At 44.9% G+C, this 567321-nt stretch overlaps 2 protein-coding genes across 10 annotated transcripts; one reads left to right on the forward strand and one right to left on the reverse strand.

Annotated features, from left to right (window-relative positions):
- The first annotated feature begins 136987 nt into the window (after nt 1–136987).
- On the forward strand, nt 136988–400134 carry DAB2IP (DAB2 interacting protein). Of its 6 annotated transcripts, XM_084650156.1 has the most exons (17): nt 136988–137241; nt 168015–168118; nt 206093–206211; nt 316732–316885; nt 331778–331876; nt 334180–334734; nt 360999–361143; nt 363983–364127; nt 369977–370213; nt 373711–373912; nt 374639–374817; nt 376948–377821; nt 380954–381106; nt 387049–387251; nt 390698–390785; nt 394870–394940; nt 396594–400134. In XM_084650156.1, exons 1-17 carry the CDS (start codon nt 137121–137123, stop codon nt 396601–396603), a joined length of 3459 nt encoding a protein of 1152 aa, XP_084506282.1. In that variant the 5' UTR covers nt 136988–137120; the 3' UTR covers nt 396604–400134. The 6 variants fall into 6 exon arrangements, with proteins under 6 accessions (XP_084506282.1, XP_084506281.1, XP_084506283.1 ...); XM_084650155.1 differs by having other exon boundaries at nt 394870–400134; XM_084650157.1 differs by lacking the exon at nt 380954–381106 and having other exon boundaries at nt 394870–400134.
- A 39844-nt stretch (nt 400135–439978) lies between these two features.
- On the reverse strand, nt 439979–554233 carry TTLL11 (tubulin tyrosine ligase like 11). Of its 4 annotated transcripts, XM_084650250.1 has the most exons (9): nt 553717–554233; nt 534089–534185; nt 531822–531955; nt 517696–518271; nt 515550–515645; nt 514908–515026; nt 461380–461637; nt 455954–456060; nt 439979–442933 (listed from the first exon to the last, which is right to left on the reverse strand). In XM_084650250.1, the coding sequence occupies exons 1-9, from the start codon at nt 554071–554073 to the stop codon at nt 442644–442646; spliced, it is 2034 nt and encodes a 677-aa protein (XP_084506376.1). In that variant the 5' UTR covers nt 554074–554233; the 3' UTR covers nt 439979–442643. The 4 variants fall into 4 exon arrangements, with proteins under 4 accessions (XP_084506376.1, XP_084506378.1, XP_084506377.1 ...); XM_084650252.1 differs by lacking the exon at nt 461380–461637; XM_084650251.1 differs by lacking the exons at nt 531822–531955; nt 534089–534185.
- Nucleotides 554234–567321: the final 13088 nt, after the last annotated feature.

The following is a 567321-nucleotide window of genomic DNA, read 5'->3' on the forward strand; positions in this document are numbered from 1 at the left end:
GTTTCATCAAAGGAAATGTAAGAAAATACTGCAGGAAAAGTTGGGAAGGTGGTATCTGGCCAGAAGCAGGAAGTTGAGAAATCTTGGGCGGGAGGGGGAAAACCCTCTTCTTGAGATCTGAAGCCCAATTTTAGAGATCTAAAAGATTTGGATACTTGGAAAAACAGCCAGAAATGTGGGTGCTCTTATTTGTCTTTGGGGGTCACCATTCCGTGGCTTCTATTGGGGTTTCTTCAAAGCCATATTTTTACTTAGGTGCCACTTCAGGAAATGCCTAAGATTTAGCATGTGCTTTAGTGGTGTCTTGACAAGGGATTCTTTCCTGAAGCAAGTATCAGAGGAATCAAGAATCAGGGCCTTAAATCTAAGAATGATTTGCAGAACAGTAGAAATTTGGTGGAATAGAAAGATCTTTATTTCTTTCCCACTGAGGATTAGAACAAGAGGTGATTGCAGCATCTTGGCTTCCCTGGTAAGTTCTTACAATTAAATAAGAGATTCAGAGCCAGAAAGTATTTCATTAGAACTGTTGCTGACTGAGAGAGACTTTTACTGAGATCCACATCTTGTCTGGTCTCATTGCTGGTGAGAGACTGTAGCATTAAGCCCTATACTTCAGCACTAAACACAGTAAGGACATTGATTCTCAAACAGCAGCTAGTGAGCAGCAGCCTCAAGTTTTCATACTAAAAGCTTCCTGAGATGCAAGCTGAAAAGTTTCTGTGAATCAGACCACGTCAATGCTATTTTAAATTTACCAGGTAGTTTATTCCAGTGGTTGGGGGTTGTAACACACAACACCAGCCTGTTGTTGTTATTTCTGACTTTAGTCACTTTTAAATTAGCAGACATGGTTCAGTGAAAGGCAGTTCTACCATTTGCATTGTGTAAAAGGGAATGGAAACAGGCAGGGGCTAACAGCTAGGCAATGTCTCATCATAAACCAACGAATGACACTGCCTTAGCTCTACAGGTCTACAGGCAGTCCTCGATCTATGACGAATGGCACTTATGACGTTTCTGAATTGACACCCTCATTCAACATGCAACGTTGGTTTTGACTTTATGATGCTCGGTCCCGCAATGGAGTGGGCTGTGGTTCCAAGCTACGGCATTTCAACTTATGACGCAATTTTCAGGAACCAATTGTGTCGTAAGTCCGAGGACGCCTGTATTTAGCTGGCTGCAGTTATCCCAGTGATGGGCTGTAAATTCAAAAGAGAAAACAAGCCTGCAGAGTTTTATTATGTACTCTCCATGCTTGTAGTACCACCTCAGGTGCATTTTCTTATCCAGTCTCCCTATAGTCCACAAAAAGAAAGGGAGGACTTGTGGCACCTTAGAGACTAACAAATTTATTTGAGCATAGGCTTTCGTGAGCTACAGCTCACTTCATCGGATGCATACATATAGTCTAGGATACTAGTGCAGAATGCGGGACAAGCTGAAATTCTAGCCAAAGGTTTGAAAGAATCAATGACACTAATGAATTGAAAGAGTGGGTATTTTCCTTCCTTGACTTACAATCTAATTTTTAGAGACAGAGACTCGGTGGGTAATCAGGACCCTGCAATAGTTCTTGGGAAAGAGAAGAGGCCAAAGAGCTAGAGCAGGCAACATATGCATGTCTGAACCCTGATCTACCGGGGTCACAGATGGGTTATGGGAGATTTCGGTATATTTTCCTCCTTTTTTTTTTTTTTAACTTTCTCCCTGCCTTGGAAGAAACTGGACAAGCTCAAATCTTTTCAGCTGTCCAGAGATTGCAAGATAAATCCTTTCCCCTTAAAATTACCTTCTGATATGTCAGGACAAGGAGAAAAATCTCTGTCAGGCAAGGAAACTATTGCAGTTCAAAGGTAGCTTCCTTAATTCCTTCTCATAAATTGGTTAAACTCAATAGGAAGCCTCACCCCAATAATGACGACAGAACCATCTTGGCAACATGTCACACATACTGATGATGAGGAGAGAGGGGATAATGGCTGAAACAAGGAGTAACAGAGTTCCAGAGTCTCTGCAGACAAAATCCCAGGAATACTTAATTGACTAGCATGGTGCTGGGCACATTAGAAGTGCACTGAGGAACATATGTGCAGTGCTCCCATGTTCTCTTTGATAATATTGTAGTCAGATGCTTTGGCGTTCTTGGATGGTTAGGATGTGACCCCAGTCTGTAGTACGAGACACCTTTAGCTCATGCTTGGAACCACCTTTAATTCACTTGCTCTACTCTTTTGGTTGCACTGCTCTAGGAAAACTGCCAGTTGGGTTTCTCTCTGCTTCACGTGGCTCTGTTGACAGGAGATAGCCAACATCAGTTGTGTCAGATGGTGTTATCATTCACGCTAGGGCAGTGGCTGCGCAGACCTGAAGCATTTGCTGCTTTTTCCAGTGGAAAAATGTCTCATGACAGGTACGATAAAAAATTAAGAGCACATTCCTGCCCTCTCTGGCCTCTTCTTCAGAGAAGATTCAGAGCAGGCTGCACTGCAGGGACAGGAGGACGGTGAAGAAATTTGGCAGCATGTGACCTCCAGAAGAAGAAAGGGGAGTGTCCATGTACCAGCAATGCAGACACAGGTAAGTAACCGTTTTCATGTTCTCTCCACAGGTACTAATGCAGAGAGTGGACTATATGATACATCTGAGGGAAGGGAACAGAAGGAGACTCTGCCGATTGGAAGGCATAAGATGCACTGTCCTAGGGTTGGGGGTTCCATGACCACTGCTCCCAAGAGAAGGAGGCGGGTGGTGGTGGTCGGGGACTCTCTCCTCAGGGCGACTGAATCATCTATCTGCCGCCCTGACCGGGAAAACCGAGAAGTCTGCTGCTTAACCAGGAACTAGGATTCACAATGTGACGGAGAGACTGCCGAGACTCAACAAGCCCTCAGATCGCTACCCCTTCCTGCTTCTCCACGTGGGCACCAATGATACTGCCAAGAATGACCTTGAGCAGATCACTGCAGACTACATGGCTCTGGGAAGAAGGATAAAGGAGTTTGAGGTGCAAGTGGTGTTCTTGTCCATCCTCCCCATGGAAGGAAAAGGCCTGGGTAGAGACCGTTGAATTGTGGAAGTCAACGAATGGCTACGCAGGTGGTATCGGAGAGAAGGCTTTGGATTCTTTGACCATGGGATGGTGTTCCAAGAAGGAGGAGTGCTAGGCAGAGACGGGCTCTACCTAACGAAGAGAGGGAAGAGCATCTTCGCAAGCAGGCTGGCTAACCTAGTGAGGAGGCTTTAAACTAGGTTCACCGGAGGAAGGAGACCAAAGCTCTGAGGTAAGTGGGGAAGTGGGATACCGGGAGGAAGCATGAGAGGGGAGGGCTTCTGCCTCATACTAAGAAAGCAAGACAAACAGCAAGTTATCTCAAGTGCCTATACACAAATGCAAGAAGCCTGGGAAACAAGCAGGGAGAACTGGAAGTTCTGGCACAGTCAAGGAATTATGATGTGATTGGAATAACAGAGACTTGGTGGGATAATTCACATGACTGGAGTACTGCCATGGATGGATATAAACTGTTCAGGAAGAACAGGCAGGGCAGAAAAGGTGGGGGAGTTGCATTGTATTTAAGGGAGCAGTATGACTGCTCAGAGCTCCGGTATGAAACTGCAGAAAAACCTGAGTCTCTGGATTAAGTTTAGAAGCGTGAGCAACAAGGATGATGTCGTGGTGGGAGTCTGCTATAGACCACCGGCCCACGGAGATGAGGTGTACAAGGCTTTCTTCCAGCAACCCATGGAAGTTACTAGATCGCAGGCCCTGGTTCTCATGGGAGACTTCAATCACCCTGATATCGGCTGGGAGAGCAATACAGCAGTGCACACACAATCCAGAAAGTTTTTGGAAAGTGTAGGAGACAATTTCCTGGTGCAAATGCTGGAGGAACCAACTAGGGGCAGAGCTCTTCTTGACCTGCTGCTCACAAACCGGGAAGAATTAGTAGGGGAAGCAAAAGTGGATGGGTACCTGGGAGGCAGTGACCATGAGATGGTCGAGTTCAGGATCTTGACACAGGGAAGAAAGGAGAGCTGCAGAATACGGACCCTGGACTTCAGAAAAGCAGACTTTGACTCCCTCAGGGAACTGATGGGAAGGATCCCCTGGGAGAATAACATGAGGGGGAAAGGAGTCCAGGAGAGCTAGCTGTATTTTAAAGAATCCTTATTGAGGTTACAGGGACAAACCATCCCGATGTGTAGAAAGAATAGTAAATATGGCAGGCGGCCGGCTTGGCTTAACAGTGAAATCCTTGCTGATCTTAACCACAAAAAAGAAGCTTACAAGAAGTGGAAGATTGGACAAATGACCAGGGAAGAGTATAAAAATATTGCTTGGGCATGCAGGCATGAAATCAGGAAAGCCAAATCACATCTGGAGTTGCAGCTAGCAAGAGATGTTAAGAGTAACAAGAGAGGTTTCTTCAGGTATGTTGGCAACAAGAAGAAAGTCAAGGAAAGTGTGGGCCCATTACTGAATGAGGGAGGCAAATTAGTGACAGAGGATGTGGAAAAAGCTAATGTACTCAATGATTTTTTTGCCTCTGTCTTCACAAACAAGGTCAGCTCCCAGACTACTGCACTGGGCAGCACAGCATGGGGAGGAGGTGACCAGCCTTCTGTGGAGAAAGAAGTGGTTCGGGACTATTTAGAAAAGCTGGACTAGCACAAGTCCATGGGGCCGGATGCGTTGCATCCAAGAGTGCTAAAGGAGTTGGCGGATGTGATTGCAGAGCCATTGGCCATTATCTTTGAAAACTCATGGCAATCGGGGGAAGTCCCGGAGGACTGGAAAAAGGCTAATATAGTGCCCATCTTTAAAAAAGGGAAGAAGGAGGATCCTGGGAACTACAGGCCAGTCAGCCTCACCTCAGTCCATGGAAAAATCATAGAGCAGGTCCTCAAGGAATCAATTCTGAAGCACTTAGAGAAGAGGAAAGTGATCAGGAACAGTCAGCATGGATTCACCAAAGACAAGTCATGCCTGACTAATCTAACTGCCTTCTATGATGAGATAACTGGTTCTGTGGATGAGGGGAAAGCAGTGGACGTGTTGTTCCTTGACTTTAGCAAAGCTTTTGACACGGTCTCCCACAGTATTCTTGCCAGCAAGTTAAAGAAGTATGGGCTGGATGAATGGACTAAAGATGGATAGAAAGTTGGCTAGATTGTCCGGCTCAACGGGTAGTGATCAATGGCTCCATGTCTAGTTGGCAGCCGGTATCAAGTGGAGTGCCCCAAGGGTCGGTCCTGGGGCCGGTTTTGTTCAATATCTTCATAAATGATCTGGAGGATGGTGTGGATTGCACCCTCAGCAAGTTTGCAGATGACACTAAACTGGGAGGAGAGGTAGATACGCTGGAGGGTAGGGATAGGATACAGAGGGACCTAGACAAATTAGAGGATTGGGCCAAAAGAAATCTGATGAGGTTCAACAAGGACAAGTGCAGAGTCCTGCACTTAGGACAGAAGAATCACATGCACCGCAACAGACTAGGGGCCGAATGGCTCGGCAGCAGTTCTGCAGAAAAGGACCTAGGGGTTACAGTGGACAAGAAGCTGGATATGCGTCAACAGTGTGCCCTTGTTGCCAAGAAGGCCAATGGCATTTTGGGATGTAAAAGTAGGGGCATTGCCAGCAGATTGAGGGACGTGATCATCCCCTCTATTCGACATTGGTGAGGCCTCATCTGGAGTACTGTGTCCAGTTTTGGGCCCCACACTACAAGAAGGAAAAATTGGAAAACATCCAGTGGAGGGCAACAAAAATGATTAGGGGACTAGAACACATGACTTAGGAGGAGAGGCTGAGGGAACTGGGATTGTTTAGTCTGCAGAAGAGAAGAATGAGGGGGGATTTGATAGCTGCTTTCAACTACCTGAGAGGTGGTTCCAGAGAGGATGGTTCTAGACTATTCTCAGTGGTGGAAGAGGACAGGACAAGGAGTAATGGTCTCAAGTTGCAGTGAGGGAGGTTTAGGCTGGATATTAGGAAAAACTTTTTCACTAGGAGGGTGGTGAAACACTGGAATGCGTTACCTAGGGAGGTGGTGGAATCTCCTTCCTTAGAAGTTTTTAAGGTCAAGCTTGACAAAGCCCTAGCTGGGGTGATTTAGTTGAAGATTGGTCCTGCTTTGAGCAGGGGGTTGGACTAGATGACCTCCTGAGGTCCCTTCCAATCCTGATATTCTATGATTCTTGAGGAGTTGCATAGGATGTCAAAATGTCAGGATTCATTTTTTAAATCTCTGGCCTGTCGTGTGTTGCTGTCTCTGACTAGCCTATATCTGAAGTCTAAAGAAATCTAAATTCCTCCATTTGGGTGAGGATGTACTTCCAATATTCCCATAGCTACTGGATGCTTATATTTGTCTTTCTCTCCCTCTCTTGGTGGCAGCATTGTGATATATCAGCTTTCTGTGTCTCTGCACTGGGTCTGTCTGCAGTAGCAGCTGTCTTCTGTGTGTGGCTTCTTGTGGTGGTTCGACACTGGCTTTACCAGTTAGAGGAGTCCCCCATCCAGTAGTTGGACTCTCTCTGCATCCTGCATGTGTTGCAACTGAGACGCAGACAGATTCCCATGGTATGTAGACAGCAGCAGGATGAGATGAGCAAAAATGGAAACTCCTGTTGTATTTAGGAGGTAGCAATGCTAGGCCCTTCTTTCTTATGCAGTATTTGTGTCCTGACAACCTAATAGTCTCACAACCTTGTATAAACCTAACAGAACATTGCTTATTGATATTTATTGTTTCACCTCCTTCTGGGGCAGCTGGTACTGCTTTGTGTCTGAGTGAAACACATATGTCTATGACCTGCTCCAAAGAGAGGGCAAAGGAGTGTAGACTACTACCAGTTAAAGAAGTTGTCCTATAGCTCATGGTAGCTGAAGGACCAGGGATTTAGGCCCAGCTCCCCAGAGGTGTCTTTGTGATCTCTAGACTAATTGTGACCCTTCTCTGTAATACAGTTCGAACAGCATTAACCTCATCTCTTCTGCGACCAGAGCTTGCTTATCTAGCATTCCCCACCGTTGTTCCTTATTCCTGCATTTGGACTTTCAGACTTCAACTGCAAAGTCAAGATCTTCATGGCATGGTTCTTCCAAGTTGCCATTTTGTCAGGCTTTGTCAGGGCTTTATCCAGGCTTCCATGAAAATTCTAATGCTTTAAAAACTTGAACCTCAAAATTCTGCAACCCGTTCTTGCAGCAAATCTAAACTTTAGCAGAAAGAAGCCCCTCTTGGGGTTAGTTACCTTTGACCTGGCACCTCTGCAATAGGAACGGGAAGCTGGTTGAGGATGCAGTGGGGAGCTTACTGTAGGCAGCTGCAGAGTTACAGGTCTCGCCAACACTGAAGGTTAGAGTTAGCTCAAACTGCAGTTCCATTATAGTTGTCACTGCTGAAGTTACTGTTGTTCCAGCCTTAGGGTGATTGAAAAGAGATCAACTGTTTTATTATGTAGTGGTCATTTTACAGCATGGGCTACAATTAGGATGGGGAGCAGAGCTTGCCTGTTAAGAGCATTTCCAGCTCCCCACACCCTTTGCATTCTACAGACAGTGCCATAACAAATGGTGGAGAGGATTATAGCCACCATCTACAGCCCCTTCCAGTCTCTTGGGCTTCACTTTATTACACTCTTGTACAACATGCCATTGGATCTGAGGATCTCCCAGCACCATACAAACAGTAATGAATACAGCCTCCCACCTCCCCTGTGACACAGGCTTTATTATACCCGCTCTACAGATGGATAAACAAAACTTGAAGTGATGTACCCAAGTGCAAAGCAAATCAATGCCAAGGCTTTGATTAGAATCCAGTCCCTTGCTCTCACCACTAGCCCACACACTCTTAATGGCCAACATAGTTCCCTAGCCACTAAAACTTTCCCGATAAGTTCTAAAACCTCTCTATCAACTGCAATGAGGTTGAGAAGCTATCACACACACAAACCATATATATATATATTTAACTAGGAGTTGTGGTGATCTGCTTCAATTTTTCAGTTAGAATCTAGACACTACACACCAAATATATAGTGTGTAATGTTGTACTGTGTGTTAAACCAGAACTCAGCAGAACCAAATAAAGTGATATGTTTCTTTATGCTCAGCAATTGTATTATTTGGAGGGCAAATAGAAATGATTATTTCACCAAATGCGGTTGTCTCTGACAACTTGTTTGGTGAACAAAGTAACATTGGCTTGATAACTGGGTAAATTTGGCACAAATTATGATGAAATAACTACATTTCTTGTAAAGGGAACCCTCTTCAAGGGGGATATTGATGTACACTGTAAATCTCACTAATGCAGCACTGCTTCCAAGAGCTTTTAATTGAGTTTTCTTTAAAACTGTCAAGATGGCTCTTTAGTCCATGACGTACATTGCACAAAGGCAAGCAATAAACATTGTGCTTGTATTATCATATAATCAGCTACTTGGCATCCAGTATGCTGCATGAAACAAACGTTGCATCTTATTTCTGTTGCTTCAGCGAGACAATTTAATATCCAGGGCATCTGTTCTCATTATTCCTAGCTGAAGTAACATGAAGACCCCACAAGAAACTGCACCATAAGGGGATTATATCTTGAAGTTCCTTGACAGGTAAATTGCTTTATGGTTTCCCTATAGGGCTAATTTTTTGCCATATTTTCAAACTTGTTGAGCAGGAAGCCTTTATTTTAGGGTTACTACAGCCAAGTGTTTTACTTAAAACAATTAGAGATTCTTTCCTGCTTTACAGTTTTACATAATGACGAGGGGAGTTTGCCAAATGCATAAAATTGAATAATCTGACTGGGGTGCTGTGCTGTTCTCTCTTAGTTGTTTTTTAATCAGTGTATGTCAATCAGGAACTGTTGTTTTATCTATAATGTGCTATCCACGTGACATGTCCCTGAAAGTTGGCTCTTTTTTACCCTCTGATACCCTACCTTGTACTGTAGTCCCATCAGATTTCATACAGTAAGCAGACTTGGGCTGTGTCAGTGTTCGACGGGAGGCCTCCAAGAAACACCCATGGTACTGGGGAAATTCAGTATATGAGAGTTTTCGCTCAGAGTCAATAGTAAACCAATGCCTGATATTATAGGGAATCTGCTGGAGCTGCTGTCTCTTGCAGAAATGTGAAGCGGAGCTCCTGACCTCTCATGCTGCACTTAAAGATCCCATGGCGTTTTCTTGGGACACATTTCCTGTGTCCTGTCTGAATTCCAGTTTGGGTAATTGTGCCAGACTTCTCTAGATTCCTCTGGCGGTATCACTTGAATTCAGTGTCCTCACTCGTCTCCTGCCCTAAAGAGCCGAGATGCTCCTCTGTGCCGTTAAGCAATTGCTACACTTCACCCCAGGTTGGCGAAGTGATTCCTGTATAGCTTGTACTGAATTAAATCTGTAAAGCATTATGGGATCTCCTGGAATGACAGGCACTCTGTCAACGTACTGTACCGTGCTATATTTTCACTTTAGTACCTGTAGCCTGACTGGAGCAGAGGTGTAAATAGCAGTGTGGAATATGGCCAGCCCACTGTCTCCTTCCCTCCCAGGGCAGATCTGCCATTACCCACAATAGACTCCTTTACCTCCAGCAAAACTCCCATGGAGCCAGTGAGTATTTTGGCTGGGCAAGGAGTGTAAGATCCTACCCAAATTGATTACAACCCAGCAGGGCGGCTGGAGAGAGTTGCTGGTGTGTTTCATAAAGGGCTTGATGAGGAACAAATTGTGGAGAAGTGTACCCTCCCTAACATGGAGCCCGGACCTAGGATGAGGGCAGAGGCTGTGTCCCTGCCACACAGACATTCCTCTTGTTGTGTATTGTTTTGTTTGTTAAGCACCCACATTATACAGTGCTGAATTCATTATTCATAGAGCACCTTTTTGCACAGAAATTCATCTTGATCAGCTTTCCCAAGCCATGTATTATCACCTCACAGCCAATCTCCTGCTTTAAATACCTTTCGGTCTCTTCTATTCCTCTGAAAAAACAGTCTGGCACGTTGGAAGATTTCAGGATATTTTCATTGTTCAAAATAGACTGTGTGTGAAATGTATAAAAGATTCCAGCTTAGTAAAAGGAATTTGCTTCTGTTTAATGAAGCTGAATTTTCCACAGCTGGTTTGAATTTAGTAATGAGACCGATTCTGTGCAGATGAATCTAGAAAGTGATGATTGGCTCAGCCACTTTGGGATAACAGAAGTTCCTCAACAGGTTTCAGAGTAACAGCTGTGTTAGTCTGTATTCGCAAAAAGTTCCTCAACTACTGCCTCCTGTTAAGCTGAAGGAACAGCTATTTTAAGTGGATGCTGCCCTTTTGGTGGCCAGCAGAGGGCACTCTTGTCAAGGACCAGCTGGCCAGCAGCATGATCCTGCATTTTTCCCCCAGACTCAATTCCTGTTGTCTTAACTGGGAGTTTTGCATTGTGTAGAGATTTCAAGATCAAGCCCCTGGGCTGTGACATGCCCAGGATTCGTTTCATTCTGTACACTTTTTGTCAGAAAAGGGCTAAATTTTCTGAGTCCGAACAGAAAATTCTCCATCCACCTGCCTTACCAGATGAACAGATTTGCTTGATGCACAAAAAAGTGGCCAAAAACAGAATAGCTGCCAAACAGGTAGAGACAGAAAAAGTTTGGGTGGGTTATTGCTGGGTGAATTAACACACTGACTCCTTCTCTACCATGTTTCAAGTCTCTATCTGCATGCCACTGATAGCCATCTTCAAATACCATTGCTTCCCTGGTCATGATTACTTCTTTGCATAGCACTTAACAGATGAGACGGTATCCCTGTCCCAAAGACTTCCTGACCTAGGTGAACACCGTGATTGCAATGGAGGAGAGCTAACAGTTACTGAGGGATAAGGAAAAATTATGCTGAGGCAGCAATGAGAACTTGAGATTTTTTTGGCTAGTAACACCTGCAGCCTGTGGAGGTTCCAAAGCAGCGTTGGGTTTGCTGCTGTGTTTTGGTGTGGAGGTGGGATGGGGTTTACAGACCCAGCACTAAAGTAAAAAGAGTGGTGGAGAAGTGTTGGGCCGAGAAGCATGCTGGGCCTGCGCCCTCTGGAGGGCCTGCTTAAAAGGGAGTTCTGGCTGGAGGAGCATGGAGGAGAGACGCTGCCACCGCTGAGGCTGAGGCAGGGGAAGGACCAGGACTGAGCAGGATTCAGCTGGGATCCCCCTAACTAAACGGGGGAACTGAACTCTGAGGGACAGCTGAGAAGCATCCCACCCCCCAGCTGGAGCCCCCTGAACTACCAAGACTGTGTAAGCAGAAGGCTGGGGCCAGACTCCAAACTGAGGGGAAAATAGGAAATGGTCCAGGGGAGTGATCTGGAGTGGCAGCCAGAAGGCACTGGGACCTGGTTAACAGGGAAGGCCCAGGTCCCCCTCTCCTTGCCCTGGCCTCCTGAGAGAGCCTGGACAACTCTGGGGTGTGTGATGGTGGGGGTGACCAACTGTGGCTTGCCCGCCAGGCCCCTGTACTACCGGGAAGAGCTACCTCCAAGGTTTGGGGAGAGAGTTCATCTGTGGCCTGACCACTAGGCCTGCTGGCCTCCAAACAAAGCCATGACAGACGAATTAGGATGTTAATGCCCATTCTCTTACAGCAGATGGCGCTACGTTTCCTCCTCCCCTTCCCCGCCATGCCTAAAACCTATTTTCTCTAATCCACTGGCTCCGTGAAGAACAGTAACCTGCAAAAGTAGTTTGCTTTAGCGGTTTGATCTTGTTCCTCATGAAGTCATCAGTACAACTCCTACTGACTTTAATGTGAGCAGGACTGAGCCAGGATCATACCTGAGATGAAATAGCTCTGCTGTCCTTCCCATATTTCTCTCTTTGAGACTAAATCCTAATGGAAAGGCTTTTTGAACTTTCCTCTGCTAGAGTCCTCATGCATTTGGAAAGAATCCTCTTTTCCATTGCTCAGCATATAGGATCCTTCTTTGGCTCTTTCCTTCAGTAGTTTAAAAATAGCCCCAAAGAGGCCGAACAGACTGAGAGGCCCCAGTGCTGAAGCAGTTAGTATCGTGCCAACACTTCCATTATAAACTGCCTTTCTTGGGGTTTTATTACTCAGCTGCAAGTAGTTTGTTGTTGTAAACAAGGTGTCCACTCAGGAGTAAATTGCTTTGAAACTTGTTTTAAGGACTCCATTTGCCCATTTTTGAGCTATTATAAGGCAGGGGGAGGAAAAGGCCTGAATAGTTTGGCTGAGTTTTAGCCCTCATGTACTGCAGAGAAGCATATTATTTTTCTCTGAAATTATGCTGCTGCCAATATCTAAAGGATCCCGGTACATTTGGCTCCTGTGCTTAATATTTCTTTCTGTTGCAGTTGCACACTAATAAAAAACTAGAAAAACTGCATGCCCCATCTGAATCCAAGCGCCCTTCCTAGTGGTATGTACTAAGATGGACTTTTAAACACCCCTGGACATTGAGCTCCCTGGTGTACTCACCAACCAGTGTGAGGATACATGGATATTCAAGCTAATATCTGGCAAGTGAGAATTTTAATGCAGGAAATACAGCTTAGGGTGCTCCTTGCTGACAGTGTATCAATATTCCAGGCATGTGCAGTGGAATCTTCAAATGGCTTCCTTTGTGCACTCTGCAGAGGGCTTAGGTGACAGAGATGGGGTGAAATTTACCCCTTCCTGAGGGCCAGTACATGGCCTATGAATTACGATATTGCTCTAATTAGGGCATATGAGAGGCATTAGTGGTACACAGGCTTTGTGCTGGCCCTCTGAACAGGAGCAATGCGAGAGTTACTTATTTGGCTACTGACAACTGTGCTCAAACTATTGTTGTGGGTTTCCCTGGGGCGTTATTCTCTTTCTCATACCATTGGCTGCAGGAGGAAACAGCAGCACAGATGTACCTAGTTTTTGCTGAAGCCCCATGTAAATCCTGCGTTAGTCTCTCCTAGCAGTCTAGTTCCTTTCCCTGTGTATATATCCCTGTACTCAGCTTTTACTATAGAGCCCATTGTAGGTGGATGGATGAACTATTCAGTATCTATTCTATCTTGGTTTATTTAGCCAAGGTGCATGGTACCAACTGAGCAGAAATTAGCTTACGAGGCTCTGGTAAATCCTATTGCGTGACATTGACAATCACGCCTATGTTACATTTGCACCTACAGATTTCAACTTCTTGCTATAGCCATTTACATTTAATGTAAAATATTAGCTACATGATACCATCTGCTGTTCACCACTCCACACTTGAACAGTTTACAGGCTTTCATTATTTACACGTTGTCAGATAGGGTTTGCACTAAGAACACCAGTAATCTGCTATTCCCCTGGACTGTATGGTATAATTTCATATTAATTTCCCACATTTCTACTCTACATTAACAGCTTCCCAAGGAGTAACATTGACATTGGCTGGAGCAACATCAAGTGGATACCCCTTTTGGCTGAACTTCTTATGCAGCAAGCAGGAAACTGAAGTAAAAATGTAAGTGCAAAACATGAACAAGAGAAGGAATCCGTTCTTGGAGGAAACTCAGTGGTCTGAACTTTCATGTTGTGGGGAGAGGGGAAAGAGCTCAGAAGACTTTTCGTACTTCTGTTTGTTATAATACTCTCTACATGATCATCTCATCCATTGGAAGGTCTTCATTCTCCTTGTATGTGTCACTTCCTATGTAGCCAGTGACTTCAGGAGGGGAAAGTCAGGAATGATGATCAGTTAGAGCTGGTTGGAAAATAGAAAAACAATTTTTGAACATTTTAAAAGTTGCTTCCCTTGCACATGGATTGCAGCAATTTAATTTTTTGCTATTTTTTGACTGACTCTTCAGAATTTTGAATCTTCATTTTCTCCCACTTCTTCCCCCTTTTTCCCTTAGGATAATAGTGTATAATGTCCAGGGTTTGTTCATTTTTTCACTTTTTCCACTTTGGAAAAGCTACAAAGGGGCAAAGTGATAGCACAAAATCCTGGCCCCATTGAAGTCAATGGGCGTTTTGCCATTGACTTTAATAGGGCCAGGTTTCTACTCTCAGGATTTTATTTTTCATTTTGCTATTCTTTACTTCTTCCAAAGTTGAGAAAGTTTTGAAAAACTGGAGTGGAAAAGGGAAAAAAAGTAGCAAGAAACCTCCCGACCCCAGGGATCATTCTTTTGTGTTCAGTGGCAAAAAAAGGGAGGAGAAAAGAGGAAGGAAAATATCCAAAAACAGATAAAATTTTATAACTGAAATACAAATTTGTATTTCAAATGAAACTTCTCATTTTAAAATTTCTTGTAGAAAAAATTTGAAATAATTTTCAACAAAATGCCAGTTTTCAGCAGGAAAGTTTTTTCAGTTGAAAAACTTCGACTAGCTCCGTTATCGACAATGACATCCTGTTAACAGGATCTCAGGGATCTCAACTTGTGAGTACAAGATCCTTGTAAAATACAATCTAATGCTACTTTCACTCATGTTTAGCCTTAAAAGGTCTTCAGCATAACACATCAAAAGCTATAAACTGAACTAATTGTTTCTGCTTTTTTATTTTATTCTATGCAGAATACTGCACCCACCACCTGGATCTTAATGCCTGTTTATTACACATCTGTCCTTCCTTTGTTTCTCTGCCACTCAGTGGTTGCTTCCTCAATCCCTGACCACTCCTACTGTGAAAATAAAAATGAGCTTTAGGGTAAGATTTTCAAAAGTACTCAGTATTGGCCTACCTCTGCACCCTCCAAAGCCCTTGTTATTGAGTAAAATGCTTTGTGTTCGAAAAGCCAGAAATCATTTTTTCTACCACCCTGTAAAGCAGAATTGCTGTGCTAACTCTGTTTTACTGTATTGCCCAGTGCTACCCAGAACAGACTTAAGCTGCCTAGCTTGTTTTTGTAAACATTCAATTTCCTCTCTCTTAAACAATGGGAGAATCTGGGTTTAATTAGCTAGGGAAGAAGGTCTATCTCATACACTGAATAGATGCCTACCTATAAGAGTAACCAGGGTACTCTGAATGTTACTGAGTTAAATACATTTACCACATTAAAACAACATAAGCGCAGGAGGCATGATTTTCTGATGCTCGCTGAAGGGCTTATTACTGTAAGCAATGGCTTGTAAGTACAAAGAGGAATAATCAAATGAAATGGCCCCCATGTACAGTTCAGTACCTATCATAGGAACAACTGACAATGTTAAAAGGACTTTAATAGTATTCTTGTCAGCAGCAACAACCTACATACATTTGTGGCTATGATCAGATCTCACATATCCCGGATCCTAATAGGAAGTGAAAATTTCTCTCTCAACACTTCACATGCACCATTATTCAAAATGTAGGCAGGAATTGTTCCTGTAAGTAGAACAGCATAAACACCAGGTGTGCAGCTAGCCTCAGGAAGTAGTGGGCATTCCCCTAACATCATGCCCCAGGACAGGTGGAGGACACCTGGCAACACCTCCTGGTAGACCATCAACATCTGCATGAGTGTTGTGCTGACAGCAACAGTGTGAAGTCCACATTGGTCTTTCAGGACCTAGGGAGGAGCCCTAGAGTTCTCACCAGTGGTGAGATTCTGTGCAGCACCCAACACACAGTCCAGGGGGAGGAAGTGCTACAATGGCTTTAAGCCACCTTTTTGCCTTTCTGATTCTGGGCTGCTCTGACGGCTGGAGTGTGACCCCTGGCTTAGCTACAGCAATGTCCCCGGCTACCCTGTGTCTGGTTTACTGCCATGTGCAATAGATTGCCTTAGTAACAAGTTAAAATTCATCTTTGTGGCATGCCTAGTAGAGGGTCAGGGTCACTACCTATCTTCTATGTGGGGGAAAAGAGCAGAAAAGGGGATGTAACAGGAGGTGCAGGACACGGAAAGAGTGAAGAATGTGACTTCAATTAAGTATCAATTTGCCAGTGAATAAGCATAGTATTTTGAAAGGCAACCATATATTTAAAATCAATTGTCATATGAGAAGCAATTATCCCATTAAATCTAAGTGTTTTAAACGCAATATTTTCTTGGTTTTCTAGTAATCAGGTACTTATCACAAAGCTTTAGCAATTAGGTGACAGATGAATATAGTAGCAACACGGAATGCTTTTCCAAGTGCATTTATACTGTCTCCTTTGTACTGTCTCCTTACCCAAGTGTTCTCCTCTCACTTCAGGATATATATTTTGACAGGCGTTTAACCTGTTCTTAAAACTTTCCAGTGATGAAGTTGGGGGGGGGGGGAGCTTCCTACAACCTCCCTAGGTAACTTGTCACCCACAATTATCCTTAGACTTAGAAAGTTTTTCCTAATATGTAACTTAAATCTCCCTTGCTGCAAACTAAGCCAAACACTTTAAAACAATGTCTATTGTCAATGGCTTGTCAGGGCCAAGTGTGTGTACAGAGCTTACAGCTGTGTAACTGAGTGCCGCAGTCACCATTCCCAGATGTTTGTTAGATTAACCCCTTTGGTTGTGTCTAGTGTTTTTTTTAATTAGTTCATTGGGCAGCTTTCATCCTGAAGTGGCAATTGTAAAGCAATATGTAAGGAGGGGCTAGCTGCTCTCCAGACTCCACACACACATCAGCCTAAGAGAGCCAGTGACACATCTGGCCATCTTTTCCCTTCCCTGCTCTTCTTCTCTTAGCCTTTAGAGGGAGTCAGTTGTCCTACTGCTGGACACCCCTGGTGCTCCCCAGCTTAACAGTTCTTCTCATTACTCACTTCTGCAGCTCTGTCAGCCAGATGTCTGAAGCACGTGGAGAAAAATGATGATAAATCTTGGGTGACTGGTATTTCCAGAGGAATCCAAGTGATTCCTTGGCATTTGTACACACACACACACACACACACACACACACTCAGTTACGTGGCTCTTTTAAACTCCTTAGCAGGATGATAGAGAGTCTATGTTCTTGTCAGTGTCTTCTCACAAACACTGAAATGGGCACACCTCACTCTCAGTTTCATCATGTTTCAGGAAGAAAATGTAGGAAGTTCATTTAAAGTTTTTACTCTTTCCAGTGTAAATAAGCTCAACTTTGAACAAAAGGTGGCTTTGAAATGAGAGGTTTGACATTTTGAATTTTTGCATGTTCTCATTGCCACAAGAGCCATGATGTCAAATGTCAGCAAACACTGATATTCAAGGGACACAAAATGAAACAGCAAAAACATTTATGCAAAAATTAGTGGATTTTCATCCTCTGCTCCGAAAAATCTTCCTACTCGTTCGCTTTAAACTCATGGAGGAAAAAATATACCATAGAGGAAAGGGACAAAGTGCATGGGCAGTCTGACTGCGTCCTTACATGCACATTCTGTCTGTCAGGGTGAGCATATGTCTCAGTGTCCAGTGATCAAAAAAGAAGCATTTCCTTATGCCACTAAGTACATGAGCAGGTGCTTCCTAAATGATGGCATGAAGCCACCTTGCATGTCCTGAAATTGCTTTGTGATTCAGAGCACAATACAACGTGGGCTTCACCGGGGCGAGGCACTGGCAAGCTTGAATTTGGCCCCCAGCTGGGCCTGGCCAAAAGTAATTTTGAGTCAGGAACAACAGTGTTCACAGCTTGTGCGACAGGAGGTAAGGAGAAAGGACTTAAAAAGAAAAAATAATTTCAGTGGGTGAGTTGTCACAAGCTATAATAATCCGAACAACAAGCACAGCCCAGTTAAACTGATTTGGACAAATTTTCCCAGCAGGTTTATTCCTGCTTTAATGGCCATCATTCACTGTCAGCAAACTCCATCTCCTTAAAACAGATATAATTATTGAGGTGTAATGTCAAATCTGACAAGCAGCATTTCACATCAAGCACCATCTCTAACTCCCATACGCTCCCTTCACCGACTGTCCTTCAACAGCAGGTCCCTAGCAAGCCTTTTCTATTACATGCCTGAGCCCATTTACTCTGTTGCAATTCCATCAACTTCAGTGAAGAGGCTCTGGTGCACCAGGGGCAGAGTTTGGACCACCCATACTGTACTTCCATTACTGGATTTCATGTATGTAATGCCTCCCTAATGGGAACTGCTCCCTCTGGGAAAGTACCACTTCCTGGGCAGCAGTGCTCAGTGTGAAGCAGGAGCACCATGTGGGAGCTCTTCAGAAGAAGTCTGGTTCCAAAATGAAGAATGAGTGACGTGGGGGATCTCTAGGGACAAGCTAATGGTTACAGTCTGTATTGGGGCTAGAGGATTAGGTACATAACTTGGAGATTCAGAAAAGCAGGATTTACGTATATATGGCTGGAATCAGTTTAACCCCAGGATCAGATGTCCATCGCCTCCTTGCCACCATGTTCATCAGCTATATTTTGGAGAGTTTATATCCTAATTTATTGTAAATCGAATACGACATGTTAACTTAAATAACATTCACTTCGTAATTGAGAATTGCTTGACGTACTTAATGTCATAAAGATCCAAGTTAGTGCAGCTTAGCTCTTTTTAATACAGTTTTTAAGAGCTCATTGATTTTTACATAAGTACAAATTCTCCTTCGGCAAGTCACATCGTACTTCATGCAGATTCAGCCCAGCATCAAGTTGTAACTTGGAGAGGTAACTAATCATCAATTAGTCCCATGCTTGCAGTTTTAAAAAATGTTTCCAGAACTAGGCCCTGACTGGGTAAAGCACTTAAGCATATGCTAAAGTCTCATTGTCCTCAGTGTGATAACAGCATGTGCTTAGCTGAACTGGGGTCCTGATGAGAGGGGAGTGAGAGGCGGATCCTCACTGGTGTAAATTAGCATTGGTCTGCTGGCTTAGGCAGTGACCTTCAGTGTCCCCTTCAGTGATCCCCAGCAAACAGAACCATGGAGTGCTGAACAAGAGCAATGGGAGCAGGATCAAACCATGAATGAATCCTCACCAGCCCACTGTGGGGTTGGGAATTAAATATTGATGTACCCATTTTACGGTTAGGCACAGAGAGGGGAAGGGACACACCCAAGGCTGCGTAGCATGTGACTGTGGAGGCAGAACCCAGGAGTCCTGAATCCCAGCCCTGCCCCCAATCCCTTCTAAATGCTGAAGACATGTAATGAACCCAAATAATGCGTACACAGAATAACATTCTTGCTGCACACAAACAAAGCAAAGAAGGGTGATCTTCTGTTAAAGCCATTAAGCCAACCCTCCTTTTTTTTTTAATGTGTCTCTTTGGGGCTAGGAATTGCCAAACAGGGGTGGTTCTATGCTTCCTAAAAAATATCCTGAGCCCTTAAGGAGAGAGTTAAGCTGGAATTCTCATGCCTTCTGCTCGGTTTAACCACTCTGCTGCAGGATTGTGCTGTGTTAATTATCCAGGTGAAACTTTCAAATCATAGAGCTGAATGAATTGCTTTTGGATGTACTTACTCTTCACAGGGCCCAGTACACCTAGAGCTGGAGGATCTAAGACAGGAAGGTTGTTCCTAGCTGCTAATGGCATGTTTCCACCAGTCAGAACTCATTAGCCGCCTGTTCTGCGTTTGACAGTGTATTTGGGTGCATTAATAGTTTTCAAAATCAGCCTTAATGCTGGGTAATCATTGGAGCTGAAAAGAAAATGCACCATCTCACTGGTTTCAGAGTAACAGCCGTGTTAGTCTGTATTTGCAAAAAGAAAAGGAGGACTTGTGGCACCCTAGCGACTAACCAATTTATTTGAGCATAAGCTTTCGTGAGCTACAGCTCACCTCATCGGCTGCACACTGTGGAAAATACAGAAGATTTTTTTATACGCACAGACCATGAAAAAATGGGTGTAGGAAGAATCTGCCGCTCTCATCTGAGCAGGCCTACATTTTTTCATACTTCCAACACTTGCAACAAGGAAGCTGTACAGTATGTCCTTCCCACTAGGACACAGGCTGTACGAGGATAGTGGGATGTTGTGGGAGCTGCTTTGAAGCAGGGATAAAATGTTGCCTCCGTTGTACCAATGCCTGGCCCCAAAATATTACAGCAAAAGGCATTTTGTTATAGGTGTGTGTAGTCAGCTTCCCTGATGGAGAATTGCAAATAACTGCATCTGTGCTGGGTTTCCTCATCACTGCAACCTAAGCAGCAAGGGATGCCCTCAGTATCGTCTGCATCACACAACTTCTGTTCCAGCTCAGGGATGGGATCCACAGGTAGTTCCCCTCTGAGATTCTCTCTTGAGTCACAAGGGAAAGGGAGCTCGGGTGTCTTCCACCGAGGTTCTTTGCAACCTCACTACACAGTTCAGCCCAATGGTGCTTCTCTGCTTTGTGAGGTGCCCAACATTACACTGGAACAAAGCCAGTGTCATTCAGTCCTTTGTTCAAATGACCACTAAATGCACTTACCAAAGAAATTGGGGGTAGGAGTAGGGGGAGAGAGTGTAGGACTCCTGTTATACTGGCAGGCAACATGGAGATCTGCTTGTATCTGGAGAGCATTTTAATGGCTATAACCTTGATCAGCTGAGCCAAACAAAGACTCTGATCCCTGTAGTGCTATGAAACGTCATTATCAGAAAGAACTTGAGATAAAAAGGGCATTAAATGTTTATTTTTATGGATGGTCTTTGGAGCTAGATGTTTTCTGAGCTGTACACTCTGCCTTTGCCTCCTTGTCAGGTCTTCTGTGGCCATCCCCTGCCATCTCGCTGTGTTGGGTAAACCAAGTCAATCAGGATGTACCGTTGTTAGCTTCTTGGCATTGTCTTAATGAGGAGGCAGCGTGCTCCAGTGCATTGAATGCTGGACTGACAGTCAAGACCTGGCTTTTATTCCACTGACTTGCTAGATGTCACAACCTTAAACAAGTAATTTTAACATCTCTGCCTCCAATGTGTATCCCCCTTTGTACAATGCTTTGAGAGCTGTCGGCAGAAAGCACTATGCCAACCGACTGCAATTATTTTATTTCTATATAGTACTGTGCCCACATATCTATTCAGGGGACACCATCACAGGGCCTAATAACATCAGTCACACTATCAGAGGCTCGTTCACCTGCACATCCACCAATGTGATATATGCCATCATGTGCCAGCAATGCCCCTCTGCCATGTACATTGGTCAAACTGGACAGTCTCTACGTAAAAGAATAAATGGACACAAATCAGATGTCAAAGAATTATAACATTCATAAACCAGTCGGAGAACACTTCAATCTCTCTGGTCACGCAATCACCGACATGAAGGTCACTATCTTACAACAAAAAAACTTCAAATCCAGACTCCAGCGAGAAACTGCTGAATTGGAATTCATTTGCAAATTGGATACTATTAATTTAGGCTTAAATAGAGACTGGGAGTGGCTAAGTCATTATGCAAGGTAGCCTATTTCCCCTTGCTTTTTCCTACCCCTCCCCCCAGACATTCTGGTTAAACTTGGATTTAAACTTGGAGAGTGGTCAGTTTGGATGAGCTATTGCCAGCAGGAGAGTGAGTTTGTGTGTGTGTGTTTCGGGGGCAGGGGGGGGAGAAAGCCTGGATCTGTGCTGGAAATGACCCACCTTGATTACCATGCACATTGTAGGGAGAGTGGTCACTTTGGATGAGCTATTACCAGCAGGAGAGTGAGTTTGTGTGTGTATGGGGATGGGGGGGGGGGTGAGAAAACCTGGATTTGTGCTCGAAATAGCCCACCTTGATTATCATGCACGTTGTAGGGAGAGTGGTCACTTTGGATAAGCTATTACCAGCAGGAGAGTGAGTTTGTGTGTGTGGTTTTTGGAGGGGGGTGAGAGAACCTGGATTTGTGCAGGAAATGGCCCACCTTGATTATCATACACATTGTGAAGAGAGTGGTCACTTTTGATGGGCTATTACCAGCAGGAGAGTGAGTTTGTGGGGGGGCGGAGGGTGAGAAAACCTGGATTTGTGCTGGAAATGGCCCAACTTGATGATCACTTTAGATAAGCTATTATCAGCAGGACAGTGGGGTGGGAGGGGGTATTGTTTCATGGTCTCTATGTGTATATAATGTCTACTGCAGTTTCCACGGTATGCATCCGATGAAGTGAGCTGTAGCTCACGAAAGCTCATGCTCAAATAAATTGGTTAGTCTCTAAGGTGCCACAAGTACTCCCTTTCTTTTTGCAAAGACAGACTAACACGGCTGTTACTCTGAAACCTGTCAGTACTGTAATAAAGATCAGTGGGCAGTGTCACTTGGTTGCACCAAGCTGTTGTGTGGTTCAGTATGGCTGCAATAAACCACAAGTCCTCTTTGTCACTATGTAGGTGCAGATGAGTTTCTACAGTGAATGAATGTGTAGGGGCGTGTTGGATAATAGTTCTTCAGGTGGTGCTGTCAGTGTGATTCAAAATTGACTTCTAGAGACTGCAAAGTGGTTAGTTCTATCTCTATGGTCCATTTCATCCTTAGTCTTTCCTCATGTGATGTGCGGTTGAGTTAGAAATTGGTCTCTTACTATAAACGCTTACCCAAACATTCCATAGCAATGTCCCCAAACGAGTTGAAGCATACAGTGAGGTCACCTGTGTTTAGAGCCATTGCTGTAGAGTAGTGTAGGGTTCCTGAAATGTTGAGCGTGCACTCTCTTCTGCTCTACTTCTGTTTCCTTCCCACATCCCAGTCAGCCCTCACCTAATCCGCAGTCTGTAAGGTACCCATCAGAAGTACCCGTGCTTCGTCTTTCTATTAAAGGCGTGGGAGTGATGCAAAACTCTGGACAGATTTGGAAACGACTTCCTCTGTTATGAAGAGAGGATTTTCTTCAGATCCCCACAAGAGGGAGTTTAAGCCTTTTCCAGGAAGAAGATAAAGGGATAACATTAATTTAAAGTGTTCCATGTAATGGAGCAGTAATTAATGTCTGCAATACTCTGTTAAAGGGCCAAATGACTGGGTTGTCCATTATCACAAGTCCTAAGCTGACAGTGTCATTAGATGCTCACACAGATGCTGTACATTAGCATGGGGCTCTTTCTGAAATGCTGCCATCCTGGTTTTGCTCACTTTTGGGGGGGCTCCATAATCCCCTCATTGTGCTTGCAGGGCCCCATGAACATTTATAGGGGGCAGTGCACTGTGGGGAGATGTGACCTTCTGGTGTGCACACAGGAGCCTCTTAGGGTGACCAGATAGAAATTATGAAAAATCAGGACAGAGGGTGGGGAATAATAGGTGCCTATATAAGAAAAAGGCCCAAATATCGGAACTGTCCCTATAAAATTGGGACATCTGGTCACCCTAGAGCCTGTTGGAATGTTCTTCCATTGTGCTATAGCTCTGGGAGTGCTGTGGACTGTAGTTTGTGTGGGAAGGACCAAATCACTACTCAGACATCTGCTCATTCACCACTTACTTCATCATGTAGCCGGTAGAGGGAGCCCGGACCTCCTCCTCCTCTTCTCTGAAATAACCACACATTAATTCCTTCACTGTTGGTCCACCACTGCATCGGCTGTGCTGCTGTTCTGTTCCCAGTCCACTGAAGTCAATTGACTTGCCACTTTCCCTTGCAGAGAGCCAAATGAATCATGTCGTAAATGATCTAAAATGGTTCCTGGACGAGACTGGATGGCTGAGGGAATTGTCAGTGGAATAGGATTCCTTTAGATTCTGGGCGGGTAGGGTTAAACCCCACCAAGATTAACAGGGACTGAAATTTTTCACTTGCTAGCTGTTTGGTAGCCTCTGTGTGCAATGAGTTTGGTGGATCTCAGTCCAGAGAAGATGTGTCAATATCATGAAATACGTCATCACACTTGATGCTAATTGGCTTCCTTTGTGGCACGGCGTCAGAGAGGGCAAGGACTGAATGGGCTTGGGGGACTAAACTCCTGTCTCAGGGTAACCAGTCTGCATCAGCAATGAGACATGTCAGCAGGTCAGTGTAAGGGAAGCTTGCCACACAACTTCCTCTGCTGTACCTGTTTTGTGATGAACAGGGGACTTTCATCTCCAGGCCCGTTCATTTGGTAGCTTTTATAAGACTTGCAGCCATTTGTCCACACCGTCAGACAATTTAAAACGCACTCATCTGTTAGGCCAAAATGGGGCTATTGGTTTTGGTCCTGTGTATCAATTTACCCTCGGTAGCATGTTGCCTAGTGGGCCTTGTAAGCACCCTTCCTACAACACGGAGGCTCCTCAGCAGCTAAAATGAGGGAGTAGAGGCATTCCTGGGCTAATGTGAAATCTAACTTTTCTTGATCCTGGCTTTCATCTAACGATGCCTGGCTGGAGTGGAATGCCCAACCAATTCTCCTTGCAAATTACTCTAGCAATCTACTTTCTACCAGCTCTGGCGAAGTGCATTACACAGACTGAGTACATATGTGATATCAGCATCTAGTTCGAAAATAATAATCATGTACCTGAAATGACACCTGGCACCCCAGGCCTGCTGTCATGTGCCAAATCTTTGGTTTTGCACCCACCTGTAGTGTGTGATGCTTAGGGAAATGATCTGGCCTTGTGTGTGAGGAACGGGCAAATATCTAACATAATAGAATATGGGCCCCTCCTCAGGTGCTCCTGGCCGAAATGGTTGGCAAAGCTCCATGGTACTGGAGTTGAAATGGCAGTTCTGAACTTGGCAGTGCTGAAGAGTCATTGCTTCTGGCTATGCCGATTTAGCCTTTTGCATGACCTTTGGACAAGCAATGGGAGGTGGAGAGCAAAGGAGCATGCAACCAAGGCCCCCCCCATTCCCCACTACTGTAGTAGCAAGTGAGAAATCTGACGCTAGACCAGCTAAATGGTGACCCTTGATAGGTCTGACTCTGAGTAGCTCTGCAGGTGACCCACCAGGAAATACAAGCCTGAGAGGAAAGTGCTCAAACTTGTAATGCTATAGGCGGGGCCTCTCTAAAGTTCTCCTGGTGATAGTCTTGAGCTTCCAAATGCTAAGAAACCTCGCCTAACACCAGCAACTCCTGAACTTGTGCACTGCAGGCAGTTTGCTTATGCCACATGTTGGGCAGGTGTGTGTCTTTCATCTGCAGGCAAGAGGGAATTGTTCCAGCGGCTTGGCTCAGTGAGAGGGAAAACAAGTATGAATATCAGTGACCTTGTGGCCTTGCACTGACAAACCAAGTAAATGATGTTGATTGAGGCTGAAAGGCTCTGCTGTGTAGGAGCCAGCCATGGGCTTACTTTTCACCCTTTACCTGTGGCTGCTCCCTTCTCCTGGGGTTCCCTGTGACTCTTGAAATGCTTGGGAGGGTGAATGGGGCAAGGGCAGGCTCTGAAATTGACTGTGAAAACAGAAGTTACCCCCTCAATTAAAATGTAATTTTTGGAGTCTACAAATAGCGTGGCAGAGTGGGGCATCACGCCAGCTTCTCCATGTTTGAGCTGCAAGTTGCTGAAGTGAAAATAGAAAAATTAAAGAACTGTGACTCTTATTGAAACTGTGAGAGATTTCTCCTGGAGATGAAAGTAAGGAATACAGAGAGAGGCCTGTCTCTATCAAACTTCTCTGAAGCTGTCGATTCAAAAAGGGGGTTGCATTAATAGAAGCTAGCGGCTTTTAATCTATTCTAAGACTGCACTTTTATGAAAAACCTTGTGGCTGAATTATACATTCACTTACCCTTAACCAGAAAATCCATTAGAGGCATATGGGCCATGGAACAGATCTTAATTTAAGATCAGATAAAAGAGAGTCCAAGGCAAAGGCACCCAGAGCATGTGGCAAAAGCTTAGAAAACTAAGTTGGAGGGATCCAATTAAGGGCTTTCAAAAAGATGTGAAATATTGAAGTTAACGATTTAAGGGCTGAAGGAAAGCTGTGATAAAATGATCGTGTTGCTGGTGCCAAGAAGGGGGTAGTTGGGCGGGCTGGGGAAGCTGCCACCTCCAAGAGACCTGCAGCGAAGAGTGGAAATCATCAAATGGACCCTCTGCTGGAACCACATGTGAGTCTGGAAGCAGAGCCCTGTGTTTAGTTATACCCTGAACAGGCATTCCTGCTGCCAAGGGATAATGCTGACTTCTGGGAGCAACGCAGTGATGGGGGCCCTTCTCTTTCCACCTTCAACTCCGGGGTCATGGACAAGGGTTTCTATCCCAAGTAACTGTGCACTGTTTTGGTATACGTGACGGCCTGCAACCTCAGGCTCTGTCACATGGAGACAAATGCTACCACTTGAAACAAAGTGTCCTCACTGTTTAACCCCCTGTTTATTGTCAAGTTAGGCGAATGGCTATTGCATGTCAGCTATGTCCCCAGTAAGGAGCTAAACCATATTGCTTCAAGCCTAAGGATTACGAAAGAGGCTTGCTGCTGTTATATATTGGTAAATCATGCCCTCATAACATCTGCTGCACTGGAGAAGAGGGGGACCAGATACAGGGAACTCAAGCAAAAGGGTCTGCACACAACACATCTGCACTCCTTGGGACTTTCAGCCTTGCAGGGTAGAATGGTCTTACAGGGAGATCTGCAAGTACGCAGCTCCACAGCGAAGTTGGGGGGTCGGGGGCAGAGCTGCTGCAGAGAGGCCGTGGGGAGGTTCATCAGTTTGAGTTCGTGTCCTCGCTCTGTCTCATTGCTATACTGTTGTGGGGTGTCCGTCTGCTTCATAGCAGCGAGAGGGAAAGATTTCCGCACAGCACACTCGCTCTCCTTGTTGGAATCTCCACAGAGGTTCAAGATCAAATGGGCTGTGGAGACTCTGCTCAGAAGTGGGCTCTTCAGGTAACTACAGACACATGGTAGCAGGGTGACGAAAGGGAGGCTCACCTAGCTTCTGCCCATATTCCCCTCTCTGGGGGTGTCCGTCCAGCCCCTTTCACTAGCAGGAAAACTCACCATCATGAAGTTAAATGAATAGCTGAATTATCCCTATTGTAACTGGTTTCCACTCATTCCTTAGAGGGCTCTGCAAATATCTCCATTTCTTTCTATGCTGGCTGCAAAGCTTGATGCTTTTATTCAACTTCTTATAACTCTAAACCCCAGCGTGGGTGGCATTGTCCATCTCCTCAGCACCTGGAGTTGCACAGAAACCACCCTTTTATCAGGAGGGGGAGTCGAGAATGTATTTTTTTCCCTGTTAACCGTCCAAATAAAAGTGGGGTTTTAAAGGCTCTAAGGGATTGGAATCTAACTCAGTGGGAAGCTACTGTAAGCAGCAGAAAAGAGTCATCTCTGCTTTGAGAACCGATTGTACGACTACAATGGGCAATGCTTAAATGACCACTTCGGAACATTTAGAGAAAGGGAGAAAGGAAATGCCATGGAACTGAAGTTATTAATTAAAAATGTGGAGCGGTGATTTCTTGCTGACTGCTCTCAATTGCCCTTCGCTGGCATTGCAGTAGCTGGACGGCAGTTAAAATGCATTTTAAAATTAAAGGAACTCATTGAATAATTCTTTCCCCTTTGTCTGCATGCCAAAATTGGAGACTGCAAAGGAAGTGTGTCTGACAGAAAGAGAGAGAATACATGGTGGTGTGGCACGGTCTGAAAGTTTTTCCCATCTGAGTTTGGAATGGTAGCATTACCATGAGTGAGTGATTCAGGGCATGCTGAACAAGTACCGGTACAGCCTTTATAGCACACAACATGGTAAATCACCTGTTCTGTACGAGAGCCATTTTACAGAGGAACCAGGCTGTCTTGAGCCCAACTGGAAATGCTTTGGTTGAAGAGGAAAATTATAGCCAATATATATATTAGAAAACTCAAAGGTGACCTAAAATAGGGTTTCTAAATATAATGTTGCTGTGGTAAAACCCGACACCTGGGGACCTAGCAGGGTTAGAAGTTAGTGCTGTGTATCCGATTAGCAAGCTAGGAGCCTGCCCATACCTCGAGTATAAAGTTCCAACTTCTAGCCTTGCTGGCTCACAAGGTACCTGATCTTAGACCTGGCGCTGGTGCAAGACTCAATGGGTACATTTATGCTGCAAAAACCCCCAACAAACCTGCAGCAGCTAGTTTTAGAGCCCAGGTCAGTTGACTCGGGCTCATGGAGCTCTTGCTATGGGGCTAAAACTAGCAGTGTAGACATTTCCACGCAGGTTGGAGCCGAGACTCCAAGACCCATCCCTCACACAAGGTTTCAGACCCCGGGCTTCAGCCCAAGGTGGAACACTGCTATTTTTAGCCCTGTAGTGCAAGCCCTGCAAGCCCAAGTCAGTTGACCCGGGCTCTGAGACTTGTTGCCATGGGGGGTTTTGCAGTGCAGACATACCCAGTGTTTCCAGGCCAGTCAAACATAAGTTATTGGGCTTAGTACAGGAGTAACTGGATGACATTCTCTGGTCTGTGTTATACAAGGGTGTAACATCCCCCAGGGTACAATCTGGACTGTTGAATCGCTGTGTCCCTTTAACTCTCCGGTCCAAGGTGCCTTTTTCACTGCTTTGCTAGTGAAAAGTAGATCTGTCCAGGCTCTGATCACTCCCAGCCATTAGCATGTAAAGTCACGCCCAGCTAAGTTACATGAATGCTCTCCCAGTCATTCATGAATTACATCTAGGGCAACACCCACAAATTCTTAGTCCCAGCCTTGCACCTGAGAAATGTACATCTTGCACTGTCAAATGCTCTACTGAACAATGTAAGCTTATTAATAGTCCATCCTTTCGTCAGAGGAAATGAATATGCACCACACTTTGTTAACCTGGGCAGAGATTCCCCAAACAGTTCAATCAAACATACTGGTTCTGGTAAAAAAGCAAAACAAGTTTATTAACTAGAGAAAGATAGGTTTTAAATGATGGCAAGTGTTAAGGCATAAATGTCAGCATTGGTTACAAAGGAAATAAAATGATAAAACTGCAATCTAATTCCTAACCTTTACCAAGCTAAATACGATTTGAAAGCAAAAAGATTTATCTCACCCAAAAACTTACAGCAGTCTGTGCTAGCTGGGAAGCATTCCAGACAGGACCCTTCCCCATCGTTTAATGATGCTCCTCTTGTCTTTCAAGTGATCTTGCTGCTGTGAATAGAATAAGGGGAGGGAGAGGTGGCCTTTCCCCCCTTTCTTATATTCTGATGCTTTGTACTGGAAAATCTTTCCTAGGTCATGCGGTCAACAGTTCCATTGCATAAATGCTCTGCCACCAGTCCTTCAGGTGAATTGTAAATACTTTGTTTATAACTCCCCTCCTGGTGAATCTCCAATTAAATGGATAATGGCCTTTAAGCACCTAGCTGGTGTGGCCTTTGTCTTTGAAAAAATGTTCTCCCCAGAACTACAGTATCTTTCAGAAAAAATCATAAGTAAAATCTCCTAGCTCCACATACAATGTGGATACACACATTTTAACAGGACAATGATGTTCAGTAGATTATGAGTGTTTAAATGATACCTCACAAGGCATACTTTGTACAAAATATATCATAACAATATAAAAGAGGTGGACATGGGGTACAGGATGTCACATGGGGTACAGCGTGTCACAAGGGGGTCAGACTAGATAACAAATGGTCCCTTCAGGCCTAAAATCCATTAATGAATCTAGGCCGGGATCTTGAGCTAGGGTAATTGTGGCTAAACAGGGAGTTTAACTTTTCAGTGTGCGCCAAATTGTAAAGCTCAGCTGTGGAGCTGAACTGTCAGTGTTCAGGACATTTTAGAATCCATCCAGGCTTTTGAGTTTGGGCCATCTATAATAGTCTGGTGCTGCCAATCTGGTACCTTACAACAGCATTACGCTTTCTTTCTATAAACAAATCCCAGTTCCCCATGCCTGTTGCTGGCTCTGGTGCCAAGCAGGAGAATGTTCTGAAAGAGCCTTTTAGTCAGCTCTATGAATACAAATATTGAAATCTGAAGCAGTGTGTTCCTTGGGCTTAGAGAACAGCCAGTACATATTTTGTAGTAAGAGTTTCTGAGATTTGTCCAAAGAGTCTGTACCCTAGCAGTCAGTGTAACTCACCATCTTTTCTCATTGTTCAAGAGCAAGCTCCAACCCATGAGTTAATTGAAGCTGAATGAACTCTGATGTATTCATGCCAAATACTATAAAAGGGAATATTGAATGGTTCCATGGAGAGGCCCCTGGGCTCAGTGTTCTTTACGGAGATGCAGATGCACTCCTGCGTGTATCTGCAGCATGGTAACTTCTATCTGAGCTTTGTTCAGCAGGGGGAGAAGTGAGAATGGGGGTAAGGGGATTCCTGAAATTAGTGATCACTATTTGAAAGGTGTGATTGTATTAAATGATGGTATTTATAATGTGCTGTGTGTGTAAGCCTGCTTAGATACCCGCTGACAAAGGTTGGTGTCCTGTGTATGTATTCAGCCTGGTTTATGCTTCATTGTGCTAATCCATTGTGCAACACAGGAGGTGGTGGAGAAAGAAAATGGTATTGCTATGCATGACTCAGACCATAACATGGATGGGGGCAGCCTAGAAGGGTTGAAGCAGCCAGTGCATGTGCTGATTCCTCTCTTGGCATCATAAATGAAGGCTGTTCCCACATTTCATTGGCAAAAACCCCAGGCGAGAGTACGGTAATGCGGCCTGCCTTCCTTTGGAGTGACTCCCCTTTCCAATTCAGGGGACGTGTCTGGTATAAGAGCTGTAATCATCACTATTGGCAGTGGCCCATCATGTGTCATTTCAGACTGTGGAAAGTCCTTGTCTGGGGAATGTTGGAGCTAGATGTTTGGAGATGGATTCAGGGGATGGGGGAAAGTGGCTTGCCCTTTAACCCTCTCATAAATCAGTCCGATGACAGGATTTGCTTCATTACTGTGCTGAAAACCTGCCCTGTTTTGTTTTTTCTGAAGATCTTACTCTGAAACCGTAGAGCCTTGAGAGACCACAGCCCTTATAAAATCAAAATGCCAGAGGATCCCATGGTGATAGCAGGACCCCAGCAGAGTTTAGAACAATTCCCACAGTACAACTTCATTGTAATTAGCTTTAAAAAGGCATTGCCTAGTCTGGAGAACAGACTGCACCTATTCAATGAAAAACGTATTACAGACTGTACCATGTAAGGCTCCCAAAGGTAAGATGCCTACCCAGAGCCATTTAAACATAGAGAAAAACATATTATTCACTGTAGACCAGAGTTTTCCATGGTAACCACTCCAACTTACTGTTTTCTAAAGATTCATGTAACTTAAGCAGTAATGAGCATTACAGTCCCCTCAATACACTAATATCATTCACATTGGTATTCAATATGTATGAAGAATAAGTAATTATTCATTCACATATACACAGACAGACATATATATCAATGTTATGGGGAGCTGGTAGCAATCCCTATATTTAGATTGCTTAACACTTTTTCCAATCAAAAAGATTTTTGCCCCCTTTTCATGAGAAGTTCTAACACTTCCATTGCGTGCAGCAGGCCTTTGTAATTCAGCAAGGAAAAGGCCCTGGGGCCGGAAAAGTGCCTTTTTTTGGTCCCATGAAATTCTGTTCAGACTTTGCTGAATTGCAGACTGCTGAAAAATGGCTACTTCCCTTTTCTCGCTTGTGTTGCAGTGTGCCCAAATAACCGAAAATAATCCTTCTACTCAAAGGCTGGACCAACACAACTGCCAAAGCAGCAGGAGGTGTAGTAGCACATGCTGCTCTAGGAATCCCATGAGGAGACAGCCCAGCTGCTGCCTGAGCAGCTGTAGCAGGAAGAGGTGGGCCCCGGGCTTTTCCCCAGCAATTCCCCTGAACCCCAGTGGTCCATCCATCTCTCTGGGGGCATCACATGGGGGAAAATACCTCCCATTTCCTGGAGTGGGTCAGAGCAAGACTAGGTTGGGCTTCATCCACCCACCCATCCACAGACCCAGCACATGGCTACATCTCCCCTCTGACATAACAGCCTGCTCTGGCTGCTGGCTAATGTAGCAAGTCCTGAAACTCAAGTAGTAGAAGACTGCTGAAGCTTCAGGGTTCAAGCCATAATTATGAGGTGGTGGGGAGTTGGGGAGGCTTACAGTTGCATATAGCTGAATTAGTTTTTACCATTTTCCTTTCCTCAGAAAGACAAGGGACACTGTTCTGTGGGTGTCCGGCTTGTGAAGTTAGAGAATGCAAGGAGAGATGAGCACCAACTAGTCTATGGTCTGAGCTTGCTGGTGTTTCTGTGCCACTGGTCACCAGTGATATTTCACTGTGGAGCGATTTCTAATGAGGATGGGGTCAGATTCTTTCACAGCACAGCCATTGTTTGAAATCCAGGTCCAATGATAGCTGAGGCACCTGAACCAGGAGCCCATGTAGAAGAAGAATGTAAATTGCCGAAAGGCACTTTCCAGGCCATTGCAAAACATAAACATGAGATCTACATCAACTCCCTGGTTGACAAAGCAGAGGATGGCCTAAGGCACAACAATCTGTGTCCTGCCTACAGAGCTATCAAATGTCTGGCTGGCAGCCATAAACAGCCTTCTAACATCCCCATCATGAAACCAGACGACTCCCTGCTCGTCAACAGACAAGGTCCCAATTAGATGGAAAACACATTATGAAAGCATGCTGAACCATGCACCTGTTGACAACTCTCCAGGGTTATATGACCTGGCAGACCACCTGGCTGCAGACCCGGGGATGAATATTGATCCTTCATCACTTGAGGAAGTACAAAAGGCCATCCAAAAGTTACAGAACGGATGTGCTGCTGGACCTGATGGTATTCTACCAAAGCTATTCAAAGGTGCCTTGGAATCAGTGAGCATTGGCCTGCATCAATTGTTCTTAAAAGTGAGGGTATCAGGCAGAATAGCAGCAGAATGGAAAGACGGCATCATAGTGTCCCTGTACAAGGGCAATGGTTCTCAAACTGAGTGTGGCAACTACAGCCAATCTCATTGCTATCAGTCCCTGGAAAAGTCTTCACTCATGTCCTGCTTGGTAGGATGCAGCCACTCCTTAATAGACATCATCTCCACTGCAATCAGGTTCCCTGCTGGGCAGCTGACTACAGACGTTGTCCTTACCCTCCTGACTGGCTGAGCTGCACTGAAATTTAATCTCCAACTTCATGTATTATATACTGACAACAAAGTGGCTTCTGATTCGGTTGACAAGTCAGCATTGTGACTTGAACTGAAAGAAGTTGGTGTCCCAGATGTTCTGTCGAATCTACTGTGTGATCTTCACTCTAGAACCAGTGGAAGAGTGCACATTGGTTCATGGCTTTTGACATGTTTCTACAACATCGTGTGTACAGCTGGGATACATTCTCATTGGGCACTATTCTGTTGAGCTTATTGACTGGATATTAGATCTTGCCACTTCATGTGCTGGAGTCATGTTTGGTCGAGAAGTATTCACTGACCAAGTCTACACCAACAATACCGCCTTGAGAGGGGAGAAGTCAGAGAATTACAGCTCCATCTTCCACGGTCTTGAAGAATCCACCCATCCTATGGGATTGAACCCCTCATGGCAGAATCCCAGGTTCCAGAACCTTGGAAGTAGGCCACCAGACCCCTGGTGCAGGTGGGGTTGAGTACTGTGGAGAGTGTTGATGAGTTCCTCTATGTAAGCTGTAAGCAGAGTTCAGACGGCTGCGGCAAACCAGATGTCCCTCAACGAACCGGTCTTGCTGCCTCCTGCACGAAGTCAGTGTCTCATTTATGGATACAAAAGGGTCTTTGCGCTGAGGCAAAGTTCAGAAGCTATCGAACCTGTTTACTGCCTGTAGTGCTATACAGGTCAGAAACCCACACTCTTTGGCAGGCAGACTCGGAGCAGCTAGCGTCATTCTGTATGCTCTGTCAGCACCTAATCCTGAGCATAAAGTGGTTCGACTTTGTGAAGAATGCCATAATCTCGCAGAGATCTGAGCTTTCTTCCATAGCTCATCATATTGAAAAGCAGCATTGCATACTCTTCAGCCAGGTTGCTGGGATGGACAAAACACTCCAACACACTGTGTTCTCAAATTCTCCATTGCTGTGCAAAGGGGTTCCTGATAATGCCTGGGATTACCTGATAATGCCCACAGGGCTGCCCCAGAGATTCCTGTATTCGCAGGATTCAGCCAGATCTAGGAACTGCACTCTACAGTGCCATCAACTGTGGTCATTCTGGCTGGCTCAACTGTCCTCAGTAGGCTATGCGTGTTTGATTCTGCTGCGATTTTCCTTTTATTAAAAAGATCCCTAGGAAACTAAATACAAAAATCTGCATTAAGAGTATTAACTGAGGTTACAAAAAGAAAAGGAGTACTTGTGGCACCTTAGAGACTAACCAATTTATTTGAGCATAAGCTTTCGTGAGCTACAGCTCACTTCATCGGATGCATACTGTGGAAAGTGTAGAAGATCTTATTATATACACACAAAGAATGAAAAAAGAGTTTGTGTGTGGGGTGGGGTGAGAAAAACTGGATTTGTGCTGGAAATGGCCCAACTTGATTATCATACACATTGTAAGGAGAGTGATCACTTTAGATAAGCTATTACCAGCAGGAGAGTGGGGTGGGAGGAGGTATTGTTTCATGGTCTCTGTGTGTATATAATAAGATCTTCTACACTTTCCACAGTATGCATCCGATTAAGTGAGCTGTAGCTCATGAAAGCTTATGCTCAAACAAATTGGTTAATCTCTAAGGTGCCACAAGTACTCCTTTTCTTTTTGTGAATACAGACTAACACAGCTGTTACTCTGAAACCTGAGATTACAAAGTCAATCATTCAAAAGTTAGGAAATACCCGATTTACGGTTGCCTATGTAACCTTAATTTGGCCTCCCACGTGTATATGTATTTGAAATTACATGATCACTTTTTTTTTTCCATGGGACCGCCATCTCATTCACTGCACCACATGGGACCTGCTCTGGGGACAGAGCAGAGTTGTGTACTAAGGAGTCAGTTGTTTATATGACCCCTGTCTCACTTGTTTCAGAAATACGAAGGTGTGTAGTGAATGAGGCAGGATTGCAGAAGGAGAAAGGATGGTCCGTTTTGCACAGGTGCTAAGCACTCACAGCTGCAAATGAAGTCAATAGGGGCTGTGCTTTGAACATAAAGTACTATCAATTGTGAAGTACGCTTAAATTGGGCAGCCGAAATTGCTTGACTTTATTCTCTCTGTGCCTCAGTTCCCCATCTGTAAAATGGGGGTGATTTTCCCCCCACCTCACTTCATGGAGAAGTTGTGAAGATAAATTATTTAATGTTTGCAAAACACTCAGTACTATAATGAGGTGTGCCATATAACAGCCCATGAGGAAATTAAGAATTCTCTATTCAGATCTGGGTTTGAACAGTGTGCAGTAAATGAAACCTGTGTCCTGTGATGGGGTGTGTACCCCACACCTGCAATGATAGGGCTCAGGCGGGCCTGAGAGGCCAATTATGCTACCTGGCTGCACCTGAAGAGTGGACCAGGCTTAATTTAAAGATGAAACCAGTGATGCCTGTAGAGAAAGGAAGCATAGGTTAAAGGAGCTTGCAGGGAGAGAAGGAAATTTCTCTCTGGGTAGTAGAGAGCAGAGGAACTTCAGGAGGGAGTTTAGACCCTGGTTCTGATAGGAGAGGGTAGCAGGGGTGAAAAAGACTCCTGAAGTGGGCTTGAGAGAAGGCCAACCCCCATGCAGATGGCCTAGGGGGTAGATGGGAATTGAGGATCCAGACTAGGGGCAAGATTCCAGGGAGGTAACTCCTGGGAATCAGTGCTCTGCAGAGGACAGAGCTGGGGAGCACCCAGGATGGGCTCAAGTTCAAGCCCAGGGAAGGGGCAGAAGTTGCTTTTGATGTTTAATTTTGCTTTTGAGTTTGGTTGAGAGCCTCCAGGGAGAAGCCCTGAGGCCACTGCTCTGACAGAAAAGCGGAACAGAAGAGGAGCCCTGGAGGATGGATGGATGACGAGTGTTTGTGTGAAACATGTGCTTGGAAGTTTGATACTATGGAAGGGGAGAGCCTTCAAAGTGGCCTGGTTGGAGTGTTGAGTCAAAGGAAGAGGCAGACCCCCACATAGGCCAGCGTTGGCTGTTCCTAGGAGGTGTTAGAGAAGGTGCCTGTCGTGCTGCACTCAGCCATGCGCGGCTGTGCCGGCAGCGAGTCCATCTTTCTACAATCCATACACTGAACAAGGAGGAGAAAATAAAATATTAAATAGCTGCTCATTAAGTGATCACTGTCCATTCTGTGCACCATATGAAGCATGGTACTGGGGGGGGGAATAGTATGTTGTCATGTAATTAAAGACCTTGTCATCATGAATATGCACAAGGGGACCCAATTAAGGTTGTGTAGGCAACCTTAATAATTTTGGTATTTTTTTTACTTTGGGTTTGCAACCTCACTAAGGTTCTTTTAATGCAGGTTTTTGTGAGTGTGTATAATATAGATATATAAAAAACATGGAGCAAATCTATGGCTGCTTAATGCTCCTCAGTGCCTCAGTTGTTCCTATGCTGTTCAAACTTCACCCCAACAGAGCTAGAAATCTGATCTTCCTCCAAAGGAAGAAGCCCTAACAACTAAGTTAAAGGAGATTCTCCTTTATTGGACAGCAGTGTAGAGACTATGGCACAGAGATGGGCAGATTTAATTCCATGTAAGAGTGCACTAGGGTACATACAGAGTTGCTAGTACATTATAGCATTTTATATCACTGTTGTAAGTTACTTTTATAACAAGAAGTATGTCATTTGTTCAAATGTTTTATCAACCTTGTGTGAAATGTGTGCTCCACATATCTCAGATGGTGAGAGGTAGTTTGATATTATAGTTAGAATTGGAAAACATTCTTACCATTAGAGTAGTATCCTTTTTTCCCCCTGTAGCCCTCTTCTCCCTCTTCATCCTGCTTGGAAATTATACGGTACCTCTATATAACTGAGATAACATTTCCGAGCATTTCAATGGGCAATGATGTTATCAAGGGCTGCAGTGCTGCTTCCTACATTACATTGCTAAGCAACATACAGTCTAGCAGCATGTTATCCACCTGCAGTTGGGAAGACGGCAAGCTCTTTTATCTAATCAAATCTCTTTCTAGTGGTGGGCTTCCTTTCCTGTCACATAAGAATCAGTTTGTTTCACAATAGAAGTCAGGATTTGCAGTAACAGTAAAAAAAAAAATCCCAAATAGGTGGTGGGGATTTCATATTTCCTTTTTATTCTTCCGAATGACTTGGTAAATGAAATTCAAATGGCTTTAGATACATTAATAATCCTTCCCCTCAACCCCCATGAAGCTGGTAAGTAGTATTTTCACTTACAGATGGGGCAACTTCCACTGACTTTGATGGGAGCTGTACTTGTTGAAGGCACCAATTCAGCAAAATCCGTAAGCATCTGCATAACTTTAAGCTGATGAGTAGACTCATTAGCTTTAGGTGATCTACTCACATGTTTAAACTTATGCACATGCCTAAGTACCTTGCGGAATTGGTGCCAAACGGAGGGCAGAGATGGGCCCTTGGACTGTATATCCGGAGCAACGTACGTGGTTGTCTACTGTATCTATGTCTATACACACTATTGTATCTGATGAGGTGAATCCTTAATTATCTAATTTATTTCAAATTGCTCAATTTCAAACCATGATAATTGTGAATCTGAAAATATCTGATCTCTGATAGTTTGTGAATCAACATATCATGTTGGATAGCAGAGAGCCTTCTCCCCAGCCTCCCTTATCTCTAAAGGAACATAGATGGCCATTTCAGTGCAATTCCTGTGACCGTCTCTTTGTTCCAATGTTAATTATTTTTCATGCTTCTTTTTAATCTCTGCATTCTAAGAGACACTGTCTGTCCAAACTACTTAAGATGCTTCACTGGATCACAAGAGAGAAATGGTTGTTATCTTTGCAGATCTAATAAGACCTTTCCTATCAGAGGTTTGGCATTGCCTTTTAAACACCATTAATAGCAGCTGTGATTACCATGCCTAGGTACATAAAACCTTCGAATTGCTGCTATCAAGGGCTGTTAAACATTTTTTTTATTACCATTAGCCTCTCCAATGGACATCAAAAGGGGCTTCAAATAATTAATCTCCTATTTTAAGGACCTGGAGAGCAAGGTCGTCATCAGTGTTATTTAGGGTAATAACATCATATGTGTAAACAACAAGGAGGGAGAGGAACTAGTTCGGGTGTTTCAAAGGTTTACAGCTAAGAACAGCTGTGCTGACCCTAAGCAAAGGAAATATTGGGGCTAACTTGAGATCTGTTTCTCATCAGGGACATCTCTTCAATTGAGGAACAGTCTCTATGGCTAGTTGTGGACACCATGATTGGAGCCATTGTGAATTCTGCTCCTTCAATAGCCAGAGGGATCATGACTGAGTGATGCAGGAGCTCCCTTTCTCTCTGGATGCCACAGTGCTTAATGCCTGGTGGCTAACCAAGGAGTGAGAAGCAAGGTCCAAACCCAGACCTCTGTCCCTTTCCTTTCTCCATTCCCATGTTCTATCTCATTAAAGGAAGAGAGAGGTTTTCTGGAGTTCTAAGCATCTGTAAGAGTTTGAGGATGACTGGCTCTCTAGGAGGCATGAGGCGGAAAACATAGACTTTGTGGATAAATAATAGTGCACATGGGGGTGAAAGAGAGTAGCTCAGTGTGTGATAAATTGGTTTCATTTGAACAGGGAAGGAGATTGGCTGATCATGCTAAATACGAGGCAATTTCCTTTGAAATTAGCAGATGGAGTGGGAAAGGGATACAAAAAGGGAGAAAAGACCGAGAGGCTAATGATGAATGCTGCAGACTGGAAACAAAATGTTGCTAAAACATCATGAGGAAATGAAGACTCAGTGCAGAAGTGGAAATGTGATCGTTGGTCCATGAAGGCAGGGCGAGGCTGCGAAGCTTTGAGCCCATGTGCTGTGTTCCAAGGGTGGACATAATGTACAAGGGTGAGTGAGGGTCACAGACTGGGCAGCAAGTGAGGGAGGATGGGGACTAATCACTGACACAGAAGCATCTCCAAGTGAGGAGCAAAGACGAGCTAGTTTAATATACCTCTGAAATGATGTCAAATGATGGAGCTGAGCTTCGGAAGCCGCTAGGCAGGATAAGAAGGGGAATCCGGGCATTTTTAAAGCAGATAAGAGCTTTCTGCCAAAAAGAAAGGGGGAAAGAAGAATTTAGAATGGGGACTTCAGGTTATGTTGTCAAAGCTAGACAAGGAATTCGTGTGTGTGTGTGTGTGCACGGGGGGGCAGTATTGCACTGGGCAGATAATCCAGGACTCTTGCCTTGGAACAGCCAACAGGATTAGGTAGTTGGAGCTAACATCTAGCAATGAGCTGGACTTGATCATTCCAATTCGATACACCACAATTATATCAGATTTGCGGTATTCACAGGAACATGTTTGCATGGACGTGGCATAGAATAGTCAATGACAGAGGTCTATTTGCAAAAATGTAATTTGCTTGTAAGGTGTGTAGTGTGTACCTTTCTAATGGTAAGACTACTGAGGATAACAGCCTACTGCTGCTGGTTAATGGAGGCACTCCTTTAGCTCAAGTAGTAGAAGTCTATGCTTTAGTACAAGAAGTCCCTGGTTCAGAGCCGCCCCCGTGACTTATGGTAAAAAGTGTTTTGTAAGTGTCATGAGGTGAGTATATATGGCACAACCATACAGATACCCTATGTAGGTGTGAGCACACACACACAGAGAATAGTGGCCTGCAGAGCAGACATTGTAACATATATATGCACCATGCATGCTGATCTCTGCATGAAAGTTAGCTATCTGTTTACTACAAGCCTTTGGTACAGTGGAGGTCTAACAAAGAGGATGTGGAAGAATGAATGGGGAGAAGTTGACAAGAATCAACTCAAAAAGAAAATCAGTTTTTGGAAAATGAGGAGGTGTTGCATATAAAACCCTAGATGGGGACAATGCACTCTATTATCATTGAAACAAAATAAAATTATCAAAACAACAAAAGCAGAAGGCACTGTGGTTCACCAGGGACCATAAGGGACAGAAATAAAGAACATACAAATGAGAGCATTATTAAATAAAAGTGAAGGCAGCTTAAAAATAATTAGAAAAGCCAAAATGCAAAATGAGCATCAAGCAGAGCAAGAATTTCCAGCTAAGGTATATTAGAAAGGGTCCGTAAGCGCAGCTCCTGGGCAGCTAGTGAGCAAGATTTGTCATCGCTGTTGAAGAAAGGTATGGGGGAGGCTGGAAATGAAGGCTCAAGAATGACTGGAGGTATTAATTATTTTTTGCATCAGTCTTGCAGTGGAGAGGGAGAGCATTTGCCAGCATCAGGAAGCAGATTTTGGTGAGAATTGAAAGCAATACTGTGCAGATCCCACAGATATTATTTATGCGCTCAGGAGCTTTGAAAACAGATAAGGAAACAGAACTTGAAACCGATAAGGCCAAATTCTGGTCCCACTGACCTCAGTAGCAAAATTCCCATTGGTTTCATCAGGACCAGGCTTTGGCCCCATATCTCAGTGCTGAGTGAAAGGAAGGAGAAACTGGAGAAGTTTCAGTAGCTATTTACTTACCTGTTCACTGAGAAGCCTATTTTTATTGAGCTGTGTAAAGGGCCAGCCCAGCCTAAACCTTACTGTGATTCAACAGGGGCACAGGCCTTTGCTGGCCTTCTGCAGCACATGGATGAATTTCACTCCTAGTTATAGGGCAGACGCAATCCCCACAACCAGATCCAGACTAGGCAGCTGGCCCTCACTCCAAAACGGGCCAAACCAGATCCAGCTAGCCTCACTCTCTGGAGAAGTTTGTACTTAGGGTGGAAATGTGCAGTTGCAGCCCATCTGTCATGGGGTGAGCTGCACCTGGAAGGGGTTAGAGCCCCAAGCTCTGGCTGGTGCCTGAGTCAGGTGACCCAGGGTCACGTGATGACAATTTGAAGATGGTCCCGCCTATAAAATGGGCGGCCCGGTCCCACAGAAAGGGAGAGTTGCAGGCAGTAGAAAAGCTCTCCTGCAGCAGAACCAGGAGGGTGACTGGCTGTGGAAGCTTGCTATGATTTAGGCTGATCCTTGGGGGAGAGAGCTGTGAAGAGGCCTGCAGGGTGTTCTAGGAGGCTATCCATGGTGAGGGTGGCCCAGGGAAAACAGTCTAGGAGAGTCAGGAAGCTTTCAGCTGGAGCCCTGATCCAAGAGCCAAAAGGTTTTGGGGCGAGAAGCCCTGCTGTGAGGGCTAAGGAACTGTCTGAGCCCGGCAAAGGGCTAAGGGATTGTTTGGTTCAGAGAAGAGCCAGCCGGTAGCAGGAAAGGGAGGGAACCTGCAGCCTTGTTCTGCTAAGCCTCATGCTGCAAATCACACAAGCCACCTGTTAAGAGGAACTTGCATAGAATGACATGTGCCTGTAAGGGCCAAAGGAAGCGATTAGATCATGGAACCAAAATGGCTTTAAAAAACAGCCCCCACGAGGGAGAATGTTACTGAAAATGCTGGGTGTGTACAAACCGATTCACTGAAGGAGGAACTGCGGTGCAGATGCCTGTCCTAGCAGATTATGCTGAGCTGACTCTAGACATGGAGGAGGTTACCACAGCGTGTTCGGGCGTGGGAGGATTCAGTGTGCTTTCTGGAGGTGAAATGCCTCCCAGGGCTTCAACTAGGCAGCTTGATTCTGTCCCACTCTCAAAGCAGAGCTGTGGTTAAAAACATAAGAACGGCCTAAGATGATATCCGCCTTTCATCTTAAGCAACCCATTCATAAGAATGGCCCTACTGCATCAGACCAAAGGTCCATCTAGCCCAGTATCCTGTCTTCCGACAGTGGCCAATGCCAGGTGCCCCAGAGGGAATGTACAGAACAGGGAATCATCAAGTCATCCTTCCCCTGTCACCCATTCCCAGCTTCTGGCAAACAGAGGTTAGGGACACCATTCCTGTCCATCCTGGCTAATAGGCATTGATGGACCTATCCTCCATGAACTTATCTAGTTCTTTTTCAACCCTGTTATGGTCTTGGCCTTCACAACATCCTCTGGCAAGGAGTTCCACAGGTTGACTGTGCATTGTGTGAAGAAATACTTCCTTTTGTTTTTTTTAAACCTGCTACCTATTAATTTCATTTGACAACCCCTAGATCTTGTGTTATGAGGAGGAATAAATAACACTTCCTTATTTACTTTCTCCACACCTGTCATGATTTTATAGACCTCTATCATATCCCCCTTAGTCATCTCTTTTCCAGGTTGAAAAGTCCCAGTCTTATTAATTTCTCCTCATATGGCAGCCATTCCATACCCCTAATAATTTTTGTTGCCCTTTTCTGAACCTTTTCCAATTTCAATATATCTTTTTTGAGATGGGGTGACCACATCTCCACACAGTATTCAAGATGTGGGTGTACCAGGGATTTATATAGAGGCAATATGATATTTTCTGTCTTATTATCTATCCCTTTCTTAATGATTCCTAACATTCTCTTTGCATTTTTGACTGCCACTGCTCCATGAGTGGATGTTTAGAGAGAACTATCCACAATGACTCCAAGATCTCTTTCTTGAGTGGTAACAGTTAATTTGGACCCCATCATTTTATATGTATAGTTGGGATTATTTTTTCCAATGTGCATTACTTTGCATTTATAAACATTGAATTTCATCTGCCATTTTGTTACCTAGTCACCTAGTTTTGAGAGGTCCTTTTGTAACTCTTCGCAGAGTCTGCCTGGGACTTAACTATCTTGAGCAATTTTGTATCATCTGCAAATTTTGCCCCCTCACTGTTTATCCCTTTTTCCAGATCATTTATGAATATGCTGAATAGGACTGTACAGTACAGACCCCTGGGGGACACCACTATTTACCTCTCTTCATTCTGATCTATCTTTTAACCAGTTACCAATCCATGAGAGGACCTTCCCTCTGATCCCATGACAGCTTACTTTGCTTAAGAGCCTTGGTGAGGGACCTTGTCAAAGGCTTTCTGAAAATCTAAGTACACTATATTCATTGGATCCCCCTTGTCCAGATGCATGTTGACTACCCTCAAAGAATTTTAGTAGATTGGTGAGGCATGATTTCCCTTTACAAAAACCATGTTGACTTCCCCAACAAATTATGTTCATTGATGTGTCTGACAATTTTGTTCTTTACTATAGTTTCAACCAGTTTCCTGGTACTGAAGTCAGGCTTACTGGTCTGTAATTGCCAAGATCACCTAAAAATTGGGGTCACATTAGCTATCCTCCAGTCATTTGGTACAGAAACTGATTAAAACAATAGGTTACAGACTACAGTTAGTAGTTCTGGAATTTCACATTTGAGTTAAAAGCTGTAAGAGAGCCCACAGTCTGCGTTGGAGTCTGGAGAAATATCCAGGCTTCGGGGTGACTCTCTGCACCTTTTCTCCTTCGCTAGGTCTGGAGGACAGTCAGCACACAGCATACAAATGGCCAACACCCCCTCTGTGACATGTTCATTGCCTGGCTCTTACACACTAGCAGCTGGTAAAGGAATGCTGCACTTCAGTGGGGTAGGTTAAAGCCCCCACATAATTGTTTTAAAGATTTTCTCTGTGATTCCTTGCCCCCCTTTTCCCCCTACTGGGTTTAATAGTCGTGATGATTAAGCAATTGTGTGAACTTTTGCAAAATGGCTATGAGGGCATTGTAGAAAGTAATTGCAAAACAGCTGAAAGGCAGGGTCGAGGAAGAGGGCATGCACAACCAGTCAGGGTCATCTCCTGTAAGAGTCCATTCTCAGATGAAGAGAGCTGACAGTCTCAGTCGAAATAAACCCTTCACCCTTGCAAAGGGAAACATCCCATAGGGGGCGCAGGGAGAGTAAAAAATCAGGAATCTGGGTGGGAAAGGGGCAAAACTCCTCCAAGGAATATTTTCTCTCATTGTCCTGCTTTTTGTGCCATCCAAGTTAACTTTCTCTTGATGAGCTGTTCCTGTGTCTCTTTGGCAGCCACGCTCACAGTGAGGTTTTTAAAATCAGAACCACTGGGGTGGGGTGGTGGGGGGGAAGGGAACTAAGTGAGAAATCAAACTTGATTAGGTGCAAAATTCTTGGTATGTAAAGAGACCTGCTTTAATAGAGAAAGGAACCCGAGACACTCTCTGGGATTCACTGTAGGTGACACGCAGACAAAGAGGCCATGGAGAGCTGTTGCAGGCACAAGGAGCAGGAGATGAGAGAGAACTGAATTAATTCTGAGAGGTACAATCAGTGGAGGATTGGTGAGCCCCCAGGCGCTGACAGGGGAAAGAAGGAAGGAAGGAGGAAGAACTGAAGAGCACAAAAGTGCAACTTCCTTGGAAATGGCATGTGCCCCCATGTGCTAGGGTGCTGTGCTGCTCCAGAGGTCGTCTTTTGGATGAACCATAAAACAAAAATCCTGACCGCTTCTGGTCATTAAAGTTCCCAGGACGTTTCTTGTTAGGATTCAAGTGTTAGATACACTCCAGTGTGACTAGTTATATTTTTGCCTTCCTAAATTTCCCCTCTTCTTCAGTTGAGTGTGGGGGTAGTCTTCATTTCCCGGGCTAGGTTGTAGTGTGCTTTTGTGCAAGGAAACAAGCATCTGAAAAGTCCTTTGGAATCCAAAAAGGTGTTATCCATGTCAGACGGTTGGCCAAACCCCGTAGTCCTTACTGAGTCAGTACTCCTACTGGCCTATAGAACTGGATCCAATAGTCTGATTATTCTACTATTCCTAAACTAGAAAGAGCATAGGAAAAGTGACTGTGAAATCAAATGTAACAGACAACAAAGGGAGAGAACGACAGAGGTACATCTGAAAAAAAGGCATTGTAGAACTATTTTGTGTGAAATGATCTGGAAACGTGAGATTTCATCTCTCTCTCCCGCGTGCATTTCTTTCCTTTAGTGCCCAAGCAATAACGAAGCAACAAACAGAAAAGCTATTTTGAGATCTTCGCTTCTTGGTCTGGGGATGTCACATAAAGCGAGACAAATATGGAACCACGTAGCCCAAAAAGGCTACTGAAGTGAAGAGCATCGTTGATCCGGAAGGACAACTGGCCGAATTCCTAAATAAAGAGAGAGGGATCCACAGGAAATGGCAAATGGAGCAGAGAACAGCTCAGTGCAAGCAACAGCAGCCTATGAGGTTTCAGAACACATCTAATTCTAGGTGAGGTGGCATGTCCATAAATATTGTGTTGGATTTTTCCTCCATAAACAATGTGTGTTTGTATATGTGTCTATTGAACTTGCATATGTAAAGCTATATTTCCTTTCATTAGCAAATTCTCTAGCTGTGTGCCCTATCTTGCAGGGACCCAAGACTCCAGATGGGAAGAAATCTAGATGCAAGTTTTCTCTTCCAGTCCCACATCTGAATTGCCAACTCAGCCCCCACTCAAAATGCAAGACCCCAAGTAAGATACTTGCATTGCTTGTATCAAAGGCCCATTTTGGGTGATGTAAGTAATCAGTCGCAAACAAATCAGAAAACCTCTTATGAAGGATATTAGAACAAATCTACACAAATGAATTGTCTGCCCAGAGACCTGGGCACCCTGATGCCAATTGGAGAAACAAAAACAATAATTAGCACTTGCCCCATAACAGGAAACAAACAACATACAGTTACAATGACAAGCCTATGTCTGGAGGAGGGAAGAGAAGATGAAATGGAAGGGGATTTATATAATATACCCTCCCACAGGGCTATTTCTCCTACATTTGTTGCTCTTATGATGTATGAATTGGCTTGGCTGGACAGTTATTCTAGCCTGAACCTTCACCCAAAACTCAGACTGAACCTCTGCCTAACTTCAAAGAAACTTCAGTTAACTTTCTGTTTCCACTGTTGGATGGAAGCACCAAATCCCAGGCACAGCTGTTCTCATGGCTATTCCAGCCCAATGCAGGCACAAAGTAACCAGCGCTCTTCATCACAGAGCATGCTCTGATGATACCTCTAACCCCAGTTCTGGGAGCCCCTTGTGGTTCTGGTAAGTATCCAAATACATGGATGGGTGCCTCTGTGGACTGTGAACCTTCCCTTGCTATTTATTGTTCATGCTTTCATTACCATTATCCCATTACCTCAATGGCTGCTGTGTTTATCTAGTCATCCTGTTGTCAAACAGCAACCCATCCATTAGGGCTGTCTATCCCTCAAGCAAACATGAATTTGTTGCTGATGGATTCTGAGTGTGGGGAAAGCTGCTGCAGATTTTTTTAAATGTCTTCCTGTTCCAAGGAGATAAATGCAGAAAAATAGTTAGGAATCTGTAAAGTCAAGTAAGGTGAAATCTCAACAGACAGCTTACTAAATTGTGCACAGCTCTCTGCATGTTGCAAATCTTTTGTTATCTTTGCCCAGGAGTCCGTTTGGTTTTATTTTCCTCCCTAAAATTGCCACTAGGACTCCGCCAAAGGCATTCAAAGATATTTACGTCAGTATTGATGTGTACAGTATCAAGAGATAACATTTCCCTCCAGCTGTCCTGGCTTTAACTCTGCCCCCACAGCATTATTCATTTCCCCATCTTAGAGATGGAACTTGTTTCTCCTCAGCTACATCCAACTGTTTTGTGGCATCCTGCACAGCATATATTTAATGTCCAGTCCTCCCAAAGCTGTAACGGCATTTCTCACTCATGCTTTCCATGAGCCTGTATCTCTGAGGGATGAGGCTGCCATGAGAATTAGTACTTTGGCACATTAGTACTTGCTCAAAGCTTCTGATGAGAAAATCTGAGTCCCTGACAGAGCCTGGTACTTGATCTCTCGTTGTTTACTCTGTCTCTTGGTCTACCTGAAGTGCACTTCTGAGGTTGAATCATTTCAGGGCCTTCTTTCTCTCCGGACTCGGAAGATGAAAGATGGCGCAGGGAGGTACGTGCCAGTTTGTGGGTGTGATAGATACCAAACCTCTCTGCTCCAAAGGGAATATTTATAAACTACATCTTGCACTGACTAGCAGAAGAAACCTCATAGAACATATAAAGAGTAAGACATGCTAGAGCCTGACTTCTTTCACACAGATGCAGCCATGCTGTCTCTCCACTGCAGGGCTTTCTTCTTTTCACCCACCCAATCAAACAAATGCCTCTATGATGCCATCTTTCCAGGAGAAGATGGACTTGGCTGTGTTCTGGGTGGAGAAATGTCACCTCAGCTCCAGAAGGGGTTCTACCATGGTGTCATCACCCAGCTCAGAGAAATCTAAGTCATGTTACCTTCATCCTCATTTTTGTGCCTCTCACAGCTGTTGATTTAACAGCACCATGCCTTCCATCTCTCTAGCTGAAGGATCCATGCAGGGCAGCTGCTCCTTTGACTATGCAATGCACATTCCCATCAGGGGACCCAGCTGCACAGGATTTCATGGTGGGCTCAGGCACTGCATTGAACAGCCCAGCAGCCACAACGGAGGACCCTTGAGAGCCCTTGACGAGTAACTGTTCCTTCGACACATATGGTCACATTCATACACCTAATACTAAGAGTGAGCACTGCCGGGCTCAGACATTTTGCTGTATGGAGAGACTCAGCAAGCCCTTGCCTCTAAGACTAGGGCTTTCCAAAATTCCTAGGTGTACCTGATCCCAGACACGTGCCTAAGCTGCCATCAGTGCCCACTGGGGCAGCAGGACTCTTCCTCCAGCTAAAGTAACCACAGGCACTTTGTGTCCCAATTTGTCCCCGAGTCATGATCCAAACACTTATAACAGACAGTGATCAGGCAGGAGTCAGCCAAAGTGGGGCTTTGGTGTAAGGATTGCGGGGGGGTGGGGGTGGGGGGTGGGTTGAGATCACCCCTATTCCTCTCACCCAGGGGAAGAGCAGTAGCAGCTTACTGGGAGGAGGCCCTTGCTGTCACCTCTGGCTTTGAGAAGTTGCCAGGTGATGTCAATGCTTTTGCCCACTCAGTTCGGGGAACCCTATAGCTGCTTTCTCTGTGGATTGTTATGCAGCCCTTACAAAAGAGAAGGCTATGATGACACCCCGGTAACCTTGGCAAAGTGTTTTGTTAAGTAGTTCTGTGCTTCGCTGGGTTTTCAGCTCATATGCATTCATCACTCCCTCCTACGTATGAATTTACATTTCTAAGCAAGACTGTGCGGTGGCGGGCAGTGGTAGCATCATGCTGATCTTTTACACTGGCTAATGATTGAATCAAACACCAGGCAAAGAACTGTACTGCGCTCTCACTACAGAAGAGGAGAACCAAATCAGAGCTTTTTCCTCACTCCTTTCTCCTGATCACAGAATCATAGAATCACAGAATATCAGGGTTGGAAGGGACCTCAGGAGCTCATCTAGTCCAACCCCCTGCTCAAAGCAGGACCAATCCCCAATTAAATCATCCCGGCCAGGGCTTTATCAAGCCTGACCTTAAAAACTTCTAAGGAAGGAGATTCCACCACCTCCCTAGGTAACGCATTCCAGTGTTTCACCACCCTCCTAGTGAAAAAGTTTTTCCTAATATCCAACCTAAATCTCCCCCACTGCAACTGAGACCATTACTCCTTGTCCTGTCATCCGCTACCACTGAGAACAGTCTAGATCCATCCCCTTTGGAACCACCTTTCAGGTAGTTGAAAGCAGCTATCAAATCTCCCCTCATTCTTCTCTTCCGCAGACTAAACAATCCCAGTTCCCTCAGCCTCTCCTCGTAAGTCATGTGTTCCAGTCCCCTAATCATTTTTGTTGCCCTCCGCTGGACTCTCTCCAATTTTTCCACATCCTTCTTGTAGTGTGGGGCCCAAAATTGGACACAGTACTCTAGATGAGGCCTCACCAATGTCAAATAGAGGGGAACGATCACGTCCCTCGATCTGCTCGCTATGCCCCTACTTATACAGCCCAAAATGCCATTGGCCTTCTTGGCAACAAGGGCACACTGTTGACTCATATCCAGCTTCTCGTCCACTGTCACCCCTAGGTCCTTTTCTGCAGAACTGCTGCCGAGCCATTCGGTCCCTAGTCTGTAGTGGCGCATGGGATTCTTCCGTCCTAAGTGCAGGACTCTGCACTTGTCCTTGTTGAACCTGATGCAGCCTGATGTTTTCTCCTTGTTTTCAGTAATAGCGAGCTCTCCATTCCTGCCCTTTTCCTCACACATGCTGCAGCTGGGCATGGGGTGGCACGCTGAGAATAGACTGGCAGCACTCGGTGTCCGTGCATGTACTAACACCGCAAGTGCAATTGCAGCCCAGTACCCAGCACATCAGTTCTCCATGTGGGATTCTTACTGCAGCGGGTCTCAAGGACGAGCACTTAGTTATAGGCTACCTGCTTCAGCAGAAGCACCTGGCTGACATCAGTGTTACCATGGGCAAAACTCACGCGTGGGTAATGGGTCTTAATTCATTACTGCTGGCAAGTGCCTTGGAATCCTTACCTGGCTGGTGCAATAGCTGTGGAAAATAACATTACACTTCACTCTGTTAATGCCTTTCTACCTGGAGTGCTGTCTCTGTAATAGTGCATCTTGTGGTACAGGAATACCTGTTCTAGTCACATAATTGAGCTGAAACAGCAGAACCGCAGCCCCAATTACTCTTCTGTTATAAATATAGATTGAGAGATTCCAGTGCCAAGAAACAATATTTACATAATGCATCTTTTAATCTATCATCTGGGGACCACTATAAAAGACCCTCTCTCATTATACACCGTAGACCATTACACTTATACTGTACCCAGTGTATACTGCACTTAGGAGTGTCTAGCGATTAAAGCACAGGGACTGGGAGTAAGGATTCCTGGATCTGAAATTAAGGTCATGTGTGTGACCTTGGACAACTCACTTCACTTTTGTGCCTCAGTTCCCCAACTGAAATGGGGATATTTACCCAGCGTGCAGGGGATTTGCGAGGCTTAATTAATGCTTGTAACACATTGTGGGGTCCTTGGATTATTAATTAGACATGTGTACCTCATAATAGTAGAATGATCAGTTACCAGGTGAAATATAAAACTACCACCACCTACCTTGAGGTGTCTGTTCATGTCTGGAGGAGGAGAGGCTGTCACCAGAGCCCTGGTGCCTCTGTGCATTTGTACATACACATGTTCCCTGGTAACCTTTTCCTATAGCTCTTGTAAGAGGCAGGCAGTAAAGAAAAGGCAATTCTCATAGAACTTACCATCTTTTATGTCACAGATCTACCTACTAAATGTGACCTTTAGGGACTCTACATAATATATCGAGCACTGGACCAAATTAATCCCTGCTCTAAATCCACTGAGCGCAAAGGAATTCCACTGGGGTCAGTTTGGTCTCCTATTAGTAATATGCTACTTTACACTTACAGTACATAGTGCTTCTCAACTGTAGAGCTCAAAGTGCCATACCAAGAGGGGCAAGCGCTGTTATCCCATGTGACTGGTGAGGAAACCGAGCCACAGAGGTGAAGTGACCGGCAAGTCAGTGGCAGCTCTGCAAAGGAAACCCATCTCTCTTGATTCCTCGTGCCAGGGCCTTGGTGTGAAATGATGACTAGGAGGAGCAGTGACTTATCCGTTAATGAAGATGTCTGGCTTTGTTATGGAGAGAAATGTGAGTTAACCAGTAAGTGACTACACATTCCTTCTTATTAATCAGTTACAGGGGACTGTCTCATGCTCATATGTGACTGGACTACAATACAAAAAAGGGTGAAAAACCGCATGCAGACATTAGGTGATTATACCTAATTTCCTTCATTCAGGTACTCTGTCTCAAACTGGCCTTCTAGGGAAGGGAACAGATATTCTGATTAGGCCTAGCTGGAATACATTTAATTTCTATTTCTTTCCAACCATTTCAAAACTCTTTCCCTGCCCAGTCAGCTAGCCAAACACCAGGCTGGGTGTTGTACAGAAGCTCCTAGGTATTCCGGAGAATACACTAACTAGGCCTCTGTTCTCGCACTCATTATTACGTGTGTGTGGCTCCTTTCCTAGCATTCAGTCCAGAAAAGCCTCTGACCATGTAGGCTATTTGACTGTGTGAAAATCACTTCCCTTCTTCATTTTTGCAGTTTCTCCATCCACTGCCTGAGTAATTAATCTCCCTGGTGATCAAAGTTCCAGACTTCCAACTGGCACCTTATCTTCAAAATCATGGCATGAGCTCGTTTTCCTAACTGCCCTAGGTCTTTAGCTGTGCTTTAAATTAAGAGCACCTGACAACTGCTCCAAACTGTGTCTGCTGAATTGGCCAAAATATTGACATCATTCCTCTTGGCAGATAGAGGATTAACCCTTGCTAGGACCACTGCTAGGGATGTGTAAAATGAGAATCAACTCAGTTCTCAAATAGAATTTTGCTGGTGTCTAGCTAACCATTACTTTTCACTGTCCCCTTCTCTGCATTGCCATGCTCTGGATCGCAGTGAAAGCAACGACACATGGTGACCGAGGCTCTATTCGAGATACGTCAGGCCTTGCCAGAAGTGGGAAATACTATTGTTAACATCAGTTTTCTGCTTCCAGCCCTCATTTGCTGACTGGTGGGGATCAGCTAAGCAGCCCAACTTTTAGGGTATGTCTCTACAAACAGCTCGACTGCAGCCAGCTGGTATGTGCATGTACCCTGCTCTAGCCTGCTGCACTCTGACTGTCCCTGTGGGCTCCGCTGCTGCACACTAACAGTTCGTTAATGTGCTTTGAGCTAGTTCCATTTCTTATTTGAATCAAACCTGAATTTAGAACTTCTTCATTTTACTTCATATGCACCAATTACTGATGAATTTTGCTTTCCCCTTGCCATAAACCCTGGTATTTTTCTATTCCATGCCCTCCTCCAGGCCTCTGCAATGGCTTTGACGAATGATATGTTCATCCTTGAAAACACACAAGTTCAGTTCAGCAACTAGAAAGCTTCTTTATAATTTTAAGAGAAGAAATTGACTTTTCTCCCAGTCTTCCTTTGCTTTATAGTCACATAACCACCTGCAATGATAACCAATGACTAAATTCCTTAGAAATCTAGGCCAGGACTGGCCAAACCCAGCCCACACCTGTTGGCCAGTGTGGTGTGGGGTGGTGTATCTGCTATACTTTTCTCTTCCCAGCATTAGTGCCTGAAGAGTACTTGGGAACTGTGTGTGAGAAAGCAGGACACGGGGTAATGGCTTTCCCAGCATTCACACTCTCTCCCTGTGGCTTGAGTGCAATGAAAACACATAGGGCACAACAGGACAGAGGGAGAGATTAGATTTTACAGAAGAGGGCACTCCAGTGAAACATAGCGTACGTGACCATTTTTCACACACCAGGTTTGGAGCAGGGCTGAGCCTGTTTGTTCTGCTTTAAACAAAGGGATGGGAACAGTTTCTTGGTCTTGGCCAATCTCATGCTCACAGCTTTCATTGATTCAGGCTGTGCAGCAGCACCCAGATTGGCTGCCATGCTTTTTGATGTCTAATAGCCTCTGGCTACACGTACATGGGCTGCCTTTGGCATTCAAGCTGCAGTGAAAGCACAGAGCAGTCAGGTCCTTAGTCAACAGCCAAGGGGTCTTTTTCCTAGAGAAGTTTGGTCAGTAAGGGTCAGGGCCAAGACTACTCCAGAAATTGATCTTCAGAAGTCATGGTGTCTATTCCCATGGTACCTGCTCAGCTGCCAAAGAAACTCAGGAATCCATATCACTCTATCCTCAGACAAGTTCACAGGCTCCCCATTCATTCCAGGATCCAGTTCAAAATCCCCCTCCTTGTCTTTGCTTTTCCTTTCTATGCTCCACGAACTAACCTAGAACTAGCTTCCTCTCTGTCCATTCCCACGCAACTTTGTCACGGTTGGTGCAATCCCATGCAACTTTGTCACGGTGTGTGCAAGAGTCTTCTCTCCATCTGCTGCCATTTGGTAGCCTCCCTGTATCCCTCTGCCTCATGATCTTTCCATTTGCTTTCATACATCAGCTAAAATCATCTCCCTTGACTTTACCATGTAAGTTCTTGCTACCTCTCTCCTATAAGTTATTGTTTAGTTCTGCCAAACCTGTTGGGGTGAGGTGAATGCAAAACACTCTGCCAAGTAAAGCTGCATTGTATGTGGGGCATTTTACTGGCTGAGCACACCCACTGTGACTACATGGGCAATGGAGAGTGCGACTCCAGGTTCTGCTGCCAGCTCCTGGGCTCTGAGCTCCATGGGGGAGAAGAGACAGGGCATTGCAAGGCTGAATAACTTTTGGATCCTGATGTAGGCGGCAGAGCTGGGAAAGCCCCATAGAAACTTCACAGCCAAAACTCCATAAATCATGCTTTGCTGTAGAGTGGGGCCCTAGATAATTAAAAGCTTTGTTGGGAAATTTCCTCCATGCAGTTAAAGCATCAGTAGATTTTTTTGAAGTCACATCCTTGTCAGAATATCTTGTACCTGTCCTGTTCAAAGCAGGAGTTCGGTGGGTGCTCCAAGGTTGCATTTTGGGGGGTCACCATTGTCTCAGGTACAGTACATTGCTGCTCATGCAATTTAGGGGAGCGGGGTAGCATGTTGCAGCTGCATTCCTAGAACCTGGGCTGGGTGTAAGGAGAGCATTTGGGTCTGCTCCATTGTGATGTTTTCTCAATTACAGTGTGGAGTGGACATTACCCCGGCTTCAGGTAGTTATAGAGGAGAGATGAATCCAAGCTGTGAAGTCCTGATCTTCCCTTATCCAGATTCGGGAGAAAAGGGGGGATGGATCCAGGGGTTTGATTCAGTCTCAGTTCCGTAATACATCAAAGAAACTCATCATTAACTAATGGCTCCGGTTCTGCCTTCTTTGCCTTGGCACCGGTCAGCCCTTTGGGTCTTCTTAAATCTCAGTCTGTGGGCTTGGGGCTGGTTTATTCCTGTGTCACTGCAGTGAGAGCAGGGTCTGGGCATGTCCCTTCAAAAAGGGAACAAAATATCTCTGTGTCTCCAAAAAGCAGTTGGGTGCACTGTACATCAGTGCTGCTGCACCATGGACGATCTTGGAGTGGGAGTCGTTCCTCCCTCTGAGCTACGGGCCTGCTCGAGCGCTGCTGAGGGACCCTATGAGCTCCAGGACAGTGCTGGTCACGATGGTCTGAAGAAGAGAGGATTTCACACTGTGACTGTTGTGGGGCTGGACAGAATGTGCTGGTGATTGATGTAGGGACTGTGGAGGGGTCTGTCTGCAGACGCTGGTTAGGGAGAGATGGGGACTCCATGGATCCCCAAGCCTCTCCCAACCCCTTCCCCAACCAGCCTCAGGATTTGTCAGGGCAGTGTGGAGAGGGCCAACAGACATGTCAGTCGAATTAATACCCCTGTTCTGTCATGGATATGCAGGCCAGGATTTGGTCCTGACGACACACAGCAGGTAGAGGAGAGTTAAGAGGCAGAGTGGCATGTTCCCATAGGTGCAGGGATACTTTCCAGAGGAGGTGGACTGGGGGAAGGTGGAGAGAGGGAGGTTGCGTGGTCTACGTCAGTGAGTGGGAGAAGTAGAAAAGAGTAGTAAGGAGGGAAGCTGTGAGGAACGTAGGAAATGTGGGAGGTTGGAGCGAGACTATGGGGTTTGCAGTAACATTATTTAGACCAAGGCAGAGATCATTAGCTAATAGGGACCATATGCTGTGTGAAGCTTATCAACAATAAGTGGGAATGTGAGGGGAGTTTTTGCTAATATGGCATAAGCCATGAGAACAGCAATGAAATGCTTCTCTGCAGGGTACAATTACAGTACAGTCATACCAACCTAGTACATACAGAGCCATGTGTTTTTCTCCCTTCAGCTAGCCATTCATTTGTACGCCTACAGCATCCAACAGGACTCGATAGCTTGGAAGCACTGGTTATATGATTGTACAGCACGTGCTACTGAGGATTGCACCCCACAGAAGCATTCAAACCTAGGGAGCACACAGTATTTATCCAGTTTCAGAGTGCCACAGCTGCAGCCTTACCAATTCCCGAGGGCACTAAATCAACTATAGACATGTAGAGACATCCTTGCCCTAGATGTAGGCAGAAGCCTTAAAACAAGAGGAGGTGGGGTTTGCTTCATGTCTCAGTGGGAATTTGAATTCTAGGATCCAAATAAAATGGACCCTGAAACTCTGGGATTACAGAATTGCTCCAGGTCGAATCGCTGCAGGATCCGTTGGCTGAAATTGCAGTGTGGTTTGGGCAGCATGAAATTAGCTCTCTGCCAAGCAGCTTGGTACACACACGTTAGTTTTTTTATGTTAATATCGTTTTTCAGAGGAGGTCTTCAGGGCCAGTGAACCACATGTAACTCCCAAACAGACAGCAGGGTCCACGTAGCCCTTGTACCAAAATAAAAATACTTTGCATTTTCCCTGGCATCATTCATCCAAAGAGCTTGAAGCACTTTACCAACATTACTGTTGAAACTTCCCAGTGTCACTGTGAGATAGGTATTATAGTACCCATATTACTGATTGCCTCTCTGTGCCTCAGTTTTCCAATGTGAAATGTCTGAGGTCTCACAGTGGCTCATTGGTACAGCCAGTATCAGAGAGTTCTGACTTACAGTCCTGTGATCTAACCACTAGACAGCACTGCCTCAGTTGAGACAGGCTGCAGTTGCACTGGACTAGCTTGCTGCATGATTTGAGCATAGCCTCTGCTCACTTCCAATCCTCTTTGCAGAGCCAATTTAGGAGCAGCTGCTGGCTTGCCAGGGGAGGTGAATATAGGTCACTGTAGAAGGTCCCTGCTGCAGCTTGTAGCAACTGCCCAGTGCTGTCGTTTAGTTCCCTCCCTTCTCGACAGTGGCTGCTCTATTCATCCTGCAAACAGCCTCCTTCCTTTCCAAGGCAGCACATGGACACGGGGGAATGGCAGAGTTCATTATAAACGGAGTCAGGGAGCAGGCTATCGCTGGATGAGATCCAGTATTCCAAAAGATTGGAGCGGGGCACTCAATTTGTGTTTGAGTGGCAGGGGCTGGGCGCTGGCATTCCTCAAACCCTGCAGACCTTTCCAGTGGGTTTTGGTGTGATTCTCTGCCGCGCACACAGTCCTGTAGCAAACCCCACTGACTTTTTATTGTATCAGTCGTTTTCTTTATGCAGCAACATGAATTGGAAAACGCTCGCAGGTCCTGGTCTGAACGTGCTCCACTCTCTGCCAGCTCAGCCTAGTGATGCTGCTTTAACTTAGTCCGAGGTGGGGAGGGAGGAAGGGAGGGAGCGAGGGGGGAGAAAAAGGTTACTGCTACTTTAAATATAATGCATTAAGAGAATGCTGGAAAAGGGCCTGCATGCTGTAATACCCAGCCATCTAGTTGGAAAAGCAGCCAGATGTAATACAAAAGAAGAAACACAGCCTCTTATGGATGCAGCACTAATTCATAAATCAGGTGAATCAGCTTAGGCAACTGCTGTGTTTTTATGCCTCTGCTGCATGGAGAACTGCATGTTGGATGCTTTTATTTGAAGTAATGGAGCCAGATAATCCCTTGGACCAAGACAACTCCCGTGGTAAGGAGTAGAAAACATACAAAAGAACAGGGAGGAAGAGTGTCTGAGATACACATCCTACTTCAGGCAGAGGGTTAAGCATGTGTTTTTTACTATCGTCTGCATGGATCAGGTGGAGAGGATGGGGTAATGTACTTCACTTTATCTTAGAAATCACTGTTTATGGGGAGGAAATGTTGGAGATAAACACACAGTCTGCTGAAAAGTGCAGGATACTGTAAGAAGCAATAGATCAAGCATAATCCGTGCTTTTTCTTATCAGCCTGTGTCCTAGACACTTTGCAGATAGAAGAGGAACTTACACACTACATTATGCAGTTTGGAGGAATTTTTGCCAATAAGAAAAGAATGCAACTTTGTACCTTCTGTTCTGTCAAACGGAGCATTCACAAACTCTATCTGCAGGAAGCTTTGCTAAAGGCAGTGCAGTGGGTAATTTAGTTAGGAAGATAAATTTAGATGGAGACCAGAGGAATTTACCCAGGAATTAAAGTCTATGGTTAAAACTGCAACCATTCCCTGGATTTATAGGATCCCACAGGCTGCATGTTATTGTGACTGGTACCTTGGAAGGAAGATGATCTGCGTAACATTGGGGTGAAGTTGTTTGCCACTGCAAACCCTTTTTCTCCTTTTAATAGAATGGATGGGTTGCTTTGAGCACTATGATTTATTTGCCATTTTTTTTAAGTTGTGTTTTTAAGATAGTGATTTTAGAATAAACTCATTGCAGGTTTTTAAATGTGCATTTGGTACCTTTCTGGATACACTTTGAACCCTTCACTCTCTGCTCTTTGCAAAAATATGGTTCAAAGGCTAACTGCAGATTTTTCTGGGTGTGCTCCCTGGGGAAAACTGAGTCCTCGAGAGATACCCAGCTGCAGTATTAATACCACAGTGGCCCTTCAATGCTGTGGAAGGAATGTAGTTAAGGGAATGAGGTAACATTTAAACTATGCAAGCAGTCGGCTGGCCAGATTTGGGTGGGCAGTGGTGCTTTATTTGGGGCTCCGTGCCACACTGAAGTTGGCTGGTCTAAAATAGTCAGGGACTGACTACAGGGATATTTCAAGTGATGATGATTGCACTTAAAAATTAAAAGAGAGAATCATGCTTTTCCCTTTTGATATTCTGGACTCTTTCCTTTCACTTGACTGAGACTCTCTGGTTGCAGGGGTACAACACCTTAATAAACTTAACCTTCCGTCCCATTGGGACATAGAACTGAATCCAAGTTTCCTTCCTTATAGTGGGGAGTTTGAAGATTATAGAAATAATACTGCAGATTTTGGTCTGTTACTGAAAGTACCACAAGTCTTCTTGCTTTCCCAATGTTGGAATCTGGGCTTCAAGAACCACAAAGAGAATGTCCCTAATTCTACAGGAAATATGACTTTAGCTCTGCTTTTTCAGATAATGTCAAATATGAATTTCTTACATAATAGCTCCCTAAATATAGAATGAATATAGTGAGATGAACAATATTCTCATTCTTCTTTCTGGAGACATGTAAAGTGTTTTTGTCAAGTTCCAAAGAAACTTGTTTTGCGACTGAATATTTGAACAAGGAAGCAGGCACAGGGAAGTGTTCACAAATTGAGGAATTAGGGACTGTTAAGCATTCATGGCACCATACAAGAATGCCTCCAGAGAGAATCCTAGACTGACAAAAAAAATTAACCACTTCTTTTGCTTAAATTATTTCCAGTTACTGTGACTTAAACTGTCCTGGCTGTAGGATAAAGCCAATGGGGTAAGCCATGGTCTCGGTTATGAGATCAGGGACAGGAGATTGTTGGTTTCCCCAGCTGTGGGAGTGACACACAAACTATTTACCAGGACTTATGGGGTAGTTAGTTATTGTGACATACCATGCATTACTCTGCATGAACTCCATCAATAGCGACTCCTCAAAGGCCTGCTAGCAGAGTGCTTGGGAAGAAAGATTTCTCTCCTTTGAGCAGTTTTTCTTGTAGCCATGGTTTCTTGGAAAGGCTCCTTTATCCCTTTCATTCTCAAAAACCAACTGAGCTGCTATAAATTTACTCAGACTCTGAAAACAAATGTGTTCCCCTTGCTCATGTGACACTTAGTGCCCCAGGAAGCGTCATAATTTGGACCCCTGTCTGCCTCTATCCAGTAAAGAAAAGGAGTACTTGTGGCACCTTAGAGACTAACCAATTTATTTGAGCATTCAGCTTATGCTCAAATAAATTGGTTAGTCTCTAAGGTGCCACAAGTACTCCTTTTCTTTTTGCGAATACAGACTAACACGGCTGTTACTCTGAAACCTATCCAGTAAAGACGTCTCCTTTGGCACCAAAAACGTTAATAGAAAACCCTTTCATCCCTGGAAAAAGGGAAGCTATTTTACTGTTTTTGAACCACCCAGTAGTCTTTATCAGATGAGTGTTAACTGTCTGGAGCACTTTAGAATTCCAGGTGAAGCCAAAGTCACTTCATGATTTAGTCATTTGTTTCCTTCCCAATAAATGGATCATTAATGGCAGGAAAAGCCAATTTGAAGAATACATGGGAAAAATATCTTCTTGAATTGATCTTTCTTTCCTGCAGCCTTGTCGTTCCCTGGCAGTGCTAGGGTGAGTTAATTTAGTAGGGCCTGGTTGGGATTGTTCAGCACTGAGGAGTCTGCTCTCTCTTTCCTCTCCCACAAATCAAAGCTGCTTTTGAACAAATTAGGCTACTGGCTTCTCAATGAAGAGTAATTACAGGTATATCGTTCCTTGTAATTGAAACTTCTGAGAAGGGATTGTCCATTGTGATAATGCCCTCAGAAAGGAGCATGTTAAGCTGCTCCAGCATAAGAGAGTGAGTGGAATAAAATAGAAACTAGTGAGTAACCCAAGTTACTTATGTCTGAATTTCCTCTACTCTTCTCCATTCAGCTGTAGGACTTGCTGTACTTTGAACATATGGTTGATACCATCTCTGTGGTTTGTGTAGATGGTCATAGAGTGCTGTAACCTGTTTCTTACATTAGCGTCCAAAATCCTACCCGTGTGGCTAGGTGACCTGAAAGTGCAGGTCTCTGAAAAACACACACACACATGCCACACAGACCTGCCTTTTCTCTCTGGAACTTGGGAACCTCAAGGAGGATTTCGTTGTTGTCATTTGCTTTTGGTTGCTAGTTCTAGCTTTTAAACATGCTGAAATGGTTTTCTGCTTCTTATGCAAAGAACTCTGCTTGGAACACACATTGCCCTAGGAATGTGCTGATTCTGAAACCATAACCCTAAATTGTCTGTTTGCCAGAGATGCCAGGTCAGTGTTGCAGCTCCCTCTCTTGGGGAGATTGGCTGCCTGCAGCTACACGCACTAGTTGCTGAAGCTTTCCGTATGTTATAGCGATGCCATTGTTTGCAAAGTATCTGAACCTTGTACATTCATTGCAGCTTCTGATTCTGTGAGTAACAGTTTATGAGGCTACACTGGATAGTGGTACACTGGTTTCATCTCTCTGAATTTGGTGTCTTGTGAGTCTTGGCAGTATTTCTTTGTGTGTTACTAATTGTGTTTTTAAATATGTTACAATTACATATTTTTACAAGTACATTTTAAACAGACTTGTGGGCAAAATTCAGCCATTGGATTCAGTGGAATGAGACCCACTTACACCCTGGATGAATGTGGCCCATAGACTTAAATATAAGCCCACAAAGCCTGGAAAGTCAGACTACCACAATCACTGTTCCTAGGTATTGAAGCACACACTATCTATTGCTTTTCTTAGCCCCCTGAAATACACACGCACCTGGGCGTACTACCTGACTAACAGGCTTGACTGAACTTTTCTGCTATTCTTAATTTAACTTAGACTCTTCAAGCCTTTCATGTATTCCTGTCCCAGGTGACACTCTGTGATGCATCAGTAGAGCTGGAGGTGTGCTCAAAGACTGGAAAAGCAGAGGTTGTTGCTGGTCAGGACCAACATGGAAACCTGTGAAGGACTGGAATAGCAGGGAATCTGGGATACTGTTGGTGAAGACTGAGATGTGTTTGGCAGAGCTGAGTGGGGGATTGAGACTGAAACAGAAGGAGGTGTTGAGTTTTAAGGCTGACGTGTATTTGGCAGAGCATTGGATTTGGGGGAAGTTTGCCCAGTGTCCCCCTACCCAGTGCCAGATGTAAGCCAGCACTCCTGGCCCTTCAACTTTGTGGACGCTGAACTCACTTGCACGTTTTAGAAAAGGTAAATGTGTTATTGACTCTGATGTGATCCGCTGGAGGTGATTGATTTGGAGAGCTGGGGTGAGCTGCCAATGAAGCGAGCACATGTGAGAGCGAAAGGAGGATGGATTGTTCTGATCTAAAGCAGCCCTTTTAAAGTGTGTGTGGGAGGATGGCAGAGCAGCAGGTGGGCCCAGGCATCTCCTTCTCAGGGGGAACTTTCTGCTGATGGGCTTCCAAGGACAGAGCAGAGAGGAAGTGAGCAGAACTGGAGATTTCCCCCCAGAATCGCACTGTCAAGCATCTGAGAGTGAGGGAGAAAGAAAGAGGGACCAACACACTCATCCCCAGAACAATACGTTTAAGCCCACACTGGTTTTTGTTCTGTGTGGTGTGGGGGGGGAAGTGATAAAGGTTGGCAGCGTAAACTCCTCCTCATCTACCAGCAACTGAGAATTTGCAAGCCCCAAAATAACTTGTTTAATTTGTATCATTGTGATGAACTAAACTCACTCTGGAGCAACCCTTCCTCAGCTCTGAATTTCCTGGCTCTGGGGAAATTGCATGCAGCCTCTAAATATTATGTTTTTTGTGTTCTATATGCACTTGTCTAGATGTGCTTGTTGTGCTGTTTCCTGTAGGGGCTGCCATCCTGGGATGTTGCATAGGGAAGCAACATTATTGTTGTTATAGAACATTTGTTTATAGCACCCTGAATATGGATGATGGTTTTCAGAGAGAACAAAGACATGCCCCCTGCTCTGAGGAGTAGGTTAGATTTAGATAACGACACAGCGAGAAAGGCCATTAGATGGAGGGGAGGGGAAAGACTACACAGAATAAGGTTGTGAGTTTGTTTTTACACAGCGCACCTTCGTGTTTGGTCCTTTGTTGGCTTTTTTTCTTTCTTCTAAATAATGAGTTAGGAGCCTGGCATTGTCAGAGAATGTGGGCGGAAAGGTGGAGTTAGAAGTTGGATTTGAGGGAGATTATTATATATGCACATGCACGTTCCATGGGATCTATTAACAACGGTGCTATAATTGTCTCTGTGTGGCACAGTATTCAACTTTGTTCTGCATGAAAGCTGGTTTGTTGTTATAGGGTTGCTTATGGGCACTGGACTGTGTATGCTGGTTTGATATGGAGGCTTGTTCACAAATGTGAGGCTGCTGGCTAAGATTTTTTTAAAGGGGATAAAAGCACTGAAATATTGTTCATGGGCAAAACCCCATGTCCAGGACTGTATGCTCTTTTCAAAATGCTATAAGAAAACATAGTTATGTGAAATTTGGGGCTTCTGATCTTTGACCGTGTCCTTTGAACATGCCCTATATAATGAAAGCTTAGGGCTCAGCTTTTGTGTAGAATGGACATTGGAAAGGAACATTCTTAGGAGCTAAATCCCTTTCTTAGATATTTTTAGAAGTTCAGTTCTGAGTATTACCTACAGGGCTGAGAGAAAAATGGGAAAAAGAAATGAGGGATGGCAGCTGAAAGAATAAGCATGTTACACTAATATTGAGTGATTAAATAGTGCTGTAATGTGGCACTCGACACAGATCATTAACAATTGATCCCCCCTTCCATTTATAATCTCTGCTTCTGTTTGTTTGCAGTGGACTCTTTTTTGCACAAAACATTAAATATTGCAGGAGAGATTTACTGAAGGTATTTCTGGGAAAATTTGTTATCAAAGTGCATGGTTTGCTGATGTTACATTATCAAAAGCATTACAAGATTTAGCTATGTTTTTCTGAAGAGCCATCTTTAAACTATTAAAACATTATAACATCGACGGGTTCACATTTTCAAGGCTGAGGCAAGCAGAGAACAATGAAGAGTTGCGACAGTTATGCACGGTTTCCTTCTGTTCAGGTTCTAATACCACGTACATCATCTGTTGCCTCTGAGTACTAGGAGAGGTAAAGAATCATATGCATGAGGGTAGGAGAACTGGAGCAGAGGAAGTGAAGACACAGTTTAATACTGGGAAGTCAAATGAGCAGAGATGCCTGGATGGAGGTAGATTAGTGTTATGTGCACAAGGGGAACTGGTATACAACCATTGTTTAGAGAGAGTGAGAGCTGTAATCATCATTACTTCACCTGGCCACAGCCCCAAATTGGTCCATCTGTAGTGTCCCAGTATACTGGTTCCTTCTTAATGTAAGGCCCAATCTTACAAAGTCTTAGTGTCCCCAACTTCCATCCAAGAGAATGGGAGACAAAGGTCCTCAGTGCCCACAGGATCAGGCTCCTCCAGGCACTAAAACACAGCAGTAGCCAAAGTAACTGTTTTATTGAGCAACTCTGCATGGCTGTGAGATTTTTACATGAAAGCAATATCAATTGATTATCATCAGCAGCATGGTGTGTATGGAGAGGAAATACATGTGAAAAAGGCTGGCTTATAGAAATGTCAGGTTTGCACTCAGGGGCAAGATTGAAAGGGTTAAAATAAATCCCACGGAAAAGTATTCTAAATCCTGAAAAGAGGCCAGTACAAGAGAGATGCTGGGTGTTTGCCGACAGAAAAGACTGGTGATAAATTTAAATGCCATCACCATGTCCTGGCTGGGGGAATGTTTGTGATTGTCTGAAATAGCTGCAGCCTGGCCACTAACAGGTGTGTGTTTCTGGACTAATACTAGCCTGCTGTCCTACATTGCTTGCTGAGCAGCCAACAAGTTAACAGGCCAGTTTGGACTTACTCCAAAGAAACAAACCAGGTATGTGGCAAATAATAGAGGCCAGTGAATATTTTGGGAGAGCAATCATAAGTAATTGGTCTGAAATGTCTGTGAGAGTATGAAAAGTAGAACAAAATCCAAGGCATTCAAAAAGACAGGAGGATGTAATTGGAATCCTTTATTGTCCCCAAATTCCAGTTGGCAACAAAGAGAGGGATTTTAAAAAGATATGAGCAATACCTGCTAATTTCAGTATAATTTACAGTATGTGGTAAAACTGAAAGATCCATAGTAGTTTTATCAAAGAAGCAGAGAACTCCTGGGAAGCGTAAGAGACCAGGAGTTAGGGAGATTACATAAATAAAACATAGTGTATGTGTGTGTGTATGTATATCTATATATAGCTGTATAGCTCTATATATCTATATCTAATCTATATCTATATTTATATATATAATGCCTCCAACGCCTTTACAGAATTATAAACAGCAATTAAACAGAGGGATTACTTCCCTTCACACACCACTGAAATGTAGCTACCTAGGAGTGGGATGCAGTAACCATTATAACAGCACCCTTGGCAGATTATGAACAAGAAACAAAGGAACACTACATATGTTAAAGCAATGAGGGAAGATGGGTGGATAGAATATAATCACCCAACTGGGACTGGCTAGCAGCCTTGCTCTTCCTGGAAAAACGCCAATGGATCTTTAGTAACTAGGACTGGTCCAGGCCTCAGTTTTATATGGCATCCAGAAGACAGCCACTCCAGCAGCCTGGGCATTGCTTCAATTCTGACGCAGAGGGAAGAGCACCACTACTGAGGCCCCCACAACAGTTACTACAGCACATGTTTCCTACCCCCGCAGCAGGTGGTGGCCCTGGATTCAAAATCCCAGCATGGAAGAGGAGAGCATCCCCTACTGGCTGTTATGTGGATTATTGATTACTAGAGCCACACTTATGTGAACAAAACCAACAAAATAAATTCCAGTAATCAAAAGGAAAAACCAATCAGTTGGTCTCCACCATCCAAATCAGCTACTAATGTTAGCTAAGTGTGTGTGTTGTAGGTGGACGTTGAATGGAAAGGCTCCTCCAGAACAATGGTGCAGAGAGTGAGTGAGTGAAGGCCTGAGATGTCAAACGTTCTTGTTCATGTGTCTTTGCTAAATGAGAGAAGATGGGGATTTTCTGGGAACCAAAGATGCAGAGGAAATAAAAAGCCCACAGCTGACACTCCTAGGTCTTATTTATAGATCAGAAGCTTTTCAACTGATAAGGCACCAGGTGCAGACAACACTGACAGAAACTGGAGAAGCTGCAGTAGAAATTTTTACGAGTCCTCGGTCAGGAGAGAGCCCTGAAGCCTGGCAAAAGGCCAGAAAAGTGTTATTTTTAAGGAAGGGCATGGATATATGAGATGATTAAAGACCTTCAGACCTTTTAATCGAGGGTTATCATCATGTACTGCACATAGCGAAAATATTGGACAACAGCCCCCTTCTCCACAGATGGCCTGAACGGCTGAATGCGGCTGATGGTTTTACTTCCATCTCTGGCAAATGTGTTGTACACCGGGGATATCAAGCAAATAAATACTGCTTAGCTCCAGACAGTGCACCATGAGATTCTTTATCATGTTTGATTAGGGTGTTTGCCAAGGAGGTTTCTGAGCACAGGAGCTGGGTTATCATGTGGGTTGGAATGTTACAGTAACAATGTTTTCCACTTAGCCTTGCTCCCATCCAAGCATCTGCAAGGGCATTAATGGCTTTAGCTGCAAAACACCCCTGGTGAGGAGGAGATTAGCCATATCAGCTTCATGTTACAGATGGGGATCGGAGGCTACTCAAGGGGCTTGCTGAAGGCTGCTCAATGAATCAGTGACAGAAGCAGCAGTCCGTTCTCCTGACTCCCTGTCCTGTATCCTCTCCATGCACCATGCGGCATCTATAGCTAGGCAGCTTTGCAGATAGGGAATCAGACAGAGCAGGTGTTTGCTGGAGCTCCACACAGGTTTAAGGGGCAGGAGGGTGAAATCACAAAGGGGTTTGTTGGAAAATGTGACTAATGGGCAATGAAGACTGGCAGGAATCAGGTGGGATTTGAGGCACAAGTCAACAGCTCTGCATCATACAAGAGATAAAAGGTAAGGCAGGACTAGGCCACAAAGGGCCTTAAAAGTGAAGACAAGTAGCTTGTGTTGGGAGGAGGTGGGAGAGAGACACAAAGTGGGGGTGACATGGAGCAACTAGCCAGGAAGATGTTTGCAGCAGTGTTTTGAATGGATTTAAGTGGGAGAAGGTTTGCTTTTGTTGTGGCTGTGAAAGAAGAGATTGAAATTGTTGACACATCAGAGGGCATGGATGAGCAGTTGCTTTCAGTTGGCTAGAGAAGGGAAGGAAAGTAGACATGAATAAATATGGAGTATATGGGAACTCTCACAGCAAGCAGTGGTCGGAATGGTAGAGCACCAACCGTGAATGGTGAAAAGTTACTGACCAAGGTCTGCAAGGCCCTCTTGCAGTGAATAACTGTACTGCCCAGTAATGTGTGATGACTTACAGAGCAGCTGTGTCCCCAAAGGCTCTGCAGAGTTAGATTGGACTGTTAAGAGTTATATCATCCATAGGTTTCAGAGTAACAGCCATGTTAGTCTGTATTCGCAAAAAGAAAAGGAGTACTTGTGGCACCTTAGAGACTAACCAATTTATGTGAGCATAAGCTTTCGTGAGCTACAGCTCACTTCATTGGATGCACTCATCCATAAGAGTAGATACATGGAGATGAGGTTCAGTGAGTTTTCAGCGGGGAATTGAAATCAGGTGGAGAGTTGATAGGGTAGGGAGATACAAGAGAGCTGTTCATGTGGCAGGGCTGATCACTGGGAAGCTCTCCCACCAGCAGTGGGAAGACTGGAGGGGACAGAGCTGAGGGTTGTGCTAGACAAACGGAGGGGCTAAGGTGGGGGTGGAAGGAGAGCATGGGATGGTCTGGGAGGCAGATGGGAGCAAGCTCAAAAAACAGACCTGGTAGGAGAGGGTGGGTTTTTTTAGCAGAAAACTTTAAGGTTTTGCCAAAAAAATCAAAAAATGAAAATTTTTGGTGGAAAAATTCAGTGTTTGGGTTTTATATTGACAAAAAGTCAAAGACTTCTGCAGGAAGCAGAAACTCCCCATGAAGAATTGCTTCTTGTCAAAATGCAAAACATCTTAGATGGGAAATTTTTGACCAGCCTTATGAAAGATAACAATATCCAACTGGGTCTCGGAAGGAATGGGGAGCCCGCAAGAGGTGCCCCAGGATGGAAGGTGAGGTGGTCTCTTGTCAAGCTGTGTGTGAAGCTTGGCGTTGTCATCCTGGAGTTGAGACACTTCATTTATATCTCCCAGTTGGCCATCATTGCGTAATGTGATCAAGTGTCTCCCTTTGAGCCAATGGCCGAGCATGCAGTCTAACCCAAGCCTTGACCTAGAAAAGTGCCCTGCCTGACTATCTGTTACTTACATCATGGTAATAAATGCCTTGTTTTCAAATGTACAAATGATGCTAGAACAGTGATACTCAGACCTCAGTGGTTCAGGATCCAAATTAGCAATCAACATTACCCAAAAGCACCACAGTCGTGTGAATTCATTGTTTCATTGACTGTAGTACTATAGATTCATATTTAAACAGTATGACGGGGAAACATTTAGTTATATATATTTGCACAGCCAAAATGACTGATTGGTTAACAACTTGGATTGCTTGATAATTAAATCACACCATGTTTTAATATCATGTGCTGCAAAGAGTCACAGAAGACAAATTATAGAGCCACTTGCAGCTAAAGAGCCTCAGTCCGAGTATCACTGTGCTAGAACATTAAATAATGAGGAACGGTGCAATCAAAGATGAATTTAAATCCTTTAAGTACCTGGGATAAAAGTACCTGGGCCCCAGGTGTGTGGCGGGGATGCATTCTCATCACAGCACTTTTCTGCTGAGCTATCAATTGGATTGTAGGACTTGCCACTACATATGTTGGAATCAGGGTTGGTGAAGAAATGCTTACCAACCAAAACTACACCGACAATGCCGCTTTGCTTGTGGAGAAGTTAGAGAATTTCAGCCCTGTCCTCCAGGGTCTCTAAGATGTTGTTCGCAAATGGAGTTGAATGCTTCATTGGAGAAGACCAGGGTCCAGAACCTAGGAGCTGGGCCACCAGAACCCCTGAGGTCAAATACCATGGAGGGTGTTGATGAGTTCATCCACCTGGGCTGTAAACCGAGTTCTTTGACTAATACGTCTCATGGCCTCCTGCATGAAGTTCTTGTCTTGCTTATGGATGCAAAAATGTCTTTGTGTTGAAACAAAGTTCAGGATCTATCAAACCTGCGTACCACCTGTATTGCTACATGGGTTAGAAACCTGGACTGTCTTATTGGCAGTGGCCACGGGCATTCCATGTGTGCTGTCGGTACCAAATCCTGGGCTTAAAGTGGTTTGACGAAATGTCACAGTCTTGCAGAGATTTAGCGTCCCTTTAATACTCAGTGTATTCAACAGTGGCATGGCCTGGGTAGGGGTGGGAGTGGAGACAAAATCACTCCAGCACACCGTGCTCTCAAGCTCTCCATTGAAGCGTGAAAGAGTGCACACTCTGACCCTACCTGATGTACCTTTGGGGTTGCCCCAGAGATTTGTGGATTTGCAGAATTGAGCCAGATCAGGGAGCTTCACTACATGACGCCTAGTGCTACGCCATCAATTGTGGTCACTCTGTGGTGGAATGGCCCTCAGCAGACTATGTGCGTTTGGTGTTAATAGATGGCAGAAGTAGTATATTGTAGATAAATGGAGGGGTGAGAACCTTGGAGCAAAAGAGGAGAGACTCTGATGAAGGGAGAGGGACCACGCTAACGATTCTGCCCGGGAAGGAGACTACATGCTCGTGGTTTTATATGATGTGGCCAGGAAGCAGCTGACAAGGGGAGAGGCAGGATGTTAGGCTGAATTAATCATGACTTATATTATAAAACAAAAGAGATTGTTGCAGGGCACTGGCTGTTCCTAACCTGGAGTTCTAAATGCTACCATCCTTACTCAGGCAAATGCACCCTGAATTGATCATGTTTGCTAGCTGAGATAATGCAAATGATGAAAGATGGATGGAGAAATCTTTGCTAGAGAGCATAAAATCGGCAAAGGGCAAATTCCCAAAGATGTGAATCTTGCAATGCAGTTCTTTTCTAAACACCTGTTTAGTGAGCCAGGGAATGAATTTCAGGTGACTGTCATTAATAACAGAGACCTTTTTGTCTGGGACAGACGCTGTTGGGGCAGATTTTCAGTGGATCTGCGGAACTGCCCTTGTAAAAAGTCCCCATCGGATTCAATCGTTAGCATTACTTGTCAGCTCCTAATGCCCATGAGACTCCCCATTGAAGTCAGTGGTGAAAGTCAGATTTAATAGGCCACAGACAGACCTGGCATCAGCAAGTTAATCTCCCATGGAAGGCTCTCGTCCAAGTTCAGTGGGGAATTGAATCAAACACTGGTATTAGTCACGCTCCAAGTAGCCATGGTATGCCACTTAATGACACCTGTGATGGCCTATCTGGCTACTTTTTACAGCGACATACGGGACGTATTTACTTTGAAGGAAGTGCAGGAGAAAGGGCATCAGAGGGTTGGAAGGGATCAGAATCTGACCCCATACATCAAATTAACTCCTCCACATCAGGGAGGCATCTCTCTAGAGCCCACAAACCTGCCTTGTCTCAGATCCAGAGTGTGGGACCTTACAATTTTTTTCAGCTAATTTTTGTTACAAGCACATTGTTAACTGCAGCTGAAAACTCTGCTGCTGCAGGCCTTGTGCAGAAGCACATTACACAGCTGAATGGAGGTTGCTAAATGTGTACAAAATACAAGGTCGTGTGTTTTATAGATGAAACAGTCTACAGCCGAGCGCAGTGATTTGTTTGAATTGGTAGCAAAGTGAGTGTGTGTGCTCAGTTAAATCAGGTGGCAGGGTTTGGAGCCTTTTCTTGGTAACTCTTAGTGTCTGTTATTAATCCTTAACCTTTCGCATTATATCACAATTGAAAACATTCTTGATCTAGGTTAGAGATGCTTGTGGATATGCCAGAGCCATTCGTGAGACACAGAGGTCTCGGTGTTAAACTCAGAAAACGAAGATCATCCATTCATTCGAAAATGAAAGATTGGGTGTGTTTGAGGAGTGAGGATGGAAGTGGTTGGTCTGGGGCACTGGGAATGGAAAGCAAGGTCTTTCACCTTACTTGTGAAATCCAGCCTAGACCAGCAGTGATTATCATTTGTCTGACAGTGTGAAATAAGGTGGTACGGTAGGTCAGTCGGTCCCGTTCTCATTGGCCAGGTATGCACAGCAGAAGGAATCCCCACAAAAGACACCTCTCTAGCTAGAATCAACAGGGCCTCAAGCACTGGATGGATGGCCCTCAATACTGTAATCCTTCTGTCCTCTGGCAGTGAGGTCACTGAGTCCTTGTTGATGTACATAGGTGAGATGGTGCATTTAGGAGGCAACCTGTGCTGTACCTGTTTGGTGGACTTCAGACATGCTGGCTGCAAATCCAGGCCCCTTCGCCTGCACTAAATGCACTTTAAAAATATGTAACAATGTAAAGTAGACACAGAAAGTGGACAGCATCCTCCTGCTTTGCTGTGTCAGACAGACTTTACAAGCCATATCTCAAAATCCTTCACAGTGTTAAAATACAAATTACAGCAGAGAGGGTGAGACATGCTGAATCGCAGACATGGGAGATGTTTTCAGCTGAGATTTGCAAACAGCTGTGGAGTCAGTGAAATGCAGAGTGGCAGGGCCCCTGTTCTAGATGCTACAGAGGAGGTGGATCTTACACCATTAGTAGGGAACCTGCATGAAGAGCCTGGGGCAGGAGGAGGGGAGGAGTGAAGAGAGCCAAGGTCTGTGAGGTTGCAAATCCTTGGAGATCTTCGCAAATCCTTGCAAATCTCCTCTGTGTCAGTCTACTGTTTTCTCCATTAATATAGGACACATTCAGCTTGGATTGTTGGGCCAATGCAGCACAGCCATCAGTGAGATGAATTCGCATTTCCTCCAAGTCAGATATCAAGTTGCAATTTTTCTCCTCTTTTAAATTGTGCAGCATTTTACCTTAACAGGCAATACAAGTCCTGGCCAAAGAATGTGTCCATAAAGTATTCACTGCTCAACAGAAACCAGCTGAGCTCTCTGGATGTAATGTGGGTGGACACAAATGACAGTAATCATCCTTAGTGCCTTGATTAGTTTACAGCTTCTGCCTGTTGGATGCACATGTGCCTTTTGTCTGTGGGGCTCTCCAGGCAGAGCGGAGGATGCTGCCTTGGGGGTGGGGGCGGTGGCTTTCAGCCGCAGATATTTTCCCTGCAGTTTTTATTGGAGTAGGTCCGATAACTGAAAAATTGATATTCTGGTTCGGCAAAAATTGTTTTTGAAATCTTTAGTTGTAAAGATGCAGCCTACCAATACATGATGGGACAGGAGTATCAAAATTTGTCTGTTCTTCTTCGAGTGCAGGTCCCACATGGTTTAAACCCTTGGCCCCGAGCAATGCCCCAGAGCCGAGGGAAGGAAAGGGATAGGGTAGATCCATGGTCCCTAACCAAAATTGTAACTCTAAACTATGCTGAACTAAGAACTGAAACCTAAACTAAACCTAACAAAAAAGCTCAGGGAAGCACTTGTGAGGCAAGCAAACGCTGTTCCAACAACCGTCACGGGCGGTAAGAAGGAACTGAAGGGGGGCTGGTCGGCAGGGTCATATATTGAGCACCGTAAAGTCGCCACTTGAGGGGGCTCCACGGCCGACCTGACGGGTGCTGCAAAGGGAAAACTTTCTGACGATCATGCATGCAGTGCGCGCATACCTGATTGGAATGGACATGAACAACACATCTCAAAGAACAACAGTTACAAGAAGGTGAGTAACTGGTTTTTTTTAGGTCTGACCACATTGGTGAGCTGCCCTGGAATGCCACTACTTGCATTCTTCCTCCTAAGCATCCACTGTGGCTCCACGGCTTTTCTATTTAAACATGTTGAGCTTTCCATTTAATTTCTAGAAGAGTTTGTGTGATCTAGAAAGAACTCTGAGCTGCTCTGACTGAATCTTCTTCCCTTGAAGAAGAGAGAGGACCTCATGGCATTAAAACTAAATTATATCAAGGTACCTTTGTTATTAGCAAAATGATTTCATATGATTAGTAGCTATGGCCATGAATCCTCCCTACCAGACCAACTTCAGCTGACTTACTCGAGACAAATAGCTGTACAGGAATTGTGGGCTCATTTAATCACTTCTTTATGGAAAGTGAGTATAGTAATTGCATTAATGTTTCAACAAGAAATCACCTCTTGTGATCTTGGACTGAAGTGACCTAAACTTGGAACATGCATTGTGAACATTACCTGGTCTGAAGCACCAAAGCTTCCAAGAGCTGGTTTTGTTGTTTGGCTTTTTACCAAGGACTTGCCACATTCTTCATTTAGTGTGGTGATGAAGTGTGCAAGATAATCACAATCTCCTTACTTTCATTATAAAACTTTACTTGAATTGTCATAATGAAAGCTACAGGAAATTACAAATGCTTGAAGCACGTGGCCTTGCACAGTGATTCAGAGAGTAATTTCAAACAGCTTGATATTTTGCTACATAATAAAAAACGCTTTCATGAGGGTATGATTCTCTGTAAACTTCTCTCCCAGCTGATGGGCTTTTGCATAAAGTGTTGTCTGATTAGAGCTCTGCTCCCAGGGTTTGTGTTTCTGAAATAACTGATTCTGCAAGCTGATCCACATGAGATCCTTTTGCTTGTTAAGTTCATGGGTGCTCTGGATGAGCATGTGGGTCTGTGCGTTTTGCATCAACTTGCCAGATAGGGACCTAAGCAGTGATGACACATTTCCTCTATTCCCAGGGCCTGATTGTGCAAGCCTTCATGCACAGCTCTGTAGCTGGAACTTCCACAGTCAGTGAGTACCCATGTCATTTGTTTTAAATTAAAGTTGATATTCTCCCATAATTATCTCACTCCAGGAACTGGGGCTGTAAGAAAAACAGCAAATATCAGAGGTGGCAATGTTGTGTTAAACTTCTGCTCCACTCAAACATCTCTAGAGAAAGCACATAGGTCTGTTACTGGAGAACCCTCTCTATACGAAAGATACACCAGTCCCTGTGTATACAGATCCAGGGAAAGTGCCATGTCCCTAATGTGATCCAGGGCTGCAGCCCCAAAAGTGACAGCATCATCAGCACCAGTGTGTTGGTTATCCTCCTCACTTCCCCTGAATTCATGACGTTTTTGTGCAGAGCTAGGTGGCTGCTCTTTTAGAACTCACTAGTGGGGTGAATGTAGCAGCTGCTGTGAATAGAAATGGTCGGAAGTTCCTTCCAAAATGAAGTTTCACCAAAAAAAGGAGGAAAATGTCCAAGCGATGTCAGTTTTCCTCCAGCTACCATTCTTTTTTCTGTTGCATCTGATGAAGTGAGCTGTAGCTCACGAAAGCTCATGCTCAAATAAATTGGTTAGTCTCTAAGGTGCCACAAGTACTCCTTTTCTTTTTTCTGTGTATTCTTTTTTCTGCATACTGCCCCTTTAAATGCCTGCCCTGGGGCTGTAGGGCAGTTCAAGGCGGCAGTTGCAGAAGGAGTCATGCACACACTGTGCTGTTTCTCATGAAGGCTTGCATTTATTTGGTGTTTGTTTTTTCCTTAACCCAGAGAGAGTGCACACTGTGTGGCGGTTAGGTGGTAAAAGGCTCCTTTGCATGGTTAAAACCCAAACAGCAGCTAAATCTAGATTTGGCCATTTGCAAACATAGAAGTATTTGGGTGTTTTGGAGGAAGGAGACCATTGTTTTATTATTTCCAGAGAGGAAAAAATAGGTATGTGACCTAAAATAAACAAACAAAAAAGCTCACAATATTTTTCTCCCCATGCAAGTGGTCCTGTATTTTACAAAAGTGCTATTACAGCATTACTCATGGCAGAAAAAGAATCCCTAAAGATTTTGCGTGGTTCTTGTGTCAGAAAGGAATGCCCAGGATCAATTTACAGCTATAGCCAGAAATCTGAAAATGTCCAGGGAGATCCTGGGAGGAAGCAGGCGTCCCACCCCAAACAACTTCACTGATTTTTAGCGGATTCCACTCATCGCACTGCAAAAATAGAATTTCTGCAGGGACCTTATACACCTTTATACACCTGTTATTTCCTTGTAACCGCTTCTGCCGTAAGAATCTAGAGAATTTCAATAATGTTTTGGAAGGGTCGTGAGGGTGTTATTGTCTGCAAGGGTGAAACCTGCCTCTAGAGTGGAAGTCTGTTTCCATGAGGAACTTTTTGCTTTGTTTAGCAAGTCATCCTTTACTACTCAGCTGCAGCTGTCAGCACAAGCGAGGAATTTAGTTTCACAGCTGTATCCCAAACTGATCACTGGGTGAGGTAGGGTCTGAGTTGGTTCACAAATGAAACCCTGCAGCTGAGAATATTCTTGAGTCCATTTGTCCTGTTGTTGGGTAGTTGCACCACCAGTTGTGTTCTGCCCTCGTCTGTGTGGCACACAAGATTTTTTTTTGTAGATTGTTCCCAAAGTACTAACTAGAAACTCCTTAAGGAGCTTCAGCTGAATGTTTGTAGTGAGAGCAAGGCTTTGTTAATTCATTAGCTCATCCGTTGTATTTGTTCTTTTATTTATTAGTATTGTATTTTATAATATCTATAGTCAATCTTAAACAAGATTGAAGGAAGCATTGATCTGCCCAAGAGAGACTGTTTTGCAAATAATGCTGCTGCCTTTTCATGTATCTTGTTCTGCTTTGTAAAAATGGAGAGAGAGAGAGTTAAGCCTCAATCCTGCTAACATTTATAGTTGTGCCTCATGGTAAACACATGAGTAATCTCACTGAGTTCAAGGGAAGCACTTGTGTGTGCAGTTGAGCATGTGTTTAAGTGTTTGCAGGACTGGGACCGGTAGGAAGCCTCTCTTGCTACTTAAAGCGAGTCTGTGACTTCCCAGGCTTTTTGGAAGTAGTTCCTGAATGCGGTGGGTGGAACAAAATGCACAGGTGATGCACTTACTGTGACTTGACTAACTCAAGAGTCAGTTGAGAAACTACAGCGAAAGCCTGGGGAAATGTGCTGGCTGTTTGGGATTTACAAAAAGAAAACAGGTGCGTTTGTTATCTTGAAGTCTGCACAGAACCCACCCAGCATTGTTGAACTGGCAGCTTGTACCTCTAAACTAGGGAGAAAAGGAGGGGGGGGTGCTTTTACTTTGCATGCTTATTCACTTTCTGCAGTCATTCATCTGCTCGGTCTCTGATATGGTTTTCAATAGCTAGAGTCTGGGAAGTGCTTGGCTTTTGAGTGCTGCTCTCTGATTGGCCCAGGGAGAGCTGCTGCTGGAGTATAATGTGTGAATACCATCTGCTGTGAGAGGTTGAGAGGCTCAGTGAATTTTGCTTGGAGAGGCACCTTTAGCCAGGAATACAAACAAGGGGAACAAGCTTTTCTTTCTCCTTTCTGATCCAGTCTCTCAGCGGGGGCTGGATTTTTCTTTTCCTCTCACTGCGAAACTTTTCTGCTTCGCTGGAAGAGTGAGGAGCTTGCACCTCTTGTTCCCTGCCTGGGATTCTTGCTCGTCTACGGAGTGGGGGAACCAATACAAGGCTGCATGTCCTTAAAACTTGTTGTTTTTTTGGCTCCAGCTCTCAACATGAAATGGCTGAGTTACTATGGGATGTTAGTTCCAAACATCTGACTTGCTTTTAAAGGTAAGTGATTGGGGACCTCTGTATTTTAATACTAGCACCCCCCTCATGCATGAGATTTTTTCTGTTTGGGGGGGAAAGCCCCCCATATGTAAATGGACAGTTGCCTGTGGCAATGGCTGAGTTGATCAGATAGTGTGTGTTGTCTCAGAACTTGTGTAATCAGCTCTGTGAAATCAGCAGGACTGGAGTGATTGCTAGCTTTGTTTTGCAGTTTTGCTCTCTTGCATAGGAATTATTGTCCTGAAGGTCTTAAAAAAAACCCAAACCTTTCACTAGTGAAACAATAGTGACTGCTGATCATTATGTATGTTCAGTGTCAATGCAAAGAAAAGTGTCTCAAGACTTTGCTTTCCTTATTTTAACAAAAAAATGTTATGATATTTACAAACAAAACATACCAGTAGGCATTAAAAAGGCTGGATTTTCAATAGCCCACGTTTGAAATCAAACAGAATCAACTTTACCCTGACTTGAAGAGGGTGGAATCTGATTTATTTTTTTTAGCCTTTAAAATGCTGAATAATGATGACCTGCTAGTGTGGACTGATAATCGCAAAAGATCAAACTGCAGCCATCTCCCTTTGCCTGAAACCACAGGCTTGACCCTAACCTGGGGGTGGAGGTAATAGCAGTCCAGACAGGCCCCCGGTGTGCTAAGCATGCTGCTTCAGCTCTGCATAGTGCTGCCAGATTTATTGTTTTACACTCTAATTAGTGATCTTTCTTTATGAAGGTAGAGTTCAACCAATCACTTGTGTCAGGCACAAGGCAAGGTCAGCTAAGGGAGTGTTTGAAATATTGACCTTTCATAAAATCCCTACATTCCTCCTGTAACTAGATTATGCAGTGTTACTGTCATCGGTCTCTAGTAAAGGCTTTAAATGGCAACCTGCAAAACACTGATAGCATGTACTTCTAATACATCAGGTTTGCTGCAGGCTTTAGTGTAACTTTTTTCTTCTGACAAAATGCCATTTTCTAACTACTCTTCCTTGCCCTGTGTTTTAAGCTGACCTTGTCAGAGTAACGTTCATCCATCGCTATATATTTTAAGAGAAACTCTGAAATAAATATTAAAGCTTATGAGATGGGGGAACAAGGGGTTTATATATTTGAGACTTGCTCCAAACTACACTTTTCGGAGAGTCCCTTTTGTAACAAACAAGGAGGGGGAAATCCCTTACATCCAAGCACCCCCCTTGGACACAAGTCTTTTGAATGCCAAACGTTTTTAATGCAGTGGGTCACAGGCTGCAGTTTCAATTTTGACAGTTTTTAACTTTTACACTAAAAAAATTTTTAATTCTTTGAGTGGCTCTGCATATTCCCACTTACGGGTAATGGTCAAAGGTGCTCTGGTCAGCATATTACTCCAAGGTCAAATCTGCAGGTGAATCTCAGAACTCTGGTTACAAGTGAATGACTTTTTTTATTTTGAAACAAAATTGACCCCAGATCAGTACTGAGGATCTGGATCCTAGGACCCCACTAGGTGGGGTGGGTCCGAGCTCGACCCCTACTGTGACATGGGTCCAAGCCCTGTCATTTTGCAGTGTGGACGCAACTGAAGATCTGTGTAAGCACAGCTGTGAACCCAGGTCCAGCCACTGTAAGCCCAGGTTTACAGTGCAGTGTGAATGCTCAAGCACACATTTGGAAATAAGCTCAGGTGCCACAGAGCTGGGTCCACAATGCAGGGTAGTCACACCCTGGATGGCTTGCCCAAGATCCCACTTGGAGCATGTGCCACACAGAGGACTTGAACCTGTGTCTCCTGAGTACTAGGCTAATGCCCTAACTACTGCGCCATCATTCTGGCGTCATTGCTGTCCTCTCCTTCTAATTTTTCCCAAAGAAATCTTCCTTCTGGGAGTAAACCTGCCATTTATCTGTATGAAATGCCTGTAAAAATGGTCAATCTCAGAGGGTATTTATTTACTGGTCGATTGATTGCAGACTGACGCTCTTGCCTGGTTGGAGACAAAATTTTGTCAATTTCACCACAGGAAGCCATGTTGTCTGGTTAAAATGACAAGCTTGCCCATGCTCACCAAAATGCACATTTGTCATAGGTGTATGTTCTCAAAGCGAAGCTCAACAATTGTCATATGTACCTACCCCTCCATCACTGTTCTGGCCTGGTTAGTTACCATATCCTCCTGGGGACCTTCTTGTCACTTAAACCACAAAGAACGTGAGTCCCGTTATGCAATGTTTGGGGCCAGGAGCCGGGATCAGTACATGGCACTGATTTGCCGCTTAGGTTTCGATATTTGTAGCCCCAAGCCTGAGTGTTCATACATTTGCCTTGACATGACTACTATCTCTATAGATCTATCACTGCTATTTATATCTGGCTTTTTCTATAATCCAGTATTTTGTTGCCAAGAAGTTAAGAATTTAATAGCTGCTATTTTTGAGGGACTCTCAAAAATGTGTTTATGCTTTTGGGACTTCCTCTGCTCAATCTATATCAGTATGTAACAGGACAGATGCAGTTCCTCATCTCGTAATGTGCATCACCTGTGCTCCTGCTCCAACAATGAAGTTAACAAAAGATGGTCATGTTGCCTCTATTGAAACTCAAAGGTGGGTGCAGAAATCCAGTGTGTTTTCAAAGCAGGAAAAACACAAAATAGGTAGGACGAGAGATGTTGAGAGACAGGGGACACTAGTGGCAAGCACAATGAACTGGGACTCAGAAGAGTCCTGGGTTCTGTTGCCATCTGACTTGGATGAATCACTTCCCCCTTCTGTATCCCTGTTTTCCCTTGCAGCCATTGTCTTATCTTATTAAATAGTATCTCTCCAAAGAGCCTAGAATGTGTAACTATGGCTTTCACAGTGACTAGCACAATGGGGCCTGAATCTTAGCTGGCCCCTCTGGACACAACCAGAAGGATTTATTTATGTTGCTTACAGCCTTCTGAAGGGGTTTCTCCAAACAATGATGGCTTGATGTTTGTTTTTAAGATAAATTATGAAAAGATACCTTTTCTAGCTCTGGGCTATAAAATAATAATAAAACAGTTTTAATTTAAAGTTGGGCTTTTTTTAGTAAGGTAGGAATAACTTTGATTAAACTTCCCAGAGTAACTTGTTTAGCCGGCTGCATTAAAATCAAACTTGATCCAAACTTGAGAGCTTTTGTCTGCTGTTTTTGGAAGGGTTTTTTGGTACTTTTCAAACCAGAACATAATGCTTTGTTCTGTAGTCTGAGAGCTAGATGGGATTGGTATTGGTTCCAAGGCACTGACCATGTTTGTACTCTGCCTTCTGTTCCTGCCTGGATGCCCTTTGTGATTGGCACTGTCAGAAATGGAAGGCATCTATCTAAGCTCTAAAGGCTGTATCTGGGTGTTGTGCCAAGAGCAACAATGGAAGATTAACCAGCAAACCGTGTTAGTGACCCTCTCGACCATGAACTGGAGACTTACACACCCTTTATGGGGTAGAATTAATTTAGGCTCCAGAGTGCTTATTTCTGGGCCTCGCTTAACCAAGACTATCAGTTGCCAGACTAGTGTGATGATGGCCAGGGATGGGAGGTGATGCATAGAAGGGTAATTCCATGAAGGCTGTGGGCTGAACCTGAAGTACAGTGCAGAATGGAAAGCCACTAAATTGCAAAGTGCTTCTCTGAGGATAGGATTTTTAAACTTGTTAAGTAAGACCAGATTGCTCAGGGAAACTGTACTGTGTGCATCAGAACCATCTTTAAGTGGAAGATGTGGAAGGTAGAGTGCAAAGCGTACAAAAATGAGGGTGTTTCAAGGGTTTCTTATTCAAACTCTTTCCAATGTGCTTAGTGCTCCGATCACCATCTGCACAGCTGCAAAACATGATGACGTTCATGAAAAGAGGCTTCCCTGTCTTTAAATTACACAAGTTATACTTTCTGTAACACAGAATTTAAGACAAAACTACCATTCCCTGCAAACAAGATGCATTATGTAACTGCAGTCTTTGTTCATGTATCTACCTGAACTAAGTTGAAATGGTTCTATGACCGTATCGTAGGAGCTAAGCTTATGGAATTAGGTCAAACAACTTGCCGCTGGGCTGCTGCAGAGAGCATGTAGAGGCGAAGTATCTAAAGAGGGCGGCCTTTGAAATACCCCCGTGTCTCAGTGGAGAGGGAGGATATGGGTGTGGGCTAGTCTTATTCTCGAATTGAAATATGCAGTGTGGCTGCTGCCTGTATCTATACCATATGGGTTTTCACAGAGTAGAATTCTCATGATAGTATTAATTGGGGAAAATAGTGGTGATTATTGGATTCAAAATGAAATGGACTGGTGGTGTTGTGCATGACCAGTGGTTTTCCTGTGGTTTAATTGTGGGGGTGGGGAGGGGAAATGCAGGGAACTGAGGAGGCAAGGAATTTGCTTTTAAAGAAAAGCCCCTCCTACGAAAGATCCTTATCTTGGGTAGTATAGTTTCCTCAATTGCGTGTATAATTTGGCACGGTGATTTTATCAAACAACCAGTTTTAGCTCTCAAAGCAAAGGATTGAGAAAAATCTTTGGCAGGTGGCAGAAGACTTAAGTAAATTTCCCTCTGAGATTGCTGAGCAAAGCCATAGTGATGGAAGTTCTAGGTAAGAGGTTGTCTAAACAGTCTGACCTGCAGAGCACTGCTGGCTCTGCAAAGAGATTCCCCCAGGCAGAGAGGGCAGGTTTGTAGCTTCATGGTCTGTCCGCCATAACAGCTTGTTAGAGCTGAGGAGCTCCATCTCAACTGCAGTGAGCAAGTCTCTCTAAAAGTCTCAAGCCTTCAAGTGGACATCGTGAGCTCACTGGGCCTGGAAGAAGAGCAGTCTGAGTTCTGCTAGCAACTACAGGAAGCAGCGGGTTCTGCAAGGGAAGGGGCATCCAATGTGAGCTCGTTATTGTCATGAGCTTATTCCCACAATTTAGGAAAAGCCCATTGGCAATATGAGAGAAGCTTCACATACAACTGTGATAACAACAAAACTGGGAAAGGGACCGAGCAGGGAATGGAGGAAGCATGTGGAGCAAGCCCACAAACAGCTTATTTAAATACTTTTAGTTTTGGTCAAGGAGGGTGATAAATCTTGATGAGCCTCAGTGCTAGTCAGTCATTATATTAAGATTAGATTTGAAGCCCCAGGCTCCCTGTTTGCAGGTGGGAATTACTCTTTTGGTTTTTGTGGCTGCAAAATGACCAAAGTTGAGTAGTTGCCTCTATCTATTGTGCAACCTGTTTTGTGCCTGCGATCAGGAAGTCAGAGGTGCAGCAGAAATGTGGATGCAAACGGTCAATGAGGGCTTCACCCCCTTAAAAATGTTCCCCTTTTGTTTTGATTTTTGGGGAGTTGGGATGGACAAAGAAGGTGCAGGGGTGTTGTGTTTCTGAGTGCTTCCTCACCAAGGACCATGAATAGTTAAGGCACATTAATAAGGCTTTTCCTCAGTGACAGACGCATCTTAACAGATGCGGATAAGCCCTCAAAAGCTGCATAGCAGCTCTGTTCTCCAGACTCTTAGAACTTGTAGAATGATGCTGCTCTCTTGAGCTGTCCTCTCTTTCTGGAGGTCCTTTGGCATTTCTGCTTCATACCTGGCTGGATCCTGGAAGAATAGAAGTGTGAGAGAATTAAACTGGAAAAAGTTGTTGGGTTTTTTTCTTCAAAATTTCAGATTTTCATCTGAACTGAACCAGCTTGAAGCTCCCTCATCTTCATTTCACCCCTGAGATTACTCACTTGCGTGGGTTTGTGGTTGCAATCACAGTCTCTGGGCTTAATTGTGATCATGCTCACTGGTTTTATGTGGACATAACTCTACTGACCTTAGTGGGGTTCTGCTCATTTTTACACTAGTGTAAATGAGAGAATCGGCGGCTTGGTGTTGTTTATCTTGGTGCTATTCCATCTGCCCAGCAACTGCTCCAAGATGCTAGCCTCAAATATAACACAAACAATAAGAAATCAAAGCATGGAACTTTAATGTTTAAAGCCACCTCTTTGGATTCCACACCTCTGCACAGACATCAATAGCTTATCTGGAGAGGTGTGCTACTTCAGCTCCTCCCTCCGATACAGCTAGGGTTACTGCCACTGGGCAACAGTCCAGCTGAAGAAGACCTCTTGTGAGAGTGTTTAAATGTTCATGCCTGTCTCAGCAGTTACTACTTTATGTTGGGTTGCCAGTCCTACAGCTGTTTTGTACCAGGCCCTACTGGGTTTGGAAAGCATTTGTGTGTGAGGTGAGTTATTAGGGGAAAGCATTTATATTCTCATTGTGTTTGAGGCTCAAAAGGCAAGGGGGGGGAGAAGTGCTGTGAGCTTAATTCAGTAGTCAGTCAGGAGCAGAACTACAAAGCATCTACCCAGATAGGAAAAAAAAACCCCAATCTATGTATCCTACTTCAGGGAAAGGAACCATAATTAAAAGCAATTACAGAATCTCAGGATTTAATTATTAAATTCCACACTATAGATGTTGCTTACTTCCCAACTACACACTCTGTATTCTGTGCAAAGCTTTACTTTCCCCTTGGATGTATTCCCAACATGTGCAACCACTCCCCTCTCTTTCCCCACCATCCCTTCCTCTGCGTGTGCACATTTGAATGTGAGACACTGAATCATTTGTAATACGAGGTTTGAAGTTTTGTCTGCATTTCATTTGTCTCCTTTTTGATAGGAGGCATTATCATTCTGAAGGGACATTATTGCCATGTTGACTGTCCCTTGCATTGTGTTGCCATAAATATGAGCGCTGTCTGGAAAAACAGAACCAGTCAGGCTCATGCAGACCTCTCCGAAATGCATATTTCGCTTGTTGAGATCTTCAGATACAATTCTAATCTTGTGACTTCTTCAAGCCCTGGGGCACTTTGTCTGTCTGCATGAAGCTTAACATTCCAGCACCTCTCTATAAAGATGGCACCACTTAAGCTAGTATCCCATTTTACAAACGGGAAGCCGTCCCCCTTTTCTTGTATTGTGCTGAGACAGGACTGTGCCTTTCTCACTAAGAAGGGGGGCACATGAAGGACTGCAGAGTTGTGCTTTCTCCTGTTTACTATGAAATAAATGTGGGATGTGTTTTTCCTTGCAGAAACTCAGTTCCTGAGCAGTCCAAAGATTTAGAATACTTTTATCTTTACTCTAGTCTCTTCCTTTTGCTGTGTTTTTAGCTGGGAAAAAGGTCTGCTTGGGTATAATTTTAAAGCCCGACCCGGCACAGCTAGCCCAAACTTGACCAAGAGCGTCGAGGCCTTTTCAGACCCAACCTGATCCGGACCCAATACTTTCCCTGGCCCCACCACCTGATGGGGACTTGGCCTGGTGGGGGCTTCCTGTGCCTTGTGTTGGCATCCATCTCCAGCTGTCTCCTGCTTTTGAGGTCAGTATATCAGCAGCTCTGTGTCCTGCTCACGCTATCTGCCCCCTGCTTCGCTGCACTGTGCATGCTGTGGAGTGAAATGTGCTGCAACTTGTCAGCAAACTTACTCTGCAGTGCATATGGTACAGTGAGGTGGCAGTGGCTGGCAGGAGTGGGGCATGCAGCTGCTGTGCCAACCCCCTGGGCAGGAGGAGGTCATCAGAGACAACCAAATCTGAGCCTGAGCCAGAGCCGGAGAGGATCAGGTTGTTTTCTGACCTGACTCAAACGCGACACTTGTAGTCGGTCCCGATCATGTTGCAAGGCTGTAAGCTGAGATGGTTTCTTACTTTAAGGTCCTCTAAGGCCTTTACACTGATAGCTCCTTTCAGCTAAAGTATAGTTGTTTGCCCAAAAGTACAGCAAGAGATTTTATTTTATGTAATTCACGCTGAAGATTTTCAGAGTACCCTAGGAGAGTTGTGGAACGTTATAAATTATGCAGATCCTTCAGACTGTCTAAGATATGTGTTGAAAATATTGAAACTTTGTCAGTAAATCATTTCTATTCAGTCCTGGTATTTCAGTATCGTGCTCCTTGAAATGAGTAGCATCAGGAAATGTCCTTAAATATTTAAAGCTCCTTACATATGTACATATTTTGGTATAGGATGGAGATGAAATATAAATCAAAAACCAACATACAAACATTCCCAGTTGGATAATAATTAGCTTCTTTCCACTGTACAGAACTTAGATCCAAGCAGAAATAACATAAGGGCCATTTGAAAATACTGTAATATTTGAGGGTTAAAAGCCCATCTCCTGATGCTGTGATGTATTCATTCTGCTTGATGTTCTGTCCTGATATAGTACTTCTCTCCATCCTGAATACTTTAATAGTTACAATGACATCCATTTTTACAGCCTGACAATAAGGGACTAACTGATAAGTGTCAACTTTTTTTTGGTTAAAAAAAAAGTTGTCATCCATTTGTCAGTTTCTAATCTCTCCCTTGTTCAAGGAGCACTGAAAAGTGTCTAACTCTTCAACCATTTCTTCTTTTATTACCTGTAAATCGCCATGGGAATACTATCGGTCTCTAAATTGTTGAATGTATTTATTCTGAGCCCTCCCTACCATCTTCCTTGCTAGGTGTATGGTTCTAATAATTCACTGCTTTAAGACTGCTCTTGGGGAGGAGGATTTAAATCCCACTTTAGTATCTAAAATTTTGTTGTGAATTTTTTTCACTTCTGTTTGGACTTTTGGTCATGGGAGAATCTCAGATTGTTCAGTAGCTTGCTTGTCTCCTTTTTCAAAGAGATTTTCAGTCTAGCTGATGATTGTTCTAGATGAAATTAAATTGTTTTAAAAAAAAAGAGAACAAATAGCAAATCTCCATACGAGCAGAATGTGTCTCGCCTCACGATCTTATGTCTTAACTCCTTTCACAACTTCAACTTCCAACTGACAGACTTCTTACATTTTAGGAGGTGGTTTGCAGGAAACAAACATGGCTCCCTGTAGTTTGGGTAAACATCCCAACTTCTCTACTCAAGATTTACAGAAGAATCTAAACAGGCACAAAAATAATCTGACACTCTCCCCCCCACCCCGAAGACAGGGAGGAATGGAACAGGGGGTATAAATAGGAGTAATAGGATGACATTAAGAATAGGGAAAATGAGACTTGAGTATCAAATAAAATCCCTGGCATGGAGCAAGTGCTCTTAGTCTAATAGTCTCCTGTGATAAGTGGTGGAGATTTCTCTCCAAGACCAGACAAAGCACTAGAGAAAATATTGCTGAGAATAATCCTGCACTGGCACAGGGTTGTACTAGGTGGCCTACTGGGGCTTTTTCATCCTTAGTTTCTGTGGTCCTACGGGTTTCAAGACACACCTGCAGTATATAGTAAGAGGGACTTAGGAAACTAAAGCAGTGTAGAAGATACCGAAAGCCCTTATCTGACGTTAAAAAGGGAATACATAGGGAATTCTGACTTAATAAAGCCTAGTTGAGCATAGACTATCCCAACAATCTGTTCAGTCATGACTGAGCAATGTTGGAAGATACCTAGGGAGAGGTAATAGACTAGAAGTGTAATAAATCATGGAGTATTGCACAAAACACATGTTGAGTATTTATGATATAAGTAGAGTGACCAGATAGCAAGGGTGAAAAATCAGGACAGGAAGTGGGCAGTAATAGGCATCTATATAAGACACAGCCCCAAATATCAGGACTGTCCTGATAAGATCTGGACATTTGGTCGCCCTAGATATAAGCATAGCCACGGAGTGTGTAAAGAGCAGGCATTGACAGAAGTGAGGGCAGCTCCAAGTGTGTTGACACCAGTGAACACTGAATGTCAATAGTTTTTAGAATACAGATATCTGCACAAGATTTAGTGCCTCTCTGCACCTTTTGATCTTGTGAACCTGGACTGAAACCTGGTCTCCTCAGGCTGTGTTTGAGCTTATCCGTACCTGGTCATGGCTGAGGTATCGCCAGCCCAACTCCCCCCCCCCCCCCCAAAGCAGAAGTCCTTTGGAAGAGGAAAACCCTAAGACTCCCTCTTTGTATTGACCCTACTGTTTGACACCAGTGGGGTGGCAGAGCAGAGGATATTAGTCTCTCCTCCCCCCCCCCCCCTTTCTCCAATTCCCATAAATTTTCCATCTGGTTTTGTCTCCAACCAGCTCAACAAACCCACCTTTCAGTAAAGTTCTTCTTCTAAAAGTGTGCCTGCTGTTTGCAGTACAGATGTTTTCAGATCCAAGATGTGCTTTAAAATCCTTAGGACTGGCTGCTAAAAATTGCTGTTCCCCTGTGGCTGAACTAAGCTTGTTTTTACATGTTAATGGAGTGATGCCATCAATGCACGTGCACACACCTCTCTCCCTCCCCACCCTTTTGAGCCCAATTTTGCAAATGAATGATTTACAGACGTTTTCATTGGCTTAATTTGAAGGGCTGGAGCTGAGTGGTGAGTCGAATTCCTAGTTAACTCCTGATAATCCAGGGTCATTCTTTTGCTCTTGCCCTTTTTTGTCCTTGTGGGGGAACTTGTAGAAACTTTAAAGAAGCAACAGTCCTTAATTAAAGCCAGTTATTTATCTTGGTTGTCAACAGTTTGAAGCCCAAATGTTGGGGACCTCAATATTAGAGCAATGTAATGAGGGCACTCTGTCAGTGTTGTTGGATCAAGATTGAGTCATTTGAGGGCTCAGTATGACTCTAGGGCTTTAATTTGTGACAGGCAGAGTAATAAAAGGGGGCGCAGGGAAATGTATATCTTCAAATAATGGATCTGAAGGCAGACTGAAGCTGAGCTACAAATAATTAAATCTTCTGGGCACAAAAGGACACCAACGGTTAGTCTGTTGGCAGTTTCTAAACAGTTCATAATTGTTGGGCTTTCAGTGTAATTGGCTTTTACCTGTTGGCGACCAGGCAGAAGCCCTGCCAAAGCCTAGTGTGAGACGTGTGCTGTGGCTCTGGAAAATGCACATGGCTTGTGAGTCTTGCAGCTGCTTTGGTTGTCCAAGAGAGAGGCTGCAGGGTGTTCTCGTGGGGAACAGTGTTTGCAATTAACATTCTGAATGAAGTCCTTAGATTAGTGGGGTAACATTGGTGTCTTATTTCCATTAAGATTGTAAGCTTTTTGGGGGCAGGCTCTGTCTCTTCCTTTGCAATTTGTACAGTGCCTAGCACAGTGGGACACCAATTCTGATGAGGGCCTTTGATTGTTACTACAATACAAAGAATGTTGGTGACTCTGATGGGTGCTGAGGTTGCTCAGCACCCTTCTGGAACAGGCCCTCACTTTTTGTTTTTTAAGCTAGTCAGAATGCAGCATGTCAGTAGCGGTGTGAAGCACATCTTGTGCTTCCTTGCTGCCAATGTGCATCAGACCCAGTGATTATATCCACCTTGATCACTGCATCTGATAGAAGTGAAGCCCCTAGGATGAGTTGTCACAGGATTAATGTCATCTGCCTCTTTATTCTCTGTTTCCCATAAATGCCTTGACACTGATCTAGCACCAGGAGACCATTATCATGCCACAAAGGGCTGTTTCGTTGGCATTGCTCATCCTGACTGTTTGAAAATGTTACAGACGTGTCAATAAAGCCAGAGCGATAGCGATGCAGCTTTAGCATTGGGACCAAGATCAAAATTAGAAAGTGGGCTGGTGGAAAGTTTAGTCATGAGAGAGAAACCGAAAACTCTGTTAGCTGAGCCTTTTAAAATTGGTGCAAAACTTGTACGCAGAAGATCATCATCAAGCCCACACTGAAACCCAGGTGTTGTAGGTTTTTTCCCTCCTCTATCTTCTCAAAGTTTATAATCAAACCAAACCAGAATGAAATTCTTTGAGCACATCCATCTTTTGCATGTTGGACTGAACACTCTTTGTTGCTGATCTGTGTTTTTCACAGACCTCCTTTAAGGTGTCTTCATGCTGCATTTGTGAAATATTACATACCTAATGTCCTACCCTCAAATACAAATACTGCATTTCTAATGCACACAAATGACTAGAAAATTACTGAAACTCAGAATGAAGATTCCTTCACGTCACTGCCTGCAGCAAGATGCTTCAATGTGAGAGTTTTTCTTGCATCTAATTGCTGGGGAAAATAAGGGTTTATACCATTACAAAAATACTGTTTTTCTTGAGACTGGAACTCTTCTGGGGTCCCCCATTTTTGATCCTTTAATTTTTTTCTAAAGCAATCTTGGTTTGGGCCAAATAGCAATTCGAGCTTCCTCTGACCTTCACTGTTCTCCACTGCCCAGCATGACACTTTAGGGATTTTGTTCATTCCATATACAGCAGAACCTCAGGGCTACAAATGCCTTGGGAATGGAGATTGTTTGTGATGCTGAAATGTTTGTAACTGAACAAAATGTTATGGTGGTTTGTTCGCACGTTTACAGCTGAACAATGACTGGCTACAGCTTTGAAACTTTACTATGCAGAAAAAAATGCTGCTTTTAACCATCTTAATTTAAATGAAACAAGCACAGAAACACGTTCCTTTCTCTGTCAAATCTTTTTTAACTTTCCCTTTATTTTTTTAGTAGTTTACATTAATATGGTACTGTACTGTATTTGTGTTTTTGTGTGTCTGCTGTTGCCTGATTGGGTACTTCCAGTCCCAAATGAGGGGTGTGGTTGACCAGTCAGTTTGTAGCTCTGGTGCTCATAACTCTGAGGTTCTGCTGTAACAATATGGGGAGGGTGAGTTGAAAGGAGAAACCAGGTGTTAGGGTGCAGGAGGCTGAATGTGTAACCAGCTGTGCGGTTCTAGGACGGTGTGTGGAGATGCAGTGCTATTCTGCTGACTCTTCCTGGTACCCAGACCAGGTCAGTCTCATTAGCTCCATTCAAGAACTGATGTGAGAGAGAGCTTGCTGGAAGGAGAGGAGGAAGCCCAGTCAACTCATTCAGAAGTTGGGGAAGAGGTAAGATATGAGAGGTACAGACCGTCCTATCTTAGGGCTTTATTAGCTCAGGCAATAAAAAAGGCAAATCCCAAGAAGAGGGGATAAGTTTGAACAATATGACTTTTGTGTGCCCTGTGACGGAAATGGGATGGGGACACCACCCCTTTACAGGTGGCATTTCAGCTACTGGGCTTGGTCTGCTTCTGGTTGATGAGTTTATTGGACTCCGCCGAGGTTCCTGATTGGTTTTCTCTCATAGCATTCAGTAGCGGTCGCAGGCTTAGTGCTCGAGAGAAGCAGTATTCCAGCGAAGATGCACTGGTTCAGCCACACTGGAGAAACCTGATTGGTACCTGGCTCTAACTAGTGCTGTCAGTCAGTGCCTCATTTTCATGATCAGTAAAATTCACACCTTCAAATTTAAATCTCCATTTGTCATTGATGCAGACTAGTACATGGCAGATTTTATTTCATTCCCCAGATTTATTCCTTTAATGGTGTCAGATAACCAATCTGCTTTAGTGTTTGAGGTGATGGTTCTTTTATTTTAATTCCTTTAGCAGGAAACTGGCTTTAAACATCCTTGCTATCAAATCCAGCCCAGTGCCCAGCAAATTTATTCCTTTCACGTAATTATTTTTATGTCAAGTGGGCTTCACCGCTTGGTGTGCAAATCAAGATTTGCTTAGAATTTATTCTGTGCTAACTGTGATCTGTGAAGTGATGACAAGAGTGTGTTTTGCAAAGCAGCCTGTCCAGCATGGGCTTGGAAACCTTAAAGTAATTGCTGTTCAGGATCATAAGCCATATGATGCATTTGAGAACAGCTATCAAGTTTTATAGCCATCACTATAATCCCCTTGTTCTTTTCAGGTATTTGCATTGCTTGTTTGTGTTCTATGCAAACGGCAGAGAAAACAAGCACCTAGTTAATGCTGGAGATCACATCAGCCCTATTGATGTAGTTCTGGGTGGTAAATGTATCTGCTGTTGTGACTAGGGCAAACAATTTTGTGAAAGCCGCAGAGAAACGGCCCATAAAGCGCAATGCCAATGTTCAGGACTGTGTCAGAACTAGCAAGGGCCAAACTTCAAAACATTCAGAGAATCAATCAAAGGTCTGGGTGCTTCGTCCAGCTACTCGCTGGCAGAAACTTGCCGCTCAGGTAGATAGTAGTGTCACCACAGCAATGTGGGCGGTGGGATGGGCTAGCTGCCTGAGCAAAATCCATCCAAGACCTTCATTACATACACAAGTGGCTGGCCCAGTGGTTCTCAAACCTTTGTATTGGTGACCCCTTTCACACCACAAGCCTCTGAGTGTGGAACCCCCCCATTATAAAAAAGTGGTTTTTTAATTTATATTTACCATTATAAATGCTGGATGCAAAGTAGGGTTTGGGGTGGAGGCTGACAGCTTGTGACCCCCCCCCCATGTAATAACCTCGTGACCCCCGAGGGGTCCTGACCCCCCCCCCAGTTTGAGAACCCCTGGGCTAGCCCATCCTGCTGCCCCTGCCGGTGTGGCTATGCGGCTGGCTTTTAGTGCTGTAGCTTGATCAGAGTTGGAATGTACGTCTGCCCAAGCTGAGAGCACATCTCCAGCTCCAGTAGAGATGTACCCACAGCATAATGATCTGAGTGCGGGCCTTGGAGTCAGGAACTCCTGAACTCTAACAATAGCTCCTTCTCTGGCTTTGGACAAGTCAGTTACCCTTTCCTGCCTCTGATTCCCCGTCTGTAAGGTGACACAAAAAGGTATCTTATTTGGGGGTTGGTTTGTAATGTATTCAGTCCTCCAGGTGCTATAGAAAAGCACAGTATCATTAGAAGTGATGTTTCTGGTTCTTCCTTGCCTACACCCCACGCAGGAACACATGGTGGGATTTTCCATAGCACTCGGCTTTGCCTAGCTCTGCTCCTGTTGAAGTCCTCTCCCTTATTTGTCTAGTACAAGTGGAGTTTTACCATTCTCTTCATCTGAGAGCAGAGTTAAGCCAGTGTGGAGCGCTCTGGAAAATCCCACCCAAAATACCTGAAGTAAAACTTAAATCTGTCATCGAAGCTTAGCCTTTACATTTTAAAAGCAAGCTGTGATTTTTTTTTTTTAAAGTTAGAATAAGTCGCACTTGTGGCTAGGGTTGCCAGGTGACTGGGCTGTTAAGTCTGGTTGACAGTGCAGGCAGGCTCCCTATCTGGCTCAGCGCAGCTCCCAGGAAGCAGCCAGCATGTCCCTCCAGCTCCTAGGCATAGGGGTGGCCATAGGGGCTCCTCATGGTGCCCTCACCCCGAGTCTCTACTCTACAGCTCTGACTGGCTGGGAACCCCTTCCACACTCTGAACCCCTCGGTCCCAGCCCAGAGCCCCCTCCTGCACCCCAAACCTCTCATCCCCAGAGCCCACACTCCCAGCTCGGATCCTCACCCTTTCCCACACCCTGAACCCCCTCATTGCTGACCCTACCCCAGAGCCCACATCCCCAGTTGGAGTCTTCACCCCTCCCCATGTACCAACCCCTTGCCCCAGTCCTGATCTCCCTCCTGCCCTCCAAACCCCTTGGTCCTAGCCTGAAGCACCCTCCTACACCCCAAATCCCTCAGCCCTAGCCAGAGCCCTCACTCTCTTCCAAACCCCAACATCCTGCCCCAGCCTGTAAAAATGAGTGAGTGAAGTTGGGGGAGAGCGGTCAATGGAGGGAGGTGGGATGGAATGAGCGAGGGCAGGGCCTTGGGGAAGTGTCGGGGCAAGGGTGTTCAGTTTTCTGCAATTAGAAAGTTGGCAGCCCTAGTTGCGGCAGTTCATTGACAAAGGTTCTAATCTGGCAAGCTGATCCGCTGCCTCTTCAAGACTGTGCGGGTGGGCGGGATCGCGGCTTAAAGTTGCGCCTATGCATCTCAGGCTATATAGTTACTGTCTGTCCCTTCGGTGCTATCCTGGACTCGCCATGGAGAGTTAGAGGCTGCCAGAATAAAAATAATATTTTAAACCATTTGTAGCTTTTGCTACTGTCACTGTAAGTTATTAAAAGAGAATTTAAAAGCATAACTTTTCATTAGTTTGACTGTCTCATTTTTTTGGGCTCTACACTGTTCAGTTTTCCTTCCTTGCTCTCATAAAACTGTTATTTATTCGTTTGTTTTGTTTTGGGTTCACACCACTATGGAAGGGTTTAAATTCTCCTTTAAAAACTGTTCATTTGTTTTCCATGTAAGGAAAATGTCAGGAGAAGATTAGCTTGTACTGGGCTTCGTAAAAATTGTGTAGCACTTCAGCATTGGGCTGAGGCTCTGAGAGTGATATTCCGTTAAGGACAAATTGGCAGCCTTAAGTCTGAATTTCCTTGCTTTTGCTAGCTCAGTTCTAGTCCAATGTAATGATGATAAAAGCCTTTGAAGGCTGTGGATATGTATCTTTGTACACATCATCTTAACCATTTAGTTAAGCATTTTCCAGACTGCATGTCAATCTTCTATAACCGAGTAAATTTGGCTGCACTTTCCTATTCTCCAGCAGTACTGGCTTTTCCCTCCTTAGAATAGTACAAATGGGTTCTGTCTCTTCAATGGCCCATACTGTCTTTGGGAAGACTATGTATTTTTCTTAGGGAATCCATTTAGAATTACTTGATAAATCCCACTTCATCCCCTGGATATCCAGCCTAATTAGTATAATTTGCATCTCGTGGTAAAAAACCGTGATTGCACTGGGTGATTATAACAGTCTGTTGGTTTTAGTTCTATGTCTCAGACTCCTAGCCGAGTTCTCAGTCCCTTCATGAGGTCCACAGCTGCCCCCTTCTATTTCTTCCACTAGTCAAGGCAGAAAAAACACCCTGCTGGGAGTGTTCTGTTTTCAGCGTGCAGCTTGCTTGGCTGCTGAATGATTCTTTTGCTTTCCCAGTTTACCTCTTCTCTGATGCTTTCTTTTTAAGTTCAATCAGTGCTGCTGAAAGGGCTGGACTGATGCCTGGAAGTTTAAATCCCTGATCCACAAACTGGTGGACAGCATTGGCATGGTGTCTGTTTTCATGCAAGAGAATATTGGTGGCTCACCTCTATTCCCTCCCATCCAGACTTCCCCACAGGGGAGGGGAATGCAGCTAGCTTCAGGTCAGGACCCAGCATCTTGCTGCTTTGTGTGTAGTTTAGGGCCGCATTGTAGAATGCATGGAATTACCCCCTTTGTCTTGATGAGACTGGTGCTTATCATGGGAAGAGGTCGGCCACGATCTAAGGTCATGTCTATGCTACAAATATAGTCTGATTTTCCAGAAGTCGATTTTTGGGAACAGATTGTATGAAGTAGAGTGCATGCGTCCACAGTTAGCACATTAATTCGGCGGTGTGCGTCCACAGGACTGGCAAATGTCAACGTTCTGAGCGGTGCACTGTGGGTAGCTATCCCACAGTCCCTGCTGCCCATTGGAATTCTGGGCTGAGCTCCCAATGCCTGATGGGGCCAAAAATTTGTTGCAGGTGGTTATGGGTAAATGTCATCAGTCAACCCTCCTTCCATGAAAGCAACAGCAGACAATCATTTCACACCCTTTTCTCTGGATTGCCTGAGCAGATGCCATAGCACAGCAAGCATGGAGCCCGTTCAGCTCACCGCAGCAGTTATGACCATTGTAAACACTTTGAGCATTATCATTCAGTTTATGCAGAACCAGCCCCTGAAAAACCAGGTGAGGAGGCGACGGAAGCTCAGTGATGAGGACATGAACACAGATTTCTCTAAAACTGCAGTCCCTAGCAATTTGGAGATCACGGTGTTACTGGGGCAGGCTCATGCCGTGGAACGCCGATTCTGGGCCCGGGAAACAAACACAGACTGGTGGGACTGCATAGTGTTGCAGATTTGGGATGATTCCCAGTGGCTCTGGAACTTTCGCATGCGTAAGGGCACGTTCATGGAATTTTGACTTGCTTTCCCCTGCTCTGAAGCGCTAGAATACCAAGATGAGAGCAGCCCTCACAGTTCACAAGCGAGTGGCAATAACCCCGTGGAAGCTTGCAACGCCAGACAGCTACCGGTCAGTCAATCAATTTGGAATGGGCAAATCTACTGCGGGGGCTGCTGTGATGCAAGTAGCCAACGCAATCATTGAGGTGCTAATATCAAGGGTAGTGACCCTGGGAAATGTGCAGGTCATAGTGGATGGCTTTGTTGGAATGGGATTCCCTAACTGTGGTGGGGCCATAGACGGAACCCATATTCCTATCTTGGGACCGGACCACCAGGGCAGCCAGTACATAAACCGCAAGGGGTACTTTTCAATGGTGCTGCAAGCACTGGTGGATCACAAAGGACGTTTCACCAACATCAACGTGGGATGGCTGGGAAAGGTTCATGACACTTGCATCTTCAGGAACTCTGGTCTGTTTAAACGGCTGCAGGAAAGGATTTACTTCCCAGACCAGAAAATAACTGTTGGGGATGTTGAAATGCCTATAGTTATCCTTGGGGACCCAGCCTTCCCCTTAATGCCCTGGCTCATGAAGCTGGACACAGGCACCCTGGACAGTAGTAAGGAGCTGTTCAACTATAGGCTGAGCAAGTGCCGAATGGTGGTAGTGTGCATTTGGACGTATAAAGGGTCGCTGGCGCAGTTTACTGACTTGCTCAGACCTCAGTGAAACCAATATTCCCATTGTTATTACTGCTTGCTGTGTGCTCCACAATCTTTGTGAAAGTAAGGGGGAGACGTTTATGGTGGGGTGGGAGGTTGAGGCAAATAGCTTGGCTGCTGAATACGTGCAGCCAGACACTAGGTTGGTTAGAAGAGCACAGCAGGAAGCGCGGCGCATCAGAGAAGCTTTAAAAACCAGCTTCATGACTGGCCAGGATACTGTGTGACACTTCTGTTTTGTTTCTTCTTGATGAAAACCCGCCCACTTGGTTGCCTTTAAATTTGCTGTAAGCCACCTGCCCTCCCCTCTTCGATCACAGCTTGATTGCAAAGGAAATAACTCACAAGATAGCCCGGGTGGGGTGGGGGAGGAGGGAAGGAAAAGGCCACTTTAAAACTTCTTGAATGACAGCCTTCTGTTGCTTGGGCTGTCCATTGGGGTGGAGTGGTTGGGTGCCCGGAGCTTCCTCCCCTTCCCCCCTCCCCCTGCATTCTCGGGCGTCTGGGTGAGGAGGCAATGGAACTTGAGGAGGAGGGAGGGCGGTTAAACAGGGGCTGCAGCAGCAGTCTGTGATCCTACTGCCGTTCATGAACCTCCACCAGACGCTGAAGGATGTCTGTTTGATCCCGCAGTAGCCCCAGCGTTGCCTCATGCCGCCTCTGATCTTCCTGCCGCCACCTCTCCTCATCGGCCACTTTCCTGTACTCTGCTATTGTGTCCCTCCACACCATTCTGCTGAGCTCTGTCAGTGCCGGACAACTTCATGAGCTCAGAGAACCTGTCGTCACGTGTGCGCTTTTTTTTTTTTTTTTGCCGCCTTATCTGAGATCGCCTTTGGGACAGAGGAGGGAGGCTTGAAACATTTGCAGCTGCTGGAGGAAAATAGGGAGTGAAGTATTTTAAGATACATTTTACAGAACAATGGCTATACTCTTTCACGGTGAACAACACTATTCACATTACATAGCACATGTGATTTTTGGTACAAGGCTGCATTTTGCATCTTATATTGAGTGCCTGCGGCTTTGGTGTTAGATCACACATGCAGTGCTGGGCAACAGAATTTGGCTTGCAGGTAATCCATAGTCTTTCGGCTTCTGCATCCTTCATAATTGCAGCACCCTCCTCTCCCCTACCAGGCAAAGCATGTTGAGTTAGCCATTTAGTGCTGTGGTTTTCCTGTTAACGTGCAGTAGCGGAAATCAAACTAACCCCAGTTCTCTGGGATGATTGCTTTACCCCTCCCCCCACCGCATGGCTGGTATCAGGGAAGATCCCTGCCAGCCAAATGCAAACAGCTCAGCGCCAATGCCCTCCAGCCCCCCCACTGCATGCCTAACTGTGGGGAGGATTTCTTTTTAGCCATAGGCAAACAGCCCAGTAGGAACGGCCACCTCTGAATGTCCCCTTAATTAAATTCCCCTATTTCAACCAGGTTACCATGAACGATATCACTCTCCTGAGGATAACACAAAGAGATAAAGAACGGATGTTGCTTGAATGCCAGCAAATGCCGGGACCATATGCTGCCAGGCTTTGTCATGCAGTGATACCAGATTACTTGCTACTAGCATGGCGTGGTAAAGTGTCCTACCATGGAGGACAGAGTAAGGCTGCTGTCCCCAGAAACCTTCTGCAAAGGTTTTTAGAGTACCTCCAGGAGAGCTTCATGGAGATGTCCCTGGAGGATTTCTGCTCCATCCCCAGACACGTTAACAGACTTTTCCAGTAGCTGTACTGGCCACAAATGCATCCCAAGTCCTCAGGGCTACTTAATCATTAAAAAACGCTTGCTTGTATAATATGTATTGTATTTTAAAAAGGTCCCTTCTCCGGCTTCGTTGGTTTGGGAGGATATTTCAGTCAAGGTGATTAAAAAGATCCTAGCTGTTGGGGAGAACAGTGTGCTGTGTGCTCTCCTCAAGCTTCTTGTTGTCATCCTCTTCCCCACCCGCAAAATCCTCAGGCATGGCAGAGAGTACCCCATCATCGGAGTCCACGGACAGGGGTGGGGTAGTGGTGGCGGCCCCCCACACTCGCAGAATTGCATGCAGCTCAGCATAGAAGCGGCATGTCTGGGGCTCTGTCCTGGAGCGTCCGTTTGATTCTTTGGTTTTCTGGTACGCTTGTCTGAGCTCCTTAAGTTTCATGAGGCACTGCGTTGTGTCCCTGCTGTAGCCTCTGTCCCTCATGGCCTCGGAGATTTTTTTGAAAAGTTTTGGCATTTCGTCTTTTGGAACGTAGTTCTGATAGCATGGATTCCTCTCCCCATACAGTGATTGGATCCAATACCTCCCGTTTGGCCCATGCTGGAGCTCTTTTTCGATTCTGGGACTGCATGGTCACCTGTGCTGATGAGCTCGCCTGGCCAAACAGGAAATGAGATTCAAAAGTTCCCAGGGCTTTTCCTGTACACCTGGCCAGTGCATCTGAGTTCAGAGCACTGTCCAGAGCGGTCACAATGGTGCACTGTGGGATAGCTCCCAGAGGCCAATACCTTCGAATTGCGTCCACCTTAACCCTAAGTGGAAACAGCGATGTCGATTTCAGCGCTAATCCCCTCTTTGGGGAGGAGTACAGAAATCGGTTTTAAGAGCCCTAAGAGCTGAAGAAATGGCTTCGTTATGTGGACGGGTGCAGGGTTAATTCAATTTAACACTAAATCCGAAATAAACTTGTAGTGTGGACCGGGCCTAAGGTTGTCTAGATTTTTGGTGTTCTCTGGTATGCAATTTGAAGGGGATCTCCCAGGGAAGTGCCTAGGACAAGACATTTCAGCACTGAATTCAGCATGGAGGTTGCGGGGCCTGCTACAGGTTATAAAAGCAAAAGGTCCTGTGAAAGAGTGAGAGTCGGGGAGGGAGGTATGGGACCTTTAATTGGTAGGGTAGGCACCTGGAGAACTTTTCCTCTTGCTGATTCCAGGCTCTCATTAGATTTGCCAGGTTCTTCCTGGCCTGACCAGCAGCAGTGAATACTAGAAACTCCTCTCAGATTACAGCTCTGCAGACTCAAGAGGTTTGGATCAATATCCAGACATTTGGGCTGCTTTGCTGAACCACCAAACTTGAGTGATTCTCCTGTCACAAATCTGGGGAAGTGACAATTCTTCAGATAGAAATATATATATTTTAGCAACAATTGTTGTTGCAGCCTACAGATCCTGGACAAACACTTCAGACCAGCAGTAGTCCCAGCATGCAGATCGGAGCTGGCACAGTTGATCTTCTCCAGGAGCACTGCTGGCCATTTCTTTGAAGTCATATTCTGGAAAAAAGAGTCTTGATAATAACAGCAGTGTGAATCAGTTGGACATGTTTTCAAGGCTTCCTGTATTTCGAGTAATTAATGCCATGTTTCATTAGTAATGAAAGCAGGGGCTGTTCCTCCTCCCCCCCACGTCCCGATGCTGGAGCAGTAAAGTGTGACTCGGCAGACCATTAAATCCTGCTGTAACATTACTTTTGCAATTTATCACCTGTCGGTATTGCTTATGCAATGTATAAAACAAGTTTATTGGTATTGAGCCAATGGCATTCTAAAGCCCTGTATTCGTTATCTATTGAAGATATGTAGCTTCAGACAAGTAACTGTTTTTTGCAAACAGCCAGCTGGAAATCTCTGCTGTCGCATCTCTCCTTCGATGCGATCTGAATACATGAAGTCCCCTTTCTGCGGGTCTGAACTGCATAAAAGTGATTTTAATGAAGAAACATGTGTGTTTCAGCCTTTCGATCCAGTAACCAAAGGCTTTTATAGCCTTCCAACAAACTTGTAATTACCCAACTATTGCACTTCTTGAATGCAGGGTTTAACCGTTGTACAGGTGGGCTGTTTATCCGTGTGACTGTTATCTCATGTCCTTAGTCAAAGAGAATGCTAACACAAGATTAAACCTGATTTGGAAGAAAATGACTTCGCTTTTGATCTTTGTGCAATTTATCTGACTGCCATTCAGATCCTAGCCTTAGAGGGTCTTTGTTAAGTTAGTTTAGGCACAAATTCAGATTTTGTTAGATGATGGTTGTTTACTTTACAATAGTGATCACTCTGTGATAGGGTCTGTTCAAAGCAGAGACTGCATCTTCCTTTATGTTTGAAGAGTTTGTAGTCTTAAGTGAGACCAAGTAGCCGTCCCATCTGAGAAGGGGCTGCAGGATCAAAGCCTTCATTGAGCCAAATCCTGGAATACTGATTCAAACAAAATTCCCACAAAAGTCAAGGAAGAATTATGTGAATTGGACTATTCTAAATAGAAGTATTTTCATTGATACAAAATAAAAAATCAGTTTTTCCATTACACAGCCCCTTCTTCTTCCCCGGGGGTTTCTCTTATTCACTTGAGTGTTGTAGTCCAGGTTGTGACATTGCACTCTACATGATTTTATAAAAATATGCTAATGAGTATAAATATAATGTAACTGGAATATGCTTCATGCAAAATTTCTCTTGTAAGGTATCATTACAAAGCTTATAATCTACTGAGTGTGGTCATCCTATTTGTATGCATGTATCACTTTTGTATCTGAAACTAGAGATCTGAAATATAACTCTGAGGGCCTATTGTAATTTATGCAAAGTGTGGGCTATTAATGGTGGTTTGGAATCTTAATGGCTCCCATTAACTAGGACAATTACCTGTAGATGGCTCTGTTTTACTTGTAAGTCTTCCTGTATACCTGAGGGCTGGCAAGTAGGTAAAGAACTCTTAGTGACATGTGATCATGTCACCTGAACTGGAATCCATCTTTAAACTGGTGCTTTTCCATTGAGAAGGAGGGGTGGGAACCCAGAGGGACAAAGGATTTCCACCTTATGCAAAAGATAAGTAAGTGGATGGAACGGAACAAAGGGGGCGGCAATCATGAGAAATCCCCTAGCTACCAGCTGAGCTGGAACAAGGGCTGTATCAGGGGAAAGGATTGTGCCCAGACTAGGAAGGCATCCAGTCTGTGAAAGAAACTTATTGAAACATCTCTGAGGTTGAGATTTTATCTGTATTCAGATTTATTACTGTACTAGACTTAAACTTGCATGTTCTATTTTATTTTGCTTGGTAATTCACTTTGTTCTGTCTGTTACTACCTGGAACCACTTAAATCCTACTTTCTGTATTTAATAAAATCACTTTTTACTTATTAATTAACCCAGAGTATGTATTAATACCTGTGGGAGGGGGCAGGCAAACAGCTGTGCCTATCTCTCTACCAGTGTTATAGAGGGCGAACAATTTGAGTTTACCCTGTATAAGCTTTATACAGGGTAAAATGGATTTATTTGGGGTTTCGACCCCATTGGGAGTTGGGCATCTGAGTGTCAAAGACAGGAACACTTCTTAAGCTGCTTTTAGTTAAGTCTGCAGCTTTGGGGCATGTGGTTCAGACCCTGGGTCTGTGTTGGAGTAGACTGCTCTGTCTGGCTCAAAAAGACAGGGTGCTGGAGTCCCAAGCTGGCAGGGAAAGCAGGGGCAAAAGTAGTCTCAGCACATCAGTTGGCAGTTTCCCAAGGGGTTTTCTGTGATCCAACACAGGTCTTATTGTGCATTTTCTTCTTTTTAAAATAGATGTTTTGACCTGTATTAATAGTGGCAAGTGACCATCTTGTGCCATATGTTGATGTTAACTGCACCTTTCATTTACTTGGCAATTCTTTCTGTTGGTTTATAGTTGAAATAGGCATTTTATCTCATTGCTCTGGACTGAGCTCTGTAATAGCAGTAGATGATATTCTGTTAGCAGATAGAATCAGTGGTTCTCAAACTTTTTTGTATTGGTGACCCCTTTGACACAGCAGGCTTCTGAGTGAGACAGTCCCTGCCCCCCTGCCCCCCCCCCCCAAAAAAAAAAGTTTAAAAAGAATTTAACACCATTATAAATTCTGGAGGAGAAGCAGGATTTGGGTGGAGGCTGACAGCTTGCGACCCCCACGTAATAACCTGATGACCTCCAGTTTGACAATCCCTGAGAAAGGAGTGACTTTTACAGTAGCTTATTGCCAATGAAAAGTTACCCTTTTTTGTTCTGTTTTCAGTTTGGTGGTAATTAGAAACCAAATGACAAGAGCCCTGTGCTAGTGCAGGAGAACCATGAAGTTTGGTAAAAATCCCCCACTTTTGAAGGAAACAAGTTTGCCCCACGGTGCCTTACATCTGAGGCCCAAACTGAATTGACTCCCTTCATTTAAAGTCAAACAGTGAGTTGGACTGCTTGTGCCCACTTTCTATTCAAGCCCTTGTTTCCTACTCAAATAGCATACAGATCCTGAATTCAGGTTTCAGAGTAACAGCCGTGTTAGTCTGTATTCGCAAAAAGAAAAGGAGGACTTGTGGCACCTTAGAGACTAACCAATTTATTTGAGCATGAGCTTTCGTGAGCTACAGCTCACTTCATCGGATCCTGAATTGAGGAACTCTTGCCATGGGGAGAGCAAGACTTTCATATCCGCCACTGGTTCCTACAGTAGTGAATGTTTTGAGCTGCATCTTGCATCTGATTAGTGTCCTCTTTATACTAATGAGGGTAGAAACAACAGTGCATAGCCAGGATTGGAGGTGGAGCATAGAATATCACCTGTGTATAGGAATGCTGAGATTGAAGCTGACACTCAGATACCAGCAGTGGTGTGATACTGAGCCTCTGTGCTCATGAAAAGGTCGCCATGATTTTTATTCTTGAGGAGACAGTAGATAAAGAGACTAGAGTACATGGATTCCATGTGCAATTATGATCTATACTTATGGCATTTATCTTCTCATTTTGGTATATCACCATAGTCCAGAATCTTACATTCCCATTGCACCTTTTATTCCAGAGCACTTCACAAACTACATCCAAATCACTCACCCGCTGCTGAAATGTTCAGTTGTTTGCATGAGCAACGACAGCACAGCTTAGGAAAGAAAGTAAAATGAACAACATATCCACCTGAAACTGCAGAGAGAATTAAGGAGGCGGAATGTAAAAGTGGAAGCTGGGTTTTGGCTGGGGTGTTGGAGTTACACGTCCAATTTGTACACAAAGTTCTATGGGATCAGGTGTACAAAAGCTTTTTCTTTTCTTTGTTTCAATTAAGAGTTAAAGATCTCAGATCATTAATGGTATCTATGCACAGGCTTAAATATGACCAGGGACAACAGGGTGAAAACCAAACCCTGTGTATATAATTTCTTCCTTAATTTACCTGCTGGGAGCTGCACTCCAGATGCCCTGTGTTCCTTGACCCAGCTTCCCAAACAGAGCATTTTCCAGCACTCTGTGGGTTGTGGTTTTCCATCTGGGTTCCAGTCAGAGTGAACCTTGAAGCTGTGCACAACTTGTCGGCTTTGATTCCCAGGGTTCTTCCAGACACTTGCATCATATTCCATTTGCATCAGTTTCTGGCTGCAGCTGGTGAAACTGCTGCTTATGTGTTTTTGCTTGAGAATGGACTTGACAAAGCTGGCTCTTTATGTCCAGAGAGTACCATTCAGTTTTGGGAACGTGCGTATTTTAAAATCAGTTATTTACTGAGCTTGTCCTTTCTGTTTTGAGTTTGCCCAAAATACCAGTGCCTGTTGAGATTCATTACAGGTGGCTGGCTGCCTGCAGACCTCGGAGATTTGCCTTCCTCCTGCACTGCCTGGTGAGGACCCTAGCCATGCACACTTGGCTGCACCAAATCACCATTCATCACCGTACTTTTTTACATGGTGGGTTTGGCTCCACAGGCCAAATGCCAAGTGGTAATGAGAAATCCCCTAACTATTAATCAGCATCTGTCTCCTGCTCTATTTCTCAAGGTGCAGATATACCCCATTAGCCTGTTGAGTGTGTGCAGCTGGCCCCCATGGGGCCAAACACAGTCCTAATTGATTATCTGAATTGCTCTGCTGTAAAGGTCCCACAGTTACAGCTCAAGTTCTGCTGAGTTATTGCACAGCTTTCGGCCTCAGGATTTTACTGATTGCAGAGAATAAATTTGCTGTGCTTTATAGAGCACGGAGGAGCATATTTTCTAAATTGTAATTTTCTTAATAAATTGTTTTAAGATTGTGCTCCGGTAAACCCCAGGAAATTAATGAGAGCAATTCCAGTATAGAGATTAGGATTGTACCTTTCTGATAACAGCACAATTTTCTAAATTGGGCTGGGGGAATGTTTTGGGTTTGCAGAGACCTTGGATGCGGCCATACAGTCATTCACCTCCACCAGTGTTTCTTGGTCACTGGTCCCAGTTGCCTGTGGGATCAGCCCCCTCCCAATGGGAATCAGCAGGGATTTTACTGTTTCTCTACACATCGTTATATGAAAATAAATCCTATGCCCCGATGATCCCCCTTTGCTTGTGTGGGACAATGGAAAGGGAGGGAGTGTTGCTTCTATAGCATCACTGGCTCTCCCTGAAACCTTGTGGATGCACCGTGGGGATCTGATTTCCAGGGTTTTTAGACAGATTCTCCATATGGCTGTCTCCTGCTTCCATGTACATGAGAGTTCCCTTCCCATAATTCTCTAAACCCCTTCTCTGTGAGAGGGTGTTTCCCAGGAGACTGTGAGATGACCCCTTCCCCTCGTGGGTGTGAATGATTCATTATATGTACCTAGAGTCACACTAGCATACATTTAGGTGGATAAGACCTATTGGGTTCAATCTAATCCAAACTCTGCTCTTTTCAGGTTAGGTTTTTTTCCCCATTTGGGGGACACTTTTTTTTTTTCTTTATTGAGTTGAACTTTTAAATGTGCTGAGCATTTTCCTCTCCTTTCCCTTCCCCTGGTAGAGGGGTACAATTGGCGAATTTCCCCCGTCCTCCACTGCAGAGGGAGTAAAATGTTTGCTTCAGTTCAGTGTCTACTTGGCAGTTGCTGCTATCTTGCCCTGTAACATTTGTTACAGCACGTCCCTCTGAAGGGAAAGCAGTGGCAAAATCTGGCCTAAATAGACCAATGGCAAGAAATAATAACTTGGCATTTCTAGATAAGTGTGTATTATATTACTGTCGAGGGATCCCAGGCATAGACCACACCACCAGGGTTCTTAGCCCTTTACAAACACACAACGTAAAAACAGTTCAGCATGCTTTGTATTCAAAACATTTAGTAAACATTCGCTAATGGACCCTCACAACCTACCTGTGCAGTAAACAAAATTATCCCTACATTACACAGAGCAAAATGGAGGCAGGGAGTTTTATCATGTACCTGAGATCAGAGCGAGAGTTGGTTTCAAAGGTGGGGATTCCTGGCTCTCTGTTCTGTGCTCAGAGTAGTAGCTCACCTGGTGGGAGGGGGAGAGAAGGCTAAGTCTGAGGATGTTGTCACATGTGTCTACTGAACCTGAAAGAGTGAGAAAAAGACTGTTACAGAATATCCAGAAATCCTGCTGTATAAGTCTGAGTGGATTTCTTTTCAACTGCTAACTTTCAAGCAAATCAGAGGTGCTTGCTGCATCCAAAAAGAGACTTTATAGTCAGCAGGTGGCTTTTAAATATTCTTTCTAGTTGCCTTCAGTCCTCCAGCTTCCAAACAATTTCAAGTAGGAAATATACTAAAGTGACCCATGCAGAATTCAGTGCTCATCCAGCTGCCAGTGGGGATCTGAGTCCAAGAGAGATGAGAGCTCTTCCCCATGTCTCTATTTTCTTTAAATAAAACTACTCATTCAAAGAAGTTCCTCTCTTGGTTGAAGTGAGGCTTTTATGCCTGATGACAAACTTTGGAATCAAATTTCACAGCGATGAGGAAATACTTACAGAGGAAATTGAATGGCTAAAATGCAGGGATTGAGTAGCGGCATTTTGCATGGAGCATAGTCGGATTATTGCCCTGGCGCAGTTAAGACTAAAATAGGAATAATAGCCACCCGATTCAGCATTTTTTCTCTTAGATGGCTTCCTTGGTGTTCTTTTCAGGGGTGCTATCACACACACGCACACCCCTTTTTGTGTGCTGATTTTTAATTCTTGCATAGTGCTGCATTATTTTTATTTGTTTGTGTGGCCCCAGCAGTGTGCTAGATGACCTGAACATTCACATCACTGTTTTAACTGAAAATAGCACATCAGTCTGCCGTCAGGTACGTTTCAGCTGAATAACTCCCTGCATTGTCTGTTTTGGTACTTAGAGTGAATCTTCCAAGGTCACTTCTGTATGATAAAACAATAAGAAAGGAGCTTGTAGGGTAAACTACACTGTGGTTCATACTGTTCCTTTCATCCATTGCCATTGAAACAGCAGCACAGAAGCAGCATGCAAGTGCTTGTAGAGTAACAGTGAGTGTGTCATTAAATGCAGAGTGAGGCAGGATAAATGGACCATCTCTGGTTAGCAACACCTTAATAAGGCATTGACCATATCAAGCATCCCATTAAATGGCAGCATCTCCGCATGTTTTAGCCTCTGTACTACGCTTGTCTCTGCAGTAACTGGAGAGAGCATGTCATCCTCGGAGAGGGAATGATACTGGTGTCTATTGGGGCTATCACTTACTGTGAAGACACTGAACAAATGAAGCTGAATGGACTGACTTGGAGGGCTGACTCAGAGATTTTCCTCTGCAACTCATCTGATCTGCTAATCCCAGATCTCATCCTGCCTCAGGTGTGACCTGATTTCTTCATTGTTCTCTAGCCCATTCCTTGTACACCTCAAACGCCGGATTGCTCCACACCCCATTGCCATCTCCTCACAGAGGGTGCTAAATATTTTTCCCACGCTACCCTGCACGATCTCCAACAGCCTTCTCCCACCTCCTGGGATTCTTGATGCTCTTCAGATTCTATCTCCAGACTCTTCTGTGGTCCGACTCCTAACTGCCAATCAGATCCTACTTCTCATGCCTCCCAGCTTCCCCATGTTCAGTCTTTCTCCAAGTTAGTGACTTTTTTTTGTACCCTCTGCCGCTGCCCTCTGGTACCGGTATTTTGCTGTCTAGACTCTAACCAGCTGTGATCATTTGTTGATGGTTTTTCTACATGAAAGACTGAATTAGGGAAGGAATCTGCAGCAACGAGACATCTTGCTGGTGGAAGCTCTGAAGGTAGAAATGGTGGGAGAAATAGAGCTGCCCCAGTTGAGACAGCTGTGTTGTTCATGGTTCCAACTGCTTCCCGAAGGAGCAGTTTGCAAGACGTCCAAGTTTATGCTGAGTTGACTTTGATGCTGTTGGGACATAGCATTGCGTGATGATGTAGGTGCTTAATGGCGTAGTGGTGAGCCTGGTGTGAAACCCTAGAGAGGGGAATGTAGTCTGGCTATTCAGCAGCGCGGTTGTTGCGTCCCATAGGATCAAAGAACGGTTACAATTAATGATTGTCACGCTTCCTGAGGCTTGTCATTTGGTTAGCATCCGAATCTTATCAGAAGGATCAAAACATCTTGAAATGAAAGACCCAGACTGCGAGTCTCACCAGACCCAGCCTTTCCTCTGGTATTTTGGCACTCGTGGTTCTGGTCCTGCCTAGAAACCTGAACAGGGAGGGGAACTATCTGAGCCTTCATTTCAGTTCATGGTCAGCGCAGAGCAGGATTGGGGAATGTTAGTTTACTTACTGGGTCCTTACTGATGAGACCCCCTCTGCTGGTCTAACCCGAAACACTGTATAGAGCGGCTCTGGTGATTGATGAGCTTTCCTAGTGGTAATTACAGATGAGGAACAGCAACCAACTAGTTTTGCCTCACACACGTATGAATTATTGCAAGGCGTCCTCTGTAGGCTGGCCAGCAGATCCCTCTAAAATGGAGAGAAGCTGAGCATGGGGCTGCTTGCCTGTTCTTGCCTTATCCCAGCCTCTGAGCAAGCCGGTCTCTGTCTAAATCAATCCTTGTGTGGGGAATTGAGGCAGTGGAGATATGAAGCCTGCCCATAGCCGCATGAAAGATGTGTCATGGTTACAATTTAGGGGGCTGTGCTCAAGCAGCTCTCCTGAATTCCTCAGTCCCACCAGCCCTTGGGGAGGGGAGTGTGGCGCCCATACTTGGCTATGTGGAACTTCTTGCTGTTAACATCCAGTTGAGCCCTGGTGGTCTGGCTCCGAGCTAAACCGACAGGCTGGGTGTTTATGCTCTCTGTGTGTTGTAAAGGGATTGAACAGTGGCGGGCTTGGCAGATATTTTTGATATGAGACCATTAAAATAATTTGGCTGCCAACCATGCTGAATGTTGCCAGATTGTATAAGAACCTGTGACTTTTCTGGGCTAGACCTACTCTGGGGATGGGAATTTGTCAGAGAGAGTAGGGAGGTCTAGTCCAAACATGGAAGTCAGGAATGCACCATTTCTAATCTGTGCTCTTAATATTTCCTCCTGTATGTGGTTTGGGGGAAAAGCCACTTAGCCTTCCTGCCTCCCTATGCTAAGAGGGGTTAATGGTATGTCACAGAGTGTTTGTGTGGTGAGAATGAAATGTGTCCAGTATTATCATCATCAAATCTCTAGTCTTAAACAAATCCTGTATTTGTTCTCTTTGCTGGGATATCAGTAGTCCTGGGTTATTTTTTTTTATGTTCTTCCACATAAGATTTCTCAGAGATATTTTAAAGGGGCTTACCAAGTTTCTGTGTCGTTGAGTGTATATCCAAAGTCCCAGCTACCAGTTCAGCATGCAATCCATTTGATTGGGCTATATTCATGGGGGCCTTTGCATTCCATTGCTTCAGTCCAACACCCTGATTAATTCCTTAACAGGACATGGTCCTGATTCTGGGATCATAAAATCAACCTGCTTTTAATGTTCTAGTTTTGTTCCAACATCCGCGTATATAACTTAATTTAATTGATGCATCTGGGACTGAATTATGGGAAAAAAATCTAAACAAATGCAGCTCTTAGCCTCCGTCATACATCTGTGTTAATCTGTGCACATGTGCTGCAAACAAGATAGCACTCTTGGACAGATTTGTTTGTTTCCATGTGAGCCAAATGCTAATTTTTTTTACTTTTTTTTTTTTTTTTTGGTTAATTATTCAGTCCTAGAAGAATTGACTTTGAAATCCCACCGGGCTGAGATAAGACTTAAATCCCTGTTATCTGCTGTTCTACAGAGCGGTCAGTTTATGGCCTGAATGTGGTGGTGAGCTTTGATATAAGCCCAGTGTTGTTTTAATAGTTGGCAGTAGTGGTCAGACTCTGGTTCTCCTTAATGATCCTTAGAAAAATCTACAGGCTTCAATTATTGGGTTCTCGTGGACTTTTCCCCATCCTTTCACTTTGTACCTCTGGAGTCTTACAGTTTCGGTTTAATTCAGCCCTAGTATAGCAAAGGCAAAACAAGTGAGTTGCTTTAAGCTCTGTGCATTGCAGAGGCTTTGTCCTCCTGCACTATGTATGGTGCTGTGTGACTCTGCTGTCTAGTGGCTGGCCAGTAAAAAGGATGCCGCTTCCTATGCGAACACCAATCCCAGCTAAGGGAGCTCGCCTGTAGCTAAAGTACTGGGTGCGGGTGGTCTTTAAAATGGAAGGACCTAGGTTCTAGCCCTTGCGCGCTGTGTGTGTGTGTGATTATAACAGAAATTGTGTGCATTTGTCTGATGTACATGCATTCGTTACACTCTCTCCAGGAAACCCAAGTGTCACTTTCTTTATGGAACCAAGAAATTTAGTTTTCGGGGGGAAATGTCCGTGTCCAGAGACCGCATAAAAGAAGAACTCCTGGGGTCCCAAGTGCCGCTCGGCTGGTTTGGTTGCTGTGCTCCAGTGGCCAACCAGCAAAATTTCTCCAGATTTTGGGTTCTGATGTGATTGTGTGGAGGCTCCTAAGAGCCAGAGTGCCATTCATGTGCAGGTGAGGTAAATGGACTTTACTCGAAGGGAATCTTCCCAGCATGCTGGTTTGGATTACTCCATTTCTGGCTGTACACAGCTCCTCGGCCACATTGCAGTGGTGTTGGCATAAACTCCTCTTGCCAGCCTGTAACAACATCACTTGCTAACAGAGACGGCAACAATTAGCATTCTTTTTTCAAAAAGCGAAACAAACAAAACCAAACCCCTGCCCACTCTTGTCTTGGACAGAAGGGAAACCAAATAAATTTAATACTGCAGAAGAAAGGCAAGAAATGTGGTTGCCATGGAAACTCCAGAGTATAAGCAGAAACTTTCCTGCAAAAAGAACTTAAAATGAGAGACTTGAGTGCAAAGCGTTGGTGGGAAGCTATCAGCCTCCCCCGCCCTCCTCCTTCTCCTGGGCCAAGATAGTGAGTCTGTTGCCCCTCTCGGTCGTCTCTGCCATGGTGTGGCTGGGAAAACCAGCTCCGTGCAGCCGGAGTTCGCAGTGAGGACGGCAGCATGGAGCACTAGGGTCTATGCCCCCACAAGCTCTGCGACAAGGCAGCAGCTGCCGAAAGGCGCGCTGTGTACGGATCAGCTTAGTTGCTCTTCTCATCGTGGGGGGGGGGGAGCTGTCTGCATCCCTGCCGGTTCGGGAGTTAGTCCAGCGGTGGGGGATGGCGAAGGACTGTCTGCCTGCTGTTCTTCCTAATAATACCGTGCCCTTCTCTAGCACAATCAATCCAAGGCTCTCAAAGTACGTTGCAAACATTTCAGCCCCAGAACGCCCTGTGAACCAGAGTACTGCTGTTGGAGATGGGGAAACTGTGGCACAAAGACTTGCCTAAGGTCCCACTGTGAATCCATATCCGGGTCAAGAGTGGAATTCGGGAGTTTTGGACTTCAAGTCCTGTAATCTCCTCCCCATATCGCACGTCATCCCCTTTTAGTTTGGCCATAGGACTTGGCTGTTTGTCAGGTTGGTGGGGCGCTTGGCGTGCATTTGGAAACACAGGGTACTTTTAACCTTTTTGACCTGTAAGCAATATTGTAGCTAAGTGGTCTGCCTGTAGTTAGTGTGTTACTGTCGGCCATGTGCTGCTAGGGCCTGTAACCTTTGGGTTAGCTATTATCGAGGCTCCAAACATACTTCAGGGAAGATATTTCATATCCCCCCTTTTATTTTGGGGCTACAGTGTGTGCCCAGGTGGTGGTGTGTGGAGGTGAGGAATTGATGTTGGTGAAAGGTTTTGAGAAGGGAAGCAAATCCTCAGTACTACAAAAACAGGTGGCCAACCATTTGTCACCTATTGGGGTACCCTCAAAGCAGAGGAACCTAGTCCTTGTCTCCTGTAGTTTTCTTCAGCAGCTGTTGGTGTCTGTTCTTAAACTATTTGCTTAGAGGGTACATCTACATAGCAAAGAAAACCCTGCGGCTAGCCTGTGTCAGGCAAGTTGGGCTAGCAGGGCTTGGGCTGAGGGGCTGTTTCATTGCTGTGTAGACTTCCGTGCTTGGACGGGAGCCCAGGCTCTGAGACCTCAGAGCCTGGGGTACAGCCTGAGCCCAGAAGTCTATAGAGCAATGAAACAGCCCCTCAGACCAAGTCCTGCTAGCCTGAGTTGGCCGGCACTGACCAGCTGTGGGTTTTTCTTTGCTGTGTAGATATACTCAGACCTGGATGAGGTGAATATATGTTCAATAATAACTTAAATATAGCCCAATCTCCCCCACTCAGCACCCTCCCCCTACCCAACAAGTCAGTCTCGTCATGTGATCCCATTCACAGATCTTGCTCAGAGTCGTCTCTCAGCTGTGCCCTCCAATAATTGCAATATTAGAATATTAGGTCTTTCTGTTTATATGATGAAGTTTTGATTTCTCTGAGGGGAAAGGAACAATGGAACAAATATATTATTAAAAAGCTGTGTGCTGTACTTTGAAAAATGAGTAAATTTATTTCATGGGCTATAAATCACTGGTCTGCAAAACAAAATATCTAAATAAGTTCTGGGCTATTACTTATTCATGTGGTTGGGGAAAAAATCAATATCAATGCCGGTTTTGAAATCTGCTGATGTGTGGATAGCCAAGATCAAATGAAGTAAAAAGGAAAAGTGGGATTAGCCCAGGGTATTGGATTTGGAGACCATTGGTGTGAAGGATGTTTTTGGGAGAGAAATAAATGCAATAAACCTTGTGTAGTCTCTCAGGGGAGCAAGCTGCCTGCCGCAACCCCAATTCAGTAACAGCAGGAACCCCCAAAAGACTCCACAATGCCCTGCTGCTGCTGAAGCTACTTACCTTTGCTGCTGTGCCCTGGAATGCACCATGCTGATAGAATCCCGAGTAAGGAGGAAAAGTTGCCATTGGTGGCAGAGGAACCTGGAAAAGGTTGGTGGTTTTTTCTGGCTCAGCGTCCCTGAATTTGCAGGTTTAGCCAAATGCCACCTCAGTCTTTTTTGGTGCAATGCATCTTATTTCCAGCACCTTCTCAAGTGACTTCTGGTTCCAGCCATGTTAAAAATGCTCTGAGAACACCTTTTTGCTAGGGCTGTTTAGTGAACCAGTGTGCGAATGTGAAAACGAAATATAGTAATAAACGGACAATAAACTTGTAAAAAGAAAAGGAGTACTTGTGGCACCTTAGAGACTAACCAATTTATTTGTATTCGTATGCATCCGATGAAGGGAGCTGTTGCTCACGAAAGCTTATGCTCAAATAAATTGGTTAGTCTCTAAGGTGCCACAAGTCCTCCTTTTCTTTTTGCAAATACAGACTAACACGGCTGTTACCCTGAAATAAATTTGTAGGGGTTCACTTAGTTTTAAGGGCATGAGGGGCCATTAGTTTATTCCATTCATGTACAAGTGAAGATGGACAACCTCTTTCGCAGTGTGGTTATAGCTGATAACACAGGCTGCTTCCAAACTCCCTCACTGGTACTACTGTATGACCCTGAAAGCTGTGGGATTGGTGTATGTGCTTCCAGCCTTTACGTTCATTCTACGTTTCTATTCGTCCGTTTACAAGTATTGTTCATCTGTTGTGCAGGTTCCCATCACCTATTTTAATGACTGCACACGGAGTCCCTGTGTCGAACTGTTTGTCCTTAAGACATTGTCGACCAGCCTGTCAGTAGGAACTGGTGTCTTGTTAAATTGGCAAAAAGCTATTGGTCCATATGCAGAATGAGAACCCTTTCCAAAGGGCTGGTTCTGAGGGGGGGTTGAGCATCTGCATCTCCCCTTGCTTCAGCACGAGAAGGGGCAACTGAGGGTCAGGCCAGAAGGGAGGTGATGGGGAAACACGCTGATTTTTCCATTACTAATAAACTTTAAACTTCCAACATTAGAAGACTAAGATTTTAAAATAGAATCTTGGGGGACTAAATGGCTCCAAGAAATGTCCCCCGGATGTAGAACTTTTACCTCTAGGTCTCTGGTTCCAGTTTGAAACTGTAGGCAGTAACCCAAATTCGTGACTGTCTGGGGACTGTTGAAAGGCCTGCTTGGAGCAAGATGGGGACGTGTGCCTTTGTGTTCGATGGATTTGGCAATGTCCGCACAGAGGCTGACGCCTGAATGGGTTATGGAACCTCGGCTTTGCCAGTGGTCCCTCTAAGTCAAGGTTGGGGCATGTTGGCCGAGTTGGGTGGGGACAGCTTATGCTGATGCTCTCGTGCTGCGATTCTGTTCATAGAGACCCTCTGTTCCAGGGCTGTGAATCCACCGTTGTTCATCAGTACGAAATTCAGAGAACCATTAAAATGTCATTTGCTCCGTTGCCGAGGGCTGTCGGAGACCAGTATGCAGCCTGATGTGCTCTACAAACCGTGCAACTGGCTAAAACAATAGCACCCCAGTATTGTGCTAATTCCCCCATTTCTGTAAACCCCAGGCTGAACAAACCTATGTCACTTACTAAATGGAAACCTCCTGCCTAGGGGCAAAGAGACCACACAGCAGCCAGGCCAAAGGAAACTATGCTTATGCAAAAGCCAGTAGCAATTGCTCCTACCTTCTGCTGCCTAAGTTTGGTTTCTGCTCTAAGAAGGAGATGGCTCTAGGAATGAAAATGGTCAGACATTAGAGGCCTGAATGGTGCAGTATCTTTCCTGCATCTGGTCTTCCTGCTTAGTTAGAACAGAAATGAAATGGGACAGACTGTGATCCAATAGCAATGGAGAGTTGAGAAAACCAGCTCCATTTGGGGTTCTGTGACAAAGGACTCGAGCCTGTGAAGCTTGTCAAGGGATGGATTAAAATCAGCATTTCAAGAGCCTCTTTCCTCCAATTTTCTGCACTTTTCAGAGCTGTCTCAGCCATATCCTGGCATATTAGAGCACATCCACTTCGCTGGATAAATACAGGGTAACGTATATTACACATTGAATCGTGTGACAAAACACTGTCAATGTACCTGCCAACCTGGCTACACCTGTACTGCATACAGTGTACCTGGCTGGCACAGCTTTGCTGACACAGCGTTCAGACCAATTATAGTTTGCTGCCATCCCTACGTTTGTGCTACAATGTGAAAATTCAGCATATTGCATTCAGAAATTTAAATGTGGTGGGGAGGGAATGGTCTTCATTTGAAAACAGGCTTGTTTTGAGGGGGAGAGCTTTACATTTTGTACTTTGGCAGGGGGAATATATATATTTAGCCTTGGACTGGATGGCTAAAATGTAAAATTTCTGTGGTTTCCTGATTTTGCTGGGAATGTTTTACACAGTCCTAGTTTATTACTTATTTGTAGTGTGTCTGAAACATGCAGTTATATGATTGGCCTGCTGCACGCATGTCTTTGGCAGATAAATGATATTCTAACCTCTTGGCAAGTTTTGCTGACATGTTACCATGCAATAAAGGCATTTATCATTTGTCTGAGACAATTGAAATGTAGCCACGTGCAGCAGCATCTGTCAAAGTTGCAAACTAGCTCGGTTAGCAGTTTCCTGCTACGTTTTGGTGTGAGCAAGTCAATGGTAAAGATGTAATCAGACGGAGGGAACAAAAAATGAATATGGTGCTGATTTAAAAGGCAAGGTATAGAATTAAATATGGAGAGCAAGTCTTACTGTGTCGGGGGAGACGTTCCCCCACTCGATGGCTGCTCCTCCATGCTCCCACTGGGCTGCATAAGGGAGGGCAAGAGAGCAGCAGTTGCTGATGTCTCAGCCCAGCCCAGGTGTGGAAGTGACCTGGATGCAGGGAGCCCTGGTGTGTGTGTTCGGGGGGGGGGAGTGCGTGTGAGACAGTTTGTGTCGTGTTGAGGGAAGTGTGTGTGCGCCTGAGTGTATGAGTATGCTGTCTCTTTAAGAAAGCCCTCAGGGTCAGGGGCCTGAAGGCTTGTGTTCAGACATAAGCCGCTGGCAGCAGCATGCCCAGATTCCCCATCACCCCAGCTCAGTGGAAATCAGGTGCGAGGGGGGAAACAACCCATCAGCGCTCTTCTCCCCCCCCCCCCCCCCGCAGTAGACAGGAGGATGCTCCCAGTGACCGTCTGGAGTGGCCAGAGGCGGCTCCGGGGGGCGGGGACAGGAACAACAGTGTCACCTGGTAAGGACAGCTGGTTGTCCAACTGCCCCCTGCGGCTCGGGTCTCTTTCTCCCCCCGCCGCCCCTCCCCATGCTGCTGCTCGCCCGCCTACCTGCCTGCCGCCTCCATCAGCCCAGCTGACTCTTGGCAGGTCAGGTGGGAATCCAAACCCTGTGCACCCACCCTCTTTGGCCGGCCTTGCTTAGAGAGCAGTGCATGAACCCTTAGGGCTACATCCTGCAAGATGCTGAGCACCATGGCCCCAGTCCAGTGTGAACTGATTAAAGTGATGCACATGGGTAAGGCCCTACCAAATTCACAGCTGTGAAAAACACATTGCAGACTCTGAAACCTGGTCTCCCCTGTGAAATCTGGCTATTGTAGGAGGGCCTTCTGTGCTGCCTTCAGAGCTGGGCGGCCAGAGAGCAGTGGCTTCTGGCCAGGGGCCCAGCCCTGAAGGCAGTGCCGCGAGAAGCGAGGGTAGCATGGTATGGGGGGCAGGGCTGGCCTTATGGGTGGGTGACAGCCCAGGGCGCTGTGGTCACAACCTAAGTTCCCTCTAAGCTGCGCAGTCGCGCAGCAGGTTATCAAGGGCCGTGCAGTCGCGCAGCAGGTTATCAAGGGCCGTGCAGTCGCGCAGCAGGGAGAGGCGCCTCTCCTGGCCCTGGGGCTGCTGTGGCGAGAGAGGGCTAGGGGGAGTCCTCTCTCCCCACCACAGCCCTGGGACCGCCTGCACCCAAGCCCCTCATCCCACGCCCACCCCAGAGCCTGCACCCCAACCCTCTGCCCCAGTTGTGAATCCCCTCTGCCCCACCCCGCCACACATCAGCTCCATGTTGGTGCACATAACAAAATTCATTACACACATGGATGTAAAAAATTAGAGGGCACATTGGTCACAACTCCCCCACCACCCTTTAGCTCCCGAGCGCTGGGCCCAGAGCCAGGGACAGGCTGGACTGGGGTGCCCCAGCTGGGAACTCCTGTTGTCCACTGGGCTCTAGCTGCTAGTCCTGGCCAGGCTGGGGAGGGATGGGACTTCCTTTTCTCCTGCGAGGGCTGCTACCAGGGCTGGGTCAGACCCACCTCCAGGAACCTCCCCTGGGTGCAGGAAGCTCCACAGCTGCTGGCTGGGAACCCAGCTCTGCTGGTAGCATCATCACCAGCAGCAGCAGGCAGAAGTGAGGGTGGCAATACTGTGACCTCCAATAGCCTTGTGACTATTTGGGGACAGCTCTGGTCTAACAGTGGATTAGATATGCATGCTTGGGACTTGGGAGCTTGCTGATGGCCTTAGGCGGCTCAGCTCCCCTCCCCTCTGTGTGTCTGAGTTTCCCCCTCAGTGAGATTGGGAGAAAGAACAAGGAGTACTTATGGCACCTTAGAGACTAACAAATTTAGTTGAGCATAAGCTTTCGTGGGCTAAAACCCACTTCATTGGATGCATGCAGTGGAAAATACAGTAGGAAGATACACACCCCCCCCACACACAACATGAAAAAATGGGTGTTGCCATACACACAAGTGATCAATTAAGGTGAGCTATTACCAGCAGGAGAAAAAAACCTTTTTTAGTGGAAATTAGGATGGCCCATTTCCAACAGTTGACAAGAAGGTGTGAGTAACGGTGGGGAAGGGGAGAGATAAGCATGGGTGAATAGTTTTACTTTGTGTAATGACCCATCCACTCCCAGTCTTTATTCAAGCCTAATTTAATGGTGTCCAGTTTGCAAATTAATTCCAATTCAGCAGTCTCTCGTTGGAGTCTGTTTTACAGGTTTGTTTTGTTGTAATATTGCGACTTTCAGTCTGTAATCGAGTGACCAGGGAGATTGAAGTGTTCTCCGACTGGTTTTTGAATGTTATAATTCTTGACATCTGATTTGTGTCCATTTATTCTTTTACGTAGAGACTGTCTGGTTTGGCCAATGTACATGGCAGAGGGGCATTGCTGGCACATGATGGCAAATATCACATTGGTGGATGTGCAGGTGAACGAGCCTCTGATAGTGTGGCTGATGTGATTTAATTTATTTAATGTATTTTAAGTCTCTGTAAAGTGCACTGAGATCAGGGCATGGAGGTGGCTATCTACAGCAGTGCAGAGTGTGACCATTTGGTGTTTGCAAAAAGAAAAGGAGTACTTGTGGCACCTTAGAGACTAACAAATTTATTTGAGCATAAGCTTTCGTGAGCATCCGATGAAGTGAGTTGTAGCTCCTTTTCTTTTTACGGATACAGACTAACAGGGCTGCCACTCTGAAACCTGTCATTCGGTGTTTGTTTCTTTAATGCCTCAGGGCATCCTTGATTCAGCTCAAATAAGGAGTGAGAGCTCCACTGCTGGTAGCATTTTCATTCCTGAATTCTGGAATTTTTTTAAGGTCCTTCTTTTAGCTCCCCAAAAGGCTCTGAGGCATTTTCTACAAAGGGGAAAAAAGCTCTCAGAAAAATAAACCACTACAAATATTTTCAAAAAGAAAAGGAGGACTTGTGGCACCTTAGAGACTAACCAATTTATTAGAGCATAAGCTTTCGTGAGCTACAGCTCACTTCCTCAGATGCATATCGTGGAAATATGCAGTTGATAGATTTCCACTCCATACGGCTAAATGCAGTGCCTTGCATAATGACAGGTTTCAGAGTAGCAGCCGTGTTAGTCTGTATTCGCAAAAAGAAAAGGAGGACTTGTGGCACCTTAGAGACTAACCAATTTATTAGAGCATAAGCTTTCGTGAGCTACAGCTCACTTCCTCAGATGCATATCGTGATATAGGTTTCAGAGTAGCAGCCGTGTTAGTTTGTATTCGCAAAAAGAAAAGGAGGACTTGTGGCACCTTAGAGACTAACCAATTTATTAGAGCATAAGCTTTCGTGAGCTACAGCTCACTTCCTCAGATGCATATCGTGGATATCATATATATCCACATATATATATATCACGATATGCATCTGAGGAAGTGAGCTGTAGCTCACGAAAGCTTATGCTCTAATAAATTGGTTAGTCTCTAAGGTGCCACAAGTCCTCCTTTTCTTTTTGCGAATACAGACTAACACGGCTGCTACTCTGAAACCTACAAATATTTTGGCTTTATTCAGGTTCTTGCAGAACCCAAATGTGAGTGTGTCTGGAAACCAGATTCTGTGTCTGAGCCAAGCTTTCTGGAAGAAATACATTGCTGCAAACCAGAACAATAGGGAACCCCAGTGTGATATTTTTTTTTTTTTTATTCGAGCGTTTCAAGGATTAAACACCTGAATATTCCTGCAGGGGGCAGCAGAGCTGCAACAAATGGCCACAGCAAGCTGCAGGGCAGGGGCAGGCAACCTATGGCACGCCTACCAAAGGCGGCACGCACACTGATTGTCAGTGGCACTCTCACTGCCCGGGTCCTGGCCACCGGTCTAGGGGGCTCTGCATTTTAACTTAATTTTAAATGAAGCTTCTTAAACATTTTTAAAACATTTTTACTTTACATACAACAATAGTTTAATTATATATTATAGACTTATAGAAAGAGACCTTCTAAAAATGTTAAAATGTGTTACTGGCACGCGAAACCTTAAATTAGAGTGAATGAATGAAGACTCGGCCCACCACTTCTGAAAGCTTGCTGACCCCTGCTGTAGGGGAAAGAAATCACTGCTGGGCTGAGAGGCAATACAGCTGTCCCCATGTCTCAGCTTGGGATGGCATTCGTCCGCAAGGGCCTGTGTGTGTTTTGTTTTCTCTCCACTGCATATGGAATTTCAAATGAGGCGGCAAACCACGTGGAGGGCTGGTTACGTGAAAGTGTGTGTGCTGCTGACACGGAGCCAGGGCCCACCAAAGAGTACGGCTCGGAAAGACTGCGCCCCTTGACCGTGAGGCCGCAGCTTAGGAACTACGGAGTCGTGCGCCTGGGGGGGTATTAAAGATGCCGTAAAGAATCAGTGGAGCATTAGCAAGAACCTTCTCTGAAGCTGCTTGAAAGCCCCTTGCATGTCCATCTGACCATTCTCTCATTATACATGAGCATCACACAATCATGCTCATAGCATTTTCACTTGGATACAGTCTTCATCACCTCTGTACTTGCCATGGGATTGGCAGTGCCTCTCCTGAGTGCTTGGGACAGGCCAGGACTGTGGGGTTTTCTCCATTGCAAAATGGTAACATAGTTTACAGTCGAGCTCAAAACATCAAGTTAGAGGACACCATGTCAGTCGCAACTTAGCAGTCAGGGTGGAACAGGGCTGATCAAGTTTTTGTACAACTTTGTTTTTAGAGGGCCGAAATCAACTTGGCTGCCATTCGTCAGTGTTTTTTAGGGTTTCCCTGGCAATATTGCAACTCTGTATTTTAAAATCCATTTTAACTTTGTAGGTGCTGTGAAATAAGTTGTCCAGCCATTCCTGGTTGGTGCAGGGTCAGGAATTCTGCAGGAAACATTGGGCACATTGCTTTGAGTTTTGGGGCAAAAGTCTGAGGCTCTTCTTGGTTTTATCTGAATCTGTTTGTCCATTCTTAGTTACAATAGCCAGGTTAATGTGTGGTCCCTGTAAGGGAACCAGCCAAAGAGGGACCCAGGCAGAAGTGGCTGCAGGTTTGAACTTCAGGTTTAACTGTCCTTCACTGCCCCATAATTGCAAAAATCTTCATCGGTTAAGTAGAGTTTTCAAAGGGTCCTTTTTTGTGGCTACCAGGCTGCTCTTTGAAGTGTAGATGCTTTGCCTGAAGTTGTCCTGCTGCTCTGGAGTGCTTAGCAATGTGGATTTTGTGTCACAGGCGGTCACTTGGGCTGGCTAGACAAATTTGGACCCAGGGGGTTGGGGTGGGCTTAGGTGACTAGCCTGAGCCACTGGCAGTGTTGCAGAGTTCACACCACTCGTTTTAGTGCACTAGCTTGAGTGGAACTAGTGTGAGTCTGCCTAGCTGAGCTCAGAGGCATACTCTCACATGGGTATGTGCCACAAAGCTTGGGACACCTGTTTCCATACAGATCCTTCCTTTGCAGGATGACAGCTCAACACCATTTACGTAACAGCTGTCAATGGCAGAGAAATGGGATGAAAGAGAAATTTCCTTGGATTTTCATTCTTTTCTCCCCAAGTGGGGCAGAGCCCCAGTTTCCTCAGAGGTAGCTTCCCTGGATGCACATTTGTCCTTGCATTGCCTACCATTTTGTCGTCTTTGTTGTTGGCATCCTTTCGTCTGCCAGAGACTGTGGGAATTGCAGCCTCTGATGTGGATGGTTTGCAATGTCTCATGTGACTGAATAGTACAGTACTGACGATGAAATCCTTCAGACTCCTCAACTTCTGTGGACAACAGGTTCACATCCACTGGAGAACAATAAATGCAGGGAATCAGTTGAGCAGCACCAAGAAGGGGTAGGTAACCCAAGCTGCAGCTGGAGGAGAGCGCGTTAGCCTCTTTGAGCCTCTTTTATCCAAAGAGCTCGCAGCGCTTTGTGTTAGCTGAGGCTGCAGAAAGCCCATAGGGGCAGGGTAAGTATTCTGTCCACTTACCCTTGGACAAACTGAGATACAGAGCATTTAAGTGACTTGCCCGAAGTCAAATGGCAAACCAGCGGCAGACGGGATTCGAACCCAGATGACTCTCATCCCTTCATCTAACCAGCAGACCATGCGCCCTCCATGTAATGTCCTCTCCTACTGTCTAAAGTTAGTGAGAGGCTCCTTCGTGGGAGTTGGGGAAACAGAAGCACTTAGAGCTGTTCCCTTTGCCTGGTGTATTGGAATGTCTGGACTCCGTTGCAGTGAGCAACCTGTTCTTTCAGATTTATCCATGTTGGCTAGACTGCTCCTCCTTTAAACTGAGTTGCTATGCCGTCTGAACTCTTGGCTGGGGAAGAGCTGTACCTCTGACCCTCCAAAGTTCTGTTTGGAGAAAAAGGTCCTTCGTACAAATAGCTGAACGGGAACTTCTTCTTGAGATGAATGGGGCTTGGAGGGGCTGGTGGTTGTTGCATTTAGCTTGGCACGGTAAGCATGGTTTCTGCTCTCTGTGGGGCTGTCTGGAGAAGGAGGAAGATTTGCTGATTATTAACACTCCTTGATTAGCCGCAAAAGATGAATGCGGTCTGTCTGATCCTCTCCTCTATGGGATACTAGGAGTGTGGCCTTCCTCGTGCTCCCTACCTCTGCTGGACACACCAGCAAGAGCTCCCTGTACTAGTGAGCCTGCATGCTCACTAGCTTCCCATGGTGTAAACCACACTAGCACCAGCTAAGGCACTGGGCTTGCCAGATCAATTTGTTCTAGTGATCTGCACCATCCGAGCCCTATGTGCAGTCTGAGTATAAATGGTTCCTGCGGCTTTCCAAACTGAGTTTCAGAAAGCAGGAGGAGTATTTTTCAGCTTGCATTTTGCACTAGATGCTCAGACTTCAATCTCTTAATCCTAGGGTCTCCCTCAATCTCCTGCATTGTCAGGGAGTTGGAACTGAAAATTTCCGAATGGAAAACGTGGTCTTGTCAGGTACTTCCTTAAACCCCTAACCCCATCATCTGGATGAGCATTATTCTGAGCACTGCTCCAGCTCAGCAGCCACGCTTGTTTAACAGTCTCTGAACAATCCAATAGCTCCAGGCAAAGGTCAAAGTATAAATACTCTCTCGCCCCATCCTCCCCGCAAACTGCTCCTGGAAGGGACCCGGGACTACATTGGGGATTCTTTGACCTTGTGTGGTCTTAGTCCAGGTTTTATCCTCTACTGGTTATGTGGAGGCCTGTGCACAACAGTTTAGTCAGTCTCTGTCCACTTTCCCGCGAGCAGATGCACACATCATAAAAGTCTCCACCAAGAGTAGCACTGTGGCCTTTTCTGCTGTCTACCTCTGGGCACCAGGTAGTGAAACTGGTTCTGAAAGTGGGCTGTGAATAGAAGATCCAGCTGCCCCATTCATACTGGAAGATTTGGCCAGTCTGGCAACTTTTGTCGTCTTGTATTGAGGCTTCCTGCATGTCCTTCCTCATTTCAGAGCAGCTGGTTAGGTCTAGTCTCCAGGCTGTGTTTCTGCACAGCCCCCCCCACCAGGGAGAATTTCAGGGGTTAGCTCAGAGCTACACGGCAGAGCATGACTCTGACATTCTACTCCCTGGATACCCATGCAACTCCTGTGGGAGAAAAAAGGTTAAAATGACCAGTGCTTTTGCAGGGCAAGCTTGCTTGCCTCAGTATTCTCCCTGCATATTCTGTTCCCTCTCTCTTGTGCATGTTCTCCCTTCCGCATGTTCTCCCTTCCATGCTGCTCATGCTTCCTGCATCAACCCCCTTCTTCCCACCATTGGGTGAGGAGACTGTTGGAGTTGAGTAGCATCAGGCATCTCAGAAATAGTTTTACCCTCCTTGTCCTTAGGCCAACAAAATAGGAAGGAAAAGGCTCTGTTTTCTGTGCAGTCTCCTCTTGGCCTGGCATATCGTTCACTTCAATAATAAAGTGTTTCCTTTCATTCTCAAACAGTCAGGCCCTTGCCAGAGTCATAATTGTTCACAGATGACTCATTTTGGCTGCAGGATCAAAACTAGGGAAAAGTGCTGTTTGCACAGTCTTTGAAATGTACGAGATGGGAAGAGATGTTCACGCTTCATATTCGTACCATATGTTGTTTCCACATTTCAGTAGAGCCTTTGCATTTCAAAAGAAATGCCAGTCCTGTCCTGGGGATGACTTAGTAGGAAAGAAATGGCCAGAGCTGTGAGCAAGCCTGCTAAGCAGAGACCAAAATTGCATATGTGCTCTCTCCTATGTGGAACGCTCCAGCATTGGCTGGCTGGGAAGCTGGACTGTAGTGGAGATGATCTAATACAGTAGAACCTCAGTGCTATGAACACCTTGGGAATGTAGGTGGTTCGTAACTGTGAACAACGCATTACGGTGGTTCTTTCAGAAGTTTATAACTGAACATTGACTTAGTACAGCTTTGAAATATTACTATGCAGAAGAAAAATGCTGCTTTTAGCCATCTTAATTTAAATGAAACAAGAACAGAAACCCTTTTTCCTTACCTTGTCAAATCTTTTTTTTAAACTTTATTTTTTTAGTAGTTGGCATTTAATACGGTACAGTACTGTATTTGCTTGTGTGTGTTTGCTGCTGCCTGATTGCGTACTTCCAATTCCAAACGAGGTGTGTGGTTGACCAGTCAGTTTGTAACTCTGTTTATAACTCTGAGGTTCTACTGTAGATTTTTTTTTCTCTCCCTCTCCTTCCCTCTGATGTGAGAGTCGGTCTCTTCCACTGTCTGAAATGCTGCAGGCCCCCAGCTGTGATTTTAATCAAAGCCAAGTTAAACTTTTCTTTCTGTATATTTGTAGAAGCTGTTTTGAAATCTTGAGTCATAGCAAGTGTTTGCACTTTCTTTTCTGTCATGGAAATAAAATGAACATGTGTAGAACCCTCATTGTGCAGCGGGCACTGGCCAAAAGTGGTTACTAGCTGGCAACTGTTTGGTCCAGGTTAGTGAGTTTCAGCCCCGTTCTTAGTGGACAGGTGCTTGTCTCACACAAATCTATTGGTGCAGTCTCAGTGGAGAGGCTGTGGAGATGGAGTTCTGCTTTCACTCTTGGAAATGGTCACTTAAGTTGAGGTAATGGCATGATGCCCGCACTGTTGCCTGTTGCGCATCTGTTCTGTAGCCAGGGTGATGGGTTGTATGAAGTTGACAGCTGTCCACATGGCAGTGTCCCCAGGCCATCAAACAAGCATCAGACCACTGGCCCCAGCCACTTACAGCTTGGTGTCAGGGAGAAGCCAGTTATCCCATAACTGTCCCCGTAGGGGCTGTGTGGCTCTTTGTGGGTAGCATCCTCTCTTGGAGACAGGATCTTGACATAGATCATTGGTCTGATCCAGTAGGGAAGTCCCTATGTTCTATAGGTACAGACCTGGCTTGGTAGAATTAGTGACCTAGCAGCGGGAGGCTTTATATCTCTCTGCCTGTCCCCTGAGACATCTGCTTCCCACAAGCAAAAAAACGGTTGGATCCTCACTAGTGTCACCCAGCCAATCTTGTGACCTGGTCGATGCTACTTGCCTATTTCCTGTTTGTTGTTCCTTCCCCTCTGCTCTAATGCTTCCCTCTGCGTGCTTCACTCCCTGTTCAAATTGCACTTGGCCATAAGCAGTGCATCAAGGTCAGGCAGTGACCCTTTGGAGCCAGCTTGTAATCATTAGAGTGTAAAGGCTTGTGAGCCTTGCTGAGTCTGCCTGTCGCACTGTTTTTAGTTCATCAAGAATAATTGCAAAAGCTCCCATTTTAAATAATTTTGAATGGACAGCACTTTGCTGAAGGAGTGACTGTACTTGCCTTGTAATAGACCAAAATATTCACCAACATTAAATTTCAGCCCTTTCAGATTAAATTTCAGCCCTTTCAGATTAGTGTATCATTTCAACTAATGAATGGTACAAACCATGCAAGGCAGATCACCAATGAGAGCGGTCACACTTAGGCACTAAGAAAAGCGAGATTGGTTGGCAAGCTGTCGTCAGGTGGCTGTTGGCAGGCGGTTGAAGGAAGGAGGTGGCCAGAGGGAGAAATAATGGGACACTACTGAGCAAAGGAAACTGCTGAATACTGGGAACCAGCGAGGCCTGCTGCACTAGGGAGTAGTCATCCCAAGGGCAGTGGTGTGGGGGAAATTGCTTTGGGTGGATGAAAATGGGGCTGGATGTAGCTCTACAGAACACAGTGGAAGAGTTGGTGGGGTAGCTCTTCTCCATCTCTAACTTTTAAGGAGCTATTGAGAAAATCAGTGCAGTGGACATGTGATAGGTGTTCCCTTGCTGCTGTAGGGGGAGGCTTGTATAGGCACCTAGATTAAAAAAAAAAAAAAAGAAAAGAAAAAAAAAAAAGCGCTGTCTGGATTTCAGCTGACCGTCTGCTACCAGCTGGGCAAAGCACTGCACTGACACCTGGCAAGAGCAACTTGATGACCTGCCAGGTTTTTTCTATTAATGACTTTTATGACTATATTGGGGGAAATGAATTCGCTCTGTCCACGTCTCCTCAGTGGTGCCCCAGTCTGTGAGAGTTTGTTCTGGTAGCCCTAGCCTTGCGATCACGTGCTGGACCAGAAGAACCCTTATTCTGGGGGAGGTGAGATGTAAATTGTTGCTGTATATTAATTTTAATTTAATATTCTAATGTTTCACCTCTTGTGTTACTGATTAACTGTTCGTTATTCTCTCCAGATTGAGGCTAGCTGTTCAATTTTTGCATTTCGCTGCACTAGGATGGTGAAACAAGATTGATTGCTTTCCCTTTCCACTTCCGCTCTGGCACTGCGCTGTTGTGTTTCCATCGTCCCCACTATCTGGGAAGGCTTTAAATCAAAACAAACAAACCAAGTTTCATTGAAATTTAAAAACTGATGAAAATGTTTCCATTTGGTTTCATAAAACTTTTTAAAATCATGCCTACATTTCAGGTCTAATCTTATTAATGGGGTGCCCCTTTACAAATGTCTGTTTTCCAAGAGACGTGGTCTCATCAGACTGCCGGAGTGTTGGTAGGGTTAAAAGATTTGAGTTTGTTTGCAAAAAAAGATTCCCAGAAGTGTAATGTGATGCCTAGAAGCAAATAAAACCTGGCCCTGAATACAACAGACTCTGTCTGCAGGGTAGCTTGTAAATTATGTGGCAGGGAAGGGGAAAAAGCCATTTATCACATGAAAAATTAAGTTTGTATTGTGTACATAAGCCAATGATTTGTTACATAAATGTGAGATCATTATCAGGCATTTACACATGAATTGGATGTGTCTAATCTATTAATTAATCAGTAAGTAAATTTTACACAGTATATGTAAACAACTTAATCTTTCATTTCACTTTGAAACTGGCATTCATGGTGATGTGTGATGTTAACATGAGATTAAACACGCAGGAGAAGCTGATTCATGTTGCTGTGTGCCCTTTCGCTGTACTTGAGAAACTCTACACAATCAGGAGATGGGTGTGAAAGTGGAGACTTGTATTCCAACACCACTAGCTTCCCTGGATTAATAGAGGTTATTTATGCAGGGAGCAAATCCTTAAACTTCCCCAGAACACCTGTGAACTTTTTTTTTTAAAACCCTTAGCATTTAAACAGAGCGGATTTCCAAGCAGACAAGGATAGCAATGCCCTGCAGCAACTTGCAGAAAGGTTGATCGTTTTTCCTGATCTTTCATCACACTGTGTGGGGAAACCACTATGGGAGCACTCAGAACTAGCTGAGAGATTTCTGCTAATAACAATGAATACATTTGTCATCTAGTGTCTGTAATGCAGAATTTTAACAAATTGCTCATTCCCTGCAGCAACCTGATAGCAAGGTTAGCACTGAGATACAAAGTAAAAAGACTATTTTTAAGGGACTGTTTTTCATTATTATTTATTACATGATTTTCCACATCAAGGTTAGTGCGGAGAAAACAGTTCTGATTATTAGATTCCTCACCTGGATGGGGCGTGACTGTTGTACTAGGAGTTTGCAGATCACAAAGTTCAGAAGGAAGAGTCGAATTCTTGTCTGAACAGCACTGGCAGGGATTGGCATGTTGACGTGTCACTGGCACGAACACTGATAACTAGCACTGTTGGCATTTAATAGTAGAAGAGGTGTGTGTTTTGTTTTTGTGGTTTTTTTTTGTTTTTGTTTTTTTTGATCTACCAGAACGGAAGTTCCTCACACATCCTCTTTCTCTCACTTCTGAATGTTTGTTATTCCTTCGAAAAAAGGGCAGTCCTGCCAGCTCAGTCTCACTGCTGTTTTGGTCTGGTTTGAGCCTAAGCACCCCTGTGCTCAGGAGTCTTGTTCCATTGCTTGTCATTGGGAGTAGCATGATGAAATAAGTGACGATGCATGGTGCAGGCATAAAGGAATCTATTCAGATACAATAGCTGACCCAACCCCGACATGAAATGTACAAACTTTTGTGCTGAACCTTGTTTGATGGTGGGCTTCTAGTGAAATCTGGAACTCAGTGCCTTTCAGCTGCTTCGGAGTTTTATTGTGCATGTTTCACAGCGCTTTGGCTCAGAGGTCTCTGGAGGGAAGCACTGGTGTGTATCCAGCTGACCAAACCTTTTGAGCTTTTTTCCTCTTGTTAACTTCAGGTTTTGTCCTGGCCATTGAGAAACTTTCACTGACTCATTTTTCCACTCGGCCACCCCTCGCGCATACTTATGCTACAGCATCACATCGTTCCACGTTAGGGCTCACTGGGCGTCTGAGCAGCACAGCAACCATGTTCCACCTGGATGTCCCCAGAACGCACCCAGGAGGAGGAGGAGACCTGTGAAGTTAGAGGGCCTGCAGAGCCAGGCCTCTGGTGGTGCCTTTGAGAGCTGCTCAGAAAAGAGTGACTATATCTTGTGAAAAATTTCAAATGCAATTATGATTTTTCATTTTGTTTGACAGTTTGAGACATTTTAAAAAAAAATGTTATAAATGAAAATTTTCAGAATTTTGAGCACTTGTTTTGGTGGGAACAAAAGCACTTTCTCCCCCGACCATCTCCCCCCTTTTCTCCCCCAGTGGAAAAGTGGTGGGTGAGAAAGCAAGAAAGTCTGGTTTATTTGATGGTTTTTTTCACTGAAATTAAAACAAAATTTTTAATTGCAAAACAAAAATGTTTGATTAAACCAAAATTGCTTTGGTGAATATTTTTGTTTTGGTTACAAAGGATTTTTCCATCAAAAGAAATTTCAGTGGAAAAATGTTGATCGATTCTAGGCCCCATATGGAGGACATCTGGGTTGATAGTCTCAAAAAGGCTGGGAAAGTTTCTTTGTTGTCCTATTTCTTCCCATAGTTGTAAATAACGTATTTCTGAGCAGCACCATTACAAGAATGAGGAAGTAAGTTGTCTCTGAATACCCCTGGCAACTTTCTTCAGTCTCCTGTTCAGAGTCTCTGGAGTATCCGTCTTTTGCATCGGTAGCAAGCAATATACTCGGTGTGTATTATGGTTTCTTTTGTGCTTAGTGAAAAGTAGGGTTGGTGTCATGTATTAGAAAGAATTCTTTATGCCTGGATCCTTCTGCTTAGAGACAGTCTGTTTTACTATGTTAGCTAGTCACCCCTGTCAATAGCAATGTTAGCTTAGCTGGGCTGCAGGAATGAGTAAGAGTTTCAGTGAATTGAGTGCACTGCAAACCTCTTGGCTCAAATTGCAGAGGTCACAATGGGTTCCTGCTTTAATTTTGTCATGGAGAAGGAAACGGCAGATACCTGGAAGCCCAGAGCTATAGGTTCCCCATTAGCCATTCAAAGGATCATTGTTTTATTTTAGTAATAACTTCTTGGTAGAGAATGATCAGACTTAAATAAAGCCCTAGAGCAGCCACTTGTGGAAACCAAAAGGGCCAGGAAATTGTGCACACAGCAAATCTGCAGACTTTCCACTTTTTGTAATATTGCAAAAAAAATTATTCAATGTTTTCTCTGCAGTAGGATATTTTCTATGGTAGTTTGCTTCAGACCGGAGGTTTATTGTTCTTTGCTTCTGGCAAGAGCTCTACATGAGAAATAAAAACTTCTTGAATGAAATTCTACAATAAGACATTGCACATGTTTCAGCTTCATGAAGGTCGATTGGACTCAAACACACAGATCTTAAGGTAGACATTTTATTCCTGTCAGTAATGGTCAGGATACAAACCACGTTATCTGAGTCCAGCTTCATATGGTGTTAGAAATGCATAGCTAAATTACTCTAGATTTCAATTTTATCATTTAATCCACATCTCTCCTGGCTGGAGTCAGAAGTTGAACAAACCTGTTTGGGACTTTAGCTCTATTGTTTTGTTGGGAAATCGTCAGGAAATATGTCCCTGTTTTGAGGTCAACCTCTGTTGCTCTCCAATTCTTTGGCAGGCACAGAGTTTATTAGGTTGCCAAGGAAATATCTCTGGTTGGGTTCTCAGACACGCTGACTCTCCTCAGTGTTACTGTAACCTGTCTGGTTACTGAGTGACGCTTCCTCTGTGGATCATTGTGGTGGTGTTTACCATGCAGTGAATAACGTTTGTCAACTCTTCTGTTTACCTGTCGCATCAACTTTAATGGAGTTGGTATGTCACATTGATTGAACTCCTTGCTTGGGAAGGAAGTCTGTGAAATACAGAAACAAAAGGTCGCGTTTACAAAATTAACTCTGTGGTGGAGGAGCAAATTGTCAGCTGGTGAGATCAGGCAGCTTGGGCGTCAGGACTCCTGGGTTCCACCTGCAGTCTTGCCACTTCCTTTTTTTGTGGAACATTGATAACTCACTTAGCCACGTCTTTCAAATGTTTGGAGTTGGGGGTGGGTAGGGGGGTTGTGGGTGATCCTGATTTCTGAAAATCAGGCCACTATTACTTAGATGGATGTAGGTGCCTAAATTTAGGCACCTGAGTTTAAAAATATTGGGGTTATAACCTGTCTGGAGAATGGGAAAGATGTTATGAAGCTTAATTAATGTTAAAAAAGCCCTTTGGGGTCGTTGGATGAAAGGCAGTCTGCAAGTGCTTGGCATCATAATGATTTTTTTTTTCCATTATGAAAGGATTGTCTGGAGAAGAAGGCTCTAGACTAGGACTCAGAAGATCTGGGATCCTGGTGTGACCTTGGTCAAGTCACTTTGTTCCTGAATATTTCACCTGTAAAATGGGGATGATAATTCCTGACTCCCACCATGGACCTGTCTGGTTTAGATAGATTGTAAGCTCTTTAGGGCAGGGACTGTCTGTCTGCATGTACACAGCATAGCGTGACCTTGATCTTGTTCAGGGCCTTTAGGTGCTACCACGCTAACAATAATAAATAATTAATGATAAAACCCGTATAATGAGTGTCAAAGTACAGAACAGCACAACAGGTGCCATGGTTGAAATCCTGCTAGCAATAGCCCCAGTGATTAAACGGTGAGCAATAAATGCTACGTCTGAATTTCAAGTAAAGGATTCAGGTTTTCATGTCCTTTTCTCAACCTTCGTGTAGTATTGCTGTGCAACTATAGACCGGCTGCCATGTTCCACCCTAGAGGTGACTGCATTTCAGTGGGTGTGTGTGTGTGTGTGGCCTGTAAAGGTTTTATTTATCTATTTTTTTTGGTTCTAGAGCTCATAAGAAAATGGTAATTATTTTCCATAAAACATTTCAAAAGAAACAAAAATGATTTTTTTCCCCTCACGGTTTGTTGTGTGGAAACTTTCCTTTTCAGTTTTTCCAACAATATAAAGTCTGAAAAACTGGATGGGGGGAGGAGGTTGGTTGAACAACAAGAACATTTTGAAAGAAAATACGTTCTTCTGCAAAAATGTTTGAGAGACGAGATTGTTTCAGTATCTAATCTATCAGCTGGAAACTTTCACCTGGATGGGGACTGAATAGAGTTGATAGAAAGGCCCTACAGTGCTGTAAGTGTAAGTTGCACCTGCTGTTTTATTATATTTGGCATCTGATGGTTCTAGCCCATCTGCGACATTGGACACATTTTGCAGAACAGCCCTAATTACTTCCTCAGCATTTGGCTTAATATTATGATTTAATTAGCGAGTGTGTTCTGAGATGGGAGAGGGCACAAGAAATTAGTCTGACAAGGCTTTTCTTCTTATGTTATTATATTCCTCTTGAAGCATGGATGTGGATGGGTGAGAGCCCACCATGTAAGCCCAGCAGGCGAACTCTTCACATGGGAATGTCCTTGGGAGATGGGGGCACAGATGCTAAAGTTCAGGGAGTGTATTAGTAAAGGAAACACTGACAGCGTCTCCCGCCAACATAGCGTGGTGTAGACACTGCGTTAAGTTGATGTAAGTTGCATCTCTCTGAAGGGGCGGGGTTCACACCCCTGAGCGATGTAACTTGCATCAACTTAAGAGATAGTGTAGACGAGTCCTAAGGGTGGAACAGAAGCTCATTTTATCACACTCTATTAAACTGGACAAATATAGTCATGGTACGAAATTACTCATTAAAGCATTACTTTTTAAAAACAGGAGTAAAAAGAATGACTTACAAATCTGAAAAAGTTCCAGCTGATGATCTTTGTCCTGGGTTTCTTGAAATAAATTCTTCTTCAACATCTGTAAGTCATCAGTTTTGTCCAGGGGTACATGTAAAATCATATACCTATTGAGCTGTGATTGTCCACACTGGGGATCAAGGCCATTGCTTAATGTGGTGTAGAGCAGTGGCTCTCACCTTTCCAGACTACTGTACACCTTCCAGGAGTCTGATCTGTCTTGCATACCCCCAAGTTACACCTCACTTAAAAACTACTTGCTTTCAAAATCAGACCTAAAAATATAAAAATGCCACAGCACGCTATTTTGAAAAATTGCGAACTTTCTCATTTTTACTGTATAATTATAAAATCAATTGGAATATAAATATTGTACATACATTTCAATGTACAGTATATAGAACAGAATAAACAAGTCATGGTCTGTATGAAATTTTAGTTTGTATGAACTTCGCTAGTGCTTTTTATGTAGCCTGTTGTAAAACTAGACAAATATCTAGATAAGTTGATGTACCCCCCGGAAAGCCCTCTGCATACCCCTAGGGGTATGTGTACCCCTGGTTGAGAACCACTGGTGTAGACCCCTGAAAGTGCTCTCGCTTACAATATTCGTTGCCGATATGACCAAATCATTTTTAGTAACTTTTACCACTTCAGGAAACAGCTGGTGTTCAGTCTGGTTGAATGAACTGAGACTTCTGAATTGACTTCAGTGATCTTTCTGTAAGCTGACAGTTGGCTTGCAACAGATGAAGCTGAATAATCATGGCTGAAATCGATACCATACACTTGAAACACATCTTGAACTTGAGTCTGTGTTATGCTTAGAGTTGTTATGGGAGTTTCAAGATTTTGAATAATGTTGTAGTCTTTCTGTTTAGATCTTTATTGAATACTGGACATTGTAAAAACCAGTGACATCAAAGGAGAGGTATTTATAATATTCCTTTGCTGAATTTGGGTAGCTGGGTTCTATTTCCCTATGTGAAATTCTTGGGAATTTCTCTCTTCCCTGGAAGCCCAGACATTCTGACTATATCCAGCATTGAATTTTTCTGGCAGATTTGCTCCCAGAGTAAATTGTAGCTTTCATCTGATGTCATTTTCATACAAAATTGGCCTTCTGTGGTTGAAATGCCTGAGCCTTGCAGAGTTTTGGATAGATTGTCTACCATGTTTAGGACTTTCAACCTAGTTCAGTACAAAAGAGCTAGTTCAACTCTTCCATTTGAGCTGTTATTCCACCAATGAGAGCTCTCATTTCAGGCTCTTTGGTTGCATCCTTTGGTGTCTCCCAAGTTGCATGTGGTGCAAGGGAGTTTCAGAAATTGAAGCCAATGCTTCTGGATAGAAAGACCATCTTGTTGGACAGAGTACATAGATGCCTGATGCTGTACTGACCACTTCATGTTTTATGTCCTGAAATATAGCCCTTTGTTTGTTTACCAAATGACAAAATTAAATCAACCAGTTTCAAGAGCATCTCTAAGGATAGCATTTTTAAGAGCAGCCTAGCACACCAAATTCAAAGCGTGCCCAAAGCAGTGAGTGTATCTAGCTCATAGTTTCGGTTGTTAGCCTGGTTGCTACACCTGAAATTAAGTCTGTCAAGTTAGTGGTGCCATCATAATATTCTCCATGACAATTGCTGATGCTCAAATTTAGACACAATGCATCTTTAATTAGTGAGTTGGTAGCCCCTGCTGAGGTACAGGCTACATTATACTATCCAATGAATATTCATGTCGTCATCAACATACAGCAGGCATAACACCATTTTCTCCTTGTTGGAGAAGTGTGTTTGTTTAATCTACCAAAATTGCAGACCACTTTCCAGAAATGTTCTCAGATATCTTTCTTGCAGCTTTAAGAACCTTTATCTCATTTTGAAAAACTGGACGTGTAAATTTGTCATGACTCATTTTCATCCACTCTGAAATCAGGATCATATTCTGCCTCCAAACAAAGCAGTTGAATAAAGTTGCAGTGAACCTCTCCACTTCAGGATGTATTTTCAGCTTGTTCAGACTCATAGACGTTAAGGTCAGAAGGGACCCTTATGATCATCTAGTCTGACCTCCTGCATAATGCAGGCCACAGAATCTCGCCCACCCACTCATGCAATAAACCTCTCACCTATGTCTGAGCTTTTGAAGTCCTCAAATCGTGGTTTAAAGACTTCAAGATGCAGAGACTCCTCCAGCAAGTGACCCGTGCCCCATGCTGCAGAGGAAGGCAAAACCCCCCCAGGGCCTCTTCCAATCTGCCCTGGAGGAAAATTCCTTCCCAAATATGGTGATAGCTAAACCCTGAGCATGTGGGCAAGACTCACCAGCCAGACACCCAGGAAGGAACTCTCTGTAGTAACTCGGATCCCACCCCATCTAACATCCCATCACAGGCCATTGGGCCTATTTACCATGAGTAGTTAAAGATCAATTAGTTGAGTTAAAGATCCCAAGTCCCTGTCTGGCAAGATAACCTATACATTACTAGAGTTTTCATTAGGAGTTGCCTGCTTTCTTCTCTCTACTGAATGTACTTAAAACTTAGACATGGTCTACATCTAAAACTCAGGTCAACCCAGCTATATTGCTCACCCTTAGTCTTAGTAGGTCACCAACGTTCTTAGTGGCCTTTTGAAGAATATCGGCTACTTCATGGTGAAATGAAGAAGCTTGGTGCCTCAAATTTGTCTCCAGCCTTTTTCTGATTAGAGAATCCAGACTGAGTGGAAACTTCATCCGGGTGCTTAGTCAAAAGTAGTTTGTGCCTAACAGTTGTGTAACAGTAGAAACCAAAAAGAAAGAGTACTAGTGGCACCTTAGAGACTAACCAATTTATTTGAGCATGAGCTTTCGTGCGCTACAGCTCACTTGCATCCGATGAAGTGAGCTGTAGCTCACAAAAGCTTATGCTCAAATAAATTGGTTAGTCTCTAAGGTGCCACTAGTACTCCTTTTTACTGGAAAACCAGTTGCTTTGACCTTTTTTTTATATGTAACCCCCTGGGTTCTTTTCTCACTCAGATCCTCTGATAAGGAAAAGACTACAAAGAGGTGACCGTTGGAGGGCCTTTGACCCCCCCCCCCTTCCCCCCCCCGAACATGATGGTTCTGCCAAAGAATCATGGGCTTCCTGATGTCTGGCCTTCCCCATCCTTTTGTGGGGGGGAAAACGCCCATGGAACTGCGGCAGTGGGAAGAGAAAAGAAAAGACCACCCTATCAGGAGGCTGTGGGAATCAGCCCTAAAGGAGTGGCAGCTAGCTGGCCCTATCTTGGTCTCTGAGAAAGGGACTCAGAAGTCTTTGTGCACAATGGTGAGGCAGAGCAGGATAAGAAGAGCCTCGCAAATGTGCGGGTATTCGCTTTGTATCCGTGTACCATTTCTGCAGATAGCAGCACGGATGTGGATACAAATGTATCCACGCAGGGCTCTGATGGTAAGAGCTGGGCGGGCAGCTGTGGAGAACTGCGGCACGGATCCTCCACCTGCCTTGGGTGGGGGGACTGGGGGGCAGGGACACTGGGTGGGGGGCTCCTCCTAATTGCTTCCCTCACCCCCAATTTTTATTTTGTCCCTGAAAACACAATGATTAATGTTACTGTGGCCATGTAATAGCACAAGAGGCTGAGGCGGAGGTAGGCAGTGTATCTATGTTTTAATGATCCTTGACCTCTAGATTATTGGTTCCACACGGATTGTAACATCACTGAAACTTATCTCGATCTCACAACTATGGACAGTAGTCCAAGAAAAAATTTGTGGGTCTCAGTTCAGTTCTTGGTGGACAGGTGTCAACATAAAAAATGAAGTTCACCACAGTTAGTACTAATTTTCTCTCTATAGGTAGTCTAAGAACTGACTGGGCATGGAATCTGAAGTACTCTCATATCCTTGCCTATAAGGATCCCGCCAACCATGGTTGAGGCACAGTGGCGAGGCACGAAGAATAAAGGTGGAGAGGGCCTTTCCATAGACAGAGAACCAGATGAGAAAGATGATGGCTCTCCCCTGAAGCCCTGTGGGAAAGGAAGAAGGCTAACTGCTGAAGCGGTCTCCAGAGAATAGATTCTGGAGAACAGTGATTATTTTCCAGGCATAAACAAGTAGGCGAATGATAAAAGAAAAACTACAGCCACTGGAGATCGGTGTCTGCCAGCTGCCATGGACATAAGTCTCTCTGAACTGGTAGAAACCTCAGGCAACTGCACGCTGCTCTTGCTCTCAAAACAAACAAACAAATCTTCGTGCTTCTCTGCTTCCATCACAGAACTGACTTTGGTGCTGACCCAACATTTCTGCAGACCCTGTAAGTTTTTTTTTGTTTTGTTTTGCAAAGCAGTGAAATAAATCCTGACTTATAAAGCTGTACAGAAAATACGACAGGTCTGATGGAAAATCTCATACACTGCTGAGGCCTAGGCAAATACGGGTGGCCAAATTCTGCTCTAAATTTCATCAGTGTAAACCTAGCTCACGGTTGTACGTGATTGATAGGATGCTACCATTTGATTACAGTTCAGTGGTCTCCATGCTATGAGTTGGATCTCAGCCCAGTGAACAGGTCTCCATATCACAAATATCCGCACCACATTTGGCCCCAGTTGACACCCCCCCCCCATTAGGAGCTTGAGCTTGTCTCTCTCGGAGGTGGTCCCTTCAGATCTGGTTGTGGCACCCTGGCAGAGATCTGGGCAGAAAGCTTGCATTCCCACTGCCTATGTTATTTTGGATATAAGTAAAAGATTTTTTTCTCCAGGGCTGTTAATCTGGCTGCTTTTGCAAGCACTAGAGTCTTTCACACAATTGAGCACTTGTGTCAGGACATGGCTTTCAAAAGGGAAAAAAGAAATAGCTCTGGAATAATTGGAAATGTCCAAACCAGTCTCTTACCTCCCAGCTGGGTCATTCATTTTGTTACCGGCTGCTCTGTAGCCATCTGTACTTAATGCCTTCAAAACCTTTATTGAAGTGAGTGAGACAGACCGAGAGGCAGGCTGGCTAAACTTTAATAAAACTCCAGGCTATTTATGTTCTTATTATAAGACTCCCTTCTCTTGTCAGGATAGTTTATAGCCCCTCATTAACTCTTCCTATTTTATGGTCACCTGCATGAACATCTTAGGTACTGGAGGGGGAAATAGGAAAAAACTAAATACAGAACAGATGCTTAAGTGCACATGAATGGATGCAGAACCATCACCACACACCACCTGATCACTTCCACCTGTTCAGAGTTTAGCAAGATCACCAAGTATCTCTCCTTCACTCCATCCCAGGTCGATCAAAGATGTGTCAGCTGGTTCTGGTTAAACAAGAACAAAGTTGCTGAACCTTACCCTTTTGGACCCTCTGAATTTGGGTAAACTTCTTAAAATAATTTCTCACTTTAAATGTTCATTTTCCATCTATGCCTTCTGATTTTGAGAGATGCCAGAGACATAAATGAGATATGGGAAAGGCTGTTGTGGCATTTTTAGCTTGACCAAAACCTAGGTCCTATTAATCCTGCTGGAGGAGGGTTTCTTCTGAAACGTCCTGCTCACCATATAGAGACCTGAACATTCAGCTGCTGCTCTGAACCAAATCTCCAAACTGAGCCTCCAAATAGTTTGAGATTTCCCCATTGCTAATTTAAATATGTGCCTCTCTCTCCTTTGAATTGAAAACACAAACCAGTCCAAGAGGAGTCGAAGTTCTTGTGGAAAATGTTTTAGTAGTTTGTTTGCCATTCAGATGGGTGAAAACAAACCGTGTCACTCCTGGGTAGCAGGAGTTGGGTAGAAGTAAAGCAACTGTGGCCTTTTTCTTTCTCCTGATCTGCTGTGTGAATTTGGTCAGTGATTGGTGCAGCTGGGTGGAAGCCAGGCAATGGAATGTTGCTCCGTTGTTGCATCTTGCAGAGGGGGGAGAGATTAGAGTCATCTGTTGTCCAGCTGTGACTTTGCCTACTTGACCTAAACTTGTCATTGCCAGGTTGATTGGTTCATTTCAGCACCATCTAAAAGTTAGTATAGAATTCCTTAGGCATGGCCTCAAAACCAGGCCTGGACTTCAGCAAAGACTAAGACGTGCTGTTTGTCATGGACTGGACTGAAGGGCCTTTCTAAACAGAGAAGTAAAATATGCCTTTGCTGCTCAGTATTTAGATAAGATGGATATAACCTATGTAAAATCCTAATGTTTCTCATGCCCAGCTTAATCAGGGAAATTTTGCAAATGTTGGAAGTAGGTGGGCAGGTGGTGGTGGCTGAGACCATCTGGGGTGGAATTAAAGATTTTTGTTTTCTTTAAGTGAATGTAGTGCTAGCGAAAGGTGGTGAATCAAGAGCCCTGCAGAGTGGCAGCCTCTGCCTATCACCAGAACAGGCATGGCACAGGTAAGACAAGCTTCCACGCTTTCCCAGAGATGGCCAAGTCATGGCCAGGGTGGCTTTGTCCCTCTACCTTTTCTCTCCCTGATCTCCTCACTGATATTGCCAATAGGTACATTTCTTGCAAGAGACTGGGAAAGTTAGCAAAGCCAGCCACAGCGCAGGCAGGCCCTCTGAAAATGTCACTAGCCAGTAACCCATCCAGCAGTCAGATTTTTCTGGCTTTTCAATTAGCTTGGAGTGCAAATTCAGGTTTCCATAGAAGAAAGGGCTAGTGTATTAATTCCTTGGCCTACAGCAATTCCATCCTTCTTAAATCCTCCCTGCCACTCTTCTCTCAGAACATTTCCATGCCTGCAGCTGCAGGGGCTTCTCTGGGTGCCTGGATGAGGGGTTCTGGATAACGCACCTCTTAGCTGAGCTTTTTAAACTGGAGACTTGGGAATCCATCCAGTTGGCCTTTTGTGACGAAGCGGGACTGTTCTTAGTGTTTCCTCTGAATATTGTGGGGGTGCCTCAGTTTCCCCTATGCAGTTCTTAAGTATCTAGGTGGTGGGATAAGGGTGTATGATCATTGCAGAGCCCTAGAGGGCAGGTGTGTGCAGGGGTCTGGACACAGAATGGCCGACACCCTGTTTCCTGGCAACTGATGGCCTGGCCCTTTGCCCCTGCAAGGTGAGAGCTAAAGGATTGGAGAACAAAGGAATCAGGTGCCCTCCTGGCCCGGGAAAGGGACAAAGCCCAGAGGAGGAGGGGCTGGAGAGAGTTTCAGTTAGGGGCTGGCTGGGGATGAGGAGTGAAGTGCAGACGTGGTTGTCTGACTCACTGCCTCCCCCAAAATGGACCCAGCTGAGGGGTCCTGTTCTCTGCACCTACAAGCTCTGTGTTAGACCATGTTCCTGTCGTCTAATAAACCTTCTGTTTTACTGGCTGGCTGAGAGTCCTGTCTGACTGCGAAGTTGGGGGGCAGGACCCTCTGGCTTCCACAAGACCCTGCTTGAGCGGATTGGCTGTGGGACGCGCACAGAGGGGCAGAGGATGCTGAATGCTCCGAGGTCAGACCCAGGAAGGTGGAAGCTGTGTGAGCTGTGTGTCCTGCAGACAGCTTGCTCCCAGAGAGGAGACTTCCCCAGAGTCCTGCCTGGCTTCGTGGGGAGCAGTTCCAGAGCATCGCCCAGGGACTCCTCGACACCTTTATTTTTTTCTCTCGCTGTGATTTAAAGTGTTAATTCTGCCCATTCAGATGTAATTTTTGAGCTCTATGAGCCAGAGACAGAATCTCATGTGCTGCCGGAATCTGAATGGTAACTGGGTCTTTTTCTTTAACTCGTGCGACATGCTATAATTTAGTTTGAATGTTGAAAGGAAAAGGGCCTCCAGGAGAGTCCAGTGCTCTGTTCGCTTGAGTTCTAATTAAAGTGATCCCCTCTCAAGTTTCACTTTGTTTTCTGGGGCTTTCACTCCATGATGATAAACATGTGTCCCATGGCAAGGAACTCATTACACCCTTTCCCGATCTCCTCTTTCACAAAGCCCTAGGAACCTCCTGTTATAGATCCTGCTGGCTGAAGCTTCACCCTCAGAAAGATGTAGTGGCCAGAGGCAGGTGCAAGCTTGATTAGCACCCTGGGTTGCGCAGCCATCCCCTAGCAGGAAGCTTTGCTTTTTCCAGTGTGGCTCAGGCAGATATTGCTGTCCAATGAAGACGATCCAGTCCAGGATTTCTTCCAGCCTTTTCTTCATATTTCAAGAGCCCAGGCCAACTCTGGCTTCCTATTCCAACTCCAACAGGCTTATCGTTTTGGGGGCTGGAATTGTTCGTACAGTGCATCTTGCCTGCTGCGAGTTCTGCCTCTGCTCAGACATGTGCTCTGTGCTGGGTTTGGGGTTTTTTTTATTTTAAATGTCAAACTTGAAGAGCTCCCTTTCTTTTTCTCCCCCCTTCTACTCTAAAGAATCGGACTCCTGTTAATTAGACGCTGGAAGTGTTGCTGCTTTGACGGGAGGGGGGAGTGAGTGAGCGTGCGTGTGTGCCTGTGTGACACATATAGATACAAAAATGTCAGTGAACAGCAGGAAAAGTTCTGGGAGACCGTCTTACTACTATCGACTGCTCCGGAGGTCGCGACTTCAGAGACAGCGAAGCAGATCCCGGAGCCGGAACAGGCCACTTAGCAGGGGTAATTGCAACCAAAATTCCATTTAATTGAAAGTGCAAGACCTAAGTCGTATTGCTTAAGAGGCAAGTCTATTACTATAGATGATAAAGACCAGTGTAAATGCTCCTTAGTGTACCTGTGTGCTGCAAAGTTTACAGTGAACTTTAGAAAGGATCTATTGATTGTTCAATGCTGTGCTCAGGTAAGTGGGGAGAAGACTGTCTAGTGGTGGTATGGATCTGGGAGTCAGGATGCCTGAGTTCTATTCCCTACTTTGATGTTAAAATGCTGTGACTTCCATCAGGCAAGTCCCTTTGACTCTGTCCTCAGTTTCCTTACCTTTAAAATGAGGACAAGAGTACTTCCCCAGCATACTAGGACATTTTGAGGCCTGATTGATGTTGTGAAGCACTTTGATATCCTTAAATGAAAGATGCTATTGAAGTCCAAAGAACTATTGTTATAATTTGCTGCTCTTCATCAGCTGGGCCCCTGGAGGGTCTAAAAAATTGTGATTGGATATAAGGGCTTGTGCTCCCAAGCCCGCTGGTGAAAGGCAGTGGGGCTTGTGTGTTCATAAGCCACTTTGGCGATCTTGAAAAATCGCACTGTAACCGAATGTATTTGTCCTGCGCAGCAGGAGCGGGGCCCGTGGAGCGATGGGTTTTTGGACGTACCCATTCGGGCCGTCCATTCGTTCCACTCCAGGCAGCTACTGACCCAGTTGCGTTTTTTTTTAAAAATAAGCTGCTCTGGCTTTTCTCTTGCGAGGTGAAACTAGTATTTGCTGCTGCTCATGCCTAAAGTTAAAGCACTCGGAGAAGTGACTGTCCTTTTTTTTTAGTGTCTTGGTCATTTTGCAGTTGTAATATCTTTCCGTAAAAGTAGGGAGGGGGTTGTGTGACACCCTTCCCAAAGCATTCCTTAAAAAGAAGGGTAATGTTGTTGTGTGAGTAAGAGGATCTGTCAGAAGCCAGCCACCTAGGGCCAGATCCTGCTCTCTAGGACACCGGTATGAATCCAGACCTATGCTGGCTTCACTGGCATTAGCCCAGATTTACACCAGCATACCTGAGAGCAGAATCTGGCTCCAAAAGCTCTAGCTAGGTTGCAGTGTTGTCTTTCTCCCTTCAGTGATAACCCACACTGTTCTGTAGGTTTCAGAGTAACAGCCGTGTTAGTCTGTATTCGCAAAAAGAAAAGGAGGACTTGTGGCACCTTAGAGACTAACCAATTTATTAGAGCATAAGCTTTCGTGAGCTACAGCTCACTTCCTCAGATGCATATCGTGGACGATATGCATCTGAGGAAGTGAGCTGTAGCTCACGAAAGCTTATGCTCTAATAAATTGGTTAGTCTCTAAGGTGCCACAAGTCCTCCTTTTCTTTTTGTTCTGTAGGGAGGCTCATTTCAGTGTTTTGAATCATCACTGGGAAATATTAAGGAAGCTAAATCAGTCCCCGAATTTCAGCTTTTCGAATAAGCAGATAGTGTATTTCTCTTTCCACAGTGTTTCTGTTTTGCCTGGCAGGGAAGAGTGTGTGTTTGCAGGCTCACAGGCATGTGGCTGTTCCTTCTTCCCCTTTATCTGTGTCTCATTCACAACCAAAATGTTTTCCTGTCACTTGAGCTGCTGTGACAAATGAGATGTGTTCGTTGCTGTAACTCGTTACAGCATGGACTTACCACCATCACAAGTGTTGGATCCAGACTGAACTATTTACTGGGGACATGTAAGCAGATTGGGTTGAAGTGGGATGATGATAGCATCGAATGGGACTGGGTTAGCTCTTTTCTATAGCACTGCTCATCTGTAGCTCTCCCAGCACATTTCAAAAGTGAGTGAGAATTCTCCTCCTCGCCACACGCAGAAACCCCGGCACAGAGAGGTGCAGTGACTAGCCCCATGTCACACACAGTAGGTCAGCACGAGAGTGGGGACTAGAACTCACAACCCGCGACTCTCCCAGCCAAGTGCCCTGTACGCTGGTCTGGGATGGGTAACAGAAGTGCTAGAATGCCACGGGACAGACGGCTTTCTTGAGACTTCTGGCCTACTTGGTGGACTTCATGATGATGAGCAGGCAACTTCATGAGGCGGGGAGTTCCAGGCTAGCTTTCCTGGACATGAACATGAGGATGAGGTGCTGAGCATTCAGATGCTCGCCATTAGCTGGTGTGAATAGATGCAGCTGCACCATAGGATTGTTCATCAGTTCCCTTTGATTTCTCATTTATAAGAATCCCGGTTGTAGTAAAATTGTGCTGGCTCTCAGCGGTCTGGTCCACCCGAGTTCCCACAAGTCTCAGAAGGAAGACAATGGGTGGGTGACTATGCGGTTTTCTAAAGCATCTGTCGTACAAACTGTGTTTGAACTTTACAGAGTTCAATAATGTATAAATGCGGCTGGGGAGAGCAAGTTTTACCTTCCCTAGTGCTGAGCTGTCATGATGCCGAGTATCTCGTGCTGCAGCGAGTCACCCCGGGGGCAAGGTTGTCATAGGTTCATTAGCACTGTCCTCCTGTTACGGGAAGGAGCTAGCTCCAGCAGCCTGCACAGTTGGCTGTTTATAGAATCATAGACTATCAGGGTTGGGACCTCAGGAGGTCATCTAGTCCAACCCACTGCTCAAAGCAGGACCAATCCCCAATTTTTGGCCCAGATCCCTAAATGGCCACCTCAAGAATTGAACTCACAACCATGGGTTTAGCAGGCCAATGCTCAAACCACTGAACTATAGCTGTTGTGTGTCTGCTGGGCAGCAGGCTTGTGCTTTACCATCTGCATCACCCACAGGCTTTTGTTGTCTCTCTAGATGCCTTAACGGCATCATGGCTGTAGCAAGTAGCTGGATCAGCAATGACACACACACCCTGAAACACTCCAGTGCATCCAGGGAGTCCTTCGGTGGAGCGGGGGTTGGTTTTGCTTTGGACAGGAAGCAGTGGGGATCAGCCAGCTGTTACATGTTCCCCAGGAAGGGGGAGTTCTCTGCGGGCACCAGTTTCCTGCCTTTCCGGCCTGAGTCACTCACCATTGTCCACTTTGCTCCGCTCCTGATGCTGGGCGGGCATAGGTGCTGCCACCTGCTACTGGTTTGGTTCTTATTTCTAAAAAGCCGTAATGGGCGCATGGGAGCAGGACCGTGTTCAGCCACGCACTTCAGAGCAACGGGGTCTCTTGAAATGAAGAAAAGTTTGTATTTGTTTCCCACTTCCCCCCACCAGCTCCCATAGGGCGTTGGCTCTAACACCAGCCCTTTATGCCTTTCCCTCTGCCTTCCTTCCTGATGAGCTGCACTGCTGGGCCCTGGGGCATGGCTGCTGCCTGCCTGCCAGCCATGTGTGTGGAGTTTAACTTCAGACGACTAGTGAGGCTGTGGGCTGGGAACAGTTGTGGTGTGGGCTGGAGGTCTTGCAGCTGAAGGGAGATGGTGGGCACTGGCTGGTGAGGCTGAGATATTAGAAGGTTGCAGAGAACTGAGCCTCTGGTAGGGGTGGAGAGAGAGAGACACCAACACCCCCCACCCAAATGCTCAGCTGCGCTTTATCTCTGAAAGACTACAGGGATGGAGTTTGCATTTTCTAAGAAAGCACTTGAGGAATATGCGGAGCCGGGGGGAAATGACTTCTTCGTGACTAGGAAGGCAGGACACGGTGCAGCATGGACTCTTGTACTGGCGAAGCAGGGCTGACAGCTGTTTGGAAAGGCAGCCAGCTTTCAGACATCCTGGCCAGATGATAACGTGTGAGAGCAGGTGATCTCTTGCAGCTTCCCACAGGGACGGGGCTGGTAGCGACTTCAGCAAAGGGTGCTGCTGCTGGCCCTGTGTAAGCAGGGCTGGCACTTCTAGATTCTGGGAAGGGTAACCCCTTGCCAAGGCTGGGACGGTCAAGGGAGGAGATGGGCTGTTTAGAGTGGTCCAGGTGGGGTATGGGGATGGCGTTAAGCGATGGACAACTCAAGCCAAACATCTGGAAACGTTTCACCATGAGTGAGAGATCTGCTAGACTGTGGAATAATCTCCCAAAGCAAGTGGTGGGAGGCCCACAGGCTGGATGGTGCACTAGGCACTGTGCTATAGGGAATAATCCTACGCTAGTCTGGCTGCCGAATGCACTAGATGTAACCCAGGAGGCTATTCCACCTGCATGGTGTCTCCCTGTGCCACCAGTATAGTCACTGTTCCTCTGCCTACCTCAGGAGGGGCTGGAAGCAACTGCCTCTAGAAGTCACTTGAGGAACTGCCCCTTCATCATGCTCCTTTCTCCTCCCCCAGGTCTGAGCAACCCCCACAGTGATGCTGGCACCTGCCTCCTCAAAGGAAATGTCCATTGCAAACAGCAGCATAGAAACGCTGAGCGTAAGGGTATCTCTACACAGTAACTGGGAGCGTGCTTTCCAGCTCGGGTGGACAGACATGTAACTCTGCTTGAGCCAGCAGGCTAAAAACAGCAGTGTAACATTGGCAGCAGCTCTGGCTAGCCTCCAGAGTACAAGCCAGCCCTGATGCCTGGGTATGTACTTACGCTGGCTGGAGCAGAGCTAGTGTCTGTCTATCTCTGTAGCTTGCAGCTGTGGTGTAGTCGTAACCTAAGCATGACCGGGTTAGAATACTCTCCTCCAGAGAACCCAGCCTGGAGTATCTGTTAACGGGGCCAGGCATGCTCTGAAGAGGGCTGCGTCTCATTAAGAATCTGACCTCTCCTTGCATGTGAGAGCATCTGTGGAGGGGCTTTGGGACCAGGTATCTTATCACTGTGAGTAGTTCCTGTATTTGGTGACTCATTAACTTTCAGCCATGGCCGCCCTGAGCTGTGTCATAGAGCCCAGCTTCTCTAAGTCAATAAAGAGAGCTCTCCGGGAATTCCCAGGCTCCCTTCTGCTAGAGCGCTGCTCTCCAGAGTTTGCGTCACTCAGCCTGGTGCCTCTGGCTGGGGACTCATCACAAGTGTAGAAGTGGGTGGTTAGAAGGATTCCAGCTGAGCATAGCCCTTCGCCCCAACAAAGCAGCATCCTTGCCACGTTGGGCTAATTTCGTCCCCATCTTCACCCCATGGACCTGACTGAGTTTGGGCTTGTGCGTATCTCGACGTGGCCCTTCTCTTCCGCGTAGACGGCTGCTCCCCGCCCAAAAGGTCTGAACTTGTGGTGCATCGTTTACCTGCCCCATGCCCCCGTCACTGCTAAAATAATGGTAAGTCCAATCAATCAGCAGCACAGAGCTGTCCAAACTGCCCCCCTTGTGTCCTTCCTGCCCTCTTTCGGTCTTGCCACCCAGTGGGATGCGGATTCATGGTGTTGGGATCCTTGGCCTCACTTTGGGCTTCAGTCGTGCACACAAGCCACTCCTCGCCCTGCGGCTTCCCCCCATAAGAACGTTGTTCCTGAAACGTGTGTTGTGTTGTCCATCTTGGCTAGTCGTCCTATAGATTGAGGGAGCCACTTTCTAGATCAGACTGAGGACCGGAAGTGGTGTTGGGTAGGGTGAGAATGTTGCTGCCTCCTGACTCCATGTCTAGCTGATGCCCACTCTCCAACCTCGTAACCTGCAGGATGCACTTCTGTTCCAGAGAAGGGCATTGTTTGCTGTGACGCCAGGCTGTGCCACAGCGGCCAAGAGCTCCGGAACTGCATCCCAGCAGTGGTGAGGTTGCGTTTCATGCTCCAGTGTGCTGCTAACTCCATTCTCTGAGTTTGAGGGTTTCCCCTAGCTCGCCCCTGTGCATATGATACACACATCAGTTTGGTACCATTGGCAATTTGTGCTTTGGAGAGGCCCAGAGCTGGAATAGCTAGGGGTGTTACGCGCATGGGGCACTATCCGAGCTGATGGCAGGGGAGCTCAGGCTGCCCTGGAATAGCAGGGGATGCAGTAGGTTGGCATGGGGGAAGCCAGTGCACTTGCGGTCTGCACTGTGCTCAAGCCAGTGCTATTTAATTGCTGCTTAAACCAAAAGGCCGCTTTCTCCCCTGTGATTTAAGCTGAGTTTGAAGGATGATGTCTGAAATCTCCAGGCTCTGTTTACCACAGGGATTCTGGACAAGCTGAACATATATTAGTTAAAAACCTCTGAAATTCTCTTTTCTTCCTTGGGCCATCTGTTCTGTGTGGCGTTGTGGGTAAATATGTGAAGAATCCATCCTGTCATTATTACACCAGGTGATCATGTACCTGTAATGGAAGGTTCTTGGGGGTCTGGGGTAAGGGAGGAAAAACTCCCTACAAAAGCAGCACCTGGTTGTAGCCTCTGGCACTTTGATCTCTAGCATTCTTCCTAGCATGTCTGCGTTTACTTAATTAGGGTCCAGAATAGAGGAACAGGTGTTGTCCAGCAAGTCTTGCAAAAGGATGCAAATTCACTGCCTTCCCATAGTAACTTCATTGTGGAAGCAATGCCTGTGGGTCCAGAGTTGAGGCTGAGCTGAGTTTTACATTTAATGCAGAGATTCAACTGCTTTGTTATGCATGAAGAATACAATGTGTCCTCCCCAAAATTACAGCAGTTATTCCTTGAGTACAGAATTTATTTATTTTGGAGAATTTACAAGCAGTTAATTATTTTGTGGTTTAAAATTCATTTGGTCCCCTAAGAAGTTTGCACCTGGATTGGGGTATTTTTTTATCCCAAATGATCTTTAATAACGGAATAACACAGGTATTTCACATTTCCCTTATTGTTAAAACTCACTGAACCCTTGTGCACAGGCTATATTTAAAGACTTTTTTAGAGTTCAGAATAATTTTCCCCATTATTTTTCATAACTGAGTTTCTTCAGCGGGGGCTGCTAAATAATGTTCCAGAATCTAGAACAAAGAGCTCCATGTGCACCTGCCCTCTTTCCTAATGACTTCCATCTCCCATTGTTCTCAGTGGTACTGAGGCCGCAGGCTGCTTAAATTCTCACTGGAAATAGTGAGAGGTAGTGGCCATTTTGAAAGTGGTCACCTTAACTGAGTGCAGGTGCATTGAGAGCAGTGGGAGGGGACAGCCACTTTGACAGGTGATTCTTGGTAGCTCTGACTTCTAGAGGACCCCCTCTCTCATTCCTGCCTCCTGATAGTGGAGGTCACAAACAGGAGGAAAGAATCTGCTCAAACTAGAAGATGGCCTTAAAGAAATGTTTTCAGATGTACCAGAATATTTTGAGATTTAAAACAGAAACAAAAATGCAGGTGCTGCTGCCTCCAGAGGTGGATGGGTGAGAGCAACCGTGGGACTGTATATGCCTCATATGAGGGCTGTGCAAAGCCTTCTCCGTGGTAAGAGATACAAGCAAATTTCCCTTTGCTTAATTTCATTCTGTTTCTCCTAGTTGATCCTTTTTGAAAACATCCCCTGACTTTATTATCCAAGGGCATCCTCTCCTCAGACTTCCTTAGGCAGTTCTGTAACCCCTGTGAGTTGTTCCCTCTGCGTCACCTCTTATGTTACTTTTCCCTGGTGAACTTAATGCGACCTGCATTCTGGATCGTCATAATTTTTGCCTTCTGGTGCCCTTCTCTTCTCTTTGCAAACTGCCCCTTGTCACTGTGGCTTCCTGCTGCAGAACTTGAAACCCTGCCTTCTAAAGTGAGAGCCTAACTTCGTGACCCAGTTGCCACGATGTGATGAAAGGCTTAAAAGTGGGCTGGCATTGGTGGGAGCTCCCAGACATCAAGTTCTTATTTCATCAGTCTCTCTTCCATCCCATCCCTGAGTGCCTTTACAATTGTAAGCTGTCTGTGGGCACTGAAGACTTGGCGGAGTTCTCTCCTCTCTCAGGATTGCAGTAGGTCCCTCACATGAGTCCACTGTGTTGTTTGTTTTCTTTCCTGCTGCTGTTTTCTGCAGATGACCAGTTAGCGCCAAAGCCCCGGGAGTTTCAGAACATTGTTAGTATAACCTTTCTTTTGAAAGGTTGGTGTTCCTGATGCTTCTGCTTGTGTCAGCTCCTTGGTCTAGATGTCTTGTCTGCTATATATATTTATCACAAATGCTTTTCAGGCTGCTTCACAAAAAGACTTTTTTCATTAAATAGGCTCTTTCCCTCCCCCCACCCCCTTCCTTTGAAGACTGCTGTGAAGAGACAACCGTCTGATCTTCAGCAAAGACCTGTACTTGGGCACACCAAACAGTGAGATCTTGGAAGCTACGGCCAGCTTCTCTGCTTTCTGTCTTAGCACAGGCTGTTCAAATAAGTATCACTGTAATGTCATGAAAAGGGCCAGAATTTAAAGCCTCAAAGTGCCCTTCCCCTGAAGGACCCACAGTTTGGAGTCTGGTAAGAAGAATCTGTAAATAGCTTCAAACAGAATCCTAAAGGGAAAAGCCTAAGCGACACAAGAGGTTAGCTGCTGTATGATCACTAGCATATCATAGAGGTTAAAGTTATCTATACTGTCTTCACCAGCCAGTACAGGATTGCTCCTTACAATTTAATTTTCTAGTGCTTTGGTTTAATATTACATGCAAGGTTGCCAACCCTCCAGGAATTAATCTTTGTCATGTGATGGAATCTCCAGGAATTCCTCCAACCGAAGTCGGCAACCCTAATTACATGTCCCAAATGGTGGAACTTCCACAATGTTTTGTAGGAAACTCTGCTGTGGCCTAGGAGATCTCACTGTTAAGAAGTTTTTGATATTTGACCCAAATTTTCCCTGTTAATTTCTTCTGATTATTCCTAGCTAAGCCCATTCGCAATGGCCTGTTAGCAACCAATCTAAGAGTCTAAGAATATTTGGAGCTCTTCATGGATATGACATGATTAGATCACCCTAACTGCAGGAGTTTGTGATCAACTTGAAAATCATCTGTTTTGTGCCATGACTCACATGCTCTAAGTTGTAGAATTTCAGAGGAGGAAGTAATGTTTAGTGGTTAGCAGAAGGGCCTTGGTGTCAGAATGTCTGGTAAGTATCTGAGCCTAGCTTTTCTGCTGGGTAAGGTCCGATCGGTACTGGCCTACCTCAGAGGGACATTCCATATATTACTTGATTATGACAAAGAGCTTTGAGATCCACGGATGGAAAGAGTTAGGTGTGTTCAGCGTATGTACCTTCCTGCATATTGCCCCCATGCTCACAACTCCCTCCTGACTCTTGTTGCCGAGCCACAGCCTATTTCTTCATTCAAATCTCTCCTGAAAGCTCCAGGCCTGCTGTGGGGCCCAGGATCAATAAATCATGTGTAGTCCTTCTCGTGCTTGGCTAAAAAATAGCTATCACAACCCTTAATGGTACACTGGTCTATAATGAGCTGCCATATGACTGTGTTACTTTAGTCCTTCCCTCTCCTTATCATTTCCCCCTCTGGAGTGTGTCACCCTTACTCTTTGGGTTGCATCCTGTATTTTAGAGCATAAGCTCCTCAGGGCAGGGACCAAGTCTCTCTGCTAAGCACAGCGCATACTGTAGGTGCTTTGGATTGCTTAAGAATACTCTATTGTCCAAATAAGTTAATTCTACGGCAATGTGTAGGAGCTGGAAATACCCAGTGTGGTCCTTGCAAACTGAAAGGTGCCCCCATGTTTAGCTAACTCGTTGAGACAGGTGAGACCTGGAAACAAAATGTTTGCCACCCTCAGTTCCTGTTTCGCCATTGTTCTCTGATGCATATCCTACTACATTTGAGAAGACAAGAAGTGATCTCTCTGTTCCAGCACATCTTCCTCTATGGATGACTCACTCTTACGAAGTGGCACAGCCCGTGCGGTGGGAGGTCAGGTCTAGAAACAGAGCGAGTGTGATGAGGTACTGCTGCTCAACACTCTGCCTGGATTATATTTACACTCCAAAGCAGCACTAAGCAGATTGTCTCCTTCCTGCAGGACTTTTGGTGGCTCCCAGTAGGAGGTAGATCAGCAAAAGCCAAACTTTGCCCAATCGCAGGCCAGGCCAGCAACCTGCCAGAATGCTGAGAGCTGGACAGACTTGCAAAGAAATTACAAATAGTAGTAAAATGAGGATGGCTGCAACCTGCTCCATCGGGACTATAAAGATGCAGCCTTCAGCAGCTGCAGGGCCCCGCATAAAATGCCCTATCTTGGTCTGAGCAGAAAACCAAGCCAGGAGGGAGTATGGTATACTGGGAGCTGAGGCCTCCATAGGCCACATCCCCATCTTAAAGTGAGGGGGTCTCCTGGCAGTGACCCACAACTCTGTGGGGTGCTGCATTTACCAGCCATCTGTTGATGATTGTGAAACCACAAATTACCATCTGGGGATACAGGGAGAGCTGCAGGGCCTGAAATTACTTTTAACTTCTCTTTTGTTGTAATTGAGTAGAATTCAAGTTGTTGGTGGCCCTTTAAATGATTTGCTCCATGGGCGAGGTAGCAGCAGAGCTGGGAGTACAGGCTGGTAATTGTGACACCCACTGACCATTTCCCCTCTCGCTTTCTTTCACTAAGAGGCCAATCCTGCATCTCAGAACCTTTGTTCAACCTTTTAAAAAAGCTATTAACGAAGCACATTTTGTGCTTGGGGCGGGGAATCTAGATTTCTGGTTTTAGGTGTTAGCGATATGTGTTTTTTTTTTTTTTCCAGAGTAGTGTCCTTAAGTATCAGGAAAAGGAGAACTTCCTCCTCAGCAGATGTTCATAATTTGTGAGAGTGATCTTTGCTTTGCTTTTCAAGTTTGCCTTGTGGCATTTTCCAGCCGAACCCTTTCTCTAGTGGTGTTTTCTTTGGACTTGTTAACAGTGTGGGTGACAGCTGCCCATGCAAAAGACCTGAAAAAGTTTTCAAGCTCTGCTGTTTGCAGAAAATGTCCTCTGGCAGCCCAGGTATTTTTAGTTGTGTTCTTGCTGAGGCTCTGCAATATTTGTTCAATACTTAACTGTCCAATAAAAAATTGGCACGAGTGAATAGATTAGGAAGCAGCATACAACAGTGGCATTTTTGCTCATGGATTGCTTTTAACATGAAAACAATGGGCACAGAAATCTCAATAGATGTCTAACGAACAAAAATTGAGAGTGAATCGAGTGTCCTTGAAGGCAAAGGCTATCTAGAACTGTGCAGAGGCAGGTATTGCTCGAGCTTCCCTTATGTAACTCTGCTGCTGTTCCTCAGCCCGACCTGCAGCCTCCTTCCCTCTCCAGTTCTAGGGTCTCGCATGCAGCTTTGAGGCACCTGTTGCTAACTTGCAGTAACCCCTTCAGAGTGATGTCAGTGATCCAGAAATGTTAAAAATCGGCCCGCGTGTTCTTCTATGTGGCAGTAGATTCCTGCTGATTTGGACTTGTGAGGCCAGCCCTTTGGCTTGGTGACTAGCGAACTCAAAAGCCGGAGTCATTGTGGATACCAAGAATGAGTCTCGAGAGAAGGTTGTGGCCTCTTTGATATATGCATGTCTCCTGTTACTAAGGAGACAACTGTAGCATAATAGGATCTTCCAATGTCCCTGCACATCTCCCTCCCATCACACTGAGCAGCGGTGTCTGTATCCCCTGGGATGGGAACTCCTGACCATCCAGGTGATGAATGGTAACCATAGAGCCACACGGCCACCTACGGTGTCCAGTACCCAAGGAAGTTAAAACATAAAGCTGTGCACAATATGAAACTTTGTGATGTCAGCAGGTTGTGAGGTGTTGGGGCTTTGGGGGCATTTTACTTGCCTTTGACAGGCTGAGTGAACTCCTCAGCTCTCTTTATTTTGCTTTTCTCCCCTTCTCTTAACTGACGAGATCTCACTGTTGTTGGGCTTCATTTATTCCTTCCTGGCTGCCCTTTGGTCCTGATGTGTTGACACGGATGTTAAATTGAAAAGAGAAAGCTGTGAAACTGGTGATTTGAGATTTCCAGGGCATGGGGCTTTGATGGAAAGATAAGAGGGGATGGGAGGGAAAAGGGAGGAAAGGAAAGACAGGAACACTACAGGGAATACTCTGCTTGTAGGAGAGGTTTATGCAGGGCCACACAGCCAGCTTCACTTAGCGTCAGCTGCTGTCTGTGATAGCATGTAAGGGCTGAGCAGGTGATTGCAGGTCAGACCTCTGAGTGCTGGAAGGAAGGAGAATTGGCAGAAGAATCTGGAAATTTGAGGAAGTGGAAAAAACTTGGCTTTTCTGGCACTCTGAGTGTGGGTTATGTGTCCATAAGAGGGTCTGTGGTGCAGCCAACAAATATTAAACCCTGACCAAAATATCTGCATGTGTAACTAAAATGCACTTAAAATAACAGTCCTTTGCTCTTCTGTAGCACCTTTCCTCTGAGGATCACAAAACACTTTACAGGCTCTAATTAATGAGGTCTGACAACAGGTAGGTAGGACTTGGCATTTTACAGTGTGAACCCAGCCAAAGACATTAAGTGACTGGCAAAAAGTCCCACAGGTGGTCAGTGGCAGAGCAAGGTGAATCCATTTAGAATCCAAACCCACCAAATATTATGGGACTTGTGGTAAAATTGCAAGAGTTGGCAACACTATTTAGGAGCATTTCAGGAAATGACTGCTCTGGGCTGCATGCTGGGAGAGTTAGCCACTATGGTGTTAGACACTCATGCCGTGCCATGCCAAAATGTTCAGGAAAGCTGATAGATAGTTACATATCTAAATACCAGGTCTCAGTGCTCTGAGTCAAGAAGCGCCCAATAATTGGGGACACACACTGAACCGCACACTTTCTAAGACTGCCTCTGATCTATTTTTGAGGGGTGTTTTGGTTTTTTTGGGTCCCTTTTGTTCATCTCTTGTAACTTCAGTCAGTTCTGCATAATAATATTGCTAAGACAGGCTGGTAACATCAGGCAGGGAATGACTGGCAGAAGCAGATCCTGTTGTCTTAAAGCCCTTGTTAATAAAGGAGGAGGATAGAGACATGCAGAGAGTCTGGGTTTTCTAAGCAGAATGGTTTCCAGAAGATTGTTACACAGTGTGGACTATGAAGCATCAGCAGCTCTTTAATGATCTTTATTAAACTAGAGTAAGTTCATCTTCTTACAGCTCTGGCAGGCAACACAGCTTACACACAGAGCTGTCTTTAAAGCAACACTGTTTTTTACATTTGTGTTGCTCTTGGAAGCTGTTCTGTGTTCCCAACACCTTAGGTTATTGCACTGAAGGCATTCTGTAATCCTCTAATTTACTCTGGACTCAGCAGAGACCCTGGAACGAGGCTGATCAGTTTTCTTTTGGTTCGTAGTTACTTATGCTTTCAGGCTCTCAGACACTGTCTTGGGGTTGTTGCTTGGCTGCCCAACCTGCAGGGGAAAGTTTTTAAAGGTAGATTTTCATTTAAATCTTACGTTTAAAAAAAGATGATATGACTGCTCATTTCATTGTGTTTTGCAATCTAAATACTGGTCCTAAATTAAGGTGTCTCATGAGCCTTTGAAGATCATCATACTCAGAATGAGGCCAGCTTTTTAAAATGGTGAGTTCACCCCAAGTGTAGCACAAACGAGGACCTGAAAGCCTCTTCTCCATAAGTTCATAGGAACAAAGCCCATGATAGGCCATCCATAGGAAAGTCAGAGCTTTCTTGCCATGTACACAGCGTGGAAGTTACAGACCTGAGTGAATGATACTGGCCAGGTATGTTTTCAAATGCCCTTAGTTTTGTATCCAAGTTTATCTAGAATGACCTACTGGAAGCTTGAACCTGGAATCCAGTTCTGACTGTTGTTTTTCCCCACTGCACGCATGTGCACATTCGTCTATTGTAGGCTTGCTCAGGAGTGCTAAGCTGCATATGCTGCTTTGTTATGGGAGGCTTGCTTGTGAGTGCTGGGCTGCTGGTGCTGGTGTTGGATAATTATTTTTGAATGACTGTGGAAGCATTTATTTTGGAAAAACGTGTCATACGCAGAAGTGTATAGACTTTGTGAGCAGCGAACAGAGTAGAAGATGACAGGTCAAAGTTTAGACTAATTAACACCAAGGATTCTTTTTCAATGTCATTTTATTTTTTTCCAAGTACTTTGTGTTTCTTTTTCTAGAAGCCAGTCTGCTCTAAGTGCTAGTTTCCTATGTACATCATGTTCTTACACATTGGTTTATGACAGTATTCTACATGAGTGCGTTTTTCTTAGCAGCCGAGGTCAAGCCTGAGCTTGTTCTGAAGTATCCAAATGTGGCAGCAGTGGGTGGATTGCTGTAAAAGTCAGTGTCTGAACTGAAATTACAAGATGCTCCCTAAACTTCCAAGTTGCTATGGTAACAAGCAACAGTCATTCTTCATGATTAAGCGGCTTCCGTCCGTGGTAACTGAACTAGCCGTTTTTAATGAAAGATTTTTTTCCTTTTGCATCTTTAACAATCAAAGGTTAGATGGGAGAGAGCTGTGGTCTGGCATTTGTGTATAAAATGAGAATGTCTATGTTTCCATTTAAATAATATTTGTGCTTCCGGAGCCATCACCTGAATGTAGGGCGAATGCCAGGGCACTATTTCAAACAGTGAGGGGTGTTAGATTGTGGATTAATCTCCTCCAGGATATTCGTCACTTCACTGAAGGCTCAAGGCGCTAGTCCTAGTTTCCTGTGTGTAATGCTTGTTTGCAACGGATGGATTTTTCCAAAAACAGGAGGCAACTGGCCATGGATGATCTGTTGCAGCAGTACCTGAAGCCACATACCACCTTCTGTATATCTTCCTATAAACCCTCCACCAAACCCCAAATTGTCATTTGTGTCTATGTAGTCAGAGTTCCATTGCTGTAGAAGTAATGATCCATGTGACAAATAGGATTCTGATTTCAGAAAGGGAAAGAAACTCTAAAAAAACAAACAAACAAAAAAAAACCCTGTGTTTTTGTTGGTGTTACACCTTTTTTTGTGCTAAGGAAGTTGTATGAGAAGAGCAAACATACAGAAACAGGGAAATAAATGGCAGTATAAATGTGCAATGAAGTGTAGAAAATTAAGGGAAGCTAGATACATCCAGGAAAAATTCATGGCATGAAGGGCTAAGGACAAATAAAAATTTTGAAAGTATATTTAAGGAGAAAAATACTAGCAATGGAATGGACCCATTACTAGACTGAGAAAATGCCTTACAGTGAGAGACTTAAATAGTTCAATTTGTTTAGCTTATCTAAAAAGATGGAGAGGTGACTTGATTACAGTGTACTGGGTAAAAAAGGACTCTTCAGCTTAGCAGAGAAAGGCCCAACAAAAACGAATGGCAGGAAGCTGAAGCCAGACAAATTGCATATAAAAATAAGGTGTTACTTTTTTTAACAGTGAGGGTGAATAACCATTGGAACAAACTTAGCAGACAAGTGTTGGGTTCCCCATCTCTTGAGGTCTTCAGATCAAAAGTTGATGCCAATCTTGCAGTTGTTTTAGCCAATTACAAATTATTAGGGCTGTCGATTAATAGCAGTTAACTTACGCGATTAACTCAAAAAAAAATGAATTGCGATTAAAAAAAATGAATCACGATTAATCACCGTTTTAATCGCACTGTTAATAGAATACCAACTGAAATTCAATATTTTGGATGTTTTTCTACATTTTTAAATATGTTGATTTCAATTGCAACACAGAATACGAAGTGTACAGTGCTCACTTTATATTATTTTTTATTACAAATATCTGCATTGTAAAAACGGCCAATGGGAGTGCGGAGCTGGTGCTCGGGTTTGCAGACTATTATTAAAGCTGCATGTACTATGTGAGCTTCAGATCTTAATGTTTGGTCTCTTGTGCAGATGGATATGAAGAGAGAGATGTAGTGTGAGTGACCTCATTTACTTCTCTAATGAAGTGCTGTCAATCGAACATCTGTTTCTTTGCTGTTGAAAATCAAATCTGATGAATCCCACTTATAAAATATGCATTTGTTTTATTTATTTAATTAATTTATTTTACATGTTGCCAGCACAGACCTGCTATAGCAGTAGGAGCACGACAGCTAAAAATGGGCCAGTAATTCAACCGTGCAAAGGTTCCTGTCCCTCTCTTGCTGTTACGTCCAGTACAAAGCAAACAATCTGTCCAAACCTCTCAGTAGTTAACCTCTCTGAGCCAGCTGTTTCAAAGGGGTTGGGGGGAGAGGAGGAGGAACGCTTATGGGAGACTGATGAGAATCATGTTCCTTGTTTGGTTTTTTTTTTTTTTTTTTTTTTTTTTTTTTGCATCTGCAATCTCATTTGGAGATTCCAATGTGGCACCCAAGCTCAGCAGAATTGCCCCAGCACGGAGGATTAGTTGTAAACAGAGACTTTATAACACTTAATGCAAACACCTTACAAACTGCCTTCTCATTAGAGCTCTGAGTGCCTAGGATCCTGGGGTGGGGCAGGGATGACAAGTGGTTTTAACAATAAATAAGAGCTAGAGAAAAGTTGAAATGAGAACCAGCCTGAACTTCCTCCTGAAACACAATCCTGGACCTATTATAAATTTGAAAAATTTTGATAATTCACATCTCCCTGTTTTTAGTTTTCCACCCGTCTCTGTGCTTGCTGGCTGCAGCTGAGACTGGACGTGAGTAGGTCAAAATACTAAAACTAATACTGAAACAATGGTTCATCCTTGAAATCTTGAGATTCAAGCTCAATTACTTAACTCCAATGGTTGTAATGAATCAGTAGACTTCAGTGTCAGCCATACAGCAGCCACGAGAGAGCAGTTTTGTCACACATGAGCTTCGTCCCCCAGCCACTGTCTCACAATGCTCGGCTAGTTTATAGGTAAAGGCTGGATAAGCATTCAAACTATATCACTGTCTGACTAGTGTATATATGCCACCACTGCCATATACACTTCCGAAGTGTATGAGACTGCAGCCCTCAGAGGATACAAGCCATGCTACTACTGCAGCTCACAGGGATTCCTCGTCAGCTCTGATGGAAGAGACTTGTTTTTGGTGCCCTGTTCCCGCTGGTGCATGCAGCAGTAAAGCTGATTACCATAATGTCTGTATGCAGCCACGGATTATAGCTACCATAAAGGCTCCTTCTTTGTCTTCTCTTGTGTTTGTGAACACGCAGCTGTGCTAGTTAAGTGCTTTGAGAACGCAGCACATTCCCAATTTTGAATCTTTACTGAGATGTTAAGAGTGATGGATGACTCTAATTTAAATCTCCCCAGAGCTGACTTCTTGTTCTCCAAACTACGTGTAGCTTGTCTTTATCATCACGTAGGAGAGGGTTGATGTTTCACTTTACTTTACTACCCCTCCCAGTTCAACCAGAATATTAGCAGCCTGCCCTGTTTGGACCCCAATCAGGCTTGAATTTCATAGTGTTTTGATGTATTTTTTAAAGCTGTGCTTCATTCACATTTCAATGTTACCCTGGGGGAAAACGGCCTTTGATGATATGCTGCTAGGAGAAGCTGAATTTGTTCTCTAGGCATTGCATCAGAGCAAGATAAATATACATATTTTACTTTGGCGACTGAGCAATAAAGAGTAAAACACCTCTAATCTCTATAGCTTAAAAACACAAGGCAGAGTAAAAGCAGAGTTCTTCTTAAGCGGTTGTGAATGTGTATTCTGCTCTGGCTCAATCGGAGTGGACAGCATTTCTGTACCCACATCTTGAAGACCAACAGTTACAGAACTGGTAAGTAACAGGTTTTTTCGTATTGATGGCTGTTGAACCAGCCCAATTTGCATATTACTTACTGAAAATTGAACCTTTATTTTTTGGTGTCTCCAACATTCTCTTTCCCTGGTGCAGAATCTGATGCTGAGGTTCGGGCTGGGGACTGTTTCTCTTGTACTCAGATCTGTTTTCCCCATTTTGTACTGCAGGGAAATCAAGTTGTAGGTTTCCTCTCTCCTCCTGCTTGGCTCTGCCTAAGGTCCCACCTCTCTCTCTTGTTTGATTTTTTTCCCCTCTCTCCTCCTCCTCCTGATTGCTCCACAGGGTATTCTTCCCTGATGCATGGGTGTCTGATCCTCTTCTTGTTAAAGTAAGTGGCAAAACTCCCATTGGCTTCAGGTGAGAGCGGAATCTGCCCACAAATGGCTATCAGGAGAGAGGCAGCGCTTCCTCTTGGGCCTTGTGATGGGACAGCGACTCACCGCTGCAGCGCCTCCTGCTGGTTGTCCAGGGAATTAGCTCTTTTCAGCCAGGAGTGCCCTCTCCTGGTCAGTGTCTCGCCTGCTGCTGCTGGCCCCGTGCCCCTCCCAGACCCAGATGCCCTTCTAGATTAGGGTTCTGCCCCCTGGCAATACCCCCTCAGTCTGGAGCTCCCCTCCCAGGGGAGCCCCCTATCCCTCCCTTGCCTCAGTGGCTACTGTCAGTCATCGTCTAGCCCCCGCTCCTTGGGGCAGACTGCAGTCTGTACCACTCATCATCGGGAAGGGGGGTTGGACCAGCTGCCTCTGTCTAGGTCTGGGCTGCTCCTCTGCAGCCTTAGTACCCTTTTGTGGGCCTTTACCTCGGCCTGCAGCCTGGGACTCTGCTAGGCTGGAGCTCCCCAGCTCCCTCTGCTCTTTCCCAGCTCTGCTCTGCCCTCTGCCTCAGCTTCCCAGGCAGCCAGGTCCTCCCTTCTCCATGTAGCTAGAGAGAGTGTCTCCCTCAGCTCCTCGCTAACAGCCCTCTTATAGGGCCAGCTGTGGCCTGATTGGGAGGTGGCCCCACCTGTGACTACTTCCCCCAATCGGCCTAGCTTTCCTCCGGCTATAGCCCTCTCTTAAGGCTGTTTTAAGCCCTTTGAGGCATGGCAGGGTGACCACCCTGCCACAGGCCATCATCCTAGTCAGTATGAGATCATCACGGGTGCAGTACAGCCATGACTATAGGCGGTGTTCCTACCCCTGAGTGGCAGTGGGCAGGGAGAGGGATCCTCAGGGGATGGAAAGGACAGTGCAACAGAATGTCACAAGTCCCCTTTTTAACTTTAGCAAAGCTTAGCTACTTCTTTGAGTGCTTGCACACATCCATGCCACGTTCGGGTTGTTCTCACCCCGCACACACAGTCGCCGAAAATTTCCCTCTCAGTGGTACCCGTTGGGTCAGCTCTAGCGCCCTCTGGGGCCGCATGCTCATGGCTCAGTATAAGGGGACCGGCCAACCCCGCACCCTCACAGTTCCTTCTTACCGACCTGGAACTGCTCCTCTTTGTTTTAACAGGCAATTTTCAGTGATTCTCACAGTTTCTCCATCCCTTTCTTTTCTTTTCCCTTTCACCAGGTTTGGTTAGGCAGCAGGAAGCCATCTACTAGAGCTACCTACCTCGCCAAGTGGAAATGTTTCTCCATTTGGTCATCCTATCAAGGCCTCCCACCTGCTAGGTCACCTCTCCAGACTGTGCTGGAGTATCTGCTTCATCTGAAACAGCAAGGCCTAGCTATTTCGTCTATTAAAGTGCACCTACTGGTCATTTCAGCCTTCCACCTTCCAGTGGATGGTCAGTCAGTTTTTTTGCATGAAATGGCCATTTTGTTCCTCAAGGGCTATACCTACAGATCCAGGAACCCATTCCCTCGTGGGACTTCAACTGCTGGCATCAATGACTTTCTGGTAGCATTTAGTTAGGCCAGGAGGGTCTCAGAAATCAGTGCCCTTACGTTAGGACACCCGTCTCTTCCCCCTCCTTCCCCATGGTGTTCTTTACGGACAAAGTACAACTTTGCCCCCCCCCCCATGTTCCTCGTTTCTCGAAAGGTCGTTTCGCAGTTTCATAGTAATCAAGTTATTTTCCTGCCAGTTTTCTTGTCGAAACCACACAAGAATAGGGAGGAGCAGTGTCTCCACATGCTGGATGTTAGGCATGCCCTAGTTTTCTATATAGAAAGGGTCAAGTTGTTCTGTAAAGCAACACAGCTCTTTGTGGCAGTAGCAGATAGGATGAAAGGTCAGCCCGTTTCGGCTCAGAGAATTTCATCCTGGATCACTTCCTGCATTCGTACTTGCTATGAGCAGGTGGGTGTCATACCACCTGCCATTCTAGGAGAGCACAAGCTTCCTCAGTGGAGTTCTTGGCCAGCTCCCAATCCAGAATATTTGCAGAGCGGCGACCTGGTCATCAGTGCACACTTTTTCTTCCCACTGTGCCATCACCCAGCAAACTAGGAATGATGCAAGGTTTGGTAGGGGAGTTTGCAATCCGCATATTCATGAACTCCAAGCCCACCTCCTAGGGTATTGCTTGGGAAGCACCGAACATGGAATGGATACGTGCAAGCACTCGAAGAAGAAAAGACCGTTATTAACCTTCTGTAACTGTTGTCGTTTGAGATGTGTTGCTCATGTCAATTCCATGACCCACCCTCCTATCCCTTTGTTGGAGTTAGTCCGCAAGAAGGAACTGAGAGTGTAGGGGGTTGGCCGGTCTCCTTTTACTGCATTATGAGTGCGTGGCACCAGAGGGTGTTTAGAGCTGACTTGGTGGGTACCACTGAGGGAAAAAATTCCGGCAACTCTGCATGCGGTGTGCACACACCTTACATGGAATGGATATGTGCAATGTATCTTGCAGAACAACCGTTACAGAAAGGTTAGTGTGTGAGAGCCTGGCTTTTGTGAAGCTTTTCAGTAATGATGTGCCAAATGCAAACTAGAACACAATGTAAATAGGTATAAATAAAATTCTAAGGAACTCCCAAAGCCAATGTGTTTTATATCTCCTTCTTTCTCCTACTACAGAATGCCCTCCTTCTGTTTGCTGATGTCTGCCCCACAGCCACACATCCTCCTGTTCTCTGTTGGAATTTTTTGTTGTGTTCTTGAGCTATCAGTTACTGTGTTCTTGTGTCAGTTAGCAAAGAAGCTTTAGCTCCCTCTTGTGAGACAGCTGAATTACTGCGGTGTCATAGCACTGGTCCCTTTGCCCCATTTTTGGGTGATAGCAGGTATTCGTAGTATTTCCACTTCTGTAGGGTGCTGGGAATCGCAAAACCAATTAGGAAAGAACTCCCTGCCAAAACTGGGCAGCCAGTGCCCAGCAAAGGAGAAGAAATAAGGCAAGCAGGTCCCATCTGTAGGCTGCCTATAATAAGAATCTACATTTGTTGGTGAAAACAGCTCTCCTGCTTGGTGATATTAGAATAGCGGGATAGCTAGTTGTCAAGATTACTGAGCAGTAACATTGCCTATACCTCAGGAGCTATGTGACTAGGGTTGAGAGGCAACTCCATGTTCGAGACAAATCCCAGTATCACACCAGCATACGGAGTTTTGTATACTACACAGATCTTTCCTTGTCTTCAACTGGTATCTTGTTACCTCCAATACCAAGGTAAGGTACACCAGCTGAGTACTCAGAAAGATCTATGAACATGCCCAGGGCACTAGGTGTGTGGGCCAGTGTTACTTCAGTTCCTTGTAACAAAAATAGGCTCCCTTTTCCCAGGGATCCTTCACGTTCAGTGACGAGCTGATGGAAAATAATTTTGCCAAAGAATTTCTGTGAATTTTGTCTTTCCCTTTTCCAGCCAGGTCTAATCAGGGCCTTGTCTTTACACTCCTAACTCAGCTACCGTTCTCCCAGCTGCAGAAAACTGGGCGGGACTCGGGCACCCTTCAATTACACTTTAATAGCCAGCTGGGGACTCCCCCTGCCTAGCTGAATGTGCTGTCTCGTGTAACTCTCTCAGCCACTGCAAGAGGGGACTGAGCTCTGGGTCAGGAATTGAACCTGGAGGTCCTACTAGACCATACAGAGCACGAACTGCTAGTCAACACAGGCAGCTCTTAACTTGTTAATTCTAACTCATTTGTGTCACAGAGCATCATGGACAGTGGGTGAGTGTCTGTATAAATGGGGGTGTCAGACAATGGCCCGACTTTGTTCTTGTCCTATCGGAATGGTTATGTGAAAAGTGTAGTTTTTTAAAAGGCATAGTGCTGCAAAATGCATCATTAATTGTTCTGAAAATTATAGTGAAAGGATGAGAATGTGAAAGATGAAACCTCTATGTGAGTCATTAAATGGACTGGGAGTGAGGTGCCGACTCCAGCAGAGAAGAGAGACAAGATTATAGGATATGAGCTGCTTGTGCTTTACAAAAGCCCATTTTACATCTTAAGATTCCCAGAGGCGAAAAGAAATAATTTTATTCTAATATAAAAAGTGGCAGTGAACTTTCCAGGAAAGGCTTTAATTATCCCTGGGAATATCCATTCTGGATGTTTGTTAGCAGCAACTTCAGCTAAATCTAATTTTCAAGGGGAGTCCTTAACTGATCTAAACCACAATGATTTTCAACAATTTTATATAAAAATCGATATTACTGCCCAATAAAGGGTTCAACTTGTAGCTAATTTTGTGTGGAATGAGGGTTACAATGTTGCTTTAGGGGATCTAGTGGAATACACCAATGGACTGTTAGGGCAATGAGTGGTGTGTGCCCATAGATCTCTAGGGGCTCAGGCAAGGAAGCTCACCTTGCATCCATACAATATTTCTAGTCCTGGAATATGCAGTTTAGAAATTGATTGAAACGGGCAGATCTTGATAACAGCACTTTTGAAATCCTTCATGAGCTCTTAGTTGATCCTTATCCATTAGAGTTCAAACATTTTGAGAGTCTCTGCCTCCCATATGAAATTATTCCCGAATCTTGAAGGAGAGAGTTGACCCAACACATACATACTCATTTCCGTCTTCATTTTACTCCCAGGGCATTCTGTCCATTTTAAAACTTCTCATGCATTTTTCCTCTACTGCCCTAACAACCCTTCTTAGCTATGTCTTTAACATCCATCACCCCCCAGGTCACACTTTAAGCTTATCTGGAGTCCTGGGGACCCTTAAAGCTCTCTGGGAGTCTCTCTGGGTTGTCTCCCAACCCCTCTTCAACTTGTAGATTCTTATTCAGGATCACACTGATGCTAGAGACATCTTCTCTCAAGGGGTCCCTTTCAACCAACAAATGGTTATCTGAGCCACTCTGAGTATATTCATTCTTTCTACGTTTGCTGCCTCCTCTCTCCTGTTGTGGTTGGGTTAAAGAGCCATTAAATGGTGCAGAAATTAGTTGAAGAACATGTGAGTTCATTAAGGTGAAGAGATTAATTCAGCTGCGTGTAATTAAACAGCACGAACAAGAGACAGGTAATTCCAGTTCCCCCTGGTTTCACAGAAACTCCACCCCTTTAAATCTCCAAAGCAGGTCATGGAGTATCAAAACATTCTGCCAAGGGGACAAAATAATGACGCATTGGGTGACCATAACAAACTTTTTCATTGGCTGATCATATCCGGAGGGCAAGAAAGAGGGTGTTTAACTCTTTTTCATGGGCATTGTATAGACTGTATTTCCCATGTCCATTTCCAGTCCTAATGGACTTCAGTAGTTCTTCAGTATTTCCAGGTGACCTGCTGGAGTTTTTTTATCCTCTAAAGTCTCCATTCCTTAAAGCACTTCAGCATTAGAGTCCTGGCAAAGACATCTCTCCGCTCCCTACCTCCTGCTGTGCCTCTCCAGCCAGCATTCCAGTCATATTTCACTTTCTTCCTGTAGAAGATGATGAAGTCATCAGCTCTGCATCTCATCTTATTCCTGACTTGTTCGGAGTGTCATGGCATAGGGATTGCTAACAAGCACCGTTTCCTTTTGGTGAGTTAAGGGAGATGATTCTTATTGCTAACTTTATGGGCGTGCATTCAGATTTTGTGCCTCCTTTTCTTGTTTGAAGTCAGAACAGTTTCATATCAGAAAGTCCAAGTGAGAACTTGCTGGAAGTCTCTGCTGGTCGGTTAGTAATTCCAGCTTTTCCTTTGTTCTTACGATCTGTCTCTTCCATCGGCTGGCTCCTGGAACCTTGTTCAGCATGAATTATATGGGGCTTTCAGGGAAGTGAACTGAGAATGTTACACTTGCTCAAGTAGAAGTAGTCAGTACATTTCATTCCTAACAGTGAGAGGGTAATTCTGATGACCTCTTCTTGGACTAGCTGTGACCTACAGGAACAGGTGATGCTACTGTAAAATAAGACTTGTTAAGTGGAAAGTGAACAGTATTAATATTGGTGCCATGTGTTACACGCGCTGTTTTGAGTAATTTGAATGACCGTTAAGAAAGCAGCCTTCTTGAGTGGGCTGAGCAGGAGCCTGGGACCCCAGAGCTGCTGACATGGTCAGTTTTGCTGCTGACTTCCTGTAAGCCTTGGGTAAATAGTTTAACTACTCTATGGTTTTTTCTCCATCTGAAAATTGGGGATATAAAAACTGTGATGAGGATTAGTTAATTTCCTAATTCAAACACCAGGGATTAACAAATCAAATTAACAGTTAACAAATCAAATCCATTTGTTACAGTCTAGAAATAATCTTCAGACGTAGCCATGTTCCTGACGATCCTAAATTAATTAATGTTTATGAAGTACTAAGTATTTTTAATTATTATTATTTAGAATATTTATTAGCATCATCCTAATACTGTGGGTAGTAAGCTTGGCGTGACAGTAAATGTTCCTACCTCCACTGCTTAGAAAAGTTTCACACACATGGGGAGGCAGATCATTTTATTTATATATATTTAAGAACCTGGGATAAATGTTTTCCAGTCTATTTTTAATGAATTTCAAGGAAGTTAGTTTTATTTTAGATTATCTTCCCCGGCAGTGTTGCAAAGCCAAGCACATCACAGCCTTGGGCTAATGGAGAATGTAGGAGAACCAGAAAGTTGTTGTCCATTTGTATCTGCCTTAACTAGCCCACAAAAGCTTATGCCCAAATACATGCTTCCCCAACATAATGCCACATTGTTTCTCTCTGTTATTAAAAGGCTTTTTGCTACACTCAGACTATATGTGCTTGCAAGAGGGGAAGTATTGCCTCTTGGAGGTGCCCAGCGGGGGTGGTATATATTTGTCCCAGGTCACTGGGTGGGGGCTTGAGCCGGTTTTGCATTGTTATTGGAATGGAACCCCTAGTTATTGAACCCGGCCCTTGTTGCTGCCAATTCTGACAAGCAGAAGGGTTACACGTCTTTCTAAACACTGTGTCACAGGTGGACTGCTCCATTATGAGGTAGCTAGATAATAAATGTATCCTGAAGTACTGTTTTATCTATGTTACCCTGGGAATTGGAAGAGTTGCCAGTTTATTCCCAAAGTCAAGCTTTTCTCATGCTTGAAAAAAACCACTGAGTTGGCCAACATAATATTTTTTTACTATTTAAATTTGTCTTGTCTAGATGTGCAGAGATTTACATACTTAATACCTTTTTGTATTGAGGAATTATTGTATTAAAGAATAATTTTAGGAGGTTCTGGAACTGACCAGAAAGGGGAATACTTTTCTTTTGATCTCCTTCAGAGTAATTTTTAAAAACTCCCTAAGTGTTTTCAGTGTAGTACTTTTTGCACTGGCCACTTGAGTAAGTTAATATTTTATATTGCAAAAATACCTTCAGGAGTTTGTTGCTCTGCTTTAGTGTCAACCGTCCCACCCCCATTCTGCAGTCCTTCCTCACACTCGTGTTACTCTCGGTTGCACAATTGAGTTCTTTGTGGATGTGGATGGATTTGATGCTTGTGGAGAATGGACTCGAGAGAACCCAGGCATATTTGTGTAAACTTCCCTCCCCCTGACTGGATTCCTGCCAATGCACCTTAGTCTATACCTGCAATAATCCTAAATTGCTGCTTTTTTATGCTGGGTCTCTGAGTAGAGCCTTCCAATTGTGCTGAATGGGCCAGATTGGGAGTGGGGTGGGATAGCTCAGTGGTTTGAGCATTGGCCTGTTAAACCCAGGATTGTTAGTTCAGTCCTTGAGGGGGCCATTTAGGGATATGGGGCAAAAATTGGGGATTGGTTCTGCTTTGAGCAGGGGGTTGGACTAGATGATCTCCTGAGGTCCCTTCCAACCCTGATATTCTATGATTTGTTAGTCTGTAAGGTGCCACAAGGACGCCTTGTTGTTTTTGCTGATACAGGCTAACACGGCTGCTACTCTGAAACCTGCCTTCACTATGACAGTCATTATCACTGCTCCATAATTACAGCGGCACATAGCCCCAATCAAAGATCAGGCTCTGACCCAGAGATTTGACAGTATAGGTTTATGACAGGATGTCCCAGGTGGACGGGGAGGGAGGTGAGGGAGAAGGAGCTCAAGGTGACAGCAAAAGGAGCATGTTTTTGCATAAGATGCAGTAGAAGTGAAACTGATGATGAGTAAAGTGGTCTCGCTCTCTCTGTTTCTGCTGAGAAACAAGCAGAAAAAAGAAGCAAGGCCATCAGTGGCAAAAAGGAAATTAAATGAATAATCTGAGGTGGGGTAGCAACAAAATTCATTTTTGCCTCCTGTTATTTGTATCCCTCTTCTGATCCATCAAAGCGTTTGTAAGGGAACAGCAATACTGCGTGTTTAAGTCTGGCCCAACTTCCCAAGAGCAAGGGCAGAAAATCCGCCTGCTACTCATTCACATGCTTCCCAGCCACTTTAGCCTGGCTCGTACAAGGAAGGTTGGTGAAAACATGAGGGAACATGGAAGCCATCGCTTTCTTTGCTATCCGTGTTTGTTTTGCCCACTGGCATCTCTGCTCTGTGATAATGTGGCTTTATCAATTACACCTAAGGAGTCGTCGTTCAGATCCAGTTTGCCTGCACGTATAATCCTCCTTTGTAGACTGTTACTTCAGTGATTTCTCAGGTCATGCGTGTCATAAAGGAGAGATTTGGCGGCTTTAAGTTAATAACCTGCTGAAGACTTTTGGACAGCAAATAGTGTCCAGAGATACTGTGTGTCTAAGCCCCCAAATCACCTCGGATCTAGAGCCAATAAATGGTCAAATGAAGGTATAATCCAAGTATTTCTATGAGCTGAAGGCTGATATCCAATTTACATAGAAACTCAGCAGCTAGTGAGGAGCGGGTGGCATTTGATAATACTAAGTACTTCTGTAAATGCCACTCTGGTTAGCTGCCTGTAATAACACACTCCTCTTCCACAGAATCTTTCATTTTAGGACCTAAAACAATTTACAGACTTTAATGAAACCCCATAACACTGCTCTGAGATGGGCAAGTGTTAAACCTATTTTACAGACTGAGAACCTAAGCAACAAAGTACTTAAAGGTCCAGGGTCACCCCGTGAGTCTGTGACAGAGCTGAGAATAGGATCTAGGAATCCTCCTTTGTCTTGTGTGCTAAGACTTCACTCCTATAGAAAGGAATAACAGAACTGCTTCATCCCCCCCACCCCCAAGTCAAATCACTAGAACCCAGGCCATCCCTAAGGGCTGTTCCGTTTCCAGATGGGCAGACAAAATAGAAGGAACTTTCAGTAGAAGTAAGAAGGAGAGAGGTAAAGTCAAAGATTGACTCTGTCTTCCTACAGCCTGCCTGTCTTTGCTGTAGGCAGGGAGGCAAATGTAACCATGCACTTCATATGGACAGGTGCTGGTGACAGTGGCTCATTTATGGGCAGAGGTAATAGCCCTGCCAAACACCCGTGGTATGGGTGAGTAAGAAACATGCAAGGCTTTCCTGATCAGTAGTTCTTGGGCTAGCACTGAGGATGGGAGAGGGGCAAATCCAAGCCTTAATTTGTTGTTCCTCTCCACCACATACAATTGGTTTTGCTATAATCTTCTGACAGAAAGAAGGATCCTAATCTGTCTGGGGGCGATTATCTCCTTCCAACAAAACCCCTCCCTCCCATTGCTGTATTTAGCCTCTTCACAGAGATCCAGGGGGTGCATTTGCTGTGATACAAACAGAGCTCTGAATGCGTCAAAACTGGAAACTTGGCTGCAAACCCCTTTTGAAATTGGAGCTGGAGAATGTGATCCTAACCCATCTGTATGTTTTGATTCTGGGCTCAGATCAGAAGATGGAAGTGGTCTGTGTTCTGGTTTTGGATTGTATGCAACTGAAATCTTGGGGTAAGATCTTGTGAGAACAGCTCATGAGACTTCAGTGCAAACAAATCTGGCTCCAAACCCTAGTCCTGAATGGACTTCGAGCCTGACTCCCGAGTTCTTGTTTCAACCTACCCCAGATCCAAACACAGTCTTCTTGGCCCACCTCTAATCTGCTTCCTTTACTCCTCAGAATTCTGCCCTGTGCGATTAGAAGATGAAGCAGATTCAGAGGCTATAAAGAAAAAGGCAGACAATTGTGCAACTTGATCTGAAAAGCCACCATGGTGCAAGTCAAAAGTGTTGTGACATTTACATAGAGCAACTGGTGCTATCCCTTTGAGCTATAGGCTCTGGCAGTGTTTGGCTCTGCATTGGAGGGGGAGGAGAGGGCAAGGGATTTCTTGCCGCTTTTTTAATTTAGTCGTCCTACTCTTGTTCTCCAGCCATGTACATGAGAAGAATTGTTAATCTGCCTGTTCATAGTTCTGATAATTAAAAATGCAAAGCAGCCTGTTTGTTTCCATGTCATCTTGAACCCACTTTGGAAACCACTATAATCAAGTGGCTTCTTTATGACAATCCAAAAAAGGAGTCTGATCAAAGGAATCATGTGAGAGCTTTCGTGCAAAAGGGGATAACACCAAAAGACTTAAAAAGAAAAGGAGTACTTGTGGCACCTTAGAGACTAACCAGTTTATTTGAGCATGAGCTTTCGTGAGCTACAGCTCACTTCATCGGATGCATGCCGTGGAAACTGTAGCAGACTTTATATATACACAGAGAATATGAAAAAATACCTCCTCCCACCCCACTGTCCAGCTGGTAATAGCTTATCTAAAGTGATCACCAGGTGGGCCATTTCCAGCACAAATCCAGCACAAAACCAAAAGACTTGATTGCTTCCTTGAGAAGCAAGAGGCAACATTCTTCAAAGAAGGCAGCTAGCTAATTGGAAGTCTTGGCTACAGATTCTGAGAGCAGTGAATTAGCTGCTCCTGGGATTTGGCTGAAGGCACAGGTTGCATGGCCAAAGCTCAGGAGCTCCATATGGGCACCCCCACCAATGAAGATGTCACTGAGCAGGCATTTTATCCAGTTCAGGAGGAGACTCTCACAATCCTGCAGTAGTTTAATATGTGGCTCAGCGAGTGCCCTCTGGAGTTACGGCCCCAGCTGATGGCAGCCTATGGCAAAAGCAAGGAGAGAATCCTTGCCAAGGCTGAGCCTTTGCCAAGACCTGATTGCAGCAAATTGCAGATCACAGGTGTGGTAAAAGCTGAGAATTGGCAAACAAAGCACCTCTAAGTTACACTAGTTACACGAGGCACGCTTTTTTCAGACATTCAAAAGTATAGGTTGTCCCAGCTTTAAATTTCTTTGCATGCTAATTTGCAAAGCCCTCCCCATAACACAGTATACCCCAGTAATTTGCCTTTGCAGCAAGTTTAAGCTACCTGTTGTTCCCAACCATGGTCTCAGCAACGTCATCATATTGGTGAGCGGACCTGTTGCTTGTGAAATATGGTATTTGAACAATATTCACAAATGTTTAAGCATTATGATTAGTTTCTTTAGTTTATCTTATGTTGGACGGGGGAGGGGGAAGAGCTGGTTTTCTGTAGATTCTGGAATCTACTTGTTTTTGCATGGATCCTGTGCTTAGGAAATGCCACAAAAACTCATTGAGATCCTCTCCTCTTTCAAAAGTGGTGAAGCACTGGGGGTTTCTCCAGGCCAGTGACATTGATTAGCAGAGTCACACGAAGGACGTTAAGTGGTTCTTTAACGATAAACAATAGGGAGCAATTGGGATAATATACGTTGCAAGCCCCCAAAGGATGTGAATAAATCAGAGCCCTGGAGATCCTAGGTCCTAATAAAATAAGAAGTCTGAGCTTCTAGTTTAGCATCCACTCCCTTGTGCTATTCAGTACCCAATGGACCTTCATTTGAGAGGCACTAGACACTGTCATCGCTGCAATTGGAGGCGTGACTGTCGCCTCGCCCAGGGGCAGCCTGGGAGCTCCCTGGTGTCTCCTGGCAGTTGGAGCCCTGTGTAGGTTTGAAGAGGAGGCTCTGTCCTGCTAGCAGTGGGACACTTGTCTGAGTAGATGTGCAGAAGGGCGGGGAGGCCACTTTGTTCATGATCTGGGACCGTGGAGTTGGGACGTTCGGGTTCTGTGCTCCGGCTGCTTTACTGCAGGCTGCCTGTGTGATTTCAGGCAGGTCCCCTTTATTCTAGTTTCCTGATCTATAAGGTGGAGCTGATGTGTTTTTTCTCATAGATATCTTGCAAGGCTCCACTAGTCAGGCTGTGAGAGCACTGCGAGATCTGCAGGTTAAAGAGAAGGACAGACTATTATTATTGCTCAAAACTAAGAGCCCGGGTGAAAAGGTGTGGAACCAGTGTAAGGAATTGGCCCCATCGTGTGGCACTCTGATAATACGACCACTTCCCTGAATCCCACTGTGCTTTTGGATTATGGATTGTGCATTTAACTGAAAAAACACATTTTGAAACTAACTCTGTGCCCTAATCTGTAGCCTTCCTTCTGAGATTCCCCAAGCGCTTTATAGATACTCATGAATTTAGCCTCCTCACTCCCTGCTCTCCCGCCCCACTTACTGATTTTCAGTTCTGTTCTTTAGCCCTAAGAGCAGGCTTGCTTTCTGCCTTAGGAGTGTCAAAGCAGCATGTGCATGGATCGCTGATTTGTGTACAGTTTGTATTTAGCTGCTCTGCATTTCCTTTTTACGCATCTGCAGAATGGGAATAATGATGGCTCCCTCGCGGGTCTGTTCTGGAGTTTAACGAACGTAGAGAAGGCACTTTGAGATCCTGAAATGGGAAGGTTCTATAGGAAATGCCAGTCATTGTAAGCAGAAAAGCCCTGCTGTTTAACCATGCACCTTGGTGACTGTGAGAAATGCGAGTGGTTAGAGTGGGCTTGTTAAGTCAGCTCATTTGCAAGTGTATCTCAAAGAAGAAAGCTGCACCTGCAGTGGCCTGCCCCCGTCCTGCTGCTGCTCTGGCGTTGGGTGTGTGGTTTTAATTGTCCTTTGTTTTCTGTGCCCTTTGCAGAGTCCCCCCCAGAGAGGGCCGGGCAGCGGCGCAGCATGCCCAGCGGGGTCATGGAGAAAAATCCCAGCATGGAGCCCACCACCACGACGCCATTCCGTGTCACGGTAAATGTCTCTCGCCACCTTCATTACCTCTCTGGGGTTTGACCATGTCAGGGTTCCCTCCCCACTCTGACCTCTAGGGTATAGATGTCAGGACCCGCATGAAAAGCCCCCTAAGCTTATTTTTACCAGTTTAGGTTAAAAACTTTCCCAAGGCACAAATTGTGTCTTGTCCTTGAACAGTATGCTGCCACCACCAAGTGATTTAGACAAAAAACAGGGAAAGGACCACTTGGAATGCCGATTTCCCCCAAAATATCCCCCCAAGCTCTTAAGCCTCCCCAGGAAAGGGGGTGTGAGAATAAACAAGATGAGCACAGACCAGCCTTGGATTTTTAAGATCCAAAAAACCCAATCAGATTCTTAAAAAACAGAACTTTATTAGAAGAACAAAAAAAGAGAAGAGAACTCCTCTGTAAGATCAGAATAGAAGATAATTTTACAGGCAGTCAGATTCAAAACATAGAGAATTCCTCTAGGCAAAACCTTAAGTTACAAAAGGACCAAAACCAAGAATACTCATTTCCTCCAGCACAGCGAATTTCACAAGCCAAAACAAAGAAAACCTAATGCATTTTCTAGCTAGATTACTTACTAACTTTACGGGAGTTGGAGGGCTTGCATCCTTGATTTGTTCCCAGCAAAGATATCACACAGACACACACACACACACACAAGCCTTTTTCCATCCCCTCCAGATTTGAAAGTATTTTGTCCCCTCATTGGTCGTTTTGGGTCAGGTGCCAGTCAGGTTACCTGAGCTTCTTAACCCTTTACAGGTAAAAGGACTTTATAGCACTGTATACAGAAAGGTGGTTACCCTTCCCTTTATATTTATGACAGACCAAGAGGAGAGTTTATCTGTCGCTGTTTGTGCTTAGAGATGAGGGCCATGTTTGCTTCGATTGCTTATTTTTACATAAAGGTGCAGATGCTAGTAGCTATTATTAGAATACACAGCTGTAAAGACCTTCTCAGTAACCTTCTAAGATTTAATTTAAATCAGGGACTGTCTTTCTTTAGATTTTTATGTTGTTTCCCAGTGACGTCTGTGGAAGCACAGACTCTTGGTGTTGCCTTGAAGATAAGGTCTGAGATCTTCATTTTGTCTTACGTTAGAATTTGCACAGAGGTGTTTGTTACTGCTCCCCTCCTTGTCCTGACTGAGTCAGCTCTTCTCCATAGCATCCCATACATAGGTGTTCTGAACAGATTGCATTATGTTCCGCCTACAGGCTGAGCTTTCTGAAAGAATAATATGAAAGCCCAATAATTATATGGGTCAGGAACAAGCTCTGTTGACAAATGGGAGGTACAACCATGGAAGCAAAATAAACCATTTTAAAACTAGGCTGTAATGATCCAGCCAAGAGAAGCCATTTTTTTAAAAGTATCCTCATCCTGGCCCCATCTGTAGTTAATGAAACAGAGTGTGTATGTTGGGGAATGCAGGATTCATAATCAATTGAGGGCACCAAGGTCTTTGGAGTAACCTTCAATAGCAATAATTTACGAGGAAAATCTCTTCACAGCTCTCTCTGCAGAAAGTGTAAGCTTAAAGTGTAACTAGCTAGAAACTGATACACCAGATCTGTGCACTGGCCAAGGCACTTAAAGGGGCACATTTTCAAGAGTGGGGTGTGTGTTGTGCCCAGAGAATAAAGCTGCACATCGTATTTGTATGTATGAGACAGGCATGTACTCTAGGAGCTGGCTTTCACAGTATGTTTCTGCATTTTCTCTGTGTGGTCACACATACTATACAGGACCAGACACTACGAGCACTCAGATTGTATGCAGGGGCGGGACATGGTAAGCCCAGATATGCAGGGCCAGAATTTCAAAGGAAGTACAATGGGTACAATCTCAAAAATGCGAGCACACCCAGTTCACTTTCAGAAATCCCCACTGATTCATAGCAATTATCTTTGAGAACTCCTGGAGGACAAGTGAGGTCCCATGGACTGGAGAACGATAAACATAGTACCTCTCTTTAAAAAGGGGAAGAAAGAGGACCCAGAGAATTACAGACCAATCAACCTAACTTCAATATCTGGGAAGATACTGGAACAAACTATGAAACAATCAGTTTGTAAGCACCTAGAGCAGGGGTCAGCAACCTATGGCACGCGAGCCAATTTTTAATGGCATGCTGCTGTTTGCCAGACCCGGGCAGACAGCAGCGTGCCACTAAAAATCCGGCCTGGCCCGGCCCGCTCTTTTCCGCCCACCGCTCTCTCCTTGCAGGGCAGGCAAGCTTCCCTCTCCCCCGGCCTCTTCTCTCCCCCCCCCCCCCCCCGGCCGCTGGATTCCTGTCCCTCCTTCTTTCCCTCCCTGCGGCCGATCAGCTGACAGTCCTTGCTAGGAGGGGGAGAGGTAAAAGCGGAGCTGCAGCTGCTCTCTGTTCCGGGGACCTTGGGGAAGGGGGTGGAATCAGGGCATATCCCCTCCAGCCCCCTGCTGTGAGCTGCTCAGGGCGGGGTCTGGGAGCACCCCCATGACCCCAGCCCTCTGCCCTGACTACTGCACCCCCCACACGTACCCAGCCCCCCTACACCCCATGTCCTGACTCTTGTACCCCCCACATCCCCACTCCCACCCCTTGCACCAAATGGGAGCTCCTGCACCCCTCGCACCAAATGGGAGCTGCCCAGGTAAGCGCTCCACACCCAAACCTCCTGCCCAACTCTGAGCCCCCTCCCTCATTCTAGCTCCTGGCCAGACCCTGCACCCCAACCCCCAGCCTGCTCCTTCACCCCCAGCCCTGTTCTCAGCACACTCCCACCCTCATCTCAGTGCAGAGAGGAAGAGAATGGCTAGAACCAGGGAGAAGGTAGGTACCTACTCTATGTGGACAGGGCCGGGACTCCAGACCGGCAGCAGGCTGAGCGGGGCCAGCAGCCGGGACCTTGGCCGGCAGGAGCTGGGGAACAGAACCCCAGACCGACAGTGGGCTGAGCCACTCAGCCCACTGCCGGTCTGGGGTCCTGGCCGCCGGCCCCCTCAGCCCACTGCCGGCCAAGGTGAACGGAACCCCAGGCCAGCAACCGGCTGAGCGGGCTGGCGGCATAAGATCAGCATTTTAATTTAATTTTAAATGAAGCTTCTTAAACATTTTGAAAACCTTGTTTACATACAACAGTAGTTTAGTTATATAATATACAGACTTATAGAGAGAGACCTTCTAAAAAATGTTAAAATGTATGACTGGCACGCGAAACCTTAAATTTAAGTGAATAAATGAAGACTCGGCCCACCACTGTTGAAAGGTTGCCGACCCCGACCTAGAGGATAATAGGGTTATAAAGAATAGCCAGCATGGATTTGTCAAGAACAAATCATGCCAACCCACCCTAATTTAGTTTGACAGGTTCCTGGCCTAGTGAATGGGGGGAAGCCATAGATGTGAAATACCTTGATTTTTAGTAAAGCTTTTGACACAGTCCCACATGACATTCTCATAAGTAAACTAGGGAAATGTGGTCTAGGTGAAACTACTATAAGATGGGTGCACAATTGGGTGAAAGATATTACTCAGAATAGTTACCAATGATTTACTGTCAAACTGGGAGGGCACAACTGGTGGATCCCACAGGTGTCAATCCTGGGTCCAGTACTATTCAATACAATGGAGTGGAGAGTATGCTTCTAAAAAATTTAGACGATGCTAAGCTAGGAGGAGTTACAAGCACTTTGGAGGACAAAATTAGAACTTGACAAATTTACCACAAGGACAAAATTACCTTGACGAATTAGAGAATTGGTCTGAACTTAAGATGAAATTCAATAAAGACAAGTACAAAGTACTTCACTTAGGAAGGCAAAAATCAAATGCACAATTACAAAATGGGGTCTAACTGGCCATGTGGTCATACTGCTGGAAAGGATCTGGGGGTTGTAGTGGATCACAAATTGAATGAGTCAACAATGTGACACGATTGTGAAAATGGTCAATATTTTGCTGGGTGTATTAACAGGTGTGTCGTCACGTAAGATGCGGGAGATAATTGTCCCGCTCTACGTGGCACAGGTTGGGCCTCTGCTGGAGCACTGTGTCCAGTTCTGGCACCACATGTTAAGAAAGATGTGGATAAACTGAAGAGCCCAGAGGAGAGGAACAAATTTTATCAAAGGTTTAGAAAACCTGGGCTCTGAGGAAAGGTTTAAAAAAATTGGGAAGTTCAGTCTTGAGAAAAGAAGACTGAGGGGAACCTGGTGATGCTCTCCATGCATGTTAAAGGCTGTTGTAAAGAGGACGTCCTCAATTATTCTCCATGTGCAGTGAAGGGAGGACAAGAAGTAATTGGCTTAATCTGCAACAGTGGAGATTTAGGTTCGATATTGGCAAAAGCTTTCTAACTCTAAGGCTAGTTCAGCTCTGGAATAGGCTTCCAAAGGAGGTTATGGAATCTCCATCATTGGAGGCTTTGAAGAACAGGTTAGAAAAAACCCCTGTCAGGGTGATCTAGGTTTACTTGGTCCTGCCTCAGTGCAGGTGACTGGACTTCTCGAGGTCCCTTCCAGTCCTACATTTCTATGATTCTGTGCTGCACTGGAAGCTGTTTGTCTATGGAGCCCATTTTGCACGTGTAAATCATAGTTGTGTGAGCGCATGTGGACCTTTTTGGGTCTGCATACTCTAGAGTTGTCATTTATGTTAGTACATAAATATGCATGGCCATGTTCATCTGTACTGTGCTATTTATAAACTAGTTACTCACGGGAGTAAGGAGTGGTGATAAGAGCAGCAATTAGGAGACAGGAGAACTGGGTTCACTTTCCTAGCATTGCCACTGACTTGCTCTGTAACTTTTTGGGCCAGTCACTTAACCTCATTGTGTTAGGTTCTCTGACTGTAAAATGAGAACAATGGGGCAGACAGTTGTTAAGCTCTTTAAGATCCTCCTGTCAGATGAAAGGCATTCGGTAAGGGGACAATCCTATTCATGCATGTGTGCAATGTTGTGCATATCCGCAAACTGCATAAGACACAGTGACGTATATTATTTAGTTGTGTATTCACACACGGCAGTATAAAATATCCAAAGCAATGCATGTTAATGCCAGTGGCACCATTAAGTCATTTATATTTCATCTGTCTGTAACCAAATTCAGCTGCTGCAAATTCCTCAAGTTTATCAAACTCATTAAAAAAATTCCATTTACAAAGTATCTTCCTTCTAAATGGCCAAGAAAGCCTGAAAACAACAAAAAAATGAGAGAACGTTCCAGACTTCAAATACCAAATTTAAACTAATTGATTCTAATCTCTTTAGAGTCATACTGCCTTAGTAACTGATCTGTACATAGCCCTGAATCCAGAGTGTAAAACTGCCTCCTCTCTGGAGGAGATCCCGCAAAGACAGGTCCTAAATCTAAACCAGTCAATCCTTTCTACGTCATGGATACATTGGAACAAGTAAACAGAGCTAGAGGAATCTCAGGATATGTCTTCACTGTACCCGGGAGGTATGATTACAACACCTGTAGACATACTTTGATCTAACTAGATCAAAGCTAGCTTGAAGAATAATAGCAGTGAAGCTGTAGAAGCACGGGCGTTGGCCACACAAGTCTGTACCTGGGTCCTGGGAGGGTGGGGCTAGTAGATCAAAGCTAACTTGGGTATGTCTACACTTACTACACTTCCTGGTTTGTAGCGTAAACATAACCTTAGACACCAGCTAATTTATGTTAATGTTAAAATCTGAAGCAAAATCAGTAACCACCAGGCTGCTGCATCTAAACGCTCTTTTTCTTCGGGGGGGGGGGAGTTCTCAATTTGCTGATCTGATCTCTTATTAGGAGTAGAGCCTAATTTTGTCTGTTCTGATGCTGGACTTCTAAATAAATGTTTAGACTTTGGGTGTTGTGCAAAATGCTTTTGCCACAAATCCCTACAGCACTGCAGAGGCCTCATAGGAAAGTCTTGGGGAAACTCAAAGATTTTGCCGATTCCATAGATTGTGTTTCTCTTTTGCTCTTTTATTACTTGTATTATTGGAAGCAAACAGAACCTCTTGTTGCTGCTCCTACTGCCTCTACCCCAGCTGAAGCCCTAATCTTTGATTTGTAGCACCCATTGGGCACAGTAAAGATCACTTATTGTCACACCCAGGAGGATGAGCTCAGGTGAAGGGGGAATGAGCCCATTGGGAGCAGAACTCCTGTGCAGAAATTCTGCTTCCATCTGCATGTCCTTACGCTCAGGCTCATCATCCTCCCCTTCAAGGCTCTGCACGACTCCGCCCCTGTCTACATCTCTTCTTTCATCTTTTCCTACATCCCACTTCTCTCCTTACGCTCCTCGGCATCCTCTCTGCTAATTGCTCCCTTTGTCTTCATCTCCTTAGGCCATTTATTTTATCCCTTCCTTCTTTCAAATTCTTCTTTAAAACCTAGTACTTGCAAAGCCACCTACGTTGTTTCCCTTGCCCACTGTATCCCTGCACTATACTGCTGGCCTGGTTATCGCTGGGCGGGAGCTCTTGGAAACCTGGACCTTGTCTTTTTGTGTATTCTGTAAAGTACTGTGTTCTACATAATTAATTAACGGCAAATAATGAGGAGTGTGAAATACTAAACAACAGGGTGTGGGATGTTTGTTAGCATTTGCTAGGAGGCATGAGCAATTGTTAGCATCTGTGAAAATTATATTGTTAAAGGCACCAGGATGGTGTGTTCCATACTCTATCAGTGTCTGTGTACAGAGAGATTGCCATGTGTGAAAACACTCTCTCTCTCTAGATCTGGTTCTCTCTGCAGTAACTTTTGGCATAAGTGATGTCCATCTTGCTTCTGTGCCACGAGGAGAACTAATTTCTTCTCAAAGACCTGCAAATCCATTCCTCTAATCATCCACCTTCTTGCTGGATGCAGGCTGCACTGGCAAAAAGTAAGGCTTATTAATCAACTTGCTGAACCATCTCTGTAAACTTGGGACATGTCCTGCAGAAGAAGGAAATAGTGTTCCCAAGAAATGGGAAGACCAGCCAGATAACCAGGTTTCTTCTTCTTTTTTTATTCTAGAGTTTTTAAAATGGCATTGATGAGTTTTATGCGCTTGTACCTGCTCTGCATTAAGGAAGCTGAGGGAGAGAATCTGAATCCATTAGGATATTTGTAGCCAAACCCAGCAACCTCCTCTGTCAGCATTGGTCTGATTTCAGCAGCTTTTTTTGGAATGGACATTATTAGGGTGGACATATTTATCAAGGGATGCTTCTACATGATTGATGATCATGTGGGTGCCAAAAGCATCAGTGGTGTGATGATGTGACCAAGGATGGACATAGACTCATAGACTGAACATCATAGACTGAACATCCAGCTTGACCATCTTAAGGCCCTGGCTAGAGATCAATCTTGGTGGTGTTTGATCTGCAAAGATGCTAAGTCCCTCTGGGTTTTGCCTTGATGAATATGATGATGTAGGAGAAATCTTTTCACTTATTCATGGTTGGTAGAAGTAAAGCTCTATTTCTCCTCTTTCTTGTTCAAATGGAGTACATCTACTGTATGTTTCCAGAGGAGTGACTGCAGTCTTTAGCCGATGCGATTGCCTGTATGAGATGTGGTGGCTTGCTACCAAAACCAACCTGTGCTCCAAAGTCCATATGAAATTTTAAAAAGCGTAGTCGGTAAATACCCCCTTGCTAGCGAGAAGTTTGGCATTTGTCTTCTGCATTACACAGTACACTATCATCTAACTTCTGTTTCTTCTCAGCCCTTGGAATGTGACTTCCATTAATATGAATGGCTTCATTACCTGCATAGTTTTTCTGACTTCCCAGATTTTAGAAGATATGAGAGAGGAGAAATATATTCTTCCTCATCTTCCTTCATTAACCAGAAGAGGAGCATTAGCAGTCAGTCCACTCCTGCCACTGGGAATAGTAATTAGTGCTTTAGTTTAGTGGTAATGGGATTATTACTTTTGAGTCTGCTGCTGTAGGTTTTGATGTTGTAAGCTTTTCATATTTTACAGCCGATTGTTCTTCCCTGACATCTCCATCATTGTGCTCTGGAGTCTCCAAGGGCCCAATGGGCTCAGGAGCCATTAAATTCAGAGGCTTGGGCTCTGTTGCATTTTCTGTTGCTTGTGTTCATTTGCAATGCGAAGCGATGCAGCATGGAAATGCCCCCTCTCAATGTAAAGATCTGCCAACCTGCCTGAGATTGGAAGTGGTGGAGGCTCTGTTGTGGCTCGTGCAACGTGTGATGAATGAAAGGCTGGGGGAAGCTGGTTCGAGTCTTGGAAGTTCTGAGCACCCACAGCGCCTATTGATGTTGGGGACCTTTTGAAAATCAAGCCTGTAATGTCTCCTCCATGTGTCCGTTTTCCCAACTGTCTCAGAGAGAAAAAAACTAGTTGACCTAATGGATCTCTTTCATCCCTGGTCTTTATGCTTGTCTGAGTCTGTGCATATATGTCTGCAGCATCCACAGAGTTAACTGCACCCAAAATCATAGCAAAATCCTGTACTGCACAGTGACATTTTTCTTTCCACCTTATAATGTCAATATGATTTTAATAGAGCATCTCAAATGTGAAAAACCCTCTCACCCAGGACGATCCATATGCTGCAAAACTCTTAATTTCCTTTTGTTACTCATCTCCCCAACACTGTGTGCTATGGGAGCAGAGGGCAATCTGATGTCGTCTTACGAACCATGATCTGAAAAGCTTTGCCTTATCTAAGGCTCATTTGCTGCACATTGGTGTGTCCCTCAGAACTAATGCAATTCCAAATCTGTCAGGGCAGATTTGTGCAGTGTAGGCTGTAGAGATGAGTACAAACCTCTCCCCCAGGACTGTTGAGTTCCCAAAGTACATCTAGTATGTTAAAAATAGTCTTACTGCTTGCATCTGATTCCTTGGAGACTGGAGCTTGGATGGCTCTTAATGGCCAAGAGTCTCCTGAATACTCCAGTGAAGCCAGTGAGAAATGCAGTCTGCAGTGTCCTAATGATTGAAAGTGGCATGTGGTTACAGAAATAAGATCACAGAATTTGTTACACTGGGTATACTCTTGAACCAAGTCCTGCATCCTATCTCTGGCCAGCATCTGATTTTAAAAACCAACCAACCATCATGTACATTACCCAGCCAATTACGCAGTGCCGTATGTGGAGTTGGGGATTCCTTCTTGTCCACTGCAGTGATTAGCTAATGCCCAGAAGCATGAGATTTGATTGCATTATCTCAGCATACAAAGGGTGAATCCAGGCCCTGCTGAAGTCACTGGGAGTTTTTTGCATTATCTGACATGCTCAGGTACCCATGGAGGTTACAGACTCTGATAGCTCCCCCAATTAGCTGAAGAAAACCACAAAGTTGAATGGTGTTGATGAACCCTTCTCTGTTTAGTGTGTGGGTGGTGACAACAGACTCCTAGGAGGAGGAATTGTAACCAGCATGTCCACCATGAAAAAACCGTCTAAGGACAGGTCTGTTGTGCTCATGTGCAGGTGCTCCTTTATCAGCCAGTTGACAAAACAAAATAATAGGGGCTGAAGGGATTGGTCATTATTTAGTTGTCATTTCAAATCCAACCCAGCTTTGTAGTGACCAAGAGTTGTTCCCATCTGATGGCAGGTTGGTAGTGGGCAGGGGTTGATATTACAGAGCCTCTTGCCACAGTTGGCAGGAACTGCTGCTGCTTTTGACAGCCCCAGCAAACGAGCCGAGGGCTGAAGAGAGACAGACTAGACTCCTCCTTCCTCCCTAGATTGGGTTTTTGGAGTCACTGCTTAGATGAGTTATCAGGCAGGAGGTGAGTGAAGCCTGCGGTTGCCTTCAATGTACCTGTTCTGTGGCTAGAGAGAGGCCTTGGCCAAAGTCAAATTTTCCTGCATAGAATCCAGACAGCTTAGCGGGTGGAGGGTTTGACACTGAAACCTGTGGTGGTGTTTAATAAACCAGCCAAGCAAAGGACCTGGAACCTGAGGAACTCCACTAGAAATGAGATACTCTGCTTCTGCAGGGACATTGTGAGTCAGGGCAGAATAAGTCAGAGTGTAATTACATCAATCCCATCTCATTAGGATACTGCCATCTATTGGTCACTTTTATTAGAGCTTGGTTTTATTAAATTCTCTCTCTGCCTGCCTGCGTGTTCCTGGACAGGCAGCTGCCCTGGTGGGGAGAAGGTCTGACCTGCTGAATAGTTTCTGTGGCAGTGAGAGAGTGGGCCAAGGAATTGGAATGATTTCTCACTGCTCAGTGACTTTGTGCTGAGGCTCACTTTCTGACAGGGTAAATTAATAGGTCAGATATGTAATCTGGGAAGCTTTCAAAAGGGGTTTGAAAGCAACTCCATTAAAGTACATACTCTGCTTCCCTGATGGGGCTGGATGAAGGGTCCTCTCTCCTCTAGGCTGAATATCCTGCATCTCTATAGACACTCTCACCCTGTGCCCTCCTCTACACTCCCCCACACCTCAAAACCCTGCTGTTGGATTTAGGTTTCCCTCAACATTCACTGTGCTGTTCCCCCATTCAGAACTGTGCCTGAATGTGATTCTCTGATATGAGAAGTCTGACTTGGAGTCAGTTCTTGTAGACTCTGCTGAAAGGAAAAATATCAGGCAGCATCTTCGAGGCAAAGAGCTGCTCCTAAATCACAAGCCCAAATGAAGCCTCATTGGTTGTAGAAACAAAATATTTAGTCTGCAGGCCAGGAGCTTGGTGGAACATCCTCAGGGCGTGAAGAGGTTGGAAATGGACAGGGATCTCTTAGCAGAGCTCACTGGTGTAAGTGCAGCTTGTGCTAATGACTGTGTGCTGACCAGTACTGTCTCATTGTTTTCTTGTGCTCTCCGCCTGCTTGTATCCATCTGTTGTTGTTTTGTCCTATACTTAGATTGCAAACTTTTGGGGGCAGGGACAGTCTTTAGTTCTGTGTCTGTACAGTGCCTAACACAGCAGGGTCCTGGTCTGTGACTGGAGCTCCTACCTGCTACCGTAATACAAATAAATAACATTCAATTAATGACTTTTAAATTTGGGGTTGACTGAACGGGAACTCCAGTTACTCTAAAGATCCCCCTGTGAAGTTTTTCTGAATCCCCGTAGGAGCTGTTCGGAGAGCCCAGTTTGAGGTGCTTTGCCCTAAGAGGACATCTTGCTCTTCCCATTTTGAATTTCATTCAAAAAGGGGCTCCAGCAGTTCAAACTTTCTGTGCCACTCAGATCCCTTTGCAATGAAGTAATTGCAGTCACAGATAAACCTCCCCAGGATTCTTTGCTTTTTGACCTGTTCACATCTTTAACCTGTCTCTTTATGCTGATTGGGTCCAGATGAGCTGGACGTGCAGCAGCATCTGAAATGCATTGTGGTAGGAGTAGTTTAAAATTTTTACTTCCTCCTAGCTGGCTTAATACCCCGTGATAAATGAAATATTTCATTAAGTGCTAATGGCAGCGTTCCACTAAATAGAAACTCTTGGGGAGATGAAAGAAGCTCTCACCTATCCTTCTCCTCCCTTCAACATAATCTTAAATGTCGGGTCCTGATTCAAGCTGGCTGCTATTGACTAGATATTAAAGAATTTTTTAAAGTTTTTTCCAATGCATAATGTACACTATTTGCCATTTAGTTTCTATTAATTTTTCAAAATGCACTCAGGTAAATTATACTTCAATAGCTCAACTTTCTTTGGAGAATTTTCCTTCTGATATTGTGAGGCGAGCTGACTGGAATGAACTGGTGCTTCCCTCTGCATGAGCACCCTATCTCTAATTGAAATGTAATTGTTTACTAAACCATTCCAACTAGAAGGGAAAATTACTATCATTTTGGTCTGTGGCTGCATACATTAGAGCACCCCTTTTACTGGGGATAGAATTTAAGGAGAATAGGAACATTATCACAGATGATATATAAACAGAAAGCTATTATCATTAAACTGTCAACTGCAACTGAATTTGGATAACGAGTGTTAGCAGCGGCAAGAAATTATATGTAAATTACTTTGAGGATTTATCTGTGGATTCAGTCACAGTTTTCTGGAATGGGACACACTCTGAGGCTGTGGCTTTTGCGGCATCTCTGGGTTGGGAAGCAAAAGTGTGGTCATCCTGATGACCATTTGTGGTCATTTAAAGTCCAAGTGACACTGTTTTGCAAGAGTTAGGTGTGTTAAACTTGCTATCTGAATCCTCCTTAGGTGATTATAACAATATTATGCATTGCACTTAAATGGCATCTTTCATCACAGGTTCTGCAAGCTGTCTACAGAGTAGATATGTATCATCATCCATGATTTACAGTTGGGGAAACTGAGGCCGCATGCAGTTAAGGAATTTGGCCACGGTCACCCAGAAAAGTCAGAAATAGGTCTCCTGAATTTAATTTCCTAATGTCTAACTTCCAGTCCCAGACTAACCACTAGTTTTAGCTGCTTCTAATTATATCTTGCTTCTCTGAATTCCAGCTACAGTTTCTAGAGGATTTAGTATTCTTCTCAAACTCCGTACTGGCCTGTGAAAATGAATGAGTGGAAAATCTGGCCTCCCAGTTGTTATTCCCAGACCAGACATGCCCCAGCTTCCTTCACCTCTCTTCTGGTGGCCGGTGTCTTCAAACTTTCCGACTTGTTAATAAACCCTGAACTCTTCTCCTTATCTCTTGAAATCTACTCCATTCATATAAATCTGTAGGCATATTGCACAGCTACTGCTCATCACCTGGTGTGTGTGTGTGTGCACTTTTACAATATACAGGTCAAAGGCAAAAGTTAGGTTTTGTTTCAAAACTTACAAAAATTGATATTAAATAGAAGTTAAGACATTTTCCTCATTTAATGCTGGCATGAGAATCAGAAAATGCAACAGACCAGTCTAGAAACACCGTCCTTTGAGTGAAGTGCAAAACCGCCTCCAACTGAAGAACTAACTAGGTAATTTTACTTTTTATCATCTGTGGTGTAAGTAACAGGGAAAGAATCTTATTAAAAAATGCATCAGGTGATTGATTTGAATCTTGCCACGTACCTGTAAAATTCTAGAAAGTAAACTTCTGGTTTCTTGCAGCTCTGGGAGCACTGGCCTCCAGCAGGGTTCAGGGTATGTGGAACTGTCAGATTTCAGCACCGGGCTGCTGCTGAATCCACTGTGGATTTATTCTGTGCATCAAACAGGAGACAGCAATGACAGGATAAAAGACATTGTGTTATGACCTGTTTCACTGGAAGGATGTTGCATGGCAGAGTGTGGATTTTTTTTTCCTCCTGTTTGAACTGACTGTGTTCCAGGGAGGTCTCCTCATCGGGGCTTGCAGTTGTCCAAAGGAAGCTTTCACAGAAAGGAAAAGACCCTAGGGCATACTGATGGAGCCAGCTTAATTCACAGAACAGGGCCTATATTTTTAAAACATTAGTAACCCCTTGTTGTGGGGGGCCGGAGATGTATGTATGTTGATTTGGGGATGACATTCCTGGAGTCTGGCTTGTGGGGATTGAAAGTGGCTCAGCACTGTTAGCATCTAGTGGCTCTTTGGTGGTCTACATCAAATGAGTTAACAGTCTCGGGTCAGTGCCTGCTGGATAGGGATCCACATCACATGCTAACAGACCTGTAGGCTGGCTTATTTATCTGCAGCCCTGGAAGCCTCAGCCCTGAGGCTAAAAGGAGAAAGGTCATGCTCACCAATCTGCCCGCTCCCACCCACGAGTTGGGGTTGAAACTCATTGCGGAGGACAACGTGTGACTCTTGGTTTGCTGCTTTCTCTGCTGTTTGGTTGATGGATTCACAGGGCTTCAGTCACATTTGTCTGTTTAAATTTTTTCTCACAACTGATTTGGCTTGAAAGTATCATGTGTGTATATATTACTGGTTTGGACTTTATTTTGTTTGACCATAACAAATGGAATCAAAGCAATCACTCTCTATCTAACCTATGAGCCCGCATCCTCAAAGGAAAGCTGCACAACGCTTTCAAAAGACAAGCCTGGGAGCTTAAATACGTAACTCTGCTGGACACTAACAATCATGGTTTGAACAGACACTGAGTTTGATTTATTACAATAATCTGGAACCCACTAGCCCCCTCTTCTTGTCCTGTGACTGCAGAGGTGTTAACGGACCACTCTACCTTGAATGGTTTCAGAGTAGCAGCTGTGTTCATCTGTATCTGCAAGAAGAAAAGGAGTACTTGTGGCACCTTAGATGCTCAAATAAATTGGTTAGTCTCTAAGGTGCCACAAGTACTCCTTTTTCTTTCTAGCTTGAATGGTTCCTTACAATATATGTTAACTACTTATGCTAAACAATCTGTTCCACCTTGCATTTTGCTGGGACTCTGGGAGTTCCTTTCCCAGACCTGCCGGAGAGCTCTGTGTGTCTCGAAAGTCTGCCACTCTCCCCAGCAGAAGTTGGTCTGATAAAAGATGTTACCTCCCCCTCGTCCCCTTTTCTCTCTAAATGTCATCTAGTCATGTGCACTTGTACCTCCGCTGCCACTGATTGTTAGTTCTGTGATCAATTCCTCTTTATCTGTCAAGACGAGGTCTCCTATGGTATTCCTCTGTGTTGAATGCATCACTGTTTGAGTTCGGAAATTGTCATCTATAATGTTAAGAAATTCCAAGGATGTTTTAATACTGGCCGCATGAGACCTGCAGCATGTGTCATGCAGACTGAGTCTCTCCCCTTCCCCCCCCCCCGATTACACAGCTTTTCCCCCCTACACATTATAGATATTGCTGTAGCTCACGAAAGCTCATGCTCAAATAAATTGGTTAGTCTCTAAGGTGCCACAAGTACTCCTTTAGATATTCACTGAAGAAGCTCATCGTCCTGTTCCCTAGTGTGATTTGGTGGTCTGTAGCAGACACCAACCAGTGCCCTGTCTTGTGCTTGTTTTCTATTGTTCCATGATTTAAGGTACGACATTGATCCGTCTATTACACCCCCGGTCCTGCTGAGATGGATTGTTCAGACAAATCGGAGGTGTGTGGACTGCGAGACTGTGGCTGGGCAGCAGCCCCCATCTGCAGAAGTTTGAACTTTTGGAACGGCAGCAAAAGATAGATGAATGGACGTGGCTGATCCAGGCCAGTGGGGCTATAAAACTGCAGTGTGGATGTTTCAGGTTCAGGCTACAGCCTAGGCTCTGAAACCCTGCAAGGAGAGAGGGTCTCAGATCCCTGACTCTAGTCTGAGCCCAAATGTCTTCATTGCTATTTTAGCCCCGCAGCCTGAGCCAAAAAGCCTCGACCACCAAGGTGATGCCCACACAAAAGCCTGGGGCAACTGACCTTTGTGTGGGCATTACCTTTGGGGTTGAATGTTTGTTTTGTCTCCTGCAGGGAGATCAAAGGCTGGAATCCATTCAGAAGAACTCAGTAGAAGAACTCAGTAGCCTGCACTCTGCTCTCTCCTGGAAAGTCATCGGCTATGGGCAGATGCTGGGGAGAGGATCTTGTGCTGCTCCGATGACATTTGTCCATCCGCCTTCAAACACCTCCCCTCCCCCACCCCCTTGTCAAAACTGTTACAGCCATGCCAGAAATACCAGCTGTTGCTGATAAATTACCTTTCAATGGAAAGAGTCCATGGAGAGAGTATTTCAAAGTTAGGGTATCAGTAGGGCTAATAGGAAGTGTTAGTTCACATTTCACTCTTTTGATCAGTGTATATTGAATCATAATCCACAATAATATTATTTGGCACTTCTGTGGCACCTTTCATCCAAGGCGCTCAAAGTGCTTTGGAAGACGAATGAATTCAGCCTTACCACCCTGATGAGATTGTTAAACAAAGTTATATGTATTTTACAGATGGGGAAACTGAGGCACAGAGACTTTCCCCACGGTCATGCAAACTGTCTGTGGAAGAGCTGGGACTCGATATCAAGGCTTGCAGATGCCTGTTTTAACCAGGAGAACTAATTTACACAGTGATTTGAAAATTAATTAAAACGGGAAAAACTCTCCCAGAGAATAGGATTTTTTTTTTATTTTTGTGATGGTTCTCGGTTTATTATGCGCTTCATTTGTATCCGGTCTGATATTCTTTTTGACTTCCAAAGCTGCAGGGGATGTTTAATTCCCCTCCAAACCATACCAACCCCCTCCCCCAAATACCAATTCATGGACATGTTTTTAAATGTCCTAACAATAATTTGATTCATATCCGGGTTTTTTTAAAACGTGTGGTTTCATTTCCAAACTATAATTTAAGTGGTTTTGTTCTCTCTTGCTCTTTCTCTCTCTCTCTCTTTCCATTCAAACTTGAAAGAAAGAAAAATGAAACCTTTCTTTCTATATTGATGGGATTTTACACTTTCCCCTGCAGTCCTGGAAACCCAAAAGCAACCACTTTAAGTAATGCATGAGAACCAGAAAGTGAAACTGCCCAGGCTAGTTTCATTTCTATAAGGTAAATGAAGTGCAAAAAGTAAACAAATAGTATGAATGTTGATTTCTTCAAACTGAAAGCGTTTGAATATCCTATAATATCAACTGGATATTGTCCCTTTACCAATAATCAAGAAATAAAGTTTAAAGAATTATTCAGAAAACATCAGCGGCACAGTAAGGTCATCCGCTTCCTCGGCAACACTTTATAGCAGTGACATGTTTTCTGAAGACCTTTTTGAAGTCCTGTTGGATGGATTCGGTAACTTGCGAAGCCCTCAGTCTCTGAACTTTTCCCATTAGGAAAGAGTTTATTTTTCCCTCACGTTCCTATTAGTTGGGGCGTACGCTGAACTGCCGCCTTTGCTACAGCAGTCACTGGTAGTTCTGGCTGAGGACACCGCTTGGCTGTACTTTTCATGCTGAATCTAAAGATGATGCCTGTTGTCTGTATCTAAATTCTAAACCTGTTCCTGCTGTACTAAGACTGAACACTTGTCTTTCTAACAGCAGCAATTGCATCATGTCATAGGCTGTGATCTCTTTGACTTTCATTGGGTAAGGTGGCTAATGCTGGGTCTGTCCGCTCTCAGGAAAGTCCGGGCTCTGCAGCAAACGATAGTGAAAGGGGAGCTCTTCCCTTGAAGGGCATGTCTACGCTGTGATTGCAGCAGGCATAGGCATGCCTGAGTTAGCTTTGATCTAGCTAGCTTGCTAAAAATAACAGGGAAGCCCTGATGGAATTGGCTGCCTCTCCGAATACATACCAAGTATCCCATGCTACCACCCATGCAGCTGCACTGATATTTTGAGAGAGCTAGCCCAAGCAAAGCTAGCTCAGATGTGTCTACGCGTGTTGCAATCACACCTCCTGACTGCAGTGAAGACATACCTTGAGTCAGTACTGATCCAGGGTCCTAGCTCTAGGCCACTGTGATGCTGGAAGTGTCATAAAACTTGACCCACTTCCTAAGCATTCATGATCACGTCAGGCCCTGCAGCACTTTCCCCATGTCTAGGGCTGCAAAGTTAAAGCATCACCAGCACGTCTTTTTCTGGTCTTTTTCCCTCCAGATCCCAATGGAACTGGTGCTCCTTAGCTTGGGAGATGTGGGGAGACCTTATCTCCAAGTGGTGACACTGCTGAGCCAAACCCAGCACATTTATTTGAGGCAGTGGGCCCAGTTCTGATCACTTACCCAGGTTTTGCACTAGTGTAACTCTAATGACTTCAATGGTGTTACTCCAGATTTACATGGGAATTGGGCCCCGTGTCTCCTGAACACCAAGGAAAGGCCAGACAAATCCTTTTCACTCAGTTCCTTTAGCACTCCCAGTCGAGTAACTTTTTATTGCGCCTTCGTGTGTGTGTATGCATTAAAGTGACATTGATTTCTGCATACTATTTCGAACTCCAGTTGCCATGGGAACAGGATTCACTTTCCCCTTTATATTGTGTCTTTCCCCAGCTCTGCCCTCTGAAGATGCGAGCTGTATTTCTCCTCCTCTCCCTTTTTTCTAGAGAGCACAGATAATGGTGGCTGAGACATCAGGGATAATTTGACAAAATGATGATACGAGCCGTAATGCCTTTGGTGATGCACTCGTGTGGGCCCTGGAGCTCTGCCAGCAGTCAGCCTGTCTGTATCTTGCTCCATAATTACACTGGGTCATATCTTACCTGTGACATTCTTCACAACATGAAGGAAATTAGTTCAGACACTAATCACGTCTTTATTTCCCAAATATCTCTGAAGTGATGTATGCCACCTATTGTGCTAAATGCAACCCTGCAGCCCAGATCTCTGGATTGCATCTGTCTGTCTCTAGCCATAGGAGAGGCACTTGGCCTTTCCCATTGCTAGAGCCAACCACGTCCTAAAGCCTTTACTTGCAATCCTTGGGAGCTGTGACCAGATTAAGACTTCAGGCTGCAGTGGTTATGGTTAGGGAAAACCTGTGCAGGTCCATGTCAAACTCCAGAGAGCCTCCGGAGGTTCTTAGTGACTGTCCCTTCACCTTGCCGCTTTGGGAGAGCGATTAGAGCCTGCGGTACTTGACAGCCTGCTCATGCCACAGGTTGTTTTTTTAGGGACAACAGGTACTCTAGTGGCAGGCAGTGCCCAGGGCCAGTTTGTATGGACATGGGGGGCTGTGGGCATGGGCGGAGACCAGGGCCAGGTTTATTTCTTCATAGTGTTAGATGATAATAGATTATACGGTTTAGATTGTAAACTCTTTAGGTAGAGACCTTGTGTTCTGACCTGGCTGGGAAGCAGCATATGCACCTGTGGTCAGCGCGCTAGCTTGGGAGTTGGTAGACCCAGGGTCAATTTCCTGCTCTATCACAGACTTCCTTTATGACCTCGTGCCTCAGTTTCCCCTCTGTAAACTGAGGATGATCGTACTTGGACACTATAGTACAGGGGCCATATTTAGACAGTGATAATTCACACTTCATCCTAGAATCTCAAAGTACTTTACAAGTATTAATTAAACCTCCCACTGATCCTGTGAAGTAGCAGAAGTAGCATCCCTATTTTACAGAGCGGGAAAACCAAGGTATAACGAAAGCCTTCTAATCAGTAAGGTAGCCAGCTCTCACTGATGACAGCGAGGGCCATTTTCCCATGGTGGTTTTCTGATTGCAGCCTGACTTTAAATGCAGCTCTCTTTGATAATTAGCCAGTGAGTCGAGAACAGTTAAGATAAAAATAAATGAAAGGTAAATCACCTTGACAGATTTGAGTTTCCTGCTGGGTAACAAAATCCTGCTTTAAATGTATCAAATCCACTGCTAATGATTAGGTAGAATATAATCACTGCCGAAACCTAACAGTCTCTGCATCTCCTCCTACCCCTCTCAAAATCTCTGCTGTTGTTTTGCAGAGATTAAAAAGAGCAATAACTCCATTTCGGTTTTCTAATATTTTGGGAGCTAGTGGGAAAATCTGGTCACTGTGTGTAGTGGATCTTCCTTATACCACTTGCAAGCTTTCAAAGTGAATGTCTTGGATAACATAATTAATTGAAAAGAAAATTGTAGTTATTATGGCTTATTGTTGACTCACAGTACACTCATCCTTACCCTAACCAGGAGGAGGTGATAGAGGAGACGATACAAGGGTCAAACACAGAGCAAAGTTAGGAGAAAAGGGGGAAAAGCAGGTAGAATGCAGGGTCGGAGTTAGTTTTTATTTGCATTTAAATGACTTATTAGATTTAAATATTTGTGGTTCAAGTGTGAAAGTGTATCATGAGCTTTCCTATATTAATTTGTGTGTGTGTATCTCTAGATCTGATATGTATGGTAATGTGCATATATGTTGTCCATACATATTTCTTGTTCCCTACCCTTGTTTTAACTATGGCTGGAGCTATCTATTTTATGGATTTGCAAAACCACTTGGAGCTTTTGCACTTTTTATTCCTATCATTTAAAACCAATAGGTTTCCCCCCTGCCCCCAGATTGGGGTTTTTGTTTTGTTTTTTAATTTAAAAAACCCAAACTTCCCTACCCAGTCAGTAGCCTGTGCTGTGTGGTGTAAAAGCTAGGAGGCTAGCATACCCTGTATGTGTTATATGTACTATGTTTGTTCTTTCATTGGAATTTTTCTTTCCCCTTCTCTGCTCTTTTTTTCAAAGTCTCTTCTAAGCAGAATGTGACTTAACTGACATTTGGATTGAACTATTCAGTGATTTTTAGTATTGCCTTGAAATCACTCCTCTGAGTTCTCCATGCCTAATAAGTATTTTCATGATGTCTGGCCAGGATTAAGTGCCGGGAAAGGTAGATAGTTGGAGATGTACAGGGCTGGTATTCTGTCTGAATTACATGGAGTTCACCTTACCTTTGCGACAGTTAACATTTTTGTTTGATTGGAAATTAGCTGAAACACTAATATTGCAATTCGATTTTCATAAATCTGGCAAATGTGTTTGGAGCCACCAGCATCTGTCTGAGAATTGAGCTTCCCATTTGAATGAGGAACTTTTACTGCAAAATTGCATAACCATGATCCCTTGCATACAAAGGATGACAATACTGCTTTCTAAAATGTACGGTCCTAGCAGCTGCTTTTGTACCAATCGTGTTACTAAAAAGCACAGAGGATTTGTCAATAAAAGTCAAACAATTAAAGTGCTGGTGCTGCCCTATAAACTTGAAATCAGTTGGCAAGACCGTAAAAGCGTGGGTCCCGGTCCCACTCTTACATTTTCAAGACAGAACTGGGCAGGAAGTAGCCTGATGACTAGATATAGCATGAAATCTGCATGCTGTTCAGACCATAAATCAAGACAGAGGAAGAGCCTATAAAATGTGCTCCTGAAACGTTTTCTTTTTTTCTCATACAGTGAAAGTGGACTTTAAAGGAGAACATTCATGTAAACAGATTTATGGAGACAGTCCTCTTGTCTCCCGTATGGGTTTTATTGCACAGTTTGTGGAGTTCCGTGTATCCAGGCTTGGAAAGATTAGATTTTTATCAGTAAATGTTGATAAACATCGATACACGGATAGACCATGCCTAAAATGCTGCAGCTGCACCATTGTCATATTTTAGTATAGACACTACAGGAATGGGAGGGGTTTCCCGTCGCTGGAGGTAATCCACCTCCCCAAGAGACAGTAGCTAGGTCAACGGAAGAATTCTTCCATCAACCTAGCACTATCTATACCAGGAGTGAGGTCGGCTTAACTGTGTCGCTCAGGGGTGTGGAGTTTTCACTGCCCGAGAGACGTAGCTCTTGGTGTAGACCACCCTCAGAATAGTGCTGCTTGAGAACTTCTTAGAGTCAAAATCTAGTGATTTAGTCTTGAATTAGGCTTGTTACAAATGCACTAACAAAAGCATTGTAGAAACAGGTACGATTGTTGATTTAAAGATATTTACTATGTACACTTTGACATGTGGTGTTGACAATTGGTGCTAACTGTTTATAAAGCTTTAACTTTTTGGATTAGATCTTTAAATAATTGCTCCCCTCCGCAATTTTGTGCACCTGTGGAAATATAAATAGAGAAAAAAATCTAAAAAAGACTTACCAACGAATGTTGATGTTATCCATCAAAATATAAAAATTGAATTCTGCCAAGGCTATGTAGATAACGTCTGGTGACCATTTTTGTAAGTGGCGGTGTTGTCTAGTTAATAGTGCCCCAGACTGAGAACCAAGCAGTCATGAGTTATAAAGCTGGCTCTGCTGCCAACCTGCTGTGTAGCCTTGGGAAAGTCATTTAACCTCTGTATGATTGTTACGCAGGGATAATATTTATCCACCACACAAGGTTATTGTGAGCCTTGATTAGCTTACATTGGCACGTTGCTTTGAGAGGTGCATTGCTACATGAGTGCAACATATTTGTTGTTGAATCCTAGAACTATAAATACAGGAAGAACCTAGTAACTCACCCAGCCCGTTCCCCTGGGGCCAGCACAGGGCTGTTCTTCACAGTGCTTTGCCAATCTCAGTTTAAATGTCCCAAACGATGGGACGTCCCTTGGGAGACTGTCCCACAGCTTCATACGTTGTGACTCTGTTTGTTTTAGAGGAGATGGCACACTCTCCATGGCTTGCTACCACAGGTTTGACAATGACCTTGAGTGTCTTGCAGCTGCACGTCTTTGATATTAGAGGTTGCTTCCATCTAAGGAAAGTGTGAAGACAAAGAATTTCTCTTTGATGCTTTGGGTCTCTCTGTCTGATAAGCAGAGATGGCTGCCCTAACTGAAAGCCAAAGCTTCATTCACAAACTGCAAATGTATCCGTGCTATCAGAGATCATCACCTGTAGTGTCAGAGAAGAATTGCCCTCCCCCTAATGCAAGACATTGCATTCCAGGTACTTTCTGGGTAGAGGTTCCCTCTCCTTTCTCTGAAGGGTTGTTTTTTGACCACTGCCAGAAGCAGGACCCAAGGCTAGATGGCCCAGTGGTCTGTTTCAGTATGGCAGTTCAGATTTCATTATGCTAAATAAAGATTAGGAGGCGGTACGATCCTGTGCTAGAAATGGACTCCCAATTTTTGTCCCCCTCTCCCAAAAATCCTGCCTCTCCTCGTTCAAACCCAGTTTCTTTCACTCCACCGTCCTAGAGTGATCACCTCTAAAACGCTGTCTGTGCACCCGCCCATGCTTGACCTCTCTCGTTTCCATCTTTGTTAGATGGAAAGCTTGCTGTGGGGTGGATCTGTTCATTGTCTTTTGAAAAGCATGTGCATTTCTGGCATTAAGAATTCAGCTGGTTTTGTTGTGTTGGAAAGAAAACATATTTTTTTTGTTTCAGTAAAGATGATGAAGGGAGGAATTCTTCATTTGGAAGGGACAGTGTATCTGACTGTTGATGGTCTTGACCCTGCGGTGAGGGGTCTGGTGTACCTGGAGAGGGTTCAGGGTTCATTAGCCAACTGTAACCAAGAATATGTTATAACAGCACAACTTTTGAAAGGCTCTGTGCTGCTTAGTCTTGAGTGGGCACCTGCGCGGTGTGGGTCAGGCTGTCTGTAGCCACATGCCTGGGTTGAGTTACTTATCACAGCAAGCAAGACAGTTTAAATGGTTAGATCATGGAAACTTGTGCACTAGCTTTAAGTATTAGGAGCAGATAGATGGTTTCCCTTGGATGCCCTCTATAAAGAGTCTGAGTGATAGAAACCATTAATCTTTGTAGAGTTTGGTTGCTGGTCATGTCTGAGAGGGATCACCAAGAATCCAAATACACTTTGCTACCATGTCCTATAAATTCTTTATTTTATCTTCAGTGAAATCACAACTACATTTTAAAAGCAGAACGGACGTAATGATTTACAGCTGATATCAAGTGCTTAAGTCATTATTATGCTACAGAAAGTATTGTAGAAGTTTAGATTTATAGGAGTGTGAATAATTTTCTGTCAGATGGGGATTATCCCTTTTAATCTAAAAGGCACTCATTCTCTCTTTGAGGTTTCAAAGACATTTGTCTGATTGGAATCTATTGCTCTCCATTGTAAAATCTCTTGTGTATACAGGGCATAGGATACTGTAAATGTGAACTTATTAGATTTATTGAAAGTCAAATACTCCAAACTCTTAATGTCATAAACAGTTGAATCCTGTGAACACTATGGGGTATGTTTTAGCTGCGTATCTCTTGGATTTGAGGGCTTTAGCTGAAGGTCTGTAGTTATAAAGGTCTTGTGGGGCTAATCCTTTGAGGACATTTCTTGAAAACGCGGATGGAAAATTGTAGAATTTCTTAGGAGTCAAGTAATTGGTTTTCTCCCTGTTGCCTTTTATCCTGGGCTGGATGTTTGCTTGAAAAAAAACCCATGCCTTTCCCAGTGATATGATGTAGAATAGGCCTATAACGGAGCTAAAACCTTTGAGATGCTGAGTCAGTGCAGCTATTCTTTACACAAAGCCAGATTTTCAGTGGGCCTTTACAACGGTCTCCAAATAATTTGGAGGCACATGTACTTTTACAAGAACATGAATCCCCTTTTATGAACGCAACCCAGGTAATTTCACAGCCCATGTGGTTCCCCCTTGCGGGAATAAACGCAGGGTTTTATGCAGGCTGCGGTCTCTCTTTTAGAGGCACAGGTGATCTAAACTGTGGTATCAAGAGTGTATGTCAGGAAGATGCTGATGGAATGCTAGCTGGGAATATTGGCTTGGAAATGTTTTGATTTCTGCATGGCACATAAGAGACCATCCACCCCATCCTATTTCTTGGTCTCTCAGTTGTAAGTTCCAGTAGGGCTGACTTTTCTGCAAGTTGTTATAAATTTAATATAAATTGTTAAAGTTAGTGCTTGAGGGAAAACCACTGTGAGCCCAACAAGGGTGAACTCCTGAGCTTCATGTAATAGTGCTCTCTCTGCCTGGTCGAAAAGGGACCTAAGTGGCTCTGATTGGCACCACTGACCGGGCCGTTAAAAGTCCGGTTGGCGGCGCAGCGGGGGCCCAGGGCTAAGGCAAGCTCCCTGCCTGCCCTAGCTCCATGTAGCTCCCAGAAACGGCCACCAGATCCCTGCGGCCCCTAGATGCTGGGTGGGCAGTGAAGTGCCACGCGCTGCCCTTGCCCCGAGTACCGACTCCACAGCTCCCAATGGGAGCTGCAGTGGGCAGTGCCTGCGGGTGCGAAGGCAACAAGCACTGCTCAGAGCCACCTGGCCACCCATTCACCCAGAGGCCACAGGGACCTGGCAGCCGCTTCCTCAGAGCCGGGGTAAGCACTGCTGGGATCCTGCACCCCAAACCCCTGGAGCTGCCTCCTGCACCCCAAACCCCTCATCTCTGGCCCCAGCCCAGAGCCCCTACCCCCTCCCACACCCCAACCTCCTGCCCCAGCCCAGTGAAAGTGAGTGAGGGTGGGAAAGAGTGAGCGACTGGGGGGTGGGAGGCGGCAGAGGGGGGAATGGAGTGAGTGGCGGGTGGGACCTCAGAGAAAGGGCAGGGCCTCGGAGAAGGGGCAGGGAAGGGGTGTTCTGTTTTGTGTGGTTAGAAAGTTGGCAACCCTACTTGCTGATCTTTATTGTTTCTTTGTATGTCTCTTGCCTTATACATAGATTATAAGCTCCTTGGGACAGGGGCTGCCTTTTTGTTGTGTGTCTGTACAGTGCCTAGCACAGTGGTTCATGATCCATGATTCAGGCTCCTTGGAGTTGTAGTCATACAAATAAAGCCTGCTTCAGTCACTAAGGAGCTTCACGCCTCACTCCTTTGGCTTTCTCTTCGCAGACAGTGGGGAAGAATGACCTTTTTCAGAGCCCTGGGTGTGCTCAGCACTGCGTGTGGGCAGCCGTTGGCAGTGGCCCCTGTCCCAACAGCGCCCGTTACTGGGCACTGCAGAGGAAGGTGTGAGCTGCCACAGCATGTGTGACTGCGTGACTCTGTGCTAGGGTAAGGGCAGATTCCTTTTGGCGGGGTGCTGACCGATTAATACCACGTAGCATGAGGATGGTGAACTCTGTCTAATCTGTCTCTGGTAGTTCTAACCTACCTGTTACCATGATCACTCCACCTAGCCAGTGTACTGGTAGGTGCTGTCCTTATTCATAGTTTACTAATCTGTTTGCTTCCATCTCCTGCCGCAGCAAATTCCATAGACGGTTACTGTGTGTGTGTTTTCTGATTATCCTTTTTAAACAGCTGCCCCTTTTTCTTGCATTAGCGTGGAGGCTTCATAGCCAGGTTGTATCTTTTTTTTTTTTAACGTTAAACTTTGTATTAAAGAAACTGAGTAGCACCAGCTAGAACTGAGCATCGTTTCAGCAGGATCAGGATCTATCCAGCTTCCCCTAACAGATTTCTGCCAAGGCGCCTCACTCCTGACCTTCAGCATCTCCTGGTGTTCTGTTTCTGAGCCCCTACATTCTCCCATAATGTACATGAAACTTCTGCTTTTCCAGTCTTAACCGTCAATCATGCGAGACTGCGCAGCGCTTTCTGCGAGGTGACCAAATGTCTGTTGGGGGCTACAACGAAACCATGACGCTCACTCTTAGCCTGTGACTCAAGCCAAGGTATTAATCTCTATGGGCCACATTCATTGTTGGCGTAAGCAGGCACAACTCCACTTGCTTCAGTGGAGTTTCTTTGAGTCATAAATTCTAAGACTGGAAGGGACCCCTATGATCAGTCTGACCTGCATAATACAGGCCACAGAACGTCTCCAAAATAATTCCTCTTTGAACTAGTGCATGCAGCTGCTTAAGTCCGATGCTTTGCCTAACCAGCAAGAGCAGTAACTGCATCCTCTGTCTCCTCCATTCATGGCTCTTATACAAGTGCTGTTTTCTAGTAACAACGACCTGTCTCAATCAAATGCGTCTCAGTGACCTATCTGATTCCAGCCACGTAAGGCAGCTCACCAATCCTTTGGTAGCTTTTTTCAGGCATTCCTTTACCACAGCCCATGGCAATCTGTTCCACAGAGCGTCACTGCTGCCATCTGTGTGCCCCAAGAATGGGCAGTGGTGCGGGCGTGGCACTTTGGCATGATGGACCTTTGCAACTCCCCTCTTACACCTTGCTTTCTGCATTGTCCATTTGCAATTGAAATTGAAAGTCTAGTAATTGGATCCCTGTACGGTGCTTCCTTTTGGGCTGAAGACAATTTCATCTGAAGAGATGTCTGGCTACATGTAATAGACCAAATCTCCTGGAGGAAATGTTCCCTTACTGCTTATTTACTATTCTGCTCGAACATGTTCTGTCTCCTGGTGTTTTGTTTGTATCGGGAGAAGCCTGGGAATTGTGACTGGTCAGTTTCAGTGTGCCAAACTTTACCTCATAGCAAGGGAATATCCTGATTCTTGGGAAAAGTTGTAAGATTGTCATTTGGAATCAACACTTGCTGATTGACAGCTCCAGGCTTGCGGTGCAGGAAAGGAAGCTGTTTTGTTTGCATTTTGTGCCTGCTTTCCCCTTTTGGAAGGAACTGTGTGGCTCTAGGGGGCAGGAAAAGTCCCAGGTTAAGAGGCCTGTGGTCTGTTTTTTCCCACATGATGGAGACACCAGCCTGCTTCTCCCTGCCAGTTAACTGCAGCTCTAATCTAGAGGGACCCATCTGGAGGGATGAGAGGTTTATTTGGTCTCCTACTTAGAATCTCAAACTCCACTCAATAACAGTTGGATTAGTAACCGCTTTTAGGGTGCGTCTGCACGGCAGTCAGAGGCGTTACTGCAGCGTGTGTAGACATACCCGAGTTAGCTTTGATCTAGCTCGCTCCAAGAGTGACGGCAGCAAAGCTGCTGCAGCGTGGGCTGCACAAGCCTGTCGGGGACCTTGTGAGCTGCTGCTGCTGCAGGTATTATTTGAGCCGGCTAGATCAGAGCTAGCTGGGGGATGTCTGCAGTCCTACCTCGCCCTGCAGCGGAGACAGACCCTCAGGGGCTCCTGACGTGGCCTGGCTTGGAGGGGTACGTCTACAACGTCTTTATTATTTCCATAGCACCAGCTGCTGTCGGTGCCTTATAGACGAGTAAGAAGAGCAAGCTCCTGCCTCAAATAGATACAAAGAGAACCTGGACCAAGGGCAGAGACAAGGATACCAGCGCGATCAAGGGGCAGCGATAGCAGAGGTGGGATGAAGTTCAGCACCTGTCGTGGCCATGCCATTGCTTTGCTTGGATTTCTGTTTGTTGGCGATGATTTGTTTTTAAAGGAGTAAAAATATTCAGGGCCCTGATTTCATGCCAGTTCGCCAAGGAAAGCGCTAAGGAGTGCAGTGCTCTTCCGTTCCACAGAGCCAGCAGAGTGGGGATTCAGAAGAGACCCAAAGCTGCTAACGTGGGCCTGATTGTGAAAGGTGATCTGCATGCTCCTTTTGACTTTGGGGTGGGGGAGATGGAGCTCAGCACCTCAGAAGAGGCACTCAGCATCTCACCAGGATCAAGCCCCTGTAGTCACCAGAAAGTGACGTGGTGTGCGTGTTGAGAGCTCAGCTCATCTAGCACCAAAGATGATGAGTCACAGCAGCAAAAAGTTTGACAAAGGAGTTTCTTCTTTGTGAGAACCAGCACACTGTGTCTGTGAAGAGGCTGTTTCGCCCTGGCATGGTACTTTCCTGGGCGATGCCTTCTCTGATTGCTCTTCATTTCTGTTCTTCAAGGTCACTCTCATAGTAGTTCCTGCATCGTTCATTGCTGATTGCCCAATTACCCTGCTCCTACCTTCCTTGGGAATATTTCTCTGCCTTGTGCGGCTGTGAAATGTTGGCAGTATGCTAATCGTGGACCAGAGAACAAACAGTGCAGGGCAGGGTTGTTTTTGTTTCAACAGAAGAACAGAAGAGGCCAAATTGAAGACCCAGGTGATCCCTCCCTAGTGAGTGCCTCAGGATGCAGTCCGCACTCTGTCTGCTCCCGGCAGGATCTTTCTCTGTCGATCCAGATTCTTGTATTGCCACCGCTCCTCAGAGTGTGTGAACACCTCCGCTGTGTAACTGAGCAGCCCTTCAGCACTACCCAAGGAGTGCAGCCATGGACTTGATTGCTCCAGTATAGGGCCTTGGCTTGCCTGAACTTTTCACAGTGACCCGCACCTTCCTGGAGGAAAGATGAAGAGCACAGAGCACACTTAGCTTGTCCAATCCATGACTAGTATGAGGTGTGACAGCTGAGTGTGAGTACTTAGGAGGTGGCCAGGCCAAGGCAAGAGGGGCATTATTTCCCAATGCAGAGGGAAAGGTGCAATGGAATGAAATTGAGCAGAGGAACGTTTAGGCTGAGGATCAAGAAAAGTCCCTGGGGGAGGGTGAATGTACTGGCAGGAATATATTTTATTTATTTGGTGAATGCAGTCAGTCAAGCCAAGCCACAGTGTTCTTATCTATGATGTTCAAGGCACGAAGACCTCCGGGAAGTGGAGTCATTTTGGAGTCCTCAACAATGTGTGTCATGGTTTGTGGCAGGGAGAGCCTGTTAAAGGGGAGTCCTCTCCCTAAGGTGCAGTGGAACACCTAGGCCTGGGACACTTAAAGCAGGATGGAGCAGAGCACTGGAGAATAGGCTGTAAACCGCAATCATGCCTTAGCTGGAGGTGGACAGGGACAAAATGTGACCTGCTAGAGTTTTTCTTTCTCTTTCCTGTGTGATTGAATGATACTTGCCTGCATTAAAATCCCCAGCCTCCTGATTAACCCCTGCTTGTTCTCACTAAATGTTCCCAGTCTTGTGGTCCTGGCTAGACCCAAGCTGGCTCCTAGGTGCCTTTTCCTCCAATTTTTCCAATGGACTGATCTAAGTATTTCAATGACGGTGCAAATTGTATTAGTCTCTTGTCATACAAGGGCATTGTTGCTAGGCAACCTTTAACAAGCTGCACTGTTTCTTGCATTCTGTGACTGCTTTGTGGCCTGACTCACAAATATACACGTCTGTGCACTCCCATGTTGTGTGTCAATGTCTGCCCAGGTGCTCTGCATGCCAGGGCCCACGCCTGGCAAGAGTGTGGAGTGATGGGTCTTTGACCTGCCATGATAAGCATCTGTCACTGGACACATGGAATGTTCCTGGAAATATTTTCTCATGCTATTGGCTTTCATCCTAAGCCCTCGTGTGTATGGGGGAGAGAGAGAGAGGCTTTCCTGGTCCCCTTTGGACACAGATATATTAACATTCCAGGGATCATTGCAACCTGGTTCTGCATGGATGGACTCTGCTTGCCCTAGTCACCTGGCATAAGTGCCCCTCACTTCACATCAGATGGACATTCCTCTATGGGTTTACAGCGTGGCTGGGAATAGCAGCTGAGGTAGGTATATGAAAGCATGAAAAGATAAATCTGAGATCTTGCCACCCTCTTGCGTGTGTACAGGTTTTCTGCTTTCTGCAAGGGTTGTGCATATGGCTGTCCTAATAGATACACTAGTCATTTGACCAGGAGAAGTGTGTATTTTTCTCCTTTTGAGCTCTGATCCCTAATGCTCTGTTGACTTGTGAAGGGTTCTCCCCAGGACCCAGTGCCATACATGCTAGGCAGGCTCTCTCGATCAGCACGAGCCAGGCATTGTGATGCAATCTGAATCTGAGAGGTCCTCACCTGAGAAGTTTGCAAGGATAACTTGTAAGGTTAACTTCGTGGGAATTTTCATGTAGCTGATGACACCTGGATTTCTCAGGTGAGGCTATGACTGATGTTTCTCTCTACACTATTCATTAATATGCCTATGCAAAAATGGCATATACAGAGAATGCACACTCTCAGGCAGGTGACTCGACAGAGGCTGTCTGCTTTTTAAATTCATGAATTGAGCCCTTTGTCACTTCTGACAGGAATAGAATTGGATGACAGTGACAGGGGAACAGCTTTAACTTAAAAGTTTAAATCGAAAGAGCCAACAGTAATAAATGATATATGATCTATTCAAAAGAGCATCCCCCAGATTCTAAACAAATATAAAGGCACTTGATCTCTGAAGGTTACTTCTATACATGAAATTCACTTGCTTACTTGTACCAATTAAAGGAGTCTGCTTTATGGCTTGCTTTTCCCCCCTCAGACTTGCAGGATAAACTTTTCACTCTTGAACTTTCTGTTGGTTTTATCTTTTCATCTTTGTGCTCACTGGTGGAGTTGAATACAGACATGTTCTACAAGGCAATGGTGGAGTTGTACACTGGGTATCTTTGTCATGGTAACGAGGAAATACTGAATACTGCCCAGGAAAAAGCTTTCATTTTATTTCAAATTCTGAAGATCACAAAGATAACTCACTTGTTTGTCCATTGAAACTAATAATACTTTGCATTTCTCTAGCATCTTCCATCTGAGAATCTCCAGCTGCTTCACAACACAGATATTAATGAACTTGTCTTTGCAGCATCCAGACAGTTCTCCATAGTGCTGATTTTGTTTCCGTCTCGCTTTATAATACCAATATCCAGCACTAGAGGTTGGATGGTGTCATTTCAGTGAGTCACTGGTATCTCATGAAGGCTGCCATCTTCTGTTTCAGAAAATAAGATTTAACTTAAAAAGCAAACAAAACAGTTAAGTCTTTGGTCCTTATGCTTGTGAAGAAAACATTGTGATTCAAGCATAAACTGGAATGTTCACCTGAGTCTCCAGACAGCAACACGATAGCTCTAAAAAGTGTGAACTGCCTATATTCATTTCACATGCATGTTAACTCTGAAGTATAATGATGGCAATTACATGTCAGTATTTCATGGTTGATTGGTGTGCCAGAAAAGTGAAAGGAAATAATAATTTGAAGTTCTGTTGTGAGTGAGGTCTTGGTGTCTCATGTGGGTGGAACTTGGTTTGAGCATGGAGCTTTTTTTTCCTCAGTAGAGTTTAGAAGAGTATCACCATTTTTTAGCTGTAATTTGATCGCTTCCTATCATGTATTTCAGTACCTTTTGCAAACATCATCCACTAATTTAGCTTCAAAGTAGGTTGTAAGAATACTTATTCCTATTTTATTATCATTTTGTATTGTGGTAGTACCAAGAGTCCCAGCCATGCCCCGAACCCTATTGTGCTAGGTGATGTACAAACCCAGAACAAAAAGATGGTCTACGCCCCAAACAACTTAAATCTTTGCAAGGAGCTGAGATACTCAGAGACCAAAGTGCCTGACCATAATATCAGGTTTCAGAGTAACAGCCGTGTTAGTCTGTATTCGCAAAAAGAAAAGGAGGACTTGTGGCACCTTAGAGACTAACCAATTTATTTGAGCATAAGCTTTCGTGAGCATCTGATGAAGTGAGCTGTAGCTCACGAAAGCTTATGCTCAAATAAATTGGTTAGTCTCTAAGTTGCCACAGGTACTCCTTTTCTTTTTTTGAACATAATATAAGTCTCCAGAATAAAATGAGACCCAGCCAGACTGAGAGTTGCCCATGGTCATACAAGAAGTCTGGCATTTCAAGGACTAGACCTTGGGCTCATTCTCTACCTTAACCACCAGATCATCCATTTTCCCTAGAAACTGGACATCATGAGGTACAAAATAATAATGACAGGTAATCATTTATTTAAGACTGGGATTTTTCTATTTGCATGTGACACTTCAGCTGTGGTTGGCAATTTTATTACTGTGAGTAGCTAACACATTACAGAAGATCTTTGAAAAATACGTAGCGAGGTTTTACTTGAAGTCAACCATGAAACTAACACCAAACTAGGAAAAAATAAATCCAGTGGTTTCTCTGAACATGTCAGTTTATTGTTTACTGTGTGTGTGGCTTTTGGATGGGATAGAGGTCCTGTGTGCTGTCGTAACGTTTGTGAGAGACAAGACGGGCTCCTGCCTGGAGTAGACAGCAGGTGTTGGCTCTCCTGGGCCTGTGGGGAGAAGAGGCTGTGTAGGCCCAGCTACGGACCAGCTGTAGAAATGTGGGAATCTACAAAAAAACTGCAGGGGCGATGCAGGCAAAGAGATATCACGTCTGTCAGCAGCAGTGCTGTGTGAAAGCCAAGGAACTGTGGCAGGTGTACCACAAGGCTAGGGAGGCCAACAGTTGATCTGATGGTGAGCTGCAGACCAGCCTTTCTTAGCATGAGCTGCATGCCATGTTTTGTGGAGATCCCAGCAGCACTCCGCAGACTGCTGTGGATACCTGGGAGGAGCCCTAGACCAAGATCCCTGCCTGAAGAGTGAGAAACAGGAGAAGGGGGGCTAGGGAGTCCAGCTATGCCACAAGCCAGGACCAGTTTGAGACTCCACCATGGTCTACCCAGTCATACCAGCTGAGCATGGAGGTGTTCAATGAAGGGGAAGGAAGCTCGGGTCAGAGTGTGCATGTGTTTTCCCTAACAATCTTTAAATTTAAAGATGGCGCCCAGCCCAACATGACACAGGTATCAACTTCTCATTGTTTTGGGGTTTTTTGGATGAGAAGAGGTTGCAGTACAAAAATGGAGGTAGAGTTGGTATCTACTTTCTGTTCCCCTTTAGGGTTAGGTGGGGTTTGGGGGAGCGGGTGGGCCTGTGTAGCCGTTCACATACATAGGGATGTCCCTTGTATCCTCCTGAGAGGTCTTGAAACTTTTACGGAGATATTCTACAATCCTCTCTTGAAGACGTCTAGGGGTAGCTGCCTTATTTCTTCCTCTGCAGTAGGATGCTTTCCCATGCCACACTGCGATGACATACAGGCCCGGCCGGTTTCGGGATGCTGGTAGCAGTTATGCACTCTGTGCCTTTTGTTACACTCAGGAGTGAGATTTCAGCTAAAAACACCACTGCCTGGGCAAAACAGTCAATATTCAGTGACTCCCATCCCTTGTGAAAGGAGAGCTCGGACTTCATGCTTGTCTTCCTAAATTTCTTCTCCTGCCTGTGGGGTCTTAACTGCTTATGAATAAGCTTTGTCCAAAGGTGTAGGGAGAAGGAACCCAGATCACATCCAGATTAACTGTCCTGTTTTGAAGTTTGCCTGTCTTGTTTTCAGAGGCGGGGCGGTGGATTCAGCAGCAGATAAGGGTAGCAGCCATTCCTCAAAGGAAACTTTTGTTTCTTTTTTCTCCTGTGTCGTCTTATCATTTCAATCTCCTGTCTGGATTAGGGCAGTTGTGTTCCAGAAGTGAGTCTGTGTTTAGGGAGACAAACCAAGAACAGCCAAGCCCCTTCCACTTGCAAAAGTTGAATTGCTTAGCTGCAGAGCAGGGAACCTGGACATCTTTTTATTTCTAGGCAATGGAGCACTGTGCCTGAGCTCCCTGTACAGGTGTTGGAACAGAGCAGCTCTCTGGGCAGCTTTGAGGTGGCGCTGCAGACTACATCTGGCCAGAGTGGCTGCCTCTGCCCCGAAAAAAGATCGCTTCTTGAGTGGAGGGAGTGTCCACAAGCGCTTAACCCTTTCACTGCTGCTTTGCAGGTCAAGCTGATGGAACTAGTTCATCTGGCAGCATTGGAAAGGTATTTCTTTGCTGTACCCGCTCATGTCCATCACCATTAAAGAGATTATTTATACACTAAATGCTGCTTTTTTCCATCCTGACAAGGCCTGATAAGAGTCTAGGGCAGCAGCTGTGTTGGCCATGGAGGAAGTACTGTTCTGTCATGTGCTGAGCACTCTCAGCGCAGTGCAGGATAGGGCCCTGAGTTTGGCCATATGTACATCTTAAACAGAGCTTTCCATCCAGTTAAGAATTCCTCTAATAAAAGACCAGAAAGAGCATACCTAGGTGTCACGCAAGGGCAAGAAGCTTGGTGGTTTGGTGTGTGTGTTGGGGAAAGCTGGTTGGTATGTCATTATGGAAGGGGCTTGTTGGCACATCAGGCTAGTGCACTTGCCATTTGTCACTGGAGACATATGTTCAAATCCTGGCATACGTTTCTAGCAAATTGTCTCCTTGGGTCGGGGTGTGTGTGTCTGTCTCTCTCTTCCACTCTCTCCCTCCCTCTCCCTACCTCCCTCCCTCCTGGAAGCCCCTCCCAACATCAGTGTAGCAGGTAATCTCCCTTCTGGAATAGCAGGAGTGTGCCACCAGGCTTGAGATGCATTGGCAGAGTGGTTGTGTGGGGAAATCCCTCTTTGCATAGCCCATGCCAGGCTCTAGCTATGTCACCTGCCTGAAGTGCCAAGGAGGGAGACCAAGTCTTCGTTGTGCTGGAATTCTGCTGTCGATTTGTAAAGGGAAACTGCCAAAGAGGTGCATTGGCAGTTTTATGAAAATACTGAGCTCCTCTGGCCTTTCTGTAACATCGGAGCTCAAGGAGTGCAAGTTGAGTTATGTTGAGGAGGGGACTTATACAGGTTGTCGTTTCTGATGACTTTCTAGTGTGGCTGTTTCTGGAGGAATCCTTTGTTCTCCTTCAGCTTTCTGTGGATTGTCATTTGTATTATAGCCCATTAAACTGTCTTTGTGCTTCTGAATATTTAATCTATTTAAGATAATAGCACAGTGTTTCCTATAATTTATTTATTAGTACTAAATGCTGCCCACACTGAGGTAGAAATAGACCCTGCTCCAAAATACTCTCAATCTAAGATTTATAAACCACATACAGAGGCCAGCAGAATACTCTATTCTAACCACTAGGGACTCTCAAGGAGATTGTAGCAAGACTGGAGTAGAGGAGTAGTGGTGCTGGAAGATGCAACTAGCATCCCCTGTAGAGAGCAGAGTTCAAATCTTGTCTATGGTCACCAGTGAAGATGAGATGGGTAGTCTTATTCTACTTGTTATACCACAAAAGCATGGCAGACATGCCCAAGAAACCAATTCCTGTTTGTTCTCTCTTTTTTTTTTTCCTGGGGCAAGCCAGTTCCCCACTGTGGGTCTGTGTTACCCCATCTATAAAAATCAGAAATAATAGTTTCCCACTCTTGTGAAGTTCCTTATGTATGAACAACACACACTACGTAAGTTTACTGTGTTGTTATAATTTACCGGCATTAAAATCTCTGACATCTAATTCTCCCACTGAAGCTGGCAATGAAAACTGAAAATGGCACAGTGTGTTCTCCTGCTGGTGGCGATGAATGTTAAAACAATGGGGAACAGAAGGAATGTAATGTCTTATTGCAATCTTCAATTTTAATTTCCAAGCCCTGCTCGAATCATCTAGCAATTGTCAAGATGTGAAATGTAAGATAGTGTGAGATGGCTGTGATCATTTGTTACAGAAAAATGTTTGTTGCATTCTCAGTTCCCTGTCCAGAGTTAAAAGCTGTCACTGGATTTTAAAGAAGTGGCTTGATAAAGTTACGACATATAATATTTGTAGCTAGGCCTGCAGAGATAAAGGCAGTACAATCTCTTGCTTCTGGATTGAAGCCGGTTTGCCACAGGGGTTAGGGAAGAATGCATAATTAGCCAGTTGCATTTTTCCCCTTTGACCTTCCTCCAAAGCATCACATATTGGCTATTGCCCATACTAGGAGACCAGACTTGATGGACTGAGGGTCTGATCTGGTATGGCAGAAACTACAGTATGTCCAAGAGAAGGTTACTAGATCTTTCGGTTGCCTTGGAGGAAATAATGGTATGGAGAGGCTATGTTGGTGTAGCGAAATGCTTCTCCCTCCCTTTCAGAGCCCAGATACCCCACTCAGGCCAGTGATTATACAACTAGATTTAGACTGCTGTGTGGGCTAACTTCCCTTGGCTTTTCTCTGAGGTGAATTTCACTCTGTTTGTGTTTAAAGTTGGGTAACACACAAAAAGTCTGTTTCTCTGTGTGCTGGACAGGCAAGAGACTGTAGAGTGACATAGCAAATATGGGGATGTCTAAGGCATGCATGAAAGGATAAGTGGTCTGGCAAGGCTATGAGGCAATAGATGAGGATATAACCTTTGAGACTTATTGTTTCGGGTTTTTTTAAAAAGACCCCCAGATTTGCTAGTGGGCTTCCTCTCGCTTCCCTGTTCCATAGAGAGGAAAATGCTATATTTTCCACAGCTACAGTGCTTTTTGAAAGGGCCCTTACTGTCTTGTACATTTCTCTTGTAGCATGACCTGGTGACATGTTCTGCTATGGATGGTCTAGATAATACTTAGTCCTGAGTGAAGGGGACTGGACTAGATGACCTCTCGAGATTGCTTCCAGTTGATTCTATCCCCATTCCAATGAAACAAGTGGTTCTGAAAAAATGACTTGGCCTGTGAATACAGGTTACATGCCTCATTCATGGGTGAAATGGCCTTTGGGTGAATCTGAGTCACCTTTACCTGTCTGAATGTCTCTTTTTTTTATACAGTTGCGAACTAGGTAGTTGCTTGTGAATCAGAAGCCTGCACACACTGCTCCAGGCAGTCCTGATACCCCAGGAACATCTTATCTGACCCATTGACACTGTTTGGGAAGGGGTGTTTTTCTGAGAATGGACAAATTGAAGGTCTGTGTTTCATTTAGCTATACTTGGTTCTTCTCACAAGTCTCTTCTTGAGAGAGAGACTATTTACACTATGCAGGAGTGCATTTGTTTATATTCAGGAGTCACCCAGAGAGACCTAGAACCGGTTCCCAGGATTGGTTGGAAAAGTGTAATAGGCTCGAGCCTGGCATGGCTGAACATGCTCCATGGGCCCCAGGTGGGGGTACTGCCCCAATTTACTTGCAAGTGAGGTTCCACTCTCTCGTATGTCAGAATACTGGTTTGGGCTAAGCATGTCACCACCACCTCAGTGAGGATAGGACTGAGAAGAGGCACATGCTAGATCTCAGCTTGTGAAATAACTGGCTATGACCATGTGTCCCAAAGAGTGGAATTGCTCTCTGGGCTCCTATGACCATGGTTTTGTTACTTTTAAATGTGTTGTTACCTTATGGCCACTATGCCAGTCCCCTCAGCCCTTCTCCCCTCCTGTAAGGGCTGGGCACCATAGCAGCATGATTCTTTTATTGCCTTACATTGCTCCAAGAGTAAATGTAACGTTCAGATTATGTTGGCCATTAACTCATAGCAATAAGCAAATAACACATTAGAAGCTTTGCTATTAAAATATTTAATGCTAGAGTTAAAGCACTGCGGTGACTGCTACTTATATTTCATAGGGGAGAGGGGAGGCACAGTGTATTTGCTCTCTGTCCAGCATAGGTCTGTCCTCTCTCTATGCAGGTACTGCCTGTAGGATGTGTATTTAGGTTACTCTAAAGCTGCACATTGTAGGAGTGGGGTGGGGGGAAGATATTTGGTGATACATTTAAAACAGCCTTGTCCAGTTCCACTCACCTGAAGCAAGCAATTGGGGTTTTTTGGACAGGTGAGTGAATTATTGTCAATCTCTTATTCCAATCGCGGTGGCATGGAGTGAGCGAGTCCTTGTGCCTGGCAGAGAGTCCTGGCAGCGGTGCCAGGCTGAGTCAAACAGAACCCCGAGTCCGAATGTTTCCTCTCGTTGGGAGTTGCAATATGCTAGTCTTGTCTCTCAGACAGTATTTTTATGTGAGCTGATGGTTGCCAAGGTAACAGAGGCTTAGGGGAGTCTCGCATCTACGTAGCTTGCTGGCCTCTGCAAGCGCTGGGAGCAGATGTTGGATGGAATCCTTGGAGTCGGGGCTGACAGCACGAACAATGCTTCCAGCAGTTGCAGCTGAAGGGTGCTGGAGAGACCAGTTTGCCTAGTCGTGCTTGGGTGCAAGGGAGCAGGTTAAGGGCTCGCTCTTTTTTTTTTTTTTTTTTGGGGGGGGGGTTATAATTTAGTATTCTTGTCTCACCCCACAGGGGTTTCTCAGCCGTCGGCTTAAAGGCTCCATCAAAAGGACAAAGAGCCAGCCCAAGCTTGATAGGAACAGCAGCTTCCGGCACATTTTACCTGGCTTCAGGAGTGTGGACAATGAAAGGTAAGGGAACGCGTCGTGGGTGTGGGTGTGTGTGTGCGCGGGGGGAGAGAGAATGAGGTTATTGATTTCCCTGGGCTTGCTAATACACTGCTCATCTCACTTGGAGCATAGGGCTAAATGTGCAGTAGAAGTGGGCTCATTTAATCACAGTGAGAGGAGATTTTAATTTGCAGGCGAGCATGCAATGCAAATCCACCCTTTTTAGGCTATCAGGATTAGAAACCCATCTAGTCTACTTTTTTTAATTTGATGATAAACTCTAAGCCCCTGCCCTGGCATGCAAATAGCTCATAGATGCAGCTGCAGAAGCATAGAGATGAGGCTGAGGGAGGGAGGTGCTGACAGGCTGTACTACATTGAGTATTACAGGGTCACACAACACTCTGCAGACAGCAATGTTTAACCATATCAACTTATCACGTCCACAAATCCCTCCTGCCTCTGGCCATCGACCCCCCTCAGTTACTGGGCTGGATCCATCGGATGCTTCTTCCTCCTGAGCCGTGACAGGAGCTTTCATTCGGAAGAGGGTTGTGCGGAATGTGCAGATGGATCAGAGGAAGCATTTGACATGGGATGGGTCGCAGGAGAGACCGATTAAAAACAAAATGAAAGGGGGTGAAATCCAGTTTTTATTCATTCTGAGCTGGAATGAGATTAGCCAGTGAGAGAGCCCTTTATCTGCTTTATAGATGTACATATGTGCGTGTTCATGTCTCTTTCTCACACACACACACACACACACAGTGATGCGTATTTCTATATGAACATATTTGTTTACTGACTCTCGCAGATCGAGGTCAGAGTTGGCTAACTCTGACTCTATGACCAATCATGGAAATGAACCAAACGTTTGCTTGCAAAAGAGGAACCTTTCAGCTTTAACGTGAATCTCAATAGAGAGTGACACAATAGGAAAAGAGAGCCAAGAAAACTCCATGTATGAAAAATAGCAATGACCAGATGCTAAGGATGATGTAGATCAACTGTTGGGAACATGTTGTAGCAATAGTGGCTTAAAATGTGGTGTAGTCTTTGCTTTGGAATCCGCTTTGTACTTCTGTTTTAAAAGCAATGACATCATTTTATTTTTGGCTTTATTTATTTGGGTAGGGAAACGGGTGTTAATTTTTGAAGTCCCATAAATGACAACAAGTGGTCTGTATTTTTCTTTGGTGCTGCCTACAGGCATCTCTCCTTCTAGAATCTGAAAGTGAAAGGGTTTTGCTGACCAGTGCAGTGCTGTATTCCGGAGGTTAGCATATGGAGAAGATGAGCAGATTTGATGCCTCTGCTGAGATTTTCTCATGGACTCTAAGTAGGGCAGTGTGTTCTGCATGGAAGCCAAGGGAATCTAGTTAGGCATCAGGGGACGTGCTTGTGTTTCTGCTGCTCTCAGAGGAAGAGCTGGCTGCATTAGACACAGTTTTCTCTAAAATATACATCAAAAGTCTAGCTAGAAGGTTTGTTTCTCTGTGTGAATTAGTGACATGGGGGTGGGGACTTTACTGTTTGTCACCCCTGCAGGGCAGGTCAAGGACCCCAGAGTAATCACCACAAATTAGGACTTGTAACTTCCTTTCCCGTTCCCTTTTGTGGATAAGTCTCTCTCCCAGGGTGAGAGTCTTAGAGCTCTTGGGTTGTTAGTCTGCTGTCAGATACAAGCAGACCTTCCACAGCCTTCATATTGGCGGGTTCTTTGAGCGGCTGTTGTAGGTTTTCAGTGTAAGTCTTAAGGGATGGGGAGGAGTAGAAGTGACATTCACTAGCAGTGAACACAGCCACAGGTAGTTGTGCATAGGAGAGTGAAGGAACTGAAAATGCAAGGGTTTCTGTTAGTGCAGGCGTTGCCTCATAAACTTCACCTCCGGCCACATGCACTCGGGTTTGACTTGTAGGGGACCAGGCAGTGCTTTTTTTCCCTCTCGAATGCAAGTGCCCAGCCCGTTGGGCTTTGATAGTTAGGTCAGATCCACAATACTTGCTAATATCGTTTTGCATAGGCCTAGGTTGCCAAGCCTCCAGGATTGTCCTGGCATATCCAGAAATTGCAGATTAATCTTTAATTAAAGATTATGTCCTGTGATGAAACCTCCAGGAATACATCCAGCCAAAAATGGCAACCCTATGTAGGGTTTCAGAGTAGCAGCCGTGTTGGTCTGTATTCGCAAAAAGAAAAGGACTTGTGGCACCTTAGAGACTAACCAATTTATTTGAGCATAAGCTTTCGTGAGCTACAGCTCACTTAATCGGATGCATATTCCTTTTCTATGTAGGGTTGTCTTTGTCGACAACTGTTCTCCTAGAGGTGAAAGAAATCTCTCGGCTGCATCTGCTGAGCCTCTCGGAGCCACACCCCAAGTTTTCTGTTATGACTGTTAACTTAATACTCTTGAAAGTTCCCATGTCTACAAAAAGCACAATATACTGAATTCTGTATATAACAAGACATGAAGGTTTCACACCATTCTTGCTCATTTTCCACACTGCTTCCTTGTGTTCCCTGTGACCTAAGAAGTGTTTCAGAGGAAGCAGCTTGGATCAGAACATTTTGCCTTTTAAACATTTTGTTGGTGACTCCATCTTGTATTCCAGGCTGATTCTCCTTCCTATCTGGTGTGAGAAGCTGAATAACCATACATTATTTGTGCCTACCAGGGCTTCATAGAATTTTGCTGGGAAAGAGATGCCATGGCAAAAGTGAGCAAAGCAATGGATACAGTCGAAATGTGTGTGTCTTAAATATTAGCCCTGGCAGATTGTAGTTGAGTCTGTGTGTCAGCATCTCTGTTATGTATCATGAACCTTAGTTGCTTTTTTCCTTTGATTCTCACACATCTTGTCTATCCAGCTGTATATGGTACAAGTGAATAAATAGATAGTGTGTGCATGCACACACTCTGAGGTTCAGCTAGCCAGAATACGATAGAAGCATGACACACACACGGATAGTGCATACAGAGTCTGGATGTAAACGAATGAACCATATGTTTTCCTTTATATAAACAGACATATGCATATGAACTTGAATACATTATTTAAATTGCAAAAAGCAAGTGGTTACCTACCACAATAGGGAGAAAGTCTGTGTGATGGGAGTTTTGTTACAAAACAAAACCAGGAACCATTATTAAACATGGGAAATGTTGGCAGAATGTCTCACTGGCACCGGTGCAGAACTGCCTTGTTAATTTTACAACAGTCTGGCTTTCATACTTTATATTGGCACAAAGAGAGAGGCCATGTTCTCCTGGACTGTCAGAGAGCTGGTCTTAGAGGAGGGATGACAGTTCTGACATGCCGGTTCTCTTCTTGGCTGGAGTTGAAATGGCATCTGCAAAGGTTCCACTTTCATATCCAGGTGTTTATTTGTGAAGTTGGACAGAGGGGGGGGGGTGTGTGCGCACAGAGCAATTGATCCTCAGGGAAATAAATTTTAATGAACTCTCAGCTGACCCCTTTTGATTGTTTTTTTTCGTGCAGAATGTCTGAGGAATCCTTCAAAGTGCTGTGTAAAATATACCACAGACAGCCCATCAATTGTAGCAAAGATTTCCCATGTGCCTCGCTCTGTTGGGTTTTATGTTGTCTGGAGAGAGACGTGAATCAGTACCGGTCTGCCATTCTGTAGATCCGGACAAGGCACACTTCGGTCTTACACTGAATTGAGTAAGTTGCGGTGGATAAAATCCGAGTTTTGCGTGGTAGGTGCCAGCTCTTGCCATCCTTGCTCATGCTGAAAATCCCCCCCTGATTTCTACTCCGCGTAAGAGTGGCAGAATCTGACCCAGTATGAGCAACTATTCATCAGGAGATGTGCATTAATCTGGTGCAATCAGATGCAAGGTATAAATGAGGGCTGTGGAATGAGCTCTCCTGTCCATTTGTTGGCTAGTCAAATTGCTCGTTAGCGGTAAAAGAGGGTTCAGTAAAAGCGGCTGCGGCTTGATTTATTACAGTGATGGACAAAGTTCTTATTGTGGAGTGCTGAATGTTTGTCTTTGTATCGGCCACTTTGGAATCTGCCACAAATCAAGCATTTGGCTAACATGTTCTCCTTAATTGGACCCCCCTTCTTCCTTTAAAATACGTGATGAGTTAGTGCTTAGGACAGGTCTGAGTCACAGAGAGTGGAGTTGGGTAGCTAAGGGGGAGGGGGATTGCTCTGCGGTAGTCATTAATTACTGTTAGTTTATTTCCAATTGATTTTTATTATACTGACCTTTTGAAAAATATATTTGAAGAGAAGAAGAGTCCCAGGAGTTGAGCCCTTTTACATGGGATTTCTTTTTGTTTTGTTTTTTTAGACTTAAGTTTATAAGCAATGTACCTGATCCTCATTCCTCTGAAATCAATGGGAAACCACCCTTGATCTCAGTGGGATCGGGCTGGGGCCCTCATTTAGAAGGGAAAACTGTGTGTCTGTGTTTTTTCTCTGATCACTGCTGTAATGACTGTTGACAGTGTCCTGAAGTCTAAGTGCTCTAACTCTCAGAAATGTATTGACAGGGTCTGACTTCAGGAGCAAATGATAGTCCCTAGCTGTAGGGTTTCCTTTTAATTGAGGATTTTCAGGAGGATGAAGGAATGGATTTGCTGGTTTGGCCATCGAGAAATGGAGGACAAGAGTGCCCTCCGATAACTGGTGAGGCAGCCAAACTTGCTAACACAAGTGCTGGCCCACTCGGTCGGTCTTGGAGCTAAATCACAATAAAATTGAGATAATTAACCATCTGTTGGCATGTGACATGCCTATGGCTTTCAACCTGACTCAAATGGACTGCCACGTCTCCCGTTTGGGATCTGTGCAAGACCCTTGTTCAGTCTCTCTAGTGTTCTTGGGAAACATCCCGTGAATGGCAAAGATCCTGTGTTGGGGTTTTGTCACAACAACAAAGGGTATTTTAAAAATATCCTCTGAATTCAGTGCTGTCCAGCATGCTGGATTCTCAGCCTGGCAGAAGGAAGTTCCCTTCCTTAGGAAGGGTGTAGCATGAGCAGCCGTGCTACATGTCTCTCAACCGCACACCTCAACCTTAATTGGAAGGAGCCATGTCTAGAGTCCGGAGGTCTCCATGTTTTGTCCCAACTTTGTCTTCTCTGCTGAATTAACAAGGAAGCTGGCTGTGGCAGCTCTTTTCTTTGACGTGCCAACCCGTCCCCTGGAAGCTAGACTGAGCCCCAAACGCATTGCTTTGAGGCCCCCGGAGAGCCATCAGATGGTGATAACTTTCAGTCTCTCCCAAGCTAGGGTGGATTTGAACTGGCAGCCTACAAATGAAACAGTCCAGTTTTTCTTTATGAACTCAACTCCAACTCCACGTTATCCTTTTACTTCAGTAAATTAAGTTTAATTCCTTTTAAAAAGAATAAACAAAAATCAAATTTAATTTATTGAATTAACAGACTAGCATAGAATCATAGAATATCAGGGTTGGAAGGGACCTCAGGAGGTCATCTAGTCCAACCCCCTGCTCAAAGCAGGACCAGTCCCCAACTAAACCATCCCAGCCAGGGTTTTGTCAAGCCTGACCTTAAAAATATCTAAGGAAGGAGATTCCACCACCTCCCTAGGTAACCCATTCCTGTGTTTCACCACCCTCCTAGTGAAAAAGTTTTTCTTAATATCCAACCTAAACCTCCCCCACTTCAACTTGAGACCATTACTCCTTGTACTGTCATCAGCTACTACTGAGAACAGTATAGATCCATCCTCTTTGGAACTCCCTTTCAGGTAGTTGAAAGCAGCTATCAAATCCCCCCTCATTCTTCTCTTCCGCAGACTAAACAATCCCAGTTCCCTCAGCCTCTCCTCCTAAGTCATGTGTTCCAGTCCCCTAATCATTTTTGTTGCCCTCCGCTGGACTCTTTCCAATTTTTCCACATCCTTCTTGTAGTGTGGGGCCCAAAACTGGACACAGTACTCCAGATGAAGCCTCACCAATGTCAAATAGAGGGGAAGGATCACTTTCCTCGATCTGCTGGCAATGCCCCTACATATACATCCCAAAATGCCGTTGGCCTTCTTGGCAACAAGGGTACACTGACTCATATCCAGCTTCTCGTCCACTGTAACCCTTAGGTCCTTTTCTGCAGAACTGCTGCCTAGCCATTCGGTCCCTAGTCTGTAGTGGTGCATGGGATTCTTCCGTCCTAAGTGCAGGACTCTGCGCTTGTCCTTGTTGAACCTCATCAGATTTCTTTTGGCCCAATCCTCTAATTTGTCTAGGGCCCTCTGTATCCTATCCCTACCCTCCAGCATATCTACCTCTCTCCTCCCAGTTTAGTGTCATCTGCAAACTTGCTGAGAGTGCAATCCACACCATCCTCTAGATCATTAATGAAGATATTGAACAAAACCGGCCCGAGGACCTACCCTTGGGGCACTCCACTTGATACCGGCTGCCAACTAGACATGGAGCCATTGATCCGGACAATGTAGCCGGACAATCTAGCCAACTTTCTATCCACCTTATAGTCCATTCGTCCAGCCCATACTTCTTTAACTTGCTGGCAAGAATACTGTGGGAGACTGTGTCAAAAGCTTTGCTAAAGTCAAGGAACAACCCGTCCACCACTTTCCCCTCATCCACAGAGCCAGTTATCTCATCATAGAAGGCAATTAGATTAGTCAGGCATGACTTGCCCTTGGGGAATCCATGCTGACTGTTCCTTATCACTTTCCTCTCCTCTAAGTGCTTCAGAATTGATTCCTTGAGGACCTGCTCCATGATTTTTCCAGGGACTGAGCATGGAGTGGTTCTTTCCTTCACAACTGATTGTTTAGCACAGGATGGGTTATTTGGCTCTGGGTGTCTTAGTTGTAAGGTTTTCGTTGCTGGAGATTGGGTTTCTTTTTCTTTGGGGTTTTCATTTTTGCAGTTATGGATCTTGGTGATTACATTGCAGCTGCAGCTAGTGCTCCACACAAGGTTAAGGGCCTGGACTTCTCATTTCTCATATCTAAGGCTTTGATTTATACCTGTCTTGTTAGAAATCATTATATAAACTAGAGAAGAGTTAGACTAGGCAGTTGTACAGTATACTTTTCATTGCATGAATACCCTCAGATTACAGAGACTTGATGAAATGTCATTCCTTTACTTTTTCCACTTTTATTTCCCTGTGCTTGTTAATCAGGTATAAACCCACTGAAATTAATGGGGTTTTGGGTGTTAGCAATGCAACATCCCATAAATGTTTGTATGGTGTGAAAGGGGAAAATCCCATCAACTCCTTCTGTATATAAACAACCACTGTTGTTGCCTGTTAAAATGATCATATGGTACTTCTATGTAAAGATGTAAGTTCATCAAGCACTTGGGACCTTTTGTACCTTCTATTATGAACAAATACAGAAGTAAATCAGCAAAATAAATAACCCTCCAAATTGTTTAATTCCAATATTGATCTTTTCTGAGTATACTTTTCTGTGCATACCTAGAACTCATTTAAAATTAAGAGACACTCAATTACAAAGGTTTGTGGTTATTTTGTAAGTTTTCTACATAATTCCAGGAGATAACATTCCATTTAAGCTTTTTTGTGTCTCTACAAAAGTCTGAACATATGGCCAATTGTTAAATGAGCCTCAGTCTTGGAAGGGATGCAGCGGTGAATTTAATGAATAGCACTGAGGACTTACAGTAGCATTCCCCCCTCCCCAAAATCTTTTCTCTATCATAGATTCTTATGTACAGCCCCCAGGGGGGAGAGAGTATGCGCAACCACCAAACTATGACACGTTTAATTCCTGGTGCTGTGCTGAAGCTGTCAGTTCTGTGGGTTTTCAAGCACTTGAAAGACTTCTTTTGGCACCACAGTAGAGCATCTATCACTTTAAAAAGCTGCACCGTGCTAGTAAAGTACATTTGAGAATGAAATCTTTTTTAGATTTAAATGGCAATTGTTTATTCTCCAGGAATCGGATCGGGTACATTTCTATCATAGTGAAGGTGGTTGGGCCTGATGAGAATACGGTAGCCTCTGAACCTCCAGGGTGAAGTCTGAGAAAGTCACTTTATTTCCTGTATGAGGAAAGATGACTCACATTGCAGAACTAGGCCACTGGCTGGCCCTGGAATGCATGAATGCCTTTCAGAGCTGCGTTAGGAGTGCCATACTGCTCTCTCCTCCTGCTACTTACTTGAATAGCATGAGGCAGTGAGGGTTTTCAGGCAGGTTCAGTTATTTAAAGCAGGGTGTTCAGTCAAAAGTGAACTAATAGGTGCGCTGAACACTGCAAACGGGCCCCATGACAAGCCTGCTTTCCGAATGCACTGTTCAGGTTGTCAAACTTGATGACACCGTGTATGAAAACCATTTAGCTCCATCAACAATCAGGGATTGAAACGCAAAACACAACATCCTAGGACAGAGAGAAGCATGGAGCATTTGGCAGATAATTGGGTCCGTTTTATCACGCACTAGATGGTGCCTGCTCCCACCCCCCAGTCCGTGAACAATAACAGGTGGCTAAGATTTAAGGACAATCATAGGGTTGCTGGCCTCCTGTATTACCTGCACTTATTTCCAGGCCACCTTGTCTAGGAATATGCAAATCAGCCTGTTAATGGGATTCCTTTGCACAATATTTCATGAACCAGAAAATTAATTACTGGTCTCTAATTAATGGCTATCTTGGAAGACTATGGTAAAATGAAAGAGGGAGCTGCTTTGCAGGAAGAGAATATCTGTTCTCCACTGAAAGGTAGTGTTCATTCTCTTTTATCACAGCATTAAATAAACAGAGTCCGGGTACTCAAACATTAAAGAAGGGAAGCTGTTCTTAATAGCAAGAGGTTGTTTGTAGTTTGATTCACAGGAAGCACTGAATCAGAAGCGAAGGTTCTCCTTTAGAAACTGAAGTATTCAACCATGTAAAATAACTTCCCTTATACAGGTGGCTTAGGTTTACACCATGTTGACAATAGTATTTATTCCCCTTTGGAATCAAGTTGATGCTGCAGTTAACGACAGATGACGGGGGCGGTATTTGCTTGAGTCAGTTGCCTGGCTGGGGATTCGCTGAAGGAATGCTGGGAGTGGAATTAGCAGTTTTGTTCTTATGTGTAATGGTGATGGGAGCATTTACTCTCGGGGTGATGGGGGGCTCACACCTTGTCTCAGTATTGTTTGCCTTGAATTTTTTGTCTAAGGAAACCCAGTGAAGGCTCTTAATGAGTGTGAATGGAATGAAGATTGGCCTATTGTCAATCCTTCTACAGAGACAGGCAGGGCTGAGTTGTTTCCGTGTGGAGGGGTGGGGAGTGTGGGGTGCATTTTGTGCCTCTGAGGCTATCCGACATAGACATGTTTGACCTTCACAAGGAAACAGGTAGGGACTTTCCTTATGTTACTTACCCAAGCTGACTTCCAAGTTTGACAGGGAATTTGTACTGGGTGCCTTTGAAGAAAAGGCTGATCTTCTCCTTTGACGTTTTTAAGCCAAGATTAACTGTCCCAGTGAATGAAGAAAAAAAATAAAGGAAGTGGGGTCAGTTGGAATTTGGGATTTGTAGTGATTCTAATTTTCTCCCCTTGTGGGTTTGTATGCTTCCCAGTTTCCCAGCAGCCCAAACAAAACAGAGCACTGTGGCCCCATGGGGAGCTCTGCTGACACTTTGACTTGTCTCGAAGGCATCTAACAAAATTATAAAATCCTTCCTACTTAGCCATATGTGGTGCTACTGTGATAATTGGTTTCATGAATCTTACAATTAGCTTGCAAAAAATATGGCTTTCGTTCCTGACCTTTTCTGCATAAGCAAGGCTGTTGTTTCTGGGCAGTCTTAATTACAAAATATAGCGTTGTGTGAGGATAGAGACAACACCCTTGTATCGTTGGCTCTAATTTGACGAGACATCATAATGGGGAGCTCTCATACCAGGAGCACCGAATTAGTGTAGCATGAAGCTACATTTCTCTCTGCCCACTGAATAAGGGGAAGTTAATTTCATGCTCTATCTTTTTGACATTGGTAATCAAAGCATTGTATTGCAGCTGCAGCTGGTTAGCCTTTGAAGAATGTTTGGTAAATAAATATAACTGGAATTCATTGTTCCTGTAGAGAGGTATCAGTTTGATCAACAGACTGAAGGAAGCTTTCCTCTCATTTTACTAATCTTGAGTGAAATTGTGGTTCAGGGTATTGGATTGATGTTCCGGGGTCACGATTCATCCATCGACTGGCAGGGACGGTGCAAGCCCCTTCACCACCACTGTTGTGTTTTACCCTTTTTCGGGTGTGTTAAAAGAGGATGACCCATTCGGTCCTTGTCTTTCCTGCTAAGACTCAGATCCTGGGTGCCAATTAGTTCCCATTGCAGCTGATTGCGAGGTGATTGTTTGGAGCCAGAAATATTTGTAAATCTATATGAGTCTTTGTCATGGCATTGTTCTGTACATTGATAAATGTTGCCACTGATTGTGTTGAATTCTTCTTTAAAATCTATTGATATTGAACCAGAGTATAGTGTTTTTATTGCTTATTAATCCCTTTGTGTTCCCAAACACGCCATTTATTCTCACTTTACCTGGTGAGATTTTCTTATGCAATAAACAAGTCTACTCTAATTTATGTTACGCCTCCATATAGCAGCCAGTCAGTGGCATTAATATTTTCTAATAAATCCAAAGACTGCAGAAGAGAAGTTAATGTGAGAAATAAGAGTCTTGATAAATGACTCCACCATGGCTCTTGCACAAGAAAGTCTTTTTATAAGTCTAGTGTTTTTCTGTTTTTACTTATTTCACATTAAACAACTAAAAGACACAGGAGAACTCTATCCCAGGCCTAAGCATCCAGACCCAGAATGAAAACCCCACAGGCCATGAAGAAAATATTACTTCCAAAACTATCTCTCTATATTACATCCACCACTGCAAAGTCCAAAGAATTAAGTGTCCTTAAAATTGTATGCAGTGATATTGAGCACTTTAAATCTTCAAAGCACTGGAGTTACTACTCAGGAGTCCCTGGTATCCAAACCCATGTGCATCCCACTAGGCCATACTGCTACCTTCTCACTGTGTTGTCATTCCAGCTGCCTGAAGAACAAAGGGTTTGCTCATTCCAAGTCCTGTTTATAAAGCAGTCGTCTTGTAGAAAGGGAGAGTTTTGTTCACACTGAATTCTGACAAACAAATCCTTTGGTAGTTTACATTCTGCGTGGGCTTAACGATGTGAAATTATTTCTTGCATAGTATATGAGAAGCAGAAGGAGGCTTTTGGGGACTTCTGTTACATCAACTGATTCCTGCATATGCCGTGTATCTACAGCTGGGCCTTGTAAATAATTCTCTGCTGGCATCTTTTAAATGCTCTGGTGTTAAAATAGTGCTGTATAAAGAAGGTAGTTAAGGGGAGAAAAGAAACAGATTGGGAAGAATGGACTTTTGCCCTGGTGTCTATAACTCATCGTGGCAGGACTGCATATTGAGAACTGCATTTGTCAGGCAAGTGTTTGACTGTGCCTAAAAGTGTTTGTATAAGTAGTAGGTCCATTGTCTGATCATTATTTTAGCAGTGACGACATGGGGCCTTCATTATAATAAATGGATATTGTGTGTAAAGTTATAACAGTTTAGTTACAGCCATCTGGAGATGTGGTCTAGTGGTTGGAACTTGGGGTCTCAGCATTTGGTCCACGTACATGCCCTGTGTCTTGGATAGGATTGTACTCGAGGTGGCCAGCCCCTCCTTCCTCTTGCGCCATTGTGGCTGTACTCAATTTTTAGTGCACTAGATCAATCAGTGGTAAAGCGACTGTCTCCTCAAGCTAGAATTTACACCTCCAGCTCTAAGTGTAGATGTAACCCGTGTAACCTTAGGTGCATGAGTCACTGAAGTTTTCTCTGCTTTAGTTCTCCATCTGTAAAATGGGTTGCGTACCTCACTGGAGATTCATACAGTTTAATGGATCGGATTTTGCCCTGACTTTCCCCACATTCACACCATTTGAAATACTGTGGTTGCATGGCATTTCTGAAGAGAAAATTCACCACATTATTTGTGTGGTGCCTCACGATTAAATTTGCTATAGAAGTATAAAGTGTGCATTAGGAATGATCATAATCTTTGGAAATCAATTAATAAATCAGCAATCCCACCAGAATTTGTAAACACAGTGCCTGTATGTTGCAATCATACTTTTTAATGTGGTGTATTGTTTTAAACAAATACACATTCCTTCCCTGCTTTTTATAGCTGTCTAGCTATCTTGGCCTCACTATGCTTTTTGTAGCAGTATCTAACGGATGATACTTCAAAAGAAGGCAAACCAGGTAATATTTTATAATACCAGTAATTATCGAGTTGTGCAGCGCCTGAAGTGTGGGTAAGGGGCAAATCCCTTCCTGACCCCTGTCCGTGATCAGCATGCATGTACACCCTGGCACATGACAAGTGATCACTTTCATGTAACTGGGGTTGGGAAGAGTGGCAGTTTTCGGGTTCTGTCCACACTCCCAGAGTAGCTGGAGGATTTCGTTAACACAGTCTGCAGGAAAAAACTTAACCATGCTGGTAAGTTAATTTTTGTTGTTAGGCTTCAGAGTCATCAATTCGCGAAGATGTGCTCATTCACACCTGCCAGCGAGGTATTATTTCTGGTCGTTTACCTGCGGACTCAGTAAAAGAACACTGCATAGGGTCACATTCTGTGGGGCTTTCTGTTATGTGCCCCTCCCACATCCCAAACCTGATAGCTAGAAACCATTTTGTCGTTTTAAAAATTAAACCTTTAAATTCTGCAGAAATTGACAGAACGGTAATTGATTGTACGTAGCATTTTGGGGGGCTTCCACAGACATCCTGGCTTGGCGTAGCCCCATTCCTCATACCATTTATAGCTTGTATACTGCAAAGGTTATTATTTGTTATAAAATTATCCAGCCCTTGTTTCAATGAATATGGTTCTAAATCTTGCTTTAGTCCTCTGTGAATTCAGCCATAGCAAATACCTTTCTCTTTTGGTGGAAGGGAATGTTTAAGGTAAAGTTTAGTTCGAGTTCTTTTCTCTTCTGTTTTAAATTCCGCAATACCTTAATTTGCAGCTTTCTGTGCAGGGGGACAGGAAGAGTTGCATATGGAAGTATAACGACAGAGCCTGGGCACGTTTACAAGCCTTCGTTTGAAGTTCTTCCAAAAGATACAGATGTTTGACATGTATATCTTGTTATCCAATTTCGTATTGCAGTGACCATGCACAGAAATTCATTGATTGTGGCTGGAGGCAACCTGTGCACTGAGCTCACTGCTGGCTGCTCGCTCTACAGAGCACTGGATATGATGATGATCTAGACTTGTGAATACAAAATAACTGTGTCAAGTACATCCATCAATTAGAAGAAAAAGCTAGGCAAGAATGTACCACTCTCCCCCTTCATTACCCCACATGTTAACAGAGCCTTGTGCATATTATAGGGGACCTCTGTGTTGAAATTATCATAATCATTAGGGAGCTCTCACCGATTGTTCTGCAGTGCATATATATTGTTCCTGTAGTAATATTACAGGCTTGTTTTACTAGCTACAATATTTGTGGATTTGATTTTTGGTACATTTACTGTCTCAGTCGCATTCTCTGCAGCAAAATTCAGACCTTTGATTTTTTTGAACGACAGAAAGAAGCAAGAATTTAATTTAACCACTTCCATGTTCAGTGCATTTGAGCAGAAAAAATAGCAGTGTGTGAAAATACCTTCCAATTGTCTTGAATCAAGAAATAAATTATGGTGCACTTGGCTTTGACCCACATGGTTTATACTTGTGGAGTAACGTGATAGAGGGATTTAGCAATTCATTTTATGTAGAGGGCAAGTGGCATTAATTCAGAAAACAATGTAAATGTATTAGTAGTGCAAAAGCCATAGATTTTACATCAGGCTATCCCCTTTCATATAGATTTACAAATATTTCTGGCTCCATGCAATCACCCCAGTGCTCTGTTGCCGGTGCATGAGGGAATACACACGAGTGCTGCTTCCCCATAGGAATCCTTCTGAAAACTAGTCCTGCAACAGTCATCATGTGATTTTCATAACTCTGTTGTACCCTGAATAATTAATATTGTGCTGCCCTTGCTGTGAAAAAGCTTTGTTCCATTATATATGTGTTTTTCACTGGACTCTAAACTGTCTGGTGATATTTTGCTGCTTTGGAGATTTTTTTTTAAGCTTTTTTTCCTGCATCCCTTTGAGAATTAAGAGCAAGAGGTTGGGGGGTCATCAGCTTGTATTAGCTCATTCCTGTCAGCTGAATGGGCTCACATCTGATCATGGCATCCATTGTCCTCTCTGTGCATGCGAGTAATCCTCATGAGCATTAATGAAGGCCAAAGGCTGTCCCTGTCATGTGTTGAGTACATGCCTGAGGGTAGGTTTGTTCTTTCCGAGCCCAAATGCGACACTTCCCTGATGAGGAGTAACATGACTCCCATACTGCTACCTTACCAGGCCATTCTGCTGCCAGCTGCAGGCGCTGGCAGACCAATTCTGCCATTAGCTTAGGATGAAACTTGGAGGCTTTTCTGATCTATCCACATCTCTTGAGTCTGCAAAACTGGGCTGGAGATGTCATAAGAAGAGACTCTTTTGTGAGCCTCCTGGCATTTCCAGTCATAGCTGGAAATAAGATGAGACCAGCTTTTCTTGTGACATTTCAGCAATTCCTGTCTTGGCTATGGCCAGAAACCAAAAGGGAGAGAAGACAGTAACTTGGGTCCACGTTTCCAGCACCCTGAAGCTTGGAGGTATCGGGATCTAGGGTGTTAGTTGTGGCCTGCAATATGTGACTATTCCTCTGTGCTTAGATTTGGAATGGGCAGAAAGTACAAGGGCATTCAGACTCTGGGCACTGGTTTGGACCCATTTCTAATGTTGACTCTTTGAGAGATCTTAGAAGATGGGTCAGTAAGTCCAGGGCCAGGTTGCTCCAGTTTCTCTCAGGACTGGAATATTGATATTGAGGGATAGCGTTAGTTCAGGAAGGACATGCAGGATAAAAAGGGAGGAGGCGTTGTATTATACGTCAAGAATATATATGCTTGTTCTGAAGTCCAGAAGGAGGTGAGAGGCAGGTAAAGATAAAAGGGATAAAAAATAGGGATGATGTCTAGGTGTGGGGGTCTACAATAGATCACCAAATCAGAAAGAGGGTGTGAATAAGGCATTTCAAGAACAAATAACAGAAATATATCTAAAACACAAGACCTGGTAATAACGGGGAACTTAAACTACCCAGACTTCTGTTGGAAAAATAATACAGCAAACATAAAATTTCCAGTAAGTTCTTTGACTGTATTGGAGACAACTTTGTGTTTCAGAAAGTGGAGGAAGAAACCAGGGGACAACCGTTTTAGATTTGATTCTGACCAGCAGGAAGGACTTGGTAGTAACTCTGAAGGTGGAAGGCAATTTGGGTGAAAGTGATTATAAAATTGTCATGATTGGGACGTGGACTTCAAAAAAGCAGAGTTTAACATATTCAGAGAACTGGTACCTAAGATCTCATAGGAAGAAAATCTAAGGGGAAAAGGAGTTCAGGAATGCTGCCAGTTTCTCAAGGAGACATATTAAAGGCACAACTGCAAACTATCCTGATGTGAAGCAAAGACAGGAAGAATAGTAAGAGGCCACTATGGCGCCATCAGGAAGTCTTTAATGACCTGAAAATCAAAAAAGAATTCCACAAAAAACTGGAAAAATGGATGAATTGCTAAAGACAAATACAAAAGAATAGCATGAGCATGTAAAGACAAAATCAGAAGACTAAGGCACAAAATGAGTTACACCTAGAACGGGACATAAAAGGTATATGGATAATGGAGTGGAGAGTATGCTTATAAAATTTGCAGATGACACCAAGCTGAAGGGCTATAAGAACTTTAGAGGACGGGATTAGAATTCAAAACAAATTGGAGAATTGGTCTCAATTCAGCAAGATGAAATTCAGTAAAGATAAGTGCTAAGTACTTCATTTAGGAAGGCAAGATCAAATGCATAATTACAAAATGGGAATAACTGGTTAGGTGGTAGTCCTGCTGAAAAGCATCTGGGGGTTATAGTGGATCACAAATTGAATGGGAGTCAACAATGAGATACAGTTGCAAGAAAAGACCAATATAATTCTGGGGTGCATTAACAGGCGTGGTGTATGAGAGACACAGGAGGTAATTGACCTGCTCTTGCCACTACTGATGAGTATGCAGCTGGAGTACTGTGTCTAATTCTGAGGACCACGCTTTAGGAAAGATGTGAACAAATTGGTGGCAGTCCAGAGGAGAGCAACAAAAATTATCAAAGGTTTAGAAAACCTGATCTTTAAGGAAAAGTTAATAAAACTGGGCATGTTTAGTCTTGAGAAAAGACTAAGGGGGGACCTGGTAAGTCTCCAAGTATGTTAAGGGCTGTTATAAAGAGGATAGTGATCAATTTGAAGGTAGGACAAGAAGTAATGGGCTTAATCTGCATCAAGTAAGATATAGGTTAGCTATTAGGAAAAGCTTTCTAACTCTAAGGATAGTTAAGTACGGGAATAGGCTTCCAAGGGAGGTTGTGGAATCTCTGTTGTTGGAGGTTTTAAAGAGGATTAGACAAACACCTGTCGTGGATGGTCTAGGTTTGCTTGGTCCTGCCTCAGTAAAGAGGCTGGATTTGATGATTTCTTGCGGTCCCTTCCAGCCCTACATTTCTATGATTCAGTATCCTGCTGAGCCACTACCCTTCCTCGGAAGATTAAAGGGACAGTCAGGACCACAGTAGACCTAGAAGTCTTGTTAGGCAAGTAGAATTCTACCTAAATACATGAGCCCTCCCCAAGTGGGATGAATTTAAAGACTCGCAGAGCGTGCAGGGTTTTCTGTTTCAGTCTAGTAGCTACAAAAATGTTAGCCAACAGTTTATAATCTGCTTAACCAGTGAGACTGTGTGTAACATTGAATCCTTGGAGGCTTTTCTTGATTATACCAGTAACTGCAGCCTGGGTCACACTTTGAGATAATTACCCTGATGTTTGAAAGTTAGCAAGTTCATAAAGGAAAAGGCCCAGCTGCATTCAAAAGGATTTATAGGAGTATGCTAGCAAACCCTCAATGCTTGGGGATTTATTTAAATTAGCTCTTTTAATTGCTTTCACACCTTCCTCCTCTGATATCAGTTTCAGAAGCCATCTCGGGAAGACAGTCTGCTAATGTTCACCACCACCAGTCATCTCTCTTCCTTTAACTCGTTATCCCTAATTGTGTTTTCAAAGAGATTCGAGCCCAATATAGTGGGTAAGGCAGAGGACTGGGTGCCAAGGTTCTCTTGTTCTTAGTTCTGTCACCAACTCACTGTGTGACTTGGGGCAAATCGTTGACTTGAGCTTTCCACTTGATCTTCCCCATCTGTGAAACAGGGCTGGTAATCCCCACATAATTGACCTATCTCACTGGTCTGTCGGGAAGCATCCTTAATTACAGTTGGAAAAACACTCTGAGATCCTACAATGAAAGGTGCTAGTAAAGGGCAATTTGCTCTTCAGATAACCTGGCTCTCCCTTTTGATTCCTAAGAACTAGCACCTTCCCCTCAACCGTGGCCAGCTTTTCATAGTGTGGCGCTGAGAAGTAGGAATTGCCAGACTGAATCAAACCAGTGACCCACCTACTCCTGTATCCTTTGTCTGGTAACAGCCAGTATCAGATGGCTCATAGGACTCAGAGCATCCGCTGGGATGCAAGAGGGCCTAAAATAGATAATTATGGAATAAGCCACTTATAGAAAAAATGCCTTCCTGACCCCTGCCAGATAGTGGTTGGCAAGGACCCCCCTCCTCCCAATCTTTCATAACTGCAGAAGTTCTCATTACCTATATAAATCTAATTTTGAATCCTATAAAGCTCTAGACCTCAGTGACATCTTGTGGCAGTGGCTTCCACAGGTTAATTATGCAATGTGACAAACAGTATTTCCCTTTATCAGTTTTAAATTTGCAGTCTTTCAGTCTGTTCTCTCATTCTTTTATTAGGCGATGGTAGAAGCACCCAGTTTATCTATGTCCTCTATGCCATTCATTATTTGATAACTCTCTGTTATGTCCCCTCTTATTCCTCTCCTCTTTAAACTAAACATCCCCCTTCTTTACACACTTCTCTTGCATGGAAAGCTTGCCTTGGCTCACATTGTATTTATTGCTTTTCCTAATAAGTGCCTTGCACGTATCCCTCAGTGCTGGCTTCAGAGATAGCATCTTTTCTACACCAGTTGTTTTGAAAGCAGTGACATATTTTTGTTCCTGTGTGTGGAAGTCAGGTGTCTTGGCTGGAGCTAAGCATGTTGGTTTGCACTGGTAGTGCAGACTAGGGCACTGTGGAAAGAAAACTGGGCCTGGTGTGGGTTTGGCTTGGTGACGAGGATGACAACAGCTCTCAGGAAATGCCTGCGGAGCTGTAATGCTTGATTGGCTGCAGCCTGGCTGAGGAAGGTATGGTCTGATTGCAGCTAGTGATGGGCCCTGCTGCAAAGTTGGGTTCCAAACTTCTCCCCAGCTCTGAGTGGTTTGAATCTGGTTTTGAAGTAGGGCCTGGAAACAAAATTCAAAGCCAGATCTGAACATGGCCAAAAAGCTGGGGAATTCAGATTCAGAAGCTCTAACAGGAGAGTTTTGGAGTCCCATGTTTTGCTAGATGCTGTTTTAGTCTCTTATGCTAAAGAGAGGATCAAAGGGAGAATTACGTGGAGGTGAACTGAGAAGTCTTATTACAAAAGAGAACGTACCTCTCCCTAGGGAACCTGGACACCCATTACCCCCCATGTCGTGGTCTCCCCCAGCATTTGGGTGCTTGCTTAGTGCTGGTCTGCTGCTGCCAGCAAACTGTGACTGTCTTGCCTGGATTTTAATTTGGATGGAGACAAGTAGCCAGTGGTGCCTTGATGCTGGCATGAATCCTGATAACAGCCAATAATAGATGTTCGCTTGGTGGCACCCAGCCCCAAGGCCTCTGATGCCTTAAGAGAAATGAGTAAAAACAAGAGGACAGCAAACAGACGGAAGCCATTTGCCTGCAGAAGGGCCTTCAACAACCAGCCTGCTAAATGGGCAATGAAACAAGACACTGGTTAACCCATGCTAGGAGCAGTGCTTAGTCTATTGAGTCATGAACCCCTATATCCACAATCTTTCTCCTGGTCAGTGCTGTCAGGCTGCGGCCATGGATTGTGCCAGTGAATGGGAGCAAAGCAGGTGAGGAAGCCCTGTGCCTGGGTAGTAGCAGTTGGGATTGGAGATTGTGCAAAGCCATAGTGCTTGAGTGGGATCTCCAAGTGGTGATGACTCAGGCAAGCAGGATGCCTCCCAGGGCAGGACAGTGCACCAGCGTTGAGAGGGGGCAGCGTGGACTGGACAGCTTTGCTGGCCAATGCAGAGGAGGGGAGGGCTCTAGCTCCCCCTGGAAGCACTAGCAAGGAGCAGTCCTTGCATGCAGGGAAATCTCAGAACAGTAGCCCCCAGCATGAGGTTCCTTGTACCTTCCCGAGGTCCGGCACAATATGGCCCTTAGATGGGGGGCAGTGTTAGCCTCTCGCGTGTCCGTTCTCTCTCTCTCTCCATCTCGAGGAATCCGCAGCCCTGCTCGTTTCAGAGAGGTACAAACCTTTTCATTAGAGGGAAGTGATATGGAGCTGACATTATGCAGAGGGATGAGTTATAAAATAATGGGACTAATAAGCATGTAAAATAATCTGACTGCACAAGAGTGCAGTCTATGGAATAGCAGCTGCAGCAAATGTATTCAGGTTATCAGTGTGGGGCTATTCTGTGCTGAAAGGGCTTAGGCGTAATGAGAATTACTGCTTCGTGGGAATTTCTGGCAATGAATAATGATATTTCCCAATAACAGCTTAGAAACCAGCATGAATGTAGTGCTGATTGACAGCCCTGGAGATGTCCCTCTGCTTCCCATCAGAACAGGTACCAACCACATGGGCAGTGACAATGGTAGCTTCCCCCACATCACCCAGTCAACGTGCCTTCACCCGGCCTTGCAGAGACCACCTCTTATGGTGAGAAGAAAGTCCCCATGACCTCCCTGGGGAGAATGTGCCAATGTTCGTTGTGCTGGTGAGTCCGTGTCTTAGACATGTGCCACAGAGAATGGGACTGAGATCATCCCCTTATTTCATACAGGCAACCAAGGAGCAATCAGATTGTAACTTTTAACTACTGTTGATCTAATCCGGTGACCTGTAGAGCCCCGGCCCTACAACCCATTGCTAATTTCCTGGGCCAAGTGGCCCTGGCCTCAGTTATTTGAAATTCAGGTACATTAGGCTTCTGTGATTAAAGTACAAAGCAGCCCATGGCAAGGCCGCTCCCACCAATGTCAGACATCTATCTTCTAGCTTTGGAAGAGTCAAGTTTTTTCTCTGTAAGTTATTTCTCTAAATTAAACCCTTAGAATAATTCCGCTTCTTCCCCCACATCCCACTTTGTTCTGAATCATCATGTGGCATCCTCTCATGATCTTGACTCTGTGCTATGAAACAGGCTAGGGTAATGAATCAATACCTACAGAGATCCTGAAGTACACTGTGCCACCTGGCTGTCTGGCATTTTTATATTCTCATCTGTGATGTGTTAAAACTACAGACCTTGTTGCTGAGAGACTGTAAAACTATCATTTGGCAGCTTGAGTAGTTTTTCCGGATGCTTTCCTTCATGCTGTATTTTTTTTTCTTCCTCTAAAGTCCAGCTCATAACATTTCCAGGATTAAACCAGCGTTAGCGAATGCACTCCTTTACAGTTAGCATCTGCTATTTGTGCTCCCCACTCTGAGGAACAGGGACAGTCAGTAAAATACATTGGAGAAATTGCCAATTGCATTCATCTTTGTAAATAAATTCTATTAAATCTATACAAGCCATTGTGCGTGTCTCTGCCAATGTGTTACATGTACGGGAACTATAGCTGGGTAAATAGTACAAAAATTATTAGCAAATATTTATACTAATAAACATGGTGCATTGGCTCTGCTGCTAGTCATGTTTATTCACAAGTATTCTGACAGTCACCAGTATATTTGTGAAACTCAAACTCAAAAGTTGCACAGATTTTAGCACCAATGCTTGTTTGTCTAAAAATCTGTAAAGGGAAGTGTTCAGTGTTCACCATTTTCCTGTTTAAAAATGTATAGTCCATTCAGGAAACAGAAACAGCGGTGTGACTTGTGACCAATTACGCACCACGAATAACAAATAATCAATAGTTAAACTGAACTGTTTGCAACGGTCCCTCAGGCTGACATTTGCTGTCACAAACTAACCACCTAATACATAAAAAAAAAAAAAAATTGCAAAAATTCACACCGGCTGAGGAACTGCCTTCAGGTGCTTTTTTGGCCTGTTTGATCTGAACCTGTGCTGCTGTAGTTCATTTAGATGCCAAAGCATCCTGCTCATGTAGCTCCTCATCATAGACCCAAACTGACCTGCACCGTGCAAACCCAGCTTTATGTTAACTAGTGAGTGGCCCAAACCAAAAGTCACTCAAATAGGAGTTTAAATTCAGGGGTGATTCAGGGGAACCACGGCCAATGGGAGCTGCGCGGGGCAGTGCCTGCAGATGGGGACAGTGCGCAGAGTCCCCTGGCCGCCCCTGCGCATGGGAACCAGGGAGACATAACAGCCGCTTCTGGGAGCAGCCTGAACTAAACACTGTCAGGAGCCCGCACCCTCTCCTGCACCCCAACCCCTTGCCCCAGTCCTGAGCCCCCTCCTACACCCAAACTCCCTCCCAGAGCCCACCCCCTCTTCCCCATCCCTGAGCCTCCTCCTGCACCAAAACTCCTTCTTAGAACCTGCACACACCCCCGCACTCTGAGCCCCTTGTCCCCAGCTTGGAGCCCCCTCCTGCACCCCAAACCCTTCATTCCCCAGCCCCACCCTAGAGCCCGCACTCTGACCCCCTCTGGCACCCCAGTTCCCTGCCCCAGCCTGGTGAAAATGAGCGAGCGAGGATGGGGGCAGGACCTCAGGGAGAGGGCAGGGCAGGAGTGTTCAGTTTTCTGCAATCAGAAAGTTGGCAACCCTACAGAATTAGTGCATTTGTGTGTGAACAAACATGCACACTTCACAGCTTTCCTCTTTTGTGCTCCATAGTGTGATCTAAAACATATGCTATGGTCACAATTTTCTAAGAGGAGCCAGGAGGGGATATAGTTGTTGGCGCTATGAAGGCGGGGACCTCTAAAATTACCATTCTATCTAAAGGCTTGGAAAGGTGGCTGTCCTCAGTGAGTCCACATTGTGCCCTGCTGTTCCCTCACTGCATTCATGGGGCCAGTTTTCCACCACAATAATCAGCAGTTATGGCTCTTATCTTAAATAACACGAAAATAAGCCAGTCTGCCTCCAAATGCACTCCGACTTCGGAGTGTGCAGACAGGCGATATTGTTGAATCCTGTTGCAGTAATCACTGATGCTAAATATAGAAGCTAGTGGAAATGGTGGGGGCGCTGCTATTTTCCCTGCTGGGGCTTGGGTGTTTCAGCAAGTGACGTAGTCTCCTAATCCAAATCCAAACCATGGCAAATCGGAATGATTTCTCCACTATGGATTCTGTGGTTTGCTTTCTCTCTGCTTTGCTTCCCTGTTCCTCTTTGCTCTCACAAATACAATACTGGAGCTTATAACTGCAATGTGGGAAGCATCTGAATGGCTAGAAAATCCCTTTGCAGCAGTGGAGATGAGATTATTTTTTATTTTATTTTATTTTATTTTTGGTTAGTGTGTCTGGAATGCAAACTGGGCTTTCATGCCTAAAGGCTTTGCATTCTTAAAGTAATTCCTTATGACATGTGTCAGGCTCTGTTTTATTCAGGTGGATGGGATGATATTAAACAATAAAGCAAGCTTGCATTTCTCTGTAACTGTATTTATATACACACGCACACGGGCAGAGAGGTGCTTATTAGTAGAATGTCATAACCGCATGGCTATACCCAGTCTAAGGCATTTTGCAAATCCCAAGTGAGCATTAAGAGAGATCATCTTAAATCAACTGGATAACCTCACCCTCCTTCCCCCACTGTCGTCTCTGTCTCCATTCTTTGTCCAAACAAAGAGGAGGCTGCAAGTTGTGTTCATTAAATAATGCTCTACGTAAAACAATGTTTGAGTCCAAATTTCTCTCACCTAGAATACCAATATTTTGTGGCCTGCCTAATTGCCTTGCTTCAGAGAAATGAGTCATTACTGGGGGGCTGGGAAGAGACCAAGTGGAAAACCATTGCAAGACAGACAGAAGTAGCTGGCGAATTACTTTGGTTTGTCTCCTAAACATACCAAGGGCATTAATGTGTGACATTCCAAGAATGACTTAAGGTGATATTCTCTTCCATGACACAAACAAGGTGTACGGGCACTTGACTGAGCAAATGGGAGCTGCCAGCATGACAGGCCCATGCCACTGGCTGAGCATCAAACAGCCATCCGGCTTGAAATATTAATAACGTTGCAGCTAGGAACAAAAAGCAGCTAGCAAAGTGATGCCATGTTATGTAATTGACCCTTGCAAAGTGGTGAATCATTCTGAATAGTTTTTAGTTGGCCTGAATGAGCACCTTCCAGAGCTTAAAGGCGTTGTCTGTTCCTGCAGACCCCGGTGGTAAAAAGGGCTTTTTGTTTTTATGATGAGTGGTGGGTGCCTGCTGAAAGCAGCCAGATGGACTCTCCTCAGATTATCCCTGGAGAAGGCACACAATGACCAGTGGAGGGTAAGTTTTCCCGCACCAACCTGCCAGTGTGCTCCCACAACCTCTTGGGCTGAGAGGAGAGTTCTCTCTCCATGGATCAGTCAGTCTTTGGCCTTGCTGCAGAGACTATTCACCAGGGGACCAGTTGGTGCCACAGATCACGGTGGGCTTGGGTGATTGCATGGGCACACATCTACTAAGAACAGGACTGAGATCCACCAATTAAATTCACACAGACTGCTGAACAGCTGTCAGATGTGACCCATCATTCTGTTGCTGTCAACCAGGGTCAGGATGAGAATTGGTGACCTAGATCTTAAACACTCAATGTCCCTTTAGCGATCTCCAGGAGCCATCCAGCCCCTGGGAAGGAAATTTTAATTGCCTGACTTTTCAAAAAGCATTAGCGATGTGCTTGGATTTGGACAGTAAAACACAGTACAGTTAGTGAAGTCTTTATCGTGACGAAGCTTATAGAAACTGTGGAGATAACTATCTGCTCTCCCATATCTAGCCAATAAATAACGTTTTCTAATAACAATTCCAGAAAGTATAGCCTCAAACACATCCTCTTAGCAGAAACTTCTTTAATTTTCTGAAGATTAAAATACCAAATCAACTAATTACTTTTCTTTGAAAAGCTTCACCACTTAAAACACACATTCTCTCAGTGAAGTAAATTGATTTATATTCAGTCATTAATTCTTTATAGCCCATAATTTGCAGAACAACAAAGCTTATTGGAAAATGAACACTATTCAGGGAAGAGGCAGCTTTCTGAATAAGAAGGAAACATCTTGGCACAAAAAAGGAAATGTGGCATGCGCAGACCCTGCTGGCAGTGTGCAAAGGGAACCAGTTCTGCACCAAGGCTCTCACACAATAGAGCCAACAGAGACAACCACAAGAGGCATCGCACAAGCATCTTTAGCTGGCTGACCCAACTATTGAGATTATTTAGTGTACAGAGAAAGGCCAAGTACTTGTACTTAACGTAGGGGCTCACGCACTACCGTAGTGAGAGCACAGTAACTGCTTAGGCAGTTAGACATTTTCATGATGTGTCCGTTACTGTGGATTTTTCCCAACCCTTTGGATTCTCTTTGGTGTTACTACAGTTCAGGTGTGTCTGTGTACCTCATTCAGGGGCCATGATATGACTTTTTGAGAGACATTCCTAGCAGCTGAAGCATATTTGAAATTTCTGAACCCATTTTTCTTTAGCATCATCACTGGAAAACTTTTTTTAAAAAAGGAGAATTGGAAATAACTTTAAAAAAAACCCCTGATTAGGCCTTGGTCGGTACCTGCCTCATTGACTAGCATTCAAACCCTAGCGTTGTGATTTGAATTTCATGGCTTCGGCTATTTCAGCCTAGTTATGAGATGACAGTGGAATTAGCTGGTCAACAGCTAACAGAAACTGCCAGGTCTGTGGCTGGTGGCTATAATGCTCTATAAGTGTGCCTTAAACAGACAGGGAGGATGTTTCTGAGACTGTGTCTTCAGTTGGAGGGATGTTAGAGCAGCTTCAACAGATCCCTATCTGACTGGCTGGAGTTTATAAAAATACCTGGTTTTACAGCTAGAGTTCTGTGTGTGGAAATTCCATGTTTTCATATTTTTTGTGAACTTGATCTGGTCTGAAATGGTCTGATTTTTGCACGAGGGGACACACTGTTTTCATAGGAAGGAAAAAGAGAGTTTCAAGAAAGTCTTCCCTCTGAGCCAAATTTTGAATGTTGGGAGAATTGCTCCTCTAAAAATGTTTATCTATGCCTATACAACACATAGATTGTATGTGTAATAGTGGGAATATTAAACCATTCCAAGAAAAAAGATACAGGTTACATCTGAGTTAGAATCAATGTATGTTGCTTGGCTCTGATATAAAGTGATTTGTTGTCATACACGACCTTTGTCAAAGTTTCCATATATATTTTCCCTCCACAGGAGCCCACTCTTATTTTACAAGCAGTTATAAGGGACTTGAGTCCTCTCTCACTTGGCTGGTGTAAATCAGGAGTTATTCCCCATGAATCCAATGGTATTATATTGGTGTAAAAGTAAGAAAGATCAAAATTTGGGCCAAAGCATTGAGCCACAGGTAGACAGATGGTCCTGTGTGCTTTTATAATGCCATCTCTACATTCATTGAAAAAGTTGGAGATATGCAGATTGCTTTGTCGGATAGCGAGTTATATTGGGAATTTCTCTCTCTTCAGTAAATAAATGAATCCTGAAACTGATCAACCTAAAATTAAATCAATTAAAAATTAAAAACCCTACCTCCAACAGAGTTTTTAGCTCAGAAAGGGAGAAGTACCAGGGTCTCCATGAAGTCCACTAGAGACTCTCCTATGGCAATTGATTTTCTTAGGACTTGCTGTTTGTTTGGTCCCAGGATATTTTACAACACACCAGTTACCTCTCTGGTGTGTGTGTGTGTGTGTTTTTTTTTTTTTTTAAGAATTCTTTTTACTAAAATCCCAGATGCAATGGATATCACTTATAATTGTTTTATTAATGCAATAGCAAGGTACACATCCTAAAGAAATAATAGAAATAGGCAAATATAGAACATGTGTGTATTGTAGTGTGTGTAATTGAATATATGAATAGACAAAAATATAAACTTTGTATATATGCATAATAAAAGTGTGTGTGTGTTTAAATATATACATATTTAACCAAGAAGGAACTTGCACGTTCCATGTATATTGCCTCCACTCCTACTTTCCCTTCTTGTGTGACAGGTATTTTCACTACCTGTGGGAGCCCATACTTCTCTCATGGATAATGTTTGTGGCAGCAGCAGCTGTCTTCTTGTTGGTGACCCTTGTAATAATCCAGATCTTTACAGCTTGCCCTTCAGTTTGACATCAGGCTAGTGGAGTGTGTGTGGGGAGCGGGGGTCTCGGCTGCCTTTCTTTTCCAAGATGAGTTTCTTTTTAATTTATCTTTGCCGTTTTGTTCACGTGTAAATAAGGTTCCTTGTCGTTCCACCATGAAATCTCTCTGCAGCTTCATTTGCTGGATCAAGGGGAATGGAGCAGGGGAAAGGGAGAAAGAGACTTTCATGCCCCATTGTCAATCCGTGCATTGGCCTTTCAGCTGTCCAGCTGCCAGCACACTGCCCATCTGGATACAAATCCTGGTGAATAAGGAGTCAAATTCCCAGCCTATCTGCTGTGCAAGGACTCTTCCCTTTTTTACTTGGCAAGACTTATTTGTTGTTGTTTGAACTTGCAGCCTCTGAGCACTGATGAATCAATACCCCTGCGAGGTAGCATGTTCAGCAACTGTGCTGACATGCCGTTTAGTTTTCGTTTTCCTTTTAAAAGAAATTCTCTCTCTTTAATGTCTGAAGGGTGCACACACTGTGCATGTGGCGTGTCATGGCAGGGATGGGATTTTGCTAAGTGCATTTAAAGGTACCGTGTGAAATCAGACTGCACTTACCCTGTTCCCAATGGAGACTGCTTACACAGAGATGGCTCATTTAAAAAAAATCAATTTTTAATAATGCTGCTTTTAGTAGCCCTTCCACGTATCCCACAGTGTGTTTGTTTTCCCTTCTCTGTGCTTGTGGGATAATTGAATATTATTGTTTTTAAACGGCTGATTCTTTGCAGTCATTTGCAAATTCTCAAGAACAGGCTTTTGCTGGGCTACCTGTGACAGCGTTATCACTTCGCTCCTCTCCACTCATTGTAATATACAGGTGAGAGTGTTTGTGTGTTTTTTCATTCTAAAGGGAGTTATGATGTGTATGCTGAGGCCAGGTCTACATCACAAACTGAAATAGGTATAACTTTGTCGCTCAGGGGTGTGAAAAATCCACACCTTTGAGTGACGTAGTTGTACTGACCTAACTCTCAGTGTAGATAGCGCTATGTCGGAAGGAGAGCTTCTCCCGTTGATATAGCTACAGCCTCTCGGGGAGGTGAATTGACTATGCCAATAGGGAAAGCTCTCCCATTGGCATAGTAGCATCTTCACTAAATCTGTAGACAAGCCCTGAGAAAGGACTACATCCAACAGGACAGGGTGCGGACTCGCATAATAGTTACACAGTGTCTTTATGCAGAGTTGCTGATGGCCACATCAAGCAGTATTTGTGCCATGGGTTCTTTGCTACACTGTCTCCAACAAAGAAGTAAAATGGGAGACCTCCCTTGCTCCACTCGTTACTATCTCTGTTGTTATCCATATTGTTATGAATGCACCTAATAAAATATGAATTTGAATGGCATTTATCTCTCATGTTGTGTTTTAGCCTAGCCCCAGGAGTCAGTGTTGAGTCTGGTTTTATAGACCATCTCCACTCATTCCCCTTAAGAGGCTATGATGAAGTCCATCAAATAAATGTGCTGATAATACTCAGCAGGAAGGTGTTAACAACAGAGGGGAAATTCGCATGGACCTAAAGAAATTAAAAAGCAATGTAGTAATTAACTAAACGAAATTCAGCCTGGGAAGAATGCAGCTGAATACGCTTTGGAGGGAAACAATCCTAGACACTGAACAATGCTTGGAAATCAGTAAAGGCAAAGAAGACCCTACTTGTGGGAGTGGTTAATAGGCTATATAGGAGGCAGCAAAATAAATTTTACATAGGGAGCAAATAAATAAGTCAGTGCTGTTTGAGTTTGTATCCGCAAAGGTTATATGCCCCCTTTAGACTGTGTGTGTGTGTGATCACACTTGGAATATTGGAAGCACCTCCAGGCAAACCAGATTTTGACATCATTGAGGGCACATGGAAGACAGTATCAGAGATTAAGGTTTTGTTATCTATCTTGGCTGAAAGGAAAACGACTGGTGAATTTCATAATCATCTACAGTTATTAAGAGGTGTCAACATTGAGGAGGTGCTGGAAATTGTTTAGGGTGGATCGTGGGCAGATAAATAGGAGGCTAAGATGATAAGGTTGGGAAGGAAATATGTAAGCAGCTGGACATCAGGAAGATTTCCTAATGCTCTGATTTATTAGCCTGTGAAACAGACTCCCCAAGGAAGCAGTGAAATCTCCATTGCTGCTGGAGTGAAAAAAATCCCTGGGAATGTGCTGGAGAGGAGACTCTTACGTTGGAGAAGGATATGGCCACCTCACAGGTCTTTTCTCGCTCTATTTTCTATGATTCGTTAGTTAGTTGTATTGCCAGAGCACCTAGAATCAGGGTCTTGGGGCACAATGGGTTAGTTTCTTTTTTTGTCATTGCACACTTCTTTGCCTGTGTGTGGTGCTCAGTCACACTAGCTTGTTGCATTGTATTGTTTTGTTTTTCTTGTGTTGACATTAGTTGTATTTACGGCTGTCTAATATAAGCAGGCATCCTACACGTTCTACCCCATAACAAGCCAGACAAAACTAGAGATGGGTCTGAGCCACAAAATTTGGATCCAGACCAAGACTTCAAACCCACTGCACTGCTTGAATTTGGGTGTTGGGACTCCTCTCTTATCAAGGTTGGGCCTCCTGATCTTTCAGCGTGGGAAGCATCTCGGGAGAAGGCTGAGCAGAGAGAAACCTGCCTGTGTGTCTTTCCAGGATGGTATGTGAATTATTCCTCTGGATTCAGTCCATGTAAAGCTTGCAACCCTTGAACTTCTTTAGGAGAGTGTTGTTGTTTTTTTTTTTTTTTTTTTGTTTTTTTTTTTTTTTAAATGCCAAAATCAAAAAGCCAAACTCATTCTGAACTTCAGAGTCTCACTTGGATGCCTGTCTAACCTCCCCAAACGGCAACTGTCACAGGATTTGGGTGCAAAAGCATGTGGTGACCAAGGTTCTGTCAAAAGGTCCATGAGCCTGATCCTATGCGGCTGCTGTGAATTGCATGTTTGTAGAAAACTCAGGTGAAGTTTGTGTGTTTTGGAATGTTGCTGTGAGCATCCTGCACAGCTCTAGTATCTGGTCATTTCCCAGTCTGACTGGAACTTCCTACGCCTGGTTCAACTCATCCTCTTGCTATCTGTCCTGACTTTCCTTTCTTTGATTGTGCCTTGTGCAGCCTGGATGAACAGATGCACTTTTCCTGTTCAATATGGATAAATATTATTTATTTTACCTAGAAAAATATTCTTCCATCTGATTGCAGTGTGTGTGTGGTTTGATGTCCGGTCACATGTTAAATGCCTTACGCTTCGTGTTGGTCTCATTTACTGTTCTGGGATTAAGAGTGGATGGATGGACACTGGAGTTAAGCAACTCATTTTACTCTCCTTCAAAATACCCACAGAGATGATAGATGATCCTGGAAACCCTGTAAGGTTGACCTTGGAGGAGGTGTGTCTGTGGTAGGAAGGGGCAAAGAACTCCAGCCTCGCAGAAAGTCTTCCCTCAGGCTGCTTCACTTACACCCTCGCATGGGAAAGGGCAGCTCCTGCAGCCCCTTATGCCTCACCCGTAGAGCCATATCTGTGAATTGCCTTGAAAGCTACCATTCTAGGCATTAGTAATGGACCTGAGATCTTGTACTACTGCATATAAGGGGGTTTCTATTAACTTAATACTTCAACATGTCAGACTGCTCTTAGCTGGAATTTATTTGCATGTAATAAAATGTGTGAAAACCGAATTACAAAGAAAACTCCAATAGAAATGGTCACATAAATGTATAACATGTTATAATATCTAATAACTTCAGTATATTTTCAAGGAGACTTAAAATAATATATATTATGCTGTAAGAATGACCCAAAACTTAAGTGTTTCATTGGAAACCTGCAGCTCTAACTCTGCACCACCTAAATTTATGACGAAGTCCTACAGTTTGTCTGCTTAAGGGCTTTATTATAGACTGCTCTTGCTTAACAACAGGGAGTTACTGATTTTAAGAAGCAAATGGCCAACTCTCTCCTGCTCCATTTGCTTGTAGGCTTGACAGCAACACTGGTAGGAAATGAATGCATGGTAAGGGCTGCCAGTTTCTAGTTTGGGCAGCAACCATATGGTTATTTCTCTAGTACCACACTTTGTCATGGGACCTAGTTGCTATTTTCAGAGCCTTTTTGAGTCCTGGGCTCCCCATGGCTCCCTTGGGGAGTGTCAAAAGGGGACGGTGTCTAGTGCCGCATGCTATATGGTACAGCATTAGATCTGGGCTATAATATGGCTAGTGACATGGAGGAGGAAGTGAACAGCACCTTCATTGAACATGCAGATGACTCTGAATTAGAATCATAGAATATCAGGGTTGGAAGGGACCCCAGAAGGTCATCTAGTCCAACCCCCTGCTCAAAGCAGGACCAATTCCCAGTTAAATCATCCCAGCCAGGGCTTTGTCAAGCCTGACCTTAAAAACCTCTAAGGAAGGAGATTCTACCACCTCCCTAGGTAACGCATTCCAGTGTTTCACCACCCTCTTAGTGAAAAAGTTTTTCCTAATATCCAATCTAAACCTCCCCCACTGCAACTTGAGACCATTACTCCTCGTTCTGTCATCTGCTACCATTGAGAACAGTCTAGAGCCATCCTCTTTGGAACCCCCTTTCAGGTAGTTGAAAGCAGCTATCAAATCCCCCCTCATTCTTCTCTTCTGCAGGCTAAACAATCCCAGCTCCCTCAGCCTCTCCTCATAACTCATGTGTTCCAGTCCCCTAATCATTTTTGTTGCCCTTCGCTGGACTCTTTCCAATTTATCCACATCCTTCTTGAAGTGTGGGGCCCAAAACTGGACACAGTACTCCAGATGAGGCCTCACCAATGTCGAATTGGGTGGTCCTGCAAAAGCCAGTGAGGACAGAGAAAAGATAGCAAGGGATGGGTGGGGATAGAAACACGGGGAAGGAAATAACATGAGATCCAGCTTGGGAAAATACAGCTAATGCTCCACAGAGTACTCCAATGGGATGGAGGATCTTGTATAGCCATAATAATATTTATCATTTCTTCTCCTCCTCTCAGCTACTGACCAGGATCAAAAGGCTACAGTAAGCCCAATAGCCCAAAACCCCCAAATTTAATTTCCAAATGAATCAGAGTCCCGTGTTCTTCAAAATAAACAAAAAAAAAAATCTCCCGTCTATATTCACAGCACACCACAGCTCCCAACCTTCCTTTACAGAAATGGTTTTTATTCTAGCCTATGTTTTCTTTCCCCTGCTAATTATATTCAGTTTCAAGTTGGTGCTCTAGATTAACAAATCTATATATTGCAAGTCAAAGTAATGAAGAAAAAATGATTTCATGTGAACCCTCGGTGACCCTGAAATGTAGCAGATATTTTTCTTTAAAAATAAATTGTTTAACTTCTTCAAACAAGGACCTCTGGGACCCTTCTGGAATAGAACCATCTCTATAATGCAGTCATTAGAGATACAGTGGCACCTTTTAAGTCCATGTTAGAAAATTCAAATTTTTCAATTTAGTGAAGTTCTCTCTCTCTTTTTAAAGTGCTGTAAAACTTGGAAGGTTTTGCAGAATTTCTGATGGCTTCTCACAAAAAAAGATTGATGTTGTGTTGTTTTGTTCTAAAATCTCATTGAGACAATACTGCACATGCTCCATGAGCCAAACTTGTTGCTAAGGTGAAAAATGTTGTGAACTGTGTCCACATATCTGTTCAAGGGACACCATCATAGGACCTAATCACATCAGCCACACTGTCAGAGGCTCACTCACCTGCACATCCACCAATGTGATATATGCCATCGTGTGCCAGCAATGCCCCTCTGCCATGTACATTGGCCAAACTGGACAGTCTCTACGTAAAAGAATAAATGGACACAAATCAGATGTCAAGAATTATACATTCAAAAACCAGTTGGAGAACACTTCAATCTCTTTGGTCACTCGATTAGAGACCTAAAAGTGGCAATTCTTCAACAAAAAAACTTCAAAAACAGACTCCAACGAGAGACTGCTGAATTGGAATTGATTTGCAAACTGGATACAATTGACTTAGGCTTGAATAAAGACTGGGAGTGGATGGGTCATTACACAAAGTATAACTATTTCCCCATGTTTATTCCTCTCCCCTTCTCCCCCTACCCCCCCCCCCCCCCGACGTTCTTGTCAACTGCTGGAAATGGCCCACCTTGATTATCACTACAAAAGGTTTTCCCCCCCACCCCGCTCTCCTGCTGGTAATAGCTCACATTAACTGATCACTCTCGGTACAGTGTGTATGGTAACACCCATTGTTTCATGTTCTCTGTGTATATAAATCTCCCCACTGTATTTTCCACTGAATGCATCCGATGAAGTGAGCTGTAGCTCACGAAAGTTTATGCTCAAATAAATTTGTTAGTCTCTAAGGTGCCACAAGTCTTCCTTTTCTTTGTGCTGGTTAAAATGACTCTTCCAAGACTGGGGAGCATGCAGGGTAACTGTTCTTTCTTCTGGCAAAGTCCTTGTTGTGTGCCGGGGGTTTGTGGCTTTGTTTATTTTATATTTAGAGATGGGACCATAACCACCCCTAAATCCAAACCCTCCTACAGCGGGGAAGTTCAGGGGTGAACTTTGCAGTTATAACAGGCTGAACCAACACTGTGGTGTGTTTGAAATCTGGGTCAAGATCTGAACTTTCAGACTTAGCCCTGCTTCTGTTTAAAGTTAGAAAAGACAAAAGCCTTACACCCTCGGTGTATTCATAGTTGTGTTATAATGAATTGTATTTTTAACAGCACACTCCCAACATCTCTTTGAAAAAAAAGTGATGCTCCTCCCCTGAAATTTGCAGCTGCCACAACAGAAGAATAAATTCCTAGGGAACATCCCCAGCCAATAAACAGGCCCATCCATAATGTCATAACACCCCTCCCTGGAAACCTGGCTCAATTAAACTGATGAAAAACAGATTTCTTCCCCCCCCCCCCCCCCACTCTCTCCCAAACAAATACATTCCACTTTCTTAACGGAACTGAATGCCTGCAGCAGCACACTGCAGGACCCCCCACGTTAACAAACGAGTGTGTGCAGGTGATGGAAAGGAGAGCAGTTTGGCAAGGAAACTGATTTCAGTTTTGAGCTTCCCGAAGGTTTATTCCAAACAATGAGGGATGAGGTCAGGATTCTGAGCAGTGTCTTGGAAATGTCTGTCACATTTTGGAATCCATCATAGGCTGTTCCAGGCTAAGAAAAGTAGTGGTGGTTTTAAGCATGGGGGTGAAAATACTTTGCCTTTTTTGCAGAAGTTGGACTGTGCATTTAAAATGTACTACTTATTTACAATAATGGGTGTAATCAAACTCAAACTGGTTGAAATTTCCAGAGGGATAGAGAGGGGAGAAATGCTAAAATCCACATTCTAGCTGTGGAAACCTGAATCCTGCTCAATTTAATGAATGATCAGGAAACAAAAATCACCCCACTTTCTTCCAAGGTGCTGTGCCTGGATCGGCACTTGGGAAAGAAACATTAACTTGGTAAATTAGCGATCCAGTTTTCTCCAATTGGTGGGGAGTGTTTGTCTTGCTTATATTTTTGTTTTGCTTTCGCAGTTAAATCTCAGGCTGGTGTTTTGATAACAGCTTATTGCTGTTTGTTTTTCTCTTAGCTGCTTGTTTTCTTTGATAATTCAGCCTCTTGCTTATTTTCCTTTGGAAATCCTGGGCTCAATCCTGCAAGCTGTGGAGCACACCCTACAGGCGCTGAGCATCCTTCACTCCCAACAGGCCCTGGGCGAGACTAGGAAACCCAAGCTCAAGAGTGAGCATTTAGCTTTCAAAATCGATCCCCTCCCTTTGTGCAGGGGCTGGGTTTGTTCCTGGGGACCTTTGTATGTGCTCTCGCTGGAGTCTCCTCCCCTTTGTTCCAAGGCAGCTGTTGGTTTTGTGTTTACTGCAGTGTCTGATGTACCTTTTGCCCTTTTCCATCCTAACTGCAGCTTTTGCGCCTTCCGTCTGTTCTGGGCTCTGTGTAACATCTGCTGATGGAGCCAGCGGAAGGCTTTGCAGTGCGTCTGGATCCCGAATCATTAAGAAGCTGCAGAGTAGCTTCCACCGCTCTTTCAAGTCTTTGGCTCTCCCTAGCCACTAACCGGGTCCAAGTGACATCCCCCCGCCACCCTCCCACCCCCCCCTGGCTAATGGAGGCCCAGCATCTGCCATGGCTATTGATCCCAATCAGGGCAGGGGAAGAGGGAGGGCTGGAAACACAACCTCAGGCCTTTGGTGGCTCCCTGTCAGCCGGAGGAACACAGTGCTTCTGACCGCTGTCATTTGGTTTCTGTCTGGAATGGCAACCGTACAGGGCCCAGGACTGTGTGAGAGTCTGATGGTGGCGGCTCTGTGGAGGACAGCCAGTCCGCACAAGGCCAGCAGGCTGAACCATGGCTCGGTCCTTACGCCAGCGTGGCAAGGGCTGGGTAAGCGGAGCCACATGGCACTTCCTGGCCTGAGCGTGGGGCAGGGTAGGCATAAAACAGAGCCCGAGATAGCAAGGCAGGGGAGATGAGGGGGCGAGGGATTGTGGCATAAACAGAGGCTCAGGTGCCCGGTGTTACTTAGGTTTCAGTCTGAAAGAGCTTCGCTCCAGAGGGGGATCTGGGTGCCCTGGAAACGTACTTACCCACAGGAACATAGCGGTCACCAAACCTCCACTGCCCAAAGCAGCAGCAGCTCTTCTCCTTCCTCCCACCCCGCAGCACGCTCCCCCCCCCAGGTCCCACCCCCGACTGCCTCAAAGAGATGGGCCTGGCCCTGTGCCAAGACGGGCAGTGAGTCTGGACCTCCTGGGGGCTCGGGGCCCAGAACCTTCCAAAGGGAAGTCATTCCCCTCCTCCCCCCGCTCAGCCCGTAGCCCCCTCCCTTTCCAATGAAGGGGAGCTGTGTGCTCGCAGTCGGGCATATCTTGCCTTTGGCGCTTGGCACAGACTAGCAATATTGGAGCGCTACGAATTTGCCCTTTGCTAGCACCTTTCACCCCGGGTCTCTGTGCGCCACAAACATTGCTGAAGGCTCAGCAGATGCCTCGAAGAGCTGGGTGAATACTGATATCCTCCTTTCGCAGTGGGAAGCCGATGTTACGTGCTGAGCCAGTGACAGCTGAAAACAGGACCCAGCCCTCCTGTGCTCTAACCACTGGGAACTGCTTTTTCCTTCTTTCCCTGTCTTTAGAGCATTTCACCTCAAAGAAAAGGAGGACTTGTGGCACCTTGGAGACTAACCAATTTATTTGAGCATGAGCTGTAGCTCACGAAAGCTCGCGCTCAAATAAATCTGCGGAATCACCTCAAAGAGCTTCACAAAGCAGCTACGAACAGTACCACAGAAACGCAGCCGCCTCTGGGGTGTGGAGAGGGTAGCAACCAACCAGTACAGTACCCTGGGAAGGGGGAAATTTTGGCCTCACAATTCAGGACACACCCATTACCAAAAGCACTTTAGTGGCCAGGCCGAGCAGATAAAAACCTAATGAGGCCAAGTGGCCACTTGTTGAAATAAGTCCTCATTCCCCCTCCAATACTGTAAAACTTCCATCTTCTCTGTGCCCTGCTCCTATAGAGGGTCCCATTGGGAGTTAAGTTTCTTGTCCGAGAGCTCTGCGGAGGCCTAGGATTGTCCTCAGACTGGGCCTTAGATTTTAAGGTCTGCTCTGAAAAGCTCCCGCACAGAAAACTGCAGGTTACTCCGATTTATCTGCTTCAGAAGGATTGAAGGGCTGAGCTGCCCCCGCTGGGATTCAAACCTGTGTATCCAAGGAGCAGAAGCCCCTAACCCTGGTCTGTACACCACTGCCCTCTGTCTATAACACTAACACTGAGTATGTTGGGGGGGCTGACTCGCAGGTGGAAGAGATGGCACTGGGGGTCGAAAGCAGGCTGGGCTTGCTCTATGAGCTGGGATAGCTTGTGATGCAGGGATTTCCCCAAGAGCTGATGGCAAGGTGTCAGTGGCTCGAGAGCAGTGCACTGTGGGTACCTGGCAGTAGGTGGAGTTGGAAAACTTGTTCCTCAAGTATGCTGATACTGAAGGATGGCTGGCATTGCTATGGGCGAAGAAGGCCAGAGAATCTGCTGTGGCTTCCAGAGAGGCAGCTGGGATATAATGAATGGGATAAGCCAGCTTTGGAACTAGGGGCAGGGTAAGAAGGCAACCAAGCCAAGAGTGAAGGGCTGAGTGACTGGGCTGGAGTTGAACTGAGCACAGTGCTTTGCAAGGCCCCTAAAGGCCGGCAGCCTAGGAACAGGTTCCAAAGCAACCTTATTAAGCCTTGCACCTGATCCCCCGTCACGATGATCCTTCAGTTGCCAACCAAGCGGTTCTGTGCAACCCAGGGAAGAGCATATTTCTTCCCTGCTCTTGGCTGCCTTTGATTTCTGCTGTCGGTTATGCACCTGCCTAGCCTGTATTCCCACAGCATGCTACGCAGCTGCACAGAATTGCCCTTCTCCTACAGGCACCAGGTGAAAGCGCCCCAGGAAAATCTCGCGCTGCTCCACCAGGGTTTCTTTTCATTTAGTTTTCTTTCCTCCTTAATGAATCAGATCATAAATCTGAGGGCAGGTTGCCAAGCCTGACAAATAATGGAGAAGGGAGGGTGTGTTTAGGATAGGGTGATCATATATCATAAGGTCTGAAATGCTTTCAAGGGCAGGAGGGCAACGGGCAGCTATAGACCAGTGGAGCTGTAATATAGAGACAGGAAAAATACCTTATTTATATGAAAGGGACAAGGTGCCTCTGACAGGAGTGTATTATGGTGTGCCAAGGCATACTTGTTTCCTTGCTTGCATCCAGGGAAAGAAATAGAACAAAAGCAGAAGGCAAGCCTGCTTCAAACGAAAGCACGACTGGCACAGAGAGGGAGTCAGGCATGGTCATGCCAAACCCTTCCTGTGCTCCATCCACTGCTGTTCAGCTCCCATCAACGCCATTCTGGCCCACGCTGCTGTCACACCAATGGGCAGGGAGCTGCCTGGCTTAAAAGCAGTAGTGAGAGGTGTCAGTGCTTCCAGGAGTTGCCACGGGTGTGAAAAGCCAGGGGAAGGAGGGAAGCTAAATTAGGATCAAGCGGCACCATTAGCAGAGCCGTGTGCTGCTGGATGGGTTTGGGGACTGTCTGGCCTGAACTCTGGCAGTGTTCATTAGTACAATTAATGGCTCAGGGAAAGATGGAGATGGTTTGTCTTGTGTATTTTTTTTTTTTTTTTAAATTTCACCCTCACCCCGTGTAGCCCTGGGGAGGACAAGCTGGGATGAAACTTCCTTGCCCATTATAAACCAAAGCCCCACGTTTTAACTGCACACCTCTCTCCCCTCCCTTTCTGGAATTCTTTCTCGAGACATTAGTGACAGGAATGTGAGCAGATCTGGACAGTTTCTGTGTGGGGCTGGCAGCTCGGTCCATGCCTCCTGCTCTGAGAGTCCCTTTCATGCACTCCACAAATTGGTGGTAAGGGGCGAAGGGGGCCTGCTGGGGGCAGAAAATACTTAGGATGGAGTAAGGAAGGAATAAGGGACGGGGGACTGGGAGCTATCAAGGCCAGGTTGTGGGGAAGAATCTGCCAGCGCACTGATTGTAATGAGAGAGGCATTGCCATTGTCAGGGCTGTGCACAGGACTGATCTCTCCAGGACTTTCCCTGGGGCTCCAACCACATTAAGGCAGTATTAAGAGACATCCCCATCCCTGTGAAAGCACCCCGACCTTCAGCGGCCGAGTGCTGGGACTGTCATTGTCATGTGTCGCTCAGCTCCCTGTTTGGATGGGGTGCCTGGGAAGTGATTCCCCAGCTCTTTCAGCATGAGAAGACATGTCCTTTTCACTGGCCATGCGGTAGGTGTTGGGGTTTGTGGCTTGTTTTGCACACCTGATGGCAGCCCAAGAACGCTGCCTTCGCTCACAGGTTCATCGGTTCTTTCTATCTGTCCCTGTGATATTGAAAAGGTCCCCAGGGCTTGACCTGTCAGACTTTTTCTTTTGTGCTTGTTACGGCCACTTGCCTCTCGACCTGCTCCCAAATATCTGATGTATATATTTTCCCCTCCCTCTTTCTGGCTGGCTTCATTTATTATTTACTGATGACATCCAGAGGACACACTGGCAATGGATTCGGTTATGATGACTGCAGTAAAATCACTTGCTTACACTAAATTACTGGGAAGATAATACATTAATTAGACTGGCTGTGGGATTAATTCTTCGGAGCTGCTGGTGGTCTCGTGTTACAGAGTTACAGCTACATGAGTGTTTAAAAAATATCATTGAATAATGTTTAGGTTGGGAGACCCAAGGACAAAGGCTGGGATCTTCTGAGCACAAGGTGTCTTCGTTCAGCTCAAGAGGGACCAGGGCAGAGCTTGGTCTCTCTGGCTCATGCACTCCTTGGCCTCTCTTCTGAGGCTGCCATGGCAGACCATTAGTGCTGATGAAAAGGCTCCCTACCCCCAGGGCTGTGGGACCTCCCTCTCACTGCAGACAGGCCACTAATGGCAGCTTCCAGTTGCTAACATCTGGGACTGAATTTGAACCCACTGCCTCACGTTACAAGGCGCCCTCATCCCATCCCCACTCCCCATGGCCCTCAGTGGTGCCTGCAGCCTGTAAGTGAGCTTAGCTCTGGGGAAGCTGGGCTAACAGGAAAGTAAAAGCCGCCTTCTCTTCTGATCAGGTCCAGTCACAGGCAGCTTCCTCTTTGCACCCACCCGCACCCACACTCAGACCTTCCATTACTGCTTCTAGTAGCTACATGCACCATTGTGGAGTCACAAATGCCCATGGGCCACACTGGCTGCCTGAACTCCCTGCCAGTAAAGCATCTCTGGCATATGAGGGGGGATGGCCTTTAACGAGAGCTCACAGAGCAACCTGTGGACAGACGGTGTGGGGACAGCAGCAGGCCTGGGAGACCTCAGTCTAACTGGGGCCTGGGCCTTTACCATGGAGGTCAGTGAGATCTTTGCCATTGAGTTACATGGAAGCAGGATTGAACCGCTGATTTCCGAGTGCCCTAAGAGTTCTCCCGCTGTTGTTGGGATGCTGTTGAAGGGCCTTTGAGCCTTGGCTTGGGAACATACCTGAGAGATTATTCGTCCGCACAATGGGCACAGGTCTTTCCTTGGGGTGCCCAGGCTCCAGTTTGCCAAACAGACTATCCAGCTTGTTTCCCTTTCTTCTGGAATGTCGTTCCCCTGCAGCATTAGCCTCATCCCCAGTGGCATGGGAGTGTCACATGTGGGATCGTGTAAGGGCTAGTTTTCCAAACTGGCTACGTGAATTGTACCAGCTGTATTTGCAGGGAGTGGTGCGTATAAAGCCAACGTTTGTGAATGTAAACATGGATTTGACTTGGGTGACCATCTGCTTTATATATGTTCTAGTAATGATTACCCTAACTCCTGCCCATCCATGTGTCTCCAAGGGGGATAACAAGAACTGGGTGAAAGTTTTGTTCAAACAAATTTTTGATGAAAAAGTGGCCCTTATCTCTCTCCCCCCCCCCTTATGAAAAAAAGATCGTTAATTTTGAAATTTTCTGAGTTATTTTTCATTGGAAAACTAAAGTCTTTGGGTTTTAGCCTTTATATTCTCCCCTCCCTTTCTCTATTTTCCCATCTTTCTCTTTTTCCCTGTGGCAAAATGGGAAAAGGCTTTTAAAAAAAATGGGGTGAGAGGGGAGTGGAGAGAGAAATCTGAGAATTTCCTGAATTTCATGGAAATTCAAAGACCAAACCCTTCCTTTTTTTCAAACTGCTCTGTGGATAAGCATCTGTACCCTCCCTTTTACAGATGGAGAAACATTTACAGAGGGGTTCAGTTACTTCCCCATTACAGCCAATCAGTGGTGGCTGAGATTAAAACTCCGGTCTCTTGATTCCCAGTAGGAGGTATTCCTGACCCCCAGTTCAGAGAGGTGCCCACTTTTTGCCCAATATTTTGATTCTAAATATCATTTTGAGGTAAGCCTCCAGGTCTGAATATTCTGACTGTAGAGTGATGTTTCTAGCTTGTAATTATTGTTTCTTTTAATTGTCTGATCTTTATGATGCAGTAAAAATAGTGTCAAACAAAAAGGTGTGCTGTGCTATGCTTTTGCTTACACAAAAAACATCCATCTTCTTTGCGTGGTAATCACTTTTATGCTGCAAGAGTAACAAATGAAGGCCTTCTCTCTGCTGGCTGCAGTGGGTAGGGTACAGGCACTACACATGTAGCGACTGTAATGGAATGCTAAACTGCATTCTGCTGTTCAGGCATTAGTTGGCACTGTGTATAAAATACCTTATTAAGAAACCTCAGCCATACCTAGAAAAGCATGGTGTGTGTAAGCAAGCTCTGTGACCAGTTCATATCTGGTCCAGGAACATGACATAGTGTCAGAAGTAAACTAAGAACAGAAACAGAAGAAAAATAGTAACAAGTAAAAAGGCTACAAACCGAAGGAACAAAGCAACAAAAGTTGCAGGATCTCAGCAACTTGCCACTTTTCAATGCCCCACAGAATTTCAGCTTTGACGAACCTGGACAGACTGGAAACAGTATTTTCCAAGATTTTGCATTGCTACCAAGCTCCACAAAGAAACTAGAGATACCCAGGTATCTTCTTTAATTTATGCTGTGGGGATGGAGGAAGCGCATATTTTAAAATCCTTTGACTTTACTGACAGTCACATAGATGGCTATGAAAGTGTTCTGGCTATGTTTGAGGCATACTTTATACCTTAGAGAAATGTGGTTTATGAAAGACCATGTTTCCACCAGAGATTTCAAGAGAGAGGGGCAAATATTGAATGTTTTATAAGAGCTCTGCATACATTGGCTGAAAACTCTGATTTTGGGGGAATACAAAATATGAAAATAGCAGAGATAAGGTGGTTATTGGGTTGAGAGAACCTTTCACAGCAGCTACAACTAAAGAGAGATTTAACCCTAGTTATGGCTATGCAGAATGCAAAGCAGTCTGAGTTGGAGAGACTTGAAAAACAAGAGGCTATCTTGAAGTTGTTAACAGATGCAGTGTGAGTGCTAAGAGACACTACCGTAAGAGCCCTGAGGCAAGGAGAGAGAACTCTCAGGCTAAGAGGGACAAATTCCAGCCTATGTGGAATCAAGATGTGGAAAAAGTTATACCTGAAGAGATGATGCATATCCGTCCAGAAACATGAAATATGGAAGTTTTGCAGCTGTTTGCTGCACCAAAGCAGTCAGGGAGTTGATTCATATTACAGACAATCAAAAGTCATTGTTGCTGGGATCTATCACTTGTGACAAGATGGAGCCTGCCTGGAGAGTGAAATTGAATGTTCATGACACAACTGTTGATTCTAAAATTGAGTCAGGAACTGATGTCACAATCATCTCAGAAGGGACTTACAATCACGTTTAACCCCTCTCAAAGCAAAAGTCACCGGACATGGCTCTGACTAGCCCTGAAGGTAGGTATTCTGAACTGTATGGGCCAGGTCGCCACAGAAATAACTTACACTCTGAATGCATAGCTTTTGTCTTGGTATGTGATAAAAGGACCACAGACCAAGAGACTTCGTAGCTGCAGCTTGGCAGCCAGGGTAGGCCTAATGAGAGAGATCAAAGAAATCAATGGAATAATTGCTGATATTGGACTTTTGAAAGGACATCCAGTACAAATAACCTTAAGAGACCATGCTGAACCATATAATGTACATATACCTCACAGGATTCCAATCTCATTACTTCATGAAGTGGAAAATGAGTTAGAGAATGGAGCAGATTGGCAAACTGAGAAAATCTCTGAGCAAACAGCACGGTGTGCCCCAATGGTACCAGTCATAAAGAAAAATGGAAAAATACCAATCTGTGTGGCTTTTAAGAGTTAATGAAGCAGTTGTGAAAGAAAAATATAACTTCCCAACATTGGGTGACTTCCTTCTCAAAGTGAAAGGTGCTACAGTATTCTCCAAGCTGGATGCATTGAGTGGATTCTGGCAAATTCCTTTAGCTAAAAAAAGTGCTAAACTGACCACATTTATCACAACCTTTTGGGAGATTTTGCTTTTGAAGATTACCTTTTTGGGATTACCAGTGCACCTGAATTTTCCAAAGAAAAATGATAAAACTGTTAACAAACGCAAATGGAGCTGTAGTTTTCATGGACAATATTTTGATATATGCATCTTCAATGGAAGAACATAGCAAAACCCTCAACAAAGACTTAAGCCTAATCAGTCATTCTGGACTGAAGCTAAACAAGGAAAAATGTGTTTTCCACCTACCACAGATCAAGTTTTTGGGACAGACATTAAACAAAGATGGAATCAATTCTAGCCCCGAGAAAGTAAAAGCAATTGAACAATTGAATGCACCAACTAGTGTACCAGAGCTGAGATGTATACTGGGGATGGTAAATTACCTTGGTCGGTACCTACAATATCTTCCTACAGTGACAAAATCATGAAATGAACTGTCCAACACACCTTGGCTAGGGGGCCATATTAAGAAATTGTCTTCAAAGGGTAAAAGAAATTATCTTAACAGCTCAAATTCTACAATGTGAATAAACCCACAATGGTCAGTGTGGATGCAAGACTAAAGCTCATCCATGAAGGATCTCAAGCATTGACTAAATTCCATGAACAGGCCAATGGTGGCTTGGCATCAGCAAGGACACAAAGTATAATGTATCTGCATGTGAACATTGCAGAATTAACAAACCAACACAACACAAAGAAACTTTAGTAACAACACTTCTACAAGAAAGATCTTAGAATAGATTAACTGTGGATTTATGTGAATTCAGAGGACATCATTACCTGGTCATTGTGGACTTTTTTCCTGATATATAGAAATAATGTACTTATTTAAAGATATAAATATAAAGATATAATCTAGTGATGGACAATGGACCACAATTCACTACAACAGAATTTGTCATTTCTGAACAAAATATTATTTTGATCACATTACTGACTGCCCCCGTTACCCACAAGTGAATGGAGAGGCTGAGAGCTGTACGGAAAACCAAGGAAATCCCACAGCAGGCAGATCCATTCCTGTTTCTGAGTTACAGATCAAAACCTATAGCAGCTCCTGGATATGGTCCAACACAACTCCTGATGGGAAGACAACTCATAACTCCTGTTCCAACTTTGGAAAAGAACCTATCTCCAAAGTGGCCAGACACGAAGAGAGTAGCCCAATCAGGTAAAGCCTTAAATGAGCTCATAAACACTTTTACAACAGACATCGCTCAGAAAACTGCCGAGTCTAGAACCTGGTGACTATGCTTGTGTCAAATTTGATGGAGAAAAGGGATGGACTACTCCAGCTGTTGTCAAGAAAAGGAATTCAGTACTGAGATCATATGTGATCTAGACTGACAGTGGAGAATTCAACAGAAACCGTCAATGTCTACAGTTTGTTCCTCCCAGAGCACACTCTAGAGATGGTGGATGCGGAAGAAGACTCAAGGATTCTGGCCCAGCTACAGCCAGTTGTTCCAACTAATGGACAACCAGATGACCAAGTTGTTAAGCTTTCAGGTTGTGTAATTAGGAAACCAGTATAATTCAAAGACACTTACCAGGCTGATACACCCTGAACTTAAAAGACACTGTGGTACATTAAACATTGTAAATGGTCGGAATGTAGAACTTAAAGCAGGGGAGATGTAATGGAATGCTAAGTTGTATTATACTGTTCAGCCTCTATGTGGCACTGTGTTAAAATACCTTAAAGCATTAAAGGGGTAGCCGTGTTCGTCTGTATCCACAAAAACAATGAGGAGTCGGGTGGCACCTTAAAGACTAAAGATGCATCCGAAGAAGTGGGTTTTTTTTACCCATGAAAGCTTATACCCAAATAAATCTGTTAGTCTCTAAGGTGACACCGGACTCCTTGTTGGTTTTTAAAGGATCTTGCTTATACACACCAGTTGTGTTCATCACAAGTTCTGCCACCAGTCCGTACATGACATGACAGCTGCATGTGGCAGTGACAGGCAGGCTGCGTCCACACCCAGATGAATAGCTATATGTGTCAGTGAAATGCTCTGTAGGGGGGAGGCAGCTGGACATGACACTGCTAAAACTAGCCGTGTGGATGGAGGAGGCACTGCTTGGGCATGTAGAGAGCCGTGTAGGGTGTACATAACCTAAGGTTCTGGCATGTCTATACTTTGCTCACCTAAGGAGTGCCTCACTGTCTACACTGGTATTTATACCCATAATAGGGAGGTGTGCAGTGCATGTACTCTACACACTGCCGAAAGATTTTTGCGGTGTAGACGTACTCCAAGAGACGATAGCGAAGTCTCCTTGTGGGAAGATGGGTGACACCTGGGGGCGGACGTTATTATTGGCGTCAGTGGGCCAGAATTTCGCCTGTTGTGTACATCTCGAGCAGTCTGCATCAGAACACAAAATGGCAGTTGTCTCTGCAGCGCAAAGGAGGGACCTCTCTCCATGTAGAGGTGCATTATGCAGAAGGCAAGTCATAATGGATATAAACAAAGGCCATGAACATCAGGGAGTGAAGGGAGTTGGGATAAAAGTGTCATCTGTGGAGAGGGAGGGATTCACGTTACTATACATGGTACCAGCAAAGCCCTTGGGCTATTACCAACCTATATATGCTCCTCCTTGTTTTCTCCCATGAAATGCTGGTCTCCTGTATCTAACTTCTCATGCACTTAGAAACATTTGCAGACTTTTAATATTTCAAATGGAGTGTGAAACCTTGGATTCCTCAGTGTGTGTATGTATACATATATAAACCATTTGACTTTCAGAAACTTGCTTTGCTTCTTTTAATTAATTCTGACTTGTTTAAAAGTAGGAGGCTTTTTTGTTCTATTTTTGGGATGAAGGGTTGTGTTTGGGTTTGTTTTTTTTTGTTTTGTTTTGTTTTTTACTTTGTTTACTGGTGCCAGTTACACTTTTTTAAAATTAGTCTTCTTGTTGGATGAGATCTTCCCCTCTGAGTTTCAGCGCTGGCAGTGTCCGCTCCCATTAGAAATATAAAGTCTGGCAAGCGGCATGTTCCCTCAAACGGCTTTACATTCAAAGGCATTGCTGGGAGCAGGTATACCTGCCTTGTTACATGTTCTGTACTTGGGTTTGTTCAGAGGAAGTGAAATTTGCGCTGTGCGGAGGGCCAGAACGAGGCCATGCATTCGGTAAGTCCTGCTTAAGCCCAGTGAGGTGAGAGGATGAGATTAAAGGGTCAGTAGTGGGTTTAAGTAGGGTATAAGCAGTGCATGGGGCTTGTGTAGGCCCTCTGCACAGGCGTGAATTTCACCCTGGTGTCTTTCTAGGAATTTGCTTGTTTGTTTCCTGCTGTAGCTGTTTAAACATTTCCTAGCCTTTGGCCCGGGTGTCCCTACAGAGTTCTATGAAAAAGCTGGCCAGTGTACTTAGTTTTTACTCCATCTTTCCCAAGCAAAACTCCCACATCTCTACCACTTTTTTTGCATTACATTTTTTCAGTCTTCTACCAAAACCATTCTCTCTCCACTCCCACCTGATAAACTGTTTCCACAAATCGTGTAATTTCTCCTACAATGTCTCCTGGGCCCAATATATGAGAATTTCCCATTCCCAAGTTGGGAAAACTTTGCCATCTTTCAGCATAAAAATCAGACTTTACTTGTGGAAGTGGTTAAAATTCTGGTCCTTTCCTTGAAGTCATGAAGCTCTGCCTTTACGGAATGAGTCTTAACATGCGGGACAGTTGTGCCTTCCAGCACCCACCCCACCCAAGGTAAGAGCATTTGCTCCGCCTCGGGAGGGACTGCATGGAAAGCAATCTTGCTGTGCTTCAGGGATTGCCCAGGAACACAGCCAAGTTAGTGCTATATTGGCTCAGACTATTGAGCCTCTGTGAGTAAAACCTCCCCACAATGACCTTATCAATTGTGTTGCACCTACAGTCTGACCTACAACGGGGAAATCCTTCCCAATAATGTGTCTGATCATTAGTTTCTGTCAGGCCCCAATTGCCATTTAATCTGAGCCACTGGGCAAGACCACCAGAGAATCAACCCAATCAATCTTGTAAACGGTGTTCTCTTCCACCAGGGGTAAGCTGCTTCCTGTCTACCAGACCCTCTTTTCTAAAGAGAGAGAGAGATGACGGGGAGCTTGTCTGAAAGCTCTTTATTTAACGAGGCGTATTGTAGCTCCATGGCAGTGCTTTCTGGGTTCATAAGGATTGACTACAATTATCTACTTGACGCACTTAGTAAGCAGAATATACTGTGCAGAGTGGGAAACTACAGCCATTGCCTCTGCTCGTGTGTGCTCTGCTACTTCAGTCATGCTGTCAGTGGGGTATGCTTTGAATAATCCAGGCTCTGAGCTACTACCAGTAAGTAAAGGAATATTTTAAAAAGTGCCTGCAGCGATCTACAGTGGCAGGAACTGTTTCTACCAAACTTCAATAACCAGTTACTACCCAGATGCCCCTCTTTAGATCCATGTTGGTTGTGCTGCTGAATTTCTGTGTTCTGTGTGTGTGTGTGTACACACACACACACACACACACCCCTCTGCTGTCCTCATTCATCCATTCTGTAATTCTTTTCCCCCATCACTTCTCTTCAAGAGCTTGTTTACTGGCATTTGATCTTGTGCAAAGGAGTACTTGTGGCACCTTAGAGACTAACCAATTTATTTGAGCGTGAGCTTTCGTGAGCTACAGCTCACTTCATCGGATGCATCCGATGAAGTGAGCTGTAGCTCACGAAAGCTCACGCTCAAATAAATTGGTTAGTCTCTAAGGTGCCACAAGTACTCCTTTTCTTTTTACTGGCATTGCTATATTCCTTTTAGAGCCCACTAATATTAAAGCCACATAAATACGAGGGGTGAATGAATATGAACTGAACTCTTCCATATCTGCTGTTACTCTTCTTCAGGGATTTTGTAAAATAATGGAAACTCTGAGATACCCTGGTGATGCGTGGTATAAAGATCTGGCTAGATGGATGGACAAACAGGTGGACAGACAAATGGATGACTGGTTTTTAAAATGAAGGTTGGTGATTAGAGGGAGGCAGATATATCACCATCACTTGTTATATAGCAGTTGAATCTATGGGCACCCATCACAATATTTTGCTGAGTGGTGTTTTATTAAATTACTTTATGTTGTTGAGTTAGCTGCAGAAAGTCCTCTCCATTTATAGCTATTATTCCCCCACACATTCTTCATATAAAGCAATCATATAAACTGTCCTTAAACGTCCAGGTGCCAATCCATACACTATGATGGCCATTGAGTTGCATGATGCGATACAAGATAAATTATAGGGTAAAATAATTGATTAATGGCCTCTTAATTTTTTCTGCTTTCTTGCTTAGTCCCAGAAGGGAAAGTCTTGTCTAATCTTAGTGTGGGAGCCCACATAATCAGACCAGTAAATCTTGAAAGAGACACTCATTTCCCAATAGAAGTTTTCATAACTTCAGCCCTATGTAACAATGCCAGCTTGGAATTCTCCTGCAAGCCCCAATGGTCAGCACTGAGAATTGAGTTTACCTTAGATAACAACACATATCTCGTACTGCTATTCTTGCAGTGGCTGCATAAGATGGAAATACTGCTAAGGATGCCGCTAGAGGTCCAAAGTGGGATGCATAGCCAATCTCTCTTGTCAAATCATCTTAAAATAGCAGATCTGTAGTGCACAAACTGTACACCAGAGCATTCAAAGCATGAATCTGATAACTATTTGGCAGATAAATCAGATTTGTGGATCTTTCCTGTATGTAGAGGATTCAGAACATCAGTTTTGTCCTCATCTCAGTCTCCAGGGAATGTCTTTATTGAGGCTTCATTGTATTACCATCCTGTTAATTTCTCTGGCTTTCCTTAGTAAGTCTGTTGATTGGTTCTACGCTGACCCGCTGGAAACATGAACTCATTGCTTGGTATTAGATCAAGAAGCCCCTGTTGTTCCAGGATTTGTATAGAATCTTCAGACTGATGGAGAAATATTTTTTCCATGTTAACTTCCCTTGCAAGTTAGGTTCTATGTTGCTCATCCTGTTTCAACACCTGCATGTTTATGGTTCTCTCAGATTGGCCATTTGATTCCCTCTCTGAGGTGCTCTAAGTGAATACTGTCCATCACTTATTAGCCTTTAGACTTGCAGACAACAGTTCTCACCTCAAATCTCTGTCCTAATTCTCAAGTCATTGTCTAATAGGCATTTTTATTCTGGAGCAGGATTAGACCTGCTGCTCATTGTGGCCCCATGCTGCAAGATGATGGGCATCTTCGACTACCCTGGATAGAGGGAGTCTAGGGTGCTTGGCACGTGGCAGGATCAGGCCCACATTGGATCTGCATTTGCAAACAGTGTAGGAGGTTGAATCATTGTTCAGGTGAATGGTTCTTGTGTGTCATTCCTGTGCGGTCTGGTGAGCAGAGTGATGAAGCCTCTGGCTCATTCATGAGCCTCATGTGGTGGAGAAGGCCTCCAGACCTCCTTCCCCACTACCACCACCTTGCCTTTCTGGTGACCTTAACTTGGAAAGGTGGCTTACTGTCTTTAGAAGTCAGAGGTCATCCACATTCCACTCTCCATTGGCACCTTTCATAGCCTGTGGCCTTTCTGAATTTAGAGTCCATTCTAGTGAATTAAGATCAGCCTAGACTGGCATATCTACAGCCCTGGTTGATGGCTCATTTTTAGTTTCGAGTCCAACATGGCTTAACAGCTTCCCTCTGACAGTTTTGTGATCAGGCCACAAAATAGGTTTCCCTTTAAAAAGCAAATCTGTGTTTCCATTGCATTCTTCAGGGTGACTGACAAGGACTCCACTGTCCTCTGTCTTCCTGTTAATTCTCCTTCAGAGGGAGGTGAGGTCTGAGCACAGGGCTGGGATCCAGGGATTCTGGTTCCCTAATCCATTTTCTGTGACACTGAGCAGGTCATTTAGCCTCCCTGCCTCAGTTTCCCCAACTGTCAAATGGGGATAGTAATACTTAACTTGCAACAGTATTGATCAGGCTAATCAGGTGGTGGTTTTACAGCACTGAGCATTATTATAATTATGAACCTCTCTGTATTATCACTTATTTCTATAAATTATTATTCGTCTGTATATGAATTGCAGGAGCAATGAGGGGACCCAGTCAGGCCACATTGTGCTCGGCACTATCCATACACGGAACACAAAGACTGTCTCTGTTCCCAAGAGCTTGGAGTCCAATACTCATTTTCTTGTAGGCAGGAGGCCCTTCGTATTGCAATGCTTGCTCTTTAAAGAGCAATGAGATACATTTCTGTGCCTAGAAAAATGTACTGCTGCAAGGGCTCCCCTACGTACACTGGATGACAGATCTGTGTCCTGTGACATAGGGATTGTAGGTAGGGTGGGAATGGGAGAAGTGCCCCACTTGCCTTTTGCATTGTTTCCCAGCTGCTTGCTTTTTATTTTCACTTTTTAAAACTCTGAACTGGAGATTTTCCATGCAGCTTTGGTGCCAGCTGCTCAGCGTCATGATCACACCAGTTAAAGCTGGGAACAATACAGGCAAGCATTTTGCTCTGCTGGTGCACCTCAACCCTGACCTGCGGCATCACTGCTAGGCCACACTCAGCAGAGACTCGCTCTTCCATCCCCTGTAAATCCTGAAATATCCTCACCAGAAACCAATCCCAAACCAGCTGGAAGTAGAACATAGAAACATGTCCCCCTGCTAGAGTCGCACAACCAAGAGAGCTAGAGCTGCTTGGAAAATGGGAACTTTTTTTTTTCTTGCAAAAATTTAAAAAATGAAAATTTCTTATCAGTTTTTGAAAAGCAATGCGTCTTCTTTCATGTGAATCTTTTTGTGAAAATTGTAATCTAAAATGTTTGCTTGTCATTTGTTGCCTCTTTCCCTCCCATTTTCTTTTTTCCATTTTGCCACTGAAAAATCAGGGAAGAATAGAAGGGGGAGAAAAAGGGCAAAATGAAAAACGAACGTGATCCTGAAAAAAAACAAGACAGAATTTTTTTTAATTTCGTTTTTGGGGTTTTATTTTAAAAAATTGAAAAAATGATTTTTGAGAATGAAAATGTTGATTTCCCCCCGCCCCCGCCACCCCACCCCCAAAAGATCATTTTATAATGAGGATATGTCCTTCAAAACTTTTGACCAGCTCTAAGCACAGCAGTCCTACGCAGATGGCCCATGACTGAAACAAAGCCATTCTCCCCCTGACTTAGGCTATGTCTACACTACAGCCAGGATCAAAGCCCTGAGATCGATCCACTGGCGGTCGATTTAGCAGGTCTAGTAAAGACCCGCCAAATCAACAGCCAATCACTCCCCAGTCGACCCCTGTACTCTACCCCCGATGAGAAGAGTAAGATAAGTTGACCCCGTGGTAACTCGAACTAAAGCATGTCGATTCCAGCTACATTATTCACGTAGCTGGAGTTGCGTAGTGTAGGTCGACTTACCGCGGTAATGTAGACTCCATAGCCTTAGAGAGCAAGTTTGTCCAGTTTCTGTAGATCATTATTACCAGACTCCCCAGTAGGACACCTGGCATTGGGGGACCTGGGGACATTTTGCTGTCTTTAACCCTTTAATGTTTCTTGACTTGAGGGAAACTATAACTGTTGAAGGTGAGGGCCAGCTTCTGTTGCTGGTGTTTGTATTGGTAGTTGGTTTCAGATAGGGTGAGAAGATGCTGGAGCTGTCCTAAATCAGTTCTTGTGCATACTTGCCAAATGACTGTGCTCCAGACTACTCCTTGCTGTGTCCTCTTTGCTGTCTCTTCACCCACACTTCTGTGGACACATGTCAGAGTGCTCCAAAATACTGAGTACAGCAAAATTTGAAGCCAGCCTTCCAGAGTTTTTGGCCTTATTATGGTTTGAAAAATGAAATACTGTAGGCTACTGCTGTATATTCCTTAGGGTACGATTGTGAGAAGCAGAAGCAAGCTTCAACACTGCTGAGCAGCTCACCTGGGGATCAGAACCTCTCTCTCTTTGGAGACAAAGACTCTGCCCGTGATAGGAGAAAACTAGCAGGCTCCAGTTCAGGAAAGCACTGAGCATGTGCCCAAGTGCCTTGCTGAACAGGGACCTTATTCTGGAAACCAGGAGCGCTGACAGCTTAGATTTAGTTCTCAAATGTAAGCTTTGTGCAAATAGTAGTAAGTGGGGGCTGCAAACTCTGATGTGAGTAGAAATGTTTTCTTGAGTTTTCAAAACTTAAGGCCATCGTTTCCAAGCTTTGATGCTTAGAGTTAGGCACCTTAATCCAAATTTAGCCACTTATTTAAGTGGCCTGCTTTTCAAGTGTGCTGAGTCTATTGAAATCAAATGGAGTTATGGGTGCTCTGCACCTCTGAATATCACACCATTTATTTAGGTGGTAATTGTCACATTTGGCTACCCAGTTTTAGGGACTGAAATTTGGTCTAACTGAAAAAAGATTTTAAAAGCTCACTGGCGTCCTCCCCATGCAGTTCTGGGAAGCCAAAACCATCTGCATTAGGTTGGGGCCTGGAATCCAGAAAATGAAACAAGGCTGGATTCTGGCTGTGCAGAATTACTCTGGAATCCCCCACACACAGTGCAACGTGGCCCGCAGACTATAAACTTCCCGTGAAACTGACCACTCTGCTGCCAAGTGTGTTGCTGCTGTTCTTAACACGTCACATATGTCCCCCTTTTCATCCTTTCTCAAGCTACATAACTGATTCAGTGTCAAGTTCAAACTCTCTTTTTACTTCTCTCCAAGGCCCCAATCTGCATGTCTGTTCTCACGTCCCCCTTTTTCCTCTCTAGTCCCCTAGGACCATTCCCATTCAGTTGTCTCTCTTAATTGCTTCCTTTGTGTCCTTCTTTCATTCTCAGCTTCATGCCCCCTTTGTGCCTGCTTTCATGGTGCCCCCTGTGCTTGGAAGCTGGAACAGCCTGGGCCTCTTCCTGTCCACTACAATGCAATACCCTCCCATTTTGCAAATGCTGGTCATTCCCCTTCTCTTCCTTCAAATCCATCCTTAATATCCATTTCTTGCCTGAAGTCCCCAAACTCTGATCTTCTCCCCAGTGCTGTCTCCATTCCTCCCCGCTGCTGTTTTGTTCCTTTTGGGTATTACATGGGTCCCAGCTAGAGTGAAATCCTCTGGCATAGCACCTTGGTTTTTTTCCTGTTTGCAAAACACTCTCTGTAAATGGCAAAGGCCATTAGCACCATATTATAATGCTCTATTTTGTCTGCTGCCATGTGAAAAACTTCCGCTCAATGAAACACTCCACTGGCATCAGCAGTAAAATTTTCAATAAACTCTTAGTTTACTAAACTATTTCTTTGGGGAGGGCGTGGAGACCCGGAATGGCTTACACACACAAAATGTTTAAAGGCCAGAGGGATCATGCAAAATGTATTAATTTAAATTCAATTATTTTTCAAGAAAAAAAAAAAATATATATATATATATATTTTTTTGAATTGGGTCACCATTCTACCTCTGCAGCGCTCAGCCATTTTACATGTGACACAATCACCCACTCTGTTTATCTTGAGGCAATATGCTTTTGCAAACTGCCAATTAATTGCAGATTGGTGCCTGCTCTCTGGATAAACGTGCGGAAGCAAGAAATGGAAGGAGCCTGGTTCTGACTACTTGGGGAATTAAATCTGTCATTGTCTTAGCCTTGTTATCTGCTATGAAGCCAGACTTTTAACAGAGTGTACTTCTCGTAAACGCTCTTTTCAAGCACCTTCCAAATTTACATCACTAGTGTGTCAGGCATTGTTGATTGCTAGGCATCAGTGTTTTCAAGTAACCGCTTTCCAAAACATTAAACGGATACTGTCCCTGCTACAAGACAGGGATAACCATTACCAGGGGTGATGTGCTCTGAACCAAGGTCCTTCAAAGAAAAGGTAAAACCAAGACCTAATAAGATCATATGCTGGCATATGTTTTGTTCTAGTTTAATTCTACTCTGTGGATTATAAATCCAGATAGTCAGTTGAGGAGTTTCTGGGGACTGGTCTGATCCGCAGACCTGTTAGGGAGGGTCATAGGCCCAGATCAGATCTGTCGATGACTTGTTAGGACAGCCTGCATCGTTCTCCAGGGCTAACTGATCTGAGAGTTCTTTTCCATCTCTTAAAAAATCCCCAGAGAATACACCAGAGGGGACAATCCTTCATCAGTGGGGGGATGCACTGAATAGAACTGAGTAGGTCTTGTCTGTTTCTAATTCAATGATGCTCTGCTGCTGAGTGCCTTAAAAGTAAGAAGAGGCTCAGCTGAATCAGTAGTGGCACCAGAGAGCCAGGACAAAATCCCCTCCCAAGGCAATCCTCAAAAGGACTTTAAACAGCCATCTTGACACTGACTTACTGTAAATTAACTGTTCCCTCTAAGTAAAGAGTAATGAACTATTTGAAATGAAGAGATAAGTGTGCATATGGATACATTCTCCCAGCCTCTTATGGACCTTCAGTTGGTTCCAAAACCAGGGAGTACCTGGTGATGGGGCAGTTTCTGCTCTATTACAGTGTAAATATGGAGTAAATCAGTGGAATTATGCCAGATTTATACCAGTGCAGCAGAGTAGAATGTGGTTCATTATTACCCATTTTTATGACCGCATCAGTGCACATAGTGATTAACAAGGCACACTGTTTCTTTATTATTAAATATTTGTATTGAGTGAGCAGCTTGAGGCCACAATGGGATTGTGCTAAGCACTGTACAATGAGTTCATGGTCTATCCAGAATAGACACAAACTGAACACTTAAGAGAAGAGGCTCAAGGATGGAAGCAGAGAGGACCATAGTAGAACAGGAGAAGTCAATCTATGATGATTGTTCCCAGTGGAATTCTCAAATTTGCTATGTGCTTTTATCTCTGGTGCTAGAGGCTGAATTTGGTAACTGCAACTCCCAAATGCTTGCTTAGTTACCATATGCCTTCATTATCCATTGCCAATGTGTTAATTAGGGTATTTTACAGCATATATTACCCCCCATTTCTCTCTGTCTGCTCTGATGTTGATCTGTATTTTAGGAGGGGCAGAGAGAGTACCCAATGTCTACACAATATTTTGGAGCCCAGGGCAGCAAGCCTCCCAGCCCGAGTACACGCTTGCGTTAGCAAGGCTCATGCAGCTCTCTAAAAATAGGTGTATAGACAGCACATTGAAATTGCAGCTCAGGCTCTGAAGTCCACCCTCCAGCCTGAGCTCCGGCCCAAGCTGCAACTTCAAAGTACTGTCTTTACAGCTGTTTTTAGAGCACTAGTGTGAGCCCAAGTCTGTTGCCCTGAACTGGGAGGCTCACTCCGAAATGCTGTGTAGACATTTCCTCATGTGGCTCAGAAATGACCCTTTCTGGATAGAAAGGAAACCAAGCTGATAGGCTCCAAAGGGAGTTCCATCCAGTTGTCTCTAGCACAGAATCTTGGAGATGTAGGGTATAAAGTGATTAGCAGGGGGAAGAGGGTGGAATCCTCAAGACTGAGAAGTACATGAATGATTCCTAAGAGTTTAGGGACAGATACCGTTCAAGTAAGGAGAACTTTCTGAGAAATACAGTAGTATAGAAAATGTCTTCGATTCTCTTGGCCTGTTAGACCCAGGAACACTACTGAAGAGTGGAGCTGCCTAACCCCTGTTGAGCCCAAGAACATTGAAAAGCTGATGGGGGGGGGGAGGGAGAGCTCAGTGGTTTGAGCATTGGCCTGCTAAACCCAGCGTTGTGAGTTCAATCCTTGAGGGAGCCATTTAGGGATCTGTGGCAAAAATTGGGGATTGGTCCTGCTTTGAGCAGGGCGTTGGACTAGATGACCTCCTGTGGTACCTTCCAACCCTGATATTCTGTGATTCTATGGTGGAATCATGTGCAGGTGACTTGAAGAACATACGATAATCCAGTTACTACCAGAGACTGTTAAATAGATGGTAAAGCAGAAGCTTTGAACTCATGGAACTTGGCTTGTTTAGCCTAATCAAACAAAGGCTGAGGGGAGATATAATTGCTCTCTATAAATTCATCAGAGGGATAAATAGCAGGGCTGGAGCTGAGTTATTTAAAAGTTAGTTATTTAAGAGGTTCTGTGGCCTGATCTTAAAGTCTATGAACTGGAATACAGTCTCGTGAAGAAAATGCCACTATTTAGTCAGTTGATTCAAGACACACCTGGGTGCAGGAAGGAAGTTTCTGGCTTTGTAAGATCATGTGCCCTGTGGTCAGACTCAGGAGGAATATGTTCTGTATTGAACTGGTACTTCACTAGCAGGCAGAAGTTTGATGAGTCATATGAGCGATCAGGAATAACTGTGGGAATATGTCTATGAACGTTTCCCTGAAAGACCTTCGGGAATCATGGATATTGTGCCTTCCCTACATTTTTAAGGCACCTGAAAAGCTTCAAATTATGCCCTTTGCATGTGTTTGTACCGGGAACAGTAGCTATCTTTTTGTACATGCTGCCCCTGAGTCAAATAATTATAATTTATACCTGTTCTTTATGGCTCCAGGAAGTTTTCCTGCTCTTCCGGCTAAAAGGAAATTGTTACTTCCCTCTCCACAGCAAATGCCATGTTGGTAGCACTCCAGATATATGCCAGTCCACATTAACAACAATGAATGGCTGACAAAGGGCCTAATCCAGCCCTCACTGAAGTCAATGGGAATTTTGCCATTGAGTTCAATAAGCATGGGCTCTGGCCTGTAAACACCTACATAGCAGTATGAGCCTAATACCCTTTTCCCACTTAATGTCCTCCTGTCCAGTCCTACTGTAAATGGATCCTCAGGAATGTTGTTTCCTTTTCAGTTGATCTCTTGCTGTCCTAAGTCACCTCGTTGTGGGTATTGCACACAGCCATTTTGATTTCTTGTCTATCAGCTTACAACATGCCAGGCCTCTGGTACAAGAGAAGCTGAACTCAAGGTAAACATGGTTAGGATGTGAAGGCCTGCACACCAATGTGACTACAGAGCAAGCTCTGTGAATTGCACTCCATACATTAGAAGGCTACCATGTTTAAATTGGAGTGACCGTGGAGCACATGTGGTCATTCACTAGTATTAGCCAGGCTGCTGGAATAAGATCAAGACATTGTATGGGGTTGCAATAGAAAACATTGCTGCTGTTCTGTCCTACTCCTTCCAACTACTTCCCCCCCAAAATAGGAGTTTTCAGAAACACAGTGGATCTGCTTAGTGTTCTTTTCCTTGTGCCAGGATGCATCCTGATTTTTGTAGCAAGAACTCTGTGCTTCCCTTCCCTGTGCACCTTGGGTGCACGATGCAAGCAACCAAAGTAGACAAGTCTAAGTATTCATAGTCTAAGGCCAGAAGGGACTACTGTGATCATGTAATCTGACCACCTGTATAACACAAGCCAGAGAACCTCCCACAATAATTCCTAGAGCAGAGTTTTTAGAAAAACATCATCTTGATTTAAAAAATGGTAAATTGTTCCAATTACTCACCATTAAATATTTACACCTTATTTCCAGTCTGAATTTGTCTAGCTTCAACTTCCCGTCTTTCGATTGTTATACCTGTCCCTGCTAGATTGAAGAGCCCATTATTAAATAGTTGTTCCCCATATCGGCATTTATAGGCTGTGATCAAATCACGCCCCCAACTTTCTCTTTGCTAAGCTAAATAGATTGAACTGTTATAATGATCGCCCCAAAGGCATGTTTTCTGATCCATTAATCATTCTCATGGCTCTTCTCTAAACCACCTCCGATTTATCAATGTCCTCCTTGAACTGTGGTCACCAGAACTGGAAACAGGATTCCAGCTGCGGTCACACTAGTGCCAGACAGAGAGGTAAAATAACCTCTCTTCTCCTATTTGAGATTCCCAGTTATGCATCTTGGGTCTCATTAGCTCTTTTGGCCACAGCATCATTTATGCAAGGTCAACATCAAGGCAATGATCATAAACACTCCAGATGAGAAGTATGAAAATTACTGCTTTGGCATTGTAGGACATCAACCAAACTAGTCATGTTTTCACTTGTGTTTTTGTCACTGGCTGGAATTTCCAAATTGATAAAGGGGAACTAAAATCTGCTGAGCTGAGGCTGCCTATCAGGTCATTGTATCATACTAGAAAATTAAAATAGAAGCACGGCCCTACTGGGTCAGACCAAAGATCCATCTCACCCAGTATCCTGTCTGCCAACAGTGGCCAGTGCCAGGTGCCTCCGAGGGAATGAACAGAACAGGGAATCATCCAGTGATCCATCCCCTTCCCCTTCCCAGCTTCTGGCAAACAGAGGCTAGGGACATCATCCCTGTCCACCCTGGCTAATAGCCATTGATGGATCTATCCTCCATGATCTTATCTAGTTCTTTTTTTAACTCTGTTATAGTCTTGGCCTTCACAACATCCTCTGGCAAGGAGTTCCACTGGTTGACTGTGTGTTGTGTGAAAAATACTTCTTTTTGTTCGTTTTAAATCTGCTGCCTATTAATTTCCTATGATGGATATGAGGGCCCTGTCTTGCTATCAAAAACCACGATTTATTACCACATTAGGCTTCAGTGGAGTTTCCGTAGAGGAGGGAAATTACTGCTACCACTACATACCCCTTCACAAGAACTGAGTAATGAATCTCCTTAGCACTTATTTTTCCTTACCAAATTCCCATGCTAGAGTTGGAGAAGCTGAGGCAGGAAATGGAAGTGGAGTTTCAAGCTGCTCTCTGCTAATATCTCTGGTTGCCGAGCCTTAGGCACCAACATTGGTTATTGTTTTTCATTTGTATTGCAGTAGTGCCTAGGGGCTGCAGTGCACCCGTGCTATGGAAATACTCAGTCCCTACCTCCACAGTGTGCTCTGATCAGACAGAGCTGAGAGCAAGGAGGTAGTAGCGCTCATTACACTGAGGCTCAGAGAAATTAATAGTCATGGGGAGTCTGCTGTAGAGTAGGGAATTGGACCTAGAGCCCCAAGCCTGTGCCTTACCCATAAGTCCATCCTTCCCCTCTCAATAGGGGATGAGACTCTTGGGTTTGGGGGGAGGCATTTTGTGATGCCCTTTAGTTCATGCTTAATGCTTTGTAGCTGGAATATCTCTCTCTCTCTGTCCATAATTTAAAATGTGATTTATAAACAGCAAGGCAGGGGGCAAAAAAACCAATCCGCCTGACAGCATTGTTATGGTTTTGCTTTAAAAGGTTAACTGTCTTAAGGAACTAATAAAGACCATGGCTGTAATTCCAGATGCAAATGTGTGTGAAACAGGCTTGACATTTTAATGATACATTTCAGGCCCAGACCCCCCTATCTCAGGGAGAGTTTGGAAACATTTATTCCTTTCACCTGAACACATTCTCCCTGCCCAGCCACATCCCTCTTTAGTGTTGGTCATCCCTCAGTTAGCGCGGGCAGCGATGGAGATTTCCACTTGGCAGTGGATGGGTGTCTAGTTAAGGGATTTATAGGCAATCTTTAGCTGGGGGGACGGGCGTGTGCATAGGGCTGGGCGCACAGGCAGACCCGTGGGCCTTGTCGCTCCCTACCCACCGGTTTGCTGAACCACACCAGACAGGGACGATGAAGAAATGGGCTAGGTTCTGCTTAATTCGCAGTGAGTTCCTTTGCCATGTAAACCAGCTTTGCAGCGCAGTTGCTCCGCCCTGGATGGGAGCCAGTCCCTGAGCGAGCTGCCGGGCGCCGGAGCCGATGCCGCTCCTTGCTCCCCGGAGGAGCGAGCCCTCGGGAAGGGGCTTGAATTACAAACGCGGGGCAGGCGCTGGGTTCCCCAAGGGCAGGAGGCAGCGAGCTGCGCCCGGCGGCAGAGGAAGGGGGGTGGCCTCGGCCTCCGCTCCCAGTAACCCCCGCCTGGGCCGGGCGCCCCTCGCGGCGTCATTCCTCCGGCCGGAGCAGCGGCGCCAGGTGAGTGCCCCGCGGGAGCCCCTGGCTCTCCCGCCCCGGCTCCTTTGACAGAGGGGCCGGGGGAGCCCGCCTGGCCCCGCGGCGCTCGGAGCGGGCGGCCCCCGGGGGGCGTCCCTGCTGCTCCTCCAGCCGGGCCGCGGGCGGGGCAGTCAGACCCCCCGGCCGGCAGCCTGCGGGCTCTTAACGGCGCCCGGGCAGCGGGAGATGGGAATAAACCCTGGGCAGTGCCCGGCGTCCATCCTGGGAGCGGGGGTGTCGGAGCAGATTCGTGCCTAAGCCCCGCGTGTGCCCTCGCCCCCCCCCCCGACGTGCCCACAACGAGAGCACACTGGTACCAGCGCTTGGAAAGCGGCTGGTGCGTGTGACTTTGTGTCTGCACTGAGGAGTGGGGGTGCCCGCAGGAGGCTGCAATTGCCATCTTTAAAGGGAGACACTCAAACTTAAACCCCCGTCATATAAGAATGCGACTGTCCTTCCCTAATGGGCTAATGGCAGCTGAGAATTAACCCTGAGGAAGTGGGTAAAGCCTGGCAGCCCTAGTTCATTTCCCCACCCCCCCATTTATGCAATTTGTCTGCTTTTTGCATTTCATTCCGACTGGGGCAGTGAAACTAGGTAGAGCAGTTTCACTCCCCTCCCTCCCAGTTTAACACTGGTCAGTTCCGCTCTCTGGATCCCCTTTCACTTGTCTGGTGCCTGCTTGATCCTAACACTGCAGGGAAGGTTCAAATTGAAAAGCAAAGTGACAACAACAAAAAAACTGGTGTCTTTGAAATTAAATTAAATAATCAAATAACCCCTGGCAAATGTTTCCCTTCATATTAGGTTTCGTACAAACCTTTTTAAAAAAAATTAAATTCAGTTAAAAACATATCACGATAGTGGATGCGGCTTGAAAAATCTTAACCAGTTACTTTATCTGATCTGGTCTTTGCTTGAACGATGAATAATGCAATGTAACAAATAATCACCAAGTGAAGATTGTCATGTTTGCTATAGTGCTTTACATTAAAAAAACAAAAACAGCAAATCCTTCTGGTAACTAGAGCCCCAGGGGGATGGGTGCTGGAACAATTTCTAGTGGGGGTGCTGATGATGGAAACTATGTATTTGATGTTTGTTATTACTGCTTCAGGCCAGGGGGTGAGGCAGCACCGCTGCACACGGGAGAGTCTGACACAGCTTTCTGATGGGGTCTTACCGAGGCCAGGGACTAGACGACGGCTCCCCATGGGGGGTGAAGGCAATGCACCAAGCAGGACCCGGCTACGAGGTAGCACGCCAGGCAGGAGGAGGAGGATGGGGAGGGAGTATGAGGAGACGAGGAAGGTCACAGCTGTACTTGAATATGTTCCTGTTAAATTGTAGCCTGGCATTTACAGTGGTTCATTTTCACAGGCCAAGTGGTTATTAATAGTCAAGTTAATGTTCGAAGGCAAATTGATTTGACTCCACTTACTTCCTTTTATTTCTCAGCCATCAGTTGTTCAGTTACTTTTCTTGTGTGGGTGCACAGGGGGTGGGAGTGGGGCCATGGCCCCTTTGAAAGGCCAGTCCCTACAGCAGCGTTAGCTCTGCCGAGTGCTCGTACAGCATCCCTTTTTGCTGAGCCCCTGGTTGGGAGGCTGGGGCAGGCTCTTTGCCTCTTTCCTCTGTACCCCCATGCAGGAGCCAGGCAACCTCTGGCCCTTAGCAATTAGTACTTGATGTCACCAGGAATGACTGCAGTGCTTGAAGGAGACGCAATCACTGTGGTTAGGCCTGAAAACACAGCCCAAGCAAACTCCTAAGAGACTGAACTGCCTCTCATGGCCTCATTAGTTGACAGTATTAAAATGAGGAGACGCCAGAGCAGTGAGTGCAAAAGCTGTTTAAACAAAAGAGAATTCTCAGCTCACTGGGAAAGTGTCTCCTTGCTTTCTCCCAGTGAACCATGCATGCTGTGCTCCGTTCTGTTCCCAATAGGGCTGAGCTGTGTGTGTCTGTCTGTCTGTTTTAGCAGAGCAGCTTAGTAGGATTTTGTGGCCCTAGGGTGCATATTTGAGAGGCTGGAAAGATTGTGCACAGAGAGAGAAAGCAATAAGTAATTTCATAGGATCTCAGCTGCTGTAAGAGTGATAGGAATAACACCTTTTCTTATTCAAAATGCTCCCCATAGCTCCACTGGGGTTTTATGCATCAGAACCGCCCTCCTCCTCTGCTCCTCTTTGACTCTCATAGTGTTAGACATCTGTAATTTTGATGACAGACTTAATAATATAAGCTACAATTGTCTTTTATGTTGCAAAGAGCTTTCAAAGAGCCTGTAACATTATCAGCTGGGATAATGGAAGGCAAGGCCAATATTTTCAAAAGAAACCACTGATTTTTGGGTGACTCGGTTTCTGGGGGCACAGCTTGAGACACTTGGGACGTGTTTTTTTAGAGGTGCTGGGCATTGCCTTCTGCTGGTATTGTGCATGCTCAGCACCTTTTTGAAAATCAGGCCTAGGGTGTTTCAGGTTGGATACTCACAGTCAGTGACCACTTCTGAACAGGTGGGCATCCACATTTCTGGAAAGATTTTTTTTTTCCCTTGGTAACTAAGGGCATGTCTACACTACAATCTTAAGTCAACCGAGGCTAGGTTGACTTACAGGCACCGTGGTAATTATTAGAGTGGCTGATGCCCACACTACCCTCCTTCTGTTGGTGGTGCGCATCCTCACCAGGAGCACTTGCTGGTAGAGGAGGGACGGTGTGGGGAGTTGAAAGCCAGGGTTCTCAGCTCCACACAGCTCCCCACCAGGAGCCCAACTGTCCCCCAGGCTACTCGCCTCCCTGCTTCCAGCCAGTTGGCTGCCACGCTCCCAGCAGGGAGTCGAGAGCCACAGGAGTGTGTGTGGCGGGGTGGCAGCCAAGGGACAGTAGGGAGCCCAGGCGGCAGCCCAAGTTGGGAGCCTGGGTGGTAGCCTGGCTTGGAGTGGAGACCTGGCAGTAGCCGGCTGGAGAGCCAGGATCCCGGCATTCTTGTCAATTTCAGGGCTTCAGCTGATCCCTGAAATTGACAAGACAGCCAACAGCTGATGTAAGGAACACAGTGTCTACAGAGGCACTGCATCAGGCTAACTACACCGACATAAGCCCTGAGCCTCTCCGGGAGGTGCAGTAATTATGTTGGTGTAGCAGGACACCTACATCAGCGGGAGCAAGGCTGTAGGACAGACACTGGCATAATTAGGTTGACATAAGCTGCCTTATGTCAACCTAACTCTTTAGTATAGATCAGGCCTCAAAGACGCTTGGTCGTCTCCAGGGATCCTCTTCCACAGCTTGCTCGCGCGCGCTCTCTCTCTCTCTCTCTCTCTCTCTCCTTTCCCCTTGTAAGGATTTTCTGTGTTTTCCTGACTAAACTGAGAGCCTCCAGCCACAACGCAGCCGCGTCATGTGCCCTGCTTATTATGAACTGAGAAGTCCAGTCCATGATTCCATTTGCACTCTGTGGCTGTTGCTCTCTTTAGGTGTGTGGTGCATATTCTCACTCCAGCCCTTGGAGATGACTCATGTGAGGGATGTTGCCTTCCGGAGCAGATTGGCACTAAATCCCAGCACAGGAGATGCCCATGGCAGCTGGATAATATGGTGACGGTGATTTAGAAATGCTTATAACAACCCTGGCTCGCAGTTCCATAAAGAGTCTCCTCTCCCTTGTCCTCACTCTGTAGCCAGTTCTTTCAAATGAAACACCTCCCCACAACTTGCCCAGTGCCCAGCTGGCTTAGCAGATGCCCTGTCAATAGCCAGAACTTTTGCATCTGAGCAGGAAATGAGCAGGAGCTTAGTCAAAGCTGCAGAACTTCTCCAGAGACGCAGAAAAGAAGTTTCCCTTGCCCAGCTGGGAACTGTTGTTTCAGCCATATGTTTTGGCCTGGAGTGAGTCAGGTGGGATCAGAAGTCCTGGGGAAAGCGCATTGGTGTCAGTGGGTGTCCTCATGCCGGTGCAATTCTGGCAATGGTAGGTCCAGATCTCTGCACTGCTGTGATGGGCGGAGTTCACCCACTTGACTCCCAGCCAGTGAACAGGACGCAGTGAAGCTGGGCTGCAGCCAGTAGATGTATGGCAAAGACTTGGGAATAAGAATTAGGGTGATAAAACCAAGAATTTTAGCAAAAGCCTTTAAGCAGTTTGTCACACACACAATCTGATAGGCTAATGTACTGGCTATTAATTCTTTCAAAGTGATTGTGCAACATGGTACGTGCACTGGTGCCATCCCATGCATAACAGAGCTGAAAATTCCAGAGGTAATTTAAACCAGTTCTTCCACCAGCAGGGCATTTCCTGGGAGCCGCTGTCCCTTGAGTGCACCTCAGACTTCAGGTCCTCCCAGTCCCTCATGAAATGTCTGGCACTGGGGAGTCTGTGCTCCTGAGGGCCTTCTTAGGAAGATCCCGCCCCATATGTCATGAAAGATCATATCCCACATTTTTTGGGAGTAAGGGTATTAATTCTGGGGTGCTGGGCAAATTCCAGCTCAGGAAATTCCTTTCTGTTTCCAAAAATTGCCCCTGCAGTGTCCAGTGAATACAGTGTGCTTTGCTTTCTGACCTAAAAGCCGTTGTGTAATCTCGCTGTGTGCTGTCAAACTCTTACTTGTTCCACACTAGCAGTGGCAGCATTTGTGTGTGTGTGTGTGCGAGTGCGAAGTGATTCCTATGGACCTTTACCTAGAGGGATTGTGAAGCTTAAGAAAGCCTGTAAAGTGCTTAGTGATCTGCAGATGGAGGCACTAGAGAAAGACAAAGTACGTATCGTTATTATTATTGGTATTAAACAATACCACCACCCTTTCTATGCTACCCATGGGTCTGTGCAGTCTGGGTTTCTAGGGGATGTCTGCCCCGGGCTTGGGCACGTGGTGGCAAAAGCTCAATCTGCTGAATGTCAAGTGAAATGAGCAAGCATCTTAGAGAGGTAATTAAGAAAAAGCAGAAAGCATATAGGGAGTGGAAGAAGGGAGGGATCAGTAAGGAAAGCTACCTTATTGAGGTCAGAATATGTAGGGATAAAGTGAGACAGGCTAAAAGTCAAGTAGAGTTGGACCTTGCAAAGGGAATTAAAACCAATAGTAAAAGGTTCTATAGTCATATAAATAGGAAGAAAACAAAGAAAGAAGAAGTGGGACCGCTAAAAACTGAGGATGGAGTGGAGGTCAAGGATAATCTAGGCATGGCCCAATATCTAAACAAATACTTTGCCTCAGTCTTTAATAAGACTAAAGAGGATCTTAGGGATAATGGTAGCATGATAAATGGGAATGAGGATATGGAGGTAGACATCACCATATCTGAGGTAGAAGCGAAACTCAAACAGCATAATGGGACTAAATCGGGGGGCCCAGATAATCTTCATCCAAGAATATTAAAAGAATTGGCACAAGAAATTGCAAGCCCATTAGCAAGAATTTTTAATGAATCTGTAAACTCAGGGGTTGTACCGTATGATTGGAGAATTGCTAACATAGTTCCTATTTTTAAGAAAGGGAAAAAAAGTGATCCAAGTAATTATAGGCCTGTTAGTTTGACATCTGTAGTATGCAAGGTCTTGGAAAAAATTTTGAAGGAGAAGGTAGTTAAGGACATTGAAGTCAATGGTAAATGGGACAAAATACAACATGGTTTTACAAAAGGTAGATCGTGCCAAACCAACCTGATCTCCTTCTTTGAGAGAGTAACAGATTTTTTAGATAAAGGAAACGCAGTGGATCTAATTTACTTAGATTTTAGTAAGGCGTTTGATACTGTGCCACATGGGGAATTATTCGTTAAATTGGATAAGATGGGCATCAATAGGAAAATTGAAAGGTGGATAGGGAATTGGTTAAAGGGGAGACTACAACAGGTCCTACTGAAAGGTGAACTGTCAAGTTGGAGGGAGGTTACCAGTGGAGTTCCTCAAGGATCAGTTTTGGGACCAATCTTATTTAATCTTTTTATTACTGACCTGGGCACAAAAAGTGGGAGTGTGCTAATAAAGTTTGCAGATGATACAAAGCTGGGAGGTATTGCTAATTTAGAGAAGGACAGGGATACCCTACAGGAGGATCTGGATGACCTTGTAAACTGGAGTAATAGGAATAGGATGAAATTTAATAGTGAGAAGTGTAAGGTCATGCATTTAGGGATTAATAACAAGAATTTTAGTTATAAGCTAGGGACGCATCAACTAGAAGTAACGGAGGAGGAAAAGGACCTTGGAGTATTGGTTGATCATAGGATGACTATGAGCTGCCAATGTGATATGGCTGTGAAAAAAGCTAATGTCGTCTTGGGATGCATCAGGAGAGGTATTTCCAGTAGGGATAAGGAGGTTTTAGTACCGTTATATAAGGCACTGGTGAGACCTCACCTGGAATACTGTGTGCAGTTCTGGTCTCCCATGTTTAAGAAGGATGAATTCAAACTGGAACAGGTACAGAGAAGGGCTACTAGGATGATCCGAGGAATGGAAAACTTGTCTTATGAAAGGAGACTCAGGGAGCTTGGCTTGTTTAGCCTAACTAAAAGAAGGTTGAGGGGAGATATGATTACTCTCTATAAATATATCAGAGGGATAAATACCAGAGAGGGAGAGGAATTATTTAAACTCAGTACCAATGTGGACACAAGAACAAATGGATATAAACTGGCCACTAGGAAATTTAGATTAGAAATTAGACGAAGGTTTCTAACCATCAGAGGAGTGAAGTTTTGGAATAGCCTTCCGAGGGAAGTAGTGGGGGCAAAAGATCTATCTTGCTTTAAGATTAAACTTGATAAGTTTATGGAGAAGATGGCATGATGGGATAACATGGTTTTGGTAATTAAATATTCATGGTAAATAGGCCCAATGGCCTGTGATGGGTTTTTAGATGGGGTAAGATCCAAGTTACCCGGGAAAGAATTTTCTGTAGTATCTGGCTGATGAATCTTGCCCATATGCTCAGGGTTTAGCTGATCGCCATATTTGGGGTCGGGAAGGAATTTTCCTCCAGGGCAGATTGGAAGGCCCTGGAGGTTTTTCGCCTTCCTCTGTAGCATGGGGCACGGGTCACTTGCTGGAGGATTCTCTGCTCCTTGAGGTCTTCAAACTACAATTTGAGGACTTCAATAGCACAGATATAGGTGTGAGGTCTTTTTTAGGAGTGGTGGGTGAAATTCTGTGGCCTGCATTGTGCAGGAGGTCAGACTAGATGATCATAATGGTCCCTTCTGGCCTAAATATCTATGAATCTATGAATCTATGAAATTGAATAGTGCTGAGTGCATTCTCACAAGAGAAACCCAGCTCCTTCCAGATGATCCGTGGGCAGTGGGTTCCACAGCCAGAGTGAATCTGGAGCCTTCACCAGAGACTTGCAACCCAAGAGAGGAACAAAAAGGAGAAAGGGGGAAGTCTGGAAAAGAGTGGCTGACGGCCAGGCTTTTAGAGAGACTCCGACCATTCCCACTTCTGACAGTGACGACAAGGGACATGGACCCATCCTGCAAACCCCTCCCCTCTAAACCAGAATTGACTGTAAGCACCAGCATCGCCGTTCCTTGTGTCAGTGGCAGAGTGGTGATTGGTTTTGGAGCCAGCATATTATTTGCCACACTTGAATGATGGCGCAGATGTGGGAAGGAAGCGTTTAGACCTAGGAGCTTAGCTGTGGTTTGTGTGCATGCATAAGTCTTGTCCTTCGGCTGGCTTAGTGACGGAACGGACGGGAATACTGCTTTGGAGCCTCTCAGAGAACCGATTTCTTGTCTATTTCAGTGCTTGCCCTTTCACAAGAGTGAAGGAGCTATTAAGGGCAGAGGGCTGTCATCGTTTAACAGCACCCAGCAGCACCATACAACAGTTTAAGACACAGAATGACGGAAGAAGAATTCTGATCCCGTTGAAAGTGTGAAGGGAATTTAAATGAGCAGAATGATCACTAAGATGGCTTTTGGCCAGGACACAGGGTTATCATCTTGACTCTTACAAAAAGTGCCCTGAGAATTATGACTACAAGTGCCAATGACCTCTGCATCAACTTGTCCATTAATATGAGGGGCCACTCGTTCAGTGCAGACTTACAAGGGGAAACTCTAGGCACAGAACTGCCCAGCACCCCTTCCTATAGCATCAGGGTATTCCATGCATGTCTGCCATGGTCCTTCTTAACTTGGCAAAGATCACAGCACAAGGTAATATCACTCGGGTGAAGTGACTTGCCCCAGATCAGGTGGTGAGGCAGTTGTGAAGCCCTGACACTCTAAATCTAAAGACAGGTTTCAGAGTAACAGCCGTGTTAGTCTGTATTTGCAAAAGGAAAAGGAGTACTTGTGGCACCTTAGAGACTAACCAATTTATTTGAGCATGAGCTTTCGTGAGCTACAGCTCACTTCATCGGATGCATACCGCCCCCTGCTCTAAATCACTAGGCAACGCTCCCAGCACCATAGCAAGTGCAGGAGAAATCTCTGGGAAATTCCTGCACCCTTATCTGTGTTGCTTATTTGTTACTGGTGTCCTAAGCACTTTCCTGTCTCCCTGATTCTGAGAACAGAACTCTCATCCACTCCAATCTGTTACTCCATGGCCAATTGCAGGAGGTGGAAGAACCCTGGGAAGAGCTAGTCACAGCATTTACGGGGATACGTGTTTCCTACCCAGTGCTATAGAAATGGCCTTCCCAGAGCTTGGCAGGTTAATGTTAACGTAGGCTCACTTTTGACCACGAGCCCCCTGAGCGGCAGGAGAATGCTTAACCGTGGCAGCTTTCATGTAGTAAGATGAAGGTGTGCTGTTGCTTTAAAGACTTAGCTTGCTACTTAATGTACACATGAGCTGCTGCGCAGAGTAAACAGTAAGCAGTGTGTGTCCATGTCTGTCCCGCTCCATCAGTCCCTGATCCTGTTCTCTGGGCCGGGGGAGTCAGATACCAAGCTGGTGTCCTTGCGAAATTGGGGTTCACCCCAGCCAGATGGTGCTGAGAGCTTGGCTTGTACGCACTCCGTGACCGTCCCCGGGTGGCTACCCGGAATGCTGTAGCACATGCCAGCCTCTTGCAAGTTTGCCCCCTCAGCCAGACTGACAAGTAACCATGGGAATGTCCGAGCTTTGTCACATTTAGCAAGTAAAGTGGTTCACGACACATTAATCACTGATGGCCACGCTGCCTGGGTGCTTTTCAGTTCACTCGTGGCAGCCTGCTGTGTTGCAAAAGAAAAGAAAAAAAAGAAGTCTGATAAAGGGACCTTTGAACCCCAGCATTTGTGTCTCCGCTGTTGCCTGGGCACTGAGCTAGAGAGATCACTAGCATCAAAGGAACTTGTTTTCCACCCCGGATGCTCATGCTTTCAGTCATGGGCTTCAGTAGCATTAACGCTTCTCTGTGTTTGTCATCTGCTTTCTGCCTGCTGACTGTGGGGTCACTTCAGAAACCACTCAATAATGCCTGGTGGTGGGAGCTGGAAACCAGAACCCCGCAGAAACCTCACTTGGAATGTCAGCAAGTTGGTTCCTGGTCCATGCTTCCACCACAGCTGTGGAGATCAGCTCAGCCCCGTCCCAAATTGGTACATCAGGGCGTTCTCAGTGGAGGGGCTGCAGCCCTGCTTGTTAGTTGTGTTGTGGTATCCCCTAGGAGCTGCAGACAGGGACTAAGTCTCCACTGGGCTCGGTGCCGTACAAACCCAGAGCAAAGAGATGGTTCTTGTCCCAAGGAGCTTACATTCTCCAGCTGTCTCCCGCAATAGCCAGCCCCAAGTTTTCAAAAGTCTCCCTCCACCCATAGAATTTGATTGGCTTGAAAATCATGAAATTTAAACAACAAATAAATCTGGGGTTCCTTTCATTTCCCTTCTGGATTGTGAGTCTTTAGGGGTCATGTTTTCAAGCTTTTGTTTGCAACCATGGGGGCTAGAAAGTTACTTTTTTAAAAAAGCAAAAGCTGAGATTCTGGTATGTTCCCATGACTCCAGGAGCTGGGCCTGCATGAAAAACACCAAATACCACGAGACTCGCAATACGATCACAAGAATTGGCGCAATACAATCACCAGAGTTGGCTACACTGCATCTCTTCCTCGCACTTGGTTCAACCGAGCACGAATGTGTTGATCTCTAGGGCACTCTCCAAAGCCTTTGCCTGCGTTGAGTGGGGAAGACCTTATTTGTTGTAGGTTCGGGCATTTGATCTTCCAGCTGATGTTGTGCACACTGTGGTTTGGATTGGGAGGTGTGTAGTAGCTGTCATCAAGGTCTAGGTGCATGAACCATGGATGTGTACATTGTATAAATCAAATAAATAACTCTGTTCTGAATCATGGGGAACCCACCTCCCCAGCCCGATTCCACACTTCAAATCAGCCAGCACCAGCCCTGTCTGTACAGAACAGCCATTTCCTCTCCTTCTGGAAGTAATCTTTAGGGTAGTTTATGTGAGCGGGGCAGCAAGCAAAGAAAGAATCCATGTTTCTGAAGTAAATGCTGCCATCTGTCATGCAAAATAACAGATTAGGACTCTACGTGCGTGAGGGAGTGCGTGAAACCAAATCTCAAGGGTTGCATGGATACTGTGCCACTCATTGCCCTTTGCAGACCAGCACACGTTAAAGGGGCTACGCTCCAACAAAGTTCCTATAAAGCTGGTTTGCATTCGCAGCTCCTGCACGTGGCCCCTTTCACAATGATTAAATTGTCATGCCAGCTGCCGTTCTCTTCATTGCACTCTAGAATGTGTTCCTGTAACCTTCATAGAAATCAAGTGGTACTGTGTTTGTGTCTTAGATTGTACGTGTATGAAATATATCCTCATACAGAGAGAGAGAGACACTCATGTAATGAAAATTTAGAACCGTACCAGTAATAATAGCTAGCTGTTATATAGAGCTTTCTGCTGTAGGTCTCAAAGTACTTTACAAGGGAGGTCAGTATCATTATCCCCATTTTACAAAAGGGGAAACTGAGGCCCCATCATACCCTAATTTGGGCAGATGATAGTTTATCTTTTAATTCCACATCTCCTGCCCCCAATTGCTGGTGCTAGCAAATGCTAAAGCATTTCTATATAGAGATACTTGTTTTGTTTTCTTATGGGCTTTGTGCTGTGCAGTTTTTGTGGCTGCAGTGTTTTTATTTTTCCCAGACTGAGCCTAGACCTTTGTTTCCTATTGACTCATGCCACCTTTCGCCTGCCCCTTCCTGTCCTGCACATAAACACAATGTGGGAGTGGGAAGTGAGCACGACAGCTGGGCCCCCATTTTGATAGATGCATGTGAATTACACCACTTGAGAGCCAGCCCGCTGAGGAAGGAAGCAATAGAGATGTAATGGAGGAGTTGCACACTCTGAAAGCTCTCGGGAAAGGTAAGAGAACCACAGCAGGGTGGGATTTCAACAGAGAACATGGCTATATGTTCAGAGCAGTTAGGTTGTTGTGGCAAGCTTTAGCCTGGCTGTGATTAGCTGGCTCATCTGTGCCTGGCTGTTCTGTCCTGCATCATGTGAGGACCTTACGAACATGTCGTGCTTATAACGAGAGTCTTAGTACTTTTGAGGGACACTTCATTTTCAAGGCTCTGCCTGCCTGAATTTCTGATGGTGCCATGGAACCAAAAGTTGCCAGCAGGTCTGTTCTATCTACACAGATCCAAAGAATCAAGTTGATTTCTCAGGCCGGCTTTCTGTCTTTTCTTTTTAGCATTTAGCAACTGAGTCTTTACCAGGCAAATAGTGGAAGTCCTTGAGCTGTCCTGCAGCAGCAGCAACATGAGAGAGCCTGCGTCAGTGTGTGGGCTTATTTTGCCATTGCTCCCAACCTCTAGTGTCAAAGGGGTGGCTAGTCTCCCCTTCATGCATGTGTACCACTCTTCACTCCTGTTACCACTAATGGAAATTACCCATACGTACGGAGAGGGAGGAGAGAGTCCTAAATCTTAGCACAACATCAACGTGCATTTTCATCACCCAGGTTTCAGCAATAATGAACTGTGTCTGGGTTTAAAACAAAGGGGTGAGAGGGTGAGCGTGTTAGGGCCATTCAGAATATCTGCAGATGAGCTGATGAAATATAAGCAGTAAAAATAAATTGAATATTTCAGGGTCTAAGCAGCCTGTCTGTAGGCACCAGGAATGCCATTTTCCCTCAGTATACAAGATTACCTTCCTTTGAAACATCCACTATTAGCTGCTGCTGGGGGCAGGATACCGTATCAGATGGCCTAGGGGTCAGATCTGGGATACTGTGCTAGAGGGATACGTAAAAGCACAAAGACGATAAGTGTCTTGCCAAAGGCCATCGAGTGAGTCAGACCTGACCACAGCTCCCAGGGTTCTCAGACTGCTCTTTCTGTAATGATAATGCTTAGTTCATACTTAATACTTATTAAATACTAATCAGTCAGTCCTTCCAACAGCTCTGCGAGGTAGGTACCATTGATGATATTCCCATTTCATAAAGGGGAAACCTGAGGCAGAAATTAAATCACTTGCCTAACACAGCAGAGGCTCTGAGTCAGAATAACTGGAAGCTGTTGGGGGCAGGGACTGTCTCATTATATGTTTGTACAGCACCTGCACAGTAGGGCCCAATCTCAATTGGTGCTACTGTAATACCCCTAACAGTTGGCCATGCTTTTCTCAGTAAATACTGTGTGGCCTCCCTAAGATTGCTGCTGGAAGCCAAGGACCGAGGGGTGTTACTCTGAAATGGGCTGTGTTTATGAAGAGGGAATTTACCATGTACTGCTACCAGAGGTGACACTTACCAGCTGTTTCTTTGAATTGTTTTACCACCACCATTCTCCGGGGGCATTTTCACACTTGTCTTCATTTGCTGGTTAGTCGTGAACTAATGAAACCAGAATGCCTGCCCTCCCCTCTGCCCTAGTGATCAGCTGACAGAAGGGGCTCATGCACGGACATCTGAACCACATGAGAATCCCTATAAAGTCAAACTGCTGGGCCCCAGAGACCCTCTTAAGCACACAGCTGTGATGCATAGTAAATCTAGCTCTTAAATAGGGTTATTCCCTGATCAAGCACCCTGGAGGCCCCTTAGCCTTCACGGACACTCAACCTGGTGTTAATTATAGGGCTGAGCCTATGAAGGTCAGGTCTTATGCTATTCATATTGGAATCAGATTTCTAACCAAGTTTATTATTTTAATATGAGGGATGAACCATAATGCACAATAATATGCCAGGTCCAGGGCTCTTAGGAACAGACCTGAAACTGTACATATTTATGGGCAGTGTTTGTGCGAGAACATGACAAAAATGAATGATCACATTCTCTAGTATAATCACTATACGAAACAATGGTTGTGACTGAAGGCAAGTAAAAAAATTATACACAGAAGAAAATGTACTACCAGGTTCCATGTTATAGACTGGCGAGATATAACTGTCTCTTTCTCTGTGAGTGTGTATAATACACATGTGTGTCCAAACCATTTAAAGGACACTTAGGCCCCCAAGATACCTTTGCTCATGAAAGAGAAGCTTCATGCAGCAGCCCTGGAAAAATATCTGTTGTATTTTTATAAGACTTACAGTGTGAAGAATCCTAGAAATGCTGGGCTAGAGGTGACCTCGAGAGGTCATCTAGTCCATCCCCCTGCATTGAGGCAGGACCAAGTATTATGTAGAGACCATCCCTGACCGGTGTTTGTCCAACCTGTTCTTAAAAACCTCCAGTGGTGACCGGGATTCCACAACCTCCCTTGATAACCTGTTCCAGAAGTTAACTACCCGTAGAGTTAGAAACCTTTTCCTAATATCTAACTGAAATCTCCTTTGCTGCAGATTAAGCTGATTCCTTCTTGTTCTGCTGTTAGTAGATGTTTGGTTCCTCACCAGTGCAATGCTGTGGAGAAGGCATAGCTGCATCCTTGCGAAATGTTCTTATTTAAAAGGGACAATCTCAATATTTTAGCAGATTATTTGGCATTTTCCATCATTCTGTCCTCCCAGAAAGTTCTCTGTAGACGATGGCATTTCTGTGGAGTTCAAAGGAGTGTCCCTATTTATCTGCCAAGTGCTGCCAATTGTATTTTGGCGCCTAAGCTGGTTGCATCCTTTTAAAGATTACATAAAGCACATAATTTTAAGAAGGCAAAGGGCCAATTCTTCTGGTTTATTTACTGCTACGGTTATGAGACTAGGCAGTGGTAACTGGAGTTACTCAGCTGTGGAAAGCACTTACGTGTGTTAAAGCAGAGGACATCTGTGCCCATTAACACCAATGTTCAGAGAAGCTCTACTGGGTGGGGAGCCCATTTATTTCTAGTCCCACAGCTGGGTTCTGGTAGAAGGCCTGGACTGGCAGACAGAGATGAAATGGCTGCTAGGAATATTTGGCAATGCGACCATGACAGTAAGTGTATTCAGACTCATTATTAAGAGAGTGACATAGATTCAGGGCATATTTTATTGTTATCATAGTAGGAAAATAGATACCCATCCCTTCCAGAATGAATGCAAACGAATTTGCAGACTGCATCAATTGATTTAAAAGAAAAATACAGGGATGGCAGGTGTTGGGAGAATGTGCTTGAAATAGAGTTTGGATTAACAGGAATCCAAATAAGCCCCCAGATTTGTGCCTTTGTTTTTGTGTTTTATGATTGTTTTTTCTTTTTCCCATCTGGGATCAAAATACCACAAGATTTGCTCTGCTCGCTTTTATTCGTCATACAGGAACTGAACTACCAGACCCCAGTTATTTCAGCCCAGTAAACAGCTCCCTGAGGCATTGACAGAGCATTCACAAACACAGATAAGCATAAGTAGTTGAAACACAAATACCAGAGCCTGCTCATGCCCCTGATTGTCATTGCAGAGGCCTTGAAATGAGCCCCACTCCACTGCACAGTGTGAGAGCAGAAGTTTAATGGAGGCGAAGTTATCTAATGGTTAAAGCAGTGGGCCAGCAGCCAAAACGCCTCGGTTCTGTTCCCATATCTGTCATTGTCTTTCTGTATGACCCTGAGCAATTGACTTCTTTGTGCCTCAGTTTCACCATCCATAAAATAAGAAATATACCAATCTGATGTGGTGTGACAGTTACAGGGATACAACTTAAAAATCATATCTGACTTTTTATGATCCCTGTGACCTGATGATTTTAGTTTGTTTGCCTCTGGGCATTTGACAGCACTTTGTGTGTAGTCAACTTTATTTCTCTTTCCCCGGTGTCGCTGTTTGTGTGAGTATTTCGCATAGCAACTGGAGGGATAAGAATGTGGGTAGAGAGTCTGAGTCCCCACACCTGCCCCCAACTACTTCTGACTCAGGGGTTTTAATGAACTAGATTTCCAGCTGACAGCATCCCTTTAGTAACAAATTATTATTGATTTATTGGTTATTTTTCTGAATTGCCCTAGGGCCTAGAGGCTCAGCCCGTTTGTGCCAGCTGCTTTACAAATTCAGAATAAAAAGGCCACTGTTAATAAAGCCCGTCTAGGGCCTCAGACAGAGGTAATAGAGAAATGCCAAATGTGTGTTTGTTTCAAATAAAAGTATTGTCATTTTATTTGAACACCACAGGCCTGATGCTGCATTCAGGACATGCCCTAAACTAGTTCTGAAACACATATGAGCTTGGGGTTCTCCAGAAAGGCAGGATTGGGCCCAACAACACAGGGGCTAGAAAAACCGCTGTTAATTCCTCCATTATAATCTCTGGATTTAGGGGCATTGTTAATTTTTTTAAAAATTATATTTAAAGTTTGAAAATAAGTGTATTTAAATTTCTTCTACTGTCTGTGAGCTTAAAAAGAAGCTCTGTGCCTTTAAATTTGGAATAGCTGGGAGTTGGAGCACTGTCCCTTTAAAAGCACATTACATAGAGTTAGAATATAGCCTTTGTTTAACTAGTGATGATTGTTCCCAGTGGACTGCACTGGAATGGTTTACGGAGACCAGAGGGGGCTAAGGCTTGGGGCCAACAGTCAGCTTACAGATCGTAGCTGTTCAGACCATACAAGGAGGAAAAGAGAGGAACAGGGTGATCTCTGCACTTCCTGCAGTGGATTTGGGAGTTTACATTAAATAGTTCTTCCTGGTTCTGGAAAGTGGGCAAGGAAGGGTTGAACTATGGTAAGTTCTTCCATCTTAAGTGTGTGTGTGTGTGTGTGTGTTACAAGGGGAGGCTGCAAGCATGCTGTTCTTTGTGAACATGAGGAGAAATAGCAGCTCCTCGCTTCTGTCAATGCGTTTTCTTTAACCATCTTTGACATCCTTTAAATCTCTGCTTTTCCTGACTCTCTTTTTTTCTCAAAACTCAGGGCCTCTTGTCTTTCATTTAATTTTTCATTTAATGAAACAGCCCCTTAATTAAATTTAGTTTAACAAATCCCAGGAAAGATTATTGCATGACAAAAAGCAATCTGATTTTTATTATTATTTTTATTATGGTGAAGTAATGAAATCTGTGAATTTTTATCATTCCTCTCCCCCCTCCCACAAGTATGTGTAATTCACAGGGTTAATGATTTAAGATGAATGGAAATGTCAGATTTGCCACTTACGCTGAACTGATCCGATTAATGTCCTATTCATGTTCTTTACTTCTAGTTTTTTTTTTTTAGTTCCTGGAATTGTGTTATTCTGGGTTAGATCATACAGTGTATGCAATTGCCTGTAAGTTCTTGCTGGTTTCTGTGCATTTGCCTGGTATGGTGAGGATATTTGATTTCACAGCTATCAATGAATATCGGAGAACAAAAAATAATAATACAAAGGTTGTTTGGGAGTAGGAAAAGTAAAGAGAAATAACAGATCTCTAGGGAAAAGTCTATGAAGTAACAACTAGTTTGACAGCCCTGCTGAGCTCATAGCTAAGAGAAAACAGGCTGAACCCTGAAAATATCTCTAATTTTCTAAAATTTCCTCATTCGGGAACATTTTACTTCTTCAACTTGTGCCACAAACAATTGCAGTTACCGTAAGTCAGGTCAGACAATACTGGATTTCCTACTGAATTTGACTCGCTTATCGGCGCTCTCTCTCTCTTTGCCTTTCCTGGCCTGAACTGTGTTAAATTATTTCCAGACCTACTCATAAATCCTGGTTGAAGGCGAAGGAAGTGATTTGGACAGATATTGGCAGGCTGGGTTCTGGGAACAAGATTTCCCAAGCTCTGAACACATTCAGGCTCCAGAACCAGGGCTTAAATATTTGGAACAACTGTCAAAAACTAGGTCACTTGAACATCAAAAATCTGTGTAAGGAGGAATATCCTGTCCAGGGGATTTGAAACTGTGCAAGTGTCTGGCAATTGTGGCCTGTCAGGATATCGAAACATGGCTTCGTAAGACACATCCCTTTCCCATTGCTGTCAATACCGCACCAGTTCAGCCAACAGAAAAAAAAATCCTCCAGGAAATTAGTAAATAACGTAAAGGTTAAAGGAGGAGTCACTGTTCCTTATTCAGAGGCTGGCTGTTCAAAATTGTACCTCTTTGGCAAAGGACATATGCAGCAGATCTTGACAGTAGGAGAACACTGGATAGCAGTCTACAGGATGGGAAACATAACTTATGGAAGTGAGATGCATACTGGAAGTGCAAACAACTGCAGCTCTGGGCCAAAATGACGAGGGAAGCAATATTAAAAGCAAAGAATAATATAAGAATAATATAAAATAGTTATTCAAGAGAAGGATTTCCAAGCAGTGGGGTTCTGGATCAGGCTCATCTCAGTACAAAACACACAGGATATTTCAGGATAACGCCTCTGAGATGCTCACCGTTCAGCAGAAGCTGCAGTAAAGTGCATATTCCCCCCTCCCCCCCCTGCCGCCTTCCCTCCCACAGCTGCATCCATCTCTGTCCCAACCCCCAGCTTGCTGACCTCCATCACTGAGACTGACTGGCAGCATTTGTCTTTCAGACATCTTTCCAGCAGGATCACCCCGCCTGCTGATTGTTATTTGAGCCGCACGCCGCCTGCTGGCTGAGGTTCCTTTCCAGAAGGCAGTACCAGCTCCAATCGCCAGGGTACGGAATTCCTGCCATGGTCACAATAGGTCCCCTGCAGCAGCTGGAGATAAACTCACTCCCACGAGTCCGGCTAAATGGCCGGGCATGCTGTGCTCATCCCCAGGCTGGTAAAAAGAATGTTGGCCTTAATTAAAATATGAGGAGCCCAACTGCACAGGGAGAGCATCTCACGTTTTCGTGACTAACAGCTAGTGGATCTGAGGATGTGGAAGCTGAGGGTTTAGCTGGGAGGAGTGGGGGCGGGGAGAGGGAAGGAGGGAGATTTGGACATACTGCTGTGCTCGTGGCCAAAAATGTTCCATTCCTCCGAGCACCCTCCGTTCTGCTTTGTGAGCTGAGTGGGGCTTTTTCCCGGTGGGTTTCTTCCCTTCCTGACAGAGCCACGAAGCTCCCCTGATTTCCCCTGCTTGACCTACATCCCTCAGATGAGGAAGGCTGCTAGGTTGACTGATGGGGCGGGGCAGCAGGACATTGTGTGAACTCCGTGCTGGTGAGGGGTGTTGGACCAGGCTGGGGGCGGCTGGCCCGCCGCCACCCCGGAACAAGTACAGCACAGCTGGAGCAGCACCACTCCCTCCCCCGTCCCTTCTGGCCCCCTCAGTGTGACTCGGTCCTGACCTGCTGGCTTAGAGGTGAGTTCGCTGCCCACGGCCTGGTCACACTCTGCCCAAGAAATTGGGGGCTGTCAGTTGTGGTGCTGGATTTCTGTGGTGTGAACGCTTGTCCGCCTGGAACTAGACTGAGGCCTCTAGTGTCACATGGGTCCCCAGACAAACCTCAGAGGTTCAGTCCCACCTCCCTAGCTGTATTGTTGGGTTTAACCATAAGCGTTGGTCACGAAAACGCGAGACGCTCTCCCTGTGCAGTTGGGTTCCTCACATTTTAATGAAGGCCGATATTTTTTGCACCAGTTTTATGCTGCCGCTAGTGTGGGTTGTTATTAACTGAACGCTGAGGACAGCGCCACATGTACATCCGTTGGTGAGCCGGTCCCGAGCAGGCTCCACCCTGTGGTGGATACAGACTGCATCTCCCATGATGCCGGTTTAGTGTGTGTGTGCAGGGCACGATGTGTCCCCACCACCAGGCCTGGTGTGCAGCAGCAGAGTGGAGGATGCCTGCAGCACCATCCACACCAGGACACTGGAATGCTAGGTTCATGACAGTCGCTGTCTGCAATGGGTCACATGGGACTGGTGGTGTAGAGGGGCCGAAACCCTTTTCAGCAAGTAATTCAGACTGTACCTTCTTGAAATTAATTAAATCATCTAGGAGATGCTGCAAGTTTTCCCACCACAACCTGATTGATGAGAAACACAAATTTAAGATATTTGGTGTGATAATATAATATACATGGCATCTAAGCAAAGCTTCCTGCAATCAGGAAACGGATGACTCCATTCACCTTGCTATACAGACCCATTTTCCCTGGGAAGTGCTTACATACCCGAGTGATGGTAGCTCTAGAGAACCCTGCAATAGCTAGCTAGAAAATGATGTTTCTTGAAGGACAACAGAAGAGTGTGCGGCCTCCTACCCCTGAGCTGAAGAAGAAAGGGTTCCTTTCCCTGCTGTGGAGTGGGTGACTTTCTTTCCTACAGGCAGTGGGCGCCTGACACTGGATAAGTAGCTTTGATGTGATTCATAAAAAGCTAATTTATAATTTGCCAGAATATAATCCTGTTTGATCAGTGTTATTCAGTTCTTCTTTCTTTTAAAATTCAGTGCACTTAACTACTCTACGAGGGTTTATGAATGTTTAAAAATTGCTTTGTGCTCCCTAAAGTAATTTGACAAGTCTGACAGCTATTGATTAAAAACCTGAAATTATTCAGGCTGAAGGATGACTTGGGGGATTAGATAGAAAGTTTTTTCAAATGTGAAAGGAAATAAGATGTTGGAAAGTAAATATGTTCTTGAATATTTTTGAAAAATCCATTACAACTGTGAAATTAAATTGAAATTAGATATTTGGGGTGGGGATGAAGGAACTAAATGCTGGCTTTGCTATGTAGGTATCAGGGAGCAATCCACCAGCCCAGGTCCGTAAATCTCAATTGTACCCTGCAAAGTGCTAGCAGAAGGACTCTGTGATGAAAAATCCATTCCAGGTCTTGATTAGGAGGCATCCTTAGAGGAACTGTTGATGGTCCCTGGTGCCAGCCACTGGAGTAGATGCAGCCATGTGACAGCCCCCATCCTGAGGCCAGATGCACAGCAGGGCTGATTCCTTCAGAGCTCAGGGACTGAGAGGGAGGTGCAAAGATGGGTTTGTGTTGGAGTTGCTGGGGCCTAGTTCAGCCCCATACTGAATTAGAGAAACTTCAAGGCTGCCCTAACAGGTACACCACATGCAACTGGTAGGTGGCATCCAGGAATAGCCAGGGTATTAAATGGCCCCAGCATACCCCGTCCCTCCCCGGCTCAGCTTCTGCATCTGGAGCCCTATGCAAGAGTGCCAGAAAACTGGCTATGCTCTTTCTTCCCCTGTCAGGGATGCCTTGTTTCAGGGCAATCTCCCAACAGGCCCGTAAAACAGCTGTTGGGCCACTTTATCCATGCCTCACCTGCACAAATCGGATTTGGCTCTGGGCGTGTCCTGCTTCTTGCTGTAGCTGAATCCAAACTGGGATCCTTGTGTCCTCGGCAGCAAGTCTATCCAGTAACATCTATCGGCTGAGCCAAAAGGAAGCCTCTTCCCCTGGCCTAGCTGCCAGGTGCTGCACTAAACTGAATCCTAGCCTGAGATCAGTCAGCAGATTTGACTGTCTCCTTGCAGAGCAAGATACCTCCAGTACCCTGAGAAGCATCTACCCCACCTATCAGAGCTCTCCATTAGGAGGAGCTGAAATCCAGCGATGGCAGCTGGGATTGTGGAGTGTAGAGTTGTTTATCTGCTGCCTGCGTTGAGAGGGTGAAGTCTCTCCTCTCCTTGCACCCAGAGAGGGGAAACAGCCCCAGATCCTCAGATTCCCTTTTGAAATCAATGGGAATTAGGCACCTCAGAACCTTTGAGGACCTGGGCCAGAGCCCCCGCTGAATCTGACATTCTCCTGGGAGGCAGTGACAGTGTGTTCCATGTTCTCGAGTCTCAAGAAAGATTTCCATTAACGGGGTGGGTTATTGTTAATATCAATGAGGAAAAACGAATATTTATAAACCGGGAAGAAACGAACCATGATGTGAGATACTGTAGGCTAGTATGAGAGATGTGGCCACTCTTGGTAGGGTGTGACTATTTGGAAAATGAGAAGAATTCACTAACATCTAGCCCCTGTTGTTTAACTGCGTGATTAGTGGTTGCTGCTTTCTCATTGGTTGTATTTATTCTGGTTTTTGCTGTTGATATTGTATTTTGGAATGTATTCTGTACATTATGCCTCTGTCTATGTAGATAATACAGCGGGATCTGGTATTGCTGGCCATGGCGTGCAGTGATGATTCATATCTGTGGATCAGAAATTGCTTTGCAAAAGCCATTTCCCACTGGTGCTGCTGTGCCTGCAATAATCATAAATATCCTGTGCTTCTTTAGCACCCTCCATTTCATGCTCTCAACACACTTTACAAACATCAATTCATTTAGCCTCACAGCTCCCCTGGGTGGAAGGTGTATATTTTACAGATGAAGAAACTGAGGCACAGGGAAATGAAGTGACTTGCTCTGAGTCACACAGTGAGTCAGTGGCAGGGCTAAGATTAGAACTAGATCTTGAGGCTCTCAAACCTCATGCCGTTAACCTCTCACTTCCAACTTTTGTACTCTGGTTTATCAGTGGGGAACCAGAAGTCAGTGCACAGAATCTCTGTGATGGTTTTGCAGGGAAGGAAGAATTTTACCCCTTTCCGAGGGCCACTCTGCTGCAGGTAGGAATGCTAAGACTTACGACAGGTATCAGAGTGGTAGCCATGTTAGTCTGTATCAGCAAAAACAACGAAGTGGGTTCTAGCCCATGAAAGCTGGTGCCCAAATAAATTTGTTAAGATGTATGAGAGTCAGTTGTGACCTACTGACACGCCTTGGCGTTCCAATGTCTTCCAGAAATGGATCTGTTCTTGCAAGATTGAGATTTTGCTTCTGTGGGCGGGGAGAGGGCATGGGGGAGTTCATGTATGATGTGGGATGTTGTGAATATAATGACAAAGCAGCATGGCAGGGTTACCCAAGTTGATTGATTTTGCACCCACAGAAGTCAATGGCAAACATGAAAAACTAAAGGCCTACGAAAGAGTTGCCTGTGTAATTGGCATATCGCCATTGCCTTCTGCTCTAACTCAGCTTTGTTTTCAACTGGATCATTCTGTTGAGGTGGCTAGAACCCCTTTTGACCAAAGGCACTTAGATAGAAATCCAGTGGACGTTGCTGTCTGGTTCAGTGATCATGCCTGCGCTGGTTGGTAGCCACATACCACTCACTGAACTCTGGAGGTCCTGTCCCTGCAGTGCACTGGGCTCAGTGTAAAACCCAGGATGGGTTCACTGGGGTCTGATTTCTGCTTTAGTTGGTAAGGACAGCCCTCAGGGTGTTACATGGCATGTTCAGTGTCATTTGACTGTGAACGATGTTCTAATACTGTTCACTGTGCATGGCCCTTGGTTGCATGTCAACAGCAGAAAATAAGCTGAAAAATGAGGGAAGAGAAAGCAGAACTTAAAACCTAGTTACTGCTGAAAAAGATCCATGCCACACTCAAGACCAGCTATCTGTCATTCCTGCAGCAAGCCTGGATTATGCTTCAATGCTCTACCTCCAAAGCAAAAGTTAGTAATAATACTGACCCTGGGTGCACTTTGAATTTAGCTATCTCTGATTAAGTGAGTTTTTCTTGCCTCAAGCATGATTTAGTTCTTATCTTCAGAATGAAGGATTTATGGTAAGAAAGTGTAGAGAAATTGAAGGAAAATCTCCCCCCCCCCATTCCCCCAGTTATAATCTAGGACCTGATGAGGCAGCTCAAAGATCAGTCTGTCTTGGAATTCTCTTCTTTCCGCCTGCATCAGAAGGACTTTCCCCCCTGCTCTACTGGTAATGAGTGTGGAATGCAGAACTCTTTGCTAATAATGTCCCTGCGCCTCAAGGTGAGGTGGCGAGCGTCATAGGGACCCTGCGGTTGTACGTATAGTGGAAAGTCTCCCAAGCATGGGATGAATGTCATTAATGGATTCATCCATCAGTGGAATGTTCTGAGATGTTTAAAGCAGAAGGACAATGCCAGGGTTGGTGCTCAGTACTGAGACTGGGGCTGTGTTTGGAGACTTTGCCTGGCACTGCCTAGACTACCAGAGTCTGCGTGTGGCAGTGACAGATTCCTGGTGGAAGGGACTCTGAGGCACTCTGCAGCATCTCCTGCCGCTGCCTACCAAAAGGAAGTCCCACCCAGGCCTCCTCAGCTAGAAGTTCAGTGGCCACAACTAGAACTCAGCCTCTTTACGGGCAGATGAATGTTGTGTAAAACCCTCTGCCAAATGCATCTACGCTCCATGGGGAAGCTGTTGAGGGGCAGTGTGACAGCAGTAGGTTTGTGGTTTCTTGCTTGTCCTTGCAATGGTTTCGCGAATCCAGAGGACAACGCAGTTCTGAGCAGAACTGTTCACAGACATGCACAGTGCGCCACAGAGCCTGTACCAGTGGGACACATCTAATCCATGGTGGCCCGCCCCACCCCAGAGGCAAGGCACTGCATGTGTCAGGGGATCAGCTGCAGCATTCATAATGTCCCATCCACAACAGAAAGCCCCCACTGTACGTGGCACAATTAACCTGGACCTACACAGAAGACCTTACTCCAGGCACTGAAACTAGCCCATACCACCAATACCTGTAAAACACACAGGGCAGCAGCATCCATGCTGTGCAAGCCCTAAGGCATCATTTGCTACACTATTTCCCTCTGGCGGCAAACAGGCCATTAATATATATCTCAAAGCCAAGGCTGCCAGCGTTTTGTTTTAGGCTCACCTGCCTAAGCAGGGAAAGCCTGTATTCTGGCCTGGAGAGCCAGGTGGAGAAATACACATCATGGGCAGGGTCTCACTAGGTAGCAGTCCGTGCCTGTTATCTAATTGATTTGTTTCACAAGGAGCTGTGCAAATCCACTGCTAGGAATAGGTTTGCCGCTACTGGCCAGTTGAATCTGCTCATTTCCTGGAAAGTCATCCAACCACTACTTTCCTAATTTGATTGCTGCTGTTCTAGTGTTCCTGTGCCATGCTAGCATGGCATCCTGACAAATGCTTAAGGATTCTGTGCGGGCGTTAAGATTACTTCTGTGTACGGATCTAGCAAAACTTGTCAGAAATGATTCTGCTGATCTCTTAATTAGGGTTTTGTGGGGAGTTTTTCAAAGACTTGGTCGAGTAGAAGTGAGTAGCACAGGGTAGGAAGGGAGTAAGACTTGACTGAGGGATGTACAACAATCTGCTCTGAGTCTGCTGTCCTGTGTTGGACTGAATGCACTGGATGGCTTTACATTTCTTCTGGTTCAAACCCCAAACAATACTTTAATATTTTTGTTTTCTTTTCCCCCCATGTAAATGCACAGCCTGTTTGCCAATCGCAGATCAGCTGGAACGATGATCATTACTCGGCAGTTGGGGAATGATCATTACATATTTAATATCACCATCAATATAATTACGTGGGTCTGCTGTCAGTTCTGGTGGAAGCGTATAGCTTTCTCCTAACGCTTTGGTTATGCAGTATGTTCATGTTTTCATCTGATGACAGCAGAGGTCTCTTCCCGTGGTAAAGAGAGGTCTGAGCTGCAAGTTTACTCGACACATTGTTCCTCATGGGCAGTAAATGTCAGTCTTCCCAAGCCATTGCCAATGTACCATTTGTTTAAGGAAAATAGTTTATGGTTGACAAGAATGTTCAACGACTTCTAATGTGTGACAAAGTAAATACCGTGTGGAATACAGTAGATTTCTTTAAAGGGACATTGGCTAGATGGATAGGGCCAATGTTTTAGTTACCTTTAAAATTTTATTTCCATTTTGTTGTTTTGATCCCTTAAAAATTATCCTGCAAGTCGAGCTGGATGAATAGAGGATTGTAAGACGAGGGGAAAAAATTCAGGTTGAACCATAAACTAAAATTTTCAAAAAATTTAATGAATTGAAGAGTCAGGAAAAAATCATTTGGTGTTGAACAAAATGTTTAGTTTCAAAAACATTTTAAAATAGTCAAAATAGAAATTTTTAAGACTAAAACTAAGGAAATTTTGAAGTGAAAAGGGTTTTCAAACTAAAAAATTGAATGTTTTTGTTTTGAAAATGCTGCAACAAAAACATTTTGATTTGGATTCGTGAAACATTTTGATGTCATCGAATCTGCGTTTTCATCCGGAAAAAAGTGTGAGCTGAAAAATTGTGCCCAGTTCTGTCTGTAAGTACCTACCGTGCTAAATCCCAGGCACGACAGCTTATAGGGGTGTTCCTGCAGTACAGTGAACTGTTGCCCTAAGGTGCCGTAATGTTTTCCAAAGGGGGTGGGGGGAGTATTTCAGCATCCTACAGTAATGGGCCCAAACACTCCAGTTGATGTGAGTATTTTTGCAGTGTTTGGAGGCCATTCTTGTAGTGCATATATTCTTTGAATAGGACACCCTTCAGAGTTCTGGCTGCAGCATTGTGACTGATCCATGCCCTGCCCCCATCTTCTGCTCCCTGTGGGCTGGTAGCTTATTGAAATTCTTAAGAATTTATGCCAGGTGCTGAGAGAAATGGAATCCTTGTAAATTTCAACTAAAATATCTGCAGGAATAAAGCAGGCGGGCAGAGCTGAGCTGCAAGGGGAAGGGAGAGAGCAACATTCATGGGACACTTGTTAGCCAAGACATACCCAGCTAGGTCACGTCTTTGTCCTCCCAGCCTTGGCACACCTTCCCTTTTATTAACAGAGAGCCCAGTGTTCAAACATTTCCAAGATGCTTTTAATGATTTTAGCAAGCTGGGTTGTTCTCTGAGAAACAGTTTGTCTGTATCTCATTTGAATCAAACCAGGGTTGTTGTATTGCAAATCTGGAAGGTCACTGGATGACAGGAAAACAACTGTGAATTAAATGGGTGCGATTCTGCTCCCCTTGCACCAACATAAGGGCCCAATCTGGAAACTCTTAGGCATGTATGTAGTCCTCTGGGAATAATGGGATTACTCATGGGAGTAAAGTAGCTCACAGGCTTCCGTGTTTGCAGGATCTGGCCCTCAGTCGGGGTAACTCAGACTCCCTTGATGTGACGGGTACTGCACCAGTATAAAGCAGGTGTGAGAGAGAGGAGACTCTTTACTGGAGCGCGACCATTTTGTTTGTTTAATATTCTAAAAGCAGAGCTAATAGCTATTTTTATCTTTCTCCCTTACCACGTACACAGTCTCTGGTGATGTTTAGCTTGACAGGCTGGGCTGCAGTTATGATGCCCAAAATCTTGAAACTGTCATGGAGTGAGGAGAGAATAAAAACCCTGTCTTAAATAAAAGAGCCAGGGAGTCGGAAATGCTGCGTGCGGCACACTTCTCAATTCTCCGAGAGGCTTATTAAATTGCATTGTGGAAGCCTTTACGGTGCACAACTAAAATGGCTTTCAGGTTCCACTCTGGATCTCACTGGATTGCATAGCTGTGATGAAGCTACTTGCACAGCTCTGCAATCAAAGGCGTTAAAGCTTTTTTTTCTCTTTCAAGCTGGAAGTGAGGCATGGTGTTAAAGATAGGCCAGGACTAGTTTGACCACATATATAAAGTACCTCTTGTCCAGAGGCATCAGAGCACTTTCCAAGCATTCATTCCTTCTCACAGCCCTCCTGTGAGATAGGCCTGTGAAATTAGACCCATTTTACCCAGTGGGGAAACTGAGGCAGATAAAGGTTAGTGATTAGTCGGGGTCACAGAGCAAGTCAATGGCAGAGCTGAAAATAGACCTCAGAAGTCCTGGCTCCCCTGTACATTGGAGCCTGCATCCTCAACCTTGCAGTTTCCTCTCATTACTTTCTTTGGTCTTGACACTAGCATTTAACACTGAAGTAATTTGCTCTTGTGTCTGAGATTTGTCTGTGTGTGTATATCAAGGGCTGTGGGGTTCCCAAAGCCTCCACAGAGCATTGCTAACATTTTGGTTAAAATGCACCTGAAATTCACCACCTTTGAGTTTCACTATAAACCCAGGTCCGGATTGCTACGTTTTGTAAACCTCGCCAGCAGTGCTGTGTCCAGAAATGTGCTGTGGTTTCATTGGGATTTGATGCAAAACCCCGTCATTTCGTTGAGTTTTTGAGTTTGTTTAAAATTCAGAATGAAACAGGGACGGGCGTGGAAGAGTGACTGAGAACCAGCAGGCTCAGAACAGGAGCAACTATTTGTCCAACCTCCTGTGAAACAAAATACTGACTTCCACCAGAGCTGCAGGCAGCAGCCCCTATAAACTCAGGGCAGGGCTGGTGTGGTGAGCCGTGGGTATCGGCCCGAGCACAGACACCTCTTTTTATTTGGCATGTTCTGAGTGATGTGGTTTGGAACCAGTTTTAACACCAAGCCTTTTCCCCATCTCAGTCAGCAGCCTGAGTTTTATTAGAGTGCTCTCTCCAAGCAGGATCCAAACGCTAGGTCGTATGCAGACACTTGGAGTTGGGGGCCCCTCTGTGAATTTCCGTACTGGTCTGTTTTCCTTTTGATAAGAGGAGAACCTTGTTCATTATTGACAAAAACAGATGGGGAGTGAAATGAATCATCTTTCCCAATCGCTTTGCTGATTGTTAATTAAACATCAGCAGGGATGTGTGCGCTTAGCAGAATGTGCTCCACCCTGGAGAGTACACTGCTTAGGGGGTTGGGAATAGGGGTGCAGCGTCTCCCCTGCTATGTCAGATCCCAGGTGCCCTGGATGCTCCGTGACCAGTGTATGTGTCTGCAGTGTTAAAGCCATTGCTGGAAGCCTCAGCTAGCACGCCGGCTAACGGTCACGGAGAGGCCAGGGACTGAATTGGACCAGGAGGCTGGCCCAGATGATCTCGCCCCATCTGATTGGCAGTGCAGTGCCAGGGAAGCTTGCTCTGCTGCCTGCCTTGTACCTGTTCTGGGCAGAAACAGAAGCTGTTGCTCTCCCGAGGGCTGGTGTTAACGCTTTTCACCAGCTCTAAGCTCATTTAGAAAACAAAACAAAAACCTGCATTAGCATCCGCTCATTTGTAAAACATGGACTTGCTCGTTGTGGGCCCTTCCGAGAGAAGGCACTTGGCAGATCCTCTGAAGTTCTATATATGCTGCATGGCAACTGTTGGGTTTTTTTAGCAGAATCACGTGGGCTGGACCGGAGCAGGGCGTCTTCTCCATTGCACTGCACTGGGGCAGGATTGATTTCAGTGTCCTTGTGCTGTCCCAAATCATCAGCAGTTCAAATCCCCATAAATTGTCACCTTCTCCGCTGCCTGAAGATGCTAATCAGCCATAACCCTTTTTCTCAGTTGCTGGTTTTTATTATTATGACGCTTGCAGGGTAATGATACCGTGACTGCTCCTCCCCTCTCTAACTGCCTTCATCCCTGTGGGACGCGATTGGTCCTCCTCCTGCTGTGTAAATGAGATGTGAGCCGAGGTTATGCACTGACTCAGCCACAGGAAGTAGTAAGTTACTCAGGATTCTTTCATGTAATTCCCACGGAGGAGGTGATGATTTCCTAACGGAGAGAGTTCTGAGAGCAGAGGCATGAGCTCTGCCATCCCGCCGGGGACTGGAGTGAGTCAGGCTCCCATGTGAGGCGTCCGGAGAGACCTTTCCTTTCTGTGTGTTTCTTTTCAAAGCTAGCAACAATGGAAGGAGTCTGGAGAATGAAGCCCAGTAGCCACCAGTAGAGCACAGACAGTACCATGGGGAGCTGGGTGGCTCAGGGGATTGATAACTGGCAATGGAGCCTTTCCCCTCCAGGTCACCAGTTTGAACCCTGCACAGGCTGAGTGTGACAGCACGTCGGGTGCCCCTGAGAGCTCCTTCGGGGCTTGTATCAATGACCTGATCCCAGGCCATTTCTAGAGGCTCACACCATAAAACCTCCATTACTTCTGTCAACCTGGTTAGCAGCTCCAGCAGCATCCCAAGCTGGAATGGAGGGGGTGCTGCTTTCCCCCGTCAGTGGTGGAGGTCAGGAGGGCTCATTGGCAGGCCGAGCTGTGGCTAAAGAGAGCCTGCTAGCCTCTAGGTCTGACAGTCCAGCCCTTACCATCAGCACTAAACTCATGGAGTGTTGGCTGGTCAGGGTGCTCCCGATGGGCCTTCAGTGTTCTGTGAGCCCTGCTCGCCCTGGGGAGGAACCTCGCTTTGCTGGGTCCCTGTAGGTGTAGACCGGATAGACGGCTAACGCCTGCCCCGCTCTGCCTGTTCAGAGGGGCCAGCGCGGCATGTGCCCACACAACACACTCTTCAGACTGTGCTCCCACAGGTTTATGGAGCCACGTTGGCATGCTAGGGGCACAGCTTCAGAGTCGGCTCTGATTCCTGGCTCCTGCCACCGGGAGATTAGGCCAGTTTCACCCTTGAGTTTCCCTCTGGGTGGGGCAGCGCTGGATGGTGGCTTTGAGCTCTTGTTTGTGCTGGCAGGCGAAGGCGGTTCTGACTCCAGTTGTGGGCGGGCTGGACTTTGCTTCGTGGTGTTTATGGCGCAGTGGCATGTATGTTTGGCAACTCACCTGCTGTTTTTATTTCCGATCCACTGAAGTGGTATGGAAAGCCCTGCAGTCCCTGCCTGCTGGGTTGTGAGGATGGGAGGGTCAACACACAACTAACCAGCCCCGCGCTGCAGGAGGGAGGTGAGTCATGCTGACATTCGAGGGGCGATTGCTTAGACCATGGCCAGCCTGGGCCCACCAGCGAGACTGCCCGCCCCAAGCCACCGTCAGTAACAAAGGCTCTTCCCGCTGGCTTCCTGTCCATGCTTCGCCTGCTGGTGCACTGCCTGCCCCGCTAGTTGCATCGGCTACTTCAGCAAAGGGCGTAAGGGCAGGGAGAGATGCCCCCTGTGAGCTTTCTCTGCCATCTGCTCTCACTGCCCCACCTTCCAGCTGGCTTTCGTGTATGCAGGGCTCCCCTCCTTTTGGGCGCCTGTGTGTTTCTAGTGGGACCTTTCCTTTCTTCAACCCATGTGCTGCTTTAACCCCTGGGCAGGGAGTGAGGGGCGTGTGTAATGGGGAAGGGTGCTTTCGGGGGCGGGGGGAAATGGGGTCTGAAGAACAGACTGAGTGGATCTGATGTGAAGGGACGAGTTTGTCTGTAACTGGACCCCAGTGTCTCAGAGACCTTGACGCTTGGGGAACTGTGCCCCGTTTGGTCTTGAGCCCCCTGAAAAGCCGTTATTCCACCTAGTCCTGGCTTGTCAGTGTTGGGAAAGCTCTTCTGGACCTGTCCTACACAGGAGAGAGCCCGGTTGTGGTGGGACAACACAAGGGGCCTGTCTGCAAGGAACGCAGCAAGGCAGATGCTGCAGTGCAAACGGGGGTGGGCGTCTGTGGCCTCTTCCTTGCTGGCATCTCTGGTGCCTTGGGGCAACCTGGCAACACACACTGCAAAATAGGATGATTGTTAAAGGCACTTGAACCTACAAATCTGCCAGCTGCCTCCCCCAGTGGAGTGGATCCTGATTTACCATTTGCATTGCCCGAGTAAATCTCCCTGCTAACAGCTGACTGAGGGGACTTCAGCATCCTCTGAGCACTCTGCTAGCTACACCTCCCCAGCCTGGCCTAAAATCAGAGCGGGTGCAGCCTCGGGAGAGGCTGCAGCCCTTTGAACACCTGCCTTCTGTCTTATCTGACCTTATTGCTCAGCATAGAAAGGTATGCTGCACTTCAAAGGCCCTCTGCTAAGTATACAGTGGAGGGCCAGATTCTGATTTCAGCTCTGCTGGTGTAAATCCAGAACATCCCTTCAGCAGGGTTACCTGGGGATTCCTCCCATGTAAGAGAGCAGAATATGGCCCTTCATATTCAAATGGAGATTGGTGCCCTGGCTCTTCCCTCCTGAGGAAGGAATTCACATCCAAGCTCTGGAGTGAAAGTGGTTTGTTGCTTACTTCCTTTGTTGGCCTCAGTAATTTCATACAGTAAAACACCCACCTTTGTGGTAACTTCGTTCTCAGGGTCAAAACCTGTGTGGAATAAAAATGGTTTGGACGTGTAACAAAAAATAGAACAAAGAATTTGTTGGTTTTTTTCCCAAAGGGATTTTAACCCTTCCCCTGCAAACCTAACAAAGGAGCCTTGGGCCACAGCTGGGGAGCCAGCAAGGAAGGGAATAGAATGGAAAGCTCCCACGTTTCCCCCAGGGATCCGTCCCCATGTAAGCTTAATACAATGGACTCAGGATTGGCCTCTGGAGAAGTAGAGGCAAAACAATGCCCTGTGGAAGCTCTGCAGCAATTATGACGTAGCCAGAACTGAATCCAGAGGAGGCTAGAGTCCGCAGCTCACTGACTCAATGGTTGGCAGCTGAAATTTACACAGCTCTATTTTTTTATTACTATTTTTTAATCAAAGTGTCTCCAACCAGATACAGGGAAGGTTCTGTCGCACGACACACGCTGCAGGTTCCACATTCTCACCACATTCCTGAACGCATCCAAAGTCTTCAGTGTACTTGTCTCTGCCTTGGAGAGAGTTGGGCAAGGGGCCAGTGGCCCCTGATTCTTACAAGGTCCTTCTCACTTACATGCTGAACTCATGACCCATGACTCATGTTAAGAAAAAAACTGTGTTGTAATGATTAGGAAGTGAGTCTTCTCAGCTCTTGTAATATGACACCGAGTTCGGAGGGGCACTTGGAATTCTAAAACATGTCAGCAACATCAACTAATCCTGTGATATGAAGGGTCATGACCCTCCTCTTTCAGAAGAGGAAAAGGAAGCACAGACGGGTGAAGAGACATGACCCAGTTTATAGAGAGCTGGGATAAGGGTGCAACATTTCCTCTCTGTCCTTGCTTAATCTGCTAGATCCCGATGCCGTTTCCGTATTGTTACGTAGAGATTTGAATAGAACTCCTCAACCCTCTGGCTTTGAGATCCTTCTCGATGATTAATTTTTCGACAACATTTAGCACTGATTTCCTTTCCTCCTCTTTTGAATGCATTTCTCCACCACATTCCCTTGCCCCTGGCAACCTGTTCCCAGCAGGGCTGCATCCTTTGGACTGAAGGTGGGCTATCCTATCCTTCCTTACTTTGAAGTACAGTGATTTAGTCTTATAATGTGACTGTCATCTATGAACCCTGCTCAATCTGTGCCTCACTTCTGGGTCTGCAGTCTAACCTTTTCAGTGTCTTGCAGCCTCCTATCCATAAATTGTGTTCATTAGTCAGACTTTCCAAGGGTAGCAGCAGGTGTGGATTATGGATAAGGCCTGCATGCAAGCATGACTATGTCCTTATCCACGTTCCCCTCACAGGCATGTACAGTAATTTCATTTAAGGCTGTGCCAGGATTTGACTTTTCAACAGTTTCTGCATTTCATAAGTTTTAATATATTTTTTTAGCTCCAGTGTAGAAAGTAGTTGCCCCTGGACTTGCAGGGGGGGTTGCCGAAATGATGCCTGCAGGCTACTGAAAGACACCAGCGTTCTTGCACTGTGAAATCTACCACTGTATTTTCTGATTGGGGGGCATGGAGTAGTGGCATTCAGCCTTGAAAACTGAAATCACTATTCCAAAGCAAATGCCTGGGCTCTGAACAACACTCGCTCAATCCTCCTTTGAATATTATACAGCGCTCATCTCCCAGGCTACCTTGATCAGTAGGAAAATCATCCATCAGGAATGGACTGTTAGTGAAAGTCAGTAAAGAAAAATGGAGATGTCAGTGAAAAATAGCAAGGTGATTTATAAAAATAGGTTTCCTTTGCCCGTGTGTGTTTCTGGGCTCTGTGGGCATTTTTTAATCAGGATTTACGGCCTTTTGTGCGATGGTGGAAATGTGGTTTCTGTAAAAACTGACATGTATGACTGCAGATAAGCCTGTCTGGATCCAAAAGTCAGACCCATGCAGCTTCCAAGGGGCAGGTTTTACAATGGAACTTGGATAGATGTAGAAGTGCTCTGTGTGTTGTCAGTAAGACATTGAACTGTCAGTGGAAAATGAGTTTTGTCAGTAGGTAGATGTGGAAAGGGAGGAAGAGGGGATTGCTGCTGGCTGGAGTGAAGAGCGGCTGTGTCAGACCCTGGCCTGTAAACCCGGGAACTGAATCCAGAAGGCAAAATTAGAGAGCTAAGTGTATTTATCCAATCAAGCACTTTGGCTTAAATGTTTCTTAATGCTTTATAATCTCCTTTTAACGTCTCTGCGTACACTGTCCAGATTATAAGGCACAAAAATGCAACAAATCTACTGAATATCACAAAAGCTTGTGTGATATAGAGTTTTAGTATGAGGAAAGCAGGGGATGTGGCAACCAGAATCTCCCTGTTATAGCTGTGAAAATAATGTTGAAAATAACAAACTTAATAGACCTGAATCTTCTCCTTCCATTTGAAGGGAAGAACTTCAGAATTCATATAAGGAGGGGGGTGTCCTTTACACCCATAAAAGGCACAAGCGGTCTATCTGGCTATGATGCAGACAGGCAATTGGAAGAAATTAGCTGTATCTGCTAGTGCTGGCTTTGTGGTGTGTGGGCCTGCATGGATAAGATGCTTACAGTCAAATAAACTCCTCACTTTTTATTTCCCTTTAGAAGATGGTTTCATTAAAAACATAATAATGAAAAAGATCAGAAGTGAGTCTTGGAGAATGTAAGCATCATAGTCCCAGCACAAATGTCATGGGGAATAACTGATTGATTGCTTTTCATTTCTGATGAAAAGGCATTGTTCTCCATATATAGCAACTGATGAGTGGAGCAAATGATTATCTTTTGTAATGGAACCATCAGAAGTGTCAAATAGGATAACTCATACATTTCCTTTTACTTATTTATTTTGGTTTTTAAAGATTTTTGTATTTTTTTAAGGAACAAAGGAGAGGTGGAAATACATTGAGTTTCATGGAACAATCTCCAAGTTCAGCTGCTGCCTGTAAAACCCTGGGTTTTATATATGCAAATATTTTCATTAAGAAAGATAAAGCAGTGTAAAATGCTGTTTAGATGCTAATAAGTTCCTTTGTATTTGCTGTACCCAAATCATATGATTTTAAAAGGCTACTGTTAAGTGCTTTAGACCTAAAATCGATACGATGGATCCTTCAATTGATCCTAAAATCGATACGATGGATCCAGCTTGAACTGTGCTTCTCTGTGCCTCGGATCACTGAAGCCATGGTAAGCAACACTGCATGGTAGCACGTATTTGCAAGTTCAGGCTCTGGGTTTAGGAGAAAAAGAGAGATTTACAAAACCTGATGGAAGTGAAAAATATTAATGATTAACAAATGAAATTGCGCTGAAAGAAGGTTTCTTGTTCATTTCAGTTTCCCTTTGTTTGCTGGAGACCCAACACAAAAGCTGAGTGCTTGTGAATGAGGTACTGCAGTTTAACCGAAAGTGAAATTGTTTAGAAACAGAAAGAGAAACTTACCAGTCTAGTTCCACATTCCATGCAGAACAAGTGCAGAGAGTAAAGCGGCATCAGTCGCAGGCTAAAGATAGTTTCAGATTAAATATACTTTGATTCAGGGCCTGATTTTCAGAATGGCGGACAACCACAGGCACTGACTTCTATTTTTCCCAGTGGGTGCTCCTCCCCTGCTCCATCCCCTGCCTGCACCCCCCCATCCTCTGCTTTCCGCCTTTGCCCGAGCGCCTCCCGCCAGCCACTGGATAGCTGATCAGAGGCCCTGCCGAACGGATGTGGCTGGTGGGTGCTGAGCACCCCCTGTTTTTTTTCTGTGGGTGCTTGAGCCCCAGAGCACCCACAGAGTAGGCGCCTATGCCCATGACTCTGCAGCTGAAGTCAACTGTGTTCAAGGTGTGGCTCCCCAACATCTCTACAAATCAGGCACATTTTTAATAACGCTAGGGAGTGAAATCTTTTTAAAAAATCTATAATTTTTATCTTGCTGTTGTTCCCCTAATCTTCAAGGCCTGGGTGGTTTTCTGTGCCCTTCACCTCTGGATTAACTATTTATCTGAAACTGAATGGGAGATAAAAATAAACAAATGTAGCACAGTCAAGGTCATTTTGCCATTTGCTGGCATTTCTCTAGCACTGTGACTTTGCAGGTGAGGTTCCACAGTGGGCTGCTCGGAGCTCATCCCAATGGCATCTGTCCCCCCTGTACTGGGCAGTGCCAGGCCAAGCGTGGTGTGTTGGTTTATTGTCTGCCAGGTGTTGAATATATGTCATGGGTTGTGAGATGCAAAGCTGTAAACTGCCAGGTGGGGAGATCAAACAGCTCAGCCTCCAACTTTGTATCCGACTTGAACAGATTGCAGTAAGTAGCCCAGATTAATTAGATGAACTGAACTGACGATGACAAGATGTGAGTGCTGGCGAGGCCTGACTGGAGGAGCTTCTGCCTTCAGCCAGCTGCACTGGGCAGAAGTGGCAGCAACAGAAATAGTCTTGTTTTCCCCCGAGCATTGTTTCGGGGTCTGTGTCTTTGAGCCAGTCCCACCTCAGTGTTCAGGAGTCAGGGCTGCTTCTCATCTGAACTTTTCGGAATGTAGGACCAAGGTAGTTTTCCCCTCTCAGTCTGTCCTTGGGACTTTCAAACCAAACTAGAAACCAGGGGGAAATATCCTCCCCCCAGGCTACACTCCCACAGGGCTCTGTCTGATTTCAGAGGGGGTAGCATATGCACATTCCTGGTCAGAAGTTGGCCTAACGCCAATAGCACAGATGTCTGAAGTGACCCTGTAGTAATACATGCTTTTAGAGCTTTGCATCAGGGGATCTCAAAGCGCTGTACAAAAAAAGGGCAGTATCATTATCCCCGTTGTATCGCTGGCGAAGCTGAGGAACACAGAGGGAATGTGACTGGCCCAAGATCACCCTGCAGACCAGTGGCAGAGATGGGAATAGAACCCAGCTCTCCTGAGTCCCAGTCTGGTGCTCTGGACACTAGGTCACAGCACCTGCCTTAACACACCAGTGTGTTCCACCCAACACGCTTGAAAAATGTCCCTGTGATAATGCAGCTCAGAACTCATGAGCCAACCCTATAACTGCAGCATAATGCATACGGCCCTAGTACTTGTGATCAGCCCTACAGTGCCAAGAGTACACAGCCTGACACCTCAATAAAACACGGCTGTACTCAGCCCTGCAAATGTGAGAAACTCTACTGGTTTGCATTATACTGACGAGCACAGGATTGGTTGAGCTTTTTAAAAAGAATGTTGTGTTTTTCCTGGCTTTTGGCAAGAGTTTAGACTGAACTCCTGAAAAGGAATGGAAGTAACTTGAGTAACCCCCCTCTCCCAGCTTTAACCACTCAGGTCAGGTGATTGAGCTTCCTCTGTGAATGGATGGAGTCATCATAAAGCCCAGACATCACAGCCAATACAGAATGAGTGGACTCTGGCTTTAATGACCTGGAGAAAAGTAAACACAGGAGCAGCTGGAAAGGTCACTCAGAAGAGATGGAATGGTTCTCAGAAGAGATGGAACTCTCTGTAATCATGAGCTATGTGACGAATACCTGTTAATGGTGAACAAGGGCAAAACTTTGGTCTTAGGGCACTTTTAAACAATAAGAAGATTAGTGGATGACTAATGGAAGTCTTTAAGTAATTTGGATGGTGCAAGTGCTAAGGAAGAGTGGGGTTTAATTAGCAGCAGCAGTAATAATAATAGCTGCCAGAGTATTTTACAACTGCATCTAACCCTGCTGAAATGGGTGGCGATGGCCCTCTACAGCACCCATCATGATTAACAACAGGGAGGTGACGTGAAAATTTAGCGGTAGGATATTGAGATAAATCCTGGCTCGAGGATCTTTATGACTAATAGCTCTGCGTATAGCTTTCCTATAATGCCCATCACAGTAGTATGTAAGCACTGGGTCTCTTGAGTGTAGCTTCTTCAAAGCACGGTGCCTGGCAGTAATTACTGGAACAGAGGTAATGGCCCACTGACCAAACAGGATCCCGGTTCTTAAGGTTTCAGCTGAAAGACACCCGTCATCGTAGTGCTCTCTAGAAGACGAAGGGTTAAGTTAGCTTTGCTTGAGCTGGAACCTGTAATTCTAAGCCAGAGGTCCCCAAACTGGGGACGCACCCCTCTAGGGGGGAGTGGAGGAACTTTCGGCGGTGCAGAGGGGCCTCTGGCCCAGGAGTTGCGGCCCCACTCCCAGCCGGAGTGGGAGGGGTGGACAGGGATAAGGCGGGTGTGACCCTGAAAAGTTTGGGGATCACCTTTCTAAGCAGTCTGCTTGTTTCAAAATTTAGGCCCATAAATCACACCCAGCTAAGTGGAGGAAATAAGGAAAATGTGGGATAAGTATCAGGAAAACATTCCTGAGTCTAGGATGTGTTAGAGGGCCCTGGTTGCATCTACACTATAACACCCCCCTCACCTCCCACCCCCCTGCAGGGCACCAAGTCTCAGAGCCTGGCTCAACTGACTCAAGCTACTGGACAGTCCCTCTGAGTAGCATGCAGGGAACAGCCCTGCGTTTGTGGAGCGGGGAGGACTAGCCAGGGCCTAACTGGCCTTTTCCAACTCTACTATCTATGGGCCAGATCCTAGGCTGGTGTGAATCCGCAGACTTCAGTGGACTTGTGCTGATTTACACCATCTGGGGATCTGCTGCATCTCGATGAATTGTAATGACAAGCGAGATACCAGGCGTATCTGGCGCCGGCTGCTACACAGGGCGAGAAGCATGTGCTTGCTCAGACCCGCTTCTGGGTCGGCTGATATCGCATACAAGCGCACAAAAGGAATAGTGCGAGCGGTGGCCTGCTAGAGCAGCCTGGCTGCTCGCTGCCTCTCTCCGCTGACCCAAGTCGCTATGGCTCTCCGCTTGTGGGGGGTGCCAGAGTTGTTCCAAAGTCCAGGTCTTGTATTTTAGTGCCATGCCAAAATGATAACGAGTTAGTAAAAGTGTAACTTAACCTTAGCAAGCAGGAGATAAGGAGCGGAAGGAAACAAGGTGAGCAAAGCCCCTGGCTCTCCCATACTAACCGCCACGCTTTATTGCAGCTTTATGAGAGTGGGGACGGTTGGACACGGGCTCCCTTTGGAGCACTTTAGTGACGTTATTCAGAAGCTCTGCAGAGAGCCTTTCTTCCAGGCGAGAGTGACTCCAGGATGCCAGGGACCTCCCAGGCTCAAACCAGCACTTAGCACGCTCCTCTGAGGATCCTAGGGTTGCTGCTGGGGCTGGAATGATTGATTGGAGCTGCCTTTTTGTTATTTTTGGCTACCCCAATAATGTATCCAAACCTGGGAAGAAGGCTGACCCTGGTGCCCTTCTTTATAGGAACTATGAAACCCAGATCGAGGACTCCAAAACCACCTCTGCATGCCACGGCTGCTTGCAAAGGGTGAGGCTGCTGCAGAGCACCCTGCGGGGAGGCCAGACCCCCAGATCCTGCTAAATCCTGTGCAGACTGCGAGAAGAAACAGGCCTCTGTCTGTCCAGTTAGCAATGTGAAATCCGTTGACTGGAGGTGTTCTGCTAAGCGTGCTGCTTGTCCCTGCATGGCTGGTAGGATGGGGTGAGGGGCCATTTACTTTGGAAGGAAGGAAAGGGCCCAACTAGAATTTATTAGCAGCAAAGACTGAAGGACGACAGGACTTTTTTGTGCGAGTCCCACACTAATGCTGTGTCCTTCACTAGTGTCCACCACCCAGTGATCTCAAAGCCTGTAGCACACATTAATTAAAGCTGGCATCCAGCCCCCTGAGGTAGGGGAGAGTCATTTCCCCTCTTTTCCAGGAGTGGAAATTGGGGGGACATAAGTGACTTGCCTAATGTCCCAGAATGAGTAGTGTCATAGCAGGGGGCAGGAGTCAGGAGTCCTGGTTCCAAGTCCACAGCTGGCACCGTCAGATTGCTTGCTTCCTTTTTCAGAAGAACGAACCCAACTTCTTGGTTGCTGCGGGAGGAGAAGTCTGGGGATCTGACTCCTCGGTCACTGGGCAGGAACAAGAAGTACCTGCTGCCAGGGAGGTGGAGCTGTGCCCCTTCTCAGAGATCTGCCAGCTTCCAGCCTGCTTTCTCGAAGTGCAAAGTATTAATTATTATTGACCCTCCCCTTGGCTCGGAGATGCCCTTCTAGTGCTGAGCAGCAGGTGCGGCTGGATGCTGGGATTGTCCCCGATCGAGGGCAGCCCTGCTTCTGGCTGTGGGATTTATGGTTTGCTGCAGACATGGACTGTAGTCTTGGAAAGGTGGGAAAGGAAACCCCCATAAATAACCCTCGGGACAGTGCCATGAAGTGGTTTTTCGTTCTGTAAATAGGCTCACTTTGTTCTCGATGAGTAATGGAGGGGTCTGTCTACACCGGTATGACGGCAGCGGTCTGGCTGTGGAAATGTGTTGCTGTGGGCTGGAGAAGGGGGACTGAAACCAGGGCATTGTACCAAACTGTGTCACCTCTCTCCCCTCGTCTTTGCTTGCTCTCCTCTCCTGCTCCAGCACTCTTCCGTCACTGACTTACCCGCTGCTTGTTTTAGGCCAGCCCTTATTTTCTGCAGTGCCTGGATTTGGCAGTTTTAGATGCATAACTGAAAAGGAGTGGGAGTGGCTGGTAGCAGCTACTTCCATCTATTCCAGTCTGAAGGGAACCAAGAAGTACTGTGTAACCCACGAGTGTGCCTGTTCTTCTCGAACCCCGAGCCTGGCTCACCGAACCAGGAGAGCCAGAGACAACCAGAGCACTCACCTGAGCGTCCCCTGCTGCTGGCTGACATTCTGCTCTTAAGTGGGGAGGATTCTTAGGTGGGCGCAGCAGATTCTGATCTTGTCAGGCTCAGGTGGGTTTGGTGGCCTCTGCGGACACCAGCCTTTGCTATTGAAGGGGCTGGCACGGAGGTCAGTCACTTGGTTGCATGCATCCCCTAGAGCTGGAAGATACTGGGCAACCTCATCTTTGGGGAGGCTGCTGGATTTCCCCCCTTCTCCAGTATATTTTAATATAAAGTGGAGCTTTCAAAATGAGCATAAAGGGGCGTGATCAGGGAGGAGTTGACACTGCGTAGCTTTTGCAAAAGTAAAAGGTCGTACAGAATCGGTCGTGAATAGAAATGTTCTCATGAGGTTTATTGCAAAGAAAACACCGAAAATCTTTCCCGGGGTGTCGTGAATCCAAACACAACGGTCGTGTGGCTCTGAGTACATGGTGGTGACTTGATATCAGGTATATTAAAAATACGTGCCGCAGGGAGATCAGATAGGTTGCACAATGAGGTGAAAGGCCCTGAGCCGGTTTTGCTGGCTAGGCTGTATAGGAGCAGCAAATGAAGAGCACGAATGGCAGGAAGCAAATTAGGTTTCTAAACTAGTTTTCAGCGGTAATCATCCGAAGTGGTGTTAGCACCTCTGTAAGGAGAATATATTTTTCAAACAGCTGATTGTGTTGCAACACAGCCTTGGTGTGCCCTGACTCCTCTGGGAAACTCTCTGATTTACTCTGAAATCTCTGATTTTTCTGCAGGAGATGTTGTTAATGGTCACAATGCCATCTCTGAATTACAGGGGCCTCATTTCAGAGGGTGGGTGTGTGGCCAGCATGTCTCTTGGCTGGCTGGCTGCATTATTTCTCATGGAGCTAATTCTGTGTGGGGGAAGCTACAGGCAGCTCTTGCTCTATAGCTGCTTTTCTACCACAGCTAACTGCTGGAACAGATGCCCTGGACCCTACAGCCCTCTCCGGCACTGAGCAGAGAGAATCTGAGCCGGCCAGCTGGAAGCAGAAGCTGATAGAGGCCCCAATGGAGTACAGTCACCCCAGCCCTTCCCAATCACTAGATCTGTTCCCATTCGCTTCCAGAGCTGCAAGAGCTCCCAGGATATTGTCCAAATGTTTTCCTTGATTTAAACCGAATGCGTCAGAGCATGGTGCCATTAGGCCATTGCCCAGCTGTTTAATTGCTTCCCCTGGAGGATGGGGGAGCTGCCTTCTCCAGGGTGCATTAGTTAGTATATTTTGTCCTCACATGCCTGTGCTCTGAACAGCAGGCCAGGCCAGCACAGCAATGCTCACCAGTAACTGTACTAATGTTGACATTTATGGTGATTGTAGCTCTCCTACCCAGCTACAGAACAGCCAATCGGATGGCATCAGGAGCTGAGCTGAAGCTTGAACTGCTTTTGCATATCCAGTTCAGCTATGCCTATGGAAGGGATAGGACGAGAAAGGGGGACAGGAAAAAACCTCCAGGAGGTTTGTATGGTGGGGAGTTCCTTTTATGGAGGGTGGATTTTTATAAGCTTTCTGCAAAGCCAGACAACTGGCCTGGTGGACAGAGGAGCTGTGGCAGAGTTAAGAAGAGTTGAAAATCTGGGCCTTTTGGTAAGGAATTGAGAGACCTCTCTCTGTGCGTGGGTGTGTCCATGTGCACACATGGGGGGGAGTGTGAAAGCAGCCTTTGGCTGGATGGGTGTCAGCGTAGAATGGGTTGGGAAGTGGGGAAGCTTTTACTTTTCTGTGCACTGAACAGAAATAGTGAAGGATGGAGAGCCTGCAGAAAGCGGTGTCCGTAGAGGTGTCCGTACAGTCCTGAGCAGGCAGCAGCTCCGAGAGGGTGGGGCTTCTCAGAACAAGGAATAGCTAAAGATTCAGGACTGGTTCCTGCAAACTTCCGGGTGCCTTTCATTCCCCTCCTGTGCTCAGCCCCATGCAGGATGGGCTCTGGGTCCGGATGGGGAGCAGACCTTTGTGAGGTTACCTGTGAGAGTGGCTAATCAATGCCCGCTTAGAATGTGTTGGTTTGTTACAAAAGGAGGTATTCGAGTGAGCAGCAGTTTAGCCTTTCGTTGATTCAGAAATCCCCAGGCCGATTAAGGAAACATCTGAGTTGGTTAGCACATCACTGGCGCGAGTGAACTGCCCGGTGACTGACGGGACGTGTCGTGTGCTAACACGGAGGCACGTCCTGGGGATGTACTGTCCATGGCGGGAGCTGGAAGTGGGAATGAAGCAACCTCACCCAGAGTGATACCACTACAGTGGTTGATATTGTTTGATGCAAGCCTGCAATTTGCTTTTAGTCAATTTCTCCCCACCAAGTAGCTTATTTTTAGAAGAGTCCCAGCTGTGGTCCCCATGTTTGTTCTTTTTTAAAAACGTCATCATTGTCTTCAGCAGCCAGCCGTGCTCTGGCGCCTGGAGCTGACACCTTAGCATTAAAGGGAAGTGTGGTTTGCCAGCCTCCTCTCCTCATGGGCAATCTGGAAGGAAAGAGACCTGGCTTGCTTTTTCCACCTCATCCTGCTGCTGCCTCTTGCATCAAGTTGCAGCAAAATAATGTTAGTGAGTAAGGGGGATATTTATGGCAAAACCTTCATCCTCCCCTCCATGGCAACTTCTGACCCTAGTGAATAGCTAGGGGGGTGGGGCCGTTTATGCCTGCCCCGGGTCCTGTCCCCGTCACCTCCAGAGCAGGCTGGCAATGCAATGGAATATCCTAAGTCTGTGTGATTGATTCTGCTTTCACATCAGCATTATACCTGGAGTTTGTCCTGAACATTCTGGTGTCAATGTGATCAGAATTTCACCCTGTAACTTTTGGCAATTTGAGACTTGTTAGTTCTTCATGCCATGCTGTGCCACTCTGAAGAATGGTGGGCCTGATTCTTCTCTCACTTACATCAGTTGTACACAGGGATAATACCATTAACTTCACTGGAGATACTCCTGCTTTATACTGGCGTGAGAAGAGAATGAGGCCTGGTGTTTCTATATGTCGTTGTTGAGACCCTTAGTTTCTTTCAAAGGGATATTGCCAGTCTCAAGTCCTGTACTGTCAAGAAAGCCGTTGATTTCCCTAGGTTGCTGATAACATTTTACATTATGGAAACCGAACGAATTTTTTGAATTCCCTTTTATTCTTCTCTCTCGGTGCTCTTTCTTGGCTTTTTGCAATTTCTCTCACCTTGCAGAATACAAACCAATCAAGTTAGCTTCTCCACTGTTTATAATGAGTTTCACTTTCAGGTTCTCGACAACCGTCCTTCCCAAGGAATATTTTGTTAAGCAAATAAACAGGCATTCCCAGATAATTTAAAAGATTTTTTAAAATGGCATCGTCGCTCGGGTTTTGAGAAGCTTTGTTTGTACAAAATCAAAATGTGGAGCCTTGTTTGAATTGATAGAGTCCCTCTGGTTGTAATTATTTTCCCTGTTGGTTAAAATTGAGGCTCACCTCAAAATGAGGGCAGGACCTATTGAATGTAATTTATGTGTTCATTATGTGACTGACCGTTAACTGATGCCCCATGCAGAGGACATAAGTCGTGCTACTACTGCCGATAAAGCAGATTCTCCAGTAGCAGGGGGTCTGTTCCAGGAGCAGAAAAGCCTGACTTCATTCCCGCTGTTGCTGGAAGGTCCCATACAACTACTGAGCCAGTCAAAGAGGATAAGGTTTGATTTATTTTCAGCTGCAAAGGGACAAAATCCTTCTCTTGTTTTATGATGCAAATTAATTCCACAGAGTGGTCCACTTTGCTCTCAGTCATAACAAACATTCCCTAATCCCCAGGCTGGAGGCAGCTAGAGTCTCCTCTCCATTTGGCACAGCAGATCCCTTCCTGGCGGCTCTGCTTCTCTGGTGTATGCAGGGCGCCCCACAGGAGTAGTGTGCACGTAGGGGACAGCAGAACAGCCTCAGAGATTCCCCCGTGTGGGTGGGAGGGGAGAAGTGTTAGACCTTGATAAGTGATTTGGAATTGAGGTAATGAATTTTCCCTGTGTTTACCAGTTACCTGGCCGGGAGGTGTAGTAAAATCTGGGGGAACCGGATGGCTCCAAGCACTGGTAATGGGATGCAGAACCTTTTACCTCCAGGTCACCAGACTGGATCCCACTAGATCCCAGCAGGGAGATAACCAAAACATGTTACCCTCTGATGGCAGTGGGATGGCCTGTGTGAACTAAGTCTGACAGTCTCAGCCTCACTCTGTGTCCAGCACTGCTCCTAGTGTTAAAGGGGAACCTTCATCTTAGAAATCACACTTCTCTCTGGACCTTTCTTACCTGCTGCTGTTCCAAGGGACACTGAAGAGCGGAACTGGAAGATATTCGAGAAGCCATCTTCTTCTCCATTTGTTTACTTAGTGCAGTTAACAGGACTTTGTGGCTCCTCCCCTTTATCTGTACTCAGTCAGTTTCCCCTGTTGGGTGCCTTTCAGCAACAGAGGAGAGGGAAATATTTTAAAAACCAGGAAAATTATCATTGTAAACACACACAAATCAGCAGGTGGATTAGGCAGGTGAGGCTTGAAACTAAAACTGTGGAGATAGTATGTGGATGTTTCCCCTTTAAGAGCTTGTCTACATGTGGAAGATAATATTCCAGAATAAGACAGAATGTGGATTTAAAGCAGATTAACTACAGCAGAATAACTCCATGTGAACACTCAAATTCCATAATGAGAGTGTCACACATCGAACCGGAATGACTCCATGTGTGGACGAGGCCTAAACCCTGTCCTTGTTTGGAGCCTCAGCAGAGGGCCGAGTTCTGGAATTGAGCACAGAGACTCAGCTCTGCTGATGGTCCCTCATGTGTACAGCTGAGCTGTGCCAGCAGACATTAACCTGCTAGGCTTAGATTCACCTCATGACGTGGAAGTGAAAGGCTCCATACCCCATTACCGATCCCTGGCACATTGTCAGTCAGGTTAGCTGTCCTGCTGACGGTTGACCCTTGCAGTTTCTCAGAGCTCAGGGTCTAGCCCAAATGTCCACACGGCAATTTTTTGGCCCCGCAAGCCCAAGCCAGCTGACCCGGACCATCCGTGGGTTTTTTTATCCCTATGTAAACTTACTCACAAAGCGTCAGTAGCTTGGAGTATCGCTGCAATCTAAATAATAATGTTCAGCATCCCTAATTCTGGCTGTTTATTAAAGAGTCACGCCAAGAGCATTAGAATCTCTTAATGCTGAAATGTTCCATTAGGTTTATTATTTAGAAAAACAATCCTCTCTCTCTGGTCTTGGGCAGTAAACATTTTTTCTTTAATAACTAGCTTTTGGCTGCCTCTCTGTTGGACCCTCCAGGACAGTGCCAGGAGGGGTAATGCTGTTATTTCTCTTTAAAGCTGCTGTGATATTTTATGAGATTTCCCCCCCTTCCATTTAAACTGAACCTTGGAGACACAGAAGAGGATTAAAATAAGGCACGTGGCAAAACAAACCCAATGTGCTGTTCGGAGACACAGTTCCTCCAATGAGAAGTCTGTGACCTGGTGGATTTATCTGCTGCACTTATAAAAGCCCAGCAACCTAATTTGATTTGCTCATGTAAACCAAGATGGGAGCCAGAATACATCGTGTGTTGTTAAAGAAAGAAATTGGCTGTGTGCCCATGTTATTTTTTAAAATGTAACTGTAGGGAGATGGATTTGAAGGAAACACCTCCCAGTCCTGGAAGTGTGTATATACAGCAAATGAACACTCTCTCTACTGCTTGGTTAGGTGGCTGGGGGCTATCGTGGTCTCAGTTTCTGAAAATGAGGAAGGGAAGAGGATGAATTTACAGATGCTCTGGTCATTTCATGGGTTGCTCTGACAACAAGAAGTTCTGTACCTGTTTTACATAGCTGTTCGTAGATTCCAGAGCCAGAGGGCACCGTTGTGATCATCTAGACTGACCTCCTGTATAACATATGCCACAGAACTTCCCCCAAATAATTCCCAGAGCATCACTTTTAGAGAAACGTCCAATCTTGATTTTAAAATGGCCAGTGATAGATAATCCACCTTGACCTTTGGTAAATTGTTTCAATGGTTAATTACCTTCACTGGCAAAAATTTACACCCTATTTCCAGTGTAAATTTGTCTAGCTTCAACTACCAGCCACTGGATTGCATTATACCTTTCTCTGCTAGATTGACGGGCCTATTGTTAAATGTTTGTGCCCCATGTAGAGACACATAGGCTGTTGTCAAGGCACCCCTTGACCTTCTCTTTGTTAATCTAATAGATCTCTTTGACTATCACTAGAGGTAAGCTAAATAGGTAGATTTGAAGAACTCTGTCACTATAAAGGCATGATCTCTAATTCTTTAATCATTCTCATGCCTCTTCTCTGAACCCTCTCCAATTTATCAACATCCTTCTTGAGTTGTGGACACCAGAACTGGACACAGAATTCCAGCAGTAGTCGCATCAGTGCCAAGTACAGAAGTAAAATAATCTTTCTGTTCCGAGCTGAGATTCCCCGAGTTATGCATCCCCGGATCGCATTAGCTCTTCTGGCCACAGCATCGCACTGGGAGCTCGTGTTCACTGGATTCTCCACGACGACCCCCCAAATCTTTGTCAGAGTCACTGCTTCCCTGGGTAGAGTCCCCCATTCTGTAAGTGTGGCCTGCATTCTTTGTCCTGAGATGGATACATTTGCATTTAGCTGTATTAAAACACACATTGTTTGCTTGTACCCCGTTTACCAAATGATCACATTGCTTTGAATCAGGGACCTGACTGTCTCTTGATTTTTAGTAACCTCTGTAAACGTTATCAGTGATGATTTTTTGTTTTCTTCCAGGCTGTAGATAAAAATGTTAAATAATGTAGGGCCAAGAACTGATACCTGAGGGACCCCACTGGAAAAGACCCACTCTGTGACTATTCCCCATTTGCAGTTACATTTTGAGACCTATTAGCTAGCCAATTTTTAATCCATTTAACTTGTGCCATGTTAATTGTGTATCATTCTAGTTTTTTAATCAAAATGTCATGCAGCACCAATTCAAATGCCTTAGAGAAGTCTAAGTATATTACGTCAACCCTATTACCTTTATCAGCCAAATTTATAATCTCATCAAAAAAAATATCAAGTTAGTTTGACAGGATCTAGTGTATGTAAACTCACGTTAATTGGCATTAATTAATCCTCCTCCTTTAATTCTTTATTAATTGAGTCTAGTATCAGCCGCTCCATTATCTTGCCCGGGAGCAATGTCAGGCTGACAGACCTATAATTGCCCAGGTCATCCCATTTACCCTTTTTAAATATTGGCACACCATGAGCTTTCCTGCAGTCTCCTGGAACTTCCCCAGTGATCCAAGACTTATTGAAAATCAGCATTAACGGTCCAGCAAGCTCCTCAGCCAGCTCTTTCCAAACTATCTAAAATATTGGAGACGTGCTAGGAATATCTGCATTGCAATTGTCCCTCCGAACTGGCAGCACGTTGTATGATCACGTGCCCATTGTGAGACGACTTTGCTCACACGTGGTTCCTCTGCAGGGAGCTGGCGACAGAGCTGTCCCTTCAGGCTAGAGGTAGGTGTCTCCTAGGCCCAGGGCAGAGCAGTAAGTGCAGAAGGCTCACACAGATGCTACCCCTGCTGCACCAGCTCTCTGATTAGAGTGGCCTTCACACCGCACCATTGTTAATCCTGCACTTTTCCCAACCTCCGAAGTCAGAATTATTTTTTTGTTCTCAAATTGCTGCCCCTCTTCAGTTAGAGCAGGCTCAGCCCAAGCATTCCAGGTCTCTTGTGCGTTAGCTGTGAAAACATTATACCTCTCAGCTGCTTCATCTTTAATGTGCATGTGGCTGACTTTTATTCTCTCTCCCAAGTGACCAGGACAGCAGAATTATTGTTTCAGTAAGAATAATAGTGCCCTCTCCGCAGTGAGTCAGCCAGGCAATTCATGGCATTAGCGGGAATTTCTTATTACTGTTCACACAGAAGGGAAGCCTGCACAACCATGGGCACTAAGACAGGGAGTTACAAACAGCTGCCAGTAAATGGATCCCTGCAGCAAATGTCATGTCACCCACTAAAGGACATGACAAATTTTCCTTCACTAGAAGAGGGTATTAAAATGAAAGGGTACTGTGCCCTTTGCAGACATCCAGTATATGTCCACATTCTACAAAGCATTCATTGCTTGTAGCAGGCAGTCTGGACAGCGGCAAGTTTCAGAGGGTTACGGGAAGCATGGGGAGTAGCCTTTATTGATTTTTAATTGTGTGTGTGTGTGTGTGTGAGACTTTTGTGCTGGTGAATGGTGTCAGACTGTCCTGGGAGATCCTGCCCAAGCAGTGTTCATGCCTGTCCTGGAGGGGTTGCTTCAATGGTGAGGTAACTTTCCCCAGTGCAATCTGACCCCCGGCCACTTTTATTTTTATGAAAAAATCCCAATGACTGTACAGTTTCTTAATGTATGACGGTGCCGTAAACTATGGGTATAATGTGAACGCTGTTGAAGTTGATAATGACATAACATAGTCCTATTGTAGTGTCCTTCATTGCTTAAATATATGTAGATGATATTCTGAAGCAAACCACTGTTAAATAACAATGTAACATGAAAAGTTCTCCCCCCTCAGGTTCCCTCCACTACACACGTGCACTTCTACACACATGCCCACACCTGCAACTTCTGACTGATTTTGTTGCAATGTTTGCTAAACTGGGAGAACAGCAATACAGATTCATGGCTTGGTAATGTGTGTGTATATATACATACAATATGTGCTTATTGAATTCTGAGTTCATATTGCCGGAACTTTACACACACTAAGAATTTGAGCCTCAGTCTGATTGCTTAGATTTCCTAGATTTTTCCCTAAATTATAGAAAGTAAGACTTAATATAAATGTTACCGTGGTTAGTTCTTTAGCAGTTGGTTAATGGTTTATGCTATCAGCTCCACAGTTTCCAGATATTTCTCTCTAGCACTCGCAGCCGGGGTTAACTTGATCGATCTAGGTGCATTAGAGTTACTTTGCAGAATCATTCAGGGAATAAGGATGTGGGCCCCTTTTCTTCTAAAATAGTATTAAATTGCCACAAACTACTGGAAAATCACAGTGAGACTTGGCTCAGTTCCTAAAGATCAGTTTTACTTGCAAGAGTGCTCCAGGTTGAGTGGACAGTTTAGAGGATTGCTAATGGGATTTACAGCCTTTTGTTTCTAAATCGCTGGTTCTAATCCGGCCCAAATCAGTAAGGACCAAAGATTATTAGCTTCTGAGGGCTGCTTGATGTCCTGTGTGAAATGTGTTTGATGGTCATCTTAGTGCAGTTCCCAGTGGACACATTATTAGATACCACCACAATTGGTCTTGGCTGTCAGCCTCAATAGAGAGCACAAAAGACTGAACAGCCCATGGAGACTGAGCTGTCTATTAACCCTCAGATACTGTCCCTCCCCTTTGGTTAATGTTGTCTGTGTTGCATCGGTTCTGCAGAAAAATAGGGGGCTTCACTTCGCAGGGCTGTCAGTCTGGCACTTTTAACTAGACAAACCAGATGAAGTCTGAACCTTTATCACCTCAGGGCCTGCTCGTGGAATGAACCTTTATGGCTAAGCTCGCAAAGTACCTGGTTTATTTTTGGCACTACTGTTGGCTGTTTTCTCGTCTCCGTGTGGCATCTGACTGAAAATGGTGAATTTTGTATACGTGGCCGGCATTTCTTAGTGTTTCTTTCAGCTTTGTTCCTGAGAATGGCAAAACTGAATTCACACAGATGAAGCAATCTGAAACAATGCATGTGAATTGCATCACTTTGTGTGTTGAGGACAGTGTTAAAAATAAAGGCTAAAATCCCTTCACTTTGCAAAGTCCTGTCCTTTGAAGCAGCCTAAATGCTGTCCCTTACAGACAGACCACACACACTCACAGCTTCTCTGAGAGACACTGAGACTGTTGCCATGGGTTCTAAAGGTCAAAGTTATTAGAGTCAGTTTCTCAGATCTGGCCTCAGTAGAAGTGTTTTATATTGTGTAGACGTGAGATAATGACCGTTTCATTTGCCCTCATGTTTCTTTTCCTGCTGCCCTTTTATATTTTTTTAATTTTTCCTCCAAAGCCTCATATTTTCCCCATGCCCTCTCTGATTCCTCATTAACAGTTACTTGCACCATTGTCTGTACTGATCCTTGCTGAAAATTGTGCATTGTTCACCACCTGCAGACTTCCCTGCTGTTAAATGCTGCCCATGCACCTCCAGGGCATTGAAATGAGTCTGTAGGGCTCTCAGGTCCTGTTTTCCACCTCTCTCCTTCTCGTGGATGTGTCTGTAACAGTCAGGATGGGCACATCAGCTGCAAAGTGTTAATCCAGCCACTGGCTCCGCCCATGATAGGAATTTGTGCTTTCCTTGCAAATGAAGATGGAGGTGCAATGCTGTGTCTCGGGGTACCTGGGGTCCTGCATGCTTCCCACGTGTTAGCATTCTCCCTGCAGCACTCCGTCCGCAGCTCTGTATTCCCAAGTGGGAGACCCAATCTGAATAAAATCCAAATCTTTTGGGGCTTTGAAGAAAGCACCGTTAGTACAACTTTCTACTGTCACCTGGGGCTGGTGGCTGTGAAATAGCGTGAGATGAAACCCCATGTGAGGGGGATCTCCCGTCCAAGTGTGGACCAGGCCCAACCCTGTTTAAATCTGCAGTCCCTGCTACGATCACAGCATATGGCAGTAGAGATATAGTCCATACAGATCACCTCATGGCGTGGGGCATATGGCACGTGCACCGTGTATCCTGGTGTTGGTGAGTGTGTTAAAGCGGGACTGGTGACTGTTTTGTCCTGCAGTGCCAACCTACCAAACTGACCTCATTTAACTCTGAGGGCTGAATTTGCAAAGTCTGATGCAACAGGGGTTGTGTACCTGCAAAAAAACACAGACATCTTTGCAGGGAGACGTGTTGTGTGCATCTACAAACATGGACTCCTGCTGCACTTCCTTCTCCTACAGCATCAGAGTGAAGTAAACCAACATTTTATTATAAACCTCTTCATAATGCAGCCTCTGTACCAAATTACAAAGGGGGTTGCAGAGCAGTCCCCAACGGGCCTGTTATCTCATGCAAAAAAATTCCCAGTGGTTTTGTAGATTGACTTGAAACACATGCACCTAATCAGCTCTCTGCGGAGAACAGATGCGACTGATGTCATTGTGTTCTTCCTCTAGATCCCATCTAATGCCGAGGCTGAAAGAATCACGCTCCCACGAGTCTTTGCTCAGCCCCAGTAGTGCTGTTGAGGCTCTGGATCTCAGTATGGAGGAAGAAGTGGTCATCAAGCCAGTTCACAGTAGCATTCTGGGGCAGGACTATTGTTTTGAGGTAAGAGGCTTTTGTGTCCATCCTACAACATGGTGTTGGAAGGTATCTGTTTGATGAGTAGTGTGGGGGAATCTTCTTGCTTTATAAACATCTCTGGTGTGATCTTTCGTTTATCAGAGCAATGTCTAATGGAGACAGTTGTTTCAATGAGAGTTTGTGTGTGCTCTGTAAAAAAAAAATTCTGTTGGGAAAAATATACCAATAAAATGAGAGCTCTGACCCCATTTTACAGTGGTAGCAGAACCTGCTGCTTGGAGAGCTACCCAGCAGTCCTAAACACAGTCCATGCCCTCATAGAACATAGATAAATAATCCATAGTCATATAGACAACATAACCTGCAGTTCTCTATTCTGTGGCTGCATGGGCTTCGTACACTGTTGTCCATGGGGATAGAATTCAGGACCTTATTATCCAAAAACATCAGGCTTCTGTTGCTTGAGTAAAAGGGAGATCTCTGTGAGCTGGAGTATTATTGGGTTTTATATCCTAGCAGGCGATAGCTAAGGGTATGTCTACGCTACGAAATTAGGTCGAATTTATAGAAGTCATTTTTTTAGAAATCAGTTTTATATATTCAAGTGTGTGTGTCCCCACAGAAAATGCTCTAAGTGCATTAACTCGGCGGAGTGCTTCCACAGGACCGAGGCAAGCGTCGACTTCCGGAGTGTTGCACTGTGGGTAGCTATCCCACAGTTCCCGCACTGTCCGCTGCCCACTGGAATTCTGGGTTGAGATCCCAATGCCTGATGGGGCTAAAACATTGTCACGGGTGGTTCTGGGTACATATCGTCAGGCCCCCCCTTCCCTCCCTCCCTCCGTGAAAACAGCAGCAGACAATCGTTTCGCACCTTTTTTCTTGAGTTACCTGTGCAGACGCCATACCACGGCAAGCATGGAGCCCACTCAGGTAACCGTCACCGTATGTCTCCTGGGTGCTGGCAGACGTGGTACTGCATTGCTACACAGAAGCATCAACCCATTGCCTTGTGGCAGCAGACGGTGCAATAGGACTGGTAGCCGTCATCGTCATGTCCGAGGTGCGGCCAGGAGCGCCTGGGCAGAATTGGGCACAGGGACTAAATCTGGAGTGACTTGACCGGGTCATTCTCTTTAGTCCTGCAGTCAGTCCTATTGAACCATCTTATGGTGAGCAGGCAGGCGATACGGATTGCTAGCAGTCCTACTCTACCATCTTCTGCAAGGCAGGCAACAGATGAGGATGGCTAGCAGTTCTACTGCACCAACTTCTGCCGAGCAGCCATGAGATGTGGATGGCTTGCAGTCCTTCTGCACCGTCTGCTGCCAGCCAAAGATGTAAAAGATAGATGGAGTGGATCAAAACAAGAAATAAACCAGATTTGTTTTGTACCCATTTGCTTCCCCCCCCTCCCCCATCTAGGGGACTCATTCCTCTAGGTCACACTGCAGTCACTCACAGAGAAGGTGCAGCTAGGTAAATCTAGCCATGTATCAATCAGAGGCCAGACCAACCTGCTTGTTCCAATAAGAACAATTACTTAGGTGCACCATTTCTTATTGGAACCCTCTGTGAAGTCCTGCCTGAAATACTCCTTGATGTAAAGCCACCCCCTTTGTTGATTTTAATTCCCTGTAAGCCAACCCTGTAAGCCATGTTGTCAGTCGCCCCTCCCTCCATCAGAGCAACGGCAGACAATCGTTCCGCGCCTTTTTTCTGTGCGGACGCCATACCAAGGCAAGCATGGAGGCCGCTCAGCTCACTTTGGCAATTAGGAGCACATTAAACACCACACGCATTATCCAGCAGTATATGCAGCACCAGAACCTGGCAGAGTGAAACCGGGCGAGTAGGCGACATCAGTGTGGTGACGAGAGTGATGAGGACATGGACACGGACACAGACTTGTCTCAAAGCACAGGCCCTGGCAATGTGGGTATCATGGTGCTAATGGGGCAGGTTCATGCGGTGGAACGCTGATTCTGGGCTTGGGAAACAAGCACAGACTGGTGGGACCACATAGTGTTGCAGGTCTGGGATGATTCCCAGTGGCTGCGAAACTTTCGCATGCGTAAGGGCACTTCCATGGAACTTTGTGACTTGCTTTCCCCTACCCTGAAGCGCATGAATACCAGGATGAGAGCAGCCCTCACAGTTGAGAAGCGAGTGGCGATAGCCCTGTGGACGCTTGCAACGCCAGACAGCTACCGGTCAGTTGGGAATCAATTTGGAGTGGGCAAATCTACTGTGGGGGCTGCTGTGATGCAAGTAGCCCACGCAATCAAAGATCTGCTGATATCAAGGATAGTGACCCTGGGAAATGTGCAGGTCATAGTGGATGGCTTTGCTGGAATGGGATTCCCTAACTGTGGTGGGGCCATAGACGGAACCCATATCCCTATCTTGACACCGGAGCACCAAGCCGGCGAGTACATAAACCGCAAGGGGTACTTTTCAATAGTGCTGCAAGCACTGGTGGATCACAAGGGACATTTCACCAACATCAACGTGGGATGGCCGGGCAAGGTACATGACGCTCGCATCTTCAGGAACTCTGGTCTGTTTCAAAAGCTGCAGGAAGGGACTTTCTTCCCAGACCAGAAAATAACTGTTGGGGATGTTGAAATGCCTATAGTTATCCTTGGGGACCCAGCCTACCCCTTAATGCCCTGGCTCATGAAGCCGTACACAGGCAGCCTGGACAGTAGTCAGGAGCTGTTCAACTATAGGCTGAGCAAGTGCAGAATGGTGGTAGAATGTGCATTTGGACGTTTAAAGGCGCGCTGGCGCAGTTTACTGACTCGCTTAGATCTCAGCGAAACCAATATTCCCACTGTTATTACTGCTTGCTGTGTGCTCCACAATATCTGTGAGAGTAAGGGGGAGACGTTTATGGCGGGGTGTGAGGTTGAGGCAAATCGCCTGGCTGCCGGTTACGCGCAGCCAGACACCAGGGTGGTTAGAAGAACACAGGAGGGCGCGGTACACATCAGAGAAGCTTTGAAAACCAGTTTCATGACTGGCCAGGCTGCGGTGTGAAAGTTCTGTTTGTTTCTCCTTGATGAAACCCCCCAGCCCTTGGTTCACTCTACTTCCCTGTAAGCTAACCACGCTCCCCTCCTCCCTTCGATCATCGCTTGCAGAGGCAATGAAGTCATTGTTGCTTCACATTCATGCATTCTTTATTCATTCATCACACAAATAGGGGGATGACTACCAAGGTAGCCCAGGAGGGGTGGTGGAGGAGGGAAGGAAAATGCCACACAGCACTTTGAAAGTTTACAACTTTAAAATTTATTGAATGCCAGCCTTCTGTTTTTTGGGCAATCCTCTGTGGTAGAGTGGCTGGTTGGCCGAAGGCCCCCCACCATGTTCTTGGGCGTCTGGGTGTGGAGGCTATGGAACTTGGGGAGGAGGGTGGTTGGTTACACAGGGGCTGTAGTGACAGTCTGTGCTCCAGTTTCCTTTGCTGCAGCTCAACCATACACTGGAGCATACTGGTTTGATCCTCCAGCAGCCTCAGCATTGAATCCTGCCTCCTCTCGTCACGCTGCCGCCACATTTGAGCTTCAGCCCACTACTTACTCTCTTCAGCCTGCCACTTACTCTCTTCAGCCTGCCACCTCTCCTCCCGGTCATTTTGTGCTTTCCTGCACTCTGACATTATTTGCCTCCACGCATTCGTCTGTGCTCTGTCAGTGTGGGAGGACAGCATGAGCTCAGAGAACATTTCATCACGAGTGTGTTTTTTTTCTTTCTAATCTTCACTAGCCTCTGGGAAGGAGAAGATCCTGTGATCATTGAAACACATGCAGCTGGTGGAGGAAAAAAAAGGGACAGCGGTATTTAAAAAGACACATTTTATAAAACAGTGGCTACACTCCTTTCAGGGTAAACCTTGCTGTTAACATTACATACATAGCACATGTGCTTTCGTTACGAGGTCACATTTTGCCTCCCCCCTCCCCATGGCTACCCCCTCAACGCTCCCCCCTCCCCGTGGCTAACAGCGGGGAACATTTCTGTTCAGCCACAGGCAAACAGCCCAGCAGGAACGGGCACCTCTGAGTGTCCCCTGAAGAAAAGCACCCTATTTCAAGCAGGTGACTATGAATGATATCTCACTCTCCTGAGGATAACACAGAGAGATAAAGAACGGATGTTGTTTGAACGCCAGCAAACATACACTGCAATGCTTTGTTGTACAATGATTCCCGAGTACGTGTTACTGGCCTGGAGTGGTAGTGTCCTACCATGGAGGACTGAATAAGGCTGCCCTCCCCAGAAACCTTTTGCAAAGGCTTTGGGAGTACATCCAGGAGAGCCGCAAATGCCAGGGCAAATTAATCCTTTCACATGCTTGCTTTTAAACCATGTATAGTATTTTAAAAGGTACACTCACCGGAGGTCCCTTCTCCGCCTGCCGGGTCCAGGAGGCAGCCTTGGGTGGGTTCGGGGGGTACTGGCTCCAGGTCCAGAATCAGAAACAGTTCCTGGCTGTCGGGAAAACCGGTTTCTCCGCTTGCTTGCTGTGAGCTATCTACAACCTCATCATCATCATCATCATCTTCGTCCCCAAAACCTGCTTCCATGTTGCCTCCATCTCCATTGAAGGAGTCAAACAACATGGCTGGAGTAGTGGTGGCTGAACCCCCTAAAATGGCATGCAGCTCATCAGAGAAGCGGCATGTTTGGGGCTCTGACCCGGAGTGGCCGTTCGCCTCTCTAGTTTTCTGGTAGGCTTGCCTCAGCTCCTTAAGTTTCACACGGCACTGCTTCGGGTCCCTGTTATGGCCTCTGTCCTTCATGCCCTGGGAGATTTTGACAAAGGTTTTGGCATTTTGAAAACTGGAACGGAGTTCTGATAGCACAGATTCCTCTCCCCATACAGCGATCAGATCCTGTACCTCCCGTTCAGTCCATGCTGGAGCTCTTTTGCGATTCTGGGACTCCATCATGGTCACCTCTGCTGATGAGCTCTGCATGGTCACCTGCAGCTTGCCACGCTGGCCAAACAGGAAATGAGATTCAAAAGTTTGCGGTTCTTTTCCCGTCTACCTGGCCAGTGCATCTAAGTTGAGAGTGCTGTCCAGAGTGGTCACAATGGAGCACTCTGGGATAGCTCCCGGAGGCCAATACCATCGAATTGTGTCCACAGTACCCCAAATTCGACCCGGGAAGGCCGATTTGAGCACTAATCCACTTGTCAGGGGTGGAGTAAGGAAATCGATTTTAAGAGCCCTTTAATTCGAAATAAAGGGCTTCATCGTGTGGACGGGTGCAGGTTTACATCAATTTAATGCTGCTAAATTCGACCTAAAGTGCTAGTGTAGACCAGGGCTCAGAGAGGGCAACGTAGTTACTGGTACTTCAGTAGGTCTCCATCTTGCAGAGGGCAGTGGTGCACACACAAACCAGCATGTGAGTCAATAATGCAACATGCCATTAGGGAACCTATTATCCTGTGGTGTGGAGGGCAGCTCATTATTGTGCACCACAGCAGCTGGTTATAGAGCAGGGAAGCCATCTCCTTCCAGCAAGAGGGTTGTCATCGCTGCTGCTGCTCTGAAAGATGGGCACCGCGTTTTTATTCAGGGGTGGAAGGGAAGACAATGGCGAAAGCCCGTACTTGGGTCACGCCTTAGATTATGTCTGCACTGCTGTTAGAGATGTGAGCAGGCATACCTGCACTAGCTTTAACCTACCTAGCTCGCTAAAAGTAGCAGTGAAGACACAGTGGTGCAGGCTTTGGGAGAGGATGGACAAGCCCGCCTGTCCCCTTGGTACATACCCTTTTTGCTAACCTGCACTGAAGCCTGCCCTGCTGCATCTTCACTGCTGTTTTTAGCAAGCTAGCTAAATTAAACCTAATGCAGGTATGCCTACCCGAGCCCCGGTCACCCCTTCAACTGCAATGTAGACATACCTGAGAGTGTAGTGATGGGGAGAGGGAAGTGTTCCTTTGGCAGATTGCGCTAGATAGGGACAACCTGGTGTTTATTAATGGTGAACCAGCAGCTGAGGTTGGTTTAATTTTTGTTGTTGTAGAAATTAGCAGCAAGTTGAAATTTAAAAATAATTTCTTAAAATGTAAAGAGGCAAAATGGAAAATACTTTTTAAAAGAAGATTATCCCCAAACATAAGCCCTAAAGCAAGAAGAAGGCATAAATTTTCCAGTGTGATTTGCTCTCTGGAGGATTGAGCAAGTGCAGTAGGTCAGGAGGAGAACAGTTTTGTAAATTATACAGCCTCTATTACATTCCACTCAAGAAAGATAAAATAAAGCTAGATGGAAAATAGATGTGACATCCATAATATAAGAATTGTTTACCAATTCTGCTCAGCACACAAGAGCAGAGCAAGGGATATGAACAGTACTTGTAGAAAGTTGACTGAGAGGGGAATTATACAAATCATGTACTTGTAAGGGGGAAGCACGTTTTATTTTTAAGTGAGTTTGATCAAGAAGAGTTGTATAGGAAAACAGAACATAGTAATGGTACTTCTGAGGGCATTCTGCACCAAAAAAATAAAAATTCTATGCACAATATTTTAAAATTCTGCAAATTTTATTTGTCAGATAAATGTGGAGGCTCCAGCATGGCATTGGGAAGCACAGGCCACTGGCTATAAGAATGTGGGAGATCACTGTGCAGCTCTCCCCCTCTGGGGGACACAGATTCAGCAGTGAAGCTGCACCCAATCCTGACACAGTGCAAGGACCAGTTCTGCCCCAGAAACACCCAAGGGCCCTGCCCCTCCATGCCATGTGCATCAGGTGTGGGCAGGCAGGCTCACCAAGGCAGGATCCAAGTGTGGAGGGGCTTAGTGGGGGGGGGGGGGGGGAGATCCAGGTGTGGGTTGAGAGAGTTCTGTGTTGGGCAATCTGCATATGGGCAGCTCAGTGGGGGATCTGGATGCGCAGAGGCTTGTTGGGGTATTTGAATGCAATGGGACTCTGCAGGGGGATCCAGGTGAAGGTGGTTGGGGCTCAGCAGGGAGGGATCGGGGTGTGGGGAGCTCCATGGGGGGTCCAGATGCTGGGGGAGTGGGGCTCATCGGGGGAGTTCTGGGTAGAGTGGGCTTAGGCTCGGTGAGGGGGTCTGGCTGCATGGGGGTTGGGTGGATAGGGGAGCAGCTCCCTGTACAGTGATCCCTCCCCCTGCAGCTGAGGAGTGATGGGTGCAGGAAGCGCAGGTGGGGGAGTTTGCAGAGCTTCCTTCAGCTGGGAAAGAAATCTGGGGGTGGGTCTAACTCAGGCCCAAATGCCGTGCAGGGGAAGAGGAAGTCCCGTCCTTCCCCAGCCCAGTCAGGACTAGCAGCTGAGCCTGGTACACAGTAGGAGCCACCAGCTGGGTCTTCCCCAGTTCCGCCCCTTGCCCCACAGTGATTTCCTTCTCTGTCGGCTGCCCTGGGTGCCCAAAACATACTGCTGTGGAGGTCCTTTTGCTTCTCCATCAGAAAGTCACATTTTCTGCGGGGAAGCAAAGAAATCTGTGGGGGACATAAATTCTGTGCATGCACAGTGGCGCAGAATTCCCTTACAAGTATAGTGGCTGTTTAGAAATCCTGTGGAGGAAGGAAAGAATGCCAGAAAACAAAAAGACAGGTTTCAGAGTAACAGCTGTGTTAGTCTGTCTTTGCAAAAAGAAAAGGAGTACTTGTGGCACCTTAGAGACTAACCAATTTATTTGAGCATGAGCTTTCGTGAGCTACAGCTCACTTCATCGGATGCATACCGTGGAAACTGCAGAAGACATTATATACACACAGAGACCATGAAACAATACCTCCTCCCACCCCACTGTCCTGCTGGTAATAGCTTATCTAAAGTGATCATCAAGTTGGGCCATTTCCAGCACAAATCCAGGTTTTCTCACCCTCCGCCCCCCCCCCCCCCCACACACACACACAAACTCACTCTCCTGCTGGTAATAGCCCATCCAAAGTGACCACTCTCTTCACAATGTGTATGATAATCAAGGTGGGCCATTTCCTGCACAAATCCAGGTTCTCTCACCCCCTCACACCCCTCCAAAAACCACACACACAAACTCACTCTCCTGCTGGTAATAGCTTATCCAAAGTGACCACTCTCCCTACAATGTGCATGGTAATCAAGGTGGGCTATTTCCAGTACAAATCCAGGTTTTCTCACCCTCCCACCCCCATACACACACACAGTCACTCTCCTGCTGGTAATAGCTCATCCAAAGTGACCACTCTCCCTACAATGTGCATGGTAATCAAGGTGGGCCATTTCCAGCACAAATCCAGGCTTTCTCCCCCCCCCCCCCCCCCCGAAACACACACACACACACAAACTCACTCTCCTGCTGGCAATAGCTCATCCAAACTGACCACTCTCCAAGTTTAAATCCAAGTTTAACCAGAACATCTGGAGGGGGGCGTTAGGAAAAAACAAGGGGAAATAGGCTACCTTGCATAATGACTTAGCCACTCCCAGTCTCTATTTAAGCCTAAATTAATAGTATCCAATTTGCAAATGAATTCCAATTCAGCAGTTTCTCGCTGGAGTCTGGATTTGAAGTTTTTTTGTTGTAAGATAGCGACCTTCATGTCTGTGATTGCGTGACCAGAGAGATTGAAGTGTTCTCCGACTGGTTTATGAACGTTATAATTCTTGACATCTGATTTGTGTCCATTTATTCTTTTACGTAGAGACTGTCTCCAGCAGGAGAGTGAGTTTGTGGGGGGGGAGGGGAGCGGAGGGTGAGAAAACCTGGATTTGTGCTGGAAATGGCCCAACTTGATGTTCACTTTAGATAAGCTATTACCAGCAGGAGAGTGAGTTTGTGTGTGTGGTTTTTGGAAGGGGGTGAGGGAGTGAGAGAACTTGGATTTGTGCAGGAAATGGCCCACCTTGATTATCATACACATTGTGAAGAGAGTGGTCACTTTGGATGGGCTATTACCAGCAGGAGAGTGAGTTTGTGGGGGGGGGGCGGAGGGTGAGAAAACCTGGATTTGTGCTGGAAATGGCCCAACTTGATGATCACTTTAGATAAGCTATTACCAGCAGGACAGTAGGGTGGGAGGAGGTATTGTTTCATGGTCTCTGTGTGTATATAATGTCTTCTGCAATTTCCACGGTATGCATCCGATGAAGTGAGCTGTAGCTCACGAAAGCTCATGCTCAAATAAATTGGTTAGTCTCTAAGGTGCCACAAGTACTCCTTTTCTTTTTGAGAAAACAAAAAGGACAGTGTTTTATGACTGATGGGTACTCATCAGCCAGCCTCTATAGGGAAATGCTGAAGGTGAAAGCTAAATGGTGTGTTGTGTTCCTGCCCTCCTCTAACATCTCTGGAGACCCTCGTTCAAATACTGGCTTCAGAAGTGAAAGGAGTTTGCAGGTCTCACCTTAATCCCTAATGGGCATTAGTCTGCCTCTCAAGACCACTACGCCACTGTGTGATGTGTAGAGGCAGAGGATTTGAATTAGCACAGGCAGAGTGGAGGAACACACAGTGGCTGTCTTGCGGGGGCTAGGACTAGACTAGCAGGGGGTGCTGATAGAACTGAGGTGCGCTGCAGATCCACTCATTCATCAGACCACCACATTTCCACTCTTGTTTTAAAAGAGATGAACAACAATGTATGTTTGGTTCCAAGCATCTGTCTTACTGCCGATGTGAAAATTGGAAAACGAAACCATAATTGTCTTTAGTTATTTTGTTACTGGGGCACAGATTTTGTTTAAGTTATTGGAAAGACAGAGTCCCCTAATGTCCCCTAGAATAAATCTCATCCCCCGAAGGTCCTCCCTTCAGCCTCTGAGCTTAGCTGCTGTAGGTGTCCTGTTATCTGAGGGCTCAGGTCTGATTTAACAAAGGATGTTGGCCTCAGCAGAGGTCAGTGAGAACAGCAACGGCTTCCATGGATTAGAATTTTGAAAGCTTGGGTTCAAGTCTGCAGATGGCAGAGAGAAGAACTGAAGGTGGCTGAGACAGTGGTTGAAAGCCACGACACCGTTCTGCACATGAGAATACTAATGAGGAAAATGTGAACTGATGTCCCAGAAAACGAGCTCCGAGCAAGAAATGTCAAGGCAGAAGGGGCTGCCAAAGTCAGAGGCCAGGGTAACCAAGACATTTTCTGTACAGTGGATTATGAAGATGCTGCGGGATGATAATGCTACACTGGGGGGGGATGTGGTGGAGCTAATCCTTGAAGATTCGAGTCAGGAAACAGCCAATTTTGTTCCCTTGGAACGAGGAGGTGACTGTTGACGCTGGAGATAAATGCCCATCTGGTGCCATTCAGAGGGTTCCTCTTAATAATTCCCTCCTTGCAGAGCTGTGCGTGGGGGTGGACAGAGCTTCCTCCGCCAGCCAGTTGGTGTCTGTTAGGTCTCTCTTGGGAATGGTTGTGGTTGCATTGCCCTGTACGGCTCCAGAACTCTCCCATCTGGGCTCTTGCCAGCCACAGTGGGTGGCAGCTTTTCCAGAAGCTGCCTGCAGTCCGGGTTGCCTGGCATGCCTCGCGTGGGACGCAGCACACGACAACCCCGAACACCATGGAGCAGCAGCGAGTGCGTGGTTCAGGAGATCAAACCAGCAGGATTTGACAAGGCTGCAGATGGAGTTACACTGGAGGGTTATGATGGAGAAGAGAACTGGCAGCAGAGCTAAACTGAGCGGAAACCAAACTGTGCCAGGGCCATCGGCAGTGGAAAAAGCCCAACTGCCTTGATCTGAAGCAGCTGGCTGTTTAAAGGTACAGTACATTATTTCTCTCTTGGCCGAACGCGTGTATTGAGACATTATGTGACTGATTGCCCAGTTATATTCATCTGCAGTGGGGCCAAATTCAGATCAGGTATAAGCGGATGCATGCCCTTTGAAGTCAATAGTAATGCACCTGCTTCCACTAGGTCCAAATTTGGCTCACTGTGTCTTAGGATTTTCTTTCTATTTGTTCTTGTGGAACTTCCCCGTCTTTCTAAATCTCGTCCTCCTGCAAAATGTGGGGATCGATATTTATTTGGGGTTTTTTTTATTATTTTTATCCTTCCAAATAACTTATTGAACATCTGATTTTTCTCTCTCCTAAACAAACGGAAGAAAGGTTTCCGAGCCAATATAATGATCTCGTTCTGATGCGTGTGCTGTGTTTGCTAAATCCGTATTAGGCAGTGTAGTCTCCTGAAGGAGATTGGACATCAGGGTTCCTGGAGCCTGTTCCTGGCTCTGCCAGTTGAGGAGTTCAGTGATTAGAACCAGGAGTGGGAATCAGAACTCTGGGATTCTGTTTTCTGCCTCTGCTGCTTACCCACTGCAGGCCAAATGCGAGTCCCAGCACACAGCCCCAGTGTCTGGGCCATGTGCTAGAGATTCTTCCAGGGGATGGGAGGAAGGATGTGCAACAGCTACAACAACGTTTCCTGATTGCTATTCTAGCCTCAGGGCTGCAATTGCTCCTACCCACCCGACCTTCTCCTTCTCCTTCACCCCCAACCTGCACAAGGGGATGTCAGCTGGATTGGCGTAGTTGCCGTTCCAATTAGCCCTAGCCCTCAGATAACCTTCCAAACACTCTGCATGCCAGCCGTAGGCATGGTTCTTAGTGTGTGTGTGTGGTACCCCTGCAGTCCAGGCACAGGTCACGTAACTTCTCTGTAACGTGGGTATGAGAATGCTCACCATTCCTGCTACAATGTAGGCTTAACTCTCCTTCATAAAGTCAGTTCAGACTCTTGGCTGAAATAGCTGATGGAATTGCAAAGTTGTTGTTGTTGTTATACAAAGGATGAGCCAATTGCAAATGCACGTTATGTAACCCAATTCTGTTTTTCAGATAGTAGCAAAAGTCACAAGGCAGTTTGGTTTAACTAGAGGAACGGTCCATTCAGGGAATGGGGATAATGAGAGTAAATAAGTGTTAGCAATTAACAAGTACTACTAATTGAGTACTTGAGTCCATTAACACTGTTTTAGCAAATCTAAAAATCCTGAAGTGAACAGAATACTGTCTTCATGGAGATCATTAATAGCTCATGAAGATCATTTATATCGCATGACATTTAGGTCACAGGTCAAAGTCTAGGCATTCTTGCAAATCTGGGGAAAATTGCCTTTCCAGGCGCATATGCTGGGCATGGCCTTCAACTCCTAATGGGCCAGGAGACTTTCTGGTCTGACACATGCAGAATGCCCCAGTTATGAAGGGTTATTATGAGAGGAAACCTTAGAATATAACTTTTGAATAATTATCCAGTGATCCATTGAGTTGGGATTTAATAGAATATTTGTTTGTTAAATTAATGCCAATTTATTGATGGGTAGTTATAAAATATAGTAGATGTACATCTTATTAAACAATGGTAAACCATAAACAGTTGGCATTGAATTAACAGACGTTAGGGTAGAACAAGGGCTAAATTCTACTCTGATTTATATGGGAGTAAATCCTATTGGTTTTAGTGGGAGTTACCTAGGTCACAGAGCAGAATTTGGCCCTAAAGAGAATTTCAGCCAATAGCAATCCGAAAATTTCTGATCCCCCAGGGATTAAATGGTGCAGCCTCATGGAAGGGCTGAATTCTGTTGTCCTTAATCACAATTCCCCAGAATTTAAATAGGAGTTTTGCTTCATTTAGGATTGCAGAATTTGGCCCCTGACAATTGCCATTAAATGACATGGTCATAGCATTAGAGTACAAGACCTCTGTCCTCCAGATTTGAGTATAGGGTACGTTACCTGGTGATTACTTTGGATCTTCCAAAGTCTAATCACTAGGGTAAAAAGAGAAGAGACCCTCAAATTCCTCCACATTTTGGATTCCTATCTGAATTGAAGTTCTGCACATTCAAAATTCACCCCTCTATAGCAGTTACTGAGCAATCTGTAGGGGCATTTGATGCTATGTTCTTCCATGTTATTTAGCTGTAAACCCTATTGTTAAGTAACTCCGGAAGTAACAGAGTCTACCTTGCTCTTTGTGCCTTTAACTCAGTGTTAGCCATACTTTTTTGTATGCAAAAGTGATGCAGTTTTGCACTCTCTGTTTTTAGGGAAAGTTATCATTCAGGTGCCGTGGCTAGACTGACCAAGAGTGCAGCTCCAGGGTATCTTCTGTGCAAATGGTCAAGATATTCTGACAAGCCCAGCAAAAATGCCATAGCAGGAAGAGGAGGAAGTGGGATCATGCAGTCTGGATAAAGCAGACCAGATTTGTTGCAGGAAAACCATGAGGAATGTAGCAGTCATACAGAAGCATGTAAAGATGCCAAAAAGAAAAGTGGGCAGAGATGATACAAGCAATCCTGTTAATGTGGAGTCTTCCATTCTCAACAGTAATAAAAGATAACTCCATCATGCCCAGAGGAATCCTTTAGATTTACAGTACAGCGCATGGATGCATGGCAATCTAATAGAAAAGGTTGCTCTTAGCCATTAGCAGTGGTTTGAACAGCTCATGAAGCAGAAGCTACCTGAAATTGGCTGGAATATCAAGAGGTGGAAGGGCTATTGGATCCACTCAGCGAAGGTAACGTTGGACCTCTTCTCTTTTGTCCCATTTGGAAAATACCATAGAGGCACATGAAATCTCTGTTCAAAGGCATAATATGTGTTAACCTCAGCGACGATGGTAGCCAATGAGAAATGATGGCCTGATGCTGATTGCACTGAAGGAACAGATTAAACTTCATGGAGCATTTACAAAGCAAAAGAAGATTGCATCCCGTGAAAGTGGTGAACCCAGCCTGCCAGGTGGGAAAACAAATGCAGCTGAGGTAAAAGATGAAAATTCAAGGAACTCTGCAAGTAGGGAGCAGAGGAAATAATACTCCAAGGGGGCTTATTTGAAGTGTGAGTAAGATACCTTCAGTCTGCAAACAAGGACGTTCAGAAAGAATATTATTGGATGTGGACAGATGCAATGAATACAAAGGAGGTCAAAGCAGCCGAATGAAGTTTTTATGAATAATACAGAATTCCTAATGCCAAATCATAGTCTATTGATTTGCCAGCAGGGTTTCAAGGAGAGTTGTTTGAGGAATATACATATTTAATAGGCGCATGATACTTCAGAGCTGCAGCTAGCTGGAAAGAAGCTGCTTAGGAATCTTACTGGCCTTTGTAGACCCCTGTACAGTAATTAATCCTGTGAAAACTCAGTGAGGTGAATAGGAAAATGGTTGGCACCTGAGGACTCTTGCTAAGTGTTGCGTCCCTCCTATCCCTGGCCATCAGGCAGCATATGCGGAGGCGGATTTGCTCATGCTGAATTTCTGTGCAGTGTGGGGGGAAGCTTGCTGGAGGCTAGGGAACGTTGTGGAAATGTCATTGATCTCAAGCCATTCCTGGATGGCAATGTCATGGTGGCCAAGCGGAGTCTCAGAAATGTTATTAAACTCTTTCTTTCCTAGTGCAGCTACTTCCAGCGAGTAGAGGTGGAGTCAAAGGGGCAGGATGTGGTGGGAGGGGCTCAGATTCCCTGTTGGGGAAAGGAAAGAGGTTTGACTAATTGCAGAGTATGGGCTGAATCCTGAGAGATGCTGAGCACTAGAAACTTGCATCACTCAGCCCCTCTCGGGATCGGGCCTTGAGTTGCTCTCACTCGCTTGATGGCTTAATGAAGCTCAGGCTCGGAGGGGCAGGTGGTCCCTGGGGTAACTCCCAGCTCTGGTGCCATCACTCCAGGTTGGCACCAATGTGAGGGAGGGGAAGTGGGCTCAATGTGCCTCCAGGATTAACCCCTTGTGATGCTCAACATTGTGCTTGAGGTCTCAGCCCGACGTGCGCACCAGCCTTAGAGGCGACTCCCTGGCAAAAGCTGTTGTCTTGTGTTAATAAAAGCACCAGCCAGCCCCTTTTTATAATTTACCCAAAGCCAGGTCTGTAATGTGCTTGTTGAGAAATAACCCCCGTTCCTTTCCATGCAGGTGACGACTTCATCAGGAAGTAAATGCTTCTCCTGTCGCTCTGCAGCAGAACGAGATAAATGGATGGAGAACCTGCGGCGTGCCGTGCACCCAAATAAGGTAGCGGCTTTGAGGAATTGCCTCTGTAATAGTTCTGCTCCTCGTTATTACATTTTATAAGCCAGTGCATGGTAGCAGCAGGGGACATAGTGTCATTTTAGTGACTAAGTGTAATTGGAGGTCAGCTTTTTTCCGTATTACTTTCTGCCACAATTATATTTACGGGAAAGTGCCAATTATTTTCTGCCCTCTCTTCCCCAGTACGTGCCTCTTGGGCTGTCGCTGAGAAACAATCAAACCTCAAGAACCTGCAGTCTTGTTTTAGTACTAATGATACTTGCTACTTATCTAGGGCTTCCGGTCCTCAGAGCGCTTTACCAGGCGGCCCCCAGACAAACGGTGACGTCAGGGGTAGAATACAACCCTAGATATTCAGTCCTCGCAGCAGCCCCTCTGGCACTGGTGGGGTTTGCGAGCCACATTTGGGGTTTGTGAGCCACAAAGAGATGGGGAAATGGAGGCACAGAATCTCAGTGAGTTGCATGTGGCCATGGAGGAATTTGGGCTTGGACATGGCTCCCATTCCTGTACGCAGGCTACCAGGCCATCCTGTTCCCTATATCTGCTGAATTTAAAACTGCAGCAACAAACTCTTTTCTGTCAGTTGAGCATGGGTGGTGGGGGCTGAAAATGTGCCCTTAGAGCTAGTCGAAGCTAAAGGCACCTTAAAAGGGAGCCTAGAGCTGCCCCCTTCTCTGTGTGCCAGGGTAAGGACAAAGCAGATCACCTGTAGGGTTTCACAGCTGACACACTCAACCAATAAGCTGTTTTTGTTGCTCAGAGTGAAGGGGCTCTGTGCATTCATTCTTGCTAGCAGCAGCAGGTAACTGTGTATGCTGGTTAGGCACAGGTCTGGGCCCCCTGCAAAGCTTCTAATGCAGCCCTTACTGTCACTAAGTTTGGTGCCCCAGTTCAGCACCAAATTTTGTACCCTAACTAATGAGCCCTCCATAATACAGGAGGGGAAACAGCAGCATGGAGAGACTAACTTATCCCTCAGGGCACATTTTACTGTGTGTTGAATTCAGCCCCTGTGCTGTGGTTGCTTTCAGAGCATGGCAGCTGTTGCTGTAGCCACCTGCAGAGAGCTCTGGGAGACTGGGACGACGTGTCTCCCACCAGCATCTCTAGAACAGTTATTAGGAGGGGTTATTCTGTGTCGATGTAGCTGAACGTGGCCCAGAGCAGCTCTGTTCAATGGGCACTCATTTGGAAACTTGCCACCATCTTGAAAAGTGCCCTGCACTGACTCTGCTAACTTTCCTCCTTTTGTCTGAGTTTCTAGACACAGACTCTCAGTATCTGATTGGATATTTTTATCCCAGGATTTTAGTAGTATTGTATAATTTCCTGCATGTGCACTTCCTGAGCCCACATCACCCCATTGTGTACTTCCACCAACTGTGCTCTCCACTCTCCTAAGTGAAGCTGGGTCAGGCCTGGTCGTTACTGTTATAGGAGACACCCAAGGAAAGCTGAGGGTGCTGCAGAATCTGTTGGTGATTTACTATGGGGTGCTCTTTCCTTGAAGTCATCACTGAAACTAGTACCCCTGGAGCTACCTCATCGGGATGAGTTCATGACCATTTGGGGGTCATTAAAGATTCCATGGTATCGTTCACAGCATTAGTGTTAAAAGTGGCACCCAGGCCAAAGTTTTACTTCTGACTAATAATAATGCTTAGCTCATAGGTAACTCATTCCGTCTTCCTTAATCCCCCTAGTGTTTCAGTTGAATTAAATAGTCTTCGTTCTCGTCCTAAAATATGTAGGCAGTGATGCAACAGCTGCTGCTTTCCACCCCAGAAGTGGTTGCATTCCAGTCACAAATGAAGTGATCCATGTGTGGACTTGAGGATGCTTCTATTCCTGCCATGCTACAGAAAAGGAAATATACTGTTCCAGTGCTGCCACATAACAACAATGGAACAAACAGGGGAAAACACCTGTGCAATAGCTTCTGTTTTACAAAACGTCATTAATTATTGGTAGGGCTCCTTCCTGTTTCTTGTGAGGCCTTCCTGGCAGTAGAACTGGAAATGGTACATTTTTAATTTGGAGGGATTTTATCTGCCTTGTTCCTTTATATTAATTGGCACCAACAGACATGGAGAGCACAGTGATATTTGGAAAATTAACATAAGTAGTGTTGTTATGCAAATTCCTGAGAGCCAGTATTTCCTTAAAATAAAATGTAATTAAGCCTCTGCTCGTTTAGCACATCAGAAATAATTAACTCATTTCTCCGGTTTGTGTACCTTTTTTTTTTTCACTTGACCTTTTCCTTTGTGTCTCTTTTCCAGGACAACAGCAGAAGGGTAGAGAATATGTTAAAGTTATGGATTATTGAAGCCAAGGACCTGCCAGCCAAGAAGAAGTACTTGTGTGAATTATGCCTGGATGACGTTCTTTACGCACGAACTACCTGTAAATTGAAAACTGACAACGTCTTTTGGGGGGAGCACTTTGAATTTAATAACCTCCCATCGCTCAAAACCATTACGGTGCACTTATACAAAGAGACTGACAAGAAAAAAAAGAAAGACAAGACCAACTTCATCGGGCAGGTGAATATCCCCGTGGGCTCCGTAACAGGGCGGCAGTTTGTGGAGAAGTGGTACCCTGTCATCAGCCCCAACCCCAGCAAGGGCAAGTCCGCAGGGCCTATGATCCGCATCAAGTCACGCTACCAGAGCATGAGCATCCTCCCCATGGAGATGTACAAGGAGTTTGCCGAGTACATCACTAACAATTACATGGTGCTCTGCTCAGTGCTGGAGCCTGCGTTGAGTGTGAAGAACAAAGAGGAGATGGCCTCTGCACTGGTCCATATTCTGCAAAGCACTGGGAAGGCCAAGGTAAGATCCCCACATCACCTGTACAATCCCCTTATAGACAGACCTGATGCAGAACCTCAGATCCAAATACCCCCCCAGCTACACATGGATCTGAACTTTGGCTCGGCCCTTCCCCACTGACCATGTTTATAATTCTTCTTTTACCATAGACAAGTTAGCAGCACGTGTAGTGGGCTTACTGGGTCCTGGTCTATTTAAGCAGACTGTTTTTATTTATTGTCAGTAAATTGCTTCTCGCTCAGTCCATTCACTGGCACTTGTCCCAGTGGGATGTGTGCCTCATTGGTCAGGGCCATGGAAGAAATTGTGTAGTATGTGGGAGGTGTTAGAGAGGAGCCCACCTCAGGCACATGCAAATGGGTCCATTAGCACTGCAGTGTCTCTTGTCCCTGCTTTCGGATTGGTGAGGAACTCACAGGATACTGGTATTTCCAGGTGAGGGGGACTGATGTGGCAGAGCTGCAAACTCTGGAAGACCAGCTGTTTGAGCTCAGCTGGATGAACTGCTAACATCCCTGTGAATCCCCCACCACCGGGCTTTGGGCGGCCGGCCTGGGGGAGTCTGAGATTTCTGCGAGTAGTTTCAATTTTTCTGTGTGAGGATGCAGGGAGGGGAAGAGAGGCGGAGTGACTGACTTAGTGAACATCACTTCACAGACAGCCTAGCCAAGCACGGAGCATTTAGGTCCAGGCAAGGGAGTATGCACAGAGCATGCTGCGGAGTGTACGTCCCCATGCAACATCAGTATAACTTGAATGGGCAATGGTAGCCCAGCAGCTGTAGTGGGAGGGCGAGGTGTGAATGGGACAAATGGCCAGTTTTCATTTTGTCCATTAATTTCTCCTTGAACTTACCAGCTAGGGAGTGGGGGCCTTGGCTTGATGGCTCAGCAAGATTTTCAAAGCCTCTGCGGTGCTAAGGAGTCTTGCAGCCTGCTTGAGAACTGGAATTGGGGCTTCCCCTCCTGACTGCTCTTCACCTCCTGTGTGCGGAGATGAACTAGACCAATAGACTGGGTCAAGGCAGCAAAACTTCACCAAGGGGATTAACTGTCAGGGAGCCGGGAGCTGCTCCCAGGGGCACCAGGCGTACGTTGTGCCCTGTTTCAGGGTATGTCTGGGCTGTCTTCAAAGCCTCAGGAGACATAGTCCTGCCAGCTCTCACTGAGGCAGCGCAAGCGGCAGGACGGGCTAGCACCCCGAGTACTGGCCTAGGCTCTCTGACAGCCGTGGACTTGGGGGGTGTCTAGCTCATCCCACCCCTCGCACTGCTGAGGCTAAGTTCCGCTTTTAGCCCGCTAGCTCAACGAGAGCTGGCACGAGTACGTCTCCTGGGGCTGGGAATCACACCCAGCTCCAAACGTAGACGTCGCCACTGTCTTCTTGGTCACAGGGAGGAACATCAAACCCAGACGTGGTCCAGCGGCCCGTGGTATCATTGCCTTCAGTGGGTGCAGGATCAGCTCGGCCAGTGACTTTCTGCGATTGCTCCATCAGAAAGCACCTGAGGCCACCTCTGCCCTGGCTGATTCTGCCGCTGACTTGGACCTAGTCTGCACTAGCAAAGGTTTGCTGGGACAGCTGCACGCACAAGCCCTCCTAGTGGAGATGTAGCTGATACCAGCAGGAGCGTACGTATACATTTCCCCAAATGAAATGAGCGATACCAGCCAACGCACTATTTTGGCTGGTATAGCTGTGTCTACACTAGGGCTTTTGCCGGTATAAAACGGTCATAAAAAACCTACCCCCCAGACCAGCATGACCATATGGACCAACGTTCTACGTGTAGGCCTGGCCTTGGTAGCTGTGTCTGTCTGTGAGCGCTGTCACGCTGCTCCTTGCCCGAGCCCCTCCTGTGGCCGGACCCAGAGAGGCTCAGGAAGGAGCAAGTGTGTTTCCACGTGTCTGTGCATTGCTGCTCGAGAGCCCAGGGATACTCCACTGGGGAAATAGCAAACAGTAAACAGGTTGGATAAATGTCCCCCTACAGTGGAGCTTCTGCTTTCGCTGCCTGTCATTTGCCGTCAGCGTTTAGTACAAGGGTTAGAGAGTTGTCAGAGCAACAGGAATTATTGGAGCATGGGAGCCGGTTGCTGCATCTTGTGTAGAGGAGCTGGACAAGCAAAGAGAAATAAAAACAGCAGCACAGTGAAAGGGATACTCACTGGGAGACAACGCCCCCTCCTCCCTCTGCCTTGGTCGCCCCCTCCTCCCACTGCCTCGGGGCGACAAACGGGGCGCTGCAGCACGGCAAACCCTCTGCGCCGCCGATCGAGTGACGAGACGCAGTGAGGAGACACGTGCGCATGAGAGCTTCGCGGGCAACAACAAGCTCGTGCCTGGGCTGGGCTGTGCTGGGGGTCTTGCGGGACATGGCAAAGCCAAGCACAACCCCCTCCCGCTCCCATGTGACTTAGCCACAGGCAGGCACGGAGCTGAAGAAGGCCAAGAATGGGCTTGTTGAGTGGGGTGGGGTGCTGGGCTGGGGAGGCTGCTCCCTGGTCATCACTAGCAAACAGCAATGATACGGGGCGGTGGTTGGCTTTCTACAGGAAAGACCTGATGCCACAAACCCTGCTCACATGAGTCATCCCCTCTGGGATCCACAGGGCTACTCACGTGGGTAGGCAAGGCTGGGCGCCGACTCATGGATTTGCATTAAAGTTATTTTATTTTTAGTACATTGGGGCTAGTGAGACGTCAGTGGCCACTCCGGGAGTCCAAAGGCTGCAGAGCAAGCTTCTCTCACTGCTCTGGAAAGGGAGCAGCTCCAGGTGCGAGGGGGAATTTTGGCTATGGCCCAGCCTGTCCCCAGCCTCTCTGCTGAGCCTGCTGACAAAGGGCTTAGTGGGGGGCATTGGTCTGGGGATGAGGGAACTAGACTGAGTCTCAAATACTGATTGTTAACAAAACGCTGGTACTTCGGGAGGAAGAGAATGTCTCTCTATTATTTAGTGTTTGTCCTGCAGAAGCTGCGTTCTGCTTGCCATGCCTAGCACTTCAGTGACCAGTGGGAGTGCAGACAGGCAGGGCTTTCAGCTCAGATAACGGCCTTACCCCATTCTCTCCCTCATCCGCTCCTGGAAGCTTGTCAGGGGTTCGCAAGTGAATCGTCCAGCAGCAAATGCTCCCATTTTACCTCGGCTCAGATGTGTGTCTGTTTCGAATGGAGCTGGGAGGCTGTTTAATGTGAGGGCCCTGGCACGCACAGAGAGATGAACCCGGATCCCTGCTGGAAGCTGGAGCAGAGGGAGATAGCATTTAAAAAGCTCAAATTTTAGAAAAGCCTGATCGCTGTATTGCCATGTTGTCTCCTCGCTCTGTAGCTGTCTGTCTGGCCCTAATCACAGTGGTATTGGAGCATCTCCCATGCATCCAAAAATAGAAACGGTCTCTCTCTCCCTTCCTTCCCAACCTGTAGGAGACCTAGCTGAGTTTGTTGTTTGTTTGTTTGCCCTTAGTGTGGCTGTTGTGTTTCTGAGGGGTGGGCATCTGGAGAGCTCTGAACTGTACCTGGTTTGGAGCTGGCCGGCAGCAGCTCCTTCAGACCCAAATTCCCCCCAGCTGTAAGCCCGCTGGCTGGCCCGCCTCTGGAGTAAGCCATGTTAGCCCAGGGCGGCTCCAGCCGGGGGTGCGTTAGCATTAGAAATTATTGACACCAGAGACTCCAAGCCCTGAAAATTAGGCAGTGGAAATGATGCCCCATTTGCAGCCTCTGCTGCTTCATCCGTCACAGTGGAGTTTGTGAGTCCAGTGGAAGTGCCAGGGGCCAGGCTGAGGGGGAAGCTTGAGAGTTGGCTCCTTAGTGTCTGAGCTGGAGGATTATTAGGGATGAGCCGGTGAGGCCATTTTCAGATCCCACATCGGGCTAGGCTCAGGTTCAAGTTCGTGGCTGCACTGGGTGCAGTGCTGTGCAGGGAATGCATTAGAGGGCAAATCAGAACCAGGGCATGGGGAGCCGTGTTTGCATTTGAATCAGGGATCTGGTTTAAGTCTGAATGGCGGCCAAAACACAGAAGTGGGATGGAGCAGAATTGGGATTGAGGGTGCGGGGCCTAAGGCCAAATGGGATTTGAGGGCATGGGGATGCAGGCAGGGGGCTGAGTCAGGTCTGAGAGTGCAGGATACACAGCTAAATGAGATTGAAGGGCACAGAGCCCAGCTGGGTTCGAGGGCACAGTGATCAAGGCCTGAGGGTATGGGGACTGGGTTTGAGTTGGGGCTAGTTTACATGCTGCCCTTGCGAGGTTTGCACTACACACGGTGGGCGTACGCGCTGGAGAGTCAGCTGACAACAACCCCTTTCCCAGCCCGCTGTAGTCTCCACTAGCCCAGGGAGCCACTCTCATGCCTGCACTTTCTGAGGAGCTATTTCCACAAACCTCAGCAGTGCTCCAGTCCCTTTCTCCTGCCCTCACTCAGCTGTAGAGCACAGACACCGTAATAAATGGCTGGTCATTAATTTTGCTGATAAAGGTTTTTTGGTGGTTGTTGGCTGCAGTTGCGATGCTAAAGCAGCAATTAAAGGTGAAGTGAGAGCTAAGTGTCCAGTGGATTATCATCTATCTGTGCAGACTCGTTAGCTGCTAATTGCTCCTGCTCCCGCGCTGTTTCAGGCCCTGATTTCCATCACTGATTTGCTGTAAATATGGCTTAATCCTTCAATGAAGCATGTAGGTATTGGGCAGATGTGTTCATCCAGTGCAGCTCTCACAGATGGGCAGAACCTCTATTGAACATGACCCTGTTGCCCTGCAGACAGTGCGCAGCGTGGCTGCCTGCCGCGTCCAGCCATCTCTCTGGGATTAACGGTCACTCTTCAGAGGCCTGCTGGGCGACAGGAGGACGATTGTTCTCAATCCGCACAGTGATCTTTTCAAAACCATGAGCCACGCCCCCCTATGGGGCTTTGGCATCTGCAATGGAGTGTTTCTGAGCCAGGCTCTGTGCTCCTTCCCTCCCAGGTGACTGATAGAGATTAGACCCAGAGGCAGGGAGGGCATATGCACGGACTGCTGTACAGAGATCAGCAGATCCCCCAGAAAGACTGTCCAGCCCCAGCAACATTTCTCTTGTCTGTTCATTGCAGCATAGTTCCGGATTCTGTTTCCTGCTCCATCACTGACTTGCTGGTTGATCTTGTCCAAGTCACATCATGGCTCTGTGCCTCAATTTCCCCAATTTTTGTAAAATGTGGGATTTGACGTCAGAGCCGTTATAGCAGTGAAAGAACAACCGGGATTCTGCTCTGCCTCAACCAGTAGCCTGGCACTACCCCCCCCCCCCTTTGTTGGCCCAGGCATAATGAGAAGAGCAGAAAGAGCCTCCCCTGCTTTGCTGATGTCAGGGTAATGTCAGGCAGTTGTTGAAATCTCGTGATGGTGTGGAAGCCAAGTGCAAGTAAGAGGGAGGAATAAATCTGACTCTTGAAGATGTCTTTCTGAGAGCCACTTTCCTGATTGTAACCACATGCTGAGACTCAGTTAGCTGGGGAAGGAGGGAGAGGAGACGGAAGGAAAACATCTAATGTCAGTAGAGAATTTATACCTGAATGAGGATTTATTGACACACAGTTATACTGGTACAAAGTTATACACCTTTATCCCAATACGGCTCTCACCCTGGGGGTTGCATCGCTTAGTTAAATTAGTACAGTGTATAGACAAGTGCTAAGAAAGAGAAGACGCCTAGGTCGAGGGGCGGGGTGGGGGGGGGTAAAGTGCGTGGGTGCCATGCAACATTGCTGGCTGGGGTGGGGATCGAGCAGGACAGTGGGGGCTGCACTGAGCCAAGTGTTAGGGAGAGAATGTGAGCCTCTGGAAGCAGGGCAAACAGCTGCTGAGCTGCACGGCTGACCTTAGCAGTGCAGAGGGGCTGCAAAATCATTCTTGTCTCCCCCTTCCCTCATCAACTCCTGTGCACCATGAGGCACTATGCTACACCTCCCACTGTCAGAAACGTGGCGTTACAGCAGAGTCAGAGCTATATTGTAAGCACAGTACCTTTACTCTCTGTAAAGCAGCATGGTGCCATATGTAAATGGTCAATAACACCATGGGGTCCAATTCTGCCCCCAGATCCATGCACACCAATCCCTTGGAAATCAGTGGGCATTGCACACCCATGTCAGAAGGCAAAGTCTGGCCCACCACCTTTCAGGCTGGTACAACGCAGTAGTGGTTTATTAAAATAAGAAATGGGCAGGAATGCCAGAAATACCAGCTCGGTGCTATTTTCCCTTCACTTGGTTAAAGGAGACTTCTGGCGTGATTAGCAATAAGACCGTCCAGCCTATAATGGGTATGTCAACTACTTTAACTAGTGAAGCAGGTGGCTCAGTCCGAGGGCATGTCTTCACTGCAAAGAAAGCTGAGCTTTTAATTTGGTTTAATTTACCCGAGTTAAAACAGGAGTGAAGATACAGCAGCTCAGTTTAGCAGTTCGTGTTACAACCTGTGGGGAGCCTCAGGGTGAATTTGAGCCAGTAACCCAAGTTAAAAGCCAGGTTGCTGTGTCTTCATTGTTACTTTAACCTGGGCTAAGGAAACAACGTCCTTTCTGCAGTGAAGATGTACCGCCTCGTTCTAAAGGGCCCTCCACCTGGTGTTGAGGTGCGGGTGCCACTCCCGAGAGAGGCTCCCGGCACGAGTTCTGCTGTCAGTGCCAGCTGGTGTTTCTGGGTACGAGAGTTTAGCTGCTTCTCTTTGCTGTATCATCCTGGTGCTTAAACTCCCTTCAGGGATATCGACGCAGCAGCTGGGAGGGCGCCTCCTAGCGTGGCTAGCCAGACATGCGCTAGACCTGCTCAAGCTGCCACAGACAGCGCTGTGGCTCTGGCAGCAAAGGCGGCAGCTCAGGCTGGCCACCCGAGGACACACCCAGAGGTTGGGCGGGATTGTATTCGGGCGACTGGCTCAAGCCACCATGACCGCACTGCTGTTTTTAGGTGCTAGCCTGAGCAGCACTAGGGCGTATAGGTTTACCTGAGCTGGGAATTGCACCTCCCCGCTGCTGTGTAGACCTACCCCTTATTGGAGAGAGAGCAGCGTGGTGTGAAACAGCAAAGGTCCAAAGTACTGCAGGTCCTCAGGGAAAGCTGTAGCATTTTGGACCATTCCTGTAGACACTGCAGCACTGTTTCATCAGAGGCTCTGGGTTGAGGTGGGGTGGGATTGTTAGCATTCAGGCCTGAGAACCACCAGGACAAGCTGTAGTGGCAAAGATTCCTCATCTCATCCTCTTTTTGTTCCTGCCTTTCCTCTCGCTCCGTTTTCTCTTTGTGTCTGACTGGGCCTGGCCGCACAGCTGTGCCCATGCTGCAGATTAGCCTGTGGAAAATATAGATAACAAGCCCGCACCTAACTCAAGGACAGTGCTATTTTGGGTGGGTGTTTGAGGAGGAAGAAAAGTGTCTCCCGCAGGGCTTCGAAGCTGTGCTCCGGCTCTGCTCCAGCTCCAGGCAAAAACCTGCAGCTCCACTGCTCCAGAGCTGCTCCGCACTCCAGCTCCGGGCTCTGCTCCAAAGCCCTGGACTCTCCCACAGGCGGTTGGAGAGTTCAACATGCCTGCAAAACCCTGACCAGTAGCCAAGGCAGAAGATAGCTGGGGAGAAAAGGGAAAGGCATTTGATAAAGTTAAAAGCAAAGGATCTAGGTTTATGGAGCTGCTCCAGCCCACTGGAAAGTCTGAAAAATATCCAGACCTAAATGTGCTCCGGTGCTGGGTGCAGTTTTCTTGGCTCTTTTTATATTTGTGAAAAGATTAGCCTGAAAGTGGCACGGTTGTTTCTTTGAAGAGGAGGCATGGGCTTGTGGTTACACAGGGTTGGGAGTTGGGGCTCCTGGATTTGGTTATTGGCTGCCCTATTGACTTGCTATGTACCTCAGTTTCCCCATCTGTAAAGCAATATAACGTCTCCTAATGTGATGTTGTGAGATGTAATCTTTGTAATGTGCTTCGAGATCCTCAGAGGAAAGGCATTATAGAAAGGAGCATCGTCGTGATTAGAAATGCAGCTGTTACTCTCTGAGTTTTGTAAACCTGCAGCACAGTAGTCTCAATGCCTAAATTCATTCCTGGCCCATCTTAAAAATATGTGAGCCAGTATTATAAACATGTAAACAGATCAAAACTCTCTTCCCCAGATGGATGGTAGAACAAAACCCACCTCCGACTAAGCTCTAACTAACTGGCTGTTTATGTGCAATCTATATTTCCCAGGCAATGAAGTAATGAGGAGTAACACTTGGCTCCGTATTTGTTTGTTCTGTGAGGATTTGCCTCTCCGAAGCAGAAGTATTTACTTCCCTCCTGTACCAGCCTGCTGGAAGCTCCCTGCTCTCTCCCTCAGTTTTTGGCCATGGAAATGCTGGGGTGAAAGAAAACATTCTGCAACTCGTGCCCCATCCTCTCCCCTCCTGGCCCACATGGGTTTGGCCAGAGCCACCCAGCAGTGTGGCTAGTTTGGACCTCATGTAGCTTTGCTGAACAGTGAATGACATGGAGGGCTGCAGGAGCCTGTGTCTCCTAAATGAAACTCAGCAGCCCAGGGAAGAGCTGGGATCCCAGGACAGAGCCCTGCGGTGCAGGCAGTTCAGGAGGGTAGGACATATTGCACAGAGCTGTTTCTCTTGGAACATGCCCTGGGGCAAGGGTGCCCCACCTGCGCCTGAGAAGGAGCCAGTATTTACCAATGTACATTGCCAAAGAGCCACAGGAATACGCCAGCAGCCCCCATCCGCTCCCCCCTGCCCCAGGCACATTGGAAAGTTGGCACCTGCAGCTCCAGTCCAGAGTCGGTGCCTGTGCAAGAAGCCGCATTTTAACCTCTGAAGAGCCGCAGGCAGCTCCGGAGCCACAGGTTGGCCCCCCCCTGCCCTGCGGTCCTCTTTGTAGAGAAGGCTGTTCAGATCGCAAAGCAGCGGTGCTGTTCCCTGCCCTAGGATGCCATTTCACTCGCGTGTATGTAACTGGCAGCAGCCATATAATTGCCCCCACGAAGAGCTTATCTATCTGATAATACTTTTATAGCAGCCATAGTCAAGCTAATTATGCCTTTAATTGCCTTTCTCAGCCCCAACCCCGTCCCCCCTCCCCCCGTTTTCTCCAGCAAGGGAGGCGAGATGGTGCGTGGCAGCTCCAGAGAGCAGTACTGGGTTTCCCAGCGTTGTGTGTTACAAGCGTAGGCATTTCCAAACCATTCCTGTAAGAGCCATTCCCCTCTTACCCATCAGTTCTGTTCATGCACTCCTGCCTCCTGCCTGAGGGGTTGTTTTAGGCGCCACACAGTAAGCGCCTGTGGGTTTGGTAGTTATTCAACGTACTAACGCAATATTCCTTCAATTAGTCTCTTCATTGCCTTAAACGAGGTCATTGCTAGAGTTGCCCACACACTGATCCTTTCAATGCCATGGAAGGACGTTACAAACACCCACTCCCCGGAGAGACCTGGAAGCTGTGGAGACTCTGGTTTTAAAGTCTTCACTGGACGACCCCTAAAGTCTCAGTGGAAAAGGGGTCAGCTACCTGGCTTGTGTGAAATGACCACCGTCAGTGCAGATCCCGAGAAGTTAGAAGCAGGGATTAGGAGTCAGGACTCCTGGGTTCCATACATTGTCCTCTTCCCAGAGCTCTACACAGCTCTGCACCCGCCTTTGTCTCCTCACCTGTCACTCACTATTGTTTATATGTATTGTGGTAGTGCGTGGGCGCACCAGGCATGGGTCTGGGCCCCGTTGTGTTGGGTGCTGTACAAACTCAGAACAGGTCAGTCCCTGCCCCAAACAGCTTACCTGTCTTCTTGCCTTGTTGCTCTCTTTGTCCCTTGTATTGTACTGCTCCTTGTGTCTAGAACAGTGGCTCACAACCTTTCCAGACTGCTGAACCTCTTTTAGGAATCCATATGCCTCAGTTTCTCACCACGTGCCCTCTGTGCTGCCTGCTCCTCCCCTGTGCCTGACCTTCATCTCCCTTTGGAAATTCCCCAGCTCCCACGATTGACTTGTGAGCTCACCAGACATGCTGTTGGCTTTATCTTTTTCCTGTTGCCTCCCTTTGTCTGTCTCTGTGTCCTAGGCTTGTCTAACTTAGACTGAAAGCTCTCTGGGGCAGGGACTGGGGCAGCTATTGCTGTAAAGGTCTGTGCCCAGTGCTGGTGTTACTTCAGCGTATAGGAGTAATAATACGCCTCTTCCAAGTGACTGTACAAAGACTAGCCTGCTAACACAGGCCAAATGCATTGTGTAACGGTCATTCCAGTGAAGGCCTGAGAAAACAGCCAGGCCTTGAATGTGTCCTAAAGGTCATAGACTCTGGCTGTGCCGGGCCTTTAGATAAGCACGTAACCCGTCCAAGCGTAGAGTAATACACCCATAATAATACCCCCAGGTGTCTGTTCCATATGCAAAGCATAGTAGGGCGCTGCAGTCTAATAAACCCACACAGCAATGCAACTGCTGCTTCCGACTGAAAGATCGCCTTCCAATACACGTGCATTTTGCAGGGAGCCTATTAAGCTATGTAATGAAGCAATTACCAACGTGACCTTTTTAATTGCCACTTGCCTTGCAGGGAGCTGTGCGGTAAATGAGATGAGCCTAGTGAGCGGGCAGTGACTGCAAAGGTAGCGGGGACTGGATCTTTCATGGATGGGGGACACCCTGAGGGGTGGTAGAGCTGCTTTGCATGTGTTTGATGAGAGGGCCAGGTGGGTAATCCGCTTCTTCCACTGGCACCAGATGGGAGCCCCTGTGCACTGCGTCTCCTTGTGGTGTTCACTGAGGGGAGGCATTGGTTCATTGATCTTTATAGGGCTGCACTAGCTGCAAGTCGAGTTGGATTCCCCACGCAGTCATCTGGAGATGCCAGTAGTTGATCCCACCAGACTCGTAGGCAGATGAGACTTGGTCATGCCAGAACCAAGGAGTCCCCCTGCTTCACTGCTGACCGCTGCTGCCTATCTCCCATTCTGCTGTGGCTGCTCTAACCCACGACAGAGATTGCTGTGCTCTCGGTCTCAGGCTTGGGTTGTGGAGCAGTTCTACCCCCTGGAAGGCTAGAGCGTATACAGCTGATGGGAAGAAGGTAGGCATGTCCCAAGGCAATTTCTTAATCTGAGACACTGCCCCAGGTGCCCCAGAAGATTGTGAATCTGTCCAGAGTGTTCATGCAGGTTTCCTGCGGTGAGGATTTTTTTGCTGCAACTGGGCTCCTATTTGTTCTGCGTTTTTATCCTGCCTTTATAGTCTTCTGGCGCATGGCTTCTGACAGCACAAACAATGAATTTGATGTTGAGTCAGTGATGAAGCCACTCTATGATGGCCACATCATCTGGAGACGTCAGCACCTCCATCCATCATCCTGAGGAGAAAGAGGGCAGTCCGTGACCAGATGGCACGCTCTTTGTTCTTGAGTTCCACAGGGCAGGGCAAGGCGCTCAAGAAACCCCAACAGTGAAGATGTAAATTAAAACCCAATGTACCCTGTTGTAACAAGGAAGGATCTTTTGGTGCATGTGGTTGTTCAGAGGGGCACATGAGAACTGAGCTGGAGAGACTAAGGGACCTAGATCTGCTTTGCCTATCTGCAAAGAAATGAGCCATCGATCCAAAATTTAGTCCCACATCACCTGCTGCTGCTGTTCCTTAGAAAGACTGTGTCTGACGTGCTGTCTGACAGGGTCAGCTATTTCAGAAAAGGGATATCTTGACTTTCGCTGGCATTGTTGACATGGCTTTGAGATGAAATTGTGAAGTACGCTGTCGTGATCGTTGGCTGTGCACAGTAATGCAGCCAGGACCCTGCCTTCACGCCTAATCACCAGGGGACCAATGACAGCCAGGACTGGAAGATTGGAGACTGGAGTTGTCCAGATCATGCCATGATGTGAAGGGCAGAGCTGATCACTGAGTCCAACTTGCCACAATGGCGACTGGAGCCCCATTCTGCCGCACAGTAATCAGCCAGTGGATCATCAAGGATGTACAACCTATCTTGAAGGACAACCCATCACTCTCACAGATCTTGGGAGACAGGCCAATCCTTGCTTACAGACAGCCCCCCAACCTGAAGCAAATACTCACCAGCAACCACACACCACACAACAGAAACACTAACCCAGGAACCTATCCTTGCAACAAAGCCCGTTGCCAACTCTGTCCACATATCTATTCAGGGGACACCATCCTAGGGCCTAATCACATCAGCCACACTATCAGAGGCTCGTTCACCTGCACATCTACCAATGTGATATATGCCATCATGTGCCAGCAATGCCCCTCTGCCATGTACATTGGCCAAACTGGACAGTCTCTACGTAAAAGAATCAATGGACACAAATCAGTCGTCAAGAATTATAACATTCAAAAACCAGTCAGAGAACACTTCAATCTCTTTGGTCACTCGATTACAGAGCTAAAAGTGGCAATTCTTCAACAAAAAAACTTCAAAAACAGACTCCAACGAGAGACTGCTGAATTGGAATTGATTTGCAAACTGGATACAATTGACTTAGGCTTGAATAAAGACTGGGAGTGGATGGGTCATTGCACAAAGTAAAACTATTTCACCCCATCACCACCCCCCCACCCCATTCCTCACATGTTCTTGTCAACTGCCGGAAATGGCCCACCTTGATTATCACTACAAAAGGTCCGTCCCCGTCCCTGTCCCCCCTTTCTCCCCCCGCTCTCCTGCTGGTAATAGCTCACCTTACCTGATCACTCTTGTTACAATGTGTATGGTAACACCCATTGTTTCATGTTCTCTGTGTATATAAAATCTCCCCACTGTATTTTCCACTACGTGCATCCGATGAAGTGAGCTGTAGCTCACGAAAGCTCATGCTCAAATAAATTGGTTAGTCTCTAAGGTGCCACAAGTCCTCCTTTTCTTTTTGTGGAAAAATTAAGGCATTGATAGATGTCCATAGGGTTGCAGCACTAGCATCCAGTACATTGCTGGCAGACCTTCAGAGGAGTGCGACTCTCAGCTAGATTGTGGCTCGTCTTCTCAATGTGTTGTTGAAAGGACAGAGAGCTGTCAAGCTTTATCCCAAAATAAGTAGGGTGCAATTCAAAAACGATTGGCTGGTTGCTCAGAACGACGTGCCGCTCTCAATGAGCTAACCAGTTGGCAAGATGGATGACACTGTCTTTAATATGTATAGGGTAAGTTGACACTTTGAAAAGTACTTGGCAAAGGTATCACAGTCAGGCAGGTCTCCAGCTCCTCATAGCTATTGCCAGGCAGAGATCATCAGCATATACAAACTTTGTTGCCAAGGTCGGAGGTAGGTCATCTGGGTATGTGTTAAGGAGCATTGGAGCAAGTACAGATCCCTGGGGAAGTCCACTGTTCATTCAACGTGGGCCTTGATGGGGTAGGAGAAACAGGTATTTACCTCACAAATTCAATCTACCGGTAGGAATGAGACCAGAGGCAGTCTGAGGATCTGTATCCATATTAAGTTTAGACTAAGGCTCAGGGTTGGGTTGTGAGGCTGAATCAAAAGCACCAAAATCTCATGAGCATTGGCCAAGACAGCAGAACTCTTAAGAGATCAGCTGTTCTTATGAGATAGCCACCATCGTTTCACAAGACACTGGCCACATTGAAACAGAAGCTGGAAAATTAGCCCCTATCAGCTTGGAATGAAACATGGAACCAAAATCATGGGCCTGCCGCCTTCCCCCCAGTTCCAATATATGAAGGGCTTCCTAGGTGAGGTTCTGGTTTTGGCGGTTATCTAGCCCCCCAAAGACACGTCAGGGAGCAGCGTTCTTTCCTCTGCTGGTGCTCTGTAGCATTGTAGGCCAGGGTATGTCCCTTCCGAGACGTTGATGTTGGAACATTTCTACCTCTGTTCATTTTCCTTGTCTGTTTTCCCAGAACTGTCACTTGAGGGACAGTCTCTGACACAGTCAGGGGGAGTCACTGGCCTCAGGTAGGCCACTGGCACAACACAGGCCATTATTTCATGGCTATTGCATATATGGAGCTTTAACAAGGTATTACTGGCTCCATGTTGTGCTGCGAGAAAAATTTACATTCTACTTAATTGTGTTCTCAGGGCTGTTCATTGCTTGAGAGCCCAGCTGCTGCCAGAACATCTCCGTCGGCCTTTGTCTTGTACATGTTTTATAGTTTACGGTCTCAGCTGGCTGCTTTAGTTTACATGGTGTTTTAAAATGTATTTAAGGGACGTTCATTGAGCTGCCAATATGTTTTAAAAATCAACTGTTTTGCTGTTGTGTAGTGTAAGCCTAGAACTGAACAGGAATATGTTTTCCTCCTCCAAACTCGGCTTCTTCCACTGCACACAAATCCAATTTTGTATGTGTGATCATGAATGTCAGGAGACTCAGTACTTTGCTCAGAAGTGCTGGACTCCACACTGTTTAATTTGAAAATATACCCTGACAGCAAGTGTATTCCTTGAACAATGAATGACGGGGGCTTGCAGTGTTACTCAACCTTTTGGATATCAGGGACCAGCGCAGGTCCACGGACCAGTCCTGGAGAAACACAGGGTAAGAGAATGTGAGGGGCCCTAACCAGATAGGTGGTGCGTTGCCTTCACACCTGGTAATAGTGAGCATGCCAATGTCCAGCCACGGGCATTTCCCTGTGGAGGGGCTGGCACTGATTCCACAGATGCAACTACACACCCTCCCCCAACCGCAAAATCTGCCATTTGCCTTTTGTACCTTCTTATTTTTGACGTATTTTTTATTTGTGCAATACTGCGTTGGTGGTGGTTGGGTTTTTTCAGGCAGTTCTTCCTTGGCACAGTTGTTTCCCAAACATGCATCTGTAATCAAAGAGCATCTTGTTATCCTGCTAATAAAACACTGAAGTTCAGGGACTTCTGACAGGAGTATACATACATAGGTCCCTTTCCCAGACCTGACAAGGAGCTCCATGTAAACTCGAAGGCTTGTCTCTCTCACCAACAGAACTGGGTCCAATAAAAGATATTACCTCCGCTGCCTTGTCTCTCTCATTAGTACACATGCAATCCAGCCCCGCCAATCCTTAGCACAACACCTGACCCACCCTCCTCTGCCCCCCACAAAGAGTGTAGCCAGACTCTGGTGCCAGTCTTTGGGATAACTAGTAATCTTATTACCTTTATCAGTTCAATCCTCTTAAGGTTAAGTCAGTCCTATTAATCAGGCTTGTGATGTGCGGAACCTTGTCATTTCAAAATCAATCTGCCTAACAGTCAGTGATGATATTCGCTACAGTAAACTCCAGCACAAAAGGGAGTGCATTTCAGAGCAGCAGGTGTGTGGGGCATAGCTCTGCAGCTCTCATTAACACTGCTAGCTAAATAAACCCCTTGCATGTCCAGTTGTGAATATATCCCTTAAAGGTGCAGGTTAGATCTTGTGTAAACATTCCCCAGGTTGGCAAGGTTATAAAATGCTCCAAGTACAATCTGAGCAGGACTTGTCGTCCCAAACCTTTTCTGCCTGTTATGCCTCTGGAAAGACCTTTCCTTGCTAGGAAACGTTGCTGCTCTTTACTCTTTCGCTCATTGCCTCTCCCAAAGAAACTTCCCTTTTGTCTCCTTGTGCTTTCCTTATGGCAAAGTGCCGGCTGGCTGTGTGTTTACATCCAGAGGGTTGCAGCAGACATGGAAACATGCCCCAGGAAGCATAGAAGGATGTATATCTACAAACAGACATGTCAGAGCTCAGATGTGGGCTGTTCCTTATGGAAACAGCCCACGGAATTGAGTAGGGAATGACATTCCGCTACAGAATTCTATAGACTGGCTCCAGAACCATTTAGAAATGGTCTTATTCCCTGTTAACATCTATAGACTTTCAGAGAAATGTCTATAGAACCCTATTGGTTTCATCCCTATTAAATCCTACTGGGACTTTTCCAGAGGACTGGCACCTTACCGATCCATGCAGGCAGGAGTACACCTGTCAGCACAGGTTGGAGGGAAGAGCATCCATGCATGGGGGGTGCGGGGGGGACGAGGGGGTAGGGGGCCACAAAGGCATGTGGGAGAGCATGTACCCAGGCTTATTAAATCATATGGAAAGACTTCCTGACCCTTTGCAGTGTGGGTGGGGCATTGGTCGGTTTGTTTGTTTGTTTTGTTTTGTTTGTTTTCTTGAGTGATTTTCATTACAGAGTTTTATTCAAGTTTGACATTGGCAGATCTGTTGATTAAAATTATGAGCTGTCTGTCACAGCGCTCAGTCCAATACTTGAAACACAGCTAATGCAGGATGGGCTTGTCTCTTAATACTTTTTACATTCTCCAGAGGCAGGTTTAAGCATAACCATTGTGGTGCAGAAAGAAAACCTGGAGGCAAAGAATGTCAGAATTATTGATTGAGTGAAGGAGTGAATTAGCTGCCTGCTCCTCTCCTGGTTAGTCTCTAGTGAAGAAGCTTTTTCTTCCCATTATTTTGTGTGTCTTTGTTTGAGCTTAGTAATTAATATGCTTTCTCATGCCTATTGACATCCGTAATGAAGGGTTGCTTTTCTGAGGGGTGTTGGTTTTTTTACACGGTGGACTTTTCAATCAGTTCTCCAAAGTTCAGGGACGATAGTTAGCTGCTGGCCCTGTTACATGTAATGGGACCTGTGGGCCCAGCCTGTCTGTTATCAAGGAGCAACTGGCCTCTTGAGTTTGGATTTCCAGATAGATCATGTTGCCCCCTCTCTGCCCCAGTCCAGGGGCGTGGAGACCAGAGGCATTGGGAGGAAGAGGGGGGAGAATGGGCAGCAGCTTTTTGAAATTAGGGCCAGCAAACTGGTTCAGATAAAACAAGACATTGTGAACTCTTTCTGACCAATGTTCTAAAGCAGTGGTTCTCAACTTACCACCTTGTGTTACATGGGCTGAAGGGGCTGGGTAGTAGGGCAGTGGCAGCCCAGACCCTCTCCGTGCGGGGCTGGCCGGCTGCTCGCCCATCCCAAACCACTGCTGCGCCCCAGTCCTCATAACGTGGGGCTGGCTGGCAGCCCTGTCCCCACCATGCTGGGCTGCAGGGCAACCCAGATCCCTCCATGCCAGCTTGCGGGCCGGCCTTTAGCATGCAGCTGAGCTGGGCTGCAGCTGTGTGCTAAGGTGGCTGCATGTGGCCCGCGGGTTGAGAACCGCTGTTCTAAAGCCACAGAGGTGTGTGCCGCATTTGCCTGTAGACTTGCTTGTTATTTATGACCAGAGTTTTATTTTGGGGTTCGCAGCCTCCCGCCTGTGGCAGGTGGTACCCGACTCTCATGCCTAGGTTAGAACATAGGGCCCACACGCTGTCACAAGTCCACTGTCACAAGGTCTCACCAGGCCGCTCGCTCCGCTCTATCTCCTGTCTCATGTACTCTCTCAGGCTCTTTCCCTGGGAAGCGGCTCCTTGCATCCCATCCTGGTGAACCACACTACAGAACCACATGGCTACCTGCCGGGGAACAGCATTGTACAACCTAGGGCTGCTGGTGCCTCTCTCCCGAGAAGATCTCTCTGTGCTTTACATGTAATTTCCTAGTCCCCTTCCCCCCACTGGTCTCCCTGCCCTGACTAAGCTTTTGGGTGAGCCCTATGGAAGGGTAAAACAGCCATGGGACTGAATGTCAGACAGCTGTATCTGTTGAAACACTCTGCACTGCAGGTTTCAGAGTAGCAGCCGTGTTAGTCTGTATTCGCAAAAAGAAAAGGAGGACTTGTGGCACCTTAGAGACTAACACATTTATTTGAGCATAAGCTTTCGTGAGCTACAGCTCACTTCATCGGATGCATACAGTGGAAAATACAGTGAGGAGATTTATATACACACAGACCATGAAAAAATGGGTGTTATCATACACACTGTAAGGAGAGTGATCACTTAAGATGAGCTAATACCAGCAGGAGAGCGGGGGGGGGGGGAAGCCTTTTGTAGTGATAATCAAGGTGGGCCATTTCCAGCAGTTAACAGAATGCACTGAGCCTGAGGTGGGGCAGAGAATGTATTTACTAACCTTCAAAAAGAAGTTATGGCCTTTTTATTTTTTTTTTTTTAAACAGGCCTGGACTGAGGCAGATGGGGCCAGGGAGGCCGTGTTTGAAATTCACCAGGCAAGGCTTTTGGGGGGATAAGTAGGGAAACCCTGTGTGACTCCAGTGAAGTCCACTTGCCTAGGATAAGCCTTTCAAGAGGCAGAATGAGGACCATGATAAGGGTACAGAAATGCAGGCATGGTTGGTGGCTGTGTGCGTTCCACAGTCCGGGGCCACCGCAGCAACAGCTGAGCCAGCTGCTGACTTCAGTCAGGCTAGTGGTGGTTGTGAGAGTGTGCAGGTAGCCAGGAGAAGGCTCAGGGAGGCAGTCTGGAAGGTAGGTAGCAAGGTCCTTCCCCGTGAACTGAAGCCTGCAGCACCAGAAGGGATTTTTCCTGACATCCCAAAGCATGTCACAATCCTAGAGAAGTGGAGGTGGGGCCAGCCTGTTCTCTCCTTAGTGAAGCACTTGTGGAAGCCCATTAAGGCGGTCAAAGGGAGAAGGAACCCAGAGTTTCTAATCGCCACTAAGCCAGTTTAACTCCTGTATCGGGGGTAGTCGTGTTAGTCTGTATCCACAAAAACAACGACTACCTCCTGGGCATAAGCTTTCGTGGGTAAAAAACCCACTTCTTTATGAAGCTTAGGCCCAAATAAATCTGTTAGTCTTTAAGGTGCCACCGGACTCCTTGTTGTTTAACTCCTGTGTGTGTTTTCTTCAGAGATCTGTTTTGGAAGGACTGTCGGAGTCATTATTAGGACAGGGCGCACGGCACTTGGGGATAGGTAGGCCAGGCTTGGTTTGTCTAAATGGTTTTCCTGGTAACCAGCCTTGCAGCGCTGCTGTCAGACCCTGGATTTATTCCGCTGGATCTTTGTTCTTTATCATATCAAGGTTTGTGAAGCGACTGGGCTTGTACAGGTTTGTCTGTGTCCAATCTGAAGCAAATACCATTAAACAAACACTTAAGGAGGTCTGGAGAACCTCAGTAGAGCCCTTCTACTACCCCTCTGGACACTGACGGAATGAAATAACAAATGCTATTTTCTTCCATAGCCAGGGGCTCAAACTAAAAACAACCCCCTGCTGATCTCTGCTGCTCAGAACCACGGAGCTTTATTGGCTTTAGTTATTGCATTTGATTCAGCCTCTTTTCGGTGGGTGAGTAAGGCCTCGGGAGGAGTTCTGCAGGCATTCCGTTGTGTGTAAAGAAGACATTCTGGTTATGTAACCCAGCACTGATCTGCCCCTTTGTATGGGGAAGAGCTGAGTTCTGGCCAACAACACTGTGAGTACAATGGCAGGGTACCAGGATAACGGACCCAGTGACATGCCCTAGCTGGAAAGCTGGGATCCAGATCCAAAGTTCGGGGTGTTCTGTTCTGGAGGTTTGTCTTTGATGGTAATGCAAACGTTTGGGGCCTTCTCAGTCCTCGGAGTTGAGCTAGACAGCTAGAAACCAGCTGCTGTGAGATTCTCCAAACAGCCCTTTCTCAGGGCATTTTCTAGCCCAAACTAGGCCAGGCAGAGGCACATGAATGGTTAGAAGACTGTGCCTGCGGACATAAGGTTCTGTGTTTTAGTCCCACGGCTGCAGGGGTGTGGCTTAGCTGTTAAATAACAATGTCAGGATTCCCCATTCAGCTCCCCACTGTCACTGCCTGAACTCCTGACTTAAAATGTATTTGCCATACTCAAGGACTTTGACTTCTCGTGTCTCTGTACCGGGCCAAGCTGCAGGAGGGCAGGGTATAATAATGACCAGAGCAGGCATGTCAGGGTGTCACGTTATTGACTTGAACTGGGACCATATAGAAGAACATGATTGCAACCAAGGCCCTGTAGTGGCACCAAATCTTGTATAAAGGGGGGTCAAATAAGGTGTCTAAGACAAGGTTATGGTTTGCTGGTTATGATTTTGCTGTCTATATGCGTGTATCATTTTTGTAGTTGAAGTTATGAATACTGGATCTATACTGTCTGTATTTCAAACTTATGCTCTGCTTCTGGGTAACACCCCAGAGAAGTTGGTGTCAGCTCTGTACAATCGACTCATTGAGAGACGACAGACACGCCTTGTGACTCAGCAAGGTATGCAGGGACCTGCCTATGGACAGAACTCTGAGGTTTTTCCCGGCCATGGGATGGGCAGCTTGTCTTTGGAACAAAGAAAAAAGACCACATGGCAAGAGACTATAAAAAGCTGCTGCAGCTCCTCCATCTTGTCTTCAATCCTGCTTCTTCCCTCTGGGGGGACTTTGCTGCACTGAAGCTTTGAACAAAGGACTGATGACCTATCCCAGCTGTGGATGTTCTCCAGAGACTTGATTTGAACCTGCAGTTTATTCCATCACTACTACAAGCCTGAACCAAGAACTTTGCCATTCCTGTATGTCACTGATTCCATTTAACCAATTCTAGCTCTCATCTATATCTTTTTCCTTTTATGAATAAACCTTTAGATTTTAGATTCTAAAGGATTGGCAACAGCATGATTTGTGGGGAAGATCTGATTTGTATATTGACCTGGGTCTGGGGCTTGGTCCTTTGGGTTCGAGAGAACCTTTTTTCTTTACTGGGGTATTGGTTTTCACAGCCATTTGTCCCCATAACGAGTGGCACTGGTGGTGATACTAGGAAACTGGAGTGCCTAAGGGAATTGCTTGTGTGACTTGTGGTTAGCCAGTGGGGTAAAACCAAAGTCCTCTCTGGCTGGCTGGTTTGGTTTGCCTTAGAGGTGGAAAAACCCCAACCTTGGGCTGTAACTCCCCTGCTTGAAGCAATTTGTCCTGAAATGACACTCTCAGTTGGATCCTGCCAGAACCAGCATCGTTACACATGGGGATCTCTTCTCAGCTTGCTTTATGTTGGGTCACTCATACCCAGAGTTTTGCATTAAGTTGTAGATTCTGAGGAGCCCTATAACTGGGCTGAAGCCACCAAAATTCACTTGATTTTTCTGGCCAGCCCTTCGGTCCATATATCTCAGCACCCTGGCCCAAGTTTTGCTTTTGTATCAAAACTCCGAGCTCAGCCTGGATTTGGGTCTCGCTGCCCTGCGGCCAGGAGTTGTTCCAGCTCCCAACCAAGTCCTCAATTGACAAAAAAAAAAAAAAAAAAAAAATACAAAATGCAAACACTTGGCTAAGAGAAGCTCTAAAACTCCATGGTCCTGAGATAATTAGTATGTTGGGAAAGTGACAGGAAAGAGAATCAGGCAAAGCCAAGGTCAGCGGCTGCTAATTAAGAATCAGCACTTTGTGTCAGTCTGTGCTGCTGCTTGGAACTGAAACATACACAGGGAGAAACCCAGGAAGATAAAGGTGATAGAGTTACACAGACAGCAGCTAAAGGGATCTGAACAGGGGGTTTAAAGTTACTTTCCAGCTCCTCTGATAAAAGGGGAAGAAGGCAGAGAAAACAGCAAGGGGAGGGAAATTCACGCCTGCTTGGTGGCCAGAGAAATATGGAGCTTACTGGGCCCACAAGGTGAGAGATTATCTGTCTAGAGAAATAATCAGAATGACTTTTTTTTTTTTAAAAGCTTGTCTTTTATTATCGAGGTTCCTGTGCAGGGAAGGCTCTGCTGGCGCGTCGGTCCCAGCCCTGTGAACACAAGGCCTGTGGAAGTCACCTATGGCCTGCTGTTGCCATCCAGCTGGCTGTGAAATTGGCCAGGGTCCTTGGGCACAGCTATGCAGCAGCCGTGCATGCCCCTGTGTGTACAATGAAGCCCTCCCCATTACAGACTGCCCTTCAACTTGCCCTGATGACTTTGCTTTCCCATTACATGTGCCTGGTGATGCCTCTCTGTAACCTTTATAGGAAAGTCCTACAGGAGTTTTAAACCCACCTACAGAATTATCTGGCAGGGACATTGTTCTTTGTTACATTCTCCAGGATGGTTTCAACATTCTAAAGGAAGGCTCTCATTCTCCGTTGATTTCTGTCAGTCTCCAGAGTTTCTGTAGAGCCCACTTGGTTGCATCCCTATCAAATCCTATCAGACTTTCCCAGAAAGGGAAGTGGTTAGGAGCCTCAGTTGATTACACCCACATTCATAAATTAAACTGCCAATGCTACTAAGATCTTTCCCATTCTGGCACTAGAGCTGTGTCAGCCTGCCCTGTAATTCAACAAGCACAGCTGCAGATTCATACTCCAAAGACTGTATGTTTGAATCATGTTGATGCCTCTACTGAAATGTTAGGGAAAAGTAAATGGAACGTATCAAGTGCCTATGTCAATGCATTACTTAGCGGAATGGGATCTGAAAGCCTTCTGACAGAATGGGTAGGAGGGAGGGACGGGGAATCTACGTGATGAATGGCCATACCAGAACATTGATTCTATGCCTGCACGGCTCATACCCTACACAGCTGTACCGAGACTGGGATATGATTCAGTGCCACATGTTCTCTTCATGCACCCTATTGTGTGTTTATGTCCTGCTGGGCTGTTGTTTTTATTTCAATGAAATGTTCGTTCATTTTTAAAAGGAGTCAGCAGCTGCAGGAATTGAAGAGATACCTGCCAAGCACCTAGAAGATGCAAAGGAGTATTATTGTTATTGTAGCTGCTCATATTATTGCTTTAATGCAGGGCAGGCCGCTTAGGCATTCGGACGATCTGGTACTGTCCCAGCTGGAGCTATGCGGACCCCTGGATTCAGTGTTTTTCTCTTGTGGGGCACTGACTCTGCATCTCACATACAATGGAAGACTGGCATTTACTTCTGTTCACAGGCATCACTAAAGACCAGTTAGACTAATCCATGAGATGCAGTCAGGACTAGCAGTAGTATTGGCCTTACGTGCTGATCAGAATTGCTGCTCCTATTGATCACGGTTGGCACATGAGCCTTGCCTTTGGACAAGGTGTTTGGAAGGATGGAGGCGGATGTTAAAATACAACTGGGTATCGCTTTATTTCCACTTACTGTAAATATGTCTAATCTTCCTAACAAGGGGAGAGCAAAGCAGTGGCCATCAGTCATGTCAGTGAGCTGCACTACAGCTGTCAGTCTTTGCTGAGGAATTGGACCTCGCAGTGCTTCACAGTCCCTATCAATCTTTCTTCCAGGTTTTTTTTTTGTTGTTTGTTTGTTTTTAGTGCAGAATGTACTGTGAGCAGTCTGGATTTTTCTTTGTTTTCATGAAAGAGACATGACAATACAGTCTTGGTAAAGAATGAAGTTGCTTGGGGCTGGAATGGGCAGTGTATCACTTTAATAGTCCCTTTGCTTGTAGGTCATGTGACAGGGTCGGGCCAGATGGCTATAGGAGAGTAATCCTATTGGGATCCGGGTCTGTAGGAGAGTAATAGAAGGCAGATATATTAGCCCCAGACTCAGTAGGTCCCTTTTCCCTGGGTAAGGTAACAGGGAAGGTTCCAGAACAATCAGGAACCTTCTGGAGACAATTAAGACAGGCTGATTAGAACACCTGCAGCCAATCAAGAAGCTGCTAGAATCAATTAAGGCAGGCTAATCAGGGCACCTGGGTTTTAAAAAGGAGCTCACTTCAGTTTGTGGTGTGCGTGTGAGGAGCTGGGAGCAAGAGGCAATAGGAGCTGAGAGTGAGAACGCGGACTGTTAGAGGACTGAGGTGTACAAGCATTTTCAGACACCAGGAGGAAGGTCCTATGGTGAGGATAAAGAAGGTGTTGGGAGGAGGCCATGGGGAAGTAGCCCAGGGAGTTGTCGTTGTCACACAGCTGTTCCAGGGGGCACTCAAGACAGCTGCATTCCACAGGGCCCTGGGCTGGAACCTGGAGTAGAGGGTGGGCCCGGGTTCCCCCCAAATCCTCCCAACTCCTGGTCAGACACAGGAGGAGTTGACCTGGACTGTAGGTTCAGAAAAACGGCAAAGCTGAGGGCTGCCATGAAGCTTCAAGGCAAGCAAATCCGCCAATAAGCGCAAGACCCACCAAGGTAGAGCAGGAACTTTGTCACAGTCACCAGTTCAAATTCAACACAGATTGGAAAGTGACTGAAATTTATCCCCATTTGGCCTACGTGAGATGAGTTAATGTGTCTTAATTCAGCTCCTCGTTGACAGGTGTCTACATCCAAAATAAACTCTTCCAGGACTAGAACTAACTTCCCCCCTTGAAGGCAACCTGGGGAGCCACGGCCAAGGAGTGGAACCTGAATGACTGTCTCAGCCGCAGGCCTTGGGTGAGGCACATTTGGCAGGAAAGCGGACGGGGGAAGCTTGTTCTGTTATGCCTGTGAGTGTCCTTTGTGTGGATGGAGGATGACAGGCTCCAAGGCTGTCAATCTGGCATCACTATATTACTTAATTATCTTGAAGGGTAGGTCCTTCCTCCCCTGTCTGGATGTCAGTGATGTCTTACTGGAAAGTATGCGGGGATGGGATCAGACCAAACCTCCAAACTCTCCAGAGACGGATTCTGAGACCCCAGTCAGATTATCTGGCCTGAGACTTGGAGTATCAAGTGTTACACTCTGCACACTCAGATAATCAGAAACACCTCCTTCTCGCTAATGGAAAACTGATTCCCAGGGACCACCCCTCTCCCAATACCAATGCTACCTTGGTCTTGGAGTCAGATGGCTGGTGTTAGGGCTTGATTGGATTTCATGGGTCCCCAAAGTGAAGAAAATCTGTTCAGATCCCATCTCTTTGGACATCTTGAGACTCAAGACTGGAGGTCTTCCTGGAATGTGCTGCTTATTAGTTTAATCATGTGATACCCCAGCATATCTGTCTGCAGTGTTTGGTTTCTGTAAAAGGGGAAGGTGAATGAGTCGTTACTTTGTTGAAGGGGAGAAAACATTGCGGCCCGGGCTCATTTGCCTTTCTTAACATCGTTCTGCTGTGCTTATGATAGTCGGGTGGGGCAGATTCATGGACATGAGAAACCATGAGGTTCTTCCAAGCTATGCATGTACCTTGCTGGCCCACTGATTGCGCAGTATTTATTTGGGGAATGCCATAACAAGGCTTGGAGATGGGCACTGCATTCTACAATTCATGCCCCAGCCAACGGGTTGTGTGTTTTACGGATACTTATGGAAGCCGAAGGAAGAAGAATTTCATTATCTCTGTGAAGTTACCACCAAGCACAAGATTTTGTTTTAGTGGAAGGCGGTTTAAAAAAATGTCTTCAGCTGTATAAGTAAATTTACTTGTCAGCATTTCTGTCTCTCTTTCTCTCCTGCACGAGGCAACAGTCAAAGGTTTAATGTGGGTAATTCACACAGTATCTGGCAACTGATTTCCCTTCTGCCCTCCAAATGAATGTCAAAGCTCTGGGAAGGGGCAGGATACCTTTCAGTACCCAGAGCAGTCCAGAATTCCAGAGCAAACATGTTATTAGCAATGCAGATAACAGCATGTGCAGGTGTTCTTAGCATTTAAAACTGTGCAATATTTAACCTGCATTCACATCTCCTGCCAACTGAATACCAGCGGCTTTTCAGCTGGGCACATGGGGAATCAGGTGAGCCTCCCGCCTTCCCCTGTTAACCCCTTCATTCCAGCAAACACAGTGGTGCTCTCTGGAGTGTGGAAGTGCTATTAGACTTGGCAAGTCAAGGTCAGCCTTCACTAATGCAGAGGGCATGGCTGGCAGCGTGTTTGGCCCCCACTCACCAGGCACATGGCTGTGCAGCACAAAGATTAACGAGCAGTTGGATTCCATGTACATCAAACTGGAAATGAGTCCGTCAGCGGGCATGCGGCAGTACTGTTTACTTGCCTGAACACTAGAGTAAATATGACATTGAAGTATCCTGGTGCATATTATGGGCTTGATTTTCAGCTATTATCTGGGGGCACAGCAAATGGCTGTTTTGCTGGCACTGTAGTTAGATGTCTAAATGTAGCTGCAGTTAACAGGGTGGACAAAATTGTGCCCAAAAGAACAGGCGGCCAGGTAGAGAGCCCTTTAAAAATCAGGCCCACAGTGAAGACGGTGGTGGTGGTAATGTTGAAGCTGCATAAGGGCTAGAATGGCTTATTTTCCAGATGGCTACGTAATAACTCTTCAGAGATGTATTGTACTACTTGTCTCCATCGTTAGGAGTTGCAGGGGAGCCAGAAAAGGGGCAGGGTTGGTAAAGAAGTGACTGATACATGCAGGAGAAACTAGGGGATTTCATGGACCGCAACACCTACAATGCACTGGCCCCCTGTGAATGTGATAGCCCCATGGAGAAGGGGGATCGGTGTGTTCTCTGCTAAATGACGCACGTGTCGTAAGTGATAACCCACAATGGACTTTCCTTTTCAGGATTTCTTGACCGACCTGATGATGTCTGAAGTTGACCGCTGTGGAGAAAATGAGCACCTCATTTTCCGAGAGAACACACTGGCCACGAAAGCCATCGAGGAGTACCTGAAGCTGGTGGGGCAGAAGTACTTACAGGATGCCTTAGGTATGTGCAAGCAGGAGCAGCAGTGGGGAGGTTGGATCTACCCCACGAAGTGCCTTAATCTCTGCAGTCCCTTGTGTTCTCCATTATGGAAGGAACATTAACTCAGCACTACCTGCCTTCAGTTCTATCAGGGGCGTCGTAACTTTACCCAGCCCAGGGCTGCTCTGGCACTTCGTCAGGAGCTTATGGTCCGTGTGTATACTGCATAAAATGGAGCAGATTGCAGATTAGTGTGGGGGTGCAGCCTGTGGGAATACAAATCCCAGCATGCAATGCAGTCAGGCCACTTGGATCCAGATGGAGCACCACATGCTGGAGCATGTAGTCTGTGTGGGCTGCCCCGAAGTGACTGCAGAGGGCCATACTTTACAGCTCTGTGGGGCCTCCTTGAGGTCACTGCTGAGTTATCTAATTTTAGCTCTTTAATCTACTTTCAGAGGAGAAAGCAAATTAATACTTTAAATTATGTTATGCACCAGGTCTTCTGCCATAGCATCCCGGCTCCCCATACATGCATTCGCAGTGTCACACAGGCCTTATTGGTTCCTTCCGCCTGAAGAGCAAATCAAGTGATCACAGTGTGATTTTCCCTAATCACTAATGGGTCTGATGAGAGCTCATAAATTTGAGTGACGACTGTTGCATTCCACATGGTCAGAAACCCTTCATGCTGGTTTTAAGAAGGGCTGGATAACTTTGTGACCCAAACAACAGCTGTTCTGCCACAAATCAAGATAATTATGGCTTCTGCTTCAGGGCAAAAGCTGATCAACTTTGGAAGGTCAGGGAGAAGTCCCACATGGGCAGCACTGCACAATGGTCAGGTGCTGTTGGGGGAAGGGTGGGGACTGAATTGCTTTCCTCTGAAGCATAATCTACTAGACTCAGCCAGAGACACAATAGAGGGCTTGCTGGATCCATTGTCTGATCTGATGCACATTCGTACATTATTGCTGTTTATCTAGCTATTAATTTCCTTCTCGTTCATACTAAATTCATAGCAAGATCCTGGCAAGAGGGTTATGTAACATTAGAAGGGAGGTGATTGTTAATGCCTAAAAGTGGAAGTACCAGATTAAAAATAGTAGGGATGGAGACCTGGGGTTATCAGGCAAATTCAGTCAAACCAGCAGACCTCAGGAGAGTTTTTAAAAAGGGATATTATTTGTTTCTACTTTCTAATGATTTCTGGCTGAAGGTAAGTCTGTAAGCAGATTGCCTTTGAAAATGCTAAGAAGTCAGAAGATTAATGAAGGGCTAGAATTTCCAGGGCTAGATCGCAAATATCCCCACTGCTCCAGGCTGATGCAGGGGAAGGCTGCAGCAGTTGTTCACTGTTTGGGGCGCAAATTGTCGGTAGATATTTTATGAAGGAAACAATTCATCTTTGTGTGGCAGGGTAACACAATAGTGCATATTGCCTGCTTTAAGCATAGGAAGGAATGGGGCAGGATAAACCCTGCAGGCATCACCTGGAGCAAACAGAGAGGTTCCAAAAGCTGGCCGGCTGAGTGGAAAATACATTGGACAGGCTGTCTTGTAAATCACTAAAACCTGTTTCAGGCAATAGAAGGGGGAAAACACAGAAGGGAACTGACCAAGGAAGGGCCCGTGGTCAGTAATTGTTGATGGGCAAATGGATCAGGGTGAAAAGGGAAACTGAACCTCTTCCCAGAACTCAAACAGATTCTTTTTGCAAACCCATCTGCACTGCCTGGGAGCAGAACCTGAAGCAGCGCAGCCTGCTGGGGAAGGTTGTTCTCCTGCAATATCCAGCCCAACTGGTCACCTTCCCAGGGAGCTTTGTTCTGTCCAGGTTGGCAGCCTGGTCCTGCACCTCCTGGAGATGCAGAGAGGCAGCTAAATCCTGCCTGTATTCCCATTAATGTCCCTCCACTGTGTCTCCACCACTTCCCTTGGAGCCTGTCCTACGTCTGACTCTCCCACTGCCTTGGTCGGTCAGCTACTCCTGTGTAGAAGTTGGTGGGGGTGGGGTAAAACACTCCCCAGTCCGAATGGCGATAGTTCTGCCCACTGTGCACAGGTAGAAATGGTGGTGCAAGTGTGAGGGAGGGGTGAGTCAGACCCATAACGCGTAACACAGGGAGTGTGATGAATGATCAACTGGCAAATGGGAGTGAAGGGGATCGAGGAGAATGACCTTGAGGTGACGCTGCCTGGTGGTTTAGCTCCAAATCAACCAACCAGTAAATTCCTTCTGGGATCTCCCCCTCTGACTGCCCATTTCTCCTGTGGCCCGTGACCATGTTGCGACATGTCACCGGCACAATCTCCAGCATCGGGACACTGTCAGCTGAGATCATAATGACACGATGCAAGTCCTGACCTCACAAGTCGCCATGGCATGTGTGGACTCTTTCTGCTAGGGGAGTGATCTGTCCAAACTGGCACCATCCTGGGGCAAATCCAGGCCAGTAGCACCCTAGGAAAGTTGTGTTTTGGCAAAGCAGCATTACGGCAGAATTTCAGTGTAACTGCCTCTGGACACATCACTAGAACTGCCAGCCGGGGGAAGAGAATAACACTCACCAGCTAGGGTTTCAGTCCCTTTCCTCCAGGTTTTCCTGAATTGATCTATAAACAAAGGATACCAGACAAAAATAAGCCACCCAGAACAGTGGGTCCAAATCCCCAGACCCCTTGCAGGCTCTTAGCCAGCTGGGAGGAGAAAGGCCTCACCCTTCCCCCTAGGTATCTTCTCTTGCCTTATAGTCCCACGTGACAGGCAAGGGTCGGGGTTAACCCCTTATACACTGGGGCTTGTGGAATGCATATCTACCTTGCCACCAAAGACCATCTCTGTCTGTCTGTTTTGTAGGGGAGTTCATCAAAGCTCTGTACGAATCAGATGAAAATTGCGAGGTGGACCCCAGTAAGTGCTCATCCTCGGACCTTCCTGAACATCAGAGCAACCTGAAAATGTGCTGTGAGCTGGCCTTCTGTAAAATCATCAATTCTTACTGGTCAGTATCCCTACAACCCTCATTTCCCTCCACCTGCTTTTCCACTGTTGCAGACATGGTACTGCTGTAGGTGTGAGATGTACCATCCCAGCACTCAGTCTGTTTTGCATTGTCCTGTCTTCTAGTGGCGAAAGACAGCTATTCAGAGCCCTATAGGTTGCAGATGCCCTCAGTAGCTGCTGAGAGTTCTCACTTTCAGCTGGGGGGCTGCCCCGGGACACCAACCCATCAGGGGGTGGGGAATCGAAATGAGCAGAAGCAGGACCCTTAGGGTGCTGTGTAGGGAAGCAGGAGGCAATGTCAATGTGCACGCATGGTCTACAAACACTCACAGCTTCTTATTGGGCACCCTTGGGGTCTTGCCTGGGAAGAGAATGAGGGTGGTCATGGCTGCAGAAATGTGCCATTTTCGCAGTGAAAAGTGTTTTGCAAAAACTGACTTTATTTTGGAAAACATCACTTTTTTTCTACAAAAAGTGATCACAGTGACAATCAGTTTGTGCCCAGCTCTGTGTGTCCATTGTCTGCAAGGGGCGAGACTCTGCCCTTCTCCACAGTGTCGTTAGTGAGAGAACAAGGCAAGTGTGGTGTTAGCCGAAGTGTGGCTGCAGCATGGCTTTGCTTTTACATTGCTTTTCGGTGGGTAGATGAGTGGGATTGCTTGACTCAGTGATTCTTCTTTAGCATTCTTTGTGGCAATGAGGACTGACGCCAAGGGTGGTGTGTGTACACGCATGCACACAAAACTGGGCAAGGGCAGTGGAGCAAGAGACCAAGATACGCCTTCCCCAGCGAGACCTGAGGTTAGCAGGCAGAACTCCACTGCTGTCAATCAGACCTGAATTTGGCCCAGTGTGTGCACTGATTCCCACCTGAACCCCCCTAAGAACCCATTCAGACAGGGATTGCAAGCATTGCAGTGTGACAGGCTTGAGCAAAGTGTAGAAATCAGTGCCATGAGTGCCACTGGGAATCAGGTGAGACTCTGCACACTCCCCCAGACTCATGCACACACGCACACTGTTCACTCTTGCACACGTTGCGATGCAATTGAAGAATCTTGGCCTTTTGGCTACAACCAAGTGCAGCATCACGTTACTCTTTGCTATGTCCTCCCTTGGGCTCTCTCCTGCTCTTGCAGGGGTTGGAGATCGCCTCAGTCTTTTCCATCTCTGCCACCTCTGATCTTGCACTTCTCTAACATCAGGTGAGGTTTGGAATTTCTGTGTAGCAGGTGGTGCCTAAGTTTCTAACCACGCCTTTGAGGAAGCAGCACTGAAGATCGAAGGCACTTGGGCTGCAGGATGCCGAGTTCCCCAGCGGGCGGGGCAGAGCTGACGCTGTTAATTTCCTCATTTCTCTCTCTCTCTCTCTCTCTCTCTCTCAAGCACCCTTTGGCTCCGTGCTGTGCATGACTGTGGAGGAGCCTGTCTCTCTACATCAGAAGCATCCTGTGTCAGCGATAATGGGGAATTCCTCACTTCACTTGCACAGGGCTCTTGCCTGGAATCATAGTTTCTCTGCTGTGAAGTGATGGAGGCTGGGGCTGTTGGAGGTCTGGCTGGAGCTGGCTTGGGTAGACAAACGCTAATGGCATATGTGTATCACAGCTGGCTTAGCTGCTCTTTGTGGATTCAGTTTGTGGTGGTGCTTATCTATACAGAGTGTTTTCAAGTATTCAGGGCACTAGGAGCCACAACTCCTTGGCGCCTGTCCCCAGTGCTCCCTTTAAAGATGCCCTGCAAAGGGAAAAAGTTAGGCTTGTGCCCTTTTAAGCTTCTTTGGTGGGTAAAGAAGGGCCTGAAAGAGTTCCCTCCTTCCTTCCTTTTTTGTCATCCTGCTTTTTTTTTTTACATTAGAGATTCGGGTCCGGATGACATCACCAGACTGACAAATGAAAGCTGAGCAAATGGATGGGCTTTTTATCAGACTGCTTAAGTCTCTGGCTTTAGTTTTTCTTAATGCCGGTTTAACATTAATGTTCATGATCGTTTTGGAGAAAGGAAGTCTCCACTAAAGATTCATCCCCCAGCCCTTCCATGAAAACTCTCACTGGATAATCTCCCAAGACGTCCAATAGGTCCTTCGGCAAACCTGGGAAGGAATAGAGTTGATATTTCTCAGGGAGAGAACAGTCAGTCAAATAAATCCTCACTTCAGACCTTCTGTATCCACCACAAAGAAGCAAAAAGGGCAGCTTCTTTTCCTGGTAGCCTAGAACTTACTGTGGGCCAGTTAATTGCTCTCTTGGCCTCAGGAATTGAACTTCTCTTTCCCATGAGTGACACCTGATGTCTTCAGACATTGGCAAATTATAGATGGAAAAAGACAGAGATGCAAATTATTGTTGTTTGAATTCATTTCTGGCTAAAAATAACAGAGGTGCCATTAAAAGGTCAAGGTAAAAATAGCCTAGAAAAGAGACGCGGGGGAAGTCAAAGATGCAATGGGGAGATGTGTTCCTCCGGCCCTCCCTTTAGGAAGAGTCTGAAGCAGCCGGGATGCTGTTCTCAGGGCCTTGTTGTTCACTGATTCTGGAGGAATAATTGGGCTGACGATGAGTGTTTTGGATTGGCCGAGGCACCCTGACAATTACAGATCTTGCTTGAAAAACAGAGTGGCAGAGTCTGCAGGCGGAGCTGCTGGAGAGAGGAAAGAGGTTCACAATAACTGAAAATTCTTACAATTATGGCATGATTTGGACATCTGGAAAGTTTCACTGTAAGCAGAATTTCAGCATGCGGAAGCTCGTTACAGGACAGTTGGATAATGAATTATGGACCCCTCCATCGCATAAAGCCCTGCTAACCAAATTCCATCCCTCATTATACAATTAAATGTTTATGGTCTCTCTGACTCCCATCCTGCATTAGCAAAGAGCACTTCACGTTACTGCGTGTGCCGCTGTCACATACATTTTAAAGGGGTATTTTTCAGTAACTCTTCAACCTGTCCAGATTGTTCCACCCTTAAATTGCTTAAAGGATCCCAGTTTTACTGGGCAAGTAGCATGAAGTAAAGGGGTTTTGCCCATTTATATGGATTGAGCCAGAGGAGGAGGATTTAGCCGGTGTGACTTGGAAGGCTTGGGGTAGAGAATCTGTAATGGCCCTGGGCTTTTATGGGGGATACTGGGAGCAGATCTCTGTCGTGCGCAGCTTTCTGCGGAGACCATTCATTTTTTTTAAATGTCCCCCTCCATCAAGTCCACGTGGCTATAAATTAACTATTTTTCTCGTTCAGGGGACCTTTAGCATTTCAGAGTCGGAAAAACAGAGCAGCGTTAAGAAAGGGGAAAGAGAAATGAGCTGGGGACAGAGAGCTGGGGAGGGAAGAAACGTAGAGATGAAACGGACAGAGTGAGGAGAGAGGCGCATCCGGTGACATTTAAAGAGATCAGCATGTGCCGCCTGTTCCCACGCAGTGAGTTCCTGCTTCAGAGCTAAGGGTGATGACGGGACTCTCCAGTTTCTCCATGGGTAACTGCTGAACTGTCAATGGTGACAGGTCTAGAAGGAAGGGGCAGGGGGTACAGGTGACCTCAGTAGTGACTGGGGGGATGTACAGGGTGGGGAGACAAACATGGGAGAGACAGGCAGGACCCTGAGCACAGAGGAAAACGACACACCCAAAAACGTGCTGAACAGGCAGGTCCCTGCCACGTGGCCAGAGCACTCCACCAGGATCGGAAGGGGAAGCCAAAGCTACCCGTCCAACAGGAACTACCGACCGGGACAGCACGTCGACTCGGAGTATCCCCCTCACCGAGAGGCATGGCGCTCTGACCTGCCCGGAAACCCGCCAGGAGGGCTGAGGAAGGACATATCGGGATTTCCAGGCACTAATGTATTGATGAGCGCACGCTCTGTGTAGCAGAACAGAGCAGTGGAGATGCTAAAAGCCAGGCCAATTAGTAGCCAGGGAAGGAAAGAAGCCATAACAAGCCATTCAGCCGCAGGGCGTACCTGACTGTGATGGAACACATGCCCCAGTAGGTCCTGAGCTGTGTCACTGGGGAGGAGAACGTGCCATTGGACCGGATGGGCCCACTGACCTCAGCCTGGGGCGTGCGGGGCGCATGGCATAGAGCACGGGCACCAGGAGGAGTGCTCTTCCATTAACATCCTGGCCGCCTGCCACGCTGTGCAGGGAGGAGCAGACCCAGGAGGGTGGTTTTCCCTGGCTGTGCTTCCACTTCAGCGCACCACTGCTGGTGGAGAAGAGCCACCCAGGCTCCTTGTAACGGGCACGGTATGTTCACGCCGCAGGCAGTCAGGCCCAGCGCAAGAGGGGGATGGCAGGAGATAAGTCTGCGCGGGTTGCCTCTCACTGTCACATAGCTCGTCCCCCGTTCTCGGCAGAGGAGCTGGGACGCTCTCCGCTGAGCTGGCTGCTCACTAACGTGGGCCGGGCTGCGGTGACCCCAGTCTGCGCGTGCTTATTCCATCAGGGTCTCTGGATCTGTTTGCTTTTAGACAAAGAGCCTGCTCCACGGGCAGGGCAGCTTCCGGGGGGAGTGGCCAGGGCATTCTGTGCCACTGAGCTGCTGGCAGCTGGCCAGGCTGCTCAGACCCATCGTCCAGCCTCCCTTCTGGGAGTGGCTGGATCCAGCTGAGTCAATAAAACATGCTGGGAACAGGATAGTGGGAGGCTGGGAATGGGGAGGGGAAACAGGCAAGAGGCTCTCTGGTGAGACGCACCCTCAGGAGCCAGAACCCACGGGTTAAACCCAAGTGAATTTGGGGTCTGGGATTCAGGGTAAATGGGCTGGATGCTGGCCTGAGTTACACTGGTGTAAACCAGGAATAACTTCAGTGGCTTCAAAGCAGTTACTCTGGCTTTACACCAGTCTCCGAGAGCAGAATTTGACACACATGCCTGTACAACACTAACTTCCTGTTCCCTGCCCCAGTATAGGAGCATTTTAACTTTGTGTGATCTACTAGACTGGGTGTGCGCCCAAGAGACAAAAAGCCCCAAGTTCTAATGGCGGCCCCGTTACTGACTCCCTGTGTCCCCTTGGTAAAGTCACGTCAGCTCTGTGCCTCAGTTTCCCACCTGCAGAATAGGGTTGTTAACATTTCCCAACCTTGCCGGGAGGGGGTGGGAAAGAATCAGTTCATGTCTGGACAGGGCTTTGTTGTCACTCTCCGTGCAGTTGACATTTCCCATCTCTCTCCCTTTGGGCAGCGACACGAGCCTGGCCGGTTACATGCGCGGTTCCGTTCCCGGGTCTTGGGCACTAGCACAAGGCTGTTGTTTGGGTTCACGGCACAGCTGAGAAAGTTTCAATCCCAGGACAAACTGTTCTCTTGCTGAAACTTAAAAAGCCAGGATGATTTTTTTTCCTATTAAGACTTTTGTAAATCCCTTCTTAATGAAGCCTGGGTGGGGGCCTCGATCCAGCTGATAGGAGCCCATTAAGCACCAAACGTGAAGGCTGTTGTGAGCCTGCTTTTCTGCACATTCAGCTCCCAGCATCTTCAGTGGAAACAGACAGTGGGGCTAGTTCTGCCTGGTGGATTAAGTTGCTTCTCTTGCAAGTTTCAGAGGCAATCAAAACTCTTCCTATGTAGCCCACTGGTTCAGTGTGGCTTCCTATCCCCTTCTAGTGATAGCTCCACAAAAGAGGATAAGAGCCTATTATTGCTACTGGCTAATGGAGTTACTCTTTCAGCTCAGGGAATGGAGGCCTCTACTTTTGGTGCTGGAGGAGCAGAGTTCATGCCCCATGGATGACTTCTGGGGAAGGGGGTTGTTACGCTTGGTTGTCGTACTTGCCAGCCAGAACTATGAAATAGGCTCAGGTTCCTAGCCCTGAATTTACAAACCCTGAATTTTCATTGCAGTGTCTTCCCAAGGGAACTCAAAGAGGTTTTTGCTTCGTGGAGACAAGAGTGCAGTAACCGTGGCCGGCCAGACATCAGCGAGCGGCTCATCAGTGCCTCCTTATTCCTCCGGTTCCTCTGTCCAGCCATCATGTCCCCCTCCCTCTTTAACCTGCTCCAGGAATACCCTGATGACCGCACTGCACGCACTTTGACCCTCATCGCCAAGGTCACACAGAACCTCGCCAACTTTGCCAAGTAAGTTGGGGGAAGGAGTTGGGTTTGTTCTCGACGAGCATGAAGGAGTCTGCAGTGTCAGTTAATTGTGTTCAGTGAATATTCAGTGCTAGCCTGACAGCCTGCAAGGCAGCCATCCTCCATGGGATGCAGCCAGAACTGCAGTCACCCAGGTGCCATGGAAGTCAATGGCAGTGACTTCAAGGGAAGCAGGAGCAGGGTCTGGTGAGAACGCGGTCCTCGGCCTGTCTGCTGAAACTAGCTGCAAAGGGGGCAGTTAGTGCCAGGTGTGATGTCAGGAGCAGGACTGAGATCCAACTCATTGAGATTGGCCACTGAACAGCAGCAGATAAGAAACCATTGCTCAGAGAGATTTGGTGACCATTTTTATTCCCACTAAGGAACAGTCAGTCAGCAAAGGCAATTTTGTCCCTGCTGCTACCTTCAGCCACCCTCTAGAAAGACAGACTTACAGAAGTGCCTGCTGTTTCCTCTGTTTTCCACGTTCCCCCCATGGGAAACACCTTGCCTTTCCCGTTCCCACTAGGTCAGTGCCTCCAGCCGTACCTCGACTGGGAGAGAGACCATTTTATTCTCCAAACCGACCTGCTGCTAGGCCTTTTCTGAGCAGAATGGCCCATTCTCAACCCAGGGAGAGGCAGATAGGGCAGAAGTTGAAACGCCCAGTTTTGAAGTACACCAGGGTTGGTAAGAAAGGTGCCGTCCACCATTCTGTCCCACAGTTACCCAGCTGGATGTGACTGAAGTGCGTGAGCTCTTCACAGTCCCAGCGGAGGCACTGCACAGCCCAGACCCCGAATGAATGATGCTGCCAGAGCCTATGGAATCTGTAGCTCTGGGGGAATCTGCTCCCTCAAACTGAGCTCAGGGATCACCCCAGTTATTAAAATGAATGTCTCTGAACTTGGAGGATGGGGGAAGAAATTGGGGAAGCTGTCAATCTCTATCTAAGCCCAGAGGGTTGGTGGAAACAAAGGAAGAGATTTCTGAACATCTTTCCACTGGCTGCAGTGGAAGCTCTGAGCTACTTATCCTGAGCTCTGACAACAGAACCATGAGCTCTTGGAAATGTGAATGGACAACCTCAGTCAAAAGCTTCTTAGAATTGCAAACTAATTTAATTCACATGCCCACAGCCAGACACAGACATAAGATGTACAAGTGTGTTACTCTAAGTGACAGAAAGTATCCATCTTTCTGACCCGTCCTTAACTAAAAGTTAAAAGTTTCACGTTTCTGGACCTTGCAAGAAAGGCTCTTTAACTAAGCTGGCATTACTCAAGCCTGAGCAATCAAGCTGAGCTCTCCTGCAGCCAACGTCACTGCCGACCTCCTCCCCCAGCAAGTCTCCTCGTACCAGCCGGTAGAAGGGGATCTGTCATGCTTTAAATAAGACATTTTCAGTAGAACGAAGATTGGATGACATGGGGCGGAGCAGGGGGTGGCGCAGAGAATCCAATGAAAATAAACTGACTCCAAAAGAGAATTGGGCAAATGTTGGACAGAAGCCCCAAGGTCCCTGATGATCTGGTGTTCCAGGTCCACGAACGGCATTCAGAGGGTGAATTTAACTTAGTGCTTAGGAACATGACGGGCAGCTAGTGCCAGCGGGAGCGAGGTCTAGTGTAGATGGCCAGTTTCCCCATATATGAGCTGCAGCCTCGTCGGTTATCCTGCTAGTGTTTTCTCACACATGAATCCAGTTTGTGTCGCCCCACACTTCCCCCTCCGCATTCCCCTGGCTACACCTGCCCTGTCTGTACGTTTCAAGTTAAATCCACTAATTGTGCCAAATTGTTACGTGACTTTGAACTTGGGACCTGGCTAAGACCATCAGATTTATTCCATTTATGACCTCTGTTTAAGCCACGTGATGCAAAAGACGTGAATTTAAGCCGGATCAGGCCCTAATTCCCTTGTGGAACTGTTTGAAGGCGCTTGGCCCTGCTCTTAATGTAACTGGAGCACAATGACAAAGTGCCTCTCAGCCAAAGAACCCAAAGCACTTACACTTTTCAGACCATTCAGAGAGGTCACTTTTCCCACCACTGAAATGCAACCACCTCTGAGTGGGCGGAACAGAGTAGCACCAGTCAGTGGTTCGGAATCAGTAAAAGCTACCTTGCCTGAAATTGCCAGATTTCAGTGAGGTGTTGTGGGAGTTAGCCAAGACGAGGGGATTAATGGAACGTGCTCGTACAAAGAGCACCCCCCCCGGGGGGTTTAAATGAGCAAAACAATAGGTTGTCAGATGAGGTCTTATTCCAAACCTTGTACCTCCAGTGGTACAGTACCTGGTACTAGCTCCCTGGGACGTGGTTCAGAGGGAAGAGTCCCACCTATGCCACTGCTTGCGGTGCCCCGGCTTTGCCTGTCAAGGTCTCACCGCCACTACTTAGGCTTGAACCTACTGAGCGTACAAGATCCCAGCATAAGGGGCTATGGCTGAAGATTTCTACTCCCACTTTGAAAACTAAACTGCACTTAGCAGCTCTGTAGAGGAGTGCACTGATAGCAGGAGGTCTTGCCTGCCTTCTCCCTTTTGCATGCGATGCTGGGCAGTAACAGCCCCACGTGGGGGATGATTTTTCTTAGGCTCCACCATCCCAAATGAGCCAAGCAGACAACATGGAGGGGAGGGGCTGGTCCTGAGGCTGCTGGACCCCGATGCAAATACACGTACGCTGGCCCCAGTGAAGTCAGTGGGAGTTTTGCCTAATCTGTAGCCTTCATCCCTGTCCTGTCTCCCTTTCATCTTTCAGTGAGCATATTTGGAGCTTGACACCCAGCACATTCTCATGCCAGACACATCCTCGCCTTGCAAGCCTTCACACGTAGGAACAGACGCTGTCTCTGACACAGACAGCAGAGACTGTGGCAGACGGGCTACTAGAAATGACATTATTAATGCACTGGGGTGGCAGCATTCAGGAGCTCTGCCACGGGCTGTCACTCCACACATCGCAGAGAGCGGCAGAGGGCAGGAGAAGGGATTCGGGTGCTGGGCAATGATCATTGGGAGAAAGAGGACTGCATGTTAGCAGTGACTTGGTAGCGATACTTCCAGTGGCTGTATCAGGCCAGATCCCAGGCTAGCTGCTGGAGGGACAGGCCCTTCCGTGAACGTTGGGTCCAGGGTATTTGCTAGACATAGGTAGACCCAGGGGAGGCTTTTGTTTAGCATCGATCAGGAATTGTATTTGCACAGAGATGGCTCAAAGCAGCAAGATCAGCGACTGCTTCTAGATTGCAAAGACACATCAGTATGGAAGGGTGGGTTGGGTCAAATGCCCCACTTCATCTCAGTCCCCAAAGCGGGAGGCAAAGGAGTTGGACAAATGGCGGTGGTTCCTGGCACAGGAAAGGGTGCAGAGGGCTGGAAGAAAGGCTCAGCATGGCGCTAATTAGCTCTGTTCCTCCCTGTGCTGTTTACAGCTGGTTACTTGTGCGCCATTACTCACAAGTTCTAGCTGAGATTCATGTGCCTGTCTTGGCAGGTTTGGCAGCAAAGAGGAGTATATGTCCTTCATGAATCAGTTTCTGGAACACGAATGGACTAACATGCAGCGATTTCTATTGGAGATTTCCAATCCAGAAACCATCTCGAACACAGCTGGCTTTGAAGGCTACATCGACCTGGGCCGGGAATTGTCCACTTTGCACTCTCTACTGTGGGAGGTCATTTCTCAGCTCGAGCAGGTACCCATGGGGAGATGGGGAGCTGGAGGGGCAAGCTCTACGGGGGTCACACCTCAGTCAGACACTTCCTGGGATTGCGGGGAGTGACTGGGAGTTTAGCATGCACCACACTACACGGCGGTTCCTTGCAAACCATCCACAAGAAAGACGTCTGTTGGTTATCAGGAAGGGATAACTGAGTAGCAGGATCTCTGTAGTCTAGCAATGGTTAGCACTTCTGTAGCCTCGCACACATTGTCTGTCTAACCCTCACAACTCCCCTATGAGGCAGGTGAGTATAATTATCCCCTTATCCAGCGGGGAAACCGAGGCAGGGGGGATCAGAACTTAGGTGCTGCTGGTTCCCAGTCCTGTGCTCAGAGCACTAGACCTCACCTCTGTCTCAGCAAGTGTCGTGCAGTAGGAAGGAACAGAACTTGCCTCCTGACTTCAGCTAGTTTCACTTTAAAAAAGAAATGTTTTTAATTAATGGGTCTCCATCAAGACCGGTTGGACCAGACTTACACACACCTGCTTTTTTCTGTGTACAGACTCTGTTGATCCACACACGAGTTAAGGAGGGGTACCCCTACTACTACAAAGAAGTGTGGCTGACCGACTGAGGAAACTAATGTTGCTAAGAAAGAGTTCCTTGAGAGACTTTACAGATCCTGGGACAGCTGGCCAGGGTTCTCTTTGTGTAGGAAGCAAGCAGCCTATAACGTTTCTGTACCCATTTCTCCTCAGGGCACTGTAACAAAACTTGGGCCCCTGCCTCGGATTCTGAGGGACGTCAACGCTGCGCTCAGTAACCCAGCGTGTGTGCAGGTCTCCGTCACAGCTGACCATACTGCATCGACTCCAAATGCTGGCAACAGCATCTCTGCTGGGCTACAGAAAATGGTGATAGAGAATGACTTATCTGGGTAAGAGAGCGAGCATCACCTCAGGAGGAAATCTTCACGGACGCTCCTGGCCATTGACCAGGGAAATAGCAAATACTCTGTGAGTGTCAGCCTGTGGTACCCGGCTGGCTGCATGCAGAGCCGGGCAAAGCGAGGTGTGGCTGGGAGTTTGCCAGACTTAATCTGGGGAATAGAATACTCTCCTCCTTCCCACCCGTGAGTGTGAGGATGGGAGAAGGCCCAATCTGAAAACTCTGTGTGCGCGTGTGTGTGTGCACACACGCACACGTGCAAGTGCAGCAGGACGGGAGGATTTATCAATAAATTCGGTGGGAATTCTGTACATGGCAATTAGGCAGGATTGGGCCCATCCTGCTTGTAAAGCACTGGATCGGTCCTGAGTACATTTAGATCCAAATCACTGGTTGTTTCCCTAACAGTCACTCACCCTTTGGTAGTTTGCTTATTGGGGTTTTCAGCCTGCTCTGCCTAATTTTTATTATATATGTAAAACCACTGAGCAATAGCCCACAGGCCCAGTCCCTGAACACACTCTTCTTGGCTTTCTCATTGAGGAATTTCGGTCCCGGTGGTCGAACAGCGGATCGTGTTGCAGAGTTATAATGCTAGTTTTATTCCTATTTGCTGAAGATGCAGGAACTCACACAAATGAAAAGCCTCCACTAGTAAAATAGGTTCTAAATGGGAGCTAGAAATTATTGAACAATCTAATTAGGAGTGAGGGACCCAGCAAGAGGAAGCCGGACTTGCTCTGTAATCAGAGCTTTCATCTCTGATGTTTCCCTGCATGGGGTAAAGCTCTTCACATTTTGTGCAAGGGAGAATTTCTCTGAACAAAATACTCTGGCCCAAATACTTCCTACGTAAATGTAAATGCAGCATCTTTGATCTGACGTATTCACATGAAACTACTGCAAAGCCCTTGCCTTATCCACCGCAAATCAATGGTGCACAACTCTGTCAGTTTACTGTAGGAGGAATGGGTGACGAGGCCTCTGCCTTTCCTTGGAAAGCAGCAGTCAACGTTGGTGCTAGTTATTATCGTCATTATTGCTGGGTTTTTTTATTTGTATTATCCTAGTGCCTAGGACCCCACCGTGCTATGCGCTGTACAAACAGAACCAAAAGATGATCCTTGTGCAAAGAGTTTACAATCTCAGGATAAGACAAGAGACAGCAGACAGATGCAGACAGACAGGGGAGCACAAGGAAACAATAAGACAGTATTGGTCAGCATGGTTGTAACTGGTGATACAAAGCATCCAAGGATCACATCGGGACGATGCCTCTCACTCACACAAGTAGACCCATCTTCCCAGACTTCTCAGCCACTCCCACATACAACATGCCCACGCAGACACTCTCATTCGCTCATACACAACTAACACCCATCCATCCCCAACCCCACACCCCTCCCTCATGTACATGTGTGTCTGTGCATTCACACGCTTACACACACACGCTCAGTGCACTGACAAATCCAACCTCACTGCCTCTTCTTGACAGAGAGGATCTGATGAGAGCTGGCCATGAATTTTTCCACTAAACATTCTTTCATCAGAAAATGCTGATTTGTTGAAACCAAACATGTTTGGCAGGAAAAGGCCAATGTCAACAGATTTCCTGGCTCGAAACGTTTTCAGAAAAAACAAGTTTTGAAATTAGTAAAACATCCTGTTTTGACATTTTCAAAATGAAAAGTTCCTGTTTGTCCGTTCTTAACAACTTTTCATTTTGAAATGTAAATTACATGATAATTTAAAAGAAGTCAAAATCAAAAAATTGAAAGGAAACATTGCACCAATTTTTTTCCATGAAATTTTGGCTTTTTGCCGTCAATCTGGACCGTTTTTAATCTCTCAACGTTTCCCAGCACAGAATCTCTATTTTCTGCCCAGCTCTAGCCCTAATCCATTCTTCCCAGGGGAACAGTACTGTGACCGAGTTTTGCACCCCCCTCACATGCATCCTGGGGGGTTGGCTTGTTTGCTTAGCTGTACACTGCTGGGCTATATTGATTTTCCTGCTAGTTTCATTTTGCTGATTACTTTTGCCTGCTGCAGTGTAGCATTCACAGCTCTTCTTTCTTCTTCTCCTCTCCCCCCCCTTTATGCGTTTATGTCCCCGCAGTCTGATAGATTTCACACGGTTACCGTCTCCGACCCCTGAAAACAAGGACTTGTTTTTTGTCACAAGGTCTGCTGGGGCTCAGCCCTCTCCCGCCCGGAGCTCCAGCTACTCGGAGGCCAATGAGCCTGATGTGCAGATGTCCAATGGCAGCAAGAGTTTGTCCATGGTGGACTTGCAGGACAATCGGATTTTGGACAGTGGGGCAAATGCACCTGGGGCCGCGGATTCCCTCAATGACAGTCAGTCGTCTGTCGGGCAGTTACAGGGCATATGGACCGCACGAACTCAGCAGAACAACGTGACTAGCATGGCCACGGTGCGCAGGGTAGGCCAGACCCCCACCACGCCCAATTCTGAGAGCGCGCCTGGCAGGCCCCAGCTTTTAGCACCTTTATCATTCCAGAACCCGGTGTACCAGATGGCGGCCGGGCTCCCGCTGTCCCCCCGGGGCTTGGGGGACTCTGGCTCTGAGTGCCACAGCTCCCTGAGCTCCCACAGCAACAGCGAAGAGCTGACGGCCAACAAGCATGGCTTCGTCAACCCTGCTGGGAGCGAGGACTTCACCCGGCGGACGGGGGAGCTGGCCCGCCGGCAGCTCTCTCTGACAGAAAAAGGTGGCCAGCCCACCATGCCCCGGCAGAACAGCGCCGGCCCCCAGAGGCGGATAGACCAACCGCCACCTCCCCCGCCGCCGGTCACCAGGGGCAGGACGCCGCCCTCGCTGCTGAACACGGTTCAGTACCAGAGACCTTCCAGCGGGAGCATGATGTCCTCCTCACCCGACTGGCCGGGCAGCGGGGCCCGCCTCCGGCAGCAGTCGTCCTCCTCTAAGGGCGACAGTCCAGAGATGAAGCCGCGCACCATGCAGAAACAGGTTAGTGCCAGGAGGTCATGCCGAGCGAAGCTGGCCTTGTGGGTGGAAGGGATGTGGGTGGGGATCAGGCCCCAAATGGTTGGAGGGAATTGGGAGATTAGGCCATGACTTTCCTCCCCTTCCAGTCTGGCAGCAGAATGGGGAGGTGGGGTTGGCTCCAAGCCGCTGAGTCAGTGCAAGGCCGCACTGGCCCATGTGGGGGGCCATGTGTTGGCTCCTGCCCGAAGCCTGGCCTGAGACAGAGCCCATCCTGAAAAGGTGACGTTTACATTTTTGCTCTCGGAGTTTGCTGCGTCCGTTTCCTCTGCTAGAGTGCGACTGCCTCGGGGCTGCAGGCGGCGATGGGGTTAGAGCCTCTCCTCCATTCCGCTCCACCATCCTCTCACTGCTTTGCCTGCACGTGCCAACTGCTCATCCCATGCCACAGTCAGTCAAGTTCCATCTCACAGACTCGGATCAGGACCTGATCTCCGCTCAAGAAGAGGTTCCGTCCTGCTGCTGTTTCGCTGGGGACGTGGTGCGACTGGACACTCCCAATCCTGTTAGTTTTGCCTTTTAGAATCTCCCATGGATGCATTTTTGGGGAGGGGAAGCAAAGGGAGGGGTGGAAAAAAGGGGAAAGAGCCGTCATTCCAGCAAAATCAGCAACACTGAAATTCCCTCCTGTGCACAAAGACTGTGCGCCAGCTGAAGTCCACCTTTGCCTGAGGGTGAATTTCACTGCATGTAGCCCTGATAATAAAAGTAGCAGGTCACTCTGCTTTGTCCCCATGCCTGGGACATATCCCGTTTGGCTGGCACGTGGAAATAGTTTTCCTAGCACTTATCTTTTTTCTCAGAACTAATCCCATAGGGAAAGAAACACACCGAGGATTTATGATACTTCAAATGAAGATTTCTTTTAAAAAAAACAAAAAAACACCCCGAAAAAAGATGTGGCTAGCTAACGACTATCCCCTCCATCTCAATCCAGAAACAGTGGAACAGCTCCCCGGAGGCAGCCCACTTGAAAGCAAGAGACAGACAGGTGTGCACAATTACTCTTCTTTTTCAAGGACTCTACAGAGCCCTTTACCAGCGCTGGCCATTAAAAGACATTTTGTCAATCAGCTGTGGACAGCGGAGCTGTCTGTCGGCGTAGGCATTAGCAAGCTGGGCATATAGCAGCATTTATATAATAAGGATCGATACTCATTATGTGGGGAAGGCAGAGAGGTTGGCAAAGCACTTGGGGGCCTGTTCGGGAATGGGGGCTGCTCCAGAGTTGTTATGCTGAGTGGAATGAATGTGTGATGACCCTTCACAGAGCTCTGGCCAATTTGTGTTCACACTCCTTGTCTCCGCAAAAGGTTCTCCTCGGGGGAGCAGGAGTCCCTGCCACGCCGCTCCTGCCTCTTTATCTGTGTATCTGAGTGGTATAGTAACAGTCCATGCCAATCATAATGAAACTGCTTGATCCCACTCAACGGGGCTTAGTGCTGTTTGAGAGGAAATACATCCCATTCAGTGGCCATGTCATTTGGATTCCCGAGTCCCTTACTGCTGCTGATTGGAAGAGCTTCCGACCGCCTCTTTCCTCATTTTATTTCACATGGTGGATCCAATTTTGAATCCACTTAACTCGGGGTTTTCGGTCATGTTCAGAGGAAGAAGCCCAGCGAGGGAGGAGGCACCATTCATGCAGGGCTGACCCCCATTTTGTCAGCACTCACGGGGCTGGAAAACCCCAAACATCTTCTACAGGGCTGAAAGGAACAATAGGGACAATTTCCTCCACCTCTTGTGGCCATGCACTTTTGAGAGACCTGCATTCTTTGCTTCTGCCGTGGTCACAATTCCCAGTCCAGAGGCGCCCCAAATGGCAGGAAGCTAAGGGCCCATCTATGGCAGGGAGATAATCCAAGAGCTGAGTCTGAAACTTCAGGTTCAAAGTCTGAGATTCAGAGGGCAAGATTTACTTGGAGGGGCAGGAGAGGGAGGGGTAGTAACATCAGTGTAATTGTTTCCATTCCCACTGAGCCATCATGGAATCATCTGACTTGAGCTGGGAGGACTTTCCCCAAATGCTCCTATGAAGAATTCTCCATCCAGGGCTTTCCACCTCAGAGCGAGGGATCTGCTCTCATGCTGATACTGCTGGTGATTGACTAAAAGGACGAGGGAGCTGGAGGTGTGAACAAGTCTCTGACATGTCTGGGTTTTCAGCCTGGATCCTCTTAGCACATTCACTCTAACCCACAACGTTCAGCCTGAGACATCATTGACTGCAATTTGTAGCCAGCTCCAATGGAGGAAAAATAGCTGGAAATCCACTTCCTGGAGTTTATAATGTGGTTGGAAAATCTCTAGCCAATTTTGTTTGCCTTTGGGTTTACAGAGACACTGCCCAGGGCAATAGGTGGGCAGGTGTCTTTAATTTGCTGATGGTAGAGTACTGCTTACAGTAGCATTTCTGTAGTGCAGATGGCTAGAGAGCATTCTCCTCGAAAGGAAACTTACAAGAATCCCATTCTCTGAGCCACTGTAGCATTAAGAAACGCAGAGCCCCAAGGTTTGTTGTTGTAGGGTCCCTCATGTGACTACCTGCCTTTGAAGAACCATAGATTTTTCAGGAGGCCCCAGTGTGATCAAAAATCGCATTTCACTTTGTAAATCTGTTTGTGGCTATAGTGAAATCTCCGCAGCAGGTGAAGAGGCATCTCAATGGAGGAGGAGCTCAAGAGTTAAGCAACAGCTCTACCCAGAGGCTGAGCAGACACAACCTGTCTGCCTGCAGCATGAACCCTGACAGGCCACGTGGCATGAGACAATAGCAAGAGCTGCCCAGGAACTAGGGCCTCTTGATCTTGAGCAGATCCCTTTGAAGCCCAATTAACAGCAGTGGATTTGTAGGGTGGCAGAATTGGGCCTATAAAGGCAAGCTGACATGAATAAGCTCAAATAAATAAGGTGCATTAACAGGCAGTGTCCTTGCTCTCTCCCAGACCCCTTCGGGCACTCTAATCCATTCCTTTCCATCGGAGCAGTACTGGGGCCTTGGGCTTGGTTGGAAGGAAACTCTCTTGCTCTCTAGCTTCACATCCATTTTTGTTACCGATTTTTCTTTTGTTATGGTTGTATGTTTCATTGTAGGCCCCTTCTCCTGTGAACCCCAATGCCCTGGACCGCACTGCCGCATGGCTTTTGAATATGAACATGCACTTTTTAGAAGATGAAAGCATTGACCCAGATTCCAAGCACAGGGATAAGCTCAGGAATAAGGACGAGCTCAGCCAAGCAGAAAAGGTAAAACCTGACTGGATTGAAACAAGTGTCTAACTAGAGAGAGTTTCCTTAAACGTCATTTAACTGAGCTGCACGGGGTGAGGCGGGGTCTCCAGGGGACTCAGCAGCCCTGGGAGAAACCCCACTGTTCCCCTGCCGCACGTCAGGGGCAGAATGCTGGGGATCCTGCTCAGGCTTCACGAACTGGGTTGTCCCTCTTCTCAGGGCAAGAGAGGAACAGAGGGGACAGGAGCGAGTATGAGAAGCTAGAGCATCAGGGCACAGCAGAGCCAGCATAAGCAGTGCATGTCAGTGCCCCTGCTCCCCCACTGCAGAGAACAGGGCTTACCAAGTGAACTAAAGAACGGAACGAAATGAACAAGGCAGGAAGTAGCAGGCAGCTCTCCTGGCTTGCTCAGGGGAGGTGGGGCAAGATGAGCTCCAGCATTCAGGCTTACAAAAGCCATTAGCACATTCCAAGGAGAGGGGCCAGGTTCTGATCCCAGTTACAGGAGTGTTAGGCTGGCGTGACTCCATTTGCTGCCGGTTGAGGCCATGTAACCAAGTCCAGAGACCCGTCGCGCTCCAAGAACGTCTCAAAGGCTGTGTCTTGTGCTCAGGGGGTGATGCCCAGCTTGAGTGGGTGTACGTGCTCGTGCTCATCGGGCTAGCGCGCCGACAGGAGTGTAGCCACAGTAGGCAAGTGGGCGGCGGCAAGTGGCAGCACAGGCGAGCGGTCCTGAGCGCAGATCTGCCGGGTACCCATGGGGGTGTGTTCAGAGCGACGAGCCCCTGCCGACACCCGCTGCTGCCTCTACTACCACCGCTACGCCGTGGTCGGTGGCGCGCTGGCTCGGGGAGACCGAGCCCAGGAATGTCCACGCGCGCTGGGACTCGCACCTCCGGCTCCCAGGGCAGGCGCAGCCTCTAGCTGCTGTGTGAAATCTGAGCACCCCACGCCAGGGAGTAGCTCCGCATTAGAGTTGCACAGAATATGTTCAGCAAATAGTAAATTCACCACAAAATGCGTTTTTTCCAGGCACTGAAGCTATTGGTGAATTTCAGGTGAGATGTCAGGAATATCCAAAAACAAAATCAAGTGTCAAAATGTTTTGCCTTGACGTTTTCTTAACAAACTCTCTGGAGGTTTCATTTCAAAACGGTTGTAAGCAGCGTTGGTGGAGGCATGTTGGTCCCAGGATATTAGAGAGACAAGGTAGGTGAATCTCTTTTATCAGACCAACTTCTGTTGGTGAGAGAGAAGCTTGGAGCTTCACAGAGCTCTGCTTCAGATCAAGAAGAGGAAGAGCTCTGTGTAAGCTTGAACGTTTCTTCCCCCTCCCTCCCCGAAGTTGGTCCAATAAAAGATATTCCCTCCCCCACCTTGTCTCTCTCTCATTTCACAGCAATCTTCTCCAAATGAAACATCGAGTTGAATCGCCATTTGAAACATTTTGTGTGACTCGAATGAACATTTGGGTTGTGGATTTTTTTTTTGTTTCGGCAAGAAAAACCACCCAAAAAGATTCAGTTTTGGTTTGAAATGAACCAGATTTTTTCAGCTTTTTCCATTCGGCCACTAAGTCCATTATTTGCTCAGCACTACTCGGCCCTCGCTGTAGGAAGAGTGATGGATTGGCTGGGTTCCCCAGCTCCCAGCCCAGTCTGAGGAGGAGACCAGCGTGCCTGGTGAGCAAGTGGAGCTAGAAATCAAGATGTTACAGTCAGAGTTTGCGGAAGATACTGCAACTCAAACCAGATCACTAGGGGAAGGTTTCATCAGGCACTAGGGAAAAGCAAAGAGCTTATGTCATATCTGACCAGGATTACATCACTTTTGTCTGTGACAGGTTAGCCCGTTGGTGACACCAGCAGCTTCATGCCCAGCACAACAAGACCAGTCAGAGTGCAAATCACATACACTGGGGAAGGGGGGGATCTTTTTCTTTTTAATTTGCAAGAAGCTCTCCCAGCAGCCAGACATTGGAGGCACTTTGGTAGTGGAGCTCACAAACTGTAATTCTTCCTCCCATTAGCCATTCATTATCACCTGAAACTTGGAGCGCTAGTCCTTCGTGTATTATTCTGAGGGACAGGGATGTTTCTAGTTTTGTAACACTGACTTTCTCTGTCTAATTTCTCTGGTGCTGCACCATTCTCTGGGCTGTCATCTGTTAAACTTGAGTGACATGCCAAAGCCTTTGTCAGGCAGGGACTGAGACGCACAAGGAGAAATCTCCCACCTTTCAAATAAAAGAAAAAAGTCCCTGGGTAGTTTTTAAAAGTTTACCCCAGTTTATTAATGGATTTTCCCCCATTTTGGCATCTTTATAACATGAAAAGAAATGGGCGGAGGAAAGCATCTGGTGTGGGGAAAGGTCAGCCAGCTAGCTGCCTTCATTTTTAGGCTATAAAAATCTCGACTGCTAAATGAGAGTAGAGTAGAATCCGTGTAATTAGCACAGAGTCCAGCAGGGGTCTCAAAAGTCACCAGTGAAACCGGTGCTCACTGGGGTGTAGCATGGAGCACAGGAGATCAGCATGGCTGGTGTAGTTGCTGCAAGAGAGCTGGGCAGCAGAGTAACGTGAGTGAGGAACCACTTGGAAGGCTTATGCTCTAATTTACACCTGCAAACTACTCTGACAAGGCAGAAGGTACCCCAGTTAGCAGACTCCGTGTGCCACTTCCCCACTGGTAGTCACTAAACTCCTTCTCACCAAACCAACTCTGTGGCAACCTTGCCTCATCTTTCAACAGATGGCCTCTCAAGTGAATTCCACTCTCTGCAGCTTCTGGCACTGGCTTTCTGCCCTGCCAGAGAGATCTCCACCATGTTTTCACCCACAGGCTGAGGGAGGGACAGGATGCTGCAGGCTCTCCTCCAGTATGTACTCCGCCTGGGTAGAGACAGACCACGTCAGGATTACGAGGTCTGACGGTATTTCAATAAATTCTGCTCCCTGCCAAAATATCAAAACGCAAACCCCACCAGAGCCTGGTGTCTCATTCCCATGAAGCATCCTTTGTTACTTTGTTGTCATATCAGTCACTGGCATTAAAGTTCTTCATTAGCATAATCTCTCTCCCCATTACTGTAAGACTTGAATGGTAACCAACAATGAGACAAGTGTTCTAGAGACAGGAGCGACTCCCACGCTCTCCTGAGGCTTCTCCTGCTATCCCTGGAGCTCCCTTACGCTGCTCCTATTTTAAGTGTAGGGTAGGTATGGAATCTCTCCGTGTCTGAGTGACTCCACTCTGTGCACTGTCTGGGCGTTGGTGTCTCCCCCTCTTCACCAGGTGGTGTGCGTGAACTGTGTTGTCTCAGGGACTCTGTAAAAACCTGATTAAAGGAAAACCACAGTGATTTGTCACAGCTGTCTTCTGCCGTGGCCGAAGGATCTACTAGGGCTTTCCCATCTCTGCCTGCCATCATTCGAATACTCCAGCTGCTAACAAAATTATTCAGCATCATGAATTCCTAGCTGTGTGGGTCGCGGTTGTAGTCGCTTCTCAGCCAATGGAAATGACTGTAGCAATTTGCCATCACTGGAGCTGCACTGATTGACACAGCTAGAATCTGGCCCTTGCCATCTCCAATCAGTGAATGGGGCTCGCGTCTCCCACTCCGAGAGAGCTGCCATTCTACTAATGGTCCCCGGAAGGAGGCCCTGTGTGAGGGCGTACATTGGAACACAAATGCAGCCTGCCGTTTGAATGCTCAGCAGAGGCAGGAGACTTGCAGAGCTGTTGTCGAGTACCTTCTGTTCATTTAGGTTTAAAAACAAAAGGTTAGATTACCAGCTATGTAGCCACTATTTACTAAATCAATAGCAAAAGCAACCAGAGCCCTCTTGATTTATTATAACCAGTAATATACTCGATAAGTTGCCTTAGCTCAGATTTGAAAGTCTTCTGCGTTTAGTCAGGTATTTACAACGTCTCAAACTCCTTAAACTGCTCATCAAAATGGCAGGTTCCTGTTTGCTTATTAATCATTGGTAATTTGTTAGAGTGAGGGCACTTTTAAGCAATTGAGAAAAGTCACTCCTTCCAAAGTAAAAATCTCTTCTCTGTTGCACATTTGTACACTGGAGTTTTCCTTTGTCTCAGTAAGTTGTACCGAATGCTGAGCTACCACAGCTCAATCCAATGTTACTGAGTAAAAAAAATCCCCCGTGTTTTGAACTTGTTCATTTGTTTTCTGTGAGTCTTGCCACTATTTACTTTTATTTTACCAAAAACTTTTCAGAGTTTTTTTTACATGAAAAGCACAATAGGTGGAGTCTTGGCTTCATGCACTACCTCCTCTCCCATTGAGCCCTGGGTTGAAATTCTGACCCTGTGGGTTAAGCGAAAGTCAGTTTTCTGCACTGATCATCTAAAACTGCACTGGTGTACAACTGACCGTCTCCGATCAGTCGTGCCCAGTGCGAGCCCTTGCTCCGAGCTCAGTCCAGCTCCCACTGACTTCAGTGGGAGTTGGCTCTAAGCCATGTGTTTGGCTTCAGAAGCACCAGCTTCCTAGGGAAAATGCACATTAATAAAAGCTTGGCCATGGACAATGGGGCATCCGTGCCCTGTGGGGGCATCTGATGGTTGTTTATTAGAGCAAATCCCATAGGAGTGTTTGGGCCCAATTAGAGTAACTCCCGTGGTATGTGACCAAATGTGGTTATCATTTGCTGGCTGCGTGATGGCCCATGTGCGCTGAGTTTGATGGCCGCAGCGGACAGGTATCAGCCTCCCAAGACCTACCCCGAAAGCGGCTGGCAACGGGGGCAGTCTCCAAGGAGGATGATTGAATTGGCTGCAGAGAGGTGCTTTGGCGGAGGCCAGTGTGATGAATCTTGCATTGGCACTGTCTGTGCTGAGACCTTCAGTCTCTAGGGTGGCCAGACCAGCATCTTTCATTACAACGCTTCGACGCTTCCTTTAAAAAAGCAAATAACCATTCAGCATCGAAAGTGCTACTCGCTGAGCTCATGTGATCCGCGTGGTCTCCGCTGTTCTCGGTCACCCTGGGGTCCAGCTGTGTTTAATGGTGATGCCCGCCATAGCTTCAGCTCCACGTAGCCCCCCAGAGCTGGGTTCGCTCCTTTTGAAAAGGTCTCCAAGCTGGGTGCATCTGTGCAGAAAACCCAGCAGGGTAACAAAATGTAACACATTCCGGAACTAAGCACATCCCACCAAAACCCAGCCCAGCCCCTGCTCCTGTAGCGTGGCCTGGATTTAGTGGGATCGGTGCCGGATTCATGCTGGGTTTGGCCCTAGGCTTGGAAGAGTGGCTCCTTGATGAGCATTTTCACTGTCCTTTGACTACAGGGGCTGTGAGCTCCAAGGCTGTAGCTGCCCCGGTGCCCAGTCAGGCAGGGATCGCTCTGAATGAGCTGTTGCTTGGCCTGCAAGGCTTTCACTTCCAGACAGTCAGGTCTCAAATGTTGTCCCTAAACTCGGGCCGTATGAACCCTAGGAAGGCAGCTTTTCCTCGAATGCCAACTGACTGGATTCAGATGCAAGCGTGTGCAGAATTCAGTGCCACCCCTTGATTTACACAGACCTGACGAGCAGATGCCTGAAGCCAGAACCCCACCAGTGCTGCCTCACCTGGCTGTGTCTAACCCTGTACTGCTGTTCAGCTTGAGCAGCTGCCCGCATACATATGCCAGTCAGTCGAGCTAACTTGCATCCTTATTTTAAGTTCCAAACTATGCTAACCAACCATTCTCTGCACCTGCTAGTGACCTGTCATCCCAGCAGAAGGGCAGCCCCACTCCTCGTGCAGTCTGGAGGAGAAGATGGAAGAGGAGAAGGTTTTGAGCAGCTATTCAGGGTTGCTCCTATGTGGGTTTGCAGCTAGTCTAATGCGAGGAGACGGTCATGGCTGGGTTACTGGAGAGTCTTGGTGAGGGAAAAGCCCTAGCAATAAAAATGCCTTGTGCTTTCTCCTTAAATGCTGCAGTACCAGCAGGACCTGGTGGTGCTGCAGGACAAGCTCCGCATCTCCAACAAGAAGCTGGAGGAGTATGAAAACAGGTTCAAATGCCAGGAGGAGACAACCCAGAAACTGATGCTGGAGTACCAGGCCAGGCTGGAGGAGAGCGAGGAGAGGCTCCGCAGACAGCAGGAAGATAAAGAGATCCAGATGAAGGGGATCATCAGCAGGTATGGTGGGGGACGGAGAGAGAGAGCAAAACCCCAACATCTAAATGATTGTAGCAAGGAGGTGGCTGCATGTAGACAACTGGGAGCCTGGGAGCTTTAGCTCTCCTTCACCCCCCAAAAATAATTAGGGATTGTGTTGTTAAAGGAAACAATGAGTCTGGAACAGAAGCTGGTTTATGTCATTGTTAATAAAATGGATACATTTAGTTGTGATAGAAACTACACATTAAAGCAATAGGCAGCCACTAGTACCTCATTGTGTTTTAACTCTAGCCCCACCCCGCATTAGCGGTAAGCAAGCAGGATGCTGTAGCTCAGCTGAAGGGGAGCAGCAAGCTTTCCTGGAACCCATGAGGGCCAGTTTAACTCTTCTGAGGTAGCGAAATGGAGGCAGGTCATTGTGTGGGTGTCTCAAATGAAATCTTACAAACAAGGTTCATCACAAGTCTTCAGCACAGCGCTCTGCCTCTTAAGCAAGGAATAACCTTCTGTTAGCTGGTTGCAACGGTAGGTTGTTATCCTCTATTGATGAGCCTTTAGAGGAAGGCCTACCACATAGTGAATATGTTCAATCTGTGTGAACAGTCAAGATTATAGGGGTGGGGGATTGTAAGAGTAGAGCATAATTACTGTTTGTAGCAACTAGGAGCCCTTGTGATGGAGCAGAACTCCATTGTGCTAGGTGCTGCCAGGCACACAACAACACGACAGTCCCTGCTAAACGTTCTTTGCCATAATTCCTCTCCTGGCACTGGTGTGCAGTACACTATGGACTACTGTGTGCTGCCCTCTGTCGCCCTAGTCGTAGCGGGACTGGCGTCTCTAGCTGTAGATTGCAGAGTGCTTTAGGACGGACAGTGCTGTCTAACACTATTTGTTACACACTCAAAATGGCCACATCCAAGCCTGGCAATAGGATATCCTGGAAATGGTGCCCTGAAACCTCTCGTTCTATAGTCCCATCTCACGTGCAGGAGTGGTGCAGTGCCCAAGGCCTTTAATGTCCAAAGATGAACAACTGGCCCTGTGCCCAGTAGTGAAGGGTGTGAATCCGGGATGGATCCAGCCACCTGGAAATTTGTGCCTTCTTTTAGACTGGAAATAAGACATACATTTTTAATGGTGAAGTAATTGCCTATTGGAACAAGTCTGCCGGGGTCATGGTGGGTTCTCCATCGGTGACACTCTAAATCAGGATTGGCTGGTTTTCTAATAGATCTGCTCTAGGAAGTATTGGGGGATGTTCTATGGCCTGTGTCTGACGAGGTGATCACAATGGTCACTTCTGGCCTTAGAATCTATGGATCCAGGAAACCTTCAAATTCAGAGCGGGTTGTGGGTTTAGAGGCTAAACCTGGAACCAGGTGTGAAATTTCCAGCTAGCTCCTTTCTCAGTAATGGGCTGAATCAAAACTCTCTAAGCTTCCAGGGGCTTGGGCTATCTGAATGTAGCTCCTGGTGCAGGGCTGTAAAAGTACTTTGGTATTTACATAGCACTGTCAGCTCTGAAGCACTTCAGACACTGGGCCAGATTAACCCTTAGCATAACCCATGGTCGTCGGTGGCGTTACACTGTTGTATGCAAAATACACAGTCACCAAAGCACTACATTTTCAGTCAATCTGTGTTTCTTGGGCTGGGGGAGGGAAGTAGTTCTGAAATCAGCACTGACCCCAAGCTACAAGAGAATCAAACTTCTTCTGAGGTGCAGGCAAGTCTGGGCAACTTTTAGCTTTTCACTGTTTTTCATTTCCTGGGATCCAGCTGGAAATGGAGGGGCCCTCACCTGCTCCCATGTTCTTTCCAACCTCAGGTTTGCAAACGTCAGCTATTTCACTCCAGCGACCCTCTGCCCCTTTGGAGGGGCACCTGTCTCTGTTAAAGCTCGGGGTGACGGAATCCATAGATTTGCTTGGTTCATGGAATGGTAGAATTCAGAGATGGTTGAGACCTCTGAACCCAGCCCAGCTCTCTGGGCTCAGGGTAGGATTTTTCCTTTCAGTATATTATTTTGTCCTGTTTTCTATACCCAAAGCAATGGGGCTTCTGCCTCTCCCCTTTGGAGATTATGTCTCCAGCAGACATCTCTCACTGTCAGGAAGGTCTGAGTGTTCCTCTCCATCTCATTACTCCGAGCTGACATCCCAAGTAACCCTCTGCCTCCATGGTGTTTACATACATATAGGCTGTTATGGCCCAATGTCATAGTCTTTAGCCAAGCTAGACCCGTTCCTTTCTTTTAAGCTGCTCTCCTAAATCAGCTGCTCTAAAGCTCCCTCCCTTCCCACCTCATCCTTTGCTTGCTCATGTCTAGAGTAGTTTAACAGTCAGACAGCAAACAGCAGGGTTTTGAACAACTGGAGCAGAGAGTTTTGGTTGGTTTGTTTTTTAACCAATAAGACTCTCAGGGCCAGCCATTTTCCACGGCCCCAGCCCTATTCTGATCTTAACTGCAGAAATTCCACGTTCTCTGAAAGTGGGATGCTGTGTGTGCGAATGCCGGCAATGTCACGTGAAAAAACCGGTTTTTGTGCTCCCTGAAGGCGGGGATACGATGTGAGAGCTTCCCATTGGTTTGGCCTGCTGTTTCACCCCTTGCTCTGTGCTTTCGAGATGTAAATCAACCCTTTGCCTCCTCTGCTGTCAAGGAGTAAGGGAAGAAATAGTCTGTATCATCCATCCCAGGAGACTGATTTAAAAGTCTACCAGACTAATGGCGTGGTGGCTGCAGGTGACAGAGCCGGTATAGATCCTAACACGTGTAATTAATGGACTCCTGCACCTGGATGCTCTCTGCAGAGGGGCACTGCCTTTCAGGGTGTTGGATCCCACAAACAGGTGATCAGAGCAATCTCACCCCCCTGCTAGGGCAGCCTCCTAGGTCACCAGAGAGCTGGCAGCTGTGCAGGGCTGACCCACTCTGCAAGTTGAAGAACTGAAATGACCATGAAAGGGATGAAGGACGAGCAGGGGAACTAGCACTGCACTTTAACTAGTGCTGGCCTGGCGGGCTCCATGGCTTTCTAACAGGGTGCCTGATGCCTTTCTGCTTCAGGCCAGCACTCACAGCGAACCTGCAATGGCCAGGGGTAAGCCAAAGTCATTCCCGGCTGCTGGCTAGGTGCTCGGCATTGGTGGGTCTGAGCATAGTTTCTAATAGACAGGTGTCCCTATCACAAAACCCACTACGCAGCCGGCAGCCTCAGCAAGAGCAGCCAAGGAGCTGGAATGGGCCAGTCTGTCCTTCCAGGCAGGGCCAGGGCAGGCTGGCAGCGGGAGGGAAGAGGTTACCGCTGCTGCCTATGCTCTACTTGTTCTGGGCACAGAGAGGAGATTTTGGTCTCCCAGGCGAGCTCCTTGCAGCAGCAGAATGCACTGTTTAATAACAGCAGCTAGACTCTCTGCTTCTCGGAAGCTAAACGTTTGCTTCTGGGTTCTCTTGCCAGATTGATGTCGGTCGAGGAGGAATTAAAGAAAGATCATGCAGAAATGCAGGCAGCAGTGGATTCCAAACAGAAGATTATTGATGCCCAGGTCAGTACCCTTTTAATGTCAGGATGTACAGCAGCCCTGGGAGAATGAGCCCCACTGATGTGCAGATCCCATTGTTACTGTCCCAGAGGGCATAGCAAGCATTGCACTAAACCGATGATAATCCAGACCACAGTTAAGGTTGTAGCCTGTTGTTATTACCATCATGGTGTTTGCACGGCTACAGCACCATCCATCCGAGGGGCTCAGACCTTTGCCTCCCTGGCAGAAGACAGTGAGGGTATGGGGAGGCTGAAATGGAGCTGGGGGATTCTAGGACTCTCTCAACTTCAGTGTAGCCTTAGAAGGGGCTGATTTAAACCCAAAGCAAAAGGAGTCCGAGTTAATGGTGGAAGCCTGTCTCTTTCTAGCCTCCCTTGGGTGCAGCAGTTACGCTGCACAAACAGGATAACATCACCACCTGCTGCTCAGATGCTTCTATATCCCATGCCCACTGGTAACTGCAGGGAGATCTCTAGGGGAGACATTACCATGACAGGCTTATAAGTCACTCCTTCCCTTTATGTACCAGGAATCTCTCCGATGTTTGTGCTTACTGGCCATGGGTGTTGCAGGATGGAGAGAGGTGTCCTGGAAAGCCACCATAGAGGGGAAGGGAAGATGGAGGAAAAGGGAAGCAAGCAGGTGTAGGTCAGAAAGTCACCTACCATGCACTAGTGATGAAGGCAGAGGACATCAGGGCTTTCCCCATGAAATGCCAGGAGCAGTATAAAAAAGTACCATCCAAAGAACATGTACCCTTGAGTAGGGTAGCATAGCCTGTTCCTTCTCAGGGCTGCACGCCCCATCGGATGACTAAGAGCCCTGATAAAGAGTTCAGAGCATGAGCAGGTACTCACCTGTAGGAAGATGGTACAAACTATTCCAACATCGCTCACAGCTCCCCTTTCCATTGAGCAGCTGGGTGGCGGGAGATGCGCAGAAAGAGTCTTCTCCTCCTTCTCTAGGCATTTGGCATAAAGGCAGCTGTTTCCATTAGCAGGTCATGTGTAGGACCCAGCTGCTCTCTCCTGCATGGGACAGCAGAGAGACTCCTCTAGTCGCTGTTGGAAATCTGCCTCAGCTGAGCTTTTACCTCAGCCCCCTGACAAACGATCAACCTCCCGCCCAACAGTTGCAAAGGCTCCCATTAGCCGATAAGGAGAGAATTCCAGGGCTGGCTTCCATTTGTTCAGGCACAAATATTTGAAGCTAGTTTCCTAGCTAACTGTAGCACCCACAACTCAGCTCATTAAATAGACATGGCCACAATTAGCGACGGGTGCAGAGGTGGGGGCAAAGGTCTGTGGGTGTGAAACAATGCCTGAGAGAGGTGCTGTGGATGCTGACATTCTGCTCCAGTTTGAACACAGGAAAAGAAGATCAGTGTCTTGGCCACCATCTGCAGCCAGGTCCCACTATTCTAGACTACATGCTTAATGACCCTGTTTATCATAGACTGAGTCACCATTCTTGAGTAATGATTTACTGGGTAGCAAATGGGAAAGGAGCAAGGAGAACCTGGCGAAAAGGAATCAGTTTATCTTTACAGTCATTTGGTCAGTGCTAGTAAATCAGCACATCCACCTCTCTAGTGTTCAAGCTGAGCCTAGGAGAGAGAGGGGAGTCCGTTAACAGACAGCTATTGACAGCGTGCCTTCCGTAGCCTGCAAATTGTGCTTGACTCTCGGCCTCGCCTTGGCCCTCACGCACTACCTGTTTCTCCTCCTTTCAGAGCTAGCCTCCAGGGCTGTCCGGCAAGCTTTTTTAACTGGATTTTAGGAACGTTCCCTGGGGCACAGGTAGAGCTCAGAGGAGGGCACCTGATCCCGTCCACTAAGGAGCATTGCTTGCTTCAGAATCTCGCACAGCCAGGCCAGGCACCAATCATTCCCCCCATCGTCCAGACACGGCCACCTAAGAACCCTGCTGATCAACCAGCATAAGAGGCTCCCTCCTTGCTGGGCAGGGGCCTGAACAGGTCCCAGGAAAGCAGAACTGAACAGAAAGTTACTACTTTCTCCCTTGTGAAATTTCATCCGTTCAGGTGGGTTCGCCACCAAACTTCACACTTTTGTCCTTCCTCCTTGCTGCTGCCCACAGAGCTCCGGGCAGAAAAATAGATATCAGCATGGTCTCAACTCTGCCAAAATGCCCTTTGATGCTCTAACTTTTCGTGTACAACTCAGACAGATCCATGGCCCATACACTGCTATGGATCAGGCTGAAGGCGACGGCTCACTCGTTTCTTGACATCGGTGATGCTTTAAATATGAGTGAGAGCAGTGGTTACAACACAGGCCTGCCATAGTTATCCATGTCCAGCTCTGTTGGGCAGTGCTTTAAAGATTCTAACCCCCTAAGTAGACACAGCCCATTCGCTGGAGTTTCCTTTTGGACTCTTTTCCTACATGGATGTGCTACCATTGGAGCAATGAGTGGAAACAAAGTTTTACTTTGATTTTCTAGTTTAAATTGGCCAAATCCTGATCTCCATGAGCACTACTCCTGAGCAAAGACTGCACGCAGCCTCCCATTGTGAGGTGCACGTCCCGGAGAGCGAGCACAATTCAGTGTCAACAAGGTCTGCTTGCTCTTCTAAAGGAACTAGTGCTGGATCTGCTCAGAGTTGGAGCATTAAAGCCGGAATTGCACACATTCCTCAGCCTAGCACCTACACCCTAAATCCAAAGTGTTACAGCCCACAGGTGACTAGACTGCGACAGGCCACAGGCTGACAATAAGCACTGGTGGCCCTCCGTCCCTCCTGAGGCCCCAGCCATGGCAGGGAAATGATGAAGTGAGATATGCCCAGTGACCTGCACCCACGCGCTGCAGAGGAAGGCAAAAAGCCCCAAGGTCCCTACCAGTCTAACTCGGGGGGGGATTCCTTCCCCACCCCCACACATGGGGATCGGTGAGATCCTGAGCGTGTGAGCAAGAACCAGGCGGCCAAGCGCCTGGAAGAGAAAATGCTCAGGGCTACCTCCGAGCCCTGGTGCTCCCTGCTCAGTGTCTCATCATTGGCCGTGGCCAGCCCCGATGCTTCAGAGGAAGAAAAAAACCTCAAACCCAGAACATCCTGGAGGTCCCTTCCGGACCCTGCAGCTGCAACCCTAGAGCATGAGCGTCACCTTTCCATTTGTAACCAGTTTCTGTGCCTCTGGGTTCCACCCCACCCTAAGATTAGCCTCAGTGCTAGAATCGTGTGTGGGGAAGAACGGTTTTCAAAGCCGTGTACACACAAACCGTCACCAGTCCAACCTCTGAGCATCCCTCAGGTAAGTATTTCTATCCCCAGGCTGCAGCTGGGGGAACTGACGACAGAGGGTGGGCTCAGTGACTTACCCAAGTTCACAGAGGGAGATGGTGTCAGAACCAGATGGCAGCACAGGACTGCTTGGCACCCATCCTTGTCGTCATAACGCTGGACTCTGCCCCCTCTGTATTCAGCGCGAAATGGGACCCGGCCGTCGCAGCTCTCCGGGCAGGCTACGAGGCGTTTGAACGATCAACATCCATTAAAACAAAATCAATTAAACATGGATATGAATAACCATTGAAGGAGAGAATTGGGTTTTAGAACATGAACCTTCTCCTCATTCTAACTGCTGCTGGGTGGGAGGAAAAAAACCGCGTGTGGCACATGCCTGTATAATTGGGAGAATAATAGAAGCCATTTTATCTCTGTTTTGTTCAGGGTCAATTAGAACATGATGAAATGAATTTAGCTCTGATTCCACTAGCCTGAAAGCCTGACATGTTGGAGTTTGTGTGAGCCGAACTGTTATCTGCAGAGAGGCTGGCCCAGGGAGGGCAGGGCTGGCAGTGGTATCTGTTAACATTGTCCTTTCGGACAGAGATATCCCAATACCTCTGGCTCTGAACTGGTACCGTTTTCTCAAATTGTCCAACCCCCAACAACTGCAAGCTCCTGTAGAACAGGACCTGCATCCAAATCCTCCCTGGGTTTGCTAAACCAAAGCTGACCCTGCCTTTGCACACCTGTGCCAAGAGATGAGGTCTCATGGAGGCAGTTTCCACAGGCACGCTCACTGAAAGTGCCCCACTTTCTGTTTGGTTGCAGGAGAAACGTATTGCTTCACTGGATGCGGCCAACGCACGGTTAATGAGTGCCCTTACTCAGCTGAAAGAGAGGTACAGCATGCAGACACGTAACGGGATCTCCCCCACAAACCCAACTAAATTACAGATTACAGAGAACGGAGAATTCAGAAACAGCAGCAATTGTTAACCCGCGGAGGGAGCTGCTGCAGGAGAGGAGGCCTGGCCTGAAAGACTGCGCAGCAGCAGGGGTGAGCCGTGCTTCAGAGAATGGCTGCTGTCTCCCCCCCCCCCACTCCCCAAGGAACCAGCTCCTTACTGCAGACGGCGCACTTGACTGCTCCTTGGTGGGAGACGCCAACGCCAGCAAGTTGAGGGGACCAAAAGACCGAGTTGTGTGAAATGTGTGGCAAAAGGAGAGCTCCGTATGCGGGGGGGATTGCTGTCACTGGTGGATTTAAGTCAGTGTTTAATGTTTAACCTTTTCCTTCTCCAACTGCCCCAAGGACATACCTCACACTCCTCCTGGCCCATGATAATGGCCTTGGCGTGCCAGTAAGCAAAATAAAGGAGTCTGGGAAAGCCTGCGCCAGGCCCACTCAGGCTAGTTAAAGTGTGTTCAGTGGTGGGTTCCTGCGGGTAAACGCTCAGTGGAGGAGGAGAACGTATCGGTCTGAAACCCACTTAGTCTAATTCCAGCCCTGGTCAGGAAATGCTCTGCCATGGCACTTGGTTTGCTTGGTGGGTCATTCTGTGTAGCTTCAGGTCGGGGTGGCCGCAGCACATGGCTCCTGTGCCCCGCTTGGCGCATGCTCCATGCACTGGTCCCTGCACAAGCACCTTTCCCCCGGCGTTGTGCAGTAAGAGAGGGTTCCTGGGCCACTCTCAGTTTGACGCTCACCCAAGGGAACTGGTGTTTGAATGAAATCCGAGTGACTCAGGAGAGGAGGGTCTGAAGAGCAAGGACAAAGCTCGCTATGTGTGCGGGGTGGGAGCCAAAGGAATGCTGGCACAGATAGACAACAGGGCAGGTCACCTGGGAGGGGAGTAAATAGCACTTTAGCAGGAATTGCTGGGCTAAGCAGTGTCGCAGCGAGTGTTACCTCTGTAGGAGTCCGGCGCTCCCGGGAGAGTCCATGCATATTACACCTACGATGGCACCTTGCAGCAAGAGAACAGCTCTCTGTCTTTGCTTTACTTTTTGCCAACCTACCAGTCAGACGCCAAGCCCAGTGCAGCTGGTGCAGGCTTGTGTCCAAGGCAGCGGGACTGTTATACGCCAGCAGAGAAGGGGAGCTGGTGTTCTAGGGATGGTGTCTTTATTTCTAGGTGCAGTTTCTTCTTGGCAATCTAAGGAGGGGAGGGAGGGGCATGTTACCTTGTCACAAATCTAACACAGTGAAACGTTCCACATGAGTAGCATCCCACTAAACTTCCTGCTATTGAACACAGCAAATATCACGTCCACTCAGCTCACCCAGCTGCTTAGCGGTTGGGTTGTGAAGTGTGGGTTACTAGCCAAAAATCACGCCGAAAAATGTCTTGAAGCCCCATCACGATTCAGGGAGTGGAATCAGTTTTACACCAGCATTTGTTTAGGATGTGGCTGCTTGCTCAGAAAAGGAAGGGTTATTTGTGCGGAGGGGGTGGGGGTGCTATATGCAAAGGTGTGTGCTAAACATTCAAGAAAAAGAAAAACCCTGAAGAAGCATGAAGATTGGTAATTATATTTCTTTTCTTTCACAGTATGCATTAGAAAAAAATACAGCCCATTTTCTGGAATACTGTCCTCTTTAAATTGGGAATGAGCACTGCACGGAAATTAACAGCCTCGAAGAATGTAAAACATGGTCATAAGGGAATAACCAACAAGAACAGCAGCAGCCACCGAAATTCCCATGGTCAGGAGGCACTGTGCAGACATAAGCCAGGATTAGACTTTCCTAACTGCTGAAAGAAGTAGATTCGGCACATTCAGACGTGTGTTGCTCAGCGGAAGGGCCATCTCCTTAGAGGGGGATTATGCCACTGACCTGCTGCCAGTGCAGGTTTTTTTGTTTTTGTTTTTTAAAGTTAGTCCTTCTTGATTCCCAGTCTCAGAACAGGTCATTAATACGGAGACCCAGAGAGATGGTTTCTCTGAGACATGGATGCCACTGTACAGTGTATAGGACATCTGCCTATTCCGCCCATTAGGAGCACATACTTGCTGTATGCTTATCCTAGTTTGCCCAGTGCCATGTTTAAATGTACAGTCAGAAGGGACTAGGATACTGAATTGTGCTAGGCTTAGGTCCCAACTCCACAGTATCTAGTCTGTGCTAGCAGGACACTGTTTGCATTTCTCTGTTGTCCTGCCACCGCAAATCCTAAAAAGATTCACTGTGGAGGGGATTATTTTAAAGTTAAAGCTGCTTTTTTCTAAAAGCTTCTCTTCCACGGAAGCCCCAGCCCAGGTCACATAGGGCTGCAACTTCTGCAGCTCTGGATCTTGGATGGTTGACGGCCTGTCTGCGCTCGAAGCTCTCCACACGCAAGGAATGCCGTCCCATCTCTTGATTTAAATTCACAGTGTGGCGTGAACGTAAGACCAAAAAGAGGAGCTCCTCAGAGCCAAGTGACCACTGAATATTGGAGAATTAGCACAAGTGGCTTTGAAGAAGCTCACAAAACTGACAGCCCCTGGAGAAAGACCCAGACAGGTTAGGCGTATACAGGGTACTATGAACAATTTGGTACATACGCTTACACCCGCCTTTGTCTCAGTGTCAAATACCTTTACAGAACCCTGCAAAAAAAGACTCTTTTTAAGCAGCTGGTGCCTGGAGATGTACTTTTAGCTCTGGTTATTTTTTTAGGGTCTGAAATATTCCTCCTATGAAAGATGGAAGCTGTTTCACTTAGAATGCTAGGAAGGAGTGGTGGAAGGGTGCCCTAGCAGGGACTGATTTCCATTCTTACACGGAAACTTCAGGGAACTGTTTTTGGATGCAAATTCAGTGCTTGCCCTAAGAACTGGCAGGGGGATCCCCGAAACAATTGTCTATTTAGTACTGAAGCTAAGTACCATACATCTTAACCTACTCCTCAGCCCTGAGCCAATCCATTGCTACCAAAACTTTTTAGGGACTACATTACAAACTCTTGGTTAATACCAAAATCTCAGTTAAAGCATGCACGGTGTGCTGCTGGTGTAGCAGAAAAACCTAAACCCTTCCACAGGGAGTTATTTAAAAACTAACATTTCCGGATCTGACACCTTCTGATCTGTAGTTTCCTGAGCCAGTATGAAAAGGAACTCAGTCCCAGAAGAAATCTCTTCTTTGTAGAGATGTCCCCTAAAACATGGGATCCAGATCTGGAGGTTTGGTTCAGGCCCATCTCTTAGTGTGTTACTTCAGTTTGTGGTTTTGTTATTTATGAGCTGCACACCAGTGGGGGGGTGTGAGTGCAATTCCTGTCCTCAAGCCTGGTGTTTCGCATAGCAATACCAGAGACAATTTGCAGAGGTGTTCCCAGCAACAGAGAGTAAAACAACCACTCTACTGACCATCATGCGACCTGCTGTTTTCGTTCTCGTGCTTTCTGCGACAAGAGCCTATTCTAGTGCAAAAACTGTAACTGTGTAAACAAAACAAACATTCACAGATTTTTATCTTAATGCAAGTCTTACAATTTTTTGTATATGTTCTTGGTGTTTGACTGTAATGTACCTATTCACCTAACAGTTGTATATAGTAATTTACTTCTGGTGCTGCTTATTTGGTCAGGAGTTGAGTGTCTCTACCGCTGGTTTGTTTGGGTTTTTTTGTTTTGTTTTTAAACAGAGGTGGGCTCAAGTAAGCAAATTCAGATCTGGGTTCAGATTTCAGCTGCCCCTTGGGGGCTGGGATGGATCCAGGGTTTTGATTTGGGGTGATGGAGAGAAAACGTGCGAGGCGTTGGGGTGTGAAATATCCCATGGTTGCTGCACGCTATAAATCTAATACAGTGGGGGTTGTGCTTTAAGTTCAGAGCCAGAAGCTCCAGGGAGACTTCCTACCAACTACAATAGTTTAGGAACCAACCGCTTCCCCTCTCCCCCCCCAATCTATTAAGCAGAAATGCCCTCCACCCAAACAGGTCCTTGGAAGTCTGCACTCTGTCCCTTCAGCATTGTGGTTTTTGCTTGTCCCTGTTAGAGCATTCCTGGAATTGTGAGCAGTGTCTTGGCTCCCCGCTTTAGGACAGCTGTGTAACGTACTGCCAGATGCAGGACACACCGAGTTATGCTGGAATCCATAGACTGGAGGTTTCCCCAGGCACACTGTAGGGTTTTGCTGGACCTGGGTGACAATAGCTGTGCTTTGTCAGTTCCACCAAGCTCATTACCCTCCACTGAGAAAGCACCAAGCAAATGTACAGGGGGGGACAACCCTGCACTGATCTCCAGGGCCTGGCCTCCCCCCAGGTCACCTCTGGGTCTCTTCCATCCCTGTTCTGGCATGCTGCAGCCCTGCCCCAAAAGGGGCTGTATTCAGGGTGAGCTGGGACTCCAACTCCGCCTGTCTAGTCCTGGCCTCTAAAGTGAGTGCGGCTGCTGCTGTTCCCTAGTTCCCAAGCGATTCCTTGAACTGCCCCAGAAGGGAGACCGTTCACTTCTAGCCAGATACTGTGTCTGCGCGAATGGCCCCCCACCTGATGGGTCAGCTACGGGCCCCCTTGTGTGACTGCTGGGCAGAGAAGCGTTGTCATTTTCTGTTCTTGGAGGGGGAGTATGTAATTTGGGCCAGAGAGGAACCTGTTCGTCTGCTGAGCAGAGGCTTTACAGCCCATGGACACTCCACAACAATCCTCAAATGCTGGCGCTTTGGAGCAGGGTTTTGGTTTCGCTACTTGACTTTCACAGGTAACGTGAGGTGTGACATTGCTGTAAATTTTATGTGGTTCTGCATCAACTATCGGTACCCAAAGTGCAGTCTCCATGGTCCCATATTCCTTTATCATCCATCACTGTGTCTTAAGATATACCTCTCTCTGTATATCTGCTTAGGCTGATACTTGTTCCTGATGAGCAGTCGCTATGTTTTATATCCTCTTATGACGAAAAAAAACAAACAAAAAACCTTTTTTGTAAGTATGTTTAAAAAACAAAGCGAAGTGGAAGTGTTTGCTGAAACTCCTTCAGCCTCTTTTAAACTATGTAATAATGTACAGAGAAAGTTGTTGGTGTTCAAAGAGATGATGTGGACGTGCAATTTCTGTACATTTGCAATTAGAAATATTAAAGATTTATTTAGCTATTTTATGTAAGGTCTCCCATAGCTTTAATCAGTCAGATCCTACCCTGTTTGGCCCTGGGTGGCAACCTGACCTGGCTTCTGCTGTCTGAGTCATTCGTCTTCTATGGGAGTAAATACTCCAACACAACTAGAGGTCTCTTCAAGACCTCCCGCTTAGTGGGAGGGAGGATGTTCCTAGACAGAAACAAAAAGATCTCAGGGAAGCAGAAGGGGAGATACTGGAAACCACCATATTAGGGTCAAGGTCTCAAGGGGGAGGATTGGCAGAAGCCTGATCTCCAGTGAAACTTAGAACAGCACCAAGGCATCAGAGGACATTCACGCTGCACCTTGCACCCACCCCTACTCTTCGGGACACAGCCGTGTTAGACTGATGCCAGACATGGGGCACAGATCTTGGAACCTCCCCCTCCACCAGGAGAACAGTTGAACAAGATACAAAAGAAAGTTCCAAGGTGCATAGACGCAGGAGAAGGGAATTTTTTAAAGCAGAGCAGGCGGTCTAGGGTTTACTAAGATAATGGCAGCACCAAGGTGTGTGCCAGGGAAGCAAGTTAGTCCTGGAAGTAGGGGATGACTGATCAGACATGCTCCCCCTAGCACCAGCCCCCTCCCCCGTAGGACCCCAGAGACAGTGATACCCTTTGGCTACAGCATGCACACCGAGAAACTAGATCCCAGAGACACTGTGTGCGGCTGGGATCCGCCCCTAGGCCGGGCAAACCTGCCCCCCTGCAGGGGAGAAGTACAGCAACCACGGGCACTCCAACAGGCCCAAGGCGGGCACTCTACAGCCCAGGGGCGAGGGGAGACTCCAGCAGTAGGCCCCTGCACCCAGGGCACAGACACAGCCTGGGTGCCAGTCCTGGCACAGAATCCCTGCTCTGACACGCTGGATGCTCAGCCTTCTGGATGCCTCCTGACAGGCTCACTAAAATATTGTCACAATTAAAGTGGGGAACGAGGGGCCCACACCTGGGCTGGGGGGTTTCTCAGCAGGGGGAGGCAGTTAAAGAAACCACTTTCCTCAGATTTTCCAATTTGCAGCCCCATAAAAGGGAAGGCATGAGAAATCAAAGTGCCTTCCTGGCGCTGGCTGTTAGGGGAGGCATGTGAATAAATCAGCCCAGAGGGGAGCTGCCACGCTGGAAATAAGAGTCTGGAACAAATGCTTCCTGTGCAGAGCGCCCCTACCCTGTACTCACAGCTAGGCCGCTGATCCCATTCCCTCCACTCACACCTAGTTGCACGTTCCTAATAGCTGACATTGCCTTAGTATTTGGCATCCCCCAGGACCCCAAGTGCATGAAAGCTGAATTGCAGCCACCTCTAGGGTGGGAAGCAGGAGTTTAAAGCACAGCAACATGACCATTTAGGTTAGGCACAGACACATACTTTAGCCACTTAACACACCAGGGAGAATTTAGGAGGCAGACTCCAGTTATCCCAACAAAGACTAGCCAGGGCCTTCGAGGTAGCAGCTCTTTAACGGATATGCATGGGCAGAGATTTAGCTATTGCCTTTACCATGCCCCTGGGGCAGAAGGTAATACTGGCCCCAGGGGATTTCCTTAGAGGGCTCCAGTCTGACATGGATTTGCTTGATGAGCTGTCCCATGATTATAGCCCCAAGGTGGCCTATGGCTGCAGCCAGCCAGGGCACATGGAGGTAAAGCGATGCAATGCCACACCAAAGCAGAGCGACTGCCGCAAGGGGCTGCAAGCTAGTGAGAGCACAGAGGAGAGGCCCTCCTGCACTACCTGCATTGGAAGGGGGTTGCTCAGGGGGACACACACCTCACCAGGCTTCTCCCCCTTTTCCCTCAATGGCCCAAGCTAGCCCATTTTGTCATGCAAGCAAGCGTGGCAGTGGGGAGGGGCGGGGAGGGCACAGTAGGCCCATTCCTTGCTTAGCCCCCCGCACCTCCATGCTCCCCTGCCCCAGGGCTCCCCTCTGTTGCTGAGCCCAGCATGGCTGCTGCATCCGTGTCACTCACAGGAACATGGCCGCTGCACCACGCAGCGGGCAGGGCCCAGCCGAGCTCCACGCCCGCAGCGCTGCATTGCCGGGGCAGTTAGTTATTGTTAGAAACAAGCGGCCTCGGCAAGGAGCCAAAATGCAGTGAGAAGTTTGTGCCAAATGCAGACGTGTCGCCATTTAACACGTGGCTGAACCCCAAACCCATTTACACAGCAACGTGCAGCAGAAATCGTTCACTCGCTCGCGCCAGGCGGCAGCGTGTTCTCCAGGGCAATTTCTTCTGCGAAGCCAGGCCCTTTTTCAGCCAGTTTGCTTGCAGGCGTCACTCTGGGCCCCTGAACGGCAGCCAAGCAGCTCGGGAGCCTTTCTCACTGGAAACATGCAGTCACATTCCCTCCCCACACACCCCCTTGTTAGACAGCTCAGCTTCCCCGCCCGCCTGGCAGGGGAGCCTGTAGGCTTATGTCTCCACTGCACCGGGGTGGGGGGGGGTCAGGCTCATGCTCCCTTGAGGCAACCTGCTGAGAGGAGCAAGAGCAGCATGGCTGTGGTAGCAGAGGCTGGGCTGAACTTCGAGCCCCCAGAGCTGCCTGCGTGCAGCGGGTACGACCTCCCACGGCTGCCCAGCTTGAGCTGCCAGCAGTACACGCGTGACCCACCCACCCACCTTCCGGGGGTGGTGCTCAGGCCCATCCAGTGGCCCGGAGACCACTTCAACCGAGTCTGCGCTACAGACTTAGCTAACAGCCAGCTGGCTTTTAGCTTGTGTGGTAGAGGCTCCTGCACTAAGCTCCAGCGGTCCCCAGTTCAATCCCACCCACCGCCCCCCCGGGGTCTGTCGACGGTCACAAGCAGGAGCACCCCACCTCTGGCCCCGAGCGTAGGCATAGCCACCGCCAGAGCGCTGTCGGCTAGAGCCTCAGCTGTAGGATGCGATGCAAGGCCAAGGTTTGGCACCTGGTGTGGAGATTCCCCATGGCTCTGTGTGTGGTGACCCCTCGCTTGGGATACACCCAGCAGCGGGGACCGGCTGTTAGAGAGAATTCACCAGCAAGCAGCTGGGCCCCGTTGGATTGACCATGGCCCAGGTGTCACAGAGCAGAACTGAGCTTGCTGTTTGGCCAGGGCTACAAGATCCCTTTGGGAAGGGATCCCAGGCCTCACTCCCAGAGAAGCCACCCGCACAACACGGGTACGTCTTGCAGCAGCGCCAGGTATCCGACTGGCTAGCCGGCTGCGATCACTGCCCAAAGCACCATGCAGGATCAACTTGCTCACAGTCCCTCTTCAAACCTGGCCTTTATACCAGGGGCCGAATTGGCTTCCTGCCCCTCAACCTGCTCACCCCCTTGCTTTGGGGAGAAGAGCGCTGTCCCTGAGCTCAAGCCAGCAGATCTGGGAGCCAGGCACGGCCCCAACACCCTAAGCCTGGCTGGCAGCATTAGCATTGTCTGAGTCCCACTGAACAGCTGCAGGGCTTCAGACAAAGACCCAGCCCTGGGCCAGGAATTATTTCACTTCCTCTCTCTTATGGCAACCAAGTAATATTTGTCTAAATATTTGCAGCCTGAAGCCCTCTCTCTTAGCCTGCAATGGGTATCTGCAGAGTCACTAACTCTGAGGCCCTGGTTTCTCCACACCTGGGCCCAGAGCTGAGTTGCTTAATTGCCCAGTCATGAGAACTGGACAGCTCTTGTGATGGCTGTGCTTGGAGAGCATGAGGAAGCAGCTTTGTGTCCGACTTCTCCACACTTCAGAGCACCTGGGCTCCCGGGCAGTGACCTGGGGCCCCTGGAGGCTCACTGCAGTCAGGCGTCAACACATTTCACCTGAAAAGCGAAACCAGGCCGCGCTGCAAAGGGTGAAGAGGGGGAGAGAGGCAGGCTTCTTGTGAATAAGCAGTCTTAGCTTTGGAGGTTTGTGCTGATACACTGGGACAATCAATGTACAATTACAGAACTACGTTGCTATCAATGCCGTCATGTTATTAGTAACTACATGTATTACTGTAGGGCCCAGGAGCCCGCGTCGTGTCAGGGGACCCCACGGCGCTAGGCACTGTACAGACACAACAAAAAGATGGTCCCTCCCTCACTGGCCGGCTGGGAGGCTCAGGCAGGGCGGTCTGTCTGTGAAAGCGTGCGGCATGTCAGAACGCCGGGGGGGTGCACATGGGGCAAGACAGACATGTAGGTCCCTTCCAACCCTGATATTCTATGAAAGATGCTGGATGTGGCGCTGTGAAGGAGACGCATGCGAGCGACATGACACCCAGACACACATGTGGGGATGGAGTGATTGCAGGTGTGTGGGGGACACACCCTCACAGGCTGATGGGGAGGGGGTCCATAGAAAGCACGCTGCACCCACCCCGAGCGGCTCTCAACGCTCTAACTACTCCCGAGTCCCAGGAGGGCTGTGAGTTCCCCAGTGTTTACCGAGATGGTCAGAGCGCTGGAAGTGCCAGGCACCTACAGGGACAGGCCAGAACCTCTTATTCCTGCAGCAAACCCTTTGTTTCCCCTGGGTTTATGTTTTGAGACCCTGCGGGGAAGGGGCAGCCGTAGGGCTTGTTTTGCCATTGCGTGGGATGGGCCCTTTCCTCCTGAGCCTATTTGGCATGATTTTGAGAGTGGAGAGCTGTGCACACTGGGGAGATGTTAGAGCTGCAGAGGACGCTGCTCAACCCTGTGGGAAACCGCTCTGCCTGGAAACGCAGGACAAGCCTGGCCCAGAGCACCCTTGTCCCACGACGACAGTGGGAGATAAAAGAGATGTCACAGCTATGCCTGGGCACAAAGCTGCATTTGCTGGCTGTGTTGTTCTGACGCTGCCCAGACACAGCCAGGGAGCTGGTCCCAGGAAGGAAAGCAGATGAGTGGAGGGAAGGAAAAAAAAACCTGCACACACAAGATTTTACCCAGCAGCTGGAATCATTAAGGCTGCAAGCAGCACTGATCTAATGCTGGCCAAATCTCAGCTTATGACAGCTGATGAACTGGCTTCATTAAAGAACTCCCTGGCATCCTTGCAATCGCATTTCAAACCTGGCCATTATAACCAGAGGCCTAATTGGTTCCTTGCACCTCAAATCACTTGCCGCCTTGCTTTTGGGGAGACCAGCACTTTCGCTGAGAGGAAACAGGCCAGATTCTGGGGGGCTGGCCCACCCCAAAGTTCAGTCATGGCAGTGCTGAGGCACAGATCCCTACAGGGTCAGCCACAGTGGGGGTACTGCTCATGGGGCATTAGGGGGGCAGGGCAGGGCATGCTGGAGGGGTGGCAGAGAACAGACTCAGCTGGGCTTTGCAGGCTGTCACCCACTGTCTGCCCCCTTGCACAAGCCTCAGGTTTGCTAGCTCTGGCGTGGTGGGTATTAGTTCATGGTGGCAAGTGGTGCATGAGAGAGGCAGGTCACCCGACCCCAGACAACACACCACCAAAGACTTCTTTCCTCCCTAAAGGGTGTTTGCCAACTCCAGAAAACGTCTCCGTTCCAGCACCAGAGCAGGGAATTGCCGTCTCAATCCCACGTTTACGCTAAGGCCTGGTCTCAACTGGCCCCAACCCGGCAGGAAATGCCCAGCACAGGCCACACGCTGACCCTTGGCTCTAAAACCCAGGCCTTTCCCTTGGATTTTTATCCCCTCACCCAGGGTTTGTACTAGTTTACTTGGGGATGCAAGTTCTATGGTGGGAGTGAGACGATGGGCCACTGGGCGGGGCACTAATTGGGGACTTAGGAGACACGGATTCAATTCCCTGCTCTGCCACAAACTTCCTGTATGACCATGGACAAGACAATTCATTCATCGTGCCTCAGTTTCCCCATCTGTACAATGAGGAGAATAGCCTTGCCGTACACCTCCCCCCTGGGAATAAATACACTGCAGAATGTGAGGTGCTCAGATACTAGGATAACTGTGGGCTTGCTAGCACCACAGGTGGATATCGCAGCCCCCCCTACAGTGGGCACAGCTATACGCAGTGTGGCCAACTGCATCCAGCCTAGGAGGTTGCACTGATCAGATTCCATTTCCCACCCCTTACAGTTACAGCTGTGGCAATAGCGGGTGCTGCAGCCCAGCCCCCAGGCAGCCCCCATGCCCTTGCTTCCTGCCTCCCTCTGGCTGAGACACAACCTTAGTCTTAGTCCCACTGCAGCTCCCACTTCGCCCCACCCTTTCCAAATAATCCCCTTGGTTTGGCCTTTCGAAAAGTAGACTGAAAACTTGTAGCTGATGCATTAAAGCACTGGGAAGAATGAGCACCTGTGCCTCATTAACATCAGCATAATTAGCTCCTCAGAGAACTGAGGGAAAGAGCTTGGCTGGATCAAAATGGCTAAAGATGCAGAGAATGCCCGTGGCAAAGCTGAGCGCACAGGTGCTGGCTCCGAAGCAAATGGGGCTCAGAGGTTTTCTAGCACTTTCCACCACCACCCTTCTAGGTTTGTCCTGGGCCAGCAGCAGGAGGGCTCATGCCCTCCCAAAGTCTGTGCAGTAGCTTCTCCCTTCCCTACGTCGGTGTGTTGCAGGCCGCTGAGAGAGGACGGCCCAAAACCCAACCAGCCAAAAAATGCTCAAGTGGATCTGGCTTCCAAGCCTTGCCCCCACCCCAGCTTGGAGTGCCTGGAGCCAGGGCTTCCGCCTGGACCCTGCTCCTGGGTTCTTGGCATTTCACTCTGCTTGGGCGAGGAAGAGCAGCCTGTCAGTTCCACGGTTGAGTTCTCCTGCAGGAGCACAGATGTTGCAATGTCTACCTTGCAAAACACTGCACGGGAGGTGGATTTGTTCACTGGGATCCATTCTAATTTGATATTGGTACAGGAGATTCTTGAATTTTGGCCCAAACTTGCCCTGCCTCCAAGGAAGGTGGTTCAATCTCTGAAGCCCTGGATTTCCAGTGACTCTTAGATCTCCATTTCCCGACTCACCGTCTAGCTGTGACCCAGCAGGAGAGTTCATCAATCTGCTCCATGACTCCCCCACATCCTAGCCAGGGAACAGGTGGGACAGTGACTCAGTGCTTTAATCATGGTGGGGGGCTCCTACAAGGAATGGGGCCAGAGCAGTGACTCAGGCAGAGCTGAGATGGCACTGGGGGACCCAGGTGTAATTCTTTTAGGGCTGCCTGAAGAAAGTGTCTTCAAGGACAACAGCTTCAACTGTGTAAAGTGACACCTGTCCATGTAAGGACTAGAAATGCTAGAGAATTCCTTCCCCCACCGTAATCTCTAGCCTGGTGCCCTGGAGTGCTGCAGGGAACTAACTTCACTCCCACCTTCCCTGCAATCCCCGCATTTACAGGCCCCCACTACAGTTGAGGTTCTCCCCAACTAGGTCTCTGTTGAGGATTTAATTTATGTAAGAGAAAATGCTCCTTCCCCTCCCTCCACACAACAAAACACCATTCACCTATGACAATAGTAGACTGTTATCCTCATCTACGTACCAATCACTTGAGGGAACACACCACACGCTTTCCAAGCCCATTGCACTGTGGTTAAAGACAAGAGCCCAGGGCTCCCTCCTGAAAGAACTGCATGGGTGAAGCTGTTGCTTGCAGGAGGGTTTCCCCTTGGAGCACTTTGGACTCGGCCTGCAACCCAGTGCAGGCCACTCCCTGAGCCAGCCTGCCACAGGATGTAGGCTGGAGCGAGGTGCTCGGACGCCACTGCACTTCACTACCAAGCAGCAGGGGTCTCAGGGTGAGAGCCCCAGTTCCAGCACTCTGTAAACTTGAGTTCCCACCTGTCTCAATTCTCCCCAAAACAGCTCAGGAGCCCAATTCTCAAGGCTCCAACTGGCGTTAAAGAGCCAGGCCCAGGAGCGGCTGTGTCTTTGCTTTTACCTTCCTTGGTTTTGAAGGTTGTGAGAAACTCGAGCTGGGCAAAGCAAAAGCAATCCAAGAAACAAGGCATTTTAGCGACTGCAGCAAGCAGGGATTAGTCACTAATACCTGGATTGGAATAAAACCCTCTTCAGAGGTCTCTGTTATCGCTTCATTAGAGCCGTGCTGAAAAGACCGAGAACATCTCTGTGCACTTGACGGCTTTCAGCATCTGAGGCTCCTAGAGTCTCGTGGCGGCATTTCCCAGACGCCTGTTGTCAGAAGGGCAAGGCTGGGAGGAGTGAGATTCTGCATTGCAAATCAGCAGGACAGAACAACATGGGGCACATGGGGCTGGTTTGTATTTTATCTGGAGAGTGGTTCTAGTCCAAATGTCATCAGAGTTAATAACGGTTTAGTAATTATACCCAGAAAGGATTTGAATCTAATTTAGCATGCAAGACAGAGCGCGATTAGTGTCTGGGGTGTTAGAAATGCAGTTCACTTCCCTTCCCTTCCCACCCAAGTCCTTACAAGGAGGGGGATGTTCTGTGGGAAACCGAAGAGCGGATGGAGCCAAGGCTGGGCTCCAAACACTCCCCACAAAGCTGGGAGTTGACTGCAAGGGAGCAGCAGCTATAGCTGATGCAACAGACCACATGGGACCAAGCCAGCCTTCCCAGGCCAGTTAGATGGCTTTTACTTGTGTATCAGAGCAGTGCCCTCGTGGGGAGAACTCACACATCTGGCAAATGAACCAGATGGGGCCCATTTATGTGAGTGAGTGAGGCAGGGGGTGGAATACAGCGGATGAACAGCGTTGCCAATTCTTTAGATTTTTATGGCGAGCATCTCCATATTTGGAGTTTTTCCTGAAAGCCCCATCTCCCGGAGTCATATGCTGATAAGAGAATCTCAGCTTTCATGGGGCAAAGGGTCCATTTCCAGGGTGGAGAAGAAGCTGGAGACCAGGGCTCCTTAAGGTTCAAAACCCAGAAGGCAAATGTACAGAGAACCCAAACTTATGTTTAACTCTCGTGCTTTTGGAACCTGACTCCTGGTTTTTGAAGACTCGGGGCTGGAAATTCTAGGACAGATTGGAAAACAGAGCTCTGACTGTGGGAAATCAGGACAGATGCAGGTGTGGGGCCTGGAAGGGTCCTGTGAGCAGCTCTGGGTGGACATTGAGGCCATTATTTTAAAAGGCTTTAGCCAGAGAGATAGAAATCACCACAGGATGGCTCTTAAAAACCAGCCCCTTTTTGTGCTGGGAACAGAAAATCCCAAAGTAGCAAGTTAGTGCCCAATAGCCAGGAAGCTGCTCAGGCCAGTCTAGCTCCCCAGTGCCATGTAGAGAGCCCCTCCCTCGTTAATTACCACCAGGCCATCTCGCTATTGTTGGAAATGCAAACGTGAGCAGAGAAGATGGGCCTTGTTCCACCCCCACCAGAGCACGCGCTGCCATGTCTCCCTAAAGGGGGCTGCTGCTGCTGGCACTTAGATGTGTACTGCCCATGCATGTGTCGTGGGGCCTTCATGCAAAGCCTGTTCCATGGACAGTCACACTTTCTTCCTCAAACACCCTGTGGAGGTTCAGAGCTGCCGTGAAGCTGTTTCCACAGATGTCAAGATTTCAATAACTTCTCACTTGATTTTTGTTTTCAGCTGGTCAGGCCAGAATTCAAACACTGGGCTGTAGCCAGCCGCGGGTGAGAGCGAGCATCACCGGAGAACCCTATCGCTCTGTGCAGCGCCACCAGGGCTGGCTTCCTCCACAGCTGACCGCCTGGAACAAGCCTCTACATCACCTCAAACACAGTACATTTCCCCTCCATGTTAGAGTAGATCTCATCACTACAGACCTCCCCAGTTAGGATCCTCCTCACTGCTGAAGGAGCGGAGTGCCCTTCCCAGCAAGGAGCCATCAGGCCTACTTTGCAGAAGGAACTTGCCTGCTAGACTCCATCACATCCCTCTGCTGCTATCCCTGCTGCCTGTCCTGTTGAAGAGCTCAGCGATCTTACCAACAAGCAGCAGCAGCCTGCAGCAAAGGGAGTCACCTGCCCACACCACAGCCCGGTGACTCTTGCAGTGGGTGCATGCCCCCTCTTGTTTTTGGAGCAAGAAGCCTTCGCTCTCTGGCCCCGTGTTTTCAGTTGTGGGCTGACCTTCTCCCATCTCAACATGGCGGTGTCACATTCCAAGTCTCAGTTCGACGTTGGTTTGTGCCTCTCCTTTAGGCCCATGCGGGATTTCCTGAGCCTCAACGGCCAGTGGCTCTCCAGAGGCACTAGAGAGCATCTAAGGCCCTTCGCCACGTGAAGGCCTGATCTGCAACGCCCACCAGTCCCAGTGAAATCAGCGAGGGCGGCAGGCCCTCAGCACCTTTGAAAGCCGGCCAAGCAGCAGGTAGCTGGCGCGTTTTCCAACACTATGCTGGGGTCCCGCTGGTGCAGCAGAAGGATGATGCAGTCACCAATAGGAAGGCACCACCTGCCACAGACAACATCTTGCTAGAGGCCCAGTGCAGCTGACCGCAGGCTGAGGGGCTGCAGAGAGATGCCTTCCTTTAATGGTCCGTTTGAACGGGAGACAGCGCTGTTCAGTCTGATGTACGGCCAGGACGGGTACACTGGGGAATGGTTTAGTCTTTCCTTCACACACTGGCCCATCTGTTACTGACAGGCCTTTGCCCCTCTCTAGCACCTTCGCTCGAGCTCCCAAAGCCCCAACTGATGTAGGCAGGTGCCACCAGCCCCATTTCACAGGGCTGCCCATGGTTGCAGTCAGTCAGTCAGTCAGCGGCAGAGTGGGAAACAGAACCTGATAGCCTCACTGCATTCCCCTGCACAACCAGGAGCAAACCCTCCTCTCCTTCAGACCTGAGCAGGGAGGTGGGGTGAAATTCACTGTCTCGTGGCCAGCCAGGTGCACTGCGAGTGGTGGCGGGGGAGGGTTCGGTTTTGTCCGAAGCAGCTGGTGCGAGCCACTGTTGGAGACCAAAGCCAGTCTGGATGGGTGAATGCCTGGATCTGGAATGGCACCAGCTACCTTAATAAAGCAGAGGATGTTTCGGCAGCACACTGGGATGTGGTATTAATGGCAGGTAGACAAGTCGCTCATCCCAGAGACCTGTTTATTATTAGCCGCTTGGTTGCATTAGCTCTCGACCTCTCCCTTCCTTCTCTGAATGCAGCTTGCATCCCATGCATGCATCAGCCCCAAAGACTGGGCTAAATCCCAGAGCAAACATCCTGGTGGCAAAGCAATTCTTCGCAACTGAGGGGTGGGTGGGAAAGAAGGGGGCTGGAAGAGCAAGAGGTGGTCATTAGTGGAAACTCATTGTTTTCTCTAATTGGATGATTATCTGGGAACTGCTATTGATGTTACAAGCTTCAGCTCCTCTAGATCTGCAGAACTTAATTTCTCTTCTCTACGGACTCTCTGCTCCCTTTCTCTTCGCGGTTAATGCACAGGAGTGTGCCACACAACTCCTGCAGCCCCAACACAGGATTGCATTACCTGTCCAGGTTCCTCAGACTCCTCCGCCAGGCGCTCTGCCGTATTCAGACTCTTCAAGTCATGTTTTTTAGTGTCTCCTTGCTCAGGGCGAGTGTGCAGGAAGAAAGCACTCATTCTCTCAGAATGGCGCTCTCTCCCCCTTTAATCCTGGAGGGGCTGACCACTGGCCCCTTCAAAGAGAGCTACTCAGCCCCTTGCAGGGTTTGGCCTCTCGTTGATAGAGCCCCAGTGCAGTGGCCTGGAAGAGGCGGTGGCTGCAGACTGAGTTACCGAAGAGGAGTATCACACAGGTGGACAAGCTGTCCTGGCCTAGGACACATTCAGCAATGTTCAGGAGATGCCAGGCTGTAATGCCCCCCCCCCCCCCCCAGCAACAAGCTCTGCTTTGCTTCCACAACTCCTAGTGCTGCCCTTGCCACCTGAGGGCACTCACAAGGTTTCCAGGACGCAGCTTTGTCTGTCTTTAAGCAATGCCGTTTTCGACGAGCAATTTGGTTCACTATCCATTGTCAGCTCCAAGCCGGCATGCCAGCTAATGAGCCTCTTTCGCCTGCAGGCTTGTGCAGTGGGGCTGCGCACTGTGAAGCGGATGCAGCCTTTCCCGACAGAGGAAATTCTGTGCATGTTTCTGTAAAGTGGTGCTTGAGTCGATTTGTGTAGCACTTTTGGGGGAGGAAGGCCAGAGAGAAATGGAAGAGGAGGAGTTTGTAACACAGGGAATGAACACTGCTTGATACAGAAGTGAGACATGCACATCGTCCGTTCCCCAGCCTGGCACAGGACGGTGACCCTTTGTGGTGGACGCTGTTGAGACCCACTGCCGATTCCAGCTCAGTCTTTGCACCATGCCATGTGGTGCTCCCTGCTTTCAAAGCCCCCACCCGCTGTAATCATTGCATTAGAGGCCTGATTTGCCAACAGGAGGGAAGCAGCTGCATGCGCCCAATGCACACAATATTCAGCACCTGACAGACAAGCCTGACCACCCAACAGCACGCCTACATCACTGAAGAAAGCTATTTGCATGCAGAATAACCCACCCTGCATGCGCAGCTGCACTAATGGTACAGATTCGACATGAAGTTGTACCCAGGGGAAACTGGCTCTGATACTGTTCCTGAGGATGCACATTACCATGCATGTACATCTACGGCTGCTGAAGTTCTTAAAGGCCCCACGTCAGCACCGTATCTATGCATCCGTCTCACAGGAAGCACCTGAACTGTCCCATTGGCTTCAGTAGACAACTCAGGTGCTTAACATTAGACGTGCTCAAGCACATCACAGGCCATGCTCACCACAAACCTTAGCCATATGCTCCTGTTAAGTTTGGTAAGGGACCACTCAGTGCAACACAAATAACCCTCCTCACAAGCCTGCAGGCTGGGAACTTGCTGCTTTATTTAACTGCATGCATCTGGCCAGGGGGTTGAGTGGGTGGGAAGAGTGACTCAACAGGGAGGGGTGGAGCATAGCTCCAATCCATAATACTCTGAATAACCCAGTTAACCCCTTGATGGCCACTTTATACAGTCAGCAACACAATCAGCATGCCGGTTAGTAAATCCCCTTCCATACGCTTATTTCACCAGCTCATAAAAACCCAAGCACAGACCAGTGCATCCCATCCCTTCCGTTAGAGTGCAAATGCCCAGACAAGACAATGGAGACAGGCCTGTCACACAGAGGGAGTTGGATCAGCACCACAAGGCTCAGGGGGCCTGAGGAAGGGACTCACTCCACCAGCAAAGGCCACGCCAGCCCGTGGGATGAGAAGCACATCCTCCCGCATGCCAGCGGCGGATACCTTCAGTGAACACAGGAGGCGGCTTCCCAGGGAGGAGGACATCGTCAGCTTTCCGAGCCTGCTGAACGCAGAGGAGACTGATGAGGCAATAAGGGCTTTCAAGGCTCCCGCGCCACACTGAGGCACCAGGATCCAGTTTCTCTTCACTAGCGTCCCCATTCTAATTAACCAATATTTTATACTGAGATCCCTTCCAGAAGGGAATGGGGCTGGCACCTAAGATACTGAATATTCATCTTCGTCAGCTGAATGGAACACACATTGCTGCTTCCCAAGTGCTGTTTTGCGGGACAAAAGTATCAGCCTCTCCGTGGTCTCTCTGTACAGCCTACGTGCTCCAAGAGCCAAAGCACCTCACACTATGTCTGTGCCCCTGCTGCTCTCTGTGCCCTCCAACCCTCCATCCCAGATCTTGCACCGCCTTTCCTGTAGCTCTGTAGACCCAGAGCCCCGCCCAAGGCATGTCTGCTATGCACTTCCTTTCCCTCTCTTAAAGAATGCTCCAGCCCCGGGCACAGCCGCGCTCCAGCTGAGGTGGGGTCAGGTTTAGCTGTGGCCACGGATGCAGATGGGAGAGCCCCTGATTTTCAGCAATGAAATCACGCACGTGCACGACCTGCCGAGTGCACAGAAACGGTCGTGCTCTCTGTCACACTGTGCTGGATCTGCTCAGCTCTTCAGACGCTCTCCCCTCCCCGTGAGGCCTTTTCTCCTGGGCACGGCCACCGAGAGCACAGCGCTGGGTCCTCTTTTGGTGCAATCTTTATATGCACACTGATACATTGTCAGCACGTAGCCTCTATGACAGAGGCATGCGCCGTCCCTGAATCTGTGCACGGAAATTGGGAAACCAGGGAGTGGAGTCACTGCGTGTGTCATATGGCTTTGCAGTTTCAGATTATTTTGAAATACGGCCCAGTATGTCTGTGTGTGCAGAGCAGGCCAGCCAGCTGGCTTTCTGCTATGCCGGTGAAGGTGGTCGCAGCTTGCGGGGGAAGGGGAGTCTAGTGCGGAGGTGCACAGGAGCAGCACTGACGCAGGACGAAGCTACCTGGCCCCCAGCCCTCTAAGAATGTGCCGGCTTCCAGCGCACCTGTGCACTGCTCCCCCAAATACCAGACTCGGTCAACTGAGTGTGAGAATCATAGAACCATAGAATATCAGGGTTGGAAGGGACCCCAGAAGGTCATCTAGTCCAACCCCCTGCTCAAAGCAGGACCAATCCCCAATTAAATCATCCCAGCCAGGGCTTTGTCAAGCCTGACCTTAAAAACTTCTAAGGAAGGAGATTCTACCACCTCCCTAGGTAACGCATTCCAGTGTTTCACCACCCTCCTAGTGAAAAAGTTTTTCCTAACATCCAACCTAAACCTCCCCCACTGCAACTTGAGACCATTACTCCTTGTCCTGTCCTCTTCTACCACCGAGAATAGTCTAGAACCATCCTCTCTGGAACCACCTCTCAGGTAGTTGAAAGCAGCTATCAAATCCCCCCCTCATTCTTCTCTTCTGCAGACTAAACAATCCCAGTTCCCTCAGCCTCTCCTCATAAGTCATGTGTTCCAGACCCCTAATCATTTTTGTTGCCCTTCGCTGGACTCTCTCCAATTTATCCACATCCTTCTTGTGGTGTGGGGCCCAAAACTGGACACAGTACTCCAGATGAGGCCTCACCAATGTCCAATAGAGGGGGACGATCACGTCCCTCGATCTGCTCGCTATGCCCCTACTTATACAATGCGGCTGGAGCAGCTGAAAGGCCATATGGCATAAGCCCCAATGCCACTCCCATATGTTTTTGGTCATGGGTGCAATTAGCCGGGGATGGCAGCACCCGTTTTATTACTGCACGTGGAAGTACACTCAGCCACCGCCAGGGAAACCAGGCCCAGGTCCAAACATATCTGTCAGATGCTAATTAGAAAGAACAATGTTAACAGAGAAAGAGAAGATTGCAATTACCGAGTGAGCGGCATGGGGGGGAGGGGATTGGGCTCCATGCTGCTTTCATTTAACGTGCCAGGCCACTGGTGTCCAACTCAATTAAGATCAAAACCTCTCTCAGGTTGGATTTTAAGACACGTTCCCTTCACTTGGGGGAAAAGCGTTTTGCAGTTTCTCGCTACACACCCATGCTGTCATCGATCCAAGAGACGCTCCAGATCAGGTTAGCTGGCTATGTAAAAACAACAACTCCCCACCCCCAAAAAAACAAAAAAACAGAAGGATGTGGACCCCTTTAACAATTTCTGTGTTCTTCTCTCATCTGCTGCTGGGCGATTCATCCTCACAGAGCACATATTGATGCTGGCCCTTTACATTATAGGATTTTTCCATTGTTGGTATAAGCTGTAACAGAATAACCTCAGCCATTTGATTTTTGTGCCATATCTTGAAGGAATGAAGCCTGAATAACTGAGGTCCCATGTTGTGGTCTTTGATTTAGGACAGTGACATATTTTTCAGCCTGGAATCCGTATTTCCCCCTCATCATTAGGAGCTAGAATCATTCAATGAGACCAACCCACCTAGGCAGCCTGCACAGGAAAGAAGGAAAACCCAGTATTAATGACCAGACCTAGGGACAGCAAACCAAGGAGCTGGGGTTTGTGTGTCACAAGCATCCCCACTTCCCCTGTCCATTACTGCAGCGAAGCAGGATTATTACACAGTGACATTCTGACCTGCTTCACGCTGGCTTTGGAGCTCTGTCAGCTGCAGCCATTCTCTTGGTTCTAAAGCCATGCGACGGCCGGTAACTGCAGGGTACAGACTGCAACATGACTTGGCTAGTGAGAGCCTAAGGAAAAAAAATACCCCTGGGTACGATGATCAGGGAAATTCTACTCACCTCCTGCTAGTCCCATAGCCAAGATCATATGCAAACACCACTGACAGCATGGGCTTTGTTTGTAAAAAAAGGAAAGTTCAGGCCAATTTTATCCCCCTTGTAATTCCACTTGCTTCAGTGGAGCTGCAGGAGTGAGGAGTTCAGTCCCATCATTCTGCACCGTGCCATGAAAACACTGGGAAAAGGGGTGGAAGTTTGGCAATGGGGACTGGAAGTTATCGCTATGTGACTGCAGCCCAGTGACCTATACGCAGGAATCAGTGGTGCCAGGCTAGCAGACGGGGACCACAAGCAAGATTAAGACTGGCTGCTTTGCTGGAGGAGGAAGACAGGCCATAGAGCTGGGAGCATTTCCCCAGAGTGGATCATCTGAATTCCTGTGTATTATTATGCTCCCCGGACACGTGTCCGGCACAGAAAAGAGCTCACCACTTACAACCTAAAGCCCTGATCCTGCTTCCACTGGAGTCAGTGGGAGCTTTCCCTAAATAAAGACAAGCTTTGGCCTCCAGCCCCTTAGATCCAAATCGGTCAAGAAGCCAAGCAGGCCTGCAGAAGTTGATTTTCTTCAGGATCTGCGTCGCACAGTACAGTCCCGCCCTGCGCCATGAGGGTGATAGGTAACTATTTGCGTGTCTCCCACTCTCCAGTGCAAGCGTCAGATCTGGCACCCTCCACGCAGCAGGTGATCCAGGAACGCTGTGCCTGGTGCCTGGCTGCACGCTGAATTCCCACAGCGCCCCTGCTAGCAGGGGCCTACCTCCATTCACCAGGACCATTGTGTTCTCGCAGCGCTTTCCTACCTTTCTCCACATTTTCCGGCTCTAGCTAAAGCCTGTCCCTTTTCCTTACAACAATGCCACTGACGACCGTCAATATTCCTTGTGCTCTTGCTCCTGGTCAGCCTGCCTCCTCGCTCAGCTCGGTCACGGACCCTCCCTGGAGACATGTTACTGGGCTGCAGGCATTGCTGACGAAGACTCAAGCCGATTGGAGAGAGAAAAGGGAAAGAGGCAAACTAACCTCAAGCATCTCTTCCAAAACCATCTCATGAACCTCAGCCAGAGACTCATTGCTATTGCTGAGCTTCCCCAGGGCAGACGTGCCTAGCACAGCTCCCACTCCCAGGACATCTACACAAGAAACGCTGGAGCAGCAATGGAAGAGGTTCTTTGGTTGCTGCAGTGCATCCGCCTCTCTGAAAGGCGGTAGCTAGGTCAAGGGAGAATCCTTCTGTCGTCTAGCAGAACGTCCACTGGGGCATACGTCGACAAAACTACATCTCTCTGGGGGGTGAATTTTTCGTGCCCTGAGGGAATGTAGCTAGGTTGACCTACATTTTTGGTGTAGGCCAGGAGCAGGGACCCAGCAGGGTCCCGCTATTTCTTCAGCGGTGTGACAAGAGCTGCACACAGGACTTTCATGCTGATGATTACGAAGAGGAAGCCTTGGCACTCCTGTGGACCTTTGACTGCGTCCTCTGCAGCAATTTCACATCATTTCCTCACGGCACTACATCAAATCGGCAGCAAGTGGGGGCAGTCTGACTTCTCCCATTACAACTGGAACACTAACGGTCTCCTGCAGAGACCCTTCTGGGAAGAAGTACGGAACTTCCCCTCCCCAGGAGACTGGAGCAAGCCACACACAACCCACACCCGTTTCCTTGCGGTTACAGATTACCACTATGTGCTAGCTGCTCTCCAAACACCCACCAACTTGTCCCTGCTCTGAAGTTTGCAGTCCAAGGACAGACAAGCAGGCTGAGGCTAGGAGGAAGGGGAGTGAACTGGACAAATTATACACAAGCCAACTCGATTCTCCTTGAGCAGCATGGCAGGCGCAGGTCTCTGTCTGGGGCAGGCAGCAGGGAGAGGACAGAAAGGTCAGTGCCTTGCGCTCAGGAGTTGTGAAGTGAGCCACTCTCCCGACCTTTTTGCCACAGCCCTTCCACTTGCCATCACCGAGCTCTGTTAAAAAAAAAACCAACCCCCGCTGCACCAAGAAATTAAAGTGCATTCTAATAAATCACCACACACTTAGACAATGCCATTAGCTATTAGCAAACACTCCTATGGATCAAGATAATTCAGTATGATATGCTTGGGCATGCAAGGTAATAGGCTTCAGCTGAATACCATGTGACACAGTCTCTGCTAGGGGAGGTGAAATGAAGCTGAGAAGGAGACCAGATGTATTTAGCTGAGCATTTCTGATTTATTTATTTTTTTTTGCCAGTGCACTTAAGGTGAAATGAAGGAGCGAAGGTAAGGCAGGCCGAAAGAAGCGAACAGAAGAGCATGCAGCTCTATTAGACTGTCTGGGTGGGGCTGCTGCAGGCTCTGGCTGGCTCTGTTCGGGCTTGGAAAGTTTTTCATGGTTTTAAATTAATAAATAAATAAATAAATCCCCCAAACAAGCCAGCAGCAGAATTTTCACAAGATTCCACAACAACAAAAATTGTCTCTCTCTCTCAGGTGGGCTCGCATGTGTGCACACGCACACACAACACACCCACCCACCCACCAGGCTGCATGGGGTCAGACTTCTCAGAGATGTGGGGGTTTATCCCTGCACAGCTCTAGGCAGAGGCCTGCTGAACTCTCCCTTTCCTGCTGCAGTGGCTTGGCACCAGGCCTGGGTGATTACGGAGCTGCCCCCAGAGCAGCGGGGAGGGAGAGCAGGTGTAAAAGGCCAGCCTCCAAAAGGTGCCAAATGCTGGAGGAGTCGAGGATTTGCTCATCCCCTCACCCGATACCACAGACCCAACATCGTCCATCTCCCGAGGGAGGCGCCCTGGGACAGCACAGAGCCAGGGCAACCCTGGGCACATCTCTGCCTCAGGGACCCATCTGGGCCCACCGCTGTAGCATCTGTGTGCCTCACAATCTTTACTGTAGTTTAGCTCACTTGCCATACCCCTGTGGGGCAGGGCTGGGCTATTTATCCCCATTGGACAGAAGGGGAACTGGAGGGCAGACACACCGTGAACTAGCCTCCCCAGGGTACTTCGGTGTTTGGAGAGGAAGGAGGCACTCCCTCCTAGCCTTCGGCCCAGTGGTTAGGGTACTCACCCGGGAGGTAGGAGAGCCCAGTTCAGGTTCCCCCTCTGCCTGAGGCAGGAGAAAGGACCCGGGCTGGGCTCTGCCCCCTCCCAGGTGAGGGCCCTAGGGATTGGGCTCGTGGATATTCCGACACGCTCCTGATGCGACTCTTCCACTTTGGATAAATCATCCCGTTGTCACTGAGGGGGGACAGCCCAAGCGCTCACACACGAGCATGACTCTAGCCTCGCCCTTAGAGCACGACCCCAGGACACGGGGTCCTCTTGCTCCAATGACTCCTTAACTAGCTACCGACAGGAGAGACCAAGGGAGCCCCACCCCAGAGCATCCCAGTGGTTAGAGGACACACGCGAGAGGTGGCAGGTACCTTGTGAACCGATGGGCCTGATCCAGTAGCGGTGCCCCGAGCGCACCTACCGGCTTGGGCGCTGCACGCCAGCTAGGCAGCCGCCGGCCTCTCTTCCCTGCTGTGCGAATCGCTCGAGGACGGAGGTGCTGGGACCCCCTCGCAAGACGACAGTGCGCCCCAGAGGCGGGAACATCGGCACCGAGGGGGTGAGAGAGTTCATGTGCTGACCGGTTTCAGAGAGTCACAGTGAAGCCAAAACTGGGGTTTAGGCCCCTAAAGCCCTTTGTGACTCCAGGCATAGACTTGCCCCAGGTCACAGGGAGTCCGGGGTGGAGCCAGGAGCTGGTCTCCCAAGTCTCTACCCACTGCACCCTTCTCCCTCTGTACACGGAACGTTCCAGCATTCCTCACCAGAGCCGGGGCGGGGGGCAGTTTGCACACAACCCCCTTCCAAAATAGCAAGGGCCTGGCAGTCTTCACTTGTGCCCAGAGCCACCAGGGGCAGGTTTGCTCGGCAATGAGTGTCTGAAACAGAGCATCCTCCATTGGTAAGGACAGGCCGGGTGGCAGGAGCACGGGGGATGGGACACCACATGCACCAGGTCGCTGCCCTGCCTATACCCGCAGCAGGACCTGGGGGGCAACCCAGATAGCACTGCTCAGTCTGGTGGTGACCAAAGGAACCACCTTCCAGCTCACCGCAGGCACCAGGCAGATCAGGGGCATCGTTATCATGTTTGCTCTGTTAGTTCTTCTTGCTGCCCGGCCCGGCCCTGGGTGCTTGTCTGCATGTGCTGGGAGTTACAATTCCCATGATCCATGCTGCTCCCAGGGCTGGCTCTGCGGGGTGCACCCAGCTGCATGAGCCTGAATGGCTACCCTGCTAGTTTTAGCCCCGCAGAACCGAGTCAATTGACCTGGGCTGGGAGACCCGGCGCCATGGGCTTTTGTTGGCAGTGCAGATGCACCCTGGCGGCCGAGGAACAGAGAGGTGCAGTGCCCGGGACATGATCAAACAGGGAGCCAGTGGCAGAGCTGGGAATAGAACCCAGGAGCCCCAATGGCCAGGTCAGGCCCCCTTCCCCCCTAGATCCTGTAGCGAAGTACTGGAGGCGTGGGAGGGGAGGGGTTACTGTTCAAGCCAAGCCGACCATCACCAGGGCCCACTCCCGAGGCTGGCTCTCAACATTTAGGAGTCTAGTCCAGCTTCGTATCATTGACCTGTTCCAAAGCCCACAAAGTCCAATGGAAAAAACTCCCATCGACTTCGGTGGGCTCTGGGCCAGGCCCTTAGCAAAGAAGAGACACAACAATGCCTTGCCTCCCCTGTCGCCTTCCACTGGGAGGTGCCACACCAAAACTGCAGCAGAGGGAGGCCCAAGCCAGCAGCAAAGCTCAGAATAGTGCCTCTTAGCCTGCGGCCCCAGCTCCCTGCGCTAACCCGGGGGCCACGTGAGCTGCTGCTGAGCGCTCCGTTGTGAGCTGCTGCTGAGCGCTCCGTTGTGAGCTGCTGCTGAGCGCTCCGTTGTTAGAAAGTGCAGGACTCTGTGCTGCTCAGGAGTATGACCCAGTAACGATTTTCTAGGCAGAGACTGCAGGGTGGATAGGTCCAATATGCAGAATTTTAGGCATATTTGCACTATTTTATGCTATTTACGAGTAGACTAATGGCTGCAACATTTAGCTCTTGAGAATCAATAAAGTTAAGAGTCATCGTGGTATTAAAAGGTGGAGCACACAGCTGCTGGGACCAGCTTTTCAAGGTTTGCTGGGCATTCCTCTTCCCGTTCCCCCAATAATTGCTGCCCGCTGACTGCCACAGTGAGCGGAAAGATTATGTCACAGGAGGGCATGGCACATTACGTAGGCCACTGAAGCGTGTTCATTGCAGAAACAATGCAGTGCAGGGACTGCAGCTGTGCAAAGGGGTGTTCAACACCAGGTTATGGGTAACCCAGGGAATCCCCATTTCCCAGCCAGTGAGACAGGTCAGGTTTTAAATCAAAAAACAAAACTCCCCTCTCATCCCACCCCACCCCACATATCAAGAAAATTCAATTTCCAGCAACAAAAATCCACAAATTTCTGCTGGGCAGGTGAAAATTTTCATTCAAGCCAACATTGTTTTGTCCAACAAGCTAAAATTAAAAACAAACAAACAAAACAAAAACAAAAACAAATGGAGGGCAGGGGCCAAGTCAGTTTTCAGCTTTTTGGTGAAATCCCTAAAAAATTCATCAAGAACAGACGTTTCCTGGGGAAATTTCTGATTCTACAAATTGGCCACTCTCTAAAAAAACCCTTCACAAGCTGGATGAAAAGCTCCACAAAACTGGATCAGCTCTAGCCATCGGCACCGCACATGAGGGAAGGCACACACAAAACGAGCTTTAATGCTTCTCCAGTGCCATCCTAATTCTCCATTATTTGTCTGTATTACAGTCGGGTCCCATCGTGCGGGGGGCTGACAAACGTGCTGAGTGACAGGCCATCTCCCAAGAAGTTTACAAGCCAAGTAGACACGAGCAGGAGAAAGCAGCAGCTCTACCGCTGTTGCACAGAGGGATTAAGGGACTTGCCCAAGGGACGCTGGAAGGCAGTAGCAGGACTGGGAACTGAACCTAGATGTCATGCGTTCTACGCCACTGCCTTACTCACAAGACCATCTTTCCCACCGAGGGCAGAGCATATTTAAGTGCAAGGGGAACACACACTTTTAAAAAGTCCTTTCACAATAAACTGTTTCACCACACACACACACAGAGCTTGAAATATGCCTGATGCAAACAGGCCGGACAAAGTGCCAAACACGTGAGGGGAGAGAGGCAACCCACCCCGCAGTGATGACTTGGGGAATCCAGCCCCACCTTGCTCTCCCTGACATACAAGAGATGGCCAGGGCCAAGGAATAAAGACCAGTCCACTCTATCCCACACCCCTACCAGGAGGTGGCCGGCTGCTGGGATGCTACACCCGCCCCATGCTCCATCACCACATCAGCCTCTAGATGTGGTATGTGATTGGTCTGTGGGAGGGCTTGAACCTGGGACCCCTCCGTCTAAGATCACGAGCCTCCATGGCTAAAGCTAACAGGCGAGGTGCCCCAGCTGGGAGCTGTAGCCAATTCATTAACCACTCAGATGGACCAGCCCCACACTGTGGCCAGGGGGGCTAGAGGTGGCTCTCCGGTTGCATCCCCCAACCCACATGCATCCTGTGATTTTAAAGAAGGTGAACCCAGCTCTTGGCTCCGAGGGGCTGTCAAACAGGGAGCCAGACAAGGCCAAAGAGCCGGCATGCAGCCCCCGGCACACTCCTGGGCCCTGCCCCGTTTAATATTCCGAGCCAATGCGGACTCGGACATTTTGTAAACAAGGGAAATTATAACGTAAGTTAAATCCTGCACCTGACTGGGTTCCACTAGAAAGAACGACTCCTCGTCGTTAAAATGCTAAAGCGCTCTAATAGATTTAATGAGTTACAATGACAGCTCTGGGGCCAGAGAGACTCCTTCCCAGAACACACCCCACTGGGGCTCTTTGGAGTTTGCTTCTGTTCTGCCCTTGTAGGCAAGCCAAGGCTCTAAGGTCCTTCTGTGCTATGGCCAGACGCCGGTCGGTGCCTTCGGTTCTACCCACCTTTGCCCCCCATTTTAGCCTTCTCTGACTATCATTCCTAGCCGGGTGCTCTGGAGCCGTCCTTTCCCTCTGCAGAGGCTTGCAAGAGGAGGAAGAAATTAAGAGGACTAATTGCCAAAATAACAGTGCAGACTCCAAAGGGAAATAACGCAACCATTGCGGAGAAGGTTTCTGCGATGAGTAATGTGGCATGGCAAGCTAACTGGAATCACATTTCTTGCTGGGCTAATGTCAAACACATGAGCGCCTTTCTCCATCTACAAAGTCTAGATGCACCTTTATTAGGCTCCTTTGGCCACAGTTTCCTTAGGCTCAAAGCAGGAAACCTGCCAAACCAGAATGGGGCTTGATCTGGTTACCTTAGGGGCTCTTGACCTTCCCTGAGTCTTTAGGGGGCAGGTCATGCTCAGTCTTCAGACAGAAGCAGCTCACAGGGCTCAGAGCTGCCCATCCAAACTTCACTGTAACGTGCTAATGCTGGATCACATAGACCACCCTACGCAGACAGCAGGCTCCAAATCAGAGTGTTTGCCAACATGCCTGTAATTCTGAAATTAAAGCCATGTGTGGTTATAAGGCACTCAGTTACCTGTACTCAGCACCTGAAATAAGGTGGGAACAAGCCATCCAGGGACCAGAGGTGGGATCCAGCAACCAAATTTTACTGTCAGACACCAGTGCCCTCCCAAGGAAGCTGGTGGGAGTAACAGCAGAATTTAGCACAATGGAGCAAACTTCTTGGGGGTTACTCCCTGCTGAGGAGCTGGTTCCATGGAGCACCTGAGATTATAGAAGTGGATGTGTCCACCTACAGCAGGCTTGGCAAATCCACAGACTCTCCACGTGCTCAGCATTTCCTTGGAGGGGAGTGAACACAACACATCTGGAGGTGCCCGAATCAGACAATTAATTCAGTGCTGGGAACTCAAACTCCTCACCAGGTTCTTGGAAGCAAAACCAGTTAGTTATTTACAAGGAACTAAATGATCCTACTAAAGCACCAGCAATCATATTTCTCAGCCACAATACACAGGCCTCCCTGGCCTCCTAATTTACATAATCTCCACATTTATATTCCTACTGTGAACCTGACAGAAAACCGGGGGAGGCTCGGGGAGAGAGCTGGGGAGCCTGAAACAGAATGATCAGGAGCACGGGTTGGAGAGGAAGGAGCCCTATGCTGAGACTGTAGCAAGGACTTGCTTCCATGGCATGGCTCTGGGACTGTATGTTTCCAATGGATTCGTCTGAACTGGAGTGCTTGGAAGAAAGATGGAGGAGGGTTTGCTTCCGAACCTGGAAGCAGGAGAGCTACAGCACAGCAGCATCTGAGTAACTGGTCACCTTCAGCTCTTTTATAGACGGTTGTCAGAAGCTCAATAAAAAAGGTGAATGGGGTGGGGAGAGGGGACAACAGGTGGTGCTCAGCTGGGATTTCCCATAAATCACTGAAGAGCATGAGCATCAAAAAATTATAATGGTCAGAACTGATCATAGCGTCTCTTCCCTTGCAATTCAAGAGCAGATGCAAGACTGAACAAGGGCCATTATGGAAAAAGTAGATGGCAATAAATACGTTTTAATTTAAACTCCTCGAAACGTAGTGGTGCTGCGTAAACACCATGGCAGGATTTATGGGGCCACATCTGGCAATCAGGGCTTTTACAGCTCATGTGCAGCCGCCACATGCCCTGGACTGGAACATGCCCGTTGCTGAGGTGCATGGGAGAGAGGGCAATTGTTCCTTTTACGCGCCTATAACACAGAATTAATGCCACTGCTCCAGCAGGGCTTTGACAGAAAAATGAGGCGCCCAATGGCAGAGAAACTTGTTACAAAGTGAAATCTCAGCTTGTAGGTGCCTTCTAGGATGGAAGCGGAGATGTGGCTTAGCTCAGGTGGGCAAAGGGCAGACATCTGCCAGTCTGCCCAGGCTAGGGTGGAACAAATCCAGAGCTGGGGCTGGGTAAAAATGGCCGTACGCATTCCCCCATTTTAACTGTAGAGCCACATGTCTCCTGGGGCTCTCAGTGAATTCCCCCTCTCTGCTGCGTGCCTGGATTTGTATTTATTCTATGGCTTGGGTTGGTGTCACATCTCTTCGCCCCGATGCCCTCTTTCCTTGGGAGCTGTTGATATAGGTTCTGGAAGCACTGTCTGCCTCACCCCTTCCATGAAGGGCCTCACCAGCAGTGAGGGCGAGGGTCTGTCTGGCACGAGTATGGGAAGTCTGCTTCCCCGCAAATCATTGTACGAAGGATCCTCTTGGAGGTTTGTAGTAGATGTTAGGTCTGGATAACGGATAGCCCAGCTGACCTAGGGGATAAATTTCCCCAGGTATCAGGCAAGCTGATATGGCCATCACGGCTGGGTTCACAGTCAGGAGATAATTTTAACTCCTGCCAGAAACAGAACCACAAGGAAAGGCAGTGCTGCCCACCCAGAGCTGAGCAATGGCTCTGGATGGGACACAGCAGATCGCATTGCTTTACAGTGGTTAGCTGCTAACCAAAGGTTTGTTAAACGTCTCTCTCAAATGCGCCATGCTTATTCCTGCAGCCAGAGAGGTGGGGACTAGTGCTGGTCCCTGCCCCACCTGGAAAATTCTCTGCTGTCCATAGGCTAAGTCCTAGAAATGCTGCTGACTCCAACGGAGGAAGGGGGAAAGGCTGCAGCATGGCTTGGAGCATAGAGCACGTACAGCTGGTTGGCAGAGGCTGCCTCTCAGCACAGCATGCTCGGACTGTACGGAGGGCGGGTCCATACAGCATGTGCAGACTGAGCCGCGGGTGCCGATTACAATGGGGTGCAAAGCAGGCTGGGCCTGTGTCACCAGGCTCTCTTTGATGTTCCGCCACAGTCCCAGGGCTGGCTCTCCCCTCAGTAGCTCAGGGGCCCTGCCGGCAAAGCCAGCACCGGCACCAGGATCTGGATGAGAACGCTAAGGAAAGGTGGGGTGAATCTGGCCATTGGGGTTTCTCACCGGGTCTTGCCTTCTACAGCCAATGGTAACAAGGTGCAGGGAAAGTGGGCTGGGGGAGCACTACCAGGCCATCCAGCCCATCTTCTGCCAGCATAGGAAAAGGAACTCAGGGATCTCACTCCTCTCCGGGTCCGGCACTATTAGAGGATTTCAAGGCACCTGACAGACTCCACATCCCTGTGGTGAGGAAACTGAAGCACAAGAGGTTGACTCCCCCAAAGTCAAGTCAATGCCAGGACTTCTAACCACTAGGACACGCTGCCTCCAAGAGTCAGAATTCAACCCAGGAGTCCTGGCTCCCAACTCCTGGCTCTAACAACTAAACTACATTCCCAGCTGGAGATGGCGTGAGCTGCTTTATACTGCCTTTGAGAGGCATTCCCTAAGCCGGACATGTGGAGAGCCTAGACAGGCCGTGCCTGGGAGACGTGGAGACAGGCAAAGATGGACACAACTTGTCCATTTACAGGACCATCCTGTTGCAGTCTGAGGCACCTGCACCCCTCCTCTGCCTATCCCCACGCCAGAGCAATGGCAAAGGAAGTGCTGGAGGCTGAGCAGTCTCCCAAGGGAAGTCTCACATTTTTAGGACATGTTTCTCAATACCAAGCTTGCTATAGGGCTTGCTTGCCACTGCAGGCTGGAGCGCCATGGCAGTCGTGCCAATCAGTGTCTGCGAAAGGAAGTGACCAGTGTACACACAGTCCCTAGCAGTGAAAGTGTTTGCTCTGTGCCCTAACGTGATTTGTGCTTCCTCTCGTGGTCAGGAAGAGCGTGTGGTAAGCATGTTAGGGAACCAGGTTTGAGCCCTGCTGGAGACCTTGCCTACAATGAGAATTTGCCCTTGTTCCAGCCAGGGGTGACCAGTCACTTGCTTAACTGGACCAGTGCAAACCCCCAGTGTAGACAGGAAAAGCTGTGAGCCACTTTGCATTGGTGCTGCCCCAGTGTAGGTAAAGCAATACATGGTTCTCTGATACAGTTATAACCACACTAGCAAGGGAAAAACTCATGTGACAACATGGCTGGGCCACAAGCATGTTGGAGCAGTGGGGTTAGCAGTCTGATCCAGCTCCCATTGAAACTGAGGGCAGTGAGGCAGAATCAGGCCTTAGCTGTGTAGTGCAGATGGGGTGTGAGATCTACACAGCCCATGGCCCCAGCAGCCATGGAGGGGACTGCATGGGCCCCTCTCCTACTATTGCCATCAGACCCGAGATGAAGCGCTCGCTACAGGAGAGGGAAGCTGCAGAGAAGCATGTAACCTGGCAATCTCAGCTGACCTGCTCAGGGTTTGTTTTGACAGGTGGCTGGGCGAGGGGCAGCTGCCCAGGAATTCGTCCTCCACAGCAAGCTGGCACAAGCTGCATGTTTGTGAAGCAGAAGGATCTGAACGAGGCCTGGTTCCGGCAGCAAGCTGGCACTGGCGGTCTGCTGCAGAGACATCAGGGGAAGGGGGAAGAGTGGTGTTGCAGGAAGTGTGGCCATGCCAGCGAGGAAAGCAGCTACTGCTGAGCCGGTTTGTCAGGCTACTTACCAGGCATCCAGCATTCGACACAGCCTTGCTTTAAAGCTTGACTCTTCCTAGTGTGGAGTGTCAGTCAATACCCTGTCTAAAAACAGCCATGCCAAGGGACCCCTAAACCCACCCATTTTTAGCCTCTGTTTTCTCAGGAGGCTTAGCTCCCTATGCAGAGAACATGCCGATTGCCTGGAGGTCAGTCATCAGCTGCCCAGTGGAGATCAGAACTGGGAAGAGTCACCCAGCAAGCCAGCTCCCTCATGCCCTATTTGTCATTTTTAGTTCAAAACGGGGCAGAGCGCAACCAGAGGGCAGGATGAGGAGGCGAGAGCTCTGGGCTCTATTCCCAGCCCTGCTGCTGGCTCAGCAGGGCCTCACCTAGGTTAGCGGAATTCAGATCTGCACCCACCTCTGGCAGTAGCAACAGCTCTAGTGTAAACTGGGCTGGTGCTTTTTTACCATCCTGCCATGGGAACCTGCCCCAAGCAGGGCTAGATGACTCAGTGGCAGCAATGCACTGGGGAGGAACTGCGGGAAGGATTCTGCTAGTGCGACCTGAACAAATCTCAGCTCCCATCTGCATCCCTTTGTGCATCTATGAAACGTGGATGTTACTTACTCTGTTCACAGGGGCTGGCTGGGAAGCTGAATTAATATTTGGCAAAAGACTTTGAGATCCCAGGGTGAAATGTATTCATATAAACCGCTGTGCCGTTTTACCCATGTTGGGTAGGTGCTACCACTGGGTTAGGACACCAGCATTGCACCTCCCCTGACCTGCATGCAGACTCTGCAACAGACACAAGGGGACCTCTCACTCCAGCCCACAGCAGAGCAGCCCCTGAGAACAGTCTGGGCTTTGTGAATTAGGCCCTTACAGTTACCCACAAAGATCTTCATTGTTGCTGCTATTGATCCTTGCCTGCCCCCTGTAGCCTGCTGGCTACACGCTGGGAGGTATCAACCTGCTGTTCTTTGAATATGATGCTCCTTAGAGTTCGGGCTGAGATTTAAACACACACTTTAGTTCACTTTTGGCCTGATGAGTGCCTGTCAACACAGACCTTCCCAGGTTTTGCCATTGCTTTACACAGCGCGGACACAACGCAAGCTCTCTGGGATTAGATATATCCACCCACACCAAGAGCAGAGTGTATTTGTGACTTAGACCCAACTGAGCAGTGGCTCCCTAGCTATGCTCCTGGAGGGCTACACCGCAGGAGGGCAACTGGAAGGCAGCTCTGCAAGGGAGTGGGGAGGATTGCTGATTCAGCACATCCTCCCACCCATCATCCTCATATTATCTCCCAACCTGGACAGTCTGGAGTCACTGGGTCAACCCTGAGCCCCTGCAGCAGCTGGGCTGTTGGGGAAAGTTGGTTAAAACTCTTGGAACAACTTTGCTCATTGAAAAATGGCCCTTTTCCAAACAGAAAAACACTTTTTTTTCATGAAAATGTTCAAAATCCTGTTCTTAGTGAAACCCACCGAAGTGAAAATGTTTGTTTCAGCTTTCCCTCGCCTTTTCTTTCCCTCCCCCACATGCTTTAGTGGCAAAATGGAAAAAGGTGGGGAAGACGAGTGAGAAAAAATAACAAGGAAACAAAGGAGAGGATGGAGGAAAGACCGATAAACCGAAAACCCTTAAAACCCCAAAATTTCAAAACCAAAAATTTCCCATGACAATTCTTTGAAAAAAAATTGAATAAAGGGGAAACAAAAGTTACAAACAAAACTTATTTCAAAATATTCCATAGAAAAATGGTGGTGATTTTTTTCCATCAGCTCTAATTGTGCCTTATGCCTATGACCGCCATCCATCCCTCCCTCCCTCCCCTGCGCTCATGTGGGAAGCGAGCACCCCCAAATCAAGTCCAGAGTTTTCACTCACTGCCTACCGCTACATAAACTCCTGCAGCATCATTTGTCAAGAGTTGATTACAAATTTATTTCCTAACAGCATTTACAAGGCAACGGTGAACTTCGCTTCATTTAATAATCACTTGAACAATATTAATAAAGCCAGCACTAAACACAGCCCTCATTTAAAATGCTCCCAAGGAATTCACAGGCAGTGTGTAAAGTCAGAAGCAGCCCCTTTGGGAAGATACTACATTAATCCAGGATATCACACCACCCCGACAACTTCCATAATCTCCTTGCGTTGATCAGATACACAGACAGCTCCATGTTTTACAAGGTTTTGATCAACTAATGCACATGATGGAGATCAGAGCAAAAAACCAGCATAGAACAGATGTACCAATTGCTTCAAAACCATCTTTCTGTTCCCAATTAATGAACTGCATAGTGGCACGCTCATGGAGCTATCAGACAGCTGTTAATAATGTCAAGATCCAAACAGGGCTACTACAGTCTCTGCCTTCCCCACTGATGAAAGAACAAGGAAGATCATCAGGAAAAAGGCAGGTTAGTTTAGGACAAGTTGACAAAACCCATCCAAAAACAAATACTATTCTGACAGGATTACTGAGCTCTGATACCAATAAATCCGCAATTTGTATCTTTCTGGTAACAACAGTGCTCGATGAGTCAGCCCCTCTGAGTATGCTAACACATGCTTTGCACAGGCCTAGAGCAGTGCAGCACAGATGTTGTTCTGAAGAATTCCTTTTTGGGCCCAGATTCTGCCACCCCGTACACAGAGCCACCAGAGGCTCAGGGGGATGCAAGATCTTGTGCTGACTTTCTGCACGCTGCTGATTTTCCCCACATCTGTGATTGCTTCCACCCCATAAGAATGGCCATGCTGGATCAGACCAAAGTTCCATCTAGCCATATATCCTGTCTTCCGGCAGTGGCCAAGGCCAGGTGCCTCGGAGGGAATGAACAGAACAGGTAATCGTCAAGTGATCCATCCCCTGTCGCCCATTCCCAGCTTCCATTGGTGGACCTATCCTCCATGAATTTATCGAATTCTTTTTTGAACCCTGTTATAATCTTGGCCTTCACAACATCCTCTGTCAACGAGTTCCACAGGTTGACTGTGCGTTATATAAAAAAAAAACTTCAGTTTGTTTTAAATCTGCTGCTTATTAATTTCATTTGGTGATGCCCTAGTGCTTGTGTTATGAGAAGGAGTAAATAACACTTCGTCATTTACTGTCTCCATATGAGTCATGATTTTATAGACCTCTATCATATCCACCTCATGATGGCCTCTTGACATCAGTGGGAATTGCACACATTTAGCAGGACAGACTTTAGCTCTTGGATTCCCTGTTAATTAAGACACATCTTTGCATTAACAGAATGGCTTCCAGTCCTGATTCTACCACAGATTTCCTGTGTGACCTGGGGAATGTCAGGTCATCAGATACTACAGTGGTGAGTGCAGAGTAAGAACCTAGCTGGAATAGAATCCAATTCAGCTTTTAAAGACGTCACTAAATACAGATTTGCTAGGTAAGACCATAGAAAAGTTTTCAAAAAATTCAATCTATTGGATTTAAAAATAAGATGCATTTAAAAATACTTCTAATAGATATTTACAGAATAGGCTTTCATGGCTGCAAAGAAACCATGAAAGTCTATTGGTTAAGTTAAGAATTTTTACAGAGGATCTTCAGTGCACATCTACATGGCAGGCTGCACCTAGTATATACTGATTTAATAAGCTCCATTTAAAAGCTCCCTAAGTGGTGTGTTTTAACAGCACTTGCATAAGTATCCCTGTGATCAGTTCATTAAGATCAACTGGTTACAGTCTGTGTTTTATAAAAACTCCTAAAATGGTACTTAAAAATCGGCCTTACACAACCAAGGGGTTCTTCTTTTATGACTTGTTTACATTTTTAAGATGAAATCAACCAAAAAGTTAGGGAATTCAGTGATCGCGAATGCTGCATGGCCAGAACCAGGCTGGCTCCCAGGGCCTCAGGCTGGGAGGAGGCTGCCAGGGGCTGAGGACAGTGGCCACAGTCACACTGAAATAGGGACAGACAAATGGCTTTACAGGAGATTTCTCTGTCAGTCACTGCCACTGTTTCAAGTTCATTTCAGTCGCACTCCTCTCTATACAGTTTCAAAGTGTGTTTTGTACAGAAGAAAACTGGTGCAACAGTGAATAAACATCTGTTAATGAAAGAGGACTTTAATTCATTTAAAAGGTACATTCGTTCACTTCCATATTGCTGTTCAAAACCTACTCAAGGAGGCTATGTAGTTGCTTTCACCTTCTGATAATACACCCAGACCCGTCTTGGCAATGGGGCCAATAGACCAGATTTGCCTTACTCTAAACACTCATGGCACAGTCCCCAGCCAAAAATTACATTCAATCCATCTGCTCCTCTGAATTCAGCAGCATCACAGCAGAGAGGAGAACGTTCTGGGATGTCTCTTTCCTCACTGCCAAGCACATGGTCACAGCTGATCAAGGCAAGTTAATTTCCAGCTGATAAACACCTGACTTCAATGAGCAATGCACTAATACCCTGAAATTCTTCAATCCCTGGCTCAGCAACTAAAAGGAATCAAACCCCAGCAACATTACAGTTCTCTTTGCATAACAAGCGTTTCTTTCTAATGTTGCCTCACTATTCAAACACCATTGGATCTGGAGCCCCACTCTGGGACAGCAGTCTTATCAAATGTCTTTCTTGAATATACAGCAGCAAATATAGAAGTTAAAAGCATGCATGGAGCTCATTATGTTTGTAAATGAAGAATCCATTCTTATTTGAAAAAAGCATCAACAGATTGTTTGCCTCACAATCAACAAAATGAGTGATTGTATTTAAGTGATTAGGGTTTGAGTGAGTGTTTGCCATACAAGCAGCCCAGTGCTACACACAGGTTGGTAAGGGGATGCACAAAGCACAGGGGGTCTGGTGGCTGGGTTGCAGACAACACAGCTACTAAGCAGCCTTCTTACTGTGGATGAGAGGACACAGAGCCAGTCTGAATTGGGGAATCCCAAGGCCTTCCTACTAGTATTGTTTTACTGGGTGGCCCTAACTTGTGTAAAGGGCTGTTTCCAACTCCCATGTCTGTTTAGTTTACCTATTTAAACTTGTTACTGATTTTGACAAAGTCCTATTTGCCCAGCACCCCCAATATTAAAATAGGCTATCACCCCCAACAAGGGTAGCAATGGATGATGGTTACTTAGTTATATGATATGGTAGGAGAGCAGCAAAGCCATGGCCACGCAAATACAAACATGTAAATACAGCATATGCGGCTACTTACTGGTTTGCGAGCTCCTATGCTATTGCTCTGGGCAGGGTAATTGGAAGAAATCAGCTACTCACAGACACGCATCCTGGTGGAAGGCTTGTGGCCTCTGTTTGGCTCGGAAGCAAATCCACTGACACAGCAAGAGATGCAGAAGGAAGGGAGTACCCAGGTGTTTCTTATATAGGTAATTTTATCCCTTGGACAGATAGGAATTGTTGCTCACTTGCAAAGCATGCTGGGGTTTGTAGTTCTCTAGCACAGTACACACACCAGAAGAATTGTCACTCCCTTGTGTGGTGAAAGTGAAACACAGCTGAATGGAGATAGCATGGCCTGGGATTATATGTTACTCACCTCTTTTCTTCCCACTTTGGTATGGGACCTTGAAGGGAAGAAACTAAACAGAAGCAACTTTGGAGTTGAGAATCTGAAATCCACTTTTTCTGCTATTGATTCTTCTTGTGGGTCTATTTTGTTTAGTGGTTTAAAGGGCTTTAGTGATCTTTAACCTTTACATTAGGAGATTGAATAAATAACTGCTTAAACCTATGTCACGTCTCTCTCTCTCTGATATGGCCTCATTTCCCACCCTCCCTCTCCCCCCATCCACACTGAAATATGCACATGACGACATGCGTGCTGCTGTTATAGCTGGCTACCTTGTACCAGGCATTCTAAAAGATGGCTCCTAAATATTTAATATATAGATCATTACCCAGAAATGTATCTTATCAATGATTCATAATCTATGTATATTACACAAAGCCTGTTTTCCTACTTCAGAAAAATTAAAGCACTAAACATTCAATGATTCATTCATATCAAGGATAAAATATAGCACAACTCTCTATGCAATAACAGAATCAATATCTTAAATAGATCAAAATATCCACAGCAATAAAGTGCAACATTTTACAAACACAGTGGTACAAACAATAATGACATTTATTGTTTCAGGACCAAGTGAGGAGAGCAAATAGCACTTTAGTTTTGAATTGGTAAGTGATCATTTTGAGTTGATTCAGGTCCCTGTAGTTTACACTTGGGTTAATAAATGCAAACATTTTAGTATGTGTCATTGGCAGTGCCAACATGACAACTGCAAAGGCGGAGAGGGTTCTGGCCCTCTTCTGTTTTCTGCCTGGCATCCTGAACCATAAAGGAGTAGGCTCAGCACAACTTCAGTGCCAGGTTGTGCCCTTTTGATTTTAAGCCCCTACTGCTTTGAACTGCTGCGTACAGACACTCTGCCTCCTGTCAGCCAGAGACTGGAACTACTGACTTGGTGGGAAGAAGCTATGAACAGTTAACAGAGGCACAAGGGCTGCAGCACTCTTAAGAAATTCCCCTCTCCTTCCATATCATGCAACGATCTTTCTGGGTATTGTTGCCCTCAGACCCACCTGTAAAACCACAGCCTGCAATCGTGTTCAGAGACACATTCTGAGTTGTCTCCACTCCACACTACACTGATATGTCAATTATTTTAATCTCTGCTGATGACCTTAAGATGACACAAATATTTGCATTCATTACGAGAGGCCCATTGCTGCAGCATCTGGACCGATTGAAGATTAACTCAGTGAAGCCAAACATTTGGCTGAATTCTATTTCTATTACAGTATTTGCAATAGAATTACTTCAGCGATTAGTCTGTAAAATCGGGGGGGCATGTACCTTGGCCTCATGTGTTTGATGAAGCGTCCTGGATGTGTCGTGCTCCAGAAGCAATAACTATTTGGTGGTGTCTCCGTCGGACGGAGCAGAACACCTCTTTTTGGTTTCACTTCCTATCAAGTGGTTCTCAGTGTTAGAAACGTAAATGAAAGACAGAATTGCATCATTACCATTTCCAATTTTTTTTCCAAAGTAACAATAATCAGCTCCCTCAGCTCAACTCTGCGCTCGGATGCGCACAGTGAAGTCAAAGGTAGTTGCACACAGAGTTATAGATGAGATTTTGCTTTATAGGCGCAGACAGCCTGTTTATCAGCAGTACCACACTCCTTAGAGGCCAGCACAGAAAGCACTGCCATTGCCAAGCAGCCTTTAAAGGCCAGGGAGAAGAGGGCTCCAGAACTTTCAGCACAATACTCAGCAGAAATGGTTACTTATTGTACCGGTGGTTCTTCGAGCTGTGATGCAAATGTGCATTCCATTACCCACCCTTCATCCCCTCTGCACCAGAGTCTCATCTCGTGGGCATTCAGTGCGGAGGAAGGGAGGGGGGCCGGGTGGCGCTGCCTCATCCAGCCCGGGGGGTATGGCCTGTAGCATCTCTGTGGGTACTTCTAGGCAAAATTCTCCAGCTCCGGTGCGCGTACACACCTAACTGGGATACACAGCTGCATCTGCTCGAAGAACCACCCCTGGCTCTTGGTGCGGGTGTTTGTAGTCAAGGAGAACTTTACAACTTCCAAACAGCACAACTTGTCAGAGCAACAACAGCACCCCAAGCCCACCAAGCTGGGCGTTATTAGAAACAGCAGCACTGTCTGGCAGAGTCGTATGATGAGACAACATCCTTAGCCAACTTGAAAACAACTTTGACACTAAGATGCTTCCATTAATTTCAGGGTTTCATGATGTTTCCAAGACTCTCACTTACTTTATGTATTAAATTAGGATATTCGGCTCAGGTCTGGAATTTAATGTGTCATACACTCTGATGTGTTTTTATGATAACCAAAATACACTATTATTGCTGTTCTTTTAAAAGACTAGGGAGCAGCACCGTACTTACTGCCTCAGCTAATATCTTATCCTTAAAAAACTACCTGCCAAGGAATCTCCCAGCCTGGCGTTATTCAAGGCAAGACTAGACAGAAAACCAACTGGATTTTGGTAGAAATCTAACAATGTATCTGGTTGCAGGGTGAAGTGTAGATGGGGTTTTAATGCATCTACTCTACCTTTCAACTGTAGCTCTGTAGATTTAAAATAAATTGCGCTGTGCCATTTACTGAGAGGTCCCTTCGGTAAATTTGATTCAAGACATTAGCTAAAAAGATTAGATTTGATTTATTTTATCCCTTATGTTAATTATAACCAGGCAGATATTCACTTTCAAAGGTTAAAAAACCAAAGCCATTCTCACTGGGTGGAAAAAATGCACATGGTGTGAAAACCAGAGCCTGCGAATTGTACAGCTCCAGTCAGTAGCAGCACCAAGGACAGTTACAACTTGGCCTCACTTGGGTTGGCTGGGAGGTTGGTCAGGGGTCTCTCTCCAGTAAGGCAGGACTGGATTTAATGATGACGTAGGCATTCCTGTGCAATGAAGCTCTAAGAAAGCCCACCCCCTGGAAAGCAAAGCACTATATTCTAAACACAGGAAAAGACAGAGCTCATCTGCTAAGGACAATTGATCAGGTTTTGTGTTAATGAGCAGAAAGGTAGGAGAGGAGTCCAGCTCTCGGCTTGAAGGGCTTGCACTAACTGAATAAAGCCACAGCTAAGCTCCATCATCTAATCAACAGCTGCTCAGTTCAATAGGATGGATGATAGCTTACCAAGCTGTGACATAGTTACATCGGTACAAATGGTTCAGTTGCACCAGGGCCCACAAGGGTCCGGAGGAGCACTCAGATCTAGCTGTATACATGTACCCCTATTCATGTCACTGGCAGAAGTTCAGCTGTGACCCACCACAGTGGAAAAGGGCTGCTGGAGGAGAGCAGGTCAGGGACAGGGGGACAGCTGGGATTGGGGGCCCCTCCAGCTAGGGCAACTTCAAGCATGACCAGTCAGCAAAGATGCACAGAGAAGGTGTGTGTGTGGGGGGGGTGTCACAGCGACGAGGGATGTGAGGGGGGGAAGGGGCGGATATGGGAGATGTGCCCCCCACTTCTAGACATGGAGCCCCAGGTAAAAGCATTGACCATTTTGAGGCAGAACTGGCTGAGCTAGGAGGCTGGACTAGAGCTGTGGAGGATGGGGGAAGGGAGTTGGAGTGGCGTTTGGGGGTTTCTGGATCAGAGCTGGGGGCATGGGTGGAATAGGGGGCTGGAGTGGGGCTGGAGCAAACAAAGGGGGTAACTGGGGGAAGGCTTTGGGGGCCTGAAATGAGAGTGAGAGGTAGCTCAGGGAAGCAGAAGGTAAGGACTGATTGGATTGGGGCTGAGGGAGTTGGGGGCTGGACTGATGAAGGCTGGAGGTGGGCTGAGAGAGAGCTTGTGGGGCTCAGAACTGCAGGGTTATGGGAGAGCTGGCAATCTGAAGGAGGGCTGTGAGGGAAGCTAAGCAGGGTAATATCTGGAAGCTGAACGGTCACTGTCCAACAGACATAACAATTGCTAGTGAGGAAACATGGAACAAGGTCAGACAGTGATGAACACAGGCTTGATTTTTCCATATGGTGTTTTCATGAATGAGTGGAAAGATTTCCGTGGTAACCAGTCTAATAAAATACATCCAAGTACCAGTCTCTCCCTAGGATGAGTCATCAGGATTTACTGATTAACATCAGGACATTAGTATTCATATCCTGAATTAAACCTCTCTGGTCATTTTTTTTTTTTTTTTTGCAGACTGCACTAGCCCAAGGATTATGAAAAATTCATTTTGCTTTGGACTCTAAATAAGTTTCAGAAGAAATTGCCAGAAATGGAGGATGGGGCAGAGAGGGAATGTGACTTTGCCATTAAGTCCCCAAAGAACAGCCCTGTTCTATATATTCTCTACAGGGAATAATATGTCATGCAGTTTCTCAGTTGTATAAATACATGGACTTTGGGTTACAAATGTGTTGACTATTCTACAACGCATTTTTTGTCTTTGAAAATTGGAGGCAAATCAGCTATATCACATAAGCAAGAAATAGATACAAGCTATGAAAAATCTATATTACATCCATCAGAGCAAATAAAGAGTGGCAATATATAGAGACCCCCTCGTCTGAGTTTATTACAAACTGCAGTCTTCTATCTTACCTAGATAGAGAACTGTTATGAGATGAGACAAATGGATATTTCAGGGCATGGATTGTACCACTTGAAAGATCAAAGAAAAGGCACTCACATTCATAACATTTCAAATCCAACTCTTATACAAGACTATCTTTATAGGACATCAATCACAAGATGAGAGAAACTGTACGCTATTTTCTAGTAACACACTGCCAATCGCAAGACAAATGCCAGATGCCACAGAATGAGAAGCAACCATTTTTCAACTAGTGAATGTCTTCAAATATATTACAATAAAAGTGTGAAAAAAGATCCTTTCAGCTTCATCTGTTTTGACAGACGCCAAAACTTGGAGCATGGCATTTTATCTTCATACTGCAATAATCTTTATGAAACTTAAACAAGGCTGAGGATGGTGGCTTCAGCCTAAAATTACACTCTTCACTGCACAATACACAAAACATTTCAAGCAGTCTGGCCATTGCAGGAGAAAAGATCTGCCTTTAAAAAAGGAGAGGACAAGTCTGAGAAGATAAAAGTACTGCGCCATCTGACATTAACATGGTCCAGTTCATATTGTTTCTAATTGGCCTAGTTTGTCTTCTCACTGCACTCTGCAGTACCACTACTGACTACCATTAGTAGGAAGTTATAGGCTGCATGCAGCTTTTCTCCAATCAAGAGCATAAACTCTAAATTTTGCTTGTGTAAATTCATATAGCCCATTATATTAAACAGGTGTCAAGCTGCTAAATCCTCCACTGCAGCGGAAATGTATCCCCAAAGGTCATGTTCAGAGGAAACATAAAATCTTGTGTAATCTCGGGTATTTCTAATATGCCCATCACTGCAGTATCTGATTTTCTGCATGCCTTAAAACTGGAAGCAGTAACTTTTCTGTTAAAATGCATGTGAAATCAAAATATACTGTACTCTTTTGGGCTTTTCATTGTCCTAAAGGACAGCAGGTTAGAGGATAGGATGTGTAGGTCCGAAGGGAGACAGAAAAAACAGTCTGACACCACTGATGTCGTTACAGCCCATTGCATGAAGGCAAAATCTGAAATATTTAGGAAAAGGGGATATATTATTTTGGAAAGCCCTCAGGTACCACGATGAAGGGTGGGATATAAAACCTAGAGAGAGAGAAACTGTCCCAAATCATCTGGTCCAAAACCAAAGATTGTTATACAATTTTCCCAAGACATTCCGCTTGTCTTTAAAATAGGGTGTGCAGATTTTCCTGCCTCTTTCTCTTATTCTAGAACTAACATCTCCTCTACTGCAGTCAATGCAAAAGCCGATCTCCCCTCTCCATTTGTGTTGCCCTACAGTAGGCTTCCTCTGTGGTGCCCTGAGGAATATCCATGGAGTACAGGATCATGTACGGTATTTCATTGTGTAACATCTTGTGTAGAACTTCAGCACCACAGAACTCCATTTGGGAGAACACCCTAATGATGGTGACCTTAGTGATGTTTAACAGAACTCTGAAACATCAAGCGGTAGTCGAATACCAGTGTAAAGATCACCACTATCAGTCTGACACTGAAGTATTATCGTTCTCACCCCTCTGTTTAGGGGACAAGCGCATGGGTCCCAGGGTTCTCGCTGTGTTGCCTGGGAGACGATCCGCTATGCAGACTACATACAATTTCATTAAATATCACAATAAAGACAGTGGGTCAAATCCTGTCTTTAGCAACACTCACTGCAACCCCATGTAGGCTTAAGTGGGACTTAACTGATGTCCAAGCTTTTTGCTAGCATGCTGCACGTGAAGGAATGAATTCACCTGATTACCTCTGACAATTGAGAGAGATGAGATAGGTGAGTTAATATCTTTTACTGGAGCAATTTCCAATAAAAGCTATTACCTCAACTACCATGTCTCTCTCAGCACCCGGGACCCACACAGCTACACCACCATTTTGGAAATTCTAAGATTTTCCGTTTTCTTTCTTTACTAAACCATAACCATTTTTTAATGAAAACACCTCTTAAAATTCCTCTTTTTTTGCTTGATTATTGAGTTACCTCAATCCTATAATAAAGAGGAAACATCAAATTTCAAAATTCTGAAATTTAATCAAAGATCAAGTTTCACAGCAAAAACTGCTGAAATTTTAATTTCAAAACATACCATTCAAAATCTTTTTTGCAAATAGCAACAATTTTGGTAATAAAATCCAGTAGATAATTACTAACATTTTTCTGAAATTTACTGAAAAATAGGTAATTTTATAACAGACCTGCTTGCAGAATTTTGCAGTAACCGTGCAAAATTTGGCCCATCCTATCTTAGATCCTTGAACAACACCTGCCACCACAGTATCGGAGCACCTCACCATCTTTACTGTATTTATCCGCACATTATCCCTGTAAGGTAGGACAGTGCTATTATTGCTGTATTACAGATGGGAAAATGAGGCACAGACAAAGTGACTTGCCCAGGATCTCTGAGAAAGTCAGTGGCAGAGTACGGAATTGAACCCAGGCCACTCAAGTCCCAGAATGCCTTAAACACTAAGCCATACTTCCTCCTCTTCATGTCCTGTAACTATGCTAGCTCGGTGACAGCATGGACAGCTTTCAAATTAGCCCTGGTTCTTGAATTCTAAGGAATAAAAGAAAGGATTTTTTCCTGCAGCCATTTGGGTAAGTGCATTACCATTAGCTGCAATTATATAATGGAAGCTTCCTTGTCAACCGTACCGAAGTTCTAAGTGTTAAAGTCTTGCTGAGGCTAGCCCCCCAATAAGGTCAATGGGAGTGCAGACGAGTGGGTCCCACAACTTCTGTCCTATGAAATAGGAGTAAACTATATAATTGTGTTTAAAAAGAAATCTAGTAACATAATCCAGCAAGGATTACTGTGTTCTCTTGTACATCTTTGTTCTAATACATATTTTTTAAAGAGAAATTTGAGGACATATGCAAAGGTACGGCTCTAGGGACCATTCCCGGTCCAAAAATGATAGCAAAAATATCCAATATGCAATTTGTCTAGCTTTTTACTGTTAAATCCATTAGTTACAGTAACAGACACTTGAAAAACTAGCTCAGCACAGTTTGGTGCTGTACTGTGACAGAATATTAATGACGGCATTGAATGCTGGCCAAAACATTCTACAAATACAGAGAAAATATGTACAGTAGCTGTTCAAATAATTATTAAAATAAAAAACAAAGTATGGAATTGCTCCTATCTGCAGAGCACAGTTACAGGGTAACACGCAGTGGCAGAGAGAGCTAGTGCTCATGCAGTAAATAAAGCACTAAACTGTAATGAACAATTCTAGTTGTTTTCCTCTCCAAAGGACCAAACAAGAGAATTACCTTCATTTTAATTTGCAGTCTGGCCCCAGAGCATTGCTCTTTTTTATTGCTGTAATGGTGCCCAGATGCCTTGAAAGCCTCTCAATCAGATGGAGCTACACCGATCTACACCCACTAGGACCTGACCTAGATCTTAATGAATTCAGAGGTCTGCCATAATACTAAAATAAAGGCGTAACTAAGGGCCTAATCCAAACTAATGGAAGTCTTCCATTGACTTCAACAGACTTTGCTTTCAGGCCCTATGGGCCTGACTCTACATGATGCTAAGTGCCCTCAACTCCCAACCCAATGGGAGTGAAGAGTGCTGTGCCCTGAATTCAAACTCAGACTCTCACAGAGGCTTTCAGGCAAGAATGCCCTCATACTTGTCCCAGAAGATGAAATGCTTGGATCAATCCAAATTTCTTTATTAATTGTGTTGGACCATGGGAAATTGGAGATCTCAATGGCGGGGTCCTCAGCCATTCAAGGCCATGAAGATCATAACCAGCAACTTGGGATCTGATCCTGCCAACTGTGACTCACCGAGGCCTGACCCAAAGGCCACTTAAGCCCCACTGACTTCCTGGGGCTTTAGGTCTGGCTCCTAGGCCCTGACCCTGACCCTGAAAAGAGAACAATGTTGGGGTGAGCCTTTGCAGTTCTCTTGCAGGATCAGTGCTCATCACTCCATGTGTATGCAGTCCTGCTGAAGTACCACCTATCAGTTTAGTGAACTTAATGGAGCTGGTTTTGGATATATGGGTGAGCAGGATTGGTAGCCATTTTAACCTTTTCTTTTGACATATAACAGCAGTTGGAGTAACAAAGGCTGTGTACAAAGAGCTGGGTCCCAAAAGCAGTCATGATTTCAGCGCTTTAGGATTGACTTTTTAAAAAATCCAATATGTAGCTGCTGGCACCCAACAGACAAAATCTGTATTAATACACACAAAACAAAATACAGTTAAACACTCATAAAAGAGAGACAAAGCCTAAAATGTGATCAAATGCATAATTTTCACTTTTAGTTTTTAAAAAAGCACAAAATTTATAAATGCCAGTTTGCATCTCCTTACTTGATTTCAAAACAATGTCCAGAACACACAGTGCAGCTCAAAAACTATGTTGCTCATGTTGCAGAAATTGGCTTCTCCTAAGACATTACTGAGGCTGAAATTCCTTCCGTGAGGTTGCTCCTCTCAGTCAGTGCTACCAACCCCATGATGCCAGTTATCGTAACATTGCATTTTTGCCCCTTTGTCTTCATAAATGATTTTCTATAAACTCTGAATAAAAGGTGCAGTTTGTCATTTCAGCTATCTTGTATGTCCACTGGGGAAATAATAAACAGCCATTTCCACTGAGAGTCATTACGTGGAAGGGGAAGTTTGCAACACAGTCATTTCTGAAGAGCATAAATGAGGGAAAGCTGTAATAAATAACGGTGACTGTCAGATGGAAGAACTCAAGAGCATGTATTCAGGGATCAGTTTCCAGCCCTGTCATTGTCTTTTTTCCTTGATAGCGCCCATCAAGACCGATAATTTCTATAATCTGTAAGTTTATTGGCAGCAGTCATGCGGTTCAGAAGAGGCACATGAGTAGCTGGGGTGAGGTGGAGTCCATCTGGCTGACAGGTAACCAGTGCTGCTCGGCGTTCCGTTATTCCTCGGCTGCAAACCAGGCGCTTCTCATCAAGGATGGCTAGATGGTATTCACAGAAATCAATCAATGATGCCACTTGCTCATGAAGTGGGAGTGACTTGTATCTTCTTTGAGCCAGGCAAAAGAAAGCTTCTACGAAGGCTTGCAAGCACATCCCTTCAAATAAGAAGAGAGTTTATATTAGAATCGTGGCACAGACTTCTCTCACATGCTGTAGTCTTGTAATCTAATATGTCTCATTTCTATACCCCTGTTCATCCCAAAGACTGGAAGTGAATGTACACACACACACTCTCTCTCTCTCTCTCTCTCTCGCTATTAGTTAACTCCTTTTTAATTCAAGAAGCAACTGCCTAGAATGGTCACAAGCAAAATACCCATCCTTTGCCCTTCAAAGACCAAAATGAGACATTTTCCTTGTATTTGACACATTAATCAAACAGCTCAAAGATTTAAAAGAAGTGTCCCAGAATAGCAAACATGCCCAAATTGGGTTATAGATGGGTGACATTCCTGAAAGTAGAACCTATTCATAGGGATATGCTGTGATCTCTACAAGCATCAGTCTGACCTGATATTCTGGCATCTGGAGGTAAATGGCTACAGGAACTACTGATTCTAAGAGGTTGTGAAATTGAATTGACACAAGATCAGCCCCGATTCTTGTCGCTTCAGACATTACATTGAAATTGAGTCTGACACATACATGCTGAGCTCCAGAGAATATAATCTGCCCAAGGAAAAAACAAGTCATATTTGCAACTGAAGTGTGTCATTTTAAACTTTGCCTTCTTAGCAATTGGACTAAACCAAAAATCTCAGATCTGAATATAATCCAGATTTCTGGGTGTTTCTGTTTATGGCTCTGTAAACCTGGTCCCATTAATGGGTGCCCTCAGAAATGTACAAGTGAGTTATCCTAAACTTCCTATCCTCTTTGCTGACACTGCCCTTTCCAGCTAGCCATATCTGGCCTTTCTGCTGAGATGCCCGCTAAGGCTACCAATTAGTGACAGTCCTGGTAGTGGTGTTGGCAATGTGGACACTTTTCCACTAGGAACTGGACTGTGACTCACCAACTCGTTTCACATAGGTCACCAAACAGCCATCAGATGGTAACAACTTGGTCTCTACTGACCTAGGTTGGATTCGAACTGGCACCTGGAAGTGAAAGGCTCAATGTTCCATCATCACTCCTCTCAGCAACTCAGTCCCTCCATTTTTTTTGAAATTTACATTCTGTTGTTGCACATGCAAAAGCAGAACTTTCCAGTCCACAATTCTTTGCAGCTGCTTTTCCTTTCCAACTAAAGGAGGCCACAAATGGGAGGTTGGGGCCTGGCTGGCCACACAGTACTTCACAGGCCAAGTGCAAAGACTGGAACCTGCACTGTGGGCACAGATGGGATATTCAGCTCATGGCACCTAAGTGCTCGGATGAGTTCTCTGCAGCAGCTTTTTGGCCTACTTTGGCTTTTCTAAAGTCTCTTTCTCCAGGGAAAGCTGCTCCTGCTATGGTTTTGCATTTTTTAGATGTTTGCTGTCAGTCCTTACTGCACTAAGGACTGGTACTTTGACTTGAATGTTCTTCATTAAGGGATTGCAGATGAATACTCAGATTCTCTCTCCTTCCCAACAGCAGCCCTTAGCTCCTGCTGCCTTCTTCACCCTGCCTTGGTAAGACTAAACATTCAGCTGAAACACCAGCGCTAACTCCCCTGCTTTGATGAGAGGTGCCCTGAGATCTTTAACAAACAGAAGGGGTTAGGAGCTCAGGTTTCTCCCTCCTCCAGGAGATGGCACCTCCAGCCACACACACAGCATAGAATGCACACAGAACCCCTTACTGGGTCACCATCACCACTGCCTCCAAAAAGCTGGGTTCTCCTTTAGGTCTCCTATCCAAGTACTAACTCCCACCCCTTCTTACATTTGTACGATGGTAAATTCATATCCCAAGGTGGGACAGACGAAGGCACACAGCAGATTGATCATAGGCACCTCAGTTATTCTAAAGGACTGGCTCCCCTAGTCGGCTCCAAGAAAAGAGTCTGCTAAAATTACTTGTGGGAGGATGAGTTCCACTCCTTTTTCTACATATGTCCCAGGTGAGTGTGTAATTTTACTGACATCAGGAAAGAGAATCTGCTTAACCTGAACAGAGCCCTCTAGCACAGATGATCTGTTTCAATTGTAGGAAACCCAAGCTCTTGGAGTGTGCAATAAGGGAAAGCAGAGCAATGGCAAAGATTCCTCTGCAAAGTTCAGCTTCCCTGATTCCCCGCAAACAACCCGTAGAGAAGCCAGACACTGCAGAACCGGACTTCTAAGGTGTCCTCTGATTGTATCACATTAACAGCATGTTACAATGGCCAGGGGAAAGGGTAGCAGCACATAATGCTAATTCCTGCATTTTGGAACCTTGCCGTAATACCCTATTTAATTAAGGACCTATGCACCACTGTACCTTTGTAGAATGTCAGCAACAAGGAGCTGTCATATCTGGTTTGCATCTTAACTGGCTCACCCAGTTAGAGCACACACTTAAGGGGATTATTTTAAGATAAGATGCTGAGGGGTTTTTTTAAAACTCAATTTAGGTTTAATTGATGCTGCAAGAAAAAACATCTTTTTAAAAATTACCGTTACAGTCTGAAGTATAATTTCTCTTAACTAAGACGGCAATTGGGGTCACTTACAAGCTCCGTGGTAAAACAGCTTGGAAAGAAATTGTTGGGTTATCTGAACGCAGCAGCTGCCAGCTCAGTACATTATTTTATCAGTCATGGGGAGCTATCATGTGGGGAAAGGGCCAATTCGCTAGCACACACATTTCCCCCCATAAGTGACACTCATGCAGAGTATTTAATGGGAAAAGGTAAAAGCTGCTGTTTTACAATAACAGAAACAGCTATGGCGTGATTTACAGTTGGAAGTGGGCCAAATTCAAAGCCAAATTGCCACAGATCGCTCAGGAAGATTATTATGTACAGATATATCACATTCCATTTTTATTTTTCCCAGAAAATTTCTGGTTCACTGTAACCCTAAACAAATCTGGTAAGTCTCGAATGCTGAAATGCTGGGCTTGACGGTTCACCTGCCTGTGATTCTGTTGCTAATACAGTTCAGTCAACTCATCTCAAATAAAAGACTCGGTCCCACAGTGAAATTCTAAGGGGAAGTCTGCACATTTTCTGTATGATTCCTCTCTGTAGAAACACCACCACCCTCCCTCTGCAGAGACAGTACTTTGAGCACCTGGAAACCTCATTACTGTTTTGTCATTGTAAAAATAAGGGGGTTCCTAACGTAGCTATACCAAGTACAGTGCAGCGATTCAGACATTATTAAACATCTGATGACTACTATCTTATTTTCAACATGCATTCAATTTTCCCCTCTGATATTAAGACTACATTTGTTCCCTCTATCACTCCTTTGAGCAATATATTTTATATATTCCCCCATGTGCCTGATGTGTATGTCATCTGTTATATATAAGGCTAATATATAGTATAGTTTATCTTCTGATAAACTAGGTAAAATAATACTTGTCTAAGGGTGCAGGTTTCATTACCATCTGTGAAGCATTTTTAGATCTTCAGCAGGATCTAAGTATTTTTACAGGTGTGATATCTGGCCACATTCTAGCAAATTACCATTGTGTATCATTGAGACACTTGGTGTTTATGTAGGAGAGAGATAAGAGCCATTTTGTAGAAATAAAACACTGATAAATTATGGAAGGGAATTCTCAGCTGGAGTGATTTTTTATTATTCTACCGCTTTGTTCCTTAAAAAAAGAAAAAAGTACATGCACATGTATATGTGTATAATTAGAATGACTCTATATGTGTGCGTGTGGAGAGGGGTTGTTTGTTTTCGATTGGAGGTGTTGGTTTTGTTGTTCTAAGTACACTGGGTTTAGGTCTTAGTTGAAAGATACTAGCCTGACAGCTCTTTAGTTTATTATAAAGCGAGCATTTGAGTCTAAACTAACACCACCTAACTGATATAGTGCTTTTCATCAGTAGAGTTCAAAGTGCCTCACATCCTTAGTGTATTTATCCTCATCACAACCCCCCTGTGAGACACGGCAGTGCTATTATCTCCCTGGTTCGGATGGGAACTAAGGCACAAGTGACTTACAAGCTTAGTGACTTACCCAAGTCACAAATGGAGTCCGTGGCAGAGTCGGGACTGAATCTGGGTCTCCCAGGACCTAGGCTAGTTCCAAACCACGGATCCTTCCTTTCTGATTCATAGGGCAAGTGCTGTACAACAGGCAGTGGCAATGCAAGCTTCCCTCAAACACCCCACTGTGACTTAATTCTCACCTTGAAACACCACCTTTGTCACTGTGAAGGCATTAGGTCTCTATGGTCATTCCATCCATAAAAATAGCGAGAAGTCCTTAGCGGTGCCCCAAGGACTCCACGTTATTTTTGCTGATACAGACTAACATGGCTACCTCTCTGAAACCTGATTCCATCCCTAGTTTTACAGCTATAGCTGCCAACAATGGCAATGGTATTTTTTGAGATGGGGACATCTGTCCAGTAAAAAACACCAGACTTATTTCACAAAAGCAACTAAGCAGCTGTCAGAAACATATAGCCTTATTTTCTCATTGGAATGTGATAGCAATTTTAGAGTTTAAGTTATAACACTTGATATATTTAAGCCATTACTGCAACAAGAAAATCACCTCTGAACTCTATCTTGACAAATTAGTGTGTCTCAGGTTTACGCATGTGAACGGAGCAAGTATGGAGATCATTATCCACTAAAGCAGGCTAGTGAAACTAACTATCAGACAGCAGTATGCTTTCTTCATTTCATTAAATGACAGACAAGCCAACTCACTAAGAATGGTGATTAGCAAACTGAGGCTGGTCCAGACCGAAAGGTCAGCCTAGACTCCCATTAAACAATGTAATTTATATTTCACCAGAATACAGACACACATTGCCTAGAGTATTGCTAATTTACCTGAAGATGTCACAGCATCAACTCATCGTTCGTTGTGATTGTCTCATGGAACTTTGGCTGTGTAGAATACGATTGACTGCTCATGAAACGTTTTTAAAATGTATTACGCAGAAGTGGTTTGTTAGTTATGGAAACATATTTTGTGGCATTCTTTATTTATTGAGGAAGGCAAACCTTGTCTCCCACTAATAAAAAAGGGTGGCAAGACCGTTAACAGATAAAGTGATCTTAGATATTTCTATTTAAAGAGTGTTAACTGCAAATGTAAAAGTACTGTAACTATTTTATCAGACAGTAATAGACTGAATGTTAAGTGTTTACTGAAATCAGTGGATTTTGCAGAGATGTAAAATAGGTCCCAAAGGCTTTTACATAAACATCGACTTCTACCCCGTGAATGAATCAAGATTTGCTAACAGGTTCTTAACACAATCTCAACGAAATGTAATAGTAAAAAAAAAAAAAAAAAAATCCAATGAATCAAAGTCTGCCTTAAAAAGTTACAATAGTGTCCTGATCTTGACCTAAGATTTCATAGCATGGCTTTAATCCAATTATAAGGTACCTATGGGACATATTTAAAAGAATGATTAGTAAACATACCTCAGGCACATTACATATATACTAGACTACAATACCTTCAAATAATGAGTTTGTAACACTAAACCATATATTTAAAGGCTAGGTAAATTAAATGATTCATTACCTTAATATTGTCCTGCCATATTGTACAGCACACAAAGCAAAGTCTCATTTCAAGAAAGCACTTAAACATGTGCTTAACTCAGTCCGTGCTTAAGTCAAGCAAGTGTTTAAGTAACATTTCTGAATATGGATACTTTCCTGAACTGGGGCCTGACTGATTAATATATTAATTCCATGTTGTAAGATGCTCTTATCTGTGCAAGTTTGTGTCCCGCACTGTGAATACTACCAGCAAATTACAGCATATTATATACTTATTAATCTGCTGATTATACAAGTAAAGTAATCACAGATGTGTTTTCCCAGAGAGGTATCAATATAACACCCACCTTAGTGCAACAAAGCAATAGTTGCAGAAAATAAGACTCTATAGCGTAATCATTTACATGAGGTTGGCCTCCATGATATACCAAAGCTTTTGATGATTTAGAATCTACTCTGTGACTAATTAAATATGCCATTCCTTTCTTCATATAGCACAAGATGGCAAATCCAATGAGCAGCAATTCTGCATACACTCCCCTCCCACACTATCTATACGCAGCAGCTCTTTATACATTGCCCTCCTCCACCCATGCACAGGGATTTGAGGCAGGCAACAGAACTGTACTGTAAAGTCCCAAAATGGCATCATGTGGCTTTCAGTTATGGCTGAGTATTACAATTGGCTGTAGTGCAAAGTGTTGGGCTGGCTATTTTAATACCAGCATAAGAGGAAGACAGTAGACAGCAGGGGATCCCTTGATTTTCTCCATTTGAGCCTCATGCTCAGATGCCAAGGTGATGGGTGCCATATAAATGCTCATGATAATAATAATAATACTTTGAAGGTACATAAGAGCAAGCAGCTTTGTTTCCTATTTTACAGAGCTTAATCCAGACAAGAATTAATGGAAGAAAACTACTGTCTATCTCTAGTAGCCAAACCTTCTCATAAACAAATCATTTTCTTTGGTGACCTCAGGAAAATATGTAATGCAATTTGCGTTAAATAGCAGAAAATGCAGCCATCGTAATAGCATCTCCACTGTCCGATATTGCAAAGTCATTTAATGGTGCAGCAGTAATTTGCTGAGCATTAAGTACAAAATTGTAAATTAATTAATTTGGAAAACTAATTTTGCAAAGATTTTTTGAGGAAAAAACCCTCCTTTATGCTTAAAAATAGAAAATGTTAAAACCAAAGTCAACCCAATGATTTATGTGTGTGCACTCATCTCTAGTCCCATGGGTTATCAATGTGTACTCAAATCTATTATTACCATTGCTCACCGTGGGGAAAAAAGTAATTACATAAAAGAAAGTCTACCCTTTAGTGGGAGCAAAAGATAAGTGCCATACTCTGGAAAGAGGAAAATGCTGAGATTTCAGTTAGCTTGTTTTCCTTTGAAAGGAAGTAACAAAAACACCATTATATAAGCAGAGGGAGTAAACACATAGCAACCCTTAGAATAGGCACAAGTCAGCTAAATACAATGGCCCATTTTTAAGACTGAACAATAGGATTTATACTGCAGACATCTGTGTGGTGTATTGGAGACTTTTGTTTAGGGGAGATGAAACCACTTTTAAGATCTATGTATAAAGCCACAAAAAGCATCAGGTGAATAGTATACTGAGCATGTTAATATACCACTATTTAGAATATATGTCTTTCAAAGAATTCTATAAAAAGAACGAGGAGGACTTGTGGCACCTTAGAGACTAACAAATTTATTTGGGCATAAGCTTTCCTGGGCTAAAACCTACTTCATCAGATGCATAGACTGGAAAATACAGTAGGAAGATATAGATATATATAGATATAGATATATACACACTGAGAACATGAAAAGATGGGGGTTGCCTTACCAACTCTAACAAGAAATCAACTGTCACTTTAATTGATTTAATTAAAGTGACAATTGATTTGTCTCGTTAGAGTTGGTAAGGCAACTCCCATCTTTCCATGTTCTCTCTGTGTGTGTGTGTGTGTGTGTATATATATATACATACATACACACACACACACACACACACACACACACACCTTCCTACTGTATTTTCCACTCCATGCATCTGATGAAGTGGGTTTTAGCTCATGAAAGCTTATGCCCAAATAAATTTGTTAGTCTTTAAGGTGCCACAAGTACTCCTCGTTCTTTTTGCTGATACAGACTAACACTGGCTACCACTCTGAAAAGAATTCTATGGGACAGCTTATACAGAAAGTCCTTGAGCTTGAGAAATGGAGTTTGTATTGACTCCTGCCCAGCTGGCATCAGACTCTGTACCTTTCATTGGAGACCCTCAAACCTATCATTGTTATTCATTATTTATACTGCCCTCATCAGGACGAGGGCCCTATTGTATTGGGTGCTTTACAAACACAGAGAAGACACAGTGCCTGTCCCAAAAAGCTTGCAAACTAAGAAAACAGAATATATAGCAACATACAAAGGGCAGGTGAAATTTGGACATTAAACTCTGGTAGATTTCTTTTAATGAGTTAAGCAAAGGATTAAACTTCACATGCCCACTGTGTGGAAGGTAAATATTAATACTCTCATTTTACAGACCACTAGACTGTGGTACGGAGAGGCTAAGTGACTTGCCAAAGGTCACACAGCAAATCAGTGATGAAGCCAGGAATAAACCCTCGTACCCTAACAAACATTTTTCATTTGGCTTTTGGATTCAAGGGGTTCAGCGTTGTTCTTTCGGAAACATCCTGTTTGCAGTCTTTGCCCTGGGGTTGTTCTGACTCCCTTTCAGCTGCCATATTTTTTATTTAAACAAAAATTCCAGGTGAGCAATTTCTAATTTGCCTGACAGAGACTGTTCAACAGAAGGTGAAGTCTAAGTGGCAGAATGCCCTGGCAAACTCCACTCCACACTTGAGCTCTCCTCTCATCGCACTCACTCTCTTGGATTAGTGCTTTCTCATCTCTCACTGAGAAGTGGGAACCTGTAAATATTTCGTTATTACAAGCTCTTCCATTTCTTCAGCCTAGAGTGGCCCTACTAATTCCCCTTCTCTAAAGCCGACTCTCGTGGATTGTGTCTGGAAAGTCATTGGGCCATGGAAACAGATGCAATTCTCACGAAGTTTCTCAGCCAAATTGGGAACTTATTTAAAATGTGGTTTAAAATCACAAGTTGGATGTAAAGAAGTTCTAAAGTGGGTTTTAATGACAAAGCAGCCTAACTCTGACTGATGGTATTTGGTGGGTATGCACAAATAGTCAGAATTCCAGGTAGGGGGGTGGTAGTAGCAAAACAACCAACTCAGGGGAGAGAATACGATAAAATTGGCTTCCTGCTCCATATTATTGCTGTTATTTGACACTGAGGTTAGCATTCTACAAAACACAAGCATCAAGACTGTTGCTGTAACCAAGGCCCTACAGACTACAAGACAAGACACAGAAAGATAAGAGGCCCTGGGAGAGCCAGAGGAAGGAGTGTACGGTTTATCTCTTGATCCAGTCCTTTTCTGTGTGTGCCATATGGACCTCATGGAAGAAGTGGGTCTGTAGAAGAGATCAAAATGAGGAAGGGCTTTCCATGCACTAGGCCAGAATAGTAGAAGGCATGAAGGCAAAGGGGGAGAAGGAAATTATGTAGAGTGTAGAGTATCAACACCCTCCCACCACTTTGAATGAGAGTCTCAGTAATTCTACAAAAAGAAAAGGAGTACTTGTGGCACCTTAGAGACTAACAAATTTATTTGAGCATAAGCTTTTGTGAGCTACAGCTCACTTCATCGGATGCATTCACACTCACTAGGCTGATACAAGTTGTTCTGCTTTGCCATTTACATCCATTTTAGGATTAGTTTGTACCTGATGCGGAATTTATGCTGTGGCTTACATCCTAACTGACTTTGGCCCACTGCCCTTCGTGGCTGCCTTCTCTGCGAGCTCCCTGAGGTACAAAACCAAATGGGCAGACGTCCCCCAGGTGCTCTGCACTTTTGTTTCTCAGCAGACACTGCAGATATACCACAAACCCTGGAACATGACTGATGAGGAGAGCTTACATCTAATAACTGCCTTGGCATGGCTAGTTTCACAAAATTTGTTTGCTTTATTTGCCTATGTGCAGTTAGGGGTCCCAAACCCCTTTGGTTGACAATACTGTCATTCACATTTCCACTTCCTAATACAAAAGTTACATGAGGATATTATAAACCCAAGCCTTTCACATTTTTAATAAAAATGACAATTAGATTGGCTCACAAGCAGCAGAGAAGCTATTTAGAGCTACCTATTGTTCAGTTTCATCAGGGTCCCGAGTACATATTAAAACTCTAATAGAGAAAAAAGTCATTTTTAAAATAAATGTCATTGTTTTCTAAATGTGCGGGTTTTAATTTGCCTTTTAACACTCTTGCTTCCTTTATGGGTCCTAGGTGGGAGTCTGTTTAGCTCTGGCTCCCCTCCATGCAGGTTTATCTTCATTCAGACAAGTATCAGACATAAGGAGTTTATTCTTCCCTTGTTGTGTGCACATAAGTTTCATTAAGCTTATTGGAAATTCTATGAATGCATAAAGAGGCCCCTTTAGAGCTTCAAAAGAGACTTGTGAGATATACCAAAAACTAGTCTACTGTATGTGGTTGGTATGTAGAGTAAGACAAAGTATAAAGCTGATACTAGTGGGAACAAAGGTAGCAATCTAGTATAAATATTTTAGGTCCAACTTTTCTGCCCCTGCAAAGCTGAGGGGAACTGTATTCTTAGATCACAAGCTTTTTGGGACAGGGATTGTGACTTTATAGGAGATTATACAGCACATAACACTATCAGGCTCCAATTCTGTTGGGAGCTTCTAGGCACTATCACAGTATAAATGTTTAATAAGAGTAATACATAGTAATAATACTCTGCTTTAGATAAGGGAATTCTGCAGAGCAAGGAACAAAATCCTCACTGCTAAAGCACAAGTAAAGAAAAGAAGATGACAGGGCATTAGTTGGGAAAAGTACCAGACTGGCCAAGACGGTCAAGAGTGACTAATGATTTTTGGGCGTCCAACCTGAGACACCCAAGAGGGGCCAGATTTCCCCAGTGTCCTAAGAATCTACTCTAAGTCTCAAATTGGGCGCCCAAAATCATTAGTCACTTTGGAATAGTTTGACCTCTAGTCCTATTTATCCACACACAGTCCAATGCAAGCTTGTCAAGATAGAGTAGACTGGGAAAGACTGAATGGTCCATTTTAATTACAATAATGTACCACGAAATCCCCTACTTTGAAGGGCTAAACCCCATTAGTACCTTAGAAGTGAAAGGTTCCATATCCCATTATCATTCTCCTGCATTATCAAGCCCTCACGGCTTTAGGACTAAACTCGGAACCATTATAAGCAATTGCATCTCCACAGTCTTCAGTAAGTAGCATCTGCTTCCATGAGAACTGAACTAGCCCTTAAGGCCCAGCCAGAACAATGTGAAGAGACTAAACAAATATTCTTATTATTTAATAAAATGGCGGCTCCCCAAGCTTCCAGTCAGGACTGGGAGGGCTCACGGTACTGGACACTGGACATGCTCACAGACAGTAACTCCCCTTTCCCCAAGCAGCTGACATCTAAGCAGACAAGAAACACAGGAAGGGGAGTGAGGGAGCCAATTAAATGGATGTCTTTTTAGGGACACTTGTTGGGGAGGTGCTAGTTTTCTAACTATATAGATAAATCAGGACTTTCCCCAGCTGCCCTCAGCCTAGCCACTAAACATTTGCTGATTTCTTGAAGACATCATGGCAGAAGTGGGTCTTGAGAAGGGATAGGACACAGGAGAGGGTAGCAGTGTAACTGATCATTGTCATGCATAAAGGGTGTCACCTGGGGAAGTGTGAAGGCAGTGGTGAGCAGAGCAGACAAGTGGCAACTGAGGCTGGCATAACCAACAGAGCCCAGAGGATGAGGCAGCAACACAAGAAGAGAACAGATTGGTTAAGTAGGAAGAGACAGAATTAAGACAAGAAGCTTGAACCTGGGTAAGTGGTAAAGGGGGTGTCAAAAGCTGATCTGCATTTTGTGTGGGCCAAGGAGGGAAATGGAGGTGTGAGGGAAGCCAGAGAGGAGGAGGATGTTGCTAGCTGGAGTGTACAGAAAAATAAATCTCTCCCCCATCTCCTTGTTCTGGTCAGCAAAACACAGAGAAACACTGAGAAACAAACCAACAATCTGTGCTAACACAACTACACGAGTAGACTGGACAGATTTTGCTTATACACAGTAATTTACGATGCAAACAAAACATGAAAAACTAATCCAGAATTAACAATGGGCCAGATGGTAATGCTAGTTTGAAGCAATAAACATGAAAAACAGCTTCCTTCTGCTACTACTAATCAATTTCCCTATTTAATAATGCAATCAAAAAAGGCATGTTTCTGCTACCACACATATTCAGCATTAGAGATGGGGTTTCTTTTTCTGTTCTCTTCTTCTTTGCTTAATCCAGCAGCAAAATTTCAGAACTCATTTAAAACATGAGAACTCTTAGCCCTTAAAATGATAATTAAGATGAATACTTACCCTCAAAGGTTCAGATTTAAGCCTCGCTCTCTATTGCCAACAAAGCTGTAGTAACTTAGCTGCCATCTGCAGTACCTTGATAGGAACACCTACCCTTGCTGCTCCAGTGAATTTTGTTATTTAATGAATTTCTCTTTTGAAAAAAAAAAACAAGCTTTTTGATATCATTTAAATTTGGAGCCAATTTAATAGCTGAGTTGTAGTGTAAGTTCCTGCTACAACCCATCATACATCCCTTGCTCATCACAAAGCCAAGGACAGAGAATGAAGAGCTGTAGGGTGGAACGGGCTATCTGAAAAGTAAATGAATGCAGTACTTGGATTTTACCAAAAATAACCCAGTTGGGGAGCAGAATTCACCAACAAAGCAGCTAGACATATCTGTTTGGAGCTCTTGAATTGATGTCTGTTTTATTAGCTGTGTAAATTACTATCTGAATGCACGGTGCACCAAGTTATGCTGGAATGGAGACCTCACTGGGAGTGTTATTAAGGATACTATGGATTTGGTGGACCTGGATGAGGCATCACAGCATCTACCTATGTGAACATAAATGTAAGGCACTTCAGCATGTGCATTAACAGGTGATTGGCAAGTGCCTTGAATTCAGTGCAAGGCTGAAGACAAAGTGCCGTCAAACACCAGATGAGTTTGCAGGTGCAGATGACAGTAAATGCACCTCCAAAAACCAAAATTACACTTGCAAAACTGCAAGCACAAAGAAGAGGCTTTGTGAAACCCAGGTCCAATGAGGACCTGAAAACAAGGGTGACCTATCCTACACACATGAAGGGAAGCTAGTATAGAACTAATGGGCCAAATTCTGCAGTCAGATGCAGAGGCACTGTTCCCACAAATTTTAGTGGAAGCTGGATGTACATTTATAAGGGCAAAATCCATCTAGAAACAGGAACTTACACACTCTCCCAGTATGGAATGGAATTACCTGATTCTCTTTGGTCTAGTCCCATACTATTCCACCTTCTTGTGATATCAATGTACAGAATATCCACGGAAGCCATTGAAAAACTGCTGTTACTCAGCTTGCAGTTCCTGTTAAATATAAACCAAATAAAGAAAGAAAAAGTCTGATTACTTCCAAAGTTAGCTAAATTGTGGGAAGGGAACTGGGATAAACGGTTTATCCAGGCCAGATGGGCAACTATGAAGGCACACAGAGCTCAACTGAAAGCCATGGTCACCTAGCTTGCTGCAGATATCAATCAAATTAGCACTCGTTAAATGTACATGGGCTATAACGGAGAAAGTCCTGTATGGTCTCACTTACAACATGATGTATACAACCAGCCTTCCCATTTGCTCAGAGCACTCGGACACCAGCTCTGATAGGGACTAGCTATCAGCAGATCCAGTGTTGTGGATACTGCCACACCTCTAAGTAAGTTGTGAATGTTCAATGTGTTCAACTTCATTTCAATATCCTGAAAACAACGGGATGAACAAGCTGCTATATACGTTTTTCAATCAGCTGGGTTTTGCAAGAGATAACCAAAAAATCCACTTACTATTTCTCATCAAAAATATGGCTTGACCAATTGTTACAACCTGCTACCCTTTAAAAGAGGGGTGGGCAAACTATGGCCTTTTAATCTGGCCCTCAAGTTCCCGGCGGGGAGCAGGGTCAGGGCCTTGCCCCGCTCCGGCGCTCCAGTCAGGGAGCGGGATCAGGGGCTTTCCGCGCAGCTCCAGGAAGCAGCAGCATGTCTCCACTCTGGTTCCTATGTGTAGGGGCAGCCAGGGGGCTCCGCACACTGCTCCCGCCCCAAGCTGCCCTCCCTCCCCTCCCACAGTTCCCGTTGGCCGGGAACTGTGGCCAATGAGAGCTGCAGGGGCAGCGCCTGAAGACTGGGCGGCATACAGAGACGCCTGGCCGTGCCTCCGTGTAGGACATGGCACTGTGTCCGGGAGCAGCTTGAGGTAAGCGCCACCTGGAGCCTGCACCCCTGGTCCCCCTCCACACACACACCCCAACCCCCTGCCCCAGCCCTGATCCCCCTCCCAGCCTCTGAATCCCTCGGTCCCAGCCTGGAACACCCTCCCGCAGCCCAAACCACTCATCCCCAGCCTACCCCAGAGCCCACATCCCCAGCCAGAACCCTCACCCCCTCCTGCACTCCAACCCCATGTCCCAGCCTGGAGCCCCCTCCCACATCCTGAACTCCTCATTTCTGGCCTCACGCCAGAGCCTGCACCCCCAGCCGGAGCCCTCACCCCCTACCCCAATTTCGGGAGCATTCATGGCCCGCCATACAATTTCCATACTCAGTGGCCCTGAGGCCAAAAAGTTTGCCCACCCCTGCTTTAAAACAAACAAAAGGAAGTTTTGTTTCTCACAATGCACAGTCAACTGTGGAACTCCTTGCCAGAGGATGTTGTGAAGGCCAAGACTATAACAGGGTTCAAAAAAGAACTAGATGAGTTCATGGAGGATAGGTCCATCAATGGCTATTAGCCAGGATGGGCAGGGATGGTGTCCCTAGCCTCTGTTTGCCAGAAGCTGGGAATGGGCGACAGGGATGGATCACTTGATGATTCCCTGTTCTGTTCGTTCCCTCTGGGGCACCTGGCATTGGCCACTGTCGGAAGACTGGATACTTGGCTAGATGGACCTTTGATTTGACCCAGTATGGCGACTCTTATGTTCTACCCTCCTGGAGTTATTATTATTATGAGTCTACCACTGAATGATACTCACTGATCCATTTGAAATGCCTGTATAAAGCTACACGGAGTATCTAAGAGATTGATCCTGCAAGATGTTTCTGCTGGAAAATATTACGTGTTTTGCTGTTTCGCACTTCCAAGTAGCTTTTTAACCCACTTAGCTATAAGAGAGATGGTAATGGTTCTTTAGAGGTAAAGGAGATCTAGAGTGTGGGTTGAGCTGTTCTAGGTACCCTAGGTGCAGCCAAGCATGGGCTTAGGCTGTATTTCATAGTATTTCATTTTGAGTTCCTTTTGTGAACAAACTGAACCCACCGAAAGAAAGTAAAGCTTTGATTGGCTACAACTCGTGAGGACAGTTTGTAACCACCTGCTCATTACACACACACATTGATATACCTTCCATTTCATTCTTGAGGAAAGGAATCTAGCAAATGCTCTGACATGGGCAACAAGAACAGAATCTTTTATAAATTTACTAGAGGATTGTTGGAAGAAGGGCACAGAGACTGGAGAACTTGGAGAAAAATCTAGATTTTACTGATATTAGAGCTGAATTGAAGAGACACCAGAGAACATGAAGGAAGACATTCTTGCAATGAGGTATGTTAGGCACCCATTGTGGGCCCACTTGCCCTGCCCAGATTTCTCTGCAATGTCTATGTGGCATGAAGAATGGTCTGCAGCTAAAGTCAGAAACCATTCTCTTAATAACTGACCCCAACCATGTTTGTACCTGGCTTTGATTTGCCACATCACTCCTCGGTCTTTCTGAACGGATTCTGAATGAGCCAGGTCAGCGTGCAACTAGCCTTCACGCCTATGGCCAATGAGACGATCCCACATGCCAAAGGCAGACAACATCACACATCACTGACGAATGCCCTGACAAGATTTGATGGTGGTCTGAGGGCTCTGTACTTCGCCAGTGAGGCTGCTGCAAAATGGCTTTGCAAGTTCAACATTCAAGGACAAGGAGAAGAAGAAGAAGAATTATGGAATAATCTTTCAGAAGAATATCTGTCTGTCATTTATAGTGAAACGTTTATACTATGCTCGTCACCAAGGTATCTAAATCGAGGCTTTATTCAACAGTAAAAAACACACTGTAGTGAACAATCCTGCACTGGCCTGTGGATGGAGCAGATGCCCCACAGTCTTTTCTATCTATATAACTCTATTTGTTTTTATTCATTCTTGACTGCTAAGGGCATCTGCATGGAAAGAGGATCTCTGTATTTCAAGAGTGCATTTGCTCCTGCTGCTTATTTATTTTGTCATAGTCAATGAAAGACAGAAAATGGGATATGTGTACCATAACTGGAACATGTACAGCCATTAAAAAACAATGAAAATGACAAAATAAAAGTATATGAAAAAATAAATTGAATTCCTTGCCACTGCAAGTTGCAATTTCCTGATGCAAATCATTAGTGCACAGTGTAACAGTGAGCAGCATTTGGAAAGCCTCCCTCCTGGCTGGGAACAGCAGGGTATACACCCAAAGCTAGGGACATCACCCTTCTTCAATATCTCCTCTTCACAATGTCTCAATCCAAACACACTCACATTCCTCTGGTTTACTAGAAATTAAACAAGTAGATCTGGACTATGAAAAATACTAACATTTGTTAGAGACCATCAACTGGCAGTGGAATAAAGGCCCAAGTGTTCCGACTGAATAAAGCTTTGGACCACAGGTCAGTCTATGCCCATCTTCTTTTAAGGATCTTATCTTTCTAAAAAAGCTAAACACGTATCTAAATAACAAGTATTGTAAAAGGAAATTACCTTTGTCTCCAATGCTATTACTTTCCTCATTTGTGATATCTGAATTATGTTTGCTACAATGTCCCAGAACTTACTTTTCCACATACAAATATGGGAGGAAAAAATAACTCTTCAATAATGTCTGTCCCCAACAGATTCAATCCACAATGCCAGCTGAACTGAGTGACAAGCCTAACCACTTCAGAACTGCCGTTTGTATAAGCAAAGATCCAGATTGACATTTAGCTGGATGTTTTCAAAGCAGCACAGGCAGGTACACAATCATTTTATCTGGAGCTTAATTCTTCAAAACAGCAGGCAGGAGTTTCCCAAAAGGGTGAGAGGACAGGTCAACGTCAGCACCAGGAGGTGTAATAGACTCCCTTACTCTGAACACCCACTTGTACTCTAGATTCCCTCCAACCTTCTCACACCTGCTCCATCCAAGTATAAGGGAGTCTCAGTTGCTCAAACATGCATACTGAAGAGCTGGAAAATGGAGCAAGAGGGAACAAGTTAAAGCAAAATGGAGGCTTTAAAAAAATAAACTAAACTAAGCTCTACGAATAAATTCTAGATTCCTGTTTAACTATTTTAGGAAGCCAGTCATACGAAACTAGAGTCCTTCTGCTCTTCCAGTTTGTTCCCCAGCCAAACGGATAATCCTCTATTTGTGGCATCACAACAGTTTTCACGACAGCTAATGCCACTGTCACAGAAAGCAAGTACACCATCATCCAGTTGCATAAAAAGGGTACTTAATAAATGCTGACGTACACTGTTCTTATGTGCATAGTGAGACAGTGATTTAGGTGAGATAAATACACTTAGATATTCCCCATTTTACCAGAAGAAAAAAAAATATGGGGCTTGCCAGATATTAGCATAATTCACTCAAACTGATGACTCATGTAGCACATTTCAAGAGATGGACACTGTGAAAACGAATTAAGACAGAGTATATTATGTTTATTTCCCCACTCTGTTCTGTTTTGGGAGGTACAAGTTAGAGTATCCGTGTTGCCAGAATATAGTGCAACTATATGGCTCCTGCAGATTATATCTACTGTATTTTCAGAGAAGGAAATATGATCAAAAAATTCATTTATAATGAGGCAGAATTTAAAACAAAAAGTGCCTACAGAGAGAGGCTTGTTAGTAACTACAAAACACTAAATCCACCAGCCAAATAGCTTCGGAAACTCAGCTGTATCCAATGCCAAAGGAAGATAAACACAGAAAGATTACCAGAGTGTCCTTTCATTTTGAAGAGCTTTTGATACTGAATGCTAAATTTTGAAAAACATTCCACTCAGTAACAATTCTGTTCATAATATTTGAGCAATTTCTTCTTCCCTCATTTACATCAAAGGATACTGGTATGAAAAAAATACCCAAGATTTTATTTTTGAGCCCTTCTGCTCAAGCTGCTTGTTCCTTTAAAGAGACAATCCCCAATTTAAGGAATGACAATTTCTACAGCTGCCAATGGCAATGTCACCTATTAGCCATTTCCTTTTCTTTTCTTGTTAAATACCAAGACAAACTGCAAAAAAATGGGAACTCTCTTCTTGTTCCTATTAACAAGAATTCAGGTAGGGTGTCCCCCAATCCTACGCTTGTGACACCACAGTTCACTACCATGCAAACAAGTGTGTTCTCTAATACTGGATGAAGCGATCACTAAAGGAATCAGAGCAATAGACTGATTATAAAAGAAGAAAGCTTTTGTATTATGCACATGTATTTATTTCAGTAATCAGCAATGACAAGAAGGAAAATACAGAAGGGTGTGCAGCTGTTCAGCAGGATTTGGGGGAAAATGTTTTCTCTGGTCTTAACTATTCTATCACATAAACACAAGACTAGCAGTGCTATTGGATAGGTCTGGGAGATCTTAAATCCTTTACTACTAACCTTATAAATGTTCTGAAACCTGTTGGTCCCAACTTCATTGTCCCTTTTACTCCAAGGAATCGGATAAACAATGCAGCCATTCTGTCCACCAGTCGCAGATAGTTGAACTGTTTGGCATACTTTGGAAACACTTGCTTGAGACAAAGGGAGGGTAAGCTGGCTTCAGGATTTTTGCTGATATCATGTTCCAATTGGTCTGTTGATCCTGGTTCCAATAGGTCGTCTTTTGTGTCTGATGAATTCTCAGACAGTTGAGATCTGTAGCACAAACAGTAACTGTACCTTGTGAGACACTGTATCAATCCACTATGATTCTGTCAGCATCTTTATCATTAAAACCTATTTCCAGGGATTTAAAATTCATTCTGGGCTGGAAAAAACCATACAAGCAACTTTGTTCAAAATTAGAAGATTAAAAAACACTCAGCTGAGCTGTCTAAGTTTCAAGAAGGAAAAAAGGATTTCTGGTTTCGGAGACCTTTATACTCATATTACTAGATGAGTGGGTAAAGAGAGATGGGCCAGTTTTCAAAATCTGCTGCCTAAAGTTAGGCACCTAAATTCATATTTAAGCACAAAACTAAATGTCCTGATTCTGAGAGCTACAGAGTGTCCATAAGTCCCATGTAAATGAAAGGGAGTTTGGGGTTCTCAGCACCTCTGACAATCAGACAACTTTTATGTAGGTTTGAACATTCAAGGCTGTATTTCATTTCCTTTTTTAATTTTAAAGTGAATTTCCACATTTGTCAAAATGCTGGATTAACAGCTCTGAGAATGTCAGCCCTGCATTCATCCAAAGACCAGGGACAGCATGAGCAGTGGCAGAGCAAGCTTCCCAACACGCTCCACTGATGTGCTTCCACCTGGACATGGAGGACTCACTTCTAGGGTGAACTGCTTTTTCACTCTCAATGCCAGTTCAGTCTGTCATTTCTGCACAATCTGCCATCAACAATGCCAATGGAGATGGTGGTTTTTGTGACATGGACCCTGGCCAAGGCAGAAAAGCCAAAGCAGGGACTGCTGGACTTTCAGGAAACTCTCTACAGTTTTGGGTGGACTCTCTCTGGCATGTGCTGTTTAGCTGTTTGCTCCAACCCTCTCCCTCCCTCAGTCTCATTGCCTCAGCAGCACTCTTTTTATCCTCTTCTCCACTTCTTAGCCCCCCTAATCCCCTTCCCTTCAGCTGATCCCCTCTGAACTAACTCCCCACACATCCCCAAAAAATCATGGAACTAACATGACGTTTGCTGCCATCAAATTATTCACTCCACTCGTGTGTTATCCCTTTCCCCTACCCTGCATTGGTCTTGTCTATTTAAATGTAAGCTCCTGGGGCAGGGTCTGTCTTTGTGTTTTAGGTTTGTATAGCGCCTATCAAAATAGGGTCCTGGCCCATGACTAGGCCTCCAAGGTACTACAGAAATACATATAATAAATCATAATAATAAAATGCTGAACCAGTACCCAGCATGACATGATGGGTCATGATGTGGATGGAGGATGAGCTGAAGCTGAAGTCCAGACAATTTCTGGTTTCAGAGTAACAGCCGTGTTAGTCTGTATTCGCAAAAAGAAAAGGAGGACTTGTGGCACCCTAGCGACTAACCAATTTATTTGAGCATGAGCTTTCGTGAGCTACAGCTCACTTCATCGGATGCATACTGTGTGCATCCGATGAAGTGAGCTGTAGCTCACGAAAGCTCATGCTCAAATAAATTGGTTAGTCGCTAAGGTGCCACAAGTACTCCTTTCCTTTAGACAATTTCTGGTTATTGAGATCCTATGACACTTTTTGAAAGAGTGATGTTATTAGCCTAGGTTTTCTGGGCACAGTCTGTTTTGGTTAAGAAGATCCCGCCTATTGAAAATGAAAATACAATATTCTTCTTCACTTCTATTCCTAAACTATGATGTGATGGTGCTGTGAGCTGTTAACATCTGCTACCTTTCACCCTAGAGTTAGGTGAATTGATTCCCATGGATAGTTATGCAAAGCATTTGAAGGGTGAAAGGGGCTAGATAAGAATGATCCTCTATTGTCAATATGGTTACCAGGGAATCTACAAAACAGCCAGGAACACAACTTTAATACCAGTTACCTCTGGCACCCAAAGTTGTTATTTGGAGGCAGAGATGATTAAGGTCTGGGAAGAAGAACAGAGCTCTGGTCTCTTTTGTCTGCCTCAGTTTCACTTCATTGTCACTATGTGAATGATCCAACAAAGGATTCCATTCTACGGCATTGTAAGTCCCACCGCTATCATGTCAGTGCAAACTTTCCCACTTCTGGGTGTACATATACCAGGTGTCCTTCACAGCAATCTCATTTCCCCCAGCTCACTGTGGTAGGCTTCCATCCAATACCTCAACCTTTCTGAGTCTCATTTTTGTATTCCTTGTTACCTGCCTATGTTTATCCTAACAGCTCAGAAATATTTCTAATTATTTGTGAAAAGTACTTAATTGGGTAGACAATGCAGGACTAATGTCACAAATCACCAAAGGAAATGAAACCCCACACAGAAAAAAAATTCATGAGTTCTAAATTAATTAACTTTCTTGGACTAAAACAGTTCAATCCACCTATTATCATAATGTATTCTCTACTTCAGTTTTCCATGGTCACAAACAGAATGAAAATGTGATTTATAACATAAATTATATCTTTTTCTTAATGCAGAAACATTATTATATAATCCATCTGAACACTCTTGTGCTACAAATCATTTTATTATTGCAATATCTGATATCCCAAAGTACATGGCATCAAACTGAGATAAGAAGAGCGAACAATTACATCCTTCCCCAGTTTTCACAAGCAGAAGATTATTCAATCTTTAGGCAACACTTTTCCTATAATACCTTAACATTTAAATGAGGTCGTCTTTAGTTCCATTTACATAGTATGTTTGCATACAGTAATATGCATTGATTTACAAGATGAATCCAGTTTATGTTCTTTAAAAAGATCAGGTCTCTATAAATAGATTGGCTCAGTTATTTTAATGTCAGCCAGTGATTCATCTATTATTGTTACAAACTTTCAAAATTATACAGTGTGAAGATAACAATATTTTAGACCCGCTTTAGCGCTTCACTACTTCAAATTACAAGATGCTCAGTCAGTAACTGCCAATCTAGGCCCTTTGCAAGTTTATAGAAAACAGAAACATCTTCGTATCTGGATGCCCTCCAGAATCTAGAGGAGTTGTTTCATTTACAAGCAAGATCCCTATATATTAAGGTACACAGGGAGAGATTACATGGAATTTGGCCAACTTATGCCTGTGACTTTATTTAAATAATCACACACACAAAATACAGATATGTTTAAATTTTCTTATATCTCTGCATGCACTTAACGTCACTTCAGTAAATTACGAGGCAGAGAGCTCTAATGAACTAAAAGAACGGTGCTGGGTGCACCCAGCTACTGAGTTCTAATTGTGTCTCTGCCAACGACAATGTTATGTGGCATTCAACAAATTGGTTAACCTCTAAAAGTCCCAGTTTCCTTATCTGGTGAGGGGGGGAAAAAGGTAGGTTGGGGTGACAATATTTAATTACCTCCCTCAATGGAGTGTTTGTGAGGATTAATTAATTAATTAATGAACGTTTGAACACTTTGAAAACACAAAGCTCTACCTAAATGCTAAGTGCTAGCCAGCTACTCATACCACTGCCAGCACAGTGATAGCAGAGAGCTCCCATCTCCACAATACGCTATTTTTCCCACTTGCTTATATTTAATTTCTCACCCATTTTGTCCTAACATAGGAAAGAACAATTCCTCCTTGGCTGCCTGTCTGATGAATACCTCAGGGAATTCCCTCCCCCGATCTCGCACTGGCACAGTCCTTTTACTGCCTCGCTCAAAGCAGGACGCGACGGTGCTAATAATGCTGGTAATCAGTCTATAGTAGCACTCGCGAGACCAATGCAGGAAGAACGCCTCAAAATTCTCAGTGTAGACAAGACCCTTGCAGACAACCTACAAGCTCAGGCTCCAGTTCCAAGAGCAAAATGTTTGTATCAGAGGGCAAATTAAGGTGTTAAAAATGTTTCTTAAAAGCAACACTTTCTCACATATTTAAGTCAAAGAGAAGAGGTATTTTATGAACCATTAAAAAACCCCTCACCTTTGTGCAAAGAAAACACACAAGAAATTCCTGCCCATCAAATACTTTTCCCAAAAAGTGGTAAGAACCTTTAAGCAGGCACTTAAATGAAAATCTCATCTCTGCCCTAACTATGGGTATCCTGTCAGCACAGCTGAACTACATACTGTACTGTACATCTTAGCCTCCTCGTGGCCAGCCTGACCATGGCATGTCTGGAGAATGCAGCCAATTGAAACCCTGCATATTTGCATTAAGGGCATGCAATTCACCCAGCTTCTGCCCTAGACTTAAAGCCAGCAGGAGAAAAGCAGAGGAGTAAACCTATGAGTATAAGCAACAGAAGCCTGATCATTTGCGTGAGCAGAAGAAAACTCTATCTCCAGGTGTCAAATCCTCCCCCACAAAATGTGCTACACAGATGACTATTCTGCCTGAAGTTTGCCACAGGTCTGTCTGAGGCCTCCGTCTGTTTTAGCACGGGGCATCTGGGGTCATTTTACATGCAGAGTCAAAAATAAAGGCAAACTAGCACAGAAATCCTCATATTTATATAAGAATTATAATCTCATTATTACTCGTCATTATAGCTACAGGTATATAGGAGCTAGGTATTAATTATATCATGCCCATGACATATTTCAAGCTTCAGCTGCTTTTTGTTTAAGTCCTCCTTAAACAATTTTTCTTCTTACAAGGGGCAAATGCATTCAAATCTTCCCTTAAAACACCTTGTGTTTTCACTGATAATTCACCAAAAACAAAGAAAAATTTCCAGAAGTCAAAATCTGCACCACCTTCAAACCTGGGCTTCTACCCTGCCAACCAGTGAATTGTGCATGGGCTAAATTATCACTGGTGTAATCCAAATGACATTATTGTGAAAACAAGAGTCATACTAGAAAAAGTTTAGGAAGTTTAACTTTAGGATTCCTATTAGATTCTTATTAATGATAGTGCTCAGAAGCTTCAGTCAGGTCATGTGCTAAGTGAGACAGCAATACATATGAACATATGGTCCCTCTTCCAAGGAGCATACTATCTAAGAAAAATATTCACATACAGTACAGTACATGTATCAGCTTCAACACCATATTAAAAAAGGCAATGTGTGGGCAGTGCTGTTATTTTTTCCTCAAAATCTCTTGCATACACTGTCACAATATATTATTGTGCAGATCAAGGGACATGATCGTTCCCCTCTATTCGACACTGGTGAGGCCTCATCTGGAGTACTGTGTCCAGTTTTGGGCCCCACACTACAAGAAGGATGTGGAAAAATTGGAAAATGTCCAGCGGAGGGCAACAAAAATGATTAGGGGACTGGAACACATGACTTATGAGGAGAGGCTGAGGAAACTGGGATTGTTTAGTCTGCGGAAGAGAAGAAAGAGGGGGATTTGATAGCTGCTTTCAACTACCTGAAAGGGGGTTCCAAAGAGGATGGATCTAGACTGTTCTCAGTGGTAGCAGATGACAGAACGAGGAGTAATGGTCTCAAGTTGCAGTGGGGGAGGTTTAGGTTGGATATCAGGAAAAACTTTTTCACTAGGAGGGTGGTGAAACACTGGAACGGGTTACTTAGGGAGGTGGTGGAATCTCCTTCCTTAGAAGTTTTTAAGGTCAGGCTTGTCAAAGCCCTGCCTGTGATGATTTAGTTGGGGATTGGTCCTGCTTTGAGCAGGGGGTTGGACTAGATGACCTCCTGAGGTCCCTTCCAACCCTGATATTCTATGATTGTATCTTTCTTGTTATTGCCCAGTTTCCTAAACAAAAGCTGAGACAGATAATGATGTTCTCAAATAAATGTTACGTGTTTATTCAGCATGATCAATTTTTACGTTTTTTCCTCCTTTTGGCGTTTTTGGATATAACTGAAGGTTGCTATCATTATAAGTTCAGAAAGTCTAAAAACTGATGGTAATTACTTGGCACCTACTAAGCATACTCAAGTTTTCATCTTCTTTCCAATAGTTTTTTTTAAGTGCCCAGTATCAAGAATAAGTTAAATTCACACTAGGGTTCTAAGAAATTACTGCTTTTAGTACACTGATCTTTTGTGTTCCTGACTAGATTTAGTGCACCTCAAAAGTTCAGTTCAAGTACCGAATAACAATCAACACAGCCATTAGCCACCTACAGCACCACAAAAATGATCAAGTCAGACATACAGTAAATCTGTACCGCAACATATTCAAATGGTTTCAGAAATGGAGCAGATTTCCTTAGCCCTGTTGCAGCCATTATGTGCTCACAGTCAACCTTAACACACCTGTCCCTATGTAATTATTTCCCTTCCTCTTCTTTTCTGCTAACTTTTCCCGAAAGATGTGACTCAATTGGCAAATCACATTTTGCCCTCTTTCGTTGAACTCCTTTCTGTTCTAGAGCTTTTTAAAAAGTTCCTAGTAAAGTCTCAGTGGCTTCTGTGTCACACAAACTGCATCATCAGAAGTCATGCTCAAAGTGGAAACAGCTCTTTCCAAAGTAAGAACGTAAACCAAAAGCACCACCACTCACTGCATGTATTCAAACTGCTATAAAAAATATTGGGTGAAATTTTCAAAAGTGCCTACATGACTTAGGAGCCTACGTTCCATTTACCTTCCCTTTTGAAAATAGGACTTAGGCTCCTAAGTCATCATGGCTTTTTTTGGAAATGTTGCCAATTATCTAATTAATCCTCATACCACCACAGTGAGTTATGTAAAACTCATCCCAATTTTACTAATGGGGACTGAGACACAGAGATTAAGGGTGGAATTTTCAAAAATACTTAGCGTTGGCGTAACTGTCCTCCCACTGAAGTCCATAGTAAAACTCACAGAGATTTCAATGGAAGCAGAGTTAGGCCAACACTGAGCATTTTGGAAAAGCCCACCTTAAGTGCCTTAACCAAGTCAACAAGGTGAGCCAGTGGCAGAGATGCAGGTTAAAACTAGGGAGTTCCCATCTTCCAGACTCCTCCTTAGTCCACTAGACAATACTACTATCTAACCTGCTCACCAGGGCATACTTAAAAATTATTTCAATGCACCAGTCTGAATATTTTCTCTCTAAGGATTGCACTAATGTCATATGACAGGATGATATGCCTATTGTATTTATATAGTGTATGCATTTTAAATCTGTTGTAAAAAATGAGGCAACTCCCAGTATATTACATGTATGAATGAGGATGAACTACCACCATCAAAACAGAGCCCATCTTTGTGTGTCATTGAATGACATGATCGGGTCCCTAAAGTATAATACATATCTAGAGAAGAGTTAAGTAATTTTAGCTCTCATCCCTATTAAAGTGCATGTGCCACATACATAATAACAAATATAAAGATGGGGGTTAGATAACCAGTGTTAGACGTAACAATGGGCCCAAAAGTGCTACCAGAACTAAAACTGCGCAACTAACTAGTAATACGGTACAACACTTTTTGCTCCTAGTGATGTATGTCCACATTTATGGCAACTTTCCTTGCAGGAAAACCGGTTGCACTAATCTACTTTATATATAACCAAAAATGAAAAAATATAATTACTAAGATCACGTCTATTTTCTAAACATTTTTAGGGACAAATTTTCAAACCAGCTTCAAGTTGGCCTCTGAATTTATGCACACATTTTACACTTGCAAATGTCTGAGCTGCGAAAGACAGCATCCAACTGCAAAAGCTAAATAGCTGAGCATCCACATTAGACAGTGCAGTCAATTGCAATCACAAAGTGAAAATTTGTCCCTAATGGTTTCCAGAAACAACACTTAGTTGCCAATCACTGGCTCGTGGTACTTTTCTTTCACTTTGTAAATGTAAACATCTTGTTAGAAGAAACTATAGAGTATACTTTGTACTTTCAATGAGTTCACAGTAGTTCTTCATATCAAACATTTGTGTCTAGCCTCTCCTAGTGCCTAGTAATTGTAAATGCCAGGCCATTGCCTGCTCTCATGAGACTATCATGCTAGGTTACACAAAGCATCTGTTTTTGGAACAAGACTGTTTTGTGAAAACTCTAGAGATAATGGTCTGTTTTTTGTATATATGCAACCACAACGTGTTCACTGAAGCTGAATATTTCTATATGTGACCAATTTCTTAAGAGACACAGGACTCAAAAATTCTAACGAAGTACACTATAATGAAGTGCACTCCTATATGTTCCTCATATTCTCTCTGTAATACCAGAATCTACAGCAGTTAAATTGTTCCTTGAACTTAGTGCCTGTAGAGATTGTGCTTAATCCTGCAAGGCGGTTCTTTTCAAAATTTCATACATATGGATCTTCCCATCTGCTAGATGGTAACCTGCAATTTCTCATCAGCAAGTTATTCATCTCCTGTTGGCTACTGTAAAATTGACTGGAATAGGTGTGCTGACACACATACCAACAATCCTCCTTCCTATGTAGCACAGATGCTGTGGATTCTATTAAATCTGAGAGAAGTTGTGATATAAAAGACAAGGATAAGATTCCCATCATCAAATAAATAGGGACAATGTACCAATATGGTTAATAAACAGGCTTTGTACATAGTCTTGTGAATATCAATAAGCAGATATAATGAAGTAAGAATAGTGAGCTCCATCAAATAAGAATTCCAAAAATGTAAGCTTGTCAACTAGGTGATCCCACTGACAGTCCCAAATATAATGAGAAATGTTATAACACTCTCTGGTGTACTCATTGTAGACAAGGGACCAAGCAAAAAGACTCAAGATTCCCTGAACGAGCCAGAAGAGTTCCATCACAAAAGAAAAGCTACAGTTATTTCCAGAATTCCCACCACATTGGGATTCTAATTGCTGGCACAACTTAGAAGAGTTGTTCTCCACAGCAATATCCAAAACTGTAAAATTAAGTGAATAAAATTTAAATAATAATAAAAAAATAGTGAAAACAAAGCTTTTTTTCTGGCTGGTGCTGGAGGAATAGCTGGCAGGAGATTGCTATTGTCTGTCCAGCAAGCGGCACAGCAGATAAGGATAATGTTATATTTGTTTTCAATTAAGTAAAGCAAAAATTATCACTAGCTCTCTTCTCTTACATGGAAGATCTGGTGGTGGTTGCACAGAACACGGCATACTCTGCAGTTGCCAAAGAGCATACATAAATGTACGCAAGAAACAGAAGAGATATATTCTATACAGGTTTACTATTTTCTGTTAAAATATTTCTTCAGGAATTTAATAATCCCAAATTTTGATTTTATTGCAACTGGGCCTCAAACTAAACTTTTGCTACTCCAAAACCAAAACAAACGGCTGTACTTGGCTTACAACAGTCATAATTTTGCTTTCATTTTAGCCCAGTCTTTATGGCTTCCAGTGAACTTTTGCTGTTCTGAAAACACTGCATACTTTTTAACGGCAAATTCAAGATTATCTCGAACTGTACATTAATCTGTTAGTGTGGCCAATTATATTTTCAGTTTAGCAGTATTAAAGTTTGGTTTTGTTGCCATTTCAGTGGCTGTGCTAGCTGCTAGCTCTTTACATTTAATTTTCAGAGGGAATCCTCAGGAGCCAGTTGTTAGACTGATCAACTGTGGGAGAAATCAACTATGCCAATGCTTATTGGTTTGTGTGGGTGGCTGACTTCATATGCGGTGTAGCTGAAGCATTGCTCATCATATCTCCATGGTTAAGAAAAAGAGGTACGGCCTGCTGAGACCACAGCTCCCATCGTACAATCTTGAGCTGAAAGCCCATACCTCCTTATTAAAAATTATGGCAACCGTATGCCCCATTTTATGGAAACTTGGGTGTGGCCCTCAGTTTTATAATCAAAGGCCTGATCCTGTCAGGCGCAAAGTCCATCCTGAGAATTTTGTGACTAATACGTCAATTTCAACTTATTTTCTTTTACAAAACAATAAATCTGGACGATCAAACAGCTCCAAATTTAACTTTTGGAGTAGAAAGTGAATTAAAAGTGGCTGAAAGGACCACAAACTGCACTGAAATGGGAGTCCCTGGGAATTCCATGGAAAGGTGACAGTTTAAAACTGGCATTTTTCAGCGCTTCACTCTGCAAGCCCATTTCCAAAGGTTATCTTAAAAGTTAATGGGCGAGAACATGAAAACCATAAGCGGCACAGGCCCAGAATATTGTGTGCATTTCAACATTGCCAATTGGTGCATGATGATGACATCACAAAAACCCAATTAGCCAATCAGAATGTGGTTTTGGGAAAGCTGAGTCCCCAGCTGATCTCTAATACCACTTCAAAAAAAGAAAAGGAGTACTTGTGGCACCTTAGAGACTAACCAATTTATTTGAGCATAAGCTTTATTTGAGCATAAGTGAGCTGTAGCTCACGAAAGCTTATGCTCAAATAAATTGGTTAGTCTCTAAGGTGCCACAAGTACTCCTTTTCTTTTTGCGAATACAGACTAACACGGCTGTTACTCTGAGTACCACTTCAGTTACTATTGTAATAACATCCTGTTGAGTTTATCACTTGCATACATAACATATACTCTGTCTCTCTCTGGGTTAAAAAAGATGTACAGTTTAGCTAAAAAATTTACTGGCTATCCAAGAAGTCGACAATTACATAAAGTCACATGCTGTTTACTAACTATGCTGTTTATGAACACCGGTGGAGTAATTTCATTTTGTGCCATTAGTAAGTTAAGGTATCTGTTAACTGGGAAATTTAATCACCAGAGTGCTTCCCTCTCTTCTGTATTAGCTGCAGACATCCATGCTGTACACGGCATTCTGGACACTTGCAGGGAGGAGAGTTACAAAGGCACAACTGGGAATAAGGCAATCAACTTCCAGTGAACACCTAGCTGTCCTTTGTGCTTCCGATATTCTCCTCTCCGGTCTGTTACTGCCTCTCACTGCTCACATTTTTCCCACCCCAGGGACTCAGTCAAGTAAGCTTAGTGCTATTGCCATTATAACCGATGATGGCCACATTATGGATCATCTTTGTCCTGTTTCCTGTAGCATAGGGACAGAAACTTTAGATGCGTACTAACTGATCGTATATACTGGTAAAAGAAAAAAGTTGCAGGTTATCGCACATCCTCTTAGCCCTTTAAGTGTGACCACATCTCCTCATCACTAGAATACCTGACTATTGCAAACTTTGAAAACTGAAGATTTGATTGTGGCAATCTGCTTGAGACTGGAGGAAATCTTTGCTTTGAGTCCATACAGGTATCTGGAAGGCTGAAATTAAAAAGTATACAGAGGCTATTAATGTATCAAATGCAAACAGTCATTTTTCAGAGCTAATGAAGCCCAGGTGTCCAACCTTTGTACACTGAGGGCACATTGGCAGTTTGCCAGCAGCCTGAGGCTTGTGCCTAATATATATGAATACAGACAATTTTAAAATCATAAATATTACACACAACCACAGTATTTTGCTTATATTTTTATCTTCCTTAAGAAATTATTTGCCCCTATGTTGTTTGCATTCTTTACACCAAAAGTCTGCAGCTTTGACTTCAGCTTGTAGCTACAGGAGAGGATGGACAATTCATATAATCTACTTTGGGGGTTTGTTTTTTCCTACATAAATATTACAGTTTTGAAATTAACCTTTTCAATTCTCATTTTCAAGATTTTGATCCAGGACATTTGTCTAAGTTTTATGGAATCTCTAGTATGAAGCTAGAGCTAATCTTTATCCAGCGTAATCAAACTATCTGCTTGCTCCTTAACCAGTTGCCAGTGGGATACTGAAAATGAATACATGTCCGTGTGGCTCCAGAAGAATCCAAGATAGCTATGGGAACACCTATCTTCAAGCAAGCACGCACTGATCATGGGTTCTTTTCAAACAATTTCAAGGATTTCACCTTTGACAAGCAATTTAATATTCATATCAAAAGTGATTGAGAAGGTAGTGGTTCCCATTTGGCCCCTAATTCAGAGGAAAAAAAACGGTTACCTACCTTTCATAACTGTTATTCTTCAAGATGTCCATTGCATTCTAGGTGTGTGTGCGCCCATGTGCGCGGTGGTCGGAGAGTTTTGCCTTAGCGCTATTTGTAGGGCCGGCTGTGGCGCCCCCTTGAGTGCCATGCTCATGCATTGGTATGTCAGGCACTGTCCCTGCATTTCTTGCTGGCAACTCTGACAGAAGGGCAGGAGGGCAGGTAATGGAATGGACATGAGTAACACATCTCAAAGAACAACGGTTACAAGAGATAGGTAACTGTTTTTTCTTCTTCGAGTGCTTGCTCATGTCAATTCTATTCTAGGTGATTCACAAGCAGTATCAATGGAGGTGGACTCAGAGTTCACAGTCTTGCAGCTTGCAGCACTGCTTTGCCAAAGCCAACATCATCGAGCTTGCTGAGTCAGTGCATAAGGGGACAGATGACCAGGTAGCAGCCCTACAGGTCTTTGGATTGGTACCTGTGCCAGGAAGGCTGCTGACAACACTTGTGCCCTAGCAGAGTGTGCCATCATGATCGCCGGCAGAGGCACCTTTGCCAGCTCATAGCAGTAGCGGATGCAGGACAAAATCCTCTGAGCAGCCACTGGATGACCTTTCATGCTGTCTGCCACCGCAATGAAGAACTGTATTGACTTACGGAACAGCTTTGTTTAATCTACGTAGAAGGCCAGCGCCCTTCTGACGTCCAGGGTGTGTAGCCTGCACTCCTCATCTGACGCATGAGGCTTTGGAAAGAAGATGAGTAAGTATGTGTCCTGGCCAATATGAAACTGGGAAACAACCTTGGGCAGAAACTATGGGTGCGGTCACAGCTGTACCTTATCCTTGTAGAAGACCGTATAGGGTGGCTCTGAAGTAAGCACCTGCAGACCAACGTTATCAAGACCAGGAACAAAGCCTTCCAGGAGAGAAGCAGGAGACAGCAGGAAGCCAGAGGCTTAAAGGTAGGCCCCATGAGCCTCGACAGCACAAGATTCAGGTCCTGGGGGGGGATGGGATCCCAGACTTGTGGGCAGAGATGCTACAGATCTTTCAAAAAAAAGTCCAATCATGTCATGAGCAAAGATCGACCTGCCTTGGAATGGAGGATGGAAAGCCAAGACAGCAGCGAGGTGGACCTTGATCGATGACAGGGACAAAACTTGGGAGTTTGAGGTGCAGCAGATAATCCAGGATCTTCTGCAGTGGGGCCTGCTTAGTCCAACTACCGCACACGTGGGTGGGCGCACACCAAGAATGGAATCGACATGAGCAAGCACTTGAAGAAGAACAAAGGGCTGCTTGTTCTTACAGATAGGATTAAGGGGTTAAAGATGGAAAAGACCTATTTAGAGTGTAAGCTCTTTGAGACAAGGACTGTCTAGTACTCCGGGTTTGTACAGTGCCTAGCACAACAGGGCCCCAGCATTGGTTGGCTCTTAGGCACTGACCTAACAAACATGATTATTACTAATAACAAAATCTCCCTGAAAGTGGAAGCTATTAGTCTCCAGAAAGGGGACATTTTAGATCGTAAACTAAGAAGACAACAAGAAAAGAAGTACTTGTGGCACCTTAGAGACTAACCAATTTATTTGAGCATAAGCTTTCATGAGCTACAGCTCACTTCATCGGATGCATACTGTGGAAAGTGTAGAAGATTTTTTTATACACACAAAGCATGAAAAAATACCTCCCCCCACCCCACTCTCCTGCTGGTAATAGCTTATCTAAAGTGATCACTCTCCTTACAATGTGTATGTTAATCAAGTTGGGCCATTTCCAGCACAAATCCAGGTTTTCTTCTCCCCTCACTCCCCCTCACACAAACCCACTCTCCTGTTGGTAATAGCTTATCTAAAGTGACCACTCTCCTTACAGTGTTTATGATAATCATGGTGGGCCATTTCCAGCACAGATCCAGGGTTTAACAAGAATGTCGGGGGGGAGGGGGTGATAGGAAAAAACAAGGGGAAACAGGTTACCTTGCATAATGACTTAGCCACTCCCACTCTCTAAGTTAATTGTATCCAATTTGCAAATGAATTCCAATTCAACAGTCTCTCGCTGGAGTCTGGATTTGAAGTTTTTTTGTTGCAATATCGCAACTTTCATGTCTGTAATCGCGTGACCAGAGAGATTGAAGTGTTCTCCGACTGGTTTATGAATGTTATAATTCCTGACATCTGATTTGTGTCCATTTATTCTTTTACGTAGAGACTGTCCAGTTTGACCAATGTACATGGCAGAGGGGCATTGCTGGCACATGATGGCATATATCACATTGGTGGATGTGCAGGTGAACGAGCCTCTGATAGTGTGGCTGATGTGATTAGGCCCTGTGATGGTGTCCCCTGAATAGATATGTGGGCACAGTTGGCAACGGGCTTTGTTGCAAGGATAGGTTCCTGGGTTAGTGGTTCTGTTGTGTGGTATGTGGTTGCTGGTGAGTATTGCTTCAGGTTGGGGGGCCGTCTGTAGGCAAGGACTGGCCTGTCTCCCACGATTTGTGAGAGTGTTGGGTCATCCTTCAGGATAGGTTGTAGATCCTTAATAATGTGTTGGAAGGGTTTTAGTTGGGGGCTGAAGGTGACGGCTAGTGGCGTTCAGTTATTTTCTTTGTTAGGCCTGTCCTGTAGTAGGTGACTTCTGGGAACTCTTCTGGCTCTATCAATCTGTTTCTTCACTTCCGCAGGTGGGTATTGTAGTTGTAAGAATGCTTGATAGAGATCTTGTAGGTGTTTGTCTCTGTCTGAGGGGTTGGAGCAAATGCGGTTGTATCGCAGAGCTTGGCTGTAGACGATGGATCATGTGGTGTGGTCAGGGTGAAAGCTGGAGGCATGTAGGTAGGAATAGCGGTCAGTAGGTTTCCGGTATAGGGTGGTGTTTATGTGACCATCGTTTATTAGCACTGTAGTGTCCAGGAAGTGGATCTCTTGTGTGGACTGGACCAGGCTGAGGTTGATGGTGGGATGGAAATTGTTGAAATCACGGTGGAATTCCTCAAGGGCTTCTTTTCCATGGGTCCAGATGATTAAGATGTCATCAATATAGCGCAAGTAGAGTAGGGGCGTTAGGGGACGAGAGCTGAGGAAGTGTTGTTCTAAGTCAGCCATAAAAATGTTGGCATACTGTGGGGCCATGCGGGTACCCATAGCAGTGCCGCTGATTTGAAGGTATACATTGTCCCCAAATGTAAAATAGTTATGGGTAAGGACAAAGTCACAAAGTTCAGCCACCAGGTTAGCCGTGACATTATCGGGAATAGTGTTCTTGACGGTTTGTAGTCCATCTTTGTGTGGAATGTTGGTGTAGAGGGCTTCTACATCCAACATTTGAAGACAACATTTGATCTTAGCCAAGAGGCCAAAATATGGGTTACAGAAAATTATTATTATTATTAAATAATGTCAAAATAGAGGCATTGCTGTCGGGTTCTTCAATGTAGCTCTCACTTAGAATTTCCTTTCTTTCTTTCTCTAGTCAACATGGCTGTAAACCACCAAGCTCCTTTGGGAACCTGGGTAAAAATGTCTGAAAACCAATTTACTATTTGAAACTTGTATTAGAATAGCTCTTAAACACAGTTAGAACTTAAAAAGTTTATCAAAAACATATTTCTTTTTCCAAGCACTATTGGATGTCTCATACACCTTAGAATGAAGGATTTTAATTCTTAATAGATTTTCCTAATGCAGTGATCAGAACAACTATACTTAATTCAAACCTCCATTGTTAAATCTTGAAGTTGCATTAAGTAAAAAGACAATTTAGTTCTTTCAAAGACCTTTCGTTGTTTTTTTATAGCACAATAAAATTTAGTTTTAATTTGTTTTGTATTAGCATTTACTTTTTCTCTCGGATTGTTACAATATTTCTATTTTGATATGCTGTAGAGCTTAATTATATTAATAATATTATATATTCAAACTGTGAGGAAAAGTAATTCAAAGTGGTAATGATGAGGTCTGAGAATTTTGCATTTTAAACAATTATACACATGCTAAGAATAAACCATACTAAAGTCAAAGGCTTGTATGAGCAACCTACAAGCATGAGAGTTCTCACCCACATCTGTGAAATTTAATCAGCATAAAGTGGCCTATTCTACATGCTCATATTAACCACAAACATGTTCAAAAAACATATTCAAAGCTCAATTTTCAGTTATTACCCTAGATACCAAAATTGGTAGTTTTACTTTCTGGAGATTTAATCCCTTCAAGTTTTACACAACCAATTTCTGTTCACTGGTTGACTTAAATATGTGGTCTTAATGTGGCTAATTAAATAAAGCTACCTAGCTAAGTGTACCAGAGCCAGACACACAGTCAGCTTAAGTTTGATCTGCATTTTTTTGGCCAAGGAAACAATGCACAACATATTTTCCTACCCTACTGCTAGATAAATTTTCCTTGTTTGCAAATGCATCATTACATTTTTCAGCTGCCATCTGCCATTTATGCAACACAAGGGTAAACTGGATGACATAACTCCCAAAGGGTCATTCAATCAAGGAACAGTGTGAGCACTGTCATATGTGCATTAATGAAGAGGAGAAAGTATAAAAAAATTTCCAGAAACAAAGGCCAAGGAGAGAGCAATCACACAGACAATTTATGGCAGAATTTCCTTTTCCATTTCCACCATTATTTCAACAACTAATTGCAAAATACACATGAGCACAAGACATATCCCATTTTTCTAATGTTGCCTGTGAAGTATGGTACAATAAATTAAAGAGGAAACACAAACTCAAAACCTGATGTTCAACAAGACTCCTATGCAACATTTTCCATCCATTTCTCACCTGCTCCAAAAAGCAACTTCCAAGCAATGCCTCATTCAGTCCTTGATTCTGGAAGTCCCTGCATTAATGCACAAGGTTGTTACGCTGCAGTGTTAAGTGTGACTGGATGCTATGCATGGGCATAAGGCTAAACACAAACCATAGTTAGATACGTTTCAGGCTTGCTCCACAGCCACTCAAATATGCAGGATAACAAAGCAGTGGGGTACAGGGATAGAGAATGGTTGTGTCTGAAGGGACATGAAGTGAAATCAACAGGAGTTAGGTCATTGATCTCAATGGGACCAAGATTTCATCCACGCTGTTAAGCACTGTCCTTTATCTTGGCTCACATACATATACTCTTACTGATAGGTAGAAGTAACCTGGGGGTTGTTCTCATTAATGCAGGGGTGGGTTCCCCTATATTCTTTGTTCTGCTCATCACCTTGTGCCTGGATGCAGCGTGTTGCACACCAGTGCTGTGCAGGGTCAAGCCTTGAGATTCATTTTTATGTAAAATTACATTGCTCTGAGAGCATGAACAACTTTACAATAATTCAAACTACCAAGCCACAAAGCTGACTAATCAACCAAAGAAGGAACTCCTCCTGCCATACAACATCCCGCACTATGCTGGCACTCTCCCTCAGTCTAAACTCCAAGCAACAATTGAGTCTTGCAAGCATACCCTAAACTTCAAACTGTCTCTGCTGGACCAAAAGTTGGAACAAACTCTAGGACTTCAGTCCCCTAAAATTCTTACCAACCCCCCTCAGATAGATAGAATGTCCCAGTTGAACTCAACTGCCAAGATGGTGCATATGGAAAGAGGCTAGTTTTAATGTGGTGAAGACTCAAACCATACCTGCCTTTTTAGACCAAAACCGACTTTCTGAATTGCTTCTGGAAGTGCACTGGTAGCTACACATGCAAACATGCCTACTAGACTTGTTAATTACACATTTAACATACTTGCTAGAACACTGTGTATTGCAATTCAAATTCTCACTACCCCACTTTGAACCTTGATAATTAAAAAAAAGGAAAGAAGGAAATTAGATTTCCTCTTGCTGTGGTTCTTAGCCCTGGGTGCGTCATGGAAACAGCTTATTTTATCTAATGGGTTGATACATATATCTAGAGCTTTCAGATCATTCTTCTCTTGGTACTGGTGATTAATAACATATTCTTTGAACACAGAAGCAGTAAGATGTGTTCAGATGCCATTACAGTGAAGTTTCATAAAGAACATTTTGTGAACAACAGAGATCAGAATATACTTTTTAGGGAGTGCTCTACAGGATGATGGTGCTGGTGAGGAATCCACCCCAATGGAACAATCTGGGGCAAATCCCCAGGACGAGAATCTTGCAGAGATTTCCTCTCCTTTAGTCCCCTCCTCCTGGGTTTCCGGCCAAGGAGAACTGGGGCAGGGCACGGCAACTGAACCATATATTTTGAAGATATTATTTAGAATTAATTGTTTTGACTGACATAGTCGAGTTGGGCTAAATGAACAAAAGGTCAAATATCAGGTAATGCTCATAGTGGCATACGGAATAAAAACAAAGTTTAATTTACATATTAATGTCTGACCTCAATACATTAAATTTCTGTAATTCTGTAGCTCATGACAGATCTCTCTTTAGAAAGGATCAACAGTGGAGAAAATATTAACTACATCTTAAAAAAAGAATTTCAATTTTAAATAAAGCTTATGGAAATGACATCTAAGACTACTTATCTTTTATACATGATTACTAATTTATTAATGTTTTTTCCCTGTCTGTGTTATATCCCCTTCATTCTTACTGGCCTTAATCTTTATGCAAATACAAGTTGCTGAGGGACAAACAAATTTGCAACTACTAATTAAAGGTTTCAAGATTCACAACATTGTGTATACCAGTATCTAAAATTTAGCTGTCAAGTTCAGAGTAAAATTGGGAACGAGTTGCTATATTAATATATCCAAGAATGCTCACTTGGTGTATTTCCCATTTGGGGCATTGCTAGAAGTTAAGATTAAGCAATTTTTGCATCAGCTGACTGTTACTTACCTAATAAAAGGAAATGCAGTGTTCTGGATTCTTAAGCTTTAATTATTCCCTCAGTTGAGCCTCTATTCTCAATGCAATGGATATACTAATATAGCTCAAAAATGCTGGAGATTTTGCATGACAAATGTATGTACATTCTAACATATTGTTGTAGTATTTGAGCACCTCCCAAGAACTGAAAACAAACAATAGTATCTATAAAAACAACAAGGAGCACCTTAAAAACTAACAGATTTATTTGAGCATCAGCTTTCATGGGTAAAAACCTCACTTCTTCAGATGCATAGTATCTTGTCTCCCATATCAGTAGCTAGGAATCTGTTACCAGAGAGAGAGAGAGAGAGAGAGAGAGTGTGGTTTTGCATTTAGTCCTAGATGCAGTAAGATCTGTGGTCATTCTCATCTTTTGAGGGAGTAAGTCCCATAGTTTAGGTTCAGCTCATCTGAAAATTTTGTCTCCTTTTCTCAAGACTCTGCCCCCATTTGTCCACATTTCATGGTACCAGCAGAAGCAGCTCTTGAAGGAGAACATGGCCACAGGGGCCACTCTTACTGAAGGAATATCGGGCTCACAGAAACCATCCTCAAACCACTCACCACACTAAGGGCCAGTTTCCTCCAGGACACAATCGACTTTCTCCAAAAAATCTGCACATTAACAACCTCCCTCAAAACACCACATCTGCCACCCTGGATGTCACCTTCCTAGACATCAACATCCCTCACAATGATGGCAATGCTGCCTGTCTCAAATATCTACAAGACAATGGACAATATTGTAACGTTAACAACCTCCACCCAAAACACATCACCAAGCTCATCCATTTCATCCTCACCCATAACAACTTTACATTCAACAACAAACACTTTGATCAAACCACAGGAACTGCCATGGGTTCTAGGATGGCTCCCCAATATGTCAGCCTCTTCATGGGCCATCTTGAGGAAACATTGCTAGACAAATGCAGCACAAAACCAAATGCTATAACTGAAATACAATGATGGTGTTTTCATCCTCTGGACAGACGACCTAAACTGCCTCATAGATTTCCATCACAACTCTAACCACCACCACCACCCATCCATTAAATTCTCTCTAGAACACTCCCACACCAGCATCAACTTCCGGGACAATACAATCAACTTCAACAAAAGACCCCCCCCAGACAACTCTACACAAGAAACCTAAGGATCACCATACTTATTTTCATAGATCCAGTATCCACCCCAAACTGGAACTCATACAGGGTACCATTAGACAATTACAACCCATACTCGATGGGGACCACACCCTGAAATAAATCTTTCCCAAACCCTCTCTTCTGGTCTCCAAACTCACCAAGCTCATCAGCATAAGAAAGCTCCCCCCAGACCAGGACATATCAACTCAAAGTAGCACCATACCATGCCAGAACAACAGATACAAAACCTGTAGACATATCTCCACTGCTACGATGATATGCCCCACAACACACCTTTCAGGATGCATGGCTCCTATACATGCCTATCACAACACGTGGCGTACCTCATCCAATGTGCTAAATGCCCCAATCACAACTATGTGGGTGAAGCAAGACAATCAGAACGCTCTCATATGAATTCACACAGGAAAATGATAAAGATAAAAACACCATATCACCTGTGGGTAAACACTTTCCACTAAACAATCACTCCATACCGCACCTCTCAGTCCTCATTCTCAAGGGAGACCTGCATAACACCTTGAAAAGAAGAGTTTGGGAGCTTAAATTCATAACTTTGCTAGACACTAAAAATCCTGGACTCAATGAAAACACTGGATTTATGGCTCAACAGAACAATCCATAACCCACTAACCCTCTTTTATCCTATGACTTCAGAGGTATTACCTGCCCACTTCACATTTAATGGTCTCTTACAACATGTGTTAACTCCTTAAGCTTACCAATCTATTCCACCTTATATTTAGTTGTGACATTCTGAGTACCTTTCCCAGACCTGAAGAAGAGATCTGTGTAAGCTTGGAAGCTTGTCTCTCTAACCAACAAATTCGGTCCAATAAAAAAATAGTACCTCACCCATCTTGTCTCTCTAATATCTTGGGACTAACATGGCTACAAAAACACTGCAAATAACCAATGTTATCATGTTGGGAGTGACATTTGATGTTAATGGAAGAGGATACTACTGTTAGTATGTATTATTTGTTAAGCACCTAAGAGAGCATACTCTGTGCTGTACAAGACACAGAAGATGACATGGTCCCTATCTCTAGAAGCCGAGTTAAATCATACATTACAATCGTGGGATTGTTGACAGCCAACTAGTTCCAAATTACACCCAGCACTCTGAAGCAATTTTATAATAATAGAGCATTTTCAGAGATAACAGAATGTTATTAATTGGCTCTCCATTATTAATTTATATCCAAGTCATTACATACATTTTCATATAACATTTATCTTCTGCATTTAAGACATTTTACATCAACCGAAAATCTTAATTTTTTTCTCTGTGATATTTCACATGGTCTATGCACTGGCATGTCCACAAAGTATTTCAGCTGTATTCAGTCTATTAGTAAATGCATCTACTGCTAGTAATTGATAAAAATAAATAGCAAAGGTCTAAGAACAGAACATTACTGTCTCATTAAAATGAGAAGTTCCCTGCCATGTTTACTGATTGGAGCATCTAGTTAAAATAATTAAACCATTGTACGCCACAGAGGACAGACGTAAGGTACAGAGTATTTGTTCAATGAGAAAACAATTTCACTGGTAACATTTTATAAATGAACAATCTGTCAGTTTGTTTTGAAATCCAGATTATCTGTCAAAATTTAATTTATTCAGGATTTTCTGGTATATTTACATTTCTGTAAATTTGGGAAAATGGCTTATTTGTTTGGAATTAGAAATTCTTCAGGCTATTTACAGCTTACACAGAAGATGGTCATTTATTTATTTATATACAGCACCCACCACTGTAGCATCTGGGTACCTTACGTTAAGTACCATGGGGCAGACCTCAAAGATACACAGGGTTATGGTTCAGGGTCAAACAATCTCAACCTGGAAATCTTTGCCAAATGTGACCCCAGGCCAACACTCTGCACCAGAAACATACATGTGCTATACCCCTGAACCCTGAGGATGGCAGTAACCCACTCCAGGGTAGCCACATTTGGGTGAAAAAATTAAGGGGAATTGTTTTCCTTCCTTATGCCTGTAGCAGTTGCTTTAAACCCATGGAACTTCCTTGGGGAAAAATCACCTAGACTATGTGATGAGAGACAGAGGCATGACAGAGGAGCGCTCACTTCTGGACATGCAATAAAGGCAATTAGGACATGGAAACAAACTTGGAGGTGGAAGGAATAGACAGGAAAAGCCTGTTCCACTTGAGAGATTTTGCTATACATCCTGCATGCATATTTTATGTCTGTGCTAGTGTTGAAGGACAATGCAGCAGGCCACCGCATATGTTAATGGTGAATCCTGCATAGGAGATATTATGAAGCTTACTCATGCCTTTAGTGCCTCTAGATTATATAACTGTAATGCACAGATTCGTGGTTCACCAAGCAGAATGATTACTAAGCTTCAGCTTGTGCAATCTTCCACTGCTAGCCAATGCATCTTTTACAAATAGGCAGACAAATAGACATCTCGGAATTAGTTGCATCTATTTATAAGACATAGGGTTGGTTTAAATGTAATTCACATTTATATAGCACCTTTCATCTAAGGATCTGAGAGCACTTTATAAATATTAACTAAGCCTAACACCACCCTTTTGAAGCAAGTAATTATTATCACCTTTATGGAGTCCTAGGGAGGCTAACAGTTTGATTTTCAGAGCTGCTGAAGAGCTTCAGCTTCCATTGAAAGCAGGAAAAGTTATACGGTAACTCTGCCCCTTTGAAGATCAGGCCCTCAGTAACTTGCCTTAGGTCACAGAGTGAGTCAGTGGCAGACCTGTGAATGGAACCCAGCCGTCATATTTTTAAATAGAGTTCCATTTTTTCCATTACCATTAACTTCAATGCACATCAGAGTCCTAATTGTACGACGTTCCAACTATTGAAACTAGGAATGCGGACAACTTTCCAGAGTGTTTACCAATTATTTTTTCTACTTCGAAGTGGGTACAAAAATCACTCTTAATAAGGTATTTAGCTTTCCAAATTAAAGAGCCAAATACAAACCTAGGACTTCAGTGGGACACTGTGTGGGAGCCAAGTTCCACTCTCATGAATTAAGCAGAATAGGGTAAATTTAACAAAACTGAAAACAATTTTGAGCCAAATCAGCTGGGAAGAAGAATTTACACAGAAAAATGTGAATGATAATTGGGAATCATTTAAGAACAGAGACCCCAAAAGCCACTAGCCCACAATCAAGAAAGAAGACTGTACTGGTTAAAAAACTGACTACTTTAGAAGGGAAGTGAAAGCAGCCATTAAAAATTAATAACATAATATATAAAATGGAACAAAGGAGAAGCAATGAATATGTATAAGAAGCAAGGAACTGTAGAAAATTGAGAAGGGAAGCAATGGGACAAGGAGAAATCTATGGCTATCAGAATAAAGCACAAGAAAAGTTTTTAAATATATTAGGAACAAAAAGAATTCTGAGAATGGTATTGGTCCATTACCAGATGGAAATGATAGAATTATCAATAATAATACAGAAAAGTCAGAAGACTGACTTTCCCCACCCCACACTGTTCCTCAGAAGTTCTTGTCAACTGCTGGAAATGGCCTACCTTGATTATCACTACAAAAGGTTCCCCCCCACCCCCCGGTAATAGCTCACCTTAAGTGATCACTCTCGTTACAGTGCGTATGGCAACACCCATTGTTTCATGTTCTCTATGTATATAAATCTCCCCACTGTATTTTCCACGGAATGCATCCGATGAAGTGAGCTGTAGCTCACGAAAGCTTATGCTCAAATAAATTTGTTAGTCTCAAAGGTGCCACAAGTACTCCTTTTCTTTTTGCGAATACAGACCAACTCGGCTGCTACTCTGAAAGAAGACTGACTGTTTTTCTAAAAGATCTGCTCTAGGAATTATTTTGGGGAAGTTCTATGGGCCTGTGTCATACAGATGATCACAATAGTCTCTTCTGGCCTTGGAATGTATGACTATGGAGGTCTCAAGTGGGGTTCCACAGGGATCTGTTTTGGATCTGGTGTTATTTTATATCTTTATTAATGACCTGGATGTAGGATTAGAGAGCATACTGATCAAATTTTCAGATGACACAAAGCTGGGTGTGGAGGATAGAGCTAAAATTCAAAGGGATCTTGATAAATTGGAGAACTGGGGTACAGATAATAAAATGAAATTCGTCAAAAACAAAATGTAAGGTGCCACAGGTAGGGAAGAAAAAACAAAAAGCAAAAATATAGAATGGAGGGTAACTGGCTTGGCAGCAGAACTGCCGAGAAGGATCTGGGAGTTGTGGTGGATCACAACCTCTCAACATGAGTCAACAATGCAATGCTATTGCAAAAAAGGCAATTTTAGATTGCATCAACAGAGGCCAATGGGAGTGTGGAGCCAGTGCTTGGGGCAGGGGTAGTGTGCAGAACCCCGTGGGCCCCCCACCTAGGAGCCGGACCTGCTGGCCACTTCCGGGGCACAGCACGGTGTCAGGACAGGTAGGGACTAGCCTGCCTTAGCCCTGCAGCACTGCCGACCAGACTTTTAATGGCCCGGCCAGTGGTGCTGATCGGAGCCGTCAGGGTCCCTTTTCGACCGGGTGTTCCAGTCGAAAACCAGACACCAGGTCACCCTAGTGAAGGCAGGATTTGACCCCAAGCTTCTACTCTACAGTATATATTACCATTCAGATGCTGGATAGAATGTCTTCTGATGTGAAGAAAACTCTGACTGCCAGATGCTGGGACTGGACTATGGGGGATGGATCACCTGAGGACTGCCCTATTCTGTTCATTCCCTTTGAAGAATCTAGCATTGGCCACTGTCGGAAGACAGGATAGTGGGCTAGATGGACCATTGGTCTGACCCCGTATGGCCATTCTTATGTAATCATTTCCAATATTCCACAATAAATGAATACTAATCATGTACATTCCATAAAAGAGCAATCTGACCCACAGGCACCAGTGAAATGCAGCCACCCACAGACTCCTTACTCTTGCACATTGTAAAGATAAAGTTTTGGCCAGGGACAATGGAGTAAATCCCTACTCTCCTTAGCAGGTAGGTTGCTTGGTATCGCTAATATCTTACTGCGCAGACAGGACCTAATTTTTTTCAAGGTCTCAAAGACTCACATATAGAAAAATCTTTTGATTCTAATCTTTCTATTTTGGATGCATGAAAGGCTCAGTTGGCTCTCCTGAGATTTAAACCGGAAGTTTCAGACAGTTAAAGCATTTCAAACCCAATGCTTAGAGCATTAAGACTTCCCCAGTGGCACAGGGGACGAGCCTGATTAGATTAGAGTATATCCAAACACTCTGAATGGTTCTGATTATTTAAGAAGTCACAAGGGAACAAGTGTGATTTGGCAGAAATGAGTACGACAGCACACCACAGTGATGAAAGACAGAAAGGTTAAAAGCACAGGGACCAGGGTTCTATTTCCAACTCAGCCACAGAGTGACTTGCCTGACCTCAGGTTTCCCCAGCTGTATCACTCATCAACCCCACATGATTTCTGAGAGTCTTAATCCATTAATCTATGAAAAGCATTTTGAGATGCTATGTGCTAAAGAAATACAAGATACTATTGTTGTTACTAAATGAGATTAAAAATGTTTTAATTTTCTTATTCTAAAGATATATTTAAATTATCTAATTATTTAAATGTATTCTTCAAATTATTTAAAGAATAATTATAACAAAATTAATATTAGCTAAAAGCTTATTACTTTAGATGTAACTGATTCTGCTGACAATACTGCCTAGAATATTTTTGAGTGCTGTAAAACACAATCAAATACTAACATAATGGAATCTGAATGTAACATGCACTGAAAGAGTCTATTGTACTCTAATAAGCATTCAATGTGGAACAAAGATGATGAAATTTGGTCCCCAATCCTTGCATATTTTCCCTAGAGGTAGATATTATTCATAGTAGATTTAGACCTGCTCAGTTAATACTGTTTCTAATAGTACTTCACTGAGATCTTAATTATATGCACTTCTACGCTTTCCATCTTTATCTACTCATGCAACCTATTGTTTCTTCACAATATGTTTTGTTTCTGTATTAATATGTACTTTAAAATCAAAAACACAAGATGCCCCAGAAGGAAATCAATTGTCTCATCAAGTTTTACAATTACCAAGATCTTAAATTAGCCCATCACATGGTTTACAGCACAATAGAGAACACAGTATTTCTTCCGTATGAGGATTATTTTTGGAGAGCAATCATTTCCATGTTACAACAGAAAAGAAGCTTTATAATGCTCTTCAATGGAGTGGGAACAATACTGAAACTGCATTTGATCAGTAGTAACCCTGTCCCTGAAGAGGATGCACTCTATAGACACCAAAAATGCTGCCAGTGATCACACTGCTGCAAGTCATGTGGCTTTATACTTTCTTTCTGTGGAGGTTAGGAAACAGTTTCATTGCTTCCCAATTTTTTCAGGGAGTAGAGACCAATTATTACTGAAAAATAAGCCAATCAGTCCCCTTTGTAAAGTAACACTAGCAGTAGAAGTTAAATAATATAGTACATGGCTGCCCCCAATACATTAATTTCTGTCACTGTCACTGTAAAAATTTACAGCAGATATAATATCTTTGAAGGGGGATCAAACTGTAGAAAATACAAGCCTAGTTTTAAATAGAATTTTAATTTTAATGAAAGCTTCAGGGAATGCTGTTTATGCTGCTTATCTTTCATACCTGGTGATTAAGTTAATTTATACTTAATGGAAGAGGATATTTCTAATCCCCAAACAGGCTCAACATCTGTCTGTGACTATGTTTTTGGAAGCCTTAAGCTGCTTGTGATGGATGTAATAAAACCAGGATACTGCAGAACTGACACCTGAAGGATATTTGAAAGAGGGAAAATATTATTTTTCTGCTCAGTGCTTGTGCTTAAGTCAAGCCAAAACCCTAAGCACTTAATTTTGCTGTCCCTTAAAATCCTGCTTTGCAGTCCTTTTACATTATTATGTGAATATGAATGGAAAAAGGAAAGTAAACAGTTCCGCAGATATGGTGATGACCTAATATTCATATTCATTATGTGTGGTATCTAAGAAGGACTAGCTTTTCAATGGCCTGGAGCCGATGAGAGTGATAAAGTTTTGCAAAGTTGGAGAAATGATCTCTTAATTCCATCTCCAATTCATTTCTCATTCCACATGCATTAAAGGCCAAATGCTAAAAAAATAAACACTTGCATTTACCACTCAATTATGACAGAGAGTTATGTCTCTTGCTAGAACAACAGTACTATATATGGCTTTCAAATTTTATCCCAAGAATTCACATAATATTTCTGTAACTAAAGGAAACCAGAAAATTATGTTGAGAAAAGTGTCCTTTCCAACTATCATGGACATGCTTAATGATTTAAAGTGAATCCCTTCTTCAGAGTGGAAAAAACCATCAGAGAGCCTTACTGAAGTAGTTATTCAGTATCCCCGTATACCAGAAAGAGAATTCCAAATGTTCAAAGCAACACAGGAGTTTTGGCAAAGAGACATACAGATCCAATGGAACTCAAGTAGCAAAAAACACTGCATCCTGCTTTCAGAATGGAGAGTTCAAAGACTCAAGTGGGATGTATTTCTAGCAAGAGGAGGACAATGTCCAAAATACTGCCCAAAGAAATCTCTGTTAGAATGACAAGCATTTTCTTGACTGCACACAATGTGCATGTGTCAAAGGAGGGCAGGAACATTTACTGTCCAAATAAAGTGTCTTGGGTCAATGTCTACAGTTCGTAGCTATCATTTCCTCAAGCCTATAAACATCTTATTACCTTCAACGTACACCAGAAAACAGTGACCTGCGAGAAGGACCTTGATATTAAATTGGGAGTCTAAGCAGTAGCTTGTTCGAGGCAATCAAACAAATTGAGGGCCATTCATTTTTTTCTTTTCAAGTAGCAGTACTTGTACACTGAGAGTCAGGCCAGTTCTCTCTCCTTGCAGACAAGTTTGTTACAATAACTATCGATTGAATGCACTGTGGCAAAGATGATTACCTTGACTGAGAGGAAAGGATGGCAATCCTAGAATAAATGTTTTCATTTAAAGTGATTCTTCCAGATCCAGACCCAAAACCATACATGCAATTCCAACATCCCACTAACAAGTCTATAAAACAAGAAGCACTGCACATAAATGTATCAAAAGTATCTGTTGTATAGTTTTCACAGGTCAGGGACTTGAATTTAAAAACTGTCCTCCTCTAACCCTTGTATTAGTAGGAATAACAACTTCCACTGGAGGTGCCCATCTGTAAAATTAATTTGCATTCCCAAAGGCAAATTAAGATACTCCCTAATTCATCTTCTTAAATAAACTTTATCCAGCCGTAATTCTGTTTCCTAATTCCCGTTCCATTTCTGTGGGCCCTTAAATTTGTTTCACCTTCCTCTTCCACATTCTTCTCTTAAAGACATCACTTTATAGCTTAGGGTAGGTGATGGTTTAGAGGGTGTTGAGTTTCTCATCTCTCTATCAGTATTTTCTTGAGTTGGAAAAAGGTCTTATATCAACTTTTGATGTCTGATTTCAGAGGTTCCTGGTTGAAAATACATAATTTAAGTACGAAAAATCATTGGGTAAGAGACTAAATATCTCAGCAGTTCCCTGGTGTAGTCCTCTACACTTACATTCAGATCTTCTAAGTGTCAAATGGAATTTTTCCAGTGGTCCCAAACAATCTTTAGCCTGATTTTGAACACTCTTCATTCACAAAGAACTCAAAATGTTAAAATGTTATAACAACCAATTAGATTACAGGTGAAATGTCAGTGTGAACAAAGCTTTGAGTCTCAAAAGTCACTAAATGATTTCTCAGTTTCTCAAAAGATGGTGAAAGAATTCATGGTTGCAAGTGGAGGTCAGCAGAATTAAGGTTATGCAATTGTCTATGGATCGCTACAAGATCCTTACGATTAAGAACATAAGAATGACCTACTGGGTCAGACCAAAGGTCCATCTAGCCCAGTATCCTGTCCTCCAACAGTGGCCAGTGCCAGTGCCTCAGAGAGAATGAGCAGAACAGGTAATCATCAAGTGATCCATCCCCTGTCACTCCTTCCCAGCTTCTGGCAAACCTAGGCTAGGGACACCAGTCGTGCCCATCCTGGCTAATAGCCATTGATGGACCTATCCTCCATGAATTTATCTAGTTCTTTTTTGAACCCTGTTATGGTCTTGGCCTTCACAACATCCTCGGGCAAGGAGTTCCACAGGTTGACTGTGCATTGTGTGAAGAAATACTTCCTTTTATTTGTTTTAAACCTGCTGCCTTTTAATTTCATTTGGTGACCTCCAGTTCTTGTGTTATGAGAAGTAGCAAACAACACTTCCTTATCTACTTTATCTACACCAGTCATGATTTTATAGATCTCAACCATATCTCCCCTTAGCTGTCTCTTTTCCAAGTTGAAAAGTCCCAGTCCTATCAATCACTGCTCATACAAAAGCCATTCAATACCCCTAATAATTTTTGTTGCCCTTTTCTGAACCTTTTCCAATATATCTTTTTTGAGATGGGGTGACCACATCTGCACACAGTATTCAAGATGTGGGCGTATCATGGATTTATATAGAGGCAACATGATATTTTCTGCCCTATTCTCTATCCCTTTCCTAATGATTCCCAGCATTCTGTTCGCTTTTTTGACTGCCACTGCACATTGAGTGGATGTTTTCAGAGAACTCTCCACAATGACTCCAAGATCTCTTTTTTGAGTGGTAACACCTAATTTAGACCCCATCATATTATATGCCTAGTTGGGATTATGCTTTCCAATGTGCATTTCTTTGCATTTATCAACATTAAATTTCGTCTGCCATTTTGTTGCCCAGTCACCCAGTTTTGAGAGATCCTTTTGTAGATCTTTGTAGTCTCCCTGGGTCTTAACTATCTTTAGTAATTTTGTCTCATCTGCAAATTTTGCCCCCTCACTGTTTACCCCTTTTTCCAGATTGTTGCTCATCTCAGAAGCTCTGTAGCGTGACAAATCAGCCTGTTTTGAGATTATTCAAAAATATCTTAAAATCATTATGAAAAAATGCCTCTATTTCTATTGAAATTCCCAACACCAGAGCTGACCTGACTTTTAAGATGTCTAGAGCCTTTCCTGAGACATGCATCTGAGCGAACTTACTACATGCTGGAACTGAAGAGAGGAACGATCAGTTATTTCCAATACGTCATGAAAAAGATGGAGTGCTCTTTGCTGAGAACTAACAATATCAAAGAACTGGTGTTTATATGTTTCAGAGCAGTAATTAATGGCTTGCATCAAATGAAATGAAAACACATAAATGAACAGTGTTTTTCTTATAACTACATGGGGCAATTATAAAATCATTAATCTCACTCCATAATTCACAACTCCACCAAGAGTGAAAAATTACTTGCTACCACAATTCACATTCTTAGACCTGATATTTTATTACATTACAAATAACTAATTCTTAGAACACATTTGTATATAGAAAAAAATTGCTGTGGGAATCACGCACATAATCTATATCTATCCATTAATTTATTCCATCTTATTCTAACATTAATAAGGTAATATCACATAGCCCTATTTCACAGAAATGATTTGTAGCCTTTATTAACATGGAAGGTGATGTATCTGAGCCAGCACCTGGCTGATCTATTCATCATAACATTGTCCAGATTGCAGCAGTCATATTTTTAAAATAAGTATGTTTCTGGACTGTGTCATTCTTGAGGGGACAGAAAGTACAAGCTGCAATTCCATAGCCACATTAAGAGTTTTCAAAGCTATTTGCATACCAACAAGCTAGGTCAAAGGCCATACAGACTGTCTGACCCTGCACCTCCATTGAAGTCAGTGTGAATTTTAGGTGAACAAGAAATGCAGGGGCAAGCTCTAAGACCTGGTAGGGTTGGGGCCAAGGGGTAAAGCATGGCACCCTTTTACAACACAGAATCCTTCTTCTTTTGGTCAAAGGCAATATGCTTTCAAATAATTATTTTGGGCAAACCTCAGCATTACTATCAAAGGGGAAAAAATTAATCGCAATTAATCGCAGTTTTAACAGCATTGTTAAACAATAGAATACCAATTGAAATTTATTAAATATTTTGGATGTTTTTCTACATTTTTCAAATATTTTATTTCAATTTACAACACAGAATACAAAGTGTATAGTGCTCACTTTATATTATTTTTATTACAAATATTTGCACTGTAAAAATGATAAAATAAATGATATTTTTCAATTTACTTCATACAAGTACTGTAGTGCAATCTGCTTATCATGAAAGTGCAACTTACAAATGTATATTTTTTGTTACGTAATCGCACACAAAAACCAAATGTAAAACTTCAGAGCCTAAAAGTCCACTCAGTCCTACTTCTTGTTCAGCCACTCACTAAGACAAACAAGTTTGTTTACATTTATGGGAGATAATGCTGCCCGCTTCTTATTTACAATGTCACCTGAAAATGAGAACAGGTGTTTGCATGGCTAGGTATTTACGTGTCAGGTACGCTAAACATTTATATGCCCCTTCATGCTTTGACCACCATTCCAGAGGACATGCTTTCATGCTGATGATGCTCATTAAAAAAATAATGCATTAACTGAATTTGTAACTGAACTCCTTGGGGGAGAATTGTATGTCTCCTGCTCTGTTGTACCTGCGTTCTGCCATATATTTCGTGTTCTGGCCATCACGGATGACGACCCAGCACATGTTGTTCATTTTAAGAACACTTTCACTGTAGATTTGACAAAACGCAAAGAAGGTACCAATGTGAGATTTCTAAAAGTAGCTACAGCACTTGACCCAAAGGCTTAAGAATCTGAAGTGCCTTTCAAAATCTGAGAGGGACGAGGTGTAGAGCATGGTTTCAGAAGTCTTAAAAGACCAACAATCCAATGTGGAAACTACAGAACCCAAACCATCAAAAAAGAAAATCAACCTTCTTGGTGACATCTGACTCAGATGATGAAAATGAACGTGGGTCACTCTGCATTGCTTGGATCATTATCGAGCAGAACCCGTCATCAGCATGGAAGCATGTCCTCTGGAATGGTGGGAGAAGCATGAAGGGACATATGAATATAGTGCATCTGGCATGTAAATGTCTTGTGACACTGGCTACAAAAATGCCATGCAAACGCCTGTTCTCACTTTCAGGCAACATTGTAAACAAGAAGAGGCAGCATTATCTCCTGCAAATGTAAACAAACTTGTTTGTCTGAGCAATTGGCTGAACAAGAAGTAGGACTGGGTGAACTTGTAGGCTCTAAAGTTTTACATTGTTTTATTTTTGAGTGCAGTTTTTTTTGTACATAAAACTACATTTGTAAGTTCAACCTTCACAATAAAGAGATTGCACTACAGTACTTGTATTAGATGAACTGAAAAATACTATTTCTTTTGTTTCTTTCGTTCAGTGCAAATATTTGTAATAAAAAATAAATATAAAGTGAACACTGTAAACTTTGTATTCTGTGTTGTAATTGAAATCAATACATTTGAAAATGTAGAAAACATCCAAAAATATTTAAATACATGGTATTCTATTATTTTTTTTAATCACGCTATTAATCAAGATTAATTTTTTTTAATTGCTTGACAGCCCTAATTTGTTTTTATTTAGTGCTGTGACTATAACAAAGCCAATATTTCAAGGGACACTGTGGTAATGGCCCTAACAAACCACAATAAATCATTTACACTATTTGCATTAATATATTCAAAGTATGAATGCAAATTTTCTTTCACTGGCACAGAAGTTACATTGACTAACCATATACATCGTCATTCTCTCCACAACCAGAACCAGAATGGAGACACCAACCTAACTAATGTTTTAGTCAACAGAAATCTGATCCGTGTCATTTTGTTCCTAGACAGTATATAGTTTTCATACAAAGGCAATATAAAATATGAACGATTCTTATTTATGACAGAAACAGTGGCTAAAGTCCTTTGTTTTGAAACTCTCTTCACATACAGAGATCACAAAATACAATCATCATTAAAGGCATTAAATTTAGTTTTCACAGATATAATTGCCATCAGGAATCAAAGGTAACAAAGACGGGCTGATAAGATAATACTTAGTGATAGTGAGCATCTCTTAAATTTTTAACCTTTTTAAAGTAAATCTGCTTTTCTTCATTAATATTACTGTATTGCAACACTGTACTTCATTTAATATGCACAGTTAACATATCATCTGTCTAGTCGTAACAAAAAGGTTTTATTTGTCTCTTCCATTCCGTTCCTTTTAAAAATAATAAAATTACTTTAAATTAATTTAAAGTTTCTACCGTAAGAAAAAAAAACAGGAAGTCGTCTGTTTGGTTTCTCTCCCCTGGAAATGTTTTCTGTACTTTTTACCATTAAGACTCATTGAGCCGGATTCACGTTTACACTAAGGACACCTTTCACCACCATTATATTTTACTTCTGACTCCCAACTATGTGATCGGCCATCAGATTAACACCTTTTCCAGTGCAAGAGAATTTTAGGTGTCACATATATTTGGAGACAAAAGCTGTGCAGAAAACTAAGGATTTCAAGGTTTCTATCATAAAGCACTCCCTGTTTTTTCCAAGAATAAAATCACACTCACAACATCTCTTATTGTGGAACATTTCACACAGGCATTACAAACTTAAATGGATATGCATAATTTACAAATGTGTAAAAAGAAGGAAATATTTACCTACAGGGGAGGTTACTGAAAATGAAAGCAATTACTGGCTGATCTACATTATGGATTAATTGTCTGCAAAATCTAATTTAAAGATAGAGCTGTTTTTAAGTAATACAAACTGGTAAAACCTGATATCCAGGAATAATACTTGTAATAAAGCCCCAAAATTAAACATATACACCTCCACATACTGCACACACACAAACTACACTAAAAGAACATTAAGGTTGTTAAGTCAAGAACTCAGTAGTTAGGAAATGCCAGGTTGCCTGTGCAAACTTCATTCATCCTCCTTGTGACCATTCATTATGATACAGTCTTTAATTACATTATCATTTCCAGGGAAAGTCCCGCTCAGCCCCAGGCTAGAGCATGCCCAGTGTAGATGACAGCTTCAGGGAATTTACCTGCAGAGCTCAAAGCAAGTCTCTACTGAGCATTTGTGAACTGCAATTTTTCATAGGCTTAGAACTTGCCCAAATTTGGGCAGATTTTCATGAGGATGCCAAAAGGCATATTCCTGGCACAAAGGCCACCTCCTTGCCAAATTTCAAGTCCCTGCACCAAAGCATGGAGGCACTTGAATTTCCTAAAGAAAAAGATGTCCGAATTTTTTAACATGAGCAAAACAATTTATCTTTTCCTAGTCTCATTCTTAGAAACAGCTGAATCGTTTTGGCTGAAATTTTCAAAAAGAAATGAAACCTGAGGTGCACTCCTGGCATGGAAAATTTCAGCCTGATTAAAGTTTGGCAAAAAGTTATAAACAACTGAAAACAGCATCTTATGATGGGAAGTATTGGGCAACCTTCATACTAGGTGGAGCTACCAGCCCTGCCTATAACATTATATAATGTTCCTAGGCTGAGAGTCTGTAAACCAACTTTCAACCAAGAACACATTTTATGGTGTAAGTTTATAATGGGAATTGTGGCAGACCCTTAAGCAATAATAGAGCTACCTTCCAAGGAGTATAATGGAACGTCCAGATTCTCCTCTAGTGTAAATCAGTGTAAACCAAGGGAGTAAGAGTCAAGGAAGCCAAGTCCATTTACACCAGCTGAAATCTGGCCCAAAGAAATGAATAATCAGCCTAGAGTGACTGCAGAATCTCAGATTCATGTTAGTGCAGGTACCTTTGGGAGGAAATGGAAAGGAGAAGCAAAGAACTACCAACATGAGAGAGATGGTGAGATTAAATTTATTGACACACTGGCTTAAATCTTGCTCACCTTACTCACTTGAGTAATGCTGCGCTAAAGGATGGCAGCATGCCAACTTGTGTGAGTAAAGCAAGCAGGCTTTGGTCCATACTCCAATACTGGATGTCCCAAGACTTAAGAAAATATGTATCATTAATTGCAAATGCTGCAGCCTTTTCTATGCTGAAAACGAAGGAGTAAATTATGCCAGACCTGGAAAGAAAGACACCGCATATCTCGTAAAAATGTATGAATTTTTTAAAAAGGCTGAGCAGCTCCCCAACACCGAAAACATCTGTTCATTTTTCTTCTCCTTTCGGGCGCCAGACAGGCTGTGATTAATACATTATGGCTGAGAAAGAGATGAGATGGCATTTGCAGAATGTGAGCCAAGGCATGATTTTTTTTTCCCCACAGAAGGGACAAAGTACATTTTAATCAAATCAATTTCATAGGCAGAAAGTTACTTTCCTAACTGGCTCCTCAGTGACACTTCAGATTCCTGGGCTAGGGTTACCATATTTGAACATTCAAAAAAGAGGACACTCCGGGGGCAGGGAATTTGCTCGCCCCCGCCCCCTGTCCCAACTCCACCCCTTCCCCGCCCCCATTCCAACCCCTTCCCCAAAGTCCCCTGAGCCGAAGCCCGACCAACCCCCAAGGTCCAAGCCTGCGTGGCCAGCCAGAGCCGCCAGCTGTGCAGCAATGTTCACGCTGCTATTTTCAGCACACTAGCTCAAGCTGAGCTAGCATGAGTGTCTACCCACACTGGGAATCACATCTCCCAGCTGCAGTACAGACATACCCTGAAGCCAAGAGACAAGGAAGAAGCAGAGCCACACTGAAAATAAATTAGACATTAAGCCCTTGCTAAATCCAGTGACATTAACCCCTCTCAGCTTGAAAAGGTGCAGCTTTGAGGTAGTACACCAAGAGTCCGGAATGCTGGAGTTAGATATTTCTCCATTGTGTTAAATCAGCAGGCCTTCCTTAGTGTGAAAGGAAGATCCACGAGTCTTACGAGCTACACCAATTTTTCTGTCTCAGTTCAGTCAAGCGCTTATGCACATGTGGTACTGCATTGACAAATCCTGGCCTAAATGGTTAATTTTCTTTCATCACTTCCAGGGTAAGAAAGCAAATATCACAAGTTCAAATTCGTGATTGTACTTAGTTTAAATTCCCATTTCTTTCAGTGGAAGTTTGCAATCAGCAAGGGCTGAGGCCCTTATTCAGCAAACAATCCCTATTCAGCAAAACATTTCAGCATGTGCTGAAGTGCTTTGTTGTATTGAGGCCTCTGTAAAGATGGCAGGATTGAGTCCATAATGCTGCAAAGCTGGGCAAAGTCAATATTTATGGATATTGAACTCAAAATGATTATTAACATTTTGAGAAAAATCCATATGCAATCACAGGACTGTGAAAGAAATCCTTTGCATCGGTTAATGAATTCTAAAATGAAAACCAGCTTTAAATGAAAAATACTGGTAGCTTAATTATAAATACTCTGTAATAGGCTACCATATAATTACTGTCTGTGTAAAAGGAGACACAGCCAATCTGCAACTTTGGCATTTATGCTCTTAAATACGTTGGTATTTAATATTCAACTCACACCATGTCCTTGCTTTCCGATGCATGTTTGGCAGATCAAAACGAGCAGCTCATCTTGGTCTGGTTCAACAGAAGTTGGAGCAAGAGTTCGTGGAAAACTGGTATCAACACTTTACTTATGGCCTCAGATGCTAAACAGCGTCCAATACTACAAACCCGTACTGTTTATCATGAGCACACTGAAATCAAAAAGATTGCTTATGCTACTGAGTGCTACACTAGTTGTAAGTGTTTGCAAGATAGTATCATAAAGCAGGGCACAATATTTGACTTGTTTATATCTCAGTTCACTGTATGTACACAAAGAGCCATGCTCTGCCCTCATTTATATATCCCTGCAGCCCCACTGGCTTTTTATGCTGCTTAGGATGGCTGTTCTCCATTTTCTCCCAGCTTCTTCTTTGCCAAACCACCATTTGCTGCACAGACCTATAGGTTACAGAGAATTTTTGTGGCTGGACTACAAGAGACTGAAGGGATGGAAGGGAGGAATGTGAGCACCTTTCCTGCCTATACATTATATCCCATAGTATTGTTCCCATTGGAGAATCACAGGGAGGGAAGGGGAAGCCAAAAAGCTTAATAATGATCAACTTAAAATCTAATAATATGAAAATAGCTATGATTTAATTCTATTTTTGTGATACAGCAGGATGACTGACCAGTTTACACTGTATGGAAACATGTTTAATTTTGAACAGGTTACATTCTCTAGTTCATTTTCAAAAGCAGAAACTTTTAATATGAGAATGAAAAGTAAAAAGAAAGGAAAACAGATGCCAATAAAAATTTAATTAAATTAGCTGTTTCTCAAGACATTATGATTCAACTCTAATTGGACAAGCAGGTCTCCTTTCCCAATCTGATAACATAAAAACAGACTGAGGTTAACACTAGAACTAAGGGCACTGCAGCATACCAATTACTGCAAACGTATGGTACATTTTTGGGCCAATTAATTGCACTGTGCTGAAAACGAAACCTTTTAAAATTCTGCAACTCTCATCAATTCTTGTCTATTAACATTTTTAAATGAACTGGGCCTGTCATTTGTCTTGCTTGCTTGGTATGTTCTAAGCGCTTCCAGCTGTCCCTCAACATGGGGTCATTTCAGAGATTCAAAATAAAACTGAATTCACTCTCTGTCTATATACAGGAGTTAATGTAGTGACTTTAAAAATCATAAATAAATGTTCAGAACATTGCATATGAATACCCACAAAACCTTGAAGAAAAGTGGATTGTTGATAGCAGAAGTCTTATGCAGTGGTGAGAATTAAGACAGTCACAATCCTAAATGACAGGTTTCAGAGTAGCAGCCGTGTTGGTCTGTATTCGCAAAAAAAGAAAAGGAGGACTTGTGGCACCTTAGAGACTAACCAATTTATTTGAGCATAAGCTTTCGTGAGCTACATCCGATGAAGTGAACTGTAGCTCACGAAAGCTTATGCTCAAATAAATTTGTTAGTCTCTAAGGTGCCACAAGTACTCCTTTTCTTAATCCTAAATGAATCTGTTGTCGAGCTTGCAGCAATTTAGTGCAATATTTATGTGAGTCTGAGTGACAATTCATTAGACCTCTGACTTCCTAAAGAAAGAACAGTCAAAATGAGAATGAAATTGTGAAAACAACCTCATTGCACTTTGTGTGGATAACTCTGAGGAGACACCCTCTGTTTTATTGTAATGTCAAGATGAAAATGTGCTCAAAATGGTGCTTAAGGTACCGATTTAAGGTGTTGTTAAAAAAAAATGTAAAGATTACAGGAACTGTGGGCAGTAACTAGAGAGCACAAACGGAGTGGATATAAGGTGCAAATAATCAGTAACTACTGATCTGAGTTACTACGAAGAATTCTTTCCTGGGTGGCTGGCAAGTCTTGCCCACATGCTCAGGGTTTAGCTGATTGCCATATTTGGGGTCGGGAAGGAATTTTCCTCCAGGGCAGATTGGCAGAAACCCTGGGGGTTTTTTGCCTTCCTCTGTAGCGTGGGGCATGGGTCACTTGCTGGAGGATTCTCTGCACTTTGAAGTCTTTAAACCACGATTTGAGGACTTCAGTAGCACAGACATAGGTGAGAGGTTTGTTACAGGAGTGGGTGGGTGAGATTCCATGGCCTGCATTGTGCAGGATGTCGGACTAGACGATCATCATGGTCCCTTCTGACCTTAAAGTCTAGGAGTCTATGATTCTAAGATGGCAAAATGAAAGTATGCCTGGGAAGGGTTAGTAGATATCGTTGAGGACAAGAGAAGAGTGCACAGTCTCACCTTACACTTTCCTTTTTGAAAATTTGTAAGTTTTACTGCAAAATTACTAACAGTGCAAAGTTATTAATAATTATTAATTCCTATCTACATTACAGTAGCACCTAAACTGAGACTGGGCCCCATTCTGCTAGGCACAGTATACAGCGAGTGAGAGGCAATCCCTACCCTGAAAAACTTACACTCTAACCAGACAAGAGAAAGAGTGGAAAGCACTATTATCCCCACCACTTCAATGTAGAACTGAGGCACAGAGAAATTAAATGATTTGGCCAACATCACACAAGAAGCCTGTGAGAGAGATGGAAATTTAATTTGCATCTCCTGAGTTCAGTCCAATGTCTTAATCACAAAAGCAATCTTCCTCTTTTAAAAATACCTATGATGGTTTGATAGAGGAAAGTATTTATGTGGATTATTGAATATATCAATGCTAGGGATATAATTTTATTTATTTCTGAAGACTTAAATCTATTACTGTCCAGATGTAGCTAACTGAACTGCAAATTTTTGTCCATTAAAACATGACAGATTAAATGTGAGTTAAATCCATCTCTCTATTAGCAGATCTCTTCTTCTCCACATTACATTTAGTTCCAGGGCATGTACAAATTATTTGCTGTACTTTTTAATTGAAGATTGCAGTGCTTGTTGTAGTAACCTTCTCCCATCAAGTGGCTTTCCAAGCCATTGTCAAACAACCCCCTACCACCATGCAGTGGCGGATTCAAGATTTTGCCACCCCTAAGCCCTGAAATAATTGCCACCCCCCAGCTCAGCTCCACTCCTCCTCCTCCCCTGAGCACACCGCCGGGTCCTGCTTCTCCCCGCTCCCTGCCAGTGCTTGTGTGCGAAACAGCTTTGCGAAGGATGGGAAAGAGGGGGGAACTTGGCGCGCTCAAGAGAGGAGGCAGGGCCTGGGTGGGGATTTGGGGAAGGGGACCAATAGAGGCAGGGAAGGGGCAGGGAATGGGTGGAGTTGGGGTGGGGGCATAGGGCACAAACCGGCGATGGGGGAAGCAGCCTCTGGCTGCTATTATAAATTTGCTGCCCCTGCAAATTTGCCGGCCTAGGCATTAATATACCGCTGCCACCATGCCCACCACCAGCATCATCTGCTCCTCCTCCATTTCACAAATTCTTAAACTTGGAGATGATCGTTATAAGGGAACTATTTTAAGTCTGTAATTAATCAATGGAAGCCCAGACAAAAAACTCTTGAGACTGAAGGACGAATAAGAATGGAGAAGCAATTCTGGAGAAAGATGGTACCTAGGCATCTACTAGATTTGCTTCGCACACTTTTAAACACAGTAATTCAGGCTAGTACTGCTCAAGCATTAATTGATATAAGTTTTAAGTTACCCATCACCCTAGTCTCTGTACAGTACAGAAAGACAAGGTTAACAGATTTCACCGATTTGCTTCAAGACACTTGAGACAAAGGGTCACTTGTGAATGTTCCTCTCCATATGGCTAACTCAGAAGCTGACTGAATGAGTAAAGGAAACAGAGAAGGAATGATACTGAATTTGGCAGATTGACTGATGAAGGAAAAACACAAACCATGTAGGGAGGAAAAAGGGTCTGCTCAGTGTACTCAAGAAACTGTATGCCAGAGAGCTCCTGAACAGAAAACTGGGTCACATTTAGAAAAACAGTAAGATGTTAACATTAAAGGGCTTAGAGAGTCCAATGTCAAAAGAGCAATGTGGATGCGCTTTGTCCACTTTAAAGCAGAAATATGACTTGGAATGGAGAACTGGAGGGTAGAAAATTCCTTGAGAAGCACTTGAGTAGCTAGAAACTTGACCAGATTTCTAAAGAAGAACAAGAGAACAAAGATTTCTGTAAAAAACAACGAGAAGTCCGGTGGTACCTTAAAGACTAGCAAATTTATTTGGGCATAAGCGTCCGTGGGTAAAAAACCCACTTCTTCAGATGCATGGAGTGATGTATATAAAAGCCAGGGCCAGTGTTAAGAGGTAGCAAGCAGGGCAATTGCCCAGGGCCCCATGCAATGTTCCCTCTAATTTTTGACAGGCTGTGTGCGCAAAAAATTTCTTCTGTGCAAATTTTTGTGCTTCTGTGCAAATTTTTATGTGCACGGTGTTTCGCCGTGTGCGTGGGGTTTAGGATCTGTGTGTGCACACAGCTTAGAGGGAACAGTGGCCCCATGTCACAGGGGGCATCATGAAGCTAAGTTGCTAAACTGCATGAAGCTAAACTGCTTCAGCCCCAGGTCGGGGGGGCTCAGGGCCCCATGCTGCAGCCTCTTGCAGTGGGATTTCAGCTTTCTGCCCTGGGCCCCAACAAGTCTATCACTGGTCCTGCTTGGTGGACCCCCTGAAACCTGCTTGCGTCCCCCTCAGGGGGCCCCAGACCCCTGGTTGAGAACCACTGTGCTAAAGGTTCTAAACAGAATATAGACATGATGACTCTTTAATTGCTTCCAGTACCATAGCTAAGAATATGAATTCTGAAAGTAGAAAAGGGGACTCTAACATCAGCAACAAAAATGCCAAGATTATACGAGTGGTAAAAGAAGAACGGAAGAATGCATGATAATGTGGTAAATGGATAGTAACAATAAGAAAAAGGAAGTAGCAGCTAAGTATGTATGGCTGCAGAGTGAGCACAGTGCAAAGCACTGATTGCACAAGGACATGAAGCAATGCACTTATCTATCAGGAATTGTCTTGATGAGCTACAAAACCACCCTTGAGGAAACTTACATGTAGTGGAATGTGAAAGAGCATGCTCCTGTGTAGTTCTATAACTCCTGGCCTTCATGGACGCAGAAGAAACAAAGGATGAAAATTCAGCGGTCTGTTGTAGTGAAGCAGACTGGGTATCGAGCAGCCCAGTATTCAATGGCCATCAACTCAGAGTAGTACAGAATTTTGTAACAGGGCACTTACACTAAGTATTAGGTGAAGAGATGAGTCCTGTTTGAGAAAGAGCAACATGGAAAACCAAACTGAGATGGACTGAATCTTAGGGTGGAGGGCATCAGAATGCAGCATATGGAAGTAAGGTCTTTTTTGATCTATAACATAGTTCTACTGCAGCAGTGCTTGTCTAATGCAGCAACAAGCCAGGACAGGATATAACATAATGGGTGTAGGGATCATTTCTGTGACCTTCAGTGATGAAGTCTCATCCACTTAACTATTAGGAGCTAGTGCAAATCTATGACATCAAAAGGCACAGCTGCTCAGAATGTAGCTTCAGACAATCAATCCAAATCTCTTGATAGATCAATGCAACTACTGTATAGCTCTTCCTTTATTAAGCTGGGTGCATGCCGGTAACTTGCTTGAAACTATTTGTCTCTGATAATGGGCCCAAAAAATGTACAATTTATGCCAGAAAAGCTTTTTTGTGTAGGGCATGCAAACTCAGCCCTTTTTCCAGTTAATGAAGAAGCAAAAAAATTGAACAGAAATGTGCCAACATTGGTTTAATTTTGTATCATGCTACACTGTAAATAGGCCAATTAATAGTAGCAAAATAATAATACACCTTTTACAATTTTCATTTCTTTAACTCAGCAACACACCAGAATTAATGCCATTACTTTATCTGTCAAAAACTGATGTTCAAATATTATAATTAAAGATAAATCAAACTATGGTATAGATGTAAGCTAACCTAGAGTTTAATTTTGAGAACTCTTATAAACATATCAGGAAGTCTTAAACTTTCCCCTTAAATTATACTGAATCTTTAAATATTTGCCAATTAGCATAATAAGCTCCCATAAGATGGATCCTAACATCAGGACTTCTACTTTTTGAACACTAGGTTAATTCACCACTGTGTTGCTCCAGTTCTAATGGAATCACACCAGCCCAGAAATGAAACAACACAGTGGTGAGTCAGGCCCGTTATTTTTTAATGTATGCCTTTACTTCCCTATTTAACAATGATCCAAAACATTAAATTTGTATTACCTCTATTTTTAATTCCAGCATAACACTAGGGTCTAACAGGAGGTACTAGCACACCATGGTTTCACACTACACGCTCAAGGGGATTTTCGTTTTAAATGATCTCAGCTGTATACAGTGACTGCTAATTTTCTCTCTCTTATTTCATTCCATTGTGTTCACAGCATGGTTTTCATATCCTGGCCAGCTCCCTAACTGTAAAATCCATTTATACTGGCAGGGTTATTTTCTTTGGAGATGAGGTAGAGTATTCCTTGAAGGGAAAAAAACTAATTATTAACAGGGGTTAAAAAAAACAGCTTAGGCAGCAGTAAAGAGTAGCTCGTTGGCTTTATGGAACCTGTAGTAGATGAATTCAGTCTTCAACAAACAGTGCTGTAAGTAGCAATAGAGAGAATGCCTTTAAATAGTGGGTTTGACTGAGTGACCCTGCAAGCCAAGTATACAAAACCACAAACCAGATCTGTGCCACAAATTTTGGTTTAGATAAGATTTTGCTACACCAGCCCCGTTGTAGACTGATTCACTAGCTACTATTGTAATGGTTCTAGAACAGTGGTTCCCAAACTAGTTCCGCCGTTTGTGCAGGGAAAGCCCCTGGCGGGCCGGGCCGCTTTGTTTACCTGCCGCGTCCGCAGGTTCAGCTGATCGTGGCTCCCAGTGGCCGCGGTTCGCTGCTCCAGGCCAATGGGAGCTGCTGGAAGCAGCACAGGCTGAGGGACATACTGGCCGCCGCTTCCAGCGGCTCCCATTGGCCCAGAGCAGCGAACCACAGCCACTGGGAGCCGCGATGGGCCGAACCTGCGGATGTGGCAGGTAAACAAACCAGCCCAGCCCGCCACGGGCTTTCCCTGCACAAGCGGTGGAACAAGTTTGGGAATCACTGTTCTAGAAGATGTGGTCTACTAGAGGGTGATGACAGAGGAACATGTCAAGAGCACAAATGAAAAATTGGAGGTTGAAGATAAAAGGAGCAGATTGGGGTTCTAGAGCACCCATGTAAAGTTAAAGCCAGATGTGGCCTGAGAGAACCATGCTCTGAACATCAGACTGGTGCACTTGGTCCATGGCCTCTCTGTGGAAAAATAACTTAGGATTCAAATGAAAACGAAAATTAAGCAATGTGCACTTGTCTAAAGTTATACTGTCTTAAACAAGTACAGCTGTTCTTATAGCTTGACAGCAGCGCATTTGTTTGTGCATGCTGGAGGCCTGTGTTGTATTCCCACTAATGACCTCTCCCCATAAATTAATTTATTGAGTGTGCATCTTGTGATGTCTGTACAGAGATTTGTGACAGCTTCCAGTTGTGTAGATGTAAAAACAGTTACATTTCAGAAAGTTGGCTGCTGTGATAACAGCACAGGGTTTACATTAATTCAGTTTCCACTTTCCTTCCTGACTGGTAGATTGTCCTCTGATGCTAGCAGTCCGATGGGCGACTACAGAAGATGCTAGCAGTCCGATGGGTGACTACAGAAACGGAGCAGTATTCATTGGAATGGACAAAACGCATCCTTTGGTGACAAAAGCCAACATGTTTAAATGAATCTTTAAAAATGAAAAATGAGGTGAGTTCAGCAGTGAGAGGAGTAAGTGTACAAGCATTTCACCTCTGAAGGCTGTAGCTTAAATTAGGAATAAATGAGAATGGGCTGTGGGTCTCTGCTTAGTCCCCTTTTATGAACATCACAAAATCACTGCATAATCCAACTTCCTCTGCACAGGAGAAACCTAGGACTAGAAGAGGAAGTGCTGCGTGTCAGGGTTCAAGGCACTCTGAGAGTTGGGGGGAATCACAGGAACTGCAGTAGGTCAGGCTTTGTGTGCACTGGAACTACAGGAGAGGGAAAACTGCCAGCTCAGATTCAGCTGCACTAGTAGTGGTGTTGATTGGGAAAGTTTAAGATCCTACCCCCACCTTCCCCACACACACACACACACACACGCCCCCCCCTCCAGGCAGTGTTACTCCTTTATTGTTGTGAGCACCAGACTCCAAAATAAAATATATGGAAAGGAAGGCACTGGCAATCGTAAAGATAAAATCACTGCAGACAATCATACAGTTACCTGCATAAGCAGACACTAATGGTTCTAGAGGATACTAAAATAAACAAATTTACAACTGAATTGCAGAACAAATAAGGTCACAGAGTTTCTCATCAGTGAGAGGTGTAAAACCAGTATTCTATCATCCACCTTCTCGACACATTTTGCATTGAGACTCTTAAACCTGCCAGGGTCACAATACCCTTGTCACAGGCCCCATGATTGAAACATGATTGTGCCAGAGCTGGTGCTCCCAGCAGAGCCTATTAAAGGGGTGGACCTGCACCTGGGCTATAAAGGGTCAGAGGAGAGGGAGTTCAGTGACAGCAAGGCTAGAAGGGGAACTGCAGAGTGAAGCTGCAGAGAGAGAGGGCCTCCTGCAATACTCCTTGAAGAAGGCAAAGAAGGCGGGCCCAACCTAGCATCTTCTCCAGCTGCTCAGGCAGCCGGAAGGGACAGTACCTCAGGGAGGAGAGGCTGTGCCTGCCTTAAGGCTGAGCGGAAGGTTGCTTTGTGGTTGCTTTTTGGAAATTTGTGTTAATAAAGAAACCAGACCTCAAGAATGGTTGTGATTGAATAATCAAAACTGTGTGGAGTTTTGTTTAAGGATCCTGGAAGAAGGGGAAAAAAGAAGCAAGGTATCCCTGACCAGGAGGGGGCATCGGGTGGTAGCCACCCTTTTATAATCATAATCTCAGAAATATGTACAATGAGATAAATCAGTAGTCAATGGCGCGAATGATTGATTTTATTTTCATAAATATAAAATACACCATTACATATTCCATATTTCTGTATTCTCTTTAAACAGAACTTGGGAGCATTGGGGAAGGGAAGATTGGGAAACTGACTAAAAAGCACCTGGAAAATAAACTAAACGCAGCAGTCTAGGTGATCCACTCCTTTTTTAAAATGTAAATGCAAATACCAGAGGCCTATTTAATTCTCAGATCTAGGTATTAGCAGTAATAGTAAGAAATGGGACCAAGTAGTAGGAAGGTTCACAGCCGTCTTATAATGGTTTACAGCTCAGCTGGCAGAATTAGACCTGCCAATCACTGGCAGAGAGTGGGAGCAAGAACATAAGAACGCCATACTGGGTCAGACCAAAGGTCCGTCTAGCCCAGTATCCTGTCTTCCAACAGTGGCCAATGCCTGGCCCCCAGAGGGAATGAACAGAAAAAGTAATCATCAAGTAATCCATCCTCTGTCGCCCATTCCCAGCTTCTAGCGAACAGACGCTAGGGACACCATCCCTGCCCATCCTGGCTAATAGCCATTCCTCCATGAACTTATCTAGTTCTTTTTTGAACCCTGTTATAGTCTTGGCCTTCACAAAATCCTCTGGCAAGGAGTTCCACAGGTTGACTGTGCGTTGTGTGAAAAAAATATTTCCTTTTGTTTATTTTAAACCTGCAGCCTATTAATTTCATTTGATGACCCCTAGTTCTTGTGTTATGAGAGGGAGTAAATAACACTTCCTTATTTACTTTCTCCACACCAGTCATGATTTTCTAGACCAAGAATATAAAGAATATTTCATTCTTTCATATCATCACTGCAGAATATCACGTTCTCCCCAACCCAGAGCCCACTATTTTTGCCCCATATCAGCAGAAGTTGCCAGAGTGAGGCAGATGTGTGACCTTTCCACTGGAAAAAAACCAAACAATTACTTGTTTTCTTATTCTTCTGTGCAGGAGTCTCTGCAAGTCCTTAACTGAAGTTTCCTTCCTAGCTACACACAGTTAAAATAAACCCTGATACAAATTAGAATTATAGTTGGTCTCTCAGAACAGTGTGGTATCAACTAATACTTGCACACTGATCTTGTAAAAATTTATGGACTTTCCTGAGCAGAAGAATAGTTAATCTCATCTGTCACTTGCGAGAGCCACGTAGCGAAAGAGTGGGAACTGAGCATATAGCACCAAGTATCTTCCAAGAAAGTAAATCAACCACAATAACACAAATAAATTACAAGACTGAACTCAAAACTGAATAACCCGGGAGTTGTCTGTTCTGACAATGAGCACTTAAGAAGCAATACAGATGGACAGTACAACAGCAAGATCACACCAGGTAATGAACAACTGTTTTTGCAAACATGATGAACTGATTATTTTTGTAAAAGCCATAGATTAAAATGTTTCTTTTCTGTTATCATCATTAAGGACTTCAGTCCAGAATAAAAGGCGTATATTACTTGTGGATTTGCACCTCCATCTTTTTTATTAGGTGAGAAGCAGGTATTATTCCATGACCAACTGATATCTTTAATAATAATAAATATGAAATAATTGTGAAAATGCACTGCTAAAAACCCATGCCCTGTTACATTTTGCATGTTTTCTATGTCAGAAGTACAGAATGCTTAGTATCTCTCTTGAGCCATGTAGGAAATATTCAGCTTATTCTAAGATAAACATGTAAATCCAAATGATCATAATGGGACCCATAATAAGCACTGAGATTTAAACAATAACTATAACAATGGGTTACTATAACTGCAACTCTTTTCTGAAAAACAATTCTCCTATTTTCTCCAGGCTAATTAGCATTAAAAAGCCAAGACTCCAACATTTCCTTTCGGCACAACAGGGAAGCAAATCATCAGTGCCGGAAGGAAGAAGCTAAGATAATATGAATGATTTTCAAAAGATATTTAGAGCATACACACTCTAAATGATATACATGACTACCAATTAAACACCAGTCAAACTATCTGCATCTAACATCCAATTGCGAATATGTAGAGTGTGCTATCCACACTTAAGTTTAAGTCTGCTAAAGGAATACACTCTCCTCCTTAAATCCAGAGCTTTCTGAAGAGGAATAAATTGCTTACAGGTAAGAAATGGCTATTAACCATTTTAATTTAAATCCTTTATTATTGCTACTACAAACACTTAAAATTAGGTACCAAAAAAGAAAAAGTTTTGTGAAACCTTCTGAAACAGATTTTCAATTGGAGACACAATCTGAACAATGATTTGCTTCAGTGATTATCTTAATTAAACTGCTGTTTACATGAGCAAAGTTGATTTATTTCAGTATTGCTTAGCATCATTACACCATCCATTTAATTGTGCAAATTTCCTTTAGATCAAATCACCCACTCCACCTCAAAAAGTTATGAAATGCATGTGAACCACAAAGAGCAAACTTGGAGCAAATGTAACTTAGGAAACATTGTAATATAGTAGGATGTGTTTTACATCACAAGATATAAAAGACTAATACTACATCACAAGACTATCGGTCTAGCTCAGCATTTCCCAAACTGTGTTCTGCGGAACACTGGTATTCCGCACAATGTGAATAGGTGTTCCGTGAAAGAATCGTAATTTAAAAAAAGGGTCTTGAACTTGATTTTTGTACTACTTTATACACACTTTCCAGTTAGAAATTGTTAGTTCAAGTTATTTTAAATTTGTATTTTTGCTTTATATTTTATTTTATAAAACATATTTGAGCATAAGTAACAATTTTCTATTTGAAAAACCAAACGACTACAAAATAATATTATAAGTGTTCTGTAAATATATACCAGGTGTTCCGTGGCCAAAAAAGTTTGGGAAACGCTGATCTAGATGATTTCAGAGTAGCAGCCGTGTTAGTCTGTATCCGCAAAAAGAACAGGAGGACTTGTGGCTCCTTAGAGACTAACAAATTTATTAGAGCATAAGCTTTCATGGGCTACAGCCCACTTCATCAGATGCATAGAATGGAACATATAGTAAAAAGATATATATATATATACACATACAGAGAAGTTGGAAGTTTCCATACAAACTGTAAGAGAGGCTAATTAGTTAAGATGATCTATTATCAGCAGGAGAAAAAAACTTTTATAGTGATAATTAAGATGGTTCATTAGACAGTTGACAAGAAGGTGTGAGGATACTTAACTTAGGGAAATAGATTCAATACGTGTAATGACCCAGCCACTCCCAGTCTCTATTCAAACCCAAGTTAATGGTATCTAGTTTGCATATTAATTCAAACTCAGCAGTTTCTCGTTGGAGTCTCATTGAATACCTCTGTATGCTAACCATGACCACCAAGAAGGACATACGTCTTTTTATTTTACATTCAATTCCGCATTAATCTTGACAAGAAAATACGCTCATGATCTGATAGTAGAATACTGGCTATTAATGGTGCTGAGATGAAGATTTTCAGCAGATCTTAAGTTTGGGAACAAAATAACTACAGTTGCTGATTAATAAATGAAACCTGGAAAACACATTACTTTATAGCGTAGTTCTGAAATCAGAAGTGCATAGAGGTTCAAATCAGAAATTAGGAGGACAGTGCATTTATTGGCCATTCATTCAGTAAATATTCATACTGCAAGAAAACAGACAAGTTTTCAATGATGTTATTCAACAGATTTGTCGAGAGTTCCAAATACAGGCTCTCCAAGGAACAAACTTTGCCCCCAAGTTATTGGGTTTAATGCCAAAATTACTGGGTAAGATTCTGTGGCTGATGTTCTGCAGCAGATCAGACTAGATGATCATAATGGTCCATTCAAGCCTTAATATCTATTAAAACAATACTACAGCACAAAATGAAACTCACTGAATAGTGGATTCGTTAATGTTTTATTTACTTCCTTTTACTGATTGTGAGTGAACCTCCAGTTCTGAATTAAGAATGCCTAACGAAAGGAGAATTAGGGCTGGAGATGAAAGCTACGGCAAGAAGAAAACCTAAATTTTGGCTCATGGGAATTTATTTGATAATGTCTAAAAAAGAGGATTTTTCTGTAGTCTTTAACAATGCATTTTTTTCAGTTGGACCCATTTTTTAAAATGAGGAGAGCAAAAAGGAAACGAGCAATGAAAACATGTATTTAGTTAGCTGCCTTTTTGCTTTAGTTCTCATAAGAGCTATCCTAGGCTCTTGTAGGTAAACTACTGAGCAAAAAACTGCATATGCTGGCTAGAGTTATAGGGTATGTTGAAGGAAACTTCCCAGATGAACCTCATGGAGTTGGCTCTGAATTCTCCGCTGCGGGATACGGAGGGATTTTGTCTCCAGGCAAGAGGCATAGAGTCCCAAACCGGAAGAGATTGGGGATTCAAAGGAGATAGGAAGTTCCAATCTTGTAGATTCTGCACCCTCAGAATAGTGTACCTCTCTTGCCCAAATAGATCTCTCTCAGGAAATTTTGCTATGATTGGTTCCTCTGCAGGCAACTGGCCCTTAACAAAGAATACAGACACAAGGAGGAAGTTAATGCAGCAAAACAGAGCATTAACTTGTACAAGGTTATCTGCCAGTGCTAGACAGGAACATACTGCAGACAGTGGGAATCTCATGCCTCCTTTCCAGCTCAGGACATACTTCAAAAATACTCAGCCCATCAACATTGTTTTGATAAGAAAGAAGGGCTTCCATGGGCTTGGGGGAAGAAAGGGAGAATGCCATGTTGGTTCTGCTTTTCCCTTCCACTCTGTTTTGCGTCTGTGTACCTCACATCATTGGGCAGCACAGGACCACTCTCAATACTACACTAAAAGAACTCTATTTCTCTATTATTCAGTGTGCTACAGAGCTCCCGATCATGCAAACAAACACTTATGCATACACTTAATTGTAAGTACGAGTGGTCCCATTGAAATCAATTGGGCTACTTTGAGACATAAAAATTATGCAGATGTACAAGTATTTGCAGGGTCAGGGCAAACACTGTAAAGGGCTATAATGCTAATCAAATGCCAAATTCAGTACACATAGCAAATATAGTCCACAGATGCATTTAGTGGTCCTCATTGAGCTGATCTGTATCACTGTAAATTTTCAATGACTTCTTATTGGCATTGCCAAAATAATTATTGGCTCTTAGTGGACCTGAAGGCTCTGACTGTTGCTGGAGATAATCAGATGTACAGCATAATAAATGCACTGCTTTGATTTTGCTTAACTCGCACTTTCAATGTAATATATCACTTCACAGGGGAAAAAAAATCAAAGCTCCATAAAGAGTAAAAACTAAAGAAAAAATTAAACTACAGAATATATATGACCTATTAATTTTGCCTGATAATGAAGTATTTTTGGATGATTTCTAAAACTCACTTTCATTTTGATGCTTCATTTATTTTAATCTAGGAGATAATTAGAGGGAAATCAAATCCATCCCCAAAGCAGAATAGTCACCTGTCTAAGATGACATTCATTTGCAGCTTGCGATTTTTTTCTAAATTTTTTCCCATGTGTTCAAACTGAGTGTTACATACACTGCCAAATTTTATTTAAATCAATGTCCATTAACAACTTATCACTAAAAATAAACTGGAGGATGATTGATGCATGGTTGGTTTTCAAAACATGACTTCTTTATGTTATTTTACTGGTCTTAATGGGCCTGATTCAGTTCTAACCATGCAACCAATAAGAACTGGAATAACAATAATATTGCAATCGATACATATAATATTTTGCTTAGTCCTCTGTGTCTTTAGCTGGTTATTTAGCTATAATCTTTAAGCTGGACCCTTACAAAGAAGGAATTTGTGTGGAAAGGGGAAACAGGCACATTTTAGCACTCACTGAAATCCAGCTGAAATGGGTGAGAGAGGAGAGTCACAAAATGAAAACGCTATAAAACATTTTCTAAGAAAACAACCCAGAGGTATTTGGTGCTTGAGTCCTATCACGCTAAAGTTCTGCACTTTATTGTTACACTAGTATAATTGTTGGTAAAGGGTATCAGAATCATATAATATTGTTACACTAGTATAAAATTGGTAAAGGGTATCAGAATCAAGCCCTTGACCTTTGTATATAGTGAAGTTTGCACTATGGCCCACAGCCCCCACCAGAATCTACATCCAGTCAACCACCTTAAAGTCCCCTGAATGTTTTGAGTACAATTCTGCTCCACCTTTGATTGACTACCCATTCCCCACTAGGCAACTGACTATTTTCCGGACATACTAGCACATGACTCCAAAAGCTTTTGTAGACTTTAAACAAAATTAACCCTTGTTGCACATTTTCAGTGACAGTCAACCCTTGAGTGAATCCTCCTGGAAGAGGCACTCTGGCAGGAGCATGCCTTCGTCAGTACAAGAGACGGTATTTACAAAGAGGAGGGATAAATCGTATCTTGATGCAAGGAGAGCTGTTGCACCTGAATTGCTATCCATTCAGACAAAAATATAACACATACTAAGAACTCAGCTCAGACATGGCAAAGACCTCCCTGAGAAGCACTGAACAAGACTGTCTTGTGCTGATGATACCAAGATACCCAGTAACAAGATCATCTGTAACCAGATTATCTTGAGAAAAGCTATGTCACTGATGAATTCACGCTGTGATGAGACAGTGGTTTATCTCATCACAGGATAATCCTATTATAAATTATTTTGCAGTGAAAATGTGCCATAAAAGATGCTCAATGGGTGAGTATTCCAAGCACATACTGGAGTGCTTCACTAACTTCCTTATTTGTAACCATATGCTGCACCTTGCATCCCATACTTAAATATAGTTAATGAATGCATGGGATAATGGCTGAATAAATATAAAGGAGGCATAGCTTAATTACAGGAATAGAAAATAAGATCCACTTTGCAGATCTCAGTGTTGAAGTACTCTTACTAAGGGTTAAAATTAAATATAGTTAAGATCAGAGAAAGATTGCTAGGTAATCAGTCAGCATATATACTGGCTGCTACAACAAATAAATGTAAAAAACACTACATTTGAAAAAAAATAGCTGATTTTGTCAAAAATCATGCCTTGATTGCATGCTCCTTAGCAAGCAGAAGATAAAACTTTCCAACTGTATATGAACCCCTCCCCCCACACATATACACAATTCTACTTTTCCTGCTCTTTCTTTCAGCACAAGGATAGCAAAATTGTCCTTGAACTCATCATAGAATATGAATAACCAATTTAAGCTTTCTGCTAAGTGACAAGAGGAGAAAGGTAGACATTTTAGAGTAGAGACAGACCAATAGGCAAAGGTTCCTTAGTGAAACACCATTTTCCCCTTTCTTGGCTCCAAGAGATTGCTTAAAAACAAGGTGTTTCATTAAAACAGAAAGCATTTCTGCTTTCTCTTCTTAATCTTGTCCCACCACTGCCACTTCTGTGCAGGCTGTTTTACTGTTCCTCCAATGTAAGTCTCATTCCCAGATCAGCTCCAACTTTAAAATACAGTAGTAAGTATTACTAGTTACTGACTGACTATTGTGCTTTAGAATGATTATGTTTATTGTCACAGAATAAGGAAACAATTTTTACATGCAATTTCTACCTATTTCAGCTCAGATGGGGAAAAGTCATTCCTCAACAGAGCATTGTGTGACTTTCAAAGCAAATGTATATACAAATCTGCATTTCCTGACTTTGTGAGTCAAAAATGATGCTTGGGAACCAAAATTTATGGATTAGTAGATCACTGGCACTAATGATGGATCAATTTATTAGAATAAAAGTGCTCAAAAACTACTAGGATGAGTATGCAATAAGGAGCTATGCACAGGTAGTTAGATCTGATCTCACTAGATCACACTATAGTTCTTTAGAAAAGCATGAACAACTCTGAAAGCAAGGTTTTAAAACCCAAAAGCTTTTGAGCATTACTTTTAGGATTATTGGTAGGCACTACTGACAAACAGAAGTCAAGTCAGTAAACTTACTGATTATCTTTTCTCTTCTTTTTGTGCGGGTCCATTAGGCGAAGGGTATCTCTGATGACAGCTACTTTTATTTCTTCATCAACGGGGCTCGGGACATTTTCAAACACTCCTGGAGAAAGCTTTAATTTGCAAAGGATACAATTGTTCAGTGTAGAACTGCTGCTATTTATTACGTAGCTGCTCAAGTCTTATTCATATCCCTTAGATCATAAATATACAATGACAGAGCATAGAAGTCTTCAGTAAAGAATAAAAATTATCTGTTAACATATACAAAATGACACTATGGAAATTTTAGTCAAGTCACCTAAATACATTGAAAAAAAGATCATTGCCGTCAATGTTACCATTTATATACACAAACATGAAAAATGGTTAATATTCACCCAAATATAATTAACTCAACTGCCAGGATGTGGAATAAGTACATTTCTGACAAAGATGATGGAGAGCTTTCAAAATTCCAATAAGTCATGTTTCAAGAGTATCAGATTAGCAATGATTGCAAAGCCAAATATTACAAAAAGCCTTACAGGTTTCATATTAGCCAACAGCTTCCATCTTTCAAAAACACAAAAAGACCAAAAAAACCAACCCCCAAACAATTACATTCTAATATCATGTCAGGCTGGAAGGTCTTACCTCTTGCTCATGTTCTATTCTCATGCTGGGGTTTGCATTTACTTCAAGTAACACAGGCTTCAAATTTTTCATTAGGAGAATGTCAAATCCTAAAATCTGTGCATAACGCAACACAACATTACTTTTACTCGCTGTGATTTCTTTTAGAGAATTGCACATAACATTATGTAGTCAAGTTATCCATCTAACTAAAGAAACTTCTCTCCCATCCATGGAGCTGGAGAGCTCAACATGATTATCTAAATTCTTTGTTTTCCCCCCATCATTGGGGAAGCACTTACCCAGAGTAGGGACACGCAGAATCCCATTCCCACAGAACATTTTATTAATGATCTTTTTAAACCCCTTCCTTCATGAACAGGCTGTTATGACATCATGCTGTAATAAGAAGTGGAATGATGGGACTGGCTAAGGAATTTGAGTGGGATTCAGGAGATCTGGGTTAAGTTCTTAGTTCTGCCACAGCCATCCTGCATGGCTTTAGGCAAATCACTTAAGTTCTTCATGTCTCACTTCCCCACCTATACAACAAAGCTAATATTTCCCTTCTCCTGCACTTTATCTGTCTTGTCTGTTTAGACTGTAAACTCTTTGGGACAGGGACTGTCTCTTCCTATGTGTTTGTATGGCATTTAGTGCAATGGGGACTTAAGTTGTACCAGGATTTCCTTGGTGTGGTCATCTTTCCTTGCTGAGCCCTCTGAGTCTTCTCTGTAGCACACCAAAACACAGTGTCTGCTCAGCCTTTGCAAAAGTCCTGCTGAAGACACTACCTGCTTGCCTTCAGCCTGTTAATGCAATTGTGAGATTTGTTCCGATCTTGTTTAAAGAAAAGTGACCATCCTTGCCTCCAATTTCTCCAATTCATTCCAGTATCTTAGCTCTACACTCAACCTGCCATTCCTTAGACAAAAAACCAAAGTCTGATTTCACAAAAGCTCTTTTACTGTGACAGTTTTTTCCTCAGATAATCTGGTGGTTTGTACAGCACACCGCAACATGGACTTCTCCCTTCCTGAGGCTGCTAGCACACTATAGAGACCATTAAGGTAGGTGAAAACCTGCCACTCTCCTGCAGAGGAAACAAATTTACTGTGGACTCATCTAGTTGTTCTGTGTGACCAGAATACAGATTTGCCAATACCTACAGGCTCTTTGTTGTGGGGAGGGAAATAAAAAATGTCTGAAGTGTAGTTATCAGTAGAGCATTTTATTGTGGAATTAGACACTAATTGGTAAATTGCTGCTTCAGAGGTCATCTCCACTTTAATGATAGAGTTTGTTAATATAATCATAGCCTGTCATGGTTTTCTGGTGAGACCTGCCCAAATTACAGTTCTGCAAAGGTCATTTGTGATGCTGGACATTTCAAGACTCATCTTTCTTCCAGTCCTCTCTTACAAAAAGAAGCCAGCAAAAATCCTACATGGATGGAGGAAATTTTTCCTGGTTTAGCGAGTTGGTTCATAGAACACATAAACCATTTAAACTGACTGGGCCAGTTAGAAATCACAATGTGACAGACCACCTAACTTATCAAAGTGGCAATAATCTGAACTGGTCTTTTATGTGGAGAATACAGATGGCCATCCAGATGTCAACATTTGGAAGGCAGAGGTAAAAGGGAATGAGAGGGAGGGTAGGGGATTTGGAAATGTGCTAAGTGCTCAGCATTTCCCTTATGTACTGCCAGTGGTGACCTTCCTCATGCTGTTCATACTACATTCATCACTATCTGAGCATCTATGATTATTATGATTTGGAGTTTTCAACATTGCCATCTGGAAGCTTCAAAGAGGAGTGTTTGAATGTGACTGAAACCCCACAGAAACGATGAGGGTGTTTTTAAGGGCGGTGGGAAGGTGGCTTCAGGGACACTGATGAGGGTCTGCAAGCCAAAAAATGTGGTGAAGAGAATATAAATTGTGAACTTGCACAGGACATTGCCCAATTTTCAACTACTATCCCCACTAGTGATCAACAAACAGAATTCGAGAGAAAACTTGTAGAAAAAGAATTAAACATACAAGCTTAATCTATGCATAAAAAAATACCATCCCTCCAATATTGTTACAGGAATGGCTATAGCAATGATGAGGTTATATTACATGGGAGTGCACCCCTTACATAAAAATTCCTCACCTACCTGGAAGCAAGTTGGCCCAGGCTTTCCAGCTGGTATATCAGATTGGTAATAAACTTTCAGCTCTGGAGTCAGTGCAAGAACAGTCTTAATCACCAATGAAATTATATCCGACCACAGTTTCTTGATGTCAACCCCTTTGGAAGACAGTCTGTAGAGGACGCTTGAAAAAGTCCTTTTGCTGCCGGTGTTTACATTGTCCGAATGGATGAAGTTCCCGCTGTGAATATTCAGTGAATAGTTGGTTAAGTGCATAAATACCTGGTGCAAGTTTTTCAGGGTGGGTTCTCGATAGGGCTCTGTACAAAATCTAGAGAGTCCATCTTTAGCTATATAAATCTCTAATGGTTCTAAAGATTTCAGTAAGACATATAGACGAATATCAAATTTCAGTTTGTCAATCAGCAGCGGTTTGCTGATATATTCCTGGACTACAACTGGCCGGCTCTGTAGGTTTCCTGCCAGTCTAATGTCGCTGGGGTCTTTAATGAGGTAGATTCCATCCCCTTGACACCCGCCATCAGGTTTCACAATGAAAGTGGGCTTCCAGGGTGGATCGCTCTCTTTCATCATGCGAACCTAGAAGGAAAGAAGGATGATTAGATCAAAGAAGGACATGAATACAAGGAAAACACCTTGCTTATTTCTGAAGGAAAAGCTTTAATGCTACAACAACAGGTGAAAGGAAATTCCATGTATAGGTAAAATACACAGCATTACAGAAGTAAACATCATCCAAGTAAGAGTGGAAAATACACAGTGGTGTTGACAAGAACACAAAAATCAGCTCAAAAAAAGTGGGAGAGGAGTTACCAATGAGAAGGAGTTGCAGTTTATATAGCATCCCAACCTGTAAATGGTCCCAGGAACCTCCTTTTAATGTAGTGTGAAAATATACAGCCTGAAACATTTCTTGTTCTTGATGTCCTCAGCCAGTGAGGATGCAGAACGACTCACTAACGTAAATGGAGTTGTGAGACTAAGCCTTCTGAACACTTTCTTAACAAAAATCATGAAACCTGGAAAAAAGCAGCCTTATTTTTTCAAGTTTAAATTTAGGCAAACACCACCGAGGAGGGGGAAGATAGAGCAGTAACTTGACATGACCCTGTTATTCATTTGTGATTAATGCTCTCTAAAATGGTTTGAAATAATAGCCTAAACCTTAAAGGATGGCGGCCCTGTCCTGAAGACACTGCATCTACCACTATCCAGCTATGACAAAATAGCTGCCTGCATCTTCCCAACAGTAAATCTTCCAATCTGAAGTTCACTTTTCACTATGTCCCAGTCACAACGGTATGGAATAAACTAAGGGCTTGTCTATATGGGGAAAGAGCTTGAAGTAGCTGGTGCATACTAGCTTCCCCGCACTAACTCCTGATGTGAACACTCTTACTCTGCATCAAGACTGCCTTTGTGCAGCCTAGCTTAAACTGCACAAAGGGAATAGCTAATGCACTTGAAATTCACATCCTAGCTTACTCCACATGTAGACAAGCCCTTAGAAGATGCTCTTTACACCAGTTAACCAAATCCAGACCTTAACATCAACATGAATAGCACAAATGTTTGTGGTGCCTTTTACTTAATGAAGCTTTTGCAAACTAAGGTTTTATTCAAGAGACATGCACTTGAAGTTTCTGCCACGTACTTGCACCCTCACGGTAAGGCTATGTCTACACTTATGGTGGTGTGTAGAGTACAGCCACTACACATGTAGCTACTGCCACAGGGACAGGCTCCAGCTGCCGGAGCCTTTCACTGGGGGGTGAGGAAAGGTTCCAGCAGGGAGAAGGCAGTGGGGAAAGGACCATCATCAAGGAGCTCCCAGAGCCTTTAATTGCAGCGAGGAAAGGCTCTGGCAGCAGGACACTACAATGTTAAAACAGCTGTGTAGATGTGGGAGGCATAGCTTGGCCATGCAGAGAACTGTGTAGAGTATATATCTTGGGGGTTCAGGCATGTAGGAACTCGACTCTATTTGCCTAAGCTGGCCTTACTGTCTGCACCGTTATTTAACCCCACACTAGCTGGGCATGCTGGGTCTGTACTCTACACAGCACCATAAGTGTAGATGCACCTTTGTGAGCACGTAAAAAGGGAATGAACAATGAAAGAACATTCAGTGCCGTAAGAAAGGCTAACTCCAATTATCTTCCCTTGTAAGCATTACAAGGAAGTCCACTCATTTCCACCAGTCTAAGACGTTTTCTTAAAGCAACATTTCCAGGCTAACTGGGGGGACAAACAGATCTCTGAATTTTTCTCCAATTTCAACTTCCAGTCAAAAGTATCTAGTTGTCATGGGTGCAAAGAAAACCTTCAAAACATGAAACAAGTGGAAGAGATGCAGAAACAGTAGCCTGATTTTGCAGAGAGAGTGAAACAAAAGTTCTGAGGTGTAAATTGCCCCATTCATTTCCAGAGACACTAACTCATACCTTAGTTCAGGTCTTTAATAACATGGCAGGGTTGCAGGCATGTGCAATTGGTTTTGTTTTCCTGAAACGCAAATTCCTCAAGTGTGGGAAATTCAACTTTAAGAGGTAAATATTGAAAATTATACTCAGTTTTAAACTGAAATGGATATAGATCAAGAAACAGGGATAGTTCAGACTGGCTGGCAAGGATGTAAATTGGCTCAGGAGGGACCCATCTCACTAGACACAGATCACTGTGTTAGTGTGAGGTTTATTGTGGATGCTCCAGGGTCATGCAGAGTGGAATACACACATCTACATCAGTAGGCCTCTCCCTATCTCTCTCTTTCTTCTTCATGAATTACAGGACCCCTACCCAAGCAACCCAAATATACATCAGGTCAGGTCCTATTTCCCTATCCTCCCTTCCTCCTCTAGTCCTGCAGGACTAAATCTCTTCTGTTGTTTGACATGCAGTTTATGGCAAATCCATGGGATTACTGCACACAAACTCTTGGGCCTTGAAATCAGCACCCCCTCCAGACATACACACCCCGTTAGATGTGTGGCAAGCACAACTCTGATGGAACCAGATCTGTCAAGAAATGAGAAATGTTCATTTTCCATCAATGTGTAGTTTTCATCAAAGAGATAGGTTGCGTTAGTGAAGCTAGGGCATACTAACAATACAATGTATCACAACAAAAATATTTTTCCCCATTGAATAGCATATTCTACATATGCCTCTAGTGGCCACTGCTCTTCAGTTTGTAACTGAATATTTCCTGTAAATTACACCAATGCCATATTCAGGCCTGGAGCTCAACTACTAATTTTCTGATCAAAAGGAGCAAAAATTTCTGTCCACCATGATCACAGCAACTTCTAGAAGTGGTTTTACGTCACATTAGAGAAATCTGTTCCTAGTGGATTACAATTTGTCTACACACACAGTGTGAAATAAGCAAGTGAGAAAAGTTAGCCAAGAGAGTTTGATGGTATTGAATATTGTAGCTAAACCTTTGGTTGAATCTGAAATGCATGACACGCCTAGTCTTGTATCCTTTCCAATTTAGCACACTTCTGAGATTTTCAATTTGCCTGTGTTAGTTCTCCTCTATTGTATTAGTTTTGCATGACATGTATTGCCCCCTAGTGGACAACTGAGTAAACAACAATTAGTTATTTGAAACGAAAACATTAAAGACAGGTTTCAGAGTAGCAGCCGTGTATCCGTAAAAGGAAAAGGAGTACTTGTGGCACCTTAGAGACTAACCAATATATTAGAGCATAAGCTTTTGTGAGCTACAGCTCACTTCATCGGATGCATTAAACAAACAGATATAAATGTGAAAAATCTGTTCAGGGAAACCATCACACAAAATAATTGTTAGTTGTTTTACAGATAACTTTATGTGCCTAGATAAATCCTCTTAATTTGCATTTTCATACTGTGGATTTCTCAAGAATTGAGTCAAGTGTTTTTTATTGTTACTGGGCAATAATGTATATTCCAAAACGTTTTCTTTGCAGAAATGCATATTGGCTATTGACTTGATAACCAGTGTGGGTTGGACTGGGGTGGGTAGAGGGAGATGCCATTACTAGAAGAGAAATTACTGGGTAAGAAATACTCCATTCTACCATATTTCATCCCCTAATGTGCACACAAATGGAAAGCAGCTAGTCACTGAGGCAGAGAGCGAAGGGTAGGAAAATAGGACTAAGATGGACCTTATAAAGCACATACTTTCCGTTCATTTTGGTACCATGGCTCACAGCACCTTCCTACAAAAGAGGTCTCTGTTGATGAAAGAAAATTGACTTTGTAGTGCTTACTAAGGCCATGTCTACATGGGGACACTCAGGAAAATTAAGCTGAATCAAGGTGTGACATGAGAATGCATATAAAGAGCATTAACTGCCCTGTCACTCCCACTCCCCATGTGGATGCTCTCATCCAAGGAGGATTAAGTTACAGCAAACGAAGGCCACTTTGCTCTTGATTGAGACCATCCACATGGGGATTAACATGCTTTAATTTATGCACATTGACTTCCAGAGGGTCCCTTTGTAGACATGGCATAAGAGCATTGCTCGTAGACAGGAGGCCTCTTTTCAGATTCCTTCCAGTGTAGCAATGTCCTTTCTGCTTACGGTACAGAGTAGGCATATGAGTCTTGATTACTTCTGACACTTGTTTGACTGATACTTAGGCCTCCATGATACGTAATGCAAGCCATCATGCCAGGGAAATGTTTAACTCTGTAATACAGAATCTGTATCCTAGACTCTTGGTAACCCCAAATCCCTATGTAATATGGTCAGCCACTTCCCAAAAGCCCCCTCATGGCTGGGTGGCTCTGCAGCACCCTGTCTCAGTTTCCCTCTCTCATGGGGCTTCGCAATAACTCACCCAGTCCACAGCATTCTAAAACATTCCCCTTCTGGAGAGGGATCAATGTAATTACCTCAGACACATATTAATACTTCATGCCAGCTTCATCCAAGGTTCCACAGGTCCAATAGTTCTCTCTCCTTGATACAGGAGCCCCCAGTCCTGCTTCCCTGTACTGGATTCAGTTCGTTCAAACTGTCCCTTTATTCCTTGCAGCACTCACCTACAGCTACTTTTCTTCAGTCAGCTGCAGTTCCCCATGCTTCTGGCATACTGCCACTCCCAGCCCTCCTAACTGGAGAATTAGGAGCTTGAGTGGGAGCCTCTCTCTAGGGACCGCTCCAGGAAGGCTGTCCCTTCCTCCCTTATATTCTCGGCCCTGGCCTCTTCATTTATTTTTAACCACCTGAGGAGGTGAGCTGATCTTGTCACAGGTGGGCTGAGGCCCCTTTTCCCTTTAAAAAGTCCAGTCACCCTGTGATATCCTATCTCTGCTACCATTAGCTGTGGTCTTGTCAGAACCCAAAACCCCCTACCAAACTCCAGAGGTGACCTATAATGCTCAAAAGCATAAATGAAGCAGGTAGAAAGAGCAGGTCAGTTATGCAGCAGAAAGCTTCCATTTACACACAAGTGTAGAACAGCAGTAATGACTGTGAATGGGAGTTACAAAGTTCAGATCTGGACCCAAATGCCCCCAAAGTTCGAAGGCATATAGATTTGGAGTTTTTGCCTGGTCCTCTGAAATTTCCAGACATCAGTATCAGCAGGCTTTTAACTTTGGTTGCATTAACAGTGCTGGCGGTAATAACAGAAGATGGTAAACACAGACTTCTATGGTAACTACTGTAATAACTTCTTGGACCAGCATCAATAAATGTCTTTTTACATGTCAGCATGAGTTCCACCCAGGAGCGAAAAAACATCCTGGCCAGTTTTTCTTTCCTAAAGAACCAGTGATCTCATCCATAAGAAAATCAGACCATCCCTCTTAGAAGAGATTGCGGTATTTTGGCAGGACAAAATATAATTATTTTTAATTCTAGTTGGCCTTTGAACACCACATGTTAGTTGATACATTCATTTAGTAAGTAGTGTTTGGAGGCTAACAACATTCCTAATTGGATGCAAAGAATCAGAATTTAACAGGATACTGATAACTAATCGCTGGGCTTAAGATCTGCCTATTTGTAAACTGCACCTCTTCTGTCAATTCTTTCAAAGACAATATAATTAAATTATTTTTACCTTCGAACAATCATGACATCAACAATTGCCTACATTATTACATTCCTAAGAAAAAATAAAACCTCATGAACTTCAACTTTTTATTTAAGAGGACAAACCAGAAAAGTAGTAACTAGGTCACTGGGAGGACCTGACAATACAGCTGGATATACAGATCCCTCATGATGCATCAATAACTCCTACTACCTAAGTTTTATTTTCACCGTACAGCGCAATAAAATCAAACTAGAGAGACTGTCAGGTCTCAAGAAGGACAACAGAAATTGTGATAGAGGGGCAGGAAAGCTTCAGAGCAATCTAAAATAAAAAGCATTCAAAAATATAGCATGCTTTACAACATGTTACAAGGAAAGGAAAGAGCACAGATATATTTTTAAGTTAGTGAAGTTGACATGCTACAGAATTCATGGGCATGCCAAGGATAAATCAAACTACTTGGGAACTGGAGGACTCGGGAATCTCTCTCATGTACATAAGGAATTCAAATCTAGCCAATGTCAGTGATGCCCAATGGCTGTTACTATTATGGTTGTTTGGGATTGTAAATGTACTTAACGGTTGGATCATAGAATCATAGAATATCAGGGTTGGAAGGGACCCCTGAAGGTCATCTAGTCCAACCCCCTACTCGAAGCAGGACCAATTCCCAGTTAAATCATCCCAGCCAGGGCTTTGTCAAGCCTGACCTTAAAAACCTCTAAGGAAGGAGATTCTACCACCTCCCTAGGTAACACATTCCAGTGTTTCACCACCCTCTTAGTGAAAAAGTTTTTCCTAATATCCAATCTAAACCTCCCCCACTGCAACTTGAGACCATTACTCCTCGTTCTGTCATCTGCTACCATTGAGAACAGTCTAGAGCCATCCTCTTTGGAACCCCCTTTCAGGTAGTTGAAAGCAGCTATCAAATCCCCCCTCATTCTTCTCTTCTGCAGGCTAAACAATCCCAGCTCCCTCAGCCTCTCCTCATAAGTCAATCCTTACTGTACATCTCAAGAATGGTATAAAACTACCAGGAGCTGGCTCTAATTGGCAACCTTGTTGACAGTCTCAGCAGAAAGGCCAAGGATTGAGTGAGACTGAACTATTCTCTCACCCTTTAAAAGGTGGTTCCTGAAGTTTAGGGTTAAGGTTCAGTGACAGAGCCAATGTGAGAAAGCTTGCACTGCTTCTGTCAATGCCACATATGATCTACGATAGTGCTACAGTCCACAGGGCTGGTTTTCCAGCCACTTTCATGAGCCTTAATTCACAAATATTTTACATTTTAAAAGTGTTAAGGCACATTCTGTGTTTTCCAGTTAAAAAACAACCACCACCACCTTACAAAATCCAAGATCCCATGGAAAGAGAACGATAGGCAGGAGACCATGAAATTCAGAACAATGCAGACAAAGGAGCCCCAAACAACCAGGGGCAGCCAAGGTAAGCACAGGATGTATTGCGGCGGGCTACGCTGTCTACTACACAGGAGATCCAGTGGTTCAAGTCTTCAAGAGACTTTTTAAAAACAAACAATCTTCTCTCTCCAAAGCAGGTGGAAGCTACACTAGTTTCTTGAATACCAGGAATAGTCTTAGTACATTCTGTTCTTTTCTTGAATTCATACATCACCAAATAAAAACAAAAACAAAAAAAGAAAATGAAAGAGGCAGAATTAAATTGCCAAACTAAACTAATCTAGCAATACGTAGGAAGTGGCTGGTGCTGTTGTTTTACATGTGTTCACAGCAGTAGCCTGCCCTCTCTCTGGCACTGCTCTGAGATTATTTTTCTTCCTTAGCTGGTATCCTGAGACACCAGCAAAGTCGATCGATTTCCACAAGCAGTCCTGGTACTGCAGAGGGAAAGAAAAATTGGGACATAGCAGAAGGCTGGCTATCACTAGGAAAGTCATGGAATTTCAGGAGTGACTGTCTTTTTCTAGTGGCTTCATTAGCTAATCCATCCACACTACTTAGTTCTCTTATACCAGCCCTCAGATTTTCAGGGGATAGTGCAGAAGTTTTTCCCATGTGACTCATTTACTTTATTGGGAACCACACCACTCTTCCTCTTCACTATTGTGTGAATTCAAATCTAATTATTTAAACTAGGGATTTTCTCAGGGACAATTAATCTTAATGGAATGAAAGGTCCTTTATCAGAATAGGTGGTCACTTCAAGGGATAGGGAGGCAATGGACAGCAGATATTTTCCCATGTTTTCTACATAAGGCCAAGTCCAATTAGATCAATGGGACTAGTTGGGATGGGAGAATAAGGAAAGCAGAATTTGGCCTCTAATGCTTTTATCCACAAGGGAATAACTGTCTTCTCAATTATGTTAAACTACAGAATAGATCTTTCCATAATAATATTCCAGTTTTTTATTCACTATTAGAAAGTTAATGTCACAAAAGGGGTATTTGGTTAGGCTTATACATTAAACTCCCTGCTATAATTTTTTACACACACACACACACACACACACACTTTTGTGCCATTAGAAGGACAGAGACAATCTGTCTGTCTCCCATTCCCCATTTCGGGCTGCTCCTGCCTCAGGCTTTTTCCTGTTCTGCTGCACAGGCTCTCTATTAAAGAGGAAAGTGCTTTTGGGAACCACTATATTGAGGATACGGTGGCAACCTGCTTGTGCAATATTGTATTTTAAACATCATTTCAACCGCTATTCAAGTTCAGAACAAAACACCTGTTTCCTTCAGACAGAGGCCAATATTTTGTATCAGCACTAATAAACCAAGTGCTCCAAAACTGTTATCTTCAAAGGGCTCAAGCAAAGAGCTTCCATCCTGTATGCTCCAACATCAGACATGACAGTAACTCATTTCTCTGACCAAAGAAAAAGCGAGCAGTGTCTCAGACTAAAGTCTGTCTGGACAAAACACAGATGAATCACACTTCAATCCATGCTGGCTCAGGAGAGATGCAGCACACTCAGCCTCATAAAAAAATGGCAGAGTTGGTTTATTAGAAGATTTGTTACATTTAAGACAAAGCTGGTTACAGAAAATATCAGGGAGAGAATGAAAAATGCAAGAATGAGAAAGGAATCCCACACACACAGTCAGGGTAGCCCATCAAAGGAAATTCAGAACCCAAGGCTAAAATTATTAGTTACAGCAACGTTGCTAATTCAAAGCCCCTATTTGTGTTATTAATGAAGATCAACCTCCCTTTACTGAACTCCTTCCACAATTCATCCATTTTCACCGGAAAGGGCATCATTTTTCAACTTTCACAGACATTTGGGTAAATCCATTGAAACTGACAGATGTCTGGATTTTATCTATATACTTTTCTTAGTCATTTGTATTTCAAGACTAGTAATAAAGCAGGAAGGCATTTCCCTATATTTCCAGGTGAGGTGAAACCTCTGTTCCTGTCCTGGAAACTACTCACTGCTCTCCTTAAGCCTTCCAGTCCATCATATCTTACATACACCAATCAACAAGAACAAGACGTAAAGAGAGGATGATGATCTGGGAATAGATCAATCTATCTTCCAGCAGATTGACTGTCCTCAAGGAAGTAGAATTCTTGGTCTTGAAGGTCTTCTTTATAACCAGCAGAAGCCTTCAAATACTTTCTTTGACCAGTCATGGTTTGTGTAGACTGGGAAAATAAGTCATGTTGGAAAATGAGTTAACTAACAATTTTAAACACAACTTTGCACTTAAGGCATGTTGTATTTGGAAACATGTTAGCTGGTCATGGTCAACACTGGGAGGAGAGAAGGGGCCTAAGACTGACCATGACCATATAATACATTTTCAGCATGACTGACCTCATCTACACCTTGGGCAAAGTTGTGTTTTTAACAAACATAATTTTAATATCTTCAGACATGCCTTATTTTCCCCATTTATACAAACCCAAGGGGAGTGGAGAGTATAGTAAAGGAATAAACCTTGGATGACGACATCCAATTTGGACTTCAAGCAAAGTTCATACATTTTTACAGAAAAGGACGAGATCTAGAACACAAAATAGGTCTTCTTGGCAGGCAATAAACCACCACCATGATATCTGCCCACTAGCTTCCAATTCTGTTTGATACAGATTCTTAACAAGGAAACACCAAGATAAGTCTAAGAATCCTTCATTTTATTTAACAGGACAAACTGCTAAGAGTGAATACCCTTGAGATATTTCCAGATCTGCTAAGCAAGCTGAATTTCAAATTTTCTTCCACGGCTATGTCTGATGTGATGAAAAAATGTTTTTTTTATAAGCCAGGTGGAAAAATGGCTTACTCAAGAAATGCACCGTTCAACACCATAGACTAGTTAATATCTTTGGGCTGAAGCTAGTCCATATAAAGAAACTGTAATGAGTACCTATAATGGGTAGACTTAAAATACTGTATTGTTGGCAATGTTAAAAGTATGAAACAAAGCAAGCTGATACAATCAGGGTTGACTGTTTTCATCCTGTAATATTGCTCCCTAAGAACTAATTTACTCTAGTTTAATACCAGACATGTTCCCTTAAGTGAAAGTGCAAGAGATTTCACACTTCATGACAATGCGTAAGAAGTGGACCATGGAGTTTTCCAGAATCAGATAGAACATGTAGCAAATCCAGACCTCAACCTTTGTTTATTAACCTGAGAGTCAGAGAAACCGAACTGATTAGTGTAATGTATTTTTTTGTTTTTGAACAAAGTCTCATTCCGAGTCTCATTCCAGATTTTATTCAGGGGTGGGGAGGTGTGCGGTGTTCCCCTGGCTTAATCCAGATAAGTTTTGATTTAACTTCTTTGGATAACACTCTAAAGATACCCAAGGATCTTAGCAAATGAAATCATCTTTACAGATTTCAAACCCCTCCAAAGTGAAGGTCCCACTTGTAACCAAAATCTCAGTGAAATAAAAATTCCTTTCATGGAAGCATCAATGCAGTTTGGAGATAAAGAAATTAGGTAATTTTTGGAAAATGAACACTACTATGCCACTGCCTAAAATGTGAAGTCTAGAATACTAAAAGGGATTAAGTTCACATCCGTTATTTTAAGTGATCACAGAAGAGCTACATATTTGATATTCTCCTTCAGGTCAGGTAGCTAGATGTCTACGTTTTCTAAACACACACACAAAAAACTATGGGCAAAATTAATTGGAGTACAAATTGAGAAGCCAGATATAGACCTGGTTGAAAATCTGGGACAACTATGCATTTTCTCTTTAGGTTTCCCTTTGATGGAAATATTTTAGTTGATGATTTGGCAAGAACATTAAATAAACACGCTGTTGGATTTGACTGTACAGAGACTTGAATGCCCATACTTATGAGGTCTCCAACATCTGAAAACCAGATTAACACAACCTATATTATGCTCTGCCTGAAAATTACACTGTCTAAAATTAGATTCTTATTAAAAATTTAAAAAAAAATGCCTATTCATCATGCCCAAGACAGGCAACTGTAAGAGGCCTATGTAAAAGCAATACCATTTAAAGCTAGTGGGAAGATGAAGTTCTGAAACTCTTTATTGCATCAAGACAAATTTTGCAGAGCTTTTGGTAACAGAATAAACAGGATATCACTCCTTCTTTGAAGTGGTTGGGCATCTGACAAATTACAAAGGGTAGGTGTAATATTTTACTGTTAAATATACTGTATATAATATACAATTATATATACACTGACTGAAAAGTTAACTTTTAAAACTATTGTTAGAAATACCTATCACTATTTCAATTTCATATGAATGATGCTCAGAGAATTGCCATTTTCCTGGTATTTCCCAAATGCACCAAATTGTCAAGATGGCAGTTCTCTTGCCAATTATTATTTTTTAAATCAGGGAAAATGTTACTGAAGTGGTTGCAGTATTCTCTGACTGGGAGTAGGGTTGGGGGAGGACAGAAATGGGAAAAAATGGACACCACTTGGCTGGTCCAGTTATTTATACACATCCACAATATGACCACAGAGTCTTGTCCATAGAATCTGAGGAATGTTAAAATATGTAACAGAAGATTTTATTTTGGCACGTTGTGGGGACGCAGCAGAAAGAAGCAGGGAACTCTGAGAGCTCAGGGAATTGGTAATGATATAGCAACTTTAGGTGGCCTGTTCAAATACAGACAAATCTTATAGCTGTTTGGTGTCTGAGTCTAGCTCCAAGAGACAATATCTCACATCACAAGGCCACAAACATGGATGACACTGAATTATCCTCTCACCCTCGGAGGTCATCTTGCCATATCAGTGCTAAGGCACAGTGGGAGAACAATGTGGGGAAGGTTGTGCAGATGTTGCCCATTCTGTATAGTACTTGTCTGGATAAACAGAAGACTTCAATCTCCAAGGGCTGCCAACAACTCCTCACCAGCGCTAAATTCCCACAACAATTAAAACAACTGAAAAAGCAAAGCATGGAGAGTTCCTGTTGGGAATGGCCTCACCAAGCTACAAGTGACATGTTCTCCAAGCTCCACCCAGTCATTTATGGTTTATGATACAGAGTTTTATTTATTTTTTACATTGCAAACATTTTGTTAAGTAGAACAAACTCTTACAGCATAAACTATATTGTTTGATAACAAAAATGATACTTTTCTCAAACACAGATGGAAGAACACATGCAACAGAAACTCCAAGCAATGTTTTATTGGACATCTGCTCTTCTTGGAATGGAAACCAAAAATAGTCTTCACATTGATGAGCACTTACACAGAGAGCAATATTTGTTTATCTGCAGTGCCACCTGCTGACAGCATAAAGGTATTGTCCTTCTAAATTGCTCTACGGTATGATGCATTTGCACCGCTGCCCAAATAATCAGTGCATAATAACTAGGAGTCAGCATGGCTCTCAGGAATCAGTTACAACCCAGTGTACTACTTGGAAAGTTTGCTCCCAAATGGTCTTCACTCAAGTGCTTGCAATACCTAATCTGATTGTAATTTACACCTCCTTTTACAAATCTGCTTTACATCGACAGCTGAGGATACTATATGAATCTTGCTCATTTTTACTGTCATTAGTAAAGTGTCAGAAAGATGACCCAGCACATTGGAAGAGTACACGTTAGAAGATGATCATGAATTTAACTGGACTGCTGATAAAAAGTATCATATTAAAAAGTGACAGAGTATAGAGGTCTAATAAAATCTATACCTTTTCCTGCTCACTTTTCCAAGCAGAGGATACTGTAGAATGCAAGAATGCACTGGGTGAGTCAGACAAGGTTAAAATAAAAACATACAATATTTTAAAATACTAGCAATAACAAAACAATAAATCGTTACACAAAAGCAAAAAAAAAATTTCTGGGTTTCATGAAAACCAAAACAGTTTTATTACATTTTGAACATTTAAACAAATCCTTCAAACACCAGTTAAACACAGAGGAATATGCAAGTATATACAAACACCAAAACACATTAAGAGAGACTGCTTGGAAGGACTCATATAAAACACACAGGATATATTAAAAAGACTTCAGTGACAATGACACTGGTGGGATGTCACATTCCACAGAGTCCAGTCTCAGAACATTCTGCTACTCACTCTTTCTAAACTCAGTAAAATATGCTGGGGAAAGGAGTTTAAATTTCTGCTGTGTTTAACATTCAAATACCCTTTTTGGTGGTGAGGAGGAAGCAATGTTGTTTTGATATCAATTCTAGAGCATAACAAGTAAGAGCAGCTCAATTAAACTATGTCTGATCTGAGGCAAACTGAAAAGGGTGGATAGATTCCGTGGAATACAAATGTAGTTTTAAACAGTCTAACCAATATGGAAGTAAAGTAAGTGAAGAATGACATGGTCACAAATATCTTACTCGTTTCAGAGTAGCAGCCGTGTTAGTCTGTATTCACAAAAAGAACAGGAGGACTTGTGGCACCTTAGAGACTAACAAATTTATTTGAGCATAAGCTTTCGTGAGCTACAGCTCACTTCATTGGATGCATGCATGATGTAGCTCACGAAAGCTTATGCTCAAATAAATTTGCTAGTCTCTAAGGTGCCACAAGTCCTCCTTTTCTTTTTGCAAATATCTTACTGGCAGCATTATTCAGAGAGTATGGAGAAAATTGATCTACCTCAGCAACAAAGAGGGGAAACTCTTCTGGCAGAATCCATGACTGGGGATAGAAGTTGTACTCTTCAGGAAATAGATCCTGCATTGTTCGCACTGCCCGACTCAGGGTAATTTTACGCACCATTTCTGTCATGCCTGGAGAAAATAAAGAAGTATTTGGAAGTGTTCAAGATTATTCACTTAGGCTTTGCTCTGAGCAGCAAAGTAAAGTAAGCCTGTGTGTTGTTACTTACCATATGTTTATGTGCTCTGGCCATTGTTTCCAATAGATAACTAAATATTTGAAGCTACAAGTGATACTGAGTGATTTGTAGCTTTTTACTTGGGTATTTATTTATACTGCACTTACCACCATATCACATGGTTTGGGAAAGCTTTAAGGTAGTTGCTCAAATATAAATGGGAATAAAGGAAGGAGAATTTTTGTCGAAACATTAACTGACTCTTTGCTCCAGTCTGGAATTTTTAACTTATTTTGCCAGTGTTGCAGAGAAGGAACAGGAGACATCAATTGCTTCAGACAATTAGAATTGTTCCTTCCTAAACTATTAACCCTTATTTAAACAATTACAGTTTCACATAAAACAACTGTGAGGTCTAGTCTTTCAATGGCCCAATTCTGCCAAATTCAAATCTCATGGAAGTAAATGGGAGTTGGAAATGTTGAATACCTCACAGGAGGTGCTTAGCAGATCATGGGATCAGGCTCCATTAACATTCCTGGGAGTTAAAAGTGCCTTGTGAAGGGACTTCAGGATCTCGCTAACCTGTTTTTGTCAATTCTGCATCCTTCTCGCTCACCACATGGGAGGCAGGGTACAGCTAGGGTAAATATCATACACATGGCATGAGATTTAAACAACCAGAAAACTACAGAGCTATACCAGTGTAGGTGTATTGTCCACTTTTGTCTATATTTTTGTTCACAATCAGACAAAACTCAGTAAGTGGAGCAAAAAGTTCTATATATGGGGTTTCTTACTTACACAGCATACTAACAGTAGCAATATATCTGAAGTGAAGGACTTATATAAGTCAATACCTAAGCTCTTAATTCTTATTCAGTGGGATCTATGCTGGAATTGAATGAGAAATAATGGATCTTAAAAAAGTAGAATAGTCATAATAAGATGAGAGTTGACATGAACTCTTCAATATTAAAAAATCCATTTAAGGAACTGTGCTTTGAGATTTTCCCAGAAACAAGCCAGAGCTCAATACAAAATAGATTTTTTTTTTTAGTAGAAACAAATCCTCTAGGAAATAGCATTTTTACTGGTGTTACAAGACACACAAGAATTGTTTAAATTATTTTAATTTAATTACAACCTAAAGATCAAGTTTCTCTGAATTAATGTTCTATATATGTACTGTTCCTTAGTGTCCCATTATACTCTCAATCCATAAAGAGCTTGAGTTACCCATTCTGGTATTCATACCATGTCTTAACTAAATCTCTAATTATTATTGATTCATAAAACATGCCCAATAACATGAGTCAGAGTGATCCAGTTTGAACATCTTTTTTCAATATAAAACTACTCACAAATGAAGAATATGGTATACTGTGAATCAAAGTATCTACTGATGAACACAATAGGAAATTTGCCATTAATTTCAATTGGACCATGATTTGATCTGATAGATTTTTATCTGGGCAATAGTTGAGCTCTGGGGTCCACTCCCAACATAAGAAGCCATGAAGCCCGGTTTCATTTCATATTTATCTTCTGGTTAATGAAGGCTTTCAGAAGCATCCAAAACGCTCTTTCACTTTACTTAATTACTGGTTAATTTTAGCATCCCTTTTACTTGATCAAAGCCTCAGGATCCAAATCCAGTGTACTTTATGCGACTTCTACCCCTTATCATGATTGCATCTAAGAATTTAGATATTTGATAACTGCAGAAAGCTATCAACAGGAGAGTGCAAAAGACTGAACACAATCTAGACAAAAGGTCCAAGGAAGATTCAAGATAACAAAAGATGGCACCATTTGTTTAAGGCTTTGTTATTCCAACTGTAATCATCACTACGCAAGCAGCAAACACTCTCCTTGATGGTGAAACAGATAATCAGCCATTTACTTGCATCAGGATGAGAACACCAGACTTTTGATCAAAATAAGATGAAACCTTTCCTATTTTGCAGAGCGTTACAAGTGGTAACTGCCCAGCATATTACCAATAAGGTGGGTGAATGATTCAGAAACAGCATGAAAAACAGTTTAAAAACATTTCTTTAACTTCAAGCACAAGATTAATTACCTGGAAACTTGTTGACTTGACCTGAGAATATGTCATTATCATGAAATGATACCCCATGCCAATAGATATCACAGGGCAAGCGTCGACCAAATGGAAACTGGAAAAAAGATACAATACAGATTTTGAAAGAGATTGGCTACACGTACAAGTTTCTTACCTCTGTAAAAGTTCAAATAAAATATAAGCCCTTCAAAGAACAGCATTCTGGACATCAGTAAAGTCCACGCTTTATATCTAGTGCCCAACTTTAATGGGAAGAGCTTATTGTAAGATATCAAAGTTGAGGCCTCTGCTAGTGTGTGAATTAAAAGCTATTTTTAAAAAAAATTATTCAACTTTCTTTCTCTCATTAAATATGAGAGAAAGATGTGGGCTTCTTTGCCACTACTCTTTTGTAAATAATTATTGTTAAAATTTAATTTACTAACTTAACTCTGGACACACACAAATTAATAATAATTTAAATTAGCAGTATTTAAAGTATTACTTTTTCCAAAATTTGACTGCAGCTTTTCAACCAAACTGAATCATATGTTTGAGCTCAGGCTCAAAACTTAAAACTGAGTGCTCAGAACAGGATGTTTAAATTTAAACACAGTCGCTTTACATGGTTTTAAAACTCCTCATTGGAAACCAGGAAAAAAAATCAAACTGCATAGGAGCATGGGGTTGGGGGAGCAGTGATGCACAGATAGGTCTTGTCTCCTGTAACATTCCTCCACGCCCCCTGGGGGCTGTGAAGGGGGAGCAAGGAGCATCACTTTTCCAACCTGGGCTTTGAGGCGAGCATCAGAAACTGCTGCTCTCCTACCCTGCCCTTACGCAGGGAGCCCTGACATCCCTCCTCACCCCCCCCACAGCCCTCTAGAGGTGCATGGAGGAGCAATGTTCAAGGGGGGCAGCAAGCAGCAATGCCAGCTGCTCCATGCATCCAGGTCTGTTTCCCCACATGGACGCAGGAGGGGAGTGCAAGAGTTAGGGGTGCAGGAGCAAAGTGCAGGGATTAGGGACACAGGAGGGAGGTGCAGGGATTAGGGGTGAAGGGGGCACAGTGCAGAAATTAGGGGTGTAGGAGGGGGGTGCATGGGTTGGGGCAAAGGGGGCACAGGGCAGGGGTTAGGGGCAAAGGGGAGGATGGGGAGCCTATGGATCCCACAGAGGCCAGTGACAATGGGGGGGTACCACACCCACAGGGGTCAGGGATGCCAAAATACAAGTTCGCCCAGGGTGCCATTTTCCCTAAGGCCGTCCCTGTTACCAGATTTTAAATAAATAACACATTTCTAAAGTACAAAGTGAGAAAGATGTACTATACTTTTCAGTATCAACCAGGTGCCAACTATAATTTATACTTAGGGGCCTACCAAATTCATGGCTGTGAAAAACATGTCATGGACCATGAAATAAGCCCTCCACCATGAAATCTCGCTATTGGAGAGGAGAAGAAGGGGCAGGGCTGAGGTCACCCCATCTGGGGGCTCCTACGGTTCCCCAGGCTCCAGCTGCTAGTCCCCGGGCTGGACAGGGACGGGATTTACTCTCCCCCTGAACAGCCACTCTCAGTGGGAGACCAGACCCACTTGTGGGTACCTTCCCCCCACCGCAGGAATCTCTGTGGCAGCAGTTGGGCTCTGAAGGCAGCACAGAAGTGAGGGTGGCAATCCTGCAAACCCCCCCACACACACACACACACCAGCTTTGTGCCCTCTCCAGATCCCTCTTTTGGGTTGGGAACCCCACCATTACAACACCATGAAATTTCAAATGCAAACCTCTGAAAATGTGAAATTGACTAATTTTCAAATCCAGTGGCCATGAAATTGACCAAAATGGACCTAAATTTGGTAGAACTGTATTTATAATATTTTGTTCATTTTATTAGCAGCAAATGGACAGCTTTTTAGCTCTGTGATAGGAGGTACATAAAGAATGAATGAGAAATCCATATTTGTCATTTTCTTCTGGATATTAGTATTATTTTTTAAAGAAACGAAAAATAATAACGGAAGTTAAACAAACAAGCAAGCTTGCAAACAGACCAATCATAGGTGAAATGTTTATTTGAATTTATCAACTGGAGCAGAGAAATTATCCCTACAGCATTAGCCACTCACACATGTGAAAAGGTAATTCTGCCATAATTACATATACCGCACTTTTGCTTCCTATTATCAAAAGATAGGTCATTCAAAAAATTAAGCAGTGAATTAAAACAGTGTAAAGCCTCTCAACCTCAACCAGTCAACCCTAGCAGGAAAGGCTATATTCATGAGGTCAGTTTCCCAAATACACAATATGTAACCCATAAATCAAAATGTTGTTTGGTCAAAATGTATACACTAATTTTCTCTAAATCACTCCTCTAGGGCTATTCTCTTGAAAAATGGATTACACAGTCATTGCTACCTATCCAAAATCAACATCTTTTCCTCCTGTGAATCTGTGTAGGTGCATTAATTAAATGTGTCATATAGAGAATTATTTGCAAGAAGATATTGTACTAGGAGATTAAATCACTTCAAGACAAACAAGTTATACTTCCGCTTCCAGTCATAACACTTTTAGGATCCTATCCTGTGAAATTTTAGCATCCTCAATTAAGCAATTTAACTATTAAAAACAAACTCTAGCAGCACATTGAGCCCTTACTAAACTCAATATACACTACAGCAATTTCTCTGGCTGTTTATGGTTAAGTTCAATTTCCCTCCATGAAAGAAATCCTTATTAGCCCTGACTTATTTTAGACAAAAGAAAGAAAATTTTAAAAAAAAGTTAGAAACTTTTCATGAATCTGTTCCTTTATTTGCAACTTTAGTTAAAATTTCAGTTTATTTAGTAAATAACTTTGAAAAAATAATCAAAACACTAATTCCTTTCTCCACTTCCTAATTCATAGGAGTAACATGCACAACATAACAGAGCTAGAAAGCTCTGGTCTCATTTCATTATTATTCAGACTGCAAAGAGAAAAAAAAATGTGTTTTTGCATGTGTGAAAATTAATTCCGTTAGGCTCTGAAAGACAATTAGTGGCCTTAAACCTTCTCTCCACAGGTATATTCAGAATAGAAATTCTTTGCTGGTTCTCAGACTGCCCTTCCCACTAAAAACTTGAACAATTTATTTATTTATTAAATGAAATTGAAATGAAGTGAAAAAAATTTGCATTTATATAGCACCTTTCATCTACAGAGGATATCGAAGAACTTTACAAACACTGCACAGAAACCATTTCACAATGGATGAAGTGTAAGCACCTCAGGGCTGGAACATGGCTGCATTTTGCACCAGAATGTTACTCAACAGTTTGAAGGTGAAAGGGACTTCCCCACTCTGAGCAAATCAAGTGAGTATTTACACAAATAAAATGATGGATTTACCCAAAAGCAGGTCTAACACCCTGACTCTTCTGAAATGCCCCGGGTTCTTCAGTGTCTAAACCAGGGGTAGGCAACCTATGGCACGTGTGCCGAAGGCGGCATGCACGCTGATTGTCAGTGGCACTCACACTGCCCGGGTCCAGGCCACCGGTCCAGGGGCCTCTGCATTTTAATTTAATTTTAAATAAAGCTTCTTAAACATTTAAAAACCTTATTTACTTTACATTCAACAATAGTTTAGTTATATATTATAGACTTATAGAAAGAGACCTTCTAAAAATGTTAAAATGTGTTACTGGCACGCGAAACCTTAAATTAGAGTGAATGAATGAAGACTCGGCACACCACTTCTGAAAGCTTGCTGACCCCTGGCTCCAAACCATGATTTAAACTTCAGAATATAGTTTATAAACAAACAGGTCAGCACCTTGGGCCTACTCTGGCAGCTAAACCCATTTTAAATCATCCCTTTGAGGAGTCTCTCTATGTTTTAATGGCTCTTTTTTCATGCCCACCTGATGCAGAGGGAAAAGGGGACATTATTATGGCATCCCTTGTACCCTAATAATACCCAGACCTATGGTTAGCTGGTATAAGCAGCCTCAGGTCTCTAATTTATGCCAGGCACTGGGCAGATGCACAACAGCCACAGGATTTGGGGACCATAAAAATAGCTAAAGCCACCTTTCTCCCTTTCTTCGCAGTCTTGTGCTGAGATGACAAGAGAATCTGGTCCCTGGAGCTTTCAGTACAAAACAACTTTGAGGCTGTGCCTGTAAACAATTAATCTTAACTCTTCAAGCCATTTATTTAATGCCCTCCAAGTCTGAACAAAAAAGATCTTCATCTGAACAAAACCAGAAGAGAGAACATAAAATGAACAGATTTGTTTTCACAACTCTGACCCAATTAATAATCAATCAATCACAGTCAAACTGCTCTGACAAGGCTTTTCTAGCTCTTGATAGGAAGCCATTAATTTAAACTGTGTCCCGCGGGTCACATCAGTCTGTTCCATCATGTTACGGACAAGCTAAGTGACTCTTGGCTTCTTGTCAGCTTTTACTACCATAGAATTTCAAACTGTTTCTCTGCTGCTGTGCCTCTACTGAATAGATAGATAAATGGAGCATTTAATGCTAGGACATTTGAGGTCTCAGCCACATACTTCTTCCATTTTCCTGTTTGTGTCTAGTGAAAGGTTAATCTACTGATGAATAAATTCAAGGTGCAAGCTTAATTTATGCCCATTATTTTATTTGGCACATCATGTCCATTTCAAGAATCTGACACACTAAGTCAGATAGTCCACTCTAGAGGCATTAATACTTGCTTCAGTGGTATGCACATTACAATTCTGCAGTGCATGTTGTGAGCTCCACACCTGTGCATCAGCCAAGACACAGCTCTTGCTGTTGTAATTTTATTCAAAATTCTCACACCTGAAAGTTATATTGTTTTCCTATTTGTTGCTTTTGATAGCAGAATTTGAACCTGTCAATTACCCTCCTCAGAATCTTTCCCATCTTCTTGATATACCAATGTTAGCATATATATGCATTCTCTACTCAGCTTTAATGTTATTGTTCTCTATGGTATATTTAAACAATTTAGCTTCATTTACTCAACCAACTTTGACCAAGCTGATTGTCAATCACAGCTGAAAATGGTAGACAGGGCCCTCTTTGATTACTAGCTAACAAGGCAATCACATTATCTCTCACAGATCATATTTGCATGGCCCATCACCACTGTTCCCTCTAAGCTGTGCCCACACACACAGATCCTAAACCCCGCACACATTGCAAAACACTGCACACACAAAAATTTGCACAGAAGCACAAAAATTTGCACAGAAGACATTTTTTGCACACACGGCCAGTCAAAAATTAGAGGGAACGTTGCCCATCACTGCAAGTTAAAGCAAAGCACTTCACCCTTGGTTTTCAGTCATCTTCCTAACTACAGAATTTCAAATAATTCCTCTGCCCTTTTTTATTACTTCATATACCAGAATGTCCCAGGATATTAGAGAGACAAGGTGGGTGAGAGAATATATTTTATTGAACCAACTTCTGCTGCTGAAAGAGACAAACTTTCAAGCTTATGCAGAGCTTACCTCACCTATCTTGTTTCTGTCCAACATAATGATCTTCTGGAAAGCACTGAAGAGTAAAAGTTATTCCCAAACAAAATGTTTATGTAAAAAAAAAAAGTTATAATGTGAAGGTTGATAGTGTTTCAGTGAAGTCCAGCTAACCTTCCTCTGCTATACCGCACTGAGACACAGTAGCATCCTGGTCTCTGAGGTTGCTACAGTACTGGGAAGACTGCAGATGTAATTAAAGTCAATTAACCCATTTCGGTACTGACACTTGGGTGGCAGTTATTGGACTAATGAGGCAATTGGCTCAGTACTGTAATTGGGAGGATATATATTTGGGAGGAAAAGGAAGTAAAAGGGACTTACAGGATGAGCATGGGAGAAGAGAGGAGAGAAAGCTGTGGGGCAATCACCTCCTGCTATATACCTGTGGTTCTTTATGTTTTAAAACTGAAGATTAAATGCACACATGGTGAAAGAAAACATCTTGCACAGATTTGTAGCTAGGAGACCACAAGAAAAGGCTAGGCAGCAGTACTCACACAGCAGGTGAAGAGATGCCTTGTGACAGGCACCCGAAAAGTTATACTTTCTTTATAAAAACTCGACACAGCTTTGAGGAAAAAAATTAAATGACAAAATATTAACAGTTAAAGGATCCAGTTAGTTCCACACTGCCATACAATCATTCACTAATACCCCCAACCAATTTCCAACACCCACCCAAATTAAACAGTCACCATATTTGTTCTGTAACAGAAATATGATGTTGAATGCATACGGATTACTGTTATATGTTGTTTATTACATGTATAGTTAAGACTTTGAAAGAAATATAGTCCCAGGGGACACTATAGCAATATTCGATAATTCTCATCATGTAGTATGTTGGAGTAGAGAATTACATTTCATTAATAGAATCGGAATATCAATCTGGTGTTATGAAATGCAATTGATTATATGGTGATGTATTTGGAGAGAAGTTAGGATTAGAGTTTAAAAGACAGGCTTATAATGAAAAGCTTACTTCAACCTTAACTATGGAGCAGCAGCACAGGAATGGGCTAGTTCCTTATATCCGCATTTGAGATATGAGATGAAATGAGATGAAAAGCAGGGACTATACTGACATTCAGCATGACAAGTCAAGTTATCCCTGCTACAAAACAATTCTTTCTAAAATAAGAACAGGAAGAAGTCAGTGCAGCCTTCCAACATGTAGCAGCAAGAGAACACACAAAGGGACGAACTAGTCTCTAATGTAAGGACCTCCATGGGTTATACAAGGGGTGAATTTAGCCCAACAGCAATATCAGCCTAGTCATCTTTTGTGATATGTAGGATACATATAAGGGGCAGGGATAGTGAAGCTATAACACAGGATGCAAGAGTTTCAGAAAGTGTCTTTTTTATTTTTTTTTAGACAATAAAAACAAAGTTAAGCTTATTTTGAATATAACCCCCACGGACATGGTACACTAGTTCTAGATGTTCTTACATTAGTCACTGCTCTATATTCTTGGCAGTTATACCATTACTGTCCTTGTTAGATCCAGATGTGCTTTATGGTATAGGAGCTCTTCCCAACATTCACATCTGTCTGCAACTGGCCCTCAACATTCTAGAGAAGCAGGTAGGTGCTATGCTACCAGAGCTGTTGCGATGCACCTCTCCAATGCAGGCTGTAATACTTGGTACTTTGAACTTTATTTTTCTTTCCCAAGTTCCTCAGAACTTATTTGTTTCACAATGGCATTTAATCCAATTTGCCAGACTTACCAAGCACTATTTAGGGGAGAGGAAAGTTTTGTCTTCATTTTATTCCTGAAAACCCAGTTCTAGGATGCCTATCTGGTAACCTAACAGGCAGCAGACATCCCAGATAGATCCTAGTTCTTCCCAGCTCACAGTAATGAAGACAAGAAAGGGCCTTGGGGCTGCTGGACAATCAAAAAAATCAGATATCTCCATCTGTGTATGGTCACATTGATAAAAGCCACAACAATACTCTAAGCCAAGTTAACAAAAGTGGGAGTTACATAACAGCCTGGTTACCTAATTCCCTACAAAAATGGGATAGACGGGGGGGGGGGGGGGGAAAGAGTACCCATAAACCCTTATTCAGACACAGAAGTTTTTAACAGGTAGAGTAAAACCCCCAACCAAAGTCAGGCATACACAGCCTGTCATTCTTCCTTTGTCCTTCCTCGGCCTCCACCCACATCTCTCCCAAGGCAGCAGAACCTTACACAGCTGAAGATCCACCTGGGCTTGTCTACACACACAATTTGCACTGGTTTATACTAGAGGTGCGATGTTGCACCGATTTAGCTATCATTGCAACCTTGTATGCAGATGCTCTTAACACACTTTAAACAACAAAGGCAAGCTACATTCGCACACAAAGTTACAGTGGGTTAGCTAAACTGGTGCAACATTATCGGTGCCTCAGAAACTATTATTACAAAATAATCAGAAAGGTAATTTACTGCTCAGACTGTGTTCCTCCTACAAGAACTGACAAAGAAGCCTATAACAGAAATGGGAGTGCAAGAAAATTCTGTTCTTTGGGCCACAAGGCAGAATACCATCTGCAACACACGAAATACAACTTTAGCTTTGGTAGATATAAGAAAGGAGTTATTCGACTTTAGAATATATTTGCTTTAGAATATATTCATTTGTTCTAACACATACAGCTATTGAGATCTTAAACTTAGTTTTATCTTCCCTTTAAGAAAAGCATTTCAACTCACCTTTAAATCTACATCAAACATCTAACAGAAAATATATTAGGAGAAGACTGAGAATGATTGACAGAGATGTCTGTGAAAGAAATCCTTATAATTTCAGCCAGAGGAGATAATAATCTTTCTTGAAATATCCTTGCAGAAGTGGAAAATTAATTTCTAAAATTCCAAATGAAAAATCTCTTACAAAGATGTGAACTTAGGGGTCAGTATGGGCACACTGTCTATGTTTTTTCTAATTCTCACTGTTTTAAAAGCACCCCTTATTGTTTAGGCTTCTATTCCTTCTCTCATGTTAAATCCAGGATAATGTGGGTTTCCTAATAAAATTCATAGAAAACTTCATAGCATTGGGCTGATGCACTTTAGCTGTTTGTATCATGGTGCAGCAATATTGCTGAAACAAAGCCATTCAGAAATGCCGCTGTAACTATGGCAACCAGTGTTCAGAATGTAAGAATCCAACCAGAAGTAGCATGTCACACTGTAATATTGCTTACTATTAGGAATGGAAATTACCAGTAAGTGGATGCCTACTTTATGAGAACAGAGTCTAGCAGTGCCTCCTGCCAGTCATGTAAGCAAACACAAGTCAACCTGAATCAAATATTATAAATAGGAGCAAAATAAAAGGATGGAATAGGCTAATTAAAAAATATGTATAAAGGAGGGAGTAAAAAGGTAGGGACGGGAGAGAAGGGGACATAAGAAGTTAAAGCTCAAAATCTGACAAACCTAAAAAGGTATTTAATCTGGAGCAGGAGAAGGGGAAAACCTCCAAATCATTAGCTTTAAATATATAATTTTTACTCTTATTGCCCAGAAGTTTTAAGAAGTTGCATTTTTTTTCTTTGGGTTTTTTTTCCTGGTGGTTTGTTGTTTTTTTTTTAAATTATGGTGTGGGTGGCTGCAGGGCTCCCACAAGAAACAGTTTGTGGTCCCTCTGCTGGGTCTGTAATAGAAGTTGAACACTATTCCCAGAGCTGTACCTGCGTCAGTGATACAAGTTTAGGAAGAAGGTGGCGGTACTATTGTCAATATCTCATATGCATAGTGTAGCCTTGCTTAAAAGTAATTTGTTTCTTGGATCATTAGAGTTTAGTGTTGCTCATTTTATTTTCTGTTCCATATTTCTTGTCTTTTCTAACCCATACACATGTATCAGCTAAACAATAGATTTCACTTTCTTCACTCTCCTCCATTGTACCAAAACAGAATATTCAGCTCTTACTAGTATAAAATCTTAATTTACATTTTTCTTGTTCCTTCTTTATATAATATATACTTATTATTTCATAAGAGGAATCAAATTCAAATCTGATGGTATGACACCAGACTTTGAAGGTGAAAATATATGTTCAGCATTTAGTATTCAATATACAACAATTCTAACGAAATAAAATCATTCCAGAATTCCATTGTAACAATGGTAGCATACATTCAATGTACTTCAACTGAAATACTACTATAATTGGAGGAAAATGTGTCCCTGGAGTATGCATTTACAGTACAGAACTCCCTTCCCAACATCCTTATGGAGAAACTAGTCCTTTGTGTCCTATACTCAGTCAGGATACAAATGGTAAGCCAGTTCAAAGTGATTAAACACCTCCAAGTGCTTTGTAATGGAATTTAAAATGGGATTTTTTTTGTAATCAGTACTACCATTTTATTTTCCTTTAAAGTGTCTATTTTCCTGGCCTTAGAGACAGTGTGTGATGAACTCCCACTAATGTTAAAGTGAGCTTCAAAGCTACATGAGAGCATTAAAAGAGAGAGAGAGACTCTCTCCCAAACTAGCCAAAAGCAGCATGTGTTTGGGGATTTATCAAATAGCCACAACTGGCCCTACCATAAAATGAAGCCTTTAAAACATGTAGGAAATATCATGGTATTTTTAGTTTGAAATTTCTTACTCATGAAGAACAGCACTATTTAAAAGTTGTTGGAACTTTGTAAAGAAAAATAAATTGTCATATAAGAGAAAGATGGAAAATGAGTGACTAATTTACAACAAATAGTCTTTCTGAATACAGAAATCACAGTATAGACTACACCACATACTGGATACATGCATTTCTCTGGTGGCCGCCCACTGTCTAATCAGCATCTGAAAAGCCCTACAGCAAACAAATAAACAAAACTGAATCAAAGACGTCAGTCTAGAATTCTGTAGATTAATTAATTATCCAGCAAAGGAAGACAAAGCATTCAGCAAACAGCAATTCTTTCTGAATTAGGTGAATGTTGCTGAAAATAAAAACAGACTCTGAAGCTTCAAAAGACTGAGCAGAAGCAGAATACATCGAACAGGATCCCTCAACATGTGTTAAAGCATTGTATTTTATACCTAGTAGTATATATTAATAATTATGCACACTTTCTGTAAGGTCCTGGCCTCTAAAACTTTCACCACTCTCTCTAGTCTTAATATTGTACTAAAATTAGTGGCTCTCAAAGAAAATAATATGATATCATTTGTGGAAGTCTCTAGCTTTAGGTTCTCTCAATGTTTATTAGGCTTGGCACCCTTGCACTTGGCTCCCGAAGGCTAGCAGTGTTGTGGAGTTTCATACGAAGGCCATGTCTACCTAGAGACCTTATAGTGAAACAGCTGTACCGATGTAAGATCTCTTGTGTAGCCACTCTATGCCGACAGAAGAACAACATAATTAACATGTCTCCTGTCAACATAATTAAACCATCCCCAATGAGCAGCAGGAGCTTTCCCGCTGACATAGAATTGTGCACACTACCACTTAGGCTGGAAAAATGTATATCACACAAGGCTGTGGTTTTTCACTCCCCTGAGCAACATAACTTTTGCTGACATAAGTGGTAGTGTAGACATGGTGTAATGTTAGTTAAGATATGTGAAAAGTCTTACATGACTAATCCCCGCACAGCCAGTGATGCCGACAGCTTGTGAAGGAAGAGTCATCCTCCTCCTGCCTCTGGCAGAGGACAGAGAAATGAAGCCATGTTGGAGGATTGCTGAGGCAGTTAGAAGGGGTAAAATGCTGTGGGGACCTTTATGGGCAGCCCCAAGCAATTAAAAGAAATGCAGAAATCAGACAGATACCAAATGACACAAAAAGATAAGAAAGAAATAACAGAAGAATTGTCATCTGGAGCAGCCCAATGGCTCCTCCTATTGGCAAATTCCATAAGCAAACTTTTTTTTAAAATCAATTCATCTTTAATCCACTTTCTAAACACTCCCTTGTAAACACTGATGACAACACAAACATCAGATGTCAAAACAGGCCAAAAAACATTTTGCTACATTTCTCTGTATTGCTTTTAGATGTTAGTAGCAGCATTATTTAAAGGAAGTGAAAATACCTCCTAAAGAAGTGAATCCGCTGGAAGAAGAAGGGGGAGAAAACGAGGTTTGTTTGGGACTGGATGGGGGGATTCTTTTTTAAACAGATTCAGAAATAAAAAGTCTCCCAGAAAATCAAACTTTTTACATTTTCAAAATTAATCTGTGATGGTAAAGGTAACAATCCTGCATAAAACATTTATTTATATATGGAAGTATAAATTAACAGAGCTTCAATAAGTGAAGAGTCTATTTTTCTACAGGTGTTTTATTAATGTAAAATGCAGTGCTTCAGTGTTTTTGTATGACATTTGTTGTTTCCAGTTATAAATACAAAGTATTGCTTTTAGATTCCTATTCTCATTAGAAGCCTTTAATATTTATATTTCAGAAAGATATTGTGCTTGATTCTCCATGGTCCTGTACTCTGTGTAGTTATTTACATCAGTGTAAAGTGTATATAAATTGCTACCCAATTTGCTCTGGTGTAAATGGTGCAGGGTAACAGAGAATTGGGCCTATTGTTTACCACCGACGTTTCAGACATCAACAATAAAGCTGCCCATTAAGTTAGGTTAGACATGTCAGCTATTTTCAATATAATGATCTTATATTGAAGTAGCTCCTTTGATCCCAAAGGATTCTAAAGCACTTTAAAAGCTATCACTTCACTCACTGAGTTATAGCCACCTCTAGGATGAAACATGGTAACTGGCACATACAAGCAACAGTACAGAAAAGTTTAGGACCAGAAGTGACGAATGCTGCAACCAACAGCAACTGCAGGAGCCAGAAAAAAGTACTCAAAGTGGAATTTAAAGAGGATTTTTGGAGGTCTGAAGGCTACATGCCTGCTCCTTCGGCATCCCCTCTCCCCCTCATCCCCACCCCACCTTTGCCTTCCCCCTCTGGAAATCAATACAGGAGACTCTGAAAGCACTGCAATGGTTTATGTAAGTGATTACTGAAAACACAGCACAATATATGCTGTTCAATACAGGTAAACCTAATTTTACAAAGTTCTCAGAGACATCCAAACCCTTCATAAAAAACTGGGGGCTTTGATAATCAGGAGATTTGTACTACAAAGCTGTGAAGCCCAAAAGCTGTGAAGCTCTTAAGAAAGCAAGTTTTCAAGTCTCCAGAGCACTTACATGTAAGGATGCAGCAACTACCATGCTGTAACTAGTACAGCAAGGTGTAGTAACCAGTGTACTAGCTGGAGCTTCAGCCCAGTGCAGAAGACTAGCAAGGACTCATAACAGAACTATGTGCCCAATGGAAAGTGTGGTAGTACAATGGCCAATGAATACTTTGGTGTCTTTGTCAGGGCCACCACCCAGGAGCCAGAAGGCAACCGTCCTGGGCTGTCCCATAGAATGAACTGTTCAACAGCAAGTCACTCTTGATAAAAGCAGCAAGAGAGGCATGTCTGACTGATGCCTGATACAGCCATAGAGAAGGGATGCAGGAGCCACTGCAGGGAAGATGTTCAGTGAATAGATCACAGAGACAATATGAGGAGCCTGGATTTGCTAAGGAATTTGGAGGACTTCAAAAGATCAGAAGAATGTTCAGGGTAACAAAAACAGGGAACATAGAAAGGGAGGTTGCAAGAAAACAGGAGAGCAGTGGTCAAAGAAAGGCATCAGGGAGGGAGAAGGGCCAGAACCATGTGGTGGGGCTACAAGGGGTCAGGTCAGAAAGGAGCTCTAATCCCATCTTGCCCCAAGCACTATGAATCCTTCTAGAACCCATGCAAGTCAGTGAATCAGCATTGCCATCCCTATTTAATAAACTGCTTTCGATCGAAGTTACTTTAGTTTTCTTTGCTCATATTTGTCTGTTTATCCTCATGTTTATTTTATCATTACTCCTGCCTTTATACAGACAGTGCTAGCGCTTAGCTAAATGGACAGATAACTCACCTAGTTTCACTATAGCCTCTCCGAACGCTTCTAAATGCTTGGCTGAAATGCTCTTGGGTAAGTAACTCTTACAGCAACACTCAGTGAACAACATATCCTTGAACCAAAACTCTTTGGAGGACAATTTTCCCTCTCTCCATTGGTGACAGTCTACTACTGTCAAAAAAGCTCTGCTACTTCAAGCATTTGTCCTCTATATCACATAATGTGGCAGACCTAAAAATTGCTTATAAATGAAGAAAAAACTGCCAGGAATTGAGTGTAAGTGGAGAGTGTCATACTGCAGAAGGTATATATGGGTCACAGTGAATGGTATTTGCCACTAATTAGCAAAAATGGCAAATCTTTTGGATAGTAAAAGATTACTACTAATGCAAAGTAAGTGTTGCAAAAATAAGGTTTCCTATCTTGCAGTTGTAAACACTTTTGTCTCTTTAACATGCACTTGCTATTACACCAGAGACATTAGACCACTACTTTGTATTACACTCCATTTCTTTTTAAGGAGAAATGTCACCATCAAGATGGACCAAGAACAGAGCACTAGAAAGTTTCTTCATGGCTGATTACACAAGAAATCAGAAACACATATGCTACACCCATTTCTTACAGAAACTGACAGTTCATGCTTAAGGTAAAAGCAAACACTGCTATTAACAGTTGTCCCTTAATTCTGTATACTTTATAAAGTTCCATTAAATATAGTGCAATCAATACTAAAGTCAGTGAACTAATATTCATGTCAGTATAGTAAAAGTAACTCAGGAGTTAATGAACGATTTTCACTATGCTATGGACCAGATTTTAAACTGCCCAGCAACTGCCTGAAAAAGAACAAGTCCTCAAAGACATTCAGTGAACATCATTGCATATTTAGAGGATAGAATCTGACCCTTAATGAGGTAACAGTTAGACCTAATCTACATATGCTATTTAAAAGCCCCTCTCCCCCCCAAAAAAACTGGTTTGCTAAGCCAGTTGTTATTATAGCAGCTGCTTGCCAGTTGCTCCAGTTCAGGTAGCAGGCAGTTTCTTGTCATAAACCTCATTTTCAGCTTCCCTAAAACTAAAGAAACTTCCATGCAATTTCACAGGCAGCATCTTGTTGTTAGATTTTGGGGAGGAGAAAATTTGGTGGAAATCAAGACATGAATTTCACAAGTTTAATTTTTTTCTTATTTCAGCATTTTCCTGAAGTTTCTTTGCCATCCCATATCTGACAAGTGAAGACACTGTACTTATACAAGTGCATTTTCATAATTTTAAATCTCCACTAGGTGTTGGGAAAGGCAATTTGTGTGTTCCCTCTGCAAGCAGGCAAGGGAATCTGATCTATTCTGTCTATTCAGTGACAGTGTAGAATAACGATAGTATGGTATGAGTGACCAGAGCGCAGCCTGAGTATATGGTCCCTATGACCACATAAAATTCAGCCGCTGCCCAAAGGGAAAAAGGTGCTTTAATCTGGGACCTAAGAGGAAGCAAAAGGCTTAAAAAAATAACCCCCTGGTCAGATGCCACAGCAAGATGAAACTGCCTCCTATTTTGAATAACTATCCTGCTCAGACACCTTGTTCACCTTCACCAGACCTGAAGAGATCTGTGAAGCTCAAAAGCTTATCCCTTCCACCTACAAGAGTTGGTCCAATAAAAGATATTACCTCAACTACCTTGTCTCTCTCTTTATGGTATATCATGTCATTTAAACTACCTGATAACCAGAGTTCCTAGTTTTCCATGATAAAAAAACAAAATTCTCCAATAAAAAACATAAAAATCCAAGTTTTTCCACAATTAAAATGAAATGCTGAACTTTAGTTTCCCTATCCACAGTATATATATATTTTATTGATATATTTACAATTTTCAAGATGACACCCTAAGCCCCACCCATTCTCTGAATTTTTGATTATCTGACCTGGCCCCGGTCCCAATTAAATCAGATAACTGGGGTTCCACTGTAGATGTTTTTATTTTTTCACAAAATGTAAAAACTAAAGATTCTCTGTAAAAACACAAATTCTGCATTTTTCCACGTTCTTCTGCGGCAAATGGATTTCTAGGATCCCTGCCGATGACTGAATATTTTTGGTATTCAGATAAACAAAAAAAACTAGAAGGGCTTGTTTTAAAATAGCACACTTGGCATGTATGTCCTGGATAAGGTTGATGGTGGGGATGGGCGTGTTAATCAAAATCTATTCCAATCCAGTCTTTAACTTGGGGATTACGCATATTTTAATGAAATGCTGTCCCTGATCGTTCTCAGATAAGGACCACTCCCTTCAGTCACACAATAGTTGGCATTCTAAGGCTATGGCTACACTACACTGCGTCGCTGGAGCGCTGTTAGGGCAGATGCTCAGCTTTACTCCAGCCCCTGCAAGTGGCGGTCGCGCTGTCAGTGGGAGAAGCTCTCCTGCCTACACAGCGCTATCCACACCAGTGCTTAGGTTAGTGTAACTTAGGTCACTCAGGGAGTGTCTTATTCCCACCTCTGAGTAACATAATTTATACCGACATAGCCTAAAGTGTCACCACTATTCCTCATTCAACCCCCTCTTCTACCTGAAATGTTGTGTTTGTCACACATTAAAATTTGTTCACATTTCTGGGGCATACATGGTAAGAAATGAAGTGTTTCTATCACTTTAAGGGAGGACCAATCCTTTTATTGTGATAAAGTTCCTACAGCAGAAACTTAAGATCACAAACACCTCCAGCTAATCTACGAAATGTTTAACATCTTTGTCTTTCTATCTGAGCTTTAGGCTCATAAATTTCAGTCACTCATGCAGAGGTAACAGAATCTGAGAGAGAAAGCAAAATTTTATAAGTATACCATTCAAAACAGGCACAGATCATCTTTGATGAACTAGAGAAAAGACATGGTCTCACTTGAATATATCTAACCCTCTTTACTATAGTGGGTTGCAAACCTATACAAATTTATTATGAGGACTTGTTTGGGCAGAATGAATTATGACTGACTGTAAGTGGTATAGCCAAATGCCTTATGAGTCACTATTTTGGTTGAAAAGCCATTACTAAGAAAAATGGAAAAGAGGTCAGAGGGAGAAGCAAGGCAGACTAAATGAAAAATATTGACTGAATTAATGGTTGGAGGAGAAAGGATATTTGTTTATTGTCTCCATCAATAAAGATTAAGCAAAGCCAAAGTGATTGCGACTGTGGGATAAAGGGCTGGAAGAAGAATGCTGAAGATACAATGTACTTGTTCAAGAGGAGAACAATAGAGTGCGCATAGTTCCGTTTCTGGAACAGAATACATAATACTGAGCAATCTGGGGAATCAGATGCTCAAAACAGGACAAACATATGAGAAATAAATTTAGTCCTGTGGATTACATTTATAATCAGCTAAGTTTATCAGTTAATTTTAATATTTATCAGACTTTCAGAAGCACTCATTACAATAATATGTGGATAAGTCTTGTATAAACTTTAACTCTACAGCTGACAAATTAAATGGTAGAACACTGCTGTTCTGCACTTTACCTACAAAAAGACTGGAGAGAAGCTGCAGGTGGACACTCAACAGGTACATCTACATATCAGTGTAACTAGGAGCAATTCTATCAGGTTATAATTTCACACCATTGGTTTTGTTCCTATTTTGTAGTGTGCACATAAGAAGATGATTTGAGCTTTTATGTAAGGGAAGATTGACTTTCTGCTACAAGATTTAAAAAATAAAAGGCTAAAATACAATATATTCTGTTTCCATAATGTTTTAAGTATATACATATCAAATAATAGGAAACAGGAGCAGGGATGTATTTAAAAATACTGTATGAAATTCATCTTGGTTTACAAACTCTGTTGTCCAGTGCCATGAGTCAAACCTAATGATGATGAAAGAAGTTTCCAGCATCCACTGAGGAGACAGTTTTCTTTTTCCCCCAATCAACTTCACATGATGGATCTGTGAATTGGTGTTTGTAATCTATCACTGCACGTATAATATATGGGCTGAAATCCTGGCTCTGCAGACAGTCAATCCAAAACTCCCACTGATTTCAGCAGTGCTACAATTTCACCTACAGACCCCATCACTGCAGTGCCAGAAAGTCCATGTGGTTCAACATGAACACGACAGGATTTTGTTCATACTTTAAGATGAGTGCATCATCTACTTCCCATTGCAAAAAATCAGATTCTGAATCTGCAAATACTGAAAAGTTTTTCTAATTAGTGTTATCATACATACTAATTAGAATACAACTACAGCCATGATTATATTACAGTGTTGCTAAATATAAAAGCAGACACTGAAACTGTTGGCAGTCATAACAAATCTATGCAATGCAATGTTACCTTAAAGAAATGCACAGAATAAGAGTTAATGAAGAAATACTTCTCAGTTTTCAATTTATAAGTAACTCACACAAAAAACTGAGGAAAAGTAAAGTTATCAGAAGTGTTCAGTCCTATTCTACCTAATAGGACACTACGCAATGTCATTACTTGATAATTAATGCTACCTACAACTGTCTAACAATACAATACACAAGCACAAGGCAAAAAAGTTAGACTGCAGAAAACAACTGATTCTAATGTTATATACACACATTATTAGAGTAAGTAATATCCAAGTTCTTCATGGCAGGGAATGTGTCTGTCTTTGTGTTGTAGGGCATTCTGAATATTATAAATGAACAGGAGAGTCAGATTTACTCTGGACCAATTCTCCAGAAAATAGTTTTTGGGGTTACAAATGTCCAGTTCTGTTTGGTGTAGTGGACTGGATTGTATCCCTCAGATCTATACCGGGAGGGCCTCCTCCACGCAAAGTTCTCTCCCTCCCACATGGAAGAGGCGGCAGCTACCTTCATGGAGCTATGGGATCATCTGTGGGATGAAGGGGAGGAGGGCATCAGGGAGAAGCTGGCATATCAAAGACAGCAATGAAGCGGGGAAGATGTGCCATGTAACATTCCCTCCCCCCTCAAACTCTGTAGGACTCCAGATGAAAAGATAATGCATTCCCAGACCTTATTACAACTCTGTGCCCCCAACCACACTATAGAGATCCTTGGGGAAGTGGCCAGCTACAAGAGACCTAACAGCACAGCTCCATGGAGCCTTGAAGCCACTGCAGGTGAGAAGTCTTTAGAGTCTGAGAACTGTTTAACATTTTGCAATTGGGGAATATTTCTGAAATATTTCAGTGTTTCTCATGTGAAGTTTTAAATATTATCTTTATTCTGTCCCCTATACAAAACTTTCAAGGAATTTCCTATCCTTTTCAGGTTTAGTTATTTTAAAAAGCCAAAGACAGTTATTTTGCTAAACTGTTTAACATTGTCATTTTGCTATTAGTACAAAATGTTCTTTATCCTGATTTCAAGCTCACCTGTATCTGAATTTACTTTTACAACATAACAGAGGATTTGCCATATCAGATGAGATTTCTGGTCCATCAAGGCCCCATTTTCTATCAGTGGTGGTGACCTATATTTAACATTTCTTTGGGGAGGAAAACAAAACGCTCCAGGCAATTGTTTCCTTCTTGCCCCTTACCATGATCAATTTAACTCATGAAGCACGAAATCCAATTACCCTATTTTAGCATGCATAACTACAGACGGTATTAACGGTCACAAAATTACCAAGTCCTTTTAAAATCCAGCCACGTGATCTGACATATAATTGTACAATACAAGAAACGTCAAGGCAGCAGCCAGAAGAGTCCAAATGGAAGGTAACCTTTGCTACTGAGCCCGCTGCTGCACAAGCGCCATCCCTGGACTGGATTACAGAACGACTGGGGGGAAATGGGGTGGTCGAGACAGCTACTGGAGCACAGCAAGAGACTCTGGAGCAGGGCTTAGGGAGCACTGCGGGCCTAGCAGAGATCCGGGGGCTGACCGAGGAATGCGGGAGCGGGCAGGTGGAGTTTTGAGAGAAGGAAAGAGGCCGGGCGAAGGGTGCCGCCAGGGCTATGGGGGAGCACAGAGCTCGGGGAAGGAGCACGACTGGAGATCGGGGGCGCGGGGAGAAAGAGCCGCTAGGGAGCCCGGGCCCTGGGGTGCGGTGCCCCGCCAAGGGCCAGCCAGGCAGGTCTGCGGGGAGGAGGCGCTGGGGAAGGCCCGGGGAGTGGGAGCGGGTCCCTTACCTCTTTCCAGCGGAGCTGCCGCAAGCTGATCTTCAGCGCCTCCAGCGAGGTCTTGGCCTTGGAGCTGTCCACGGTGACATGGGCCCGCCGGGCGGGCCGGCCCCCCTCCTCCCCGGCACGGCGGGTCGAGCCCCGCTTGCCCCGGCTCCCCTTCCCGGCACCGCACCGCTTGGCCTGACCCTTCGAGCCCGGGCCGCCGGGCCGGCTGCCCTGAGCAACCGGGGGGACCCCTTCGGCCTCCTGCTGGGGCGCCGGGGCGGCCTCGCTCGGCTCCGGCTCCTCGGCGGGGGGGGCCGGGGACGCTGGCGGCTCCTGGGCCGGGGAGCAACTCTCGGGCTCGATCCCGGGCGGCTCCATTACCAGGCGGCACCACGCCCCGGGGCCCCTCCAGCCGCTGTCATCGCCGCGTCCCTCCGGGCGGCGCCGGTTGCCATGATCGCTCAGAGGGTTGGCAACGGCCGAGACGGGGAGCGCAAAGGGCCAATCAACATCAAAGGCAATCTCGCCTCCCAGCCCCCCTCCCCTGGGGAAATCATAGATGCGAGGGGCGGGGCGTCTCCCCGTGGCTATGGTCACGTGACTGTGGGTCAGTCCGCCATCTTTGCAATGGGCAGAAAGCTGTTCACCTCGAGGGCTGAAGCTATGATGGAGGCCATTTTGGAAGTAGGAGGCAAGCTCTGAGATAATAGACCTGAAGCTACCGAGGTAGCCATCTTGGAAGTGGGAAAAAAGAAAAGGACTGCAGCTCCCCCGCCCCCCCTTGACCTGGGTGCCAAACCCTAAGGAATCCCTCCTGTGGGGAATGTGTTTTGGGGATAGGGGAAGAAGGGCGAATTGCTTGAACCACAATAACAGTGGGATATGTAATGTACTGTAATGTATGTAAGCTTCTTAAGGGGCAAGCTGCTCTTGCTTACAGCTTGGAATCCCCACGTGTTCCAGTCACAGGCTAAAAATCCCTTTAGCCTGGGTCCAGCCATTCTCCCAGTTCAGGCTTTGTTCCTCAGGTGCTTCCAGGCGTCTTCTTGTGTGGGGAGCAAAGAACACCTGATGATGTCACTGCCTTATATAGCTTTTGCATATGGCAGGACCCCTTTGTTTCCAAGCGTGGTTCCCAGACCAGTCTGTGGAAAAACAGTGACATCCCAAGATGGAGTCTAGAGACATGTGGTCTCGTCACATGTCCTTGCAGAGTCATAGCACCCATTACTGGAGGCTGTCTGTAATGTTCTCAGGAAGGCTCCCCAGGTAGGAGATAAGCTTCTCCTAAGGGCCCGTTCCCCACTCACTGTCTGGAATGAAAGCAACTTGCCTAGTGGGTATTCCAGAGGTGTAACTACATTTGAAATGCAGAGACATAGTCAATATTAATAACTTCAGATACAAAAAAAATGATACATGCATGCAAGTAGGATAATCATATTCAGTAAATCATAACCTTTTCAGTGACATGTCACATGACTTATCTTGCATAAAATACATCATAACTATGTCATAATCATATCATAATAATATGACTGAAGAATATGGGCTGCAGTGTCACAGAAGGCTTTCGTGGGAGGACTTACTGTGGGCAATGTTCGGCATGGTGTGCAGGGATTGAGGCCTGCAAATTAATCCTTTTACGATTAGCAGGGAGCAAATGCATCCTCCCCCTAGCAAATGTTGTAGAAGTTACCCTGTGTAGGGATCTTTGTCTCTCTCCTTTGCAGTGAACAGTTTCAGTGAAGGGAGGAATGACTTCCCCACAAAAATCCCAGGCCAGCCAAGGAAAATTCACCCTTAGACGAGGATTATCAAATCTCTGTCTTTAGTTTCAGGATACATTTTAAAAATCTAGTACAGCCCAGCAGATGTACAGTCTGACCTCCTCCTTTCCCAACCCTCCTGCCCAGTCTGGCTTTTACAGCTGGGCTATGTGGAATAGGAGAGGTAGATGGGAAGAGTAAAGTGGTGTGATTTCTTATTAGCCACTCTAGTTTGGGCTTGACAAGATTCATCACAGGCACAGTTCCACTAGTCCAAAGCCAGTACAATGTTCTGCAGCAGTGCCTTAGGCTCTTCATCTTCATGGTGGATTTCCTTTCCCTTTCTCTGAAATGACTCGTCCTGAGATTAGAAGTGTGCACTGGAATAATAACATCTCCTTGGAGTCAGACATGTCCTTTGTTTGCCTAAAAATAATAATTCAAAAAGGTGCAAAATTAGAGAGCAACACAGGAAGCCGCCATCCCTGTGTTTGCAGAATGACAGTTTCCTACATTAACCCTGTACTACAACAGAACTGGGTGTTCAGGAATCTTGATCTTGGAGGGCACTTGTGTTCCTAAACCCTTTATATCTCCTCCAAAATACACACACTCCAAAATCAGCCTGATCTTTCTTAGTAACGTTCATATTAATTGTTGCTGAAAAGGAATTGCTGGACTTGGCTTTCTTGAAGGATGGCCTGGTAGCATAATAAACAACAATAAAATAAATAATAGTAATAATAATAATAATAATAAAATAAAGGCTGTTCACAGTCTAACGTAAAATGGGTTGGATATAATCTAGTCCAGGACCTAAAATCATCCCCAAAATCACCATCATTAATTGGCCCCCTTATTCACAGGGTCAACAGAGGGATGATGCACTGAATGGGCTTCAGAGAATGAACTTGCCAGCAGAGGGAAGACCCTTTGGCAAAGCAATGTGGGGAAATTTACAGGCTCATGGCTTGGCTGTACCTGTTCTGTCGTTAGAGAACAACCATTTCCAGCTTTGCCAAACTGATGTCTTTCATCAGAAAATACTTGAATCATTTACTGTAAGATTGATATAAACAAGGACAGAACTTAAGCAGGTCCAAGTTCAAAGTTTCAGAGTAACAACAGTGTTAGTCTGTATTCGCAAAAAGAAACGGAGTACTTGTGGCACCTTAGAGACTAACCAATTTATTTGAGCATGAGTTTTCGTGAGCTACAGCTCGTGTGAATCTAGTTTGTAAGAAAATTGGTTAATGAAGCTACTAATCCAACATACCTAATTTAGCTGATACAGCGCTGGCCAATACGGCCCTTTGTCATCTTGAGACTAGAGGACTGTAATGCTTTGCATACTGAGACCACTTGGAAACTGAAGCTAATACAGAACACAGCAATACTCTTATTAAAGTGAGTTTCATTACACCAGTGCTCTGGGATCTGCACTGATTGCCAGTAAGTTTATAGATGAGATTCAAGACACTGAACTCCCCAACCAAAAGAATTCCCCAAGTTATTTAATGGATCAAATGGATAGCATGAAAATAATAGACATTTTTCAGTGAAAACAATTACTCTTATAGATATATAAAATAAGCGCTATAATACTTTGTTTTATGCGCAATTAAATCAAATATATCAAAATATTAATTCAGGAAAGACAATGAATCTGAAAACTCCTGAGGGAACCTGAAGAATAGTTTTTAAAATAGCAGAAGTATGTCTTCTTTTTGGGATTAGTAAAGTTAAATGGAAAACAAAAAGTCTTGGATGACATGTTTTCACTTTGCCTGTAGGTGACACTGCAATCTGCTGTGAAATTTATTTGTTACTCCAGAAAGTGCACCACAGTATTCTGTTACAAAAAATTAAAATATTCTGTGTGAGGAAGAAGGATCTCCAGAACTAATTAGAATTCAGGACAAGATGGTAGCTCAGACCATGCTATCAGTCACTGGAGTCATGTTATTTATATGGCAAAGGGGACAGGGCTGAATGGGAGGTGAGGAGGAATCACTTTAATAAAAAAAATATTTTTTTTAAAAGGGAGATCTAGACAATGGTGGGAAGTAGAAAGGAAAAGCACTGTCAGGAAAATTAAGATACCATCTTTGGATTCTAAGTACAGAAGATAGGAATCCAGGAGTTACCAGAGTAGGTCAGATTTTAGGAACAAGACTGTGTCTAAAGACTGGTATCCCATCTTCATCCACCACCTCCTGTTTCACAGAAAAGGGGGAAATAGAAAACAATGTACCTGACTTATTGTATGCTTCTGCTGAAGTAGGAACAGGGGTGACCCTTTCCCACAGGTGGTCAGCAACTCAGCGCACATCACAAAGCATGAAGTTTAATCAACCTGATGACATCTTATTACAGCAGCCTCCATAGCCTCACCTGAGATCATAAAATTAGCCCCATCTTTTTAAAATCCAAGTGCAGTATCTATCCTTCTGACATCCACTCCCTGCAGGGCACTGAGAGATTAATTAGGGAAAGACTCTACCTAAGAAAGTGTCAGTCATCGCCAGATGGCTATTAAATGTAGTGCCTTGGCTGCTTGATAGCTGTACAGATTCTTAATGAAAAACTCTGGAGATTCCCTGAGAGCATGACTTTTATGCTAAAGCACTGAGGACGACTCTATTCAGTGTTGCACCAAGAGCAAACGGTGACTCAGGTAGGTACAGTCTCTCCAGATGTTGTTCCTTATGCATGTGTCCTTTTAAGGTTAATGATCGGCTCTTCATATCAGGAAGAATCTTTGTAGAGTGTGAATGTAAAACTGCTGATTTCACAGACCCGGAAGCTGAAGTCTTCTATCTATCAGATACAGCACAGAACATGGTAATGTCCCACACTAACCAGCATATATCTAAGCCTTTTCTGAAGGGACCACCTCTGGGAGGAAAAGAGGAGTCTCTTTTCTCATTGCTCATTCAGTCTTTGGCGTCTCTGTTAAGACTGCCTAAAAGGGTGCCAATTCTAGTGGTGATTTTAGTGACGACAGCTGTCCACCAACGCCTCTCACACAACAATTATGATTCACCAACTCATGTCACACAGATCACCAAACAGCCACCAGATGGTAGCAACTGCTGGTGACTGCCAGCTAGGGTGGGATTTAAACTGGTGACCTAAAAGTGAAAGGCTCCTTATCCTATTATCAGCCTTCTGAGCCATTTAGCCCCCTGGCATAACACTTTGAAATGTATGTTAGAGCTTTTTCCATCACAGATGTCAGAAATGCTAAAGGAAAACCATGGATTTAGCTGACATGGGCCAGAACATTGACTAGCTTTTTGAGCACTGGAAATGTCCTGAAGATGCCAAATAAAATGACTGCATAGGAGTATTTTTATATACAATTTTGATAGAGCCATATTTCTAAAAGGTTAATAATTCACTACCTACTTCTACCCAGTCATACACCAGATACCTGGTTTGCTTTATGCTACAGGCATAAAAGCTTCATTTCCTGTTGAGATAAATGGGGATGGTATGTACTGTACGGCGTGAAGTCAGACTGTATGTAGTATTCCTGTACTGCAAGGTAAGGGAGTAAAGTATAGGTTGAGTAGTAATGAGGTAGCAATGGCACAGCAGAAGGAGCAGGTATCATGCTGTATATTGCAGGTTAGACCTAGTGGCAGGGGACAAACAAGCATGAATTTTTAAATTCTCTCTTGTAAGGTCAAGGGAAATTGAAAGTTACTGTGTGCTGCTAAACACAGATTTATATCCTAGAGAGCCCCTCATCCAGAGATTTGCTCAAGCAATCCTTGTGTAATAAAGCTCAGACACATATTCCCGGTAGGAGCTATATACAGAACTATGCTGGGAAAAAATATTTATGAAGAGTGTCTACCTGAAGAAACTCTTACATCTAGCAGTAGCCATGTCAGCTTTGGTGGGCCTGACAATACAGGGGGCCACCATGATACCACAAATCAGATGAGGTCTGACATTCTGTCATCTGAGGGCACAGTGGTGCTCTCATACACATTAGCCAATACATTATCCAGTCCCAGTAATGTACCTGATAATGGAGTAATCTGGCCAGTAAGAGACCTGGATTTGAGTCCTACTTTAATGGCCTTTGTAACTGTATTACTATAAGACAGGGCTAACAAATCACACAGATGGCAGGCTCACCCCCCAGGGAGATAGCAGGCTGGCTGTGAGTTCAGATTGCCCTGTACTCTACCTGTCTCCTAGCCAAAAGCCTTGCTCATCCCTGTGCTGATTCATACTTTATTGGGTCATCTACAGCATGGTATATTACATGTGTGTACATGCCTTCCCAAAAGGTGTGTATATAACAACTGCTCAGTACTGGATCGATATCAGGTCTACTCCTGTGGGATCACATTGCCATTGAATGGCTGCAGCCCACTAAAGGGAGAAGCCTTAATACTACTATATAAGCACAAACATTATTTCACTGACTAATGCTAAATGTCTACTTTTGATCTGTAAACATCTGAGAACCTGATTCTATGAGTTATGATCGTGCAGTCAGGAAACTGACGTGTACCATATGACCTCCAAATCAAAACAACACATTAGGAATATCAACAGCATTGCAAGCTCCAAGCATGCAAAACTCATGAGTCAGGCTTCAAAAAGTATCAGGAGATTATCTTAAAATTCATAGGAATTTTGTGAATAATAAATTTGGGGATCTTTTTATTTGTCCTCTGATTTCTAAGTCTTTACAAAAAGAAAAGGAGTACTTGTGGCACCTTAGAGAATTTGTTAGTCTCTAAGGTGCCACAAGTCCTCCTTTTCTTTTTGCGAATACAGACTAACACAGCTGCTACTCTGAAACAAGTCTTTACAGTGAATTTGGGTCACAGTTTCATGCTTTTCCCTGTAGCCATGAAAACTAGCAACTTACATGAAAGCTGAGATTCTCATGTAATCACAGGACTCCAGAATCTGGTTATTTAGATCAACATCAAATATCATGAGACTTGTGATATAAAAAAAAAGTCACAACTTTTGTACCAACACCAACACCAAACTGGTCTCCTGCAAGCTGCAGAACAAGAATTATTTGCAGATATTATTCAGCCAATCATTTTGAATACAAAATAAATTTGAGAAAACCTATGATGCATTCATGGACAATTCACAAACAGACACAAGGAAAAGTTAATCAAATAAAGTTATCCATAGGAACTATCCACTCTGCTCTATAGTAAGCGGTTCCTTCTGTAACCCTGGTGGGAGGGTTTTTGTTGTTGTTGTTTTTTTTTTATAATTGTGCCTTTACTGGTCAACAGGAAAACAATGTTTTAAAACTGAAAAAATCAGGAGAAAACATGTCTGGTAAACACAGTCTCTCTTTGGGAAATGTCTCTGTTGTAATTATACTTCCCAGGCTGGGTTTAAATTGGTTTACATAAGCATATGCTCACAATGTTTATGTTAGACCACTGAAGATTTGTGGTTGGCCTACAAATGCAAACAAAACAATGGCTGCATACTTTGGAAAAAATGTTCATGATAGAAGATGATGAAAATATGCATAATAGTAGATGACATTTCTCATTCCTGAATCCTCTTGTACACAACTTAGGAACTGGCCATGCATAAAAGAGGCTTGCAGTTGTAATGGAGAGATTTTCTGGCTACACTACAAATCTGAACCTTCAAGACATTAGGCTTCTGTTTCTCCCCGAACACCACAAATCTGTATAAACCATCTAACCAAACAGAACTGCCACCAGCCGAGCAGATATGTGACACTGAGAGAGAGGGACTGACAGTGATGAAACAATGACAGTGCTACCCAGCCTGATCCACATGTCACTTCCTGATTTGGTTCATGTGGCAGCTCAAGAGCCTCACTGCAAGATTTTGCCCTATTTTCATCTAAACCCCACTGCAGCTGAGGGTAATACCAGCTAATTTCAATCAATATTACCTTATTTATCTAACCTGCTCCTTTGGGTTTAATCAAACATTAGCATTTACAGACATGTGAGGGTGTCTCCAGGTATTTTTGGCTAACCAGGATTCTAGTGTATCACCTTACTGTCCTGAATAACAAAGAAGGGAGCTACCTGATTTGCAACGCACAAGAGGAGTCCAGGGTCAAATTCTTCAGCCAACTGTGAACTAATTCATCCATCTTTATTTTATGCAGAAAAGCTCAGCTTGGGTTGAGCACATGGTTAATGTTCCTGCTTTGTTACCAATTTTCTGTGTTAAATTAAAACACAAGGTCAGTTTTTTTTTAATCAAGGTTGGACACTGCCTTAGTCAGGAATAGAAACACAGCCTGCTCCTTTGTTTCCAAGTTTGCTCTAGCTACGAGAAAGCATCAGCTCCTCGGGCAATGGAGAAGTGGAGCATGTATGGGGGTCTTCTGGCTTTACAGTGAAACCCATGGCGGCATGTCAAGACACAAGAGAATTCCTGAGATGTGTGAAGAGCTGGTTCGTAATGCCAGTTCATGTTCCTTTTTCATTTGTGTCCCGATTCTGTGAGCCCTGCTTGCAGACATCAAGTGAAAGTGACAGATTTTTCTGTCTTAACAACAATGCTTATTTCTGATCCTCTGTGTTTGAGGGTAAAGTAAGTGATTAGTTGGAAAAAAAAAAAAAAACCCTCACCATGAAGTACTGAATGTCTCAAGCTTTGGAAATACAATCAGGACTTGCATTTTATTTATATTGTTAAACGTGCAATCTTAAAATGTTAAGCCCATTATGATGGTGTCCTCTCTCCCCTCCCCGACATTCTTCAGCTCATCTTGCTTTGCAGTGGGAAGGCAGGCAGGCTTTTGGAATTGGTTCTGGGCTTGTTATACAAAAAAAATCCACCCCAACATTTAAATAAATATTAAAGTCCTGATCCAAAATCCATTGACGTCAATGAAAGACTCTGATTCAGGCCCCAGATGCTTCATTTTTATTTACCACTCTCCAGGAACGAAGCCAGAGAATTTGTTCCCCCCCACATGCATGTTTTAAATTTAGCAGCCTTCAAACACATGTCTCAAAGACACATCAAAACTACCGGATTTTGATCCCCAACTTCACATCTGTCCCAAATCCCCTCTTCATCTAAAATCCTCACTTCAACACCCACTGGCTCTCAATATCCTGAAAGTGAGAGAACACTCTCTGTTCTTAGAGTAACAGCCGTGTTAGTCTGTATTTGCAAAAAGAAAAGGAGGACTTGTGGCACCTTAGAGACTAACTCAAATAAATTGGTTAGTCTCTAAGGTGCACAAGTCCTCCTTTTCTTTTTGTCTGTTCTTAGTAAACATACACAGCAAGACTCTGCTTTGCAAACAAACTCCCATCTCATAATTAGTGGTAAGTGAATTAACCTTTTAAATCTTATAAAGCTGTCTGCCAGAACGCTTGAGGACCTAGCTTTAAGACCTCACCTGCCCATGGTACTCTTGCTACCATACTAGCTGGTGTCGGAGGTACTGCTAAAAACTGGTGTGACAAAAAGTTAGAGGAGATCAAATACACTGAGCTGGGAGTAAAGTGCATAGGGCTTTCAGGTCTTGCAAGTAAGCTCTGGAAGTGATTCCTGTAATAAAGATTTTCACTAGCATTACTCTAGGTCTGGCTTGTTGTTTTTGCTAAGCCATGTTATTTATTGTTTTAATCAGCATAGCTCTGCAATGCAGAAACAAGTCATCCTTGCAAACATAAAAACGTTAACAGAAGAGGGGGAAATCTTGACATCAAAACCAGCTTTTTGGTCTGTTAAATGTGTGTAATCAGAGACTTCACTCAGGCCTGCTCTACACCTAAAACTTAGGTTGATCTAGCTACTTTCCTCAGGGGTGTGAAAAAAATTCATGCCCCTGAGAGATATAATTAAGCCAACGTAAGCCCAAGTGTAGACAGCACTAGGCTGACAGGAGAACTTTTCTGTCGACCTAGGTAGTGCCTCTCGGAGAGGTGGATTTACTACAGCACCCCTTCGATCACTGTAGTAAGTGTCAATACTGCAGGAGTGGAGCTGCAGCAGTGCCTCTGTGCCGTTGTAGCATGTCTAGTGTAGCCATACCTTCAGCTTAATAAAGTCACTGGGGTGTGTCTTCACTAGCAACGTTAAAGCGCTGCTGCGACAGCGCTTTCATGGGGCTGTGTAGTCGCGGCTCGCAGCACTGGGGCACTGTCTACCCTGCCACTTTACAACGCTGAAACTTGCAGTGCTCAGGGGTGTGTTTTTTCACACCCCTGAGTGAGAAAGTTGCAGTGCTGTAAAGTGGCAGTATAGACAAGGCCTAGAAATGACATGTCATGGGTGTTGTAATGATGCTCACTCTGTTTTAGGGCAACACCCTGATGGGCACGAATGGTGTCCCTAGCCTCTGTTTGCTAGAAGCTGGCAATGGGCGACGGGGATGGATCATGTGATAATTCCCTGTTCTGTTCATTCCCTCTGGGGCACCTGGCATTGGCCACTGTCGGAAGACAGGATACTGGGCTAGATGGACCTTTGGTCTGACCCAGTAGGGCCGTTCTTATGTTCTTATGTACTGTTACTGTATAATGTCCCTTTAAACAAAAGCTCACTGTTGTTTTCTTTCTGATATTTACATATCAAATATTTGTAAACCTGTGAACACTTCCTAAATAAATAAATAGTTTTTTAAAAAGTCTTCCTTTAAAAGGTTGCAGTGTCCTTGTAAGGTGTGAGAGGTAAACACCTTGTCCCAATCGTTAGGCTGGCTGGGATCTGGAAGAAACACTTTTAAAGCTGGTGGGTGTGGCAGCTGCCTTCCATTCCGGCTAGAGGAGGAAACAATTAAATAAGCCTTTGTTTAGAGATAGCTGAAACAGCAGCAGCCACCACCCAAAACACAGGCCACATGAAAAGCCTCAGGAATCTGAGCTGGGAGGGGAGAGCGGGGGGCGGGGGGGGGGCTTCACTGTGGGCTTTTTAACCAGCATGTTGTCTAACTTGGCCCATTGGGTTCCCAGGGCAGTCACCACTGGAAGACTTGAACACAACTTCCTCTGCCAGCAGCGTAGGGGCTGAATTATTGCACCTGTCCCACTATGCTCAGCACAGCTCCTTGCAGCAAGTGTCTAATGTCTATGGTTTATAATGACTACAGTTTGGAACGACACCTCCTACTGCTTCCCACTGAGACTGGGAGCGGAGGTTGTGACATAGTGGCTAGCATTGTGTAGAGCAGGGACAATCCAAGTGGTAGTGGGAAACTTGAGCACCATGGATAGCAATTGTGACTAGAAATGTGGGGTGAAATCCTGTCGCCAGTGAAGTCAATGGGAGTTTTGCCACTTACTTAAATGAAGCCAGGATTTTACCCATGGTGTGTTACAGGCATGCTGGGTTAGTACACTAACTGGTTAGTGTAGACAATGCCTAGGTGTACTGCCTCCCATTCAGCGAGCGTGAGTCAAAGGAGTCTTTCCCACGTGAGCTCCAAGAAACGCTTTGAGGCTCACATATACCAAACAGCAGCAGCAGTGCTAGCAAGCAGTTTTAAATGAGAGGTTGGGATAGTGGCCATTCTCTTCTGTTTTAAGGAAACCAAACAATTCACCTTACCCCATTAGTTCAGCGACACTCACAAGAAGGTAATCTAGGTTATTGATTCAGGCTGGGTGGATTTTATTTCCATATTTTATTAAATTAAGACTCCTGAAAATATAAAGAAAAAAGCACCAATCACCCTGAGCATTCAGCACACAAGTGAGCGTAAAAAGCTCTTGCCTAAAGAGAACTCATGAATCTGCAGGTGCAATGCAGAATCTGAAGAGTGGCACATTGGATAGAAAAAACAGATTTATTTAATTGCATATGTAAAATGAAACCTGTATTGGGGTACTCTGAACAAATGAAGGATTAGCATAAATCTGTGTACATTTAAATGGGAAATGTGATATTATATTATAGCCAGGGAAAAAAGAAGAAGCCTGGAGACAAGACAGACAGAAGAGCATAGCAAAGAAGAGGCTAATTGAAGGACCTGTCATTGCTGACTCAACCCTGAGTGATGCCCACAATATCAGGAAGATCTACCAGCAACCCTAGTATTCCTGAACCCTAGTATTCCTGGACTCCGACCAATGGTACATAGAAACAGTACTAGTTCTTCAGGCTGCCCCGCCCTTTATGATGAGGTTCTGTAATTGGCCAGAGTTTGTGGCTGCTGCCTTCCTCCCATTGACTCGTGCATGCTCAAACCTGCCAAGCCACTTGGGCCAATCACAGTCATGGGAGTGAGGCTTGGAGCAGCACAGACTCCACTGTGGCATAAAGTGTGCGTAACTGAATGGGAGGAGGTAGGTCCAGGCTGGCAGAGCGAAGGATTGTTGTCACAACTCTTGCAATAATATAGGTATCTGGGCAGAGGATCTGAGACCAGAATACCAACAATCACCACTTGGCAGTGCATATCCTTTGATTTATCAGTTAGCAGCCACAGATCAGTCACAAGGTTACAGTTCAGTAATGGGAACCCCACATCCTCTGTGGTTTTGGAACTAAATACCCTGTTATGATATCACTGATCAAGCTCCATATCTTGAATTCTGCTCATTAAAAAAAAACCTCTCTCGTTAAAATAGATATCACAGAGTACAGTGTGTGATCATATTTAAGCATGCATGGGGATATTATTTGTATGATAAAAGGTTATAGTCACTCACTTCATAAACAAAGGCCCAGATTAATTCCTGGTGCAGCTGTACTGAAATCAGTAGAGTTACCCCAAGGATAAGCATGTCTCTGACTTTTAGGCCCTATTCAACTTATACCTTTTAAACCAGATTTTGCAACTGGTTAGTGACAGGATTGCCTTAGAAAGTTGCACATTAAATGGCTCAGCTTTTCTGTCATCACCACAACCCTGCTTGTGCATCTGCTGTTTGCATAAGTTCATCCTGGGAAATTTGGACAGCTACTGCACAGCTACTCCACACTGTCTCAGCAAGGAATAGGCCACTACAGAGCAACATCAGCAAGCTGTGACACAATACACCATGGGATGCCCTACCGCAGAGACGGCTGGAAGGAAAGAGGACCAGCCAAACTGGTTGCACAAAGATGGCAAGGATGCTTCACTGCAAGAACCTGTAACTGGTTCAGCACCTGTGGGAATCAGCCACCTGACACTATGCCTCTGGCAGGGGGGGATACAGGGCTGTACAGGGCTGTGGTTATTAACAGAGCCTTAACCATATTGTGAATTGATAGGAAACATGGTTAAAACCTGCCGTATCTGGTTACAACCTTGGCTAGAAGTTGTAGCGTGGACACGGCCTTCCACTGTTTCATTTTTTGCACAGTTGTACACAGTAGGGAAAAAGGCACAAAATCAAACCAGAGTTAAAATAACAGATACACGGCTAAAAACAGAGAAAAGACAGACAAATCAGTTATAGCCGATATTCCATCCTTAACTCATCCTGCCATCCCTCTGAGCTGCAGTGCTAGAGACTAGGCAACATCACCCACTGTTTTAAGATGCCCTAAGAGAAATTGCCCCATGATGTAAACTTCATTTCCTCCATAAACAGCTAACAATTCCTTTTCAGGCTCCTTGTGTGCTTTTTCAGTCAGTTCCTTACTATTATTGTCAGCCCTGGGTTTGTATTTAAGGGGACGCTGTCAGGCCAGCATAACCCCCAGTGCGGAGTTTGTAAGACAAGATTCCATAAGGCTAAACTCCAACAGAAATGTCCCCAGGATTGGTTTCCCGGGTGGGCGCAGAAAGCCTGTTTCTAAAGGGGTAACATTTCCCACCGCCTCTGGCAGCAAGCTGCGCCCCGCGCTACAATGCAGGGAAAGGAGAAAGTGAAGCGGCTCCGAACTGACGCTAAACCAGAGTGAAGCCGATCGGCGCCGG

This window comes from Lepidochelys olivacea (assembly GCF_965140295.1).
Source record: "Lepidochelys olivacea isolate rLepOli2 genome assembly, chromosome: 16".
Lineage (NCBI taxonomy): Eukaryota > Metazoa > Chordata > Testudines > Cheloniidae > Lepidochelys > Lepidochelys olivacea.

What these genes read in the sequence shown, in the direction of transcription:
- DAB2IP (XM_084650155.1), top strand. Translation starts at nt 137,121, where the DNA reads ATGTCAGTGAACAGCAGGAAAAGTTCTGGGAGACCGTCTTACTACTAT. An exon ending in AAAGCACTGGGAAGGCCAAG is followed by an intron (nt 334,735 to 360,998) that starts GTAAGATCCCCA and finishes TTTCCTTTTCAG; the next exon opens with GATTTCTTGACCGACCTGAT. An exon ending in AAAATCATCAATTCTTACTG is followed by an intron (nt 364,128 to 369,976) that starts GTCAGTATCCCT and finishes TTTTCATTGCAG; the next exon opens with TGTCTTCCCAAGGGAACTCA.
- TTLL11 (XM_084650250.1), bottom strand. Translation starts at nt 554,073, where the DNA reads ATGGAGCCGCCCGGGATCGAGCCCGAGAGTTGCTCCCCGGCCCAGGAG. An exon ending in GGCAGCTCCGCTGGAAAGAG is followed by an intron (nt 534,186 to 553,716) that starts GTAAGGGACCCG and finishes TCTTTTTTCCAG; the next exon opens with TTTCCATTTGGTCGACGCTT. An exon ending in AAGAAGAGAAAAGATAATCA is followed by an intron (nt 461,638 to 514,907) that starts GTAAGTTTACTG and finishes TTTGTGCTACAG; the next exon opens with ATCTCAACTGTCTGAGAATT.